The sequence below is a fragment of the Bombyx mori genome, chromosome 8 (genome assembly GCF_030269925.1).
Source record: "Bombyx mori chromosome 8, ASM3026992v2".
Taxonomy (NCBI): domain Eukaryota; kingdom Metazoa; phylum Arthropoda; class Insecta; order Lepidoptera; family Bombycidae; genus Bombyx; species Bombyx mori.
In genome coordinates, this window is record NC_085114.1 from 10,287,558 (window position 1) to 10,775,450 (window position 487,893).

The following is a 487,893-nucleotide window of genomic DNA, read 5'->3' on the forward strand; positions in this document are numbered from 1 at the left end:
CAAAAGTATTTTAATATAGTTTCCATCTTATAATATCGAAATCGGATACTTATCCAAAACTAATGAACACTTTGCGTTTTATTTGGTAGTTAAAAATTTCAAGAGAAACATAAGTTATAATACAGGGTGGGCCATAAAGTTGAGCGGATTATAAAAAATCATATAAAAAAACTACAAAGCTCAGGAAAGAAAAAATATAATTATAATAAAGATTACAAATGGGATTTGTTTTTTTTAAATAACCTCGCTGAGATGTGTGCCATCTACACGTACACACTCTTCCAATCTAGCCCTCAAATTCGTGAAAACTCGCTGGCACATCGCTCGTGGGATATCAGACATTTCCTTGCGAATATTATCTTTGAGCTGGGCAATTGTCGTCAGTTTATTGGCGTAAACGCGACTCTTGAGGTACCCCCACAGAAAAAAATCCAGTGGCGGGAGATCTGGGCTCCGGGGAGGCCATGGAATGTCCCCTCGACGCTATATCAGTTTTCCATTAAAAATTTCGTTAACAACTGCCAAAGACTCATTGGATGTATGGGATGTCGCGCCATCTTGTTGAAACCAGGTCCTGCTGTTATAGGCTACAAAATTATGCAGTTGTGGAAAGAAAAAGTTACATAACATTGCTGTGTAGCGATCAGAATTTACTGTTATTGCCTGGCCTCGCTCATTTTCGAAGAAATGGGGTCCGATGATTCCATGAGCCGACATGGCCGCCCAAACCGTAACTTTAAGCGAATGCAAAGGTCTTTGATGTTTCAATTGGGAATTTTCTTCGGCCCAATACCGACAATTTTGCTTATTGACAAATCCACTTAAATGAAAATGAGCTTCATCCGAGAAGAGGATATTGTTCAAACTTTGAAAACGCTCTAACATTGTTTCGGCAAATGCACGACGTAAATGGTGGTCATTTGGTTTCAATTCCTGTACTAATTGGAGTTTGTATGGGTGTAATTTAAGATCTTTGGTCAAAATACGCCTTAATGGTGATCTTGATATGGCGAGCTCAGCTGATCTCTTTCGGGACGACTGCTGGGGATCGCGCCGTACAGACACCGCGACTTCGCTTACATTCTCCTCCGTTCTTATAGACCTTGGACGCCCCGCAGGGTTTAATGTCGAACCCGAAGACTCAAACTTTCTGACCCACGATCTGATCACACTTTCACTCGCACATTGGTTTAAATCATGTAAATTAAACTTAGAACGAAATAAACACCGCGCAATAGTGCCTGAATCGCCATTTTTGTAATACGCTTTCACACAAAAAGCACGCTGCTCACCGGTAAAACGCTCCATGGCAACTGAATTTCCGAGAACCAAGGAACCTATCCCCACTACCCGCACCCCGCTCCCGCTTTCCTGTCGCGAGTAATGTGATTTTGAAATTCGAACGCCTTTCTGGCCCACCCTGTATTATTGAAATATTTTTATACGTGCGAAGTATTTCTGAAATTTTAGAAAGGTTTGGAAAATTTTAATTCGGAGAACTTATTGAAAAACAGTTGCGATATTTTGTTATAAAAATAATATTTTTGCACAATATGATAAATACTTGGGACTTTTGTATACATGTTTGACAGTTCGTCCTTCTATGATACAGCAACAGATGGACATGTTTTTTTTTTTAGAATTAGTTCATGAATTAGATAAACAATATAACGTGCAACAGACCATGGAATACACCAAATTGCTTCTTTCACAGCATAATTTATAAAACCAAGTTGTGATGTACTACTTATTAATAGGTATTTTTTACCTATGAAGTTACCGTTTGACAGTGCCTATGTATGGCTCGTAATAAATTCTAAATTCAAATAAATTTTATTTAAAAAATATTAAATTCTATTTTTAATTTCATTCATTTGTTTATTGATTAGTGTTTTGTTTTCACTACAAAGTTATTTCTTTATCCACATTATGGATATTGTCTATATTAGTAGTAGGTAATTATGAAATGCGAGCTCGAGAGAAAAATTGTTTATTTTTGATAATCGTAATCGGTCATTATTTATTGGTTAAGTTCTGGTTCAGCACCTGGGCAATGCCCAAACCAAAACTTACCTCTAAAACGGAAATTAGCGTACGTCTCATCTGATGGTGTTTGGTTACTGTCGACCATAGAATTCAGCAATGCCAGGAGCAGAGCCAAGCTACTGCCTACTGTAACATATAATCCATAATATAAGGTAATAAAAAATTATGTAATATGCTAAATTTCACGACGATTTTTTCAGGGCTGATCACAGCTTGGTTCCAGACTAAAGTATTTTTTCCATTTATTTGAACCTTAGATTTAAATATAGTAGTTCTTCTTCGAACTTTTCCAGTGGTAGACATAATTAGTTATTTATCAGTAGTAGTTAGTTCCAACGTTCCGAATAATTCACCGTTTTCGTGTTCACGGACGACTTATTTAGATGCTTTATTTCTGTCTGGGTACATATTTATGTAAACACACACTGATAAACTAGGTAGCATCATGCAAGCGTCAAATCGATACATATTTCCTCATTACGGGCTAGTAGCAATGGGGAAGTATAAATGAATAGTTCCGTAAAACTGTCATTATTTAGTCGAAGTTCGATGACTTGTAAATTACATGTATTTTTTTTTATTAACCAAAGCTGTGATAGTACATAGTTACAAAACTTTTTTGGAATTGAATAATCCTATTGGTAACCATAATTGAGCTGTAAAATAGGTATTATTGATCAATAACAACATATTTTATATTATATATACATAGATATTTTCTCATTCGTCTCTATATATTATATTTATATAAATTAGGTAGAGATTTTTTCACTTTGCCTGGAAATCGTATGTCTTAGTGCAATTTAATTTAATAACCCTTTATTTAGAATCGAATTGATCCAGTAAAGCATAATCATTGGATCGTCGTTGATTTACAGTAATGAAAATTGATTTGTGTTTGTGATTGAATATCTTGACTCATAGCTTCACTGATCAACTCTAAAGAATGTCTATGAATAGTTTGCAAGCTGTTTTGAGGGGTCACGGGTCAAGACTGGTCTTCGAGAATACCTTTGAAGAAACACACGGGTCGCGATATTCACACTGGTCTTTGAAAATACTAAGTATAACCAGAATATTTTTGAAATAGTGAATAGTTAAAATATACTTAGGTATATGTACATAGAAACTGTACTGTATTACTGTATCAACCATTCTACCTTTTCTCATAATGACTTCTTTCCGCTGCTATAGTAATCGGCAAACTTCTTGAGCAAATGACCTTGACTGCGCAGAACCGAATTTTAGATCACTTTGGTGGTGAGGGTGAGGCGCGACGGCAGGGGAAATCATATCGAGCGCGTTATTGGTAGATCAGTCGAACCTTGCGTCCCGCACCGCGCCCTCATTCCGCTTGCTCCCAAAAGTACGCTTGCGTACAGTGGAAAGTCTATCGTTATTAATCGTTAAGTTATTTGTTATAATTGCTTGTGGACTTTATTGCCATTGCTATTTGTTGAGTGTTTGTTGATTTTTTATAAAACATACACTATGCCGTGACAAACTGGTGTAGTACTTAAAAGAAAGGGTAGAAAATTTGTGTACGATGTATATTGCTTCATTATAAAACTAATGGGGGAAGAATGATATGGAAAAATTAAAACAGACTTCGGAAGCAACAAAAACATCAGTGAGTACTGTTAGGTGCATTATTAACGAAGCTAAAGGCTCTGGCTTGCTCGCCGTGTTTCGGACTCCGGGTAAGAAAAGATCAGGGAAGAAGAAAGTTACCGGAATGGATAGTTTCGTTCAATCTGTAATAAAAAGATGTAATCATAATAACTACATAACAAGCAGCGAAACTCCGTACCGTAGAAAGGCTTCGAAAAATTTAAAGAAGATATAAATTTTAATGGCTCGGAATGAAGCTTACGACGAATTATGAAAGAGCTAGGCTTCAGATGGAAGAAAAGAACAGAAAATAATCGGAAGCTGGTAAATGAAAAAAGTAACATTCGATTACTACGAATCGAATATCTTCAAAAAATAATTAATTATAGACAAAAAAGAAGACCGAATCGACCGAGTTGTAAACTACGCCGATGAGCCCTATGTCGACTCATCACGATGATAGCGACTCGGGTGATGAAAACAGTGATGATGATGATGGTCAAGATTATGATAACGAAAAAAAAATTACAAATACCAGCTTCGCTTCAACTGAACCAAGACCTGGCAACAGCTCTAGTTTTGACTTAATAGAAGGAATATCTATTTTACCCCAAGATTAAATTATTACAATTATTAACCTATATGTTTTGTTGACGTTCTAATAAATATATAAATAAATACATATGTTGATTTTAATAATTTAATAGCATTATGACGCAGAGTAAGTAATGTTTTTGCACGTGAGTGTACCATGCGCAAACTTACCCCCACTACGTCAACAAATGCTCAAGAAGTTTGCCGGTTATTATAACAGCGCAGCGCGGAGGCAAAGTTTTGAAGAGACGATCATAGTGAAATCGTGAAGCTATTTAGTATGGGATAAAATAAGGAGACAGTGTCGATACTGTCGTATTGCAACCCGACTCGTGCCGTTCGTGCATATAGAGTCAAAATTGAAGCGCTTTACAAACAATCGTTATATAACGGAATACTGATTTAACGTTTAGACTGTCAATATGAAAGCTATTTGTGTGTTTTCATATTGTGAACAAAAGAAAGATATGACTAGTCGTCCTTTTCTAACGCACTTTCGTTCTACGGAGTTGCAGGAGCGGCGCGGCGTGTCGCAGTGCACAGAGTGAGCGCGGGCTTAGTTTTAAGCGATCGCGCGGCGAAGGCGCTCTCTGCCGGCGACCTCCGTAATTTTACAACACGACATTTCCCGGTGCTAGTGTAGTGCTAAGCTAAACTCGTTTTCATCCGCTGGATATCCGTATGCGTGCATTACGTACGGCAACAGGACAGTCGCGGCCGCCGGTCCACTGTGCAGGTGTGTGAGATATTACAGTCGGCGAAGCGGGATATCGGATAATTATTATTATAATCGGATGCGGCTGCACTCAGCCCGGCCGCGCACTGCCCAAGCCGAAATCCTTGTCCTCAATTGAAATTTAAAGCGTATCGTATTCTGATCTAATGTTGCCATTAGATACGAAATATTTTTTTATTAACTTTATTTTAAAGCTCAACTAAGACATGCCTTTGCCTTATAAAATAAATAAATGAAAATGTCGTTTTTTAATTCGTTTTAAACAACATTATTACGATTTAAAAACGTTTCGTCCGCGTCTCATTACTAGTTTGATGCAATGACCGCTCTAAATAAACATTTATTAGTTTAAAATCAATAATCTTTATTAATAGCCGTAACCCGCAAACCAGTCGTGCTGCAAGTTTCAACCTCTGTTGAGATTGGCCATGTAAACCAATATTTCAGGTTTCTAAATCACAGCCTTCGTTTTGTGAATTATTATTAACTTGACACCTCGGTACAGTCATTACACCACTCGTCTCGGTGGCTACTGTGAAATTTACAAACTTAAATATTTGCTTAAATAGTGAGCTTCGAATTTTGAAATGATAAGTCAACTTGTCACTGAGACATTTAAAAAAAAAAAAAAACAAGACTAAGTTATCTGCACTGAAATTCCTATCAGCGAGACGTTGATAGGCAAAAGGTGAACAATATTGCCTAAACGAACGTCGCAAGAATCAAGAAAGCAACGCCTTATTATTGACGAAGAATTTTGTAAGACCGTAAATTTTTGACACTATTGCAAATTGTTTCAAACAAAATAGGCAATACAACTAGTGTTGCTGTCAGCTGTAATTAACACCGAATTCAAAATAATTCTAACACAAAAAAAAACATAAGCCAGTCTATTTTCAGATTTGTCCGAGAAAAATCTTTTTTTATTTTTATTTTTTATTGCCCTTGTAGGCAGACGAGCATACGGCCCACCTGATGGTGAGGACCGTCGCCCATGGACTTCAGCAATGACAGGGGCAGGCCCAAGCCACTGGCTACCGTTGAGTACTTAATAAAAAATTAAACGCATATTTAACATACCATGGGTGGGCAGTTGATTTCATAACCCACCTAGCTTTAAGCGATCACTGGAGCTCATAGGCACCACACAAATAATGATCTGAATGGCGCCCGTTACCTACCGTCAGACACGTGCTCAAAACCTCAATTCTAATGGTTCAATGATTGTCTTACCTTTTAAACTCAAAGACAGATTAATTGTTCTACTACGTTCAATGAAAATTTACATTAGGGGTAAGATACCGTATTGTATGTTGCTGATGACGTATTATAATCTCGCACGGGTATGTACCATCATTCTGCCTATTTGTGCCACGAAGCAATCATATGTTCCGGTTTGAAGGGTGGGTCAGCCGTTAAACAATAAAAATGCGATTTTGATCTCTTGAAAAACTTCATATGCACACATTACATAATTATCGCCTTTGACTATTCAGTTGAATTATAAAGATTGTCACTCACTGATCTTAATCGATAAAGATTAGAAGACTAGTCTTATAAGTGATGAAATTTCACTACGATAAATCTGCGCGTGTTCTAAATAATAATAAAATCGAACCGAATATTTGCTATACAGTAATTGCTCTTATCTGTGTGCTTAGTGCGAGTTTTTTAACGTTCTCGATAGCGTAAAAGTTAGCTCATATTTGTATGGAATGAAATCGTTTGCCTACGTATGCCGCTAGGGGTGCTGTTCCAACTGCGTACAAACTTGGATTAACTTTTACGCTATCGAGAACGTTAAAAAACTCGCACTAAGCACACTGACCGCGACGGGTCAACGTAAAGCCGCCGTCGCTCGAAATATGTCTTGTCGAATTCCTCGGGTTCACTCTCGGTGCCTTTAGGCCTCACAAGCACCGGTCACCGTCCTCGTCGAACTCGTCGACTACGACGAAGAGTTCGACGAGCGAACTAACCTATAGACACAGCCCCCTGAGTTTTCCGCCGGATCTTCTTAGTGAGTCGCGTTTCCGATCCGGTGGTAGATTCTACGAAGCGCTGCTCTTGCTAGGGCTAGTGTTAGCAAATTATGTAATGTTGAGCCCGTGAGCTCATCTACCCGTCCGGATGTAACTGGAATAGCCTATTAGGCTACCAGCAAAAAAGTAGAGGAAAAAAAAGTAATTGCTTGTTTTTTTTTTATTTATTGCTTAGATGTGTGGACGAGCTCACCTGGTGTTAAGTGGTTACTGGAGCCTACAGACATCTACAACGCAAATGCGCCACCCACCTCGAGATATAAGTTCTAAGGTCTCAGTATAGTTACAACGGCTACCCCACCCTTGTTCAGTGACAGCGGCAGTTGTAATGAATCTGTCATAATGACAACGGTATTTTATTAGTCTGCCAATGTAATAAAATACTAATCTTTGAGGTGTAGATCAAAAATTGTTAATAAAAAAAAAATCAAATTATTTCGTTCATACGTCACAGATACTTTAAGTTTTACAGTTAGCTTAATATACCAATCCGATTATATATCAGATAAAGGTTATTTACTAATCGTTTTGTAAATCTCATTCTTACGATTCAAGTATATCATGTGTTTTTTTTACATCTGATAGCATGTAAAGGCATCGTATAAAAATAACAAAAAAGAATGACCTAGAAAAGTTTACAATACAACTTTAATTTTAGATCTCGTCCGGGCGCAGCTGTAATATCCCCTTAGACTATGAGCAAATCGGTAGGGAAAATAATAATAATAATAAAAAAGAAAAACAAGAGAAAAGTCTTGCAGTAGAAGTACTCTGTCAATTTTAAAGAGCTTTTTTTCATAATAAATTAAAACTGACAATTATTCTAGCTTGTTTATTTTGAGGGCACTCTTATTTTTCCACAAAGCACTTATTAAAGTAACAGATAACAAGCAAGCATGAACTGCTCAATGTAACTTTTAAGGGAGCAACTAATTAAATCCATTTAAATAAGCACCAACCGTGCCTCGCACGTACAATGACCTCTTTATGAAGAAACATTCGGAGGTTTAACAATTACAAACGGTTGATATTTCGTGTATGCATCTACTTAACAAGGTATCATTAACTGTAACAATTTTTATGCAATAGTTTTTAATACGTAATAGGTGTCCATTTGGTTATGTCAAATTACGCGAAAAAAATAATATCGGGGAATGTTTATAATTGATTGAAATAAAGATTATTTTAGAATAGGATTAAATGAAGAGAGATAGTGAAAATTTCTAAATGTTAAATTGAGTAAACGCACATTTTGTTGCAGTAATTATTGAAAATTACACTTACACGTTGCACTCTTTAAGAATTTAGAGAAAAAAAATTGTACTCAGTAATGGTATGTATATTTAAGATATTTCATATCAAAAACTTCGATTCCTTGAAATTTTATGGTACTCACCACAATAACTGAATAATCAAAGACAACAAATTAGACGATAGATAATTTAATTAACCATGTATTGAAAATGCCGGGGGATCTTATGGGCTATAGGTCTTTTTTTTTGTTCCCTCTCTACTGAGGATCGCGACCACATGTGACTTTCTTCCTCTGTGTTCGATCATGGGTGGCATGGACCGCATGGTACAGACTATCACCAAGTGCTTCTCTTACTAGAGCTGACCATCTGGCTGGTGTTCTGCCCACGGTGCGCTTCCCCTCTATGCGACCCGCAATTATGAGCTTCTGTAATTGATGTCTGGGAGACTGCATGATGTGTCCGAAGAAGCTCATAACACGTCACTATCTATCTATCTATTCTATCCTACCTATGCTGATAGCCTTGAGAGGCTATTTCAGCTTCGCTCTAACGTGTATGTGAGCTCACGGGGCTCAAACCGGAGTGTTGCTAACACTGGTCATGCCAAGAGCAGTGCTTCACAGATGGGCTGTGGAGGCTGTAGTAAAATAGTTTTAATTATTATATTACGACACGTAAAATCCGAAGCGAAATTCTAGAACATATTTATCCAAAGTTTTACTACCGATATTATGACTCTACTAATACAAACGATCTGAATTTTATGATGTTTTGGGAAATAAACAACCTTGTTGTGATATACATATATGTAGGTAATTGATCTTCCATATTTTATAACCATAAAAAACCACAGCGTCAATGACACAAAAATCTTAATCTATTAAAGTTTAATAGTTAAACTAGTTGAATCAGTTTTCATCTAATATATAAAATTCTCGTGTCACAATGTTCGTTCCCATACTCCTCCGAAACCGCTTGACCGATTCTCGTGAAATTTTTTATGCATATTCAGTAAGCCTGAGAATCGGCTACTATCAATTTTTCATACCCCTAAGTGATTAGGGTTGTCCACTAACATATTTTTTTTTATTTGGACTTTTTTTTTTGTTATAATGAAGTATTATGTGGTTGAATGAAATTTTGTTATTTTTAAACAACATTCCCTCATCGTTCACAGCGCTCCAGGCCTTTTTCACTCATATTCCACATCCTTATACACTTCCAATAAGTTAGTAAATTTTTTTTCTACACTAGAAATTCTCTAGAAATCTCATATATGGCAATACAAGGTTTGCCGGGTCAGCTAGTATTATTATAAAATTTCAAATAGTATGATGACCTCGATATTTAGAGCATCTTCAAACAACACATTATAATTTTTTGGTTGATGAAACTTATACACATAAATCAACAAAGACAATCAAAAATCTATACAATTTGAACGCTGCTTTAATCGTTATATTCGTTTGGATTTTACATTAATTAAATATATTTATTGGTTTTATGTATAACATCTATAGACAATCAATTTAAGTAACCAACTCGAGATCATTGGGGTTTTGACTTCGACGATATCTAGCTTTATATACCGCGACTCCCTTTTCAAATGGGAATGAATACGCAATTGATCCACACATATCTGTACAAATACGAATATTTCCATGAAAAACAAAACCAGACTGTTAAAACCGCTGATATTCTCGATTTATTTTTTTACGATTGAAAAATTTGAACTCATAGGTTGGGTGACCGCTCACAAATGTTAATCCTGTTGAAATGTTGTGTTAGAGAAGACGCTTACATATGCTCTGGGCAGCGGGTTCGATGAATCAACAACCATTCATTCTTCTTCTTCTCAGTCGTACACTCCTGGCGGAATGGTCGTGGTTACGTATATCTTAATGCTTGGTTGCGGCTTTTGAGAGACTTCTCCACTTCTCAAAAGCCGCAAACCATTCATTACCAAAGCTAAAAAATCAACTACCAGATCCTCAATTATGTGCCTTCGATGAAAACCTCGTAAATTGTCATCAACAGAATATACCAAGGCCGTCAATATTGAGGAAAGGATTTTATTTATTTATAGGTCCAGTATAATGTAATAACGTTCCCTTTATCATAATTATTATATTAGAATATTATAGGTGTTTCTTTTCTTCACGGTAGCTTAATCATTTTAGCTTCTAATTCAATAAAATATTGAGAAACTTAATTTATGTACATATTTATGTATGTGTATGTATAATGTATACATTGAATTTGGCTGAAAAGTAATAAAAAAAATTAGCAGCGCATTATGCAATGCGCGTTTAACTTGATCTCCCAATACATACAAAATACTTGATTTTGCCAGAATGGGTAAGTAGTATTGATTATTATATTACACCGATGTCCTCAGTATAATCAATTCATCATGTTCAAAAATTACATTCAAGTGCTGGGGATAACCTTCTCTCGCGCGATTGTCGATTGTTTCAAACATTAATTATTATTGTGATCGGTCGTTTAAACAATCACGAGGCTTAGGCCCACGGACCTGCTAACCATTGTCAGTACAGTGTCGTTCTCACAGGTGCAGGCATGCTTTGAGATTTTAATAGTGATAAGGTACTCGCGTGTTTTCATCCGCCTTTAATGCACTTAAGTTTGGCTGTGTCCCTGACATTGTCAATATGCATGGGCAACGCTTCCCATTTACTATCCGGTCGGAGTTTAATACTCTTTATGTCTGGATAATCACGGCTGTTACCTAATATCTGGCCTGGTCTAATAACATAAATAATTTCAAATAATTACTACAAAGCGGCAAAACATAAATTCTCTTACAAGTTTGTCGATCTCATAAAATTAAAAAATATGGGGTGCGCAAGGCTATTTAGACACCTATTCCACAGACACGATTAGTTACGATATTATTATTTTTACTAATCTCGTAATCAAATATTGCTCTGGGAGTCCAGCATACAATGAGTTCGAACTGTACTATAATGCGATCTATATCTGAAGCACCAGTTTATCCAAAGGTAATAAATAATAATAACTACGTTGTTAATAACTTAAAGTTCTGTGAGCAACTTCTCTATGATTTTCTGTGCGAACTAATAAGTCTCTAGTCCTTAGTTACGCTGTCAAGGTAAGATGTTAATTTAAAATTATAAAATATATAGATTTTACGGGCTAAGCTGTTTCTAATTATGCACGTCCTAACCGATTTTGGGCCCAGTATAACAAAAGTCCTTATAAAAATACAATTGAAACTTGTACCCCATTTTCCAAGAAGAATCGTAGCATTCCCTTTATAATCGAGAGAGATAGAGAGTTGAGAAATTATCCTCACATCTTATGCACTAAAAAGGTTTTTCATTGACTTTGAAACGGTGATTATCATATACAGGACAACGGCAAATAAACTTTGAATACTATGATTACAAACGAGAGGGTGACGTTGTAGTCAAAGAAGAATTTCGGGCAAGGACGCCCGTGATGAATGTTTGTGCGACCACCGTTGCGCAAATCTCACGCGCACGCTAAAGACTCTTATTACTGCCTCATCGACATAAATCGATTAAATCAATAGAATTTTTTTAAAAAAACGTGTGGCACTCTGGAACTGCCGCGGTAAAGCTATTGCATAGCATTTTTTATCAACTTAAGCAATTATAATTTAATATTAAAACAATAATAAAACGAGACCACGCTATATCAAACATTAATAAAAGCAAAACCTTAACTGTCCCCTTCGTCATCACGTCATCACAGGGCGTTACTGTTTCCCCTAACATAGGTCAGAGTCTTTTTACATCCAATTCGTATTTAGATTTTAACTTACACCCTATCCATTCATAACTGTCCCCTTCACAATCATAAGCTAGACCGCGCGAGTGAGAGATGGGCAGACTTTTCATGATGCGCATGCAGTGTGACGTCACGCTACGCGCTTATTCACAAACACTACACAAGCGCAACTTGTGAATGTGTTGAACGCGAGCTACATGGTAGGCGGAGTGAGGGGTGTTAGGTTTCTTTCGTTACGGAATTTCATGATTCGGTCGCCGCGTCCGTGATAAAAGCTATGCAATCGCTTAAAAATATATAGACAATCCTTTCTCAAGATATTGCGTGGGATTGCTTACATAATTGAGAGATAGCACATAAATAATGATACAATTTTGCAATAGACAAAATTATTATTAAAAACTTTCCGGCCAACTCTGTTAAAGAGAGATATAAGGTAATTCATATTCAAAGTACAACAAATAAAAACAAAAAGGAAATTCCAATTTTAAATATTTCATGTTCAACAGCCTGAAACTAAGGGTGGCGAAATCATACTAGACATTACCAAAATATCCAGACCCTAACTACTAAAATATAACATAATATTTATTTTCAAAAAAAGTATTCGTTCAGGAATCGAACTAATATACCATGATCATTAGTCATTAGGATCGTAGAGCACTTTACCACCGAGGCGCTTGAACTATCATGTCCCATAATTAAAACGAAAATATATCAAAATTGTTTGAATACTAATCTTGGTTCATTCAACTCTTAAATGAAAGTTACCAAAGCACTAGCTAGTATTATAGAAGATATCGATCAACTAGTCACTCCAGTAATCACATTCATACGTTTAAAAAAATGACAAATTTTATCAGAAAATGTTTATATTGAAATCCTGATCACGAATACATTTGCATTATTTATGATAGAAGAAAATTAAATATTAAAATTAATTAGTAGAAATTTGGCATTTACGTGACGGATAAAAAATTAAAAGAATAAACAGAGCGACGCAAAAACTGTTCTATTAAGTTAATTAGTATAAGTTAATTAGTACTAAGTTAACTGTTCTATTATTATTATTATTTTTTATTGCTTAGAGGGGTGGACGAGCTCACAGCCCACCTGGTGTTAAGTGGTTACTGGAGCCCATAGACATCTACAATGTAAATGCGCCACCCATCTTGAGATATAAGTTCTAAGGTGTCAGTATAGTTACAACGGCTGCCCCGTCCTTCAAACCGAAACGCATTACTGCTTCACGGCAGAAATAGGCGGGGTGGTGGTGCCTACCCGTGCGGACACACAAGAGGTCCTAAAATTAATTAGTATAAGTTAATTAGTATTAAGTTAACTGTTCTATAAGTCTGTTAAGTTCTAAAAGAGTTATCGACATTAAAAAAATTAGACTTACATTATCCTTTTTGGTTTTAGTTATTTTAGTTATTTTGATAGTGCGGGGAAAGCTAACTACAAAAATAATGTACTAAATTAAATTAAAGTTGAAATAAAACATAACACAAAAATACACGTAGGTACTATGCATATGTAGCAATAAATACTTATGCAAAATTATGCAAACAGAAAGTGTCGCTTGATTTACAGCACAGACTTACAAATGAAACTATTTACACCGTCTACCATAATCATCATAACACATGACATTTTGCGCACTTTCATTATGTGATTTCAGATGTGTTGCAATGCGTTAGACAAATGTCGGAGACACCAGAATCAGCGTCACGCAGCTAGTGTCAGAAAAGATCTTAATCGTCATGTTCGAGATTGCGTTTTCCTCTTGTTTACTTAAATTACTTAAGATCATGTACTTGTCGCTCGGTGGATATTTTTAGATATGAGTTTTAAATAAGAAAATAGTAAGTTTCGTATGAAACAATGGTTGGTATGACGCTAAAGAAATAAAGACATACAAACATACGTTGTATTTATTGTATTATACGTAATGTAAAAGAAAGGTAACTTTTTTAATTTTTTTTTATTTCTTAGATGTGTGGACGAGCTTACAGCCCACCTGGTGTTAAGCGGTTACTGGAGCCCATAGACATTTACAACGTAAATGCGCCACGCACCTTGAGATACAAGTTCTAAGGTCTCAGTACAGTTACAACGGCTGCCCCACCCTTCAAACCGAAACGCATTACTGCTTCACGGCAGAAATAGGCAGGGAGGTGGTACCTACCCGTGCGGACTCACAAGAGGTCCTACCACCAGTAAATGCACAAAAATGTGTTTAGAATATATATAAACACATTTAGAAGCACATTTAGAGAATTAAAATTTTTAAACGATAGCTTCCAATATCCAACGGACACATATACTGGTAGTAATAAATAAACTCACGTTATCAAGTCGTGACAAAGGCCGAAATACATTCGGCCGCGATCTAAGATCCATTAGCGTAATGAATAATTATATAGCGGCTTCGGATTCGGCCGCGCAAATGCCGTACTCAGCCGCCGGCTCCTGGCGAGGTCGACTTTTGCAATCTACATTAAAGTGCTCGTTAAATACAAATTTAAAGCAGGATAAAGCATCCTGATTTATGTTAAAATAAGCGAGCCTGGTCGACAATGTCACGCACTGAAAACCATCTTAAAAATAGGAAAAAAGATCCAGAGCTTTATTACAAAGCAACCTATTGGGTCTAATAGAAAATATAAACGATTCAGGGACTCAAACGCACAGAAAAAACATCAAAATTGATCCACCCTTTATAATAGAACTTAGAGCTCAAATATCTCTGGTGTTTGATACATTAAATATCTCTGGTGTTTACTGATGGTAGGACCTCTTGTGAGTCCGTACGGGTAGGTACCACCATCCTGCCTATTTCTGCCGTTAAGCAGTAATGCACTTCAGTTTAAAGGGTGGGGCAGCCGTTATAACCATATTGAGATCTTATTAGACCTTATATCTCAAGTTTGGTGGCGCATTTGCGTCGCAGATGTTTATGGGCTCCAGTAACCACTTAACACCAGGTGGGCTGTGAGCTCGTCCACCCATCTAAGCAATAAAAAAAAACAAAAACAAAAACCTAAATCCAAATTCACAGTTATTATTGTAAAGTGTACAATTGACTTACACATAAACAAGTGATACAACAACAAACAAATCTTTTAACCGAACTCTGCATACCTTTCTCTATTCTCACAAACTCCCCAAAGTTTTTGACAACTAAAACTGATATTGTTTCATTTCGTTTTCCAGAATTGTCAAATCTCAAAATTGCTCTACATGTTTCCTCGCATTTAATATATATTTCCATAACTTATTCTATTAAAAGAGATAAGCTGGCGATTAAAATCAATTGAAAGTTTTACCATTCTAAGGCTGTAACTTAATTTGCTTGTATTTCGACACAGTGAGACTTATTTGAATCCACGACTCGTTTATAAATATTTGTATTGTAATCAACTATGTTACAGAACGAGCGAGTGACGCGACATAGCTTCTCACGATCTACTCTCGGGACGCTAACGATGTTTTGCTCTCGACGTGATCTAGAATAATTGATAAATTGTATTCACAGAGTCATGCTCTGAAGTTACGTTAGAAACGACACTTGTTAAATATTTCTGAATTTGGCTTTAATCACAATTTTGACTTTAAAATTTTCTTTTGCTTCGGAGAAATGAGTAGCCCAATATGTTGAAGTGATACTTGAAGTGTCCCCAGGCAACCCCGGGCGGCTTGGTAGTAGTAGTGCCGTACCGTGGAGACCGGCGTCGTCGATTATCGCCTCGACGACCCGTCGGTCGGGCGTTCTCTAGGTGGCGCCGCGAGTCTGGTTGTAGTGTTGACTGCCGGAACCCCCCTATTCGGATCGGATTTCTGACCCCAGACGGAGATCGGACGTCGGGTGTAAGAGTGCATGGGAGTCGTTTAGTGCGGTAGGGCCCTAAAACTCCCGCGGTCTGCTCCCAACATCAGCAGATTGTCAAATCTTCAATTTTTTTCGATTTCAAGGAGGGTGGCGCATTTACGTCGTAGATGTCTATGGGCTCCAGTAACCACTTAACACCAGGTGGGCTGTGAGCTCGTCCACACATCTAAGCTATAAAAAAAAAACCACATACCCCGCGCGCTCACTTAGGCGCGGAGACCTCGTAGGAGGTTCGACCCCCGTACCCGAAAAAAAAGTCCCCAGGCAGCGCGAAAGATTACCACAGTGACTATTACTGCACCTTGTTTCTCAAGAAAGTGTGATACGTCAGTTAACTCACCGCGAAACGTAGATATAGCATATAGAAACGCACTTTGTTGATTGAAATCTGAAAGCTAATGACACAATTTATTAACAGCTACTCACATGAACATTAACAGTATACTTTAAAATCTATTGAACACATTAACCCTTAACCCATAACTTCAATTTCAACAATTACATAATGTTTCTTTCACGTAGTAATCGTTATGTCTTTTCATCAGAAACATATTATACCATTATGTAAAATATATCTGTAATTAACGTTACTAGAGGTCCCGCAGTAGTCGAAATTCGACTATAATTAATTGGAATTGTAAGTTTGTACACTATTATGATTGTATTTTTATACTTCTATAATCAGAAATTTCGCCAAGACTACACTATAAAAAATATTAACAAAGACAAACAATATTTAATCTATTCTCAATTTGACAACAGACGTGAAGAACAAAAGTTTATTGTTATTAAATAGTATGCATGCATGTGTGCGTCAAATACATGGCATGTAGTGTTTGTAATGTTTTCTTTATTGATTTAATGTATCTTTTATGCATTATTTAAAAAAAATATTAGCATTGTGCACTTCTTCTCTATATTCTCTATAAGTGTAGAAAATTTCATACTCCTCGCGCAATTTTCGTAAAAAGGGATACAAACTTTTTGCTTCACGTATTAATATATAGATATTTAACTCAAAATATTATTCCGGCTGAATCAGGCTCTATGTACTAACAATACAAAGTTCTTGCAAATTCTTAAATTGCAATATTTACATGCGTAACTAATTTCAATATTATTTTTGTTACAGGGTCGTGTTAAGGTGTAGTCATGAGACATTCTGTGAATTATTCTAAATGGTAATAAGTGTTTATGTAATAATGTCATATGTGCGTCGAATGTGATGTGCGCGTGTTGTGTAATGAACAGTGAAACGCGCCTAAACTGAGTAACCACGTGGCAATGAAAAGAGAAAAGTACAAGACCTTCATTGAAAACAGGTGAGGCCTGTCATATAACTTACATGAGATAAATACTCCGATGTCTTTGTAAGCATATATGTAATAAGCTTATAAAGTATTATATGTCTACATTTTTGTTTTTATTGGCGACATTACGAATGCTTATTAGGTGCTATTTTAATTTAATATACATAAATCAATCTTAGTTCACATAGTCTATGCGCCCGCCTAAACTTACTACAAACCTATCTAGTTTTAAAATACGTCTAATATTTACGTATTTTATGTAGATTTATTCATCAATACTAATTACAATTAAATATGATTCTTATACTGATTATATAAGACAGATTATTCGAATACCGAAATGTTCCACCTGCTCGAAATTGTCAATCTTCTTTGGCCGTCAACTGGAAAAATATTATAAAATTATTTTTGTTTCATCAGACACGGATAATATAGGCCTACAGACAGGCCTATGCACTTTTATAAGCACCTATTTATTCTAATATATGTATTATCTCCCGAATGCCTATTCGTCATTTGATATCGAGATCATAATCTTGTTCGCTTACACTGGCGAATCTATAATTCGTGGATAAACATAACAATAATAAACACGAATATAGGCCATTGCAGTGAAGCCGAAAAGAATATCATACACTACCAATCGTATTAAATATTATCCATTTCACACTTATTACGAAACAACATATTGTTTGTTTTGAAGAATGCACTACAAAGTTTAATTTATGCCATGAGCCGCCCAAGCGGATGGAAAGGAACCACAATTGTTGTGTTACTGCAAATAACACAGGCTTAGCGTATGTAATTTATATGCGATTTTTCGGCATGAAATTACAGAAGCGATAAAACGAAACATATTTGATCAACAACAATCTTAAAGGCCGTAGCTTTTTTACAAAATACATGAAAAATATCGCAATCCGAGGTGTTTTGCGATTATCAACGGAAACCATCTAAATATTAAGTGTTATTATGTACGTAAACCGTTTTTCACGCACATGATTTATGAAATCTCAAATTAGTGCCAAAATAATGACAACAGTGATAGGTTGAAGTTCGCAAATACAAATTAATGTAAACAGACTGAAAAAAAATGGAAAACAAAATAACGCGAAAGTAAAAAAAACTTTTTTTTTAATTGCCCTATTTCATAAATTTATGATTTTCAACTTTAAAACCTGATAAATATTTTTTAATCAGCACGTTTTCATAGTTTTCAGCAATCACCTAGTTTATATTAATAATGTTTTTATTGATTGACATAGGTGGGCTGCTAGCCGTAATGGCCTAAAGGATAAGACGTCCGTTGCATTCGTATCTAGCGATGCACCGGTTTTAGAATCTTGTTGAGAAGTACCAATTTGTCTAATGAAATACATACTTAACAAATATTCATGATTGACTTCCACGGTGACGGTATAACATCGTGTAGTAAAAATCAAACCCACAAAATTATAGTTTAAGTAATTACTGGTGGTAGAACGTCTTGTGAGTCCGCACGGGTAGGTATCACCGTATTTCGGCCGTGAAGCAGTAACGCGTTTCGGTTTGAAGGGCGGGGCAGCCGTTGTAACTATTCTGAGACCTTAGATCTCATATCTCAAGGTGGGTGGCGGCATTTACGTTGTAGATGTCTATGAACTCCGGTAACCACTTAACACCAGGTGGGCCGTGAGCTCCTCTACCCATCTAAGCAATAAATAAATAAAAGATCCATCTGGTTAGAGCGGTCACCGGAGCCCAAGGATACTATACTTTGAGTGCCATCGTTTACATTAAGACATTAGACAATAAGAGAGTGATATTTGAAGAAGTTGATCAAAAACTAAGGCCTTGAAACATTGACCCGCCCGGTTTCTTGAAAGCGAGACTGCATTGTGCTTAGTGCGAATTTGTATGCAGTTTGAACTACGTTTGCGTGTAGAGGCGCCCTTAGGGATAAACGTAGGCATACGTTCCAACTCCATACAAATCTGAGTTAACTTTTACGCTATCGAGAACCTTAAAAAATTCGCACTAAGCACACAGATACAAAGATGTGTAAGAAGAATATTAGAAAAGCTAACGGAGGTCGTATTTTCTAATTAACAGTCGGTCAGAATTCGAAGATCCTCTCGATCTTTAAGAGCCCCGTCCCTGCATACATAACTTCTTATAAAGTACCTTAACTCTATAAAGTAACACATCATACACATTTATGAAGATGCACAATTTTAAATGTCGTAATTTAACGACCGATGCCGTCGAACACAATGTAGACTGTACAAAACGGCCGATTCACAGCAGTGTGCCAGTGGGCCACTTATCCAGCAGCTGATTTCGTGATGATATAATTGCCGGCGTGCCGGTGACGTAAATTCTGGTAAGACTCCGTCCGAGTGAGGTGAAAGTTTTAAGATCGACTGCACAAAACACAAAAAACCCTGACACAGAGAAACGACCTGATATGTCACAAGTAGCGCGCGAACACACGTGTGTACTCACGCCCCTGCCTCACCATAATTTGTATCCAAATAATACAAGCGGAAGCATAATATCAGAGAAACTCATTGACATTTTAAAAAAAAAAACGAAGTTGTTCAGTTTTAAATTTCTTACGCAATTATTGCACCTCGTGTTTGCGGTTTCTCAAAGAAAGTTTTACTTTCCGTCGAAACATAGATACGTCATACGCACGCACTCAGACATATTTATATTCCTAATATGGATTCCGGAGTTTCGTTGTCAGTAACGCAAAATAAACAGAGTAAGACATTTATAAATGCTTAAAGTAAGCTTTTATAGTTTCGCCGGCGATAAGTTTATAAATCCAAAACAAAAACTTACACGTTACTAACGGTATCATTCTACATGTAATACGGTATAATTTCATTACTGTTTCGCTATTATATAAACCAAAAATAAAACATATTATATTCGCACCTATAAATTAAAAAATCAATTAGTAATATGAAATTCATTAATTCAATTCAAAATAAAACCGGTTCACCTCATTGTAACCTATGACCGCACAAGAAGTCTTCTAACCAATAAAGAATGATTTGAAAGTAACAAAGAAGATTACGTGTGCGCGCAGAATCGCCATTAACAGTGGAATCGCTCGAATCATGACCGTTTTGACCGCGTACCGGAACGAACTCTGGCCCCACCAATGCAGAGGCAAATTAAAATATCTGTTTAGCTATCAAAACATATTTCTGGTATCTTACAAATTAATAAAAACGGTTACGTTTTTTATTGCACTAACTTGACAGCTCACGGTTCCGGGGTTCAGTAAACATCGGAACCCAATCACATTTTTTACTGGTGGCAGGACCTCTTTTGAATCCGCGCGGGTAGGTACCACCACCCTGCCTATTTCTGCCGTGAAGCAGTAATGCGTTTCGGTTTGAAGGGTGGGGCAGCCGTTGTAACTAAACTTGAGACCTTAGAACTTATATCTCAAGGTGGGTGGCGCATTTACGTTGTAGATGTCTATTGGCTCCAGTAACCACTTAACACCAGGTGGGCTGTGAGCTCGTCCACCCATCTAAGCAATAAAAAAAATAAAACATAATAATGTAAATAACGCCATACACCTTGAGATATAAAGTCTTCTCTTATTGCCATAATTTTAATATTGTCACTAGGCGACAGCAATTCCAGAGGTATAACTAGTAAGCCGCTGGTCTTATCGATAAAGACGCAGTTATCGAATTATATGTTGTTTTACAACATTATGGTATATCTATTGTCTCACTCGTCAAACCAAAAACGCAACAGCTTCGCGGAAGATATAGACAAAATTGCGGTACCTACCCGTGTAAAGAAGCCATGAAATACGAAAATAACACTAATTTACTAATTTTAAAAGATGAATAATATAATGAATGATATTTAAATAATGAAAGATGATACTCGCAAGCACTTATGTTCTGCCTTAGAAATATTGATACCTACGAGATTTCCAAAGTCGCATCGCTCATTACCTGTACACCTGGCGTCTAACGCCGCGACGACTTTAAAGTTGTTGCAAATTATTATTTTATCGTAACATTCAAAATATCATTGTCCAGAGTCAGAGGGATTAGAAGTATAATCCGAACAAAGGAATTAATTTACTAAACTTCAAAAAGTTAGGAAATGTACACATGTACAAATCGTTGCAAAGCAAAGCAACCTAACATAAGGTGCGATTATATCAATTATAGATTTTACAACCTCAATCGACATCGAGTGCACGACAAAATAATTTCTGCTGTCCTTTGAAACGACATTGATGAACTCTAATGATAATACAGACATAATCTTGAAGAATGATCCGGCTTACAAATCAAACCTTCAATGAGTTTCACTACTCAAAAAAGAAGTCACCATTTGTGATTCAATTATATAAAAATATATAATTTGCCAAAAACCACGACGTAATTCTTCTCAGATCCGGAAGCAAGTGTATTTGTGTTATTACAGGTAATGATGGATCCGTCACGCATGCTCTGCGCCCGCACTCTGTGCGTGCCATGGTCACAAGTTCACCTCACCTCGATGAGCATCCAACATGACTCTATCGTTAGAATGAACCCCTCGCTAAGATTAAATCTACACCATTATAAAATTGTACAAGTGTACAGTCGGTATATTGAAAATAATAAAAAGTTACGAAATCTCTGACAAAAAAGCACGAATTTTTTGTTTGTCTGTTCGTTCGTGTGTAACGCAAAACGACTTGTGTCAACAGTTGCTTTTTTTTTTTTAGATTAGATTAGATGGTTGGACGAGCTCACCGCCCACCTGGTGTTAAGTGGTTACTGGAGCCCATAGACACCCACAACGTAAATGCGCCACCCACCTTGAGATATAAGTTCTAAGGGTCTCAGTATAGTTACAACGGCTGCCCCACCCTTCAAACCGAAACGCATTACTGCTTCACGGCAGAAATAGGCAGGGCGGTGGTACCTACCCGCGCGGACTCACAAGAGGTCCTACCACCAGTAATTACGCAAATTATAATTTTGCGGGTTTGATTTTTATTACACGATGTTATTCCTTCACCGTGGAAGTCAATCGTGAACATTTGTTAAGTACGTATTTCATTTGAAAAATTGGTACCCGCCCGCAGGATTCGAACACCGTTGCATCGCTATATACGAATGCACCGGACGTCTTATCCTTTAGGCCACGACGACTTCAGTTGTTAAGTTTTTAGTCGCTACTAAAAACTTAACATTTTATTTCAAAGCTCAATCAATTACTCCCAAAGATCATATTAATTTACCCACCGTGTCCAGGGTAGATTATAAATCTATAATAATCAATCTATAACATATGATTACTAAATCAACTTACCATTTTGATAGTTTGCATGTTCGAATGTTTGTTACTCAATCTGATCGGATATGGATGAATTTTCACACAAATATAATTTATTTATATATTATCACATCTAGCTTATGTACTAAAATAAATACGACAATATGTTCACTATTTCGTGGTTTTACGTACTAAAGGACATACAAATCGTCTTGTAGTTTTGAGGTAGGGTGGGAAAGAATCAAGTCGATATCCCGGGAAATTTAACGTGTGTCATTCTATCTGAATTACAATGCAGCTGAAACCGCGGGGCACATCTAATCTTATTAACTAGGAACTCGCATTCGTAATTTTATTCTAACTCCATTCCTCTGGCACAGGAAACAATCACAGATAATCATCGAGCTCTTTACTGACATTAACGTTCATCAAAATGCACGCTCACGCAAATGAAACAACGTCCGTATGCCTCAGAGATTATCTGTGATTTTATTAAAATAAAATCATGTTTTTATACACGAATATTCATGATCTCTTATTTTACCCAAACAAGAGTAAGATTTATAATTTCGTTTAATGCTTAACGTACCAAAAACTACAGTCTAGAAAATTTATTCTATAACGATAATTTTTAATAAGTCATTATTAAAAACACTTTTACAGATTAATCTCCGGTTTATATAATCTGCATTAATTAATAATAAATTCAGGAAATACAGCAGTATTTATTATAATCTGTTATTTGACTACGCACAAAGTGACATTGGAGTAAATGTGGATAATCTTTTAATTTAAAGTCAATGAAAACAACTTATTATATTATTATGCAACAACACAATATAGTAATAACTTAGCCAGTTTCCAAATATAGATTTTGTTTCCATAAATGTTCCTTCATATGAGTCGACTATTATCAAAGCCGGCAATGTGACTTTTGGACAATTATTGGTAAATCAGAAAAACGAATTATTGACTTTGTCTTCCATTGGCAGTCACAAAACTCTTCTGAACGACATTTTAGATAAATAACAGGTTAAGTATTAACCTTTCTTTAATGCAGGTTTTGAACCGTATTCTTTGAAGGAGACGATTATATTCAAATCAATCTGTATTGACATATCAATAACATTTTTTTGTCCAAATGCACAGATTGCCACCTTTGATAATAGACGACTCATATGTGTTGTCACTCTTCGAAATGCAATGTACCATTGATCATTGTCGTTTTAATAATAAAGCCAAGAAGGCGAGGACCACATCCGTTTGTCCATCACGTTTTTTAGTATTTTAAGTAGGTAGTAAATAAAGTTATTGTACACAAACACTTTTGTGATCAACAAAAAACTTTAAGCTGATTATTATGTGTCTATAGTATTTTATTCGGCGTCTTCGAGTCGTTGATATTAATAAAACAATTATTAGAGTTTAATCTTGTGTTTATAACTGTCATTGTACGACGTCCGTGACCACGAAAACTGTAAGGTAGCCGAAACGTCGGAGTTACTACACACATGGCAATAATAAACACAAGAGAGATTTAACGCTAAAAGTTTTTTTCTATCTAGGCTATCCTCCACTTCTGTTTTTTTTTCTTTGTGGAGAGCACTACTGTATGTATTTATCTTGAGATTGTTAATAAGACCCAGCAATTTACAAGTAGGTTAAGAAGTGACTTTATTCTAAGCTGTTCCGCATGTCATGTCCTCCAAGTAAAATCTAAGGCCTCGGTTAGATAGATTAGAAATTTTTAAAAGACAAGTGCAAGATATGGCCTGATGTCTCCAAGTGCGTGACGATATTTAGAATAAGAATATTATTTACTTATGTGCACGAATTCCGGCAACCATGGTAACACGGATAGCAAATTCACACACAATTGTCTATAAAAAAAAATGAAATAGTATGAGATTTTAATATATTCTAGTATGAACGCTAATCCGGATGTAACTAAGAAACGAAAATGGGTATTTGAAGTACGGTCGTGTTGTATTTCCCAATGTGATTACGTAAGGCCGAGAGTAGGTATACAAGTTACAATGTCGCCAAGAAGCATACCAAAGGCTGTTGTTATCTGTTGGTTTACAACGACGCTGTAATGTATCTCAGTTGTACATTACACAGACAATAACATGATAAATAATAACACATTAGCTATTAAACAACCCATACAATTAAATTTAATAAAATGTAATTTTATTATATTACAATAAGATAGGTATAATAAGAAGAATTATATGTTTTATGATTGATCGTTTCGTCATTTAAAGAAACATTTAATCACAAAAATAGTAATATTAGCAACTCGGTTTCAAGGTATTGAAAGTTTACGATGAGACCGAAATCAATAGTTAACACGTTTAACGCCATGACAGACACCATGTGTCCACGGCCCACTTTCCCCTTGGGCTGCAGCAATTCATCAAGAATCGTCCAAAAACCGTTGAAGTATTTTTAGCAAATATTGTCAAGAAATAACTTTAAAATAATAAGCAACTTACGGAAGCAGTGACCTCATTATTTTCCGAGATATGTCAAAAGACAGACACTCGATGTCCGTCGCGGCTCCCTGGACTCGGCTTATTGGCGGTCACCGGACTAAGCACCATTTCTAGTCTCGCATTCAATATGTTAAGTTATTAAAGAAATTTAAACAATGTCAAATGCAGCATTTTACGTCAAGGATCCACATTTAACTACAATACGATACAGAACGTTCAATAACATCTGCATCCTCGAAATGGCTGCAGTCCCCAATGCTATTGAGTACCCACTCTTTGCTTTGAAAAGTACAAAATTTCCACAAAACGTTTGAAAAATGGCGACAGCTTAAAGAAGTTCCATTGTGCTGTCACGAATTATTGGCTCATAAATTACATAAAGCGTGACATTCAGTTTCACACTATATTTGAAGATATCAATTACAGTGTTGGAAAATCTAAAACATTGGAACAATGATTATTATGATAAATGATGTTATAAGAGCTTAGGCGCTTCGTGTTTCAAACAGCTATAAAAGTTTTTATAATTCATCATTTTTCTTATTTGAAGTGGCCAATGTAACACATGCTTAATACCATAGGTACCAATACTTAACATACGGTTTGCGATAAAAAAAATATTGCCTTTTTTGATGGGTGGACGAGCTCACAGCCCAACTGGTGTTAAGTGGTTACTGGAGCCCGTACACCTTGAGGTGTAAGTTCTAAGGTCTCAGTATAGTTACAACGGCTGCCCTACCCTTCAAACCGAAACGCATTACTGCTTCACGGCAGAAATATGCAGGGCGATGGTACCTACCAGTGCGGACTCACAAGAGGTCCTACCACCAGTAATTACGCAAATTATAATTTTGCGGGTTTGATTTTTATTACACGATGTTAGTCTTTCACCGTGGAAGTCAATCGTGAACATTTGTTAAGTATGTATTTCATTAGAAAAATTGGTACCCGCCTGCGGGTTTCGAACACCGTTGCATCGCTAGATACGAATGCAACGGACGCCTTCTCCTTTGGGCCACGACGACTTCAAAACGACATGACCTTATAATTTTTTCTTTTACCTTCATAATTGTAATTTGGCAGTAGAATAATCAACTTGCACTTTGCAATCGCTTTCGAATACATACGGTTCCTTATTGGCTTTAACGAAAAGGTCGGTAAAAAATATTTATCGTTTTAATATCAAATTACAATGAGAACCGACAAAGATCGGAATTCTCGAAGTAAATGCTACGATACGATACCAGTTCGGTAAAGGTCAGCGGCGGAAGCGATGATCGCGGCTTCTCACATACACAACTTATCGAATGTCCTTCTATTTACAATTTATGGACAGTGTACATAAATTATAATTTTCCTTATCAATCGAAACATGCGATTTGATATTTATCTGCGTGAACGTTTTAGTGTACACGTAATATTATTGTTCGGTTTCTTCGACTTACCCTTGGTTCGATTTAGCTTACAGTTACACGACTAATTAAATTAATCTTCATAAAAATATTTAAAGAAAATTTTGGGTTAAAAAATAAGATGAAGGTTGTTTTTTTTTTTTCGAATGAAGTTGACGTGAAAGAAAGGACGTAGACGGAAGATAAAGATAGATATAATCGATAAATAAGGTCGGGTTCGCATATCAGTGTATCTTGATTAATATCTGCTCTATTCATCGATGCTAAAATCTCCCTTATTTCATCTTTGAACTCTCAATAAGTATTAAGTAACATTATGAAAATGCGCAAATAGAATCACCACTAAACCTGAATTTTGTGTTAGTTCTAAAACATACATTTTTGTTGTGTAACGACCCGTATGGAGATAATATGATGAATGGAAATCCGCTTTTGTGTGGAGTTGTCATAATAACGTAGGCCGCATAGTTGCGAAGGCCGCCACTAATGCGTTTTATTATCTATTTGAAAATCGATGGTTTTAATCGAATTTTGCTTTTTTTTTCGCTTTTATTATTATTATTATTATTAATACTTTATTTCAGTTTTTTTTAAAAACCATAACATTTTGTTAGTAGTAATTACTTATACTTTTGCATTACTGTAAAAATTCCCAACGCAACGTTCAATGACTTGACAAATTACTAATTCACGCTAAAAAGCACGTCGTAGAGCAACTTTATATTTTAGTTACGACATAATCATATTAAAAGCGTTATTCAAAATGAAATAAAAAATCATCCTGCACAGACTAACCGCAAGAAAACTAAATATGAAGCTTAGTCATTTTTTACTTATACCTACTTAAAATCGTTGAGGTTTTTTTTTAAACAAAATTACAGATTACGATTACACAATATTCGTTCTAGCGGTATTAAAAATTTAGCAAAGCACTTTAACTTGTAACTATACTCGAGACCTTAGAACTGATATATCAAGGTGGTTGGCGTATTTACGTCGTAAATGTCTATGGACTCCAGTAACCACTTAACACCAGGTGGGCTGTAGCTCGTCCACCCAATTAAGCAACAAAAAAAAAGATGGCCACGAAAACTGTAAAGTGTATTCGAAATGTCAGAAATTATAAAAAATCAATTTAGTAAGGGTGCGTAATCCATGGATTACTTTTATTAAGAAAAATCGCTTAGATAATTCTCATTATTTTAATACACCTATAACTAAAGTGTAATCCAATTTATTCACACGATATAGGAAAATATGTAGACTGCGTTATGCAAAGTTGTGGTATATGCTTCCGTGTTTAACGCTTAACGCATTCTATTGTTCGCTAATTCCTTATTGAGACATTGTCAACATCAATAAAGCTTAAACGCAGCTTTCAAAAGACGCTTTACTTCATCACATAGAACAGACTGGTGGTAGGACGTCTTATGAGTCCGCACGGGTAGGTACCACCAAGCAGTACCTAATGCGTTTCAGCTTGGAGGGTAGGCAGCCGTTGTACTGTAAAAACTGAGGCTGATATCCACCTAAACAAATAAATAAAAAAAAAACCCTGCATATGTATGTATGCGCAATTATGATTTTGATGAAAAGTAAATTATATTTATTTTTCTGATTATTCTATCTACAACAGATAATCACTGTGTTAAAATGAATAGCGGAACCCTTGAATTTTTTTTTATCTTAATTTTTTTAACCGACACCGCTTACGCACGTAAACGTCTACTACATCGTCCTTAAAGTGTCAATAAAAACAATTTCAACTCAAATTGATTATAATCGATGCACAAACGTATAAAACAAGACTAAAAATTAACATACTAAATTTAAAAGATATACAATAATAAATTAACCTAAAACACACACATAACCACAATTTATGCAACCAATCTTCTCTGCCAATAAAATACATAATAACGTATGCATGTTGCAATAAATCTTCTCTTCTAAAAAAATGTACAGTACATTTTGTTAGAAAAACCAACAAGCGAAATAATAATAAATTATAAGTATTGTTTTTTTTAATTAAAATGTACAAAATGTCAGTCACATTAGAAAAAGGTAATAAAGGCTTAAACTGTTTTATATCTAGTTTGAATGCGTGGATAAACACAAGTGTAATTAATGAACGGTGCGGAAGTTATGCGAATACTCAGGGCGTCCACGTAACTCAATTCGTATGATATTCGAAAACATAATTATCATAAATGAAACTTAATTATGAGCGTATTAAAATAATGCTAGTATTTAAATTGTCCTAATTTCACTATTATCTATCAAATGCAATAATTTTAACTTCTAGTCCGTAGAGAGAGAAAGGCTGTCTTCCTGTAAGTTCGTAGGTGAAAGTGTGAAGACAACGTTCTTGTAGATAGCGATACAATCTTGTTAAATGTCTGCAAATTCGATTGACATAACTTGTATACTTGTATTTGCTGATCATATATTCTTAATACAATTTTTAATTTTTCTGAATTAATAATGTTCTATTTGAAATCTGGTCCCTCAATGAACAAATTCAGAGAAAATTTTCAATCCTTTTCAATATGAAACTACAAAAAAAAACGTAAGTCGCTACAAGTGAGCCAAAAGGACGTAGGTACATTTGTTTTTTTGAAAAAATCACATGAATTTGAGACTGATTCTTTCTTCTATTCTTTTTTATTTTATCTAAGCTAGTTTAATGTGTAATTAGTTTACAAAATACCAAAAAATTTTAAAGCTTATAAGTCTAACGAATATATCTTTCGAGTCGAGTCTATCGAGAAACTTGTTGTTCAGGTTAGGATCAATGATAAAAAATCTCGTGGATGAAACCCCATCCGCTGGACTTCTCAAATGAAAATCCTTACCAAAACTCCACTTAACGAGTGCGTTCGCCAAGCCTCAATTCGCGAACTATAGAGAACAGCTGTCGAAAGCTTTTGATAAACAAGGATTCCACATGACCACGACTGCTCTGCTAAGATTAGCCGATGATGATGATGATTATGATGATGATATATATTATTACAGCCGATGAGTAATACCTTATACTATTTGTTTAAAAGGCATTGCAAAAAGCAATATTTAACCGCATGGAAAAAATAGACCTGACCAAATTATTTATCTTGCCTAATTTTTTTTTTGTTTCTGAGAAATCGCTAATTAGCTTTAACAAAAACGAACCGGTACCGGTGGCTGAATATTGTTGATTTAAATATTGGTCATTCTGTCCTGTCCTCAGTATAACCACTCCATGTTATTTGATCACTCTGATCCTTCTTCCAGTATTCCGTTACCTACATCTGTTTCTGTTTTGCTTTCATCTTTAAATCATAATTTATATAAAAAGTTATGTTTATTTCTTACTGTAAATAATATACAATTATAAGTACATACGTATATAATTAAAATTCTATTTGATTTAATTTATTAATTACTGTTCTATTCCTTAGCGTAGTATTTCGTATTAGAGATAGTTTTTTATCCTGCTGATCCTATCCTTTATCCGATGTAAAATTATTTTCTTTTACTACTCCGTTTTCTTACCTTTGTCTGTGGCAATACGCACAACGTGATGCCATAAAAAAAAATGCTAGTTTCTAAATTAAAACGTATATACTATTACATTGTTCATGTTAGCGCCGTTTAGTGTTTTTGCAAGTTCAACATACATTTGTTTTTGTTTCTTTATTTTTCAGTGTAACTCTTATTTTTTATATCATTCAATCACGTATAAATCAAACGTTTAGTACATAGTCGTCAGTCACGTCTTATGACATCATTAGCGGTCGGTTTGTGTTTCCAGTCAGATTTCCCCGGCAGTTATTATAATTTCCTGACTGATGTTGTACACCACGCAAAACATGTCGAAACAATTAACTCTCATTTCAGGGATTTAGTACGTAAAGTTGTACCATAAGTCACGCAGTGATATTTAAATTGAAATAATGATACGAATCTACTAACAATAGCAGCCATTAGTTATTACATTAGTCACACTAGCTTATTGAAAATTTAATACAACTATCGTAAACCAATACTATCATAATGAAATGAACAAAAAGTAAAAGGAGTCGCCATGATATTTTGTCGATGTCAATCTATTAATGCAAACCTTTTCAATGTACCTATCGGCGTTATTTTGTGGTTGTTGTAATTACAGATATTTTTCTTCTCCTAGATAAAAAATAGTTCTAATACAATGCATTCATCTGCTCGATAAAGACTAAAATGACTTCGAATGAGGCATAAATAGATTTCACATAACTCTTGTAAAAAAATGAAAGTCAAGAAGATAAATCAAAACGAGATATATGAGAACAATTATGATTCTCGAGATAAAGAGAAAATTCCGAAAGTGGCAACGTGTGAAGCATCGCAAAGAAGTAGGTATGTGGAATTCGTAGGAATTCAACCTTTGTTGGAATTACGACAAACCGATCTTTGAAATGATGTATTTAATGAATTATAAAGGATTTACGTGGAAATAATGTTAAATTTTTTAAATGTAAGGCTGATTTCCATGAACCTATAAATTTAAAGAAATATTACTCACTATGTTCTTAAGCTAATTTGTTGTTTATAGTATTAGCAGTAAAATATATTGTTAGTTTTCAACATTGGCTTCATATTAATTGTCATTAGTGTGATGTTATTTATTGTGAATAGTATCTAAGTAAATTTCTGAATATGTATTAAAATTTAGATTAACTTGAAAGAAAGATCTTTCGGTGGGTAATTCTTATATAATTACCTTAAGCACGCACGCGATAGTAGATTTACGCTAGGGGCAGTCGGGGCAAGTGTTCAGAGCGGCAAATTTTTAGGGCGGCAAAATTTTGAAAGTACGATTTTTTTTTGTCTTATCAAGATTGCTCAATATAATTAATTAATTCTATTAATTAATAATTTTCTGTTTAATTGATAATTCAAGAAATTCAATTCAATCATAATTTTATGAATTATGATTTTGGCACTTTTGATAAAAATTAATAATCAAAATGATTTAATCAATTTATTTCCTGGAATATAATTAGTTTTTTTTTAGAAGTATAACAATTATGAGTCACCCTTAGTGCCAAATTTATAAATTTTAGAAAAAAACAAATATTTATTTATGTTTTTGGAATAGATAACGTATAAAAAAGTTTCTGCAATAAATTAGTTATTTTAATTTTGAAAAATAAACTATATAAACTATAAGTTTAAGTAAAATTCCAGTATTGGGTGCGGATTTTTTTCCGGTGCCCAGGAGCGGCATTAAGCTTAAATATGGCTCTGCACGCACGAGTCGGTATCGCCTGGCTATTTCTGAAGCAAGGTACAACTAGTACCCATCCGCTTCGCTGGAAATTTAAAATTAACATTATCATTTCTCACCCCCACAAAGGTTCTCATCATTAACACCCCCGCAACTGGTATAGGGAATCGTGTGAGAATGCTATTTATCATAATAAAATACAGATTCCTAAAAATGTTTCTAGGAAATCTCATCCAAGTCGGTTCAATCATTTTTGCGTGACTTCGTAACAAAGATACATTTATTTTTTATTTATTGCTTAGATGGGTGGACAAGCTCACAGCCTACCTGGTGTTAAGTGGTTACTGGAGCCCATAGACATCTACAACGTAAAAGGCGCCACCCACCTTGAGATATAACTTCTAAGTTCTCAGTATAGTTACAACTGCTGCCCTACTCTTCAAACCAAAACGCATTACTGCTTCACGGCAGAAATAGATAGATAGAGTGGTGGTACCTACCCGTGCGGACTCACAAGGCACCACCAGTAATGGATCCATATAATAGTTGAGTCCGTTAAATGCTTATTTAATTTAATTCACGATTTGATGTCTGTGGTCTCCATAGACGACGAATAATTGCAATAACACTACCTATTCTCTGGAACATTGACAAAATTTATTATATCTACCGAACCTGAATGCTTTGAGAAATTAGTAAATATTTTATGCTCAAACATATCAACAGAATTTATCACATCTATCGAATCGAGAAATTACTAAATATCTAACCGTACCTGCCAAAACATATTTCTGGTTAGCAAGTACGTACACTAAGCTCTGAAGTAATATGCAAGGTAAGCAATTAATCTTAAACAATATGACATTTATAAATAACATTGTATAAAAATCGCCTTGAACACACGCCAGCGAGCTCGACTGACCTCCGGACGAAACACATAGACTGACCTCTTAATGAGCGCTCAGGAAAACGCCACGGAAGTACTTCTCCGGAAATTATCTAAGACTCTGATTTTATCAGTTGTAGTCTATCTCGTTTATTACTAGTCATCGGAATGTGGATATGAAGTTTTTTTTATTTCTTTGAATGGTAATCACGTATTTAATTGTTCAAATAAATTCAGTGGTCATAAGTTGTTCAAATAAAATTTCTCTTTTACAACAGGGCTGTGACCGTCCAGTGTCAAGTAATTTTCTGAGAACATAACGTGACGGACTTACCTTTAGACTATTAAATTTGAAAAGGGAACGCAAATCTTATATAATCGTTATCAGGTCTATAATAGGTTCCAGCAAATAGTAAAAGAACTAATTCGAAATAATGACAATTATTTAACTGTCAAAAATGGAACTTACTGCCTCATGATATATTTTTTTCAATAATCATCGTACCGGAGAATTTGGTTAAATTTGATATAACTACCTAGGTATTTATTATAAATGAAACCACGGCAAGGTAAGCTGGGCCATCAAAATTGTATTACATGTACTTGCAAAGCGAACGTTGTAGGTAAATAATGTACTCGTATTACATTATTTTATTACATACAAGAGGATATTTCACAAGAGCAACCTCGTAAAGTGAACGAGCATGATTCAGCGAGCGAATCTTATGACAAGGCGATTAACGCTTTTAGATTACTAACGTCGGTAACTAAGCAATCCTTCCGTGCGTCCTTCGATTTTGTTGTTTCGTATACAGTGGAGCTAATTAATTATAAATTTTATGGTAAAAATTAACAAAAGTTTCGCTTGACAAACTCGAAACTGAGCTCTCGATTGTAGGTAGATTCAAACAACAATACATCAAACAAATCTCTGTATCTATATATTAATACGTGAAGCAAAAACTTTGTATCCCTTTTTACGAAAATTGCGCGGACGGAGGAGTATGAAATTTTCCACTTATAGAGAATTTTGAGAAGAAGTGGACAATGCTAATATTTTTTTTTAAATAATGCATAAAAGATACAGTAAATCAATAAAGAAAACATTACACACACTACATACCATGTATTTGACGCACACACGCATGCATACCTACTATTTATTGTCAAACTTTTGTTCTTGACGTCTGTTGTCAAATTGAGAATAGATTAAATATTGTTTGTCTTTGTTAATATTTTTTATAGTGTAGCCTTGGCGAAATTTGTGATTATAGAAGTATAAAATTCAATCATAATAGTGTACAAACTTACAATTCCAATTAATTATAGTCGAATTTCGACTACTGCGGGACCTCTAGTATTAACTAAATATCTCTATGAATCTCTGTATATGAACTAGATGTATTTGAGTCTAGTTTCAACGAAATACAAAATTATCATTTTAGATGCTATCATGCTATCATGTAGATACTTAGATGGATGAAAGAGCTCATGGCCTATCTCATGATAAGCGGTTACCGGAGCTCATATATATAAATCAACATACGTACAGCAACCCACCTTGAGACATGAGTAAGTACTAAGTCTCAGTTTTATAGTACAATGGCTGCTCTATCATTCAAACCAAAACGCATTACCGCTTCACAGCAGAAACAGTCAGGGTAGTGGTTGGTACCTACGTGCCTATCACGCGGGCTCACAAAACACTCTACCACCAGTAAGTATTATTTAAATTTCACAACAATATAAGAACCTAAGCCAAAACATTTATAAAACTTAACATTTACACCAATACCGACCGGTTACAGTATTACTACAAACTAGACAGTACCGTAATTCGTATCTAAAAGACAAATCTAAGTTGTTCTTACAAAATACAGCTCTGTCATTGACCACGAATAGCTAAATGGATCGATTGTTCAATTATAATACATTGTGCGGACGAGCTTAGTATACTAACAGATCATTCTTTGGTACATTGAATTCAAGATGATACAGAGGTTCGAAAGGTTTTTTTTAAACTGAATAATAACTAATTGCTCGCTTCGAATGTATGCATAATGTGTTTGTTACCTTAATGTTTCGAGGCTAAATTAAATTATGGATTTGATACTCGCGTAGAACTGTCAAAACAAACAACAATTAAAACAATATCATAAAGCTTTTTTTTATTGCTTAGGGTGCTGCTTTATGGATGAACGAGCTCACAGCCCATCTGGTGTTAAGTGGTTTCTGGAGCCCATAGACATCTACAACGTAAATGCCGCTACCCATCTTGAGATATGAGTTCTAAGGTCTCGACGGCTGCCCCACCCTTCAAACCGAAACGCATTAGTGCTTCACGGCAGAAATAGCCGAGGTTATATTGTGGTATCTACCCGCGCGGACTCACAAGAGAGGTCCTACCACCACTAAGCTTGATAAGTAAGTCTTTAATTAATATTTGAAATTGTAACGATCACCTCGTTGGTCTTTTCATTTGTTTATTTATCGCATAAACCTGATGTCAAATGGCTGCGGCAGTCCATGGACATATGAATGTGAAAATCGGCACCCAACTTCAATTATGGTATGTAAGTCTTCAAACCTGAACGCGTGAGTGTTTCATGGGGGAAAGAGGCAGAGTGGTGACGTTTTCTTGCAAGTTTGATTTTTCTAATGAAATACGTACTCAACAAATATTCACGATTGACTTCCACGGTGAAGGAATAACATGGTGTAATAAAAATCAAACCCGCAAAATTATAATTTGCATAATTACTGATGGTAGGACCACTTGTGAGTCCGCGCGGGTAGGTACCACCGCCCTACCTATTTCTGCCGTGAAGCAGTAATGCGTTTCGGTTGCGGTGAGTGGCACATTTACGTTGTGGATGTCTATGGGCTCCAGTAACCACTTAACACCAGGTGGACTGTGAGCTCGTCCACCCATCCAAGCAATAAAAAAAGAAAAAATAATAATACCCCATATTATTTCTTCATTGAGGTATCTCCAAATATTGTTTCAAGGGATACGTGTTCGATTCACGATCGGAGTCAGTATCTGTCTGTAAGTTTTGTTTTTGCCTTGGTGTGCAGTCGGCATACTTTTTAACTGGTGACGAGCCGTCATTACTTCTCTCCATAAATGTCTTGTTTTCGGGGACCGAATCTTCTCTAGTACGTACCTAACTGTATGTTTTCTCGTAAAATACTCCTGTAAATCCATGGCCTATCCTGAAGTTTGTGAACATAGACATATTGTGAACGTTTTGTAATTATAAACATTTTCATAATTGAAACCAAATCCTGTAAACACTGGTGAACACCGGTTTAGGGTTCAAAGCGTATACACCAAATCAATTGAATATCATTCAATTGAGTGGTGGTACCTACCCGTGCGGACTCACAAGGCACCACCAGTAATGGATCCATATAATAGTTGAGTCCGTTAAATGCTTATTTCATTTAATTCACGATTTGATGTGTGTGATCTCCATAGACGTATTGCACTACCTATTCTTTGGCACATCTACAAAATTTATTATATTTACCGACCCAGAGTGCTTTGAGAAATTAGTAAATATCTTATGCTCAGAAATTATTATTATCAGAAATTATAAATTATAACAGAATTTATCATATCTATCGAATCGAGAAATTACTAAATATCAACCGGTTCGTACCTGCCAAAACATATTTTTGGTTGAATATTGAATTGAATTCAATTGAACGTAACTATAATGTGCATTTAGGTATCTTCTTCAAGACCGTTGGGCACATTCATTAGATTTTTAAATGGAATTTAATTACGTTTACGAAATAATTTCGAATATAAGTTGTGTTTGAATGCCGTTCATTAAAAATATATCGATAATCGATAATTTATCTCATTAATGTTTCTATTGGCCTCAACGTGTCTTTGTACTTGAGCTAAGTAGTTTAACTAGAACTTAAATTCTTGATTGAATTTATATGAGCCACGTGAATGCTTTACATTTTTATATTTGATTAAAAATGTTTTCGAAATTGTCTATTGGCTTATTTGTGTGTTGGTTGTGTGTGTTTGCGTGTGTATAATTTGTCTTAGGCTCCACCTACGTGACCCGGGTATTTGTTGTAAAAGAAATCTTCCTAACAGCATTATATGAAATCGAAACTATTACAAAGCTGATTCTAATGGAAAAATTCATTATTAACTTTAACTATAAAATATTTTTCACCCCCCATCTGATATTAAATAGCACCGCATACGTTACCGCAATTCTTAGACTTCAAAGCGTAAATGCCATACGTAATCTAAGTCCATATATAGCATTATCTAAATCCATCAATGCCCTTACTAAGATCTCCCCTCACAAACGCACATCCCATTAGACTAACAGTCAGATAATTAGATGCAATTATGTATATTTCTATATTAATATTTACGGACAGTGAATCAGTTCACTGCACATGCTTCAAGAACTGGTTCCGTAAAAATGCTGTCTTAGATCGAGTTCAAAATTATGATTTGAAAAGCTCCTCTACAATATTGTATGCAGCATATTAAAATCATATCCGAATAGTTTTGTAATCGATTTCTTCTTGTAGTTTTGTAAACTTATCGTAAATACCAATACCAAACTTACAATTTGTAAACCTATCGAATTGGAACTTAAAGAAGGAAAATTTTCCGGCTTGGAAGAACGTCTATTTTCCTTTCTGTTTATTTCTGCAAATATTATTATTAAGTTACTATCAGGTGCCGTTGTCTCGTCCTATGAACATAATATGTGTGAGTAATAATATGTGTGCTGCTATTTTAGGCTTGACCCGAGCATAATATTTTTATCGGTAAAAGTGATTTTATCGAACATTTTCGATTATTGAATTTACAGGCTTAACATTACATCTTACAGAAGATGTGTTTCTCAATTTAAAATTTTATAAAAGTAATATTTGTAATCAAAGCCTAAGGTTCGTATTTATGTGCTTAACAATAAAATTTGCATAAAAAACCGTTTTAAAGTTTTGCTGAAATTCACGCTCTGTTGTTTTTAGTTACTAAATACCATTTCAGATCGTTGTTCAATAATGAGAGAGGCGTGCATGTTGTAAAGAAGCGTAACAGATAGCTGAGATTTTGTAAATTATTATACTTTTGTAACTTCAAAATGTACATTTTATGAGGGTTATTTAATAATTTTTTTTTAATTTGAAGTTAAATTGAAATCTGCCACAGTAAGACCTTCAATCAAATTAAATTCAATACGGTTTTTATGTGAACTGCCGTAATGACAGATGTGGAATCCCGGATTACGCATCATGAACGCTATTAATTTTTAGATTGATGAAATATATATATTTTTTGCCAAAGGCGGTAATCTGACTGATTGATGCTTTACTAAACAACAGACAGATTATTGTATAGGACGCCACATGAAAATCACTGCGCTTCGCCGACACGAATTCGTCATATTTCGGGCTTAAAGGATGGAACAACTCTTATACAATACAATGAGGCTTGAGGTATCAAGGTATCAACACCAGATAGGCTGTGAGGTCATTTACTCAACCACACAAAAAATCTCAACAAACTTCTTATTAAATGACCTATGGAATTTGGTTGGATTATAGTTCTAGAAGATGACTAAGATATTATCGAAACCGTAGTACAGCAGACAGTCACCACGAGAAGGCTATATCGATGCATACTAATAAATTCAAACTAATTCGATGAGGAAACATCTATACGGCCTTGCTTATCAGGAAATGAATATTGATTGTTATTTACTCCTTCAGTTACCTACATAGTATTGTACTCGTGTACGCCAAATAGAAAGGTCAACTTCTTAATTAGATTCTTAATACGACTTTGATATTATTTATTCACTACGTGGCACAGTAGTTTATCGGCTTTGACTGCTGAGCCGTGAGCCGTGGTTTCGATCTGGCGAAAGTCTATCTGACGGACGGGCTTATGTGTTTTTTGCTATGGGTGTTTACTTTTACAAGTTTGTACACTATTATGATTCTATTGTCAAACAGTCAAACACTATTATACTTCTATAATCACAGATTTCGCAAGGAATACACTTTAGACAAATATTAATAAAGACAAACAATATTTAATCTATTCTCAATTTGACCACAGACTATAAGCAATAAGAAAAGTTTGACAATAAACAAATGTGTAGTATGCATGCGTGTGTGTGTCAAATACATGGTTAGTGTGTGTAATGTTTTTATTACTGATTTAATGTATTTTTTATGAATAATTAAAAAAAATATTTACATTCTTCACTCCTTCTCTATATTCTTTATAAGTGTGGGAAATTTCATACTCCTCCGTCCGCGCAATTTTCGTAAAAAAGGGTACAAAGTTTTTGCTTTACATATTAATATACAGATTTTATGTTACGTATTTAAACGTACATAAGATGAATATCAGTCTTTTTTTTCCCATTGTAGTTTGGAGCCAAGTGACTAACGATATTTTGTCCCCGATTATGTATTTATGTATTCATTTTGATTTCTTAATTGAACAATAAGGTTGAATGAAAACAGTATCTTTGGTTTAGTTTTTTTTTTCTTGCTTCGTCTATATATCTCAACTTTAAACGAGACTCGAGTAATTATAATTACAGGCTCGTTTCCCAGATTACACACACTTTTATTAAACGGGTACTTGAGAGAGCTGCTGCCTGCATCTGTCCTTAATCATGGCGATATCAGAATCGTTTTAGGAACCCTTTAAATAATAGTTTGGCTCACTCGAAAGCTTAAAACAGTTTGTTTCCCGCTGACAAAACGTTTTGATTGTTTTTAATACGCTTTTAATAGCTTCAGACGTATGTATGTATGTTTGTAACGGAATCTTAGAACATGATTTTGACCCCCTTCAAAACGTCGGATTAACTCGAAATTTGGTATACTTATTAAGTACCGATGACATTACAATATTTAAATAAAAAATTGAAAAAAAGAAACTGAAATCATTTAAATTCAAATAAAAAATAGAAAATCAATTTTAATAAATTCGAATTGAAAATAGTGTAAGAAAAAATGATTTTATTGTAAAGAAAGCGTGGGGTGCTTTTCAGGATATTATCAGAATAACCCTTCTACTCGTATCTGTTCATAAAATATTTATAACTACTTATACCATGCACCCCACGCTTGTTTACAATAAAATCATTTTTTCTTACACTATTATTAATTCAAATTTATTTTTTAGTTAGATTTTCTATAAAAGCGTATTTTGTTAGTTTTTTTAAACTATTTTTATATATATATATATATGGGTGGACGAGCTCACAGCCCACCCGGTGCCGAGCGGTTACTGGAGCCCATAGACATCTACAACGTAAATGCGCCACCCATCTTGAGATATAAGTTCTAAGGTCTCAAGTATAGTAAGTATATTGAAAATGCTACAATCGCTCTGCGACTCGAAATCAACGGAAACGCCATTTCGTCTTCACTCAAACATGGTGCCGTAAAACAGCTACAAGATCCGTTTTTTTTTTTAAGATAATCTTAAGCACGCGTGTTAACAAGCGCTAGGAACATAAGACAAACTGTCACAGCTATAAACGTTTTTTTTATTATAAAAATACAGTTTATAGTTATAAACCGTTGTCACATTTACAAGCGCGGCTTTTTTTAATGTGCCCCCGTTTTATCTCTTCGCAAGCGGCTATTGGGGGCTAAGATACATGATAACATGAACGCCGTAACCGATTTTGATAAGTATTAAGTCATTCATAGAAGTAAAGTAAAAAGTAATTCACGAAAGAATGTCGTGAATTTCGGCAGAACATTAAATATTTTTTGAATAAATATTTTGATCTAAACTTTTTGAGAATACCCTCAATGGTGAAACAGCTTTTCATCCACCAGCAATAACAATCGTGCCGATTTAAAAATACCTTCAAAAACTTACTTGAGAAAAATAGATTTTGTTTTGATTTACTATATAACTTTAAAAGTAAAAATTACAAATAATTTTACTACTTAGTTAGTTAATGATTTAATTGCCTACGAATATACAAACATTATGTTGTATATTCCAATTGTTTTATTATAAGCATCCTTTACCTGTATAATATTTACAGGTATTTAACGTAGAACATACCCGTGAATAATAATAGGTTACTAGTATTAAAATGTCAAGGAGAATACAAAATAAATATTTTTAGTAAATTCGGAAACAGAAGACAGCACCAAGCACCTCCAAACCACGAATGCCAAATATCTTTAACAAAGATATAGGCTCCGACTGGGAGTCAGTGTACTAAATTACGGACCACTGAAGGCTAGACTAACCAGCTAATCAAATTACAGCTGTTTAAAAAGATATAAAAAAACCGGAACCATTTTTACCCGCGTGCGATTTTAATTAGCCGTGCAGAAAACATACTGTAGGATCGAGCGTATATAATCAAATATTTATAATCCATAAAAAAAAAACACGTAAAAATGAACTTTAATCAATTTAATAGCTTCAAATCGTTCTACAAAGCTATATAGATTATTATTATTTAATTTAAAACGTCGATGAGAACAAATCGAGAACGACAAAGGAGCAGCCAGATAAGTCTCGGTACGCGGTCGACCGCGACCACCGAAACCTTGACAACAGCAGCGCGCGCCTTCCCGCGATACAATAATAAAACTCTCAGTGCCGCCCGAGCCTTTACCGATACAACACGAACGATATTATAAGCAACTCGATATAGATACGTGACGACTCGCGAACCAAAACACTCGATACGGGCACAATATCCCGCGTTCGCCCACTTCAACTGGACCAGTGGCAAAATGAAGTGATTCGATTTTGCATACTCAGTGTACACTGTGTGATGTTTTGTGCCAATACTCCTTGTGCCATATTAGGAGATAATAAGTCCAAAATTATAATAAAAAAAAGGTGAGTTACATTAAATCATAATTTTTATTCACGCTTAATTTAAAACGAACCTGACAATGTTTTTTGATTCGACAATTGATTTCTAAATAATTTAGCAAACTTACGAAATTAACAAAACGTTAACAGATTACCTTCGTTCGCACGTATTTAAATGAACAAAACCCAACGAGATAAGCAAGTTAATCAGTGTTTCAAAATAAGCCCTTGAAATTTAAACAACTCGGGCTGTTAGCACGATCATAATGTTATCTTACTGGTGATACTCCAAGCATTCTAATTAACATTCCCCTCACTTATTTATAGATTAACATTCGTATAAAATCAGCCAATAAAATGACATCAAGTTTGATATATATTATATTGGTGAAGCTTAATACGGATTCCGTGAGTAAACAAAATGTACAGTTGGGAAAACACGATCGGTCCAATGATCATACAATCAATCAACATTGCCTAGAATGGTAACAGGATGTATTATAGTCTCAATGCGACCTTTGAAGACAATTACTTTGGGTTAAACACATTCACGAATACAATCGTCGTTGGAACACAATTAACTTTCATGCGAATGAATCACACCAATAACTTGGACAATACGTTTGAATGATGCCAATACAAGTGAATATTTATTCAAATCATAAACTTAGTGTGTTAAGTTAACTTTAAGTTTATGAATATACATATACATATATGTAATACAAATATGGGATATTTAAATATCACTTACCTCCACATAGAAATCGTTATGATTAACACAACATTGTTTCAAATCACAGACCCATTTCAGATTTCTCGCAATAAATTTGCGAATGCACTTTATTTCGACTTATATATTAAATTGAGCTTTGTGGCTTTAACAAATTGCTGACATTCTAGATAATTACTTAATTGTGGAGAGATATTTGATATTTTTCTAATGTTCTCGATTATGCTCATAGCGTCTAATATACAGAATGTCTTTAGTTAGATAACAACAGTCAAACTACTAAAATTATTATTGATGGTTTTAGAAAGGCAAAGTAAATAATAATTAACGTTTATCGTAATTCGTGAAATTTAACGGCACGTATTTATTTAAATATAAACGCCCAAAAAAAAACCCGCGTAATATGAGCAAAATCGAACCTCACGTTTTCGTTTTCAAAGTAATAACTTTATGCAACATGATATACCAAAAATAAATCTTTAAAACCTCAGTTATTGGTAGTAAAAAACGCCCTTAGTATGCAAATAGATTGGCAAGCTAAATTACGCCTTACAATAGACCGCTCATTTTCTAAAATGACGAAGCACCGACCACAATGATTAAACCTTCCTACTAATCTGTCACTCCAGTATCCGCTTGTCAAGACCGTTCTCTGGTTCAATGACTTTCAGGTGATCATCCGGTTGACTTTTTAACTTCACAATCAAAGTCGATGTCTTCCTGTTCTAGCAAGACGTGAAAATCAACGTTAATTTTTGTATTAATGTAAGTGCTGTTGTAAGTATAGAGTAATTTAAAAGAGGTTAAAAGTGTTCCACTGCGAAAATAGTTCGTATAAAATGGAAACAATAGGAAATTAGAATGTAGAATCTTAGTTCTACAATAAAATTGAAGCTTCGTCATCATATGACATTCAAGTTATGGTAAAAACTTATCACTATGTGAGCAGTGAATCATATAGGCAATAAAAAAAGTTCATTGTAGTACATTTGTTCACATTTTTTCTTATTTTCATTTTCCTAAAAGTCAAAAGACTTTAGCAACTTTTTTTCTGCTATTTGTCAGCTGACGTTTTTTTGCTGAATACCTTTTGACGAACTTTAGTATTGTCAATAAAAAATATACAAAATTCTCTTCCTACCTTTACGGAAAAAAGTCAAAATCAAAACAAAAGAAATAAAATGTATTAAAAATAATCTTAAACATTTAAAATTGAGTCAAGCTTATTAACATACCAATAAAACTCATTAAACAGTTCGGAATAACACTATTAAGCTTGTGGTAGAAGTATATAGAATGTTATTCCGGTTAAACCGATTTAAAAACCTACTCCTGAAGTCGGTTAAAAATGAACCTAATTCTTGTGATGCTAGTGGTTATTATTGCATTCCAACCATTGTGCAAAACTTGGTGGTCGTTAATATTCAAAACGAAATGTTATTAGGTACGGTAAGGTATTATAAAGATTTCTTAATATCAAAAATAAGATAAGATAAGAAGTATATAAAATAATATAATAACCTAATCTACCCTTGAACATGGACTACCATATTTAGAATGTTTACCTTTTATTATTTTGTACATGATAAAGGGTAGCTATCAGACAAGATATTTGACGAACGAATCTCGCTAACGTCATTTTGAAGAGAGGTTTGCATATATAATATAAGCTCTAAGCAATAATATTTATGCCGTCAGTATGCCGAGAAATTTCACCCTCATGGTGGAAGATCTTCTCTTTTTCGCTTAACCCCAAAACGTTACTTAGAGAAATAATATATTAACCTAAACTACCACGTAATCGTTTCCAATATAAAGTTCATGAATATTTTTAAAGGTGTTCCTCGGTAACTACTTATTTTAGGAGATTTATAATACCATCGGATCTGAATCGCAACCCTTTGAGAAGTTTTGGCAAGAAACTCAGGGGACTAATGTCAACCACCATTCGGCTTTGCTTGGGTGCTTTTTCAGGGCTATGACTTCCGCCAAATGAGGTTTGAAAAGGGTTGTCTTTGTAGCCAGCAGCTAGGATATGTCCATGTTATTATTATTGTTGTCTATGAGTCACAGTAACGACGTGTCATGCTCATGTTTGCCTGCTTAGAAAAAGTGACTACTGTGATCCAAGATGTGACAACTCCAATGGACTGCTTCGGCGTTGTCACATCACGCAACACACACAATAGGTTAAAACCCAATTTAATTGTGTAATTGTTGTTCCATCCTTTGATCCGGAGGTATCAGTATTTTATAGCAGATATTTGACGGTACCTGCCATTTATTATGAAGTATTTGGTTCTTTTATACAGTGGCCATCATGGAAGTTGTCCGTGAACACGTGCTAGGTTCAATCAAGAATTTGATCTTATTGTCACATTTTTGATACCAAAATACCGAGAGTTATACTAAGCCACAAACGCTTCGGATTGAATTAGAAACATTAACCTATACAATGGTTGTCTTTATTTATATCCTGCCTGAGACTATACTGTATGAGTATATACAAGAGTACCATTAAAATGAAAAATTAACGATGTAATATCAATATTTGACAGAGAATTGAAGTGTCGAAATATAAACATTTAGATAGTGTAACACTAAAACTCGACTAGGAATAGATGAATAAAATATAATTACAATAAATACAGCACAGGTCCCTTCTAATGTTGAAATGAATGATCTCATAAACATACCGAACGCTTGTTAAATTGAATTATCTGATTGTAGCTATAAATTAGTTCGTGATTGAGATGATCATATAAATTGCGACACGCATTGGACATAAAGCTGCCTTTGATTGCATATACTGTAGTAAACGGTAACTATATATATTTTTATTGTCAGATGACTGACGGCTTAAACTTAATGTCATGATGGAAATTATGAACATTTTTTATCAAAATATTTGGTGTAGAACACATGGCCTTAGCAACTTCATATATACGTCATACTGGCTCTTGTAATTACAGGTAAGCTACGTAAGAAGATTAAGGAAAAAATAAAACAGCACAAAAAAGCATTACTTAAAACTATTACATTAACAACGCCGCTTCAAACAAAGCTGCTACATCAAAACGATAGACTTGCAAAGTAATCAACATTAACATAATTTCGACCAAAATGAAAAATAACAAAAGAATACATGCGATACGACCACTCATCGAGATCGTTGCACAGATAAATATTTATTTCCCACATTAATTGGGTGCGATGAAGTTGAATCTTAGAGTGTCGCAACGTTATTGTTTTACCACGTAAGCCGTCTAACACATCCGCAACTCGAAATAACCTCGAAAACATCGGAAGAATTTAAGCTATTGCAAATAATCTGACATAACATTTAAATTCGGTTTTTAAGGTCAAGCTAAATTCAATTAATTTGACACAAAAACAATATGTTAAGCTGCATTGCTCTGATAAAACTCAAGTACGATGCAATAAAAATCATATTGAGCTCCTTTCATAAGCCCGATTTGTGTTAATGTCTCATAGCTGCGATAATGTACGATGAGAGTTATTCTTAACAAAGCGAATGTTTGACGCTAGGAACTAGTTCCTCGGACGCTAAAACAGAGTTAAACAATAATTCTTAACCCTGTCGAGATTTATCTTTCGAAGCAAATGATTGTCTTAATTCTCTTAAGACAGCTAACTATCAACCAACATATCTCATTACAGGACCTTGGCTCGAATACCAACCGTCCGTAGTTTTTATGCAGTGCTGTCATTTGAGAAGGCTACACACCAGAGCATATTCAATGCAAACTTGTTACGTCGAAACTACGACTACAAGTAATAAACTGGAAATAGTTTTTCAAGTATTCAAAATGAAGCCAGTTTTAGTAAGAATCCGATGAATTGGAAAAGCAAAATATTGTACGTAGCTGCATAATATATATCTACTATTAATTTAAATATGTATTTTCAGACACTTTTTCTTGTTTAATACATGCCACAACTAATACTGATTTAGTTTAAGGTACCTAATTTAAAATAATTCAAATCACGGCATTCATTACACTGTTTATATGCATATACCTACATATTATACACGACAACTATCTAATATACTGTTGATTTAATAACGGACATTGTTGTGAGTTGTGCAATTGAGTATTATATTTATATGAACTTTTATATTTTTCGAGATCATTGAAGACAATGAAGACATTGGTGACAAAAATAATTTTCAATGTTTCAAATCAATGGATTTAACTGGTTTTAATTGATACGGAACTTTTTCTTGATGGAATTATTTCGAGTACTGGTTATTTATATAATAATAAAATTAATACATTGAAAGAGGAAATGTCAACTGACATTTTCTCAGCCTGTTCATACAGCTCTTACATTACCTACAGAGGAGCAATAATTCTTAGGGAGAAATTTATTCAAAAGCGGAACTAGAATACGAAAAACAAAATTCAGTCATTCTTAATGATCAATAATATTCCTTACCTAATTTAAATAATACTATTTTTCAACTTGTTGTCTTGATGTTATTTAAGCGCAACTTTGTCATAATTTAATAAACAAATGCCAACAATTCGGCCATTTGCTGTCCGCCAGTTTAAACTAGCATGTAAAAATTAGCAAATAGTTGCAAAAATTGTGTGATTTATTGTTACCATTTTTTACCACGGTGACATGTGAATTCAACAGACAGTGAAGTTGTTACGTCACCGAAAAACTTCGTCATGTCATATTGAAAGTTTGAATTTTTTCGCTTATCTTCATATTTCGTTCATATTTCATTAAATATATTATGTGTTTTTCAACCCAGGACCATCAGCTGCTGATGATGAATCTATATAAGAGGTACCTTATTTTGTTGATAATCGTGTACGAGGGATAAAGATTGAACAGTCATCCACTATAAAAAGATTGAGTTAAAACAAAACTAAAACCCATTACTCAGGTATCAGATGTTGCGAGGGTCGGACGTTGGTTGTAGAGCGACAGGAGGTTTTAGTCGGTTCGACTCCGACATGCCCCACCCTCCATCCCCAGTGGAGGGTGGGAGTCCGGCGATTTACTCCTGACAAAAAAAAAAAAAAAAAGGTATCAGATGTCGGTTGGGAAAAAACAGGTTAAGGAAAAAATATATATAAGATGGTACAGTATCGTTCAAGAACGATGTAGCATAAAGATGTGCTTGCTCCATTATAATCTGAAATCAGCTTTGCCAACCAAACTAGTTCAATAGATAATAATGTGGATATTGCAGATTTATTAGACTTAATTCAACTCTTCAACGTTACTCAAGTGCTAAATAATGATCTTTTGCAATTCCATCTCATGGCATTTTAAAATCTAGAACACATCATACAGACGCAGCCACTTCTTCTCAACAGCACTGATTAAATTATCTCTCTATCTCAACTGTTGCTTACCTACGTTTCTATATTCAATTAATTTATGGAAACCACAAAAAATAGCGGTTCATCGCCAAATGGATTGCTTAAAACAAGCTCGAAAATGATATTGAAATAATTGAAACTTAAATTATCGACGTTTTGAGTTTTGACAATTTCCATTTCTGGATTTTTCCTATCCATCTAATGCAATATTAGTGTTTTTTTCCTCCTCACACTTGCAAGTTATATTTGTATTCAATAACCATATTGGCGATATTCTCAAATGTATTTTCATGTGATTGTATCGGCATTTCTTAGTTGTTTTATATGTTACACATTCTAAGAATATTAAAGATAGTCACTGCTTCTATATTTCATTTTTCTTGTTCATTGCATGGTTATGTTGTTTGGATGTGCATAATTGATATATTCACAAATAAACTAAATTAATATATTTTGATCCACATGAGTGAAGTAAGAAAAATAAAAACAGGTAGGGTAAATCTGACAATTTGTTTTACGTTTTAATTTAAAAGATCAAATCAGGGACTAACTTCAATAGTCATCATTATCATCATCTTAGGCCTTACAGCCCAGGGTGGGCCTTAGCCTGGTCCAGTATATCTCTCCAGACTGCTCTGTTCAGAACTTTCTCCTTCCAGTTCCTGACACCAATAACTTTGAGGTCGTACTCTACGCCATCTAGCCATCGGAGTTTGGGTCTGCCGCGACTTTTACTAACTGAAATGAAAGACAACCTTCCATTCTAACTTTCGTAAAGGCTATAATACAAATCAGCGCAGATTCAATTAAAATCTAATCAAACCACCATTGTTTGCAAAGCCCGATATTTCGGTGTAAGCAAGTGGCAAGGTCAAGTGCCGAATGATTGGACCGGATCGGAACACACGACAGGTTATGTAACCACCTTCGTCGGCATGCCCACACTCACGTAGAGACGCAAGCGGTTTGTTTTATTTGATCTATTTCGAACATCTTTTTAGAAGTAGGTACAGTAAGTAATTTCGATTAGTTAAGAAACCTACTCGAGCTTACGATATTAGGGCTTGCTAATTGCGCTCTTTTCGTAAATTAATAACTGTGTGTGTACTTACGTATGCTATTTTCGTGTCTAATTAAGAAGAAAGATCAAGTGAGGTGTATTTTTAAATCTTTACTCGTCTCATACTGCCCACAAATTTGAAAGAAATGACTATTTTTAAATAGAATAACTCAAATTTGCATAGGAAGTATATTGTTTGAAGCAAATTTGGTATCGTAAAGCTTTACTGCAAATATATTGGTAATAAGCCACGTAACAGAAAATCAAAAACTCTCCAACATCTCCGTTATATGAAAACATCAAATTATTTTCAAACACTTGAGCATCCAATAGTAGAATGGTAACGTAACCAAAAAATTTGACCTTACAAGATTATGGTAACAAATGTATCTTTTTTTTCTCTTCTTTTTTAATATTGCATTCTTTTGGGTTTTTTATTATTCGTTGCAGATCAAGAATAAATTTGTCTTTGATAATTCTATCGCGGATATACAATGCAACAATGCTGGATCGGTTTTTTAATCACTGTTAACATTTTTCTAAAATGTGGAATATATCGAGATAGTACTGCGCTTAACTCTGTTATCCCTGTTAGCCACTAATTTCTACTGTTAGCTGCTGTTAGCAAATTCTCTCAGGTTGAGTCCGTGAGCTCACCTGTTCGACCGCGCGTAGCTGGAATAGCCCCATAGACTACCAGCCAATAGGAAGGGAAAAAACTGTTAACAAAATAATAAATACAAATCCCAATACATTAACTAATTTCTTCGTTTATATATTACATATCCAATAACGTATGCCATAAATATTATGCAAGTTTGATTATGTATTATATAAAATTACAAAATAAACAGTTAATGAGTCACCACGCTGACCTGACGTCATTGGGTATTTCACATCGTCAAGTTCGATTGCTTATATATTTTGGAAGTTCAATCAGTCATATTTTCTCCTTCCACATAAAATTTAAGCTGATTTTTTCAAAACAGTCTTCAAGCGTCAGGCCTATTGCAAATATCTTATCTTATTACTAGATCGGCGGTGTGTGGTCTACCGCAAGAGGGCCAGGATGATGGGAGTAACCATCCCCCCTCCTGTTCCACCGGTGCCACGGCCCAGGAATGTCCCAGCTCCAGCACCTGCTCCTGTCGTCTCTGCACCCATCCCCAAGGGGAAGGGGAAGGGGAAAGGGAAATCCTCCCAAACCCCAGCCCCTCCCCCCCCTAGTACCTATCCGTCTGTCTCGGTGGTGGAGGCTGGGCCGTCAGCGGCCACGTTGATGGCGCAGGCCAACCCACCGAGGCGGCCAAATAAACCTACCCCTACTCCTCGTGGCCGAGCTAACATCGCTCGAACAACCGCGATCATGCCCCCACCTCAGACTCAGAGCATCGGCAACAAGAAAAAGGAGAAGAATAGGAAAAAGAAACTAAAAAGGAAATTGAGGAAAAAGAAAGAAAGAGAAGAAGTTAACAGGGGTACTGCCGAGCCCATCGTGCCGGATTCCCCACCCGCCCATGCTGAGGCGATGATCATCAATGATCAGCCACCTCCAAGCGTCAGCCCAACACCTGAGGCTCCCTCAACCGAGCCTAATTTAAACACACAGCCCCCTCTCCCCCCCCGCCCTCAGCGCGAGCAGCGCAGCGGTCGGCAGGCCTCACAACCTGCCGGCTTTGCTGCATGGCTTCTCGCGCTTTGGGAGAAATTGTCCGAGGTGGTCTCCGGAGTGATCCGTGAGATCGCCTCGGGAGCCAGCCCTTTCGGGGCTCTCTTGTCGGGGTTCTACCGAATGATTGCGCAGTTCAATGGCTAGCCAGGAACTGCGCATCATTTATTGGAACCCCGGCGGGGTAAAACCCCGCAAGAACGAGCTCTTGGTTCTCGCCCGGGAATACAACCCTGAGGTTGTGCTCCTGGGCGAGACCAAGCTACGTCCTCGGGATGTGTTCAGGATTCCAAACTACTTCATGTACCGACGTGACGAGGTGAGTCCTGCCGGGACGCCGTTCAGGGGCACTGCGGCGCTCGTCAGGCGAGACGTGGTGCATGATCAGTTGGATTTGCTGGCCTTCACATCGACAAGGTCGATCGGTGTGAGGATCCACACCTCGGGGGGAGATATGCGGGTTTATGCCGCGTATAGACCCCCGGGGCCTGATTTCCACCCCGGGGACATAAGACGGGTCCTGAATTGCGACAGCCGCCCAGCTCTGCTGGTCGGGGACCTCAACGCGAAGCACGTCGCGTGGGGCTCCCGACTGAACTCAGCAGTGGGCAGGCGGCTGTTAGAAGATGCCGATAGGGGCGACTACTCTGTGGTCGGCCCTGACGAACCCACACACATTCCGACCGCCGCGCAACTCCAGCCCGACGTGTTGGATGTGTGCGTTCATAAGGGGCTACGGTGCCCCTTAACTATTGAGGCACTGTACGACCTGGGTACCCCCCATCTCCCTATCCTGGTCACACTGGGAATGGGGCTTACCCGGGTTGCGACCTCGCCCCTACGACCGAAGGTCGACTGGGAGCTCTTTAAGAGACTCCTAGTCGACCTTCCCGTAATTCAGGACCCCAACACCCCTGAGGGGGTCGACGACGCGGCAGTCCGCCTTGTCGACTCCATCAGGGGAGCGATCGACCAGGCGACGACTCTTGTGCCCAGCGGCGGGCCCAGAGGTATACTCCCGGCCCATCTGAAAGCGATTATTCGCCGGAAGAGGGGCCTGAGGAGGCTCTGGGCGACAACTCGTTGTCCCAGGATCAAGCGCGAGCTCAATGAGCTGGAAGCGGAGTTGGCGGCGAAGATTAGCTCCTATCGGGGCTATGCGTGGGAGGAACGGATCGAGGAGGCCCGTGAGGACCCCTCGTCCGTGTCCCTCCACCGACTTTGCCGCCAGCTCTCAAATCGGCCTGCCCCGACTTGTCCACTCGTGGACGAGAGGGGCAACCGATGCTTCTCGGCTCAGGCCCGCGCCGATGTCCTGGCCGTAATGCTGGAGCGGCAGTTCGCTCCAAATAACTCTGCACCCTCAGAGGCCGCATTCCACCAATCGGTGGAAGAGAGCGTAGCAAGCCTACTCTCCTCCCCGGTGCCACCGTTGGAAGATGGTGATTTCATCACTCCCAGTGAATTGCGCCTCTCCATCAAGCGGATGAAGATCCTTCCTTGTCGCGGTCGAGGGCGCAAAGTCGTCGGTGCGCCCAGTCACGGCCGGAGTTCCCCAGGGAAGCGTCCTGGCACCAGTCCTCTACGCTCTCTACACCAACGACATTCCCACGCTTGAGGGCAACCTCCAAGCGTGGGAAGCCGACGTGAAGTTGGCGCTGTTTGCCGACGACAGCGCCTACTTCTCGTCCTCTAATCTCCCCTCTGCGGCCATTTCGAGGATGCAGAGGCTGTTGGACCTACTGCCCCAGTGGCTGGACCGATGGAGGGTCGCGGTCAACGTGGGGAAGACCGCGGCTATCCTCTTCGGTCCGGTCCGCACAAGAGCCGTCCCAGGACAGCTCAGTCTCCGTGGAGTCAATGTCGAGTTTAGGCCCAGTGTCCGATACCTGGGAGTCAGTATCGACCGGAGTTTGAGGATGACCGCCCACGCCAAGTCGGCGTTGGCGGCCGCCCGCTATGCGAGGTTTCTCCTCCGGCCGGTGTTGGCCTCCAGGTTGCCGACCAGGACTAGACTCGGCATTTACAAGACGTATGTTCGTTCCCGTATCACGTACGCAGCTGCGGCCTGGTATCACCTCATCCCGCAGATCATGCGGGTGAAGTTACAGGCCCAGCAGAATCTGGCTCTTCGCACGATAGTCGGAGCAGGGCGTTACGTCAGAAATGACGTAATCGCCCGGGATCTAGATGTGGAGTCGCTCGAGGAGTTCATTCGGAGGCTAGCTCGTAATATGTACGAGCGGGCTGACGGTGGACCCCACGAGCATCTCCACAATATAGCTCCCTTGCACGCCAGACCACCTGATGGTCAGGCGCTACCAAGGGAGCTACTGGAACCCCCGGCTATGGTAAGATAGTCGGCTTAACCGGAGTGATATGGGAGTGCTCATAATGAGTGCCCCCATGGGACTGAGCTGTCCACACTCTTCATCTCCCCCCACACTTTTGGGGTGCCCCCCTATGGGGACCCATTTCTACCGCCCGTTTGGGTGGACCACTCCCCCTTAAGGGGAGTGATTTACGTCGGTCCCTCCCCGCGACGGTCTTCCCCTTCTGGGGAGCCCTTAGCGGGTGAGCGCTAAACTAGTGCCGCGGCTCCCCCTCTGACTTGTAGAGGTGGGGCCGCGGCATGGGGCCGGTGGCGGGCCCCACGGTGCTGACTGTTGTCCCGCTTTGTATATATTGTAAATAGTAGTAGTTAATAGTTAGTATCGTAGTTTAGTTTTAGTTAGTTATAGTTAGTAGTTAGGAAAAAAATAATAAAAAAAAATAATAAAAAAAAAAAAAAATAAATAAATAAAAAAAAAGAAAATAAAGAAAATAAAAAAAAAATTCAAGCAGAGGACAGCAGCCGGCGCCGGGGTGACTCCTCCGCGGGCATCACTCCGCCCAACAGAACCAAGCCCATCGTATTATATATAAGTATTTATTATTTTGTCGATGTAGTGCAGCCGTGCGCGCTGCGAACAGCGTACCTCTCCCTACTTCTTCCCGCATCTATACCACCCCTGCCCTATGTGGCAGGGAGCTTCGTCCCGGGCAGTGGGGTTTGCCCCGAGGCCCGTTCCATGCCCCCGTGAGGGGGTATGACGACCCTTCTTCTTCTTCTTATTACTAGAATAGAGTTTACTTGTAGCTTTTAGATAGAGCTTTACTTAAAACTACACTTATGCATTTCGTTTGAAATAGGAATCAACTGAAGTATTTTAGGAGTATTATTTAATTTCTATAAGTATTTCACATCTAGGCAAAAGAATGTCATTTCCATAAAAAATCAATAAAAAATGAAGCATAAATTGGTGGATATAAAAAATAGCTAACAGCTTTTATTTAATCACTAAATTGTATCGTTTTTACATAGTCTCTCAAGAATTGCAGTTTAAACTTAAATTCCAATTATACAATTTTGTTATGTAAAATGATTAGGATATTTTATGTTAATTACTTTTAGAAGGCCAAATGAGATGTCAAGTTCACAATAATTATGGTAAAGCGGCGCCCTTTGATTTACGATCTTAACTAGAAGCGTTATAACATATTTCGAAACATTCCATACTTTTCGTGTATTAAAACTTAAAAGAACAGTTCATAAACAAAATCGTAGATTATTTATGTATTTTTAAAACTATTCTATTCATTAACCAACCTCATTCAGAGGTCAACCTTCACAGAAGCTCAAAGAACATCTAAATAGATTCAAATCTGAACAACATAAAGAGAACTATATTGTATGGACGTGACCGGAATATGTAACAAATTCATAAACACAAGGCTGACTCACTAGTTCTTTCAGGTCTAAAGAGCCTCGACTTCGAACGACCGTGACTTGTCCCTGGTCTCACACTCGAGAACTGATCGAATATGGGCAACACGACATTTTCCTGGAGGCGATCCGAAAATAACGACCCAAACTCGAGACCAGCATAACTTTATGTACCTACCGGGTTCATTAGTACTTTAGTTCGTTTTGAGTTTACTAACAAGTTAGGTTAGATTAGGTATTAATTTTGCGTATTACGTTTTTCTATATTGTTTTGTTATGAACATTTTCAAAAATTATTAGGTATATTCAAAAAATATTATAGGCACTAAAACTCATTAACGGCTATTATTAACAAAGAAAGAAAATCGCTTGGCTTATTTATTTATAGATTTATAACTTAGCATATTATTTGGTGTCAAACAATCAGCGGAGTTCTTTAAACACAACATTGGGAATACACTCACCATGAGACATGAGGTATTCTTAATTGCGTTGGAAAAATGGCTACCCTAAACCTTCAAACCGCAACATCAGAACAGTCACACCAATGTAAGTGTTCACAGCTCCGCTCTGCCAAGCTATAATGTTGCTTGCAATAACGGCCGTCTGGTGTAGTGGTGACATGGTCACTACACAAGGGGGTCGCGGGTTCGAATCCCGCCAAGGGAAGATATTTGTATGATAAATATAAATGTCTTTTCCAGGGTTATGGATGTATATTGAATATTAAATATATGTACGTGTATAATAAACATCTTACATTCATTTCCGTTATCTGGTACCTGTAACACAAGTTCTTTACAAACTTAGCACGGGACCAGTTAACGTGGCGTGATTGTTATTAAATATTTATTATTATTATGTTAAATAGAATCATTAGGTTAGCAGATTAATGATGTTTTTCTTTCACGATGTTATTTTAATTGTAAACGTGCTGGCTTCGAGATAAGTTCCCTTATACTTTGTCACTCTTCTACTATGAGTATTTATAGTTTTACTAATTGCCTACCTACCATCGATGACCCTTAGTAGTTAATAATGTAGACGTGAAATTCGCAAGTCCGGATGTGAATCAATGGGAGGCACGGAAATCTAAATAAAAATACAGCATTATTGCAGACGCTAATGAAAGAGAATAGAGATAAGACAATTTATTATCTTGAATAGTTAGAAAGTGACGATACTACCACTACCATATTAAATAGGGAATATGGTTTTATGGGGAAGCAGTGTTAAAATTAATGACAGTTTTTGTTGACGGATTTATGATATACCGTACGTCATGAGGGCAATAACCCAATTTGACGTTTTAACTTTGTGACGCTCTTGATGTTGAGCGTTCGTTGACCACCGTTCATTCATAGCTTTTTTTGTCAGATTAATCTAAGTGCTTGCGGTTACCCTTGATGAATACCACATTTTTCATTGCCATCACATAAATGAGAATACAGGTCAAAATTCTAATCAACTTAATCTTGTACAAAGATGATCTTGCACAAAATACGTTTTGTTTTTTTTGCTTTTGGCGGCTTGTAATTACCTACGTATAAAATACTCGTTAAATACTTTGTTGAGGTGATCTCCATTTTAATACGCAAATTCTTAATTAACATTAAACAGGAATAACAATGAAATTCTGCTCACGCAACGAAGCCATACGAAATAGATTTCACAACTGGTGCCCTCTTATTAATATGTAGTTCTATAGCAGAAACTACCATGCAAAAGCTAGCGATAATGCTAACTATGCATACATTTAAATGCTTTGATCATTAATTTCTACGCACTCCTATTAAACGTCACTAATGCCCCGCTACGATAATTATTAAATTCTGATATAATACTTATTAATAAAAAATACTCATTAGTTGGAACAACTCACTCATCATCTTTCTCACATGATGGTACTACAACAAAATATCTCGTACGGTAGCGCAGCTTTGCATAATTTGAGTGTTTGAAGCGCAACTCTTTAGAACACAAAGTTAGTCACAAATATTCAAACTAGTCGACTTTTAAAAAAGGGGCCACGCTCTGCAAACTTAGTTTTATATACTCGTAAACACTTTAATAACAACATCAAGTATGTTAAAATAATAAACATTGTTCAATACATTCATAACTTTATTTATTATATTGTAAATTTGAAGTTTATTGTATTATATTCAAACCTATTGATATGTTAAAAATAGCGTGATATTTTCTGCTTATATCAAATTGAATAGATAATAATGTTAAACAGAACTCGCCATCCGTTACATAAGTGATTTATAAATTAAAATTTCAAGTTCATTCCTCTCACTCAACACATTAACATCACAAAATCTGAGCTACATACGTACCAAAGAAATCCTTGCATCAGAAAATAGCCGTATATAATTTTTGTAGTAGTATACTTACCATTACTACAGAAAATTTAGCAGGGCTGTCACGAGAAAGCATTTATAAATTGAGCCTTAACTAAAGTAATATTTATGACGCACGAGGAAGATAAGCTTGTGAACAATTTTTCAATTCAGAGATTTATCAAATTGACATGAAATTGTTAATGAAATCGTATTTTTCACAGCCCTACCTACTGCCGTCTGTACCGTTTCCGCGACAACTATGCTAATAACTGCCTAATAAACTATACTTAGCGGCTGACATAACAATGCTACTTTGCCAGACTGTATATTTATTATGTACGTGAATTCGTTACACGTATACGCGACAAATACATTTTCACGCTAAATTAAAAACGTTTTTTTTTTTAGTTTAGGAGTTGTACAACGGATTTAACAGAGACTTCTTAGTATAAAAACAATACTTTTGTTCTGAAACTTCTCCTCGTCGTCTTCGTTAAAAATCTTATATTACTTTAAATTTACCTATAAGTTTTATTATCAAGACAAACTCGCAATTATTCTTCTAACAGCGAGTTTTGAAACTGTTCTATTTTTTACATAGTACATTCATACATGTTCAATTCGAATACATAGTATTTAGATCACATGAAAAAAATATTTTTATAATCAAGATACGTTATTCATATAAACTTTATCACGTGAATAGAGGATTCATAATGAATACACTAATCACTATCAAAGTATTTGCAGAATAAAATATACAGATTGAAACGTTCTTATTGTGATCATGTCCTCGACTAATATAAACTAAAGACATACTGTAAAAGGGAACGTATCTAACCTCAATAGTATGAGAACTATTTGTTTCCTGTTAACCCTTTAAGCACGTATGAGATATTCACTTCCGACACGCCTACAGAGCCTTCAAATTGATGTCAAGAACTACTTCTAATAGTAATATGAACTGTATTACAATTCATATCAACCGGTGTTCTGATTATTATGTATGTTTCTTTCCTTTTTTCTGATTATTATGTATGTTTTTTTTTTATTGCGTTTATTATATATAGATAAAAATAACAAATGGAAGTGCGACTTTTAATCGACATTAAAAAAAGAAGGAGGTCATCAATTTAGCTTTGTTTTATGTGTGTGTGCTATTATTACCTCAGAACTTTTTTCTAGGCGAACCGATCTTGATGATTCTTTTTATATGAAACCTGTGAGATTGTTTCTTTTGTGGTCAATTTATTAAGATCTGACTAATCGTTTTTTTTAGTTATCCTTAGAAAAGCATGTTTAATTGACTTTAACTACATTGATGATGTTCTCATTATTATTTTTTGCTGAAGTATTTCTTTTTTGTTATATTTTTTTATCATTATATTAACTATATAAAGGCCAAAAAAAACTAACAAATAACAACAAAAGCTAGTAGCAACTAATGTTTGAAATTGAAATGCTAGCAAATGTACTTATCAATATGTTTTAGTTACATAAACTTCATTAAATACCTTTCAGCTATCCGCCTCCATATTCTGAAAACTTAGATTTTATAGTGTCAACTTATTACATATAATATGCTTGGTCCTCTACAGTTTAAGCTTAATGTAACACGGGTACTTGTTTTCTTTTATTTCGCAATACTTCGTTTACTTTACAAGCTGCGGGTCTATGAATACTAATGCATACGGTAGAAAATAATGGTTAAAGATATTATAGCATGTAAAGTTCATACAGAGATTAAGAAAGAAACTTCCTTGAAAATTATACCCCTAGCCTCATCTAAGTAGGTCGATGGTAGATTCAGCGAAGCACTACTCTTGCTAGGGCAGATTTTAGCATTTGATGATAGCATTTGACGCAGCATGATGAAGATGAGGCCAAAATAGCCCGCTGAGATCACTCTCAGATAGATGAAAAAAAAATATCGTAAAAAATACATCATACTCTTTCAACAATTAGAACTTAGGACAATACCGAATCGATAATTGGACATCGCTCGAAATGTCGACCCCACGTATCACAATATTCGTGGAACGTAGCAGAGATACTCCTTGGAATTAGACAAAGGGGTCCTTCTTCGCAGGGAACGCGCAAACTTGTGTCTTCAACGGGTTGAATTGAATCAATTTCATGTTTAAAGTTATAATGTTTGTATCAGCGTATAAAATTATTAGTTCAATTTTACAAGATGCGATACATAGGTTGTATTAAATACATTCAAATTAACATCTTGCAGGAAGTTTTGAAAATTATAAAAAGATGTTAATGAGTTAAGGCATTTAATGTACCTAAACATCAGATTTCGCCGAATCACGAACTGCACCAATCTTTATGGTTAGACTTTAAAATAGTTCAAGTTCTTAGCAATAATTAGAAAAGGCGTGACTGGGTAATGGTCCTTGTAGATTTAGAACAAACGGATACGTTTTCAACTTCACACTCAATGCATTTTGTTACGCAAAATGTACAATCTCTTAACATTTATAAATTAATTACCAGCTGAGCGTGTAATAATATAATAAACAACACTTAATTCATTTCCGTCCTTTTGTTGAAAAAACCTTTAAGTTAAATGGAAATCAGTGTAACTTATTAGGATGAGCTCTCGGCCCATTTGCGGATAGCAGAAACCATTGACGTCAAAATGCAAACACTTCTACTCGCTTCGACCCAGAAGGCTTAACTCCTTCGTACTGGCTGACTGCGCGGTGCAGTAGTTAGCGGCCCTGACTGTTATGCCCAGGCGTCCAGAGTCGCGGGTTCGATTCCCACACGGGGCAAACATTCGTGTAATGAACAGGTTTATTCGTTCTTTATCTGGGTGTTTATTATCCATATATTTATATATTTAAACATATGTATATCAATATAAGTGTTTATGTCAGTCTCTGGTATCCATAACAAAAGAAATCCTATTTTGGGGCTGAGTGATCGTGCTTGATTTGTTCTCAATTATTTATTTATTTGTTATTCGAATGGCTATCGCACCATCAAAGCGGATACCACAAAAACGAGCAAAATGACAGTACTTGCCCGTGGCTACTCATAACACTCGCTACCGATCGACGATTACTCGATTTCATTAATTTTTGGAACGAAGTTCCTTACGACAGGCTTGGAAGAGATAGGGATTTTGCTGCGCGACCGAACTGAATAAAATGTGATAGTAAAAACCGTAAGAAAAAGTCCGTGGAATAAGGCCTTGTTGTCCGCACAGCGATATTTCACCGCGCGATTTTTTTCTCGTAATTCTTTTTTATTTTTATTTTTTTATGTGGAACTTCGTTCCTATCCGGTGTCCCACGACACTACACCTCTTTTTAACAATGAATGTAAATACGTGTACGTAGCTCATTTCGATTCGTAAAAACGAAAATAAACAGACGGAGGCCAGTGCAGCTGCGTATTTCACAACACGTTTGCGCATTCCGATCGAGATACGAAGCAACGTTGCAATACCCTACACCATTTCAGGATCATAAATACTACTTGAACTTTGCCAACAAAGCACTGACTATATTCATAAATCCAATGCGTTCTGTTAGTAGTGAGAAGGGCGAACTCTTTTTAAAAAAAAAGGATTTATTCGACACTACACAATATTTATAATGAACTAGCTGACCCAGCAGACTTCGTAGTACCTCAATCGATAAATAAGAGACTTTTGTATAAAAGAAACTTAAAACAAAAGGAATCCGTCCGACGGGGTACTTATCAAAGAAAAAACAAAATTGGTATATTTATTTAATTCCGAGCATTTTCATATTTATCTTTTAAAACTTCTCTGGACTTCCAAAAATAATTCAAGACCGAAATTAACCAAATCGGTCCAGCCGTTCTCGAGTTTTAGCGAGACTAACGAACAGCAATTCATTTTTATATATATAGATAGATAGATAACTAATTATAATAAAAAAATTTGGAGATAGTGAGGAAAATTGGTAAACGTCTCACTTCAATGAATATTTGACCCGAACTGAGCCTGGTATGCTCTCATGAAATCACTGTGAGAGGGCTTATGATGAGTAAGGTGTTTAGTAAGCATTAGTTTATACAGGCTAGGGATATAACAGTTCGAATGGTTTTTTCGTTCGCAAAATTTTTACGCTCAATTATGATTCTAAAGATTAATATATTTAGTTTAGAAACTGAAGAAAATACGCTGAAATAACACGACGAGTCAAAGATTTTTTTTAATCCTGATCATCCTAGTCAGAATCTTAGGGCAAAGCCAAATAAAATTATTGTTTAGTCGTCGTACCTTGATACGTATGTAAATGTTTTAAATCTAAATCAGACTGCTACTAATTAATCAAACGGCTTTAGGTTGGTGAAAATTACGCTAAAAGATACCATACAAACATACACAGGTCGAGTTAATAAAAGCGTGCTAAAAATATATGTTTATCATCGTTAGGTAATTCAACAGTTTGAAAATTAACTTAAGGTCAACATTGAGCCAATTCAAAATTGTAAAAACATCATCAGTTTTGAGTCATCAGTTTTAGTAGATGTTTCCGTGCATTATGAGCATTAAATTTAGGTATATGTCTTATTTTGTTTGCAGCTCCATGCTAAAATTTATGGATTCTGAAGAATATTTTATATTTACAAACATGTTCTGTCTCCGCCAGGCAAGTCGGAAAACTTGCGATATAATCAAAAAAATTACAATTCATAGTAAGTAATTTAAAAAAACTTCTTTTTATCATACCAATAATCTCAGAAATGAATCAGGTTAAATGGAAAATATACATGATAGTAATCATTTGATAGTAATCTTCAGTACTGCTGGTGTGTAATTGGGAATCAGGAAAAAATAGTTTAAAAAAAAAAGAAAAAAAATATACTAAGACTAAGACTATTGGTGAAATTAACACCTAAGACATTCTCCACCAGGCAGCAAAGTGTAGGGAAGTGAGTATTATATTTGATTAGTTATTGAGAGTACTATTCTGCAATGTCATTCGTCGTTACAATGAAACTAACATTTCTGTCTAATTATATCAGATAGACTTCGCATTCTACTAGCATTCACGATGTGATGCCTATGGCTTCCAAAGTACGCTTAAAATCAAACTTGAATGAAACTAGTAAATCTCTAAATTAATACGTAAGGCTTAAATAAATGCAAAGCGATTGAAACATTTGATGTCATCAAATACAAAATGATAATAAAAGGAATAGTGTACATACACATCTTTATTCGCGTCACAAACGACCAAAGACGTACATATAATAATATAATGATAATTGCAATATAAATAAATACTCGTAATACATGAGAACGAAGAGATCGTAAAAAATATTATTGCAATGAATATTTGTGTCAAGTACACAACTTGACATATTTGTAATTTAATATAATTTGAATATCAAAAGTTTATACCTATGTATATAAATACGTTATATCCCGATTATTTATAGATTTTATTCGTCAATTGCCCTAAGTTTGTGAGCGACGGCAACACTTCCGATCAAAGATTGACGCGTATCAATCCCACGAAAAGAAAGCTCATTCCAAAAAGACACCAAAAGCACCTGCTACAGAGGAATGCTTCCTTGGTTCTATAACATGTCAAATGAGATTCCAGCTGATGCTTAGCTGTTCCTCTGGCATTGCTGACGTACGCTTGCATTGCTGACGTATGAAGAACAAAGATTCTTAAGTCTCACACCGTAATAATTAATACCTTTTTCATAACTGAGGAATCCGTTTACGGATACCCAGTCAAGGGGGGTAACAGAGCAAGTTAAGTCGGACTCCGGCGCCTCCAGAGAAGAAAAGGGAGAAGAAAAGGAAGACTGATGTCCTCCTCTTCATCCACAGACAATGTATTAAAAGTTGTATGTCCGCTAATTCGTAAGAATCAATAATATTTTGCCAGCGTTCCGCCTACATATACATATACTTAATAAGCAAGTCATAATGATAAGTTTGAGTTTAATAAGTACAAATGAGACTGCTGTCGGTTATTCACGTCATCATCAAACGAACGATATTCTCGTTCGTTCATCTAAATTGAAATAAAGTCATCTAATTATAACGAAAGTAATAATATTTAGGCCTGTAACCAGCCAATCCTATATCATACTAATTAAAAAAACAATTATCATCCGTAAATTCTTGGAATTCAATAGAAACACATACATTTTCAAATTATAACCGAACCGTATGGTCTATTCATATTAATGAAAACGAATTACGGAATTAAACTATTCATCCCATTAAGATTCCAACGAGCCAAGTCTCGTTATGATAATCGCAGTCGGCGCCATCTAAACGTTTTACTTATATAGAAACACAAAAGTAATTATTATAATTACTAGTACATATTCTGCTCATCGATATCGACGTACTGAATACACAGGTATTCTAATGTGCTAAATTTTTTTCAGAAACGATATGTATTTTCGTCTATCAGATAACAGAAATGATATTTATTGAAGAGTCGATACAAGCCGATAGATAGAGAAAGAGAGAGTATGCTTAAGCGATAGGCAGCGGCTTGGCTCTGCCTCTGGCATTGCTGAAGTCCATGGGCGACGGTAACCACTCACCATCAGGTGGGCCGTATGCTCGTCTGCCTACAAGGGCAATAAAAAAAAGTACACAAAAGAAATAAAAATGCAAAACATCAAATACAAAAAAAATAGTACAGAGGGGCGGTCTCGTTGCTAAGAGTGATCTCTTCCAGACAACCAAATTACTTACACGCGATTTACCTATAGATTGAAATATACAGACATACATACACATACAACACATATATTTATAAATATATAAATATGAGCAATGTAATAATAATTATGCTTCTTTACACATAAAAAAGAATAATCAATTTACATAAATACCTAAGAAATATAAATCCATTTTTTTTTGTGACAGCTAATTATATAAATAACACTCCTGATATGTGTTTGTTTGCATAAATATTTAGTAACTATGTATCTGTAAATTTGAATAACTGCTTCACTTCATTAAAGACGGCATTCAAAATTCACTCGATAATGTTACAAAGTTAAGCTAAAATAATATATCTGAGAGCTACATATAATAAAGAGCAATTAAATTTGTAAGGATTTCTGAAAATAATGAAACTCTATTGACCAACAAACAATAAAACCTGCATTTTTTGTGAAGTCAGCTAAGATCGTTTTTTGATTATCCATCAAAATCGCAGAAGCTAATTTAGGAAGGTAAATGAATCAAACGACGTAATAAAGCTTTTGTTCTTTTAGCTTTAACTTTCAAGCTTTATATATTTTACCTTCAGAGACTTAAGATTAACATCAATCAATCAGTAAAATAATATATTATATATTTTGCAATTACCATAGATGAGCAAACGAGCGAATGACCCATTGTGCTCATAGATACAATGAAACGAGTATCCATAAAAAAAAATTATGTCTCATGTGTATATGAATATTTAGTTAAATTTTATTTAACTTATTGATTACATTAATGTTTTGATAAATTGTCTAAATTATAAATACCGTTTCGTCACTAGCAAAGGAAGATAGAGTTGAACAAACTAATAATCAAGGTAAAATATCCGAAAAAACACTTAAAAAAACTGTATTTAACTGTTTAAAATCAAATTATTATTATTTTGATAAATTGTCTAAATTATAAATACTGTTTCGTCACTAGCAAAGGAAGATAGAGTTGAAAAAACTAATGAAGATAAAAAAAACCGTATTTGTCTGTTTAAAATAAAATTGCAAATTTTGTTTTGTTCCAGGCTGGGGGAGCGATGAAGGGGTGGTTTGACGCGTTCCGCGAGGAAGGCGGCCCTACCTTATACGCCTATCACAACAGGACGGCGGTGGCAGCAGACGTGCCTGCACTAGCACTGCTGCTCGCCGCCCTGACTCTCTACCTCGCCTTCCTTGTCGTGTTCCCTGGAATCAGAAAAGAGGTAACAAACCGCAAAGTACCGACACGCACATTTTCTTTTTGATCACCGTTGGATATTAAGCACCTTTTTTTTAACGCTCAGATGGGTGGACGAGCTCACAGCCCACCTGGTGTTAAGTGGTTACTGGAGCCCATAGACATCTACAACGTAAATGCACCACCCACCTTGAGATATAAGTTCTAAGGTCTCAGTATAGTTAAAACGGCTGTCCCGCCCTTCAAACCAAAACGCATTACTGCTTCACGGCAGAAATAGGCGGGGTGGTGGTACCTACCCGTGCAGACTCACAAGACGTCCTATCATCTGTAATTACACAAATTATAATTTATGCGGGTTTAATTTTTATTACACGATGTTACTCCTTCACCGTCGAAGTCAATCGTGAACATTTGTTAAGTACGTATTTCATTGGAAAAATTGGTACCCGCCGGCGGGATTCGAACACCGATGCATCGCTACAAACGAATGCAACGGACGTCTTATCCCTTAGGCCACGACGATTAATGTACAAATGTATCTAGTGCTTAAAGCACAGGTTATTGGCAGTGCGCAAGCTTTGTTGTTTTTATTCCATTTAACGGCGCGATGATCTCAGTTACAATGTATAACGGCTGTCCCACCATTCAAACTGGAAATCATGACGCCTTTGCGCCCGAAATAGACAGGATAGCGGTACCTACCTGTGTGGGCTTAAAATACACTATACAATCAGTAAATGCCAGACCAAATGACCAGACCAAATGGTATCAAACTCAGAGTACACAGCTGCTTTTCTTTTTGCAATTTTTCGGTAAATCTCTTTGTTGCGTTTGCCGACACCCAAAAGAAGAGTTGGGTGGTGTTATTCTAAGCCGATAGCACATGGTCGCAATGTATACATTTACTAGCTAACCCTAGAAACGCTGTGAGTTTTTCTAAAATCTTAAAATAAAAGCTACCTAGGTTACTTCATATATAAAACTGGCCATTTCCAAAAAAAATTGTGCAGCGGCTTCAGAGATGAGAGACCGGAACAAAAAAATAATCGAAAATTGATTTATTGTTTATGTAGCTGTATTGTATATGTATTTATATTTAAAAATTCATTTAATAAAAAGCTGTTATTTTTACTGAATGTCCGATTTTTTTTTATTGTTTAGATGGGTGAATGAGCTCACAGCCCACCTGATGTTAAGTGGTTACTGGAGTCCATAGACATCTACAACGTAAATGCGTCACCCACCTTAAGATATAAGTTCTAAGGTCTCAAGTATAGTTACAACGGCTGCCCCGCCCTTCAAACCGGAACGCATTGTGCTTCACGGCAGAAATAGGCAGGGTGGTGGTACCTACCCGTGCGGGCTCACAAGAGGTGAGAACCTACCACCAGTGAGAACTAGATTATAAACAGACATTTATTAGACACAGTTTTATTTATTTGGACGTGAAGCAAAATGTTCATCAATTTTTGGCTGAAGTCGATATCGAATCGCCGACTACGATAAAAGTATGATTTCTAAACAATGGCACATTTGTTACAGAGATTTTCCACGTTCACGGTAGTCACGCTCAGCTTATTTGTCGGGACAGTTATCTTAGGTAAGTTTAAGTGTTATAAGACGTTTTATGTAATTAAACATCAAGTTAATTTAATTTAAAGTATGGTAATTTCGGTTTTTGATGAGGGTCATCCGATTATCACGTCGCATTGTATCCATTTTTCGTTCACATCAAACATTTAGAAATTTTATAACAACTTCCGAGTGGCTGGCTGTCTTTTCTCGATTGTCGGTATCAATTCTTAAATAACTATTATTATTTAGAATTGCATATACACACTGTCTTTGTGCATTAAAGATTCAACCGTTTTAAAATTTGAATCAATAATTTTAAAGCACGTGTAAGCTTATATAATATGGATTAGAATAAATGAGCCATTCATTATATAAACATTAAGACATAAGGTCGTAGTCTCAAACATAACAGCTTAATAGCATAACGGCGTTAGCTTGCTCATTGCTTGGATAACATGCATTAGTACGAAGTTGTAACTTTCTCGTTCGCATCTACCGATTCATCTAAATCTTTTGTCCTACGTCCTCGTTTACAACAATCAAGACATTGTCAATCATTATGTAATATTCTAATACAAATCGAGCCTCAATTAGCTTGATAGATGTAGCTGGCAAAGATATTTTGTAAGTTTTTTTTTTTCGTAATGAATCTGCTATTGTCTTCGGGTGACCGCTCAAGTGGAGAAATCAACAGTTCGTATTCTGCCATTGACCGCAATATTTCGTGTGTCAAGCGCAAATCACGTTCCTTCTGTTATTAAAACACGTCGTTCACACAGCAACGCACAGACAGCTTCGCTTCATAAATTCTTGCAAAACATTAAACATAATCATGAATAGGCTTATGCGAAATCACAAATAATCGGATAGTAATTCTATGGCATATCTTTATTCTGAAATTTTATTTCAAATCAATGCATTTTTCAAGTTTCTGTTATACCGTCACAGGCATAGATGATACACATAAATCAGTTATAGATAAGCAGCTTAAGCACTCAACAAAAATGTTTACGGGCGTCGGCCACGAGATGGCTTCGCTTCGATTAGTTTCTCATTGCTTTTGTTGATGACAGAAACAAATTACCTATTCTATATTTTATTTTTAATGAAGAATTTTGTAAATTTTCAGAAACCACTAATTGATAAAATTTAATGAATTTTTCTAAACAAATAAAGACTTTTATGTCTTTTAATATTTTTTTTATTTTGTGTGTTCAGTTACACAGTAATTAAATGCCTTAATTTTAACAACATATAAGTTTAGGGGCATCCGCTACAAGACGTCGATAGTTTTCATACAAAAAAATATATTTGTCTTAAAGTATCATAATTTTAGGTCCCTGGTCACAGGGTGACGTGACAGATTTATCCATTATGAAATGGAGTAACCAAATTATTATTACGAACGAATTAAATTATAAACAATATACAAACAATGTTAACACAACAGCTAAAGAAATTTTGATCTTTTTATTATATAATTCTTTCAGTATGTAAGCACGGATCGTCATGGCACATAGCAGGGGCGCGCGTGGCGAGAGCTGCATACCGCGCCTTCTCCTCTGAGCGGCTTGATTGCTGGTTAGCAATACACGTGGGGCTGGGACATGTTAACGTCACGCTCACAGGTTGGCTTCTTTATCACTTTAATTGGGCAGACGAGCCCCGTGGTCCGTTTGATGTCAATTGGCAATTGTGACCCATGTGTTTCACGAGGTACCACCACGGCGCTTCGTAAGCTTTGTCCTTTGTCTTTGTTCAATGGTTTCTTAATAATTTGTAGTGTTTTTAGAAAAATACCTAGCATATTTTCCTTTTTGTCACCATCGATGGTAAAAGATTCAATGATCATGTTGTTTTGATCTTAATTGGCAGCTCCCGGTCTACCGATATTAAATGGTAAGGTCGTAAATGCCCTCTTCATACGACTGGTAAAAACGTTTGGATTTTCACTGTTTATACCGCTTATGTTTCCATTCATTTTGTTTTCACATTCGCATTGATTTGAATACGGAAAGAAAACATAGTTGTATGAAATAATGAAATGAAATTATAGAAGTTATTTTTGGTGAAATTCTCCATTTACAGCGCTGTCTTGGGGAAACACAACTATAGGTGACCCTGGTGTCGACTACAATGAGCAGTTCCGATGGGAAGAAGCCGGTGCAATACAGGAGTGGTATCGCGCTGGGCTTACCCGTGGCCTTCCATACCCAGTGCTATCGGTAGCAGAGCACTTTGCTGTTCAGCATGAAGGCTTCGAGTGGGGAGCTAAGTACCGCGCAGCCGGATACACTACGTCAACATTGCTCTGGTATGTAGGTGTAAGTTGACTCGCGACATTTTCTGGAAAATAGAAAAGATAGTTATTTGTAGATTAACGTAGAAATGTCGAAGATAAGATACAATTTAATTTTTCAGATCACGAAACCTGTGTTTTTTTTTAATTGCATAGATGGGTGGACTATCTCACAGTCCACCTGGTGTTAAGTGGTTACTGGAGCCCATAGACATCTACGACGTAAATGCGCCACCCACCTTGAGATGTAAGTTCTAAGGTCTCAAGTATAGTTACAAAGTGTTTCCGTATTAAATCCTTAAAATCTCTATAATATTTTATTATTTCAGGACAGCATTAGCACTATGGCTTCTAATGAATCTGCTCCTAGTGGTTGTCCCTCGCTATGGTGCATACGCAATGGCGATCCTCGGTGTGACATTGTGCGCTGCTGCGGGCGGCTACTGGGCCTCTCTGCCAAACGCTCCCTTAGTAGTCAGATTAGACGGAGCGATGCTGTTCTTCTCGCTCGGCTGGTGCTTCTGGCTAGTCCTAATAGCAGGTATACATACATCTCCTATGCTTAAAAAGGAGTTATAAGCCAATTAAAACTAGCTGACATTAATTTCACGTGACACAGTGAACTTGCCACTTGAAGTCGTCGTGGCCTAAAGGCTAAGACGTCCGGTGCATTCGCGTTGAGCGATGCACCGGTGTTCGAATCCCAGGCGGGTATCAATTTTTCTAATGAAATATAATACGTACTTAACAAATGTTCACGACTGACTTCCACGGTCAAGGAATAACTTCGTGTAATAAAAATCAAACCCGCAAAATTATAATTTGCGTAATTACTGGTAATAGGACTTCTTGTGAGTCCGCGCGGGTAGGTACCATCGCCCTGCTTATTTCTGCCGTGAAGCAGTAATGCGTTTCGGATTGAACTTGACTTAAAAATACAAAACATTTTGTCTCTAGAAACCGAAGTCTTCAAGTTTGATTTTTTATCATGGAATGCGTGCATGAAAGCGCCATTATTATTATTATTACACAATCTCTCGCATTAAACTTCAAAAATCCGGTAAATGAAGTTTAATCATTCTATTATTTTAGGTAGCGCTTGTGTACTAGTTGGGATGGTGATAGCGATGCTGGATCTAATATGGCCGCATCGTTTCTCGACTGTTCTGGAGGTGGACTATGACACTCCTTACGACAGGCACGTGCTGATTGTCGACAGCCGACAACGAGCGAGACCTCAAACTCAAGCTTCGTTGCCTACTAGAATTTTAAGGTACGTTGTTTTTTTTACTGTTAAGGCGTGTTGTGAACTCCGTGCTTTTTATTTCTGAATGCAATGAATGTAATGAAGTTCCGATCTGTAAGGTGCAACCGTTAGACAGTATAATTTCAACTTAGACCTCTTATCTCAGTGTTTGGCCGGATTCAGATTTTCATGTCTGCTTAACAACAGATGAGCCGTAAGTTGATCTGTAAATTTAGAATGATAAAATAAATAATTAAAGATTTAGAGTTTACAGTGTAATAATGTAATTAGAACACGATATAATTTTCCATTAATTGCTAATTAAATTACTTTACAGTTTTCGTAACTAGTTACGGATGCTTCAAACGATATTATTTTAAATCATATTTACGACTCATGAAATGTATAAAATAATTATTGAATTTATGTATAAAGGTTCTTCTAGATGTTGGTTGTCTTCTGTTATTGGAGATGAATAGTAATTTTAGTATCATAGATTAACATTTTTAATTAACTTTTATAATACGAATAGTAACTTAATCTCTATTGAAGATCGTAAACAAATAAATAACCAAAGTTGATTAACACAATAAATCTGATATGATAGGATCTTTTTATTTTATTTTATTTAGAAGATTGTCGTCAAAAACCCGTGAAAACGAAGCACAAGCCAGTTTGTCGGTTGTAAATGAACGGGGTCGGGACAACCCAGCCTTTAGACATGAACAGCGGAAACCTAACTCTCCGTGGAGGTATCCGCTCTTTAGGCGACAGATAGACAGGTAAGTCTTTTCAAAATAAAATTACCGTCTTCAAATAATAAAATAATAGTTTAAAATAACTAACAAAATACGCTTTAATAAAAAATCCAACCAAAAATAGAAAATAAATTTTAATAAATTTGAATTAAATATAGTGTAAGAAAAAAATATTTTGTTGTAAAAAAAGCGTGGGGAGCTTTTTAGGATATTATCAAAATAACTCTTCTACTCATGATACCATGCACCCCACGCTTTTTTTTACAATAAAATCATTTTTCTTACACTATTTTTAATTCAAATTTATTTTCTATTTGTTAGTTGGATTTTCTATAAAAGCGTATTTTGTTATTTTTTTAAACTATTATTTATTTTTCATTTTTTAGTTGAATTTCAATTTCGGTCGTTCGGTCGTTAATAATCGGTCGTTAATAAGTATACCAAATTTCGAGTTAATCCGACGTTTTGAAGAGGGTCAAAATCATGTTCAAAGATTCCGTTACAAACATACATACGTCTGAAGCTAATAAAAGCGTATTTAAAAGAGGAAATCCTCAATTCGGAGCCTGTGTTTTTTATTTAATAACACGGGAAAACGAACTCACCATCCATCTAGAGTTTAGCATATAAAGGAGTCGATCATAGTATTAGAGTTGCCGTCTACCAAAAATGAAATGATATTTTAAAAGATCCATATTATTATGTCTGCGGTGCATGCTTACATTTCGATCATTAATTTTCACTGTAAGTGCGTCTTTGTCATAATGTGGCTTATGATATCTGGGCGATTATAGCGACATGCATGTATCAGGTTACATATATCTTTGAGTCCTTTGCCCATAAAAAAATACCAAAACGTACTGGTAGGTGAAGACATTAAACTATTTGCCGCGACTGCTCTCATAAAGTAAAAAATATTTTCGCTGAGTCTCTCGCCGGATCTCGCTGAGTTTCTCGCCGGATCTTCCCAGTGGGTCGCGATTCCGATCCGGTAGTAGATTCTTTCGGGAAGCAATTGCTCTTGAGTTGTTAGGTCTCCTTCGGAGGCACTCGGACAGTTCTTAGCAAATCCCACCCCTCCTGGCTGAGCCGTTGCTCGCTCACCTGTCCTGGTGAAACTGGAAAGGCCTCCATGACACCAGTAATCTTTCTCTTTTCTAAAAAAAAAATTTCTTATCTTTATTTCAGAGCGGACTCAGCATCGAGTCTCGGTTCTAGTGTAAACGGGAACAGTTCCGGAATAAAAATGTCACCGCTCGCGGGCGATCATCCCGCGCCATCAGCCGCCATCCCTCCACATAGGTAATGAATAAATTTCTCGATTAAAACATTATAATAATATAGAATATAATAAATAAATAAATTAATTAATTAATTAATTATAATAAATCGTATAGATGTAAGGATCATTGTGTACAAACTCAGCACTTTGTCTTGCTTAGTCGTGCACACATGGCTTATGTTGCAAGCCAGATTTTGTTTCTTTTTACTTGTGTTTTTTATGTATATTTTTAGCTTGTGATGTGTACTGTGTACCTAATAAATAAAATAAAATAAAAATTAAATATCAATATTAGGGTTATCGGGTAGGTTAGCAATCTAGCTTCACCGAATGTATTTTGAGGTCACGGGGATCAGCCTGAGAAACTTTTTCAATATCTGCAATTTCTGGAAACACATTAGACATAGTTAAAAATAAACCCGGATGATTCTAATTATCCGTTCGGGGTTACTGTAAGGCACATATATCTATGAACTCAACCACAGAATAAGGCCTAGTAAGCAGTCGTCATTATGTAATTTTATTAATATCTTTGGTTTTATTCGACTAAATCATTATTTTATTATAAAAATATAATTTGTAAACAAATGCCAAATGCGTATTTTTATATTAAAAATTAGTACTAAACCATGTTGGCATAGAGAATATTTGCTTTTTTCCCTCTGAAATCTTATATAACACATATCTAAATGAGTCCTCACAATTAGCAGCCTTTTAACAGCATATTTTATGTCGTCGTGGCCTAAGGGATAAGACGTCCAGTGCATTCGTGTTGAGCGATGCAACGGTGTTCGAATCCCTGGCGGGTATCAATTTTTCTAATGAATTATGTACTCAACAAAATATGTTCACGATTGTCTTCCACGATGAAGGAATAACATCGTGTAATAAAATTGAAACCCGCAAAATTATAATTTGCGTAATTACTGGTGGTAGGACCTCTTGTGAGAACAAAAATATTAACTATGTTAAGGACATGGACTATTACTTTGGCGATTGATAACCGGAACTGATTAAAGAACAATCTTACTTGGACCACTGTTTCCATTTACAGGTTCCGCCCGCAAATTCCAGCGGCGGAGCGAGTGAAAGACATGTGGTGACTAACAATCGGCACTAGGATGTAATTAACACATTTAACTCTCTGATAATCGTGTAAAAATATTTTTTTGATGTTTTAGTAAGCACGTGAATAACACGGACTAGAGGATTTACCAAAATACTAAAAAAGCTTTGATATCGGTCGAAGCAATGGCTTTCCAATCAAAGCTATTGTAATATTAAGCTCTTGCTTCGCAACATCGTTCCTTTAGTTTGGTGAACACTCATCGTCTGCAAATTTGTATTGATTCGAATATTTTCAAAATAATAATACCGTTTTGCGTGACTCTGATAGCTCCTACACTTTATTTAAATGTAACTGCTGTCAATCAAATTCTGTCGTATAATAATTTTTTAAGTGTGCTCCTTCTAAATATAAAGGAAAGAAAATAAATTTTACAAATGTTTTAGTTACTGATCTCTATGGCAGAATGTAAGTAGATAGTTATTAAAAATTAAAAATTCACATCGTGTACACGTTTGTAAGTATATATAATGTGTGTAAATATGTAAATTTTAATATAAACTATGTAACTAAACATTCAGTGTCATAAACTTTATAATAAACATAAGAATATTGTTATGTGTGCGTTAATTCGAATTTAGTCTCAATTTTACACCGAAATAAATGAGAATTGTTAAAACAAAAGCTAAATTATGAACGTAATCAAAGACGATTCTCGATTCTGGCATAACCGTTATTTTTTCTTCAAAATTAAATAGCCGAGTACTATTTTCTCATTTGATGTTTTCTATCTTAACTCTTATAAACAAATTCACTTAAACATTAACTGAATATTAAAGAATCACACTAGTTTATGTAATTGTAACTCACTTATATATATATCTGTTAAGTAAACCATGAAAATCATCATGTAAGTCTTGAAATTGACGGAAATATACATATATATTTCTGTACAATGTTTATACCGTAAACTGAAACAAAATTATATTTGTGTTTTCAGCAGACTATAGTTTCAACATTAATAAATAATATTGCATAATCTTATGAAATAAAACACATGATATCTGCATATAATTAAAATACATTGACACAAATGAATGCTTTGTGCCATTATAACCTTAATTATGATGTGATCAAAATCTTAGATTAAGACAACTGCACACTTCATTGTTATAAAAAAAAAACAATTAATAATGTACAGATTAACGTTTTTGAACCAGTTATTTTTAACAAGTGACATGAGTATTAACGAAATGTTTCTGTGTTATTTAATAACCTAAGATTATTTTATGGATTAACCTTTAAAGGTCACAGAGAAAGGCAATGGTAAATCACAGAATTAAAAAAAAATCAGCGCAGTCAAGTAACTGTAAATTTAGATATAAGTTATTTATTTTGTAAAGTTGAAATTGAACAAGAACGAATGGATGAAATATGATATTTATGTATGAAAATGTTGTTTAGTATCAATCAATCAAAAAAATTGTGTAGTAAGTAGGTATCAAGTATTAAAATCTAAAATGTTCAATGAAATATATTCAATGTTGCGAAAATGTGTTTGCAACAGTGAATATGTTGTGATTCTAATTTAATTAGTCAAAGGACTCTTACTCGATATACTGTTTATTGTACGTACATCACCCGATCGAGGGTGATTACAAAAACGGATCATTCACATACACACCATAAAATATAATAGGTACATCAATTGTAAAATTAGTTATGAAAAGGCGGCAAAAAAGGTTCTAGTAAAAAATTTATGCGTGTGCAATAAATTTAGCGCCCGTTTTCAAAAACGTGTATCTCTAATTAAATCTATAATTGACCTAGAATGAGAATTATTTGAGAGTGCCTGATAATGAAACTATTTATTGTGATAAAAAAAATAAACAAATTCCAAATGAAAATCTTTTTATTTTCGTTAAAAATTAAATACGATTCCAATCCAAATTATCAAAAATATAAATGTAAATCTAAGATTGTTCTTTCACAAGATGTTCCAAGTTGAGTTGGCACAGGAATGCATTCCAGTTGACGTAGCCTTCCTGGATGAGATTCTCGTTTTCGGCCCACAATTTGCACTAAAAGATTTTAAAAATGCGAATTGCTTATTATTTAATAGAATATCTAAAGGAAACAGAAGAAAGAATTTTAATAGGTATCTTAGAAGTGGTCTGTTCGGCGAATATGTTATTTAAGGATATTTGTATGCGATATTACCAAATTACTTTCCCTTCAATGTCTACCGTTTTAATAGTCTACAATAGGCTCATTTGTAATAATCCTAGTAAAAGAGCCTTATTATTCCCAACAAATTTAATTGAATATTAATATACTAATTCATCCTATACACACTGTGAAGAACTTGTGCACGTAACAAAATTATTTGAAATATATTTCATTATCGAAACACTTAATATCCTTACACCTATATTCGCAAACTACGAATATGTATAATTAAATAGTAAATTATGTAATCACTGCAACAAAAAAAAAACACGTGTGGCACTCGGGGACTGCCGCGGTAAAGCTATTCCGTTTTTATCAACTTATGCAATTATATTATAATTAGACCATAATAATTTAATATTAAAACAATAATAAAATAAGACCTATACTCTACGTTATACTCTAATACGCTATATTTATAAACAATGACGAAAGAAAAAAACATTAACTGTCCTCTTGACACTCATAAGCTAGACCGCGCGAGAGAAAGACGGGCATACTTTTCGTGATGCGCATGCAGTGCGACGTCACAACCCGCGCTTATTCACAAACACTACACAAGCGCAACGTGTGAATATGTTGAGCGCGAGCTACATGGTAGGCGGAGGGGGGGTATTAGGTTTTATTTTCGTTACGGAATTTATTAATTCGGTCGCCGCGCTCAAATCCCGCGATAAAAGCTATGCAATAGCTTAAAAAAACTTTAGAAGACAATGTATTTAAATATAATTAGAGTGTAAATACGTAATAATGATTAATATTAACTTTCAACTACCTCAGTATCTTTCAGCGGTGGCGCGTGCCTGACGACCTTCTGATAATCATCCTCCGTCAGATTGAACACTGGTCGAGTTTGGAAATCCAAAAACTTCAACAAATCTTCATAGTAAATGTTACAGTTTTCGTCCTTTTCCAATCTGAAATTGTCTTTCATTATTTAGTTTAGACGAATTGTAAAGGCCTTTTCGTGATTCCGTAGACTAGTGACATTTCATTTGCAATAGATGAATCGTGACGTCTTATCCTTTAGGCCACAACGACTACGAATTATCTAAATAAATATACTATTATCATCTATATATTAATAAGTGAAGCAAAAACTTTGTATCCCTTTTTACGAAAATTGCGCGGACGGAGGTGTATGAAATTTTCTACACTTATAGAGAATAAGAGAAGAAGTGCACATTGCTAATATTTTTTTAAATTATGCACACACACACACGCATGCATACTATTTCCTTATTGTCAAACTTATCTTATTGCTTATAGTATGTGGTCAAATTGAGAATAGATTAAATATTGTTGTCTTTATTAATATTTGACTAAGAAGTTTAGTAGTCTTTGACAATATAATCATAATAGTGTACAAACATAAAATTTCAATTAATTATAGTCGAATTTCGACTACCGGGGGACTACTAGTTATTATTATTAAAATAGCAAAGGAACCCACACTTGCAGCATGCAGTCCATGAGGTCGGTGTTGATAGTGAGTCGGTGGGCGCGGAGCAGCTGTCGCAGGCGCTCCGGCGCCACCGCCCCGGTGCCGAGCTCGTCGGCGTGCACGAGCCCCTCCCGCAGCCGGGCGCGGTCGTCCCACAGGCCACGGGTCAACTCCGTAAACACTAACGACCTGTTTCGTGATATTCTAGAATCTAGATATTCATTGTTACTGTAGTGTCCAGCTCGCTTTTTTTTCCTACCTAAGTTGATAGCCTTGAGAGGCTATATCAGCGTAACCTTAACTAGTAGATGAGCTCACGGGACTCAAACCTGACGACGTTGCTAGCACGAACCCTAGCAAGAGCCGTGCTTCGCAGAATGTACCACCGGATCGGAAACGCGACCCACTCAGAAGATCCGGCGAGAAACTCAGTGGGCTGTGTCTGAGGGTTAATTTACTCGTCGAGCCCTTCGTCGCAAGCGACGGGTTCGACGAGAACGATGATCGGGCAGCTCGCATTTGTGTTTGCACAAGTGAAATTAGTTTGAGAACAAAAAAAAAGATTTATGTAATAATATCATATTTTTTTTAAAAAGGGGGGAGGTGTAGTGTGCAGCTCACCTAACCTTATATTTGTAACTGCACACACTGAATTATAACAGTATTACACGAATTGTCGACTTGAACAGTTCTCTTTTATTTTGCCTCATTGACATCGCTCCAATACATTACACCTAGAAAACTTTTTACTGAGACGAATGACTTGTACTTCATAAACTGATGAAAATTAATCTCACAAATAAACTTTAGTATTTAATATTACCTAATCATTTCACGTCGCGGGCTTTTCTCTTTCCCTGGATCACCTCGAAAATGTCTAACCAAAGTCAAAAACTCGTGTTGTGTCATTTTTTCGCACATTATTTCCTTCAGAGCTTGCCTGAAACCGAAACATTAAATTAAAACCTCAAAAATTTATAATTAATTCAAAAAAGCAACAACGTAGCTTATTAGTTTCGAATCCTATGAAGTTTCTAGAAAATTTATCGAAGGTAGACGTGGTAATCTCCTCTAATTTCACGAGATCAATTGAAACACATTTTCCTAGAGTCCCTTGAGTTATCAATGTAACATACCGTTTTAAAGTAAGCAATGAACAGTGCTCCTATTTGGATATATTTTTTTCAAATTCATCAAAGATAAACGAACTAACGGCCATGTTATCATTAGTCTACACTGTCGGTCTTGAGCATAGATATAGACAAGTCACTGCACACAGCTATGTATACTTAAAATATACTAAAACACGATATCTATGCAACAACTCCGAATCAAGTTAATTCAAATGAAAAAATATTCTAATACATATACTTAAGCATAAGTAATATTCTAATTTATTTATTTTAGGAAGTACGAGACGGAAGGTAACAGCTCCCGAAGCTGACTAGTAGTTAATGTGCCATGTTAAATAAATAAATAATTAATGAATCATTTCTTAAGCTAACAATATTTAGTTTAACAACAAGCATTGTAGCGCGAAGGTAGCCAGAGATGTTTTGCTGCGTCACGCAACACCATTGACGCCTACAAAGGCGTCAATACAAGGGGCCCGCTCTGGCTCCGCTCGGGTCTTTAACAAAAATTTCAACGATATTTGACGTTGTTTTTTTTTAAATAAAAGAACATCTATTGCGGCATAAGTACAATAGTTAGACATATGCTGTCGCGACACTTTTTGTAAATAATAATGTGTTCTACAAAGTCGTACTACATTATTTTATTCTATTATCACAGGGCACGCGATGTAAAGAATATTTTAGGTATTTTTTTTACACCTTGGGTTACATTATTGGAGTTTTAATAAGGATCCCTAATTTTTTTCAAAAAAGTTTATAACCTATGTCACTCGGGAATAGTGTAGCTTCAAATCGGTTCAGTAGTTTCGGAGCCTATTCAATACAAACAAACAAATCTTTCCTCTTTATAATATTAGTATAGATTGCAGTACATTGCGTGTACGTGTTAGATAGATATGTGGAAGCGAAAATCTGCGGCACTACCGCTAATCTTCAGCTTCGAGAGCGTTTCTTTTATACATATTATATTTAATTTTAATAAAATCGTACTTGAAACATCGGACGCTCATAAGTTCCTTATTATTTGGTAAAACAGCTTCCATGTATTTAGCCACAAAGTTTTTATAACCATTTTCTTGAGACGCCAAAAACCTTCGAATCTTGTCCATAATCAAAGCTATGTTCGCCATAGGATACTATAAACCCACATTTTCGTATTAATATAGAACAATACGATTAAAGATATTTTTTCAATTGCGTAATTAGTCAGTTTAGCTCACCACCCGATGTTAAACGACACACTGAGCAAAGTTAAGAGTTAAGCCAGTCTACTATTTTCATTGCTTAGATTGTTGTACGAGCTCAAGGTCTATGTGCTGTTAAGTGAGTACTGGAGCCTATAGAAATCAACACCTTGAGGGTCTCCGATCTACCTTGAGACATGAGTTCTGAGTCTCAGTTTTATAGTACAATGTCCGCGCAACAAACTAGAACGCATTACTGCTTCACGGCAGAAATAGGCATCCCTTCCCGTGTGCGCTCTCAAGACACTTATCAAGACAAGACCTTTCTTTAAAAATACTATTAAACGCAACTATTAGACCACCCTTCAAAATTAAAAATTATAGCGGCTCCTTAACAGACTCACAATGCTCCTAATGATTATGATTTCTCAGAAAGCTCAGCCTTAAACTTAAGATTTCTTCAGCAAGATATTTCGGTACCGTCCACAGAAACAACAATTACCTCGTCCGAATGCAATTCTAAATATCGCAAAGCGTATTCGTCAGCGGAAATGAGACGAAAACGATGCTTGTTGATGACCAGCTCGTTTCCGACCCACATGTCTTTGTCTGTGTACGCGGGCGGTTCGTTCGGAACGAAAAATTCAACGTCTGGCAGATACATCTTGTCGCGTCGAAAGAATTTACCACCCTAAAAAGTGATACATGAAAAAGTTACTCATTAGTTAGTCTCATTGTAAAAAATTCATATTTAAAAAAATAATAATCTAATATTAAAAAATAAATAAATAATAATTTCAAATAAAAAAAATAAAAAAAAGACATGCCCGCTGAGTTTCTTGCCAATTCTTCTCAGGACGGAGGCTAGTTCTTGTGAATTGGCGGTAGTTCTTTTGACGTTCAACAAGTATGTACTTTCATTTATGTTGAATAAATTTTTTTTGATTTGATTTGATTTGATTTGATTTGATTTGATTTACGACTTTTAGGCGGGAACGAGAGGGGTGAAGTTGTGTGATTTGTTATATTTTGTCTAATTAGTGCTTCTTCAGGTTTCAGGTTCTTCAGGTTTTCATTTCATTTCATGCCATGTTTCATAATAATCAACTTCATTTCATTTCACAATATTATATTTCATATAAAAAAGTTAACATTAAAATTAAAATAATACCTGACCTAAAGCCTTAGACCAAGACCAAAACCTTAGATCATAAAATCCCTTAAAAAAAAATAATGAAAAGTGACCACGCAACCATGCGACTTTCGAATCACCAGCGAATGCAATGGAAGCTCGTAGATTTAATGCATCATAGTAAAGTAATAATTCTATGACATAATTTAATATAAGCAAACATGATAAACAATAATAATAAAAACATGACTGCCACAAAAAATAACACAACTGCAGTTGAAAATAAGGAATAAATAAATAAGAAAAGAAAACACATTCAAAACTATTATTCCAGGTTAATCTCGCGTTTATTCTTTCCGACGCTTCGGATACTTCAGTTTTATTGGCCACGAAAAAATAGGAGCATATTATATTCATCAAAATTTAAATACTGTACTAACTACCCTCAGAAGTTTAAAAGAAAATATTAAAATTTACGATTAATAGAAAAATTTTACAAACAGAATGAATTAGCAATATCTTTATCTTGAAGTGGGGCAGTTTATTTATTTAATTAAAAGAAGTTGATTTAGTATTAAAACTTGTAGAGCTCACGAAACCGAAAAGAAAGTAGGTACTTAAAATATACATAATTTTTTCCCAATAAAATTCCAATACCTTGAAACCGGAGTTCCTTTCGCCCAACTCAAAGATACCAATTGTATCATCACACAAAAAGTATTTAACAATAAAATAGCGGCGTTCATCTTCAGGGTTGTCGGTTATGAGTCGAGCAGCAAATCGAAGAATATGAGAATCAAAGCCGACCCTAGAAATAAAATAGTACATTGTGCACCAAGGGAGAAAAGTAGGACATTTCGTCCCGCGTGTAAAATTACCGGTGGCAAACACGCGGGATGAGATGTCCTACTTTTTTCCCGCAGTGCACATACTATTTGTTCTCCTACCAGGCCGAAAGTTCGTGGAGTACCGAGCCGGGGCCCAGGGCGGGCTCCCCCCCCCCCTACTCCTAAGAAAACAATTTAACTGTTTTTTAATTTTTAAGTAAACTAAGACTAATTGAATAAGAACTGTCTGATGAACTCATCTTTTTTTAATACTTCATTATTAAATTTTATTGCCTTTTGTTTATTTCACTTTTACACTAAACACTATATTGCAAATTACTCGAGCACAACAATGGCGGAGAATTTTAGGTGCGTGAGAGCAGACGTAGACACTACCCAGTTGTCAGTACCCAGGGAGGAATAGTTACACTTTCATCCCTGTACAGCGGGAGGAAAACAGAACTTTCGGCGTAGGTAGGAGAAAAAAAAATCTTCAACAAATTCTTGCTGTTGATGGTGCTGTTTGAAGATTGAGATAGATAGACGTAACTTCAACCTCATGTTTCAAAGCGAACTGAAGCCTAAGAGCGATGCTAAAATTCGAGGCACTATATACCTGTCTTTATGAATAAATTTCATAAAGTCCCTATGAGGTGCCTTCGGTTCCACAGTACGACAGTTCTCAGCTGAATCGTCGTAGGATCCGTAGCCGTTCCATGGAGGCAACTTCCGTTCTGATACATTAGTGCTCACACATTCTGAACTATCCTTGTTTGGTATTGTCAACGGTGTGAAAGTGTCTGAAGGAATAGAACGTAATCATCTATTTATTGAAAAGGTTTCGTAAATATCAGAAATTTATAATAATTAAAAAGAACTAAATTCTTAGATACCTACCAAATCCGTATGTAACTCTGTAATATTCTTTAGTGAATGGATCACAGTCGGTCAAAACTACATTACGACCAAAAACGTTTAAAATAGCACCGATGCTTAGATCCGCCGGACCATAAGAGGCCTGCTTCGGACCACCCGTCATTTCGACATGCGAAGGTATTTTCTAAAAGCAAACACGTCAGTAATACTTAATTCAATTCCTTTGAATAGCGGCTCGTTACATATTGCTAGGTAAACCGTACTCGTGGTAACCGCATTCTCTTCAAGAACATAGGGCCGGCTTCCATTCCAGAATTGGCTGGCATGACTTCCTTTATTTCGATGGTATCATCCGCCAGAAAGTAATGAATTTCCATGTTGTGTAATATACCAAATTCTGAATCCCGATCATCCCAGTATCCGTAAAACCTAAAATTTATTGACAAATCGAGTGGATACTGTATACTCTAGCTAATGCACTATGAGATCTGAGACTTTGTAAATATTAATTTTTTTTTTTTGTTATTGCTTAGATGGGTGGACGAGCTCACAGCCCACCTGATGTTAAGTGGTTACTGGAGCCCATAGACATCTACAACGTAAATGCGCCACCCACCTTGAGATATAAGTTGTAAGGTCTCAGTATAGTTACAACGGCTGCCCCACCCTTCAAACCGAAACGCATTACTGCTTCACGGCAGAAATAGGCAGGGCGGTGGTACCTACCCGCGCGGACTCACAACAGGTCCTACCACCAACATACATACATATTTTTTTACATATTTATTTTTTATATAAATCGAGATATATTTTATAAAGGTGTAATCCTTCCATTGTACTGTCGGTAATAACGTTGTGAAACTGATCGGCCTAATCATTCTTAAGCTATCGGTGTAGAAAGCCTTAAATTCCAAGATACTGAATTTTTATTTCAACTATCTCTGTTATGTCACCCTAAAACTTCACCTTATACCCTATGCTCACCTTAAAACTTGTCTGTCATAATCCAGGAATTGCTTAAAAGGTCGCTGTTTCGGAGGTTTTCCACCGGCAGGTGATCTCTGAAAAGACGGGCACGTTGAAAATTCAATATTCGTAATTTCAATAGTTAAATTACAAACAAGAACATGACTACAAAATGTATTACCTCAATTGCATCGGGCCACGGAATAGGATCAGGTACGTTTATACCAAGACGATTCAAAAATACTCTTGTAAAATTATCACAGTTTACAATCTGCAAAATTAGTTTTGTTCTTAAATCAAAAGTTTATGAGAAATTAAGCTCCCGCCATTTAAGTAAGAAAATTATGATATTTATCATTACCACCAACAGGCTACCAGCGAATAGGTAGAGGGAAAAAAATCATATGCTTAAAAAGCGTTTAAAAATTACTAAATCTGAATAATTTCGCAATTTGTTTTTAACGTTAAACAAAAATACTGTAGACATCCACGTATTAAATATCATTTTGGAATTTATTCAAATGTCAAAACTATTTTTATTAATAAAAATAATTTTTCATGAGAAATATATACATTTATTTCTTTTACACTCAATTTTTTTTTTCCTCAAATTAATAGAAAAAAAGAAAAAATATGTATGTATTATATTATAAGGAAATAAAGGTAACGACTCTCTGCCGTAAAGCAGTAATGCGTTTCGGTTTGAAGGGTGGGGCAGCCGTTGTAACTATACTGAGACCTTAGAACTTATATCTCAAGGTGGGTAGCGCATTTACGTTGTAAATGTCTATGGGCTCCAGTAACCACTTAACATCAGGTGGGCTGTGAGCTCGTCCACCAATCTAAGCAATAAAAAAAAATATAAAACGCGGCGCGATAAAAAAAAAAAACAGACCTGGACACTTTTATTGAGGCCCAAGCTAACCACCCGTCCACGTATGTAGAAGTAATATAAAATTGAAGTCCTTTCACTGATAGGATTACCTTAAAAGTTTTTCCATAAAATGTAACTTCACGGCCAATGTTTAAATCAAGCACATCATAGTACATGTCGTAACTGAAAGGCAAACGTATTCTTTGGCGACTTATCAAAGTACCTGAAAAACAATTGTTTTAAATTGTAATTAATACTAATAATCTCTATTGTAAATTTAGAATTTTAAATTATTCACCTTGCGACAATCCGCTATTCTCAGTCTTCGGCTCTATAACCTTTATAGTACCATCTTCGAGAAAAAAGAAAATATCAACTTTACGTAAAATATGAGATGCTGACCGCATTTCATGCAGTGATTGTTGAAAGAACCCTTGAAACCGTAAAATCTGTAAAAGAGTTCGCATTGAAAACAGAAACAAAAACAGAATGGAAAATATTCTTTACAATTAATAAGAATATGAAACAGCCGTGTTACCTTTACATACAATAATATTATTTTATTTGCAAAACAAGCAAACTTTACAAATCTAGCTTAACGTAAATCTAAATGTTACTCATGACGTCATTTGGGGCCAATATAAAAAACGAGCTATTCATAGATTATTACAAAGTATAAATAACAGTTACCATTAGTAAGTAATAATTACCCAAGAACAAATAAAAGAAGTTACAAGATTTGTTAATATTTTAAATTGATTTAAACTATAAATCATGATCACAAATACATAATATCGAATTATCGTTTTTATTTCATTAACATCCTCTTTTTGGGTTCATTTTATTGATTTCCTATTGCATAATGGGCACAGACATTTTGCGAAGGGGTGGGATTTGCTAACGGCTGCCTGAGCGCCTCCGAAGGAGACCTAACAACTCAAGATCAGCTGCTTCGCGAATGGATCGGAATCGCTGCTCGCTGAGAAGATCCGGCGAGAAACTCATCGGGCTGATGCATGGGTTTTGTTAAACATCGACCTCTTTGTCGAGTTCGACGAATAGGTTACCGGAGTCCATAAGAGCTAAAAACGTCTAATGCAAAGGTCATTGGATCCGTAAGCACGAGCCTAGGGCGTCGACGGTGACTGGCTCCTGCGTGATCAGGATTCGGGGAGTAGTCAGCAGCGGCAACGATAAGGCGATTATCATGACGCATAGCCTTATCGAAGTACCGTTCCGACGCTGGCTTCATGTATTTCCGGATTGATTCGATGCCCAGGTCGTCGTGTAGGTCAACGTTCCTCACGAACCACGGAGCACCGACGGCTAGCCTGTAAAAGCGGGATTGTGGGGATTGGAAGGTGTCTATATGTGTGCGGGCCGCGTGAGCGAACACCACACTCGCGGAAGTCAGTGACGGGACTTATGCAAGTTTTGTAAAGTATCACCTTGTTCCGAAGGGACATTTTACTCCGCTTACCGATCATGAGATAGGGTCTACCGAGAATAAACGCGGCACGGTCGCGGACTGATTTTATATGCGGGCGGAATGTCATAGATGCATCCAGGGTAACTCCCTGACCTTCCTGCCCCAGGGTACGGGTTGGCTAAAGAGGGTAATCGGGAGGTGTAAGATTCCTCCTCCTAATCCGGGAGAAAATCCGTGTGGAGTTTCCCCTTTGAAATAGCACCGCCTGTGCTTTTTGCTGGGTTGATGTCTATGCACCATTTTCGGAACCACTGTCCTAAGGTTACGGCTGCGCTCTGGAGTTTCCTCACTATTAGGGACTTGTTTCTACTCCAGTAGTAAACGGTCGTGTCGTCAGCGAATAAGGCTAACTGGATCAGCGGCGACCGGGGAATGTCGTTTGCAAATAAACAAAACAGGAGCGGCGAGAGGACGTTGTCTTACGAGACTCCAGCTATGGGCGGTCGTTCTGAGGAGCAAGTTCCCTCAACTCGATATCGAAAAGAGCGGTTCGATAAGAACTCTCGTATGATGAGCACGAGACGTCTGTATAGTAAATAGTCCAGCAGTTAGTAATTTCAAGTGGCTACAAAAGAGCAAAATTTCGATTCAAAATGGTATTTTGAAGCCATTTTTACAGATTTCCATCAAAGTATCAAGAAGTTTCAAGAACAAATTCAATTTTTTTTATACTTACGTTCTTATCATACATGATCCAAGTTGGAAGATCAGGTGCCTGTTTCCGACTGTACATCGACGGAACTTTATTCACGCCTTCAGCTTTGTCAACTAGCATATTGACTTTGTCAATAGATGCAAATACTGGACGTACTCCGAAATTCTTTTTTCCTAGCTATAAAAATAAAGTACACATATGGAACTTGTTACATATTCGTTAATCTGATGAAGGTATTATTTTTGTTTTTATTTCGGTCAAAATATTGCTTTCCCTTTATTTTACAGATTAGCGCTTTGCATCTAACTTCCAAAAAGTTAAGTTCGACGTTGAAAAATAATTATGGATGTACATGAAATGATAGCCCAAATTAATATTAACCATTATTAAATTGGTGGAAAGAAGATACTTTCGGAAGTCACCCCTGCTCGAAATATTTAAATGATTTAAGAATAAAGCAAGTATATATTTTATAAAAAAAAAACATCGGAATAGCAGTTAAAAAGTCTGCATGGGTCAGTGAATGTTCAACAATATCTGTCCCGCAGTTCATCTTAGGTTGACACATTACGTACACCTAATTTATAAAAAATTGCAAAGCTAAAATACTGTATGATAAGGGTCGATTATAAAATGAATTAAAAATTAACGATTCTTGTTATTCTTAGACTAAATCGAAATTAATACGATTTACAAGTAAATTTTTACCTACCAGCGGGTTAGTGCCATAGCCAGGTAACAGCGGAAGGCGGGGATTTCTAATAGCCATTTTAACTATAACTGAACTTTAAATAATTTAAAAAAGTAGACAATTAAAGGCCTATTTTAAAGCAAAATTATTAATGTATCAAAATCTTGGGAATAAGTAAAATGTCTGAATTCAAAATGTTAAACGTCAATAGATGTATGTGAAGCTTAATAACTGTATTATCTATGAACATAAAATTTGAATCAATATTATCTTTGCTAAGCAACTGAGAAATATTAAATCCATATATTATGTAATAGGTAATCTTTTAGCTACGTATTGCAATGAACCAGTGCATAGCATACCCGATCCGGTGGACCGAATGGTAAACAGTTGACGTCGCCCTAAACGTCATTACCGATCCTCCCGATCCATTAACGGTGCTTTTAGATACCTCAAGCACTGGTCACTGTCCTCCCCGAACTCGTCGCTTGCGACGAAGAGCTCGACAAGTAAATTAAACATTTTTTTCCTACCTATGCTAATAATAATATAATAATAAATGCGCAGCGGAAGACGTAACGTGGGACGCCCCTTGGCTAGGTGGTGCGATGACTTCCGCACGGTGGCCGGCAAGAAGTGGATGAGGAGAGCCGCAGACCGGGCTCAGTGGTGTGGATTGGGAGAGGCCTATGTCCAGCAGTGGACGACTGTGGGCTGTTGATGATGATGATGATGATGATGATGCTAATAGCCTTGAGAAGCTATATCAGCTTCTCCTTGACGTGTAGGTGAGCTCACGGGGCTCAACCGGGTGTGTTGCTAACACTGGCCCTAGCAAGAGCAGTGCTTCACAGAATCTACCACCGAATCGGAAACGCGACCCACTGAGAAGATGCGGCGAACTCAGTGGGCTGTCTATGCTATTTTTGAATTTGCTATTTTCCGATATGAAGTACAAGTAAATATTGAATATAATTCCTTGGACTGCATTTTTTAACCGTTTTCGAGGTTCCGACATGGCTATATAACCTTTTTATAAGTAATCTGAAAATATTATGATCAAAACTATAGCGAATATTTGAATTACATATTATCCACTCTATATATATATTGGTCTGCTGATGCGACTTACGCCTACGGCTCTAAGATGGGTACCTACTGAAGCTATTCGAGAGAGCACGATAAATACGAACTTTTCCGAAAAATTACGAAGGACAATCTTTTCTCACTATATCAGTAGCATTAGATTACCCACACTGAAGTACTTAAGATAAAGAAAGGGCTACATATCAACTAAATATTTCTTTATTATTTATAACTGTGGATTTCAGATCAATATCAGCGACTTGGACTTTTTGGCGGAAACGCGAGGAGTGAAGTTGTGTGATTTGTTTTATTTTATCTATTTAGTGTTTTTGAAGATTTAATTGTGTAATAACGGTGGTTTACTAACTGTTTAGTATTTGAAAAAGTGCAAAATGTGAAAAAATGTAACAAAGCCACTGGACGTAACTTCTCGGGATCCTCCAAAAAGTCTAGTGAAAAAATCTCAGTAAATGACCACCATTTTACTGAGATTATATTATTTCATCCCATATCATCTCATTTTATTTTATTTCATCCCAGTTGATTAATGTCTCAAATAAATTATCTTCATTTCATTTCATTTCACTCCATATCATCATTCTTCATAAAAATAAGAATATGAATTAAAATAAGACATGACTTAGAGTCTTAGCTACCAGGTCATAAAATCTCTTAAAAAATAAATGTCATAGCCTTCAATCAGTCAATGTCAATTTCATTAATGTAAATTGTCAAAATTCAATAAATAAACAACAAGTTTTGCATTGCAACATTATCTTTTTATGACGGCTGTGTTAAACTAAATGATATTATTTTTTTAAATATGATAGACTTAAGATCTAAAATCAACTTTTTCTTCGTTTTTAACCCTACCTTTGGACCTAAGGAGGGCGATGTAAGTTGTAATGATTTCATGTAATTATACCGTTCAAATTTCAAGTAATTTTAAAATCTCTCTTTCAATTTAGGAATTAAAGAGAATACTATACTTTTATCCAAATGAAGTCAGTCCAGATGCCCGGAAAATGCAAGTTGGGCTGTGTGAAGCCGTTGTCAAATTTATGTCGTAAGTGACCACATTTTTATTGGTATAATCATATACATATCACCTACTTTAATAACCATTGACGATACAGTTGCAGTGTTCATGATCCTCAGAATTAAGAGAAAAACTGATTGCACTAGATGATATCAAACTGACGAAAATGTAGATATTATTTTAATTACATTTTCAGGACGTTTTCATCTGAACCATGTGAAGCTTTGCAAACACAATCTAAGAGATACATATTTTTTCAACCAGAAAAAAACTTTTGGATGGTTTTAGTATGTAGATACACATTTTTCTAATAATACATAAAACACAAATTTACAGATGTGAGATTCTTATAGAAATTTTAATTTATAGGTAGTCCGAATACCGTATACAACCAAAGCATTGTCAGCAGTTGGTGAAAGTCAGGGAGATATAGTAAGTGAACGAAACAATAAAAAATATATATTTTAACACTATAGATAGGCAATCAGTAAATGTAACAATTAAATGTTAGCTATGAAGTTACTAAAGTATTTCAATTTACCAATAGGCATTGAGTTATGTGCCCTTGGCATTACTGCCTTTGACATAAATATAGCTTAGTACTTACCATTACATTTCTACTTTACTGTTTTTCACAGAGATAAAGATAAAACCTTTATAATAAAATTCTTACCTTAACATACAGCAAAAAGATTTTTTTTAAATAAATTTGTCACATCTTCATTCACATTCATAATTTTGGGAATTACTAATTAAGTTAATTATCTAACTATTCATCAATTTAAATAACTGAAATAAATGATGAAATTCCTTGATTTTTTTTAGGTCAATCCTACTGTAATGCAAAATCTCCTAACATCTGCATATAAGATGTTTAAAATGTTCAGGGGCCCATTCAAAAATATTCCAGCTGATGATTTATATGGTATAAGTGAGCAGTTCTTTACGCCTGTAAGTAGTACCCGTCCGAGCGTAGCTGGAATAGCTTCTTAGGCTACCAGCCAGGTAGGCAGAATAAGTAATAAAAATAATAAAACTAATTAATTATATTTCAATTTTGTTATTGACAGTAACAATAATTCCTTCAGTTCTTAAAACTCTAATTATTATTCTATTACAAAAAAAAAAGTTCAAATAAAATTAATTATAAGTATAAATGGCACTCAGATTAAGTCATTCTTATTCGAGTTGACTTTTTTCATTTCCAAATTTTTATTTTCAGTATATATCATCCAGACATCTAACAAATGACATATCAGATGTTATTCCTGGCATAAATTATTTACCTCTAGATAAAAACTCTTTTTTTAAAGTGGTATGCTTCGTAGATCACCTGGAAGTTACTTATCCTGATTTTAAATGTATATTGTTTCTTTACAATGATCAGCTTCTATGGTAAGAAAATAAAATATTTTTGTAAACTTCATCTTTAGGAACTTTCATTTGAAAACCTATTCCTGCCGAGTACTGAGACTTAGGTCTCAAGTCTCATGGACGTATATGGACTCCGGTAACTACTAAACACTAAGTGAGTCCTAAGCTAGGTCACGCATCACGTAACAAACCAAGTATAACTTAGAATCACTGATCATCTTCAGATTTTTTTTTACTTAATACCATTTGGCTTTAGTTTGAACTTTCCTCCATTTTTTTCCTATGCATTATAACAAGATATGGATATTTTTTACCCCTGATTACCATGGGGATAAAGTGTGGATAGATAATATTTACTTTTTCTTTTCCTAATTTGAAAACTATCAAGGTGTTAATTTAAGTAACCTGTATCCTTCCACAGGAACGGTCTGTGTACAGAAGACATGCTAACATTATACCAATATCTAGTACAGACATTGCTCCCTAAACAAGTTGAAATAGAAATCCAAGGTGGTGTAGTGACAGCAGCGCAGAGACTTGGCCGATTCATAAGTCCGCCAGATGGAATACATGTTAAAGAAGACTTAGATAAATTGATAAAGATACACGTAACACTCGAAGATGATACAGAATTTAAGGAATACTACCTCCTCATATACAGAACATTGAGTGCGACTGTCTGTTTCACTATTGATGGTATGTTAATATTACATAATAGATGAAATAGTATTGTAAATCATTTGGAAATAACGTTATTTTTAAGGAAGCGCGTAACGAACGGGATCAAAAGACTACAAGATACAAGCTTGTAGGGTAATGATATGTGTCAACTCGTATTTTTTCAACGAAAATGCCCAAGGGCTCTGACATAAATAGGAACATTGAATATTTTCAGTAAACACTCGGCTGGAACTTGATACGGTCAAGTCAGTGGACGCATTTATTGGGCCGCAGCTATCAGCAATAGCTTCGGCCATCAGCGAACAATGTTCATTGCACGCATTACAAGCAGCGCAACTGGCTAGCGAACACAAGTTCGTGTACTTCAACAGATTAAATTTAATTTTGAAATCATCTGTAAGTAATACTTATTTTAACGCTAAAAGTTCGACTGGCGGGGCTTTTGTGAGTTTTTTATGGGCTTCGGTGTTCCGGGCTGTTTGCGAAGAGGATATGGAAATTATGTTAACACTGATTTGGATAAGATTTTAATAGAAAGCGACACAATTAACTAAAATAAAATAAAAAAGTTGAGAAAAGTACAGACAAACTAAGATTGAAAATATTTTGCCGGTCGTATTTGCGCGCGCCGCGGGCGCGTGTTTTTTTGGCTCAGAGTTCTGTCTCAGCGGTGGGTAAGGCGGCGGCGGGGCCGGTATCGCAAGTTCAGATACATATTTGGTTACGCTATATTATTTATTTATTTATAATATTGGTGAAGGAATGAGTTTACGCTCTATCAGGTTTAAGGTGGTTACCGGAGCCGATAGACATTACAATCTTGAGGTCGTTTTCTCAAATTCTCAACTATACTGTGTAGTAGTTAACCACCTCTTTAAAAATGAAACGCATGAGTACCTACTCAGACAGACTTTACAGACAGACCGACAGATATAGGCAGGATTGTCAAATCAAGCTAGGACAACTTAAACTATGCACTTAACTTAGCAGTTAAATTTATTGGTTTATAAGTTTTATGCTAACAAAACTTATAAACCAATAAATTTTAGCAGTACCTGCTTGCTGCTGATAGTTAAGAATAAACAAAGTGATGGTAAACCATAACACAGATTTAATGTTATTTGAATTTTACGATTTCTAGTAAAACATTTCATAAATTTCAGCCACCAGTAAATAAATTGCAAATATCCGCTGCGATAAAACCTGAAGTTCTTAGTATCATGTCTGGAATTCATGCTGACCGACAAAGGTTAGTCAGTAATTAGTAAAAATAATTTTTAGTTATTGTTCTGGTCGTTCCCTCAATGCTGAGGATCGTGACTGTATGTCAATCTTCTCCACTCGGTCCGGTTCTGCGCCATATGTACCGCTCCCCATATCTGGCCTCCAGTCACCTCCTTGAGTTGGTCAACCCATCTAGCTGGCGTCCTCTAGCGCGCTTCCCCTCCATCTGTCCGAGAATTGTGAGTTTCTCCAGGCTGTGCAATGAGGATCGCATTATGTGCCCAAAGAAACTCCGGATCCTTTCCTGATGAGTTCTAATGATTTGGATGGATTCGTCGGACAACATAAGACGACAAATTTTCATTACCTACCTATTAATAACATGTCTTCTTAATAAAATAGGAAGGGGGCACCTAATTAAACATCTGAGGGTACAGAACAGCCGCTCAATGAATGGCTAAAATTACTAGTCTACCAATACTCCATTATTCTTTGGTATGAATAAAGCAGTTGTAGAAAAATTCAAATATGCACCGGTCATCGTTCTCGTCGAACTCGTCGCTTGCGACGAAGGGCTCGGCGGGTAAATTAACCCACAGACACAGCCCACTGAGTTTCTCGCCGGATCTTCTCAGTGGGTCGCGTTTCCGATCCGGTGGTAGATTCCGCGAAACATGGCTCTTGCTAGAGTTCGTGTTAGCAACAACGTCAGGTTTGAGACCCGTGAGCTCACCTACTCGCCCGGTTACGTTACGCTGAAATGGTCTCTCAAGACCTAGTCCATAAGCTTGGATAGGCCAAGAAAAAAAAACAAATATGCATGCTGAGTGAACATAATACTATTAATAAGTTGAACAAATGTGGGAAGTTCAAGAATTAAATAATAATTGTAACATATCGTTATTTAATAAACGTAAACAAAACATGCTTGCGCTCGTAAGGAACGCTTTGATGAAATTAAAACACAAAACAATAGTCAAAATTAAATATTAATATACTTGTTTTTTTTTCCTAGCCTTGGAAATTATGGAGAAATAATAATTAAAACTCCAGACGAATACTGGATAACAGGAAAATGTTCCAATGACAGAGAATTCTATGTGATAATACAAGAGAAAAATGCCAACCTTAAAGAAATAGCGGGTGCGTACTCAGTTTTACTTGGTTCAATGGAAACTTTCAAATTAAATATATTTATTTGCTACATTAACACATAATATAAACAGTGTAATATAAAATAAAATATCATGGGCATTTTTTTTATTGCATAGATGGGTGGACGAGCTCACAGCCCACCTGATGTTAAGTGGTTACAGGAGCCCATAGACATCTACAACGTAAATGCGCCACCCACCTTGAGATATAAGTTCTAGTCTCAAGTATAGTTACAACGGCTGCCCCACCCTTCAAACCGAAACGCATTACTGCTTCACGGCAGAAATAGGCAGGGTGGTGGTACCTACCCGCGTGAACTCACAAGAAGTTCTACCACCAGTAATTACGCAAATTATAATTTTGCGGGTTTGATTTTTATTCCACGATGTTATTCCTTCACCGTGGAACTCAATCGTGAACATTCGTTGAGTACGTATTTCATTAGAAAGTATTTCATTGGTACCCGCCTGAGATTCGAACACCGGTGCATCCCTCAACACGTATGCACCGGACGTCTTATCCATTAGGCCACGACGACTTTAAGTTTGTTAATTTTAATATACGTTCATTGAAATTAAATACAGTTCTCATAACTACATTCCCTTTAGTTCGCACTTCCAATATAAAATTTTCATTATTAACTAGATAACCAATAAAATATTTTATTGTATTTCTTTCTATTACAGATGAAGTGAAGCGTGTCTGTGAAGCACAAATGAAAGGGATATTCTTTTACCCTATGTAAAAAATTATTAACAGATGTACATACAAAATTTTGCTAAAAATAAAACAACACAATATTCCATGGATACTTTTTATTACTCTCGGTAGGGGTACTCATAAATATAAATATATATATTAAATTTTTGTCTGTTCACCCTTAAATATATTTTAGAAAAAGTTAACAAATAGGTAACTATTAATCAACTGACAGCTTTTCTTCCTTATTCATAATTTTTCTGTGCATCTTAACAACCAGTTCTCTGTTTTCATAGCCCCAAGCTATCAATACACATAGCAGCATAATTCCGCCCACTAATATGTGGAGTAATATAAAAGAAGGGAATAAGCGAATTTCAGATATTTTACATACAAAACCAGCAATGAACAATGTTGATAAAAATATTTTGCCAACAAGCAAGCCATTCAAAGGCTTATATTCCGTATCTTTATATTTGTTCCTTATAAAATGAATACTGTGCATTATCCTAGCAAACATATTTATACAGTTTGAAATGATGAATCCTATAGGACCAAAAATATATGTCAAACAATATGACAAAACTAAGAAACTTACAGAGAAAATTACCATTAAATAGTTATAGCTATTTAACTGGCTACTAGTCATTGTGGCAAATGAATAGCATTCAGTAACTCCATTAATAGCTAACAAAACAATTGCCAAACAATGACTTCTCAGCAATTGTACAGGCAATCCACCTGCAACGAACGCCTCTCCTCCATACAAAAGCAATAATGTATGTGAATAACTTTGTCCAAATACTAGTACTATCAAACCGATGGAACTCACTGTTTTACATACATTTGATAAAACTGCACAAGATTCCTGAATCTTGTTTTGGTCTTGTTTATGAAGAGGCAAGTCTCTACTTACCATTTGTGTGAAGTAAAAATAGCTACTATCTTCAATTGGCCTAAACACAAATCTAGCCGCTAAACTACCTAAATTATTGACAACATCATAAGTTGCTTGTTCTGAAAAGGTCATAACTGGACTCATAGACATAACATATTTTTCACCTTCTGTTAACAACTGTTTAACAAATCCTTGCTTTGCAAAACTGAAAGTGAGGGTACTTAATTTTTTATTAAATGTGGTACTGATTGAACCTAAATATTTAGGTAGAAACTCCTGAATAGATGTAAATTGAAAATCATCCATATTCTCATACAATTTATGCAAGACTGCATCAGGAATTAACTGACTTTTAAGTGCACCCTTTGCATACAAAGGCTTATTTTTAACATACCAGTAAAAGAAAATGTAATATGACAGAACAACAACAAATATACTTCCTACTTGAGCTATTGAAAAGGCAATAAGTGCCAATGATCTATCATAAATTATGATTGATAAAAACAAAAGTGTTCTCACAAAAATATGTAATGTATCCAAAACAATTTTCAATTTAATAAAACAAAAATGTTGAGCTACAAGAGCTAAGTTTGCAGAGCAAAGTTCCAGAACACATGAAAAGGCAACACTCCAGCAACCAAAGGTATACTGATATGCATGTTCCGGATTACCTAAAGGCAACCAATTTAACCAAATATATACAAATACAATGGACAATAGTGAACTAATGGGGACTGATAGCCAAATTTGATTGATAAGATGACTCCATCCAAAACCATCAGTCCTTCCTAAACAAGCTCTGTTAAATGGTTCCCGACTAAGGAATAATATAGTACTCTCTAAAAGGAGTAGCCTAACATTCATTATGCCCAATATTTCATGACCAACATTTCTGATCACCCATGCGTTAATAATAAATGTAATACACCTGAATAATATTTGTATTAAAATATTGAAAGACGCGTTTTCAAGGCTACTCATCAAAATATTTCGTGCCATTCTTACTTTTTTTAATACTACACATTAATTTCATTACTTTCTCTGAGTGGAGTATGTATATTGCGTTTTACAACATAAATCTTTTTATTAGATAGACAGATAATATACCAATGATCATCAAACGTTATCGAAATCTTCTTAAAATTCTCACTTGGTCCAAATGCAACTGAATCAACCCTAAAACAACAAAAATCATTTAAATTCAGATACCATCAAACCCCGTCTCTTTGATTTTGCCTTAAATAAAAGTATAAGCTCACTCATTAGATAGGGTGATGAGATCAGTTATTATAGTTGCGATACGTTCGTCGTTCTCAAGTTCTCCACCAGATTCAAGGACAGCACCGTCCTCTGTCAACACCAGGTAGCCGATTTGGTCTGGAATTTTATCCATTATAGCTGCAACGATTTTTACAATTCAGTAACTTGGAGTTGGAGGAAACAGCAAAAACAAGAACTATGAGCCTGTTAATCTTTTATAAAAAAAAAACCTACCCACCACCCACTTCAATTTCCTGGATTTCTTTGTTTGTTTTGTACAATTGGATTGGCAAAGAAAAGATAGCCAATACAGCCATGTCTGTTTGATGACAAATATTGACAAGCGAATAAAAGGAATGAAATTCATAAGTTGGATGTAAAGATATAATCTCTCATTAACATTATGGAAAATTTCTGAGATGTCAATGAATTTTTTGAAAGAACCCAGTTGATACGTCCACTGAAGTCAGTTAACAACCATCATTTTACTAAGCCTTTATTGCATCTCATCTCATCTCGTTTTAATTAAACCTATTGAATAAAATCTCAAATATATCAACTTCACCTCATTTCATGCGTATAATTTTTCAGTTCAAACTATTTTTCAATAAAAACTAATCGGCTGTATGGTGTGATACGTTGGCTTTTTCCGTTAGATAATGGAAGCACTAATAATAATACTACAATTAGAAATTGTATGTCATTGGTGACATTGATTTCTAAAATTCAGCGGCGTACGACCTATGTAGGTACCTACGTTGTAAATTCGATGAACTGAAATTTTACTGTCAATTTTTTTAGAAAATTCGACTCATAATAGTTTTGAATTTCACTGGAAATATAGTCGGTGCATATTCTGGAACTAACTCTTGAGCATTTTACAACCAAGGTAAATATGATTCAAAATTTCGCACACAAGACAAATATTGTTTGTTGTTTTGGACACTTCTAAACATATTGCAGTAAAATGCACTTACACATTACTTTTACTAGGTACCCAGAAATTAATGAAAGACGAAAATAGCTGCTATAAATAAAACACTAAGAGACTTGTTTCAAATACAAATGGTTGATGTGTATGTATCTTAAAAGGCAGTGAAAATTAAATGGAGATTTTGATGTATCGATCTCATCTCATAATAAAATAATAAAAGTAAAATCGATCCGGTGTGTACGAAGTTATTAAACAATTGATAAATTCAATTATAGAGTAAAATATGTCAGTTTCCAAAAAGAAAATAGATGAATTACAGTTATTTCTTAAATATATAAATAAGTATTCATATCAGCACACTAAAGGATAGTGAAAATTCTTGCATGTGATGCAATTAACAAATTAGGCTTTCAAATGAATTGGACAGTATAAAAATGTAACATTATGCAACCAATAATGTAGAGTTTTAACACAAGGAAAATGTAGGGATAGGTACACAGCTCATAAAATGTAATGTATTATCTATTAATTGAGTTTAAATTAAATTAAAGCTTCTTTATACTCTACACAATTTCTGTTGACAATAATTGCTGAACTTAGCCTTGCAACCCAGGTTTAGTTTGATACAGAAACTATAGAATAGTACCTTTTTTATTTATTTATTGCATTTTAAGATATTAGTACTAGTATAGTTACAACAGCTGCCCCACTGATCAAACCGAAATGCATTACTGCTTCACAGCAGAAAAAGGCAACATGATCTTATTCATTCATGGTGGAAATCAATCAAGGACATTTGTTAAGTATGATTGAATAAGATTCATAAGAATGATTAAGATTTCTTTAGAAAGATTGGTACCCGCCTGCGGGATTTGAAAACTAGTGCATCGCTTGACACGAATGCACTAGACGTCTTATCCTTTAAGCCACAACAATACTTTTACTTATACTGGAACTCATCCAAGGACATATAAATCAGATGGCAATATGGTAACAATAAGCTTAACTGATGGACTAGACAACTGATCTTCACATAACTATTAAATTTTTTTATTGAAATGAGGTTGGACACATTAGATTTGCCCTTTTTAGTATTGTTAAAAGCGAAAAAATGTTAAAAAAGATATTACATTTTATATTATCCAGGCAATGTTAAGATTCCATCCCAAGTTGGGAAGTGAACGTGGCAGTGAGTGGCTATGCTGCTTCTGCCTACATGTTCGGACTGGCACAATTATCCTGGGATCATGGCACCTGGTAAGTTTTTTTTTGTATTTTCATTCATGAAGTTGACATATGATCAATATAGAGGTATTTTAGCCCAACATTATGCAACAATAGCTAGTAATTACATCATTTTAGAAAACTTTTTTTCAAACTGTTTAAAAATTGAAATCTATTATAGAAAAAGGAAGTTGTTAGTAGTTTTTTTATGTCTTTATAATCTTATTTGGTTATGGCAATCTAACTAGTAAAACAAAATATTCTTAATGAAATAAAATAGTGAAAAATCAGTGAAGGCATTTATTTCATAAATGAGAAATTTCATAATGATAATTTTCTTTTAGTTCCTGCACCTAGTGGCACTAGGAGTTTTAGCAGCGATTGTGCGTGATCCTCGATTGCTGGATGAACTGGACCGTGAGTCATCCCCAGTGAGTTCATGGAGCAATGTGGGGCGCACTGGAGATGTACTGCCCACACCACTGTCAAATGTGGAAACTCGTCCCAGCCCATACTCTCAACATGCTTCACATCCTAGTGACCACAGCCTAATATACCGTAAATATTTTGAATTTTTTTCTTTACCAATTAATTACTTGTATTATTAATATGTATGCTTCTTTTCATTTTTTTTTTCTATAATTATTTTATATTTTTTGAGCTGGACAAAGAATTTCCTGACACGTCGAGCTTTGGATGTTTTGTCATTCCCATGCTCTCTTCATACAGGCGATTTTTGAGATTTCCCATCGATTCTACTATAGCGATTGGAGTGTCCATAGACATCTTAAAAGTTCAGTTTCGTCCTTGTTCCACTGTCACATTCAGGGTGATGTATAGTTTCAATCTACTCTGTTCAGAATCAACAGATTACGTTATTAGCCAACTTTATCTCTGTCAGTCAGAGTGCTCAAAATATCAGACACTGTCTTATACAATGCCAGAAAGAATATTTATAATATTTATTGTTTTGTTATATTGTTTACATTAGTTTTCACTTAAAAACTCTTCAGCATGTGTTGACTCTGTGGCATTTTTCCAATCCATGGTGAATTTAAATTTAAGTAGTCTTTCAATTATCCTCACTGGAATTCTGATCCTATTATTGCTTCTTTAGAGCGCATTGTTGCTAATAAATTCATCTTACTCGTTTCCTTCGACACCAATATACCCAGACTAAATTGACACTGTTGTGTCGACCCAGTTTATTAAGGGTCCGTATACACTTCACCGCTATCGCTGGGAGCGTAGATTGTTTTATACATTATCATTATCTACAATCTCAGCCGTGCTAGTATTAATAGCGAACGTCTCCGCTTGTAAAACCGATGCACATTGCACAAGACTGTTGTTTTTCACAGTTGCTAAATCCAAGCGAATTTCGAAATTAAAATTAAAATATAGAAAGCATAGTACTGTAAATTTTATTCCCCGACACAGTATTTACTACGTCCTCCTTTTTGTCTTAATGATTTTTTATTTGTAAATGACGCGCACATTCTTACATTAAGTAAGCTTTCAATAAATTTTAAAAAGAGTCAAATAATTTAAAACAATTTTAAATCATTACTGATCTCGACGATGTAAAACACAGCATTACTGTAATTAAACCAACGGCTTGTTCGTTTTATGAATCAGTTCTACTACCAATGGAATTCATTTTACAATCCCGAGCCTTTAGTGCATTTTGTAAATACTGTTATTTGATTAGTTCGCAAGTTGTTTGCATGCAATTTGTTATTAATAAAATTTAGAGAGATCAATTACGTGCATAGTCTTAAGATGTTACGTGCGGGCTAGATGATGCGGATGTGGGTGCGATGGTTACAGTGGGTACCATGGCTCTCACACTGATTATGATCTACGGCGCCGCTCGTGGGAAACCGGCTTATCTGCTGCCCTTCTTCTGTCTTCAGATCTTCGACTTTGCCATCACCATGTGAGTATTAATAGAATTTGTAACGAAATTTACAGAGAGAATACATCGAGGGGTGAAAGGTCATTTGTTTAATTTAATACGCGAAATTTATCTTGTATTAGTATCAACAGTTTCGTGTTTTTAATTGGAACATCAATTTAGCTTTTCTCCAGTTAAATAACTGAAGAAGTTTTTTTTAATGATATTTCTTCCAAATTTCAAACGATAAATGGCTCTCCTGTTAAGTTGCAAAAATGTCGCTTAAACCAAATAGCCTTTTACCCTTCGCCACAATAATGACAAATTACCAAAGAACAGACTGATTTTTATTACAAAAACATAAAAAGCGTGATCTGGTGTTTTTTTTAAAATAATGATTTTTTATATTTTTTTTATTGCTGAAAAATGAAAAAACTGCTCTTTTTTTTATTGCCTTTGTAGGCAGACGAGCATACAGCACATCTGATGGTAAGTGGTCACCGTCGCCCATGGACGTCAGTCATGCCAGGGCCAGTACCAAGCCGCTGCCTACCATTAAGTGCTCAAACGAATTTAAAAAAAATTATTGATGTGGGTCGTCGGCCTATGTATTTCTACAAAAATTCTAGAATAATTGCACTTGAAATGTCTAGTTTTATCAAGAAGAACATATGTTTTAATGCTAATAATATTCCCATGAACAGTTTGACGGCAACTGGCTATCTGTGTTACTTGCGTCAAATCCATGCCTTGATTGCGGAGACCCGTCGCGTTCCCTTCCGCGAGGAGTTGCTGCGGCTGCCGGCGCCAGCTCTTGCCTTCGTCGTCATCTCTGCTTTGATCGTGGCCGTGATAATTAAAGTACCTAAACTTCCATATATTTATTTATTTACTAGCTTACCCGGCAGACTTCGTTGTGCCTCAATCGATAAATAAAATACCTAAACTTTTGTATAAAATAAACTTAAAAACAAACAAAAGAATCCGTCCGACGGGGGATACATCAAAGGAGAAACAAATCTTTCCTTTTTATAATATTAGTATAGATGTTATTGCTTCACCATGGAAGTCAATCGTGAACATTTGTTAAATACGTATTTCATTAGAAAATTGGTATCCGCCTGCGGGATTCTAACACCGTTGCATCGCTAAATACGAATGCACCGGACGTCTTATCCTTTAGGCCACGACGACTTCAAAATGGATTCAAAATTCACCGGAATGTTTTCACTTCAACAACATTTTGAACTTTCAGGGCTACTGCATTAGCGTTGTGTGGCGTTGCTACAAGTACCTGACGATGAGGACGGCGGCCCTGCAAAGCCTCACCCCGTTCGTAATCTCGAGCGACGGCATCGTGACCTCCGCCCCCGCGCCCCCCTACCCGCAGCCCGCGACGCCGGACTACTCGAGCCTGCTGCCGGACTACGAGGAGGCCGTGAAGCAAACCCCGCCGCCCTCGTACCGGGCCGCCACGCTGATGGCCGTAGCCGACCCGGAAGCTGCTGCTGTCGTGAGTAACACGCACTCCAATACCCTTCCTAGTGTATACAGAAATAATTTTAAATTTTTAAATAAGTCTTAGTCGGTGACCAGCTACATCCACAAGGTTTTTCTGTGCCGCCGTCAGATCTTTTATAATATTTTTTTATTTATTGCTTGGTATTTATTGCCTGGATAGGTGGACGAGCTCACAGCCCACTTAATGCTAAGTGGTTACTCGAGCCCATAGACATCTACAACGTCAATGTGCCACCCACCTTGAGATATAAGTTCTAAGGTCTCAGTATAGTTACAACGACTGCTCTACACTTCAAGCCGAAACGCATTACTGCTTCACAACAGAAATAGTCAGGGTGGTGGTACCTACCCGCGCGGACTTACAAGAGGACTTACCACCAGTAAGATATAAGATTTTACTTATAAGTCGGTAGTTAATTTTAAAAGTTAATGAAATTTAAATTTATAAAAGTAATTTATAATAAATCATTCCAGTCCGAATCTCGTCCAATAGAGCAACAGACGGGCCGTCCCGTGGCCAGCGCCACCATCGTGGTGCTACCACAGGAGGGAGCACACGCTCGCGTCTGATTCTCTCACAACAAACATATGTCGTCACCGCTTAGTTATAAAAATCGTTCGTTTAAAATAAATCCAGCTATGCTGTAATCTATCTATCGTAAACTAAAATTCTATAACAATTTTGAATGAGACTGCACCTTTATTGTAAACTGACGGTATTTGTAATTAACTGATGACACACGCTGATGGCGACCTAGCGCTCTGCACTCCGAATGGTGACCATAATTTTAATGTTCAATTTCGTTCATTTAAATTTGTACTAATTAGAGATGACATTGGACGGAGTGAACAATAGAGGGCACTGTTGTAGTGTAGTATAAAATCTAATCAACTTCAATTGTACGCGGAGTATTAAAAACAACGCTTTAGTCTCTAGTTTGATACTTTAGAATAAAATTAATTGAAAAATCTTTAATAAAAATATCTATTAGTTAGTTGATCGCATGGTCGCTATCGGTTTATTCCTATTTCTTATGATGTTTCCATTTAAAGGGTATAATACAATTTATTTTGTTAGTGTTTCATATAAATTGTAACTATGTGTGTGTAATTCTTAGAACGGTTTCTAATTGGAAACCAAAAACAATTTCGGGAATGAACTAAGAATAACTTAATAAAAATCTAGTGCATGCTTTACTATTCCAAAAAAGACACTCTTGAATTTGTCCGTAATTGAAATGTACTTAAAAAGCTTCGATAGGAAAAAGCGTTACCCGAAAATTTTTAATCCGAATGTAAATTGGTTAATAAATAATACGCTGTGACCGTAGGTAGTGCCATGTCGTTATATTTTCTAAATTATATTTTTGTACTAGATAATGTACTGTTTGCAAATTATTACTAGTGTATGCAAATTTAATAATCGCAAGATATCCTTAAAAATGCTTAAGCTTTTGGAAGTGGCATTTGAAACATTCCGTCTCAAGTAAAAAAAAAAAACATTAAATAGTTAACGCTTTGTAATTTGAACATATGGCAAGATTGCCCTATATTTTACATATAATGTTTGTATGTTTTCATATCATTAAATTAGTCAAAGGCAAATACTAGAGAAATCCCGATTAAAGATTTTACCTTTAGAAAAAAAAAATACATTACCAGGGTCAGCGACCAGAATATTGATTTGCGAAAGTTCAATGATATTATAATTAATTATATCGTATAATTTATAACACAGATACACGCTTATAAGCAGCGGCTTTTTTATTAACAAGAAGAACACTAGTATCGAGGTATAATATAGGCCTAAACACATAAAAAGGTTTCTTGTACTTAATATCTACTTGACTATTTGAATTCACCAATATGAATCTATGTATGGAATCAAAAGATTTATACTATATCCAGATATTATTATTTGTTTCCAGCACTATTCGTTTGTTTGGGATTATTTCGGCAAAGTTATTTGAAATGCACTATAAATTAATTTACATGTGTTTGAAGTATGTGTAGTGTTATAACTTATTATCCAAATAAATCATTCATAAAACAAATGTTTTGTTTCTTCTAGTATTTATAATGTTCGTTGTTTATGTGGTCATGTCGTTGGTCAAGTGTACCATGACTAGCGAGAACTGGGTTCCATTTTTTCGAGCAGGTCTTTATTAAAGATAATTAACTTTGCCCACGATTTCGCCAGCGCTATGGTGCATTTTCCCGGGTAGCTTTTTTCGCACAAGTTCAAAAGCTAAAAGGAACCAACAAAACACTCGTATTTACCGCCAAAACGGCCGTCTGGTGTAGTGGTAAGTGACATGTTCACTACACAAGGGGGTCGCGGGTTCGTATCCCGCCAAGCGAAGATATTTGTATGATAAATATAAAATGTCTTTTCCAGGGTTATGGATGTATATTAAATATGTGTATGTGTATAATAAAAATCTTATATTTATTTCCGTTATCTGGTACCTGTAACACAAGTTCTTTACGAACTTATCACGAGACCAGTTAATGTGGCGTGACTGTTAGTAAATATTTATTTATTTATTTATTATAGTTGATATACACGGCATTACTACGTTGTTACTATGTTAAAGTTGTAGCAGTAACGACATCAAGAAAAGCTTACAAACATACAAATTGCGAACAACATTCGGGTCGTCGATCTACCGCGCCATTTCACCCGCTCGGAAGAACATTTTCCCTTCGTCATTTACCCCAAAAACCAATAGGTGTATCAATCCAGGCTTTAAATTATTTCATTCGAATCTCTTCAGTTATTTTACGTAATTAAGTAATAAACTCACGATTATAACATTGAAGAACATCTGTCTATTTATGTTGCTAAACAATCATATACAGCGACTGTTGACAATATTCGTAAATTTACTTTGCTTGCCGGCTATCGAAGCAACTAGACACTCCGTCTCAAAGATAAATCTATCATACCAAGACTAAAATCTACGGCTGGCTCTACTGCGTACTGGTAACAGTACTGGGGACTGACAGCAAGAGACCTTGCTCGTGGGAAGCGGATAATAGCAGAACACAGTACAGCTGGGCACTGCTGCCAGAATTACCACGCAATAGTGTCTGATACCATGAATACCTATTTAACCTTGACTATCCAACCACGAGCGTGGAAATATATGCTCACGGCCACAGGAAAGACCAAAGACGCTCCACATGTATTTACTTGTGGTAGGACCTGTTGTGAGTCCGCGCGGGTAGGTACCACCACCCTGCCTATTTCTGCCGTGAAGCAGTAATGCGTTTCCGTTTGAAGGGCGGGGCAGTCGTTGTAACTATACTGAGACCTTAGAACTGATATCTCAAGGTGGGTGGCGCATTTACGTCGTTGATGTCTATGGGCTCCAGTAACCACTTAACACCAGGTGGGCTGTGAGCTCGTCCACACATCTAAGCAATAAAAAATATATATTATATTATCTTTTACTTATAGAGAAACTGTTTAGCGGTATCTTCGACTATTATGGTTTTACGACTTCTCAGGTTTACTAAGTAAGACCCTTTGCCACAAGATCAACGCAATCTCTAACTATTACATGAATTTATACTAATTAATAACCCCAAAAATACTTATTATTTTTAATAATAATAAACAAACGTTTTGCATTGAATGCATTGTAATGACAAAAATATCCAAAAATTCACGCATTAACATTCATCTGTGTACATCAGACTATGGTAGAGGACGCCCTTACCCAGTGGCGCTTTGAACTCACGGGTCCCATGTTATCCATTTTTTATAATAATATGCATTGCTGCTTAAACGTGGTGACGCGGGGATGGCGTGATATGACAGCCAGCAAAGTATCTCTAGTATTAATGGAATACCAGCGTGGAGCAAAAGGGGTGCGCTAAACTTGTGTCTGAAATACAAAGAAAATGTTCATTAACAAAATCAATAGCCAATTCCCAAAACTTTAGAAGAACCCAATACCTAGAGCGAAATGGTGTGATCATCAAAACCATATAGATTATAGATAGTCGTGCTTTAGATAGCATAGTTTGAAGAATAGTATAGACAAGCACATCGCACCTATTTGTTGAATCCTATACGGTCTTACTTTTTATAGAATTTATGCTACGAACCATATGATATCCTTCCAAAGTTTTATAAGTCCATAGTAATAAGTGGAACTACTGTACTGTGTTTCCGCTTTTGAGTTATGGTTACTAATATACATTCAAACGAATTGGCCATAGGCTCTTCTGCATGATATGAATACAAAAAGATACTTTAGATGTAGTCATTTTATTTTTATCCTGTTACATCTATTTGCATTATTTTCATAACTTCCTTCAATATAAGAACATCAATTCGTTGTCATTAAGCACTACTAAGTTATTTTATTAATAAAATTCCCGATACTAAGTTATTGTTAATTTCTCAAAATATACTAAATACTGTTCTAATTGAAAATTGATATGAGTGTGTGTCTTTATTTAAAAACGGTATGATTATATTTATTGAAATGTTTAGCATAGAGTTTTAATGGAAGTTGTCCCTAGTGCGAGTAGGACATTACGACACGTTATTATATCGGAAAGCCAGTCGCCGCATGGCTTGCCTTCTATATTTATATCGACGATTCGCCCCGCCTGGCTTCGCGCATGCGCGAAGTTCTTTATGTCCTACTTCAAAACTACCGAAAGTGAAATTTGCACATCATGGTGTCGCTCGGTGCACCGCGCGTCGCGTCAATATGACTTAATGATTGCAACGAACTGCTTATTTGCGTCAAAAGGACACAGGGTGTTCAAAGACGTGTAGTGTGCCTCGAGGATGGCCAATGTCGGCACGGCGTCGACCCTCTCAGGCACTGCGGTAGTCCTGCGTCATAAATCAGCTGAGCTACCGGCAAAGGGCTCGCGCTTGTGACGTCTCTTACGGATCGCGTGCCGCTTGTCGGCGGCGCGATGGCGTCCACTATGCAACTTGAATTTACTCAGGCGATGAACGACTTCAAAACGATGTTTCCTGATATGGACGATGATGTCATCGAGGCTGTTCTTCGGGCAAACCAAGGCGCCGTAGACGCCACCATTGACCAGCTTTTAGCAATGAGCACCGATAACCAAAACGAACTGCTAAGACTAGAAATGGAACGCGTCGAAAGCAATACACCGTCTAAACGCAAAGATCGACGGAACACTCGCCCGGCTGATGAGTGCGACGACGACGATACTGCGGCATTAGTGTGAGTATACCTGTAAAGTTTGACGGAAATGAACAAAACTCTTAAGTAAATAATAAAATTAAAAAATCTATTTACTACGCTATGACTGAGCATTGCCTTCGTAATTAATATCTAGATTATTTATTACATAAATTTAACAAAAATAATTTCATTATCAAAACATTTAACCGATGTTTTTTACAGAAACGTTGAGGACGAGTCAGTCCCTCTTGCAGTTCGCAAAAGATGGATTCCCCGAATGTTGGGTCCACTACCACCTATGTTTCTACGAATTCCACCAGCCACAGATGCTCGGATTGATCTTAGTTTGGAGATGGATGACGATCGAATCGCCACCTTCTTACAAAATGAAGAGTTTATGGCCGAATTGCGTTGGAACCAGGAATTCATGGCAGCTCTAGACAGCGAACAAGGACATAAAACTAAAAGTCATGACGATGAAGCCGCTTTCAAAGAAAGACTCAAGAATATGGGTAAATGTAAGTTTTTGTACATTTGTATGCTGCAATCTTAAGTTTAAAATTATTGATAATTAGTTCATCACCTCAGTACAGCCAAATTTTAATTTTAATTTCATTTTCATCCAATGTAACGAGTGTATCTCGACTCTGTTCTCAATTTGCGACTATTTTCTTAAAGTGGAACTGTCGTTCAACTGGGACGGATTGACAAACTCGATAGCTCATCCGGAAAGGGGGAGCTTGGTAACCGCCCGAGCACCTCCGGAGGAGACCTATCGGCTCGAGTACAGCTGCTTCGCGAGTTCGCCTAGTACCAGATCAAAATCGTGACCCGCTGAGTAGATCCATCAGCGTTTCAGCTCTCATTGGATCTCACTTTCGGAATAATTCCCATCGGAAAGTAAATTGCTACGCCCTATTATAGTCTGCTCAAGTTTATTGCGGAATCCCGTTGATAACCTGTAGTTTTTTCTGCAGTCGGTTTGAAGGGTAGGGCAGCTGTTGTACTTTACAAACTTGAGACCTTGACTGACTCATATCTCAAGGTAGGTGACGGCATTTACGTTGTAAATGTCTATGGACTCCAGTAACCACTTAACATTAGATGGGCCGTGAGTTCGTCCAACAATCTAAGCAATAAAAAAAAGTTGCCATGGTCAGTGTCTAACACCGGCGATAAATTTGAAAAATAACAGTATATTTTACTCATGTTATTTACATATTTTCATTGGTATAATTAATTCGATATATCAAGTAGGTAGCTAATTTAATTGGTTGATTTCTTCAATAGGATTTCGTTAAAAACAATCACAGTTATGAACCCTTATGAGGTTTATAACACTTATGAGATTCTATTTTCGTTTTTCAAATGCAAAAACTATTATTATTCGATTTCAGTATCTAGAAAAAAATTCGCACAGTTATCACGAATGTTCACACGCGGTGGTTCACGCCGGGCAGGTGGCGCTAAAGCACCATCACGTGGGCCACCTGACAGCTTGCTTCTACAAGAGGAACACAGCGACGACGAGGACCGCCTACAACACAACAAAAACAAATAGATGACGTCTCTAACAACCCCTGAAGAATGTTGTTGTGAAACCTTACGACGCGGATCCCGGAAAGTTACGGATAAGACTGGAATGCATTGACCTGTTTGTAAATAATAAAATTTGGGATAAGATTGTTCTTGTTTGATGGAATTTTGTAAGGAAGGAGTAAATATAGATTTATGATGAAGGGACACGTTTCAAAAAAATGTTGACACTTGATTGTACATTGCAAAGCAGCTCTAAGTTCCCTAGATAATGATAATTTCTTAGACATATAATAGAGACCATAATCTACATATATAGATAGATAGACTGCTAAACTATTGACAATTTGATATCTGAATAGGTAAATTTAGATTAATATCACAATTTCCACAATAGTAGAAAGAAATGGCGTTAACAGTTTTAAGCCGTTTCACACAACTATTACTTGTTTTTATATCAATGTTTACAAAAAAAAACGTGTGCTTTGGTGCTTGCAAAATTATTGAATCTGATAAGCAAAAGATTGTGGTGTAACTATTGAACTATTATCTCGTTGTGTTCTGTTAAATTTTATTCCTTCAATTTTCTTACATCATTCCTGTGTTGACCGAACGGTTGTCCATAAGCGACATCTCGTAACGAGGTGTGCGCCCATTTTAAATTTTATTTTAAGTTTAAAATGTTTTTTTTTTAAAAGCAATAAAATGTAATCAACTGGATCTTAAAACAAATAAACGAAATTGTCTTTTTTTAATAGTCTATATGCGTTTTTGCCTATTCCCTATAGTTCAAGACCTTTAAATGAAAAATGATAGGTGAAAATGAAAATTAAAAATACTAGATGAAATTGTTATTATATGTATTGTAACTAATTGAAGTCTTCGTGGCCTAAAGAATAAGACGTTCGATGCATTCGTATCTTGCGATGCATCGGTGTTCGAATCTCGCAGGCGGGTACCAATTTTTCTAATGAAATACGTACTTGACCAATGTTCACGATTGACTTCCACGGTGAATAGCATCGTATAATAAAAATCAAACCCGCAAAATTATAATTTGCGTAATTACTGGTAGTAAAACCGCACAGGTACCTACCTGTACTACCGGTACCACCACCCTGCCTATTTCTGCCGTAAACAGGTAATGCGATTCGGTTTGAATGGTGGGGCAGCCGTTGTAATTATACTGAGACCTTAGAACTCATATCTCAAGGTGGGTGGCGACATTAGGCTCCGGTAACCACTTAACACCAGGTGGGCCGTGAGTTCGTCCTCCCATCTAAGCAATAAAATAACGAGAATGATATTATATTAGTATGTTCTTAACCAATCGAAACGTAAGTAAGAAAACACCTGCCGATAGACAACAGTTAGGTTAGGTACTTTTTCTTGGCACCGCTAATTTTCTTAAGTGAGAGTGGCAACTTCCGATTAGGGAATCTCGTTTGCATTCGACGACAGTAAAACTATGTCTATTAATGATGATGCCTATTAACCGCTGGCGTTCCAAGAGCTTTGATGCTCTTCCTTAAACGCTTCGTCTTGTCTATACTAATATTATAAAGCTGACGAGTTTGTGTGTTTGAACGCGCTAATCTCAGGAACTACTGGTCCTATTTGAAAAATTATTTCGTCTTAGATAGCCCATTTATCGAGGAAGATTATAGGCTATATAACATCACGCTAAGACCAATGCAAGCGGAGCACCAATAAAGTATGTTTCAAAATCGGGGCTTTAATGCCTTTTGAGAGCTTCCACTGCGTGCGCTGCGGAAGAGGTTAAAGTTTCGCTAAAGTAATGTATGAGAGAATTGTTCCCCTTTAGAAGATCTAACATTCTATTATTCAAAAATATTTTCACTTTCTACATAAATGAAAAGGCGGGTAAAATTTAGCGTTATACCACGCGGACGAAGTCGCGGGCTAAGGCTAGTACTTAAATATGTACCCCTTTCATAAATTTTTGTAGTTCTTAAAAGAACGATGAAAGATTCTACTTATGCAGAACTCATCATCGACTCAATTATATCTCAACTCAATGATATCTCGGGATGACCCTGTTAGTAAGGATCTATTAACGAAAGTAGGCATTACTATAAATGAATCTGGAAGTAACATATGTTTTTGTTTTTTTTTTAACCCAAGCTGATAGCCTTAAGAGGCTATTTCAGCGTCACCTTAACTAGTCGGTGAGCTCACGGGACTCAAACCTGACGACGTTGCTAACACGAACCCTAGCAAGAGCCGTGCTTCGCAGAATCTATCACCGGATATCACTATTGCTAAGTGTCTTTATAAAAAAAATAGTAACTGCCTACGTAATTTGAATACCGGCTTGATCTTATTTCCCTAACTGGTAAAATAATAATTAATATAACCTAATGGGCACATTCATCTTAGCCTTGACTTCAAGATAAAAAATTAATAGGTCGCGTTTCATCTAATTTGTTAAGCTTGACTAGCTTGGTAACCTGCCTTTTCCAAGTGCATTCAATTATAGTGGAAAAACTTAATAGAGCATGCCTCGGTTGCAACTTGCTACGTGCGGCTTATGATTATTAATTTTCTAGACAGTCAGGGTGTCACATTCATCACATACAGGATGTCCAGCAAGCATCATGTTATTATAACTAGTCAGGTCATAAGTATTGTCACACAGTAAAAACTTTTCTTTTAGAATGCTGGCCGCAAAAAAGTTTATTGAATTCGAATTTCGAATTGTTCATGAAAATGTATACTTTTAGAATTTTACTCATTTTTAAATATGGAGTGGACGCTTAAAGAAGACCGTGTTGCAGTTATTGCGTTGCATCGTTGCGGTTACGCGCCAATTCAAATTTTTAACATACTGAAACATTTGAATATAACCAAAAGATTCGTTTATCGTACCATCAAACGATACAATGAAGACTCTAGTGTAGATGACAGGTCAAGAAGTGGTCGCCCTCGGTCTGTTAGGACTCCAGCAGTGATAAAAGCTGTGAAGGCGCGAATTCAAAGAAATCCCAAACGTAAGCAGAAACTGTTGGCCCTTCAGATGGGGTTAAGCAGAACCACGGTGAAAAGGGTGTTAAATGAAGACTTAGGGCTTCGGGCATATCGGAGAAAAACAGGACATCGTTTGAATGCTCGTCTAATGGACCTGAGACTGAAGAGATGCCGCGCTTTGTTGAAGCGGTACGCGGGAAAAAATATCGGGAAATTCTTTTTTCGGATGAAATAATTTTTACCGTAGAAGAGAGCTACAACAAACAAAATGATAAGGTGTACGCACACAGTAGTGAAGAAGCGAGCAACCGTATTCCGCGTGTCCAACGAGGTCATTTTCCATCCTCGCTCATGGTATGGTTGGGAGTTTTTTATTGGGGCTTAACAGAGGTACATTTTTGTGAGAAGGGTGTAAAAACGAATGCAGTTGTGTATCAAAATACAGTCCTGACGAACCTTGTGGAACCTGTTTCTCATACCATGTTCAATAACAGGCACTGGGTATTCCAACAAGATTCGGCGCCAGCTCATAGAGCGAAGAGCACACAAGACTGGCTGGCGGCGCGTGAAATCGACTTCATCCGGCACGAAGACTGGCCCTCCTCCAGTCCAGATTTGAATCCGTTAGATTACAAGATATGGACACTTGGAGGAAAAGGCGTGCTCAAAGCCTCATCCCAATTTGGAGCCACTCAAGACATCCTTGATTAAAGCAGCCGCCGATATTGACATGAACCTCGTTCGTGCTGCGATAGACGACTGGCCGCGCAGGTTGAAGGCCTGTTTTCAAAATCACGGAGGTCATTTTGAATAAACTTTAGTGTCATAAGAATCTATGTTTTGTTAAGTTCATTTTGGTATATGAACGGTTACATAATGAATGAACTTGTTTCAATTATTTTACATTAAACATGTGACAGAATTTATGACCTGACTAGGTATTTTCCAGAATTAACAGAGGAATAATTTTACTACAATATTTTTTTTACATTTTCAATGCTTTAAGCTTAAAACAATCCCGCCTTCGTCGTCCCGCCCCGGTTCAGCTGCAGCTTCAGCAGAAATTACAAAAAAGCGGAAGTATTCGGGTTTGGGGTCTTCTTATTCTTTTTTGCCTTTCGCGGTTGAGACGATGGGCCCTTGGGGCCCTGAAGCAAAAATTTTTTTAACAGAAATCTCCAAACGCTTGAAGGAGGTTACACATGATGCTAAGGCTGGCTGGTACTTTGCACAGAGAGTGAGTCTGGCTGTCCAACGAGGCAACGTAGCCAGTATCTTGGGGACTGTGCCTCCTTCAAGCGCGTTGGAAGATCTGTTCTACTGTGTGGGTTGAGTTATGTTAAATTGTTTTGATTTGACTTTTTGTTAATAATAGTTTAATTATGAAATTGAAAATAAAGATACCTACTAAACAATAATGAAGGAACATGACTTATCTTCTTAGTTTTTATTTATTGCATTGATGGGTGGACGAGCTCACAGCCCACCTGGTATTAAGTAGTTACCGGAACCCATAGACATCTACGACGTAAATGCGCCACCCACCTTGAGATATCAGTTCAAAGGTCTCAGTATAGTTACAACGGCTACCCCAATCTTCAAACCGTAACGCATTACTGCTTCACGGTAGAAATAGGCAGGGTGTTGGCACCTACCCATACAAGAGGTCCTACCACCAAATTTTTTTCTTCTTCTTATTCGTACACTCTTGACAGAGTGGTCGTGGTCATGCATCAGTCGGATACGACCTGCTCATGACTCTCGTGGGAAATTAGTGCAGTGGTTTCCCGTTGCCTTCTGCACCAGCATTTTAGGGGGTATTTGATCCCCAAGGTTTCTGACGCCTCTTCCGTACAGGTTGTCCTGACGGGTGTGTATGATTATACCGCCATTGCTCGGTCGCCATTGCCCCGTTCGTTCTCTAGCAGGGAGCACCACGGCAACCTGTTGGTCGCCGCCGCCATCCGGCGCGTGCAGGTGGGGTTGACAATAGGGCCGGTGAAGGTAGCATTCCGATCTCCCCTTACTCCCCAAAATAAACAGACCATTTCGCTAAATTCTTTTGGATAAACAAATTAGGCAATAGTCAATATTTACCTAACATTAACTTTATTTTTATTGGTATATTATATTGGTATTGTGTGTTGTATTTTAATTAATTTATATTTTTTAATTTTACATCTAATCATTTATTTAGGAAGGCTATAGGCTACATAACATCACGCTATGAACAATACAAGCGTAGCACTAATAAAGAATGTTTCAAAATTGAGGTTTTTTTACCTTTTGTTATATCTGCTGCGTGCGCTACGGAAACGGTTAAAGTTATGCTAAAATAATGTATGACAAAATTGTTCCCCTTTAAAAGTTCTAAAAAAGTCCGCGACAACGTATGTCTATATTTTAAGGTTGGCTCACTATAACGTTTTTTATGCTAACCAAATGTGTTCTAAAATAAAGCATTATTTGTCAAGGTGTTTTTATGAAGACTAGAGGTCCCGCAGTAGTCGAAATTCGACTATAATTAATTGTAATTGTATAATAAGTTTGTACACTATTGTGATTGTATTTTATACTTCCATGGCTACACTACACCCATGGCTCATGCTACAGACGGGGTAGACGTGTTCTGGAGTGAAGACCGTGAACCGGAAAACGTAGTACGCCCTCCTGCTAGATGGAGCGACGACCTGCGCAGGGCAGTTGGCAGTGACTGGATGCGTAGAACCGAAGATCGGGTTCAGTGGCGAGCTATGGGGGAGGCCTATGTTCAGCAGTGGACTGCCGCAGGCTGATGATGATGATGATGATAATTTATTAATCCACTATAAAATTATGAAAACAATTACGAAACTTGAAAAAAAATTTCAACGTTAATAGTTTGGAACCAGATACATATAGTTATTGATATAATTTATCTATACCTACTATAGATATTATAAAAGGTGAATGTTTGTATGTCTGGATGTGTGTTACTCAATCATGCAAAAATGGCTGAACGGATTTGGATGAAATTCCGCACAAAGATAGCTTATAATTTGGATTGATACATGAGATATTTTTGCCACGATAAACTTTATCTTGGACAACGCCTGATCAATGTGCCATAATAAGTTCGACGTATGTTCACTTATCTTGATTTAAAAAATCAACCCGGTCAATAAAGTCAAGACAAGTGACACAAGCAACTCATTACTGGTTGTAAGGTGTATTATAAGCCCGCACGGGCAGTTAGTGCTTTTTGGTTTGAAGGGTGGAATAACCATATTATTATACTATACAATACTCGCTTGTGAGAGATTTGATCAAATTTTGAGACAAGAGTCTCTGGTCCTCATTTAACTTGAAAGAAAAAAAAAAGAAAAAAATCCGTAGTCAATATTACTTAGTTAGACTTTCAGAAAATAATATCCAACAAAGTACCTATCCACAAAGTTGAAAAACCTATGGATATAACAAATAAATTTAATTGTTCATGAAACTGAAATGTTGATTATTTTTTTTATGAAATCGTTGATATATAATCTAATTAACTTAATTTGTAATTATTATGAGGTTGTGTAACTAATAGTAATTGCTTAATTGCACAGACAAACCACGGAATGGGATCAATGACCACTCGGAACGGAATATACATACCTGGTTATAGTCTAAACGAAGAACGTTTCATGTTGAATATTATAGTAATGAATCGATGCATGCTTCAAAGAAATCGCTCGTCAGTTGGACCGACGAAGCAGAACGGGAAAGTATTGGCAATGGCAGTATAAAAATGACGTATTCGATTTTCGCATTTCTCACAATTATCTATTATTTAAATAAGTATATAATATATAAATGAATTGCCGTTCGTTAGTCTCGCTAAAACTCGAGAACGGCTCGACCGATTTGGCTAATTTTGGTCTTGAATTATTTGTGGAAGTCCAGAGAAGGTTTAAAAGGTAGATAAATATGAAAATGCTCGGAATTAAATAAAAATAGCAATTTTGTTTTTCCTTTAATGTACCCCCTGTCGAATGGATTCCGCGGGATGACGAAGTCTGCCGGGTCAGCTAGCTTAGAATAGATAAATGGAAACCTATTAGTAGATGGGGGAACGAGCTCGTGGCTCAATTGGTGTGAAGTGGTCACTGGAGCGCATAAGCATCACAACAACTGTGCTGCTAATCACCTCGAAATCGTCATCTCGATAATTGTGATGTTTAACAACTGTCCCACTTTTCAAATAGGAAAGCCTGCATCGCGGCAATAAAAGAAAATATGGTGTTTCCTACCCACACAGCTTTAAAAGGCTCGCTAATACCAATCAATGCCGGTTGGCGGTCGAAGTACACTGATAATACTCAGAGAGAGAGAGCTGCCCATTCTTCGATTTATCCCTAAGTCACCTTTTATGACACTCAAGGGATCGGATGCTGATATTCTAGGCCACTACACACCGAATTAATACTTTTAAATACATACTTATTAATACTTACAGAGAGCATGCGTTTTATTGATACCCATTTGAACAAACAAGCCTTCAATCTACCTAATTGATATTACCTAACGTGTTTCATGAGCCTCGTCATCACCAGAAGCAAAACCAAGCCACTGTTTGTCGCTCAGTACTAGCTTTAAACCGCCAGTCAATACTTTGCTATAGTATTTGCTTTCTAATTCTACATACCCAGTTACAATCTTCATTTTAATATAAGTACGAAAATCTTGCACATACGTATCTACACTAGATATTCAAATGTGCAATTAAATAGCATTACAGCAGTTTCTCAACCAGCAAAGACCGCGAGCTATTCTTGTAACGCTGCCTAAAACTTTCATTCATATAACACGATTATGAATTAAACATGTTCGCTTTTATTATTATAATCAGACGTACCGACACCCACATTCGTAACGCATTGTGTAAAGGTAAATGAATCAAATGAAATCAAATCGCACTTAGTGAGATAATTATTACGCTCGTCCATCGGTCTACGTTCCATGACGCGACTAAGTAGGTAGCTTATCACCTAAACAAGCTTATACAGTAGTAAAGCGTGAACAACGCTTCCACGTCGAAAATGCTGGTCTCATGCTGAGATTATACCTACATTTTACGGGGCGTAAAGGAACTGCTTCTAAATAAGAAAATAAATACCAATGCTGGCGATTACCCACTTATTTATAAATACATAATAACCTTGGCTTCATAATTTTTTATTTCCTACCTAAGCTGATAGCCTTGAGAGGCTATTTCATAGTAAACTTAGCTAGTAGGTGTGCTCATGGGGCTCAAACCGGAGTGATGCTAACACTGACCTTAGCAAGAGCAGTGCTTCGCAGAATCTACCACCGGATCGGAACGCGACCCACTGAGAAGATCCGGCGAGAAATTCAGTGGGCTGTCTATAGGTTAATTCGCTCGTCGAACCCTTCGTCGCAAGCGAGGGGTTCGACGAGGACGGTGACCAGGGCTTCATAATAATAATTTTAATTAGTACGTACTTAATAGTTTTTCGTCCGGACTATTATTCTATCACATTTCAAACTTCAAGAACGGTCCCCCTATATTAATATGTAAGAGGAGATCTCAAAGGCGCGACTGCGACGCCAACTACCCATGCAGTTATTTCATGGACAGTACACAATATAACGACGTGTAGCGGTACCTATCATATAACGTAAAAAATCCGGCAAAAATTTAAATCGCGTTAACGACATTTTCAAGATAAGGTTGCATTTATAAAAGTTCTGCACAAAAAATCAGAATCGCCTGCCTATAGAATCAGCCTTGCTGAGTTTTTCTACTAACCTTCGCAACAGGTCGCGATTCTAATTCAGTGGTAGATGCATTCGCGAAGCCGCTGCCCTTGAGTTGTTGGAGCTTCTTCGAGGGCGCCCGGGTAATTTATCGCATACCTTCCCGTCCTGGTCGTGTCCTCGAGTTCGGTGGAAGATCTGCCCTATATCGTTCTTCACAGACGATTAAGAAAACCGTTAAATGAAGATATTTCGAAACAGTAAACATAATGTTATTATCCTTCAAATAGAAAATGAAAAGAATTTTTACATAAAAACCTTGGAATGATAATTATAAAATAAATCACGCCTTGTAAAATTTATTCTGCGAGAACGAAAATGTACAATATATGTATGTATATACAATCACATTCATCATCATCAATATTCCGCGTGAGGAGCTTATTGTATATTGCTCAGTATTGTATATGAATTATGCACACACACGAGAGTGTGATATGCACGGCTGAAAGACGTCCGTAAGTTGAGCACGTGCATGCACTCCTCAACCGTCACGCATCATGGATACTCAGATATTCGCTTAGTTTGTCTTCAGACTCCGTGCCATACGCACGCATGGAGATCCGGTGACGCCCGTGCAAGTGACTATGAAAATTAATTGGAATTAATGGCAACAGTCCAGCAGTGTTAACAAAAGCAGTCTTACAACAAGGTGGCAGCTCTGAAGAAATAATTTCGTGAGTAACATTTGATTCTCTTAGGCCGGTTTTAGGGCTTTGACCGTCGCTAGAGCTCCAGGCTTCAGAGCAAAGACAATCCATACCGAACCTGTTGTTCACCTTGCACTCTAAGATCGACGAACCCATTCCAGTAGTATTCGCTACATGCTTTAGTAATAAACTGTTTTTTTCGACATGATCTGTTTCCAAGGAATAAGTTTGATTTTTTGGAAAATGCTTTGTAAAATGCAATGCGACATGAAATTTTTCGTTGGCTTAATCTAAAAAAATACTTGGAAAAACGTGCTAATATTTTTTTTTAATACACATTTTACAACGCTAAATGTTATGATTGTGTTTCAGTTCGTAGAAATAAATAATGTAATATAATTTGTTGAATGTTGAGTTAGTGGCAGTAATGAAAGATCAGTCGTTACTGGTTTTAAATTATGGATGTAACCGATTTATATAGAACTGGTAGCCGGCGTCCAGTACATAGGTCGATAAGCAGTTAGACCACTTTTTAATTAACATATGTTGAAAAAACTTAGCCATCTATAACCCATACCAAAGCTCGCCATCATTCAGGAATTCTTACTGAACAAAAACGAGCTTTAGTGTGAATAACTAAAGTAGGTATTCGAATACTGGCTAGTCTCGATTATTTCAAAATATCAATAACAAAAGAGAAAATGAAATTCATAAAATGAATTGGGATCGCAAAGTGCCAGTGATTATAATCGAATTTAATTCGTTGGGCGAACTGTAGTAATTTATTTGTCTTTGCCCTGATCTGTGATCAGTTCTAAGACCATGAGCGGGAACCAAATAATACGATCTTGATGTAAATGAGTTACCTATTGAAATCGTTATTCATATCTAATTTATTTATATTTGTAGATGAAGATAATATTATGTGCATGTTCATCTACGATTTTGTAATATTACCTATTTTAGTTTTTTTTTTTTAAATATATTTAAGTGTTTGTATGTAATAAAATAATAGTAGCATTTCATAGCTGTAAGTAGTACCTATTATTATCAGTTTCTATTATTATATCCACTACTGGTAGTGTTAATTGGTGGATAATGTTCTATAGCATTGATATCGCCCTTGTACTTGTTTTTTTCCGCCCATTAAATAGTTTTCTATTTTTCAGACTATGTCTGCCTAACACTAATTTAAATGTGCAATGAAAATGCAAATATTTTTGTCGAATTTATAGTTATATTATATTTATAGAATAACGTTTAATTGTGATAAAATAATGGAAATTTTTGTTAGAAGATCGCCTCGATGTTTTGACGGCAGCATCAAACCCCAGGTTAATTTTCTGATTACAGGCAGTATATTTACTAAGACAGGAGTACGTACATACTTCAAGCTTAAACTTGTTGCCGTTGTAATGTTCCTCGTGGGAACATTGCATAAATATACATATATTATGTCAATTTTCCGTATTCAGAGCCATTTTATACTACCATTTTTTGTTTTATTTTAACATTTCGATTTCGGAAACGAATTCTTACATCCCGTCTTCACAAATATAACTAATTTAATAATTTCTACATATGACCAATAACATAAAGCTTTTTATCGCTTCGAGGTAGTAATTATTCCACTATTGTAAAACATAGTATATATAATTTGTACATATCTATGAAAAGTTTTTTTTTCTTTATTGCTTAGATGGGTGGACGAGCTCACAGCCCACCTGGTGTTAAGTGGTTACTGGAGCCCATAGACATCTACGACGTAAATGCGCTACCCACCTTGAGATATAAGTTCTAAGGTCTCAAGTATGGTTACAGCGGCTGCCACACCCTTCAAACCGAAACGCATTACTACTTCACGGCAGAAATAGGCAGGGCGGTGGTACCTACCCGTGCGGACTCACAAGAGGTCCTACCACCAGTAATTACGCAAATTAGAATTTTGCAGGTTTGATTTTTATTACACGATGTTATTATTCCTTCACCGTGGAAGTCAATCGTGAACATTTGTTGAGTACGTATTTCATTAGAAAAATTGGTACCCGCCTGCGGGATTCGAACACCGGTGCATCGCTTCACCACGAATGCACCGGACGTCTTATCCTTTAGGCCACGACGACTTCATCAAGCATCCAGATCGGTAAAAACGTGTAAGTTAAGTACTTGGATTAACAAAACGATACCAAAATGAACGGCAGAAATATTAGTTACACTTTAATCAAATTTGGAAATGAAATAATTCGTATTTAACGTATTTTAATTCACTTTTTTGTGCCTGTATCGTATCCTATATCGAAACAGAAATAATTACGATATGAATGTTAGTTAATTATCTTTCTATGTACATATTACGCCAGTATCTAATTCAGTTTTAGGTATTATGTATGACCGAATACTCTCTTTCATCGACAACAAAGTAACGCCTTTAAAGTTGGTATACAAAAAAATAATCAAAGTAACTCTGTTTTGTTCTATACATTTTTTTTCAATTCCATTTATCGCATCACGATGGGCAGTAATCAAAATCACGCACCGGTTTTACTGGATTCGTTTCATTACACAACATGCGAGCGAGCATGTGAAAAAGATACTCTGGTCATTGATACCAATATCAGCGACGATTTATGTGTAGTTTAAAAAAAAAAGAATATGTAAATGTCAAATGAGCCATCAATATGATTCCGTGAACAAGAGATTAGGCGTAGGACGTTTGAAACATATATTTAATTTCATTGTAGAACGATAGGAGTCCACGACCTATCTGGTGCTAAGTGGATACTGCAGCCTTTCGACATCACACCGTGAAAGCCGCCACCCATCCTGAAACAGGAAGTCGGATACTCAAACAAACTGTATAACGTTTATACCACACTTCAAATAAAAAAGTACGGCACAAATAGATGATATCTACCAGAAGTGCCTATGGCTTCATAAAATCCCCTACCGCCGATGCGGGGACAATGCGGGTTCGACACAAGACGTTCCGACGTGGTTCTAAATTTATTTCGCTTTTACGAGCGCTTGGTTGATGTCATGCACTTAATTTTACCATTACCTCCTAAGCAATAGGAAAACTGGAATTGGTGATATCGTAATTTTATGTCGCTGTTATTACCAACAAAGCTAATTTAGGAAGCTAATTTACCAACAAAGCTTAGCAAGGCTTTAACCTTAAAATAAAATTAATAATACTAACATTACACCTAGAGACAGGTAGATTATTGTGATTTTAAAAGCCACTTATACCAAAAATAGTCTAAATGAATATAAAATAAATCTTTATATTCATAAATAGCTGTGATCATTATAAAATAATATATTATCTGATTATTTTTTTCGGTAAGTAAGTACATATTACAAATGGTAACTGCAGTTCATAGATCCTAAAATATAATATCACTGTTCTTTAATATGTAATGTCAAGCAATAGCAAGTCAGGAACCTCTTCACCATTACGAGTTTGATATAACGTACCATGCAGTGGTACAACTTCGCTAATCGTGAATTAAGTGCTACCTGTATGTAAGTATATATTTATCGTTAAATTTTATTAGATAAAACTCTCATCGTGTAGAAAACCGTGAAACCTCGACCATGATCTAGAAACATTTTATTAATCGAGCTAATTTGTGTAAAATTGAATTTTATGGACTTTCTCCTTTTGTATCTACTCGAAGTAACTAACATATTTGTTAAAGTCGTATTCCGAAACATAAAAGTATTCAGATAAATTTAAACTTACTTTGTTAAATTTCATCGGTCGATGAACTATAATTTGGCTTTCACTGCAGTTGTTTGCGCTAACTAGTTGATTATTAGTGGGTTTATGAAAAACATCAGCCGATAGGTAGGATTTAGATGAATGTGAAATATGTATGTACTTATCATAACGCAGGAATGTGACGTGGAATCAGTAGAGTACGTGCAAAACAATCAGTTCAGTCGAGTTTCACTTAGAATATTCGTGTTGTTACTTTTACAACGCGCGGCCGCACACGAACAACGCTCTGTTTCCCTGAGCCTTATTGTCTCATACACCATGCTCTTTATGAAAAACTTTGACTTTCGCCAAGCCCTGATGGCATGTAACGAAAATTTTAACAAAAAGTGAAGCGATAATCGTTTCGTATTATACCAAAAATAGCTCCAGATTCTAACCTGTTTCCACACACCGCTCACTCTCTCACGATCTTTTAATGCCTAGCCATCGCGGTCTGGCACGATCTTATCTTGAGCCTTTGACCTTATGCCATAATTCGGGGCAAGTAAGGACAACGTTTTACTTTAAAGAAAGAAAGATTCTAGAAAATCGTAATTAAAAACTTAACATTCCCTAATGCTAAACAAAAAGGATTATTTGGAAGAAACAATTTAAGACACTCCACAGAAAAAGCAGCGTTTTTTTTTCTATCTTATTGAATATATGTATATCAATATTTCAGTCCAATATGACTTGCTCACTGGTCACTGATTTCATTTAAAAATAATATTATACAATATTGAGTAAGAAGATTCGAGGGCTATTTATAAGATTTAAGATAACACGGTACCGTTTTGGAGAGCCAGAGATCGTTTACTTGTGCGATTGTCGAAGTCCACACACCGTTACTTTCGCACCAAATCTGCCTACGATACACTCGGCTCTGTGTGCTTTGATTTGGACAAAGTCACGATTCAGACCATAACGCGTTTATTCTCGTGAATTGCCTTATATAGGCAAAGGTTTATAAGTATCTATTTTATTATCAAAATAAATTCTAGCTGCAGCAGAATAGCTGTTTGATGATAGTAATAGTAGCGGCATTTACATTGTAGATTCTATGGGCTCCGGTAACCATTTAAACCCAGGTGGGCCTTAAAATCGTTCACCCATCTAAGCAATAAAAAATCGCATTTGGGCTGGTAAACACGAAACTTGGAAAGTCGACGGCAATTGAAGAAAGAGTATTGTTACTATAGATGAGCTACAGAAATACAACACCAAATAGACAACACAAACCCGCATGATCGATGCCCGGAATCAGTGTATAATCATTTGACCTAAAGATATAAGAAATTTAAAACTCCAAGATACCGTTTGGTCCACAGTTTCAAGTAATTAAATTTTCTTATAATCGTATAACGCATCTAAGTTATGAGCAACTTTATTTTGCTCTGAAAGGTCATTACCATGTTCATGTTTTGTCATAAAATTAAGTATGATTCGTTGAGTTGACACAGAAATAAGTAGATTGTATTGCTGACATTTTTCTAAAATATATAAAGTATTGTGGGTGGCGTTTCCGATCCGATGATAAATTCTGCGAAACACTGCTCTTGCCAGGGTTAGTGTTAGCAACGTCCTCAGGTTAGAATCCCGTGAGCTCACCTACTCATTCGGTTAAGCTTTCATAGCCCGCTAGGTTACCAGCTTAGGTAGGAAAAAAAAGTCATTTAATGCATAATAAATAACAATTATTATGCATTGTTTTTTCTATGAATAAACCGGTACCTACTTGTGTAAGCTCTAGAACGGCGAAGCTCACTCCGAGCATAAATGTAATTATAGAAGTATTTATAGAATACGTTACATACGTACCACTGCATAAAAACTTGTAAAGTGCAAGTGGCAGGTGGTAAGTTCTTGTGAGTTTTTATCCGATTACCCTAGAAGGACGGCAACGCTTTTGAGTGTAGGTACGTTTTTATGTCCATATGTTTGGCATACCTACTTTGTTGACTGATCTACCTAATGAAATTTAAAGAAGTACACGACACTACCTCTCCCTAGGGCTGCTATAAAAGGCGACTAGCAGATTTACTGTGGAAAAGGCAACGGTGTTCTCTTAGTATTATACCAAAGTATTGTGTAAATTGTAATCGCTAACTAGCACATATTGAAGGGCGTATTTTAAATCCGCACGAATGAATCCAATCACTCCGCTTTTTTATGCCGTGAAGCAATAATACATTCCGGTTTAAAGAGTGTGAAAACCGTTATTTTATAACAGAATTGAGACCTCATGTCTCAAGGTGGGTCATTCATGTTGTGATGTCTATAGACTACAGTAACCACAAAACTCTAGAAACACCGCGAGGTTAAATTGTTTAAGAAAAAAAGTTTTCCTAAAAATTAGCTATAGGGGTAACACTTAAATGGGCGTTCGTGAATCTAATTTCACGTTGTGTCAAAATTTTGCACAGTTTCAAGGCTATTCTTGTGTACTTGGAATGTATCCTAAAATATAAACCTTTCGTTAGTGTTCCTAGAAGGTGACGACTGCATTTAAAACCGGTTGGACAGGGTGATTCTTTGTTAGTAATCGGCTGGCAAGTTTGTATCGTAGTGCGTAAGACCCTTGCGATAAAATACTTATAGGGTATTTGTATTTTATCTATGAAATTGCCCTTTAGTATATACACAGAAAGCTAGTATTGTTTTTTTTTTATTTGTCTACCAAAATATGCAACCATAGCATCGATGCATCTCTACCAGTGCAGTGGTAATTTTCCAATCCCCCTTCTTGTAGAAGTCAGGTGTACGTGAGCCAATAAACTGTTCAAAGCTATTTTGTACCTACTACCTCTCGGGTATTGATTTTTTTCTTGCCAAGAAGTTGTTCGAACTTTGGAAAAGTACAAGTCTGTCGGTACAACGTCTAGTGAATACGGTGGATGACGCAAAACCTCCAACCTCTTGTAGCTTAAGAAGCGTCTGTTATGCTGTATGATGTCGAGTGATGTCATGGAGAAGGAGCGGGGACGAGCGATTAACCAAGGCTGGCCGGAGATTCACGAGCTTCTCCATCATTGTGTCCAGTTCCTCACAATAAACATCTGCAGTAATGCTAGTATTAATTAGTAAGAAGCTGTCATGAATTACAGCGGCACTAAACCACCAAGCGGTGACCATGTCTTTTTAGGGGTAAGGTGTCGTTTGGAGCATTGCCTAGGAGCTGAACCGGGGTCTAATCAACATGATGACAAGTAAGATTATAAAAAAGAATCTATATTTCATCGCAAGTGACGGTCGCATGCGGTTCGCGAATCCCTTCGTTTCTGTGTCCGTTAAGCAACGCAAGACATGCCATAAGGTGTTTGTCGCGCTGGCAATCGTTCAATTCGTGCGGCACCCACTTATCAAATTTTTTTACCCTGCCAAATCTGACGTAAATTGACTAATATTGTTTTGATGCTAACGTTGAAAGCTTGCTATTACCGCTCAGCGGTAGATTGGATATCTTTAATTTTCACTATCGCCTTTCATTCGTTGTTGTTGTTGACTTCAGTTTTCGTGCGACCAAGGGGTTAATTTTTTAGATCAAAACATCCATGTCGGAAGCGTTCAAACATTCGTGTGTTTGTTTGTAGTGTTCACTCCGTAATTAACGTTGTGAGCCGTTTGTGTGACATTACTACGACGGAAGTCGTATTCCATAATTGATCGTATTTTTGTCGTATACATATTGATGAAAAAATACAAATGTAGTGAAAACAAAACACTAATCAATATTAGTAATCAACAAAACACTAACCCCAGTATATCTATTCCGTCATTATTATATTGAAACTAATTTGAAAATTTAATATATTTAAAATAAGTTTCATTTGAATTTAGAATTTATTGCCAGCAATTAAAAAATTGTTCCAAATGGCCAGCGTTTAAAAACGGCAACTTGTATTTTAAACTTGAAAGACCAAATAAATGTATTGCATAATTGAATAGAGTTGAACGAGTCTATCCTAAAATAACAAACACAAGCATTCAGATTTACTAAATATCATTTTTAATTTTCAGAGCTTTTGCAAGTACCACGGATGTGTCTACACGGAGATTCTGGCAGCTGAGGGCCCAGGTGGCCTGATGGCGACAGCAGCGGGGCGAACACTACTGAGTAACGCGGTGCTACTAGTTATGCTGGCTAGTGCACTTGCAGCACGCTTTGGCGACCGCCTCGAGCCGCGGATGCCTGCCGCATACGCACCGCGGAATGTACAAACCGAACACAACGTAGCAGAGACTGACTACGAAAATGCGTCATATCACGAATATGACGAAGAAAATGCCTCAATCGAAGAAAACAATACAAAACCAGAAACAGAACCATCACCCCGTCGACCCACCCGCACAGAAGCTCATCGGCTTGAAATGAGTACAGAATATTTCGTAATCCCGAAACGCACAACTACGACATCGACGATTTCCACTTCGACGTCATCGACTGAGCCGTCGCCATCTCAGTCACCAAACAACAATACTAACACTCCTGCAACTATTGCAAAAACAGCGGGAGTGCTAAGAACGGAACCATGGGCTGTCCCAATTTTAGCATTAGCTAGTGTGATTATGGTGATTCTTGGTGCTTTCGAGGCATTTGTAATTTGGGGGGCCAGCCGGAAAGCTCCGAGTCAACGTCATTTACTTCTAGGACAGACATTGCTTTTTGGGCTATTCTTATGTGCCGCCACGGCAGCACTATTTGCCACAACACCAACTGCATTTACCTGTGGCGCAGTTCGATTCGGAACCGGCGTAGCCTATGTAATAGTGTTTGCATCCCTTCTAGTGAAGTGCGTTTTCCTACTGAGTTTGAATGGTGGAATTTATCTGCCGGCAGCGTATCAAGGACTGCTTTTATTTTTTGCTGTAATGATACAAGTAGCAATTGGTGCTCAGTGGCTCGGTGGTTCTCCTCCGAGAGTCATTAACGGAGGAGGTCGGTGTGATTGTCAACTATCAGATCTTCTTATGTCACTGTGTTACGCAGCTTTTTTAATAGCTGTGGTGTGTGGTGTAGCATTACGATCTCGAGGAATTCGTAATAACTATCGAGAAGCAACGCATATAACTGCTGCAGGGGGCGCTACCGCTGCAGTATGGGTGTGTTGGATAGGAGCCTCGCTAGGTGCTCCTGAGCGCCATCGCGATGCAAGCGTGGCAGCTGGTTTACTTGCAACATGCGCAGTAGTCTTTGCCCTTATGTTCGGACCAAAAGGTCGACGTTTAGCGGCCCTGGGACGAGAAGGTCGATGGGACGCAGATCGTGAGGAAGGGCTAAGTTCCCTTGGAGCCGGTGGATCTGGGTACTCTCCTTCATTCTTTCATTTCAAACCAGTCAAGTATGGAATGGTATCAGCGACAGCTGCAACTTCCGTTCCTCCACCAGCACTCGATCGCAAGGAACAGCCTGCTCAGCCAGCCGGTTAGTTAAGTATCTCAAATGCGCTAACAGTGAGAAACTAGCGCTTTCGCACATCGATTTGACTGCAGTTTGATACGTTCTGTTCACAGATCCGTATGGGGCCATGTTCTCAAATTCGCAGCACCCGCACTCACGCGTTTTGTATTCTCCGCCGCACTATTCTTTGCACCACCTAATGCACTATAACTACAACTATCCACCTTTTCCTTATATGCTGCCACCAGGTAATTATAATGCTTCAAGCATCTTCGTCTTCGAAACTGTATTCCATTTGATCTTAATTTCACTTTATTTTAATGTGCAATGTCTTAATGACCTACTCATATGATAAAAACTTTTTTGCCTCTAAACTACACAATTGATAATTATACAATAAATTAATTGTTCTAGTGTTTTCTGTGATATGATACGATGATTCTGAAATATTTTTAAGAGGTACATGCATAAGTCGTTTACATGAATATGATTTAAAGATACATAGATGTGTATTAGCTAAGTGATTCTACCCGGTCATTGTTCTCGTCGAACTCGCGACGAAGGGTTCGACGAGTAAATTAACCCTCAGACACAGCCCGCTGAGTTTCTCGCCGGATCTTCTCAGTAGGTCGCGTTTCCGATCCGGTGGTAGACTGCGAAGCACGGCTCTTGCTAGGGTTCGTGTTAGCAACGTCGTCAGGTTTGAGTCCCGTGAGCTCACCCACTACCTAGTTACGCTGAAGTAGCCTCTCAAGGCTCTCAACTAGGTAGAAAAAAAAAGTGATTCTATGAAAAGTTTCTTATTAATAATGATTCTACAGGCGTGATGGTGCGTCCGGAGGAGGGCAACGTGTACACGAGCGTAGAACCCACCTTCAGCAGCAACCCCAACGTATACTTCCAACGCACCGAGCCGTTGCACGTCGGCATGATGTACTGAGCGCTGACAAACCAAAGTTCTATATTGAACAATGGAATTTGGCAGTATTCTCTGTAATATACTTTTTCTCTCCATAACGAAGCGTCAGTTTGTAAAACATGCTTTTTACTGCAGTCAAAGAAACGAAAAGTTGTGTTGTGTTGAATATAACTATTGTTAGTAGGTAACCTACCAGTCAACTACTAGGAAAGTACAGGAAAAAATATTCTTGAGTAAAACTTAAGTATGAATTTTTCGTCAATTGTGAGAATTACTTATATAACCATCAGTCTCTTAAACTACCAATATTCTGAACATCTCCGGTCTAAATTGGCTAAAACTATCAACTTAATGATAGTTAAGTAGGTACACCTAGTATTAGTGCGCTGGCCGCTAACAAAACTAGAACGATACGTTTATATGTTTATTAGTATCTATCTAAAGGGTTGTGTAATATCAATACATGAACAGATGAAATTAACATTGAACATTACTGATTGTACTGTTGCGAAATTTAGTAATTTGGGCGCTTAAAAATGAGAAATGACATGACGAACAAGGATGGTGATAATAATGAAGTCGGTGTGGTTTATCAGTTTCTTCATAAATATTAGATTCGATTATGTCTTAATGTCAATAATGTACAAAGTTATTAGACTTATTTCGTCCTTTGACTTTTAAAAACGAAATTAAATATAGTCTTCAATTGGTATCATAAATATGATGAATAAATACTCTCACTTTCTAGTCAGTTTCCTTAAATGAAAACAACTATGGCATATCAGCATACGAATGAAAAATTATGTATTTCATTTTTCATATATTTTATCAAATAAATACAGTTTGTGATTTTAATGATGTTTAAGCCCACCCAGACAAAAAAGAAGCTCAACTATGCTCCTAATGATGTTATAAATGTAACCATAACTTAAAAGGTTGTAAATAAATGCAAGTATTGTTCAAATATGTTTTATTATTAAAATCTGTTTACTTATTTAAAACTCTCATAAACTGACATATTTCCTATGTAAAGTAAAAACTTTTTAACTAACAAATATAATTTACTGTAACACATACACTCACAACTCATTCATATTTTTAATTGCCACAGTATGTCTAAAATGTTTAATATTAAAACTGTTTGTATCACGTGGCGCATTAAACTTCCATCTTCACTTGGTTCCTGTGGAGAGTAGAGCAAGAAGTCCAGATGCAGCCGTGAGAGACACAATGTAATTACTGAATATACTATAAGGAACTGTATTATTTCAAATATAACACTGAAAGAGATAATAAAAACATGCAAAAGCAACTGGCCTTCATTTTAGAGAAAACTGCACATTTACTGTATAGTTACTATTAAAGAGAAATTCCAATTTTTATAGATAAAGTCCATTTTTTATTAATTATCATCTTCTCACTACCATGGCCAATAATAAGATACCCGGTACATCCATATCAATCGAACTGACTGTGCCAGTATTCAAATTCTAAGGTTCCAGTAACCACTTAACACTAGATGGCCCGTGAGCTTGTCCACACATTTAAGCAATAAAAAAACCTAAAAATTTAAATCAGTACTTTTTAAATAAAACTGTTTCTGAATCACTTACAATTTGAATAAATCTTCATTATAATTGCTTTTCAATACAAGATTGTCTTCTGCACATTTCAATGACTGTTCTAACTCAATAGTTTTTAGCATCCCCTTTAAGAATTTTAATTAGCCCAATTAAATAAGCAACTAGAAGTATTTTGTTGTTCTTAGCTTTTACATTTTATAAAAGGATACACTGTAGGTGTGAATGTACGCAGAATGTAGAAACTGCTCAAGATGACAATAGTCAGGAAAAGTGCGTTATTGTAGAAAATTGAGTATGTGGTAGCTTCATAATCTGCCACCTCATTCTTTTTCCACAAGATTCTGAAATAGATGAATCAGACAATGATTAAAACTTCCAATCCCACAACAAAACATACAACTAATCTCTCTAAACCTACAAATCTATTATTACTTTTATAGTTTTTTTTTGTTTGTTTTAATAAAGCAGCCCTCAACTGCTGGACATAGGCCTCTAGCAATATAAGCCACTAACGTCAGCCTTGTGTTTCATGGATTATTTATTTAATCACTTGTTTATCATTTAAAACTTGTAGTCTATCCTAGTTTTCCTAATCTCTTTGAAATAAATTTATAGAAAAGCAAACTATAATCACCTTTCGTCCTTTTCTTTTCTGCTCATTTTTTTATCATCAGCAAGCTTCCTGGACATTTCACGGGCAACAGCATCCTCCCTGCGCACAGCAACACGGTGCTTCAACTGGAACTTAGTGTTACGGTAGGCAAGAGCCAGCAACCAGGTGCTAGCTGCCGTTACTAGGATAAACCAAATAATTGCGGTGCTTATTTCCAATGAATGTACCCTCCAGAACAACCCTGTAAATACAAAGTAGGTTATTAAACTTAACATACTGAACGGCTCTTATCAACTTTTACGTACGACCTTTATAATTTAATAACTGAAAGTCTACAATATTATAATTTTAAAAGCTTCAGTTAATACTTAAATACCACTTACAAATTGGAATTGCTGAAACAATAAAAGCGTTCCCGTAAAAGAGAGCAGACGATTTTGTGGACACATTCCGGCTAAAATCTTGCAACAATAACTCTTCTTCTTTTGTAAAAGCTTTGTTGTTCTTTCCAGACATTTTTACTAAATAGGTTACTTTAACTTTTACAAACACAAATAAAAGCTGCGTACTGTTCAGTGGCAAGACAACTCTTAGAATTCTATACGTCAGCTTCCTTGCCTTCTTTGCTGGCGAACGAAAGTTAAACGTCAAGTGACATGTAGGCAACGTGTCAAAAAGTAATACCAGCATAAAAAACTCATAAACTCATAACACAAGTACAAAATAACATTTTTACTGAGTCAGAGTTATGTGCTATAATTTACCGAATTTGAATGGCGTAGAATGATTGTATAAAATAAGGTCTGATGCACCAAATTTGTACAACCATGGATATATTATCTTATAACAATTAGGAGAACCAAGATAACCGATATAGCTTGAAGGAGCCAAAAAGTTATTTAATGTCCACCAATAGGTAGGCCTCTGACAAATTAGACCAACGCCATCTTAAAGGTAATGGAAATCCGTAGTATGCGTGCTGCGCAGATCCGATTATTACTGTGAGGGAGTCCATATAGAGTCCCTTCTTTATTTCACCGTAAAATCATGTTTTACGTAATTAACACCACAGTTGAAACAATAGGAGTTTTATACTTGAAGCGGCATAAACAATTCTAGGTTATTATATTATATTAGTTATTATACACATTATATCTTATTTTTTCGGTTTCAAATTTTTTGGCGGTAAAAAGGTCTTATGTCACAGACTATCTTCTTTTTCCCACGTCTCGTGCGTTCCGGCTTACGCATCATAAAAAGTGCGTTCTTAAACACCAGATATGCTATCGTTCGTGAAGGCCTATCTCCAGCAGTAGACATTTGTGGACTAATTATGATGATCTCGAATAATCTGATATCAGCATTCTTTCAATTTTCAATCAATCAGTCGTGTTTGCTTTTATCTGCGTAATCTTCGAGATGACGTCGGTCGTCTAGTTAGAGTAGTATTGATCACGGTCGTACCTGCTCCCATGTTCTGTCTCTGGCCGGGCTTGGACGCTCAGGTGAATATTGCCAAGGAGCCATCGGGAGCTATAAAAGGGAATTAACTGATAGAAAGCCTCACATTAGGAAAAAACCTACTTTGCCTTTCATTGCCGTCCATGCAACTATTGTGACTATGCATACAAATATTATGTATTGTAAAATTCGAATGTTTTACACGAAAATTTTCAATTGGTTCCAAATTTTTTGTAAACGAATGTTTTCCAAACTTATTAACTGTTTAACAATATTTGCTATGTGTATGTGCATTACTATAATTCTCATGTTGTATTTGTTATTTGAGCTGCTCTACACACACATCACTTTTAATTATTATTCTCATAATCCTCTCGCAAGTCTGCTGGAAGAGATTTCTTAATGAAATAAGCAGTGCCTTTGTATATAATTTTCCTATTACTCTGTACTATGTCTTCTTTTTGTGTGTACATAAATAAATAAATAACTGAAGTGTTCTATTTTTAAAAGTAAGGAACTTTGATCCTGTTCAAATACCTACTTAAATAAAAATTCCAGATGGTCTGTGAAAAAGTTGACATATATGTCATGCACGTCAACTTCACTTTAAATTTGAATTTTGAAAACAAACTGATTTTGTAGGTGCGGTGTTTGAGTTTAGTTTGTAATATAAATAAACCTTTAAACAGCTTACCTTAATAAATGTGATAACATATTTACTAAAATCCTTGCGATAGCAAAACATGAGTCATTTTGAATTTGCTATTCCCTTACAAAAGGACGAGTTATTAGAATCCCATGCAGGACAATATCACGTCGAGGATGTAGTACAACCGCGACTCATGTTGTCGAAATTACAAGGTATTCACTCAAAAATTTGTTATGTTTAAAGATATTAAGTTCATATAATTGCCGAAGCTTTATACGATCCTAATTTTTTCTAAAGTCCTTTAAAATTGGGGCATTGGTGATTTTTACATAAAACATTGTAGTTGTCCAGTTTCATTATTTTACTTATAACCAAATTGATATTTACTACAAATGAAAACAAATTTACAGATGGAGCCCGTGCTTATAATTCTGTAGGAGTTGATTATATACTTGAACATTTTGATACATATTTTTCAATAATTGTACATGGAGTGAAACTGGAGTGGAATGTCATCAACAAAGGTAATTTATGCTTATAGCAAACAAATTATAAATATAACAAGGAACTGAATATTAAATAGTCTTACAGTTTTTTATGGACAATTTGTGTAATAAGATTTTTATTATTTCCATCAATGGCAGTTGAGTATAAAGTGTATATTATGGTACACATAATGGTTAAGAGATACTGCTACTCATGAACCTCATTAATGGGACATAGCAAAAAACGCATATGATCTTATCTAATTTTCATTGATTGGGTCAATATATTATATAGTAAGACATTTTATTTATTTTTTATTTATTGATCTGATCACAGCCCACCTCGTGTTAAGGGGTCTCAGGAGCCCATAGACATCAACCACATTAATGCTGCCACCCACTTTCAGACATGAGTTGAAAGTCTCTGTCGTTACAGTACAATTGCTGTCCCACCCTTTTAGTACCGAAACACATTACTGTTTCACAGCAGAAATGAGCAAGGTGGTGGTACCTGCCCATGCAAGCTCATAAGATACCCTACCACCAGTTAATATATCATAAGATAGGTATGAAATATGATATGAATTACCTATTCCAAGATTAGATTGGGTTTTCAGGCTTTGACCACATAATAAGGGCTGCTAAGAATTTATGCAGTCATTTAGAATTAATACTCCAGGAACAAGAATTGGATGTTGATGTGAGGGTTAAAAATCTAAATATTACTAAAATGATAATGTACCTCTTCACCCAAATAATGAAAACAAAAGACACCAAATTGGCTGCTGATGTGAGTATAATTCCCGCATCATCATTTTTTATTTGTAAAAATAAAGTTTTTTTACTTTTGTCTTTGTTTTATCACAATGTTTGGCCAGACTGAAGAAAGTTATATTTTCGATAAAAAACATTATGAGTTCATCTTCGTGTGTTAAAGTGAGTAAAAGCATTCATGTGGTTTGTTTTTGGCTCTGGTATCCTAGACATCAAGAGGCCGAGGTCACCAAGACCCAGATTAATGTAGTATTTTCTATTTTCATATAAGCTAGATCTATAGGATTTTGATTGCTTTGAGAGATTTTTACAAGTAACAAACAGAAGTGTGGTTTGGTTTAAATCTCAAATGTATACATATAATATTTTTTCATGTCACAGAATTCCACTAAGCTAACATTGGGCAAGAAAGGTAAGAAGGCAACAGAAGAAGAAGAATTATGTGGTTGGACAGAATCTGACAAGCAAGCGGCAATGCTCACTCTGTACTTGGTTACACAACAACCATTATCAAGATTGTGGGACCCTCCATTGGCTGAAGATAATTTTGTTTCGTTAGTATCACCCAAATCTATAGAATAAAATTGTAAATACAAGTTTATGCATTTATCCCTATAATCACATTAACCAATCACAATATGCTCATATTAATCTATTATTTATGTAGACATACATATACTAACACTTGGTGATTGCTTTATTCCAATTGGTTCTGAAAATTAATAATTTAATCTTTTGTTTATGCTAACTGTCAAAGTGAAAAAATTTAAGATTAATAAATGCTATTTCAATAAAAGAGCTTTTGTAGAAAAAATACAATGAAAATATGAAATTAAATACTTTTAGAATGATAGCAGATCCTTGCTACAAAGCACTAGAAGAACAAATGATCAAAAACAAAGCTATAAGAGACACTGTGTTCCAAGTTCTAGGAGTCCTTATAAAGAAATATAACCATGGGACATCATGTCTCATTAAACTCGTCCAGGTATGTATATGGTTTTAAACCTTTTATTCTTACAAAACAATAAGATGCCACTTGGCTATTTCGGTCGCAAAGCAATCACACGGACTTGATTGGAATTGATTTTTTTACTCAGTCATGAACTTGACTACATATTCTAAGTAATAAACAAAAAAAATGTTTTTTAAAAGAACAGTAAAAAGATAAATAAAATTTTATTTCAGATACTTCAAATGGTTGAGCATGCTGTGTCACCAATATGTGCTGGAGTAGTACAGTTGACAAAAGAATTTGGACTTGGTACTTTTGGGCCACAAATGGTAATAGAAAATATATTATTTCAGAATAAATCTTCTCATCTTTTAAAATATGTTGCTGTAACTTTTGTATCTTTTGACTAGAATTCTTTTTTACATAAGGTAACTTAGTAAAAATTATTCTAAGACTTGTAAACTGATATAATCTGAATAATAATAAAAACAAGCAATAAATACGGCTGATCAACTAAAATGAGAAGCAAGGAACAGCAAAAAGGAACAACCATTTTTATGTTATCAATTTCTGCTAGACAAACACAATATGTTTAAGAATATGATCATCAATGTTTAACTGTGTTACAAAAATTTCATACAAACGATCGGGTGGTAATCTCAGTCACCACTAATAACTTTAAAAACGTTAATGACTGTGTATTAGGATCATTATTTTGGATCCTTCTGATCAATTCTTGATGTTTTTAGGCATTTTAAGCACCGTCCTCAGCGAACCCGTTGAATGCGACGAAGGCTTCGGCGTTTAGTTTAACCCACAGACAGACAACTCACTTAATATCTTGCTGTATAAAGTGGTAAAATAAAGTAATAATAGTAAATAACTAAACTAAACACGAATAGACTTAGTAAATTAATATTTTGTGGAGCTGCAACAGAACTCTATACCAATCACAAACCTACGCTATCCTTAAGAAACAACACGATACAGACAATTACTGAGGTAAAAGTTACACCGACTTGGTGCTACTTAACTGCTCCCAGGAATTTAATGACATTGCTTTTTCAACTATACTACAATAGGTTCGTGAAATAGCAGAAGCTCTGGCGTCAACTGAGGAAGAAACAACAGGCACAGAGCAGAGTGCAGCTAGGAACTGTGGGGCTTTCTTATTGGAACTCACCAAAGAACTACCTAAAGAAATGGCCAATGCAATTGCGACATTACAACCATATTTGGAGAGCGATGAGGTAAGATATTAGTCAGTACTTAAACAGCTTACAGATCTGACAAGGTTATTTTAAGATATCAACTATTCCTAACGTTTCTAGGGCGTTTGATGAGGCCTTAGTATAGTTCGGTAGGCAGCGGCTTGGCTCTGCCCCTGGCATTGCAGAAGTCCATGGGCGACGGTAACCACTCACCATCAGGTGGGCCGTATGCTCGTCTGCCTACAAGGGCAAAAGTTATGTCCTGTATTGTTGTTGTATTGTATAACTGATGTTTTTGCGTGATAGAAATTATGCAAACAAGTGGAGCTGCTGGCTCTTCTGCTTTGGACGCTAATAATTAAATATTACATTACTACATCTTAACTTACCCATGTACATACATTTATATCAGCACAGTATTACTGAGGTCGGCCAATTGAAATATCTCTTCATGAAACTAACTTATCATGAAAATTGTGAATTAAAATTAAATTAAATTAAGTTAATCACTAATAGACAATCGTAACAGGATAGCAGTAACAAAATTAAAAAAAAATACATCGGGATGTACAAACGCGGTACAAAAAGAGGGTCGCGTTTCCGATCAGGTGGTAGATTCTTTGGAGCACGGCTCTTGCTAGGGTTCGTGTTAGCAACAACATCGTCAGGTTTGAGCCCCGCGAGCTCACCTACTAGTTCGGTGAATCTAGAATAACCCCTCGAAGTTACTAGAATAGATAAAAAAAAATGCAATCTCATCATCATCATCATCATCTCAGCCTCTCCACTGTCCAATGCTGAACATAGACTTCTCCAAGTGATCCCCAGTGCGGCCGGTCCAATGCTATCTATTGTCCATCAAAGCCAAGGATGTGTAAAAAGAAACTATTAATTTTGGTTGACAGTCATACACGCTCCGTATCAGCGTGCTCGGGATGATGTGCGAGGTGCTGAGCGTGGAGTTGCGCGGCGAGGGCTTGTCGGACGCGCAGCGCATACAGCGCGACGACTTCCTCGACGATTTGTATGAGCACATACACGATCTATCCGCTTATGTACGCCATAAGGTTAGTTTTTTTTTTTTTTACACGCCACGTTAACTCGTCCCTTGCTAAGTTCGTAAAGAACTTGTGTTACAGGTACCAGATAACGGAAATAAATGTAAGATTTTTATTATACACGTACATATATTTAATATACATCCATAACCCTGGAAAAGACATTTTATATTTATCATACAAATATCTTCCCTTGGCGGGATTCGAAGCCGCGACTCCCTTGTGTAGTGACCATATCACTTACCACTACACCAGACGGCCGTCAAGTTAGAACCAAACTAAGCTTTTTGGAAACGTCCTTCAAAGAAGTCATGGCTGTGTCTTTGCTATTACTAAAAAAATCACATCCACATCTTATTTGTAGCCTATAGTTACAGGCATTTGCATTTTTATTTTTATTTTTTTTTATTGCCTTTGCAGCCAGACGGGCATACGGCCCACCTGATGGTGAGTGGTTACCGTCGCCCATGGACTTCAGCAATGCAAGGGGCAGAGCCAAGTCGCTGCCTACCGCTTAATACTCTCCACAAGCCTCGTTTGAAGAAGGACATGTCATAGCGCTCGGGAAACACCGTGGAGGGGAGCTCATTCCATAGCCGGATGGTACGTGGCAAAAAAGATCTCTGGAAACGCACTGTGGATGACCGCAGCGGCTCCAGGTAGTATGGATGAACTCTACTCCGGTGGCGGGCGGTGCGATGGTAAAAACGAGATGCTGTTATCATCTCGAACAATTCCTCAGAGCACTCCCCATGGAACATACGGTACAAAACACAGAGGGAACCGAAGTCCCTCCGCAGACCCAGAGGCTCCAAACGATCCGAGAGAATGGGATTATCGACAATCCGAACGGCCCTCCTCTGTATGGAGTCAAATGGAAGAAGCTAGTATTTGGGAGCCCCGGCCCAGAGATGGGAGCAGTACTCCATGCGAGGCCGGACTTGTGCTTTATAAAGCAAAAGTCTTTGTCCAGGCGTGAAGTACCGCTTCGCTCTGTTGAGGACTCCCAGCATTTTGGACGCCAACTTGGCTTTGCCTTCCAAATGACTCCGAAACTGGACATCGCTCGAAATGTCGACCCCAAGTATCCCAATACTCTCGGAAGGTTGCAGGGATACTCCTTGGAATTGCGGCGCCTTGACAAAGGGGTCCTTCTTCGCAGTGAACGCGCAAACTTGTGTCTTTATCGGGTTGAATTGAACCAAGTTCAATTCACCCCATTTGGAGACTCGCCCCAGAGAGTTCTCCACTTCAGACACAAGTTTTGATCGTCTCTCTTGCACCGCGCTCCGAGAAAGACTCTGATGGCCGATATATCGCGCATCCCCCGTGCTGTCATCCGCATAGCAATGCATGCCATCAATAGACAGCATGTCATTGATATACAGGATGAAAAGCGTGGGGGAGAGCACCGAACCTTGTGGAACGCCAGCGCTAATGGTCATGGTATCAGAACAGTCACCGTCTACAACGACCGTGATGCTCCGCCCATCCAAAAAGCTAGCGATCCACTTGCAGAGACCCTCAGGGATTCCGTAAGATGGTAGCTTCTATAGAAGTGCCCTATGCCAGACCCTGTCGAAGGCCTTCGCGATATCAAGGCTCACAGCAAGAGCCTCGCCCTTGCTCTCATTTCTAATAAAATACTTGCATTTCTAATAAAATCAATCAAACAACCTCTGTACGTATATAATACACGAAGAACAAGAAGTCAGTTTATTGTTAAAAGGAGAACAAAAGAAAAAAAAACCCTATAATTATAGTTTAGTTTTAGTTTACTATAAGTATAGTTTCCCGAGCGCTATGACATGTCCTTCTTCAAACGAGGTCTCGTGGAGAGTATTAAGCGGTATACAGCGGCTTGGCTCTGCCCCTGGCATTGCTGAAGTCCATGGGCGCCGGTAACCACTCACCATCAGGTGGGCCTCGTCTCGTCTGCCTACAAGGGCAATAAAAAAAAGTCATACCGAGTAAAAGTATAAATGACAATATATAAGCATTTGGTAATAAATAATCTTCATAAGGTGCTCCAATTCTGGTGTCGTTTGCAACGGGAGAACTGTGTCCCGGTAAACCGACAACGTACCGTACTCGAACGCGCCATTGGACGACTCAAGGACAAGGCGGCCTTAGTGCGTAAAGCTGCCATACAATTATTGAAGGTGAGTTAAACACATTGTTCAAAATACATTGACTGGTGTTAGGGCAAAAAAGGGCTGTTTTTTTTTTTATTGCTTTGACCAGGGTGGACGAGGTCACAGCCCACCTGGTGTTAAGTGGTTACTGGAGCCCATAGACATCTACAACGTAAATGCGCCACCCACCTTGAGATAAATTCTAAAGTCTCAAGTATAGTTACAACGGCTGCTCCACCCTTCAAACCGAAACGCATTACTGCTTCACGGCAGAACTAGGCGGGGCGGTGGTACCTACCTGCGCGGACTCACAAGAGGTCCTACCACCAGTAAGTATTTGAGTCTACAGAGGTGAGTGCCAACACCCTGCCTCGTTCTGCCGCGAACCCGTAATTTGTTTCGGTTTTAAGGTTGAAACAGTTGTTGCACTATAGAACTGAGACTTGGAACTCATGTCTCTAGGTGGGTGATGGAAATTACATTGTTGATGTCTATGGGCTCCAGTAACCGTTTAACACCAGGTAGGCCGTGAGTTTGCGTTAACGTCTAATAATAAAAAACAAGTTACACATTTAAAACAATCTTACCACATAATATGTAGTAAAAAATTCAATCAAAAGGTGATTATTATTATTATATGAGGTGATAATTGTATTCACAGATATTCTTGGAATGCAACCCGTTTTCTGCACAGTTAAAATTGGATATTTTGGAAGAGCAACTTCAAACAGAACAGAAAATCCTCGGCGATCTCCAAAAGAAGCTGAATCCGGGCCCCGACCCTGAACTTGTCAAGAAATGGACGGAAATCGAAGACGACGTGACGAAGGCTATCAAAAAAAACATAGACGTACTAACACAAGACGAACCGGACCTCTCACAAGCGTCCTTAGATAATTTATATGAAGCAATTCGTAAACACTTGCGCGAGAAGAATTATTTTAAAGCGTATCTTATTGTAAAGCATACGGAGAGACAATACCCGGACGCGAAACTGCTTAGGTGCGATATGGAGAAAAGCGATCAGGTGAGTCATTGTAACAGACGAAGAGGTTAGGTCACAGAGTATGGAAAAAATATTGGATGATAAAGGAAGGAAAGTATCTTCTATCTTCTTCTTCTATATCTATAAAAATGAATTGCTGTTCGTTAGTCTCGCTAAAACTCGAGAACGGCTGGACTGATTTGGCTAATTTTGGTCTTGAATTACTTGTGGAGTTCCAGGGAAGGTTTAAAAGGTACACAAATTAATGAAAATTCTCGGAATTAAATAAAAATAACAATTTTGTCTTTCCTTTGATGTGTCCCCCGTCGGACGGATTCCTTTTTTTTTGTTTGAAGTTTATTTTATACAAAAATTAAGGTATTTTATTTATCGATTAAGGCACTACGAAGTCTGCCGGGTCAGCTAGTTAGGAATAAATTTAATTTTTTAAAATAAAAAAGTGGGTAGTTAATAATGTTCCGACTTCGATCGCTTGGGTCATGATGAGTGGAGCGCGTTGTGGTGCCTAGGGACTTTAATCACAACTTGACGACTAGTAGAACAGCGAGTGTCTATACATCTAAATTAATATTAAAAAATATATTATTAGTAATGATGGCAGTTATACTAGTTACTAGACAGATATAGTACATACTAGTGCTCATAAAAAGCTGCTACACATTTCCCGATGTATCTCCAGTCTTCTACGTCCTACATCTACGGACTCGTGTGCTGACCGACACACAAAATTTTATTTAGTTACCAAAATTCTTTAGTTACTTAAAATATAAACCTTTAATATCTAACAGAAATTGTGAAGGTTTGACAGTGACGGTTGCATATTAGTTATCATAAAAAAAAATGCAATTTCATTTTAATACATCGAAGACGTCCCATCAAACGAAATTTAGATACAAATAATTCAGAAAAACATTATGTAATTGTTACTTAAATTTTACAGATTAATTACTTCGTAGCTCTGCTCGGCAACATATTCGTTATACCCGATGTAAGAACGTCCGCCACGCTTACACAACAATGTGACAACGAATTAGCGTTACACAAACGATTAGAAGAGAAAGAGAGTATAGTCGCGTTTCTACAAGAGTCCGTACACTTCAGTCGGATGGTTTCAGAAGCTGTGCCCATGATAAACTCTTTGTTGATGTCAAAACAAGCGGGTGATGTGAATGAAGCGATCGACTTCTTCACTACAGCTCATCATTTCAATATAGAATCGGCCAAAATGGGCGTGGCCAACATGCTGATGCTTGTGTGGTCACCCGATCAGGTACGTTCGGGAACTATGCAAATTTATACAAAACATATCGCCTTTTCGCATTAAAAGTGTACAATTTCCAAAAGTATTCGAAATTGAATTAATATGCGTAAACATTTGGTATCATCAGAATTTTTCTCATAAATAATGTCAAAAGAGCGATTTTTTGTTTTTTTGTTAGTTTACCTATGTTTTGACTACTATTAACAAAATTAATACATAATTTTATCTTACTTTAAAAGACAGATAATGTAACTGGTAAAAAATAAAAATATTATTAATATTAAAAATATTACATGTTACTTAAACCTTTAAAACACTCCTGTAAATTAGTAAGTTTTGAGATTATACAGTCTTAATGCGAGAAAACGATACATGGAGAGCATGTTTCAGCCAAGAAAATTTAAATACTAAAGTAATTCCAATTTCCAGGACAAACGTGAAGCCGTCGAACGAGCTTATAGAGAAATGTATTTAGAATGTGATAATAAAGCAGAACGCGCCCGGGCGTTCATCATAGCTAAGAATTTGACATCTCTGATGCTGCACATCGACTGCGGGAGTGCACTGGCCCTGGAACACCTCGTCGATAAGTGGGTTGAGAAGGGGGACATCAATCCGGCGGTCATACAGGTGCCAAACTAAGCTTAAGTCATAATTGGAGATATGTAAAAAAGAATTCAATTAAAATGAAATATATTTTTTACTGGTGGTAGGAGCTCTTGTGAGTCTGTGCCACTGGGGTAGGTGCCACCACCCTGCCTATTTCTGTCGTGAAGCAGTAATGCGTTTCGGTTTGAAGGGCAGGACAGCCGTTGTAACTGTACTAGGACCTTAGAAATTATGTGTCAAGGTGGGTGGCGCATTTACGTTGTAGATGTATATGGGCTCCAGTAACCACTTAACACCAGGTGGGCTGTGAGCTCGTCCACCCATCTAAACAATAAAAAAAAAATGGTTTTATTTTAACGTCACCATAACATTTATTGAGTTTTAAATTATGTTTTTATGTTATGTGTTAAACACACTAAGGGGGCTTATCATTTCAGTTTTTTTTTTACATTGATTGTGTTCTAACACAATGATTTAAAATACACATTAGAATCGCTCCTGAAAAGGACGTCAAACGTCTTGTTATGGTCCCCAAAGGTGCAAATAATCTAAATCAAAATTGCATCTCTTATAAAAAGCAATGTAAAGAGGAAAAAAACTATTAACATCGTCAACAGCCTCTTAATTCAATACCGCTATAAGTGTATGTTTAGTTTTTTGTTATAATATATATTTCACAGTGGTGAAATATATATTATAACAAAAAACTAAACCAAAAAGTACCAGACATGGTTTTTTGTTCAATACATATAAATACTGAGGCACGTAAGATTCGAAATCAAAATCATTTATTTCAACATGGATGTTATATAACAACATACTCTCTAGTAATTAATCTCTACTAAATATTATGGTTGTCTTCACTATACAACATAACTACTAATATATTTATTGTTGCTGTACGCACAGGTACTGTGGGAGATGTTCCTAAAAAAAATTGACGGAACAACCGACACGGACAGCTACGCCGCAATATCTCTACTCGTAATGATCGCCAAAGCAAAACCCTCCGTGACTTTAGCCAACTTAGAAGTCATACAAGCTCACGGACTGACCGGCGATTATAACACAAGGAAACTGAGCGCCCAATTACTTCTGCCGTTGGTCAAGAAAAGTCAAAGATACCCCGCAGACCATTCAATATTCACAAGCTTATTCGACAGTTTGATGGAAGCTTTCAGCAAATTAAATGACTTCGCATCGTTCGCTTCAAACGTCATAGATGCTGTATACGCTATATGTGACACGCCCGAAATTATTTGTTCTAAGATATTAGCAGAAATGTACAGGCGCATTGAAGAAATGATGGTTAAGAATTGCGACAATGAGGAGGAGGCAGCGTACCCCACGGAGTTGTTGACGCGTTTCGTGTTTACATTAGGCCATGTAGCACTCCAGCAACTCATTTACTTGGACATCAGTGTATACAGTGAACTCAGGAGAAGAAACCAGGTGAGTCATTGAAATAATCTTTTTTATTCCGTATTTTGGGACTAAATGATCATAGAAGATCGCCTTAATACTTATTTGCTTGTTGACTGACTATTACATTTAAAAAAAACTTGTGTGCGTTTCGGCTGTAATAAAATAGAAAACTTCAGATATTCTATCTCGTTTTCTCGCAGGCTAAATCCCATGGCTGTATATGTTTGACTCCTTAGTGTCGCTATTCGATTATCATTACCGTTTCATTGAGTTTCAAATCACAACATTACTAAAGAAATTTTCAATTCAAAAACAATATTGTTTTGATGAATTTACGTTTTGTCAAAATTTGTATCTATACTAATATATAAATCTACAGTGGTTTTTACGGATGTTCTGTTATAACTACTGAACCATGTATCCGATTGACTTGAAACTTGGTATCCATGTAGAAAATATATGTACTTAATGGATAGGCTAATATTTACATGAGTGTTGGACTCTTTAATAATAATGACAATAAATAATAATATTAATTTGCCCATTTAAAATGCCCGGCTAGTATGAGTACGGCTAGTAGTAGATAAATCTAAAAATATATTTGTCTGAACATTTAGGTTCGAGAAGAACGCAAAGCTGAAGAGAAACGAAAGAAAAAAGCGGGAACGTTCGCGACACCGGCTCGACGCGGCCGGGTCGATGACCTCCGACGACAAACACTCATGAACGTCAGTAACGCCTCGGCCTCCTCGCGGGCGCAGCGGTCCGCCAGCGTCGCATCCAACAAGGGAGCCTCGGTAAGCTTCCGTCGCTGTCACCAAGACACATCTGCAGTGATACCTATATTAATCTTAACACCACAAACATTGGCCAAATTGTTCACTTAACATTTTAAACTCTGAACGCTAAACAGAAATCGAAAAAATACATCTGAAATTCACACGCGGCAGAAATGATAAATTCCGAAGTATTCATTCTCATTCAAGTGAATTAGGCTAATTCACTTATATGTATATCTTATTTTGCGATATCGAGGGGTAAAAGGATATTAGGTTTAAGCAACCTTTTGCAACTTTGTAGGAACGTCATTTAAAATTTAAAATTTGGAAAAAATATCATAAAAAAAAACTTCTTCAACTATTTGAATGGAGTAAACTTAATTGAAGTTTAATTAAAAACATCAAATTGTTGATACTGATACCAAATAAAACGGACCTTTAATTACAGAGGTAAATATCGCTTAAACCAAATCGCCTCCTCGATATGTTTATATCGATCGAATTTCATCGAATTTTAGATCACAATGTCGCTAAAGAATTTTTACATTGACATTTATTAAAATAAAATAAAACCTTAAAGTGGTCGCAAAGTTATCTGTGTCATGTGGGTGTACAATAGTTTACAGCAGCATAATACAAGTGCAGCGTATCTGTCTGCGCAGACGAACACGACCATGACGGAGGAGGAGGCGGGGCTGGAAGGCGCGGCGGCGGACGATGCGGACGCGGAGTACGTGCGCGGCGTGTGCGAGCGTGACGTCACGGCGGGCGACGCGGCGCTGGCGCGGTACCGGCCGCTGCTGGCCGCGCTGCTCGGGGCCGCCGCTCCGCCCGCGCTGCACGCCGCCGCCGCGCTCGCACTCACTAGGTCCTACAGCGTGTCTACTCCTAGTTCCCGATAATAGTCTCAGTAGATTAATATTTTGTGAATTGGCCTCCATTGTTGATATATATAAAAACTAGCGACCCGCCCTCGCTTCGCTTCGGAAACTGTAATTTATTATTGATTTCTCCACTATTTAATGGATGTTATTACACATATAAACCTTCCTCTTCAATCACTATCTATTAAAAAAAACGCATCAAAATTCGTTGCGTAGTTTTAAAGATTAAAGCATACATAGGGACAAAGAAAGCGACTTTGTTTTATACTATGTAGTGATGAATTGCTGTTCATTAGTTTCGCTAAAACTCGAGAACAGCTGGACCGATTTGGCTAATTTTGGTCTTGAATTATTTGTGGAAGTCCAGAGAGAAGGTTTAAAAGGTGGATAAATATGAAAATGCTCGGAATGAAATAAAAATAACAAATTTGTCTTTCCTTTGATGTGTCCCCCGTCGGACGGATTCCTTTTGTTTGTTTTAAGTTTATTTTATACAAAAGATTAGGTCAGCTAGTTATTGATGTATATTTTCTTAAATTATTTTAAACTGACATATTTTTTAATATTTCTAATTCTCTCGTGTGGGGCTTACTACTTGTCACTACATACTTGTCACTGTCCATATGGCTAATGGCAACGTCAAGTACATATGAATATAATTTACAGATTCATGTTAGTCTCGAGTTCAGTGTGCGAAGATGGACTGCAACTAATGATTACGTTACTCAAAAGATCGAAAAACGTATCTTTGAGAACCAATTTGACAATTGCCTTCGCCGACCTCACTTTGAGATTCCCGAATCTTACGCAGCCGTGGACGCATCACATTTATCACATGTAAGTAAGAAACGATTTTATGACTGTGGCGGGTAGCCATCATACAACGCAAGATAATTGACAGATGCCTGAAAGTCGCTCGGTGGAAGATCTTCCCTTTGTCGTTAAGCCTCCCCACATGACGATCACATTTCGATAATAATTTATGTTTTTAAATATTACGTATGAAACTTTCTGACTCGAGGGCGCAATAGTTAAGGGCTCTAACTATTGCGCCTTTGAGTCAGAAAGTTGTTGCTTGGCCGAAGATTCGCCCGCCACGTCGGGCAAATATTCGTGTGACGAACAGATTTGTTTGCTCGTAGTCTGAATTTTTTATATATATCTATACATGTATATATTTAAACACACAACAACATGGGAAACCTATGTGTGATTGTAATGACTGTTTTTTTTTATCGCTTAGATGGGTTGACGAGCTCTCAGTCCACCTGGTGTTAGGTGGTTACTGGAGCCCATAGACATATACGACGCAAATGCGCCACCCACCTTGAGATATAAGTTCTAAGGTCTCAAGTATAGTTACAACAGCTGCCCCACCCTTCAAACCGAAACATTACAGCTTCACGGCAGGAATAAGCAGGGCGGTGGTACCTACCCGTGCGGACTCACAAGAGGTCCTCCCACCAGTTAAAACCAGCTTATATTTACGACACACGAAAACCGAAGAAAATACGAGTGTAAATGAGGCCATCAGCGTAAAAGTGGCCTAGTTACCATAGTTAGTATGGAGGCATTTAGGTTTGAATTTTCATGAATTTTAATTTCAGTAGGCAAAAAACAATACGCGCAAAAATAATGTTTACATAGCTATGTTATCTTTGGTACCACCAGTTTTCTCGCTGATTGCTTATTTATTATGTTCAGTCTAAGCGACGAGGAGCTAGAAGTCCGTCAGTGTGCAGTGAAGATGCTGTCGTTTCTGGTCCTGCACGAGATGGTCCGCGTGAAGGGACAGATAGCAGACATGGCGCTGTGCTGCGCGGACGCGGACGCTAAAGTGGCGAGTATGACGCGCCTCTTCTTCAAACAGCTTTCACAAAAGGGAAACGCCCTATACAACGTCATGCCCGATATTATATCAAGACTGAGCGATCCGGATTTGAATGTACCTGAAGAGCAATACAGAATTATTATGAAGTTAGTATTTTAGCTTTTCGAAAATAATTAATACGGTTTTTTTTTAGAATAATGTGAAAAAATGCCGAAAAAACAATAAAATGTGTTTTTTGTTTGTTTATAATATGAAAATGCAAAACATAGCCCTATAAACGGATAAAGGGAATTAAAAACCAAAAGAAGAACAGAAAATTCCCTCCTTGTGACATATTGTAATGGAAATTTAACTCTAAGAAGGGTAGGCGTCAAATAAGTGGCCAGTCGTAAAACTAATGCTAAACCCCTATTCACAATATAATTATAAGCGACTAGGCGTACTCGCCCGCTTCGCTGTGCATTTAAAATTAACATTATTATTTATTGTCATTATTATTAGGTAGTCCAACACTCATATAAATATTAGCCTATCCACTAAGTACATCTATTTTTTACATGGATACCAAGTTTCAAGTCAATCGGATGCACAGTTCAGTAGTTATAACGGAACATCCGTAAAAACCACTATAGATTTATATATTAGTATAGATAAGGGCAAGATGAAGAAGAATAATTAACACGCTTTTATTACCTTGACGGAGCGCATAGACATCATAACAGGAATGCCCTGACGCACCTTGAGACATGAGGTCTAAGTCCCAATTGAATATTATAACGGCGAGTTAACTGTCTGGGTTTGCGGATACTATGTAATTAATTAACCAAATTAATCGAGAAGCACATATTGTGTTGCCATTGTTGTTGTCATCGTGAGTTTGGTCTTTATAACGTGGTGCGTACACATTACGAAAAATTCCATTTCGTCTAGGCTGTGTTCTCATTACATTTATGTTTGCAGATATATAACTTCACTAATCCAAAAAGACAGACAAATGGAGGCACTAGTAGAGAAATTATGCCAAAGATTCAAATTATCAACAGAAGAAAGACAGTGGCGAGACTTAGCTTATTGTCTCTCTCTGTTTACATACAACGAAAGGTCACTAAGGAAACTCATTGAAAATCTCGACTGTTACAAAGATAAATTATATTGTCAAGGAGTGATGGAGTCTTTCAACACAATTATGAATAACGCTTCCAAAATGGCCAAGAACGACATTAAGGTGATTAATGAAAAACAACCGATACTTCCTATATTTCGAATCTATACTTAATATTATAAAGAGGAAAGATTTGTTTGTTTGTTTGTATTGAATAGGTTCCGAAACTACTGAACCGATTTGAAAAATTCTTTCACTACTTTTAAGCTACACTATTCCCGAGTGCCATAGGCTATAATAATCTTTTTTGAAAAAAATTAGGGATCCTTACTAAAACTTCAATAATGTAACCCAAGGTGTAAAAAAATTACCTAAAATTTTCTTTACATCGCGTGCCCTGCGAAAACCATTGATGATAGAATAAAATAATGTACTACGACTTTGTAGAATACATGATTACTTACAAAAAGTGTCGCGACAGCATATGTCTAACTATTATAGTTATGCCGCAATAAGTGTTCTTTTATTTAAAAAAATAAAACAACGTCAAATATCATTTAAATTTTTGTTAAAGATCCGAGTGGAGCCGGAGCGGGCCGCTAGTAGTAAATAAATAAATAAATAATTTTGTTTCAATATACCGCTTAGGCTTTGGTAACCGAACTGGGAGATAAAATAGAAGAAGGCTTTGCGGTTCGCGCTGAGGAAGGTAATTGTGAAGGAACCACTGAAGGCAGTGGCGACACTGACAAGAAGGCGACGGGTCCGCGCGCCACTCCCAGACGGCGGGCTGCGCCCCGAAGGAACCGCAGGAGATCTTCATCCAGTGCAGATGAGGTACTTTTATATTCATTGTTTTTTTTTCTTCCTACCTGTGCTGATAGCCTTGAGAGGCTATTTCAGCTTCGCCTTGACGTGTAAGTAAGCTCACGGGGCTCAAACCGGGAGTGTTGCTAACACTGGCCCTAGCAAGAGCAGTGCTTCGCAGAATCTACCACCGAGAAGATCCGGCGAGAAACTCAGTGGGCTGTGTCTATGGATTTATTTACTCGTCGAGCCCTTCGTCGCAAGTGATGGGTTCGGCGAAGACGGTGACTGTTGCTTGAGGTACCTAAAAGCAACATTAATGGATCGGGAAGATCCGTAATGTCGTGTTTAGGGCGACGTCGACTGTTTACCATTCGGTCCACAGGATCGGGTATTTATTCATTGTGTTATTGCAATATCTGACCATTTCTTTCGAAATTTTGATATAACCAAAAATTGTTGCCTCATTGTTTGAATCATAGCGCCCTTGGGAAATTCATTAAATTCTCATGTACGTTTTCTGTTTTCGTATTATCAGAACTAATTTAACGCTATGAATCACTTAATTTTAAAGAAATAATTAAATTTCAATGGCACTTCTTAACGCAATTTCACATTGCAGTACTGATTCAGGCTTCCTTATAAAAAAAATTACAATTATTGCCGCGTCATTATTAAACTATTTCATTAGGTATCATTTATTGAATTAGGTTGTAATCGGGACTACATAATTTTTTTTACGTGATTTGTTGAAAACATTCAAAGGCTCGTGTTTTTATTTTGTAGAATGAACCTCCCAGCAACGTCGAAACCCCAGTGTCGACTAGAAAATCTAATCGGAAAGCAGCAAATAAACAAAAGATTGTAAATGATTCAGAAGATTCAGGTTAGTCATTAATTATTTATGCTTATTTACTATCGTTCTAATTTTTTATGAACAATAAAACAAACAATAACTAGAAAACTAAGGCTCGTAATATCAATAGTATTTTAAACTAAAATCGAAGGCTTAAACAGTTACTGAAGATCAACTCGTAATTTCAATCATAGTTAAACTCTCACCTTAGGAGTTTAAATAATCTCAAAGTTTACACGGTAATTTTTTTCCTACCTGAGCTGATAGCCTTAGAAGGCTATGCCAGCGTCGCCGAATGAGTAGCTGAGCTCACAGGGCTCTAACCTAACACTAGCCCTAGCAAGAGCAGTGTTTCGTAGAATTTACCACCGGATCGGAAACGCGACCCACTGAGAAGACCCGGCGAGAAACTCAGTGGGCTGTGTCTGTGGGTTAATTTACTCGTCGAAGGGTTCAAAGGGAACGATTACCGGTGCTTGAGGTACCTACCTAAAAGCTCCGATACTAGATCGCGAAGATCCGCAATGACGTGCTTAGTGCGACGTCGACTGCTTAATATTCGGTCCGCAGGATCGGGTATGTAGTTACCGGCGGCCACGACCAGAAGGATTGCGTGTCGTGCCGCTTTCTCGAAATGGCGCACTGATGCCGACTAAAGATGAAGTCCAGCTACATATCATCATGGAGATCCACGTTTCTCACGAACCACGGTGCTCCGACAGCTATCCTGCAAAAACGGGATTGAACGATTTGAAGGGGTGTTAAGTTAGAAACGGTCATAAGAGAGCGATTAAACCATGAGATAGGGCTTAAAGTGTTCTTTTCAAAATGGCCGATCGAAATCAACAGCTGTTATATTGTGTCCAAATCAGTAAATAGAGAGATTATTAAACTTATGTCCATAATTACATTTTGCAAGACTGAGTAAATAAAACAAACAAAAACTGTTGAATTCTTTCACTAGTTTGGACTAAGTTTGCTCATCTGATCAAGTTTTTTTGTATTTCCCAATATATTGCCATATTGCCTCACTAAAATTACTAACACTTCGGTTTCTGATTTAGAAAAAATTAGAGCGAGAAGTTTCCCTTCAACATGCAATGATCTTTTTTCTTTCAAAAAACAATTCTGGCAAATACAGTAAAGTACTTTCAGTGTGCGACTTAATAAAACGTTAAAGAAAAGGAAAAAAGGCTTAATGTTGCCACACGTCAAAACATCGTCACAGTTTTTGACTGTGTTTATTTTCTTGAAAATCAATGTTATGAAAGGAGTTTAATCTGAATTTGTACTAAATTTAGATAAATCTTTGGTTTAAACCATGATTGGGACTATTAAACCATGATGAACCATCACGGGCTTAAGACTACAAACACCCAGACAGAGTGTTCTAAGACACTGCCTTTTAAAAATTCAATTTATTATTAAAAGTCCGTCACAAGTGAGTCGTCTATTATCAAAGGTGGCAATCTGTGCATTTGGACAAAAAAAATTTATTGATATGTCAATACAGATTTATTTGAATATAATTGTCTCCTTTAAAGAATACGGTTCAAAACCTGCATTAAATAAAGGTTAATACTTAACCTGTTATTTATCTAAGATGTCGTTCAGAAGAGTATTGTGACTGCCAATGGAATACAAAGTCAATAATTCGTTTTTCTGATTTACCAATAATTGTCCAAAAGTCACATTGCCGGCTTTGATAATAGTCGACTCAAGTGTCCTTTTTTCAATATTTTTTTTGAAATGTCCAACACAACAATGTTTTCTTTTAAATTGCAGATGACGATGACTTTCAGGATAAAGAGGAAGTGTTTAAAAAACCAGTGAGAAAAGCAACGCGACGAAGAAAGTTATAAGTTAATTTTTTATTACTTTATTTTGTGTTGTATAATTTTCATTAAAATTAATAATAAGAAATAAGAGAATTGTTTTTTTTTAAATGAAGTTAATAATAAGTTTTCGTTAACATTGGCGATATAATTATCTATGTATTAATACGTGAAGCAAAAACTTTGTATCCCTTCTGACTGAATCTGACAATTTGAGAGTGACGTAAAGAAAGAGAAGGGCGGAAAAGTGGTAAAAAAAACGTCATCTCGACATTCTCGAGCGTGGCTGAATTTTTTTTTATTTTGTAGGAAATATTTCAATGATAACGAAAAATACATAATCTGACCATTTCCACAAGCCGAAAGTAACAAAAATTCGTCGATAAAGCTGAATGCGTGCAGCTGCGTAATGCCTATATTCCCCTCTCCGCGTTTTATTGGGCATGTTTTTTAAATTATTTTCTTCCAAATACAAGGATTTTACTTAAAAAACACAAAAAAAATTATTTGCTTGTTATTTCCTGAGCTTTTCAATAAATTAAGTTCAATGATTTAAATTTTTTTTTTTTTTCAGATTAAGCGAATCCCTCTAGATTAGTCTAGATAATCGTCAGATTATGAGACAGCACGTCTAGGACATAACGATAAACCATATATATCTTAATCTGACGCGCTCGAGTATTTCAAAATGGCGAATTTTTTTTGCACATTATAATAATGGCCACGAGTTTGCGTCACATCGAAATCGTCAGATTATTGAATACAACCCCTTAGAAAATCTGACGCGCTCGATAAAAATTTTTTTTTTCATTTTCAAACCTTACGTACGACCACCCCCACCATGCAAACTATCAGATTAACATACATACATTATTAAAAATACGTAGGACATTGATGCTATCAATATCTGACGCTCGATTATGTCTATGCAACAGTTTTTTTTTATATTTTTGAAAATCTATAGCCGCTCCCCCCACCCATGAAAACGTATATTTTTTTTATTTATTTTTTTTATTGCTTAGATGGGTGGACGAGCTCACAGCCCACCTGGTGTTAAGTGGTTACTGGAGCCCATAGACATCCACAACGTAAATGCGCCACCCACCTTGAGATACAAGTTCTAAGGTCTCAAGTATAGTTACAACGGCTGCCCCACCCTTCAAACCGAAACGCAATACTGCTTCACGGCAGAAATAGGCTGGGTGGTGGTACCCACCCGCGCGGACTCACAAGAGGTCCTACCACCAGTAATTACGCAAATTATAATTTTACGGGTTTCATTTTTATTACACGATGTTATTCCTTCACCGTGGAAGTCAATCGTGAACATTTGTTGAGTACGTATTTCATTAGAAAAATTGGTACCCGCCTGCGGGATTCGAACACCGGTGCACATCGCTTCAACACGAATGCACCGGACGTCTTATATCTATCCGTTAGGCCACGACGACGACAAAATCTTCTTATCATCTAAGCTTTGCATCCCAATAGGTCTCTATGACGCTCGAGTAAATCCCCATTTAGCATCGTGGGCTCCCCTACTATAAAGGATCGCTCTACTGTACAGGTCGTGCATGGTAAAGCGATCACAATGTTCAACGCTTTTTCCGTTTTAGGGAAAGAAGGAATTTGGAATCTGTCATTTTTATATGATTGCTCATTGAGTTTTATCATTTACAATATTTTGCGATATTAAAATGGAGTGGGGTGTTATAGAGAACCGAATCGCTGTGATTGCATTACACAAAGTAGGTATGGAGCCAAATGAAATTTTTTAAACTCTCCATACGCTTGGTATTAGTAAAATGTTTGTGTACCGGGCTATTAATAGATGCAATGAGACCTCCTCTGCTTGTGACAGAAAAAGATCTGGCCGTCCACGTAGTGTTCGTACGAAAAAGGTGGTCAAAGCAGACGTACTGGTCATTTCTTAACTGATAATTTAAAAGAGAATATGGTGGTAAAATCGAAACAACTACTGAAGCGGTACGCAAAGGGAGGTCATAGAAAATTTTTGTTTACGGATGAGAAATTTTTTACAATTAAGCAACTTTTTAACAAACAAAATGACCGTATTTATGCTCAAAGCTCTAAGGAAGCTTCCCAATTAGTCGACAGAGTGCAACGGGCATTATCCGACTTCAGTGATGGTTTGGTGGGGTATTAGCTATGAAGGAGTGACTGATCCATACTTTTGTAAAAAGGTATCAAAACATCGGCACAAGTGTATCAAGATACCATTCTTGAGAAGGTAGTGAAGCCCCTTAACAACACCATGTTCAATAATCAAGAATGGTCATAAAGCTCGGTCTACGCAGTCTTGGTTGGAAACGAACGTTTCGGACTTCATCAGAGCTGAAGACTGACCGTCGTCTAATCCCGATCTTAATCCGCTGTATTATAATTTATGGTCAGTTTTAGAGAGTACGGCTTGCTCTAAACGCCATGATAATTTAGAGTCCCTAAAACAAACCGTACGATTGGCAGTGAAAAATTTTCCTATGGAAAGAGTGCGTGCTTCTGTGGCGGGTAGCCTACAACTGGTGACCTGCGACGTGATCTGAACACGCAACCTTCTGATTCATCATCAGCGCATCAAGAATTTCGGCTACCACAATCCCCGCATTCTCGCAAATAAAACGTCATTGACAGTCGTCCCACAGCAAGCCAGCACTGCAGCCTCAACAGGACCATCGCAGCCGACTCACCGCGCTTCCTGGTCCTGCGGCACGCAACTTCACTGCCTCATCACGCCGCTACAGTTCATCGCAGCCCACGACCGGATCATCAACGCTTGGGGTAACACATCTCCGGCGTGGCAGCTCTGCATCACATGGACTACGCATGACACGCACGCAACATGCAAGCTCAGTCTCGACTCACCGCAGACTTCGAGCAGCACTGGCGACAATCACGCAGCATTCAGCTCAGTTTCGACTCACTGCAAACTTCGAGCAGCACTGGTGACACGCACGCAGCATTCAAGCTCAGCCTCGACTCACCGCAGGCTTCGAGCAGCACTGGCCCTTGCAAGCTAATCTCAGCACGGACAACGCTAACTAAAAAATGACACGACCTCCGGTCTCGGAAGGGAGTGATGTGGCGGGTAGCCATCATACAACGCAAGATAATTGACAGATGCCTGAATCTCGCTTACGACATTTTCAAGATAAAGCGCATATATACAAGTTCCGAACAACAACATTCGGACCGTCGGTCTACCGAGCAATATCACCCGCTCGGTGGAAGATCTTCTCTTTGTCGTATATTCCTACACTTCTATTGATAACTGGCCTCAACGTTTAAATGACTGTATTGCAGCCAATGGAGACCACTTCGAATAAGCTTTTTATACTTTAAATTGTTTTATATTTATGTATTAAACTAACACACTGTAAAAGTAATAAATGTTATTTGCTAGATTTTTTTGTTTTCCTTTGTCTCAGTATTTATGGCAAGACTAGGTATATACAGTCGGCATCGATGCGCCACTTCGACAAAGCGGCACAACACGAGAACCCTCTAACGAACATCATACTAAAGGGTGTTTCAGAATGTTTTTCGTTTTTGAATTGACTACTCGATGCCATATGATCCCGACTTTTTTGGCTACAGAAATGCACCAGTATGGCTACAACCGCAACACCTTTTTCCAGCAAGATGGAGCCATTTCTCATGTTACAAATGACTCATTAGCTGCTCTCCAAGATTTACTCTCTGGAAGAGTGATAAGTCGCCGAGGAGACATCAGGTGGCCACCGAGGAACCCTGATTTAACACCTGCTGATTTTTTCCTATGGGGCTACCTAAAAAGTAAAGCTTACAATCCATTGCCACCTAACCTGAATGTTTTGAAGCAAAGAACCACGGAAGAAATCAACTCTTATTCCAAGAGCGATGCTCCAGCGAGTGACTGAAAATTTTAGCTCCAGATGAAATGAGTGTGAACAAGTGAATGGTGCGCAAACGGTTGTTTTTCATAAATAAACTTCAAGAACTGCTCTTTAATTTAACAACAAATAAAACGAGTTTTAATAAATATTTTTGTTTTTTATTTAAAATCTAAAAACGGAAAACATTCTGAGACATCCGTTACACCCGTACGGTAACATTCAATTAAGTGTATAATCTATGGTAACATTCTATAATAAGCGGCACGTAAGTTGGCAAGGTTTTGGTGTAGTGGGGGTAATGTCGCGCATAGTGCACATTGCAACAAAAAAATTGTCACTTTTATTGCCCGTATATAATTTAATTTTATTTTATTAAATTTTTTATTTGCCATAATTTATTTTTAAGCCTCTGTGTTTAGAAGAAAACTAAAGAAAAGAGAGGAATTCGTGAAGTGTATTAGGTGTTATAAATAAAATACAATTAAAAGTTAAGAAGTTTACTTAAATAAATATACTTAATATTAAAAATTATGTGTCGCCGTCATCACTATCATTTTCTAATAGTGCTACCCCTTGGATTAATTTTATGGTAGAACCTGAGCTGGTGGAAGGAGGTGGCTCCTCATCGTCGACATAACGAAGAGTCGTCGTCGTCACCGGCGTAAATAATAAAACGCTCAGTGACTGAATCGACTATTTGGTCCTGGCATTGCAAACAAATTTAAAACAATAACACTCGTAACAAAAACTAAATTTAAAACAATAATAACAACTCGTAACAAAAACTCAATATAAACAAAGGGTTCCTACAACTTTAGTAGGCGCATGTGTAACCGGGAGCGAACGGCACGTGGACACGGTGCGGGAGGGGAGGGTCGACTGACTCACCAATTGCGCGCTCGGAATGGTGCTACGTCTTTCCCCGCGTCCCGCTTGACAACCAAAGAGACCTAAAAAACGACTTCTGCGCATCTAGCGACTCTTGCCAAGTTACGTGCCGGAGACTATACCTGGTCTAGACACACACCATACCTACCTCCTACCTACATATTTTTACACTGTTTGCGTTTGGCCTTGCGTTTTGGCAAAGCTGATATTATTATAGTCGTGATGAAAATGGCGGCGATTTTAAAAACTGATGTCCAAATCATAATGTTATTCTGAATACTTTCTACAATATACATTAAACCTTGTGAATTTATTTACGTTTTGTCATGCGATGCGGAATTTATTAATAGGTAAGGAAGTCAATTGCTCGCACTCTGGTCGCTTTGCGGCTAGCTACTATTGATCTCTATGGGGCGGACAACCGCCCCCGCCTGCTACAACGCGGGACCTCATACTACGCGGGACCTCGTACAACGCGGGACCTCGTACAACGTAAAAAATAAAGCCAAAGTCAAAGTTTACATTTGTAAAGTAAAATAGTCATATGCTTATGACTACATTGCTATTTTGGAGTATGCACCATTGCGCATAACGTGTCAGGTTGGCCGTGTCGTGGATAACATATTTTATTACAAAATAACCGCTTTTTACTACATGCATATATATATTCATATGCATGTAGTAAAAAGCGGTTATTTCAAAATATTGAATTGGAATTGGAATTGTTTGTAATAACAAATAGACACTCCAATTTTATTTATATGTTTAAGACGGCGCGCCATGGTGATGGCTGTGCGGCAGTTTCTGTCATTACTCGTTTTCGGTTGAACTCAGTTTATTGCAATAATAGTCAATAACACCTTTTGAATAATTATTATTGAAACTCTCAACACATAATTTTCATAATGACAGGGTAAACCGACAGTTTCGTTTCAACTGACCGATTGACAGACAGACTGATACTGACTGACTGTCTTACACGGACTGACTGTCTTACACGGACTGACTGTCTTACACGGACTGACTGTCTTACACGGACTAACTGTCTTACACGGACTGACTGTCTGACACGGACTGACTGTCTGACACGGACTGACTGTCTGACACTGTCCACGTACCGCCATTTCATACTCAGGCGTTACGGCGTCTATCCTACATGACCTAATATTAAACCTTATGACACCGTTTATTCAAAAGCAGGATACTATCCTACGATAGTATAAGTCCAAAAGAAAGATTGGTTGTAACATTAAGATCTCTTGCAACAGGAAATTCGTATCAAGATTTAAAATTTAGTTCTTCAATATTCCAACCCCTGATGACAAAAACTATGCCTGAAACATGTCGGGCTATTTATAAATGTCTAGCACATTAAATAAAGGCGACCGAAATTAATACTTTTTATTCGGAAGCAAAAAACAAACTAAGACATCCTTACGCACGGAGAGCTATGTGACTAAATGCGACTACACGTTCCCAAATGCGTTTCTAATTAGGCTTCTAAATGATTTAGTCAGTCAGAAACCACCCTTGCTACTGAATTCAGTAGATTAACTTACCTAATGCTATTACACTTCACTGAATTCAATCGACTAAATTCAGCCAAGTGTAACAAGCCTTTAAATTATACTACGTACCTACCTCCCATAAATCGTAATATATTAAGTGTATAATCTATGCTACTCACATCTTACCAGATTTCATGATAATGAAATGTGTGAGTGTGGCCTGAATATTGGTGATTTAAATCATATCATTCTGTCCTGTCCTCAGTATAACCACTCCGTGTTATTTGATCTGATCCACTCTGATCCTTCTTCCGTATTCCGTTACCTACATCTGTTCCTGTTTTGCTTTCATCATTAAATCATAATGTATATAAAAAGTTATGTTTATTTTTTATTGTAAATAATACCTATACAGTTACAAGTACATATGTATATAATTAATATTCTATTTGTTTTAATTTATTAATTACTGTTCTTTTCCTTAGCGTAGTATTCTGTATTAGAGACAGTTTTTTTTTATCCTGCTGATCCTATCCTTTATCCGATGTAAACGTCCGATGTAAAATTCTTTTCCTTTACTATTCCGTGTCCTTACATATTAAGTGTATAATCTATGGTCCTTACCTTTGTCTGTGGTAATACGCACTGCGAGAGTCTGCGTGACGCCATAAAAAAAGAATTGCTACTGTTATTTTATTTTTATTTACATGTATACGTTAAATAGAAACGCATTAATAAACTTGTTAATTATTAAGTCTAACTTTATGTCGTGGTCTATTTTAATGAATTCAATATTAACTGTGCATTCCAAATGTCGTGTAGGATTTTATCCTAGGAGTAATTTAAAAAGATTTCCTGTTCCAGATGACAAAGTCGACTGGTCTACCGAGTATAAACAATATAATCCTCCTAATTACACATTTCCAGGCTTACATGGAAAACCATATGCAGATCCAGAAATCGGTTTGTTGTAAAGAAGCACTTTACTGATGTATCTCCAGTTTTAATGCTTTGTGTTAGTAAACAATGCTATAATAACTCAAAAAGATTTATTGTGTTTTAGGTGATCCTAACTTTGAACCTTTATGGAATAGCATTGATGGCAATATAAGTAGAGTGAGTTACAATGGACCATATCAAATTGTCAATGGTTTCCCTTTAAACCCTCTGGGACGTACTGGTATCTGTGGTCGAGGTGTTTTAGGACGATGGGGTCCTAATCATGCTGCAGACCCAATTATAAGTCGTTGGAAAAGACTTGACAATGGAAATATGGCTGTGGGTGTAAATAATAAGTAAATTATTGTTTCTGTAATATCAAAATGGCCAAATAATGTAACTAAAAAGATGAAGATCCCTAACATATATATTCATTTACATTTTCAGACCTATATTACAATTTATAGCTATAAAACGGGGTGACACTGGAGAGTGGGCTATACCAGGTGGTATGGTGGATCCTGGTGAAAAAGTTAGTGAGACTGCTATAAGAGAATTTAAAGAAGAAGCTCTTAATTCATTAAGCCTGGCAGGTTTGTCTTATTTACATTACCTTCAAGAACCAATTAGTATATAGGCCACCTGATAAGGGTTCACCATTGCTCTTGGACATTAGCATGCCATAGCCTGCTTTTCAAACCCCATTTGAAGGGTATGTTACGAATAATGTTAACAAAAATCCCAAAGCGCATACATAGCTCCGATCGCGATGTGAAATACTGCTCTCTGTAATGCATTTGGGTTTGAAGGATAGGGCAGTCGTTGTAACTACACTGAGACCTTAGAACTTCTATGTGAAGGTGGGTGGCGCATTTACGTTGTAGATGTCTATGGGCTCCAGTAACCACTTACCAGGTGGGCTGTGAGTTTGTCCACACATCTAAGCAATAAAAAAATAAAAAACTAATACCTGGAAAGGCAATGAACTTTTTTTTTCCACCTATGCTGATGATCTTGAGAGGCTATTTCAGCTTCACCCTAACATGTAGGTGAGCTCACGGGGCTCAAACCCGAAGTGCTGCTAACAGTGACCCTAGCAACAGCAGTGCTTCGCAGAATCTACCACCGGATCGGAAACGCGACCCACAGAACATCCGGCGAGAAACTCAGTGGGCTGTGTCTATGGGTCAATTCGCTCGTCGAGCCCATCGTCGCAAGCGACGGATTCGACGAGGACGGTGACTGGTAATGTAGATGAAGTTGATGGTTCCTGGAAATAATGATGGGCACTACTCTGGTGGTAGATGATAACATGAAAATGATGGGATCTCAAATTAATGTTCACAATTCAATAAACCTACTTTTATTAGAAAAACACTTTTCAAACTTTTGTTTCAGATAAGATACAATGGGAGAAAGAAATAGATGAATTCTTTAGTGAAGGTGAAGTAATATATCAAGGTTATGTGGATGACTGTAGGAATACTGACAATTCTTGGATTGAGACCATAGCATACAACTTCCATGATGAGAGTGGTTTAACTGTTGGTTTATTAAAACTTCATGCGGGAGATGATGCTGTAGGGGTACGTTGGGTTGACATTACTCCTGACTTAAAACTGTATGCAAGTCACACAGAAATTGTTAGTTCAGTTTTAAAATTAAGAATAAAAAATTGAAACAAAAAATATTTTATAATTTTATTTTCTACAATTATAAAAACTAATGATATATAGAAGTAATGGTTGCTGTGTTTAGGATTATTACCAGACATAAATTATGTTGTCATATACACAATCTGTATAAATGCAAGTAAATGTTTTTCAGACAAAGATATAGATTTGCATGGAGTGTATAGTTCATTTATTAACCCTTCCGCTCCGATCGTCTGCTCTAGACGGCATCCGCGTGTTACCGCTGGATCATCAACCCCACGATATTCTTGTTTGTAGATTCCTGCACATCGATGGCACTTGTCTCGATCTCTTAACCATGTATATTTATTTTTAATTGTTGAGAATTTTAATTTGACATATTAAATATGCTACATTATCTTTGTATTGTTTATGTAAAACAAAGAAGAGTACGGAGAATGACAAGGATGCACCGAAGGACGAGTGCCCAATTTATTTATGCGCAAGATGCACACTATGGCACTGCCGTAGAGAAAGGGTTAAATGAAATTTAGTCAAAGTACCTACATGACTTTAACTAATTCGTCATCATTCATTTCATTTAACCCTCACTTTTATCGAATTAAATTAAAAAAATATTACAAGAACTTTTATGCACTTTTTAAGACGTGGTAAGAGGCGTAAAATTATTTATGATAACATTGTATGATAATTGATGTATATTCAACGGATACAGAGTATTTGTAAAAACAATAATTCGTTATGAATTATGAATGTGTTGTTGTGTTTTGTTTGTCTTAAGTACTTATTACAATATCTATATTATACTTTACCTAATATTATTACATACAATTCGCACCGCAAATTATTCCGACATAACTCGAGGTATTCATTTTGTAATTTAGGCACTTACTTGCGAAAATACGTTTAAATACCACCAAAATATAATTATATTTGTTATGCTGCGCCCATAAAATGACTAGTTCTAAATGATTGAACTACAAACTCGGAAAGCGGATAATTTTTACTTTTAATGAAGAAAAAAAAGATAAAATAAATGCAAACACAGTGGTGTGATCTCGCATCTCAATGTGAAAAACGCCAATTGGTAACTAATCTAAGAACAAAAAAATCGTACATTTATTGTATTATTAGTAGGTACATTTGATCAATTTATCATTCTGTTTCTGTGTAATTTTTTCAATTTTCTTTATCACCTCCTAAGAAATGCTTTATTTTGAACGATTTTTAAGTTAGGTTAGGTTAAGTGACCCCAACAAACCGCACCACGGGCATCTTCAACAATCGGTCAAGGCAATTTAGTAGATAACCGGCACGTAACTTGGCAAGAGTCGCTAGATGCGCAGAAGTCGTTTTTTAGGTCTCTGTGGTTGTCAAGCGGGACGCGGGGAAAGACGTAGCACCATTCCGAGCGCGCGATTGGTGAGTCAGTCGACCCTCCCCTCCCGCACCGCGTCCGCCATCCGTTCGCTCCCGATTATACATGCGCCTACTAAAGTTGTAGGAACCCTTTGTTTATATTGAGTTTTTGTTAAGGGTTGTTATTATTGTTTTAAATTTAGTTTTTGTTACGAGTGTTATTGTTTTAAGTTTGTTTGCAATGCCAGGACCAAATACCAATGCCATATAGTCGATTCAGTCACTGAGCGTTTTATTATTTACGCCGGTGACGACGGCGACTCTTCGTTATGTCGACGATGAGGAGCCAACTCCTTCCACCAGCTCAGGCGCTACCATAAATTTAATCCAAGAGGTAGCACTATTAAAAAATGATAGACGACGGCGACACATAATTTTTAATATTAAGTATATTTATTTAAATAAACTTCTTAACTTTTAATTGTATTTTATTTTTATAACACCTAATACACTTCACGAATTTCTTTCTTTTCTTTAATTTTCTTCTAAACACAGAGGCTTAAAAATAAATTATGGCAAATAAATAATTTAATAAAAATAAATTAAATTCTATACGGGCAATAAAAGTGACCATTTTTTTGTTGCAATGCGTGACATTACCCCCACTACACCAAAACCTTGCCAACTTACGTGCCGCTTACTATACAGGCTACCACGATAAAATATACACACCTATTTTGTGTTAACCCTATGAACGGTGAAAAGTTTCATCAAGTTCTATGAAATGTATCTTCTCTAGCTAAGTGTGGTGGTGGAAAAAATAATAATAAAAAAAATGTGAGCCGTCACGGGACGCCTAGTAGATGTGAAACATCGACATTATTTTGTAAAAGTAATATGCAGAAAAGAACAGATCGTGATAGGAACTAAATATGTCATAATGATAAAATAAAATATTACGAAAAAATAATTTGTTTTCAAGTAAAACACAGGTTATATGTACTGTAGTAAGCAACACTGTATACACTACGGAGTATACACTATAGATATCCGAGATCAGTGTAGCGAGAGAGATGGCTTAACGCCGGATCGAGTGGGAGAGAATCGTACAGTCGATTACGCATCGCGACGCGTCGCCACTCCATACACACTACTGCGTATAGACCGTATATATATAGCGTGGCGACGCGTCGCCACGCCAGAAATCGGTTTTATGTTTCACATCAAAAGTCTAGTTTGGTGGTTGAGGTTCCTGACTACTTTCCTACGGGATATAAATGAGATTCTCGGACTGAGTACCTTTGTAATGGGTATTTGGTAGTCAAACAGCAATACAACTGGTCTAGCCCAGAGATGTACAATGTTTGTACAATGTGACAATATTTTAGAAGCGAATTTAGTTTTACTTTCCACGTGACATTCCTCATTTCCTCCTGTTTGTTTTTTTTTGAAAAAAAAGAGGTTATTCAAATGTTTTCATGAAAATGTACATGTATGAAAATACATATAGTAAATTGTTAATCCTAAGTTGAATTGTAGATCATAAGTTGTCAGTGGTTATGCTCAAATTTCCACAACTGCTGGAACACTAGTATGTATAAATTAAGAACTGTCTGAGAGACTTTTTCAACACAAACGTCCTCATATCGTAAAAATCATAGGGAAAAATATATTTTACTAAGAACATTGCCTACTTTTTTTAGGACATGTACATTTTATTGATGGAAAACCAACATATATATTATTTATTATAATTAATAGATATTAATGCAGCAAATTGATAAATAATTCTAGTGATTTCAATTCCAACATCAATAAATACAGAGCCTAAAATGAAGATTCTCTAAAGAAGGTGACGTTATTGGAGAAGACATTTCTCAAGTTGTTATTTTCAATACATTTTTTTTTTACAAAAATACTATATTAATCTGAAATAAAGCGAATTTTATAAATTCATAGCATATTGAACAATTCCCGAGTTTACTACACGAGTAGTGTAGAATGGACTGACAGTGATATCACACTTCCTTACGTACATTGGCTGGAGACATCAGGTGGCCATGTCGACCGGGGCGGCCGCGTTGTAGGCGCGGTAACAGTTCACGTCGTTGATTAGCCGATGTATATTCTGTGTAAACGTAGGGAGATCCTAAAACAAGAATTTTAATGTTAAGTTTTTTCATACTACCGCCATTACTCGACAAAATAATTTGTTTAGCAAAACGTTAAATTTTATGAATTATTACTTAAAATTAACGGCAAAATTAAAAATATTATTTTAATAGTATATGTTGTTAAGGTAATGTTGTAAATTACTATTGATATATCCAAAAATATACACAACGTTACCTATGTAAAATGTTTAAGTGATGAATGTTTAAATGAAATATTTTCTGCTTTTTCCTTACATTTCATTATTATGCAACGAAAACAATATTGGCTTTTCGTAGTTCTAGTGTATTTATACAGATCAGGTGGTTTGCGGTATATGCTAGTAAGTATCATTTGTATAATTCATTAATAATGTGTAGGTATGTGCATTACTATAATTCTCATGTTGTGTTTGTTATTTTAGTTATGTGTTATCTGTTCTACACACACTCATCACTTTTTATTATTATTCTCATTATCCTCTCGCAGGTCTGCTGGAAGAGATTTCTTAAAGAAATAAGCAGTGCCTTTGTACATAATTTTTCTATTACTCTGTATCATGTCCTCTTTTCTGTGTGTACATAAATAAATAAATAAAAAATAAATAAATAAATAAATAATATTCTTATTAACTACACAACGGTAAATCTACAGGGCGATGTAATAAGGCGTGACGTACAGTATCTGGTGGGAAGTTCTCGAGGTACTGCAGGTGGTGCGGCGCGAGGCCGGGCAGCGAGCGCAGGAAGCGCGGCAGGAAGGCGAGGCGGAACGCGGAGAAGTCGACCGCCGCCATCGCGTGCACCGCCGCCGTCAGCTCGTCGCGCGCCAGCCCGCGCCAGCCGCCCTCCGCCAGCCCGCCCAGCGCCACCGACAGGAACTCGCACAGGAACTCCGAACGGAATATAGCCTGACACCAAGTACAGGGTGTGTTTTTATGTAATAAATACCTCAACATAAATAAATCACAATATTCATTTAACAGTTTGAAATTTAGTGTAACTGTAACTTAATTGAAACAAATTGAGGAGACGGCCTTCGTATTAATTGACTAATATTGTCTTTATTCGTTAATCGTGTGATTCAAGATATAAATAAAATCAACTCAAAATTCTGAGAGAACTTTCGTGACTTCAAATCAGATATTCATTGTGTTCCTTACTTAAAATTCAATTAAAACGATAACAACATATTTCTTCTAAATATAAACCTATATTAACGTTTAAAACACCAGAACTGCTGCACGTTCATTTTCTACGTACGTACATTCTACGTATATTACTGGTGGTAGGACCTCTTGTGAGTCCGCGCGGGTAGGTACCACCACCCTGCCCATTTCTGCCGTGAAGCAGTAATGCGTTTCGGTTTGAAGGGTGGGGCAGCCGTTGTAACTATACTGGGACCTTACAACTTATATCTCAAGATGGGTGGCGCATTTACGTTGTAAATGTCTATGGGTTCCAGTAACCACTTAACACTAGGTGGGCTGTAAGCTCGTCCACCCATCTAAGCAATAAAAAAAAACACGAATGCATATCGTCGTTGTCAAACCAAAATCGGCTATGTGCACTTTTTGAGATTTTTACTTTTTGACCCTTTTCGTATAGTTCACAGCCCTACCTACCGTATAAAAAAAACTTATGTGTCTATAGCTTTAATATTTTTCTATAGCTTTCATTTAATGTAGTTCTTAAAAATTCACCTTCACATAAAATTTAATACGAAAATGTTTTACTCGTTAATTTAAAATAGAGTTTTTGCACATAGCAGATTTTGGTTTGACAACGACGACTTATAAGCTGTAGATCGTGTAGACTGAATATATTGACAAGCATTACCTTTATAATGCAAATAAAGTTTGATAGGTGACCAAAAATTTAAACCAAGGATCTGAATGCGATAACTTAGCCCACACTGGCTTATAACACTCGTGTCACAGTCACTATACACCAACACAATCTAGCCGTCGACCTCATGTCTAACGTGACCATACGTCCTGCTTTGGGAGGGATTGTCCCGCTTTCAGGCTATCCGTCCCGCTGTCCCCAACGAGAACAAAAATGTCCCGCTTTCATTTATCTGTTATGCATGTATTTATTAGAAACTTACCGAATACTTATTTATCCCAAATCCTTATGGTATTACAAAATACATAGTAAAGTAACTCTAACTTTGCGGTAGAAATAAATATTATTTTAAGGGCAAGTCGGTGTAAGAATGATATTTTTTTTTTTTTATTACCTTTGTAGGCAGACGGGCATACGGGCCACCTGATGGTGAGTGATTACCGTCGCCCATGGACTTCAGCAATGCCAGGGGCAGAGCCAAGCCGCTGCCTACCGCTTAATACTCTCCACAAGCCTCGTTTGAAGAAGGACATGTCATAGCGCTCGGGAAATACCGTGGAGGGGAGCTCATTCCATAGCCGGATGGTACGTGGCAAAAAAGATCTCTGGAAACGCACTGTGGATGACCGCAGCGGCTCCAGGTGGTATGGATGAACTCTACTGTGATGGCGGGCGGTGCGATGGTAAAAACGAGATGCTGGTATCATCTCGAACAATTCCTCAGAGCACTCCCCATGGAACATACGGTATAAAATACAGAGGGAACTGAAGTCCCTCCGCAGACCCAGAGGCTCCAAACGATCCGAGAGAATGGGATTAATCCGAGAGAATGGGATTAAGATGCCAGTGCGGATAAGATACCATAATGAATTATTTCAAGTCATTTAAAAAAAATTTTTTTTTGCACTTACATATTACATCTTACCCCGACGTATCCTATATATGTATTTATTTATATACGAAATTCGGTAGGCGTCCCGCTTTGACACGAAAAAAAAAAAAGGTCACGTTACTCATGTCTCAAGGCGAACACATGAGCCGGTCCATCCATTGCGGTAGGCAGGCTTGGCTCTGCCCCTGGCATTGCTGATGAATTCCATGGGCGACGGTAACCACTCACCATCAGGTGTGCCGTATGCTCGTCTGCCTACAAGGGCAATAAAAAAAATATCTATGTAGTACAATACGTAAACTCACTTTATGATAGAGTTTCCACTTGCTGTTGAGCGTCTCGAGCGTCGCAATGTTGAGCTTGAGCAGCTCTATGTCGGGCAGCAGCAGGGCGCGCCCGAGCGCAGACAGCGCGCCGCGGAACTCGTCCGCGCGCCGCCCCCCCTCCGCCGTGTCGCACTTGTGCGGGAAGAAGTATCGCCACCGATGAATTAATACGCTACAACAAAACCTATCCATCACTACATAGTACAAAAGAAAGTCGCTTTCTCTGTCCCTATAAAAAAAATACATTTTTAAAAATACATTTATACCGCATTTACGAGATCGTGAAAGTTTCAATTAAAATTAACGTTTTTTTTTATTTATTTTTTAATTTTAAACGTTCACGCATCTATATATATGTATATTTTTTATTGCTTAGATGAGTAGACGAGCTCACAGCCCACCTAGTTTTAAGTGGTTACTGGCGCCCATAGACATCTACAACGTAAATGCGCCACCCATCTTGAGATATAAGTTCTAAGGTTTCAAGTATATGTAGTTACAACGGCTGCCCTACCCTTCAAACCGAAACGCATTACTGCTTCACGGCAGAAATAGGCAAGGTGGTGGTACCTACCCGCGCGGACTCACAAGAGGCCCTACCAGCAGTGTGTTGTTGCCCCCACCTGGCTAGCAGCGCGTGCGCGGCCCGCGCGAGGTCCGGCGCCAGGTGCGAGGCGCGCGGCAGCACGTGGCGGTGCAGCAGCTCGAGCACCACGTCCACGCGCACGCCGCCGCCGCCCGCCTCCACGCCCAGCCGCACGCACTGCACCAGCCGCTCCAGGCTGCCCTCCGTGCCGCCCCTGCAAGCGCACAACCACAACAACCTTACTACTACCGACCGAACCAACCTAATATCACAAAGCTGAGCCGCGGCCTTTTTATCTCCACTGTGTTAGTATAATATATTGTAATAGTGTTATGTAGTGGGATAGTCAGTATATCTATATCTTATTTATAAGTTTCACTTCTACCGTGTGTGACTTGCACACACACACACTTTTTTTCATACGAAGTATTATTGTAAAGGTAAATGCGAAACCTCATTATTTCCATACTAACTATGGTAAGCTTAGGCCCCTTTTGCGTTGACGTCCTCATATATCATTGTAGGAATAACGACGAAAGGGAAGATCTTCAACCGAGCAGGTAATTGTTCGGTGGACCGACGGTCCGAATATTGTTGTTCGGAACTTGTATACAGGGGGGTGCAACTCCCATACAAAGGAAAATAACATACAACTAGCGTCATCTTACTCCTGTGGCGACGTCATTTTTGTAACTTTTAGGCATTAATGATCTAATAAACTCACTAGATGGCAGATATGAGTTCTGACTCAATAAAAAATGTAGCGTACTTTGAAGCAGTGCTTCCACTTTTAGGGAATTCTCCCTTTTTTAGGGAAAAATAGCTGATATTTTGGATGATAAAGACAATTTAAAAAATACCAGGATTTAGGATATTTCGGGGTAAAAAGCAAAGCCTATACTAGTAACTGTTGTGAATTTTAAAATAAACGATAATTAAAGTAAAACAATGAACATTTTATTTTATGGAGAGAGAATGACATTAAGTCGAGTTGACAAGTAAAAGAATAAAACAGAGTTGTGTATAAAAACTATAAAGGTTTGATTCAACAGTAACCCTCTAGTAAAGTAAATCATAGATTAAGCCACTGCTTTTTCTTAGGGATTCCCCAGAATCCCAATAAGTATAATCCGCCAAATTTTTATTTACCTATTTTCGTTGATGTCACCAGAACTTACTTGTATTGTAATATACAGGTACTTCATGTACCATGAAAGATTATCATGGTAATTTCATTTACGAAAACCTTGTAATTGTCATTTCACTTTTGCTAGCAGTTCCTTCTTCAAAGACTGAGGTGGAAAGATTATTCAGTGTTCTCAAATTTAAAAACTGACAAAAGAAACAGGCTTTCTAATGAAACCCTGAACGGCTTGCTTCATAGAAAGTTCCCAACTTTGCCAGCAAACAATTGCTCAATTTTAGAACCGAACAGTGTTAGGTTGTGCAGCAAAAGAATATAAAAGCAATGCGTCGACTTCCTTGAAAATTCTAATCCTATAGATCTATGTTCTTCTGGGGGCGTTTATATTATATATACCTACATTAAATAATATGCTGTGGTTTATTTTCTGTATTTTATTTACGCTTTCTATATAAAGGATTTATGAAAGTTGTCTAGGAAATTTTAGGGTAAATTCAAAAGAAACTAGGGTAAAATGTGTTAAAAAAAACGTAAGTGGAAACACTGCTTTGAAGTTTTCAAAATTCCAGGGCCGTAAAACAATCTCAAAAAAAAAAAAAGTTTTCAAAATGTCGTAACGATTTAATTTTTTAAATCGTTTTTTTTTGGTCTTGGTGTGAGTTATTTTACGTTGTAGTATTAATTTAGAGCAACTTTTAGCTTTATGAGAATATTAGACGATTAGACATTGAGAAACTCTGTTTTGAATTCTCTTTAGACATAACTTGGCTCCAATACTTTTTTCTTCGTTAGCGTTTCGTAAGCCTGTGTAACTATTTTCATTTCTTACAGAATGTTTATTATTAAAAATCAGCATGCCTCGAAGATCGAAAATGAAATGCTATTTCGGATGCCTTGATAACGGTGAGTTTACACTATTTTCCCGGTATATTATTTGCTAACAGAATTATTATTCATAATATAATTAAATGAATTAGCACCAACTAATGGTCCTTCCTATTTCTGCTGCCTAGCTATCATATATGTTAAGTTTTGATCAAAACAGTCGGTATTAAGTCTCGTACTATCACACACACACCTCAGATAATAAAATTGTCTCGAGTGGGTGGAAGTATTTATGTTTTGCAACTCAGCGTATTATATGCTTATTGTCAAGTGGGCCCGAACTAGTTTTTTGGAATGATCAATCAGTCATGCTTTCCTGTTTAAATAAAATACAGCACAATTGATCTCACATCCAAAGTTAGATGATGGCATTCACGTTTTGTTTCCTGGTGTTTGATAACTAAGTTACACCAAGTGGCCTGTGACCACGTTCATCCTTCTACCCAATATAAAATAATGTTTTTATTTTTGTAGACAAAGGTTTGATAATGACAAAATTTTATGGAAAAATTATAAGGAGCACTAAAATGTCTGAAACATGAAAAGATTGATGCACTATATTTGAACCAGAACGTGTTATGTAATATATTAATTTGTAAGTAAGATTACATTAACACTAAATTTTTCATGGTCGTATTTTTTCAATATTTGTTACATACTTAAGATACTTTGTTTCTCCGTTTCAGAAGAGAAACTGATTCAGCAAGGAATGTGAACTCTCAAGGGATCTTAATTTTTTTTAAATATGTTTATAATTGATAAATTAATAATTGAAATAGTTCATAAGAACTAAATTGATGCCAATTTTGTTTTAAAATAGGTTGTTTAGTTCTTATAGTTATAGTATTACGTTTGAATAGTTGTAATTAGTAAGTTAGTAATATATGAAAATACTGATATAAATTTTTGTAAATAACCTTTTGTAAATTCTACGAGAAGATGATTTTAATTAATGATCAAAAGTCAACGGTCTTTAAAAGCATTATTTGCAATTATTTAGATTAACTGTGGAATATATTTGCTAAGTTGTGTTTTCTGTATGAGCAGATATAAATGAAAATGCCCAAACATGATTATGTTTCTTACATTTTCATTATGTGAAATCAATATGCTTGTGACTGAGTATATTAATAATTTATTAAAACTTAAGTGATAGACAGCAACCCCTATGGCACTGCTGAAGTTTATAAGCACTGGTGACCACTTATCATGGGCCGGGTTGCGTGCTCGTCTGCTGTTGAGTGCAATAAAAATTTTCGAAACCCTTTCTATTATTTAGATGTAATATTAGTGTACATTTAATTTGGATTAAAAGATAAATTTACATTTTATGTTTGCATGTGTATGTTTATAATTCATTTGCATGTAACGAACACCAGTTTCTTTTGTAACAAAATTCAAACTAATGGTTTGCAATGAATGTAATTAACTTTAATTATGATGATTTTCTTTCAATCTGCTGTTTGTTTTATCTAGTATTACCAAAGCTAAAGCGTCACAAACGTCAGAATAGAAATAAATTAGAAGGGAAATAAAACTATAACTATTGTAATCATGTCTAAGATTTCTATAAGCGTCATTAAGTACAAACTATCAATATTTAAGAGTACTTTAAATCATCATTACAATTTTTCCACATTTTTATTTTTTCAAATTACGTAAAAAACGTTTTGTGCAGAACAAAATGTCACATATTATGAACCATTCTGGGTTAATTGTTTCTTAAATGTGTAAATATTTATAAGAGTGCTAAGAATAATTTAGTATTCACTTTAGTGTGTGTATTATCTCTACAATGCTAGTTTAAATGACAATTATTGTATGACGAAGCATAGATAGTGTTTATAGATGTAAGATTTTCGTACAAGGTCATGATCTGTCATGATCAACTTTAAGCAAGAACTGCTATCATTGTGAAACAAATTTATTAAATTTAATTCAAATTGTCTACTATGTTTGTAATGGAAAGCTGACATGTTTATATTTCGCACGAATGACTTGATTGAGATGGAATGATTTGATTATCTAGACTTATTTAACTTTTAGATAACTTTCGATTTAATGTTATTAAGTACTCTAGTAGGATTAATCTAGAGGAGTTATTGTTATTCGAAATTTTATACAATTGTACGTTCATACTATCTTTTAACAGTAAATTGTTTGTAATATAGGGAAATTAAATAGCTTACAGAGAATTACAGCTTTTTATTTTAAAAAACTGTTTTCTCTCTGTATGAAAAGGTCTTATCAATTAGAATGCTGAACACAATCAAACGTTCTTTAATATTTCATAAGTACTACCGGGAATTTCAGCGATTCTAAACGATAAGATTTTTTCATAAAGAGAGTTAATTATAAAAAATATTAAAATTACTAAAAAAGCCACCTGGTGGGGGGTAGGGAGACTAATAATCGACAGCAGTGACGCCTGCTGTCCTGGGCTCTAACTAAAGCAAAAATAAAAATGAGAGTTGCGCATCTATCTCAAATATATTAAGTGTTTGTTTTTCCTACCTAAGCTGAGCCTTGAGCCTTGAGAGGCTATGTCAGCGTAACCCTAACTTTTGTAGGTGAGCTCACGGGGCTCAAACCTGACGTCGTTGCTAACACGAACCCTAGCAAGAGTCGTGCTTCGCAGAATCTACCACCGGATCGGAAACGCGACCCACTGAGAAGATCCGGCGAGAAACTCAGTGGGCTGTGTCTGAGAGTTAATTTACTCGTCGAGCCCTTCGTCGCAAGCGACGGGTTCGACGAGAACGGTGACCGGTGCTTGAAGTACCTAAAAGCACCGTTAGTGGATCAGGAGGATCCGAGATGACGTGTTTAGGGCGACGTCGACTGCTTTCCATTCTGTCCGCAGGATCGGGAATGTAGTTACCGGCGGCCACGATGAGAGGGTTCTCGTGTCGTGCCGCTTTATCGAAGTGGCGCATGGACGCCGACTGAAGATACTTACTGATGGACTCTAAGTCCAGGTCGTCATGGAGGTCGACGTTCCTGACGAACCACGGGGCTCCGACGGCTATCCTGCAAAAACGGGATTGAATAATTTGAAAGGATTTTAAGTGTATGCGGGCCGCGTGAGCGAACACTACACTTGCATAGGTCATGACGGGGCGTATGCAAGTTTTGTAGAGTGTCACCTTATTTCTAAGGGACATTTTACTTCGCCTACATATCATCGGGTAGAGACGTCCTAGAATGAAGGCGGCACGGTCGCGTACCGTCTTGATGTGGGGGCGGAATGTCATCCTACTGTCGAGGGTGACGCCTAAATATTTGACCTTCGGGGCCCACGGTATGGGCTGGTCGAACATCGTGATTGGGCGAACGGCGGGGGCGGGGTTATTGACGCGCCTAGTCGGGAGGGGGATGCTCAGCGTGGTGGCTAAGTGTATAATCTATGCTTGTATATATGCACGCTTATATTGAAAATGTCGTAAGCGAGATTCAGGCATCTGTCAAATATCATGCATTGTATGATGGCTACCCGCCACATCATCTTTGCAATTTGACTCTCTCTTTACTAGTGGTAGGACATCTTATGAGTAGATACCACTGCCTATTTCTGCTGTGAAACAGTAATGCGTTTCGGTTTGAGGGGCGGGCAGTCGCTGTTAAAAGTGAGACTTTACAACACCGTGACTCAAAGGTAAGTGGCGGCATTTACGTAGTAGATGTCTATTAGCTCCGGTAACCACTTAACACCAGGTGGGCTGTGAGCTCGTCCACCCATCTAAGTAAAAACAAACATTAAAAAAAACAAAAATACCTCTGAGCTACATCAAGGAACACGTCGATGGCGGCGTAAGTAAAGTTCCCGAGCTGCGGCAGTAACGCGGTGAAAAGTGCTAGAAAGAAATCCGTTATCTCGGTCTCTGCGGCTGCATACATTCCGCTGGGCTCGCACAGCATCCGAAGCGCCGTTTCCGCTGCGTTTTGTATGCCTTCCGCTATTATCTGTGGTCGTTATAATAAAGCAGTATTAGCAGAGACTTTTTGGCGGGAGCGTGAGGAGTGAAGTTGTGTGATTTGTTTTATTTTGTCTATTTAGTGTTTCTTCGGGTTTAAATGTGTATTAATGGTGGTTTATTAACTGTTTAATATCTGTGAAAGTGCACAAATGTGGGAAAATGAAACAAAGCCGCTGCACGTAATTTCTTAGGATCCTCCAAAAAGTCCACTGAAAAAATCTCAGTAAATGACCACCATTTTCTCGTTGTCGACGTCTCGTTACAGCAAGGATAAAACCGAATCTACGGGCAAGTTAACAAACTCGTTTGATCTTTGATTTGATCGTTTAAGCTATTGTTTGAAATGAAAACCTAAAATTTGGCAAACAAATTTGATCGTTTACAGAGCGGTTTAATGTTTAATTTATGATGCAATTTATTTATTTCTTAAAATAAAGATCAAAATTTATAATCTATGTATTCTTCTACCGTAGTCTTCGGCGCACCAGGAAAGGTTCCTATCATAGTATCGTCAACGTACAATAGAGGGCGCTTGAATAGCTTCAAGAAATCCACCAATAGCCGTTCTCACACGAAGGGTGACTGGGATTGAAAAATACTTTAACGATCCAATTTCGCAGTTTTTACTGTCGTTATATTGTTACGGTACCACGAAAACTAAAGTTATTGAAACATTGGAAATAATTTAATACCAATAAAAAAAACACGAGGGTTAATCGTAAAAATAGTTTTTTTTTTAAAGCACTGCCACTTTTTATAGGGTGATTTCTGGATGACCATTTTATAAGTTTGTTCATGGTTGGGTGCTGTACCTTTTTGGAGTGCGTGGATGCGTCCGCGAAGGCGTGCAGCAGCGCAGTGAGCGGCGGCAGTGCGGCGCGCGGCGCGGCCCCCGCCCCCGCCCCCCACGCCGCCACCAGCGCGCGCGCCCGCTCGCCCGTCCCGCGCACGAACAGCGACACCAGCGCCTCGCGGACCGCGCCCGCCGTCTGACAGACACATAGTTTTTTTGTATTTATTGCCCTTGTAGGCAGACGAGCATACGGCCCATCTGATGGTGAGTGGTTACCGTCCATGGTCTTCAGCAATGCCAGGGGGGCAGAGCCAAACCGCTGCCTACCGCTATGATGTGATATAATGCGCCATGTGCACTATTAGCCTATCCTACCCTATCCGGGGGCAGGACTATCATAATCATATTGTTCGCATACATTAATCAAAAAAAAAAAAAGTGTTTGTAATAAGAAAAGTTTGAAAACAAAAACAAAAACACTCGTTAGCCGCAAACCGAACTAAAAATTTAAATAACAGTTTTTATTATAATCAGGATGCAAAGTATTGAATAAAAAAAACAATGTTATCGGTACTAAGGGTAGTGAGTACGAGGCGTTAGATAATAGATCACAACATTTTATTTGAAATCAAACTAAAGTCCGCCACGTGTTAAGATTATACGACGTCGTCCTTAGAAAACGTTTGTCAAAAATTTACACAAAGGAAAAAATCTTTAAAACTGGAAGATTTTAGCATGCTCAATAAAATCGAATAACTATATGATTATCTATTTTAATATATAAATCTACAGTGGTTTTTACGGATGTTCCGTTATAACTACTGAACCATGCATCCGATTGACTTGAAACTTGGTATCCATGTAGAAAATACATGTACTTGATGGATAGGCTAATATTTTTATGAGTGTTGTACTCCCAGTTGCGGGGGCATTAATGATGAGAATGTTGGTGGGGGTGAGAAATAATAATGTTAATTCTAATTGCCCAGCGAAGCAGGCGGGTACAGCTAGTTGAATTATAAATGTGTTTTAATTCGATTACATACAAGCTTGACATATTATAAACGATATCTCACTTTCGGTTCCAGGTAGTGCAGGGAGCGTTGCGCGTGATTGTACAGTTCGCCGACGAGCGACATGGGATCACTTGTCAACTTAACGTTTTTCGATAAACTCAATAGCAGCTGCGCAGCCGCTTGGCACAGTAACGGAGGTTCCTGTAACAGAAGCCACGAGTTCGATATATTTATTTATTATTTTATTTTAATACTAACAATCACGCCACGTTATCTGGTCCCGTAATAAGTTCGTAAAGAACTTGTATTACAGGTACCAGATAACGGAAATAAATGCAAGATTTTTATTATACACATACATATATTTAATATACATTCATAACCCTGGAAAAGACATTTTATATTTCTCAGACAAATATCTTCCCTTGGCGGGATTCTAACACGCGACCCCCTTGTGCAGTGACCATGCCACTTACCACTACACCAAACGGCCGTTAAGTAATCATCATTTGAGTAAAATTGCCAGTTCACATTTTAGACACTGTTCTATTAGGAAACTGTCTTTTTTATTGTTCAAATAGACGGATGAACTCACGGTCCATATGCTTTTAAGTAGTTATCACAGCTAATATCAAATCGTCATAAACGACGTAAATTGCGCCACCCACTTTGAGACATGAGTTCTAAGTCTCAGTTATTACAGTACAACGGCTACCCCAACCCTTCAAACCGAAACGCATTACTGCGTCACGGTAGAACTAGGCAGGGCGGTGTATCTACCCATACGGGCTCACAAGGTGCCCTAATACCAGTAAGAAAGAAGAGGGTCTTAGATGAGTAAATTTAAAAAGTTTAATGTTAGCTGAACCTTGAGAGCATTATCATTTAGACTATAATTCTGTTACGTCTTACAGGGATATCACGAGGTAGCAGAAAAGGCACCGTAGACGAGAACAGGCCTTCCATAGTTTGTACGGGCACGCCGCAGTCGGTCGCGTAACAGCACCAAGCGCCCATGCACGCGAACATCTCGGCGTGACTGGAATATGTTCAGTGCGCTTAGTGAGAGTTTTTTAACGTTCTCGATAGCGTAAAAGTTAACTCAAATTTGTATGGAACAGCTTCCCTAGCGGTAAGCGTAGGCAAATGTTCCAACTCCTTATACACATATGACTGTCGGTACTTGAACCATTGTACAATGGTTCACTTGCCGACTAAATAATAATAATAATAATGGTTGGTTCGAAGTAAGCATCAGTTCAATGGAATATTTGAAATGTATTAAAATCAAATAAAAATGTATCTTTTTTATTTGATTGGTGTTGCTAATTTTAAATACTATGTACACATATGGACTTATTGTTGCCTGAAAAAAAAAAACGATTGCGCAAAGTCATATAGACCTACATTATTTCTTAACTAAAGAATGGGCATCTGTTTCAAATAGTTACATAGAATTTCCTTCACAATTAATTTTGTTGAATCTGGAAGTCACGACTAGTATATAAAAGTATAGTATAATTATTTATATGATGACATCTAGATTTAGGGATTATATACAAAAATGTTTACATATGCAGTAGAGCACGTGCGTAGTGCGGAGGGTGGCCGCGGGCGAGGGGCGGCGCGGCGAGGGCGGCGCCCGCGCGCTCCAGCAGCACGCCGCCGAGCTGCACCGCCGACACGCGCCGTCCGCTCTCAGACTCTAACAACAAACAACAACAAACATCTGTGAAGTGTCTATGGTTAAAATTATTTTTTCATAATTATAAAATATCAACCTCAGTGTGCTTAGTGCGAGTTTTTTAACGTTCTCGATAGGGTAAAAGTCAGCCCAATTTTGTATGGAGTTGGAACAGCGCCCCTAGCAGCAAACGTAGGCAAACGATCCCTGAACCGATGTGTTTTCAGTAAAAAAAAATATTACGTGACTCTTAAAGCCTCGATATATTTATAATGAGGTTTAAATATATATTTATATAAACACTGTAAATTTTAACTTTCTGATGTTATGTATGGCATATGGAAAAAAAGCACTTCAATTTATTTTCCCTATAAGCCTTATTTGTAGCAATACGAATGTTTAACGAAAATGACAGTGTTATAGCTGTTTCCAAGTGAGATGCTTACCACCAACGAATAGCATTTCCGTTTTATCTGTATAGATTGTTACCCGATTAATGGATAAACAGTTGAAGTCGATTGTACAGAGTAGTCACATACGATATGTTTACATACGATATTCTCTGCTACTTGAGGAAAACTCTTCTATCACCCAACCTTATCATATCTCAAAAGTCATAGTAAAAAAATTACTGTAGAATGAGCACCCCACTCTCGTAAAACACTAGCGTACTACAATCGTAAACCGATATTACTGGTTGTAGAACGTATTGTAAGCCCACAATAGTAAGTACCACCATCCCGCCTATTCCTGTCAGAGATGCCTTCCGGTTTAAAGGATGGGAAAGCTCCGGTCACCGTCGTCATACCCGCCGCTTGCGACGAAGGGCTCGACGAGCGAATTAACCCATAGACACAGCCCACTGAGTTTCTCGCCGGATCTTCTCAGTGGGTCGCGTCTCCGATCCGGTGGTAGATTCTGCGAAGCACTGCTCTTGTTAGGGTCAGTGTTAGCATCACTCCGGTTTGAGCCCCGTGAGCTCACCTACTAGTTGAGGTTACGCTGAAATAGTCTCTCAAGACTATCAGCTTAGGTAGGAAAAAAAAACAATGGGAAAGCCATAATATAATACAATACGATTGAGACTTAGAGCCCATGTCTCAAGTGTTTGGTTAAACTATCATTAGTAGTGAACGCGTAACGATATAACATACCGGAAAGCAGCGCAGGAGCGAGTCGTCCGAGCACGCGGGTGAGCACGGCGAGGTCGAGCAGCGCCACGAGCAGGCGCTCCCCCTCCGCGCCCGCCGCCGCGCCCGCCCGCCACGCCGCGCGCCCGTGCACGCCCACCAGGCACTGCCACCGCTCCAACTGACACACAGACAGTTTAATATTACGAAAGAGCTAAATTTTTGTCTTCGTAATAGGTCTCTTTATTTTTTTTATTGCTTAGTTAAGTGGACGAGCTCACAGCCCACGTGGTGTTAAGTGGTTACTGGAGCCCTTAGACATCTACGACGTAAATACGCCACCCGCCTTGAGATATAAGTTCTAAGGTCTCAAGTATAGTTACAACGGCTGCCCCACCCTTCAAACCGAAACGCATTAGTGCTTCACGGCAGAAATAGGCAGAGTGATGGTACTTACCCGTGCGGACTCACAAGAGGTCCTAGCACCAGTAATTACGCAAATTATAATTTTGCGTGTTTGATTTTTATAACACGATGTTATTCCTTCACCGTGGAAATCAATCGTGAACATTTGTTGAGTACGTATTGCATTAGAAAAATTGTAACCGCCTGAGATTCAAACACCGGTGTATCGCTCAACACGAATGCACCGTACGTCTTATCCTTTAGGCCACGACGACTTCACAGAATAATTGATAGTATACCAAGACGATAATCAAGAAACTAGCACTGATTTATAATACACCTACATTTTATTATGTCACCACTGTCATTAAAATTTATTTTAATATTTAAAACTAAAATCATTGTAAATAAAGAATATAAAAATAAATTGAAATATTCCACAATATGCACTTAGGATACTAACGACACAAGTGAATACGTCCAAGGGCGCCAAATCAGCCACTCTCGCCACACATTCAATGCAATGTTTCAGGAATGTCTGATATTCTGTTTCACCCTAAAACATAAAGACAAATTTAAGAAGAAGAAAAAAACTTATTTGCATTGAGGCATTAGGATTAACCTAATCGTGAAATAGACATCTTTTTTATTTATTTCAACTTAGTCAAAGAAGTCATGACATTTCATGACTTCTTTCGAACCATTATTCGAAACGTCCCTGGGAACTAAGACTAGATTTACTATAAGTATTACGGTTTCAACTGAGGAGAAAACCCATCTGAATCTTCGAAGCATTATGATTGGGTATGGGTTCCAGAGCGATTATCGACTAATTAAATAAAAACTAGACTTTGACTAATGTTTTAATGTTACAAAATTGATATATTCTACATAATTGCATTTTTTTCTTCATTCTTTGTGTAAGACTTTCAAGAGAATTTTTACAGACTAGAATTTCAAAATAATCTCCTTTTTCTTTCTAAAGTCAAATACCCAGAATACAAAAAGTGCTATGTGAGTAATATAACATTATAACGTGAATGAGAATGCCAGAAGCTGATAAAATAATTAGTACTGATAGTAGCTCAAGAACACCGTAGGGTTAACAACCAAATTAACCATAATTATTAACCACTCTGTGGGGTTCATCCTCACGGTATACTCACATCATCATCACACAGATCATTATCCAAATGTTGTAGTTGTGCTTTATTATGCTGGAATTGTATTTTATTCAACACACCATTAACTAAGGCTTGTAATGCTTCCCAATATCTAGAATTAAAAATAACATTTTTTTATATTTTAGTGACTATTTATTTGAATTTGTTATTAATTGCGTCCGGTAACTATCACTTAATGTATATACTACAGAAATTATTTAAAACCACATAAGAAGGCAGAATCAATACAGACAAGCAAATTTACATTAATATATTATTTTGTCCATATTAATTAATACATTTAGATGTTTTAATTACTTACTTAGGTATATCCTCTGGTTTCAATATGTCAATGAACTGTATCCAAATGTCTAAACAATTTACAAATATAGCACATGTAGGCACCTGAAATATTTTCATATGTATTGACTTAAAATGTTGATATAAAATGTTGATTAAAATAAAAATTGGTGTAAGAGCGTACCTGGAATGTGTATTGGAATAAATAGGAAAGGAATTCTAGGGCATCGAATTCAGGTTCTGCCTCCAATCTCTTGAAATGTAATGACACAAATAGTTTTAGGAACTCCGCTAGTTTATTCAAATAACTGTAATTAAAAATAAATATAAAATTTTACATTAGTTTGAAAATAGCTTTTAACATTTATTAGACTAGCGATATATAGTCGTAATGATTATTATATATTTTTTTTATTGACTTAGATGGGTGGACGAGCCCACAGCACTCCTGGTGTTAAGTGGTTACTGGAGCCCATAGAAATCCACAACGTAAATGCGCCACCCACCTTAAGATATAAGTTCTAAGGTCCCAGGTATAGTTACAGTTACAACGGCTACACCACCCTTCAAACCGAAACGCATTACTGCTTCACGGTAGAAATAGGCAGGGAAATTTATTTATACTAATCGCTTACTCGTGATGTAGGTGTGGTAGTTGATGAGGTGCGTGCGTGAGGTGCCGAAGCAAACGCAACGCGGCGTGATGCAGCCGCAGCGCCGTGGCAGCCGACGAGGGCGGCGCGTAACGTCGGTACAACAACTCGCACACACCCCCCAACCCCGCCAGCGCTGCCTCCCCGCTCTGGAACACAAACACAGTAACAAAAAATTACATAGACTTTTCAACGAGAACGCGAGGAGCTAAGTTTTTTATGTTTGATGAATTACTGGTCGAGGCCTTTCCAGTTTCACAAGGACACGTGGGCGAGCAATGGCTTAGACAGGAGGGGCGGGATTTGCTAACAGCTACCCGAGTGCCTCCAAGGCAGACCTAACAACTCAACAGTAGCTGCTTCGCAAATGAATCTACTAAGGGATCGGAATCGCGACCCGCTGAGAAGATCCGGCGAGAAACTCAACGGCTGATGTTTAGGTTAGGTTGCACGTCGAACTCTTTGCCGAACTCTTTGGTGGTAGGACCACTTGTGAGTCTGGTGGTAGGACCACTTGTGAGTCTGGTGGTAGGACCACTTGTGAGTCTGGTGGTAGGACCACTTGTGAGTCTGGTGGTAGGACCACTTGTGAGTCCGCGCGGATAGGTACCACCGCCCTGCTTATTTCTGCCGTGAAGCAGTAATGCGTTTCGGTTTGAAGGGTGGGGTAGCCGTTGTAACTATACTGAGACTTTAGAACTTGTATCTCAAGGTGGGTGGCGCGTCTACGTTGTAGATGTCTATGGGCTCCAGTAACCACTTAACATCAGGTGGGCTGTGAGCTCGTCCACCCATCAAAGCAATAAAAAAAAAAAAAAAAAAAAAAAAAGACGAAATACGGTTACGGAGCTAAGTTGTATTTTGCTATTTTAGCATTTCTCCAAGTTTGAACTTGTACTAACGGGGTTTATTAACCGTTTAGCCTCTGTGAAAGTGCACAAATGTGATAAATGAAACGAATTCGCTGAACTGGCTATTTGAATTTTTCCAAAAAGTCCACTGAGGTCTCAGTAAAGAACCATCGTTTTATTAAAATTTTATTTCATCCCAATTGATTATAATTTTAAATAAAACAACTTAATCTAATTTAGGCCTATAACATTTTTTATATACATTTTTTCCGATTGCCATACTTAAAAGCAGTAGAAAACTACACATGAATTGTAAGCTTTTTTGCAAATATGTAGTAAAATCGACCTTATTCTGTGCTCTTAAGATGTATGCAGCCGAAAAATTGCATGTATTGTAATATTTCAAATACATATCTCAAAAACAACTGATAGCTTGTTTGAAACAAATTTTTGGCTAAGTTTATTTGAGCTCTTTAATGACTTCTAACCTAATGCGATTATTTGCACTGGTTATTTACTATCGCTAATAAAATATTTTTCTTTATTCTTTGTTGTACACACAGTTAATACAATATAATAATTGCGAAAAGTTATAAAACGGCGAGCTTAACTCAACAATTGAGTTATTCTACCAGCTAGCCGTTCTTAAAGAGGGTGAGCTTTACATAGGTGGATGGTAGAAGTATTTTTTATTATACTGGTTCTGATACACAATTATGAAAAGGATTATACAATATTACCTTCAAATTCCAGACATTCATTTTGCCACATAGCTAAAAGACTCAAAAATTATGTTCTAATTGGTTTTTTTTCTCAACCAAGAAAACATTTAACTATAATAAATATTTATGGTCTGAAAATTTAGTTACTGTTTTATAACGACAAGTAATGTATCACTATATATTGGATTAGTAAGTGTGGTCATTTTTTCTTAAATATTGATGTTAGGAACCGAAATAACCCACTCCATTGGTTTATTAAATTTTTATGATTTTTACGGTGAACATACCATTGACTGTGTGGCTATACTCCCCCAATAGAATACTGTGGTAACAAGAGAAGGCGGCACATGGGAAGATAGTGGTAACCATGAAAATAAATGCTGTAATGTAGTCAAACACTTCACTACATTTTCCATATTCAGACACCTAAAAAGAAAAAGTTAATTATTTTATTTTGTAAAATGTCCTTGGTGTTTATATATTTATACTTACTTATCTACAGCTTGTATTTCGTGAGCATTTGCTAATAGGTCTGGGAGAGCTGAAGTCTGTGGAGCACCATTTGTGGGTGATGGTGGAGGATTGGATTGACCTTCTTTCTGAGCGTTTTTCTCTAAAATTGCTAAAACAATATGATTTTTTAAGCATGACATTACAGCTTCGATCACAACTGCTGGAATATCATATCATTTCTCTACGACGGAATAAAACGGCAATAAAAGTAAATTTTGTAACAGAACCAAAAATATGAGGGAACTGCCATCAGTGAGTAATCATTAAGTAAATGCATTCACATTATTGATCCAACACAGATGCAACTGCTAGATTTACCTAGTAGATCACAACTATTATTAATATATTTTATTAAGCTATCTACAACACCCCCTTAAAAATAGTATGCTTGTTTATTTTGTATATATATATATATATATATATATATATATATGTAATTTAACAATTTTGTAAGGCCACCAAAACTTTTCTCCCAGAAATGTTATTTATATAAATTTAATTACCACTAAGGGCTGCCAGCATCTGTGGCATTCCTTTCAGCATTAGTCGCTCTAATTGATTCCTCCTAGCAGAAGGCAACAGTACACCAGTATCACGTGCAACTCCTAATTCTTCGCTTGCAGCCTGTGCTAGTATGAGACCTAGTAAGCACTCTCGGCCTTCACGTTTTATTAACTGTAATGAAAATTAAAAGGAAGTCACCAAGAAACAATCATGCATTTTTCATTTTACTAACTTTAATATTAAATAAAATAACACATAATTGATGATGTTGGTATCATGATAATATCCAAGTGCCAATATTCTGCAATTGAATACTGGTATGAAAGTACAAACAGATTAATTTTTGTATGCAACATTTTCAGATTTTGTGAACTATTTCAGATAAGTTGGAAAAGAGAAGCATAGACTTGTCCATTACTCTTTGGGCAATTTTAAGCCTTTTGAAGAGCTTCGATTGTAAGCGATTAAGCAAGAAAAAAAAACATACCCCTAAGTGACAAGGGTTGTCCAATCCCAAACATTTATTTTTGGATATTTTTTTTTGTTATAGTGAGGCATTATGTGGTTGAATGAGGTTTTGTTATTTTTATATTCCCTCATCGTTCACAGCCCTACATGCCTCTTTCACTCATTTACCACATCCTTACACACTTACAAGTCCGTTTTTTTTTCTACACTAGAAATTCCCTAGACATCTTATATATGGCAAAACAACATTTTCCAAGTCAGCTAGTTATATATATTTTTTTTCTCCTACCTATTCTAGTGACCTCGAGGGTTCATGCTAGATTTAGAGAACGAGTAGGTGAGCTCACGGGGCTCTAACCTGGTGACGTTGCTAACACTAGCCCTAACAGGGGCAGTACTTTGCAGAATTTACCACCAGATCAGAAACGCGACCCACTGAGAAGATCCGGCAAGAAACGGCGTGTCCATGGGTTAATTTACTCGCCGAACCCTTCGTCGCACGTGATGGGTTCGACGAGAACGATAACCGGTACTTGAGATACCTAAAAGCACCGATAGTGGATCGGGAGCACCGGAAACGACGCGTCCCTTGTATACATACTCATCAATAACTTCAAGAGTTATCTACAATCATTTCAGATCTTTGAAAATTACATGACTTTCATATTTTTATTCATACCTCGACAATATTACTAAAGAAATCCTCATATAAATGTGGCCAATCATATTTGGCTATTGAAACCATAAGGTGGGCCATTTTGTTTCTTATGAAGTATAACATAATTTCATGTTTTGCCATTAATTCATTCCATAGTGTTAACCTGATCTCTGTCTTGTTTTCATCTGATATACCAATCCATTGTCTGTTGATAGTGTTCTGGAAGGAAATTTAAATATTATTTATTTTTGCATGGACTAGTGGTTGAAGAAATTCTCGGTCCGCTGGTGTTAAGCAGTTACCGGAGGCCATAGACATGAACAACTTAACCCACCTTGAGAAATGAGTCTCATTTCAAACATTTCAATGTATTTTGCTGACTTAAATTTTACTACCTGTATCTTTCAAGCTATTAAAGGGCTGAGATAAAAAAAAATTATAATATCATGGCTCATTAATTTAGTAAAGACGAAATTAAGTAATAAGGCTGTTCCTTGTTTTATTTCACACCACTTTTGTACTTAAAACTGTGTTTCAAGTATAATGAGAGGTTGATAATTAAGTTAAGCACTAGATAGCAAGGAGTACTAAAGTGTCAAATGCAGAAAATAATTTCAAGTTCAAAATAAAGTAGTATCTTTTTAGAGCAGAGCTTTGTTTCTGTAATTAAAAGGAAGGTTTACAAAGAAGAGTGATAATTTACGATTTGTTAATAAAACGAGTTATTTAAATTTATCATTTATACATTTTATATTTATCATTTATACAGCGGTAGGCAGCGGCTTGGCTAGCGGTAGGCAGCGGCTTGGCTAGCGGTAGGCAGCAGCTTGGCTAGCGGTAGGCAGCGGCTTGGCTAGCGGTAGGCAGCGGCTTGGCTAGCGGTAGGCAGCGGCTTGGCTCTGCCCCTGGCATTGCTGAAGTCCGTGGGCAACGGTAACCACTCACCATCAGGTGGGCCGTATGCTCGTCTGCCTACAAGGCCAATAAGAAAAAAAAAAAATTTTAGAAAATTACATAATAGCTTAATATAAGCACATTATATTTGACAGGGTCTTTACTACACACCATAGCAAAGGTGACATGGTTATATTCTATGCGATTTGAAATTTTGTGATGTGATGTCCTTTCTACCTTCTTTTGTGGATAATCTAATCTTAAGCACTTAATTAATTAAATAAGTTAGTCTGGTTCTGTGGTTGGGAAAAATAAAAGTCTGGACATGATATGGAACCTGTTAAGCTAATAGAAGGAAACATAGATCACTTCAAAGACAAAAACATATTGAAAGAAACAATGTAACCTTACAACGAAAATGTGCTTCTGGTTATTTATTGTATGTACCATAAAGGAATTTCTCACATTGCCATTAGTTTCTGTCTTAAGAGTGTCCAGCTAACAGCCCAGATCTAAGCCCATTACAGCATCTTAGGTGCGAAGTCAAGATATATGTTTGATTTGAAACATAATATTTCTCAGTGTGGTGATTTAAGAAAGCTTTATGAAGTCTAATAGAAGAATAGAACTTTATCTGCCAAGTTGATATTAAAAGCTATGGACTTGGTACTAACTATTAATTTTAGTTTCAAAAGTATTAAATACCTTTTTTTCTTTATACATTCACTTTCATATGATTTATATGATCTTAATTTCATAAAAAAAAACTAACTCTAAAGCAGTTTAATAAATCAATTAATTATTTGTAGTTTTGTTTGTTACCATGGGGGGGAATAAGTAAATTTTTTAAATAAAATTATTAATAGTTTTATTCTATGTATTATTTATGTGTTAAATAGATTTATGTGATTATTTCATAAAATAATTAGATACTTCTAAGAATGCATAATACACAAAACATGATTTGGGTTAAAAAAACCTGGAACTTCAAATTGTTCTTAATTATATGACCTCTGTTGGATGTGTCCAATACAGAGAAAATCAAAATGTGTCTGAAAGATTTGTACACTCATACACATTATCTTGCATGAACTTGTTTATACTCATTGACTTGCTAAGTTTGCATCTTGTATGAACTTGTGCACGCTTATGGACTAGTTGAGTTTTTAGAGGTACAACAACAATCCTACTCAAATATTAGTCAATCTTAGAAAAAGTGCACATGACGAAAAAAAATTTCCTCTTCGTTTCGTTTCAACCCGTAAGAAACCGATTTCTACTACTTTGGAAATTCCTGGTCATTTAGACCATAATAGAGCAATAAAATAAAATAAACCTTTACCTCTAACGTCGTTAGAGAGAACATCAAAACATACTGATTCTGTGACTTTTGAAGAAATAGGAGACAATGTTTCCACGAGTCTCTGCGATTTGAAAAGTCTTCCAGCATGCTTTCAATTTCACGTTTTCTTATATTAGTTGTCGTCGGAGCAAAAAACTCCGACATGAGAATATCCAAAGAGGCTAAAGCCTCGTCGATATGTTGTTCGGTCTGAAAATTTGTTTTAAGATACAATCAATGTGCTTTTAAACTTCCAACATTTTCTACTATTATTTCTTACCATGATTTTTTAAATAACATCTAAGAAATAATTTCACATTATTTTTATTATTATTATGAAATGAATAAGGCTTTATTCAAAACATTTAAATGATTTTTTTTGTAACGTTTTCTGTACAATTACTATTTATTAATTGAACAGTGTTTTCATCAACTTAAATAAAGTTTTTTTTTTATGTTTTTCCATCTTGACTATTTTTGACATTTGACGTATATTCAACTTCTATAATTTTTTTAAAGGGATTTTATTACCTGGTTACTAAGACTTTTAAGTCACGTCTTATTTTAATTTATATTATTTTTTTTATGAAAAATGATAAAATGGAGTGAAATAAAATGAAATGAAATGAAGATGATTAATTTGAGACATTAATCAACTGGGATGAAATTAAATGAAATGAGATGATATGGGATGAAATATAATCTCAGTAAAATGGTGATCATTTACTGAGATTTTTTCAGTGGACTTTTTGGAGGATCCCGAGAAGTTACGTCCAGCGGCTTTATTTCATTTCCCATATTTGTGCACTTTCACAGATATTAAACAGTTAATAAACCACCGTTATTACACGGTAACAAGCCGGCTGGTCACCGTGGAAGAGATTGACCACAGCCTTCAAAGAAACAATTAGAAATTGCCCAAAATCCGGAAATCTATCAACAAACAAGTTATACATAGCAACATATAACGCAAAAACCCTCTCTTCATTTGAAAGACTATTAGAGCTCGAAGAAGCCCTGAAAGAAATAAAGTATGATGTCATCACCCAGCGGAGTACACAAGAATGAAATCGACTATATACTGTCAAGTGTAAGCTATTCCTATATATAGAAAAGCTGAACCCTAACTTCTCTACAGACCATAGAATGGTAAGAGCTACAATAACTTTAAAAGTATCAAAGAAAAGTCGAATAAAATTTACTAACAACCGCAATAGTACTTTAAAAACGAGAGAAGCAATTGAAGCATACAAGCAAAATCTGAGGCATCAGATATCATCAAACTTCGTCGACTATCAATTGGAGACGACAGTGCAGGATTTTTATAACAAATTATTATATATTATCAAAGTCAGTCAGTCAAAAACACGACAGGTTAAGAATACCTTTACTAGACACAAAATTCTCTCAGAGAGGACAATTACATTATTAAATAAGAGACAAATGTTACAAAAAAACGCCAAGGAAGTCACGATTAGAAAAAAACGAACATATGAGCACTTTATAAACTGACGAGTAAATACATAAAATATGACTATATAAACTACCGGAATCAAAAAATACAAACTTACCTTACACGGGGAAAAAATTAAAAAAAAAGTAATAAAATAATTTCGAACAAATAAAACTTGGATTGAGAAATTAAACCAATCAGGACAAACAACCCACAGCCGTAGAGATATAATTAATATTGCTACAGAATTTTATAAAAACCTGTACGGTGCGAATATACAACAAATAAACAACAACAAACAGGAACATACAACAACCCCGAAAATAATAATATAAACTAAATAACTAAACTAAATAAGTTAAAATTGGAGAAGAGCCCAGGCCCAGATTTCATTACTGATGAAGCAATTAAACATGGATGTGATATACTTGCATCACAGTGGTCAGAATCCATTATAATCTTGCTGTATAAAAAAGGTAACCCTAATGACATCAGCAATTACAGGCCAATAAACCTTTTGGCAACAGTTTGCAAGCTTTTCTCTTCCATAATTAATCGAAGAATATCTGAAACTTAAGAAAAGAGATAGCCCATAGAGCAAGCTGGCTTTCGTAAGGGATATTCAACCGTAGATCACATACACACGCTGGAACTTATTAAAGAAAAATACCAAGAGAAGCAAAGACCGCTCTATATAGCTTTTATAGATTACCAGAAGGCTTTCGACAGCATTTCACACACAAGCATATGGGAGGCATTAATTCAACAAGGAGTGGAAAGTGATATACAAGTTATAAAAAAATAATATAACAATAGTGTCAGTAAAGTCAAACTGGAAACAATTGGCTCTGATTTCAAAATTAATAGAGGAGTGAGACAAGGGGATCTATTGTCTCCAAAACTATTTATTGCAGTATTGGAATCAATTATAAATCAATTAGACTGGAAAAAGTATGGCTTGTATATCAAAGGTGAATGCCTAAGTCATCTAAGGTTCGCAGATGACTTGGTACTGCTATCTGAAACTGGTGGTAACTTAGAGCGCATGATACAGTCATTACATGAAGCTAGCAGACAAGTTGGATTAGAAATTAACCTGAAAAAAACAAACATCATGACAAACAGTTGTAGAAGAACCATCTCACTAGAACACAAACCAATACAGTACGTGGAACAATAATCTACTCAGGAAAGCAGATAGCGCTTCACAACAATAGCAATGAACTAGAGGTGGAGCGCAGATTAAGAATTACGTGGAATAAGTTCTGGAGTTACAAAGAAGTAATGAAAAGTAACATGCCAACAGAAGTGAAAAAGAAAATGATGGACACTTGTATATTGCCGTGTCTTACATACGGTTGCCAGACGTGGACATTTACGTGTAACATAAAAAATAAATTAATAACGTGCCAGAGGGGAATTGAACGCAACATGCTCAACATAAGAAAGACACACAGAATCCGTCATAGAAAGATAAGAAGCATAACCAAAACAGTGGACACTCTCGAATATGCTCAAAGATTGAAATTTAAGTGGGCTGGCCACGTAGCACGACTCGGGGATGGGAGATGGACATCTAAAGTAACTGCATGGGACGGTCCACAGGGCAAGCGGCGCGTCGGTAGACAGTACACGCGCTGGGAGGACGACATGGCGACATTAGAAAAGTTGCTGGACTACACTGGACATATGTCGCCAGAGACAAAACAAAATGGAAATCTTTGGAGGAGGCCTTTACCTGAGAGGGTCCATGCATTTACTAAATACACTAAAAATAAAATAAAATGTAATGGTATGGAATAAAGGGCTTTTCTATTCTATTACACATTTAAACCTGAAGAAACACGAAATAGACAAAATAAAACAAATCACAGAACTTCACTCCTCGCGCTCCCACCAAAAAGTCCAACGTCTATAATAATATTTTAATTCCAACCAAATAATGTGTTTAAATTTATGATTCCAACTGTGACATTAGCTGTATGTAGGTGTAGAGCATAGACCTTTAAACTTCATTGGTGTAGAGTTACACCGGTCACTCACATGCGCACGAATACGCAAACCTGAACGCAAGTTGAAAATTTTAAATTATCTGATGATTTTGAAATATCTACAATATTTAACACCTTTATCACCTGTTGACTTCTGGAATTTTTTCCTCCAAAAAGTCAATGGATCTCGATTCTGAGCTCTCATTAAAATCAAATTTTCAATAATTTTCTGAGTTGTTGTTTCATATCATTTCATCTAGCACCAACAGTTATATTGTTTTATCTAACCTCATATTATAATTGTATTTCATTTCATTTTTCACACAGCAGGTATGATTTCGACCTCACTTACAAAGTGAATAAGTGTATGGGCCATGTTTCCTTTGCTTTAAAAATATCATATCAATTAAAAAATTTGTTGCCTCGTTTAATTTTTCGTTGACTGTTTATTTTAGAAGTTTTCTTGAAATATTTAAGAATTTAAGAATGAACATAGCAGTATAGTGTTCTGTGATGAGCTTTCGATCAATGATTTTAGAATAGATAAGAACCAAAGAATTCAATACCTAATTTAAGCGAAATAAAAATTTATTGCACAAACACAACAAATACATGGGTAAACTTAAATTTCGCCCTGTGCATTGTCTACCAACGAACCCTGATAAAATAAGTAAATACTAAAACACTATGTGTCGTTATAATAATTCCGTAGTTTAATAATTTTACATTACTATTCTTCGTCAATCAATTTCACAACAAAACTATTTCGAATTAGTTTTAGTGAAGTCTGACACTTAAATGAAATGATAAATATAGCCCTGTGAAACTATGGCAAGCTGTTATAAAAAAAGGAGACTTGAACATGAAGAATCTGAGGACAAGATTACAGGTAAAAAGTTCAACCACCACACAGTTATATGATCATATAACCCTAAAATATTTAGTTAGACCTAACTTTAAATAGTTAGACGCATTGTTATATTTATTTTAATTCTGGTGCTCTGTGGAGGAATATCGTAAGTTTTAGAAAAAGCATTATAATTTTTTTCATACTTTCAGTTACAGATAAATCCATGAACTCTATAACTCACACTGGAGAAGACTCAAAAAACAGAAAGAAGCTCAAATCAGATGTTGAAAATGAAGGGTAATTATTTTGGAGTGTATTAGGGGAACTATAAGAGGAAATATTCAATAGGTATACAGGGCTTAAAGTGAGCACCTGAGAGCAAAATTTAATTAAGAAACTTCTCTGATTTTGTAATTTTTTTTGTTGTCCTTGTAGGCAGATGTGCATACGGTCCACCTGATGGTTTTCTTTTTTTTATGATTGAAAGATTCTGGTGGCCCAGAGGCCTTTCCACTTTCACTAGGACAGGTGGGCAAACAAAGGCTCAGCCAGGAGGGCTGGGATTTTCTAACAACTGCCAGAGTGCCTCCAAAGGAGACCTAACAACTCAAGAGCAATTGCTTCGCGAATGAATCTACTACCGGATCGGAATCATCGGACCGAAAATTCATTCGGGTGTTTGTTTGTGCCTGTACAATAAAATCCCACAAGATGTTCAGAACCTACATATACATAGGTTTAAGAAAACTATTAAAGAACATCTGTGCAATAAAGCTTACTATTAAGTCAATGATTATCTAGAAGATTGCACAAAGTGGGAATGAGTTGCTCGCTCCGGGCATTTCAATATTGCAATAATTGTTACATTATAATACATCTTGTAAAAAAGAATATTTAAAAAAGCCAGATGTTCTCAGGACGAAGGCTAGTTTTTGTAAATTGGAGGTAGTTCTTTTTGATGTTGAAAATTTTTTGATTTGATTTGGAATCGCGACTTGCTGAGTTTCTTGGGTTCTCTGAGGTTGCAGGTTGACCTCTTTGTCGAATTCGGTACGGTTACCGAGGCCTTTTTTTTTTCGGGCCGGAAGCCGAACCTCCTACGAGGTCCCCGCGCCTAGGGGGCGCGCGGGGTATGTGGGACTCAACGGTCTGCAAGGTGTTGGAAGCAGATCTCGGGCCCAAGGAATTTTAGGGTCCCTAAGCCTGCTCCTAGTGTTAGAGCTGAAGACGTCTAATGCAAAGGTTATTGGATCGAATGGATCCATAAGTACGTGTCCACCTGATGGTGAGTGGTTACAGCTGCCCATGGATTTTAGCAATACCAGGGGCAGAGCCAAGCCACTGCCTAAGAAGAATTAAATTTTTTATTGAAATCCAGTGAAATCTAGGTCAGATTTTAGTTTTACTTTGGCTATGTTCAATCAAAGATGCTATCTCATAGTTCAATGAAATAATGCATTACAATTTTCTTTATAAAGAAATGTAACAAGTTATTGAGTAACATGTCAGGTACAATCAAACTTAATTATCTTTAAAACTAGTTGTCTTAAATTGATTTTGATCCATTTTGTATCATTTAATGTTGTGGGTTTGAATAAACATAATGTAGTTGTTAACTGGTAACTTTTCATCATTCACAAACTCAATTTTGTATAAATTGTTTAATTTATTTACAAGAGAAATGAGACACTTGTTATGAAATGTGTTTCAAAAGCGGACACAAAAACCCTCTTATTGTGACTACCGCTAGTTACATATCTGAGCCAGGTGGCAGGGCAACACAAAGCTGCAATCACCTGAAGCATGTCTTGTCAGATCCCGGATTCACTCTGTGCTTTTAGGCTTTACAAACACCAGCTTCAAACTCTATTCGTTGATAATCTAAGAAGCTATACCAGCTACGCCTGAAAGGGTAGATGAGCTCATGGGCTCTACTTGAGAGAATTTCCTAACACTAGCCCTAGCAAGAGCAGTGCTTCACAGAAGCTATCACTGAATCTGTTCCACTGAGAAGTTACGAAGTGAAACTCAGTGGGCTGTGTTTAAGGATTGGTGATGAGCAAACTAACCCATGGACCCACTGACCTTCTCAGTGGATTGAATCTGGTTCTCTTTCTGCGAGGCACTGCTCTTCCTAGGGCCAATGATGGCCGTGGCAATGAGCCCGTTAGACTAGCAGTGAGTAGAAAGGAAAAAAGTACTCCTGGCACTACTGGTGTTTGTCCATAATAGAATACTATCATGAAGCTCATTAAAAAGTAATCATATTGATGAAAATACGCGTTGTGAAAAAATACAAAAATAGAGTAGATATAGATCATCTAATTTCTAAAATAAATAGGAATAGGTATAAGGAGATGATATCTATTAGCCTGTTTTTTTTATTGCTTAGATGGGTGGACGAGCTCACAGCCCACCTGGTGTTAAGTGGTTACTGGAGCTCATAGACATCTACAACGTAAATGCCGCCAACCCACCTTGAGATACGAGTTCCAAGGTCTCAGTATAGTTAAAACGACTGCCCCACCCGTCAAACCGAAAAACGCATTACTGCTTCGCAGCAGAAACAGGCAGGGTGGTGGTACCCACCCGTGCAGACTCGCAAGAGGTCCTACCACCAGTAAAGAGGACCTACCAACAGTGAGATAGTATGTACTATATGCTATTATATTATAGCGTAGTCTGAAAGTAAACCCATTAAGACCCATTTAAGAACCATATAATAAATTCAAGACCCTTTACAGATTTCACATTTTTTATATTTGATACGGGTAAGTCTAACAGGTGCATGATTAATGTTGCGCCTTTAAGATACAGTAGTAGCGAATCCACAAAAACTCCAAGAAAAATATATTATTACTGATGATTTCAGAAATCTTGTAGTTAAATTGGTCGAATACGAGACTGATCCTGAAGTACTACAGAGGCGCCAAAAGCAAATTGATTATGGAAAAAACACAGTTGGGTATCAAAATTATGTTCAACAAATTCCACTGTAAGTAATCAAAAATAATATAATAAAAAAACAAATGAATTTATCATGTCATAAGGTGAAAAAGTCGCATAACAATTACTTACAATTATTTCAGAAACAAAAGGACTAAAGAACTACCAAAGACTCCAGATAAATACTTGAAATATAGTAGGCGGTCATGGGATATGTTAATAAAGCTTTGGAGAAAAAATCTACATGAATTCGATCCCAACTTTGGAGAAGTAAAGAAAGAATGCAATGATGCTAATAAGAAAGTTAATGATGATGACTCTTCCGATTAGGAATAATAAATAAATTTATATTCTTGATAGATATTTAAGCCCACAATATACATATATGTGTTGTATAAATATATTACACATGTATAAATGATATCACAGACCACACCACAACTAGCCAGCTAGTTAGATATTGGTAAAATAAGACATTTTGTCATCATAGTGTTTTAATACAAAATAAAATAAAATTTGTTATATATCTGTAACATTTTTTTATTTTTCTAAAATACAACTGTCTAGGTATTTGGCAGTTCTATTTTATTTAAAATCTCTCGAGCCTGTTTAATTATTGCTGTATTTTTATTATCTATTATGTTAGTGAGATTCTGTAATTTTTCCATGTATTCATCAATATTATCTTCAGTAGCCCCAGTTGGTCCACCTGAAAACAAACAAACTGTCTATATTGCTCATTATGCATATTATGTAAAAACTGAAATATCACAACATTCTAATTGCAATGAAATTAATTTTTTCTAATGAAATACATACTCAACAAATGTTCACGATTGACTTCCACGGTGAAGGAATAATATATAATTATAATTTGCGTAAATACTGGTGGTAGGACCTCTTGTGAGTCCGCACAGGTAGGCACCACCGCCCTGCCTATTTCCGCCGTGAAGCAGTAATGCGTTTCGGTTTGAAGGGTGGAGCAGCCGTTGTAATTATACTGAGACCTTAGAACTTATATCTCAAGATGGGTGGCGCATTTACGTTATAGATGTCTATGGGCTCCAGTAACCACTTAATACCAGGTGGGCTGTGAGCTCGTCCACCCATCTAAGCAATTAAAAAATAATAATTTAACCTTAAGGGAATGATAAATATGCATAGCAGTATTAGTGAATAGCGAATTCTTGATTTTGTTACTAAACTTCTATACTTTATGTAGTAGACCATCTAACCCCTGGTGTGTTTAGAGGTTATGGAACCCTTATACACTGCTTAAAGCTAGTGTTTCAGTCAAAGCATTAGTTTCAATGACAATACATGGTCACAATGTCAATTTGAAACTCATGGTTTTGATAAATAAAACATAAAATGACAATTTACTCAATAAAATTAGTGTTGAATAATTACACATTGACTACCTGGTAAAGCTAATGTCTGAAGACCTTGCACTAAGGCTGCGACCAGACTACGTTTATGAGCAAGCAAAGCAGCAGTCCTTTCAGCTGCTGCAGCTGTTTCAGCTCTGAGTTTCGATGTAGCGCCGCTTACCTCTTCTGCGTGACGATGTAAGATTGCATTCTGATGTAAGTACAAAATATGTATAAAATTTTTAATCATTATCTATATAAGCACCATTTTAGTGCTTGGTAAGATTGAAGTATAAATAACAATAAATATTGTGGTGTACATATTTTTTGGTAGGACAGGCCATCTGTCAACAAATAGGAAGCCGAGAGACATAGAAGTGAATAACAACACCCATCTTGAAAATTGTAAATATGGCTGAAGTTCTATCTTTCAAACAAGAGTCCATGACCACTAGCTCCTACCAAATAGGTAAGATGGTGGTACCAGTGAGTGCCAGTCAGTCATCATAATATGCTATTAAATACTCATAGAAAGCTGCTGGACCATTCATGCTCCATTTACCTGCTGTTCGTAATCTGAATTTGCCTTTCTTAATTGTCTTAACTCAGATTCTCTCAGTTTGTTATGTTGCAGAAATTGATCTGTGAAGATTGGTATTTCCATTTCACCCTGTAACAATAAATTTACTACTTTACAAAACTTTGTTTACCTTCCAATTTGAATTTAAGTAGGTATTCAACAATTCTTTATGCTTTTTATGCTGACAATATAAACTGCAGAACTTACAGATGTAGGATTAATACATGGTCTTGGTCTTGGTGGGGTAGTCTGACGTGAAGACATGTTTGTTGTAGAAGCACTATACACTGTACTTTCTCCTGGTTGGGTACCCCCTATAAGAGTAAGTGTAAGTATTGTTAGTTTTTTGTCAAAGCACTTTTTTCATCAAATAAGTTGCTGGATTAATTTTATATATATATTACGTAATAGTGAAATTTTAGTGTACTTCAATATTCAACATTTTTTAACATTGTATTACAACATCTAGTTTTGCAAGCATGTAATGCCTATCTGTATGAATGCTTAAAGAGCTCCCCTTAAACTGAATTTAATATTAATGTTACTATGAATTAATCTCATGTAAGGTACAAATGGCACTATTTTCTTTATAAAAAGAGCAAATGAGCTCACGGCTCATGTAGGTTTATATGGCTAGAGACGTAAACATGGATGTCTAAATGCTACTACAATTGTATTGTATAACAGCTGTCCTAACCATCAAACTAATGTGCTAGATTCTTCATGCAAGATCGTAATACCAGACGTATGCTTGGTCTTGTTTTTGAGAAATTGTTGCGCCTAATATTTTTTATGGATTATATGGTTCTCTATTGATTTTTTTTTTTATTGCTTATATATGTGGACGAGCTCACAGCCCACCTGGTGTTAAGTGGTTACTGGAGCCCATAAACATCTACAACGCACATGCGCCACACACCTTGAGATATAGTTTTAAGGTCTCAGTATAGTCACAACGGCTGCCCCACCCTTCAAACCGAAACGTATTACTGCTTCACGGCAGATATCGGCAGGGCGGTGGTACCTACCCGTGCGGACTCACAAGAGGTTCTACCACCAGTAATTACGCAAATTATAATTTTGCGGGTTTGATTTTTATTGCACGATGTTATTCCTTCACCGTGGAAGTCGATCGTGAACATTTGTTAAGTACGTATTTCATTAGAAAAATTGGTACCCGCCTGCGGGATTCGAACACCGGTGCATCACTCGATACAAATGCACCATTCGTCTTAACCTTTAGGCCACGACGACTTCGTAAAAAGAAAAGAAAAAAGAAAATTTTAAAAGAATATTGGATTTACCAGAAACTGAAGCGTCTACTTGAGGAACCTGCCGTAACTTCTTTGATAAGCTACCATCTTGCAGATCAGATTGTTGTTTTGTGAACTCTTTATAAGCATTTGTTCTTTTGTATTCCGCACATTCTTTAACATATCTGTTAATTTAAAATACACTATTCGTATTTAAAATAATTTCAAATATATATTATTTACATCTCATGAAATTTAAATTAGGTACTTGATTAATGATTAACCTTTCTTTATCCTGATCTGCAGCATCTAAGTATTGTTGTTTTTCTTCAGCTGGAAGTCTACTCCACTCGCTAGCTAACTGTCTGGTCAATTCTGCAAAACCCAAATCTGGCTGTTGTGCTCGCAACTGATCTCTTCTCTCATTTAAAAATCTTACATAACCTTAAATATGAATATTCGTTTGTCTTAAAATTGTAAATAAAAGATTTTAATAAGGAATTAAGTAAAAATAAGACATCTAAAATAAGAGCTAAACCTGTGAGAGGTTGACGGGGTGCAGTTGTATCGCGAGCTGCTTTGGGTTTTCTTTTTTTGGGCTTTTTAGGTGATGTTTTTGGAACTTCTTTTAAAGCACCCGCCGTGTCAATCGCAACGGGCGTTTCAGCAAGCACATGAACATTAGATACTATAGGCACTTGAGTCAAGCTTGAGTCAGTGGTCACAGGTTTCGGGTCTTTTTCAATATTAATAGGCTGCACTTCTGAATTCACTGTATTTACAACGTCCGATTTTAAAGAATCGCTTTCCATTGTTGTTTTACTTCAATACATCCAACACAATACAATAACTATACTTAAACACTTTAATATCGGATTTTGGTTTAAACTAAGTAGAAAATAGGTATAGATAGGTAAACAAAGCAAAACCCTCAGCACCATAGATTAAACACTTAACTTTTTTAAGGGATTTTACGATCTGGTAACTAAGACCTTTAGGTCAAGTCTTATTTGAATTTATCCCCTGTTTTCCAATCACAGCACAAGAGCGCATTATGCGGCATAATGCCCAACTAAGCTTCAGCATAGGTAATTTCCATATATAATTTGATTAATATTTTACCTGATTTTTTTATTTTTAACTGATTTTCTTTTAATATTAATAATTAATTGATATGAGTCAAATGTAAGAGAGAGATAGAGAGACAGAGAAGTGAATATATCCCATAGACCTATATAGTAGGGACACGACATATTGTTCTATACGTACAATTGCTTATATAAATAGCACCCATTTTGAAGGCACATACATAAACATATATCTATCTCGTTCTTACTCAGCACTTTAACTCGCAGGAAAACAATATAACAGTATTTCAGTGCGTACATAAAATGAAACATGAATATACGTAAATATCTCCGTCTCCGTCTAATGAGGCCGAAAATCCGCCATGTTTAGCGCGCCAAATGTCATTGTCACGTCAGTTCGGCCGTCTGTTTTGGGTTGTACATTATTTATTGACTTTGATATCGATTTAATATGATTGATTATATAAAATTTCATAATTTATCATGCTTAAAACATACAAAAATAATAATTAAAACGTATTTTATAGGATCTCAAGAAAGTCGATGCCCTAAAACTATTATCTATATGTATTTAAATTCATTATGGAGCCCTCATCCGAAAAATCCATTTTTCGGTCGGAATCTATTGATCATGACACCATAGATTATACACTTAATAATCTATTCATCATGACACTAATCATAAATACCACTTTAAAATATGTCATCAAAACATATTTAGACATTCTGTTTAGATATTTCGGGAAAAAGGTTACCGACAAAATCTCTTCGGAACTATTTAACTAAAATAGTTTTATTCCGCAGTGAGTAAAACACTATTGTAAATTTGTTAAATATTTAATAATTAAGTGATTTTAGAGAGGAAGTCACAAGGAATGACGTTTGTAATTAATGAATAAATGTTCTGTAGGTGTTTTTTTTTTCACGCGGTCCCTTGATAAGTTTAAAATTTGAATCACTCTCAAGCGAAAGTGATTCAAATGGTGCGGCGCACCTTCCTTGGGGTGCATTGCGGTAGTATGTTACGGACTTTAGAGTCAGCAAAACAATTAAAATAGATTGTTATAGTCTAAGAAAAACACATACTCAAAATACGATAACATTTAGCATGCTAGAAATGGGCTGATGGCTTGAACTACGCCATATCTTTATGTTTTGCGACAAACGACAACTTTATAAAATCAGTGTAGCAACTTTTAAAAATCATCATATCGTTTACTTGGCAAATTCGAAGGACGAACTTGTCTTAGATTTCACCCATCTAAATCATATCATATTTGCACATAACAATATACCTACTTACTTCCCATTAAAGTATAAATTCTACAAATAAATAATACTCAACAATATTTAAAATAAAATGAGCCAAGAACGTTTATCGATAAAACCTGATAACATTGTAATCTTTTGTACAGCACTAAAGACGCCATGTTTTGTGGCCAGATGACGTCACAGTGGCACGAAATTTTGGTTGACGTTTCATTTCCATAGGTTTCCTACTTCATTGATATATCCTAATACATGTCTCACTCTGTCTCATGCGCGAGCCCACCGAGTTTCTCGCCGGATCTTCTCAGTGGGTCACGTTTCCGATCCAGTGGTAGATTCTGCGAAGCACTGCTCTTGCTAGGGGTAGTGTTAGCAACTCTCCGGTTTGAGCCCCGTGAGCTCATCTACAAACGTTACGGTGAAGCTGAAATAGCCTCTCAAGGCTATCAGCATAGGTAGGAATAAAAATAAAAAAACTCATGCGCGTGGATAATGCCCTCGCCACAGAGGTATTAAATTTAATTTAGGGGATGATTGGCCCCTTGGATCGGTCTGTCTTTTTGTAAGAGGTTTTAAAATAGTTGTCTGGTGGACATATATAAAAATCAGCTTTCAGAATTTACGTGAAGTTAGGTTACTATTTTGGGAGATTTAAAGCGTCTGCAAAGCAATTCGGCCGACGGAAAGTGTCTGGGAGTATTGGCAACTTATTTTTAAGGATGTTGACTAAAATATACGTAAAAATCAGCTTTCAGAATTTACGTGAAGTAGGTAATGATTTTATGTACCTTGAGTACCTAATTCCTGAAAAATGGCCGTCTAAGCAAGGTAGCAGGTAGGCATGCGTTCTTAGTACATACTAACACAACGACGCAATCGGCCACATTTTGTTCGCCGGAAAATACGTGACGTCTAGGGGCCCTGGGATCTCACTCTACTAGTAGTGGTATGAACTTGGGGGAAAATAATTAATTTAAGGACTTTTTGGCGGGAACGCGAGGAGTGAAGTTGTGTGATTTGTTTTATTTTGTCTATTTAGTGTTTCTTCGAGCTTAAATATGTAATAACGGTGGTTTATTAACTGTTTAATATCTGTGAAAGTGCACAAATGTGGGAAAATGAAACAAAGCCGCTGGACGTAACTTCTCGGGATCCTCCAAAAAGTCCACTGAAAAAATCTCAGTAAATGACCACCACCACCACAAAAGATCCTGGAGTGGCGACCACGTACTGGCAAGCGCAGTGTGGGACGGCCACCTACTAGATGGACCGACGACCTAGTAAAAAGCGCTGGGTCTCGTTGGATGCAGGTGGCAATGGACCGGTCGCACTGGAAATCTATTGGAGAGGCCTATGTTCAGCAGTGGACGGCGATAGGCTGAAATGATGATGATGATGATGATGACCACCATTTTACTGAGATTATATTTCATTCCATATCATCTCCTCTCATTTCATTCAATTTCATCCTAGTTGATTAACGTCTCAAATTAATCATCTTCATTTCATTTCACTCCATAGTATCATTTTTCATAAAAATATGAATAAAAATTAAAATAAGACATGACTTAAAGGTCACAGTTACCAGATCATAGAATCCCTTAAAAAAAATACTTTAACTTTTGGCGGGAACGCGAGGAGTGAAGTTGTGTGATTTGTTTTATTTTGTCTATTTAGTGTTTCTTCGTGTAATAACGGTGGTTTATTAACTGTTTAATATCTGTGAAAGTGCACAAATGTGGGAAAATGAAACAAAGCCGCTGGACGTCACTTCTCGGGATCCTCCAAAAAGTCCACTGAAAAAATCTTAGTAAATGACCACCATTGTCCTGAGATTATATTTCATCACATGTCATCTCATTTCATTTCATCCCAGTTGATTAATGTCTCAAATTAATCATCTTCATTTCATTTCACTTCATAATATCATTTTTCTTAAAATATGAATATAAATTAAAATAAGATTTGACTTAAAGGTGTCAGTCACTAGGTCATAAAATCCCTTAAAAAAATAATAATTTAAAAAAATTAATTCAGCGTATTTCAAGTACCTAGATCATTAAATTGTTTCAATTATTTTTAAAACATTTCGTATCAGACAATTCTCTAAAATCCAGTACCCTCTAATAAAAAAATAATAATACAGGGTTTTTTTTAAAAACGTTTGTGCTAAGGTACCTTACCATCGGAGTGATACAATTCCGAATTTAAATTTACAATGGCAATGAATAGATTTATGCACCCTCGAAATATATATAAAACTCCACCGGACTTCATTCAATTGGCCAAAGATTTCTCAGAATTTTCAAAGATTACAAAAACTGTAAGTATATGTTTTCCGTTACTTTAACTACTACTCAGAGTCAATTACTAATCAGAGTCAAAAATAAATTATTTTTGACTCTGATTAAAACGAGGTATACTTTGTTTTCTTTTAAACATTAATAATGAACTTATGATTTGATAAAGTAGTCAATAATTGACATGTTTTTATTTTGGAATAATATGTTCCATGAAATAAAACGATCATCTTGTTTCAGGATGTTACGGGGAAGGTTACTATTGACTTCAAAGACCCTCAATCACTGCGCGTATTAACTAAATGTTTGTTGAAAAAAGATTTTAACCTAGATGTGGAAATCCCATCAGATAGACTTGTACCCACACTTCCTTTAAGACTTAATTATATTTTGTGGATAGAAGATATATTGGCTGCTGTTGAAATATTCACAGATGTAAAGGGTTTAGATATAGGTATATAAGTAAATTTAAGTCTATTCTGGCAATTTATTTTTAAACATCATAATTTCATTAGATTCGTCTTCAATAGTACTGAAAAATTTAAACAAATTTATTAGGTGAAACTCGTGATTTTTTATTATTTTAACACTATGTTTTTAATATTGCATGATGAGTTTTATATGTCACGCTTAGTCAAAATCTCATTCTGAGGTCTCTGAAAGTTCACTAGTAAGAACTAAAAAGAAGTTATTAATAAATTTACTATTAAAACCCACTGTATCCGATTTTCAGGTACAGGAGCTTGTGCCATTTATCCACTGCTGGCAGCTGTAAAAAACCAATGGCTTATGTATGGTACAGAAACTGATGCAAACAGTTTGAAAGTAGCACAAGAAAATATACAAAAAAATAATCTCCAGGACTTAATAAAATGTAAATAAGCTCTTTGGAATATGTTTAAAGCATACAATTAATTAACAAACACAACAGTATAACGACTTAAATAATGAGTAAGATTTTTTCATCATCAGGTCATTATAGAGCATGCAATACACTTGATGGTTATTGGTTATGCTGACCCTAGTTGATTTTGTTAACTTATTTCTGATGTGAATTTGTCAATTACCATGAACAATTTGAAGAACAACATCTTCTAATATACAAAATGTTTTTTTTTTTTTTTCAGTAAAAATAAACACCACAAGTTCTATAATTGATTATTTATTCACTGAAAATGAAACTGTATACTATGATTTTTGTATGTGCAACCCACCATTTTATAGTACAATGATGGAATTATGGGAGTCTAGGAGCCCAGCAAGGTATGAGTTTAGAAATTACCATTATATTACATAATAATATGTAGCTTATCAACGATGGGAAATTTATGTAAATTAAACATGAAGTTAATGAGAATTGCTAGCTAGAGAAACATGCTAGTTAGAATTTATACTTATCATTATTAAAAAATAATAGGGGTTAAAGTATGAAATTGTTGTTTTATTGTAATAGGTACTTCGAATTAACATAGAACCTTTGTGATTTGATGATGAGATTTTTGAGTGAATGTTTTTTCAAATGGTAACTATGAGGTTCTACTTTTAAAAAATTTGCAACATTCCATTATCGACTTTCAGTTGTTTTTTTTATTCAGCTTAGACAAGACAGAAGGATACTTCGAAAATCCGAGTGATTTTTTAATATGAGCTCCGGCGTGGAAGTAACGCTGCAGAAACAGCTCGCAATCTCAATGTTGGGACTGGAAAGGGCACTGCTAATGAACGCACCATGAGATTTTGGTTTAAACGCTTTCGTGATGGAAATTTAAATTTGAAGAACGAACCATGTGGAAGACTGCACCCACACATTCACATGTGTTTCATTCACATAACAATGAATTGAAAAAGATGGTGGAAGCCGATCCGAGCCAAACTACCTAGGAATTAGCGGCAGAGTTTAACATTACCTTACCAACAATATTGACTCATTTATGTCAAATCAATAAAATAAAAAAAGATGAAAAATGGGTGCCTCGTGATTTGACTGATCCGCAGAAAGAAATGTGTGTGGAAACTTATGTTGCCTTGTTGAATCAATACAGGAATGAAGGAATATTAGATCGAATTGTGACATGTGATGAAAAGGGGATTCTTTAGGATAACCTTTAGCAAAAAATTCAATAGCTGACTTCAGGTCAAATGTCACAACAGTGTACTAAATCAAAGCTTACCAATAAAAAGATAATGGTAACTATTTGGTTTTCTCAGCATGTTGTTATTCACTATAGCTTTCTCTGATCTGGTCGAGCAATAATGGCAGATGTCTACTGTGCCAAACTCTGAACAATTATAGTAAAACAGCCCCGAATCATGAATCGATCTTCACCATTATTGCTCCATGACAACACGAGACCTCATACAGCACGAAAAATCGTTTTAACACTACAGGAACTGCAATTGGAAAGCATTCGTCACCCTCCGTATTCGCCAGACCTTGCTCCAACGGACTACCATTTTTTTCGTGACTTGGACAATGTTCTATGTGATAAAAGTTTTCCAGGAGGCAGTACAAAATGCTTTCACAGTTTGTAGAATCTAGATCACCAGAGTTCTATCGCAAAGGCATAAATGTCCTTCCTACTAGATGGCAGCAATGTATAGATAATAATGGTAGATATTATGATTAAATAAATATGTTAAATGAAAATTTTTTTAATTAAAAATGAAAGAATTTCAAATTTTCAGTGAAAATCGACAATTTCATACTTTAAACTTTAATATGTATACACCTTTTGAGCATTAACAGTACATGATTAACAGTTAGCTAAAAAATAAAAATGATGCAGTATATATTATTCTTGCTGTATTTAGAAAATAATTTTACTTATATTACTTGTAGACCTCCTCCTAAAAATGGTTTCACTGGATCACCTCAAGAATTAATAACTGAAGGTGGTGAATTAGAATTTTGTAGGAAACTTATTGCTGAGAGCAAAAAATATTGCTATAACATTTTGTAAGTATGTTTTTTTTTTGTAATCCGCATTTCAAATTTTTGATTCTAGTGATTCTGGCACAGCATGTAAAAAAACTATAATTAATGCAGGTAGCATTTGTGAACTATCAAAACCTTCTGTTTTAATGCAATTACTTTCTATGATAACATAGAATCTATGATACTTTGCTTACTAATTTTGTGTGTGTAAATTAACATTTTAACTGTCTCTATAGTTCTGATAAGGAAGTGTCAATATATTTTTACTGTAGCTGTTCCGAAATAATAAGAATTCACCATTCATTAGGATTTTTTTAATAAGTAGGTATGTACTGGTTTTCATGTAGGAACTTTTTTGACAGAATCTTCACATCAATGATTGGTCACAAGTTTAATTTGGCTCAACTTATCGATGATTTGAAGTCAGATAATATTAATTATACACATACGGAGTTTTGTCAAGGACGAGTAACCAGATGGGGATTAGCTTGGACATTTCACGATTATGATCTACTGCAACTACGTACGTATTGTTTCGTGTTTGGTTTGACACCCCCACCGGTTTCTTTTCTTTGAAATTATAAAAGGAATAATCCATTTATACAAAAACAAACCTACAAATATAGGTAGCGGCTTGGCTGTGCCTTTGGCATTTTTGATGTTCATGAATTACGGTGATCACTTGCCATCAGGCCGATTGTATGCTCGTCTACCCACAAGAACAATCCAAATTTTTTCAAAAAATCCATACAATGCTATTATTTATATATGGAAACGTTTTTTTCAGTTCCCCCAAGAGATAAACCAAGAAAAAAGATTCAACCACTAGTTTTTCTTTTACCGGAACTTCCGAATTGTACATATGACTTAGCATCCGCTTCAAACAAAGTCAAAACCATTTTAGATAGATTAGGAATCGCTTATGAAGTTGTTGAAAAAAGAGGGAACACTATAAAAATAGATATGGTAGCAAAAGTAAATACGTGGTCTAACCAACGAAGAAAAAGACGTCAAGAAAAAAGGATGCAAGAAGAAACGGACGTAAAGAAGATGAAAAGTAATAATTTAGAATTAAATGATATGAAAAATGGTAGTTTTGAGATAACTGAAAATACTAGTTCACATGTACAAAGTAATGCAGAATTAGTTGTAAATAAGGTAATTGAAAAAAACAATGAAGACTCTAATGCAGTTAGAAGCACAGAATCAGAGCAAGAAGGATTATTAGGAATACAAGTACGTGCAGTTTTAAAAATATTCAAAAAAGATAATGAAATTCTGCTTGAAACAGAGTTCATCAATGGTACTTTAGGTAAAGAAGGATTGCATCAGATTGTACAGTTTATTAAAAATAATTGGAAATAAATTGGAATATTTCTTCTTAAACCTTAAACAATCAGTTGCTGTATGTAGTTCTCTAGCATGCATTACCGCCTTTTCTGGAAGTATTTATAACCATTTTATTTATTCACCTTATAATGTAAATGTAATTTGTAATATCACTGAAACCATATTAAATATCATATCATAAAATAAAGAAAAATAATATATATATATATATATAACTACGGATATTATTTATTTATTTGTATGAAAGGGTCTGACTTTACTAAATAGTAGATTATTTAAAAAGAAACAAGATCAGAAAATGTGCTATGATTTACCTGATAAATGTGTTTAATGCGAGTTTTTAGTTCTCGATGGCGTAAAAGTTAACTGAAATGTGTATGCAGTTAAAACAGCGCTCCTAGCGACAAACGTAGGCAACTGACAAGAAATGAGAACCTATACTTACTATAGGGAGTTTTTTTTATAGTGTCACTTTATTTTTGAATTTACTTTTCGTTGACAGTGCGGTTGCGTATTTTAAGAGGCAATGAAAAATTAAAAATTTTTCAATTTCATGAAAAGCCAGAAAAGTATATAAAGAAGGTTTTTATTTTAAAACGGCCATGTACATTATCTATCGATATTATGACCAATGTACTCTTCCAGTTGGGCTCTCGTGAGGCCGGAATGTTGTTGAGCATCGAGTATCGCACTAGCGGCTCCGTCCCAGGACCACATGAGGCGACTGCTGAATGTCTCTATCATGTCTAATCGTGCTTCTTCCAGAATGTAATATTCACTACGAGGTTTCCTATCTTTACCTATACTAAAATAGTATTTTAGACCACTTTTTTTCGATAGCTGCGATGACCAGGGCTCTGAAAGAGTAAACAAAAATTATACATAAAACCGACGATAAAAATTTTTTATTAAGTTATCATTCAAGAAATTATTAGCATCATGACTAAGGTATGTATGTCGATGTCTGCCATAGGCTATATACATTTTGAACAATCACCTTTTATCTCTTTCAAGAAAAGCACAGATCCAACCACGTAAAACATTTCGTTTCTGCGCAATGGATCCGGCGCATCAATTGTAACGGCTCTCTTCACTCGCTTCATAGCTCTGTATTCGAGATTGTTGACTACCGAAGCAAAGTGTTCCATCCCGAACATCTTCTTACATCTGACTTGAAGTACGTGAGCATCAAAGGGCTTACTTAGGGCAGTGCAAAATATGTTGCATTGGTTTATCCTGAAAAATCATATCATTAGGTGTGTACCTGTTCAAATATTATAAGAAACTTCTAAAACCCTTGTGTTCCTGGAACACGCCTATTGGAAGTCTAAAGAAAGTAGAAAAATAAATAAACTAGGTATAAAATAGTAATAATGACTTATCGTTTTTGTAAATTAATATTTCGTGAATAGTATTTACTCCGGTTTGCAGTTCACGTGCAACATTTTAATAGTTGTTGTAAAAAATGAAATGTTTGTAAAAATCCAAAATTGGGTGTTTGGTTACCTCGGAAACGAACAATTATTACAATTACAAGAAAATTGTGCTAAAATAAATATACTACATGAATCAACTATAGAATTATTTTGTCCGTGCAGTTTGGGTCATAAAACATAGCTCGGCTAGGGCGGTGAGCATGTTGCGCGGGCGCAACGCCATTATCGATAAAAAAAATGAGTATCGAAGGCAGGTACACGGCGGCGGGGTGGTACACGAAGGGTGATGAGACATTGTTAAGTTATGAGTCATTTGTTGTACCTACCTGCAAATTATAGTACGTCGAAGAGAAATGTGATTTTGTGCATTCGCTCTCTGAATCTCTGAATCTGCTTGCACAAGCAAGTGTTATTATCAATAATGTGTTAAAAATTTTCACTGAAATGAGAATGGATCTCGAAAAGTTACAAAGTGTTAATTTCTGCCGTTCTCGTTAACTTGCTGCGACGATATGTGGTGTAACGGTTCGATTAGTGATTTTTTCTTTCATTTTTATCACTAACCCACAAAATGACAAAACTAAATACACTATCGATAGCGTTTATCGACAACAATAATGCGCATTACTATGCCCGTCCATAAGACTCGTGAGTGAAAGAGAGCGAAATACTCGCTTCACCGCTCCGATTTTTTATGACCCAAACTGCACGGACAAAATAATTCTACTATAGATATTTGCTTAATTATTGTGCATATATTTATATATATAAGAACGCGATTAAATTCGCATGAATGTGCATGTGTGTGTATAATCAAATACTAACCTTTCATTCAAGGGGTATCCAGAGATATCAACTCCTCCCAACATAAGTGCGTCCACAATATGTAAAGATTTGCTGTACATCTGATTGTTGCCTTGGCCACGATATTCTTTAACAATCTATAACAGCGAAAGTTAGCATTTTTATGGCTGTAATAATAATAAACCCCCAGGTTAGTGATAGTAAGAAAAGACGATATTACTATTTTCTCCAACATGGAATTTGATGTGAAGGCAACGATTGTGAGTGAGGCAGACCTTTTAAGATAAGGAGGCATATCGAACTTCATGAAATACTTTTGCAAAATTGTTGAAAACAAAATAAAACAGAATAGGGTTTATTTCTTCTTTTATATAAAAAAAAACTGTTTAAAAAAAATAGTTAACATAATTAAATATTTACTGATTGATTACGGTATTCTTAAATGTATTTTTTATATAATTAGTCTTCGCTCAGTGATCAAATTTCCACCTTAGAATCGAAGATATTAAAGATTCAGATTAGTTATATGTATTAAAATATCGCTTTTAATTTGTTATTGACATTTCATAAAAAAAACAATGGTTTGTTAATATGTTACATAATCGTGATGCAGACAAATACAAAACCAAACTAATAAAAAATCGTGGTAAACATCAAAAATTAATGAATTGGAGTCCGATGTACCTGAGTACAAAGATTTCTTTTAGAATTTAGTATAGATAGATGAATAGGTAATGGCAACTCATTTAAAACATACTTCTCCGTAAACCAATGTTTTAGCTGGTAGTGTTATTTGCAAATCTAAAACGCTTCTCCATCCGCTTGATTCTAGTTGAAAAACTTGTTTTCCACCGCAACCTGTACATGAAATACAATCTAATAAGTTCGGAACACTACTTTAAATTGGTAAAGAAATTGTACAAAATTAATTTACCTATGAATATTTTTAAATCGGGACTATTTTTACCGCCGCTCAGGAACATGAAGTGCCAGTCGTATACATTCTTGAAATTTGTCAAATCACCTTCCACCTCTATGTATTCAGGTTTCTTGTTTAATATATTCGTTTTGAAATTGAACAGACTGTGAGGATTGGGTGTTTTTAATGTGGACAAAATGTTTTTTAATGTTTCATCGGGATTGAGGCGTTTTGGTTGAGTTCTGACTTGATCTGGCAACTGTAACCGAAACGGATTCTTTATATTTATCCTCGCTCGTTAAAACCCAAATAACTTAGGGAAACTGTAAACTCATCATTTGTACGGTCGAGAATTTGAAGCACTTACATTCCAGAGTTGCAAGCACTGTTCTTTCATTTCAGCTTGATAAATTTCTTTCAAAATTTTGTGTTTGCTAAATGCAGCTATCTTAAGTAAATTTTGTATTTGCCTTTCGCCGAGACTAAAAATAAGTTGGATCGGGTTAATTGAACAAAGTTCAGACAAATAAATTCAATATTGGAATATTACGACATCTAATTATTATACTAACATGCAGTTACTCTTGTAAACGTATTCGAAAAATTCAGTATCTTCCTGTATGATGTCAATAGGAACTAGTTCTAAAATATCAATATCACTGTTAGTACTGTTCCATAGGATCGAGTTCACAGTGTAAAGGTGATGTTCTGCTGACTCGGTCCATGACCTCTTCCACAGACAAATCAGGTACCTCTCAGAATTTGCAGGTCTGGAAGTCACTGGTTTATGAATACAAACTAAAACATAAACATATTCATTTATTAATGTACGCCAACATAGACAACGGAAACCGCCAATAACATCAGAGAATTCATATTTAATTTATCTATCACACATGCTTTAAGTATATTACTAGTAAACTTTTTGTTTTCTTTAATTCAATAAATTCATAATTTCTTTAACTTAAAAAAAAATCATGCATACACGCAATATAATAAGATACTCGCTTGAGTGACACGGTTCCCGAGGGGTTGTGCGATGTGGTTTTGGTACGATGGTTAAAATGTAGCTACATGACATCACTTGTTAAATTATTTCTATTTAATTCTTTTCAAAACCCGTTCATCACACTAAAATTTAATGATCTATTGTGGCCGATCAGCTGACTGCCCTCTCCAAGAAAAATAGCTATCTACGTTAATAGTTAATATCGTGCGATTCTCTCGTACCCGCATATGTACCTACATGTGCGGTTACACACATGTGACGTCACCAAATTCCCGACCCAAAGCTCAGGGACCGTCTCATTGAAGTGGCAATACAACGTTATTTTTAGTAAATACGAAACCCGAGCCCGGTTTTCTTTAACTTGGTACTTTTCAATAAAGTAGCAACGGCTACTGCTATAAATGGGTTGCACAAGTTACTAAAAATGTCGTAGGTTAGATTTTAATCTCTTAGCATCTATGTAGATGTTATTTATTTGGTCTCTAGCCCAAAAACAACATGGTTCAGTATTTTGTGGAGTCATAAACTCGTGAAGCAACCAACATTAATTATTGTTTCGTATTGGCGTAGAATGTTGCGGCGGAATATTTCGTTAGGTGACGTCAAGAACGTGTTTTGGAGGTCTTTTCGTTGGATTGAATTAGAATTAATAACTGATTATATACTGGTATTTCGTTGAGTAGTAATGAAATTTTTAAGCTGTCATAATAAGGGAACAATACGTGAATCATTTCAACCTTAGTGACACTCTATGAGTTTTCTTTATATTGAATTATTTTCGTATCGATTTTTCTTCTAAATACGTTGAGCTGTTCCGGTGTGAGCGGGGATGCACATTAAAAATCATCTACTTTTGGGTATTCATGTAAAAATAACGTTGCACACAAAAATATATTGCAGTCATGTTTGTTAATTTGCTAGATATTATAATTTGTATACTTCCAGCAACATAAATTTAAAAGCATAATTTGCAATCCTAGGGCGCCAATGACGCCTGTTATGTAGCCATTTTTTTTTGGTCAAATAAAGGTTACCTTTATCAAAACATCTGTACATAATGTAGATCAAGCCAATGCTAAACCGTGTGAAGACATCAAATAGTTTCACCACAAAATGGCCGCCGGTTCTCACGAGCATCAGTGCCGCGAGGCATTGACACAAATACAACTGCTTCGAAAGTATTTCTTGAATGTTTTCCTGTCCCTCTACTGAAAATCCCTAAAAACAATGTGTAAAAGAAATTAATTTTTTTTTTTATCTAAAACCCATTAAAATTTGTAGTCTCATTTAATGTTTGTTTTATATCCATACAGACTAACTTCATAATACGAAGTTAATTCGAAAATAAGTGTCAATTCGATATTTAAACACGTCACACGCTACAGACATAACATTTAAAGGCGTCTTATGTTACAGGGTTTTCTGCGGTTTTCGAGTGGGGTTAAGTCCTCGATGTTATTTTTGCCGTGATTATTGGTGGCAATACAGGCAAATTTCTTCCATCTCACAATGTTAGTTAATTGACGTCAAGAAAATTGAAATGTCGTTCTCTTATCCCAAGAAATCGATCATTGTGATAATTCACTTACCCCATCGGCCATTAAAAAATGTACGCCTTTGTCTTCAGTTTGTTGCAAAACGTGCTCCTTTAGTGACATTAGATTTGATGGATCGAATATGTTACCGTCGTTTTTCGTACCATAATAGGGGTGGAATGTTTCTGGTGGTCCAGCGTAAAAGTCAGATAGCTTAAAATCGTTGGGTCCTTTTAGAGTAAAACCAAATCCTGCAAAAAAAAAAGGTTGAGTATCATTTGAATCGTATCAGTGTTGTGTAAGTTTTTAATTCAATCAATTTAAGTTATGATCTGTCCTAAAAATATCGAAGTGCAAATCTGCGTTTAGGTATACATATGTCTTCCTTAAGCACCAATATATATATTTATGGAATACAATTCAATTTCAATTCAATAAAATATAATTTTCTGTTCGATAATATCACAAAAGCTAGACCCTATTTAAACAAAACTTTTTGTGATTTTTATAGGTCCTAATAACCATTTAACACCGGTGACAATCAACAACTTGAACACAGATGACCAAGAAGCTCTTCCACATAGAATAATAACAAAATGTTAGACATGCCACCTAACTGAACTTTAATTGATAACATTATTCCTCAGACTTTGACTTGATGTCAGGAAGTAGGCAGCAACATACACATTGTTATTGTCTGTGAGCTTTGGCAATAGTTATGTGCTTAACGCATTACATGGGACATCTATCCACTTGTATTAATCCAAAAATGCACCTAATATTTCAGTTCTCAATTAATGCTGGAATAAGCTATGATAAAAAAAACTTAACATTAGATAATACTATTATTAATACTATTTCATGTTTCACAATGTTTCGTTGTTTAAGCAAATATTTATTAATGATTTAGGATTCTTATTTTGACGTTAATATGGTCATTATTGGTACATACTTTCGGATATAAATGCACAAAACTATTAGTGTTGATTGAAGTTTAGACCTGACAAGTAGTGAAATTTGGTATACCTTTTGCTCTCCACCCTCTACGATATAGAATGTATTCTGAAAAGCCACCAGGACCAGCACATACATCAGCAAAATACAAGATCTCTTTTTTGTCTATGACTTCTTCTCCATTTTGTTTTTTTGGATTAGTGAAGACAAAATCACAAACTGCATCTATGTTCGCCATTTTAACGGCAGCCCGGTTCAAAAATATCACTGAACCAATAGTTTCATATGGATTGCTTCTAAAACGAGCATGCCTCAGGTCTTCGTCATCTAAATCATCAAAGATTGTCTGAAAACACAAGGAAACAATTTTTCAACATTTTATTTAAGATATTTTTAAGAATATCATTTTGATGCCTGCTAATAAGTCGTAATAAAATAATACAAATGATAAAAAACGGAACCTTTGCTTTCAAAACTCCTTTTAGAATATGGGGTTCTACAAAGTCTGTTTCGTCATCTATAGTCAACTTTTTTGATCCCTTCTTCAACCATTCCTCCAACTGGTCACCAGAAAGCGGTTCATCTGGGGCGGGACTCATCCAGATCTGTAAACAGTATTAACATTTATCCCCTTAGTAGATAATACCAGAAGAGTGTAATATTTAGAAAGCCCACAGTATTATACCATAAATCATGGAAAACCCACAGAGCCAACAAAAGTAGAATTTAAAATTTAAATTAAAAGAACAAAACAGAATAATAGAGAGCAAGAAGAATGAAGAAAATGCGTTGATTTCGTAAAGCATTGCGACAAGCTGAGCCGGTGGTTGATGGCCAATATAGTTTGAGTTATCACGTGCCAATAATTACCATGTATATGATGCAGTGAAAAGCACTGAACTATAACACCAGCATCAATGAACTTGATATTGAACAAGCCATCAACAATAACTAATGCTTCCTCAATTAAAACAGTTGGATAAACCCTTGTGGAGACATCTAGGTATTTCTGCAACATCATAGATTTCTCAAGTGTCCAACGTCAGACCATATAATACCCAGACTCAACGCACATTCTTACTCTTTAAGACTTCATCTAATTAATAGAGATATACTGTGAACTTGTAAGTTGACATAAATAATACTTACAACTTTTTCTTTTGCCTCTGGTTTGGATTCATCTGGAGTCCATTTAAAGTCCTCAGGTACACTACCAACAATAGAAGGTTTTAAGCCCAATCCTCTTCGGCCTTTTTGTGCAGAAGCTTCAACGGGCTCTGTTCGTCCATGTTCAAATTTACCAAGACCTTTACCCGGCTTGTAACCCATATTACTCATCATTCGCTTTGACTTTTCTGAATATTCTCCAGTATAAGCATATTCGGGATCATTCATGTCATTCACAGATTTGTTAAATTTTGTATCAGAATTTTGAAAGCTTGGTCGTAATGCGTTCTCCTCTTGGTCTTCATCGTTGTCATTAAATACAGGACGGTAATCTTCAAAGTGTTCGCCGGGCGACGAGCAGTTTTCACTTATACTGCTTCTACTGCTTAATCTCACATTTCGATCTGTGCTATTTTCTATTTCGGTTTTTCTTCGTTTTGTACTGAGGTTTGAATGATATTCATTTGCTGTATCAGGTTCATCTTCTGATTGTATTGCTGAAAGTAGATTTTTTTTATTACTTTATTCACTTTATTGCGTTGATTAGACGAACTCACGACCCATCTGGTATTGAGTGACCACCGGAACCCATAGACATCAACTACATTAATGCCGCCGTACATAATGAGAAATCAGTTCTAAGTCTTTTTTTTACGGTATAACTGCTGTTCCACTTCTCAAACCGAAACGTATTGCTGCTTTACGGCAGAAATAGACAGGGTGGTAGTACCCGTCTGTGCGGGCTCACAAGGCGCCTAACCACCATTTTGCTATATCAAGAGCTATTGATAGTTTTAAGTAAATTTATGATTTTTGGAATAATTCTATTCATCTTCTTTTTTATTCGTGACTACTTCGATTTCGTTTTCGTGGACGTAATAAGTACATGCGAATCTGTTTTTATTATACTAATTATAAAATAATATATTAAATACAATATTAATAAAATACCTACATATAATAACTGGCTGAATGAATAATAATACTGAAAAATACTACAATAACCTAGTTTTTACCCTTAACCATTGTCTTATTAACACATTTAGGCCTTTATTTTATAATCACAATTTCTACAAATAATATTTTAATACAACGTAACAACTTATATAGTACTATATTTTATAGAAAGCAGAAAGTGCTACCAAAGGCATGCTGGCCTAACCTTATTAATACTTCGGTTTAGTTTCACCATGTTTAGTTTCAAAACTCCACTTCGTCTACTTCTTGCTTGTTACTTTGGAACAAATTTTTTACTGGTGGTAGGACCTCTTGTGAGTCCGCACGGGTAGGTACCACTACCCCGCCTATTTCTGCCGTGAAGCAGTAATGCGTTTCGGCTTAAAGGGTGGAGCAGCCGTTGTAACTATGCTTGAGCCTGTAGTTTGTTATTTGTACTCTCGGGAATATTATGCTCCGAACACATAAAAGTCAAACACACCAATTCAACAATCATATAATAATATAATATTATGTGTACAATGTTCTAATAAAAAGTATAAAGAGTAAACAAGTCACTAGGCACTACATGACACCAATTCAAACTAAAATTATAATACGTTTTTACAAATCACTTAAATCGACGCGCGCGAATCTCGCCGTGTGACGTCACGGGACACCTGCGCGTTCGGGAACTCCGATCGCGACCGATGACGCCCGAGTACAACCGAATGTTGCACGCTACATCAGCCCCCCCGGAGACCGTTACGGTCGATAAAAATCGGGAAAGCGTACTTGACGTCCAGATTTCGTTCTTTGCACTGAACGTGAAATGCTTGGAGATGAATCAGCAAAGTGAGATTCCGAGTCGCTTAAGATGTACGCCGGCTTCAATCTGTCTAATGACACCGTGGCAGGCTTTCCTTTGATATCTATTTTGTAATATTTATCTCGACGTTCTAGTACCGTATAGGGTCCTGTGTATGGCGGCTGCAGAGGTTTTCTAATAGCGTCTTGGCGGAGAAAAACTTGATTTGAAGATGATAGCTGTTTACTTATGAAAACTGGAGAAGTACCATGATGTATCACAGGCGTTGGTTTGATCTTTCGGATGTAGGCTCTTAGACGGGAAAGAAAATCATTATGGTCTACGACTTCTGTTGTCGAGGTTTTGAAAAATGTACCCGGTAATCGTAGGGGCTCTCCATACACCAACTCTGCAGATGACGAACCAACATCTTCCTTCCATGCCGAACGTATTCCGAGAAGTACCCAAGGTAGAACCTCATACCATTCATCGTTCTCGTGGCACATAATTGCCGATTTGAGCTGGCGGTGGAATCTTTCGACCATACCATTTGCGGCTGGATGGTACGCTGTTGTTTGAATATGATGGGTTCCTGTTAATCTAGAAAGTTCTTTAAACAAATGTGCATCGAACTGTTTACCTCTGTCCGTCGTAATTTTCTCTGGGCAGCCAAAACGTGATATCCAGCCCGTAACGAAAGCTCTTGCCACTGTCTCAGCTTTGATATCATAGAGCGGCATAACCTCTGGCCAACGTGTAAATCTGTCCACTACTGTAAGACAGTATTTAAAATCGTGTGAAGCTGGCAGAGGTCCAATGAGGTCTATATGTACGTGACTAAATCTATTAGATGGAGGAATAAACGCATGTACCGGAGACTGTATATGCCGTGTGATTTTCGCGCGCTGGCATGGGAGACATGTGCGTACCCAGTTGCTGCAGTCCTTCTTAATGCTAGGCCAGACATATTTCTGTGTCATCAATCTTACAGTAGCTTTTACTCCTGGATGACTCAACCCGTGAATATTATCGAACGCTTGTTTACGAAACTGTGACGTCAGATAAAGTCGAGGAGAAGGGCTACGAGTATCACAATATAAGCTCTCACCCGAACCAGAAATGTTGATTTTCTGTAGGTCAAGTGAAGAGCCGCATTCTAGCAGTTTTTGAAGTTCTTGGTCGTCTTTTTGCGAAGATGCTAAAGCATGCATATCAAGCTCACTCGTAATTGCTTCTGTGCGGGAAAGAGCGTCTGCCACTACGTTATCGTCTCCTGAAATATGTCGTACATCGGTTGTAAATTGTGACACAAGATCAAAATAGCGAAATTGCCGCGGAGAACAGTTTTCTGATGCTTTTTTGAATGCTGAGACTATTGGTTTGTGATCTGTAAGCACAGTGAAAACTCTGCCTTCCACCATATGTCTAAAGTGCTTTACTGCTTCATAGATAGCTAACAACTCTCTATCGAATGGGCTATACTTTCTTTGAGCTTTATTCAATTTTTTTGAAAAGAATCCGAGTGGTTGCTGTCCTTCATCTGTCTTTTGCTGTAGTACGGCACCGATTGCATTATCAGAAGCATCCGTACAGAGTATCAAAGCTGCCGATGGGTTAGGATGAGCTAGCAATGTCGCTTCAGCTAAACTTTTCTTACAAGCGATAAAGGCTTCCAGCAGTTCAGCTGACCAGGTAATAGGCGTACGGGGTTTTAAAGCTGGGCCGGATAAAACATTATGGAGCGGAGCTTGGATATTTGCAGCTTTAGGCATGAAACGTCTATAGAAATTAACCATACCCAGAAATCTTCGTAATTCTTTAATAGTTTTCGGCTGCGGGAAGTTCTGGATCGCCTCCACTTTCTGAAGAAGCGGTCTGGTGCCCGAAGATGATACGGCGTAGCCTAAAAAATCTACCTGGGGCTCACCAAACACGCATTTCGAAACATTAATAACAACGCCGTGGTCCTGGAGACGTTGAAATACTTTCTTCAGATGTTCCAGGTGCAATGTCTCGTTCTGGCTCCCTATTAAAATATCATCGATATAAGGATAACAAAAGTCAAGGTCTCTCAAGATTTCATCCATGAAGCGTTGAAATGTTTGAGCTGCGTTGCAAAGACCGAAGCTCATAAACGGAAATTCAAATAATCCAAAAGGAGTCGTAACAACTGTTTTCGCTATATCTGCTGGGTTTACTGGTAATTGATTATAAGCTCGGATCAAATCGATTTTGCTGTAGACGGTACACCCAAAAAGGTTATGTGAAAAGTCGCCTATATGGCGAACCGGGTATCGGTCAGGTATTGTACGCGCATTTAATGCCCGATAGTCGCCACACACGCGCCACTCATTATTTTTCTTCGGAACTAAGTGTAATGGCGATGACCATGGACTGTCTGATCTTACTGCAATACCTGCTCTTACCATATCCTCGAACTCACGGGTGGCTATTCGGAGTCGATCCGGTGCTAGACGACGAGGACGACTGAATACTGGTGGCCCTGGAGTGGTACGGATGTGGTGAAACGTATTATGTTTAATTTTACGCTTAGACAGGTCCCCAGCCGGACGAGTGATGTCCGGAAACTGAGAAAGCAAATCATGATAGCGTGAAGTACCTGTAACAGACTTAATTTGATATAAATCGGTTGACGCAGGTTGAGCGTGAGCACTGAGCGACGTTATATTGTCTATCAAACGGTGATGTCTAGCATCCACTAATAAGTTATAATGCGACAAAAAATCTATGCCTATAATAGGCTTGCCGACGTCGGCTATAACGAAACGCCAAAAGAATGCACGTCTAAGTCCAAAATCTAAAGAAATGTTTATCCAACCGAACGTGTTTATGGTTGAACCGTTTGCTGCATACAGTTTATAGTCTGTTTTCACACATTGTCGATTTTGTACGCACTTATACGGGTAAACACATAAGTCTGAACCGGTGTCAACTAAATATTGCACTTTTGTCTTACGATCGGTTACAAAAACACGGCCAGCTGTCACACTACCGCAGTCAGGAGTCGCCGTCTTCACTGACTGCTTGTTTCGTTTCCCTCTCTGAAGGAACACGGCTCCCGGCACTTCGTAGATTTGTTACCAAAACGTCGATGGTACCAGCAGAGCCTTGTATCTACGCTGGAGCGGCTTCGGGATCGTTGACGCCAGCGCGGGGACTGTGCTCGAGTTCTCGAGTGCGAATGGGAAATAGCCGACAGCTCATCCATCTTCTTTGCGAGATCATCAATGCGGCGTGTCAGTTGTTCCATAGTAAACGCAGAAGAAGAAACTTCGGTTGTGGGAACTGCCGTAGACATTGCAGCCACTTGATTCTGAGGTTGGAGCGTAATCTCATGAATTTTATCAACAATTTGAGCGACTGAGTCTAGAGGGAGATCGACTTGCGCTGCTATAATCGCTTGTACGTGACTAGGTAAACGACTCGTCCACAATGACCGAATGAACTCGTCAGGTACATCTGATCCAGCTAGATTTCGTAAGTGTCGCAAAAATTGTGACGGTTTTCTGTCGCCCAGTTCTTCATGTGTAAGAAGCTGTCTCACTCGTTGTTCTTGGGACGCAGATAACCGCGAAATCAACTCCGTTTTTATCTTCTCGTATTTGTTTTCCGTTGGCGGATTAGTTATAATGTCTTTAACTTCACACACGTATTTATAATCTAGATTTGCCAAGACGTGGTAAAATTTTGTCGCATCAACCGTGATATTTGAAAGCGCGAACTGTCCTTCCAATTGTACGAACCACAACGCGGGCTCATTAGGCCAAAATGGCGGGACTTTAACGCCAACACGACAAACCTCGCTCGCATTTTCCATCTTGTCACTATTTGAAGTCATCACTAAGTCTTTCTTGTTAATACAACGATTTATTATATTTAATTTTATAACTTGTACACTGAATCACGTCGGGGTCACCACTGTAGTTTGTTATTTGTACTCTCGGGAATATTATGCTCCGAACACATAAAAGTCAAACACACCAATTCAACAATCATATAATAATATAATATTATGTGTACAATGTTCTAATAAAAAGTATAAAGAGTAAACAAGTCACTAGGCACTACATGACACCAATTCAAACTAAAATTATAATACGTTTTTACAAATCACTTAAATCGACGCGCGCGAATCTCGCCGTGTGACGTCACGGGACACCTGCGCGTTCGGGAACTCCGATCGCGACCGATGACGCCCGAGTACAACCGAATGTTGCACGCTACAAGCCTTACAACTTATATCTTAAGGTGGGTGGTGCATTTACGTTGTAGATGTCTATGGGCTCCAGTGACCACTTAACACCAGGTGGGCTGTGAGCTCGTCCAACCATCTAAGCAATAAAAAAATTCACTATTTAATAATTATAATTTTAAACGTATTAGACCGAACGTAAACTTTTTTAATATAGGAAGAGAAAGGCTTTTACATCACGGCTATTTATTAGTTTATAGTCGCCGCACACAGGCCACCAGCCACAACCACAAAACGTAGCCACCGACCTATTTCCTGTTGTTTTCATACATTTTATATGGACTCGGCGCACACGGTTGACGCCGGTGTCCGCCACACGCTACATATAAAATGTATGAAAATTACAGGAAATATTTCGGTGGCGGCGTTTTGTGGTTGTCGCCGGTGGCCCGTGTGCGGCGACCCTTAGAAGCATCCAGGCTTCTAAAATATTCTTAACTGTAAAATATTATAGATGCTTCAAAAAAGTGTTTTCAGCAATACAATTTTCAACAATTAAAATATTTTCTTAATCCGGATAGATATTTTAATCCATCTCAGTGCAAAACATTGATTACTATTCATTTCATTTATGTAGGTTTTGTTGATATTTGCAATGAATACCGTTTTCATTATTTTTTTTCGGTTATGTAATTTCCTCTGTTTTCTCTGTTGTAGAACTATGTAATTAAAATTACTTTGACGTTAATTTGTCCAGCTAACAACGCCCCTAGCGGCAAACGTATGCAAACGTTCCAACTTCATACAAATTTTAGTTAACTTTTACGCTATCGAGAACTCGCACTAAGCACACTGTTCAATGTCGTTAATGTTATTTTTATTTATACTTGCATTGTTCATTACTGAACACGTGATTGTCTACACGTGAGTAATACAGTCGATGATAGCTATCAGTGTGCTTAGTGCGAGTTTTTTAACGTTCTCGATAGCGTAAAAGTTAGCTCATATTTGTATGGAATGGGATCGTTTGCGTACGTTTGCCGCTAGGGGCGTTGTTCCAACTGCATAAAAAATTGGCTTAACTTTTACGCTATCGAGAACGTTAAGAAACTCGCACTAAGCACACAGACCTTAAATAACATAAATGTTTAGCATGTTTACTATGTTATATCAAAATGCTAAAAGCAAGTCTTTTTATGTAACAAAACTACAAACCAGATCCATGTGATGTAGTTGAAGATGCACCATATGTATTGCTTCTCGAGCACTTCGCTGGTTTTCTGCTTTCTTCACTGCTGGAACCTTCATCTGATGTATCTGATAAGTATTTAATAACAATAAGTATTAGACGAGAATCTTGTTAACTTTGATTGAACGAAAATAATGAACGTATTTCATTGTTATACAAATTTCAATATTTATAACAGCTTGAAATGCGTGCGAAGCATCCCTTCCGGTTCTAAGGATAGCCGTTATTCCCACAAAATCGAGGCTTTGATCTTAGTTGTAGTGGGATAGCTGGTTCGACACGTGTATGTATATGAGCACGATATGCATCAGCGTCAACTCCTCCTCGGTCACAAACGAAACAGCATCAAAACATTTTATTTATAGCAGTTGGGTGAAAGAGCTCACAACCCTGAGTTCACAATGTGAATGCCGCCATCTGTTTTGGGACATGAGATTGAAATCTCATTTGTATTATTTAAGGGCAATCCCACTCTTAAAGCCGAAATCAACTGTTTCGCGGCAGAAATAGCTGATGTACCACACCCGAGCGCGGGCGTACAGTATCACATATTTGGTAAATATATTAGAAGTAAACACAATGGAGTTTTTTATTGCCTTTGATGGGAGAAAAGTATAATGGTTGAATTGATGGTGAGTGTGAGATTTAACAAATGATAAGATGTAGGGTTATTTCAAAACTCGAACAGGGAATACTTTTTTTTAATCCACAGGTGATTGTCTGCTAATACCTTATTTCTCTATCATTAAAGAATAATTTGCCATTTGTGATGATTAGCCATGATTAGTAAGCAAGCCATGATTAGTGAGGCTAAAATTTGTTGTATTGGTTGAATTGTTCAGCTATTATGTGTCTTGTTTTGGTAGTAATAATATAATAAAAAGTGAATATTAAAAATATGTACATTAGCCACATTATTATTATAGAAAAAAACTTGTCTTGCTTATTTAGGTAGGATAGTTAATACTTAAGTACTGCATTGAATTCAAGTTCAATAGAGTAAAAAATTAAAAAAGCAAAATAATTTTCTCAATACTGATCAACCAGTAATTTATTGATGAAAAATATGAGTTTTCTATGTTGGGTTAAAGAATGCAATTGCCATTTTAATTTTGTGTTTGCATTTTAATATAATAATTCAACTTGAAAAATGAGCCACGAGGAAGTTCAAACACTGAGTTAAATAATGACAATACTAATAAAATAAATGGTCTCATTGATCTTCATTATTACATTTTTTTTAATGATTACAGTAGATTGCTTGACAGGCTATTTTGAATAACACAAAAATGCACAATAAAATACAAATACTGCACATGCTGTTATAAACTCTATATCGAGGGGTGAAAGCCTATTTGGTTTAAGTGACATTTCTGCAATTTCACAGGAGTCATTTAAAGTTAAAAATTTGGAAAAAAAAATCTTTACCAAATTTTTTCTTGAGCTATTTGAATGCTTACTGTTTAATTCAAGTTCAATGAAAAACATCGAACTGTTGATGCTAAGCCTAAATAAAATGCATCTTTAATTACAAACATAAATGAAACCAAATGATCTTTCACCCCTTGATGTAATCTGCCATACTTGCTAAACCTGACCCTGATCCTGAGTATTGTTGCTTTTGCATTTCAGACAATTTTGTAGAAAGAATGGCGATAATTTCAAGTAGCAGTAAAATTGCTTTTATATGCATTGTAATGTAGATCCTCAAGAGTTTTATCACAACACCATTATGACACTTCTTCAACATAACATTAATGTATAAAATACTTAATTAAATTTATTTCTGCTTATTTGGAGTTATTGTTGAATTTTTCAATGTGAATGGAAATTATATACTTTAACTAATATATTGAACAAGGGTATGGTCTTATTATATAACTGGTGTTAAGGTGTCAGGTGTAAGCCCGCAGAATTATATACCACCAATGTACACAGTTCTACCACAAAGGCTTAATGTGTTTCAGTTAGAAGGATGGGATAGTCATTATATTATAAAATTGAGGCTTAGACCACATGTTGCATGGTGGGAGGGGGCATTCACAATATCATGTTGATGGGTCTGGTAACCCCTTAGCACCAGGATCCGTGAGCTTGTTTGGCAGACTATATAATGAGAAAATAATTAGTAAAGATGAAATTTGGAAGCTCTATAAATTGTAATGCATATGAGGATATGAGAAATTAAAATATTTATTAAAATGATAAGAAGTTGAGCGTATGAAAGTGGTGTCGATTTTACTAGGTTTCCCAAGGCTCCACACCCTCTATCAAGTTCAATAAGGTCACCAAGACTTCAGCAACATTGTTCCCAGCTATATTACTAATTCTCATCTCACATTGACACTCACAATGAGAGAGAAAGTATTAAAGAGACTTTCTTATCATTCAAACAAAAATATAAATAAAAGCTCTTTTCATTACTAAAATGATATTTAGATCTTATGATTGATCTACTTCATGACTTTCACAAGCTCCATGTTAAATTCCCAGTGGTTCACTATATTTATTGAAGATACTTGGTATTAGTTATGATGTCCTTCGAGGCTTTTTGTATGAAACATTTGTTCACTTATAGCCTGACCTTTCACACCTGATGCAATTCAGTATTATTTGGTATGACAATAATTTCAAATGTTTTAGATTTAAAATTCTTAGTACTCCAAAAATTGGTACGTAGCGACTTCGCTCTGCCCCTGACATTGCTGACGTCCATGGACGACAGTTACCAGTTACCATCAGGTGGCCGTATGCTCGTCTCCCTAGGTCAATAAAAAAAATAGATTTTGCCAGTATTCATAGGCCTTTAGAACATATGAGTGTACTTATTATGTTTATTTAATAATAGCTACAGTGAAACGTGACCGCGTTTAATTTAATTAAACTAGATTTTACATTATTATTAACTGTTACGGTTTAAATGTGGAAATTTTAATAGAATCTTATAAAACATACATAGTAATTATGATAGTAAAGTGTACCTGAGAGGTTCATTATGACGCCGCAGGTATGTGGTTTATGCTGCAGTAGTACGAATAATAAGTTATGGTAAAGAGTATTTTGAAAGAGTTGGGTAGTTTGTATTTAAACTTTATGTCGTTTACGACATATCATAAACACCGGTCAGTAAAATCAAAAGTTATATTTCAGATCACAACGCAAATTCTAACCCTATGCTATTTAAATTTTATCGGTCAATCCTCCTTGCATTTCTTGAATAGTTATTTCCACATTTCTTGCTTATAAGCATAAAAGGGTACATAGCCATAACATTTTTAACTTGTGCATGTTAGTTTTATTATTTTGGTTTGCAGTACTTTGCAGATTGTAGACTTTACAATGAAATTTTATATGCTAACAAAGATTTTTTAAGTTGTATTGGCGACGCAAAAGAAATAGAGTATATACAGCCAAATTTCAGTAATTAAATTACCAAATATTCCTCATAAATGAACTTGCGGTCAACGTGGTGAAGACCACGGCAATCCTCTTCGGTCCGGTCCGTACAAGTGTCGTCCCGGGACAGCTCAGTCACCGCGGCGTCAATGTCGAGCTTGGATCCAGCGTCCGGTACCTGGGGGTTAATATCGACCGGGGTTTGAGAATGACCGCCCACGCCATGTCGGCGTTGGCGGCCGTCCGCTATGCGAGGTTTTTCCTCTGGCCGGTGTTGGCCTCCAGGTTACCAGTCAGGACTAAGTTCGGCATTTACAAGACATATGTCCGTTCCAGTATCACGTATGCAGCTGCGACCTGGTATCACCTCATACCGCAGCGTATGCGGGTGAGGCTGCAGGCCCAGCAAAATCTGGCTCTTCGCGCGATAGTAGGAGCAGAGCGTTACGTCAGAAATGACGTAATAGCCCGGGATCTAAATGTGGAGTCGCTCGAGGAGTTCCGGATAGATCGTAATCCTTACAAGCGGGCTGACGATGGATCCCACGAGCATCTTCACAAAATAGCTCCCTTGCACGCCAGACCACCTGATGGTCGGGCGCTGTCAAGGGAGCTACTAGAACCCCCTGCTATGGCAAGATAGTCGGCTTAACCGGAGTGATATGGGAGTGCTCATAATGAGTGCCCCCCCGGGACTGAGCTGTCCACACTCATCGTCCCCCCCCTGCCCTCCTATGGGGACCCATTTCACCAGCCCCGTGGGTGGACCGCTCCCCCCCTTATGGGGAGCCTGGAACGGGTTAGCGCCTTAAATTGGGCCGGTGGCGGGCCCCTCGTTCTACTGACTGTTGTCCCTGTAGTTAGTTTGCAAGGAAAAAAAAGGCAGAGGACAATACGACGCCGGAGGGACCCTGGCGCCGGGCGTCCTCCTTCAACCGGCGCAAGCCCATCGTATTATGTATATATGTCGATGTCATTTGTAGCCGAGCACGTTGCGAACAGCTCTCTCCCCTATAAAGCTCACCCTGCACCCACATCACCCCCGACCTGTGTGGCAGGGAGCTTCTGTCCAAGCAGTGGGGTTTGCCCGAGGCCCGTTCCGTGCCCCTGTAAGGGGGTACGACAACTCCTTTTATAAATGAACTTTGATGTTGCCGTAGCTTTAAATATGACTGTTGATGTGCTGAAATTGAGTGTAATGACCATGAAAATTTTTTGAAAAAGTATTTCTCATTGTTTTTGACAGACTTCCACATTGAACGAATAACATCACCAGTAGCTACGTATAATTTTTAACCTACACAGGTAGTGATGTTTGGAGGTGGAGCAGTGATACGCTTAAGATCTAGGCAGTTTCCAAATCGGCAGATGCCGAATGCAGATGCATTCACTGTAATACAGTTGAATTACGATAACCTCCTTAAAAATGTTTACACTTGTGTACACAACTACAGACTAAAAAGAAATCTATACAAGAAAATTTCAAATCTGGGTTTATTTATCCAATTTAATACATGTACTAGAATTATAATTTCTTTATAATTCGTAGTCTTTTATTAGTATAACCTATACTTTTACAATTAATCTAGAACATTGAGAACACAAAGCTTATTCATTCATATTTTAAGATAAAACTGAGTGTCTATGCACATTCTCATTAGTTATTCACTTGATTTCTTTCACATATGCATCAAGCTCTGCATCTAATTGTTCTGCAGTAGGTACTGGTCGTTTGCCTCTGCCTGCACCACCACGTCCTCTTCTGTTTCCCCCACGTGCTCCACTATTGCTTTGATTTCTAATTCCTCCACCTCCTTCAAAAATAAAATAATTAATGGATTTCTAGTAATTTGTAACTTGCAAACAGTAAAGTGAAAATGTACAACAAGAACTAGTGGGAAAATATCAGTTTTAAAAAAAGTAATTAATTTTAATAATGTTTTTTTAAATGAAGGATTTAGGGCCGGAGGCCTTTCCAGTTACACCACGAATGCTTAGCCAGAAGAGAAGGGTTTGCTAACAGTTGAACACCTCCGAAAGAGGTCTAACACAATTCATGGGCAGCTGCTTTGCAAATGAATCTACTACCAGATCAGTAGTCTGTCTATGGATTAGGTTGCACATCAAACTCTTTAGAGTTCAATGAGTATGGTTAGTGTTAAAGCAGGTGTCTAATGCAAGAGTTATTGGATCTGATGGATCCGTAATTATGTGTCTAGGACATCAACAGTTAGTCTCTGCTGTGGGTAGAAATAGTCAGCGGCAGCAACAATATGGCGATTATCATGACCAATGGCCTTATTGAAGTATCTTTCCGACAATAACTAGGTGTTTCCAGATTGATTCGACTAAGAGGCCATCTTGTATATGGTGATTTGTCACAAATCACAATGATGTAATTTGTTATCACTCCTCCCATACAAACAAATCCTGGAAAATATCTTACCTCTTTTAGGATTGTTTCGTATAGTACCTCCCACACTCGCACCACCAATTCGATTTCTAGCCTCGGGCCTTAAAGTATTGATTTCAGATGTTGCCAATTGTATATTCATTGCCCGTCCATCAAGTGGCACTCCGTTATACTGTTTCATAGCCTTCACAGCATCTGCTTTTCTTTCAAACACAACATCTGCAGTACCTAAAAAAATTTAAAAATATCTTGTATGATGAAATACTTAATGGAACAAACTAAGTTTTTATGCTTTGTGATACATACCTAAAGATCTACCTGACCGATCATAATGTACAGATGCACTTTTGAGGATGCCAAATTCCGAAAATAGTTCCTTTATATCTGAATCTGATACTCCAAAGTCCAAATTGGATACAAGCAGCTTGGTAGGACCAGTTGTTATGGTCCCACTGTTTCTTTGAAGTTTCCTCTCACCAAAATCATTGAACATATCATGTTTCCAAGTGCTGTTCACATCACCCTGAAAAGGTCATCCTTCATAGAGCTAGCCATGTGGCTACTCTCTATGCCTCCTTTGAATATAATAAAAACTCAAAGCTTAGGCACTAAAATTAATACATTGACATCTGAACCACTTGATAAAATAACATTTGATGTAGTTTACATGTTTTTTTTCGAAAATTAAAATATAGAACTGTTTTATCACTTTCATCACACAGACACAAGACTAATAAGTTATGAAGCACAACCAGTCTCAGCCGTCCATGGAGTCCATTTATTTACTTTTCAACTCCTGAAGTCAATTCTATAAATTGGTCAAAACTGCACTGTAGACATCTCCACAAAAGTAACGTTTTGCTCGAATTCATTACACTTTTATATCAGCATCCATCATAGAATTTTCCGGCAGATGTAGGTAAACAATGCAAAACAAAAACGTTGATGGAGATAACAATATGGTTGCTGGGATTATGGTTTCAAGTTGAAAATAGGTCGGATACGAATAAAATAAGGGTCTTGATTTGAATCAAAGTGTCAAATTTCGTCTAAAACTATTTCAACAAGATGGTCCATATGGTTGCTTGACTTTTTGAGAACAAATTAGATACATTGATGCGTCACATTTGCCCGCCATTTGTAATTTTAGAATCATCTAATTATTGGAATTACCCTCGAATAGTTGGTAGATTTCGTTATGCCTCCACGATTTCTACCTCGTTGTACACCACCAGAGCGGTTGCTACGAAATCCAGCACCGCCTCCACGTCCTGTTCTTTTGTTTGCATCAAATTTTCTTCCAGCACCACCTCCAATCCTTGTCTTTTTGTTGGCTTTTATAATATCATCCAGTGCCATTTCAATTTGATCAACCATGGTGATTATTTGAAATTCTAAATATTTTTTCTATGAAAATTAAGTCAAAAACAAAAACAATCCTTTTAGAACTCTTCCTTCCCAAGTAGACGGTGACAAAATGGCCGAAGAAAAGATTCGTTATTGCCAGATTGCTAATATTAGTTCAACAGTAGATTGAAAAAAATTGTTGAGCTTTAAATTTGGTAGAAATTATAGTCAATAAAGACTATCTTACACATCTGTCTTAGTTTATTTTATTTTACATTTACCAGTTGATTTGGTCAAATCTTTCTGTTTAAAAAATTAAGCGCTTAGTTTTAATCTTTAACTAGGTAATCAAATCACGTAATGCTAATGCACTCAAAATTCAAATATTAAGAAGTGTATTATTTATGGTTCGAGATTTTTGGCGCGAGGAGTGAAGTTGTGTGTTTTGTTTTATTTTGTCTATTTAGTGTTTCTCCAAGTTTAAATGTGTAATAACGGTGGTTTATAACCTGTTTAATATCTGTGAAAGTGCACAAATGTGGGAAAATTGAAACAAAGCCGCTGAGCATAACTTTTTGGGATCCTCTAAAAAGTCCACTGAAAAAGTCTCAGTAAATGACTACCATTTTACTGAGATTATATTTCATCCCATATCATCTCATCTCATTTCATTTCATTCCATTTCATTTTCATTTCATTTCATTTCATGTTATGTTTCATATTAATCAACTTCATTTCATTTCATAAATCATTTTACATATAAAAAATATATAAAAGATTACGCTTTATGGTATGATACCTTTGCCTTTCCAATAATATATTAAGTGTATAATCTATGAATAAAACTGCTACTACTATCTATGGTTCGAATTTTGAATTTTATAGTTTCCTCAAGCTTGTAAACCAATCCACAATTTAAATAAATCGTTTTTATTAAAGTATCTGTACTTACATACTAGAAGCGATTTAAAAATACTGTTATAAAAACAATATGACTGTTGGGGAAACAGGCCAAAATTTGCCATGGTATGAACTATCATTAACAATGATTTAAACAAAAAAATCATAACTCAATATATTTTACTACGACGATTAACACTTTGTTTTTACGCAGGGTTGAAAAATATCGCCCAAAAAGATTGGATGATTTAGTATCTCATGATGATATAATAAAAACAAGTAAGTATAAATTTCTGAAACTAATGATCACATTATTTTAAAGAGACTATCAAATTTAAGGCTATAAAAATTGGACTTGAATCAGGTTGATATTAAGTTGCTAACCGTAATACGAATACCTTATAACAGTTAATGCATAAACCCCCTCTTCGTACCAGTATGTTTTGTACATTGTAACATAAAGTAAAGGATTTTTCTTTTTGTTCTTCTAGAGTACTTTGTTTACATCTTAATTGAGGCAGCAGCCTTCCAACCACTACATCCCTATTTTTGTGAGATTAGGTACTAGCCCTAGTACAGTAATATATGTATTTACTGAGATTAGAATATTGTCATTACAGTAAATCAATTTATGAAAGAGAATCAGCTCCCACATCTACTATTCTACGGTCCTCCTGGAACCGGGAAGACATCTACCATTCTAGCCTGTGCCAAACAAATGTACACTCCACAGCAATTTAGTTCGATGGTATGTAAATTTTTAGACCAGTTAATTAACAGCAAAATTAAGAATCTGATTAGCATTTTTAAATAGTTGGTCATAAATATCGTAATTAAGTTACTTAGATTGCATCTAAGTAGCAATATAATTCAATAAGCAATATAATTCCTTATAAAATATAATTCCTATCTGAAAAAATCTGTATTAAAGAACCTAAAATGATAGTTGCTTTAATGAAAATTTACTGATTGCACAATACAAGGTGTACTAAAACCATTCCTGGAAATGAAGACAGGTTGCTGACTCTTAAATTAAAGCATCATACCAACAAAATATTTTATTTATTTATTCAATGACAATAAAAAACTAATATGTGGTATTGGAGGTTTTTTTAAAATACAGAGGATGGCTATAAGCTTCTTTTACATTGATTTTTTTGTTTACTGAAACAACAAGCATAGTTATAATATAGAATAGTTTATAGCATAGAATAGTTTGGTCCTAGTTTTGCTTTGGGTAAAGTTTTTACATCCTATATATTTATACACTAAAAATCAACTGGGTTTCTTGTTTGCAATTATTGCATTGCTCTGGGATTTAGGAAAAATAAACTATTTAATGTAGTTTACATTCAGAGATAGGAATGGGAGATGTTTATCTGCTATTTTCTTACTTACTGCTAGTAACCTCTAGGGGCTATACCAGCTACAGCAAAAGTGTAGGTGAGTTCACAGAGCTTCATTTCAGAGACCTTGTTAACATCTACTCTAGCAAGAGCAGGGCTTAGCTGAGTTACCTAATAGAGCAAGAATAATAAGAGGAAATTAATAATGTTAGTGGCCATTCGAGAGGTAGCTAGGAGGAAGCAACATTATAATAAATGTTTAAAACTGCTAAGTTGCATGTCTTATAAACAAAAGTAGGCTGATCGTGAAATTTCATTAACAGGTGTTGGAACTTAATGCTTCTGACGATAGAGGCATTGGCATTGTTAGAGGTCAGATACTCAGTTTTGCCTCAACAAGGACTATATTTAAAGCAGGACCTAAATTAATTATACTTGATGAAGCTGATGCTATGACAAATGACGCTCAGAATGCACTAAGGAGAAGTGAGTAAAAACAGCTAACAACTATGTGCTGTTGTAAATCTTTTTTTTGTTCATTTTGGCATCAGGATTTTTTTAGAACAAATTTCGTGCAAAATATTGCAAACAAAATTACTTTGAATCATGTGAAAGCGATGTGCATTCATAAAACCGGAGGCGCTTGTACCTAAAAGTGTCAGAAATTAGATATTTCATACGTGACTTCCAAAAATGCCTTTATATATGCATTACTTCAATCTAAATCAATACGATTGAGAATAAAGAGGCGAATTAGATTCCAAGAGGATCAAGATTTGCAACCTCGTTTTTGGGAATTTTTAGTTTCAGATGGTTTCATTCCGACGAAAAAATAAGTTAACTCCATATTTACTATTATAATTTGCGTAATTACTGGTGGTAGGACCTCTTGTGAGTCCGCACGGGTAAGTACCACCGCCCCGCCTATTTCTGCCGTGAAGCAGTAATGCGTTTCGGTTCGAAGGATGGGGTAGCCGTTGTAACTATACTGAGATCTTAGAACTTATATCTCGAGGTGGGTGGCGCATTTACGTTGTAGATGTCTATGGGCTCCAGTAACCACTTAACACCAGGTGGGCTGTGAGCTCGTCCACCCATATAAGCAATAAAAAAAAAAAACTTATTGCCTTCTCAATATAGTGTTCGGCGTCGAACTTTTTTTTAGCATTGTTGGTAAACGTGTTCAAGGCTCACTTGCTGTAAAGTGGTTACCGGAGCCCAAAGACATTGCAAGGTCAACGCCGCTACCTAGTATAGTATAACGAGGCGCCAGTCGAAGACTCAGTTGAGGAGAATAATAGTTTCATTTAGCTATTAATACTACTTCCTTAAATAGCCTTTAAATGTATTAAGTTTTTTAAATAAATAAAGCTAAATGTCCAAAAAAATTAATGTATAATATATAGCTGATAACTAATATAGAAATTTTCGAGTGATTAGTTACCATAGAAACCAAATTACACACAAATAAAACAGAAGAATTTTCAAATATTTCTTTACTTAATTGCTCTATTAAAAAATGTCACGAAAATTATTGAGTGATATATAAAAGTGTTTTCATAAAGTACTTTTAAAGTTGAGACAAATTGGAGTTATGTCAGATAGCGATGATAATGAAGTTCAGGGTCAAACAATCAAGATCACTGTTGTCGGTGAACCCGCGACTGGAAAGGTAAGTGTAAGTTATTCCTTAATGAATAAATAAATAAATAAATAAATTCACAATTGAATAAACCGCTGTACTAAATTTTAGATTACTACCTATGAGATTGTTTACAGACTAGTTTATGTACACGCTATCTGGGGAGCAATGCGAGTTATACAGGTGGAACTCAAGGAGCTGAAGTGATGGCCGGCCAGTGTCTGGGGCTCCGCCCCCCTGTGCCTCTGCAGTTGTGCGATGTGGCCGGTAACGCAATTCATACAAAAATGCTGGCTAATTACTTGTATGCCTCTGATGTAAGATTTATTAAATATTTAATTTTATTCTTGAATACGACGCACACGTATTTCTAGTATTAATATTTACTATCAAGCTATAAAGATCTTGAAAACACTTGTTTAATGTTTGTATTGTTGAACTGTTTACTTATATTTAAAGATTTATTATAATAATTTTAGGCATTTATTCTACTATGATAAATACAGAACTTCTGTAGTAAAGGAATGTTGAGGGGTTTTATTGCGAGGGATATAGTATCAAATTATGCTGACTTTATCGCAAATTCTATAAGTTTATCAAAATATTTTGTTACGAAAACACAGTTATAGAACATACTTCATGGTTATAATAATAATTATATATGGTTATGATATAGAAAAATTAAAACATAAAATTAAAACCGTGTACGATCATACCTTTGTATTATTAAAAGTTCAATTATTGATGAATAATTCTTATGATATGAATTGTGTACCTTCGTAAGAGTTCGAAGTTTATAGTCCGAACGTGGTTGAGTATAGTATACCTTTGAATTCTTCGGTATTGATTTTGATATCTGATTGAATTTTTAAGGGTAATGTTTATACCGTTCAACTTTACTCGATCTATTTCAATATTTCGTATCAATTCAATATACTGCATCACTGAATCATCAAATTTCAGATTATACTCTTCGTGTACGACTTGACAAATTTGCAAAGTTTTGAGAAACTGAAATTGTGGGTTTCAACTATTAAGAACATTATTGAATCAGAAACAAAGAAACCTCTGTTGGCATTGTTTGGTAACAAATCTGATTTGGAACACCAGAGGGCCGTCAGAATATCGTGCGTGCAAAAGTTTGCATCCGAACATTTGTTGGAAAATTTCAAAGGTTCAGCGAGAACCGGAGATATGGTAGGTAATGATAAATACTTTCAACTATATTTTGATTGTCTTTGATGAGACAAAAAATATCATTTCATTACATAAAAGTTGAACAATATGGTATGTTTTTATTTCGAGGTGGACTGACTAGGCATTCTAACTGAATGTGGCTAGTGCCGAATATAATATTATTGGCCATGTTGCTGAAATGTTGCCCGGTAAAATAGTACCGGTTTAATCGGAGTCTTTGAAAATACTAAAGTCACCTTAACAAAAGTAATGAAACAATGAAAAAACACATGACATGCTTTAAGGAGCGCTATTGTGTTTGGAAATTCGCGTAAAATATGACTTTATAATTTCCAGGTTAATACTCTCTTCACGACTTTAGTAAGTAGAGTAATGGGAGTGAAAGTGAGTCGACTGCCGCATTCGTCGGTCAACACAAAGTCGCCTGTGCTCAAGGAGAACGAAATAAATTGTCATTCACCGCTGCCCCTGCAAGCCGAGCCCACTCATACTCTCATCATGAATAGAAAAGCGTTGAGGAAAATCCAATGGAAAGCCTCTTCGACAGTTTGTTCTGTACAATAAAATAAGTTGTTTAAATGTTGTATTTTATTTAAAAAAAAAAAAAAAAAGTTTCTTAACACGTTGACTGCCATGTAGGTTACTGGTGCCACACGCGGCGCTCTAAAGTAATCAGGTTGATTTTTGTTATTAAAATTTGGCCTTTTATTTGTTAATGTATGTTTCAGTCTTTTAGATCTCTTAGAAATAGATTCATCCTCAGTATCTTCGGATTCGTTTAGCTCAGAGTCTACTAGATATTCCTTTGTAAGAAGAAATAGACATAATTACTTGAGTGCGCCGCGTAAGACATCGGTGACCTTCATGGCAGTCAACGTGTTAATAAATTAATCACGGATTATTTTGTTGGCTCATTGTTTCGAGTGTTTTGAACAAATTAAAAGTTACTAGGTACTTCTATAATCACAGATTTCGCCAAGACTACGCTTTCGACAAATAATAAACAATATATTTTAACCTATTTTAAATTTGACCACGGACTACCAGCAATAAGAAAAGTTTGACAATAAACAAATAGTATGCATACGTGTGTGTGTCAAATACATGGTAGTTGATGGTAGTGTGTGTGTGGTGGTCGTGGCACCGACGACCGCCAGTCCGGCATCCCGAGGGGGAGGGTGATGGGAGAGATGTGCTCCGCACTAAACGCTTCACTTTCCCCCCTTTGCCTCTTCATGAGTTCTGTCTCATGCGAGGTTTGGACGTTGGTTGTTGAGCGACAGGAGGTTTAGTCAGTTCGACTCTGACATACCCCACCCTCCATCCCCATCCCCAGTGGAGGACGGAAGTCCGGCGATTTCCTCCTGACCAAAAAAAAAAAAAAAGTTGATGGTAGTGTGTGTAATGATTTTTTTATCGATTTAATGTATTTTTAATGCATAATTAAAAAAAAATATTAACATTCTGCACTCCTTCTCTATATTCCCTATAAGTGTGGAAAATTTCATACTCCTCTGTCCGCGCAATTTTCGTAAAAAGGTACCTATACAAAGTTTTTGCTTCACGTATTAATATATAGATTCTCGTACGTTTCAGTTATAGAGAAGTACACCGAGAATGTAAGGTTTTGCATAATATGCAACTACCTGGGTAAAATTATTCCAGCATTACAGTCGCGGTGTACGCGATTTCGTTTTGCCCCTCTCAAGCAAGATCAAATTGTGCCGAGATTACAAGAAATTGTCACAACGGAAGGGTACGTGTTTCAAATTCATTGATTATATCAGTCTCGCATTTTATTTGTCGTCTCTGCAGTTTTGCACACTATTGCAACGAAAACACGTTATTTTTATTGCATTGACTTTTCTTTGAAGTGCATGAATAATCTTACCAAAACGTCACACGTAAAAATTAAAATCTTTGATGCTTCTTAATTAACTTCGCGCCAATTAATTTTTAGAATTATTAATTATTTTAATATTACATCAACTATTCTTATACAAATATGTACACAAGCGAATTGCGCGATTTTAGCATTTGCAGATAGTATTAACATCTTTACGTAATCGTTTTCAAAGCATTGTTAATTTGTATTACTACCGACTCAGAAAATCAGTAGTTGGTATTAACTTGAATATCCAATGATTTCAGTGTAAAAATGTCAGAGGGCGGAATGAAGGCGCTTCTCACCTTGTCCGGGGGTGATATGAGAAAGGTTTTGAATACGCTTCAAAGCACGTGGCTGGCGTATCGTGACGTCACCGAAGATAATGTTTACACTTGCGTCGGCCACCCCCTCCGCGCCGATATCGACAGCATACTCAATTGGTTGCTAAACGAAAATGATTTTTCCGCCTGCTTTAAATGTATCCTTTATACGTACCTACAGTAGATTGGGGGGAATAGAGACTAGAGTTAGAATAGGGACAAATCGGGGATGTCACAATACTTTTGTTGAGTTGTTAGATTTAACTTTGTTGAACTGAAAATGACTTTTATTTAGTGTTTAAGAATATGAAATAGTTTCATTTAGTCATCAAAGTTTTGTAACACGTTAAAGATATTAAAAAGTTAATTATCTAAAGTTAGGTACCTACCTACCTAACAACCAAATAGTGCCAGCCCTATCGAAAATCTATTGACCCCATAGATAACCTGATTCACCCCAAAGCCAAGGTGAATCGGGTCAAGCTAGCTTTTTCAGTTTCTGTGTATATTTTGTAATGAACTACATATGTATAATAACATTAATAATCATTGATAATTTGTTTTGGATTTGGAAAGGATCCCGATTCCCCCAATCAGCGATAAAACGTTTATTCAATTAATTTATTAAATAATCAGGACTCAAATAATTTCCTTAGATTGTTAAATAGCCATACAAGACTTGAAGATTGCAAAAGGATTAGCACTGAGCGATATATTGGCTGAAGTCCATACTATCATACAGAGAGGTAAGTAAGAAGTTGTTATTAAATTATCAATAATAATAATAATTATAATAGGTAAAATTTAATCTCTGTGTAATCAATAAATCAGTAAATTTGCTTTTGTTGAAGTGATGTTCAAAATAACAAAACGATATAGTCAGTAATGCTTATTTATTCGTATTCTGTAATCGCAGTCACTTAGATTCGGATAAATATTTGTGCAGTTGTTGTTTTTAATTTGAATGATATTTCAAGCGCGTTGCTATCAACTTGTTGTCATAAACCCATTATTGTATAATATCCACATGTGGTATTGGAAGACGTAGCGTGGGTAGGCCTCCCACAAGATGAGCCGACGATCTATTGAGGTTTGCGGGGATCCGCTCTATGCCGGCAGCGCACGACCGGTCTTTGTGGCGAGGCTTGGGGGAGGCCTATGTCCAGCAGTGGACCAGTCCATGGGCTCATAAGAAGAAGAAGAAGTGGTAAATATCCACATTTCAGTGATCCCAGTAATGTTCAGCGTCAACCCTCTGTCCTCACGCCAATAAAACGTGATGTTCACAGTGAAACTGCCTCCAGAAGTATTAGTGTCATTGCTCATAAAGATGTCAGACGCTGAAGCGAGGTTGGCGAGCGGAAGCAGCGAGCGGGTTGAACTTGCCGCGCTCATCGCGAGCTTCCAGATCGCTAGGGATCAAGTCAAACTAGACACAGAAGTTTCGTAGAAAAAACGTTAGTTTTAAAATCAAACTAAAAATGTAAGATATCTGCGACATACCTTTTATTGTGATGATAATAATATTATGTTAATTAAATTTAAGTAACTTTCAAATAAATGTGTTTTATTTCGTTCAGAAACCCCACTGAATTAAAGATTATCTTTTATGTATGTATGTCGGCGCTGCACTGCTATTTACCTAACTAAGATGTGTTAAAATTAACTGTTTAACTCCAAGGCTTGTAACTATTCAGGGGAATTCATGAACGAACTACCCCCACTGCTCTACATAAATATGTAGGTTCACGACGAAGGGAAAGATCTTCCACCGAGCGGGCGATATTTGACGGCCCGAATGTTGTTGTTCGGAACTTGTATATATGCAAGCTTATGTTGAAAATGTAAGCGAGATTCAGGCATATGTCAAATATCTTGCGTTCTGTGATGGCTACCGCCACAAATACCAGTGACTGTTGCCGCACAATTCGCTCCGTCTTCATACGTATAAATATGTATATGAACATACGTGATGTACATATTATAGATACATAATGATAATATGTACCTAGTCTATAATGGAATTATTCAACGAAGCTTTCACCGACAAACACGACAAGCCCGTAGGACTTAACGGGCTAAAACCGTTCTACACGGGAGCCCTCTTGGACGTCACAAAAGCGTTCGACAAAGTCTGGCACAGCGGTTTGATTTTCAAACTGTTCAACATGGGCGTGCCGGACAGTCTCGTACTCATCATACGGGACTTCTAGTCGAACCGCTCTTTTCGATATCGAGTCGAGGATACCCGCTCCTCACCGCAACCGCCCACGGCTGGAGTCCCACAAGGCACCACAAGGTCCCACAAGTCCTACAAGGCAAGAGGACGAATCCTCTCTCCGCTCCTATTTAGTTTATTTATTAACGACATTCCCCGGTAGCCGCCCACCCAGTTAACCTTATTCGCCGATGACAAGACTACTACTCGAGTAGAAACAAGTCCCAGACCCAATCTGCAGAGCACAGCCGTTAGCTGTTCGGGCAGCTGTTAGATAATTCCACGCTTCTGGCTGAGCCTTTGCTCGCCACCTGTCCTGGTGAAACTGGAAAGGCATCTGGGCGCCGGGCGGGAAATAATCCTTCAATTATAAAAAAAACGAGCAGGATAAAAAAAAATATGTTAATAGATTGTATATATTCAATAAATCACAATATTATAATCTATTTACTATTTAGAATTTGGGCATTCTTTATCTTATTCTTGTCCGGTGTAGAAATTTTCAGCACAAATGTAGGTAATAGGAGAAAATCCCGCATTGGGAGCGTTGAAATTTGATTAAAAAAAAGAAGACTTCAGTAAAACACAACCGTTTTACCATTACTATCGAGTTTTCACTTAATCAAATTATTCACTTATCGCAATTTATAAATCGTATCGCAGTAAAAATTTGTAATCTCAAAAGATTTCTGAGTTAACACCGCGGTTGAGTTAAGTGAAAATATATTTGGAATAACTCTTTAAAACGCGAATTAATAGTAACTGTAATGGTAATTAGTATATATAAGTATAATATAATTTAGTTTAGTCCGTTTAATTTGCTTACATGCTGTAACAATGGGCGAACTAATTAATATGCCAACACCAAATAACATCCATAATTATATAACTTTGACCTATGTTACTTTGTGGATATAAAAAAATTTTAAAATACATTAAAAAAAAATTGTTACCTAAGTATTCTTCTAACACGTGCTATCGCTGAATTCTAAGCTAGAATTTTTGTGAGTTTACCACCGTCCCTAACGTATTTGTAAAATTGTTTATAAACTTCGCTCCAAAACGTGAATCTCTCTGGGTACGGTGAGTTGTTTTTCAATACAGGAATTTCCTTCAACACGATATGATTTCTAGAGCAGTTGCTTTCTGTCCAGCATATACCCATGTCACAGGACGGGGTTGGATTTCTGAAAAATCATAAATTCACTACTTCAAAAACGTTCAAACTATTCAAGTTTTGTAAAATTCTTAATTGAAAATAGGTATATAAAATGTAAAAAACAGGAAGAACGCGGCTTTAAAAAATATAAAAGTTTCATAAATATTGCGGAATTATGTAGGGAAAAAAAATATTTACAATTATTTCAGATATAAATACTTTTGTTTGAGAGCTTACCCGAATTTTATAAAATTGGACATAACTGATACCATAATATTCAATACGTGTCTACTTTTGTTATCCAAAGTTTTTAGGTTTTCTTTAGTTGCATTAGTGACAAATAAATATCCTAATTCATCGCTGTGGCAAGTTCCAGGGTACTGAATATCGTGATATAGTTTACCCCAGTTCAAATCACCGTCGAAATCAAATTCGTAGTAAAAAACTTTGTTGCTTTGTGGGTTTCTTTTGTGTAAATAAATGAAATAGTCGACTTTATGCGTGAATGCTATGTCCGAAAATATTCGAAAGTATTTGTTTAAAGCACTCGTGTCTGTAGAATTAAAATACAATTCTTTGATGGATTGCACTAAGTTTCGAAATTCTGTAGAGTTCCGTGGATATTCAATATCGTTTGGAACTGTTAAATGAATGTTATTCTCCAAATCGTTTAACAGTGTTTTGTTATTTACTATTTTATGGTAAAATGTAATCCCTTCTAAAGAATTAATTCCCGCTAATACGGGTACATTTTGAATTAATCCCTTTTTTACCATAGAGGTTGGATCTTCAGTTAAGAATGCATCAGCAGAATCTGGTTCAATAGTAGGCACGAATGGTGCAAAAGTAATGATGGGATTTCTGCTTTTTTTGTACATATTTTCTTGAGCATCAACTATATCAAAGGGGTTAACCGTTTTTAAGTTTTGCAACAAAACATCGCTATCATTGATTGATAACCCTAAACCACTAGCTAATTCTCTAGCGTTCTCTATTGGATATCGTTGCAGAAACCTGAAATTCAGTGCACTCCCACTGAACATTATTACACGATGAATTAATCCTGTGGTTTTTCTGGACAACATTAAATAATTCGCCATTGAACTCCCAGAGCTGTTTCCGCCAACAGTTATTTTTGTTGAATCTCCTCCAAACTTGCATATATTCTCCTTTACCCACTGAAGGGCTAGTACAAGATCTTTTAGTCCATTATTTCCAGATGCTCCAGGTGTTTTGAGCGATAAAAATCCTAAAGCTCCCAATCTGTTGTAATGGTTTTATGTAATATGTTAATCATTTTATTCATCGAATAATAACCAAAACTAAAATTAAAAATTTATCCGTTACTTGCTCACCTGTAGTTCATTGTAACTACTATTATTCCCTTTTTCATAAAGAAATACGGGTCGTAAATAACATCAGAATCTTTAGATAAAATTCTATATGCTCCCCCATGTATAAAAGCAAATACAGGTAAGTGGGATGTGTTTGTTTTTTTTACGGGAACGTAGACATTGATTCTTAAACAATCTTCTCCCATTTGATGTTTCTTGTAGGCACCCTCTGGTTGAATACAAACTGGACCGTTTGAAGAAGCATTTAAAACGTGAGTCCATTTTTTTTTGGTAACTGGAGGCTAAAAGTTGGAAATGCAATCGACTTGTTAATAAAATTATGAGTAGGTATTTAAGTACGTTCAGTTAAATTCAAAACTGTATGCACTCATTGAAAAACGGGGAAATTCTAAAATAATGACGCTATTTAAGCAAGAATAAATATTTGGGATAAAGAGTAGGTCAAATCCTTTAAATAAAATCGTTTAAACCATACCAATATAAAGTATGTTCAGATAGTATTATGAGTAACTCGAAAGGCTCGTAGAAGGCGTGAGAATTAACTAAAGTGATTAATGAGTTCGAAAAAGAAAGTATAATCTTCGGACTATGGTGAACAAAGAATGTAATTCTAGCGTGTAGTTAAAGATCCGATTTAGTTTACTTGAACGTCTTTCATGAACACGAAACGAGTACTGTTGGTTACGCGCGGATTAGTAATAGGATGCTAATGAATTATTGGGATGGCGCCACCTTTGGAGTTTGTTAGTTACTATTTTTTTTTTTTTTTTTTTTTTTTTTTTTATTGCCCTTGTAGGCAGACGAGCATACGGCCCACCTGATGGTGAGTGGTTACCGTCGCCCATGGACTTCAGCAATGCCAGGGGCAGAGCCAAGCCGCTGCCTACCGTTTAATACTCTCCACAAGCCTCGTTTGAAGAAGGACATGTCATAGCGCTCGGGAAACACCGTGGAGGGGAGCTCATTCCATAGCCGGATGGTACGTGGCAAAAAAGACCTCTGGAAACGCACTGTGGATGACCGCAGTGGCTCCAGGTAGTATGGATGAACTCTACTCCGGTGGCGGGCGGTGCGATGGTAAAAACGAGATGCCGGTATCATCTCGAACAATTCCTCAGAGCACTCCCCATGGAACATACGGTACAAAATGCAGAGGGAACCGAAGTCCCTCCGCAGACCCAGAGGCTCCAAACGATCCGTGAGAATGGGATTATCGACAATCCGAACGGCCCTCCTCTGTATGGAGTCAAATGGAAGAAGCTGGTATTTGGGAGCCCCGGCCCAGAGATGGGAGCAGTACTCCACGCGAGGCCGGACTTGTGCTTTATAAAGCAAAAGCCTTTGTCCAGGCGTGAAGTACCGCTTCGCTCTGTTGAGGACTCCCAGCATTTTGGACGCCAACTTGGCTTTGCCTTCCAGATGACTCCGAAACTGGACATCGCTCGAAATCTCGACCCCAAGTATCCCAATACTCTGGGAAGGTTGCAGGGATACTCCTTGGAATTGCGGCGCCATGACAAAGGGGTCCTTCTTCGCAGTGAACGCGCAAACTTGTGTCTTTATCGGGTTGAATTGAACCAAGTTCAATTCACCCCATTCGGAGACTCGCCTCAGAGAGTTCTCCACTTCAGACACAAGTTTAGATCGTCTCTCTTGCACCGCGCTCCGAGAGAGACTCTGATGGCCGATATATCGCGCATCCCCCGTGCTGTCATCCGCATAGCAATGCATGCCATCAATAGACAGCATGTCATTGATATACAGGATGAAAAGCGTGGGGGAGAGCACCGAACCTTGTGGAACGCCAGCGTTAATGGTCATGGTATCAGAGCAGTCACCGTCTACAACGACCATGATGCTCCGCCCATCCAAAAAGCTAGCGATCCACTTGCAGAGACCCTCGGGGATTCCGTAAGATGGTAGCTTCGACAGAAGTGCCCTATGCCAGACCCTGTCGAAGGCCTTCGCGATATCAAGGCTCACAGCAAGAGCCTCGCCCTTGCTCTCCAAGGCTTCAGCCCACCTGTGAGTAAGGTATACGAGAAGATCGCCAGCTGAGCGACCGTGACGGAAACCGTACTGTCGGTCACTGATCAGCTGGCGATCTTCAAGATACTTCAGGAGTTGTATATTTATTATTCGCTCCATCACCTTGGAAAGCAAGGAAGTTATCGCGATAGGCCTATAGCTCGATGGGTCCGACCGGTCACCCTTCTTGGGGATAGGGTGGACGTGGGCGGTCTTCCATGAAGACGGAACCCTGTTAGCGCAATAAGAGAGGCGATACAGACGCGTTAGCGCAGGCGTCAGCTCAGGGGCGCACGTTTTCAGAACCACTGCGGGGATGCCGTCTGGCCCACTCGACTTATGGACGTCCAGGAGTCGGAGTTCCCGCCTGACTGCACACTGTGTAAAGCAGATCTCCGGCAGGGAACTATCACACCGGGGGATGTTCGGTGGTGTGGCACCCCCGTCGTCCACGGTCGAGTTCGAGGCGAAGAGTTTGACCAGAAGGTCAGCCTTCTCTTTCGCACTATGGGCCAGACTGTCATCGGACTTTCGCAGTGGTGGGAGACTAGACCTGCAAAAGTTTCCTTCTGCGGCTTTGGCGAGCGACCAAAAAGCACGGCTCCCAGAGGGATAGCTCTTTAGTCGCTCGCCAACTCTAGCAACGTGCTCCGACTTCGCCTTGGCAATAGCCTTCTTGTAGGACCTGGAAGCGGCGTTATATTTCCGCCTTTCCTCTGAGATGTTAGGGTCCTGACGTCTCCTGGCATTATCCCATGCCACGTATGCGGACCGCTTGAGGTGTGCAGCATCCCTGCTGGCATTGTTATACCAGGGTCTGCTGCGACCCCCAACGGGCACTTCAGAGGAGGGAATAAACAATTCCATCCCCTGGAGCACCACGTCTTTAAGACGGTCCGCACAGACGTCAGGATCAGCAGAGGAAAAGCAGAACCGCCCCCATGGGTAGGATGCGTAAAATTCACGCAATCCATCCCAATCTGCTGACAAATACTGCCAAACTCTTCGATACCTGGTCGTCGTTCGACGACTAGGACGAGAGAGTGGTGTGGCAGCACGGATAAGGCAGTGATCAGACGATCCAAGCGGAGCGTCGACCACTACACTGTATCCGGCTGGATCGGTGGTCAGCAGAAGGTCCAACAGAGAAGGCTCGTGCCCCTCAATATCTGGGACACGGGTGGGCTGTGTCACCAGCTGGGAGAGGCCGTAGGCCAGGGCGAAATCGTAAGCAGCCCGACCCGGTAGGTCAGTGGTTCTGGACCCCAACCACTCTTGGTGGTGAGCGTTAAAATCTCCAAGAACCACCACCTCCGCAGATGGGTACTGCTCAAGCACGCGGCTAGTCCCCTCTTGCACATGCTCTATCAGAGCTGAACCTGCATCACTGCTCTGGGACCTGTACAGGCACGCGTAGACTCGGGTACAACCCCCATGGTCTACGCGCAGCCACAAGAGGGACAGGTCCCGTTGTTCGAGGCCTCGTAGACGGCGACAACAGACATCAGCCCGGACGAATACACACACCCCGGCTTTACGCAGGAAGTTGTGCTCCAATACGTAGCCGGGGTATTCAAGGTACGAAGTATCATCCGGAGCAGATATCTGCGTCTCCGTCAGAAAAAGGAGGGCAGGCTGCGCCGTCTCAAGATGGTGGTGTACGGCGTCGAGGTTGCTGTGTAGGCCCCTTACATTGCTGAAATCCACATTAAATGTGGAATGGGGCATCGCCGACAAAACCCTTTTCCTTTTTTGTACTGTCATGTTTGATTTTTTTTTGTTTGGAGAGTGGGAATGGGTGGGGTAGGAAGTTCGAAGCGAAATCATGACGATACCTGAATAAAGCGCGGAACACAGTACGTGCTCGACCACGGGTTGCGTGAGAGACTGACGCAGGGCATGGAAGGGCCCCCAGTCCACCCTGCGTGCGATCGCCGGGATCCACTCCGGTCTCCGACTCCGGCACGACGACCGCACGGCAGGATTTTACACCGGTTGGCGGGACAGCTTCCCGGGGCGGAGTTTAGTAGAGACACCCGGGTTCAGGTCCCCAACTGACCGGCGGGCGGCGGCGAACACCGTTTCACTGGGTCTCCCTATACCCCCGTCAAACAATCACGTCCCGCGAGCTCGCACGCACGTCTGCTCCGCATGTTCCAGGCATCATCAAGATTCACCCCGAACAAGGAAGAGGAAAGGGAAGGAATAAAACTGGCTCTCCAACCCACACGCCGGAACACAGCTAGGCTATTTGGCGGCGGACTCTAGTTGGAGGGTGGTCGCCAGCCAGTCGGACAAGTCCTACCACCGATTATGTGTTCGGCTCCCGTTTTGCACCACCCAGGGGTCACTTGTAGGGAATCGCGGGTTAAACCTACGGAAGCGTCACGTACTAATTACCGCGACTATCCAAAGCGTGGTTCTACCCGATCGATCACGCTTTACCGCTAGCTGCCTAGATGGCGGCACTTGTATTATGTGGTGCTTGTGCTTACGAAAAGCTACGTGAGCTTCGTCACCCCCTCCCGCCGCCCGCGTGCATCCATCGCCGACGCCCGCACAACAGTCACTGGCAAGGTCTACAGGTGAGTGCAAGTTCTTTTAATTTATTGCCATTTTATTGCTGCTTCCGTGTAATCATTCGCCCGCCCGCTCGCTTATGTGTATTTAATTTATATCTTTAGTTTGATTACTAGCATTTTGTTTACCGCTATATAGTTTTACCGCTCCGCTAATTATAAGTGACAAACATTTGTCACATACCGCTTAGGACGGCTATTTACACGCCTTTCTACAACCCCGCTTTATATGCTCCCGCCGCAGGAGGGCTATTTACACGCCCCCTTGCTACCCCATAGTTTGGTCCTGCGAGCCTGGATTAGATCCAGCTTAAATTTTAATTAAAATTAGAATTAATTTATGATTACCCCCATTCGCCATTTTGTTACTGTATTGTATTGTATGTAAAAGTTAATTACATTCATCGCTATTAGTAGTAATAACTCGTAACCGCATATTGAATTATATTTATTAACTTAGTTCATTTAGTGTTATTTTTTAGTCAGTTATTTCATAACTTCATTATGGAAAATAGACAACTAAAGAAACTTATCGCGAAGAATAATTTAGTATTTGCACAAATCAATGATTTATATAATAAATCAAAAAATATTTCGGAGTTTGATTCGGAATTAATTGAAACTTTTCTTGCCGAATCAGAATCGATTGATGACATGCGTGTTAGATTTGAAAGCAATTTGGATGATATCAATGATTTAAATTTAAAGCAAAACCCCGAAGTTGAGCCTGAATACGCAGCTTTATCGTCTTTTGACACGTTATATAATTACGTAAGACGCGCTCGTAACAAAATTACAATTGGTAATTCGTCAAATGTAATGAGAACTACCGCCGCCATAAATGTAACATTGCCAACAATTTCACTTCCTTCCTTTGACGGACGCTCTCTTGAAGGATGGGAAACATTTTACCAGGCTTTTAAAGCTAACATTCACGATAACCCGCAACTGTCTGATGCGCAACGTGTGCAGTATTTAATGGGCAAATTAACACATAGTGCATTAAAGTTAACCGCTGGTATAATACCCACAGGTGAAACTTATAATATTATTTGGTCGAATCTAATTAGTAAATATCAGGATAAACGAGCTTTAGGATGTCATTATCTGAATAATATATTAGATTTAAAAAATTGTTCACCTACCGCAAATAGTTTAAATATGTATATCGACGCTTGAAAGGCAAACATGACTAAGCGACAATAACTGCTTTGTACAGAAACGATAGACAATAACCATATTCGATGCGCAAAAAATATATATTTCTAGGTATATTAAAATCATTTCAATCCTACAGCTACTAGCTAGATTCTACTGCAGCTAGATTCGTTAAAATAAATTTTGTTTTCAGGTATTTCAACTTTAAATTAGTCTACTGTAAAGTTCACGCATTGTCGCTTAGTCGTGTTTGCCTTTCAAGCGTCGATATTGAAAAAATTTCATCTTCGATTGCCGCTTTAAAACAATTAAATTTACTTGATTTGACTGATTTTATTTTATTACAATGCTCACTGAGAAGGTTGGATCCTCAAACTTTACATTCGTTTGAAGCATCGGTTCGTGGTATTGAAATACCCACAACTGAAATGTTTATTAAATTCATACAGGATCAAATAAAAATATTAGAACGCTCTGCACCCAAATGTAACATAGAGAAATCTAAAAATCACAAATCGTTTATTTCTAGTAGTTATAATGACCCAGTCCGCACTGAAAGGGTTAACAAACCGGTTTCGTTATCTACGTGCGATCTTTGCTCGAGCTCGCACCACACGCAGTTATATCGTTGTAATGAGTTTAAAAATATGATTTCACCGCAAGCACGTTATGATTTTATTAAATCGCACAAGGGTTGCATCAATTGTTTGAGCTTATCGCATACATTAAAAGCATGTCAATCAAAGTTAACATGCAATAATTGTAAGAAATATCATCATACTTTGTTGTGTTTTGGTAATAAACGGGCGAATCGAAAAAGTAAAAGCGTACCCAGTCCATCGAATGACTACGCTGATATGGACAGGCAGGTCAGTCGGTCGCAGGTACATGGAATTCCGAGTGATGCCGCGCGGCCCGATTACGGTCGGTCCCAGGTTCAATCTCAACCTGTTGTTCAGAGTTACGATCATCATGATGCCGCTTCGAATACTTGTTTACACTCTAACAGAACGATACAACAACAAAATAATACGACCGCTACCACGTTGACTCACAGTTCGGAAATAAAATCGAATAGTAATATTTTATTATCAACCGCTCAAATATACGCTCACTCGAATAAAGGGGAACGTAAAATAGTTAGATGTTTAATAGATAATGGTTCCCAAAATAATTTAATAACTGTCAATTGTTGTAAATTACTTAAATTACCGATTATACCTTTAAATAATTCTTATATTAGAGGTATTGGATTAACCGCTCGCCCGATTCACGGATATGTTTATTTAAATATTGAATCTAGATTTTCTCCTAATAAATATTATATTCACGCTTTAGTAGTAGACTGTATTACAGATAAATTACCCGCTTATTTTATAAATTCCTCAAATATGAATCATATACGTAATTTACCGCTTGCCGATTCAAACTGGAACGTTCCAGGTGTGATTGATATGGTGTTAGGTGCTCAGTTATTTCCATATATATACTTAGGTAATCGTATAGATACTGGCTCACTAGCGCCACCTGCCGTAGAAACAACCTTCGGTTATGTTCTTATGGGTGACGTACCTGAAGTGAGTTACACCGGCATTATGAAACCGCAGCATGATAATTTTTCTGTTATAAATGATAATAATACCTCTTTGTGACTATCTAGTACAGTTTATATTGATAATCCACCCGCTTTCGAAAATACTAAAATTCATTCTGCATTCACTTTAAATAAAACTTTCTCATCTATAACGCATAAAGACCTTGAGTCATTTTTACATAAATTTTGGGAATTAGAGGAGATTCCTCAGGAGCGTCATCTTAGCCCTGAGGAAGCCGAGTGTGAAAACAAATATATTTCTACAATTACCCGCGATAATGATGGCCGATATACGGTTGAGTTACCATTTAGTAGAAATCCCGCTGACCTTGGCAAGTCTTATACTGTTGCTCACCGCCGTTTTCTTTCGCTCGAACGTAAGTTTGTTCAATTACCCTCACTCCGCGATGATTACGATATCGTTATACAGGATTACATTAGTAAAGGTTATTTAACTGAAATTAACGACACCGCTAAGGAAACCGATAACGGTTATTATATACCGCACCATGCAGTTATCCGCCCAAGCAAGACTACCACTAAACTACGTGTAGTTCTTGATGCTAGTGCTAAAACATCTAGTGGACTGTCACTTAATGACGTCTTGCATACTGGTCCAAATTTACAGGCAGACTTATTTTTGCTTTTACTCCGCTTTCGTTTGTTCCCTGTGGCATTGTGCGCTGATGTGGAACAAATGTACTTACGCATTAGGGTGACCACAGACCACCATAAATATTTAAAAATATTGTACCGCTTTAAAAATGATAAACTTCGCATTTTCGCTTTTAACTGTCTGCCCTTTGGTTTAAAGTCATCACCTTATTTAGCAATGCGTACTATACGTCAATTAGCATCAGAAGAATGTTATCGTTATCCGGAAGCCGCTAGTGTAGCTGAGTCTCAATTATATATGGATGATCTCGTCACATCCCTACACGAAGATATTTCAGCTATCAAACTATCGAAACAACTAATTTCACTCTTTAAATCAGGAGGTTTTAATTTAACAAAATGGGCAAGTAACTCCACTGCCTTTCTTAATAGCCTTCCGGAAACGCACCGCTCTTCTGTAAGCTTCTCTGATGATGCTAATAATACCATGAAAGTTTTAGGCCTTGCATGGCTTCCCGCTAATGACTCATTTTTTATGACGAGCTCAAACACTAACGAAAAGTGCACTAAAAGAACAATATTATCTTTAGTCGCACGCTTGTTCGACGTGCTTGGTTTAGTTGCTCCAGTTATACTGTTCGCTAAATTGCTTATTAAGGAACTCTGGAATTCTAAAATAGACTGGGATGATACACCTCCAGATACAATTATTTACCGCTACTCTTCACTTGTGAAAGAGCTTCCATTGCTTTCAACTATAGCAATACCGCGCCATATTGGAGTTTTTAAAGACTGTGAAGTAAATATTGTTGCATTTTGTGATGCAAGCTTGAACGCTTACGGTTGCGTTGTTTATTTACACATTACAGATCCCACAGGAGATATTACTTTAAGATTGTTGTGCTCAAAATCAAAGGTTTCTCCGGTTAAAATAACTACATTAGCTCGCCTTGAGCTTTGTGCCGCTCTTCTTTTGTCAAAATTAGTTAAACTTATTTATAACGCTTATAATTCTTTACATCCTATCACCGCTATATACGCTTTCTCAGATTCTACAATTGCTCTTTCTTGGATTAAATCTTCCCCGCATAGATGGTCAATATTTGTAGGAAACCGCATCGCTCAAATTCAGGAGAATTTATCACCTGACCGCTTTTTTCATATTAATGGTAAGGAAAATCCTAGCGATTGTGTGTCACGAGGTCTTTTACCGTCACAAATTATTAATAACTCGCTTTGGTGGCAGGGTCCTTCTTGGGCCTGCTATCCTATTTCACAATGGCCTATTGAACCTTTTGTACCTTGTAAATCTGGAAGTGACATACCTGAAATGAAAAAATCTGTAACACTTACCGCTTTAACAGCCTGGCCACGGGACATTCGCCGATGCGAATATTCGCGCGGTGCGAACGGCGAAGCGTCTAGCGACTAAAACAAGCGCATAGAAATGTACCTAACAAGCCACGCGCACCGGCGACCGGCGAAGCGACCGGCGAAATGTACCGAGCGAATCGCGCGATGCGGCGGGCGAGCAAAACAAATGCATGAATACGGACGGCGCGAGCCACGGAGTCGAGCGGTAGTCGCGGCGAATAGTGCAGTGATTAAATGAGTTTAGTTGTTTTCGCCGCGAAAAATTAACGCCGAAATTTTTATATTTTTTATTTATTTTTTATTTTATATTTTTAAAGTCGTCGTGGCCTAACGGACGTCCGGTGCAATCGTGTTGAGCGATGCACCGGTGTTCGAATATCAGGCGGGTACCAATTTTTGTAATGAAATACGTACTCAACAACACTCAACGTTCACGATTGATTTCCACGGTGAAGGAATAACATCGTGTGATAAAAATTAAATCTTCAAAATAATAATTTGCGTAATTACTGGTGGTAGGACCTCTTGTGAGTCTACACGGGTGGGTACTACCACCCTGCCTATTTCTGCCGTGAAGTAGTAATGCGTTTCGGTTTGAAGGGTGAGGCAGCCATTATAACTATACTTGAGACCTTAGAACTTATATCTCAAGGTGGGTGGCGCATTTACGTTGTGGATGTCTATGGGCTCCAGTAACCACTTAACACAAGGTGGGCTGTGAGCTCGTCCACCCATCTAAGCAATAAAAAAATAAAATAGCTGAAATACTAGCTAGACCAGCTATTTGGAAGTCTAGCCACCCAAAGTATTTCTCGTACTTCTTGTGGAATTCTCCATCTATAGGTATACTCCGATTCTTATTCAAATCATGTACTTCACAATCTTTTCCAAATAATAGGTCCTGAACCAAAAAACTATTAATTTGTAAGCAATATCGAGATAATTTCGATATAGACATTTCGCTGTCGGACTTCCTTACTAGTCGCGGCGGCGAACGTGAGTACCCGTGGCCTGCAAACGGTGCTGCGCGAATGGTCGCCTCGCCCACCGCTTCGCTGTTCGCACCGCCGATCCCCGTGGCCAGGCCGTAACTGTTGTCGAAGATTCCCCAATATATCAACTTGGGTTGAGAATTTCGTCATGGTCAAAACTTCTTCGCTGTGTTGTTTATGTACTTCGATTTATAAGAAAATTACCGCGAAACAAGTTTGTAACCGCATTCGATTTAAATACTGCTGAGAAAGCTATTATTCGAGCTCTTCAAGCTAAATATTTTGGTCATGATATTGCCAGCATTAGAAAATTAGATTTACCTTCGAAAAATATTCGTAAACTTAGTCCATTTATTGACGAAGATGGAATTTTACGTATTCAGGGTAGACTTTCGGGCTCTGATTTACCGTTTGAAACGCAACACCCCGCTTTATTGCCAAAACACGATCACATAATAAATATTATTGTTGATTATTTTCATAATACAAACTTGCACACTGGTCCGGACCTTTTGATGTCCATTATTCGTCAACGCTTTTGGATATTGTCCGCTAGAAACGTTATAAGAAAAAGAGTGCATATGTGTAAATCATGTTTTCGTGTATCACCTTCACACCCAACTCCCATGATGGCTGACCTTCCGTCAAGCCGTGTAATGGAGGCCAAAGCTTTCTGTCACACGGGAGTAGATTACGCGGGCCCATTTAAGATAACGCTTGTACGCAAACGTGGTCATCATTCACAAAAGGCTTACATTTGCCTGTTCGTATGCTTAACGACAAAGGCTATACATATTGAGTTAGCCTCGGATTTGTCAACGGACTCATTTCTTGCCGCTTTCAAACGTTTTATATCTCGTCGAGGTCCAGTTTCTTTCATGTATTCAGATAATGGCACTAATTTTGTTGGCGCAAAGGCTCAGTTAGATGAAATGTATAAACTTCTAGTTTCAAATAATTTTATATCCGCATGGAATGATGAATTAACTAAATACCGAATCATTTGGAAGATGATCCCGCCTCGGGCTCCACATTTTGGAGGTTTATGGGAATCAAACATTAAATCCGTTAAAACTCATTTAAATAGAGTAATAGGCGCACAAATTCTCACTTACGAAGAGATGTTAACTGTGTTGAATCAAATAGAATGTCTTATGAATTCCAGACCTTTATGTCTTTTATCCGCAGATCCCAACCCCGAAATTCTCACACCCGCACATTTTTTGATGTCCACTCCTTTGCAGTATTTACCCGCGTCTGAATTGTCCGCAAATCAGATGAGTCTAACTAATCGCAAAGCGTTGTTAGATAGTTTGGTTAATTCCTATTGGAGGAAATGGAGATTAGAGTACCTGCATACGTTGCAAGTCAGACAGAAGTGGTGTACATCAGATAACCCCGTGAAGGTTGGGACAGTAGTTCTTATTCATCAAGATGACATTCCACCGCTCCGCTGGCCACTTGGCGTTATACAAGAGGTGTATCCAGGTGCCGATAACATTATACGCGTTGCTTTGGTAAAAACGAAATCTGGATTTCTTAAACGTCCAGTTGTAAAATTATATCCGCTACCGCTAGAATAAATTAGAGTACCGCATGTCATCAACCGCTTCAACTCTACTCGTAAACATCATGATGGCTTATTATTAATTAAAATTTGTTTCTTTTCAAATAACTTCCCGCTATTTAAGCTTTATGCTTCCTATCTTAGTATCTTTATATATTTGTTGAAAGTCCTGCGAACTTTCAAGGCGGGCAGGATGGTTACGCGCGGATTAGTAATAGGATGCTAATGAATTATTGGGATGGCGCCACCTTTGGAGTTTGTTAGTTACTAATTACCGCGACTATCCAAAGCGTGGTTCTACCCGATCGATCACGCTTTACCGCTAGCTGCCTAGATGGCGGCACTTGTATTATGTGGTGCTTGTGCTTACGAAAAGCTACGTGAGCTTCGTCACCCCCTCCCGCCGCCCGCGTGCATCCATCGCCGACGCCCGCACAACAGTCACTGGCAAGGTCTACACTGGCAAGAAGATTCAATCCGCGATGTTGATCGCGGATTGAATCTTCTTGAAGACTCTATTCTTACTCAGAGCCTTAGAGCGTTCACTCATGAATATGACAATGACATTTGCCACAACATTGGCAGTGACATCTCAGGTGATGTTCGATTGTCATTTCTTAACAATGCTAAATGCTTATGTAACAGCTTTCATTCTTCATGGTCCTATATTTTATGACAGCGACCTATGGACAGTATGTACCATTAAAGTAGAGTGAAGATGGCGTCTTTGAACGTTGAAGATAAGTGGCTACCGGTACCTGCTTCATTTCAGCTAGACGCAGACAATCATGGGAGGATTTGCTTCAGCAAGAAATGTCGTTAGCGTACATAGATCAAAAGCGAAAAGACGGATATCTCTAGCGCGTATCTTTAGCACAATTGGCATAAAATGTTTCAAGTGATAATTGTGGACAAGGTTTTAAGTGAAAAAAAAGCATCTGAGGATGCCAAAAGTCGTAAATAAATATCAGAGAGTAGACAGGAACTACCAGCGTAAAGCAGTTCTTTCACTCAGTCACAATTTTATTACTTAAATTATCAGTCATCAGTAGTGGAGCAGAAATGTCTGCTTGTCAGTTGCGGAAATAAAAACTGACAGAAAACTACAGTTTATCAATCAGTTTTATTTCAATTAAATAAAACATTTAATATTCCGAACAACATAGCTTCGAAAATTCAATTACAACTTAAAAAGAAAACGTGTTTCCACTTCTGTGACATACTTTTTTTATTAGCACAAAATATACGTAAAGTTTCTATTTACCTGAAATCGTAATGCACCTGTAGGATTTTCCGCATAAGGAATGCCACGATAAGCAATATATGACACGTTCTCGTGAGTAACGAGACTTCCTCTAACAGGCCCATTAGATGTTATGATAACTTTTGCATTTATTGTATTTAATACAAGAATTAAAACTGTAATTAAATAAAATGTATTCGACATTTTAACGTCCGACAAAACAGCTGTATAAGAATCAACAACAGTAAATAAAAAAATGTAAATGTATAGGACTGTATAACTGCTATTAAAAGTATTTGCATTTAGAGTTCCGTAAGTCAATAAGAATATTAATTTCCAACAAACTTGAGAAATAAATACAATTTCGCTGTAGCCTATGCACTGAAGTATTTTTATTATTGTACAATAATGCAATTTAATATTATATTTTTTTACATTCTAGTCATTATTAATTCGTTAATCTTATTGGAGAATGGACTTCTTATACGCTTTCACTCTGCTTGTTAGCTATTTATTTTGAATGGAAACGTAATAGTTCCTATTGCAATTTTTTTAAATGGCGTACACGGGTGATCAAGCTCCGACCCACCTGATTTAAATCGGTTACCGGAACCCATACATCATAATATGAATACCGCTATCCACCTTGAGGCACGAAGACTCAATTGTATAGTATAACGGCGGTCTCAACTCTTCAAGCCAGAACGCATAACTGTTTCGCAGAAATAGGCGGGATGGTGGTTTTGGCTAACGTTAGCTATTCGTTTGGGCTAACGATAGACGTAACTTTGAATATATTATTTGCGCGTTTGATTAGTATTACGCGATTTTAGTATTTCCTGCCCTTGTAATTTGGCCTTTTTTGGCATTCTTCATATTATAGTACTGAGACATAACTAGTCTCAAGGTCGGTGGCGGCATGTAGTTTATCAAAGGGCTTCGGTAACAGCTTAACACCTGGTGGGCCGAGAGATCGTCGATCGATCGAGATAAGCATTAAATAAAAAATAGATATTGAAAATAGACATCATTTAGTGAGATACGGAATACGGCCCCTGAAGTAGGCAATAACTACTATGTAAAATAGCAGTTATATATGATGTAGGTAGATAAAACGCTCGGTCGTAAAAACCAGATCACGTTTAATCTTATTATTATGTACTAGCGACCCGCCCTCGCTTCGCTTCGGAAACATTAAAACACACATGAAACAAAAAAAATAAAAAATAAAAAAATAAATAAAAAAAGTAGCCTATGTTCATCAGGGACAATGTCGGCTTCTAATGGAAAAAGAATTTTTCAAATCGGTCCAGTAGTTTCGGAGCTTATTCGAAACAAACAAACAAACAAACAAATCTTTCCTCTTTATAATATTAGTATAGATATAGATATGATATACAAATTATAAAAATAATATTTTTCAAACCTTATTTCACCATGAATCTCAGAAAGTTCGACTAGACCATGATTAGATTAAATTATGTTGTTAGTACACACGTCAATAGAAACATTAAATAGAAGTAACTTTTAGTTTGAATAAATACTTTACCATCTACTATATACTCAGCCCTTGTCGTCACTACGATCTCGCACAAAAGACAAAAAATGTTAAAGTTCCTGATATGAGATAATAAAACACTAAAATAAGGCATTTGCCGGAAAGATATTTAAGTGTAGGTTTTATAAATATCACGCAGGAGCCAGTCACCGTCGACGCCCTAGACACGTCCTTACGGATCCATCAGATCCAATAACCTTTGCATTAGACGCCTTCAGCTCTAACACTAGGAGCAGGCTTAGGGACCCCGGTAACCGTACTCGTCGAACTCGACAAAGAGTTCGCCGTGCAACCTAACCCATGAATCAGCTCGCTGAGTTTCTCGCCGGATCTTCTCAGCGGGTCGCGATTCCGATCCGGTAGTAGATTCATTCGCGAAGCAGCTGCTCTTGAGCTGTTAGGTCTCCTTCGGAGGCGCTCGGGTAGCTGTTAGCAAATACCACCCCTCCTGGCTGAGCCTTTGCTCGCCCACCTGTCCTGGTGAAACTGGAAAGGCCTCCGAGCCACCAGTAATCCTTCAACCATAAAAAGAAAAAAGTTTGGACTGAACGTTAGCGAATTAATCAGTGAAACGCTTTTAAAATACAAAACACACAAAATATTCTGCTTATTCTTGTCGCACGTGTCATACGGTAAGTAAATATACGACGATCAATAACCGAATTAACGTGGAAAATTTACATTCTGTTTTTGTAGTTAAGGTCTTTGATCTTGCCAGGTTAACTTCAGAATTAGAAATTCGAAATATTAGTAGGTAACATCGATTTTTTTTGTATTAAATATAAAACGTACACAATGTTGTTTTGCAAGAACAAAGATATTGTTGAAAAAGCATGTTGCATGTATTTTTCTTGGCTCTGCTGATGCGACTTACGTATAATAGTTTAATTTACTGTAATGGAACGAGGTATGAGGAAAGTTGTCAACAGTAGACCAGCGACTTGGCTGTGCCTCTAGTATTTGATAAGGTCTTTAAATGACGGTAACTACCTATCATCAAGTGGGCCGTATGCTTCTCTGCCAACAAAAGCAATAAAAAACCCATTGACTGTCGTTGTTTGTATATAGAACATTTTTTTTCCTACCTATGCTGATAGCTTTGAGAGGCTATTTCAGCTTCTCCTTTACGTGTAGGTGAGCTTACGGGGCTCTAACCGGGAGTGTTGCTAACACTGGCCCTAGCAAGAGCAGTGCTTCTCAGAATCTACCACCGGATTGGAAACGCGACCCACTGAGAAGATTCGGCGAGAAACTCAGTGGGTTGTGTCTATGGGTTAATTCGCTCGTCGAGCCCTTCGTCGCAAGCGACGGGTTCGACGAGGACGGGACCGGGGAGAACATCAATAACTTAACATTACCCGCTCACCACCTATTGTACGTTGATCGTACTATTAAATAACATATTTAATATTCTGATGCGCTATTTCATGTTAAGTTATTTCGTTTCACCAAAATCCGCCTAGTAGTATTTGCGTGAAAAAGTAACAAAAATCCATTGATCTTCAATTTACAATTCACATGGTCATGGGACATTGGTGAGAGAGTGAACAAAAATGACTGGAAAAATAAATTTGCAACAAATTTAATTAAATAGGTACACAATTATAAAATAAATAGTTCTAGAAACATTGCTACTACTACTATTTACAACTTAATTTCGAACTAAAGACATTTATCGATCTAAAGGAGATCTTAGAGTTGAGACAACAATTTCAACAAAGTATTTGACTATTTTGGAACAAGATATAAGTTTTCCTGTCAGAAATGTACGAGCATGTACATAATAATATGTATCTAAGTAGATTTATTGTGTAATAAATTTTACATTTTTCCTATTAAACAAACTATGTAGAGGCTATTTATTTTAACATTTTGATACTATTAAATTCTTTGGATGTTTAACATAATAAAAGATCTTTTAAATTGCTTTTAACCAAAGAAATTCGACACCATGTTATTGAAAGAGTTGGTAAGAGATGCGAAGATCCCGGTAGAAGGTGTGGGCACTGGAGGAGCACGCGGCGGTGGTGGCAGGGGTCTGTAGTATGGACCTCCATCTATGCGCTGGCAACATATACATCTCTATATAAATTTTACTGCTATTTATTCTATTAGAACATCACTACTTGCAGTCGTGTCATACTTTAAATCCCGTATTAGGCACACCTGCAGCTTATTTGAATCGTCTTTGGAAGCAATGTGCTAGGGGAGAGGTGTGGTGACACAATTTTCATGATACCACCTTGGCAGCACAAGATGAGCCCAGTGATCATGGTCACATAGTATTTTATGTGTTACAAGTAATTTCAAATTAAAAAAACATCTAATTCTTCAGTTTAGAAACTGCCAAAATGCGACCGCCACGTGTAAAGTAAAAAAAAGAGTAAATTTGATCGGACTATGACCGTGACCACTGCGTCGTTTCCTTCCACTAATTCATTAAATTATGCTTCTAATTTTGATTTGCTGTTGCCAATAACAGAGAAAAACTAATTTAATGGAAGACCTGCTTTTAATATTATATTATATTATAGTATGTATTATATAATATTCTTATAGTATGTAGAATAATCTTCCGTTAGATCGTGCCAAATTTACAATCACCAATCCCTCTAAGTTAGAATTATCTAACTTATTAACGTTCCTTTTTTAACTACCCATATAGTTTAATATTATTAATTTTTTTTAACTTATCTAATCTATAGACGTATTTTCTTCGCAAGAATTATTATGTGTCTAAAGGCTTATTAATGGAAATTATATTTTTGTATTCACTTACTTGTTTGTCCTTAGGAGAAACTAAAAGGAACATATTATTAGGTTCATTAAACATGCGTGTTTAGTTAACTTCAATCTACATATTTAAGATAAGTGGTTATAGAAAAGATTTAATTGAAAATATTAGAGTATGTATTTTAATTCACAAATGAATATGATTACACCATTGTTACAAATACAACATTCCACATAATTATAATAGATAAAAAATACAATAGTTAGTTAAGCATGACGAATTTGTTAGATTATTTTAGATTAAGTAACGCATATGTAGATTTTCGAACAAGTTGTATGAAGTAGATTAAATTAAATTAAATTTGATGCCTATTTATGTATCGGATGGAAAAAGCAGTTTCATTCGAATGTTAGATGTCACCTATGCCATCCCTATCCACGAATATATGACTGTTAAAATTATACTGAACGAAATGAACCCACAGCGATGTTTCGATCCTTAATTAAAGTATTTTTTGAACTGACTCGTAACTAGTCTTCAGGAAAAACAATAGTTTCTTCAGGGTCCATTGTGGTTGTAATGATTGAGGTGGTCATCGCTTCTTCAGATTCGCTTGTTGTTGGACGGGTTGTAACATCCTAAATACCCACAATAAAAACTACAGTGTAAGAAACTACCTGTACTAATAACACGAATATTCGAGTTAAATTCGATAAGTCAGTGTAATAATCTAAAATGGTTCTTCTTTTTTGTTGCCGCCCTTGTTCTAACTATTTCTACTATAGTAATAATTCAATTAAGTATCTTATTAAATTTGAACCTAAACTTATTGCTTAGTACAAATTTAAATCGGTTTTACGTGCGGCTATAGATGTTTCACATCAATAAATATTTACAAGACACCGATTTTCACGTGAAAACATGACAGAATTAGTGGTTAAATTGGCAAACTAGGCCTAACCACTTTGGTACCCTTCTAATATTTACAAATATTACAAACTTGCACGAATTTTTCACATATTATTTACATATCGTAATATTATCGTTTCACGTACCTTCGCGGAACGCAAAGTAACATTTAATAGCGTTGGATGGCTATCAATAACAATAAATTCTACTTCTTGTGGTAAATATCCCTCCGCCGAAATCTGCAAAGCATTTATCGAATATGATGAAATCAGATATAATTAAAGAATCAGTTAATCACAATCAAAGTCAATACCAAGCGCAGATATGAAGTAACAAAATATGTCAATACCGTTCGAAAATATAGTGAGATAAATTTAGGATTTCTTTCAAATTAGAGCGTATTGATATTGACCTTTGATTTTTAAGTTATAATTTCAAATATAAATCACAAATCTTACGTCCATGCGGTACGTTCCGGGTAAAAGAATGCGCCAAAATTCTCCGAAGTTAGTAGTATGATAATTGACATCTCGTCCTTTGATTTTGATAGCTGCACGCTCTACTGGATTATTATTTTCATCCATGACAAAGCCGTGGGCACCTCGGTGTACTTCCGCTAAGTATTTTATAAGAGACTGAAAAAAAACATAGGTATTGATATAATATGTGTTGTGCTTCTAATCTCGAGGCCTAATGACTTTTGCTTTAATTTTTTGTGTAGGTACCTATTACTACTATCTTGTAAATGTTTTCCAGCGTAAAGGAAAAACTAGCTCGAAGCTGTTATGGAACAAAAATTATATTTCGACATTATGTTATGATGACATTATTAAGCTGAGCGACGGTATGTACGATGTTAAATCTATGAACTCTGATAACCACATAATGGTACCACAGATGGTACTTAGGCTCATTCATTTGTGGCTACTGGTACCTGCTACCAAGTACTGTGAGCATGTATGTGTAGGTACCACGTTCCTGTCCATTTCTGCAGCAAGGAGTCATACATTCCGAGTAGAAGGCATGGGTCAGACATTAAATGCACATTACAATTGAGATTTTAACCTTATGTGTTAAGATTTGCAATGACATTCACGCATGCGATAGCTCTTATTACAACTTAAAAGCAGGTGGACCGTTAGGCTATTTACATAATTACTTATAAAAGGTTTCAACAAGAACACCCGAACCACGGAGCACGATTTTTAAGTAAAGACGTCGGTCAGTGGCATCTTTTGTAATAAGAAATATTTCATAGATGAATCATTATTATTTTAGGTATAAGTACATATATACCTTTCTGAACCAACACAGCTTTTACAGATAAATGAATAAAGTTAAATAATACAGGAAAACGATGATCTTCCAATAAAATCAATATCTATTACCATCATTTACAAGTACAAGTACAAGTAGGACAAAGGATTTTTGACTAAATTTGTCTTGTTTAATCAAAGTCTTATGACCATAATTTTTTATTGTAGCTAGTAAAATATTTTTATCATAATAATGCGATTTGTTTTTATCTTGTTCATAGTTTTTAATCCTTATCTCGTAAAGCAACATTTTTGAAGTTGTCGTTTTAATGATTAATTATTTTGCGGACTCACGCAATCTTTGACGCCATCTTTGTTTAAATTTCATTAGAAGTCAAATTATTTCGCGATGGCTATTACCAACAACCATGGAATTATACATACATATATACGTAAATATAATTTTGAAAGAATGACCCCATAAATGTCGTTACCCTATTTCAGACGTTATATTGAAATTTCAATTGTATCAGAACTCGATTTCTCGTAACTTTTACAGTGATAATTGAAAAGCGAAAAAAGAAACTACGAGTCCAATAATTAAATTTTTAGATCGAGTATATTTTTTTACTTGCTGTTGAATTAATAATATTGTGTATGATGGCATGAGGCTAGTTCCATGATGTTTAAAATTTTAACGTCATCATTGCACTTTAAAGTGATAGTAGTTAAGACTCACTACGCCAATTAATTCCATTTATTACATTTCAAGCGTACAATGTTATCAAAAGAGAGCTACGCTACGTTCGACTGCTCGAGCCGGAATATTTTGTGCGACAATAGTTCGTTTTTTTTAATTATGATTGAAGGATAACTTGTGGCCCGGAGACCTTTCCAGTTTCACCAGGACAGATAGGCGAGCAAAGTCTCAGCCACAAGAGGTGGGATTTGCTAACAGCTGCCCGAGTGCCTCCAAAGGAGTCCTAACAACTTCAGAATAGCTGCTTCGCGAATGAATCTACTACCGGATCGGAATCGCGACCCGCTGAGAAGATCCGGCGAGAAACTTAGCGGGCTGATGCATGGGTTAGGTTGCACGTCGAACTCTTTGCCGATATCGACGAGTACGGCTACCGGGGTCCATTCTCCTAGTGTTAGAGCTAAAGGCGTCTAATGCAAGGGCTATTGGACCTGATGGATCCGTAAGGACATGAGGCACTCGTGTTTATAGTAGAAAGTGGGGGTAGCTTAGTCATGAATTCTTAGTATAAAAGTTGTTGACATGGGTAACATTAAGGAAACAGTTAACTTTAACTATTTTTAGTTAACTAAATAATGACGTTGCGCCGAGATGTATGTATTAAATTATTTATTCACATACGATCAGACGAAATAGAGAATAGAAATAGTATTAGTTAAATAAGAATACGTGTGTAAATAAATACCAATATGCTTTCAACAACAAAATTATCAGCATGATAAATGAGAGATAAGACGAACTACGCTGTGTAATTCACGTGAGATACCTGGCTCAAGAAAGTCGTCTGTTGATTTATTAAAAATGGCGATAGTGACTATTATTGTTTTTGTTTTCCTATGCGTATTTACAAGCGGAACCAACGGTGAGAACAGAGTTGCTGTAGCCCATTTAGTATCGGGAAAAATTACGGGTACTATTGTTTTTACTGAAACTTCGGAAGGTCTCCATATAACGGGTACTATAACCGGATTACCGGCCGGGAGATACGGGTTCCATGTTCATGCTCTCGGAGACACGAGCACTTGTGACGCCGCCGGGCCACACTTCGACCCTGAAGGCAACAATCATGGAGGCCCAGATCACAATGTACGTCACGTTGGTGATCTTGGAAATGTTGTTTTTGTTGGAAACCAAGAGCCTGTAGCTACAGTGAACTTTGTGGATAGATTGATAACTCTACGTGGAAAAAACAACATTATTGGTCGTACGCTTGTGCTGCATGAACAAGAAGACGATCTCGGACTGGGAGGACACGAGCTATCCCTGACGACTGGTAATGCTGGACCACGTGTAGCTTGCGGAGTCATCGGTATTAGATCACCAGTTGTGTGGAATTCAGCCGTGACATCGTTTCCATTGATCGTACTTTATGTATTGGCTGCAGTATTTTTACTGTTCTTAAATTAAGTTTATTTGATAAATAAATATTTTTAACAGATACGTTATGTGTTTACTGTTACCTGTTTATTGTCTTGCCAGTATTTGGGTAATTCGTGGGCTGGGGGATATTTACAGCAAGATATTTCTAAAGTGACTTCCATACATCCGTGCCACAGGTAGTTGTAGTCTTGCATGCCACCTGTAAAGATAACAATAAATCCAGAGTACAGCCCTACACGGTAATACAAAGCTTACACATACTCTGCTTACAAAAATCAAGCTATTATTATAATTCTGTAATTATGTTTGTACGACCGTATAGGCTGGTCGAAGATCATTTGGTAATGCTTTCTATTTTCTAAAGGGAATTATTTTAGTTGAATGTGTTTATTTACCTGTCAGTGGATACCAGGCCGCTCCATTTGTAATGCCATTTTCGAATCTTGGTGATCCCGATTTGCAAGAGACACCTCGAGACATTTTGGCATGGTTTTTAGAGTATACCAAGGACAAATGTTTGAAGACATCATCATCGGGAGATATTGACGGCGTGTGTTCATAGTTTTGAAACACTGCTTGCAGGGGACATGTTGGGAGAAAATAAAAACTTATTAGCATATTAATTTAATCTACTAAATTACTGAAACATATGTATTTAATTATACGTCACCAGAACACAGAACTGATGATCTGCATATTCCTTTAGAAGCGTGTAAATCAAATATATGTGTATTAACCACTACCTATATGTCTGTTTGTCATTTTTCTTTGAAAAGTAATTCTATCAAGCTATAATCGTAGAGTGATCGTAGTCTAAAAGATAAGACATTCGATGTATTCGTATCAAACGATATGACTATACCTTCAAATCCAGGTAGGTAATATTTAAAAAAATGGTACGCGTTCCCGGAATCGCACTTTTGGCCACAAGGCTGTTATGTTGAGCTAGGATAAAATCGCAGTTCACGGCCATTATTTAATCACATTCCTCCAACGCTTATTTATATGCTTTATTTTATATTAAATACTTATTTTTCTTGTAACATAATCTTTGATCAGCTGTTGCTGTAGGTGCTGTAGGTGCGGTTGCTGTAGGTGGTTGATAGAAAGTTTCTGGCATCATGGACACCGCTGTATAGCATAGGTGTTGTGCAAATCACGTGAACACATTTTTGTATTTCAAAACGATTTTTTTTATTGATTATATGGGTTGACGTGCTCACGGCCCACCTGGTGTTAAGTGGTTACTAGACATCTACAACGTAAATGCCGCCACCCGTCTTGAGATTTGAGTTGTAAGGTCTCACTTTTAACAGTACAATGGCTGCCCCGCCCTTCAAACCGAAACGCATTACTGCTTCACTTCAAATAGAGCTCGATGGGATTTAAATTGATTCCCCAGCGTTAAAAAAAGGGTAGTGGTACCTACATGTGCGGCCTCACAAGACGTCCTACCACCAGTAATTACGCAAACTATAATTTTGCGGGTTTGATTTTTATTAGATTGTGTTATTCATTCATCATGGAAGACATTCGTGAAAATTTTGTTAAGATGTATTTCATTGGAAAAATTGGTACCTGGATTTGAATACCGATGCAACGCTACATACGAATTATCCTTACTACGTCTTATCCTTAAGGCCACGACGACTTAAACGGCAAAGGACAGTATGCATTCACGACGCGGGAAGTTTTTTTTTTATTGCTTAGATGGGTGGACTTGCTCACAGCCCACCTGGTGGTTACTGGAGCCCATAGACATCTACAACGTAAATATGCCACCCACCTTGAGATATAAGTTCTAAGGTCTCAAGTATAGTTACAACAGCTGCCCGACCCTTCAAACCGAAACGCATTACTGATTCACGGCAGAAACAGGCAGGGTGGTGGTACCTACTCGCGCGGACTCACAAGAGGTCCTACCACCAGCATCGTGGAAGTCAATCGTGAAAATTTTATTAAGTACGTATTTCATTGGAAAAATTTGGTGCCTGGATTCGAACACCGATGCATCGCTACATACGAATGCACCGGACGTCTTATCCTTTAGGCCACGACGACTTAAACGACAAAGGACAGTATGCATTCACGGCGCGGTAGGTAATTGTTTGGAAAGTCAATATTTTTTTACGTATATATAACTAGCTAAGCATTAAGTTTCCGAAATACTTACTAGAACTGGGAGTGTTGTCGAAAGGATAAGACGCGACCAGAGCACCGCCATGCAGCGACCCAGAGAGAACGAACTGTATTTTGCTGATCCATTGTTTCACTGCTTCCGTTTCTGGCTGAGGCTGTTTTGTATTCGCTTTGAAAAAATCGGGAAAATTCCTGTTCAAATCATGACGACGTGCATTGTGCCTGTAATGCGAGAAATGCAATGCTTACAAGAAGGGAACAGAAATAGAAGAATAATGACTATTTTACTACACACCATCCACAATTACAATTTTACAAATTTTGCGCAATAGTTATGTGTAACTACAATATAAAAATTCAAACTAACTATAACAAAAGTACGGTATTTTGTAATTTTAAAATTATGAATTGAACGACATCAATTCAGTTTATAATAATGCATTGTATTCATCTCTTCGGTACATTACCTGCCATGTATGGTGTCGCATTGTCCTTCCCTCGATATTGCGAAACCATCAGGATTCATTGAGGGCATTAAGTGAATACGTGTGTTGTCCAACAGCCATTTCACGTACGGATCAGTTGCATACGACGTCACTAAATACTGAAATAATTTAAAAAAAATGTATCTTTATTATTTTTTTTCGTCTTATTTAGGCAGATGATATCGTGAGCCTGTTGATGTGTAAATTATCTATTACTGGAATTGAAATACGCCACAAAATGAATGCAGTTAATATATATTTGGAAATGAATTCTCAATGTCAACAAACATAGCATTCTAATCTATCCAACCAGAGCGCACGATGACTATAATGCAGAATACATGCAATATGAAATGCTATAGTACATTGGTACACGGGATGAGATGTCCTACTATTTTCCCACGGTGCACATACTATTTTTTCTCCTACCAGGCCGAAAGTTCGTGGAGTACCGAGTCGGGGTCCAGGGGCCAAGCCCCTTTGGGGTCTAGGGGCGAAGCCCTGGCAGACGGAGCCCCCCGTACTCATAAAAATATAATTTAACTGTTTTTTTATTTTTAAATAAATTACTACTATTTGAATAAGAATTATCTGATGAACTCATCTTTGTTTAATACTTCACTATTGAATATTATTGCCTTTTGTTTATTTCACTTTTACACTAAACACAATATTGCAAATTACCCGACCACAACAATGGTGGAGAATTTTAGGTGCGTGAGAGCAGACGTAGACACTAACGCGCATGCGCACTTGTCAGTACCCAGGGAGGAAAAGTTACACTTTCTTCCCTGTACAGCGGGAGGAAAAGTTAGACTTTCTTACCTGTACAGCGGGAGGAAAACCGAACTTTCGGCGTAGGTAGGAGAAAAAAAATTAAAACACGCTCCGTCGTAACTCAGCTTAGATGAAGGGTAGAGTGGAAAAAAGCTAAGCTTACTTACTACTTATTAATAGCAGTAGTAGTAGGTCAAGAAAGTCGTGGACATGACGTCGACATATATAAACTATATCGTATAAAATCTCATGAGAAGTGTGAAATTGAACATTTATTTACTACCGTTTGATTTGAAACTCGGTGAAATGATAATTAAACACTAAAAAGAGACTAACAGGGTTTAGCCTGCCAGAAAATGTAATAGAAAAGTTCGGTTTCATTATAGCAGTCTGCAAAATACATATTATGTTTTTAAGTGCTTTCTAACGCATAGAAACATACTGCTTAATGGAAAAAAAAATTTAAGTTATCCTCCTTGGAAAACCCACCATTAAGTGGGTAATTTGTTTATCTAACATCTCACTGTTATTTTCCTTATTTATACACCAAGGTTTTACCCATTAGACGAATCAAAAAACGATCAACATAATATGATAATAATATACATGATTTTTTTCACGTCCATAACTTATCATTACCGCTAACCTATCAAGTTTTATGAATATGCAACTATTTTATATATTTTTAGCAAATAAAATAGTGTTTTTCACTCATATTCCAGAAGCTTTTCTCCAATACCGACATCATTCACGTTTTATAATTAGTTTATTTTATACTGACTATTTTTTTTTATTAATAGGAACACAAAAAAGATATAGCAAAAGCAACTCCGTTCCAACCGGGTGTTCGAGAGACACATCTCTTTTTATATTTTAATAAGAACAATTATTTGATTGTCGGTATACCGATCAAAGGATTCGTTGGAATATCTTCCTTTTGCGTCATGAAATGTGTTGTTTCATCTTAAAACAGAATTATTTATTCAATGTTGATTTTTAAACAAAGAAATTAATGTTTTGTTTTTAGTTTATTAACATAGTATAATAACTACCTGTATAAGATGTAGAAGTAGCTCCCGTCCTACTGCTTCGTTACCGTGTATGTTAGCCACATATTTAACATCAGGCTTCCCAATCATGTGCTCGTATGGAGACACAGAGACGACCATCACCCATAGATCTCGACCTGTAACATTTTTAAAATACATGCGTACACAATTTTCTTAGGTAATTTGTTTTTGTGTTAAAATTGGCAGACTCCGCGGCTCGCCTTAATGGGTGGGCCAAGTAGGCGCTGCCAACGTCCAAACACTACATGAATGACCTCGCCCACATACAGTCGTGAACAATTGAGTTATGAATAATTGGAATACTGAAATGAAGACAAGGACTGGAGCTCCTTAGTATTCAGTTAGGTTGTTTTGGGACCAGACAACGAACGGCTTTGCTGTCAGCCAAAAATCGTTTGGGGGTATATTGGAAAATAGGTCTTCAAGTTCTAAGCTTTCCTATGATCCGGCCATTGTAATAGTAACCTCACAGATTTTCCTTCAATAATCCCTTACTGTAAACTGTTACTTCCTTTAATGAGTACACTGACAAGGTTTATTACGAGTTTGTATGGATGAGCACTACAGTGCAATCTTACCGATTCTAGTAAGAAGCAATCCTGTATTTTGGTGTGAAGGTTAGGACAACTGCTATACGAACTTCGATCAATAATAGTGATCGAAGTATACGAATGTATGCGGTTTTCATATCGCGGACTCTCTGATTTCAGGTATCGCTAAACATCAGGTTGCTTGTGAGCTTGTCTATCTATCCTAACTAATAAATATATATATATAAAATCAAAAGAATCGAAATCGCTAGAAGGCTACCAAATGGTCAAATATACAAAGCGACCTTAAGGAAGCCCAGGTCGAACCGGCACACCACAAATTTACAGTCAAAGACAAGTTTTAAGGAAACCTAAGCTAAACCCAAATACAGAAACATACATAAAATACAGAACGATGGAGAAGATAATCCTGAAAGAAGTAATTTAATAACTTATTAAAGTTATATGAGTACTAGAGTACGGCATATAGTGAGCTTAAGTATTCAAGAAGAACACTGAAACAGGTTTATATCAACTAACATTTCCTCAAGTGATGAGGAAGATTTTACGAGTTTTTACCCTGATTTCTGACATACTTAAATAATTTAATAACTTTAGGACTTTATTATACCCGAGTAAAAAATAATAAGTTAATGATACGGAAATTTTGATGAGTCAATAAAGCCGCATAGAGCTATGGTAATAGTTAAGAATAACCAACTAAAGATATATTGCGTGACTCATCATTAAATAAGTACACGCTTAATGCTATTGAAACCGGTTGACTAACCTTGTACCGACTTCCCAATGGAATATAAAGCTGTGAGTTCAGGATATTTGGCAGAAACTGCACGTAGATACCGCGTCATCTGATCATGATCGTGATATTGAAACTCCAAGTCTGGAGCATTTTCACGTGATTCCACTTCACCTAGATTGGTTGACGTTTCTTCTGCTTTAAAAATATATATAATTAAATTAATAAACTCAATTTCGAAAATAAACTCTCCAAAAACTTTGGATCAAAGATAAAATTATTTGATCTTGATTTCCACGGAAACGTGACGTTGCCTTTTTATTTGTAACTAGCGGCCCGCTCCGGCTCCACTCGGGTCTTCATTCGACGTTGTGTTATTTTTTAAAACAAAATGATACTGTGCGGAATAACTATAATAGTTAGACATATGCTATCGCGATACTTTTTGTAAATAATAATGTGTACAAATGTAATGTACAAAGTCGTAGTACATTATTTTATTCTATCATCAATAGTTTTCGCAGGGCACGCGATGTAAAGAATATTTTAGGTATTTTTTTTACACCTTATTGGAGTTTTAGTATTTAGGATCCCAAATTTTTTTCAAAAAAGATTATAGCCTATGTCACTCAGGAATAGTGTAGTTTCCAAACAGTGAAAGAATTTATCAAATCCGTTCAGTAGTTTCGGAGCCTATTCAATACAAACAAACAAACAAATCTTCATCTTTATAATATTAAGTATAGATTTAGAATGTTTGATACTTTATTTATGGCCAATATAAATCTTATAATAATATGATAGTAAAAATAGGAATTTTCATTATTAATTATTTAAAATAGTTTACGAATGAACTTGTTACTTGACGGTTATATTTTATCTAATGATTGAAAAATTAGCGTTTACTAGAACTTATTTTGGTCATAGTGAGCTTATGCAGCTTACGCAGTGAAGACACCAGTCAGTTCGAAGTTATATTATATAAGTTAGGTATCCAATACATATCGACTTCACTAGGATTATCCCGTAGTTCCATCAGTGTTCAAATAGAAACAAATAATTTGAAAGTAAAATACGGACTTACTACCGGTTTCATTTAAATTGTGCAATTATACGATTCAAACTAACATATCTAAAACAAACTAAAAACACGTTGATAATTTTACTACCACGGCCCACCTGATGGTGAGTGGTTATCGTCGCCCATGGACTACAGCAATGCCAGGGGCAGAGCCAAGCCGCTGCCTACCGCTTAATACTCTCCACAAGCCTCGTTTGAAGAAGGACATGTCATAGCGCTCGGGAAACACCGTAGAGGGGAGCTCATTCCATAGCCGGATGGTACGTGGCAAAAAAGACCTCTGGAAACGCACTATGGATGACCGCAGTGGTTCCAGGTAGTATGGATGAACTCTATTCCGGTGGCGGACGGTGCGATAGTAAAAACGAGATGCCGGTATCATTCCGAACAATTCCTCAGAGCAATAATAGGAAAACAATATGTTTATGTTATTCAATAAACTTATTGTTTTAGTAAATACATATTTCATGTACTTTGAGCGTACAGCGAAGGCTGTTGGCGTAAAGCGTTGTAAGACTCCCTACATCTCATCTGTTAGCTGATTCTTAAACATGTTTCATGCACGCAAACAGCAAATAAACAATAATTATTAATCGCGATTTTTCTGTTTATTTTTTGCTTGAATTGAACCCCGTATCGTGGAATTACCAGCCATACGCCGTGTCTTCGTTTTAAGGTGACGCAATTGCATATCTGTGCTACGAATCACTACTGGGTTCCAGTTTAAAGAGTGGGAAACCCGATATACAATACAGTTGAGACTTTTAACTTATTTTTTTTTTTACATTATCGATCACGACCCAGTTTAGAGTTTCCAACCTTCCAACAAAGCCTTTAAGGCTTGTGTGAAGTACCTATAGAATTTACGTACTTATTTATTTGCTGAAGTTTCTAGTTGCCTAATGTTGTAAATATTAGAAAATATTTTATTTAATTTTATTTAATGATATTGTGCACAAATACCTCCATTTAAGCTTGGATTATGAAAAGATTGCGCAAATGTCGAACCAGCCAGCATAAAGTATATTAAAAATAATTTTTTTCTCGCCTCCATGCTGTAGTAAGTCTGAAAAATATAAGAGCCTTTAGAAGATTTTTCATAATTATATATTGTATAAAATAGTTGATAATTGGTTCATAAATAAGCTATAAATATCATTGTGAATTAGATAGGATTATATCAAACAAATAATCACGACGAATAAAATACATATCTGGTAAGCGCTACACGAAGTAGTGGCTCCGAAAACAATGAGGTATGGGTCTGCTGATGTCTCTGAGCAATCACGACCACTTAAAATCGGGTGGCTCGTAATCCTGTCTGCATAGGGTCAAATAAAAAAATAGATAGTAAGCACAGGGACTACGTAATAAGATGGTTTGACAACAGTTTAGACTTTCTTTCGACATAAAGTTCACGAAATAAGTTTAGTCATAATAATAAAACAAAATCAGATTCATGACTAAATATCAATTAAATGTAATAATGGAAAAAACAATTTTCATCCCTAATACGATAAGTTATTAATATATAATTTAGAACAAAAACACTAGCACTGCACTAATTGCTTGCAAGTGAGTTTGAGTTAGTTAGATGAGAGAATTAAACAATATCATATGAAAGCAATCGTTTCAAAAAGCAGATTAGCCCTACATTTTTGATTTAGGAATACAGTAATTATAAAAGTGGATTTAAAAAAAAACAGTTTTGTACATTTCACGGCAGCGGTGGGCGTTTGAAAGAACTACATACAGTACCTGAAAAATGATCTTGCTTCTCGATTCAAGAATCTATGAGAAGAATAAATACATTTTACGATAGTACTAAGACCGACTGTTTGAAATCCTGTAGGTACTCGCAACTATCGATCCTTCGACTAGCAATTCATGTTCGCGATGTGGCTATCGTGATTTGTGATTGACTCATGCTTGATCCGAATCGATTTCTAGACAAAATCATTGAGGAACACCGTGATATTTTACAAATATAATATAACGAAATAATTCACGATTCTTGTTGTAATTGTTGTAATTCAGCAGTGTGAACTACTGTTTTACGGTAGGTTGATTAGTATGCGGCTTTCTTTTTAATGTTATGATGAGTTTTTGGAAGCAAGCGAGCCTTCGTCGTCGCTCTAGTTTGGTACAACCGGTCGACACAGAAGGTCACTGGGTTAGTAGAGACCTTACTAATTCACAATAAAATAGAACTACAAAAAATTTTGTACGTTTAACGTTAATATATAATTTAAATTGTGACAATATTGGATAAAATACGGCAGACAGATTCCCTGTTACATTTCATAAGCGAAACTCCTCGTGAATTACGTAGAATAATAATTAAAACGGATATTAAAGAATATCTATGACATAATTAAAATTATGTTTGTTTTTTTTCTCCTATGTACATTAATTATTATTATTATTCATTATTGTACTTGGTGATCACAGAAAATACCAAGTTATAAAATTTAATGTTGGAAAAACAATGGATCGAAGTGACGCTATTAGTAATTTTTTTAAGTAATAATAGGTAGATAAGATGATTAAACAAATTCGGTCAAATACACTTTTTAACATTTAATAATCACACAATTAAGAACATTTGTAATATCTTTATTATATTACGCAAAAGTGGAACACCAAGGCCAGTGAATTGCTTCAAGCTATTTTATATTTAAATTGAGTTATAATCAAATTGTCCTGTTCATTACTTCGATGAATGCAAAAAATAAGAATGCCTTTTGTACTGTAAACATAATACCTATAGCTTTATTTGTACAAGGTGTATACTCGTCTGAGAGTGATGGTAACGGTGAGCTTTCCTTCCGCTCTTGGCATTGGCACATTGACCCTATTCTTTACACTCTTACATACTAACTTTCGTTTTTAAAGTAAACAAAATATTCATTCAGCTTAGTACTCCAAGCTGCTTGCGAACGACTACAAAAAAAGGAAAATTGAAGACTATAAGTGTAACAAAAATACCTAATTGGGATTGTTTATATACGTATGATATACATATGTGCATGTGTAGTAAATTCACACGTTCTTATTATACGTGAAACTATGATGCTTGTTTTAAACAATGCAGTTTTTATTCTGTGAAAGTTTTCAAATGTGATTCGAATACAGATACACACCTACATTTGAAAATCTGTTCATTAAATTTATTGTTATAATATTTGTTAAATGAAAAAAATTACATTCCGTAATAGTAATTTATATAGATGAGTTGAGTTTTCATTTTGCGTTAATAGACAACATTTATAAAAAAGCAGTTGTATTTAAGGCTTTTTTTTTAAATAAGACATAAAACATAGTATGGCAGATAGTACGTAACTTTTGTATTATAAATACATTGTACAATAGTTTGATATTTACTCAAGATGCAAAGCATTTTAATCAGAAAATGTAAAAGGCAAAAATAATAAAATCTTACCTTAAGCAAAATGGAGATCTGCTATATTAAAAATTTAATCAGTACACCAGTTTTAAGTATCATTTAAAAAGTTCGAAAATCACAAACATAAAATAAGTTAAAAGCGAATTTTATCGAGCTTATAACCCAAATAACTGTATCTAGTGTTAGCAGACGAGCCAACTGCGCTCGACTGGCATGACATCGGCAACTGATGGTACTTGGTAAGCTAAGGCTGGTGCTCGACGTGACACAACGTCATCTGCGTCATCCAACACACCACACAACCGGAAAGTGCTTTCTCTCAAAACAACTTCACTAAACCAGTTCTTATTACCCGGGAACAAGACTCATTTTACCTAAAAGTAAAATTACGCTTTTAAAACTTTCCAGGCATTGTATTTCCTGCTTTATAGGTCTTGAAATAGGACAGAGTTTTTAGCATTTTTATAAATGTTTCTGTGACCGTGACGTAAGTTTTGTATAACTTTCTTTGGACGTAGTTCTCATCACTTTACCCGCTATTCGAGTTTTTGTCAGGAGAGTGGATAATTAATTTCAGGAATTTCATTACTGCTTTACTACAAATAAAAAACAATGTAAATTTAGTTTCGTAGAGCGAAGAATTAATAACGGCCTGATTTCATATGAAACAATTACTTTCAATATTTACCAAGTCCTGATAGCCTAGCTTTTTTCGTATGGCATACTTTTTTCGTATGGCGCTGAGATCTGGTTACTGAAATCTGCAGACCGCAGACGCATTGACGCCTTTGAGACGTGGTGTTGGAGAAAGATGCTGCGTATTCCGAAGACAGCATTTCGGACCAACGTATCAATTTTGCAAGAACTCAAAATCTCCTCGCGGCTGTCATCCCAGTGTCTTCGCAGAGTCCTTGAATACTTCGGTCACATTGCACGAAAGGATGGTAGAAATCTCGAGAGGCTCATCGTGACTGGTAAGGTAGATGGGAAAAGACCTCGGGGGCGCAGCCTAATACGTTGGTCCGACCAGATCCGCACCGCTCTTGATTCCACGTTTCACAACGCCCACCACACCGCCAGAGACAAGAATGGATGGAGAAAGATCGTGCGTGCGAAGGTGATACAAAAGGGTGGTCACGAACCTCAGCAATGAGGAATACAACGCAAGGAGGGAGGAGGAGGAAAGCCTAGCGAGTAAGGAGTAATCGTATCGAGTGGTTTTACGCCGGGATTGGATTGCTGTGGTGGAGGTGTCTATGCCAAAAGTGCTTTTTATATAAGTACGTACCTACCTAATATTTTCACGAACGATTTTTACTATGAAGATTTTTTTAATGTTTCTCGTCCCATTGAACGATTTCAAAATAGGATAATCTCTGTAAAATTATAAGTTGCAATTACTAATAGCATGACGTATATTGTCAAACAGCATGGGCAGGTTTTCTTTTCTTCAATACAAGCCGCAAAATTTACAAAGCGTATAAGCGTGACGGCGCTTTGAGAGTAGAGCCATGAGAGCCAGAGAACAGCGCCCCTAGTGGTAATCGTTCCAACTCTAGTATAAATTTGAGCTAATCTCTTATAGTCTTATTTGTATATCAATGATATACCCCGGTCTCCGGAGACCCATCTGGCGCTCTTCGCCGATGACACCGCCATCTACTACTCGTGTAGGAAGAAGGCGTTGCTTCATCGACGACTTCAGACCGCGGCTACCACCATGGGACAGTGGTTCCGGAAGTGGCGCATCGACATCAACCCCACGAAAAGCACAGCGGTGCTCTTCAAAAGGGGTCGCCCTCCGAACACCACGCTGAGCATCCCCCTCCCGACTAGGCGCGTCAATAACCCCGCCCCCGCCGTTCGCCCAATCATGATGTTCGACCAGCCCATACCGTGGGCCCCGAAGGTCAAATATTTAGGCGTCACCCTCGACAGTAGGATGACATTCCGCCCCCACATCAAGACGGTACGCGACCGTGCCGCCTTCATTCTAGGACGTCTCTACCCGATGATATGTAGGCGAAGTAAAATGTCCCTTAGAAATAAGGTGACACTCTACAAAACTTGCATACGCCCCGTCATGACCTATGCAAGTGTAGTGTTCGCTCACGCGGCCCGCATACACTTAAAATCCTTTCAAATTATTCAATCCCGTTTTTGCAGGATAGCCGTCGGAGCCCCGTGGTTCGTCAGGAACGTCGACCTCCATGACGACCTGGACTTAGAGTCCATCAGTAAGTATCTTCAGTCGGCGTCCATGCGCCACTTCGATAAAGCGGCACGACACGAGAACCCTCTCATCGTGGCCGCCGGTAACTACATTCCCGATCCTGCGGACAGAATGGAAAGCAGTCGACGTCGCCCTAAACACGTCATCTCGGATCCTCCTGATCCACTAACGGTGCTTTTAGGTACTTCAAGCACCGGTCACCGTTCTCGTCGAACCCGTCGCTTGCGACGAAGGGCTCGACGAGTAAATTAACTCTCAGACACAGCCCACTGAGTTTCTCGCCGGATCTTCTCAGTGGGTCGCGTTTCCGATCCGGTGGTAGATTCTGCGAAGCACGACTCTTGCTAGGGTTCGTGTTAGCAACGACGTCAGGTTTGAGCCCCGTGAGCTCACCTACAAAAGTTAGGGTTACGCTGACATAGCCTCTCAAGGCTCTCAGCTTAAGTAGGAAAAAAAAAAAAAAAAAAAAAAAAAAAAAAAAAAGTCTTATTATAGTCTTATTATTATATAACTTGTAATACTGACTTCTTAAGTATGTAAGATAAGTCGTCGTGCCCTAAAGGATAAGATGTCCGGTGCATTCGCATCTAGCGATGCACCGGTGTTCGAATCCCGTAGGCGGTTACCAATTTTTCTGATGAAATACGTATTTAACTAATGTTCACGATTGACTTCCGCGGTGAAGGAATAACATCGTGTAATAAAAATCAAGCCCGCAAAATTATAATTTGCGTAATTACTGGTGGTAGGACCTCTTGTGAGTCCGTACGGGTAAGTACCACCACCCTGCCTATTTCTGTCGTGATTCGTGAAGCAGTAATGCGTTTCGGTTTGATGGGTGGGGCAACCGTTGGAACTATACTGAGATCTTAGAACTTATATCTCAAGGCGGGTGGCGCATTTACGTTGTGGATGTCTATGGGCTCCGGTAACCACTTAACACCAGGTGGGCTGTGAGCTTGTCCACCCATTAAACAATAAAAAAAAACTTCCTGTAATACTTGTTGCCAATACAATCCTCCTTCATGCGTTGTGTTCCTCAGTGCCGAGGGTCGTGACCTTTACGGAACACTTTTATTAGAACTTTGTTCCTCCACTCCTGCTGAAAATTTGAATTTCTTTTTATGCAAAAGAAAAAACATAGTTTCAAATTTTTTTGGTAATTAGTTAACTTTTTTCTCATTTTAAAAATGGTGTAATAATGTAAAGATACATAATTGTTTTTAAAAAAATTAACAAAATACGCTTTTATAGAAAATCCAACAATGCTTTTCATACCCAACCTTCATATCCAACCATGCTTTTCAGTTCATAATCATATCTGTTTATAAAAAAATTATAGCTGCACCCCACGCTTTTTTTTAAATAAAAACATTTTTTCTTATACTAGTATTAATTCAAATTTATTAAAATTTATTTACTATTTTTTAGTTGGATTTTCTATAAAAGCGTATTTTGTTAGTTTTTTTGAAGTGTTATTTATTTTTCATTTTTTTAGTTGAATTTCAATTTTTTCAATTTTTTTTTCTTTTTTTAAATCTTGTATTGTCTTGTCATTGGTCCTCAATAAGTATACCAAATTTCGAGTTAATCCGGCGTTTTCAAGGGGGTCAAAATCATGTCCAAAGATTCCGTTACAAACATTACGTATTAAAATAGAAAGTATTTGTAAAGTCTTGAATAGTTTTCAAGTGGTGTTTTTTTTTTTATTGTTGTGATGGGTGGACTAGCTCACAGCCCACCTGGTGTTAAGTGGTTACTGGAGCCCATAGACAGATACAACGTAAATGCGCCACACACCTTGAGATATAAGTTCTAAGATCTCAGTATAGTTTATAACGGCTGCCCCACCCTTCAAACCGAAATGCATTACTGCTTCACGGCAGAAATAGGCAGGGTGGACTAAAGAGGTCCTACCACCAGTAATTACGCATATTATAATTTTGTGGGTTTGATTTTTATTATACGATGTTATTCCTTCACCGTGGAAATCAATCGTGAACAATTGTTAAGTACGTATTTCATTAGAAAAATTGGTACTTGCCTGCGGGATTCGAACACCAGTGCATCGCTAGGATACGAATGCACCAGACGTCTTATCCTTTAGGCCACGACGACTTTAAGCTGGCCTCACCCAGGCCCACCTGGTGTTAAGTCATGGTGGTGTTAATTGCTTAACGGCTTTCTGGGCGAAATTGTTGTACTTCACAAAAAAAATACATATATTATATTTTAAACTAGCTGATCCGGCAGACTTCGTAGTGCCTCAATCGATAAATAAAAGACCGACGGGGGACACATCAAAGGAAAAACAAAATTGTTATTTTTATTTAATTCCAAGCATTTTCAAATTTATCTACATTTTAACTTCTCTGGACTTCCACAAATAATTCAAGACCAAAATTAGCCAAATCGGTTCAGCCGTTCTCGAGTTTTAGCGAGATGAACGAGCAGCAATTCATTTTTATATAATATAGAGATAAACATATAGTTAGTAAAAAATGTAACTTATAAGTTTTATTACCTTCCTCGGAGATTGCAATGGGTAAGTATCTACACATAATATAGTTAACTATTACCGCCTGTAGCGGTGAACCTATTATCTGTTCACTGCTACAGATGAACAGATCCCTGTCTTTCGACCTTATTATTCATTACTTATCGGAGTCCAGGGACATTACAACATGTGCTCACCACCCACAATGTGACATTAGGCTTGAAAACTGTTTTCTATAGTATTTTCTTCGGCTTACATGCATCCTAGGCATAATTAAAACTAGTTTTACTGTTTTAATATCGCCTTTTCATTGTCATTATATTATTTATGACGAGTTTAATAGTTTCCAGTATTCACGGTCGTCGACGTCAAAACGTTGGAAAGACGCTTAACGACACCAAAAAACGCGAGACTAAATCGTACAAATAGCTTTAATGACTGTTTGGTACGTTTGTTATTCCAGACTAAAGCGGAAAACATGAATGATTCGTGGAAGAAATAGACAGGATGTTGGTACATACAGATGTGGGTTCACAATACGCCAAAAATTGCGAAGATGTACATTATACATATATTAATTACATTTTGCGGTTCTATTTTATTTCTATTCTTTCTAATTAATTCTATTTAATTTTTCTAATGAAATACGTACTCAACAAATGTTAACGATTGACTTCCACGGTGAAGGAATAACATCGTGTAATAACAATGAAACCCGCAAAATTATAATTTGCGTAATTACTGGTGGTAGGACCTCTTGGGAGTCCACACGGGTAGGTACCACCACCCCGCCTATTTCCGCCGTGAAGCAGTAATGTGTTTCGGTTCGAAGGGTGGGGTAGCCGTTGTAACTATACTGAGACCTTAGAACTTATATCTTGAGGTGGGTGGCCCATTTACGTTGTAGATGTCTATGGGTTCCAGTAACCACTTAACGTCAGGTGGGCTGTGTGCTCGTCCATCCAGCTAAGCAATAAAAAAAAAGCACTGGAAGTCGTTCGTGAACACATGCAGTAGAGCAATAGGGCACTTGCCTACAGGATTTAAACCCTGGTATAGTCGTTTGATTCGAGCAGGCGTCTTATGTTGCCATTGTTCTGTTTCTGGTGTGTGTGTGTGTGTGTAATAGTGTGTGCGTGTGCGTGCGTGTGTGTGCGTGGGCGTGCGGGTGTGTGCGTGCGTGGGTGTGTGCGTGCGTGTGTGTGTGTGCGCGCGTGTGTGTGTGCGTGTGTGTGTGTGTGTGCGTGTGTTTGCGGGTGTGTGCGTGTGTGTGTTTTCCCCCACCTATTCGCTGGTAGCCTAAGAGGCAATTCCAGCTACGCCCGGACTGGTAGGTGAGCTCACGGGCTCAACCTGAGAGAATTTGCTAACACTAACTTTAGAAAAAGCAGTGCTTCGCAGAATCTACCACCGGATCGGAATCGCGACTCACTGAGTCGATCCGACGAGAAACTCAGTAGGTATTATACAAATTTACTCAATTTCTTACAGTGAATCATTATTCACTACAGTTTATAGAATATAATGAGATAACCTTTTGACTCAGAAAGCCGATATCCAAATTAGGGGGCCCTCAAGGTTCAAATTAGAAATCGAGTAGGGACACTCGTTATCGGATACGCTCTTGGGAATTATAAGCTAACGATGTATTTTGGGGTTCTGTTTTATCATTGGAAAGGTCAATCGGAATTAACTATTATTGAAACGTCAGGTATGCAATTTTATGTAATACACATGAGGCCAAAGATTTACAAGACAAACAAGATTCGGTTTCGATTGGAGTGTTGCTGCCATCGCTAAGTCAAGGTTTCCTCAATTATTATGCTCATCGAAAATATAAAAAAAATGGGCAAAATAGGAATACCTAAGACATTCCTTCTACAACTTGATTCATTTAATATAAAAGCGTTCATGTTAATACCAAATAGATAAAGCTCGGTTGAAACCAGATTTGCACTAGCGAAAATTTCAAGAAATCCTGCATACCAAACTTTCCGTTAAACAGGCATTGTCACTAGCTCTATAGATGATATCTCTTTGCCTCAGAAAGCACGAAAAATAACATCGCCCACGTACTGATGACCTACGAACAACTACGGCCTTCGCTGTAATCAGCGCGTCATCAACGTCGTCTACAGCATCTCCTGCAGATTAACGCGAGCCATTAACAGTCAGTCAGCAGTCGTGAGGCAGCAAGTCAGTGTGAAAATCGTACTCGACTCACTGTACTTTCTATTCTTGCAGTACATGCATCGTACCATCGTCGCACAACGATAAATCATAGCACTGACTCATCTTTCAAGTTCAGTATCAATCCATCGCAAACCTCGAGTGTTTGTTACATGCTAATCTCAACACGGATTCCGCTAATTTACCAGTAAAACGATTTCAGAGGGGAGCGGTGATTTTTTTCCCTACCTAATCACTGGTGGTACCCTAAGGGGTTATCCCAGTTACTCTCGCACTGACTGTGACATAGCCACATCTGTTATTTGATAACATTAATTCGACCAAAACCTAAATCGCTTTATGTTATAACCTTGTTTTATTTTATACAAATTCAAAACAATAAAATACGGAATGTCTACCGAAGTTTGGTGTGATATTTTCAGAAAAATGAAAACCAATTTTGCCCATAAAATCTCATGGATTAATTTTTGATATAAAATTTCTTGTTCAAAATTGGCATATTATGTGAAACTACCACGCCCACGATACTGTCTCTTGTTATCAAATCTACGACCTTGGATAGTATTACTAGGGCGCTGCAGCATCTAGGTCACCGTGTAAAGTAAAATGTTTTGTGTGATGTACATACTATTGGCAATGAGGGTTACAACGCTATTGCACAAGCGCGTCTACCGGCGCGATAGCAAGTATCGATCGCAGTAGAGACCCCGCTGCTTGCGTGCACTAAAGCTGTTTCGGCTTGGTGGAACTCTGTTGCGCGAACCTAAGATTTTTCTTGCCGAAAGCAAAAGCGCGCACCCCACGCGCATGCCTAAAATCAGGGGTGCAGGGAGGGTAGTCGACCAGGGGCGAGAGCTCGACCCGGGGCCCTCACATTACGTAACACAATACGCACAGGACGGCGCACAAACAATGTGATTTTATTTTTTCCTAAATTTTTCTACTGTTTTTTAATTAATTATACATTTTTAGAATTAGCATCGTAGTTTACGTTAGATGTCGCGCGACTTTTTCTTTGCGGTTTTAATTGTATGTATGTTAAAGACAAAAGAGGTTGAAGAAACGTTGAAAATTTAAAATTCCACATTGCAAGATAAGATCAAGATTGGATCATTGAATATTCAAAAGGCCTGATATTAAAATAAATGAAAAAAAATCTAAAGCCAAATTAATCGATCGATAAAAGCGTATTCTTACGAGAAATTATAAATGTATGAAGCGACGCCCGGACGAGACGAAGGAACGGAATAAAAATTACATTGAAATTTTCAATTCCCTTTCACCTAAAATATATCAATATGAAATAATTTAATTGAGATTATAACTGAAAGAATCCGGCAAGATGACTATGGGTAAGTTTATTTTTCACATTGATGTTTCTAAAGTAGTTTTAATTGCGAAGGCTATTCATGTTTATTTTATCATATTTAAAATTTCAACGTGCCTAATTCAAAGGTAAGATTTATCCTAAATGATTATCTAAATATACCATATACCTATATGCTATACCTGCTTAAAAATTACGAAGGTGATCATATACCTCATAAATGATCATGGCCGTACCCTGTGACCTCTAGCACAGCGTACAACCATGTCTCTGGTTAATCGCAAGTATATTATAAATAAATACCAGTATAATAATAGTAATAATAGTAAACATTCGGATAATAGTTCAAAAAGTAGTCCGAGAAAACTCATTAAAAATAAATTGTGCAGCCTATAAAGAAAATATGAAATATGTAAACTTTTTCAAAGGGCCATTTAACACAGTACTTACTTACTAATTAACTATCAGGTCAACTAGCCCGACAATTGCATTTCGTCTCGTCCTATTTAAATTTTCCAATTTAACTACTCATATGCTTAAATTAGTGACGTAATTTAACGCCTCTATCAGGGCTCAGTGTCAGTATGTGGCGACACAAGCACGCTGCACTAACGTACGCACAGCCAGTAAATAAATTGCGCCCACAAACGCGAAAAATCATACTTATCGGGAAACAAAATTATAATGGTTTCTAAAATCAGTTATATGTATCATTAAAATTTTTTGACACCAAAAACTAAAACGCAAAATAGTTAATCAGTACCGAACTTTACAATGGAAAACAGTGATTCTTTCGCTATATTAGACATTAATCTCAGTGATAAGGATAAGGACGAACTGAAAAAAAATGATGGAAATAAAAAATCGCCAATCACAACTGTCATAAAAATTCGTAAGTTTCTACTTAATGTTTTAGGTTCGCTTATATAACATAATAATTATGATATGTAATAGCTTAGTTTTAGCAAATATATTATAAGATTGTCTTGTCATTTTTAAATAGTAGTAAAATGGCGAATCTTCTTGTAATTTATTATAAGGTTAAGTTATGAAATACGAATAATAAAATCGGAACTTGTAAGGTACAATAACATAGCTTAGAAGTATTAACATCTATTTATATATAATAAAGTAAATAGTAAGTATTTCGTATCACATACCGTTCAGAGTAATCACAAATCCAGCAAAGAAAATATTTTTCACACAGACATTAAAATATCTACAAGGTCTAATTATCCTCATTGTCTTCAGCGTGGGAAATGTTCACTTGCACTCGATTGAAACTTCGCTTCTTTTCTCATACCAACATACAAAACAATATGACATACATTACGAGCGAGTCACTCACGTATTGCTCAACTTTATCGATTGTTTATTTAAATGTTTTTATTATATATAAATTATTTTTAACAAAGACATCAAACGCTCTAGAATAAGTTTTGAAGTCAGCCTGGTCTACTCTTATTGAGCAATGCGACCGTGACGGTATTCAAATCCCGAATGCAGATTTATGACGTATTTAAGTTGTTCACGAATGACTTTAATATTCAAGAAATAACGTGGCTTAATAAAAATTACAATAAAATTTATAAATTCGCCCAGTTATTGAACGATAGGGTATTCTAAGCCAGCACGTGTAGGTTATTTATGCCTAGTTATGCCGCCAAGCAGTAATGTGTTCCGGTTTGAAGGGTGTGATAGCCGTTATACAACATAGTGGACCTGAAATCTTGAAGTATTTGAAGAAATTCACGTTGTGATATTTATGGGCGCCAGTAACTGCTTAATAGCAAGTGGTCTATTAGTTCGTTCCACCACTGCTGTAGAAAAATACTATACTTAAAATATCTTGTGATAAAAATTTGAAGAAGAAGTAATAATGAATAAAGGAACTAAAAAAATTTCGAATTAAAGTATGTGTTTATTTATAATATAAAGCTTGCTTGACTATATCCAGGCATGGTGCTCAAGTCGAGCTCACGCGGACTTGCCGTAAACCACTTTAAGACATGGAGATCGCCCGCTCATTTGCATTGGACGAACACCTATACTCAACTGAGATGCATAGTGTTTTGCGTCATAGAATGACAGAAAATCTGTCCCAGCTGAATATATAATTGCATGTATTTACTGTAGAGCAGTGATGAGCACGTTCATAGCTTTCGCTATATTATGTCCTCATTAGAAGAATCACGCGCTGACAATGTCCCTGAGCACGGAGCGTCAAGGGAACCTGTCGCGTTCCACTCCGCCGCTTCCGTTGCAATGCCCTGCTTCCTTTGTCTCGTCTATAATACACATGATGTCCTCAATGAAATTGAACCAAAACATTATGATTTCGTCATTACTGTTATAACTCTTTTAATTTTATTCCGAACTAAGATACCGTAGTTATTGTACGCTCGGAGCGCTATTTCGTAAACGGTATCTAGTGTTGCTAATAGTTAGTTCACATACAGGAAATGCTTACGTTTTAGTCAAGATATGTAGTTTCGCTTGTATCCGTTGTTGTTACTATTACGGTAACTATCGTAAATAACAGTATGTTTTACGAATACGGCATCACACCACAAACGGGACTTACTTCTTCGTGCCTACCCGTTGATAAGGTACATAGTGTAAAACTAATTAAGTATTAATACATTTCAAAGATTAAATTTATTTTCAAACATCCATTTTGAGTACCATATTCTTTTTTGTCTACTGTTTTTTAATTATTAATAACCATTGACAAGTTTGTTTAGTATTAATAACAGAAAAATATAAAAAAAAATTTTTTTTGGTTCAAAAAAAAGAATAAAGAAATTGTAATACATAAAACTAAATCTGAGTTATCAGTGACTAAGGTCGCTTTTCTATCATCGAGCAAGAAATAGTTTAATTAATTACAAAATCAATGTACTCAGAACCAGATGGGCAGAATTAAATAACGAGAAAGGTATTTATTAAGTATTTAGGTTAGTTAGTTTTACATAAGTACTAATTCTTCAATGTACGTCTTTATGAAAACTCAAGCTAATTCATTTATGTTGTATTGGATATATCATATACAGTTATAAAATTTTAATCTCAGCTTTGGTTGTTTCACTAGAACGTGATCGCGGTGAACGCGACTACATTGGATTTGCTACATTGCCTGAACAGGTGCACCGCAAATCAGTGAAGAGAGGTTTCGACTTCACTCTCATGGTTGTCGGAGAATCAGGCCTCGGAAAATCAACATTGATAAACAGTTTATTTTTAGGAGATCTTTACAAAAATCGAAAAATTCCAGATGTTCAAGGTATACAACAAATTACTAATTATTTTAACAAGCAGCTCTTTCATATTATGAAGACTTTTATAATGTTTTTGTTCTGTAGATAGAATAGAAAAAACGACGACAATCGAAAAGAAAACTATGGAAATAGAAGAACGAGGCGTCAAATTACGTCTGACGATTGTTGACACGCCTGGCTTTGGAGACGCGATTAACTGTGAAGACTCGTGGCGCGTTTGTTCAGCATACATTGACGAACAATTCAGGCAGTATTTTACTGATGAAAGTGGTCTGAACAGGCGACATATGCAGGACAACCGAGTTCATTGCTGTCTTTACTTCGTTCCGCCTTGGGCGCATAGGTACGCATCGCTACGTAAACTAATTCTATTCATAGTTTTCTTTGTTGGGAAAGTATCTCATTTGAGACACTGCTAGCGGAACTGCACTCATCAACATGTTCCGCTATCTGGTTGCTTAATTTACATAATTTGACAAACTCATTTAAACATCACGTTTTCTTTTCGAACCTAGCTACGATACGCGGTTGTGTGGTTACTGTAGACCGTGGACAACAGGCATGCCGTTGTCCGTCTTGAAGCATTAAATTAAAATCTCAAATTCATTGATCAAATTCATTGATTCAGTGTCTACCTTATCCATAGAGTAAAGTAGAGTAAGTAATGTAATAGTCGTCGTGGCCTAAAGTATAAGACGTTCGTTGTACTCGTATCAAGCGATGCGATTATACCGGTGTTCCAATCCAACAGACGGGTATATAATTATTTAATGAAATACGTACTTAATTCATGTCGACAATCAAATAAGTCAACACATAATTTACCTAATACTCCGGTATTCTAAGTCCGCACCTGTAAATACCACTGTTCAGCTTATTTTTTGCCAGTAATGCGTTTTGGTTTGAAAAAGGGAAGCAGTTATACAAGATAATTGTGACTTCACCCATAAGTATTTTACTATGCGGGTGCGACATTTCCTTTGCGATGTCTAGAGCTCCGATAACAAATTAGCTCCGATGGCAAATTGGCCTCCGGGCCACCAGTAATCCTTCAATCAAAAAAAAAAAGGTCTATGACTTATTCACTTGTCTACGCGAAATAAAAATATTGAAAGATACAACTACAAGATATATAAGATATACGATCGAACTACAATCGTATTGTAAAACGGATGTCTCATCATTCAAAGCGGAATGCATCTGGGCAGAAATGTGTAGGACCATGGTACCTTTCCATAAAGGTTTATAATACATCCCTCTAGTAAATACCAGCTGGCGTACTCAGTACGCATGTAGGTATAAGAGAATGCTGTTGTCCGGTGAACCCCTTAATTGCCCTTTTACGATATCCACAAGAAGAGATGGCGTGGTACGGCTCTAGGCCAACACCACTCGTTATCGCTGAGTTTCTCGCCGGATCTTCTCAGCGGTCCGGTACCGATCCGGTAGTAGATTCATTCGCGAAGCAGCTGGTCTTGAGTTGTTAGGTCTCCTTCGGAGGCGCTTGGGCAGCTGTTAACAAATCCCACCCCTCCTGGCTGAGCCTTTGCTCGCCCACCTATCCTGGTGAAACTGGAAAGGCCTCCGGGCCACCAGTAATCCTTCAATACTAAAAAAAAAACCACTCGTTCAAAATGAACATCCGGATAGACTATTTCCATTAAAGTCATTTGACCTCGATTGTTTTATTAAGTGTTTATTTTCGTCTACGGGTACTACACACAATTGGTCGCTTAAAAACAGTTTTTGGGTCAACGATGGTTAGTCACGAGTGTAGTTTGATAAAATAAAAAACGTCAAGATCTAATTTTCATTGCAGTTTCAACATGAGAACTATAAAATGGATCAATTTTTCTACTCATATTTTGACCCGACAACCTTTTTGTACTAGTTTGTACCATTGTGCCAGGGCCGCGGCCAATTTAAAAATATAATGAAATTGTAAATTTTAGATTATTGCGTATAAATTTTAAAAATTGTGTTTTGTGTTAATTGTCTAAACCTGTTAGATGTGTTTTTCCTGTCAAAATATATTATAATATATTACATATTAATCAGCTTTGCTATTCATGTTGAGTTTTATCTACTAGTAGTATAATTTGCTTATATATACATATTACCAATTTAGAATTGTACAAAGGCCTAGTAAAAAAGTAAACCAATCACTCTTAATTTACCTATTTATTCTATTTACATTAGAAATAAATTGGAAAAAATACATTACTGTTTACTATAGAAAAAGCTAACTAAAAGAAGCGACATTAACATTTTGAGAGTTATTAATTTAGTATCTCGATGTTTAGTAAAAGAGCATTTAATGTCAAATATGAATGCCATGTAATAAAGTGATCAATGATAGCTGGATGAAACAATTTTATTGAAATGTTGTTTATTTCTTAACACTGAGACGCTGCAATTGTTATTGATTTAATGTTGTAACAATGCACTTGTTGGTATTATTGTCTCTTACGATCAACGAGGTTTACAAACAATGTCTTTGAGATGAAACTAAAACAAATTTAGACATTTGGCCCGAAGTATACAATACATACTCGAGAAGAGTATTATTTTTTGTATTTCAAAAAACGGTCAAACGGCGAAGGCACTGGCAATAAGACTATTAGTTTCTCAATAACAGACAATAAGTTTAATTAATAATAGCAGTATTGGATCCAATTGTATATATTTTTTTATTCTTGTTAATCTAATCGTCGTCCATCGTTGTCGTTGCTTAAAATATTGCTTATTGTCTTTCTCCATTTAGGAGATTTTCTTGCAATTTGTGGTGTACAAGTAACTTGAAGTGAAAATTTGAGACTTATCCATTCCTGCTGTTGTTGCGACCTCTCTTGCCAGTTGTTTACGTACCAGTGATACCTAGAACGACAAACCGGCCGGCAATACACTTTTCACTGTCCTAATTAAAATATCTATCCCGTGATGTCTTCAAGGATTATTATTGTGATATGGCTTGGGATGAATAGAATCAGGTAGACAAGTAGAATCCGTTGTTTGTATGGGCATAGGAATTTATGACTAAACTGGTCAATTTATGACTAATCTGGTCGCAGAGATACCATAAGGTGAATGTCGTCACCCATCTCCAGACGTTGATATTAGTTTGAATTAGATTGTAATAAATGGATGCATAAAGACCGATATAATAACACTCTAAATATTCGTATTCTGCAGCCTACGACAAGTGGATCTCGAAATGATGAAGCGTCTGCATCGCAAAGTGAACATCGTGGTGGTAATCGCAAAAGCGGACTCTCTTACGGCGATCGAAATAAAACGACTCAAGGCACGAATACTTAACGATCTTGAAGAACACCAGATACAAGTTAGTTTTATGACAATTGACATTTGTTAATGTTTATCCAGTTATAAAATTTCTAGGTTGTATAATATGTATTTCATATATTAGACGATATCAATGAACAGAATTTTCCTTTTGTGTTTCCGTAAAAGTGTTTAAAAATGTCAAAGTACGGAGAATCATGGTTTAAATTATATTATACCCTAAAAAAGTGTTATGGCTTGTTACAATTTCAAGCTAGCTATGAGCAGTGGGTATTTTAAATGTAATAGTTATCGGCGACTAGTTGTTATCCCACAATTATTGCAGCTGTTTTATAGCTAAAATATCTTTTTGATCTCAATCTCAAATGCAAACGAATTTGTAAAATTGAACAGCGCGTTAGAAATTTTTCTGCTTTCACCTTCACGTGTGGCTTGCAAGTTGCATATTTCTTCGATTTTATGTACGGATACCAAAAATAGTCCAAAGCTATAGAGCTCTTATTAAATCCGAGTGTGCTAGCCTTTACGGACACACCGAAGTGTGACTCCCTCACTCCCTTATATCGTTTGATCGTTTTCACACAATACAACTATAGAGATTTATATAATCTTAAATAAATACGTTGTATTCCATATTTCTCTAATTTCTAACAGGTATACCAATTCCCGGAATGTGACAGCGACGAAGATGAAGACTTCAAACAACAAGACCGCGAGTTAAAGGAAGCGGCCCCATTTGCTGTGGTCGCTTCTGATATAGTCCTCGAGATGGGAGGCAAAAGAGTGCGGGGTAGACAGTATCCGTGGGGGATTGTTGATGGTATTTATATATTATTATATTTTTTGTAAACAATGTATTATAAAACTAAAATTATGAAAACTGGTCGGTTTTTCCGCCCTTATATACCTATGTACACATCCAGCACATACACACTATCAGTCAAGCAAAATAAAAGCGAAAATATTCAGACAAGCTTAACCACAGTCTTGCTTAAAATAGTTTTATTAAGAATATAGGGAAATGACAATTTGAACAAATACATACCTACGTGTTACTATTTATTTTCAGTGCGGCTATCACTATCATCCGCGTTTCTTTTTAATTGTTTACAAGGGCCTAAAAACGAATATTTTGCCAGAGAGCTGATTGAAGCCTCAATTGCATTGCTAAAATGACTGTACTACCCTTAAAATCGAAATTAATAATTGCTTTGCAGCAAACACCGAACCAGCAGCAGCTCGAACCGAATCGACTGAATCGGTCAACACTTCTGCTCTTAAGGACCTTTTGTGTTATGCCTTTGGTCTTAAATACACCTAGCCAAATGAGTCGTCTATTATCAAAGGTGGCAATCTGTGCATTTGGACAAAAAAATGTTATTGATATGTCAATACAGATTTATTTGAATATAATCGTCTCCTTCAAAGAATTCGGTTCAAAACCTGCATTAAATAAAGGTTAATACTTAACCTGTTATTTATCTAAGATGTCGTTCAGAAGAGTTTTGTGATTGCCAATGGAATACAAAGTCAATAATTCGTTTTTCTGATTTACCAATAATTGTCCAAAAGTGTGTGTCACATTGCCGGCTTTGATAATAGTCGACTCAAATACCGTTTGTGTGAATTTTACTTGAAGTCGTCGTTGCCTAAAGGATAAGACGTCCGGAGCATTCGTGCTGAGCGATGCACCAGTGTTCGAATATCCAGGCAGGTACCAATTTTTCTAATGCAATATGTACTTAACAAATGTTCACAATTGACTTCCACGGTGAAGTTTCCTTCATCGTGTAGTAAAAATCAAACCCGCAAAATTATAATTTGCGTAATTACTGGTGGTAGGACCTCTTCTGAGTCTGCACGGGTAGGTACCACCACCCTGCCTATTTCTGCCGTGAAGCAGTAATGCGTTTCGGTTTAAAGGGTGGGGCAGCCGTACTGAGACTTTAGAACTCTTAACTCACAATGGGTGGCGGCATTTACGTTGTGGATGTCTATGGGCTCCGGTAACCGCTTAACACCAGGTGGGCTGTGAGCTCGTCCACCCATCTATGTAATAAATAAAAAAGAACAACAGTTACACAACAAGTGATCAGTTGAAAATAGCTAAAACATTACCTACCACAAGCGTTGTTTGCGTATTTCTACACATAGAAGATTGATGCATGGCATCGAAGACTATATTAATAATAAAATTAATAACAGCTCTAGCGCTGGGAGTATATGAATTATACGTGCTAATGGCCCTATTTACTATTTAAAATTGTTTGTTTAACAGTTGAAAATCCACGGCATTCAGACTTCACCAAACTTAGAACAATGTTAATTTCTACACACATGCAGGATCTGAAGGACGTGACTCAAGATGTGCACTACGAAAATTTCCGTGCTCAGTGCATTTCTCAAATTTCACAACATGCCATGCGTGAACGGGGGTACGTAATATGCAATAAAAATTCATTGTCATTCAATTTTGACATTGATCAAATTAGATAGTATACCGTGATTCAGATTAAAATCGCACTACCTTGCACAATAATATGGCTCCCACGATATAACTGTATAAGTTGCTACTTATTTTGTATTTACTTGCATATTTTTAGTATTTATTTATATTTAATCGTATATAAGGCTATCTTATATTTTATTTATTTTTTACATGTGTATATACCTAAGTATATATTTTTATGTAAGTTTATTAAGATATAGCACCGTCCATGCTAGCTTGTTTATTCCTCTTCCTGCAAGGTTGCCTGGAAGAGATCGCTTTCAGCGATAAGGCCGCCAATTTATGTCACCGTCTATTATTTGTTTTATATGCTTACATGTGGTGTTAAATAAAGAGTTATATTATTATTATTTAGTAATACTAGCAACTATGGCAGAAATTGCCCCGTTCTTGAAAAAGAAATGCATAAAAGTCGACAATATGATATAGTATCAACAAAATGCTATTATGTTGTCAGGAAACTGAAGAGAGACTCTATGGGTAACAACAACGACGTGGTCATCACCGACACTGATCGACTCTTGCTCCAAAAAGACGAAGAGGTACCTATATCAATTGATATTTTCTACGCCATTAGTTCATGCCATATTTTTTTTTTATATTTTCTATTCATCCTTATAATATAAATTCAATCATTAACTAAGCGCTCATCATGTGAAATGATAGAGGGCAGAAATAAGGAGCACGACCTATGTTTGAAGAAGTGTCCGTCAAAAACGATTAATTGGGTGGCGCCACTGTGCAAGTGATGCCATTTCAAAGACATCAAAATTCGTATAGCATCACTTGCTACGCTTGGGCTATTTTTGTAGGTTTTTAAATTTTAATTTGCTGCTTACAGCTGTGTGCTTAGTGCGAGTTTTTTAACGTTCTCGATAGCGTAAAAGTTGCTTATATTTGTATGGAATGGAATCGTTTGCCTACGTTTGCCGCTAGGGGCGCTGTTCCAACTGCATACAAAATTGGGCTAACTTTTACGCTATCGAGAACGTTAGAAAACTCGCAGTAAGCACACTGGACACTTTTTCAACTTATCTCACATATAAGACAGTCTTTACCTCTACCTTTATAGTATGGAAGTTAGAAGTAAGGAGCACCCTTTCAGAGTATTAAAAAGTGTCCGCTGAAAAGGAGCCAATTAAGGTGGCGCCATAGAAGCAAGTGGAAGGATTTGAAGAACAGCGCTGTATACTATTATAACACTTTTTTTTTTATTTTTTTTTATTGCTTAGATGGGTGGACGAGCTCACAGCCCACCTGGTGTTAAGTGGTTACTGGAGCCCATAGACATCTACAACGTAAATGCGCCACCCACCTTGAGATATAAGTTCTAAGGTCTCAGTATAGTTACAACGGCTACCCCACCCTTCAAACCGAAACGCATTACTGCTTCACGGCAGAAATAGGCAGGGCGGTGGTACCTACCCGTGCGGACTCACAATAGGTCCTACCACCAGTGATTACGCAAATTAAAATTTTGCGGGTTTGATTTTTATTACACGATGTTATTCCTTCACCGTGGAAGTCAATCGTGAACATTTGTTAAGTACGTATTTCATTCGAAAAATTGGTACCCGCCTGCGGGATTCGAACACCGGTGCATCGCAACAACGAATGCACCGGACGTCTTATCCTTTAGGCCACGACGACTTGACCTAAATTTCAATCCAGCACACTTCAGTCTGTTTAAAACTGTTCAATTCATATCATTTCCACTTCCTACACTAGCACTATTTTGGTGAGTCTTGGTCAACACTAACTTGGTGTTTACAGGTGAATACTTTGTCAACTTGTCCTTTATACAAGATGGTGCTCCTTACATTTAACCTTCATACCTTATTTGAAATACATTTTGATTGAAATTGATGATATTGATTTATAACACGATTGCAAATAGTTTGTTTTCAAAAATTCTACTTTATTTTTACAGATACGAAGAATGCAAGATATGTTAACTCAAATGCAACAAAAACTAAAAGCTTCCGATAAAAAACACGACAGTATAATAGATGTATAGCGTTCCAGAGATATTGTGTTATATCTACGACTTTTTAGTAAATTGTAGGTTTTAGTAGTAAATTTATCGTAAAGTTTTAACAATAATTACTAATGAACGAAAAAGAAACCTCTTTAGAAAAAAAATAATGAATTTAGACTTTTGATACAATAGTTTGTTTTTCACTGATGTTGTGTACCTAACCAATAAACTCTATTGTTAAACATATGAATGAAGTTTTATTTCTACCCGTTTGCTTTCTTAAAATAAATAAACAGCTCAGATTGGAGGAAACGAAAGACCAAGTGGGCCATCAGGTTTAGTAGTTATCAGGTACTTACCCTGCAATTTGTCTATACTAATATTATAAAGAGGAATAATTTGTTTGTTTGTTTGTATTGAATACGCTCCGAAACTACTGAACCGATTTAAAAATATCTTTCACTGTTGGAAAGCTACGCTATCCCCGGGTGACATAGGCTATATTTATTATATTTTCAAACAAATTAGGGAGCCTTATTGAAACTCCAATAATGTAACCCAATGTGTAAAAAAATTACCTAAAATTCTTTACATTGCGTGCGCTACTTCCCAAGCGAAGCCGGGGCGGGCCGCTAGTATTTAATAAACATAGAATACAAATTCGGCGTTTAAAATGTAATAGAGCAAGAGCCCGCGACAGCCAGACCTTCGTTATTTTATAAAAGCTGAAAGTTTCTCTGTGTATGTCTCCAACACAGGTAAGAACGACCCGCGATTATAGAGTTTCGATTGTGGTTACTTGGGCAGGTAACAGGCAGTAAAGGTATATAAAATAGTACCTTAAATTCGTTAAAGTATAAAGGTTTTTTTTTTTAATATTTACTCCAGAATATCTTTAGAAATCACGATATCCGTTGCCGGACACTTTTTCCAGTTGTTACCCCCTGCCAGACACCCCTAAACTTTAATAAATTTTAATTATACTTTTGTTATACTATAAAAGCTACATTTTATATATGTTACTTAGGGACTTATAAAAATATGTTACCCCAATAGCCGGACAGTTTTAATGGTTCTTACATCTTGCCAGACACATTGAGAGCCCGCTGTAGGTGCGAGCGCGAGGTAGCGACTGTTCAAGCGGGTGTGAGCGAGATAGAGTGCTTAGTCTATTGTGATCTTTTACTGCACATCAGCTGTCGTTTATAGGATTTATCCGTTCTAAGCAGTGATATCGAGGCGCTACTCGGCATGGGAAGCTCTGTCATTCTGGCGGGCGACCTAAATTGTAAACACATCAGGTGGAACTCACACACCACAACCCCTAATGGCAGGCGGCTCGACGCGTTAGTCGATGATCTCGCCTTCGATATCATCGCTCCGCTAACCCCGACTCACTACCCACTAAATATCGCGCATCGCCCGGATATACTCGACATAGCGTTATTAAAAAACGTAACTCTGCGCTTACACTCGATTGAAGTAGTTTTAGAGTTAGATTCAGACCACCGCCCCGTCATTATGAAGCTCGGTCGCGCTCCCGATTCCGTTCCCGTCACGAGGACTGTGGTGGATTGGCACACGCTGGGCATTAGCCTGGCTGAATCTGATCCACCATCGCTCCCGTTTAGCCCGGACTCTACCCCGTCTCCTCAGAATACCGCTGAAGCCATAGACATCGTAACGTCACACATCACCTCGACATTAGATAGGTCATCGAAGCAAGTTGTGGCGGAGGACTTCCTTCACCGCTTCAAATTGCCCGACGATATTAGGGAACTCCTTAGAGCTAAGAACGCTTCGATCCGCGCCTACGATAGGTATCCTACAGTGGAAAATCGTACTCGAATGCGTGCCCTACAACGCGACGTAAAGTCTCGCATCGCCGAAGTCCGAGATGCCAGATGGTCTGATTTCTTAGAAGGACTCGCGCCCTCTCAAAGGTCTTACTACCGCTTAGCTCCTACTCTCAAATCGGATACGGTAGTAGCTATGCCCCCCCTCGTAGGCCCCTCAGGCCGACTCGACTGAATAAGGCGATATTGATATCGATATAATTTGCAATATCGACGACAATGAGGAAAATTATAAGAACGATTAAATATTTTTCTTTGACATGTAATATTTTGTTTGTACTGCTGAGCTGGCGCTATGACCCCGAAGTGGGTCTTGGCCTCCGACAATAAACTTTGCCATTCATCCCGGCGCTGCGCAACACCTTGCCAGTCCGACACTTGGAGCTCCCGTAAATTTCCTTCCACAGCGTCACACCAGCGGTACTTGGGCCTCCCTACGGGGCGGCGTCCCTCCGGTACACCCGTGTACACCCGTTTCACAGCCCGATCTTGCTCCATACGTACTACATGTCCGAGCCATCCGAGCCTCCGTGCCTTCATCTCCCCCAGAATATTTGGCTCACCAAAAAGCCTCTCCACATCCTTATTTTTCCGGACGTGCCAAGAACCGTCTTCTTTCCGAACTGGTCCTAGTATTTTTCTCAATACCTTTCGCTCCGTCACGAGAAGTTTTGCCTCTTCTTTCTGTGTGAGCGTCCATGCTTCGCATCCATACAATAGGATCGGTCTGACTAGAGTCTTGTATATCCGAATCTTGGTGCGCCTGCTTAGTAGCTTCGAAGAGGGAACCGGGTGTAGGGCTGCACTGCATCGTAGGGTATTTTGTATACGAATTTCGATTTCATCTTCCCTGTCATTGGTGTCTGTTACAGTGCAGCCAAGGTACCGGAATTTAGCGAATATTTTGTTTGTACTTTATAATATTAAAATAACATTTTTTATTTTCTATAATATTGCTATGAACGTAATAAAATAATTTTTTTATTGGATATCTTAAAAGATCACAATAGACTAAGCACTCTATCTCGCTCACACCCGCTTGAACAGTTGCTACCTCGCGCTCGCACCTACAGCGGGCTCTCAATGTGTCTGGCAAGATGTAAGAACCATTAAAACTGTCCGGCTATTGGGGTAACATATTTTTATAAGTCCCTAAGTAACATATATAAAATTTAGCTTTTATAGTATAACGAAAGTATAATTAAAATTTATTAAAGTTTAGGGGTGTCTGGCAGGGGGTAACAACTGGAAAAAGTGTCCGGCAACGGATATCATGATTTCTAAAGATATTCTGGAGTAAATATTAAAAAAAAAACCTTTATACTTTAACGAATTTAAGGTACTATTTTATATACCTTTACTGCCTGTTACCTGCCCAAGTAACCACAATCGAAACTCTATAATCGCGGGTCGTTCTTACCTGTGTTGGAGACATACACAGAGAAACTTTCAGCTTTTATAAAATAACGAAGGTCTGGCTGTCGCGGGCTCTTGGGCTATAAAGTTTATATCGCATAGGTACTATGCTAATACCAGGATGTACAGCAGATTATTTGCTTACGTAAATGACCAGACTACCGGAGTCCATATACCCAGCACCGACGACTAATTTGCGTGTATGCATGAGCATTGCCTGACAAAACAATAGGTTAAGGGATGTAATTACAGGTAGTCCTTTTATAACACGGTAGATATGTTCCTACAAAGTCCCGCGTTACGTCGTCTGTAAACGCTCGTCGAGACACCACGAGACAGGCCGTGGTCGAATGTGTAAATGGCACCCTCATCTCGTCTCATGGCTCTCGTTCGCTCTCGCAAGCGTGTCGGTTTTTTGCGCCCGAGTCTCAGAGTTTCGCGATAACAAAGAAAGCGCGCATGTACACACGTTAGTTTAGTTGTCTGCCAACTGCGTCAGTTTCTTTTAGGTCCATCGCAACAAGCATCCGAAGTTTATTTGATACAACGAGTGTTTACATGGTGTGGTCTCGTGTCGAGCCTCTACGCGACGAGAGCGGACGAGAGGCACACGAGAAAACGAGACGAGCGTGTACAGCCGGCATTATTGAACCGTGATAAATGAAAAAAGCCAGTACAAAAAGCAGAGTAATTTTTTGAATGAAACATCTCAACTATTTTATCACTGGTGGTAGGACCTCTTGGGAGTCCGCACGGGTAGGTACTACCACCCCGCCTATTTCCGCCGTGAAGCAGTAATGCGTTTCGGTTCGAAGGGTGGGGTAGCCGTTGTAACTATACTGAGACCTTAGAACTTATATCTCGAGGTGGGTGGCGCATTTACGCTGTAGATGTCTATGGGCTCCAGTAACCACTTAACACCAGGTGGGCTGAGAGCGCGTACATCCATCTAAGCAACAAAAAAAAAAAAAATGCCATTATATATGTATATATATTTATTAACTATACATAAGAAATAAGCTGTAAATTTTCGGTTATCCCCTTATACTGTGTGTTCATAGTGCATAGATTTCTTTAAGATTTTAAACAAAAATCTCGTTATCGCGTTGTACATTTGTACCGTGTTATAAGAGGATTTTGAGGAATTTCTCTTTTTGTGTTACAGTGAAATAGTGTTGTAAAACACCGTGTTACAATAGGGTTACCTGTATTAGATTAGATACAAAAACTCACTTCACTTCAATGTGGATTAATGACAAAATGTGTTTTTGAACTTGAACTTCTGCTTGGAAGAAGTAGAAATGAAGCATTATGTTCAGAAATAGAGATAACACAGCACACGCAAGCCAGCGATGATGGTCGATGTGACGGAAAACTATGTTTTTTTTTTATTGCTATTTGGGTGGACGAGCTCACGGCCCACCTGGTGTTTAGCGGTTATCGGAGCCCATAGACATCTACAAGGTAAATGCCGCCACCTACCTTGCGATATAAGTTTTAAGGTCTCAGTATAGTTACAATGTCTGCCCCACCCTTCAAACCGAAACGCATTAATGCTTCACGGCAGAAATAGGCAGGGCGGTTGTACCTATCCATGCAGACTCACAAGAGGTCATACCATCAGTAAGAACTTTACTAGACTTTACTACACTTTTTGATTTCTCTATGGTCTATGTTGACACCCTCAGTAATCAGTAGTAATGTAAAGTTATAAGCGTTAAGAGAAGCAAGTTTGTTTTAATTCGTTTTCATTCAATAACCTCAATTTTAGTAACTACATGAATTTAAAATAAAACAGGAGTTTAAGGTATTCGGACACTTTATCAGTACAAATGCTTAATAAAATAAGTTTATGATGACAATTCTTGTTTTATTGTAAAATTGTGTGCAAAAGACATGGCTTGATTAGGTAAACTGTTGTAACAAACATGAAAGGAGTAAGTGGTTTGCTTTAACAATTTTTTTTGTTGGCCGTAGATACAGTAATAAATTAAAATTCTTTACAGATATTCAATATCTGCAAAAAACTCATCGACATTAGAAATTAAAGACTCTTTTTGTTTTCTAGAAAAATAACAATATACTTGCCAAAAATGAGGTAGATCAAAAATAAATTGTAGTACTATTATTTTGAAATGACAATTTTTAACATTATAAAGAGAAATAATGTATTATCCTGGTGTAATCTTCTTTTAGTGTAGGGGACACTACCTTTTTTGATCACCAAGATCTTCAATACTGTCTTCATCAATCTGTAAAATAGATGTTTTATTTTTTTAAAGCGAATTATTTATTTAGGCTACAAAATGTCTATGAAACCAGTTTCATAGACATTTTGTAAAGTTACTAAAGATTATCTTAATTATATTATCAATAATGATGGTGTAGAAGATGTTAAAAAAGCAGTTCACATTGTTACATAAAACAGCTTGATTGGGTAACTAGCAGTCAAAAATTATTACAGGCCATAATTGAAATAGTTTTCCCTTTCAATCTTTGACAACATTATACAATTACAAAGCTTGCATTCTAGACTATTGGAACCCAGAGCAAGTCAAATGAATAATGTAAAAACTGTACAAAAAGAATTTTTCACTCACTTCTGGCCACTTTTCAGGTATGATATCAAAAAGATCATCTTTAACATCACCCTGAATTACTATCTCATCATCTCCTGTGACTGAAGATCCACAAGCAAATTTTGTGCCAAAAAATTTTGCTGCTACTTTTAGATCAATATCTGAAAAATAAATATAGCAATGGTTTACTCATCTGCATGTTTAAAAGTATTGTATTGTAAATGGCTTTTAATAAATGATATTTTATTAGTAGAACATAATGCAAGACAGCCATTGATACAATTAGTAATTTCCTGTCTACAAAACTAAGACACTTCAAATTACAATTAGAATTTAAACCATATATAACATTTGCTGTGTGATGCTAGTTGAAGAGTCACTTCTAGGGAGCATTGACATAAAGTCTATACTTAGGGACATCACAATAAGAGCAATGATAATGTTCGTACTAAGATAATGAAAACAGGTCTAATTAAGCTTTTTGCACTTCTCTGTGGTTAAGCTTGAATAATATCTTGAGACAAAGATACTAACCAAAAGTGCTCAATCCAGACACGACTGTGACTGATTTCTTCTTGCCCCGAGGAGCACGAGATACCTGCACTAACTTGGGAACATCTTCTTTCTTCTTGGATTTTAACATACCCTTGCCACCACGCTTCTGGCGTTTTTTTTCTTCTTCACCCCCGGTATTTTCTTTTTCGTCTGAAAATAATATTTACACCAAATTATAATTTCCTACTAACACGATAGCAGAGATAACCTCTGAAACCTCTGTTACCGTAGTTACCTAATTTTACTTTCTCGAATTCTGTCGGAAGATTCTTCTCCAGCCATTGTTTACATTTATCGTATTCTGGATAATATTCACAATATTCTATGGGCATGGAACAGTTTCCACAGTATTGAACCTTTATTGGGTATGTAACCCCTTCTCGAGGACCCATTGATAGATCTCTATCAGCCATTACAATTGATTAGAATGACGTTTACGATTTCATTACTTTACTCTAATTATTCAAAATATAGTAATGAACAATGAAATCAAAAACTTCTATTTCTTTTATTGCTATTCGCTAGGCAGAATTTCATTTGACTTTTTTCTTTTCATCTATTTTAAGCTTTCAAAATTTATACTATTTTCAAAGTCACATTGACGTTCCGAAGCATAGATTATATAATATTTCCGAAGTTTGGCATTTTTACAGGGACAGGCAACCTCCGTAGGTACATATTTCCTACCTAGTACGTTATTGATAATTAAACATATTTTCAAAAGCTGTAGATAATTTTGTTTCCAATGAACACAGCATTGAGGTCTGGCGAATCTTTCTATGAATGAGTAAATATATATATCTTTTAAATATAATAACTTTAAATTAATTAATGTTCTTTACTTAATAAAACTTACATTACAAATAAAACTCCACCATTGGCAGTCCTAAGCCCGGATATATAAAAGCAAGCGTAGTCAGAAAAAAGCATACCTACAGTAAAATGTCAACGACGAATATCAGACGGTGGTGACATTACCTAGCGACTTAGCGTCCATGAAGTGGTAACCAGCGACTGAGAGGTCTTATTCACCTTTAAAAGGCTGATCTCAAAAGACATGGCAACCAACCAAGACTAAATTCACAAAACAATACCCACATCCATGAATACAGTAGATAAAGAGAGCGACCCTTAAAACGATCCGACTAACATTCGGCGCCTTCCGGGACCCAAGCCGGATGGTGTGAAATATACTACCGAAGTTTCAGATGGAGGAATAAAAGGCTGCGTGGGCATTGAATAATTTGTGCCTTTTTCAAAGTTTTTTCCTGCTTCAATTTTTTGTTTTAGGTAAATCAACAGAGATCCTGTCATCAAACATTCTTAGCTACTCACTTAATTCCTAGTGAATATCTGTGACCTTGCTCGTTCACGAAGCCCGCTATAGAAAGCAGAGTATTGATGTGCCTTTGGAAAACATACAGCATTGTATTATAAAACATACAGCATTGTATTATGAAGAAGCAGTGTGTACTTAGCTTAGATTCCTTGTCTATGTCCAACCATAGACAGTCAATTTAGTTCCATCTTTAGCCGCTAGGTGCTGCCAGCAAGTATAAAGGGAGCGCAGCCATCTTTGATCTTCATAGCGTTGTGTACTTTCGTACTGTGAAGTCGCAAGTCCACAAATATTTATTCGACTTCTTATTAATTGCAAAAAATATTTATTTTGTGTTTCTATGAGTGTTATTTTGCAATCATTACGAGTATTATTTACCAATCCTATCATCGGACGCCATGAATCACGCGTCATCTGTTGGAGGTGATGTTGAGTCAAGCTCCATAATTTCCGAGAGGGAAGATGTCCAGGCGAGACGCGATGGAGACGCCTCGCGTTCGAACAGCTCGTCAAGCGAAAAAGAACAAAAGGAGTCTCTGCGTAAGAAACGACGGGATTCAAAGGTAACGGTCGATCTTCGAATCGGCTCGTTATCCCACCAGGTCAGTGACGTTGTAAATCTAATAATGCATCAACTGTGTGTAACAATTGAACGTAACGAAAATTGTTGTAAACAAATTGATCTCGTCAATACGGAAATTTTGACAAAAACACAACAGATTTAAACTAATAATCTTTGTAACATAATTACTGAAAACTTTGACAAATCGTCTCCGTCGTACAAGCTACCCGTAAAAAGCGTTTTAAATTGTATACGGAAAAAAGGGCCGTATGTATAGAAATAAGACGTCAAAGTTTAATTTCCGTGGTCTCTAACAAAGTATCCTGTTGCCAACGCACCACTCATTGAGGAATTTTTGTTTGATAATAGTAAATTGAAATCTATTCAGTCCCTCGGAGGGCTACAACCCTATTTGTCACGATCTCGTACAAAAGGTAAGCCAAACATTATAAACAATCATAGTCCGTAACATCTGGCACAATCCAGAGGGGGGCAATTGAAGACACCGACGGGAGGCACTGAGTGCCACCAAAATTGTAATAATTTGTAAACCATGTATGGTTACCAAATACCGTAAAAAAAAAAAAAAAAAAAAAAAAATTTTCTGCGGAAGAAAAGCGACGGATCAATGCGTCCAATTTTCGATCTTCGAGAGTTGAACAAGGTCGTAAAGATAAAACACCTTTTTCGGACACCTAGGTACCAAACTTTCTCCACCCAGGGGACTGGATGATAGAATTGAACATTTCTCAGGAATATTTTTCTAGTATCAGTCGCAAAATTTCGTCGATACTTCTTGAGGATCAGTACCAAGGTACCAGTATCAGTACCTCCAGGAAGGAATCGGTACCTTCTTATGAGTTAGTATGAAATGACATGCCTACCCTTCGATCTGGCTTCAGAGCCACACCTTTTTGCTTCTATAACATGCGGGTCGCAGAGACCTTGCGTGCAAAGGGAACTCGAGTGCTAGTGTCTACTAGACGACTTCCTTTTTGGTCGACCAAGACAAATCCAAGTTGAAACTTCAGGCTGCAGAAGCTGTGAAGCTTTTGGATTAACCTTTTTTGCTTCCATAACATGCTGGGTCGCAGAGACCTTGCGTGCAAAAGGAACTAGAGTGCTAGTCTACCTAGACGACTTCCTTTTGGTCGACCAAAACAAATCCAAGTTGAAACTTCAGGCTGCAGAAGCTGTGAAGGTTTTGGATTATCTGGGCTGGCATGTCAATTTCCATTATATAGGGTGCTCGGTCGCTCGGTCGCGGAGATATTGCGTGCAAAGTCGAGTGCTAGCTTACCTACACGACTTAATCTTGTTTCACCAAGACAAATAAACGTTTTTGTTCCCATAGCATGCTCGGTCGCGGAGACCTTGCGTACATAGGGAAGTCAAATGTTAACGTACCTACGCGACTTTCTCTTGGTCCTTGAAGACAAATACACCTTTTTGCTTCCACAGCATGCTCGGTCGCGGAGGCATTGCGTGCAAAATCGAAGTGCTAGCTTACTTACACGACATGATCTTGTTTCACCAAGACAAATAAACGTTTTTGCTCCCATAGCATGCTCGGTCGCGAAGACCTTACGTACATAGGGAAGTCAAATGTTAACCTACCTACGCGATTTTTTCTTGGTCCATGAAGACAAATACACCTTTTTTGCTTGCATAGCATGCTCGGTCGCGGAAACATTGCGTGCAAAGGGATGTTGAGTGTTATCCCACCTACGCAAATCCCACCAGGTCCATCAAAAGAAGTCCAAGTTGAGTCTTCAGGCCACATAAGCTGTAAAGCTCTTGGATTATTTGGGCTGCCAAGTCAGCCTTACAAAAAATCAATTAGTACACTGGTTCAAGAGATGACATGTCTAGGGATTCGATGGAAAATTGCGAGAAATGAAGTGGCCACTCAACAACATCCTAGCTCAAACTCTGACGGAATTACATCAATCTATGCTGACTTGCAAATTTTCTTGCGAAGTTTCAAGAAAAGGGGTAAAAAACAGGGCATCCTGCATGTGTTAACAATTAAATGCAGTGCTGACGCGGAGCCACATGTTAGACATTGCCGATACACAAAACCAACCATTTCCTGGCAACGGAAGCTTCGGACATGTGTAGGGGTTACAAATGCAGTGCTGACGCGGAGCCACATGTCAAACATTGCCGAGACCCAAAACCAACCATTTCCTGGTAACGGAAGCTTCGGACATGGGTAGGGGTTACAATTAGACAAAATATTAACGTCCTGTCTATGGTCAGCTCAACGACAGAAACGGCTCACCCACAAAAGAGCTATTTGCAATGGTAGTAACAATCAAAATGAATCTTGAAGTATTTCACTAACGTTGACCTTTCGATTTTTAAACCTAAGCGATAAGTTCAAGATAACTGTCAGCTTATCTCTCGGGGAGATACAACATCATAGCCGACAGGCTATCACGAGGAAATCAACCTGCGAAATGGCACTTTTTACCACAAGTGACCACAAAAGTTTTTCGAAAGTGGGGTCATCCGGATATAAACACATTCGCCGACCAAGATTGGATACCTTCAGCAGACCGTAGAGGATGCAACTAGCATGGAGAATTCCTCCTCTCAACCTTCTCCCCAAAGTACGGACTCACTTCAACAGTGTCTAGGGAACCTACCTGGTAGTGTTCCCAGACTGAGCGAAAGCATTTGGGTTTCCAAGCCCTCAGATCCCGAACGCTAGATAACTCGCACGAAATCCAAAACCTGCCTCCTCCACAGGTTAAACATTAACCCTGAAAGCTTAGAAAGGGGGGGGGGGAGGTTGTACAAATAATAGACTGGTCTAAAAAGGAGAAGATTTATTGAAAATTAGCTGGTGTCAATCCACTTTGTCAGCATACTTACCAGCAACTAGAAGATGGTGCATATGGTGCTACAGTTTTAAAATTGATCCTAAGTCTGCAGATGTTGCCAAATTCTTTCTTCTTTTCCAAAAAGAAAATTTTGCCTATAAAACAATCCTTCTGCATCATAAAGCAACGCTGTCGACTTTCTGTGGGCGAAATACATGTAGGACAGCAAACATTCTCAAGCTCTCTAATAAAAATTGCTATTTTAAAAAAGCCATCGGAATAGCTAAACAAAATTCAACTACTTATTACAATTTTACTAAGTGTAGTCCCATTCACATGAGATCCGAGAATAGTTCTAAACTGGTTTTCTTCAAACCCAGCCACCACATCACGCCTCAATGTAGCTTGAAGGACACCAACAACCATGTTGCTGGCTACGGGACGCAGAGTTAATGACCTTACTTTGCTCAACATTTCTAAAGACAGTTTCTTTGATAACAGAGAAAAACATCTTTCTGATACCAGTCTTTGGGTCTAAAATTGAAATCCATTTTCGTCAATAATCTGCATAAGTGCTTTCTAAACATGAAACTAAAGACATGCCCGGTAAGATTCGTAAGGACTTTTTTCTAACTATGTGTGTTGTCACAAAAGCGGCATCCCGTACTGTAATTGGAAACTGGTCTTCGTTCAACCTTACGATTTAATGGCATCAACGCATCTCTAAGAAGTTGTAGATCAGCAGTAGCCTCTGAGATGGATTGATAATGAACCAATGGACGAAATACTTTCTAGAGGCAATTGCAAATCATCCAAACGTTTACAATAATTATTGCCGAATAATAGAGCTTCGTAAAGATCCTCACGATTCTTTTTTTCAACACATTTACTTCTACATGATGTATATACATCATTTATACAATTTATACATTTTCTTGTATATACAAGATAAAATGTTTATTACAAACTTATAAATATTTTTTAATTATTGAATTAACATGGAAGTTAACAACTGTTTTTTCGATTTAATAATTATATAAATTATGAACATTATCATTGCGCTTCATAATTTTATTATGGCTTTACCTATTTCATCATAGCGTTGTGCTTAATAATTTCACCAGCAGATAACAAACACGTCTTCATAATACAATGCTGTATGTTTTCCAAAGGCACATCAATATTACGGTTTTACATAACAATAAAACCGATATTATGTGCCGAGAAGGAAAACATACAGCATTGCAGGAAGTTCTTCCTGGTGAAGACTATGAAGATCAAAGATGGCTGCGCTCCCTTTATACTTGCTGGCAGCACCTAGCGGCTAAAGATGGAACTAAATTGACTGTCTATGGTTGGACATAGACAAGGAATCTAAGCTAAGTACACACTGCTTCTTCATAATACAATGCTGTATGTTTTATAATACAATGCTGTATGTTTTCCTTCTCGGCACATAATATCGGTTTTATTGTTATGTAAAACCGTAATATTAAATACACTTGACATTGGCGAAATCTAAAAGGAAACGCCATAAACCTAAGAGATAGATAGCTAGATGGTAGCTGTCACTATTCACTTTATTAGTCAACAAATTTTTCAGCCAACCATACAAACATTCAATGTTACATTTTTTAATTTTTTTAATGATAACTATTACATTTTATGCTCGGTCAACAATTTCAATATTTAAAAAATGTAAATGGTTGTTGAGAAATATTTTTAAGAACTGCATACTTAAACAGCTTTAAAATTTCCTTTTGGTAGCATTTCATTTTGTAACTTTTCAATCTGACATCTGGCAGCACTGAAATCTGTCTAACTAAAATGATTTACTATTGAAATTTGAAGGGATATAGACTTTTTGGCGGGAAGTCAAACAAGGCGCGCTTTTTTAATTTCGTAATTGAATTTAAATTATTTTCATCTGATATCTAAGTTAATAACTTTAAGTTTTGACGCTCTGCGTCCCATTTAGTAAAATGGGACAGCATAGTGACGGGGAAGAGCATTCAGACAAAAAGAAAAGAAAATACGCTAACACCAAAGATGTAAGTAATAGTTTTGAAGAAGATAAATATAAAATATATTTTAAAACGAACTACACTAGATTGTTCTTGGAAAACGACTCTGCAAACTATACCGTTTATGTGGAGTCAAAGGAAAAAGAAAAACTCGGAAATAAAAATCCAATAAAATTAACAAGTTTATTAAATGAAAATGTCAAAGGCATTACATGTGTTTCACGAATTAATGCATATAAAATCGGTGTGAATTTCCAAAAAGCTGCAGATGCTAATAGCTTTATCAAACTTGACAACTTTCTCAGCAAGCACAAATTCCGCGCCTTTATACCTGCGCACTTAGTAGAGAAGGTGGGTGTGATTAAATTTGTGCCTACAGACTTATCCAACGAAGACATCTATAAAAATATTAGTAGCGATGCTGAAATCATATCTATTAAGAGGTTTATGAAAAGAAATGCAGACAAGAAGTTAATGCCTATGAGCTCTGTGGCTATAACTTTTTCAACAACTACATTACCCCGTTATGTGTATCTCAACTTGTTTCGCTGCGAAGTACAGACATATATTTCACCTCTAATACAGTGCTTCAAATGTTTCAAATTTAATCATTCCGCCAAAGTATGTCGCAGTAAGCAAATGTGTTCATATTGTGCAGGAGATCACCATTACAAAGAGTGTGTATCTGACATTTTAGTATGTATTAACTGTGGTGGGGGACATCTAGCTGTATCCCGGGACTGCCCTATAAAAAAGAAAAAAATTGAATTAAAACGGTCAGAAATTCCCAAAAACAGTACATTTGCATCAATAACAAGTAACGATAAAAACTTCCCACCTTTAAAAACTAAAGAAAAACCTATTGTAAATAACAATAGCAATTCATTTAACAAGAAAGATAATATTATAATGAACAAAGAACAAATTGCCAACAACGACATTATATTAAACGCTATTGTAAGATCACTAGTTACTTTAGCGAACTCATCTAATGATGATAACATAACAATTAATAAAATAAAGGAAATATTTTTAAAAAACCTAGTCTAGACAATGGCAAATTTTAGTTTTAACAATTTACAGAGTAACTTAAAATCTTTTCTAACAATTGCTCAATTTAACATTCAAAGTGTGCGTAACAAAAAACCTTTATTGATTAACTTTCTTTCTGAGTATGATATTGATATCTGTATGTTAAACGAAACATGGCTGAGAGAAAACAGTCCCTTCAATATACCTGAATACAATATTGTTCTTCAAAATGGACCCAATGGTCATGGCGGTGTAGCAATTTTATTAAAAGACACATTTAAATATCAGGTGATTTGTACACCTTACCATGAATATTTACAAACAGCTGCAGTTGTTCTAAAAACCAAGAATGCAAATTTATCCTTGTTGTGTGCATATAGTCCTCCTAGAGGTGGACGGTTTCAATACAAAACTTTAAAAACTATTATCAATAAACTGCCAAAACCAGTATTCCTGGCTGGCGACTTGAATGCACATCATGTTGCATTTGGTTGTGCTTCATCAAATTCCAGAGGTAACGATGTATTCAATCTGTTAGATGAATGTAGTCTTTGCATTCTAAATTCCGGATCTCCAACCACCGTAGGTACAGTTCATCACAACCCATCTGCAATTGACATAATGTGTGTTAGTCCAAATGTTGCACCTTTATGTGAATGGACAGTGCATAGCGATCCTATGGGGAGTTATCATTTCCCTACAATCACACATATCCAAACATCCATAGAAAAGTATGTAATAGGTGAGCCATCAGAGCGCTTCATATATAGAAAGACCAACTGGTCAACATACCATTCTGCAAGTGAAAAGTCATTTCTTAATTTAAAATTTCAATCAGACAATCCCCTAGAAACTTATAATGAATTTTGTAACATATTGAATAGAATAAAATCAGAAAATATACCTAAAATTATAAACAAGGTTCCTTATAAACTAAAAAGTCCAGCTCCCTGGTGGGACAATGACTGTCTCACAGCTGTTAACAATTCCAGATTAGCTCTAAAAAACTACAGAGTCCACCCCTCAATAGACAATTACATCCAATACAAAAGAGTTGATGCAATTAAAAAAAAGCTACTAAATGAAAAAAAGAAGAGTGGTTGGAAATTATTATGTGAGAATTTTAATAGATACACTCCTGTTACTATTATTTGGAACTACATGCGGAAATTTAAAAGGATAGGATTAAAAAATAGACCTAAAAATGATGAATGGATCACCTCGTATTTAGATAAACTAGCTCCAATATCTCCACCGGAGAAGTATATAGACATGACTAAGTTAAATGTAGTTTTTAATTCACCTGGAAATATTGAAGGCTGTTTTTTGTCAAACCCTTTTAGTATTAATGAGTTTAAAATAGCTTTAAAATCTAGAAAAGATAGTACTCCTGGTCTCGATGACATCCCTTATAAATTAATTAGTAACTTACACCCTAATGCCCAAATGACTCTATTAAAGATATATAATTTATTATGGTCCTCTCAAATGATTCCAGATTCATGGAAAACACAGTGTGTTATTCCAGTACTAAAACCTGATAAACCTGAAAATGATTATAATTCTTATAGACCAATATCACTATCATCCTGTGTAGGTAAACTATTTGAATGCATGCTCAAATTGAGATTAGAATTTTATAGTGAAAAATTTAAAATTTTACCTGAACAGCAATTTGGTTTCCGTAGAGGTAAAAGTGCAGCAGAAAACTATATGTCTCTGGTTACAGATATTAAAAATTCTTTTCACAGCCATTCATACACAGCTTGCGCTTTCCTTGATATAAGTGGTGCATTTGATAATGTCAATCCCTCTTTACTTATACAGATTCTTAGTGATATTGGTGTCCCTGGCAAAGTCTGTAAATGGATATTTAATTTTTTATATGAACGGTTAATGTATGTCAAATATAACAATATCCTACATGGACCTAGATATGTTTATAAAGGCACAATGCAAGGTGCTATAATCTCTCCTTTATTATATGGCATTTACACTTCACAGATAAACAGATATTTAGTAGACCCCTCTGTCAAATGCCTGTTGTTTGCTGATGATATTGTTGTATATAGTGTAAATAAAGAAGTTAACAATGCCATTAGAAATTTGAATAATGGATTGTCTCAAATTCAATGTTTTTACAATAGCTTAAATTTAGATATAAGTGTAAATAAAAGTGGGGCAATGTTATTCAGTAAAAAGGTTGTCAACCTAAATGAGATATCACCTATATTATACAACAATAGTCCATTGTCTTGGTTGTTACATAAAAAATTCTTGGGTGTTTGGTTAGATACAAAACTGACATTTGAAACACACATTAATAACATAATTGGAAATGCCTGCAAAGGACTAAACATTCTGCGATCTCTGGCTGGAGTTCATTGGGGTTCTGACCCTAAGGTTTTGTCTCTGTTATATAAAAGCATTGTCAGGAGTCATTTTGATTATAGTTCATTAGCTTACATGAATGCAAATCTTAGATATCTACGAAAACTTGATGTAATTCAAAACAAGGCACTAAGAATTATTACAGGAGCAATGTGCTCAACTCCAATTAATGCCATGGAATCTGAAGCATGCATTATGCCGTTAAAATTTAGGCGTCTTCAGATCGCACAGAGATTTTGTCTGAAGCTATTGGCCACTGACAATGTTTTTGTTATTGACAGGATAATACCTAAGGATCTGCCTATTGATTTTATGGGCAGTTCTAATATCAATATGAGCAGTTTTGTGTCTGATCATTTACCAGAGATGCTTCAAATTTCTCTTAGCATCAAAAATACATTCAAAAATATATACTCATCTAACCTTTTGCCTATATATGAAATCAACAATTATACCACTATAAATATGACTGTAGAAACAGATTCTCAAAAAATTGGGTCTAAAGTTGAATTTTATGAATATATTAACAATTTACCTAACATAAATATTTATAAATTATATACAGATGGATCAAAATGTTCAGGTAGAGTAGCTTCAGCATATTATGATCCACAACTGAAGAAATCTAGATGCTTCAAGCTAGACAGTCACTGCAGTATTTTTACTGCTGAATGCTACGCTATCTATACAGCACTTTTGTATATTAATAATGTAAATAGTTCTGACTTTTTAATTTTAACTGATAGCAAAAGTTCATTGTTAGCACTAGAAAGTGATCCTTTTAGATTTAATATGAACTATATTATTTATAGAATAAAAGAAATATTGGCAAATTTAAACGAAAGAGGAAAGAATGTCCAATTTAAATGGGTACCTGCTCATTGTGGTATTTTTGGCAATGAAGCTGTAGACTGTGCAGTGCGAGGTGCATGTGACGAAGACCACACTAATGTAACAAAAGTACCGTTTACTGACTTCCAGCAGAAAATATCGGAAAATGTTAAAACGCTGTGGTATGAACACTGGAGGTCTATAAGTCAAGAAAAAGGGAAATGGTATACAAAGATACAGAATACCCCGCCACATGTACCTTGGTATAACAAATTTAAAGAAGCTAATTCCAGACAATTCATTACCACCATTAATAGATTGAGATTCGGTCATTGTAGAATTCCTGCTCATTTGTTTAAACTACGTTTAGCAACGGACAAAAACTGTCAATTTTGTGTCAATGAGGTCGCTGATCTGAAACATATTGTAATGAAATGTCATAAATTTAATATAAATAGATTAATTTTAGTGTCTGAGCTGGATGATGCTTGTAAGGGTGACTCGCCTTTACAAACAGGCGTAAGGATGGACTTAGAAGAAATTTTATCAAACCCGTTGTATTTTAAACCAATTTATAGATATATTGTTAACACAATAGGAAATGTTTAATAACTACTTGTAAATTTTTACGTATTCCATGCGTGAAAATTAATTTAAGATAGGCTATAAGGTCTTGTAACCATTGGCCGTAAATAAATTAAAAAAAAAAAAAAAATCTAACTAAAATCAACACTCAGCATTCATTCAATCAACACAAAATAAAATCACTAGGTATCGTTTTGGACTTCTCGGGTGTTGTTTAATTTTTTAATTACTTACAATGGTAGTTTAGTGTTTTTGTTTTGTGAATTGAATTCATTAGCGCCTTACAGACCGGGAAGTGATTTAAAAGCTATCTATAATCAGAATGTAGCACATAGTCAAGTTCCTCAATCCGTAACATACAAATAATTATTGATCTTAAAATTTGAAAGACTGTAAATAAAATCTGAATCATGTCCGTGGTTAAGGGAAAATTAGTGAAAATGGAAGTTATCCAAGTCGGTGATTACGAGTTCACTAAACAAGATATAATTGGACATGGTGCTTTTGCGATGGTCTACAAAGGAAGGAAGAGAAAGGTTAGTGTCAACATTTAAGACGTATCTCTCTACATCTCGTAAATATGTTAAAGTTATACATTGCATAGCCTGAAAACTGATTCAGTTTTGATCTTATTATGTTTTATAATCCTTATGTATTCTAACAGGCGGGCTAGCAATATCGTAACAAAGACATCTAAGACTTGTAGTGATTGCGCCTATATGACTACATTTGAATTTAATGCTTGACAAACAATCAGCTGATTGTAATGAATAATAAATTTCAAGAAATATTTATAAACAACTTTGTTTACTTAGAAGGCTCAATGTCTAGAGTAGCGTCATTTTTGTTTTTTTCTTATCGCCAAAAATAAACAAAAGAGAAAGCTATTTGAATCTACATTTTAAAATGTGAAGATCTATAATTACGTACAATAGTGAGAAAAAATCATTAATGAAGATGATAAAGTTTTAATGTGAGACATGTATTCTCTTAATACCTATATAAATTCTTCTTCATCATTCCCTCACTGCTGAGTATCGTGACCACATTTGATTTTCCACCACAGTGTTTGATCATGGGCAGCATGGACCACTATATAAATATTGATCTCATATTATATGTATGTATACCAATTTTTTACTTACTTTACTCATTATTAGAGTACAGGTAATCATCATCAATGTAATCATCTATAGAAATAATGAGCAGTCATCAAAGAAACAGTCAATGAACAACTTACTTTACATTTAAGGAAATGGTGGTGGCACTTGAATAAAGCATTAATCATAAAACATTTAACTAAAATTATATTTTTTGCAGCACATTTACACTAGAAAGCATTGCTTAATCTTGCATAATATTTCAATGTTGTATTTTTGTGAGACATGCAATGCTACAAGATGTTGATCTGTTCTGATTTTGATGTATTACCTTGTAAAGCAAATTTTCATTTAAATAAACCAAGCCTAAGTGGTTCCCAGTCCCTAAACAACAATAAAAATACAACTGATTACATTGAGATATGTAGTTGAAATCTGAGTAGTATTAAATGAATCATAATAATTGAATTATCTTGTCTATTTCTGCTGCAAAGTAATCAATTAAATTCAAAGTAATTCAAATAAAGTAATTATTCTACAGGTGTTATATAATATAATCTAGACACTTTTTTGTTGAGGTGGATGGTCCCATCCAACTGATAAATATTAAGCACCAAATTGTTCATTTCATGTTCATGTTCATGACATTGGAGTTGTTTCCACAAACTAAAACTCAACACTACTCAATTAATTACTTATAAACCCTAAGAATCACAAGGCCACTGAAATGATGTAACATTTACCATTGGTTGCCTATTATTTTGCATATGGTGTTTCATTATCAACTCACAGATGTCCACTGGTGGACATAGGTATTTATGTTGTCATGCAAATATTATTATAATCATTTCCAAATGACATATATTTTCATTAGGAGCTGGACATATATTAAATATTTTTCGATACTTGACTCTTGAGGTTTTTGTGTCATTCCTCTGTCCCTTACTCTTTATCTCTAAACATTGTACCCATCAGTTTCAGAGCATTGTTTGGAGATAGATGCAATAAACATACATTTCCAGATAAACAATGCCAAAAAGCCCATTCTTGTCCTTGTTAAGACTCACACACAAGGTATGAGGTATATAGTTTCTACATCTTCCATGTAGAAGCTGCTGGTCGCTTCATCAGTCAAGTTACTTTATGCAGTTGCACTGCAATGCTGAAATTCTCTGTGGCAGATTTCAATAAGTGTCCTGTAGTATCGTCCCTCAGACACAGCCCACTGAGTTTCTCGCTGGATCTTCTCAGCGGGCCGCCTTTCCGATCCGGTGGTAGATTCTGCGAAGCACGGCTTTTGCTAGGGTTCGTGTTAGCAACGTCGTCAGGTTTGAGCCCCGTGAGCTCACCTGCTAGTTAAGGTTCCGCTGAAATGGCCTCTCAAGGCTATCAGATTAGGTAGGAAAAAAAAAAGTAGCATCTTGCCCGATACCCTATATTAGCTCTATATTCACCAAGAGAAGATATTGTACTGAGTTGATGACATTACTTGCTAGATCGATATTCCGATTGTTATTATTCCAAGCTTCTAAATATATGTGCAAGGTATTCTTGAAATTATTGTTGATAACGTCATTCAGGTTTTTGTCCAATTTCTATTATTTAGTGATAGATACTGCTGTACTACATGAAATTTTTAGCTTTGTATATACTAGTTGTGCTTAAAATCAGGATAAATTTGGGTTAACGTATAGGAGTTCTATTAAGGATGATCCATAATGCATAGAACTCCACCAAATCCAAATATATAAAAATAGCACCCTGCATGCTCCTATAAACAAAATAATTAGCGGACTCTATTATAATTATGTTAGATGAATATTTATAAAGCTAAATTTATCAAAGAAAAAAAAGGTCATTGTTTAACAAATTAAACAAAACTCAAGTCATCATTATAAGATTTGAAGTAAAATAGTTCGTGCGAAATAAATCTCGAATAAAATATTAATCATATACTTAATATATAGAAAATACAGAAATAATAATAAAAGATATGAATGGTCAGTTGAGATCACTTTGTTGATAACCTGTGTGTTCGGGATGTGGTTTATGAGCGGCCGGATTCTAGTTATATTCCAGTCCCGGGACAAACAATAGTACCACACAATGCGTTACGCATTGCGCACACTGGTCTTCAAGGGCGTTCAGCACGTGAGCTCAACTAAATACAATATCCTTCAACCTCACATCACAAAACACCGAATTCTATGTTATATGTTATGAGAAGCATAAAATTTTCGTAACGAAACGGTTCTTATCGAAATATAATTTGTAGAATATGATGAACTAGTAACAAAGAAATTCATTTCCATTTCCTTTTTCGTATAACACAAATATGTACTTGTGAAAATCTTACAAAGTTACAAAAACAATCTGATGGAAAGAAAATTATTAAAACCACCTAGAAGTTTTTCATTTGTTTATTTAGTTCATCAAAATATATAAAATTATTGGTATCCTATATATATTTCGGCGGAATGATTCAATAACCGCACGAGAGAGCATAAAATAATAGGGGTTAAAGTACATATTATTATGAAATTGCCGTTTTATTATAATAGGTACTTCGAATTGACAGAACCTTCGTGGTTTGAGATTTTTGAGTGAAACTTTTTTAATGGTAAGAATGAAGTTCTTCTTTTAAAAAATGTGCAACATTCGATTATCGACTTTCAGTTGTTTTTTTATTGAGCTTAGACAAGAAAGATGGATACTTCGAAAATTCGAGTGATTTTTGAATACGAGTTCCGACGCGGAACTAACTAACGCTGCAGAAGCAGCTCGCAATATCAATGTTGCGTTTGGAGAGGGGACTGCTAATGAACGCACCGTGCGATTTTGGTTTAAACGCTTTTGTGATGGAAATTTTGATTTGAAGAACAAACCACGTGGAAAACCGCCCACACATGTTAATAACAATGAATTGAAAGAGATGGTAAAAGTCGATCCGAGTCAAACTATCCAGGAATTAGTAGCATGGTTTAACGTTACCTTACTAACAATATTTAGAAACCATTCGTCACCCTCCGTATTCCGCAGACCTTGCTTTAACGAACTACAATTTTTTCGTGACTTGGACAATTATCTACGCCTTAAAAAGTTTTCTTACCAGAAGGCAGTACTATAAAATAATTTTACACAGTTTGTAGAATCTAGATCACCAGAGTTCTATCGCAAAGGCATAAATTACTTTCCTATTAGATGGCAGTAATGTGTAGATAATAATGCTAGATATTTTGATTAAATAAATATGTCAAATGAAAAAAAAAACGAATTTCAACTTTTCAGTACAAATCTGCAGTTTCATACTTTAACCCCTAACAATATATTAATAGGATACTACCACATTTATTATATGTGCTCTAAGTACATAACTAAAGTCGCTACTGATTTTTGTCTGTTATTATAATTGATAATTTATAAAACGTGGTTTACGAAGTGTAGGTATCAATCGACGAAAGGCAGAAATCTGACGACGAAAATAGATTCAAGAAATTTTCCATATTCAACATACAAGTTGTTCCGAAGATTCCAGTAGGAATACTGGAAATGTATGCGGTGGTAAACGTTAAATATAGCATATTAAATATAATATTGCTGTTGAGATGATTAAAAAAAAATGTCTCAAACTAATATAAATTATTTAACAACCAGGTTAGAGGCATAATATTAACGAATGAGTAGAAATTTATTGATAATACCTACCTATGATACATAACAGAGCTCCAATCGTCAAACCTTGACCGCGTCTTCATGGCAACTGCATCATTTAATAAAACTTTGTATGAAGAAGCGTTTTTTAAGTGAATTTATATAAAGAATTTTATGTTATTTCATATGAAATCACAAGTATGTGTGTTTGTATATTTATGTACATACTATGCCCTGAGGATTCATCCTAATTTAATTTGAAGTTCAGAAATAATGAAAAAACATGCATTTTCTCAGATAAAAAAATCTTTGGTTTATGGGATCGAACATACTATAAACCACCATCGATTTGTAGATCCGTTAGTAGGAAAAATTATGAAACAGCTAATTCCCTGTCGAATTTATTATGGGACATCTTTCTTTTATTTATTTTTTGCCAATATGGGTGGACATGCTCACGACCCTCCCGGTGTTCAGTGATCAGCGGAGCCAATAGAAATCAAACACGTAAATGTCGCCAATCACCTTAAGGCACGAGTTCTAAGTCTCAGCTTTCACAGTAAAATGGCTGCTCCACCCTTCGAACCGAAAGGCATTATCTACTGCTTCACGACAGAAATAGGCACTGTGTAGGTACTTATCTGTGCGGGCTCACGAGACGCCCTATCACCAGTTATATGTGTATTTACTATGGTAAAAATAATTAAGTATACCTTGTGTAAATACAGTCAGTTTTTATGGACAAACAAACTTTCACATTTATAAAATTAGTCTATTCAGGATAAAATAGTACTTAGTATTTATGAAATTATCAATCTGTTCTTAGTATATTCACCTCCCTTTAGTTTATATGCCTGTCATTAATAACTACCAGCTTACACCGTACTTTGCAATCGTGTTTGTCACAGACTTTCAATTCAAAATACACGCGGTGCAATTGTTTGTAGCTTACACTTTGTTTATTATAAAGTCTATTGCTATGTGTACCTAAGACGCTCGAATTAATTCGATTACGCAGCTTCGCAGCGATTCAAGCTTTCGAACCGATTTTTCCAACGAAGCTGTGTGGCGTGTTATCCCTTCACGCAGAAGGGATAACATCATTTTATAAAATTAAAAGCTCAAAATTAAACACGCAATTACATTGAGTCCACTTTTTTCTATTGAAAACCTATCATGTATCCCTGTTTGACAGGTAAGATAATTATTATACATTACAATCTTGAATTAAGACTACGAGACTAAAATATCAACCTCTCATTTCTGACTAACTATCAACTCTATTGGAAAACAGTAGTCACAACGAATTCTCAGTAATACCATCAACAAAATATGTACTAGATACCTAATCTTGTTGTAAAGTTAAATAACAATTACTCTAGTAAAGACCTTCTGACTGCGTTGATCCCGCTGGGCTTATGTTGAAATCAGGTCACACGCAATGTAAGCGCTACACGAACCCACGGAATTTAGGGCGGGCTAATGTTAGAACAGCATTATGGTAAAATAGCTCTTTCTGAATAAGGAGAAATCAACTTTAACTTCAATATCATATTAGGCGGATCAACTTATAACAACTTACGTGCCTACACAAATAGCTAGTACATTAGTACATAGAATACAATAGAACACAATAGGATAACTGCCAATTTTTTATTACTATTGGGCAGCTGACATATACATAGACCTTGAGGTACAAGTACGGAATTTGGCCTGCTTAAACTGGCATATTTACATGCACGACGAATATATTTCATTTACTAAAAAAAATGTCAAATTAAATCTCACAGTATGTGTATAAAAATATGTGATAAGTACGTACTACATGAAATACTAATTTTAAGAAACAAAAAATTGGCAAATTTTTTTGAAAATGCGATATTGCGCAGGCGGTGATATAGTTCAGTATATATTTTTACCACGCAACTACAATAAAATTAATGTAACCTAATGATTTTATGATAAACTTTTAACTCCAAAATGTCTCATCAAATTAGCAAATTTACTAAATATTTGGTAAAATAAGCTAATAATAATACTATAAGAAAGAGATAAATGTTTTATACAACATGAAAAAACGTATCGAAACCTGGGTTTATTGACCTCTTTGTTAAAAAGAGCTCTCTGAATTTATTAATAATCAGTATTTCTTTTTGTATACATTTTTTAGAACCTACGAGACATCTTGATTAAAAAAATTATATGATTTTGTGACTATGAACTATATATTTTTAACATCACTGTTAATTTTGACAGAATCCGTCCCAGTCTGTTGCGGTGAAGGTGGTCACAAAGAAAGGCATCCAGAAAGCGTCAGAGATACTCGTGAAAGAGATTAAGATACTACGTGAATTGACAGCTCTGCAACACAAAAACCTGGTCGCGATGCACGACTGCATGGACAGCCCCGCCTATGTCTATGTTGTCATGGAGGTAAGTCATCCAATTATATTGCATTGTTCTCTACAATTTTTGCTACCCACATTGATATCCACAATTTGTGTTTTATGTAATTGGACTGCGATGTAAATATTCTGTAAAAACGTATAGAAATAGTTATAAAATTATGTTGTTAAATGATATTTTATTTGGGATACTGATCAAGGCCGGTATGTTTCCGTTTTTTTTTATCTAAATTAATTACTACTCTATTTTAAATCGACCATTATTCCTTTGAAAGATGCGCTACCAGAGTAATTCCTTTTTTAATTGTACGAAAATTAAGTAAGTGAGCAGGAACTTTAATATTTTATACAAGTTTTCAACTGAAGAATTACATGTCGTCGTTGTTAGACCAATTGAATAAAAAATAAATTTGGTTAGTAAACCAATCGTATTTGACAAAATGTCAAAACCTGGAATAAGTGCACATAGCAGATATTTATTTGTCAACCATGATGCACAAACCACACAGTGGAGTTGACGGGTATTTATTGTAAAGTAATCGAGATAACAGTAGTGAACAGAAGTACAAAGGTAGTGGCGTAGAATTAAACAACAACAACAACAACAACAAAAGATACGGCACAATATTTTTTTAGTGATATGAACAACTGAACAACTTTACGTCAAAGATATTTGCTTTTTTTTTTGCCAAAACCTAATAACCCTGTTACATTAAGGCACAATGACCCTTTCTGAATGTTGCCGTTATTGGATGTTGCCTTATTTCCCCGTTTTTCTTGCTTTCTTCGTTTTTTTATCCAGCTTTCTTCAAATACAGCAAGATAGTCAGCATGTTATCTTGATTGGTATAAGTAAGTTTACTCCATTTTATGTTTACTCCATCTGGGTCGAATCAATATTTTGTCTTCTAGGACAGTCCAGATCAACTTGCAGTGGCAGTCCGTGCCAACTGTTTGTCCAATCATTTGCTAATGTTTTTAAATTGAGAATCAAATTTAAAATGCGAAAATGTGTAAATGTGTGTTATAGGAGTAGATGGTATTTTATGATTTTGATGTAGGGTGCTAGAATAAATATATTTCATCTAAGAAATAATAAAAATTTATAATAAATGCTGACAATTAATGATTTATTCCTGATATACAGTTTATAATATTCTAAACGAGATTTTTCCTATTTAAAACATTAAAACTAGATACACCAAAAATTACAATTTAGATTATGATCAAAACTAAGTATGGATGTAAAATCCTATAATCTGAAAATTACGCGTGACTTGTCTAATTAGGAGTAGGTATAAAAATAGTTACCTAATATAATTAGAATTACTTGGCCGCTTTAAAAATACTACATATTATATAAAAATCACAAAACTGGTTTTTCTTGTAGTCGTTCTTTTCGACTTTTAAAACGTGCGACATAATTTAACGCGTGGTAGGATTTAGAGCAAGAGCATTAGGTTATGGTCAACAGTAAATGCTAAACTAGAACTTTTGTATTCATCATCGCATTGTGTGTTAATTAACCGGTATTTCCGCGCTCTGTTAGACACTTATTATTCATTCAAATCTTTATTTATTTTTATTTGAATTGGAATACATCTAATATATTAAAGGAGTTTAATTAATCGACGCAGTTGAGTTTACCTTCCGCATGTCCATTGTGAGCGTCTGGATTAATAACAAGGTCAGAAGCGCGCGTTAGATAAAATGGCGAACTATAAAGTGTGACATGCAAACCTAGTCGTGTGCCATCGTTCGAATTTCGTCCTCATAATTTTGTCGCATATTAACAAAATTCTTTCGAGTTTGCGTTGTAAAAAGACAACGTCCATTGACACGTTTCTCAGACGGATGATATTGCGCAGTTAATGAATAGGTCAAGGGAACATTGATACTCAGATTATATTATTCATGAAGATAAAAACCAGACTTTTTACGAGTCTTTATCGCATTCGTTGAATAGACTATTGAAAAGTTTATTGACTTATTTCGCATAGGATTAGAGTAGCACCGAGTACCATACTAACCTCTTTATCGTTTCATTAAAATTTCGTCTGTTATCAGTTTATTAATTAAAATTATATATTGCAAATGAGGCACAATAATTATTATACCTGTACATTTGTTCTTGTACAACTGCAAACTCCGTTTATGAGAATAGATATCGGGTTTTTTTTTTATAAAAAATACATATTTTTTTGCTAATGGTACTGCCCCTCCGTATCACTCACTGCCTATTTTTATTGCAAATGCATTCCGGTTGGGAGCATAGCATATGCATAGCATAGGGAGCAACAGCCGTTGTATTGATGCAAAAGATGAGGAGTGAGCGGTCTTTGTCCATAAGCCATGAGCTCTTCAAATAAATAAAACAAGACATGCCTGGGTGATGCCTACAGCTATTTTAGTAAAATACTCAAGTTGAAAACCTATACCGTGGGATACGGGTTCGATTCTCGGTTGAATTATTAAATGGTGGGTTATAATTGTCAAATGGTACTTAGGTACAATAATGGCGTTTTGTGCTCGTCAACAATGATTCATTAGCAGCAGCTCTATGCAGAAATTCTACCCTGGTAACGGGTGGCAACGGTGGCAAAAGGACTGGTCATTATCATCTATCAGAACTGAGAGCACCCCGTCATGGAACTTTTTAGGTTTATATAATAGAAAATCTTCTATGGCAATTGAATTACTTATAATTATAATACAATACGTACAATAGGAAGTATATAATAATACCTAGTAATGAAGTATAGAAATGTGGCGACACAAAGTCTATCGAATTTTTCCACGTGTTACCATTGTATAATGTATAATATCAGTACGTTCACTTCACTGCCTCGTGGTACGTCATACATTACGTATGCGGGTGGACTGTATGTACACACATTTGCTGCGCAAAACTACCGGCAAGCCAACTCCGTCGAATGCTTTTACCTACGCAAAACGTTATATGAGTCGACTATTATCAAAGCCGGCAATCTGACTTTTGGACAATGATTGGTAAATCAGAAAAACGAATTATTGACTTTGTATTCCATTGGCAGTCACAAAACTCTTCGGAACGACATCTTAGATAAATAACAGGTTAACTATTAACCTTTATTTAATGCAGGTTTTGAACGGTATTCTTTGAAGGAGACGATTATATTCAAATCAATCTGTATTGACATATCAATAAAAAACTTTTGTCCAAATGCACAGATTGCCACCTTTGATAATAGACGACTCATATACGAGTATAATAGAGATTAGTATTTAGTTCTAATGGAGAGATATTATAATTGACAACACATTACGCAAGAACCAGATGTACATGTGAAATATAGTTATATATATCAACAGTTGTTAACAAAGTAATGGAATTAATAGTGTTTACATATATTATATGTATAACATATTGTTATGCTGTAGTGTTTGTCTTTTGCATTTGCTACGATAAAAGTACTTAAAAAAACAAAATGAAACCATGTAATATTAGCATTTTTACATTGTAAATAATAGCAATTTATTCAGTCGGAATGAAATTAAAAACAATATTATTTTACTATTCAACTTCAAAGACTTTGGGAACGTTCTAAAGTCACAAAAGAGTTTCAATAAGAAAATAAACATTTAAAATTTCCAAAGTTTGGCTACTTTGAATATTTACGATTGAAGACTCAAAACTAAAAAACAACACTATTTAATAGTAAAGTGAATTTAAAATGAAAATGAAAAATATTTTCATTTTGGTTATTCCGGTCAAAGTAATTATTGTTTCATATCGTAGGTCCTTGAACATTTGCAAATTTTCAATATAAACGAACGACTTGTTCTGATAAAAAAATCGTTATACATATCGTTATACAGAGAGATATAGGGTTAGCATTTAAAATTTTACTAAAAAAATATCGAAGACAGGCATCGGTTTTCCTAAGAAGATCCGTTTTTGATTGTATTCACGAATAGCTTCACGTTGAAGAAACATAATATAAGTAATAAGATCAAATACATATATAAATTTCTATACTAAATTACTTCACAATCACTACATTGTATAAAACAAAGTCGCTTTCTCTGTTCCTATATCCCTATGTATGCTTAAATCTTTAAAACTACGCAACGGATTTTTATTTTTTTAACAGATAGAGTGATTGAAGAGAAAGGTTTATAAATGTATAATAACATCCATTACATAGTGGAGAAATCAATAATAAATTACTATTTCCGAAGCGAAGCGAGGGCGGGTCGCTAGTCTATAATAAATTACTTCTGGTAGGCTTATTTTAAGTACGAACGGGTGTATCGTAGACTTCGACCTCATGTGTCAATGTGGCCGGAGGAAATCACGTTGTGATGTTCATGGGCTCCTTAAACACAATTAACACGCGATGGGACGTAAGTGCGTCGATCCATTAATTCAATTATGTCGTATCAATAAATTTTCATTGTTTAAAGAACTCTGTATATAATGTAATTATGTTACAGAAGGAGAACATAAATAAAATCAAGAGCGATAGGTACATGTGAACGTTGCGATAAAGGTCAAAAGTACAAGCACGTTAACATTTATAATGTGTAAAATTAAAAGGTGCCCTCGGCAACGTTACGAAACGGTATCCCAAGTTCATTGGCACGAAGAGGCATCGTGTTGAAGTAACGTTCGTCGCCATGGCTACCCAAAGAACATATCTGGCAACAATTACAATTGGCAACGTTATTTTTACTTCGTATTATAGATATAATAACCGGCAAACTTCTTGAGCATTTGTTGACGTAGTGGGGGTAAGTTTGCGCATGGTACACTCACGTGCAAAAACATTACTTACTCTGCGTCATAATGCTATTAAATTATTAAAATCAACATATGTATTTATTTATATATTTATTAGAACATCAACAAAACATATAGGTTAATAATTGTAATAATTTAATCTTGGGGTAAAATAGATATTCCTTCTATTAAGTCAAAACTAGAGCTGTTGCCAGGTCTTGGTTCAGTTGAAGCGAAGCTGGTATTTGTAATTTTTTTTTCGTTATCATAATCTTGACCATCATCATCATCACTGTTTTCATCACCCGAGTCGCTATCATCGTGATGAGTCGACATAGGGCTCATCGGCGTAGTTTACAACTCGGTCGATTTGGTCTTGTTTTTTGTCTATAATTAATTATTTTTTGAAGATATTCGATTCGTAGTAATCGAATCTTACTTTTTTCATTTACCAGCTTCCAATTATTTTCTGTTCTTTTTTTCCATCTGAAGCCTAGCTCTTTCATAATTCGTCGTAAGCTTCATTCCGAGCCATTAAAATTTATATCTTCTTTATATATTTATATTTTTCGAAGCCTTTCTACGGTACGGAGTTTCGTTGCTTGTTATGTAGTTATTATGATTACATATTTTTATTACAGATTTATTACTCACTGATGTTTTTGTTGCTTCCGAAGTCTGTTTTAATTTTTCAATATCTCCCCTGTTTTATAATGAAGCAATATACGTCGTACACAAATTTTCTACCCTTTCTTTTAAGTACTACACCAGTTTGTCACGGCATAGTGTATGTTTTATAAAAAATCAACAAACACTCAACAAATAGCAATGGCAACAAAGTCCACAAGCAATTATAACAAATAACTTAACGATTAATAACGATAGACTTTCCACTGTACGCAAGCGTACTTTTGGGAGCAAGCGGAATGAGGGCGCGGTGCGGGACGCAAGGTTCGACTGATCTACCAATAACGCGCTCGATACGATTTCCCCTGCCGTCGCGCCTCGCCCTCACCACCAAAGTGATCTAAAATTCGGTTCTGCGCAGTCAAGGTCATTTGCTCAAGAAGTTTGCCGATTACTATAATTACGTGTATAGATAGTTTCGTGAATCATATAATTTTGTGCAGTTGCTCTCGAGTTGTTAGGTCTCCTTCGGAGGCGCTCGGGCAGCTGTTAGCAAATCCCACCTCTTCTGGCTGAGCCTTTGCTCGCCCACCTGTCCTGGTGAAACTGGAAAGGCCTCCGGGCCACCAGTAAACATTCAATCACAAAAAATTTAAATAAATTGTGGTAACAGACTGCCAAACCAACACAAGACTAACTCAATACATTAGACAAATGGAAAAAAATGCGAAAGGCATTTCATTTAAATTGAAGACAAACAAGTTTATCGGTAGATGTTTGAACAGTGAGTCCGTTTACCCACATAGAACAATAAAAAAATACTTTAAAATAAAGTAGGAAACTTTTTGTAAGTTGGTCGTACACAAAAACCCCGGAAGAGCTATCATCAACCGCTTTTGCGTCGTTCGATTCTCGTTTTGTGCTTGCATAACTGTATCAAATTGATTATATTATGTTCAAACTAAATATAATATAGAAATACTTACTGTATAGAAAAACGATTGTAAGTCTAACCAATCAAGTCAATAAAGTCATAAAGTACTTGAAAAGAGAAGGATGATGTTTTAGTGTTAAATTAAACCCTAACTGGACCTTCATACTCCTTATTACTATTACTACGAATATACCTAAATACAATGTTCCATTAGTACCACAAACTGTAATTTTATATAAAAAATATTGTAACATAATACTATAATTATGCTGAATCATTTACAATGTTCAGTGGCTTTGTTTTTTCCTATACAATTTATTCAATAAAGATACAACTTACACTAAGAAATTAAAATAATGGCAAGTCTGTGTATTCATTTTAAAACTCTTCACTAGCTGCTATATTATCGAAATTTCTAGCAACTCTTAATTGGCAGCTGAATTAACAGTCTCTTTGGCACCGCTCTTCTTATATTAGTGTACTGAATAAACGTCATTAACTAATTATAATTTGATTGTTCCCTTATCAACACGTAGGTATAGTTTTGCGATTAAATACACTGTAAATTATTTATGTAATCAAGTTGCCATGTTATAGTCTTGCAAAATGTGGTACGTTTAATTCTTGATTAGCCCGTCTTTCTATATCTGAGCAATATTATCGCATATTATCTAATAAAATGATAAAAATAATTTTAATATATTATGTATCTTTAAATAAGTGATGAATTGAATATCCTAAGGGCCTGTTAAGTTAAAATGAAGTGTAAGCCAATTACTACATGTCGTGTTGTTTAGCTAGTAATTTTATATATATTTTTAGTAAAAATTTATAGTAACTATAAAATATTCTTTCTGTTTTTGATCGAGCGGCGATGACGATCTCGCTTGCGTTCCCGTCATAAGCATTCAAACTACGTTATCTCGAACCTACGCATTGCTTTAGAATACTGAATAATAATCCTAAAACATAATATTACGTAGTATTTCGTATAAAAAATCAAATATCACGTTTTATTTATTTATTTAGTCTACCGATCTTCAATAAAAATGGTAACTGTGCTATGGGACAATAATGTTTATAAATAGTTCATCGTGGGAATCGAGAGTATTTATTATTATTGCGATTATATAATATAAATATAATAGAAATACGCAGAAATAAGAGTAACACTAGTAACGGCAATATACTTAAATAACAGCAGTTTTTTGTTAAACTTTATTTATTTCAGAATATTGTAAAGTATACAATGTAAGATTAAACAACATGTATTTTATTATGCACATGTGTTTGTTATCTGGATACTCAAATTATACACGCACTGAAATGTTTCATTTTAGAGAATATTTAAAACATAAGATTTAACAAAATGGTTATATATATTATGTAATGGATATAAACTGCTTGATCGCGTGACTCGGTTTAAATCACTGATCTCATTTCATCTAAGCTCTTCGGAGTTCTTGCTTCAACAACTACTATTTTGAGTCTGAACGGATAGGTACCATCACCCTGTCTATTTCTGGTGGGGCAGCCGTTGTAGTGTAAAAAATGAGACCTTAGAACTCATGTCTCAATCATGGTATTTGCGTTGTTCGTCTATGAGCTCCGGGAACCACTTAACTACAGGTGGGCCGCGAGCTCGTCCAGCCATCTAAGTAATAAAAAAAATGCTGACCGTATAATTTCTATTCGTGTAATACTTCAAATATTAAATAGAAAACAAAATACACAATTTTGTTTACAAACTAAAAAAACACGACTTAATCATCAGTCCTTTTAGACGAGTGCAAAAACTTAACAGTACGTCTTGTAGTGTTTGAAAATTACGTTGAAATGTTCTGTTAGATAGATAGATCCATCCAGGTCAAGCTAATAAAAGCGTGTTAATAACATTAAGTTTAGTCAACTTTGAATTATGATAATATTCTTTTTAAAACAGCAAGCAACAGTTTCTTTCGCACAGCAGTATGTAAACAATATTACCATAATATACGAACACAAACAATACAACACAACACAAATTAAATCCTGTTGAGTTTAAAATCATTCTTTTTATTTCATTCACATGACTCATGCTTTTCTTCTTGGTATTGAGGTTTCTTGCTAGTTTCATAAATTGGCAAAATAAAAAATATAGATTAAAAAAATGTACAAGCTTTTCAAATCTTTCGGTTATTGTTGTTTGACTTTTTTTTTCCTGGTTTTGTTTTTCGTAAATTTATTTATTTCAAACCAATCTCTCTCCCAATGACTCTCCCAATCCGGCCAGTCACCGTGGGAGCAGTAGACTGCAACCCTCCAGCTAACTTAAAAGAAAAAAATACATCTCTCAACATTGGCACATTCAACGTTAGATCATTAAGATCAGAACATAGATATGTAGAATTGATATACTCGCTACAGAAAATAAAAATAGACGTATTAGGCTTGGCAGAAGTCAGGAGAATGGGATGCAATATTGAAGAACATGAAGATTATATCTTCTGCTACAAAGGAGAAACGCCAGGCTTGTATGGTGTGGGCTTCTTAGTTAAGAAAGAGCATAAAAACAAGATACTAAGCTTCTCAGGCCTATCCGAACGCGTGGCTATGCTGCAGATTAAATGTAACAATACGACACTGTCAATAATACAAGCCTACGCCCCTACAGAGAGAGCACCAGAGGAGGATATCAACCTATTCTACGAAACTCTAGAAACAGCGCTAAGCCAGGCAGGCAGACATGTTCTTCTTATCGGCGACTTTAACGCTCAGGTAGGTCAGACAAGCACGAACGATAGTATAGTCATGGGAAAATTCGGATACGGAAAACGAAGCGAGAGAGGGGAAAGGCTTGTGCAATATGCCTTGGAAAACAAACTATCGATCATGAATACATTTTTTAAAGCCAGGAAAAATCGTAAATGGACATGGCTGTCTCCCGATGAAAATACTAAAAATCAAGTAGATTTTATTCTATCGAACGAACCAAAAAAGATAAGGAAGTTAGATGTTCTCAACGCCTTAGGATTTAGATCAGACCATCGCCTAGTCAGAGTTACATACATGCTAAAAAAAGAAAAGGAAAGCAGAACAACATTTAAATCACAACCTAAGCCCCTCAAAACAGAAGAAGATATTAGCTGCTATTTGCAGAACTTAAAACAAAACATACAAGAATTGAACACACAAAACGACGAACACGACGTACAAACATACTACAATACATTAGAAAATGTTATTAATAAGAGCATGCCATCAAAAAAGAAGGAGCCAAAAGTAGATACTGTTGGAAAAATTCTCAGTAAACATACACTGGATATGCTCAGAAAACGAACAGAACTAGTACAAAAAAAACCAAAAACTGAGGAAATGAAAAAGGAATTAAGTACTTTGTATAAATCAACAAGCAAGGCCATAAAAAAAGATTACCAAAATCATAGAAATAGAATAATAGAGGAGAACCTACATAAATTTAGAAGTTCCAAAAGAGCATACAAACAGCTAACAACACACAAAAACTGGATCCAAACCCTAAAAACAAGCACCAAAGAGACCAAAACTAGAGACAGTGTAATAAATTGTGCTACAGAATTTTTTAAAGTACTATATGGCATGAAAGCTGACATCTCTTCGAGTTCAATTGCTTATTATTCTAGTAAGGATTGCAAGTATTGTAAAATCGCTTCGGAGAAGGTTGATATAGCACCAATAAGCGGTGAGGAAATTATCAAACACATTAAAAAGATGAAGCAAGACAAAAGCCCAGGACCCGATGGTTTACAAAATGAGGCTATAAAGACTGGTTCTACTTTGTTAGTTCACCCTCTTACTTACTTGTTTAACAAAGTACTCGATACTGGGGAAGTGCCAGAACAGTGGAAAAGATCCGATATAATCTTACTGCTCAAAAAGGGAGATCCAAATGACATAGGCAACTACAGGCCTATTAGCCTCCTTTCGAGTATGTACAAGCTATTCACATCAATTTTACAAAGCAGAATGACTCCAAAAATTGATGAACACCAGCCGATCGAACAAGCAGGTTTCCGTTCGGGTTTTTCCACAATAGATCATATACATGTTATACAACAAGTTATAGAGAAATATAAAGAGTTCAATAGACCACTGTACATAGCTTTCATCGACTATGCTAAAGCCTTCGATACAATCATACATAATTTCATATGGAAAGCCCTAGATAAATGTCACGTTCATGATAAATACATAAAAATATTAAAAAACATCTATGATGGAAGTATCAGCAGAGTCAAACTGGAAAAACGGGGAGAGGACATAAAAATCTGCCGAGGAGTAAGACAAGGTGATCCTTTGTCGCCTAAGCTGTTTATAGCAGTACTGCAGCTTATCTTTGAAAATGTACACTGGCCATCGAACGGAATCAAAGTAAATGGGAAGCGACTTACACATTTGAGATTTGCTGATGATATCGTTCTCTTCGCTGAAACAAACGAAAAACTCGAAAAAATGATAAATATTTTAAGCGAGGAAAGCGAAAAAGTCGGTCTCAAAATGAACCAAGACAAAACCAAAGTAATGACAAACAGTAGTACTGATAAAATCAGCTTGTATGGCAAACCGTTAGAGTACGTAAACAGCTATATATATCTCGGAAAATTAATTTCATTTAAAGACAACAACGATGAAGAAGAAGTCGAACGCCGAATCAATATAACTTGGAGAAAATTCTGGAGCTTAAAGGAAATTCTAAAAGGGTCCTTCCCTCTTCATCTGAAAAAGACTGTGATGGATACCTGTATTCTTCCGACTCTCTTATATGGGTGCCAAACATGGACTTACAACACAAAAATAAAAACAAAATTAGCGACCTGTCAGAAAGCGATGGAAAGAAGTATATTGAATATAAGAAAAATACAAAGGATAAGAAGCGAATACATTAGAGAAAAAACAAAGCTGATAGATGCTCTCAGGTACGCTCTGACACAAAAGTGGCGCTGGGCAGGACATCTTGCGAGATATACGGATAAAAGATGGACATTAGAAATTACAACATGGGAAGGACCAGCGGGCAAAAGAAGAAGAGGACGACCAAGAAGCAGATGGATCGACGAAATAACAGCAGCAACTGGAAAAGAATGGAGAAACAAAGCCAAGGATAGGGAAGAGTGGAGCAAGCTGGAGGAGGCCTATACCCGAATGGGGTTTCAAGCACAAGTTTATATTTAAATTTGTAATTTTTATTTGATGTGTTTTTTCTTTTTTTTCTTTATTCTATTTGTGTTTTGGAAATAAAATGGGCTTATTATTATTATTATTATTTATTTCAAATATGTATTTTTTCAAGCACACGATTCGTTCTATAATAGTTTCCACGATTGTTACAGTTTAATTCAAAAGTTATTGTAGTTTAAATAAATAAATGTGTTTAAACCTACAACGATGACTCACGTTCCGATTGTTCGATCGTTTTTGTAGACATTGTATAGGTATTTTGTGACTGAAGTTCGGTTCGTAGATAGTTTCCTAATACATTATTAATACTCCACCTTACTTTGTATATTTGTTATTTACTTAATTTCCTAATTAGGATTTCGCAATTCATATTAAAGGTATTCTTGAGATTGTTTCTGAAGTGAAAGCATTTTTAGCAGCGTTCTGATTTGAAATTCGGAGAAACGAAAATATCACTCAAAAAACGTAATTAAAAAAAGACTAACTATAGAATTTAGCCTGTGCGTGAATGAGACAGAATACTTTTGAGTTTTGATGAATTAAATTCTACCGCGTGTGAACTGTAATTTATTTTCAACTGTCGCACCTTTGCGCTAAGTTCTTTGTTTCCGTAAGAAATTAATGATTATTTATTTAATTTAGTTTTGCCGAAGCCTGTACACAAAACAAAGAGAATACGGCGCTTACTTGAGACATGAATTCGAAGTCTGAATTGTGTTGTGTAACAGCTGTCCAACAAACTGGAACGTATGACGTCATATATATCAACCCATAAATGGGAATAGGAGAAGGTTAGTGTGTAGGTAAACAAGATAAAGTAAATACTAATGTACTGCTACTGCTAAATTTTTGTGGAAGTAGTAGCAGCATCTCGAACATGCCGTTTTACCATCGGGCAGATTATTATTAACATCTGGGCTTTAATCCTGAGCCACTCACTTATTCTTTCAAAAACAGTTAGGGTGAAAAGTAATCTATATATTAATACGTGAAGCAAAAACTTTGTACCCCTTTTTACGAAAATTGCGCGAACAGAGGAGTGTGAAATTTCCCACACTTATAGATAATATAGAGAAGGGGTGCAGGATGCTAATATTTTTTTAAATTATGGCTAAAAATACATTAAATTAATAAAAAAAATTACACACACTACCATGTATTTGACACACACACGCATGCATAATATTTATTTATTGTCAAACTTTCGTTCTTGAAGCTGTTGTCAAATTGACAATAGATTAATATTGTTTGTCTTTATTAATATTTGTCTAAAGTGTAGTCTTGGTGAAATCTGTGATTATAGAAGTAAAATAGTCATTGACAATAGAATCACAATACAAACTTATAATTTCAATTAATTATAGTCGAATTTCGACTACCAGGGGACCACTAGCTTATGTTAAATTTACAATAAACATCTAAGTGCATCAAGAAATTTACTTACAGGTTAACGGTTTATCGTTATTGAAAGGATTCTACCCCAATTAACTTATCTTATCGGTTTTAGTCAAAATACAAGGTCTTGTATCAATCAGAGTAGCTTCAAGCACTATCTAACTCGTAACTATTTCCAACGGTTTTTTGTTTACTATTTACATTCAACTCTTTGTTCGTTTCATATATGGATTAAAACACTTAATTAACTAATAAGTATTATTTAATATAGGAGCGCACACTTAACCGAACACTGTTAGGAAAAGACAAGACGGAAGTTGAGTTAAGAGCGAGATAGCTACATTTTAGAATTACAGGTATCGAATGCGTTTATGAATTGGTTTGATATCTCACACTCTCCCCAACTTATAATAAACATAAATGCCGTCAGCCATAGATTACAATACCTCTTAACTACACAAATGCATATTGCTTTTAATCATCACACTGTGAACATGAAACTATTTGGTCGACGTGCCGTTTCCATGTTTGACCTTCCACATCTATCATATATGTAAGACCTGGCACTGACTCAGCTAGTACTACACCTTGGACCCATGGCTTAGCTTCCTTCCTATAGTCTCTAACCATAACCTTTTCCCCCACTACCAAATTAGTTTTTCTATTTCCTATCTTCCTTTTGCTGACTACATTCTTCATGTTTTCCTCTATAGGTGGTGGACGTAACAAACTAAATCTATTCCTTATTTCCCTCCCCAACATAAGTTTTGATGGTGCTACCCCTGTACTTTTCTGTGGTGTACTTCTATAGTCATTTAAAAATATATTAATTGCTGTTGATAAGGTGTGACCGTTTTCTTTAATTTTTGTAACAGCTGTTTTGAAAGTTCCTACAAACCTCTCAGCTGCCCCATTTGTGGCTGGGTGGTAAGGAGCTGAGAATGTGTGTTTTATTTGATTGCATTTACAAAAATCCCTAAATTCAGAGCTAGTGAAACTTCTACCATTGTCTGTTACTAAGTGGTTTGGTAACCCAAATCTTGAGAATATATTCTTAAAAGCTTCTATTGTTTTGTTTGAAGTGATATTACTCATTTCAAATACTTCCGGCCATTTAGAATAACTGTCTACTACTACTAAATACATTTTATTGTAAAACGGTCCTAAGAAATCTGCATGAAGTCTATGCCATGGACCAGGCGGTATTGGCCATGGTTTTTGAGTTTTTGGTGGGGTCTTACTATTTTGTAAGCAAATCATACAAGTCTGTGTTACTAATTCTATGTCCCTATCTAATTTAGGCCACCAGAAGTATGACCTAGCAATTTCTTTCATACGCACAATACCAAAATGACTTTTGTGTATTTCAGATAGTATCTGATCTTTACAAGATACTGGTACAATAATACGAAACCCCCAAAACAAACATTCTCTGTCAATACTTAGTTCATTTTTTCTAATATAAAATGGCCTCATTTCTTTAGTTATTTGTTTTTTATGCGGCCAACCATCCATCATACAGCGAACTACTTTAGTCAATATTACATCTTTTTTTGTTTCACTTTGAATTTTCTTCCAATCTAATGTATCTATTTCAGCATTGTTTACATGATAAATACTACTTAAATTAGCACTTACAATTAACGAATGGTCATTTATACAATTATTTTCAAATTTTGTTACAGTTCTTGATAAATAATCTGCCGGATTCATACATGTTTTAATATGACGCACCCTGTAATTAAAAGCGGACAAAAAGATAGCATAATGTTGTAACCTTTTTGCTGCCATTTTAGGTATACTTTTTGTTGGGCCAAATATTCGTACTAATGCAGCATTGTCTGTTTCCAACTCAAAGTGTCTGCCATATATATAGTTATAGAATTTAGTTATACCAAATATTATAGCCATTGCTTCCTTATCTATAGTAGCATATTTTTTTTCTGTATCATTTAATTTTTTACTGGCAAAAGCTATAGGCTGAACTATACCTTGTTCATTCCTATTTGATAGGACTGCCCCCAATCCTGTTTCTGAGGCATCACAAGTTAATATCAAAGGCCAATTAATATTATAATGCTGAAGGCTAGAAACATTCGCTAATTTCTGCTTGACTATTAGGAATGCTTTTTCACACTTATCAGTCCAAAGGAATTTATTTTTCTTAGTACATTCATACAATGGTGTTATCAAAGTTGCTAGATTTTTGAGAAATTTTGAATAATAATTAACTTTTCCTAGAAAAGATTTTAATAATGATAGGTTAGTAGGCCTTGGTGTATTTAGAATAGGTTCTATATTAGTTTTAATAATACTAATTTTATTTTTGTCTACTCTAAAACCAAATACTTCTAAACATTTTGTAAATAATTTACATTTTTCTTTTTTTAACTTAAATTCACTTTCTTGTAGTCTGCCCAAAACTTTACATAATGTTTCATAAGTATCTTGCAAACTATCTCCCTTTATATAGATATTATCGATGAAAACAATTATGTTTGGTATACCTTCCAACTTTTTAGTCATTAGACGCTGAAATGCACCAGGTCCTGAACTGACCCCATATGGTAAATAATTATATTTGTATGTTCCTATCTCGGTTACAATGGTTGTGCAATCCTGGCTTTCTAAACTTAAAGGCGCTTGCAAATATGCTTCTTTTAAGTCTAATTCGCAGTAATATTCGCCCCCTTGTAGGGTGTTTATAATGTCTTCAACATGCGGTAAAGGGAAATGATCTACTTCCAAACACTTATTTACTGTTAACTTGTAATCACCGCACAATCTTACTGAACCATCCGATTTTAAAATTGGTACTACAGGGGTGCCCCATTTACTGTGTTTTACTACTGTGATCCTACCATTGTCCAATAATCTTTTTATTTCATTATTTACTTTGTCCTTAAGAGCATATGGTACGCGTCTCACTGGTAAACACTTGGGTTCTACCTCCTTTTTCAAAACTAAATTTATGACATCGCCTTTGAAATTTCCCCAGCCTGGGCTGAATACTGCTGCGAATTTTTTTTCTATACTATTTTGTGCATCTGAAACATTTAAAATATTATTATTATAAATTTCAAATTCTTTTCCTATTTTCGGTGGCCACAAACCTAAGGCGTTTAGCCAATCTCTGCCTATTATGCGGGGTGACTTATTTTTTACTACAAAAGCTTTTAAGTAAACACTTCTGTTACCATATTCTACAGATATATTATGAACTATGCCTAGTGGCCTTGTTGTGGATTGATCGAAATTTTTAAATATTATGTCACAATCTTGCAGTACGTGGTTTATTAAAATGTCATTTTTGTCATTTTCCGTGATTACTGTCACTTCTGAGCCTGTGTCTAGTTGAAATGGTAGCTTACACTCCTCCATTTTTATGGTTATGTATTAAGGTGGTATTTTACTCACAGTGTTACATGCATATGTTTCATAATATTTTGGTTCAAACTCAGTGGGTTCATTATCTGTATTTTTATCCTTTTGTTGGTTATCTTCCTGCAGAACATTTACTTTTCTTTGCTTCTTGGGACACATTCTGAAGATATGTCCTTGAATTCCACATTCAGAGCAATATTTTCTGTTGAGTCTGCAGTCCCGCTTTAGGTGGTTCCATTTTCCGCAGCAGTAACATTGATTTTTTTGTTGGTAGGTATTTCTTTGCTGTTGTGGTGTTTTATTGGTTGATTTGTAGACAAATATTTCCGAAACTTCATTTGTGGCCCCGTTTGCTTGTAATATTGCTGCTTCAACAGTGCGGGCTAATTCAATACACCTTTCTAGTGTTGCATCACTAGCACTCTTCATCAATTCAAACTTTATCATTTTTGAGAACACTCCGTCCATTAGTTTCTCTTTGACTTGGTCCTCCATATCTTTGAAGTTACATTTTGCAGCAAGTTTCCTCAGTTCCAAGACGTAATCTTCTACTTTTTCATTCGGTGCCTGGTTCCGCTGTCTGAAATTTGCTCTTTCAATGGCTGATGGTAGTTTTTGATCATATTTTGCTGCTAACTTGAAACAAAGTTGGTCAAATTTTAGTTCCTGTGGTTTTTTTGGTTTGCATAAATAAGAGAGGACTTCATAAACTTTGGGTGCTAATTTAGTGATTAATAGTGGTACTTTTTTTTCATCGGACACTTCATTAACGATAAAGAAACAGTCTAACTGTTCCTGGAACACTGACCACTTTTCTCCATCAAAGGATTTCAAATTTGATATAAGTGACATGTTGGCTGATAACTGAGCACTATTTTTGTTAGTTTCTTTTAATTTATAGTAATCACTCGTTAATTTACGTAGTTGATCAAGTGTTGCTTCCGATTTATAAGTTACGTTTTCACTCTCAAGAATATTTTGTAGTTGTTGTTTGTTACACTTGTATATAAATGTGCGTTTGCCTTGTTTAACTAGCGTCACTATATCAGGTTGTTCAAGATCCGAGTTTTCTATGTCGTAATAGTCTAGATCGTCGTTTTTTTCTTCTATTTTCGACATGAATTAATAATGTAATTTGATTATTGCTTATCGAAGGTAGATATCCTTGAAGTTAATCACGCGTTAGTTTAACACATTGTATTTGAAATTTGAGGGTACATAGATATTAGGACTGCCTTTAGATCATGGCGGCTCAATATCGTTCACAACTAAGTTCACACTGAAGCCTTGTTGAAATTTTTATTTATTAAAATGCTATAATGATTTAGTGTATGACCTTGATTTATTAATTTGTACTTGCTTTTCTCGGTTAGAATCCTCGTCGCCACTTTTATATATGGATTAAAACACTTAATTAACTAATAAGTATTATTTAATATAGTATTATTTAGTATAATTTAATAACACTTAACCGAACACTGTTAGGAAAAGACAAGACGGAAGTTGAGTTAAGAGCGAGATAGCTACATTTTAGAATTACAGGTATCGAATGCGTTTATGAATTGGTTTGATATCTCACAGTTCGTACTAATCATGTTTGGACATGACATAGGTATAATGTGTTATGACGAAATCGCACTATTTAAAGTTGCATTTAAAACATTTGATATCATTTATCACGACACAGTAAACGTAAACATAATGCAAAATATTTTCACTAACCAAACTAACATAACATTTTTTTTATTGCGTAGATGGGTGGACGAGCTCACAGCCCGCCTGATATTAAGTGGTTACTGGAGTCCATAGACATCTACAATGTAAACGCCGCCACCCACCTCGAGATATCAGTTCTAAAGTCTCATAATAGTTACAACGGCTGTCCCACCCTTCAAAACCGAAACGCATTGCTGCTTCACGGCAGAAATAGCAGGGTGGTGATACCGTACCCGTGCGGACTCACAAGAGGTCCTCCCACCAGTAGTATAAACATAAGTCTAAAGTAAATGAGAAATAAACCAAAAAAAAAAGTCAATAACTATGTTAATATTTAATTTTCTTCGCCATCTGCCGATCCGTTTCGGTGTCCTATAAACGATTCATTTCAATTCATTTCTGCTAATTCGGTTGCAAAATAAACGCGGGGCCATTTCAGAAGTCTAAATGCAAAACGAGGGCAGTGCACTTAATTTACGCACACACTTGTACGTATCGCACGTACCGTTAATCAGAAGGCGGTCGTTGGTTGACACTATGTACTCGCGTGACAAACACAAACAAAATGTACCCGGTAAAGTTTGTTTGTTTTAATAATTATTATAAAGCGAACGAAAATAAATCATAACATTTGAAGCGGAGTGTCGAAATTACCTTGATTTACGAATCTTGATTTGGACTTTCTCCCCTTTTCTCATTTTTTTCTATAAAATTCTGCTCACTGGGGGCTTAAACAATATATTTTTAAAACTCATCAATATCGTCGTGCACCTCAATAGAATTGCCTCCAATTGCTTTAAAAGATCATCGTATCATATTTTGCTTAACAGTTTTAGTGCCATTGATTTTTTCTCATATCTACTTAGAAATGCCAAATAAATCCTTTGTTTTTGAAGTCATATGTATTATAGAATAAAATAAAACAAGCTTAACAATAGCAAAACGAACTAAAATTAATTTCATTATTTTTTAAATCGTTGATACTGGTTATGTCATAGCATAGTTATCAGTTCTTGATGCGTGTGCAAATTTTCAAGTTAATAGGACATCTTGAAGTTGTTGAAAATGACATTCAAAAATTCCTTTTCGGTTTGAAGGGTGGGGCAGCCGTTGTATCTATACTTGAGACCTTAAAACTTATATCTCAAGGTGGGTGGCGCATTTACGTTGTAGATGTCTATGGGCTTCAGTAACCACTTAACACCAGGTGGGCTGTGAGCTCGTCCACCCATCTAAGCAATAAATAAATAAATAAAACGTACATAAATACACGCTTACCTATCAAACTAATAACAGCGTATTCAAAACTCAGCAAGTCCGTGGTAATTGTGACGAACATGTTATAATGTAAAAATGAATACATATTGATTGGTAATGACTGTTTAAACCTGTACCAATCAGTACTAGCATTCTACTTATATCTGCCGCAAAGCAGTTATGTGTTCCCGTATGAAGAATTGAGAGAGCCTTTATACAATTACAATTTACCTCTGAGACTTCGGTTTCATGTCACAAGGTACGTGCCGGTATTCGCGTTTTGATGTCTAAGAGTGAAAACATCAGGTGAGCCATCAGCTCGTCGTTTTAACCGTATTCAGCGACCTGGCTCTGCCCCTTGGCATTGCTGAAGTCCATGAGCCGCATGCTCGTCTGCCTATAAGGGCAATAAAAAGAAAAACACATTTCTGCGGACTAGAAAACGTATGTATCTAAATAATAGAATAAATAAAAGTACATCTATACAAAATAAATCTTTATTACGGGATAGCACCTTATTAATGTCAAAATAAAAAAGATTACAATCTAAAGTATCTACTAAAGATTACAATATAGAAAATAATATATCTATATACATTATAGCTTGATAAATATTGAATTTAAACTGTAAATTCAAAACCTTAAACTAAAGCGTCTTAACTTATATTTTCGATTATAATTATCTTTCTGTTTACCTGACACGCGTGTTTTTTGTATTTTTTATTATAGAATAAAGTATATTGTATCTGTTCATACATACTTTAAATGGAAAGTATTCACAAATAAATAAACTGAAAACACTCAGATCGAAATTACACACTACAAATTGACTTTAACCACATTAACGGCACCTGGAACCAATTCATTAAGAGCAAGTTGTCCGCTTAAGTTTCTATTTTATGAAATTAAATACCTTTACTGCGGTACAAATACCTACACGGAACATTCTTAAAAGCAATGTTTAAACAGGTGACTTTTCTTGCAGAGGCACTTCTTCTGGAGTGGTCCCATTAGCAGTTGTAGCTGAACGTTCATTTGCTGCTCTTGGTGATGAACTGAATCTGTTTCTGATGGAACTCCAATTCTTTTTGATTGTAATGCCTGCTACTATTACCACCATACCGGCTATCATCATCCCAATGATTGATTTATCTACTCCTCCAGACTTAGTTTCCGCAGTAGTTGCTCCTACGGCTACCTTAACATCCGTATCCTTCTCTTTATTAGACTCTACAGTCGAAGTTGTTTGACCTGTTGCAATAGGTGCACTGTTAATAGCCGTTCTCAATGACACCTGACTATTTTGTAAAGGCTCTGTGTTCTTTTGTGTTTCTGTTTGCTTAGTGTCTGCTTGTGCAGTTTTAGCTACCTCAGGCTTGATTGCAGAATGAGATTCGTCTGCATATATTGATGTAAGAGCAATAGTGCCAGGTGAAATAGCGTCTAGCCAACCTTCGCCTTCCAATGGTCGTCGTGCATCTGGGCATTCAAATAAATGTTCTTTGCATGATTCTGTGCAGACGCTTTCTAAGGTGCCTTTAAAAGAGTTACATAATTCTTCATTTAAAGATGACGCAGCAGAGGGTAAAGTCAACTTACGAAGGCCTTTAAAATTCGAGAACAAATCTGTAGTGAGAGCCTGAAACGCAAAACAATTTATTTAAATCATTTTGTTTGATCGTCTTGTGGTTATTGATGGTTAGTTTTGTTTACGGTACGAAGGTGAATCGTTTCGATTCCCTGACGGAATCAGCTTATTTGTTATGGGTGTGGTGAAAAAGTACACCCAGACTCCAAAAGTCCGGCTGTACTCGTCCTATTTTTCTGCAACCCATAACACAGAATTTTCTATTGCAATAGATGGGTAAACGACGCTTAGTAGTTTGAGACATTAGCATAACATATGTTATTTTTAATTAAATGCAATGTAATTTATATTTTATTTGCTAATTATTTTTAACCACTGAAACATTTAGCTATTATCGCAAAAAGGAAGATGACAATTTAGAAAAAGTTGTAGAATTACAATGTTTAAATGAAATTTGTTCATTATGATATATTCTACTTAGAATTTCCATTTGTCATGCAAAGAAAAAAACAAATACTCACTGTCCTGATATCATTGCCGCCTAAATCCAGCTCTTCCAATTTTGTTAGTGAAAATCCGTTTTTCAAATCTTGTGGGTATTCAATTAATCTGTTATTTCCTAGTTTTAAGACCGTTAAACCAGGCAGCTCGCTGACTGACTGAAACGTGTTATAAATGATCTGTTTAAACAGCCTTCAAAACAAGTTCGAGTATATTTTAAAATTTCGATATATTATAACAACGGATGTTTTCGGAGAATTATTAACATTTTCAACATTTTACCTTTTTACCAACTTCGTAATTCCTAACTTAGTTTGATGTTAGGGCGCATTGCAAGCTCGCAATGCTGGCTTAATAAGTAATATTATTATGTTTTAAAGCCAAGAAGAAAGTTCTAAAATATACCTATGAAACGAAGTAAAAATAAATAAACACTTACGCCTAAATCCAAGCCCATGATAGAGTTTTTATTAGCATTTAAAACTTTCAAATTTTTGAGGGAAGCTACATCCTTCGGTATCCCAGTCAGTTTGTTGTTTTGTAAGTTTAGTATTGTAGTTCGTACATCTAAAGGAGTTGGGAATTCAGTGAGCCCATATCCTGAACAGTCTACTACGAAATTGCTCGAATCACCCTCAGTGTGGCACACGCACGGTTTTGGGCATGTTGAATCACCGGACTGTGTCGCAGTTCCTTCGGCATTAGCTGTCAACTGAACATCTTCGAGTAATGGAGCAGAAGATAGGGTAGTAACTTCTATTGGTTCTTCGATAGGACCTCCACCGCTGCCATCTAGAATACTTCCGTCTAATTCGGAATTAGTTTCAGGTGGAAATTGATTATCTGTTTCAACTGGAATAGGCGTTTCGTCGGATTTTATCCCAGCTTCACAACTGAAAAAAAAAAAAAGAAATTACTTACAAATATGTAGTAGCATGTGACTTATCGAACATATCTGTAGGTTTATCATGACGTGACGCAAAATTGCTACAAATAAGTAACAGATAATATTCATGATAAGTACTAGAAGGGCGCGACGGAGACGAACATATTAAAAATTTTAAATAAGTGAAATCAGCTATTTGAATGATCATTTCCGAAAATAAATAATTTTAGCACATATCAATACAAATACTCAGAACAACAAAGAACGTTTAATATTCTATGCACAATTTAAATGTAACAATGTTTTCACTAATTATATAACTCCAGACACTTATTGTGCTTGAGAGAAGCCTTGACACATAAAGATTCAAATGTACCAAAATGATACGAAGGTTCAGATAAACCAAAGTACAATACAATTTTACGAAAATTATTCACGATATGTAAACCGGAACGTGCATGAAATCAAATCACGAAATGAATTAAAAAATACTTACGTGACTAGTGTGATCAGCAACAACAGGCAGAGGTGTTTGAGCGTCATGGTCACTCACTAACGCGATCACTGATGCGACCTGCCGATTGAGTTCAGGAGTTGTTGTGTTACCTGTTCCCGCGCGAGTACCAACGTAGCGTACAGCGCATAACTCACTGACACTTATAACTATTATCACTCAATGATAAGATTACCTACGGCATGGTAAGCTTATCGCGAATCAAACCCGATAACTACATTCTGCAGAAATGGGAAAATGTTGGGCAGTTGATTTTCAGTGGCGCTCACTACTAAAATCGATTAAACTAACATACACGTGTCTTTGAACTTGTTACACGGTTGCAAAAGTCTTTAACTACAAAATAGAGAAACACATTATGTCTTTCTGATACTACCGAATCGTATCAAACGTCCGTGATCAAACAAAGTAACGGTGTTTTATTTGACACGATATTATGCTTAGTAATATTTTACGCTTGAAGTTTGACACAACAGATGTAAATACAATAAAAGAACTTAATCATCAAAGTGACGTCGATAACTTAGAATTTATTGTATCAAATTAAAATTTCTTAGAGTCCTAACTAAGCTCTATTTGATATCATTACTTATCACAGACGTCACTGAAACGCGATTAATTTTATACTGTAACTAGCTTTTGCCTGCGAGTCCATCCCCGTGTAATAGTTACTTTGGCATAGCGCTAAATTTTACCCCCACTTCATTTACGTAGAAAGTGAAAATATTTTTGAATTATAGAATGTTAAGGAGCTATTTAAAACCCTATTTTGAAACATTATTTATTGGTGCTCCACTTGTATTGGCCTTACCGTGATGTTATATGGCCTATAGCCTAAAAAAATGAGCTATCTAACACTGAAAGAATTTTTCAAATCGGATCAGTAGTTCCTGAGATTAGTGCGTTCAAACAAACAAACTCTTCAGCTTTATAATATTAGTATTAGTACATCTATACTAATATAATATTAGTATTAGTATATCTATACTAATATTATAAAAATCTTCAGCTTTATAATATTAGTAAAGATATACTCAGTAGAACGTATGACGTAGGAGGAGGTAGAACGGACTGCTCAAGATCGATGCAAATGGATGAATTTGATTCAAGCCCTTTTTTTTTACCTAAGCTGGTAGCCTAGAGAGGCTATTCCAGCGGAACCTTAACTAGTAGGTGAGCTCATGGGGCTCAAACCTGACGACGTTGCTAACACGAACCCTAGCAAGAGCCGTGCTTCGCAGAATCTCCCGCCGGATCGGAAACGCGACCCACTGAGAAGATCCGGCGAGAAACTCAGTGGGCTGTGTCTGAGAGTTAATTTACTCGTCGAGCCCTTCGTCGCAAGCGACGGGTTCGACGAGAACGGTGACTGGTGCTTGAAGTACCTAGAAGCACCGTTAGTAGATCGGGAGGATCCGAGATGACGTGTTTTGGGCGACGTCGACTGCTTTCTGCTTCTGCATTCTTTCTGCAGGATCGGAAATGACTACAACACAATGTTCAGCAACGAATACGATCGTTGTCACACATTAAATTAAATTTCTACAGAAATACGAATTCGGGAAGACGATGTTATCTACAACAAATGTCTAGTTTTATCTATTCACCAAACAATTAATGACAAAATAATGATTTTACACAACAAGTTTACGTAATCAACACTGTGTGTAATTATCTAATTCACATTATCGTTAACAGTTGTAAGTTCCGTCCTGCGACAGATTATTAAATCTAGATGATAATTTTGTTTTAGTACTGCAATGGAGGCGACCTAGCGGATTATCTTCAAACGAACCGGCTGCTCAGCGAGACCACGATCCAGTTGTTCTTAGCGCAGCTTGCAGAAGCGATGAGCGCCATCCACGCGAAGGGCATCGTCCACCGTGACTTGAAGCCGCAAAACATACTCCTCACTCATTCTATCCTACCGCCTCGTACTCCACACCCATCAGATATAACACTCAAAATTGGTAAGCAAATCACACTTTCTACTGCTCAAACAACCGTCCAATTTTGGCGTCGTTGGAAGCGTAAAAGACCGAATTCGACTAATGCATACTTTAAACTAACATCTCGTTGATGCTTTTAAAATGTAAATGTTCCTCAATTTATGGGTACATGGCAACAATCAAAATTAGGATCTAGAATATCTTATAAGTAAAAATTAACATACAAATTATACTAATAAACAATAACATATCTACATACAGCTCACTAAAAAAAAGTATTTTTCTTTTGAAGAGCTCACGGAATCGGGCGGCGGTATTCTGTCCAAAAAAAAAGGATAAAATATATATTTGATATAAATCGAAACCACCCAGGGACATACAATATTGATAAATAAACATACAGAAAAATATTTATATAAAAATATTAATTTGCATAGTAATATTTATATAGTTCTGCATTATTTTATCGACAGATAGTAAAGGTTTTCCATATTATTTGTTAAATTTATTCTTATAAAACACAAATAAATTTTAAAACTTAGTAATTTTATGATGAAGTTTGTTGACTGTAAGGGAGTTCGGTGTTATCATATCCGGTAAAACATTCGAAAATATCGGTGTTATCTTCGCAAATCTGACTCATTTCAGTTACGACATTATTTATGACCTAGACTAGATCTCGCGCTATCAACATTATCAGAATTAAGATACTGGTAATACTTGAAATTTGTGCAGATAAAGGAAAATGAATACCTCGTTTTCTTTGAATATTAAATACAAACATAAACAAAAAATAATATATGCAAGTTGATTTGTTCGCGCTCAATGAGGATATTTTTTATTGGCGTCGATGGGCAGACTAGTTCTCGGCCTACTTAGAATTAAAAGGTGAAATTAATTTGTAACCTACATACAGCTTATACTTATGTCTTGATTCTGACTCTAATATTCTGCTGATTCATATAACGTGATAAAAAAAAATCATCATAATAGTATTCACTATTATATCCACATTTAACTTAATAATAGAATAATTTATTTACTTTTATACAATACGTAACATTGATTGTGATTTGTTTGTAAATCAATACAGCTGACTTCGGATTCGCAAGGTTCCTGGAAGAAGGAAATATGGCCGTTACGCTCTGCGGCTCCCCAATGTACATGGTAAATAACTCGTTCAGCTTAATACGATAGTTAATAGTCGTACCGTAACATTTTATCTTCAAGTAAATGCTAGTTACGTTTGAACAAGGTTACGACGTGCCTCGATTCAATATCGGTTTTGTGCTGTAAAATTATTTAAAGAAATCTACATTTTAATTTTCAGGCTCCAGAAGTCATAATGTCCCTGAAATACGACGCCAAAGCAGACCTGTGGAGCCTCGGCACAATAGTCTACCAGTGCCTTACCGGGAAGGCTCCCTTCCAAGCCACCACGCCACACGAACTGAAAGCTTTCTATGAAAATAGCGTCGATCTTCAGCCCAAGTAAATGTTTCTAAGTATAATTAAAAAAACTCACTACGTAACGTTTCCGTTATCTATTTGTGGTATACTAAAATTATTTCGGCCAATGATTTATTTTAATTAAGCTTCCCTAATAAATCTTTTAAAATCTTAAATTTAAGAAAACTAGTTCGTTATTAGGTTTTACATAAATTTTAGTAAACAAAAGATTTTCATCAAACTATGTTTTATGATTAGGAAAAATTTCCGTTAAAATCGAAAGATCAGCCCTTTTTAAAACATACACACCAAACAAGCGACTGATGGGTTTAAAAAGAAATGTAAATAATAATACTCCCCTATAAGGGAATCGTTTTCTAAAATGAAACTGATGGTAGAACTTTTGACTTAAATTCTTACAAATAAACACCGTAATTCCTGTTTCAACATTGCTAAAGTTGCACCGCTTCCATCGCATTATTTTACTTAAATTGCATTCCGTCTATCTTATTGACCCAGTAATGAACACAATATATTTTGCGTCAAAATTATAAACACTTTAAAAAGTTTTAAGATAAGTTTCATTTAAACTTTGTTGCTACATTTTTTGTGAGGTCATTCATTTTTTCTCAGTTGAAAGAATAGTTTCAAGGTTTAAATTTTAATCTATTAGCGTTGTAATATAAGTTACTGTCCTAAATATTGTATAGTTATTATTTAGGAAACTAAATGCCCTTGGAACTTAGATATTATTTTGGAAAATCATTTCACTTTTTTTTGAGAATATATATAATTTATAAGTACTCTGTATAATGAATCGCATCATGATGATGTGGAGTGAAGAATAAAAAGTAATTAGTAACTTTATATTTCATGTATTAGACCTGCAATGTAAAAGTACGTGCTACACGTAGAGATGCTCCCGGAATCCACTGAGTTTCTCGCCGGATCTTCTCAGTGGATCGGGATTCCGATCTGGTACTGTACTGCTCTTGCTAGGGATAGTGTTAGCAAATTCTCTCAGGTTGAGCCTGTGAGCTCACCTACCCGTCGGCGCGTAGCTGGTATAGTGCCTTAGGCTACCAGCAAATTGGTAGGGGAAAAAACGCTTCCGGGTCATCAGGTCATTGACCCCATATGTCAATGCATCTTACATTGCGTGCAGTGCAAAAAACGAATTCATTACAATTTACCCGCTAAGGTTCTTATGATTGCTTTGCTAAATTTAAGCATAAGTATTAACATATGTACACTACATTAGCATTAGATATAATTGCATAAATAAATAAAAACGCAACTAAACCACTAGTTTTAATGTTTAAGACATAACTAATAAATACTTAAATGTTGATCTTTTCTTTAAGAATCCCACCAGGAACGAGTCCAGAACTGTGCAGCTTATTGATTGGCCTACTTCGACGAAACCCTCGAGAACGCATGTCATTCGAAATGTTCTTCAATCATCCCTTTCTTCAACGATCGCGCAACACAAACGTCCCCAGTAAGTACAATTGTTTCAGACACCTCCATTCTACAAGCAATACTACTTACTGTTAGGTATGAATTCTGTTTGATATTCTTCACAATCTACTTACATTACGTAAACTTATTTTTCATTTCAATTCTCACAATATCATTGGTGGATTGCGATAGGTAGTTAAATATAATGTGATTTTTTTGTTTTTTTTTTGTTTTAAGTAAACGTTAGTTGGAAATATTTGATACTAGGTATAGCATATTATATTTTAATAAATTATTTTATATATTAGTAGTAAACATGTATTTTAGTATTTTCTTTAAACAATGCTACTCTAAAATGTTGATGAAATTTTCCAAAACCTTAATTACTTATTCATTATATTCCTCATTTTAAAAAACTTCACCTTCTCCACCACACGTACTTCTCACAATGTTTTTTTTTTGTTTTACTTAGAAAAATAACCAGTAATCAAACTCATACATAGTAGGACCCGATTTGTTAATAATATTCACACTATTCACACGCTTTTCATGTTTCTGTACAAAACCACTCTTTTTAGTCACTATGATGGTTAATTTCATCCGCACTTTCAAAACGCTCTTAACACGCAAAAATTCATACATACACTATAAAATAATTTCATAACCTAATTAAATTTATATTAATATCAAGAATAACTCTCCATATAAATCAGAGGTCCATGAGTTTTTGAACTACGTTTCTTTGTAACACGTAATTTTTTTAACAATAATACTGCGTAACACAGCTGTTATGTGTTGTTCAGGTTTAGATTCGGATCTTCCCGTTATATTGGAGAGCAATCTCGAGAGTCGACCCGATACTAACTGTTGTTACCTACAGGAGTCGTGGGAGAGCCAGGGTACTGATTTTAACTCCGCTTATTTTTTTTCATGTTGCATGGGATTGGGGTGTTTGGTTTTTCTCCCTGCGTAATGACTGAATATAAGCATGTATCAATAACGGTGTATTATATACACGCTGCAAACTGATTAATAGTTAGTTATCTTTAATTTCCGAACGTATAAATAACTCGTGTAGTTCAAAAATTTTTAGGACTGCATCCATATTGTTTTTTTGGGTAACGTTTTATTCGTTCATTCTTTCGCGGCTTATTGTTTAGACTGTAGTGCTGTGCACTTTTCGTTTGAGATCGCTATAAAACCCATTGGATACTCAGAAGCTGCATGTCAAAAGTTACTCTTTGAAAAGAAATTGTGCTAATTTGATATGCAATATATGTTGTATTTTATCCAAACTAAGCAGGCTGGGCTTCTTTAGACGTCAACGACTACTGATCTTTCTGACCTAAATGTTTTAAGTTCTTTTTTACTATTCATGCTCTATTGTGTTGTGAGTTTTGTAAAACTGAATAAGTAGGTACGCAAATGTGCTAAGAAAAAACGCCAATACGTGTACATAACACCAAATATGATTGAATATACGTCACTTGTAATATAACATAGATTGTAATATTTTAATAAGATGTAGGACATGTAAGTGCACAATAAGTCCACCTCGGTATCTCGCTCACACGCCGACGCCATGATAGGAGTGATACTGTTACATCCCTTTTTATTATTTGACAATTAGATCTTGAAATCAAAAAGGATTTTATTATGTCTCTTGTGTCATTTCATGTTCATGTCTGTTTGGCTGTATGGACTAAAGTTCTTTGCCTTTCCCATTAGGGATAAATTAATAATATCATCATCATGTCTGTTTGGTAAAATATGTAAATAAAAAAGAAAATTAAGACACCCCATCACAAAATTGAAATTTAGAAATTTGAATTGTGGTTATCGTACAGGTACGCCCAAGTTTGAGTGAATCTAGTTAAGAGTAAAAGTACAATTGCGTATTATTATGTGTAGAGATGGGATCGTGTGCGGGTCCGTCCGTGGTGGCGAACCGAGCGCCCCCCTCCCGCGCCACCCCGCCCGCGCCCCTGCCCCTAGCCTTACCCACTGCCAAGAAAACACAGCCAACATCCTCCGGTGAGCTTTTATTTATTATATTAGAAGAGACTTTTTGGCGGGAACGCTAAGAACTGATTAGTGTGAATCGCTTCATTTTAGTAATAAAGTTTTTCTACAGGTTTAAATGTACATTAACGGTGGTTTGTTAATTGTTTAGCGTCTGTGAAAGTGCGCAAATGTTGGAAAATCAAATAAAAGTTCTTCTCAAAGTCTCAGTAAATAACCACAATTTTACTGAGAATTTGTTTCATGTCATCTCATTTCCAAATGATTAAAGTCTCAAATTAATCAACTTTACCTCAATTAACTTCGTATCGTTTTTCACGTAAGATAATTTGAGAAGAAATAAGATATGGCTTAAAGGTCTCACTATCAGGCCATAAAATCTTATATTATAATCACGTACTTAAGGATCTATCAGATCCAATAACTTTTACACTAAACGCTCTAACGCTAGGAGCAGGCTAAGGGACCCCGGTAACCGTGCCTGTCGAACTCGACAGAGTTCGACGTGCAACTTAACCCATGCATCATCCCGCTGAGTTTCTCGCCGGTTCTTCTCAGTGGGTTGCGATTCCGGTAGTAGATTCATTCGTCAAGCAGCTGCTCTTGAGTTGTTAGGTCTCCTTTGGAGGCGCTCGGGCAGCTGTTAGCAAATCCCACCCCTCCTGTCCTGGTGAAACTGGAAAGGACTCTGGGCTACCAGTAATCCCTCATTCATAAATATTAACTTTTAATATAACTTTAATTTATTTCGATTGTAGACTAGCAAACGGACTGCCTGTTATTAATTTTGTTATCGTGCTTACAGAAAAATCTAAATATTAAAAAAAAAGTCAGAATTACCCTTATTCTTTGTTAATATATATTATACATATATGTAAATATATTCATACAAAATACACGTGAACAATAAAATAACGAAACAAACTAACTTCTTAACCTCATTAGCATAAGTATTGCTAACACCATATTCTATTGTTTGATTTGAAATAAACAATAACTTTTTTACGCCTATTGCGGTAATTATCTAGTTAATAATAGTTAAGGTCTAAGCTAGTGACCATTGATAATTTCAAAAACAAATCTAAACTGATTGTTATGTTTTTCACTACATTAAAAAATAATCTATATACTTAAATAGACAAAGAGAAAACTACTATAATAGCTACGTTCCGTTTTCAACTCTGTTTGTCAACTTTTTTGTTATTATAATAGTATGTATACACAATCTTTTAGTGTCATCAAAATATTTGTTTGGAAACAACTAGTATATTTAGATCTCAATAACGAAACTGGCGAAATATAATGTAATACACAAAATTTATCCAAGTCTTCAAGTGTCTGTGAATTTGGATGATTGGGCGAACACTAGTTTATAGAGTAACAAACCAACACGAGAATAATATGAGCATGAATGAATTTTACTATTCCGCATAATAAAGTGTTTTTATCACAAAACCTAGTGTAATAGAGGCTACGAATGCGTTAGCTTCGGTCGTAATAATCAACTGTTGATACGGTACGAGTATACCTTGATAAGATATTCGTATATTTGGAATCAAATGAATGGATCATTTTCATGAGTAATGGTTTTTTGAAACAAACACTTAGTTTCATAGAAAAATACAATATTAATAATGTTTGCGGTAATCAAACACAATATGTTTGATACAATAAACATTTTAATACGATAAGAAATTTTAATACATTTTTTTCCTACATTTAATGCTTACAAAAAATTAATGAAAGTTAAATTAAGGTCTGAGACAAAAGATAAATATTTTTTATTCTTCTACATCAACTAACACATTTAATAATAATTCCAAAGAAAACAGATATTGAACCCAAGTTACACTGCTTGGGTTCAATGTCTCAAATATAGCAGTTAAGTTGGAATATTCTTTTCTTTTTAGCAAAACAATGGACATAATGTACATAAAATAAATCTATGAATTGTCAATGATTATAATTGTAGAAAGGAACACTAGTAAAAGTAAATTGTTTTCCGTAATTCTGTAATTATTATGAGCTAGGCTAGCTTTTGTGCTGTACAAAGAAAATTGGAATATTCAATGCGTTTTGTAAGTGTACTAGTAATCGTAAGATAAATCGTAGTTGTTTTCGGTTTTCGAAGTAGAATCTTAAAATGTAGGTGAGGGGCGATGCAGTATTCTAAACTAGGACAGTTTATTATAATATTATAGCTGATTGTCAAGGGAATTTTAGAATATTTTCTTTGATACAGGTTCACGTTGGAAAGTTTTTTTTTCTGTAATTTTTGTATGCGCATATTTTAATTAAAATAATATATTTCTGATTGAAAAAGTTACTGATGTTTGATTCTTTTCGTCTTGATTCTAAATACGAATATTCGGTCCTAGTTTTTAATTAATTTTCATGTTCCATGTATAATAACTATTGACGGGTTTGTCAATAATGAAACGTGATATGTACATAAACTGATTCTTGAATGAACGAAATCTGGAGGTGTCAGTGAATACTATCGAATTTCGATCATCGGTCGAACACTAGTTTGAAAAAAGTACACAAGTCGATTGAGTTATTGGTTATTATTGCAGATTCGTCGGAGGTTGGTTGGGCGGGTGAAGAGGACTTTGTGTTGGTGGAGGCGACGGAGAGCGGGTCCGCAGAGTGCTCGGCCGCCTCCTCCGGCTCGGAGGCAGCGTCCAGACCCCGCTCCCTGGCGCTCCCCGCGCCCCCCGCACCCGCCTCCCCTTGCACACCTACCGCGGTACGTCACACCCCACGACTCCGTTTCACTCACACATCCGCTATCATCTGCTTGTTGAGTACACCTCTACAACACGTAAATATATCGCAACGAGATAACATAAACAATTGCTGAACTATACACATGCGTCATCATCACTGCTTGAGTTACACGTATCGTTCACGTTCGGTGGAGACAAATGAGTAGCGTGTCGGTGTACATTGCAGAGCCCACTGACCGCGGCCACTAACACTACTGTACCGCGATCTCAGCCCATCGACGTGCGCCGAACGACCTACAGCCGCAACGCCACGAACATCGGCTCGCTCTCGCCGCCCACTGTGAGTGCGCTCGCGGTCCCACCTCGGGCTATCCAGCCGTGGCTATATCGTGACATCGAGTCCGGGCCACAGACCGATGAGTTTTATATCATTTCTAGAAACGTTGATAGCGATATGTGTGCGCTATAAATAAATATACTAAATACAAATCTGAGAAACGAGCAAGCAGTGTATAGCGGTTTGATGGTGACGAATGTTCTCAACGAATGACACCTACGGACTCAAAGCGAAATCTACATTCACTCCGATTTTTATTGTTTATCGTTTCGCTCAATCGTCAGGTCTCTCGTCGATCCATACGCCGCGCCGTCCTATTGCACCAACAATGTAAGATAGTTGGCGGCGCGATTGTAAACCGTATTTCATTTATACATATACACATAATAAAACAGTTATATATTTATGTGAAACAAAGCAGAGGGTGGCCGGATTTTATTACTCTGAATAATAAAATCGTATTTACGTGTATTGAATTTTAAATAAATTATACATAATATGTGCATAATATCTAGGTCAAGGACCTTATTTCTTGGTTGATTGAACTATATCTCAAGTGTGGCGCATTTACGTTGTATATGTCTATGGGCTCCAGTAACCAATGAACACCAGGTGGGCTGTGAGCTCGTCCACCCATCTAAGCAATAACAAAAATCTATATATATAAAAATTAATTGCTGTTCGTTAGTCTCGCTAAAACTCGAGAACGGCTGGACCGATTTGGCTAATTTTGGTTTTGAACTATTTGTGGTAGTCCAGAGAAGGTTTAAAAGGTTAGATAAATATGAAAACGCCCGGAAATAAATAAAAATAACAATTTTGTTTTCCCTTTGATGTGTCCCCCGTCGAACGGATTCCTTTTGTTTGTTTTAAGTTTATTTTATACAAAAGTTTAGGGTCTTTTATTTATCGATTGAGGCACTATGAAGTCTGCCGGGTCAGCTAGTATATATATATAAATTGTAATGGTAATAGAACGAGTACGAGTTCAAGTTAGTTGTATTTGCATACAATAATGAGGTTTGTCAACGCAGATGCCGTTCGCGATGGGCACGCCGCCGTCGACGCGGCGTCGCAGCAGCAACAGCGGCAGCTCCCCGCCGCCGCAGCTGTGGCAGGTGTCGCCCACCAACGCGAGCCCGCTGCGCAGGTCCGGCTGGCCGGCCGCAGGTTCGAACAACCTCAATAATAACTCGTCAATCAATATATTCTAAGCACGGAAACTCTTTACATTCACGGATCGCTTGGGACCCTCTGGGTCTACGGAAGGACTTCGGTTCTCTCTGTGTTTTACACCGTATGGTCTATGGGGAATGCTCTGAGGAATTATTCGAGATGATCCCCTCATCTTCTTTTTATCATCACACCTCCCGCCATCGGAGCAGAGTTCATCCATATTATCTGGAACCGCTGCGTTCCTCGACAGAGCGTTCTCCAAAGATCTTTTTTACCACGTACCATCCGGGTTTGGAATGAACTTCCCTCCACGGTGTTTTCCGAGCGCTATGACATGTCCTTCTTCAAACGAGGCTTGCGGAGAGTACTTAATGGTAGGCAGCGGCTTGGCTCTGCCCCTGGAATTGCTGACGTCCATGAGCGACGGTGACCATTTACCATCAGGTGGGCCGTATGCTCGTCTGCCTGCAAAGGCAATAATAAAAAAAAACCCTTCGAAATCTATATGTAACCTAGATTACTCAGTTTTAATACCGTAAAATGGGGGGAATCAGGACGCATCGGTGGTAGGACCTCTTGTGAGCCTGCAATGATAGGTACCACCACCTCGCCTATTTCTGCCGTGAAGCAGTAATGCGTTTCGGTTTGAAGGGTGGGGCAGCCGTTGTAACTATACTTGAGATCCTAGAACTCATATCTCAAAGTGGGTGGCGGCATTTACATTGTAGATGTCTATGGGCTCCAGTAACCACTTAACACCAGCTGGGCTGTGCGCTCGTCCACCCGTTTAAGCAATAAAAAAAAAGAATATTTCAGTCAGTAATTTATGAAGTACGATATGGTGTTGTTGTCCAGGCTCGTCCCCGCCCAGTGCGCTGGCGCTGCGTGCGAGCGGGGAGTGCGGGGGCGGCGCGGGGGGCGCGCTCGGCGACGTGCTGCGCGGCATGAAGCCCGACCCGCCCGTCTACATACCCAACCTGCAGGAGGAGACCATACTCGCGGTAACCGACACCACACCACGTTGTACTGTGTTACATCATACCAATGTGAGGTTTTAAGGAGAGGAGGTGGCGTGTGCGTTGTGTTGTGTGTCCCTTCGGCGCTCTCCTCCGGAAACCTCATCGGAGCGGTCAATAAAACATTACGTATGATTGACATGTTTATTTGCGTCAGCGACCGCGGTGGATCGCTGCATGTTAACCACTGACTGACTAACGTATGTTGCTCATTACTATAACTGCATAGTAAACAGCTAAGCGTGGCGGGGTGTCATTCCCCTACACCAATATAGCCAATGCACCGTGCGTTTGAAACGATAATACACTGTTCCATTGGCATTAATAATTTTCTTTGACGCAGCCTTCATACTCGCTAAACTATTGCTGAAATAAAGTAAAGCTCAATAAAAAACACATAAAGTTATTTAATAAAGTTTCGAATGACCGAACGAACGAAGAAGAAAGAGAAAGAACATACATGTTAAGAAACTCTCCTAATCGAAATTTTAAATAAGAAAATATCTGTTGCTATTGAGAAACGAACAATGCACTTGCATATATGAAACACATACACGTGTTCAAATGACTTATTGAACAATATCGATCGTACCACATAAAATATTTTTACTTAATAAACAAATGATAATACAAGACAATATCACATGATTTCACATGTCATTGTATCAGTAATGTACTCCTCGTAGGTAAATCAGTGTACTGTTTATTGGAAAAACAAACAATAATTTTAGAACAAAGGCAAAGAGAGGTGACTCGGCTAATGCTCTCCAATACAAAACTAGTTACAATTCGGTCGAATGTTGAGCAAACACAAACAAAACAACGCACAAAAAAACATGATTTTATTCCGTGATAAATGAGTGTGACGGTTCTAGTAATATTATTACGCCGGTAAGAGTAACGGCATCTGTCGTCGAATAGCAGAAACGAATATCAAAAGAACTAGTAAAATCGAGAACGCCCGAGAAGTGCTACGCCATCTATTATCAAATAACGGAAACACATATCGAAATTACTCGCCCTATCGGGAATGTTCTCGATAATTATCGAGTTGTCGTATCGACTATAAAAGCGTTGCAGAGATGACACGAAAGCAAACACGTCATCTCCGATCCTCCCGATCCACTAACGGTGCTTTTAGGTACTTCAAGCACCGGTCACCGTTCTCGTCGAACCCGTCGCTTGCGATGAAGGTCTCGACGAGTAAATTAACTCTCAGACACAGCCCACTGAGTTTCTCGCCGGATCTTCTCAGTGGGTCGCGTTTCCGATCCGGTGGTAGATTCTGCGAAGCACAAAGGTTCGTGTTAGCATCGTAGTCAGGTTTGAGCCCCGTGAGCTCACCTACAAACGTTAGGGCGAAGCTGAAATAGCCCCTCAAGGCTATCAGCATAGGTAGGAAAAAAAAAAAAACACGAAAGCAGTTAATATAGGATCACAAAAGTGGAACAACGAACGGATCACGAAGTAAAGTGGAAGACGTGAATTGAGAATTTTAAAGCGTTCTTTAACCCCAGCGCGTGACAATATTAACAACGATGTTTTTTTTTAGGAGGAACACAGCAAAGTGTCATCACAACTTAACTTCGTTCTGATGTTGGCCGAACTGCTGTCGGACTTGGCCGTTTCTTGCGGAGCTCCCATCGCAGCCCTGATGGATACGTCCGATGGTAAATAAGATTACTTTTTTGTAGATTTTGTAAATGACACCCTAAGACTACTTAGTGTAATGATTAAAAATATATATCTATGTACGTCTTAGAAATTTAAGAACGAACAATGTAACAGTTTTTAAAGAAATATAATTAAAAAATTGTAATAATAAATATACATATATTCGAAACGTAAAGCGTTAAAAATTTATGATCGGACCGTAAGCCCCAATTATCTTTACAATTGTACCTGATAAACGCATATATTGTTAGTCAGATAGATGATTTTCCTTTTTTTTTTTTGTTAAACAGTTGTTGATGAGGTTTATTTTTATCAATAACTAAATTTTGAAAATTGTAAGTAAATTGAGGTGATATTAAATTACATAAAGTGACTCTTGGGGTGTCAGTGGCCATAGTTTAAATTGGGTCATTGAGCGAATATCTATCTATATCTCTATATATAAAAATGAATTGCTGTTCGTTAGTCTCGCTAAAACTCGATAACGGCTGGACCGAAATGGCTAATTTTGGTCTTGAATTATTTGCGGAAGTCCAGAGAAGGTTTAAAAGGTAGATAAATATGAAAATGCTCGGAATTAAATAAAAATAACAATTTTGTATTTCCTTTTTTTTTGTTTTAAGTTTATTTTATACAAAATTTTAGGTCTTTTATTTATTAATTGAGGCACTTCGAAGTCTGCCGGGTCAACTAGTTGATAATAAAAATGTTTGTTCCAGAGCGTTGCAACGAGAGCGTCCGGCTGGGGCTGTTGGTGCAGGCCATGCAGGCGCTCGCAGCGGGCCTGCGCCTGGCCGCCACGCACTACCGCGCGCGCACGCTGCAGCCCACGCCGCAAGTGCGCAGCGGTTAGTGTACACGCAGCGCCATCTAGTTAATTTTTTGTTATTGCTTAGGCGCGAGCACACAAACGGCACACAACATCTAAGCTATAAAAACAAAGGCACAGCGCGGCTTAGGCACGATTTCAAAATGTACTCAGGGGATGTATTGTGAATTACACTCAAGCGCGCCGCACAGGCATTGTGGATTTACACTAGAGGCAGTCGGGGCAAGTGCCCAGGGCGGCAAATTTTAGAAGGCGGGAAAATTAAAAAAATTTTTTTTTTACTCTTGTCAATATTGCTCAATAAAATTAATAAATTCTAAAAATGAATAATTTTTTTTAATTGATAATTCAAGAAATTCAATTCATCCATTATTTGTGAATTATAATTTTGGCACTTTTGGTAAAAAATTAATAATCAAAATGATTTAATCTATTTATTTCCTTGGAGATTTAAAATAATAATCGATATTTCTATTTTCTGGAATTAAAGTTTTTTTTTATGTAATATAATTATGAGTCATCCTTACTTACCCAAAATTTTTAATTTTTAGAAAAAAAACAAATACATATTTATTTAATTTTTTGGGATATATGACATATGATAAAGTTTCCACAATAAATTAGTTATTTTATTTTGAAAAATAAAATATATAAACTATAAGTTTAGGTAAAATGCCAATATTGGGGCGGATTTATTTCCGGTACCCAGGAGCGGCATTAAGTTTTAATCTGTGTATCCTTTCCACGTTTGCGCCGCGCTTTAAGCCTTACGCCGCTTGTGTGTTTTTCGCGCCTTAGACGACGACGTGTGAACGACCTCAGAGCTCATCTGCTGTAAAGAGGTTGCCGAAACTTATAGACTTCAACACCGTAAATGCCGCCACCGACCTTAAAACAAGAGCTCTCTCAGTTCTATAGTACAAAGTCTGGCCCACCCTTCAAACCGGCATATTGCTTTCTGGGCCTATGAGAGCTCAAGAAGTCCTACCGGCCCGTGCAGCGTTATTACGATTCAGGATGCGTTTTCGTACTGCTCTTGAGCTAAAGGGCACGAAACATCTCATATATACAATTTAACACGTTGACTGCCATGTAGGTCACCGATGCCCTACGTGGCGCACTGAAGTAATTATGTTGATTTCTTTCTTCGATCTTCTTACTAAGGTGCCAGAATTTCTAGTAGATTCTGGGAAAGATGAATCTGAAGATACTGAGAATGAATCTATTTCTAAGTTACCTAAAAGACTATAACACACATTAAAACACAAAAGGCGAAGTTAGGTAATCCAGGCGCTTAGAAACAGAAATCGAAATATTTCAGTGCGCCGCGTAGGGCACCGGTGACCTACGTGGCAGTCAATGTGTTAAGCCGCCGTCATATTTATTATATATACAAGTAGGCGACATCTCAATTGTCTAGTGTAACGAATGTCCTATTCTTCAAACTTTGAAGTCGTCGTGGCCTAACGGATAAGACATCCGGTGCATTCGTGTTGAGCGATGCACCGGTGTTCGAATCTCAGGCGGATACCAATTTTTCTAATGAAATACGTACTCAACAAATGTTCACGATTGATTTCCACGGTGTAATAAAAATGAAATGGATGTCTATGGGCTCTAGTAACCACTTAACACCAGGTGGGCTGTGAGCTCGTGCACCCATCTAAGCAATAAAAAAAAAAACTAACGTATGTTTGATTCGCGATAGAAAAAATCAATGAGAAGGTGTAATTAATCCACGCGGACGAGACTGAACAGAAAGCTAGCAGTAAATAATTGTGATTAATAATTTTGTCGCAACAGTTGTATCCCTGATGAACGGTAAATACAAATGGATCGTCAACGAGTCGAAGCGACTGCACGAAGCGGGAGTGACGCCAGCCGTCTGCGATAAAATACTATACGAGCACGCTATTGAACTGGTGAGTCATTCTATAATATGTCTGTTTATTTTATTTTATTTTATTTTTTCTACCTATTCTAGTGACCTCGCGGGGTCATACTAGATTCACCGGGCGAGTGTTCGCTTTCGTAGGCTAGAGTGTGCTCAGTGCGAGTTTTTTAACGTTCTCGATAGCGTAAAAGTTAACTCAAATTTGTATGCAGCAGGAACAGCGCCCCTAGCGGCAAACGTTCGAACCCCATACAAATTCGAGTTAACTTTTACGCTATCGAGAACGTTAAAAAACTCGCACTAATCGCACACTGGTGTCGATAACCACCGCGCCGTGTGCGTCTTGCAGTGTCAGATGGCGGCCATCGAGGAACTGTTCGGCGACACGAAGGAGTGCGAGCGCCGCTACATATCGGCCCAGGTGCTGCTGCACTCGCTCGTGCAGAGACACCCGCTGCATCCACACCACCGGACCACGCTCTCCAAATGTAATTATCCGCACTATATACATTAAACCCATCCTACTGCTTAAGAACTTTTTTTTTAGTGCTTAAATGGGTGGACGAGCTCACAGCCCACCTCATGTTAAGTGGTTACTGGAGCCCATAAACATTTACAACGTAAATGCGTCACCCACCTTGAGATATAAGTTCTAAAGTCTCAAGTAAAGTTACAACGGCCGCCCCACCCTTCAAACCGAAACGTATTACTGCTTCACTGCAGAAATGGGCGGGGCAGCGGTACCTATCTGCGCTGACTCACAAGAGGTCATACCACCAGTAACAAACGCAAATTATAATTTTGCGGGTTTGATTTTTATTACACGATGTTATTCCTTTACTGTGGCAGTCAATCGTGAACATTTGTTAAGTACGTATTTCATTAGAAAAATTGGTACCCACCTGCGGGATTCGAACGCCGGTGCATCGCTCAACACCGGAATGCACCGGACGTCTTATCCCTTAGGCCACGACGATTTCACAGAATTAGAATTCTGACTTCAGAAATCAGAAAACGATTGTTTCAAGTAATTTTTATTATTGGGTAGAATTTCTTAACAGCCTAGCTGCAATAGTTTTTGCGAGCACACAATTTCAGATTCAAATTTGAGTTTAAGGATTTCTGTATATAAAGAACGTGAAATATCTCACTTGTATATTCAGTTTTTATCGATTTGTTCTAACCTTACAGAATAAATATATATTTTTTTGCATAACAATTACATATTTTTTTTACTAGAGGAATAGACGATTTCACGGCCCATGTGATGTTAAGTGGTTATAGGGTCAATAGAAATCACAGACAAAACCGATACCTGCCCTGAAACGCATCGTCTCAATCTTTATATATATATATATATTTCTTCTGTGCGTGTGTTTGTCACTGAACTCCTCCTAAACGGCTGGACCGATTTGAATCATTTTTTTTGTATGCGTTTGGGTGGCACTCTGGATGTTTTAGATTCACAAATCAGCCCGGCAGATGGCGCTGCAGTCGGTATCTAGGTTATTTATCTAAACTACAACTAAACGGCTGGATCGACTTGAATGAATTTTTGCAGGACAACATCTGTCGGGTCCGCTATTAATATTATATAACAGCTCCAAACCGCATAATTGGCTCGCTGCAGTATGGTGGTAACTATACACTTCAAATATATAATTATTATAAATTATTTTATTTGGTAGATCGAGACGCAGTACAACGTAGACTAAACTGTCTCAAAGGTGTTCGCAAAATAATGGATGTCAAAATTGAAGCCGGGATCTCATAATGCAAATACGGCTTCACATATTATTGTGGACACATAAGGAGCAACACGAGAAGTGATTTTATTTTGTACTCGCGAAATGACTATGTGAAGAAAAACAAAAAAAAGTAAAAGTGAAAAAAAATAAACATTTTTATCAATGAACGAAACGTGACACGGTACAGAAAATAATACAATAGAGAATTATTTTATTAAGTTCCGTAGAATTAGTGAGACAATCCTTATTTACGTCGTAAGACTTGATTTTAGTAAACGCTTTACGATTGATTGTGGCTTTTAGATGTGTGTTTTTTAAAACCATCTGTACTGACATGGTTGTAACATTTTTAATTACATTTAAAATTTAATTGTAGACACAGCATTACTACACTGCACATGATTGTATTGCCAATATTGAAAGGCGTCTACTGGACTTGAAAAAAAAGTAAAAAATAAAAAAAATTCAATCTAAATAGGATTGAAAGTTGATCAGTGTGTCTCGCATTAACATTATACGGTTATTGACCTGTAGTAAATTTACATTCTAAGAATCTGATGATTAATCTCAACGCGAATCGTGGAAAAAACAGTCGAGCAATATCAAAATGGCATTTTTATGTTTAAGCTCTATTGAATTAAAGTATTGCCTGAGACATGTTAAGCATCGTGATCACGATTTTCCAAAACGTTGAATTAGATTTAGTTTGCCAAAATTATCATTTTATTTTATGTGTACGATCCATAAAACTTATTGCTTTACTGAAATAAGAATAAAGACTGTTGTATTATAAAAAATAATTTGTTTTAATAAATACTTATTTTACACCACCATTTTTGCATATTATTTATTGTATAATTCTTGTGTAATATCTAGGAAGTTAATAGTCTGGGAATTGATTACCTACCATAACGCGGTTACCATGACAAGTCTAACGTGGATTGCCATAATTAACTCACGTACACTGACGAGTACATATCGTCGCTGTCAAACAAAAATCTGCTATGTGCAAAAACTCTATTTTGAATTAACGCCTAAAAACATTTTCGTATAAAATTTTATATGAAGGTGAATTTTTAAAAACTATATCAAATGAAAGCTGCAGATAAATATTAAAGCTATAGACACAACAGTTTTTTCTATACGGTAGATAGGGTTGTGAACTATACGAAAAGGTCAAAAGTAAAAATCTCAAAAAGTGCACATATAGCAGATTTTGGTTTGACAACGACGATATATATTATGAAGTTGCCGTTTAGTATACAGAAAGTTACAAGTCATAACGAAGTCCGGCGTACGGGAGCCAACAAACTCTTTTATGGCATTTTCTTTCTGCCGCTCGGGTATTTAATTTTATCCCGACCAAGAAGCTGGGCCGACTTTGAAAAAACTAGAAATCTGTCTGCGCAAGATCTAGTGAGTACGGGGGATAACGCAATACTGTCAACCCTAGGTCTTGTAGCATAAACTGCCAGTTGTGCTGTGTGAGGTTGAACGTTGTCATGTTGAAGCAGCAGGGATGAACGCCATTGTGACTTAAGGGTAAGTTTTCGTTTGAGGCATTACCTAGGTGTAGAACCTAACTTAGCCCTAACCAGCAAGATGACGCAAGTTACAAGTATGGTTCAAAATTCCAACGTTCCTCTGTCTGTGCAACGCGAGGCATACGTTAACGCATTCGTCCAACTGGCGATCGTTCAATTCGTGCTGCTTCCACTTATCAAGTTTTCTTACCTTGCCAATCTTACGCAATTTTTTTTTATGCTAATATTGATAGGTGCTAACTTAGCGGTAGATTATCGTCAGGTTCCACTATCGCCTTTGCCGTTGTTGCTGAATTTAGTTTTCGGGCGACTAATTTTATAGATCAAAATTTTCATGTCGGAAACTTTCAAACCAATAAACAGTTGTGCATTCGTTTGTAATGTTCACTCCGTACGCGTAGTTATGTGCTGAGTCGTTTGTGCGACATTTCTACCGCGACTGAACTCGTTTTTTATAGTGCGTTAAATTGATTAAAAAGACACAAATGTAGTGAAAGCAAAACACTAATCAATAAACATATGCCTGAATTTGAAAATAGAATTTCATATTGAAGTGAAAACTTCTTTAGAATCGTTGTGATTTCAAACCGGATGCAACGGAAAAAACGACAGGTAAGAGACACAAATACAAAAATGTGTAGGATGAAGCCAGCAAAGAATGAGACAGAAATATACATACTATTTAATACAGCGCCATCTGTGAGATTTTTTAATACTAACGTGTGTATGAAAGCTCTTGTAGTGAATTTTAATTTAGGATTATACGTCAAATTAAAATATCAATTCACAGAGGGCGCTACCTTACAATTATTTACTAATGACAAAATTTTACATATACTTAAGACGTTTAGGATAATTGTATTTTAATTTTGGAAGGTTTCACTTCTACCACGTGTGAATTGCACACTTGTATTTTTGTTTTTTTTTTAAACTACATTATTTTTATTTAGAATTGATTGACTAGTGTACTTAGCAGCGAAATCATAGTGTCCGATTTTCCTACTAATTAATATCTGTATTTACCTTAACTTAAATAAATCAAATTAATATACATATATTTTTCTTTAAATAAAGACTAAAATTAACTACCTACACAATTTCTTTCTATTGAAATGAAAAACAAGGTTGATGAGTTGTAAAATTTATTCAATTCAGTGATGTACAAAGACACCAACACCTTGGTTTACAAATTTATATGGCTTGCTCCTGTTACGTCCTCTAACTGGATGAAGTATAACTTTGTCTGGTGGAAATTCTGGGGAATCGCTTGTTTCCAATAGAATATCAAGACAGGCTAATAATTTTGTTATTTGAGTAGAAAGGGTGCAGTGCTTGCGTTCCTCTAAACCTATCTCAGTATTTACGACTCTTTCAATATCCCGGATATCATCATTAATACCTGCGTGATGAGTGCCATTCCAGTGTAAAGTTAGAGAAAATATTGGCACGCTCTTAGGATAATCGCTTCTGAGGGCAACTAAAGCCACCAACTTAGCTGATTGTCTGGTAATTATCGCTCTATAAAGTAAATCATTTGCAGATACTAAACCTTCAGTTACAAGAAAAGCTGTTGATGGAGCCTGACTGTATTCAGGCCAACCAACAGACTGCCACTGAGTCAAAGAACCTGCTAGACGCATAGAAGGAGGCAAGCTTCCTTTTGGTGGTGAAATCTTTCCTGATTCTAGATCTTGTAGCTCATGCATAAGTTTTACTCTACATTTTAGTCTCTTTTTCAATGTCATGATAAAATTTTCAACAGTGGCGACACTGAGATTAGGACACGGTTCAACAGCTCTTCTAACAGATTGCTCATTCAATTCTGAAGTCATAAAATCAATTCCACACATTCTTTGTGCCCAAACGTATGGGCGTCCAATTTCTGGTATGAAATAAGAAAAGCTTTCCGATATACCTGCATTTTTTAGTAAATAAGAAGTTGCAGGGTGGGGTGAATCATCTCCCGTATCCCCTGGGTACAGTTCATTTAAAATAGAATGTCCATTTAGAACATCAGCAGCAGATACACCAGTGACAGGTTTGGGTAGCGATACAGTAAACTTCACAACTATAATTTTCAAGTTTATGAGGTATGATAATATGAGATTCAATGCAGTACCATCTTCTGCTTTAACTGAAACTTGTACATTTAAAGGATGTTTCTTGAATACTCGTTTTATTTTAGCTTCTGCTTTGTCTTCTTTAGATACGTTTTTAGTTCTGTGATGTCGTTTCTTTTTGGTTTGTTGATCTTCATCATTATTTTCTTGATCTGAATCTGACTCATTTGATGAAATAATATCATTTTCAACATTGTTTTGATCATGCCGGCGAGCTTCATCTTCATCACCGCAAACACCTACAATATGAAATACATGTACATATATTTTTTTCTAAATAAAAAAATACGTTTGAGTGGGTATTATATTATAAGCAAAAACTTTAATTCTATTAAGATTTTTTTCTTCATATGCTGGTAGCCTCGCGGTGGTATGCCAGCTTCGCCGGGCGACTAAGTGAGCTCATGGGACGGCGACCCTTCGGCGCGCACTGAGCGGTACCGTGGGTTTCGTGGAGTCGGAGTGGTGGGGCTCGATGGGGTTTAGTCGGTAGTCGGTTTTGCGGGGTAGCTCTTGCGTGGCTGACGCCGTGCAGTGCCTCGCGCGCCTTTCCCAAGGCGTAATCTCCCGGCAGGAATTGGGAGAAGAGGAGGACCCCTGTCTTCTTCTTCTTCCTGTTCTTCTCTGGAGGCGCCGGAGTCCGACATAACCCGGTCTCTTACCCCCATCGACCGGGTATCCGTAAATGGATTCCCCAGCGTTAAAAAAAAAAAAGGTGAGCTCATGGGACTTTATCCTAAGGAGTTTTCCAACACTAGCCCTAGCAGGCCTGCTTCGCTGTCTACCACCGGATCGGAAACGCGACCTATTGAAAAGATCCGGCGAGAAACTCAGTGGGCTGTGTCTTAGGGTTAATTTGCTCCGTAAGCTCTTTGTCGCAAGCGACGGGTTTGACGAGAACGATGACCGATGCATGGGGTACCTAACTGCACCGATAGTGGATCGGGGGATCCGAAATGGCGTGTTTAGGACGACTGTTTACCCTTTGCTCTGCTGAATTGGGTATGTAAATCTATGAACTTTAAGATGCAATGAATATTTTGAGCTTTGAAATTGCTTACCAACACTAATAACTTTGCTTCCTAAAATATCAGAATATGCGTTTGCATTTTTAAATAGTAGGAATAGTGATGCTGGAAGCAAGCTTGCGGCCCTGGCTTCATCACGTTTTTCATCCAAGCGTAGAGCAAGACATTCTTGCAAAGGTTTAGTGGATTTCAAGACATCTTTCAGATGTGGAGCCAATGCATCAAGTCTAGAACGTGCAGCAGCAATGGCAGCTGCTACTCGTTCCTTGGAAGATATGAGTTCATTACAGGCTTCAGATAATTCACGACGTTGACGTAACTCCCACTCCAGTCGGGCTAATTGTAATTGATGTTCATCAGCCTTTGTGACCTCCTAAAATTTTACACATTGTCATATTGTTGAATTTGTCAGTACCATTACTGCAACAACTCATCTGATCAGTATCAAAGTTACAAGTACTCAGTATCAAGTGTCTGAGATATGTGTGGAATATGTCATATGTATATTTGTAAGGGGAAACAATGTGAATCATATGACTGGCACCCTCACCAGGACAGATTAAAAGCAGTCATACTTCTGTCATGCCTAACTTTCTACTAACCGTTATGATGCTACTCAGCACGATAGCGCTTTAATGTATAAAATGACAATTGGGATGCAATGCTATCGCCCAAAAACTTAGGTAAGCTCTTGGTCCTGAGTGCATGTATATGTTTTGAACTGTTTATATTATTGCAATTCAAGTTTGGCTTCAATATTTAAAAGAAATTCAGGATTTTAGCTACCTACAGCATTTTAGGGACAAAACTAAAAAAATATTCAGAGCTGAAACGGTTAAAATATGTACATTCAGATATCAGTTACACACTGTGAAAACATACTTACTGATCTAATAATATCAGGAGGTGCATTTTTATAGAATTCTTCAAGAGGCACAAGATCTATTTCTTCATCTTTAGATTTGAATTGTAAACATTTAGTTACTTCTTTGTTTAAGTGATCTGCTTCGTAAAGTAAATTTTGTAACAGTAAATGTGTGGAATCAACTCTCTGTTTCTCTTTATGGAGCGCATCACGACCAGCTCTAGTTCGTACTTTCTCCAGGCGATTTAATTTCTTTAACGCAACCAGCAGTAATGAAGCTTCCACTCTTTTTGCATTTATCTTTTCTTTAGCCTGTAATTATAACTTTTGCCTTAATTGCATTGTTCCATATTTTATATTATTTAACATTAATTACAATTCATAATATAATCTAATCATGTCCATTTTTTTTTTTTATTTGTCGAGCCGGGTGCCGAACCTCCTACGAGGTCCCCGCGTCTAGGGGGGTGTGGGACTTTACGATCTGGTAGTCAACACTACAACCAGACACGCGACGCCACCCTGAAGACGCCGGATCGACGAGTCCTCAATGCGACAGTCGACGACAACGAAGCCGGTCTCCGCGGTACGACAGCCCTGCCAGGCCGCCCGGGCGATGCCGCTGGTGTTCCGGGATACCCAGCTGGACCAGAACCAGCCTGCCGGGTCAGAACGCGATACTCCTGCAGACGACGAAGGCCACCCATACACAGGAAAGATGTCCCTCCCCCGGGTAACGACCAAAGTGTCGTCCGTGTAACAAGCTACGCTCAGACCCGGGAGAGGAGTGCTAAGGGCACCCCGCAGGACCCAGTTCGTAGCCGACATTCCACAAGAGAGGGCCAAGGACCGACCCCTGTGGGACACCACGCTCGACGGGAAAATGGAGCACCGCCCCACAGTGCCCGGTGCACACGGCCATCCTGTTCTCGAGGTAGGACCCGACTCTTATTATGTCCTGCATTAACTATTAATTGAAAAGTGGCATACCTCCAATGTTTCTTTAGTTTTTAACTCTGCAATCTCTTTAAAAAGTTGCCTTATGTCTTGGCATGTTTTATTGAAAAAGGCAGCATCCTTATCAGCTGGACGCAGATGAGCTTCAGCTTCTTCAAATTCAACAACACGCTGGAACAATCCATTTAAAACACATTTTGTAATGAATGAAGAATCTTGAAAAATAAAGACAATTTTTTTGGTGTACTGGGATCTTGTTCAGTTTACAACTTCTCTAAGTGTTAATATTAAACTTGTTTTGAAGATCACAAGATATTTCACGAACAGGATTCACTTAATTTTTATTTTTGTTAATAATAAGTTAAAACTGAAACAAAAACTTCAACAGAAAATATAAAAGCAACAGCTTGCTAAACCAGGAGCCACAAATATAAATTCTCATTTATTAGTAGAACTATGTACTTAAATTTACATTATTATACATATTTATGGTACAGAATAATGAGTCTTGAGGTTATGTTACATCTTATATATTTTGGTCAATACCTTGTATACATCAACGGGAACTGGCTTTGTTCCGTCATTTGATGTACTTGTATTTAATTTGCGCCGTTTCTTAACAGCCGTTACTTCTTCTTTTCCCATGTTTAGTTTTATTCAAGTTTATCAGATTTCATCCAAGTCTGGAACTTTAAAAAAATCACTAATTTAAACAGACAATTACAACCTTACTGCCTATTCACTCTATTCACTGGATTTGTTTTTATATATTAAAGCTTTTACTAGCATCGTTCACGGTAATGTTTGAATTATTTTTCTTTTAATGTTAGCCTTTAATTTGAAAGGTAGTCTTTAACTATGATTTTTTTTAAATTATACTTCATTATTGTACCTACTCAGCAATAGACATGCGTAGTTCCGGACCTAAATAGTTCCTGGAACTATGTCCTCATATGGAACTATATCATTCAATCCGAGTTGTCAAAATTAACATGTTCAGACAGTTCCATTTCCATTCCAAGTGTACTGTTATGCAGGAACTACGAACGCGTTGAACATGACGGACATGCGGACATGATTAGAGCATAGGTACCGCGCGGCGCGGAGGCGTGGCGCGGCGAGTCCACCCGAACGAGTCTCGAACCGACACGAGTCCACGTAAAGAGATAAGGCGACATATGGCACGAATACGAGAGAGTGAGATGGAGCGAGTGCATGAAACTGCGTGTGGAGCTCTTTCATATTACATTTTTATTAATATTGAAGTTATGCTCTACGACCTACGTGTTACAGTCGATAGTTGAATAAATTAAAATGTTTTGCTATGGATTTTGACCTTGACCATGCATCATTCCTACGAGCACTTAACCTTAAGTGTTTGTAGACCATTTCTTAGAAAATCATAATTCAAAATTCGAGAATTTTAAAACATTCACCACTTTCGCTATTCGGTATCTCGGTTATGGGAAAAAGGTTGTAAGGCTACAACGAGCTCAATTTACGTTGTATATCAGAATAACGTGGTATTTTAATTAACAACTGATAGGTTATAGTTTTCGGTGCATCGTACAATACCTACATTGAAAAATAATGAAAGTAGTAGAGTAGTTGAAATTATGACAAAGTAATTACAGTACATTAATAAATTATGCAACCAGCTGTAACAATGAACCTAAAACTAAAAACCTTACAAAATAATATTACAATAATAATTGCCATAAGCGGCAATCTATTTTTATATAGTGCTTTTAAAAAATTGTATTTTTAATACCTTTTTTGAAAAATATTGTGTAATTAATAATAACTTAATACGTGATTCGCTACACTACAAACAGTTACTAGACTTAACATGTCCGCGGAACTAAACAGCTTCAAACAGCTACTAGACTTAATATGTCCGCGGAACTAAACAGCTACAAACTACAAACAGCTACTAGACTTAACATGTTCGTGAAACTAAACAGTTCCGCGAACATGTTTACTGGAACTAGTTCCGACACTCAAAAGAACGATGTCATGTTCAATCCAGTTCCGAACATGATTAGCGCACGTCTACTCAGCAATAGCAACTCTCCATAAATGTCAGTAAATGTCAGTTAAGCATCCTCAAATATTACCTATGTGATAATCTATGTGTGCATCTCTCAGCTCATAGATTTCGACTTTTTGGCGGGAATGCGAGGAGTGAAGCTGTGTGATATGTTTTATTTTGTCTATTTGGTATTTCTTCAGGTTTGAATGTATGATAATGGTGGTTTATTACCTGTTTAGTATTTGCGAAAGGGCACAAATGTGGGAAAATGAAACAAAGTCGCTAGACGTAACTCCTCGGGATCCTCCAAAAAGTCCACTGAAAGAATCTCAGTAAATGACCACCATTTTACTGAGATCATAAATATTTCATCCCATATCATCTCATTTCATTTAATTTCATCCCAGTTGATTAGTTATCTAGTTTATTTTATATAAAATGACTATGATCCCTTTGCCTCTTTAAGTACACAAAACAAAGGACATTTGTTTTTGCTTTCCACCTTGAGAAGGTCAAAAATATCACTGCTGTAATCGCGCCAGCAACCAAATCCTTATATTTTGCCAAACCCGGCTTGTAAGGTGCAATTTTGTTAAATAAGGATATCGCTTAATTTAAGGTTTGTAATTTATTATTATTATGATGTGTATGGATTACAAAAAAGTGGAGTAGTGCAAAAATTTTCAATACAAAAAAATTAGATGCCGATCATTAGCCATCCAATTTTACGTAAATTTCATTGTATCCGTTGAAAATGACTAATTCTTAAACCCCGTGAGCGCAATGAATTTGTAATAAACATTTTAAATCAAAAAATATTTTAAAGTAGGAATTATGATTGTACAACCTATGTTTGACCTTGCCGGCGCATCTCATTCGATTAGCGTTAGCAATAGAAGTAAAAGTAATAGAATTAATCCTTTAATACCCTCAATCGATACAATAAATCTTTTTGCAGTATTCAAGGTAAGTCTCGTGACTAGGCTGTGTGCTTTGGAAATCAGAAGTAGTAATAAGTTGAAATAATGGGGTGTTTTATTAAGCAAATAAGAGTGTCAAGATCCTAAATGGGAAATTGGTGGTTGTATTTTAGGTCTCGGTGGTTCTATGTCTAAGATTTTAAAGGTTGCGTAAATTGCTGGATGTGGGCTATGTAAGACCAGTCATTGTGGTAAACCTTGCTTATATACAGCAGTAAATTTCTGTGGGCTGATGATCCTGAGGTCACTGGGTTTAAATCATACTTTCAATTTAATGACTTGTCCCATACATTTCTATCAACAGATGAACAAAAAAGATATCTGAAAAAATTGAAACTAAATTGCCAAATCTAAAATTCACATATACTAAGCATTATATAGAAATACAATAAAATAGTAATTTTGTATTGATTTAACCTTTAGGATCTATTAAAAATTAGTTTTTTGAGATTGAGATTGCAAGTTTTTTTCTGAACTAAATGAAAATTCAAAATTTCCATCAATTTTACACATCTTTTATTTTTGTAAATTGGACAAAGTCATTTGTCCTTTTATCAAGATAGATATACCGGTATACTTTAAGTGTCTTAACCATGTTGATGGGGCATGATGACTTCTAAACTACTGCCAGTGCTCTCCAAATAAAATGAAAAATTTTTTTTTTTCTAGAAAGTCTAGTTCAGTATTAAAAATGGTAATAAAATCAATCAAGGCTCGTCAAATCTTTGACTCTCGTGGCAACCCTACTGTGGAAGTTGATCTGGTAAGTTTTTTGTTACAAATTATCAACAACTAAATTACTGAAATTCTTTGAAAAATGTAAAGTACCTTTTAATTCTGTGAACAGGTAACAGAGCTTGGCTTGTTCCGGGCAGCTGTACCCTCTGGTGCATCCACTGGTGTTCATGAAGCTCTTGAACTAAGAGATAACATCAAGAGTGAATATCATGGCAAGGGAGTTTTGACCGCAATCAAAAATATCAATGAACTCATTGCTCCTGAACTTACAAAAGCCAACCTCGAAGTAACCCAACAGAGAGAGGTAATTATTTTTAAATCTCAAACAAGAGTAGATATTTCGAAAGGACTCAAAAAAAACTTGAGTGTGGTATTAACATTCAATTGAAGTGGAATTAATATTGATAGGATTTTCATATTAACAAGAAATGTATTTAATAGTTTAAAAATAATATTAAATATATTTAAAAAAGTATATGTCAGCTATGTAAACCTTTTAAATTAACAGATTGATGAACTCATGCTTAAGTTGGATGGCACTGAGAACAAATCCAAACTGGGTGCTAATGCTATCCTTGGAGTTTCCCTAGCTGTTGCTAAGGCTGGTGCTGCCAAGAAGAATGTTCCGCTGTACAAGCACTTGGCTGATTTGGCTGGAAATAATGACATTGTTCTACCTGTACCAGCATTCAATGTGATCAATGGAGGATCACATGCTGGAAATAAACTTGCCATGCAGGAATTCATGATTTTCCCTACAGGTAATTTAATTTTTTAAATTATTAGTGGTAGGACTTCTTGTAAGTCAGAATGGATAGGTACCACCAGTCTTCCTGCTATATATGCCGTGAAGGCGTAAAGCATTTCTATTCGTAAGGTGGGGCAGCCATTATACTATAAATTGAGACTTAGAACTAATGCCTCAAGGTTGTTATTTTACCACTTAAAACCAGCTGGGCTGTGAGCTAGTTCACCCATCTACGCAATAAAAAAATCATTGGTTCCAAAATAACATGTCAAGATATGAAGAAAGCCAAAGATCAGTCTCAGTAATAAAACTGGGGAGAGGCCAATATACAGCTATTGAAAACTGTGGGCTGATCATAATGCAGTTCCAAATTAAGTAAATAAATTGACTTCAAAATGAAAATATCATTTTAACAGGGGCATCCACCTTCAGTGAAGCCATGAGGATGGGTTCAGAAGTGTACCACCATTTGAAAAAGATCATTAAGGAGAAGTTTGGATTGGACTCTACGGCTGTTGGTGATGAAGGTGGTTTCGCTCCAAACATACAAAACAACAAGGATGCTCTTTATCTGATTCAGGATGCTATCCAGAAAGCTGGCTATGCTGGCAAGGTATGAGAACACATCTAATAGTATAATAGAAATAATCAAATTGATGGTAGAATTTACGTCTGTTTACCTGCAATTGTTCATATCAATTGACACAAAATGGCTGACTGAACTATTTTAATGAGATTTCAAGTGATATGTTGGAAGTAAAAAAGGCTAACAAATTATGTTTAAATTGGTTGCATAAAAGGATATTATTGTGCATCATATACTCAGTTATTGATAAAAACTTGCAAATAATACCATAAGACTGAAGATATTTATTTATTTGTCACTAAACATAAAATAAAATTATCAAATAATCAATCAATGATAAAGGGTTTTATGAAATAATTGTCACTGATTAAAAGATTACTAGTGGTCGCCCTGTAATCGAAATTCAACTTTAATTAACTTAATTAAAAATTTTGAAGATTATTATGGTTCTATTATCAAAGTCTATACTTCTATAATTACATATTTCGCCAAAGCTATACTATAGACAAATAATATTAAAGACAAACAATATTAATCTATTCTCAATTTGTCCACAGACTTTAACAATAAAAAAAGAGTATATGTGTGTTTGTGTGTCAAATACATGGTATTGTGTGCAAAGCTTTTTTTATTGATTTTATGTATTTTTTATGCTTAATAATAAAAACAACTATTAGCATTCTGCACTCCTTCTCTATATTCTCTGTAAGTGTGGGTTAAAAGGGGTACAAAGTTTTTGCTTCACATATTAATATATATGTAGATACAAACTAGTTGTATGTAACTCAGTAGTCGAAAAAGGGCTGTAATAGAATAAAAATTTTAAGGTTGTTTCCATCTTTCATGCAAATGAACTTTTCATTAAGTGGACACCTATACAGACACACGTGCAGATACATGTACCACACCTCTTTAAAGATGTGAAACTTGACACTATTTTGTGTGCATAATGTGTTGAAAAAGATACAAAATTTTACCTTCACACACATAATAACCAGATTAGTGAGTTTGATGACTCATCACTCAAGGGTTTTATTCCATGATGAGTAACACTTGTAAAAAGTCACTAGTCCTGGTCACTACCATCAGCTATTTAAATTCTTATTTACATGTAAAACGAAATACATTCTAGTATTAAAAGAATATTAGAATATTTTGAGGCTAGGCTGGAATAAAATATGAAAAATTTGAGATGCATTCCTGCATACACCGACTGAAACCGCTTTTCGTAACCTGCAGAGGTGCGCACTTTTCAAATGGTGCGATATTATTAATTGGTTAATGTTTAATAGCCCAAGAGCCCGCGACAGCCAGACCTTCGTTATTTTATAAAAGCTGAAAGTTTCTCTGTGTATGTCTCCAACACAGGTAAGAACGACTCGCGATTATAGAGTTTCGATTGTGGTTACTTGGGCAGGTAACAGGCAGTAAAGGTATATAAAATAGTACCTTAAATTCGTTAAAGTATAAAGGTTTTTTTTTTAATATTTACTCCAGAATATCTTTAGAAATCATGATATCCGTTGCCGGACACTTTTTCCAGTTGTTACCCCCTGCCAGACACCCCTAAACTTTAATAAATTTTAATTATACTTTCGTTATACTATAAAAGCTAAATTTTATATATGAGTCGTCTATTATCAAAGGCGGCAATCTGTGCATTTGGACAACAAAATTTTATTGATATGTCAATACAGATTTATTTGAATATAATCGTCTCCTTCAAAGAATACGGTTCAAAACCTGCATTAAATAAAGGTTAATAGTTAACCTGTTATTTATCTAAGATGTCGTTCCGAAGAGTTTTGTGACTGCCGATGGAATACAAAGTCAATAATTCGTTTTTCTGATTTACCAATCATTGTCCAAAAGTCAGATTGCCGCCTTTGATAATAGTCGACTCATATGTTATAATAACCGGCAAACTTCTTGAGCATTTGTTGACGTAGTGGGGGTAAGTTTGCGCATGGTACACTCACGTGCAAAAACATTACTTACTCTGCGTCATAATGCTATTAAATTATTAAAATCAACATATGTATTTATTTATATATTTATTAGAACATCAACAAAACATATAGGTTAATAATTGTAATAATTTAATCTTGGGGTAAAATAGATATTCCTTCTATTAAGTCAAAACTAGAGCTGTTGCCAGGTCTTGGTTCAGTTGAATCGAAGCTGGTATTTGTAATTTTTTTTCGTTATCATAATCTTGACCATCATCATCATCACTGTTTTCATCACCCGAGTCGCTATCATCGTGATGAGTCGATATAGGGCTCATCGGCGTAGTTTACAACTCGGTCGATTCGGTCTTCTTTTTTGTCTATACTTAATTAATTATTTTTTGAAGATATTCGTTTCGTAGTAATCGAATGTTACTTTTTTCATTTACCAGCTTCCGATTATTTTCTGTTCTTTTTTTCCATCTGAAGCCTAGCTCTTTCATAATTCGTCGTAAGCTTCATTCCGAGCCATTAAAATTTATATCTTCTTTAAATTTTTCGAAGCCTTTCTACGGTACGGGGTTTCGCTGCTTGTTATGTAGTTATTATGATTACAACTTTTTATTACAGATTGAACGAAACTATCCATTCCGGTAACTTTCTTCTTCCCTGATCTTTTCTTACCCGGATTCCGAAACACGGCGAGCAAGCCAGAGCCTTTAGCTTCGTTAATAATGCACCTAACAGTACTCACTGATGTTTTTGTTGCTTCCGAAGTCTGTTTTAATTTTTCCATATCATTCTTCCCCTGTTTTATAATGAAGCAATATACGTCGTACACAAATTTTCTACCCTTTCTTTTAAGTACTACACCAGTTTGTCACGGCATAGTGTATGTTTTATAAAAAATCAACAAACACTCAACAAATAGCAATGGCAACAAAGTCCACAAGCAATTATAACAAATAACTTAACGATTAATAACGATAGACTTTCCACTGTACGCAAGCGTACTTTTGGGAGCAAGCGGAATGAGGGCGCGGTGCGGGACGCAAGGTTCGACTGATCTACCAATAACGCGCTCGATACGATTTCCCCTGCCGTCGCGCCTCACCCTCACCACCAAAGTGATCTAAAATTCGGTTCTGCGCAGTCAAGGTCATTTGCTCAAGAAGTTTGCCGATTACTATACTTACGGACTTATAAAAATATGTTACCCCAATAGCCGGACAGTTTTAATGGTTCTTACATCTTGCCAGACACATTGAGAGCCCGCTGTAGGTGCGAGCGCGAGGTAGCAACTGTTCAAGCGGGTGTGAGCGAGATAGAGTGCTTAGTCTATTGTGATCTTTTAAGATATCCAATAAAAAAATTATTTTATTACGTTCATAGCAATATTATAGAAAATAAAAAATGTTATTTTAATATTATAAAGTACAAACAAAATATTACATGTCAAAGAAAAATATTTAATCGTTCTTATAATTTTCCTCATTGTCGTCGATATTGAACTGATGAATAAGGCGATATCAATATCGCCTTATTCATCAGTTTCTGTAAAAAATTAAGAAAAATTATACAATTTGAATAATAAAAAAAATATGTACAATAATTTGTCATAATAATTACATACCTGATTGAGTTTTGAGCGAATCTCTAACATAACTCGGTAGTAGATCTTGGTGTTTGTCATCTTTCAATACCCTGCCATCATTATCCGGTTCCATATGAGGTTGGATTTTTTAGATGAGCATTATTCCAAATGGTATATACAGAATTTGATCGCAAAAATTGCTGCAATAGCTCGCTTTTACAAGGTGGTAGATTGCTAACGTCAAAAATTCGCAATTTCTTTCGGTCAAAAGCTTCGTTTACATTAGAGACTGTATAGGAGTCGATGAATAATTGAAGTCGAGCAGCATCAATATCAATTACATTACGGACATTGTAAGCATTGCATATAGACCTCTATTATAGATGTTTTGTTGTTGATCTAAATTTTCAAATGATTCGCTGTTACGGAAATTTTTGAAAGCTTCCTGGTACTCTGGATATTTTTTAAATGTTTTGTATGGTTTTAATTTTCCTTTCCTGAAGAACGCAGGATAAATCCTTTTTTTTTTATGATTGAAAGATTACTGGTGGCCCGGAGGCCTTTCCAGCTTCACTAGGACAGTTGTTGAGTGAGTTCCACCTGATGTGTTTACAATTTAGGTCGCCCGCCAGAATGACAGAGCTTCCCATGCCGAGTAGCGCCTCGATATCACTGCTTAGAACGGATAAATCCTATAAACGACAGCTGATGTGCAGTAAAAGATCACAATAGACTAAGCACTCTATCTCGCTCACACCCGCTTGAACAGTCGCTACCTCGCGCTCGCACCTACAGCGGGCTCTCAATGTGTCTGGCAAGATGTAAGAACCATTAAAACTGTCCGGCTATTGGGGTAACATATTTTTATAAGTCCCTAAGTAACATATGAGTCGACTATTATCAAAGCCGGCAATCTGACTTTTGGACAATGATTGGTAAATCAGAAAAACGAATTATTGACTTTGTATTCCATTGGCAGTCACAAAACTCTTCGGAACGAAATCTTAGATAAATAACAGGTTAACTATTAACCTTTATTTAGTGAAGGTTTTGAACCGTATTCTTTGAAGGAGACGATTATATTCAAATCAATCTGTATTGACATATCAATAAAAATATTTTATCCAAATGCACAGATTGCCACCTTTGATAATAGACGACTCATATATAAAATTTAGCTTTTATAGTATAACGAAAGTATAATTAAAATTTATTAAAGTTTAGGGGTGTCTGGCAGGGGGTAACAACTGGAAAAAGTGTCCGGCAACGGATATCATGATTTCTAAAGATATTCTGGAGTAAATATTAAAAAAAAAACCTTTATACTTTAACGAATTTAAGGTACTTTTTATATACCTTTACTGCCTGTTACCTGCCCAAGTAACCACAATCGAAACTCTATAATCGCGGGTCGTTCTTACCTGTGTTGGAGACATACAAGAGAAACTTTCAGCTTTTATAAAATAACGAAGGTCTGGCTGTCGCGGGCTCTTGCTCTATATATAATGCACATTAATGGGAAATTTAAAAAAAACTTGTTATTTAAACTATAGTTTTGGTATTCTTTTTAAGATCGACATTGGCATGGATGTAGCCGCCTCTGAGTTCTTCAAGGATGGAAAATACGACCTTGACTTTAAGAATCCCGATTCCAATCCAGGCGACTACCTGTCATCAGATAAATTAGCTGATGTCTATTTGGACTTCATCAAAGATTTTCCCATGGTGTCCATTGAGGATCCTTTTGACCAGGATGATTGGTCTGCATGGGCTAACCTCACTGGTCGCACGCCTATTCAGATTGTTGGTGATGATCTAACGGTATGTTTGAAATTTTATAGTTAAATTACTCTTTGTTATTTAGAACTTAACCATGGGGCCATTTAACATAACAATAAAATTTTGCTGGTAGCCTAAGAGGCAATTCCAACTTCGCGCGGATTGGTAGATGAGCTCACTGGCTCGACCTCAGAAAATTTACTAACGCCAGCCCTAGCAAGAGCAATGTTTTGGGGAATCTACCACCGGATCCGAACCACGACCCTCCAGAAGAAGAAGGTTAGGTCGCTCCTTGAACTCTTCGTTGCCGACGAGTTCGACCGAGGACAGTGCCTGATGCTTGATGAGCCTTAAAGCATCGAGAGTGAATTCGGATATCCGACAAGACTGGATTCGAGCGACGGTAGCTTTGCGTTACCTCGTCGCCTATGTCGAATATTTAATTAGGCGGCCATGATAAAAGGATTATCATGTCGGGTCGCTTTGTCGAACGAAATATTACAATAATAAGTAATGCAATAAGAATGTTTTCGTTTAAAGCTATTATGAAAACTTTAATTACAATAAACAATCCAATGAGATAACCTTTTGATCAATAGGTGACAAACCCTAAGCGTATCGCTACTGCAGTTGAGAAGAAGGCATGCAACTGTCTGCTATTGAAGGTCAATCAGATCGGCAGCGTAACAGAGTCAATTGATGCTCACTTGCTGGCCAAGAAGAACGGATGGGGCACAATGGTCTCTCACAGGTAAATTACTGACTTATTAGCATGTGAAAATTTTCCAGAATGCTCATTGATCCTCATAAAATAACTACAAAATCCAGGTAGACATCTAAAAGATGTGAATGTTATGTTAAATAGTAGTACATACTAAGAAATGTTTATTTAGTTACTATCATATTCAATAAATCGAACAAAAGAACTATTTTAAACTGTATGATTGGGTTAAACTCTTCTTATAAATATGCCATGCTGTTATATAAATTATGAATATAATTTTAATTTGTAGATCTGGTGAGACCGAAGATACCTTTATTGCCGACCTGGTAGTTGGTTTGTCCACGGGTCAGATCAAGACCGGCGCCCCGTGTCGCTCGGAGCGTCTCGCCAAGTACAACCAAATTCTGCGCATTGAAGAGGAACTTGGCGTCAACGCCAAATACGCCGGGAAGAACTTCCGTAGACCGGTCTAAAAATTCCCTTAAAAAAACGTAAAATTCTGTGTTTTTAAGTTATCCGCATTTTGATTCCAACAAAAAAAGTAGTATTGACTATGTTTGTACTAAATAAGCAATTTAATGCCTATCATGTTCTTCAAGACTGTAGTGAATGTGCGTGTTGAATGTATTAAATTATTTATTTTCACTGTGATATTAATGTACTAATCACAGTGCAAAAATTTTGAAATAAAAAATTTACCACATTTTACTTCTTTCTTTTAAATAATATTGTTTAACCTACTTCAAAAAACGGAAGAGGTTCTCAATGCGACTGTATATTTTTTCTGTTTAGTTCCCTTAGAACTTTTTTCTAGTGAACTGAATTTAATGCCTTTTTTAGATTTCAAAGCTGTTGCTCATGTGGTCCCATGAAAATTTGTTCAAGGACTGTCCAGCAGTATTTGAGTATTAGTAATGCATATTAATTGCCTTCGACAATTTAGATGATATTCTCATTTTATTCTGTTGAAGTCGGTTTTCTTTTTTGTTATTTTTTTTAGAAAAGATCCATTGTGTTGAACAATTAATATAAGGTAGTTGAGGATCGGGTAGACACCATCCCGCCTATTTTTGCCACGAAGCCCTCATGCATTTTTGTTTAAAGGGTTATCGTTATAAAATAGATACCCCAAGCACTGTGCTTAGTGCGAGTTTTTTAAAGTTCTCGATAGCGTAAAAGTTAACTCATATTTGTATGAAATGGGATCGTTTGCATACGTTTGCCGCTAGGGGCGCTGTTTCAACTGCGTACAAAATTGGCTTAACTTTTACGCTATCGAGAACGTTAAGAAACACGCACTAAGCACACTGGTCACCATTCTCGCCGAACCAGTCACTAGTGACGAAAGGCTCGGCAAGTAAATTAACCCATAGGCAAAGCCCACTGAGTTTCTCGCCGATCTTCTGAGTGGGTCGCGTTTCGGATCCGGTGGCAGATTCTGCGAAACACTGCTCTTGCTAGGGCTAGTGTTAGCAACTTCGTCAGGTTAGAGCCCCGTGAGCTGACCTACTTGTTAGGGTTACGCTGAAATGGCCTCCCAAAGCCAGCTTAGGTAGGAAAGAAAAGTGGGATTTCGACCTCATGTCTCAAGACAAGGTGCATTCAATTTGTGTATTCTATGAGCTCCGGGACCACGTAACATCAGGTAGGACGTGAACATGTTGGCCCATATAATCAATAAAAAATTAAAGCTTAGTAACCGATGAATATACCTAGGTAACGTGCGATGGTAGGTAACTAATTTGTTAGTTACGTCAGAGATTTTTTACCATAGGTAGATATATCAGCTAATTTAGAAATTCATAACAAGATAGATCAATATTATCTTTTAGGTGAACTTTCAAAATTAAAATAGTATCGACTTGACTATATAAAATTTATTTTTACTGAATTTGTCCGATTTGATCCACCGTAAACCCCGGACATACCGTTACGAAATACCATTCAGGTCGAAGTACTCATTGCATTGTAATAACTTATACTCTCATTGCACTGTGATACTTATATAACTGTAGTAATTTTATATTTTTAACGAGTTATGTCGCCGGAAAAATTGTTTGCGCCGCAGATATACGCGGCACATTACTTTCAAGTACACCCTATTTATGATTATGCCTTTACAAATGTTGTCTCATTTTTTTTACACGTTATTAGTGTTGAAGTCGTTCGTAACTTAATTTATCACGTGCTTTATGCATGTTCTCTAGACGTCATAAGACAGACGCGAAAACCGTACAGTTCATGACCGCAACGAATGCGAATACACATTATCGCAGACAGGTACCTACCCACGGCTCTGAGCTACCGCACGTTATTATAATACCTACAACTTATCATCAAGAAGCTTATTCATTTGTAAACGTACACTCAATGCACTAGTGGTTATTTCGGTATACTTATTTAAGTAATAATTTTATTGTAATGGCACACACGAAACCAGAAATCCGACTTGCTACATATATGTGTCCGTCCCATCCGGTACAATTGTACGAATTGATTCAGGACCTGCTAGAGGAAACATTGGACTGCTATACGAGTTTAATTTATGAGAGCCGAAATCCTGGCCCCTTTCCAGACAGACCAGACCCTTTCGGCACTGACAAGGTGGATATAGGTAGGTGTAATACCTAGATATGTTCTAACATCAAATACATGGTAAATCACAACTCACTATTAATGAGCAGTGACTTGATCAAATATACAACATAGCATGCTACCGAGCGTCTTTAGATATGAGGTTGAAGGTCCAATTGTATTGAATACCCCAACATTTCAAATCTGAATGCACGTTTAATTCGCAGCAGAAACTACTGGCCCTGGTTTCTGTCACTAATATAAATGATAAATGTAGTTATTAAATGTATTGTCTATACTTTTACTTATAATATGTATACAGTAAAGTTTTTTGGTTTTGACCTAGCGGTATCATGTGTGTTTCCCTATATGGAGTCTCGGGTTCGTGAATCCGCAAATGTGATTGTTTTTGATTCTGAAAATTATCGTATGCACGTAAGGTGAAGTGTTCACGAGTAGGGGCCGAGATTAAATTGGGTGTTTCCGGTTGCGTTCAAACTGCTTGCGAGTTCTAAGCGGCTACGTAAACGAATTAAAATGTAATTACTGTAAAATTGTCTGCTTAAGGATATTTTAATGGTTTACAAATTTTTCAAAATATCAAAACGTGGGTTGGTTTACATTAACAATGGATAAATCGGTTTAAATCAACAAATCTTTGAACCAGGAAATTATTGATATTAATGATTTAAGACGTATAAACACATATAGTTTGGCTGATAACTTGAGCCAATGACCGCAGTCAAATTAAGCCACGATAACATTGTAAATTACGCCTTTGTCGTGTTTACACTCACCGATTTGGTCCAGTAAGACTGAGTAGCTAAGTACCTATTTAAGTTTTGTTGTTATTCGCTTTCAGCATTCATGACTGTTGCTGCTTATATGAAGCTTCGAAATGATAACAATGCTTTCATCGACCTACTGCCGGTGACACCAGTTTTTGCCCATCAAATGAACGTTGAAAACAAACCAGGATATTTCTCAGACATAATCATTCACCGTGATAAGAAGTAAGACATTGTGTCGTGCTAAGAATTCATTACCAACTACGATAGCTATAAAATAAAAATTATTGTGATTTTGTAACGGCCACTGCCAATCTTTTCTATATTACTTACACATTGATAAAAATGAGTTTTATCAGTAATGTCATTGACTTCTGATAAGGTTGTACCTACTTCTATTATTCTACAATTAGCTTCAAGACCACTAATACCGTTTCATTATGTAGGTGTTTTGTTGTAACTTAATTTTGTCGTCTTCACTTCAGGGCACACAACGTCAATACACTTTTGGATTTACGTGGGTGTACGTTCGCCTACAGCGATGATGAATCTCTTAGCGGAAGCAAAATTATTCTTAAAACATTAAAAGAAAAAGGTGAAAATGCGTCTTTCTTCGGGTCATTATTGAGTAAGTTAAATACTTTTAAATTCAATTAGCTTTACCGAAGTCCGTGGAGCTTTTATCATACCTATAGGTTTTTTTCATAAGCAATAAGACGCCGCCTATTTCGTAAATGTCATTTAACCATGTGGCTAGTCTAAGTGGACGTCCCGACGACGCCCTCTATGCGAGAGGTTGCAGGTTCGAGACACGTATTACCTGTACTGTTTTAGTTTCATAAAACTGTTTTATGAAAACAGTAGCGATTAACAGCTCAAGGGTTGCTTCGCCATAGCATCTACCGCCAGATCGAAATCACAACCCTGATGATCTAGCGATAAACTCAATAGGCTAATGCAATAAGTTGTAACAAGTACGATGACCTGTACTTTGCTTGCTGCCAGATTTAGAACTAGTAGTGCGCTAAAGCATTGAGTGTGGATTCATCTGGACGTGTCTAGGGCATTGACAGTGGTCGGCTGCACGCAGCAGCGTGAGCTAGGTCAGGGATATAGTTAGCGGCAGCTACGAGAAAGTGCTTATTGTGTCGCGTCGTTGTTCTCAAGTAACATGGTGATCCGATTGCTAACCAGGGTTAGGTTTAAAGAAGCGAGATTTTCATGGGGTTTGGATGGAGTCTACGTAGATTCGGCCACAACAGCGAAAACTGGCATAAGTCGTGACTATACGAATGCAAGTTTTGTAAAATGTTACCGTAATGCAGAAGGTCAGTTTACATCGCTGGCAGATTATGAGGTAGAAAATGGCAAGCATGAACCTGGCGCAATAGCGAACGAACTTAATGTGGGGTTGACTTTCATGGCCCAGGGACTTGACTAGTCTAATAAGATGATGTTCCTCTGTCAGCAATTGCCTTCAACAACGACGCGGGTATACCGCGATATGTGATATTTTTTTGTTATACGCAACTAGAATTAAGCACCAAAAGACCCTTTTGATTTGTTTAGTTGAAGTTCTTTTCCTTTGCACCCTTCAACCTTCACTGGGTGTAGTTTGAAGTACACACAGTGAAAGGTTCCGAAGTGCATTTGCTTGGTTTTTATAATTTTTAGTTTATTTTATAGGATCTGGATCGCATTTGGCATCAGCTCAAATGGTATTATCAAAACAAGCAGAATGGGCTGCAGTAGATTCAACAACACTACTTTACACAAAAAAGTACATGTTTGAAGGTGGTAAAGATATAATTACCCTGGAGACGTTGGGTCGACTTCCGCCTTATCCTATTGTTGCGAAAGCAGATCTTAGAGGTTGCCTATTTATAATTACTATTTAATTCAAAATCTCACTAATCTATATACCTATGTAAAAATGAATTGCTGTTCGTTCGTAAAACTCGAGAACGTCTGGACCGATTTGGCTAATTTTGATCTTGAATTATTTGTGGAAGTCCAGAGAAGGTTTAAAAGGTAGATAAATATGAAAAGGCTCGGAATTAAATAAAAATAACTATTTTGTTTTTCCTTTGATGTGTCCCCCGTCGGACGGATTCCTTTTGTTTGTTTTAAGTTTATTTTATAGATAAGTTTAGGTATTTTATTTATCGATTGTGGCACTACGAAGTCTGCCGGGTCAGCTAGTCTTGCATAATATTTTACAATACGCTATTCAACTATGCTTTTTCATTATTATTGCATTGTGGTAATCAGCGACATTTCTTTTACTAATAATAAATGATCCAAACGATTTCTACTAGTTTAATAGGTTTCTTTCCCTGGTGCTATTGTGTTTCTTCAAACGTTCTGATGATAAATTACCGTTATTTTAAGCATTGGCTTGACCTTGGAAGTCCTTAGTATTGGCGATGTTCACGACTAACTGTGATCGCCTAATATTAAGTGGGCCGTAAACTCGACAATAGTGCAAGGAAAAATAATTTTAACCTGTCGTTCAGAAAATTCATCGATTAATTGTACACTGTTGTAATTACATCGTAAAATGTAGTTATTAAACTAACCCTCAGTGAATAAGTGTTTAATGCGAGAATAATTACATACATTACATATTCACCTTAATTTAATGTTTTTTTTTTCAGCGGAGGTGAAGCAAGCTATAGTCAAAGCTTTTCTGAATTTACCTCATACTAGTGAATGGAAAAATAAATTTGCAAAATTTGGTATACTCAAATTTGTTCATAATAGTGATGTCGCTTACGATGGGCAGGTTGCACAGATGTGGGCCTGCCAGAGCGAAAAACTCAACGTTAGGTATTATTAGGATTTTGTTATTCATTTCATTACTGTACATTCTCTATATCTTGTATGTTGATTATACTCCTAAGTAATGTTATGTTTGCCTAATTTAAGTTTATTTTTGAGGATGTTTATAATGCAAATACAATACTTTTTTGGAAGAATGCCTTATTTATTTTTTCTGTGGCTTCCGAATTATAAATTTCATAGTTATAACATTTTTATTTGTATGACTGGTTCCTTTGATTATTCCTTGAGATATTTGAATAACTCCAAGATCTTTTGGATCTTTTTGAGATTTACTTTGACTCAAATTTTCCTGTAATTTAAAATTATTTTTCTTTACTACATGATTTAAAATGAACTTACATGCTAATGCACAACATGACCAGTTTCAATGATGTTCTTTTTAATTTAAACTAGGTAATATTAATAAAACATATCATATATTATGATATGATGTCAATATATTGAGATATTATATTCGTGATTTAATACTAAAAATAAATAAAATATTAACTTCTATACAGTTTTAGCTAAAAAACATTAAAAAACTAGGTGACGACTAAAAATTGGTTTAAATTTCATCAATTTCAACTTTCACAGCTTCAATTCACAATATTATTGATGATTGATAGTGTGAATCTTGAATGCAAGTTGTAATATTTTTAATCATTTAACTCTATATAACAAAAAATATCAACACTATCTATTTCTACATTTAAATTATTTTAATATGTAACTACAATAATAGTAGCTGAATAAGATGGGCACTAAACAATTCCTCCTCCATTGATATAAGCAATCTCTTCTTCTGAGAGTGGTTGTCTCTTGTAACGTGCTGGTAGGTCTATGTCTGGTATAGCACCAGTACTCATTGCTGCAGCAGGCTGGCTTTGCACCTGAATAGAGTATAAAGACCCATAAATAAAAGTACAGGAAGTTTGACAATTTTCTTTTGACTATAGCATATGAAAATAGTAGAAAAAGTTTATATTTTAATTATTATTTATTTATCATCAATATTTTAAATCTAATTTTAAATCATTTCTATGGCTACATTTACTGCATTAAATTATAGTTTTGCTATTTGCAAGATGGCTTCAAATAAAAACTATTTTGATATTATAATCAAATATTGATATTAAGATACATTTTACAGAGAAATGTGTCATTACAAAAACATTTGCAAACGAATACTAAGTTTACATTACAAAATTTCGCAAATCTGGAATTTTTTTTTAGGTAATGAATTTTTATCGATTATGTCATCAATTTCAACTGAGACATGTAGTAAGTAAGCTGCAGTAAGATATTCTAACTAAACGGGTGGATTCGAATATGTTATTGTTATTCAGTTTTGGACTTTTAACGTACAGGGGTTCCAGCAGTAGCAGCAGCAGTGGGTCCTGAAGCTCCGGGAGAGCTTGTACCGACATGACTAGCCCCACCTTTACGAAATTTTATAACAGGAATTCTATTTAGAATTATTGACAATCGAACCATTTTGATTAACTTTAAATATTTTTATTGCCTCAAATTTTTTTTATTTTTTTTTGTAGATCAGAAAACACATGACATCTCCTGTTAAATTCTTGTTTTGTTTAATTAGTTCTTTGGATAGGCAAAGGAAATATAGACCAAAATGTGTAATCTTTTGAATTATGCAGATAAATCCATGTGATATACAAAATAGGTTCCGTTTGACTTTCAGAAATGTGAAGTTCCAGGGTGAATGAAGTTAGCCCCTCAAAAAAAATTTTTTTTCCTGTTTTCTACTTATTTTCTATTAATTCGTTTGTTCATCATTTGTTCTTGATTGTTCACTGTTAATAATTGTTTGTTCCCCATTTATTTATTTTAAAAAAAATATTAAAAATATATCTAAAAGTTAGCCCCTCGATTGCAATTTTTAATATTTTTTCGTCCTTAATTACTCGTAAATATTCATTTTCGATTGTTCTTATATAAAATACGTTTGTTCTCTTTCGAAATTACTCATTTTTTGTTTAATTAATTGTATTAGTTGAATAAATGTATACAAAATATGTGTACTGCGCATGCCATAAGTGTATAATCTATGGCGCATGCGTCAACTATAATGCCTAAACTTTCTACGCGGTTTTAATCGTGAAAAAAAAACAATTATAAATCCTGAAGGATCAATTAATTGGTATACAGTTTAATTAAAAAAATTAAAAAATAAATAAATAAAATAATGTGCATTCGCGTAAAGTTAGCCCAAATACATTTTTTCCATCCTCCTATATACCTATCGCTATGAAGGTATAAAAAAGATAGGTTAAGAGTTCACATAGGTAATATAAACAAATAAGTAAATATGTTCATTATTTATCTTTCAAGAGATAATGTAGGTATACATTATAATAACATTTTGACACAGTCGAAATTATATTCCTAACATTAGTAAAATAACATTTTAATTTTTTTTTTATAGGTTATGTATTGAAATTGTTGGAAAATTATTTCATGTTTTAGCTGGAAAACTACATGGAGAATTATATGCAATACAAGATAATGAGCTCCATCAAATGAATTCGAATGAAACCAAACTGTTTACCATCCAAATTCGATTGTCGGGCAGATAGAAAACGAAAATTCACTCATAGTGAACCTCGGCCTGCATTTGTGAAACGGCAAAGACTCACTATTATCAAGGAAATTGAAGAGACGACTAAAAACGAGATGTGTCGTATTATTATACCTTTGCCATCTTGTAGTCAAGGTAGGTGTAACTGTCAATAATTAGTTACACTCACAGATCTCCTAATCAAATAACAATATCAGAAAAAATGAGAATAGTTAGTTAGTGGAAGTAGCCAAAATGGGCAAGTGGATCTCAGTTCCTATTACATAAGGTACTAAGAAGTTTGTGAAAATGAAAATTTATCACAGTGTAATATCACTTACTTACTTTAACAGTGAAGGAAAACATTGTGATGAAACCTGCACACCTAAATGTTCTTAGGATTTTCTTAGGTGTGTAATCCACCAACCAGCACTAGGCCAGCGTGGTGGACTAAGGTCTAAAAACCCTCTCAATGGTAGTGAAGGCCAGTGTCCAGCAAGGGGATATATTATATGGGCTGATGATGATGACTAGGAAGTTAAATACTACTACTACTACTACGACAGTACACATATAATCCTATATATTTACAAACTATACGTTTGTTGGAAATTGCTAACATTATTTCATATTTCCAGATGTCCAGCCACTTGAAAATAGGTGTAGTAATGACAAAGCTATCCAAGTAGCTCCAGCACAGGAACACAAAGGCAAGGCAAGTGTGTATTGCCACATCACCCCTTAATATATCTGAAGCAAGTATAAGTAAACAATCAGAACCAGCAAAAAAAAAACTGTTGTTCCTGAGGACAAATTTGACAGTGATGAGTCAAATGCACCAGCAACAGAAGGATCAACTGTTGACTATGAGTTATCTCTCTATATCTCCACTCCATCAAAGACTTGTGCACTTCAGACTATAGCTCTCAAGAAGACTAAAAAGTTGAAAAAATGAATGTGTTAACAACTTTATCTAAAGTGAAAAATAAACAACGTTTATATATTGGTCTTCCACAAGAATTATGTTTCATAATAGGCTTGATTGAGAAACATACAAATGTTTCTGAACAAAATATTATATTATGTCTGATGAGAATAACATTAAATAGAACATTCTCTCAATTGGCTGATGATTTCGATTTATCTGTAAGTCAAGCAAGCAATATATTTTTCAACAAACTCCCAGAAATTGCAAATGTAATATCACCCCTTGTTAGACTATAAAAAAAACAATACAATAAATATATATGCAGGAAGGATAATTGATGTCAACTTGGTGGAAAATAGAAAGTTTTTAGATAGTTTGCCACCTACAAAACTCTTTTTAAATAAGTAATCCTTACTTATAAATAGGAAGTTTTGTAAGTATTTTCACTCTTCATTCAAAAACTACTGAACAGATTTTAATAAGACTTTTATGCTGGTCTTCTATGGCTAGCAACTCATTATTATTTTGATTCTGTTTTCCACAAATGTGCTAAATATGGGCTTATATATATGAAAAGGAATAAATATTAATGTTATGTAACCTTTGTACCTGTATGTTAAGAAGAATTTTTAATAAAACATAATTTAAATTGAAATATTATTTTTATTAAATCACATTCACTTTGTACACATCAATATTTTGTACTCCCTAAAAGGAAAATAGGTATAAAGTTTTTTTTAAATATTTAACATTACATTTTTGTGTAAGATTAGAAAATGGTTATTCTTCCAAAAAGAAACTACATTATCTAACAACTGTGCAACTTACTCGGAATCAAAATCAATACCTACTAATTATAGTGACCTGATTAGTTTTTTCAAAGTTGCTGGATGCTACACAAAAGTAGCAAGTTTTACTTTTAGCACAATACATATGCATTTGAACTTGTGCATAATATCTTTCTTTAATTTTTTTTTGCCTTTTTATTTATGGAAACATAGCATTACTCACTTGCTTGTTTGTAGATCTATCAAAAAAACATAATTTATGTTTTTTTTAGCACAGTGGGCAATACCCTATTATTCATATTAATTATATACGGCGCGGCGATGCGAAAATTCATTACTTAATTATTTAAGAATGATAGGCATAATATAATATTTTAATTCGCGATCTGTTTATAATTTTTAATATATGATTTAAAAATAAGTTATCTTTAATATTTTTAATTTTGTGATTTATGGGGTGGTCACAGTCATTATTATAAAAATAGAAATTTTGAGGAAATATAAATGTTTAATACAAATTATTTTGATAATCGAAATAAATTCATATCAATCCAAATTCATATTTGAACTATGAAAATTGTATGGTATGTAAACAGAAATATATTTTATAATTATAATGACTATTTATTCCATGCAGTATCTGTGCAAGCTTCTCTAACCGACACTGCAACTAGAATAAAGTCTAATAAAGAATAAGAATAAACTTTTCTTCGAAGCTCAATTCTACAAGGGTATTCAATCAGATAGCTATCTATCTGTCGTTCCTGTATGAAATTTTGGTATGTCGAAATCTTGGATAAATCCAGCAAAGCTAAATAAAGTATTTACCTAAAAAATATGTTTATGCTTAAAGTCACGTGTTTATGTTATTCGAAAGTATTAAGCTCCAAGCAGCATTTAGCTCCAACTAAATTCATTAAGAACCAATTTTTCAATCGATGATTAAAACAACATTAATACTGAGAATGAATATTTATTTATAAAATACACATATGTTTTGACCACGAATTTTGCACGATAATTTAAATTAATATTCATTAATATTAATTTAAATAAATATGAATTAATCTTCTTCTTCTATAACCCATAGTCAACAGTTGATCCTTCTGTTGCTGGTGCATTTGACTCATCACTGTCAAATTTGTCCTCAGGAACAACAGTTTTTTTTTTTGCTGGTTCTGATTGTTTACTTATACTTGCTTCAGATATATTAAGGGGTGATGTGGCAATACACACTTGCCTTGCCTTTGTGTTCCTGTGCTGGAGCTACTTGGATAGCTTTGTCATTACTACACCTATTTTCAAGTGGCTGGACATCTGGAAATATGAAATAATGTTAGCAATTTCCAACAAACGTATAGTTTGTAAATATATAGGATTATATGTGTACTGTCGTAGTAGTAGTAGTAGTATTTAACTTCCTAGTCATCATCATCAGCCCATATAATATATCCCCTTGCTGGACACTGGCCTTCACTACCATTGAGAGGGTTTTTAGGCCTTAGTCCACCACGCTGGCCTAGTGCTGGTTGGTGGATTACACACCTAAGAAAATCCTAAGAACATTTAGGTGTGCAGGTTTCATCACAATGTTTTCCTTCACTGTTAAAGTAAGTAAGTGATATTACACTGTGATAAATTTTCATTTTCACAAACTTCCTAGTACCTTATGTAATAGGAACTGAGATCCACTTGCCCATTTTGGCTACTTCCACTAACTAACTAACTATTCTCATTTTTTCTGATATTGTTATTTGATTAGGAGATCTGTGAGTGTAACTAATTATTGACAGTTACACCTACCTTGACTACAAGATGGCAAAGGTATAATAATACGACACATCTCATTTTTAGTCGTCTCTTCAATTTCCTTGATAATAGTGAGTCTTTGCCGTTTCACAAATGCAGGCCGAGGTTCACTATGAGTGAATTTTCGTTTTCTATCTGCCCGACAATCGAATTTGGATGGTAAACAGTTTGGTTTCATTCGAATTCATTTGATGGAGCTCATTATCTTGTATTGCATATAATTCTCCATGTAGTTTTCCAGCTAAAACATGAAATAATTTTCCAACAATTTCAATACATAACCTATAAAAAAATTATTAAAATGTTATTTTACTAATGTTAGGAATATAATTTCGACTGTGTCAAAATGTTATTATAATGTATACCTACATTATCTCTTGAAAGATAAATAATGAACATATTTACTTATTTGTTTATATTACCTATGTGAACTCTTAACCTATCTTTTTTATACCTTCATAGCGATAGGTATATAGGAGGATGGAAAAAATGTATTTGGGCTAACTTTACGCGAATGCACATTATTTTATTTATTTATTTTTTAATTTTTTTAATTAAACTGTATACCAATTAATTGATCCTTCAGGATTTATAATTGTTTTTTTTCCACGATTAAAACCGCGTAGAAAGTTTAGGCATTATAGTTGACGCTGACGCATGCGCCATAGATTATACACTTATGGCATGCGCAGTACACATATTTTGTATACATTTATTCAACTAATACAATTAATTAAACAAAAAATGAGTAATTTCGAAAGAGAACAAACGTATTTTATATAAGAACAATCGAAAATGAATATTTACGAGTAATTAAGGACGAAAAAATATTAAAAATTGCAATCGAGGGGCTAACTTTTAGATATATTTTTAATATTTTTTTTAAAATAAATAAATGGGGAACAAACAATTATTAACAGTAAACAATCAAGAACAAATGATGAACAAACGAATTAATAGAAAATAAGTAGAAAAAAGGAAAAAAAAATTTTTTTGAGGGGCTAACTTCATTCACCTGAAGTTCCAAGTAATGTGAATTATTTTGTAAATATAATGCTTGTACACCTGTGAGTTTCGAGTGTTTCTTAATCGTTTAGAGTCTGTTAAAATGCATAATTATTATAGATACTCATCTGTTTTTTTTGGCGGGAACGTGAGGAGTGAAGTTCATTTCATTCCAATTGGTTTTCATTTCATTTCATGCCATGTTTCATATTAATCAACTTCATTTCATTCAAGTATTCATATACTATTTCATATATAAAAAATATATAAAAGATTAGGCTGTATGGTATGATACCTTTGCCTTTCCAGTTAGAAAATTAAAACTACTACTGAATTTGCTTGTTTTGTTTGAAACTTGTAAAACATAACCTACTGCTCCTACTAGTTACGGTATTAAATTTAAGACCCCACCTGTATTTTTTTATAAAATGAGTAACAAGATTACTAGCGATTCAGATGAAGAGAAGAAACCAGTTTTAATAAAGAACGCTACAGACTTACAACGGCTTAAGCTTGAAAAATTGATGAAAAACCCTGTAAGTAAAATAATAAACAAAAACCACAGCTTCAGTAAAATTGACAACGTACCGATATAAATTGTAAAAATTCTAAAAGCTATTTGTTTTTCCAATTGATAGGATAAACCAGTTGTTATACCAGATCCTCCTAAATCGAAGAATTTACCACCGCCTCCCGACTTCGTACGAAATGTAATGGGTTCGAGTGCTGGTGCTGGTTCTGGAGAGTTCCATGTTTACAGACATTTAAGGCGAAAAGAATATGCTAGACAGAGATTCATTCAAGAAAAGAGCGAAAAGGTAGAACTTAAAAAAAATAGTTATTACTTTATGTTAATGTATATAGTCATCTAAACATTCAATAGATTTGACGACCGTCCCTTGTGAAGGAATTAAGTGGCGGTTTTGGTTGCAGAAGACTTGGGCAACTTCTGGATTTTGCTTATTGCAAGGCGGCCAGCAGATTTCTTGAAAGACCTAGAGTGATGCTTGTAACATCACACACCTCTCACCTCACCTCACCCCACATCTGTTTATCCATTGTGTTTTATAGGTGTTTTTGAATATTTTTTTGTAACCAAGTGTGATCAATGTTATTGCCAAACTATTGTCAAGAGGCTACCGCAACCATAACCATTACAGTGTGAATGCCGCCACTGACCCCTACAATTAAAGTTGACACCTCAATTGTATTGTAATACTTCAAACACATAAAACGTATATGTACGGCAGAAATATGAAGGTTGGTGGTACCTATCTGTGCAACTTTATAATACACCACCACTGCTTTTACTAAGTTTTTAATTTATTTTTGATATTTAGTAATACACATTCAATAAGCTTAGGCTTATTTTGTAGTATTGTAATGATAAATATTTATGTTTTTTTTTGTTTCATATCTTTTTCCTATAATTAGTCAGTCTGTAAACTTTGTTATATTTATTCAAATTATTTTATTGTAATTGCCTACTTGTTAGTGGTGGTAGTTGTTATTAATTAATATCAGCAATGCTAGGGGCACAGCTAACCCTCCGCCTACCATTGAGCTCATTGAGAAAACATCATTTGAAAAGCAACATGTTATAGTATCAGGGAACATTATGGAGGGAAGTTCATACTTCAGTACTTAATCAAGTTAAAATTGTTCAAGGAAAAACTGGACGAGGAGTATCACAAAAAAATAGAAGATAACAGAAGAGCAGCAGAAGAACGCACTGCTAAGAAACGGGCAAAGAGATTGAAGAAAAAGCGAAATGCAAAAATTAAAGAGAAAAGAAACAAAACAGAAAACAAGGAAGCTGCTTCATCACAATCTGATGTAAGCAGTGACAATGACAATGAAAGTAATGGAAACATCCAGGATTGTGATGGAACTGATAAGCAGAAGAATGAGGATATAGGTTCATCAAAATTTGAACATAATAGTAGAAATAAGTCTGAGAACATTGAACAAAAAAGCAGTGAGGATATTTAACTTTTACTTTGGAATAGACAAAATATCAAGATTAATCTAGGTGATGTAAATAGTTATGCAAGATGAAATTATAAATAAATACAAAATTCCTTTAGACATGTTTTATTAAAGACTGATATGGAATAATTCATACAAATAATATATGCAATAAAAAATAAAAAGTGAACTGACACATCTAAGAATTATTTTAGGAATTTCATTTTTTATCTGAGTAATATAAAAATAACATTTAGATTCCATCAGATAACCATTTCATGAAATAAAATTTATTTTTATATATGAAATAAAACAAAATACAGTTATATTTTTTAAGATAGTTCGTTATGCACTATACTTAAAATATTTAAAATGGTGCAATATAACCATCATAACTAAGTTCGTTTACAAAAAAGTATGGAGGCATTACTGGGGATGCAATTGTATAGGTATCATGATTATAAGCCATTCGGCCCCAAGTAGATTCTCTGTCTTCACGGATCTTTCTTTGTTTACACCAAGGTATAATTGTGAACCTGAATGTAGTAATTTGAAATTAATATCGAAAATAAAATTCATACTAAATTGTTGGAAACAACACTGAGCTCAATAGTTTTTCATTTCCATGGCAATAAAACAATGTTCCAATCCTTATTTCCTTTTGATGTAGAATGTAAGATCACCTTGACTAAATTGGGCAAGTTGTCTATTTTCTTCATTAAGGTAATTTAATAAGACATCACGTGTTAAAATTCACTTTAGTATTTATGGGCTACTTGCAACCGCTTAAAAAAGGTAGGTGGTAAGTTCATTTGCCTATCTACTGCAAACAATGCTTTGGGTATATGCGTCATAAAACTGGCCCGACATTATATACAGAAATATATTATCTAAATATATGCTTACCCAATTAAGATTATTGTTAATGCAACAAAAACTGCAGTTAAAATGAGTGTTTGCCAAAATTCAAGCATATTAAATTATTTAGGAATATCTTCAGTTGCAATTAAGAATAGCTATTTAACAAAAATGATAACTACCCTCCAATTAGAAACTATCGTTTATTACCATTTTGAAAATGTAGTCTGGAAAGCGCAATATACCTAATTTAACGTTTAGAAATTAGATTTCCTTAACATCAAACTCAATTAATATTTGCAATGTGGAAATAATCATTTTGCAATTAATTATTATTTTGTACTGTAGTAGTCTACGTCATTACGGATTCTCCCGATCCATTAACGGTGCTTTTAGGTACCTCAAGCACCGGTCACCGTCCTCACCGAACCCGTCGCGTCGCTGGCGACGACGGGCTCGATGAGTAAACTAACCCATAGACACAGCCCAATGAGTTTCTCGCCGGATCTTCTCAGTGGGTCGCGTTTCCGATCCGGTGGTAGATACTGCGAAGCACTGCCCTTGCTAGGGCCAGTGCTAGCAACACTCCCGGTTTGAGCCCCGTGAGCTCACCTAAACTTTAAGGAGAAGCTGAATAGCCCCTCAGGGCTATCAGCATAGGTAGGAATAAAAAAACTAGTCACAGGCAGCAGACGGGTACTTTATTTAAAAAAAAAGTGAACTTATTTGTGATAACGAAAGATAATGTAATCCTATCAATTTCTGATAGTATTTGTATTTGGTTCGATATTTCGATCCCATACAAGAGAGGGCCGTTCAGATTTAAAAAAAACGTCTGGTTATTTTTGTGTTGTCATTGTAGGCAAACAAGTTCGGCCCGCCTGTGTAAGGCCATCGTCACTGATGGACAGTCGTCCACGGCGATTCTGATAGAATAAAATACACTACGCTCCAGAGTCGAGCATTATTTTGTACAGCATGCTTACTAGGAATGTTCCGAAGAATTAAGATGAATCCGTTAACGTTTTGCATTGCATCCAATTGCACCACGCCACTAGCTGTGCTCATCCAAACCATCTGAATAACAGCATTAACCGACAGTTTGTTTTGAGCGCATTCAACTCTTTAATTAATCTGTAAGCGAACGCAGTGACATGTTCTTCAAATGGAGATTCCTCTGTGGTAAGTAGGGGCTTGGCTATGCCGCTGGCATTGTTAAAGATCAGGAGTGATGGTAGTAGCCACACACCATCGAGTGGGCCGTAGGACTGTATTAAAAAAAAACGACACTTAAAATCAGTTTTTTTATTTATTGCGTAATACAGAGAAATAAGTAAATTACAACTAAGGTACATTTTTATTGAACAGAGGCCATGACGCTATCCTCGTTTTTCTTGAGAATCACGAATCCCTCCATTATCGGCGAGAGTGGTATGTACTCGTCAGTCGCCAGTTCTGCTCGCTCGCCGAAGGACAGCAGCACCGGCGTCGTGTGAGTGTGGGAACCGGCTATTGTCTTCGGTGTACCGGCTTTTCCGATAACATCCACAGCCTAAGGAATATATTTATTTATATATTTTTTAATACGCTTTTATTAGCTTCAAACGTATGTATGTTTGTAACGGAATCTTTGAACATGATTTTAACCACCTTCAAAACGCCGGATTAACTCGAAATTTGGTATACTTATTAAGGACCGATGACAATTTAATATTTAAAAATAAAGAAAAATAAAAAAAAATATTGAATTTCAACTAAAAAATGAAAAAAAAAAAGTTTAAAAAACTAAAAAATACGCTTTTATAGAAAATCCAACTAAAAAGTGAAAATAAATTTTAATAATAATTTATTTATTTATTAAATTAATTTTATTAAATTAATAATTTATTAAATTTTAATTTTAATTAATTGGGATGGTTTTCAGGATATTATCAAAATAACCCTTCTACTCATATCTGTTCATCAAATATTTATAACTATGCACCATGCAAATGCCATGCACCGCACGCTTTTTTTACAATAAAATATTTTTTTCTTACACTATTTTTAATTCAAATGTATTAAAATTTATTATAAATTTTTTAGTTGGATTTTTAGTTGGAAACTATTATTTATTTATAATATGTAAGTATATATATAGCAGACGGGCAGGTAAGTCTTAAACGTAACCGTCGCCCATGCCGTCGAGAATGCATTTTTTTTTTTTGTAGCACATGGCTCACCTTATGGTAAGTAGTTACCGTTGTCCATGGACTTCAGTAATGACAGGAGCAGAGCCAAGCTGCTGCTTACCGTTAATCATTTAATCGGATTTAATCCTATAAATCGGGTGTTTTCAATAAACAGGTAAAATGAAAATAATCTCGACATTACCTGTCCCACACGCACGCTGACGTTCAAGGGCTGAAGATTTTCGTCGAGGGTGACCAGCCAGCGGGGTTGCATCGCAGTCGCCAATACGTACAGCAAGTAGTGGGATTTGCCGAGGATTACTGAAAATAAAACGCGTAAGCACACATAGTACTATATAGTGCATTATGTCATCATTATTATTATTTTGATATGTTTTGAACGGTATGTAATTAAATTTGACTATTGGGACAGATATGTAATTGAAACATGAACAGCTGCACGATCAGTGAGCGTATTTGATGTATGACGCGCGGTACTTGTGGTAGGACCTCTTGTGAGTCCGCACGGGTAGGTACCACCACTCCACCTATTTCGGCCGTGAAGCAGTAATGCGTTTCGGTTTAAAGGGTGGGGCAGCCGTTATAACTATACAGAGACCTTAGAATTTATATCTCAAGGTGGGTAGCGCATGTACGTTGTAGATGTCTATGGGCTCCAGTAACTTAACACTTACTAACTTAACGGCTCCAGTAACCTGTGCGCGATTGAAGGACACGTGCCTGCAATCTAATACTAGTTTGGAAAGGGAATTAGCGCAACAAACCCGTGCGTGTTTCAAGGGAGCACTGTCTCCTATTGTACACGGGAAAGGAAATACGCCACCAGGTGGGCTGTGAGCTCGTTTATTCACCGAAGCAATAAAAAATAATGTGTTCTATCTCATTCTCTCGCCGGCTGGATCCTATACATTTATGTCTTTGTGTCTCTATGGACTTATTTTTTCGTTTCGTTTCATTTCGTTTCATCAAGTTTGAAATCATAACTATTCTAAAGAAGTTTCACTTCAAATATAACTAACTGGTCTTGCAGTCGAGGAAGGCGGTGAGCACGACGAGCAGGCCGGCGAGCGCGGGCTGGTTGAGCAGGCGCCGGTCCGCGTGCGCGGGACACAGGGTCACCGTGCCCTTGCCGGCGTGACACAGCCCCTGCGCCAGCCGCACCATGAACAGGTGCACCGGAGACTTGCCGTGGTACAGCGCCAGCGCACGCAGCATCGTCGCCAGTCTGCGATCACACAATGCACATATAAACAAACGCATGACCATTACGTGGCTGAAATGGTTGGGATAGGAAGCTGCACACGAGATGGTACGGACATGTGATGAGACGAAATGGAAATGATGATGATCTAATGAAATACGTACTCAACAAATTTCACGATTTACTTCCACGGTGAAGGAATAACATCGTGTAATAAAAATCAAACCCGCAAAATTACAATTTGCATAATTACTGGTGGCAGGACCTCTTGTGAGTCCGCGCGGGTAGGTACCACCACCCTGCCTATTTCTACGGTGAAGCACTAATGCGTTTCGGTTTGAAGGGTGGGGCAGCCATTGTAACTATACTTGAGACCTTAGAACTTATATCTCAAGGTGGGTGGAGCATTTATGTTGTGGATGTCTATACCTACCCGTGCGGACTCACAAGAGGTCCTACCACCAGTGACGATGAGTAAACTGCACATACTAAAACAATGCGTATACTATGCATAGAAATGGTATAGGTTACCTTGCGTTGTTAGTGCCGGCGCCCACGAGTCCCATGGCGAATATGGCGTTGTAAGCGACGTCGTTATCAGAATCGTGGGAGTATTTATTGAGCACGTCGATGACGGAGAGCTGCGGGTTGGACACGGAGCACAGGGCGATGGCGAGCGGCACGGCGCGCCGCACTGCCGGCTCCCCGTACCTACCCTGCGTTACGATACTTTTGTTTAATGTCTGTTTGGGGAGGCTTAACGACGGAAGGGAAGATCTTTCCCCGAGCTGGTGATATTGGCTCGGTAGACCGAAGGTCCAAATGTTGTTGTTCGGAACTTGTATATATGCAAGGTTATATTGAAAATGTCGTAAGCGAGATTCAGGCATCTGTCAAATAAGTTGCGTTGTAATGATGGCTACTCGCCATATCTGCCGTCTAACCGCACGCAATGAATAGAGTGGATGAGTATTATCGTTATGAATAAACACGTAAATTAACCCACAAACACAACCCACTGAGTTTCTCGCCGGATCTTCTCAGTGGGTCGCGTTTCCGATCCGGTGGTAGATTCTGTGAAGCACTGCTCTTGCTAGGGTCAGTGTTAGCAACAACGTCAGGTTTGAGCCCAGTGAGCTCAATTACTCGCCCGGTGACGCTGATATGGTTTCTCAAGACAATCATCAGCTTAGGTAGGAAAAATAAAAGTTATGAATCAGGCACTCTCAAACAACAGCGTAATTAAACACAACATATTTCCATGAGGGCGACAAAAAATCGTAGTAGTGACCACATAAAACTTTGAAGGGATTATTTAGGCGTTTATCACAGTCGAATGTATCCAGGTTTCATTGTATTAATACAAATCTTTAAGAGTCTTCTTATACGTTAGTTCTTTTTGAAGGTGGCGGTAGTTCTTTTTAACGTTCAACAAGTATGTATAAGCCGCGCCAACAAAGGAACGAATCTAAAATGGCGGCAGCGATCATGCGCTCTCACTCTAAGCTATTGCTGTCTTTAGTCGCACACGGCGCGTACTGCATGCAAAAAAATATCACTTCTGACTGGTAAATAATATGGCCTCTCACAAACGAGGAAAAGTTCTTCACAGTGACGCACGCGTGCATAACGTTATTAAATACTTTGAAGAGGAAAAGAATCTCGAGAAATTAAAGAAAAGAAATTCTCATTAGTTTTCTCATGTTTGTTTACAATAAACAACTTTTTCTTTCTATCTCTCTTTTTATTTGTTGACCCTACCATCTGTCAGTGCAGGTACATAGACGCCATTTTCGATGCGTTTCTTTATTGGCGCGGCTTATACTTTCATTTATGTTGAATAAAAAAAAAAAAAATTGATTTGATTTGATTTGAGCTTCGTACCAGTTGTCCGAAGATGCGGGTGCACATTTCGGCGCCCGTTTCCTCGGCCAATGCGATGACCGCGACGCCAAGGGTCGCCACGGCTTGCACCGAGGACAGCTCCTTGTTGGCTTCCTTTTCCTTATCCTTTTCCTTGTTTTTGCTGTCTTTTGATGATTTACCTGCGTATAGGTAACATAATATAGGTGCCTGTCAGCGACGCACTCCACCAAGCTACGAAACGGGATCGACGGAGACAGCTGGTTGACGGAATCGGACTGAGTCACGATCCTCAGCAGTGAGGGACCGATCGAAGAGAGAGAGAGGTAACATAAAATTTAAACAATCAATTCAACTGCATTGGATTGATCACTATCTTAAGTTTTTTTTTTATTGCTTATATGGGTGGACAAGCTCACAACCCACCTGGTGTTAAGTGGTTACTGGAGCCCATAGACATCTACGACGTAAATGCGCCACCCACCTTGACGTTTAAGTATTCCTAACGTATGATAACTTTACAGTATAAGTATATCTGTTCTAGAATCACATCGAAACGTTAATGATGATTTATTTACCTTTGGATTTGTCGTCCTTTGAACTGCTCGGAGTTGCTGTAGTTTCTTTTGCGTCCTTCTTGTCTTGTTTCTTAAAAGCTGTGTCTTCAGTTGACGATTGTTCATTCTGAAACAAATTTTCATATACTAATTCTAATAAACTTGATCTGGGTATTATAGTCGTATAAATCTATCGCATGCCTACTTTTATACATGATACCCTGTTTAGAAGTGATAAATGTTCCAAGATAGTTCTGCAGCCTCGCGTGTTAAAATGGTACAATCTTACGTAAAAGCTGCATTTTTTACGGCTTCGATTTGAATAGTCAATAGTAAGCTCGCTTCATTCTTACAAAAAATAAAATAATTAGATATAATCGGAGTAATTGAATAAAGAACAGAAATACAATGATTAATGATATAATTATACAAATAAATTGGTAGACAAGTCTGCAGCGAAGTTCCAAACGCCAGTTAAATTTGCAATGCAATAATCGAATTGCATCAAAGATTTTAACTGTAAATTGATGTAAAAACTTGCATTGCATCTGCTTGTAGCCTATAGAATCAATTGCAGTTCATTATTGAGAAAATAAGAATAATTTTAACTGACTCTGTGGTATAGTAGTAATCCTGATTATTATGGTGGGTGGGTTCTATTCCCACATTTGTGAGATGAACAAGTTTGTTTGCTGTTTGTATAGTTTTTTTCTTCTTTATTGCCCTTCTATGCATACGGCCCAACTGATGGTTAGTGGTTACCGTCGCCCATAGACTTCAGAAATGCCAGCGGCAGAAGCAAGCCACTGTCTACCGTTATTATGTACCTATACATATATGTATATATCAGTCTCTGGTTCTCATATTACTGTGACCGTGTGTAGCATGTCCTCGGTTATTATTACTGTTACGCCGCTAAGAGTAACGCCATCTATCGCCGAATAGCCGAACGAATATAGAAGGATCAGTAACACCTAGAACGCTCGAGAAGTACAACGCCATCTATTGTCAGATAACGGAAACACACATCGAAGGTACTCGGCTTGTGAGGAATGTTCTCGACGTTTCTAGGGATGTCCTATCGACTATAAAAGCGTTGCAGAAATGATACGCAGTCAATGAGTAAAGAAGTGAATTGAGAATTTTAAAGTGTTAGTGAAGTGCTTAGCGAATAAATGATTTCTATCTTTCTCTTTCATTCTTTCAGTGTTTTAAGTGTTCTAAGTGCTACACAGTTTTTTTTAATTGCCGTATAGGCAGACGGGCGTACGGCCCACCTGATGGTGAGTGGTTACCGTCGCTCATAGACGTCAGCAATGCCACGGGCAGAGCCAAGCCGCTGCCTACCGTTCAAGTTGTACTTTGGTGGAGCATTTATTTATCCCGAACCCCAGCGCGTGTAACATTACTAACATCGGTTTCGTAGTGCTTGGAGCAGATGTGCAGCATCTGTTGCACCACGAGCACGTCCCCGGTGCCGGCGTACGCGCACATGGACAGCGTGGTCTGGCAGAGCGACTGCTGCGGCTCCGGAAGTACTTCCAACGCGGCCATCGTCGCCTCCGTGCGCTCCTTGCAGCCTGCGAACAAACATCACTGTTGAGTTCGTGCTCGCACTGAGGCCGAACCAAAGGCTAACTTCATAGTAAGTGAAGTAGTATTCCTTACTTTCGGACCGAATGGTAAACAGTCGACGTCGCCCAAAACACGTCATTTCGGATTTTAGGTACCTCAAGCACCGGTCGTCGTTCCCGTCGAACCCGTCACTAGCGGCGAAGGGCTCGGCGAGTAAACTAACCCATAGACACAGCCCACTGAGTTTCTCGTCGAATCTTCTCAGTGAGTCGCGTTTCCGATCCGGTGGTAGATTCTACGAAGCACGACTCTTGCTAGGGCCAGTGTTAGCAGCTTCGACAGGTTTGGGCCCCGTGAGCTCACCTACTACGCTGATATAGCCTCTCAAGCTTAAGTAGGAAAAAAAACCTCACTCTCAGCTCACCCGGTGAGTAAGTTATATTATAGTTGTATTTTTTATTTAGTTTGTTACTTTACAACATTTATATGTTCACTTTGGATAACACTACTTTGGGTGAATTTTAGTAATTCTATTTAATATAACATCTACAATTATACTATGAATAATTGTTTTTAAAACTTTTTGGGCTTTGCATATACATGCTGCTATTCTGAAGTCGATACAATTCTCTGATGTCATAAATGTATAGCATGTTACGATTTTGAAAGCAGTAACGCAACTCACCTAAGAAACACAGCCCGAGTCCCAAATGCAGGAACCTGGCGTAAGTAGACGAGTGCAAATCCTTGTTATCGTCAATCAATCGCTGAATGATTGCACAAGACACCTGTCAACAACACAGAATATTATATTTTTGTCTTTTCCACTTTTGAAAGATTATTAAAATTTATATTATAAGACTTCCAGTCCAGACTTTCATTATTTTTGTAATAAACTAGGTTTATTTATTTATTATATTAATAGCTATATTTTAGCGTATTTAAATAAAGATTTTATATTTTTTTTGCCTAGATGGGTGGACGAAGTCACAGCCGACCTGGTGTTAAGTGGTTACTGAAGCCCATAGACATCTACAACGTAAACGCACCATCCATCTTGAGATATAAGTTCTAAGGTCTCAGTATAGTTACAACGACTGCCGCACCCTTCAAACCGAAACGCATTACTGCTTCACGGTAGAAATAGGCGGGGTGGTGGTACCTACCCGTGCGGACTCACAAGAGGTTCTACCACCAGTAATCATGTTTTAATTTAGATTAGCAACATTGTTATTTATGTAATACGTCCATGATACATACATCGCCATTGCACGATCCAACGGCGATGAGCCCGCAGGAGATGGCGGCGAGTGCGCAGATCTCGGCCGGGGCGGTCGTGTCGTTGAGCACGGGAAGCAAGTGGGACAGCACATCTTCTCGTTGTGTTCCCGCATATGCAATACCTAGACCTGTTTACAATATTACGGTAATAAATATAAACAATTTAATAGACAGTTTGCATTACTTTGACTCTTAGGCATACAAGTTGTCCAAATTCTTAAGTTCATAAATGAATATATATGCGAACCAAAGTAAGAATTGTAATGTAATACGCAAGCTTATCTTGAAAATGTCGCAAGCGAGATTGAGGCATCTGTCAAATATCTTGTGTTCTCTGATGGTTATCGCCACAGTAAATATTGGATATGCATTGACAGAATTTATTTTACTTAAATTATACAAATGTAATATCCTACAAAAAAATAATCGTCAGCATACCCAAAACACTTCCGATCCTGAGATTGGAACTGGAATGCAGAACATAATCGGAGAGCAGAGCTAAGGCTGGATCACACTCGTTCCTGACACCGCAGTTCACGAGACCTAAAGCCAGTAGGGCACCAGCCTTGATGTGCTCGTCGGCGGTATACAGGTATTTGTCGATAGGCGTTAGACCACCGTCTACATCCCACAAGTGAATCATACCAAGGGACGCGGCCGCTGAGAGCATACCTATAAAATAGAATTAAATATAAAACGAATATAACATTTTTATCCTGATGTAATTAATATACAGTAGAAAGGTTCAGTACTTCTTATAGTTCTTTAATTCTTGAAAATCATAGAGTAATAGTCATGATACCGGTAATAATACCGGTAACTTATTTTCTATATATGCCCAAACATTACCTCTTATGCTTCTTTTTTTTATTTTATTTTTATTGCTTAGATGTGTGGACGAGCTCACAGCCCACCTGGTGTTAGGTGGTTACTGGAGCCCATAGACATCTACAACGTAAATGCGCCACCCACCTTGAGATACAAGTTCTAAGGTCTCAGTATAGTTACAACGCCTGCCCCACTCTTCAAACCGAAACGCATTACTGCTTCACGACAGAAATAGACAGGGCGGTGGTGCCCACCCGCGCGGACTCACAAGAGGTCCTACCACCAGTAATTACGCAAATTATAATTTTGCGGGTTTCACTTTTATTACACGATGTTATTCCTTCACCGTGGAAGTCAATCGTGAACATTTGTTGAGTACGTATTTCATTAGAAAAATTGGTACCCGCCTGCGGGATTCGAACACTGGTGCATCGCGCTCAACGCGAATGCACCGGACGTCTTATCCGTTAGACCACGACGACTTCAACATACAACAACTTCTTATACATATATTTAGCTATAATAAACCAACGATTTTTCCATCAACCAGTCTGGTTATTAAACTGTAAATTTAGGACTATTCAATACTTTCCTGCTCATTTTTGTAATTATACATCTTTATGCCTTCAATCAAGAATTCATTGGACATACATTATATTTTTTATAGTTATTATACCGTATTGAAACAAAGTGGCTTAGTAATAATTATGAGCAATTGTTGGCTATAAAAATCTATTAACATACAGCAGACACCCACGGCGGGAGTTAAAGAACTATCCTACCTTCTTTGTCTGAGCCCCTCCCAGAACCGACCCAGAAAGTTAGGAAGTGCGACCAGATACAGACCCACCCAGGTCACTGATATGACATAATGTTATGAGGTGAACAAAATCTAAATTCATAGTGCTAGCATATTAATTACAATATGAATGCAAGAAAAACAAACCATGATCCTTATTTTTGTACATCCATTTGTTCCCATCATCGGTTGTGACAAGTTTGTCTCGGCCAAACCCGGCATTCACAAAGGCGTTCACAAATGTAGCTGACAGGTTCTGTCTAGCAGAGTCTACAGGATGTTCAGTCAGTAAAGATGGACGAAGAGCTGATCCGGCCGACTCTAACCATGTTTTATAAACTTCTTCTGGAGTTTTCGGTTCCATAATATCAAGCTAAATAAAATGACATTTAATTACAAACTTATAGAATACACTGAAAGCAATGTTCATAATTTTCAAAAAATTACAGTACCAAAAAAATTATGTGGAAATCAGAACTAGAATTACCTCTCTTGCCAGACTTAGAAAATGATCATTGATATGAGCGTTCAGTAGAATTGTGCGCAGATCTTCGTCATCCACTTCTAATGGTATGTATTGACGTGCAAGTAAGTAGCACAGTTGCTTTTTTATTAAACTGAAAAAAAAATCATACATTAGAAAATATACCTTTATAATAATTGTTAATACTAATTTTTTATCACACGTTCTAATAAATTTTTGGTGACACAATTGAAATAAGACACTTACTAAAGCTGTGTGTGTATTTTGTATAAAGTTAAATATCATTATCATCATACCTAAATTAATATGTAAATTATTATTCCTCTAAGCATTTCTAAGTAACTTACGGATCATTACAGGCATTGAACACTTCTTCACATTTAGCTTTCTCATGAAGTTGCATAGCTACAAGCATTGCTCTTGGGTACTCTCCAAAACGAAGGTATGTATCTAAGACACCTTGTAGTATTTGTGTTGACTCAGGCTCAACAACATAACTTGCACATCTGAGAATTATTAATCAAAGGATAGTAATAATATCTATAATTAAAAAAATATATATTTGCAATTGTAAAACTCAATCCAATTAATTTAATTTAACTCATTTAGTTGTTATTAAGAAAATTATAAAAAAAATTAGCAAATTGTTAATTTCTTGTAATTTTAAAGGTAAAGAAAGAAAAAACAATCTTTCCTCCAAATAAAATAAAACATTTACCCAATAAGATAAAGACAGACTCTTGGGTAGTTGCTCTGGTCCATATGTTGGGTCAGCAGATCAAGTCTATCAATTTCCATTAACAGATCACAAGCCTGGATCTCAGCTGAGTGTTTCATGTCAAATGTGATAACATCACGTACTAGTGGCAAAAGTGAATCCATGTTTTCTATATTCCATTCTTCAGCAATTTCACCTTCCAATTGCCTATGTAATAATTTTTTTTTATTACATTTCAAGTCAAGTCAAGTGTAAACACAATAATTTGTTCATTTATTTTATTCAAATTTTATACTTGCCTAACATATTCATGTCCCCAATCACCTACATTTGACAATGTTCCCAGAAGACAATACTTCAAACACTCTCTCTTTTCTGCAACTTCCTAAATAAGTGTAAATCATTTTGTTGTAGTTTAGTGTGTTTTACAATTTGATTGTCATTATACTAATGAAATACATAAAAAATTGAGCTATATTTCATTTAAATTTGTATCAATATAAGCAGAAAGTAATGACATGCAACCAGTTGATATAATTTTTTTGGATTCCTTACCAGAGTACCGCTTACGCCCATCGCTAAGACAGAGATAACATCAGCACAGAATTTTTTTGTTTTTTCATCTGTAATTTTTTCATATACTTGTTTCAATGCTGGATAATGTTCCCTTAGGAATTTTAGAGGTTTAGGTACAGAAGTCATAGATGTTGTTGACGTCCGAATGAGATTACTTAGCATTTGTAATGCTGGAAAATATAAATCGACTTCATTGCCCTGGAAAAAAAATATTGAGATGTGATTTGTTATAGTAAAGGTTATGATGACTTGATGAATAAAAAAAAGCTAGTTTCAATACACACCAAAAGCTTATCGACTAGCATATTCAATTCCTCCTGTAGGCGTTTGTCTTCCTCGGACTAAAAATATAATTCAAATTAGAAGAAAGCACTATTAACATTTCATTTTATTGATTTCAATTTTTATCGGAAGAACTCACAAGATCATCATTTGGAGCCACTGCGGGCTCAGCTTTTTCCTTCTTTGGCTCTTCAGTTTTATTTTTCACAGTCATTTTATTAACTTATCGTTTCCTTTTTATCGAATAGAATAAATCACTTTACCGACTGTATGTATTAGTAATAATAAAACAGAAGTGCAAATTTGACAAGTCACTATTACAAAGGGTTATCGTATTTAAAAGAGCATTTTCTACCATACGGAACTTTTAATTTTGTAAAACCTACTATAACTCTACCATCTCCGACAAAGGAACTGAATAACATTGAAGGTATTATAATGATTTTATTCCAATAGATCATATAAAAATATTCGAATTTGTTAGTAAGTGAAATAAATCTTTCTGCACTTACTGTATGACTGCTGCGCAGTTGGAACAAAAGATACAATCTTCGAGGACAATATTTTTTTCTCCCGAGGAAGTGAAAACAATGTATTCAAGGAAAGTAATCCGACTTATAGTGGATTTTGGTCTGCACAAAAATGTCTAACACAATGGGGTAATCATTATAGATCTATGAGGGTCGCATTAGACTGTATGTTTATAGTCTTGAAGTTGTCGTGGCCTAAAGGATAAGACGTCCGGTGCATTCGTGTTGAGCGATGCCCCAGTGTTCGAATTCCAGGCGGAACCAATTTTTCAAATGAAATACGTACTTAACAAATGTTCACGATTGACTTCCACGGTGAAGGAATAACATCATGAGAAATTGATGTAAAAACAGTCCTGTCAAAACTTGTAAACACGCTGACGTGTACCAAGCCCTATAAATACGGCCGTGCTGTCTAGCGCTGATTCTACCCGATGATATGTAGGCGAAGTAAAATGTCCCTTAGAAATAAGGTGACACTCTACAAAACTTGCATACGCCCCGTCATGACCTATGCAAGTGTAGTGTTCGCTCACGCGGCCCGCACTCACTTAAAGTCATTCAAAATTATTCAATCCCGTTTTTGCAGGATAGCCGTCGGAGCCCCGTGGTTCGTCAGGAACATCGACCTCCACGACGACCTGGACCTGGAGTCCATCAGTAAGTATCTACAGTCGGCATCAATGCGCCATTTTGATAAAGCGGCACGACACGAGAACCTATCATCGCGTCCGCCGGTAATTACATAGCCGATCCTTCGGACCAAATGGTAAACAATCGACGGCGCCCAAAACACGTCATCTCGGATTCTGCCGATCCACTACCGGTGCTTTTCGGTACCCCAAGCACCGGTCATCGTTCTCATCGAATCCGTCGCTTGCGACGAAGGGCTCGGCGAGTAAATTAACTCACCCAATCTTCTCAGTGGGTCGCGTTTCCGATCCGGTGGTAGATTCTGCGAAGCACGACTTTTGCTAGGGTTCTTGCTAGGACTCTTGTTAGCAACATCGTCAGGCTTGAGCCCCGTGAGCTCACCTACTAGTCCGGCGACGCTGACATGGTATCTATAGAAGTATAGACCATCAGCTTAGATAGGAAAAAAAAAGTAAGCGGTGGGAACTTATGATACTCGAATATCCAATATTAGTGATTTTGTACGTTTTTCTACACGCACAAGCACTATCATAAAAAAATATATGCTTACATCTGAAAGAGAGGAGGCAGGTAAAATGATACATCACCTTTAACGTTCCTGACAAAACCAAATAAAAATACCTATTCTATAATTACATGTTGGAGCTATTCTTTTTGATAAGTTTTGTGTAGGTATTCATATCAGTTTTCTGGAGGGAACGCGGTGCTTGAAATCGTGTGAATTATTTAATATTTTTAATTTAGTGTTTCTTCTGGCTTAATCGTGTAATGATGCCAACTTTTACCCTTTAGACACAATATTTTGTTTTACTTCATCTTATTTCGCTTAATTCCATTTTAGGTACTTATTTTTTATTTTTTTATTTATTGCTTAGATGGGTGGACGAGCTCACAGCCCACCTGGTGTTAAGTGGTTACTGAAGCCCATAGACATCCACAACGTAAATGCGCCACCCACCTTGAGATACAAGTTCTAAGGTCTCAAGTATAGTTACAACGGCTGCCCCACCCTTCAAACCGAAACGCAATACTGCTTCACGGCAGAAATAGGCAGGGTGATTGTACCCACCCGCGCGGACTCACAAGAGGTCCTACCACCAGTAATTACGCAAATTATAATTTTGCGGGTTTTATTTTTATTACACGATGTTATTCCTTCACCGTGGATGTCAATCGTGAACATTTGTTGAGTACGTATTTCATTAGAAAAATTGGTACCCGCCTGCGGGATTCGAACACCGGTGCATCGCTTCAACACGAATGCACCGGACGTCTTATCCGTTAGGCCACGGCGACTACTATTTCATTCAAATTCATTCCAATTCTTTACTTTTTCAGATAAATTGAGAAAAAAACTGCATTTCATTTTATATACATAATAACAATAATACTATTGAGAAGAATAATTAATAAAGTCAACGCTTAAACAATGGTATTAGAAAAAGACAATTGTTATGTTACGGTGGTAGGGTATATTAGGTATATGTATAATTTTTAAGGAACATTGTGAGCAACGCACGATTTATTTAATAATACAATATACATTGTAAAAGAAATATCGGTTTCAAATTCCGAGGCTGGTTTTGAGATCCATGAAGTCCTAGTGATGACAATGGCCTTTAATACCGAGTGGGCTGCGAGATAGTCTACCGATCTACGAATACAATAATTATGTGTACATGGTCATCTAGTGATGAATAGAAAAGGGTTTTACACTCGCTCTATATAAAATAGAATACAATGGGATATATAATATAGAAGAAATAAGGCAAAAACCTGGATCAGTATACCCTATTTGGTTTAATATCAGCGCCTCCGAAGACTTTGTCTTTTATTTCTAAACTGGTGGCGTTCGATGGACCAACTGCGGCTTTCACCTTTATACAATTATCGAGTCATCAACGTTAATTGGAGTAGTTATCTTACTCCCGCAACTCAACGTAAATCATCAATAACGACTGTGCCACCGTAAGCCCGTATCATAGCCCCAACAGGTCTATTACAGCCGACTCACTCTGCATCTTAGTCCTACGGCACGTACCCTTGGTGCCTCCTGACGGCGATTGGAAATTATGATCGGATTATTAACGTGGGTTACCCAAATTCGGCCGGCACTATAATAAACCGGTTCTACATGTGGATTGGTCCTGGCACTGATATTCAAGCATATAGCATCACAATATTCAGGCTCAGTCTCAACTCAATGATGATTTCGAGCAGCGCTGGCACTTGCAAGTTAATTTAGGCATGGACACCGCTAATTAGGAGGAATATTAAGATTGTACCAAATTTACGGCCACTAGGACGACCTACGGTCTCGGAGAGGGTAATATAGCGGTAGATTTCATAGAATAGAAGCACAGAAAAGTCAAGATAGCTGGCGGATGTAGAAATTACGAATAACAACATTCGGTCCCAGAGATAGTGGGCCGGAGATGTGCAAAATCGCCTTCCAAAATTATCTGCCCAGCGTCGAAGTCATGACGCTCGACAGTAGTAAGTCTGGTTCTATATGAGCAAAAACAACGTAAAACTGCCCCTCCCAGATGCTACAGTTTATGTACATTGATGAGATTATTATTTTTCGGGCTGGGTACGGAAGCGCATACAAGTGGTTTCTGGGCGTAGGGGCCGCGCGGGGTTTGTGGGTCTTGACTTGTAGATATTCGGGGCGAACAGTTTTTAGGGCCCTACTTAAAAACGACTCTCTTTGTACTCTCTCACCAGACATCCGATCTCCGTGGGTGGGTTCCCGCGGTCAACACTGCAACCAAACTCGCGACGCCATCCCGAGAACATCCAACCGACGATCGTCGAGGTGATCGAATCGTCTCATTCTCCTGACGCTAGCGCGCTAGAATGACAGTAGCGTGCGGCGAAGCCTTGACCCTCTCAAGTCGCCCAGTGAATGTTCACTGACGTTGACTCAACTCATAATAAGTTGTGATCGCAGCAAATTTACAAAAATTCCCAACAAATCTATGATCATTTTATAACATACTAAACAACGACCACAAACATTTTCTTGACGTTTCTTATAAAACTACCGTCTTGTATAGTAGGCGCTAATTAGATACTGCTGGAAGATCATAAAAATGTTGGAGAAGTTTTTCTATGAAACATTTATGTGAATAGAGTTACCTACTCTAATCCAAACAAGTCAAATGTAGTAATATATTCGTCCCCTGTTTCCACATTTAAACTGCAGACAGAAATATACATTATTCACTGAATTATTTCCATTTTAAAAAGAGGTCTTCAAATGGCTTAGCAGAATAAAATAAAATCTCGTTTAGTTTTCCAGGAACCGTTGCCGCATTGTGTTCTCGGTTTATTAAAGTGGTTACTTATATCAGGATCCTCTTTAGTAAGTTATAGTATGTTTCATAGAATCATATTGCATTTTGGCGTTGGTAAATTGCACCATCTGGTGATTTATAATGGGTTCGCAGCCTGTAAAGAAAGGAGAAGGAATCATTAAACTTAAATAGCTCTATACTTCGCGGCAACATTATCGTCAAATAATGAAAGTGGCGTATTGCTTATTATATCATTGAATCTAAACTTAGTACATAAAATTCTTATCTACCAAATAAAAGCTTTAACCAGAATAATCCTTTAAAATGATAAGTAGCCTATAGTGAATTTGTAAATTTTAACTTGTAGGGTATTTTGACATATTATAAATTTACACATTAAAACACACCACTAGTTCGTCACTTGATTTCACTTTAGCGACATTTACTAAGAGCTTAATGAAATTTGTATTTGAAAATAATCTCCTTTGTTTTGCATGAGATTGGTTTAAAATTAATATGTTTTCATGTTAAATTTATAAAATGTATAATGTATGTATCTCGATGGCATAGGAGTAATAATATACAGGTATGGTGTTGTAAAATAAAAAAAATCATTTTATTTTTAAAGCTCACAAAGCTACAGGATTTGCTCATTAATATGAGTTCCAATAATTTTTTTCTTTCAGATTTAAAAATGCATCGTTTCCCGTCGATGTCTTCCATTAGATCCGCTGTTAGGAGTCGTAACAGTAATCGATGTTCAATGTCAACTAAGCCTCATAAATCTCTACGTACCATAGATGAGATGCCACATAAGAAATCATTACCAATCATAGGAACAAAATTTGACTTATTTTCTGCAGGTGGAGGAAAAAAGTGAGTTTTTTAATATTGTTTTTTTTTTTCTTTTTCGGATCGACGTACCTAACCGTAACAATGGACCATTAAGAGCCTCGTTAATCTAATACTTGGGTACTGGTTCGATTCTAGGCCGGTATCAGTTTCTTTGTTGAAGATATTTCGTATTCGCATTTGTACTAGTTCTTTTTTCGTATGTGTTTCTGTTTTTTTTATTGCCAAAGGTGAGTGAATGAGCTCACTGTCCACCTAGTGTTAAGTGGTTACCGGCGCCCATAGTCATTACTGTGTGAATGTCGCCACTGACCTTCAGATATGAGGTCTAAATCTCTACTGTATGTCTGTTCCATACTTTGCATCGGAAAGCATGGCTTCTGGACGGAAATAGGGAGAGTGGTAGTACCTACGCGTACGGGGTTACATGATGACCAACCACCAGTAAATCAGTACTTACCATAACACAAAATCGAAACCTAATCTAGTTAACGCTTTGTACGCCGACCACTTAATTTTTTTAATAGTTGATGGTTCACAAAATGCGGAAATCCTAATGGGAAATCATGATTTTTAAATATTCATAATTTATGGTTAGCTTAGCAACTGTTTCGGCTTCTATTCATCTACCACGAGGCTTGTGGAGAATATTAAATGGTAAGCAGCAGCTTGGCTCTGCTCTCGGCATTGCTGACGTCCATGAGCGACGGTAACCACTTACCATCAGGTGGGCCGTATGCTCATCTGCCTACAAAGGTAATAAAAAAACCTAGTATCGATCACAACCTCAGCTTTCTTTTGACAAAATTTTGATATTGAATTGTTTTTATCTTTACCCAAAAGCTTTTTACTAAGTTTTTGTCGAATATCAGTGACGGACTTAGACTTGATTCCGCCCTATGCCATGTTTATCGCACCGCCCTTAATGTTAATAAATTTTATTAATTTGAATCAAATATATTTATTTATAATTTAAAATAACTTACTTACTAACTAAATACGCCTAGGCGTAAATCCATCCCTGTTGCATACTAAAAAACCCCAAATTTTTAGCTTACACAAATATATCGACATGCGTCACAAGCAATTAGGACCTATATTCTACGAGAGATTAACAGGAAAGACAAAACTTGTCTTTATCAGCGACCCAACTCACATGAAAAGTTTATTCTTAAATTTAGAAGGAAAATATCCGGCACATATTTTACCAGAACCGTGGGTACTATATGAAAAATTATACGGATCAAAAAGAGGACTTTTCTTTATGGACGGAGAGGATTGGTTGATTAATCGACGAATTATGAACAAACATCTACTCAGAGAAGATTCAGATGTATGGTTACGAGCTCCTATAAGAACAGCTGTGTTTCACTTTATATGTAACTGGAAACTTAGAGCTCAAAGTGGCAACTTCTCTCCTAACTTGGAATCTGAGTTTTATAGATTTTCCACTGACGGTATTTAATTTTAATTTAACTATCCGCCTGTAAATAATCTACGGTCGTTTAAATTTTAAATATGTTTTGCTTAAAAATTGAGTCTACGATTGTTATTTCAGTTATTTTAGCAGTTCTTCAGGGGAATAGTGCACTATTAAAGCCCACGCCAGAATACGAGATGTTATTGTTACTGTTTTCTGAGGCTGTCAAGAAAATATTCTCAACAACTACAAAATTATATGCTTTACCCGTAGAATTCTGCCAACGATGGAATTTAAAAGTGTGGAGAAATTTCAAACAATCCGTTGATGATTCCATCTCTATCGGTAACTCAATTATTGTTTATGTTGAATGTTTTTCACTGAAGGACACAATAGCGAAAGACGACATCATTATTGACATATAAGGCTTAGATAGAATAACAAACTGTCTCGGAGCATACCAATACTATTGCAATAGTTTGTGCATACGTGAGCCAAGATCACGCATTTTTTTTACTATAGATCTTACACTACGAATATTTTTTGTTCGTCCTACGCAATATTGGAGATTTTGAATTTTAAACCTATAATAAGGTGACGTACATTTTATGTCGCAATGATGACCTGGAGTTAGGTATAACAATAAAACTACCGTTTTTATATTATGGCCAATTCCGATTTATTATGTCATCTAATACTATAATTTAGTAAAAAATATAATGCGAGTAGAACCGCACACAAAAAGTTAAAAAGAAGACGATGCTCAGAAGACTGTATTTAATAATAAAAAGTAACGCACACATTTTTGCTGCTCGCTATCTTTCGAATACAGTTATTTTGCAACAATTACTCCCAACTTTTAAGCAGGTAACTTGATTTTACGGACACTGTAGAAAGAATCCACCTTCTGCGGTGCCTTCCATACATTAAAAAGGTATTTGGGTCCCCGTATAATTTATTACACTGAAATTTATCTTAGATTTTATCGGGACGATTCGAAATACGTAGGGAATACAGACGCTGTGCCCCTATGTGAAATTATGATAATTTATTATGTATCGTTGTCGTGTCTGTCATTAATAAATCGGCATATTACGTTCCGCTATTGTATTTAAACGATACATTTTCATCATCTTATGTTCTAATAGCTCAGAAAATTGTATACGAAATGTTGCACACAAAAGACGCTGGTGACGGTTTGGTAAAAAGACTAAAGGATGAAAATATGTCTGATGAATTAATAACAAGAATTGTTGCTGACTTTGTCATCGCCGCTGGAGATACGGTATGTTAAACATATTTTTTAGTTAACTATGATGGTGTTGATTATATTTTTTTATGCACACATAGCTTTTTAATTGCAGACAGCTTATACATCACTTTGGATATTATTTTTACTTTCAAATAATACTGAAATCTTAACTGAAATGAACGACAACGACCAATACGTGAAAAATGTTGTTAAAGAGGCAATGAGATTATATCCTGTAGCACCATTTCTTACAAGAATTTTACCCAAACAATGTGTTTTGGGACCTTATTTGCTCGAGGAAGGGGTAAGTTTTTGGTTAACTATTTGTTGTGATATTTGCTGAAAACAAATACGAACCTGTACGCGGAATGGTAATCGGATTACCATCGCGCCAGGTCTTTTCGGTCTCGGTTCCAATCCGATTGTAGATTCACGAAAGCAGCACGAGTAAAAGGCTTCAACATATGCAACGCGAATCGTGCAAATTAACTACATCTCGCCACTTATGATACGACACCCCACTCGTTTTCTTTATTGCCACACCTTGGCCTTTTTGACTGACGGGCGGCCCTGAGGTGGTCTGGGCGCAAGGGCGGATCCAGGGGGGGGGGTCATGGGGGTCATGACCCCCCCCCCCCCCCTGAGCTGGTTCCAGGACCTAGGTAGACCACATATTGAACATAATGATTTTAGGACCACGGTTATGGAATATAAAGAAGCTGCCTCATTCCGGGCGTGATAGTGCTTCTCTGGATGTCTTCAAGAGAAGATGACAATATGTACGTGTATATGTACAAGTTATTATGTGTTAAGTTTTTCAAGTGTACAATAAAGAATAAATATTTTTAAGTACAGTACTTACGTACATTAATAAAATACCTACTTTTTACTTGTATCTATTGTTATCAAAATTAAATTATAAGTACTTGACTTGACCATGACTATGTGACCCCCTCCTGGCACTAAAGCTGGATCCGCCCTTGTCTGGGCGGTGCCACACGAAAGCCCGCTAATTCATAGGTAATCAGTGTGGGTCGTGAACCACGTTACCACATTACTAGTTTGTAGTTTTTTGTAATGACAACATCGATTTTTTATAGGCCTATTCGCCTGTCCTCAAACCGACATTAAGGTATTGCGAAAATTTTATGGGCAATAGATTTTTTTTATTGCTTAGATGGGTGGACGAGCTCACACCCCACCTGGTGTTAAATGGTTACTGGAGCCCATGGACATCTACAACGTAAATGCGCCACCCACCTTGAAATATAAGTTCTAAATCTAAGGTCTCAGTATAGTTATAACGGCTGCCCCACCCTTCAAACCGAAACGCATCACTGCTTCACGACAGAAATAGGCATTATAGTGGTACCTACCCGTGCGGACCATAGACCTATATAGGAGGGACACGACATATTGTTCTATACGTACAATTGCTTATATAAATAGCACCCATTTTGAAGGCACATACATAAACATATATCTATCTCGTTCTTACTCAGCACTTTAACTCGCAGGAAAACAATATAACAGTATTTCAGTGCGTACATAAAATGAAACATGAATATACGTAAATATCTCCGTCTCCGTCTAATGAGGCCGAAAATCCGCCATGTTTAGCGCGCCAAATGTCATTGTCACGTCAGTTCGGCCGTCTGTTTTGGGTTGTACATTATTTATTGACTTTGATATCGATTTAATATGATTGATTATATAAAATTTCATAATTTATCATGCTTAAAACATACAAAAATAATAATTAAAACGTATTTTATAGGATCTCAAGAAAGTCGATGCCCTAAAACTATTATCTATATGTATTTAAATTCATTATGGAGCCCTCATCCGAAAAATCCATTTTTCGGTCGGAATCTATTGATCATGACACTAATCATAAATACCACTTTAAAATATGTCATCAAAACATATTTAGACATTCTGTTTAGATATTTCGGGAAAAAGGCTACCGACAAAATCTCTTCGGAACTATTTAAATAAAATAGTTTTATTCCGCAGTGAGTAAAACACTATTGTAAATTTGTTAAATATTTAATAATTAAGTGATTTTAGAGCGGAAGTCACAAGGAATGACGTTTGTAATTAATGAATAAATGTTCTGTAGGTGTTTTTTTTTTCACGCGGTCCCTTGATAAGTTTAAAATTTGAATCACTCTCAAGCGAAAGTGATTCAAATGGTGCGGCGCACCTTCTTTGGGGTGCGCTGCGGTAGTATGTTACGGACTTTAGAGTCAGCAAAACAATTAAAATAGATTGTTATAGTCTAAGAAAAACACGTACTCAAAATACGATAACATTTAGCATACTAGAAATGGGCTGATGGCTTTGAACTACGCCATATCTTTATGTTTTGCGACAAACGACAACTTTATAAAATCAGTGTAGCAACTTTTAAAAATCATCATATCGTTTACTTGGCAAATTCGAAGGACGAACTTGTCTTAGATTTCACCCATCTAAATCATATCATATTTGCACATAACAATATACCTACTTACTTCCCATTAAAGTATAAATTCTACAAATCAATAATACTCAACAATATTTAAAATAAAATGAGCCAAGAACGTTTATCGATAAAACCTGATAACATTGAAATCTTTTGTACAGCACTAAAGCCGCCATGTTTTGTGGCCAGATGACGTCACAGTGGCACGAAATTTTGGTTGACGTTTCATTTCCATAGGTTTCCTACTTCATTGGTGCGGACTCACAAGAGGTCCTACCACCAGTAATAAAATGTGGTTATAATAATAAAAGGTGGTGGTTGAAATATAAATTATTGGCGGTAGTTCTTTTGACGTTCAATAAGTATGTACTTTCATTTATGTTGAATAATTTTTTTTTATTTGATTTGATAAACACTAAATGGACATATGGACGCAAACTAATATATTTCATAATTTTTTCGGCATATTAACCGATAAAATAATAATTTATGTAGGTCTAGGTACTCTCTTTTTTCTTCCAATCAGATTTCTTTTACTACAAGAATAGGTATGAAATATATGGACGATTGTAGTAAGTAGTTCTCCTCAAATGTAAATTATTTAATCAATCGTCACTACCTTTTTTCACTTGCGTATTGTCTTAAGCTTTCGTGGTTCTATATATTGTAATTGGTTTTTACCACGATTTTGCTCGATATTTCGGCCCTGTTGCAAACGCCGTGATCACGCGTAATCGATAATACATTGTACTCATAAAGAACTTCATAATAATATGTTCCGATTTACTTTCACCCTAGAACTTTAAAAAAAATAACCTATTTTTGGCATAATATGTCAGATTAATATGTCAAACAGAATTGTGAACAGAATTTCCTGCTTCAGTCGAACTGGAACAGAATTAATAAAGTTATGTACATACATACCTTGTAAAATAAATTAAAATGTTAAATTTATGTACGCTAAGGCAGTCAAATATAATTACTAATACGATATTTAAAAGATTATTTATTGTACATTCATCTGCATATTTATGTAGAAGAAATTTTAGTGTTATTTGTGATATAGGTTTAAAAAAAAGTGTACAAATAAATAAATCAAGAATAAAATACGAGGTTGTATCCTCTGTTCGGCAACAGAGAAATCTATCAATTGCTGCAATCGTGAAATGGCAAGAGCAAATATACAGCAGTATATCAAATAGCTACCCAGTTTCGTCAATTCAAGATGCATTATTATATTATCATGAAGTAACAGGTCTTCCTTGGTGGGCGGCTATTGTTACATCAACTATTTTAGTGCGTACTCTGATGACATTTCCATTCAGTATTTATCAGAATTACATTTTAGCTAAAGTAGAGAACATCAGCTTAGAATTAAAAGATTTGGTAAACGATTTAAAAAAAGAAACTGCAATAGCTAAAAAATCTTTGAATTTAACTGACAAACAATGTGCAATTTTGTACAAAAGATCTTTGAAGAAACAATGGGTGAATTTAATAGAAAGGGATAATTGTCATCCCTTCAAAGCAAGCTTAGTAATATTGATCCAAATCCCTATATGGGTCTGCATGTCTTTTGCATTGAGAAACTTGGTGTACCTGCAAAGTGGAGATCCATCTCTGTTGATCACATTTATGGAGTTGTCAGCTGGTGGACTTGGTTGGATACCAAACTTAACAGAACCAGATCATTCTTTAATATTACCAGTAGCTTTTGGTTTTATTAACTTAACTATAATTGAAATACAAAGGTTATCTAAGCTTAGGCAACCTTCTAAAATGCACAATGTATTCACAAATGTTTTCCGAGTGTTTTCTATAATAATGATACCTGTAGCAGCCAGTGTTCCATCTTGTATGTGTTTATATTGGACTACATCAAGTAGTATAGGATTGATGCATAATTTAATCCTTCTTTCACCAACACTGAGGAGAAAGTTAAAAATACCAGAAGCACCAAGTGAAATAGACAGACCTTATCAACATATAAAAGAAGAACTTCAACAAACAATAAAAAAAATCTTGCCGACAAGTTTCAAATAAATTATTATGTAGTATATACTTATGTATTTTGATTTTATTCTTTTTATAATATAAATAAAATATTTCTCACACCATAAAATATTTTCCATTAATATGGATTGGATACATACTTTCACACAATCCAATAATAAAAATCTTGACAGAATATTATAAATGGTCAGTGAAGCCTGAAGCGGCTATTCCAGGGTAACCGTAACCAGTAGGTGAGCTCATGGGACTCAAACCTGACGACGATGCTAACACGAACCCTAGCAAGTCGTGCTTCGCAGAATCTACCACTGGATCGGAATCGCGACCCACTGAGAAGATCCGGCGAGAAACTCAGTGGGCTGTGTCTGAGAGTTAATTTACTCGTCGAGCCCTTCGTCGCAAGCGACGGGTTCCGCAGGATCGGGAATGTAGTTATCGGCGGCCACGATGAGGGTTCTCATGTCGTGCCGCTTTATCGAAGTGGGAAATCCAGCCTATCTCATAGGAACTTCTGACATCATCAGGAAATAGTTTAATTTGATGATTTTAAAACCATTCCAAGAAGGAGAACTGGCATACTTATATATTGGAAACTTCTACAATTAAAATAGTACCTACCCTACAAAAAAATTATATAGCATACTTATTGTTCTACAAGTATTTTGTGAGTCCATATGAGTATGTACTTTGCTTATTGTTACCATTAAGTTGCAATGCATTCCAGTTTGAGAGATATGACAAACCTTGTACTATACAACAATATATTTTAAGGTGGGTGATGATATTCCTTAAGTGATATCTGTAGGCTCTGGTAACCATTTAAAACCGGGTACGCCGTGCGCTCGTTCTTATTTCTATGCAATAAAATAAAACTGATATTATGAATCTCCCAAAAGCATACCGATAGCTTTTCCAAGTAACCTATTAATGCTTACACAGTTGAGTTAGTAAGGAAATTTAAAATCAATCTACGTTTTCGGCCTATAGCAAGTCTATCCGCAAGCACCTGATAACCTGCAAGAACTTCCACATTGAAGCAGAACTGCTTATGGACCCTTAATGAAATGGGTTGGCATAACAGTGTATCTAGTCTGGATGGTTGGACAATCTGATATTAACCGAAACTAGAACGCTGATAAGTCCGCGAAGATAGATTAGAATAAGACAATAGAATTTCAACTAACAATTCTAATGAAGATAGTATATATTACATTGACTATTATAGAGGGACTATTACAAAATCAAATTCACCATGTGGTTGCGCTGGTTTAAAACTTAGTTAGTTTTAGGTTTCGAAAAATAGCAACATTTTAATTTGGTTTTGCAAATCCTGTCCCATCCCTCTCCGGCACTTTACCTACGGACGCGTGCGAGCGAGATCGTGTGGTGACATCGAGACGAAAAAATATGGCTGAACAACCGCGCGCGCGCTTCGTGTCTTTGTTATGTTAAATACGTAAATAAGTGAAATCGTTGGTGTTTCTCATCGCGAAGTGGTACGAGTCTGCAGCAAGGACTACATAAAGGTATTGTGCATCCTTCCTTTAACGCAGAACTGCCGCTTCTTATCGTTTCTTCCCGCAGTCTGTGTCCTTCACTTGCAACGACCAAATTTTAAATATTTTCATAGTTTGCTTATCTCGCGTCTACATTTTTTGGTCCAAACGAGCCGGATTCGTATTGAATCAGCGCCAACCATTGCCTAGGTTTACCTAATTTACCTAATATAATTAGAACCGCGTACCAAGTAGGTACTTCGAAAAAATATCGCTTTTCCTGATTTCGTCTTTAATATCGTTTTCGTTCACATTATTTCTTACAATTCACTTATTTACTATATCAAATTAGGTAGATAGAAAACCCGCGTTCTGGTTTCTTATATTATATCGATTATTGCAAACAATAGTTTCTTTGTTTAGATCACCGGTCGAGCGTACGCCTCGAGCCGGCCGCATACATTAGTTTAGGTATTCAGTGTAGGTTCCCCGTGTGGTGTCGGGTACCTTATGGTAGCCATACACGTAACGATATACTTGTGCAAGTTTACACTTGTACAAGTATGCAGTAACGTGTGTTGGAAAAATATTGCGCAAATTTCTAGACTTGTACAAGTTTAAAAAAGTTTCAATTTTCGATTTCGAACTTGTGCAAATTTCCGTTTGCGCAAGTTTACTTGAACGTGTGTGGCATGCCGGCGTTCGAAGTCACAGTAGTATGGTAACCGCCTGATGGTTCGCACGTCCTGCGGTCGGTTTAAACCAATGTTTAAACGCGCTAAAATGACAAGTGAGAGACATGGAGTTCGAGACAATTTGGAGGAATTTATTAATATTTACAGAAATGAAGTCTGATTTTGCAAATTTTAATTCATTTAATAAATTGATGTGCGAATAATGCTCTCTTTGTTTTAACCAGTCTTTACACCATATATTTCGGTTTCTTTTAAGTCTTTTCAGTTTTTTGCTAGGAAATATTAAACCAACTATTGCCTAAGTTTCGTCCATCGACACACCCGGATGCTTTGCTCACTTTCATAAAAATGATATCGTTCAATCATACTTGAGCCGTCTGTGGTCACTCAGGAGTGACCATATACTTGTGCAAGTCTAAGCTTGCACAAGTATATCGTTACGTGTATGGCTACCATTACGTAGAATAGCACCACTCCCGCCTCTTCCTGGGATATCGTAAAAGGCGATAGATAGGAAACGCCAGGCGACGGGTAGTAGCGTATTCCTGTGTGCTAATAACACCCGCCGCTTCGAATATGATCTTTAGTTTTTTACTATAAAATATTTATTAACATTTGTACTATTCGCATAAATTTGTACTCGTAGGTAGGTGTTTACCTTTCCCGCCGCTTCGAATATCGTTAGTTTGTTAATTTGAAATATTTATTTTACGTTTATCTTAAAATGGCACCTTCAGATACTAATTTAAAGATGTTATATGCCAAAAGAGATAGGATATTCTCCCGCATGCAAAGCATTTCTAGCCAAGTTAGAGATATGGATTCAAAGTCATTCAACGCTGACGCTTTTTTGTGCGACTTTGAAACAGTAGATTCATTGCGTGAAGATTTTGAAGGTGTGCTCGATAAAATAATCTTGTTGGAGTTAAAGGCTAATCCCGATTATTTAGTTAATTATCAACCTCTTACGGCGTTTGAAGATCTCTTAGGCTGCGTGAAACGAGCTGCCAAAAGGTTACAATCGCAATCGCAAACGGGGGATCACGTTACGCTGGCTGGTCAACATAGGATTCCGAAACTACCCCCAATAGAAATTCCCGAATTCAATGGCGATATAAAAAACTGGCCTTTGTTTATCTCTAGCTTTCGAAATGTCGTACATAATAATACATCGTTAACGGACTCTGAGAAACTTTATTATTTGATAGGCAAATTAACCGGCAGGGCTCGTTCCATATGCGCGGGAATTACTCCAAGCGCCGAAAACTATTCGTTAATTTTTGATTTATTAAATAGCAAATACGAAGATAAACGTCTATCTGCTACTGCGTATTTAGATCAATTATTTGAATTTAAACCTATCTCTTCTGCAAAGCCTAGTAATTTAGAATTATTTTTGGACAAGTTCGCATCGTCGGTAGCCGCTTTAAAAAACTTGAAGGTCAATGACCTATCGGATTTTACATTTTTGCATGTTGCGCTTAAAAAATTAGACACAGACACTGCCCGTGCGTTTGAATCCTATCAGCGCTTAAATAATAAGGGATGCGAAATACCATTGTTTGTAGATCTAGTGTCTTTTGTTCGTGATCACATAAAAGTATTAGAACGCACGTCATCGGTTCCCAAGGCTGCCAACAAAAGGCAGTTTGACTCTAAGTTGTCATCTACACAGGCTTATACATCTAGTTCTGAGTCAACGGTATGTAGTATGTGTCGTGACAAACATGATCACATTTATAAATGTAGGGTTTTTAATAGTTATAAACCGAACGAGCGGTTTCAATTCGTCAAATCGAACAATTTATGTATAAATTGTTTAAGTAGCGGTCATCGTGTTTCCGCGTGTAGGTCGGCCTCTTTATGTAAAAAATGTAATTCTAAGCATCACACTTTATTATGTTTCGGAAATGAACCCGTCGCGAGTAAAGCGCATTCGAATGCTAGACGCACGCAGTCACCAGGTACACGAGCATCGGCTGTCGCACGGCCCTCCATGCCTTCTTCGGTAGGCTTAAATGATATGGGCATTGCTCCAGCTCGCGTCAGCACGGATGACGTAACGTTGTGCACTTTATCAAAAGGTTATAACCGCATCTTACGCAGTCCTACTACGGTACTAATTGCGACCGCACGTGTAGTTATTATTGATTCACGTGGTAGGGAGCATTGTGTACGCGCGTTGTTGGATGGCGCGTCTCAAAGCAATTTTGTCACTCGTGATTGTTGTCGACGATTGGGTTTGAACATAAATAATAGACCTGCTTGTTCCGTAGTAAAGGGAATAGGAGGTTCTAGCAAAACAATTCAAGGTTCTGTAGAAATAAAATTTTATTCTCGTTTCGATCGTAACGTAAATTTTACTATGGAGTCGTTAGTAGTAGATAAAATTACTGAACGTTTACCGACTACCACAGTTGATGCCTCTCTTTTATCGAATTTCGAAGACATAGCATTGGCAGACGATACTTACTTTAACCCAGGCCCGATCCAACTGTTGATTGGAGCTTCGATTTTCCCGCATCTGCTCTTATCGAACAAGGTTCAAGGACGGCCTTCGCATGCCTCGCCGATCGCGTTAGAGACTATCCTCGGTTATGTTATTGTTGGTGACGCTCCCGTTCGTGTAGCTAGCAACGAGAGCCTTTCATATTGCTGTACCGGAGACCCGTTAGACTCCACAATTCGGAAGTTTTGGGAATTAGAGGAGGTAGACGTGCCGTCTGTAATCAGCCCCGAGGACAAAATGTCTGAGGAGTTTTATACCCGTACTACCACACGAGATAGTGACGGACGATACGTGGTGGCTTTGCCCTTTAAAGGTGATGTTAACACTCTCGGTAATTCGCGTCAAGCAAGTGAAAGTGGATTTTACTGCTTAGAAAGAAAGATGCAAGCTTCTCCGCAGCTAAAATTAGCGTACGACAACATCATTCTCGAATATTTAGAGAAGAACTATCTCTCAGCTGTAGATTGTGACAGTTCAGATATTTCTTATTTTATTCCGCATCATGGTGTAATCAAACAAGATAAGGTCACAACCAAATTAAGAGTCGTACTCGATGGTAGTTGTAAGACTACTACTAATGTTCCGCTCAATGATCTGTTATATCGTGAACAAAATTTCCAAGGAAATTTATTTAATATTATTATTAATTTTCGTTTGTTTCCGGTTGCTCTTTCCGCTGACATTCGTCAGATGTTTCTGAGTATTGGAGTCAGAGAATCTGACAGGCGTTTTCAACGCATTCTATATCGTTTTTCTCCTCAACAACCATTACAAGTTTATAGTGGCCCCCCTTGGGCACATTTGGATGTCGCGCAGTGGCCTGCTGTTCCTTTTCATCCTTCCGTAGAGCCTGAGGCGCCGGAAGAAAAGAAACAGACTTTTCTCGCCGCTACTTTAAATGAAAAATCTCCTATATTATCACTAGGAGATCGTATCTCATCTTGGTCTAAACTATTGCGCAGTGTAGTTTTCGTTTGTCGATTTGTCCTTACGTAGAATAGCACCACTCCCGCCTCTTCCTGGGATATCGTAAAAGGCGATAGATAGGAAACGCCAGGCGACGGGTATAAATAAAAAAATAAAAAAATATTAAAAATAAAATAAATTAGTATCTGAAGGTGCCATTTTAAGATAAACGTAAAATAAATATTTCAAATTAACAAACTAACGATATTCGAAGCGGCGGGAAAGGTAAACACCTACCTACGAGTACAAATTTATGCGAATAGTACAAATGTTAATAAATATTTTATAGTAAAAAACTAAAGATCATATTCGAAGCGGCGGGTGTTATTAGCACACAGGAATACGCTACTACCCGTCGCCTGGCGTTTCCTATCTATCGCCTTTTACGATATCCCAGGAAGAGGCGGGAGTGGTGCTATTCTACGTAAGGCTTCGAGCCGGCTTCCGTAGAGCCTGAGGCGCCGGAAGAAAAGAAACAGACTTTTCTCGCCGCTACTTTAAATGAAAAATCTCCTATATTATCACTAGGAGATCGTATCTCATCTTGGTCTAAACTATTGCGCAGTGTAGTTTTCGTTTGTCGATTTGTAAAATTGTTACCTCACAGATATCGCATGTCAGCATCGGATTATGAGTTCGCTGAGTTATTAATTCTTCGTGAACTTCAACGGTTTTATTTTCGCGCTGAGATCGCGAAGCTCAAGGAAGGTCAAGTTTGTAGCCCTGCATTTCGACACTTAAAACCATTTTTTAAAGATGGAGTAATTAGAGTAGGGGGACGTTTAAGAAACTCTGACTTGAGCTACGACGAGAAATATCCCGTTTTGCTTCCGAGAAAAGATCCGATCTTGAATTTACTTGTCGAATATCATCATAAATTAAATTGTCACGCCGGTCCTGACCTGCTGATGGCGCTCTTACGTCAGAAGTATTGGATACTTTCTGCTCGTAATTTAATTAGGAATAGGATACACAAATGCATGCCTTGCTTTCGACTTCGTCCTAAGCCAACATTCCCTGAAATGGCGGATCATCGTTCTTGTCGTGTCGTTCAATCCGCTAAACCCTTCATTCACACGGGTACAGATTATGCTGGCCCTTTCAAGGTTACCATAACACGTGGGCGAGGTATTCGTTCTACCAAAGCTTACGTGTGTTTGTTTGTTTGCATGACTACGCGCGCAGTACATATAGAACTGGCTGGTGATTTAAGCACAGCTAGTTTCATGGGAGCCTTCAAGCGGTTCCTATCCTAGACGAGGCCCGGTGGGTAGAATTTATTCGGACAATGGGACGAATTATATAGGTGCTAAACGCAAGCTTTCAGAACTTCATGAATTTCTTAGTTCAAAGTATCATAATACAGAGTTTGGTAACGTCTTGGCTGAAAATCGCATTGATTGGTCCCTAAATGTACCGACAGCTAGCCATTTTGGCGGGAATTGGGAGGCTAATATCAAAAGCTTAAAGTCTCATCTATATCGCGTTATAGGTGATACAATTCTTTCATTTGAAGAGCTATGTACTGTTCTCACTCAGATCGAATCGGTAATGAATACACGACCTTTATGTAGAACACTCTCTAGTGATCCTTCAGAACCGCTTGCCTTAACTCCTGCGCATTTTTTGAATCTCACGCCTTTGAAATGCTTGCCTGCGGAAGAAATCGATGAAAATTTAACTACTCTTGCTAGACACGATTTGCTAGACAAATTAGTTCAATCGTTTTGGAAGCGCTGGAGACGGGAATACCTTCATACGTTGCAATCACGCCGCAAATGGAACACGCCGGTCGATCCAGTCGTCGTCGGCTCGGTGGTGATTCTGATTAACGATAATTCGCCTCCTCTACACTGGCCTTTGGGTGTCGTGGAAGAAGTGTTTCCGGACTCTACGGGAGTTACACGCATTGCACGGGTTAAGACAGCGATCGGATCGTATTTGCGTCCCGTGGTGCGACTCTGCCCACTACCCAACCAGTAGCTCATTTAGATTTTCATATTATTTAGGTTAGTTGTATATAGATATAGTATAAATTCTTAATTCTTGTAGGAACATAGCGTAATAGTAGATAAACGTAGCGTACTTATTTGAATTTATTGTTATTCGTTTGTTAGATAATACACTTTTTAGTTTTAGTTAGATAATACACGTTTTAGTTAGATAATACTTTGAAGGCGTCCCTTCAAGCCCGGGGGAATGGTTGCGCTGGTTTAAAACTTAGTTAGTTTTAGGTTTCGAAAAATAGCAACATTTTAATTTGGTTTTGCAAATCCTGTCCCATCCCTCTCCGGCACTTTACCTACGGACGCGTGCGAGCGAGATCGTGTGGTGACATCGAGACGAAAAAATATGGCTGAACAACCGCGCGCGCGCTTCGTGTCTTTGTTATGTTAAATACGTAAATAAGTGAAATCGTTGGTGTTTCTCATCGCGAAGTGGTACGAGTCTGCAGCAAGGACTACATAAAGGTATTGTGCATCCTTCCTTTAACGCAGAACTGCCGCTTCTTATCGTTTCTTCCCGCAGTCTGTGTCCTTCACTTGCAACGACCAAATTTTAAATATTTTCATAGTTTGCTTATCTCGCGTCTACACCATGGAATGATGTAATTTCCCAGGATTGCACAAAGAAATGACTCTCGAAGTGAAACTAATACAGACGAAGCCAAGGCTTTATAGAAGTCAGTAAAGTCAGTCGTTTGGGCTCTCAGGAAAGTCGGAATTGGCGAGCACATACCAAAAAAAAATTTGGCTGACGATGCAACCCGCTGAACCTGCCAATTCTGCATGAAGGTGGAAACTATAAATACAAATAGGTAGTTTGTGTGTACGATAGCATAGTAAGAACAAGAATCAATGGTTATGCATTTTCCAAGGGTTCAAGCGTAGGGCCGTTGTTTGCCCAGCACTAAGTATTAAGGATAAGATACATAATTACAAGTTGACGCTAGGGATTTGGTGTACCAGTGTTGAAATTTTTTGATGAAAAAATGTATGTCAGTATTATTCGATAGGTGGCAGCAATAACGAGTTTTTCACTCGCAGCCGTATTTGGTAATTTTTTTCATTCCCTTAAGTCACTGGACAACTGGCAACAGTTAGTTGGAAAATATGTGAAATATAAGACCGTAACATCCTCTAGCTACAGATACTACTTTTTTTATGATTGAATCATTACTGGTGGCCCTTAGGCCTATGCAGTTTTACCAGGACAGATGGGCGAGTAAAGGCTCAGCCAGGCGGGGAAGGATTTGCTAACAGATGCCCGAGCGCCTCTGAAGGAACCCTAACAACTAAAGAGCAGTGAGATACTACTTTCTCATCACCCGTTCTTACTAAATTTTTCTTACCTAACTTAATCATTAACTTGAGTACTGGATGTGACATGTTGTAAGCCCGCACGTATATCCCCCTTTTTTTTTCTACCCAAGCTGATGGTCATATGAGACTATTTCAGCGTAGCCTCAACTAGTAGGTGAGTTCACGAGGTTCAAATCTGAACCCTAGCAAGAGCAGTGCTTCGCGGCATCTACCATCCACTGAGAAGGTCCAGCGAGAAACTCAGTGGGCTGTGTCTGTGGGTATCACCATTATGCTATATTTTCGTCGCGAAGCATTCGTCCATGCGGCACAAATTTTTTGTTACCTACTGTAGTGTACTCCACTAACGGCTTAACTGTGGATTGTGAGCTCGTTTGTCCTATGGGTAGCATGTTTTGGTTTTCTTTTTTAGAACATTATTAATTAATTCCGCTACCACTCTACATTCGATCTAAGTCTCTTAACGTAACGTGTGTAAGTTGAATTCGACAATGTCGACCATTCGGCAGGTTCACAATTCCGTCCACCGGAGAATGGTTCTTTTATTTTATTTTGAAAAAAAGTTTGAGTTTTTCTGATATAATAAGACGTGTATAGGATGTCCGACGTGCTCGCTAATAAAATGTAAATAATTTGTTAGTACATTTCCAGACTCCAGTAATAGCTTCAATCTATACATCGGGTCGAGACGAACAAAATTTTAGCAAAGCAGACCAATTTTTGCCTTATCGATGGGACAGGAACGATCAACGAAAGAAGGATTTAGTAAATCATGTACCATCTGCCACACTGCCATTTGCCTTCGGCGCCAGATCATGTATCGGTAAAAAGATGGCTATGCTACAAATGACAGAATTAATCAGTCAGGTAACAATAAAATATTTAACTTCTTGAAATATTCAATCATTTGTAGTCAACGTGGCCTAACGGATAAGACGTCCGGTGCATTCGTGTTGAAGCGATGCACCGGTGTTCCAATCCCGCAGGCGGGTACCAATTTTTCTAATGAAATACGTACTCAACAAATGTTCACGATTGACTTCCACGGTGAAGGAATAACATCGTGTAATAAAAATGAAACCCGCAAAATTATAATTTGCGTAATTACTGGTGGTAGGACCTCTTGTGAGTCCGCGCGGGTGGGTACCACCACCCCGCCTATTTCTGCCGTGAAGCAGTAATGTGTTTCGGTTTGAAGGGTGGGGCAGCCGTCGTAACTATACTTGAGACCTTAGAACTTGTATCTCAAGGTGGGTGGCTATTTACGTTGTGGATGTCTATGGGCTCCAGTAACCACTTAACACCAGGTGGGCTGTGAGCTCGTCCACCCACCTAAGCAATAAAAAAAAAAAAAAATTCAGTAATAATCGCTCGTACCTACTACTTAATGAATAGGTACGTAATATTGTAGATGCGTTTCAGGACGTCGGTTGTGGGATTTACAATAATTGAAATTGTATGATTTTTTTAGATAAAAGTTATTCCTTTATAAAAAACTTTAAATTTTTGCAGATTGTGAAAAATTTTGACCTGAAATCTATGAACAATTCTGATGTGGATGCTGTAACTTCACAGGTGTTAGTGCCGAACAAAGACATCAAAGTTTTAATACTACCGCGTTCAATTTCTAAGTAATATATTAGTGCGTAAAGGGTGTCATATTTTCACCTATTTTATCTATTTGATTAGAAATAATGAATCTAATAATTTTAATAAATTTGGACATGCTAGGATAATATTTAATGTTGAAATTAAATTTATATAATGAATAATTCATTGGATTTGAATACGACATAAATTTATTTCTAATTGTATTATTTTATTTTATTTTATGGACCGACATTTAGTGAAATTGTTATCAGGCAACTTTCAAATTTAAAGGTTTAGCAAATAAATAAATATTTTGTATTAATAATAATTATTATTATATTTGTTTTATTTACTAACACTAATCTTAATGGCAGTATAAATCACAGGCATATTACAATATACATACAAAAACCCTAACATAATAAAATAGCGTGACAGATATACACAGACAAAAGGTCGAGATAAGTACTGGGTTTGAGTGACACAATCAAGCCTTTAAATAACTACTTTTTTCTTTCTATATACAATCATATACAATGCCGTCCAAAAGATTGGAAATACAGCTGTTTTTATACAAAAAAGAACGTTGCGATACTATGACGTAAAATGTTTTTTTAGATTGTTTACACAAATAGTATTATTACATGTTCAACAAAAAGATTTCCTTGATTTTGACGAAACACCTATTTTATCCTCACCTCTGCCGGGCCCTGCCTCGTTAGGCAGGGAGCCTATACCCGGGGCTCGATCCGCGACCCCGAAAGAAGACGCGTGGACCCGACAGCAACTTAATTAATGACTTTCGTAGACTGTTTTTTTATAAAAAATATAATATAATTTTATAATTATTGTTGCTAGTTCAAACTTCATGAACCCTATTTGGTCGCACTTGCGAAGGTTGTGATATTAACATTGTCTGTATTCAGAAGATTTTAACTAGGTACTGCTTTTACCGTACTTTTTTTTCTAAAAATGACAAAACATAAGCTATTTACACTAGAACAGCGAAGGACTATTTGTTCACGAAAGTCAAATTGCACATTCGGCATTTCTTGTAAAGGTACAAAGCTCTATTAGAAACTACGCTTGCTAGAAAACAAGAAACTGGGAAAATAAAGATAATTTTATTCGATTTCTCTAAACGGAATCAACACTTAACTGCATCTCTATTAACCGCAGCTGTGAATGATCGGGAACAACAGACATTTCAAGAACAACGGTTAAAATACATCTACTATTTGCGGGATTAAGAGGATTTGTTGCTGCTAAAAAAAGTTTACTATTAGAAAGCCAAAAATAGACCAGAATTGGCAAAGGCACATACAAGCTGAAAAGTAAAACAATGGGAAAATATATATAAGCGACAAATAAAAATTTCAAATTATCAGGTGCACAGTTACTGTTGTGTATCTTCGTTTACACTACACACCTGTGTGCTTAGTGCGAGTTTTTTAACGCTTTCGATAGCGTAAAAGTTAACTCAACTTTTTATGCAGTTGGAACAGTGGGGCACTGTAGCGGCAAACGTAGGCAAACGTTCCAACTCAATACAAATTTGATATGGTAGCTTACGGGCTTACCCTGACAGAATTTCTTAGTACTGGCCCTAGTAAGTGTAGTGGTTCACTGAATCGGAATCTCGACCCATAAGAAATCCGGCGAAAAACTTAGTGGGTTGTGTTTATGGGTACATTGTCTTTATACAATCACCTTGCAAGAGGTGCATCTGAGCATCTCATAGATTCTCTTATATCTCTCGTTATTTTTATATTTTTCTCTCCCCCTCTCTCTCATATTTTAAGACAAATACAAGGTTTAACTTAATATTTATACCTTTCCCTGATTACTCATTTCTTTTTATTTATGTATTTTTTTGTTTAAGGTGTACATATGAACTCGCGGTCAACGTGTTACGTGAATTACCGGAAACCATTGACATCATAACGCAGATGGCGCCCTTTAGTTTAAGACATGAGGGCAAACTCTTAATTCAACAGTATAATGATTCTATCTTTGTTTCTTTTTGTTATTACTTAGATGAGTGGTCGAGCTGACAGGTCCACCTGGTTTTAAAATGGTTTAAGGGTTTGGTTTGATACTAATGGGTTACCGGAACCCACTTTTAGGAAGGTGAGTAGCGCCGCTCCCTTTTTTTTATTTTTTTTATTGCTTAGATTGGTGGACGAGCTCACAGCCCACCTGTTGTTAAGTGGTTACTGGAGCCCATAGACATCTACAACGTAAATGCGCCACCCACCTTGAGATATAAGTTGTAAGGTCTCAGTATAGTTACCCTTGGGGATATGAGACCACATAATGGCTGCCCCACCCTTCAAAATAGAAAGCGCAACTTTTTTTGAAGCGGCTGCTAAACGGACTTACACAATAGCATTACACCAGCCAATATTAGATGGCTACAATTTTTATTAGATTGTTCATATACCAAAATTGTGAAAATATAATATCATTTGAGTAGCTGCCTTTGAATCATTGACTTGATGTCTTCCAACCACTGTTCTCTATATTTTAGACCTAAAATAGTTTCAAATGAACGAGCTCGATCTATTTCGTCCATTTTCCCTGTTAATATGTAAGCAACAGATTCCACACACAAGAAACCCATTCCTTCGCTGAGAGACCACACATAAATCTTATCGGCAGTTTCTGGAGTCATTTGAAACTGAAGAATAGCACTGCTCAGTGAAACCTTTAAATTTTCAAACAAAAATCTGTCAGCGAGTAACAAAACTTCTAAATTTGTTGCCAATTCATCTGCCAAAGGAAAAATTTGAACATCACTTTTGGGATTATTCAATCCGCATTGTAACAAAGTAAAAAGATATTTAAGAGCTGGTTTCGTTACGTTTTTAAGTTTGACACATTTTTCAAACGATTCCCTGAAACACCCCATTAGCATGGCACTGAACACTTCTGAGTTTTGACACAAAAACACTTTGTTGGCTTGAACTGTCGACAAATCGTCCAACTCAAAGGTTACTATATCATCATTGGACAAATTATCGAGTATAGGATCGTAGCTAACGCAAACTTGGTCTTTAAATTTGTTCTCGAGTATTTTAGGGTCCTTGATATGTAGATTCGTGGCTAATTTAGATAATGCTGTCACGCACGATTGTAGGTCTTCTTTGGATTCGGAAATTATTGAAAATAGCATATTAAGAGCGCTACAGTCGATGAAATATTTTTTCAGCGGTTTTTCAGTCCTGCAAAAAATGAAGTGGTACAGTTTTTGTTAATGGTGAAAGCTGATTTCGACCTACGTAATTGAAAGTAATTAAATAAAGGTAAACGAAACGTTTTTTTTTATTGCTTAGATGTGTGGACGAGCTCACAGCCCACCTTTTTGACAATTTTGACATTTATTCGGATGGATAGTGCTTACACTCGAGTATTAGAGGAGATACCGATACTCATAAACATCGCGGCGTTATTATTTTTTTATTGCATAGGTGGGTGGATGAGCTCCCAGCCCACCTGGTGTTAAGTGGTTACTGGAGCCCATAGACATCTACAACGTAAATGCGCCACACACCTTGAGATATAGTTCTAAGGTCTCAGTATAGTCACAACGTCAAACAAAACTTGCAATACGAATTGAATTCGTGAATTAGAAACACGGCATACAGTTCACTGAAAAGCAAACGACAGAGCCGTACTCTCATGCAAACACAAACAATAATATTAATGAGCTTTAAATAGTCTCAAACCATATTTGAAGAGACTCATACGGGGAACGTTAAAGAAGTAAATTCAACGGACAGACGGCAACAGACGACCACATAAACTAGTAGAATTAAGCTTTTGCCAGACATTACGACCACAACGTGAACGGCGCCAACGACCATAGGACGTGTCGCCCATTTAGTACTACTAGTTATCTTGACCATTCAAACGGGCATGCATGACTACTTTATAGCAGAAGTTGGCAGTGTTACCAACCCGTGTGTGCTTCTTCCCTATTTTCCCTATCAGTCCCTTAAAAGTTTAGAAAGTATTCTTTTAGCACATGAATCTATACTTAGTCCAGAATGGAATGCGTTACTCACCTTACGATATACGGTAATGTCAAAGACAGTGTTTGTTTCATAGCACAACTACCTTTTAATAGCTGGTAACTGATTTCACCAATACCATAACTTGATTCAGCTAAAATTGTTAACTGTTTCAATAATTTAGTACTGAGCCGTATAATCTGAAAAAAATATATGAGAGAAATTATAATACAAACATTAAAAATATGCAAATTCAAATTTGGATCCACAATAAATGTTATAACCTACTTGTTTACATTGTTGGCATTTGGCAGACGGATGTTTAGAGCTAACCGACATACTGTGCAGTCTTAGCGCTAATCTATGCCTTAATATACTTTTCAAACACAGGGCGTTGCTGTAAAATATTTTATTATTATAAATTATTTTGAACCATTGTAAATCGATATCTTCTATCTATTACTTAATTTATTAAATTTACAGAGATATCTTGTTTAATTTAAATTGCTTAATATTTTTTTTATCTGGAAACCCATCTTGTGACAGTGTATAACTGTTATGTGCTTATCAAACAAATTCGGTTGTAGTGACTCTAGTAATACTGGTATTGTACCAGTAATACAGAACATTCGAATACTGTTATTTATAATAATAATTCACCAACCTCAACACTCGAGCTAGAATACGAGCGGCGCGACCCAAAGGCCTCTTACATCTTTCCACATAATCTAATAACGCGTTAAGGCAACCCTGTCCGGTAACCAGTTCTAATGTATGACTAGAAGTAGGTTCGTCTCGCAGTGTTCCAATTGAACTGCACTCTCCATGGGACACTCGAAATAATAAGACTAGTACACAGGCTATGCGCGAGGAAGTTGTGTTTGTCTCTTCTGAAAACAAATAAGCGTATGGATTTAGAAGCGTCTGTAGTCTAATCGGTGAAGGGAATGGTGTGATTATGTGGGGTTCAAATCTTGAGACATGGTGTCAAATGGTTACTGGGGCCCATAGACAAAACCTCGAGAAATGAGGTTGAAGTCTACGTTGTGTGTTCCACGCAGTACGGCATAATACTCAGAGAGCGCTGTTGCCCATTCTCCAGTGAATCTCTTAGTTGCCTTTTACGACATCCGCGGGAAGATACGGTGTTATTATTCTCGGTTGACAACAAAAAAACCATTGTTTACAAATGATTTTTATGTATAAAACTTCCACTGAGCGATTATGTCACTAAAACAGAGACATTTCAGTGGGAATGAATATTTTTATTTTTTATTTTATTTTATTTATTGGGTACCAACATGTTATACATCAGCACAGAATATTACAGGTTACTTAAACATTGTTCTCACACTAAATGCTAAAACAATTACAGGTACCGACTGCATGCATTGGTAAAAAAACCGGTTCATACCATAAAAGAAAAAAAAAACTATATTCAACATTATATGTACATGTATCATTTTAATATCTGAAGTACCAACCTTCATTCGCAGCTACTTCTTCTACGCTATCGTCGTCATCCATGATAAGCTCGTCTAAGTCCTGAGCAACTTGCGCTGCGTTTAGTTCTGACACCGAGTTATGTGTAGTCGCCAAGTCGATAGCCTCACCATCTGGTTCACTGCAGACCGGCGAATAACGACCGGATACCTCTGAGTCCGAACTGTCTGTAAAAATAAAAGTCATATCCATTACATACTTCTCTGAATAAAGTTATTTTCGTACAATTTAATGAAAAAGTGCAACATTTAATTAATCCGTTACATTATTTATATTATCATGTTATTATTTCGTTGATCAGATTAAGACGACTTTGGGATCCAGCATCAAAGTCGCTATCCACTGTGCGGAGGACAGGAGTGAATGGAGGAACATAGTCCTATAATAAAAGTACTCCGTAAAGGTCACGACCCTCAGCACTGAAAAATACGACGTGCGGAGAAGGAGGATGTCCTTGATAAGGTGATAGGGTATGCCGATGTCCATGTTCTAGGAGAAAGAAAGCGTCACGTAATAGACGCATTCAACTGCCTCCAACAAGAAGAGTTTGGGATTGGCCTTCGTGTGAGCCACGAGAAGATACAGTATCTTCACATGCGTCGATACAAAAACATAAGACGGAAGCGAGAAGACCTAGTTGAACACGAGGAAAGAAATAAGAGGTACAAAAGAGTGGCCAAATTCCGGTACATTGGCTGCAGTGTAACAGACACCAATGACAGGAAAAACGAGATTTAAATACGTGTACGAAATAGACTACGATTCAATGTAGCCCTACATTCGGTTCTCTCTTCGACGTTACTAAGCAGGCGCACCAAGATTTGGATATACAAGACTATAGTCAGACCCATCTTATTGTATGGATACGAAGTATGGACGCTCACACAGTAAGAAGAGACGAAACTTCTCGTGACTTAGCAAAACGTACTGAGAAATATATTAGGACCAGTTCAGAGAGATGACGTTTCTTGGCGGGTCCAGAAAACAAAGAGGTAAAGAGGCTTTTCGGTGAGCCAATATTCCGGTGGAGTTGAAGGTGCAGAGGCTCGGATGGCTCGGGCATGTAGTGCGGATGGAGCATGATCGGGCAGTGAAACGGGGGTTATCGGAGGGCCACCGTCCCGTAGAGGCCCAAGTACCACTGATCGGACGCTGTGGAAAAAAATATACGTGAGCTCCAAGTGCCGGACTGGCAAGGTGTTGCGCAGTACCGCGATAAATGGCGGTGTTTATTGTCGGAGGCTAAGACCCACTTTTGGGTCATCACAGTAGTAGTATTATGCCCTTGCTCACATCATGAAACTAAATATTACATGATGGACTTTAGCTTGTCCATTCATGTATATACATCAAGATTGTTAAGTAAATGCTTTTTTTTATAACGACCTAGTATTTTCAGTAATATTGGCTTACCTTCTTGCAAACTGAGTGGTGAGACAGGACTTCCAACACTACTTGGACTCCACTGATAATCCGTCCAATATGATGGTGACATAGAACTTCCTTCCCCTGTGCTAATTCCAGATTCAGGGCTCCAGTCCCATCGAGCCCTCTTACTAGAATAGCTTTTATTTTCTGGACTAAATCCAGATTGATTCCCATCTGAATATGGAGAAAGTGGACCATAATCTGAACGATCTGGACTTCTTGTAGAATGGGAACTATAGTTTTGAGAAATAGATGGCCATTCAGGACTTTTTGGCTCCCAATAAACACCAGCTGACCAATCTTTACTTGCCATTCTTATTAATTGAGTTTTCTGCAAAAAAAAAAAACCTCATATTTTGCATTTTAATACATAAACAAATTTTTGACAAATACTCACATTTTTTATTTTGGGACTACTGGACTTAGCCCTTTTAAGGCATTTGCGGCGTGGTGCAGATGATTCATCTTCACTTTGACTATCTGTAGCATCACTTTCAACAGCATCAACAAATCCTACTATCATATTATCTCTTTCGATGACTACTTTTAATTCATCTTCACTTTTATCTGGTATTGCTTTTCGTCGAGCAAATAAGGTACTTTTTCCTTCAGTAGAATTGAACGTTTCAGCACTAGTATCTTCAACTCTTTTAGTTTTGTTTGGATTTTTTTTTTCACTTGTTTCATTTAAGATTTCACTGTGCTGTTCATAAGTATGTTCATATTTCATTGTACTTAAATAATTAGTTAGTTCATCAGTTAAAACGTTAATAAGGCCTTCATTTAATAATATTTGGAATGCTAGAAAATGATAATTCATGAGATTACTTAATTTAAAAAGATTAAATAAAATTTACTTCACACTTACACATATCATCAAAAACGTATTGGACCAGTGCATGCATGCAACTGGGATCAACTCTAGCTGCTGTCAACAGCAGTGGAAGTCCACCACAACGCCTCAAACGAGATCTATTCACTGACTCTCCACTTAAATGAGCAAGAGCACGTGACGCACCTTTAGGCCACTGTGACACATCTAAAATAGGGTTGAAAAATGTACATGTAATGAATTAAATATGGAAAAAGCAGTGAATCATTAAGTAACAGTTATTTGCGGAACAATTAAATGATATTTAATTTAATTGAATGTTAGAATAGTTCCATGTTATTGTAAATTTATATTTACCAGAGCTCTTCTGCAAAATTCCCACAAGGCATTCTACTAATCCTGCCGTGCCCAGTAAAGGCCTGCATGAGGACAAGTAACACAAGTTTATGAGGCTTTTTAAAGCTAACGACTCATATGAGTTTGTTAAAGCAGTAAGGCATTGATACCCTCTTCCGTCCCCTTGTATCTGTAAGTAATAAATAGGTCATGAGTACACACAGAAAAGAATTCAGAATCTTTTTAACATGATCTACATGGTGATATTATAACCACAATTCAGCTTGACATAATATCCTTTGTGGGGCACACTGTATAAAGATCACACAACAAATGTCTGGATAATGAATGTAGTATTTTTTTTCTTTTTACCTGTTCTGCACATTGCAGTGTAGGATGAGTTGTGAAAAAGCCAATACACTTTAAAATTCCAATCACTAATTCTTCTTGGCTCTTTCTCAATCCATCTGTTTCCTTAGAAGAACTAGATGATTTGATAATACCAGCTGATTCACATTCCACTGTCAATAATATGGCTATACAGCGCACAGCATTCAAACTAAGCATTTCATCTCTCTTATCAGTTACCATCCACAAATGTCTGAAATCATTTGTTTTTAATAATAATAATGACTTAAGGAAGAGTTTAGCTTTTATTTCATATTGCTATTTTGCCTTTTCACATTAAAAGTGTACAATTTCCAAAAATATTCAAAATTGAGTTAATATGCGTAAACATTTGGTATCACCAGTATTTGTCTCATAAATACTGTCAAAAGAGCATAAGTTTAGTTTTTTTTTGTTTACCTATGTTTTGTCTACTACTAACAAAATTAATACATAATTTTATCTTACTTTACAAGACAGATAATTTAACTGATAAAAAATAAATGTTGCAAATATGATTAATATTAAAAATATTACATGTTGAACCTTTAAAATACTCTCCTGTAAATTTAGTAAGTTTTGAGATTATAAAGTTTTAATGCGAGAAGATGATTTGTACTTAAGAGAAATTCTCTGGTATGGTTAAAATAGTCTACTCTCAAATATATTCTGTACTAAATATTCATAGACGATAACTGAATTAAATGAAGAGAGATAATTTTGTACCTCATTGCACGAACAGCCATCGTTTTAGTAGCACAAGATGTACTTTTATCTCCATTTTCAATTAATGTGACCAATGCCGAGACAACACCATGGTTATGGAAGCCTTCAGCATTACTACTTCTCTGTGCTAAGTTACCTATTGTACGACAGGCTCTACCTACAATACTGTCCTTACATACAGTTTTTAAAATTAATGTTAACGGTCCAAAGATGTTGAGTTTCCCAACCTGTAAAAATTTAAGAAAATAACTTAAAAATTGATCATGAAATATATCAATAATTTTCATACTAATATTATAACTTACGGCCAAGCTACTTTCTTCTTCTAGACAACAATTACCAAGTATGCTGAGCGTTATGTCAAGAAACCTTTCATTGGGTTTCCGTAAATAGGGCAATATTAATTCTAAGCCTCGACACTCCCTAAAAAGCTTCACTCCAGCCTCAGTTACGATTATTTTGCTTCTAATTTTTAAAAGTGACTCCTGAACACGCTTAGATGTTGAGGATTTTAATCCTTCCAAGACAGTTTTAACATATTTTTTATCCATTCTTGAGGCGTTACCAAGTAGTCAGCTGTAAACCTACTTGGGTAAACTGATTTAGATAAATGTGAGATTTAAATTAATTTAGATTTCATTATTAAATTGCTTTTTTGTAAATACGCTTAAACACATTATTTACAATTTTGAAAAATAAAAATAATTTATTAAAATAAAGTACTTTTTTCTCTTTAGCAGCCATGAGACAGGCAAAGGGAATATACTTTTTTTAGATATCACATTAAAATGTTTAATGATACGTGAAATGAAAGCGTTGTTGTATTTATAGAATGAAATTAAATTTTAAAAAAATTGAATCAGAACAACTGTTAACTTAAGTTAGCTCCCAAATTAAGTGTATGACGAAATGAGTAAACTTATCAGTCTAAAACGGGTGGGTCACAACATTTCTCTTGTTTCTGCCTAAAAACGTAACGGCTTAATTGTATTTTTTTGTAAACTGCCAATAATGAACATCTAATAAATAAATTAAGGCTTAGTTAAGGCCAATGGTCTTCGAAGAAAATCTAACAGATAAGGGGAAGCTGCTCGTTAGCACACTCACGAAAGCTTTTGAGACTAGATCAAAATATCTATAAGATTGATTAATTAATCAGTTAAATGTATTTATCTGATCTCCATTAAATAAAAACAGTTTACGGTGTCAATGTCTCTGTCACCTATTATGTTTAATCTATGGTGTCTGAAAGTAGTGTTGCGATTACGAAGTTTTGTAGATATTTTTATACTGAAAATAAGATTATTAAAGTTATATTTTTTTCATAATGCTATGTTGTCATGAAAACGTTTTGTGAGAGATGAGTGTATACGGGGATTTTCAACGTGTTTGGGTCCAACGTTTTCCAGAAAGCGCTTTGCCAGCGGCCTGGGAGGAAGATGTCAGGGCTAATCTAGCTAAACACAAACAGAAAGTTGCTATTTTAAGGGAGGAATTAGAAAAAGAAGAATTTTACGTTGAATACTTAGAGACACTTTTATCAGATGTCGAGAAACATAAGGCTGCATCACAGGATAACAAAACGACTCCGCCCTCGGGGTCTGACGTGAACGAACTCGATGATAAGGTTTCCGAAATAAAGCAGGTAATTATTAGGTGATATTTTAAGCATCATCAAAGCAGACTTTTTAAAAAAAATGTTTTTGTTTAGTAATTCGTAATGCTTTCTTTATTGCATTGAATTAAGTACTCAATTAATCACTATTGTATCAACACCACAAAATTTTCCTAAATTATTTACCAAAATTTATACAAGAACATGAAATAAATAGTGAATCGTTAAATCATAAATGTAAGATGCCTTCTTATGTAATAATAAAATAGAGAATTGCTTGGGTCAAGCTCAGTAAATAACACTGCTTGTTTTATTCAAATTTTGACCTCAATTATCACAGCTAGCATGACTACTCTGATTTTTATTTTCATTTTAATATATTGCATAAGATTTATTATAAATTAAACAATAAAAGTTGTTTGATTTTTTTTTAAAAAGTGGTCAAATATTCAATTTAAAGAACAAACACTACCAATAGTTACTTTTTTGAAGTATAATTAAGGATTTAATGTACGGGATTTTATTGACCAAGTCAAAATATGTACAAAAGAACTAAAATATACAGAATAATTGAAAATACTTGACAACTTAACTATGTCATACTTAAAGTATAACAACACACATGAATCATTTCAATTAATACTAATTTCACATAATAATTATAGTTTTGTTTACTCCCAAATAGTCAATAATAATTAGGAAGTGTTGATTAACCCACTTTTGTCATAGGTAGGTATTATATTTTTAATGAAACTCACCACTTTGAATGTTCAAGAGGTTGTTTTTACCTGATTAGTAATGATTTTTAGAATATTTATGTACACAGAGTCCTAGTTTGGGGGCAGATCACTGCAGTTAATTTGTTTGTGATTATTTATTATTTATATTCATGTCTTTATGTGGTATCTCTTACTCTTTGGCATTGTGAAGCCTTCTAATGGATTTCAATACATGTTAGTATCTTCAGGTTTATCTCTGTTGTGGTAGTAACATTGAGTATATTATTTTATCCTAATATCTTAAAAAAATTAAAAAAGTCACAATACTATAATGTAGTAAATTCTATTATGTAATTCTATATAGTATGTATAATACTATTGGTTCTATTAATATATAGTATTTAAAATCAAATAAATTATGAAATTGAACAAAAAATCAGACTGCGTTAAAATTGCATACTACTAAACAAAAACAATGTGTCTTTGCAAAGGTTCAGCAAAGAAATAAACCATATTTGTGTAAAGGCACTTGTTTTTTGTTACATAAAATAAATCATTCTTAATATTAACATTCATTGAAAATTTGCAATATCATACAGTATAGTTTTGCCTTTCTCATTGGCGATTTTCATGAGGGATGACGAACACATATCATCAAGTGGGCCACTGTCTACAATGTCAATAAAAAATAACATTTTGAAACCCAATACTAAAGTATAATATATTTAAAAAAAAATCTATTCCCAAATTAATAGACATGTTATAAAACCTACATTGTGTCATGCATTAATTCATGAATGATTTATCAATATTTAAATTATGATAATGTAAGCAGCACCTTACTGTTAATCAATTAATATGTATTGTTGACCAAGCTGCTTGCTTTGTGAAGCGTGTGAAAACAACTGTTGTGCTCAGCCATTCTAATTGCTTTGAGTAATTGTAGTAACTGTTATTTTATACCTAGCTCAGTGACTAACAAAGTGTAATTTTTAAAGAAGCGCATGCACTGAGACGGGCTTCTTGAGACAAAAAATTCAAATTAGAGAAATCGTTGGACAAATACAGTGGTGTAAGGTAGCAAGGATATCTGAACCTTGTGTAAAATGATTAATATAAAGTCATCGCAGCCTAAGGGATAAGATGTTCAGTGTACTCATATCACACGATGCGATTATGCTGATGTTCAAACTCCATAGACGGGTACCAACACTTCTAATGTAATACATACTTAACTCATGTTCACGAGTGACTTGAACGATAAAGAAATAATAACACCATGCAATTAAAATCAAACCCGCAGAAATTCAATAATAATTATACTACTTAATTAACTCATACAACTCAAATCTTAGGCGGGCGACATTCACGTTTTGATGTCTGTATCTCCTGGTAGTCACCTACGACCAAGTCGTCCGTGAGCTCGTTCACCTGTTTAAGAAACAAATAAAAAAGATAATATCATACAAACTTCAGAGCACTTTTCAAGGGACACATATTCATAAACACGACACTAATCAAATTTTCTATATATCCGAGGTTCCAAATTATTATTATGCTGTAGTGTACTTAGTTTCATTTGATAGAGTGCATATTGTATGTTATTATCAAAATTAAACTCTCCTGATTTCAATAACGTTAAAAAAAATCGACTGATGATATTCCAACTCCCTTCACTTATAGCTTATCTACGCAATAAGTAAAATTTCATGACACGCACACGTTATAAATCTCGTAACGAAAAAGTTTGAATCACAACTTGCGTCTGTGAAACAGAGTAGGCGTGAGTAATTATTAAGTCATGGTTTCATACATCTAATCAAAGTTAAATTGATAGCGTTTTGTCTTATTAATGTTAAGTTGACGCTATCAAGCGCAACGCTTCGAATCGTTACGGCGCAAGCGACTCATTGAAACACGTTAATTTGTCTTCAGGTTTCAAAAACTGATTCGTTATCGAAAAAAAGCGATTTGAGCTTAAATAGTAATAATGACAATTCTATTGAGGAAGTCATTTGTGAGGAGGTGCAGCTTAGAAATAAACAAATGCACATCGCTGAGAGAAGTTCAGTCAATCAGTGCATTAATGAATTATCGTCAAACCTCGTAGCAACCGAAGCGGCTCGTCGACGATGTAATAGTGAGATTGTACACAGAACTGAAAATAATCAAGACAAAGGTAAGATTTTTTAGATTAGAAATAATAATCAAAGTTTAGCAGAAAGGTATCCACGTTAAATTACATTTCACTATATACTTTATAAGTTCAGAGTAGCGATGGGTGATTGTTACATAAAATAATTGTGTTTATTGATTAAATGATAACAGTCTATCGTTTATACTGTCTTGTTAATTGTCGATATCCAGTTGCTGTATTAGCGATTCAACCACTATAATCTATTGTTTATCGACAGTGAACAAAAAATGGATGCTCGGTCACGCAACGGTCAGTATCACTGTCGATTCACGCAGTTATTTTCTGTAACAGTCACTCATTTCTCATTTCATAAGTGTTAGTGTTTTTAAGTAATTAATTACATTCAAATACGTCTCAATATCGATTTGTATATTGATCTTGTATTTGTATAAACGTTATTTTTGGTATTATTGTGGATTGAAGCCTTACTGCTAAACTACATACGTCCATTTGTTGACTGTTGGACAGTATCTATTGGTGAAATATTAACAAAGATAGTTAAACTTAAACAATTAATAGATAAATTTAAATTGCAAAGTACCGGTTAACAAACCTATTATAATACATTACAGTAGCTGTAGATCAAACAAGTCATAGTCAAAGTAAAAACCGTCCAACGTCACAAACTGGTGATTTCGTAACCGTCATCGAAGTAAATGGTCTGAAATTAGCAGAAAATGCATCTAAGAAATCGGAAGAATCGCCCCAGTCTTCAGAGAGTAGTCCCGTAGATCCTGTTTCTGTCGCCAAGAAAAAAGTACCACCTAAGTAAGTGTTTTGTCGATATAGTAAAAACAAGGAAAGCAGTATTGAAATCAGTACTACGTACATAGTTTTTTATTTATAGCTATTGTAAATAGACGTCCATACAGCCTCCCTAATGGTACGCAGTCACAGTTGCTCATTTACACCAGCTATACCAGTGCCGGTTAGCCGCTGTCTACTACTAAAAGTAGTGAGTGATAACAATGACGACAATGAAATGTATACCGGTGGGATACACCCTATAGGTACGCAGAAAAACGTCTTGAATGATAAATAATAGTATGTTCAATTATCGAACGATCCGAAATGTAATATGCATATTCCAACTAGTATTGAGAGTGAGAGAGAGCGAGAGTTTGCTTTATTGTACACAAAACATATATGCAAAACTTCAAATACAAAAAAGTACAAAGACGGTTATCGCTAAAAGCGATCTCTTCCAGGCCATCAAGTGGACAAAAATCACTTTAGGAAACAAATAACAGGCGGTGTACCTAAAGATTGAAATATATATATACACAAATACATATACATACATATATATATAATCTAGTAAGTCGAATTTTAAGCTCAAATTACTGTGCCTATTTCTGCCGCGAAGCATTAACGCATTCTGGTTTAAAAAGTATACGCTGTTCCAACGTGAAGCTTACTGCGTGATGCGTCATACAAGTATGCGATTAACTTTTAGGTTGGGCAAACTACAAAATTGACCACATCTATTTACTTTTATGTTTTGTATGGTTCCGAATGCAGTTTATGATGAGGCAATGCCACAGACTTTTAATTTTTTTATAGTATTGTGAATTTATGTATTTTCAGTGATAAAATTATCACTTTTGTTTTCTTAAAACCTTACCCGGATTATTACAAAAATAATTAAATTTTCTAACTGATCTGAAGTACATTTATTTTCTATTAGCATTCAAATTTTATTTATATCAATTATTCATAATAGTATATTTGTATTTTGGAAAATTTTCATGTATTTACGGCGTCGGCGTTCATCATCGGCGTTTATTCATTAACTGATAAATATTATCTTTAGATAATAGATAGTAATCCAATTTATAGTTTTATGATTAAAAAATTGCCAATTCAATATAAACTATGTCGTGTTTTAATGTATTCTTTGTACCTGGGTACATAAGGAAACCAGGCTTGAAACATCCAAGTGTGCCTTTAGTGAGAAACGTCAATTGCGTTATCTATGAATAAAAATATATCCTGACTCACTTGCTGACTCACCACGAGAAACCCAAACCACAATGGCAGTTTTATTTCCTATTAATAAAGCATACTAATTCTTTTTTTTGCGTAAAAATATTCCTGAATTCAAGAGATTTTTGTAGCTTTTCTGTAATTTAGAAATTACGGCTTTGCGACATGCAACATCATCGATTGATTAATATAATAAGATTAAAACGAAAGTCATAATTTTTTGAGATAGATACCAGAGTGAATTTGATCAACGATATCATCCACGCTTCGTAAGCCGTATTAATTATCAATGAAATGCACAAGTTTATACAAACAATTGCGTAGCTGACTAAATCTTCTATGATAATAGACTAGTCTAATAGTCTGTCCAACTATGAATCAAATCATTATTGTATGTGACCTTGGCGCTCTCGATTAACCAATATTTTCTTCATTTCCAACAATCGTGATCTTTTATTATTTGAACCTAATCCTCCCGCTAACTCCTTTTCTTGATTTGCCCCGATTTTCTATCCCATGAAGGGTTGACGTCAGGCAATCCGTGACTCGTAAAACTGTTACAACGTTGTTTGCTGGCACGTGTGCTAGATAAAGAACAAAATTAAGATCATCAATATGAAATGGTTCCACATTAATTTAATTTATTTTACTCATACTTTTATTTGTAAATTTAATCCTATTCTACATATACCAATAAGGAAACGGTAAAGGAAACTAATAAATTTTATTTAATAGACCTCCACCGAAAGTGTTCAGCAAACGCGGAGTTTCACTGCCAGAGTCTGCTGGGGTTGACGACAGTCCGCCCTCATCACTCGGCCGGAAGATACGCAACGCGGAATCCCGAGAGTCTATTGCAAGTCGAGCATCGACACCATCAATTAGCGAAAGGGTAAAATTGTTTTTTCTCCTACAACTTTCAACATCCAATACGTCAATGTCGTATAACTATATTTTTTTTGTTCCACAGAACTTTAGGTGTTTTCATTTCTCATTTCACTATGATGAGAAAAGTATTCTCAATATACTAGATACTCTGTAAAAGAACTAAATGCCCGTGAATAATCGATACATTCGGCTTGTTCACGGTCGATTTATGACACTTTCGCGATATTTTAACATTTACCTTCAAGCTAAAACTAGTTGAGGTGACATAATATGGAATATTATACAACTGTAACGATAACTAGTAGGGTATAATTTGGAATGTAAATTTATATCCCATATGTACTTTTAAATTTATTCCTGTTTTTTATTTATTGTCCATGTAAGCAGACCAGCATACGACCCACGTGTTGGTGGTATCCGTCACTCATGGACGTCAGCAATGTCATGGGCACAGGAAAACCGCTGGCTAACACTAACTGCCTAAATCGTGCTCGATTATAATATGATTATATACTTAATTACATTCCGAGGCCATTTTCGAGAAGAAATAATGTATGCACATTTACTTAAATATGTAACCATGTTTTTCGATTAATGTAAATTATAAATTAATTAGTGTATTGCAAAATATTCTGACTCATTTTTATTTTTATTTTAAGGTAAAAAGTTATGAATCAATCAATTCATTATCATCGGAACGTAAACGTTCTGGTGGCGCCGCAACCCCGAGGTCTATCGACGAAGAGGTGACATCGACGACTCCTGATTTGCCCGAAGGAACGGATGCGGACAAATCCGCCCCGCTGTCCTTGGAAAGTATACCCGCATCCGTACCCATTGCTGAAGATGAACCATATTACGACCAAGTGCCCACCGACGCCAACGATGGAGAATACGTGTACATACAAGCAGGTCAATTAAATTAATTTTATTCACTCTGGTAAACGAACTAAAAACATTTATCGATTGATATGATTTTTAAAACACTTCCATACACGTAATACTTTTGTATATAAAGCTGATCCCACCACCATGGGGGTGAATAGCTAGGAAGTGAGAGAAAGAGAATACCTGTATGTTAAATAACCCTTGCACTTCCGGAATATATTGTTATATATATATTTTATTAATACATTTTGTCTAATTTCACTTTTGAAGTAACGGTTCCATGGCATGGCTCCACTCACATTAAATTTCAAAGTAAATACATAATATACCAATAATATACATACCATAATCACATCAAATAGGAGCTCACCGTGTATTACTTTAAACAGCGGTTTTAAGACCACAAGATTTTATCCCGAGGAAACATCCAGTAGTTTTTGGGCGCTGTTCTAGAACAAAAACAGTAATTTGTTACTGCCGTACATAGTTTATTACTGCATAGTTTATTACTTAGCAAATGCAATGTAAGTTCTTCAAATGTCAACAAGTAACAATAAATAAATAGCATAAATGAAACCACAAAACTGTACCGTTGGACCCGCCTCACGCATAAACTACTGGATAGAAATCGATCTTTTTGTTTTACCTGTTAGTCTCTTGGTATATGTTAAAAAAATCGATAGATGGCGTTATTACTGTTCTGAATCGCGTTGTAATTATCTTAGATGGTGTAATATAGAAATGCATTTTCAACCGCCAACGTCCATACCACGTTGAAAACACCGGTTCTCGTCCGATCACCGAAGTCAAGCAAAGTCAGGCGTAGTCAGTATTTCCGGTCATCGTTTTCGTCGAACCCGTCGCTTGCGATGAAGGGCTCGGCGAGTAAATTAACCCACAGACACAACCCACTGAGTTTCTCGCCGGATCTTCTCAGTGGGTCGCGTTTCCGATCCGGTGGTAAATTCTGCGAAGCACGGTTCTGGTTAGGGCTCTTGTTAGCAAAAAACGTCAGGTTTGAGCCCTTCGAGCTAGAATAACCCCTCGAGCTTACTAGAATAGGTAGGAGAAAAAGAAAAAAAGCTAAGTCCTAAATACTACGACAGTTTTATAATAGTTATAGTATTTTTGTCGGACAGGCGGCACCGGGTCGAGTGCGGAGGAAGGACCGAGCTCGCAGCCGACGCCGTCCGCGCCGCCCGCGCCGCGCCTCGACTCACCGACCTGCACCATCGCACCGAACTACGTTAACATACATTATTTTATACAGTAAGTGTCCTATTCTTTGAACTGACTTTTTTATTGCTTACATGGGTGGACGAGCTCACAGCCCACCTGGCGTTTAAATGCGAAGTACCCAGAAGGCGACTATGAGGTAGTTATATTGGCTACATATGTTCTAGATTCTAGAACACGGGTTTCCCTGTATCCGTAATGTCCGCGACCGCGACTGTTCGAGTCTAACGCTTTGGTCTGCGACGGCGGCTCGTTGCTCTAAGCTATGAATATTTAGGGCGGCCACTACAGTAAGTGGTTACTGGAGCCCATAGACATCTACAGTTGTAAGGTCTCAGTATAGTTACAACGGCTTCCCCACCCGTCAAACCGAAATGCATTACATACTGCTTCACGGCAGAAATAGGCGGTGGTGGTACCTACCCGTGCTGACTCACAAGAGTACCACCAGTAATTAGGCTTATAATTTTGCGGGTTTAATTTTTATTACACGATGTTATTCCTTATATTAAGTAAATTGTGAACATGTTGAAAAAAATCGGTACCCGCCTGTGGGATTCGAACACCGATGCATCACTAAATATGAATGCACCGAACGTCTTCTCCTTTAGGCCACGACGACTTACTCTCCTGTGACTTTCTTGCAACGACACTTTTACCAGAAATATACCCTGATATATTTTACTTTGATCGTAGTAATAAAAGTTAATTTGCTATATAATAATAAGTAAAAGAAATAGACATAATTACTTCGGTGCACCACGTAGGGCACCGGTGACCTACATGACGGACAAAGGAATAAGGAACATACGATCGTAGTATAAAAATCCATTTATGTTGGAATTATGAGACGGCATATTTCGATTCATTTCAATTAGAAAACAGGATGAATTCGTGTTTTACTAATTTAAATCATTTGGTCCTAAAGGCAAGCAGCTGATGCTGCAGAAATGTCTGAGGGAGTCACGGATATGGCTGATTCGAGTGATACTCCTCTTCTACTCAGAACGATATCATCTGATAATGAAACCAATGCAACACCTCCATCGTTAAGGAAATTACAAACCCAGGTAAGTTTTGTTGCGTTTGACAATATTTATTATCTATGGTTAAGCGGTGATACCTTATTTAAATTATATTTATGCCTTATTCGTATCTCATAGACGCTAATTTGTTTTACGAAATATTCGTCTTGAAATGTGACCCTGACCACTTTAATTATAATGAACTGGATCAAAATACACATAGACGCTGATTCTTTTCTTTCAATATTACATTGTTTGTTTGTGACAAGGATTTATTTTCTTGAAATAAAGCAAAATACGCGGTGTTTCAGTTAATTCATTTATTGTTTTAGTAAATTACATAATAATGATTAAATATCTGATTTTAAGCTATACGATAAAATTAAAATTAGTTTAATGATAAACGCGAAAACATTATATTAATCGTAAACATTCATTATTTATTCCGAATTTTATTGAAAAGTTCTATTTCATTATTTTCGGTATTTATATCATTATTAATATGAAATATGTTATTTGTAATTAGCTCCAATTTGAAGAGGTCTGACTTATTCGAATAACATTCATGGTCGTTTGTCAGCAATTTGTACTTGCAGTACTGAATTTTGCAATCTCTTCCATCGCAGTTTCTGTAGTAACATTCTCCAGATATACATGTTGCTTCTAATTTCAAATTATCAATCAGTCTGTTCATAAGTTCTGTTGCGTAGTCTTCCAGTAGTCCGTTGAGATAGTTATAAATCATTGTATCCATTCGATTGAAAAATAAAGATCTCGATAAAGAAATTTTGGAATCTAAAAAAATTATAATATAAGATTCAATTATTCACATCCATAGATAGTCCCTTTTTTGTTAGCTCCGTTAGCTCGCCTACACGGTCTGTGAAGCTACCTTAACTAGGTTCCAAACAGTAAGTAATAAAAAAAAGCCATAAATACAATAGTTCATGTTATGATATTTTACTAATAAACAAATCAAATTTTATGACTATGAGGATAGTGTTAGTTTTTGTTAAATTGGCCTGACATTAAAGCCCCAAGCAAGAAAAAATATGTTTACTTACTTGATCAGTTGCAGCGCTGTTAATCTTTACTGCCCAAATTATCGGTTCCCATAACTGTAGACGATAAAACAGCTTCCAATTCTAAGGGTCGTTCTTCGACCGTGGAATTAACTTCTTCAAGTCCACTAGCAATTGGCACAGACGAGGGTTGTAGGGTCGATATTATTATTGTTGTTGTAGGCTTCAACGTTGACAGATCGTTTTCTGGCTTAGTGTTAACCTCTGTAGGTCTCGACGTATCTGCGGGCGTTATTGTATTGTATTCTCTACACTCTCCGGTAATGTCGGTGTCATAAATATTACAGGTAACGTTTCTGCAACTGATTCTGTCGCATTTCATAGTTGTGCAAGTTTGATCATTGCACCATATTGTAACGTTATGTTTACCGATTTCTATAATGTTGTCTGGTCCTATAGCGAGTAATTGATCGCTACCCGGAGCTAATTCCGGTTCACCTGAACTCCACCATGTGAACGGGTAAGTTATCCATCCCCATATAGTCGACCCGATCCCACGACCCCGAAACGGGTCATCTGCAAGCGATGTTAGATGGATTAGTGATAAATTTTGTGCAAAATGCTATAGAAAGGTTTAAAGAATGTAACTTACGTTCAGTCGTCGGTTTGCTTAGACAATCGTGCACTAAGCACAACAAGAGAACTCCCAAGAGTTTATTACAGATCATGTTGCGGTGCAGGTGTGAATGCTACGAGAACTTAACGGGAATAAATGTTTGCAGAGTTCCAACTCACCTTTTATATGAGCGTCTCCGCCTTGTGTCCTATCTGTCTGGAGATAAGCTTTTCTCGGGAATGTTTACCTAACGAGCTTTCGGTGCAAACCGCTTATGGATATTTTATATTTGTGATGTAGTTAACTTTATTAATGGGGAACTGAATGTCGAAATAACAGTAGTGAAGAAATGTGATGAGGATTTTTTTTTTAAAACAATTAAGTAGTAATTATATTTAATAAAATTTATTTCGTTTAAAGTATACGAGATTCAAGCGCACCATTACTCAATGCTTCAACTTTTTGAGTTATTAGAAAACCGGTAAAATATTTTATACATACAGTAGAATTAGAGTCTGAACCGCTATTAACGTTAACTTCACACACAATACAAGACTTTTTAACATTTGGACACACTAAAAATCTACACGTTTGCATTGATTCATCACAATAAGTCAAAATTTTTTGTGCAGCAGGTTTTAGTTCAGTGTATGTAGATTTCATAAAATCACGAACTTTGTGTATTATTCTGGTAGCGTTCCATTTACTTGTATCATTTTCTTTTATAACATCACGGAATGGAGTAATCACTTTATTTCTTAGATTTACAACATGGTCCTTTCTTAGGTGTCTTTCGGTCAGTTCTCCATTATTTTTGAAGTTCAAAATTTTCGTATTGTCATTGATTTTACTCCAAGGGTTGTAGAAATATTCTTGAACATTCTTGGGAAAAAAATAACAATTATTCGAAATAATTGATCACTAGTTAGATAAAATAAAACTTACTGTATGTTTTAGTTTCGTACTTGAAATTTGAAGTAATAAATAAAGGGAAAAGAAAAAAAATTTAACAATCATCATTTTTAAAGGGAATTTGGAAATATTCAAGTTGCGATGAAGAACATTACAAACACATTCCTTATCAGAGCTTAGTAAAGGCATTTAGAATTTTAAACAAAGCTGTTTCCAATGTTTATGCTTGTCGATTTATTTTGTAAACCCGCACCTTATCACATATCGTTCAGTTGCTTTGTTTTTTACAATGGCTCGCGGAATCAAGTTCTTTATTTAAACATTTAAATTTTATGAATATTTTTTTAGCAGTCCAGAATGTTATGCATTTTTTCGCTATGCATAATGTTGCTTTTCCAAATAGTTTTCCTAACATTCTATCTTGCAAAATGTCCACTATTTCAAAACCAATATTTGAAGGTAAATCCATAATCGATTCCAGTGACGTGATGCTATCTGTGAAAATAAATATGCATTATCATTCATTGCTGATCGTTTATTATATAATTGATACTTAAAAATAGCACATACTCGTACCTGTACTATTCGATCCTACACAATGACCTTTGTTATTTAATCTTTCTTCTGGTTTGCAAATCCTATGAAAACAAATTTTATTTCCACATTTCATTGAATGACATATTTTTGTAGAACAGAATGTTAATGCACCGCTTAAATATTTTCCTACGAACGATAGAAATGCTGGAGCTACAATATCGATATCGTTCCAGTCGACTTCGCCAAATATAGCTTGTTCTAATGCTTTTGTGTGATTACGTCTTATAGTGTCTTTGCTTATACTAATTCTTGTTTTATTTTTCTCCCTTTCTAAAATTATAGCCGTTAGATCTCTAGTATTATTTTCTGTCGATTTCTTTTGGTTGTCGGGCCAATGTAACAGTTCCTCATCGACAAATGCCCATTTATCGGCTTTTTTATGTTTAAAAATCTTTTTATCAAGTTTTATTGAAGTCGCGTTATTATTTTCCTTCACTGCTTTCATTTCATTTATTGTTTGATTATTTGATAATATTAAATCTGCTGTTGTTGAGTTGCTTAACAGTAAACTTCGTTTTAGACGCGTGGTCGAAGGTTTTGGTGTACTGTTGTTTATGTTGGTAATCTTAACGGTATTTTCAGTCTCGATGCTGTTTGGAATTGCATGTGTCACTTCTGTTGCATTCTCATCTTCGTTGTTAGTTATATTTATCAGCAAAGAAATACTTTCATCCGTATGCATTTTTGTATTATTGGACATTTTGTCTGCTATGAAATAATTTTTTTCAGTAATGTTTTGTGTACTTTCAATTTTCCTCTCAGTTACATTTTCATTTTCTATTTTATGATCGTCAAATAATTGATGTGGTTGTATTAAAATTTTGTGTACCGTTATCATTTTCTTCTTGTGCTTTTTATTATTATTAAATCGGGATTTTTTCTTTTTGTGAACTGTGATTTTATGCGATGCACCGGAATCCATATTTTTCTGATTAGCAAACATATTCAAAGGCATTGGAAAATCTAAATAAGTTAATGGAATGCTTATCTTGCCGCTTTCCGAAGATTCGTCCTGTAACTGTTTAGTACTATTTCTATTATATAAAATTTGTGACAAGTTCTGTAACGACAAGGTGACTTTTATTTTGAGATTAATAGCATCTTTGAATACATTTGCAGTTTCGTCTTTATTACTCTTTCCATACAATTTACTGGAAATAACTGTATTAGTTTTTTCGTTACTAAGGCCCATTCCAGGAACATATTGTATAGGATTTAGACATTGTTTGCAATCACACTCGCATGGAACTTTATTCATTTTGCAGTAACATTGAGATTGTATCCAGTCATAAATCGGTTTGAACTCGTTTGACGGTGACTTTTTGTTTTGCATTCCGTAATCGTGGTATGCAGATACATCTGATTTTGGTATGCGTTGAAGATTCGGTACGTAATTACCATTTTGGTTGGACGGCCAAAATAAACTGAAAGACCCGTGCTGTGAATAAGGGTATCTGTAGTACTTCGGGTGGTCATAATTAGAACTGTAAGCGCCAGATTTAACTGAAGCTTTTGCTTTTACTTGTCTTTGTTGAGGAACAAATGCTATTTCATTTTTAGATTTGTAATTTTCGTATGCCCTTTGTTGTTTATGAGCTCTTTCTAAGTATTTGTAATATTCGGAGAGTAAGTTCTCAATGTTATCGTCTCCTTCACTCTCATTATCTCTGCTAACATCCGCTGGTACATTCTGAAAGATAGAATGTATTTTTATCTTAATACTTTACAGATACCACAGACGTTTATAAATGTAAGGCCGTAGAAGGTACTTACCACGTTATTTTCTAATTCATTCATTATGTCTGCTATGTCACTAAAAATTATGGTATCGTAAAATGGACTTGTTTCGATGTCATTCACTTCTAAACCTAAAATTCAAAATGATCATTCAGAACATTCAATGATGACTATAAGAAATTTTACGATACTAGTTTTTATTACTTACTATCTGATTCACATTTACATATTCCCGCAAGCACAGCGCTAACAAAAAATATCAGGAGCCTCATGACTCTTGCGTGGCCGATAAATGAAATAGGTTCGTAAAGTCACGCTGGTTTTATCGTTTACAAAATGATTTTGGATCCGAATTGTGTTTCAAAACAAACCCTTTATGTGCCTTTTGTTTAACAACGTTTGTTTAAATCCTTTTTAAAATGTTACGTGGTTTTGTATTTTCACGTTATGTAATGTATGATTGTGTGTGTGTGTGCGCGCGCACGATGCTACTAAATACTATTACTATTTTATTTCTATCAGGAATCCAATATCAGTAACAATGCTGAAGCGGAACGTCTTACGATGCACCGTTGTATTATCACAAGTATTATTGAAAGCGAAACTGTTTATGTGGAATGTCTCTACGTCATGGAAAAGGTAGTTCGTTTATAATTTTTATGTCTGCCACTTTACTGTGTAACACTGTCCAAAAAAAAATACATCTAAATTGTATGTTTGATTACAGTACATGAACGCTATAAAAGCGACATTGTCTACGTCACAACCAGTTATAACGGAAGAGGAATTTAATACGATATTTTACAAAATATCAGAGCTTCATGAGTTACATAAAAGTTTTCTTGAAGGCTTAAAAGCGGCTGTGGCCAGTTGGGAAGAGCCTCTATCAGTAGGGACCCATTTTAAGAAGATGGTGAGTTTCATATTATTTTACATAAGCTTTTGGAGCTAATATTTTAACAAAAACTGTATACAGACTAATTTTATTTTATTACGACTACAAATCTAAGCTGTACAAGCTTCTGCAGTCTTTGTAGTTAAATATAGTGGAAACTCCATGGAAATACAAAAACATGATAGCTTTGCGGCTTCTAAAACGCAGGACGATAGTGCTAACTACTACCGAGCTGTGTACATAACATAATAATTGTAAAGGGCATAGTAAACATATTAAATGGCTTTTGTTCTTTTTAAAAACGAAGCGTGCTGAGAGTACTTAGCGGCAGGCAGACTGGGCTATGCCTCTGGCATTGCTGATATTCATAAGCGACGGTAAACACATACCATCAGGCGGACTGTACACTCGTCTGCCTACAGAGACTATAAAAAAAGACGCAAAAATTATCATCATTGATAAAGATTTTGGATTCGCGGTTAACTTGTTCTCGTCTACTATAATTATGTTTTTGGCCACTATTACAAAGTAGAAAAAATCACAGGTCGTGTTTTATAATCGACTCAGGACCAAGACCTCCGACCTTCCGATCGGCGCCAAGATCAGGGTTATAGCGCCAGCGCAGTAGTAGTAGTAGTAGTTCTATCGTATTTTACTAGTTCAAATTTTTTATTGTTTAAATAAATACAGGCGGAAAACATAAACGTGTACGGTGCATTTCTGCACAACTACGGTCGAGCGACGGACGCGGTGCGGCGACGCTGCGCCACGTCACAGAACTTCGCGCACCTCACGAAGCAGATCTCGTGTCACGGGCAGCCGATGTCGCTCGACGACCTGCTGCACAAGCCCGTTGCTAGGGTGCAAAAAAACGCGCTAGTTCTACACGTACGTATTACATACTATATTTGTGAGCACTACACGAACCTCAGGACGCATCACTGCTTCCGAAATATGTAGAATGGTCCTTCGAACTTGTTTCACCAGTAAATAATATTTCTAAAATTCTAAAGATATTTGTATTTGTATAATGTTCAGTTTCTGAACATCAAAATGTCAACAAGCGACCTCCGTCATGACACTAATTCTCTTTAAAATGCAGCCGCGAAAAACAACGCAACAATTTTATATTTCTCTTATATAAAGTCTATAATTTTTCATATAAAAGTACATTAAATATCTCAAAACAATAAATGCAGTCCGCGTTTAATTACCACGACGCAACATATTTTGGTCCTTCGAGCCAGATTTGAACCAGCGACCTATAGATTTACAGTCCACTGTAAATGTAAATTACAACGTATAGTGACATTCCGATATGGTCTAGTAACAGGATACCTGGCTTTCATCCAGGAGGCTCTGGTTCGCTTCCCGATATCGGAACCACAAATGCTGTGTTAATTGAGTGTGGACTGTATTTATTGGTCTGACATATTTATTGTACTTATAACTGGGTTGCCAGTCGCAACCGCCATTCGAGCAGCTGAGGACCGGACGAGATGGAAACAGCTCACGAGACAGGCAACGGTCAAGTTTCAGGGACACGACCTTCAGCAATGAAGAAAGCGACGAAGAAGAAAAGAATATATAAAAAAATAAAGACTTAATATAAGAGAAATATAAAATTGATGCGTTCTTGGCGGCTGGATCTGAAAGAGAATTGGTGTCATGGCGGACGTCGCTCGATGACATTTTGACGTTCAGAAGCTGAACAATAATGTTACAGACAAATAGATGTACAGCAAAATAAAATCTTATCGAATAAAAAAAGCGAATGTTATTTTAAGTTAATATATTAACATAAGTATTTACCCATTTGAAAAAAAATATTGTTTTAGGATCTTATAAAATACACGCCAGCAAGTCACCCTGATCATGCCATGTTGACGGATGCTCTGAACATGACACAGCATTTCTTAGACGAATTCAATATCATACAGACTAAATCCATGTTCCCTGTAAGTAACTAGAAAGCCATTGATTTATGAAGCACTCACAAAAACAGTTTATCGTTTTAACTATACCCTTTACTTTTACAGAATGCAGATAGAGCGCAGAGAAGACTGGTCAAGAATTCATTTATTGTCGAACTGTCAGATGGTCACAGAAAATTAAGACATTTGTTTCTGTTCAACGATGTCATAGCATGTGCCAAATACAAGGTTAGTTTTAAATATTAATTGGATTTAAAAAAGCTGATTAAGTGCTAGTGAAATTAGCACCCTGATCAGCAACAGAATATGTACTTACTGCGTGTTGGACAACGACTTCCACAACGAAGGACTGGCAAAGATCAAACTCGCAAAACTTATAAATTAGCCTAAATACTGTTGGTAGGGGGTATTGTAAGCACAGACTGCACAGATGACGTAGATGTATCAAGTCTTATTTCTGTCGCGATCCATACATCATACAATTAAGTGAGACATCAAGCAATAGGTGGATGGCGAAATACCCGCTATGATCTCCATGAGCTTCAGTAACTTCTTAGCATCAGGTGGGCTGTGAGCTCGTTTCCCGTCATCATAAAACATATTATATTCCTGTCCTTTTTTTTCAAATGGATGTGGCAGGAAAATCTGAATACAAGAACTTTTTGGCGGGACCATATTTTTGGTAGGACCTATTGTGAGTCCGCACGGGTAGGTACCACCGCCCTGCCTATTTCTGCCGTGAAGCAGTAATGCGTTTCGGTTTGAAGGGTGGGGTAGCCGTTGTAACTATACTGAGACCTTAGAACTTATATTTCAAGGTGGGTGGCGCATTTACGTTGTAGATGTCTATGGGCTCCAGTAACCACTTAACACCAGGTGGGCTGTGAGCTCGTCCACCCATCTAAGCAATAAAAAAAAAAAAAAAAAAGGACGCGAGTCGCGAAGTTCTGTGAATTATTTTATTTGGTTAATTTAAAGTTTTGTTTCTTGAGGTTTAAATGCGTCCCCTCTCGACCGGGTATCCGTAAATGGATACCCCAGCGTTAAAAAAAAAAAAAAAGGTTTAAATGCGTAATTAAATAACCTTTCTTAATCTTCTCTGCTCCATGCTCCCTGTCCTGTGCTGTCAGGAACCTTTATTTTACCGTTATTTATTTTTGTCATACATGTACTTTTTTTGGATTAGTTTGTTTTGGTAAGTTGTCACTAAGAGACATGATGTGTGCCAAACGTACAGACAGACAACACGACTCATTCGGTAAAATTTTAAATGTAGAATTTCGTTTTACGTGGCTGTCGTTTTTGTTTCGCAGGCGTCCGGCCGCGATAAGTTCACATTCGAGTTGAAATGGTTCATCCCGCTCCCCGACATCGTGGTCGTAGACGAGGACAGCGCGGGAGCCGGCGCGGTGGAGGCCCGCGAGACCTCGCCCGCTAACATAGTGGCGCTCAAGTCGCAAGCCTCCACTGTACGGGACCAAATACTCGCGGAAGAGCGGGCTGCCACCGATGACAAGGTAATTTAATTTAAAAAAAAACACTTAATTTTTTTTTGTTTATTGAAGTGCAACTTCTAATGCGACTCCCAATAAGGTTGCGTTAAACGTTTAACGCTACCATGGAATAGAAAAAGATGCTTGGCACTCGAACCCATGCGCGTAGTATACCTGTTACAGGCGTTAGGAACGAGTAACGTCCTATATTTTAGTATTTAAAATATATACAGTCGTGGTCAACTAATTAGGGACAGTCTCTAGTTAAGCCAAATTGTGAATTTTTATTTTATTTTCCAACGAGTCTTAGCAATATTCCATATCTTTTACATGTAAGTGTAATTAGTCATTTATGTGCGCGATTATACAAACAATAACAACTTCTTAAACATTAAACCTCTTTACAGTATAGCTGATACAATATCATAGTGCTATTGGTTCAAAGAATGCTGGCTGGCCATTTAATTAGGGACACTGAGGTATTGCGTTCTAATTTCAAAATTGGAATTTTAATAGTTTTTTGTTTCTTTTCTTATTGTTTAGTGGTCGTTTTGGCGACAATCCAGAGTTTTTATTTTAAGTTTTGAGAATTATTTTGAAGAAAAATGGGCAAAAATAAAAAGTTGCGATCCAATACTACGAAAAATTATCATGAAGTTTGTCGAGCGTGGTTGGTCATACCGAAGGATAGCACAACATTTAAATTGTTCAAAAACTATGGTATGCAATGCAGTGCAACATAACAAGCGCTATAACACAGCTTTAAATGTGTCCAGAACAAAAAGATCGAGAAAAACGACTCCGCAAGAAGATAGAATGATAACCAGGTTAGCTAAGAAAGATCCGTTTCTAGGCTCTATTTTAATTAAACACGAAGTGTTTGGGGCAAACGAAAGAGCCGGTGTATCTGCGAGGACCGTTCGACGACGTTTGGTAGAAGCAGGGTTGTTCGGAAGAGTGGCTCGCAAAGTACCATTGTTGAAGAAAGAACATAGAAATGCTCGTTTGGCATTTGCACGTAAATATGGACATTGGACCTACGCCCAATGGCAACATGTACTATTCTCTGACGAGACCAAGGTTATTTTGATTTCTTCAAATGGAAGGCAATATGAACGGCGTCCTGTAAAAGCGGAAATGAATCCAAGATTCACAAAAAAACAGGTGAAACATGGCGGTGGAAACATTAAAATATGGGGTTCATTTTCTGGACGTGGAGTGGGACCTGTGGGGAAAGTTCAGGGTAACTAAGACCAACATCAATACAAGGCAATATTGGAAGAAACTATGCTTCCCTATGCTGAGGAGCATCTCCCTATTATATGGACGTTTCAGCAGGATAACGACCCGAAACATACCGCCCATTCAGTCAAGTCGTTTCTTACCAGTCAGTTTGTATCGGTGCTAGATTGGCCAGCAAATAGCCCGGACCTCAACCCAATTGAGCTCCTTTGGCACGAAATCAAGAAAAAAGTTGCCACTTATCGTAATACAAATTTGGATGAACTTCATGAAGCTTTTTGTGGGGCATGGGCAAACATTCCTGTCGAAACATGTCAGAAACTGATAATGTCTATGCCACATCGGTGTCAAGCGGTAATTACTAACAAAGGTTTTGCTACTGGGTACTGATTTTACATGTAATAAAATGGAGCTGTTAAAGATATTATAACACTGAAGATTAAAAGTTTTGTGTAACTGTATTTTTCATTATACTTTACTGTCCTTAATTAAATGTCCAACTACAGAATTGTACCTTAATATTTAATACATGTTTAATCTTTGATATTAAATACTTTTTCTATTTATTAAATCTTTTATTTACAGCCATTTATAGCATAATAATCGGACCACATTATGCAAATAATAGGTGCTGAGAAATCAATAGGGTTTTATATTTAAATGTACATAACCAGTTATAGCCCTTCACTATCTTGAATGTCCCTAATTAGTTGACCACGACTGTATATAATATAAATGTTGAAGATGTCGCATCACTTATACACAGCATTCCCTATTACAAGAGTAATCTGATTTAAGGATGAAAAATGAAGAAAATCACAATACTACACATCGAAAAAGAAGTTTAACTTCATTCACGTGCACCAAGATGCACGCGCACCTTTTTTTTTGTTTCGTATTACTTACAGTTACACTAATACTTTAAAAAAAATACACACTTAAGATATGAGTTTTGTTAGAAATAAACTAATAGGCAGGTAGCCACTTATAAAACTGTGTAACAAATAAACCTCAAACGTCCCTAATATATTATAATATCATTTTCATTACTACTTTGATATGTTCATAGTGTTTTTTTTATAATAATAAAAATATAATGGAAGATAGCCATAATTGTTTATTGTGCTCAAAATTATAAAAACATTTAAATTTCATAACCATTTATCAATCTTATATATTTATAAGATTAATAAGCTTCTTATATAGTTATATTATTTAGTTAGTTATATATGTTGTATTGTTAAAATAAAAACTTCAATGTGTTGCTCTGAAAGAACAAAGATTTATTTTATTAGTTTTAATCAAGTTATCTTACGTACCATAGTACACTATCACACTATAACACTAACACTAACCTGAAAGAACAAAGAAACGAAATTTAAAGCTTATTTTATAATCTTGTAGTTATCTAAATATAAATTAATTTTATTAAAATTTTACGAAATGTCATATTGTTTCTCTGTCAAGGTTGCCGTTTAGATTTTACAACACATGCGCGGACGTTCCAGCACGTTCCATGTCGTCAGCGCATGCGTGACATAATTCAAATTAAAGAAAGGAACAAGACTTTCTTTACATATTAATTGTTAATTTTTTTTAATTAGAAAATAAGACTGGGAAGTAGAGGCGCGGCGGAGAAACAACGCAAGAAACTAGCAGAACTGGAGGGGCAGTTGGTGCTAGCGTCACCCAACCTGGTGTTCAGGGTAGGGGCCCGCGCTCCCGGGGCCGCCACCCTACAAAGACAACACATATTCTTCCTCAGCTCTGAATATGAGCGCACGCAGTGGATAGACTCTATACATGCCCTACAGGTTCGTGTATGTTTATATTATTATTACAAAAAAAAAATTGTTGCCTTCATTAAAACTCCTTAATGCTCTAAATATATATGTGGGATTTTAAATTCGGGGTGGGCCAGTGAAACGCTCGATCACTTCACAGAAACTCGATGCTTTATTTCGTCTTATTATAACTAACTCCAATACAACGTCTTTTGTCTTCCGGCTTACACTGCGTCTGAGCGTCGTCGCGTCCGGAAACTATTCTCCTGTCGCTTATCAAATAAAACTCGGTGTCTCGCATTCATTCGCCACCTTTCTTACTTCCTAACACGACATCTCCTATCTGTCTCACTCAGTCATGCTCCATATCTGTCATTCATCCATATCGCTCCATTCCGTTCCTACATATATATGTATATATGTTTTGTTCATTAACTAATCAACAGTGACTAGTTAAAAAGTGATTATTGTACGAGTATAACGCACTTGCATAAAATCCTCTCGTTTTTTTCCTACCTAAGCTGATGGTCTTGAGAGGCTACGTCAGCGTAACCGGGCGAGTAGGTGAGCTCGCAGGGCTCAAACCTGACGTTGATGCTAACACGAACCCTAGCAAGAGTCGTGCTTCGCAGAATCTACCACCGGATCGAAAACGCGAGCCACTGAGATCCGACGAGAAACTCAGTGGGCTGTGGCAGCGGGAGTTAATTTACTCGCCGAGCCCTTCGTCTCAAGCGACGGGCTCAACGAGAACGATGACCGGATGTCCTCCTGTTTACTTTAGTTATAAGGGTTTAATTTGTGACAAATAAAAAATATTTTTTTAATTATTTTAGGCTTCTTCAGCCCCACCAGCGGGTTCTAACAGTATATCCATGCTCGAGTTGCAAGCCTGGGTGACGGCGTGCCGCAGCTACCTACAGACGGACATGGGCTCATATTTACTGCGCAGCGGCCGTGACGACTCCTTGCTGCTCGGCGATTTGCAGTTACACATAGGGGGCATGACGTCACCGCTGGACACCGCGGCAGGTGCGTTGGGATTACGTTCTGTAAAGTAATATAGATAACGCAGGTTAATAAAATAGTAAGCGAAAATAAGGGTATGGTAAGAATGAACATAAATTAATAATCAAATATATAAGACAGGTGGGGTTTATTAGAACAAGACGAAATATTGTTAGTAGATAATAAAATATCAATAATTTAATTATAATAAATATTAGGTAATAAAATATTAATAAAGATATAATAAACAAGAGTAGGCCATAATTAGGGTCTTCCAAAGAAGGAGTAGAGTGGAGCGGATAGGATACAAGTTAAAAACTAAATACGAACCACATGTAAAAAGACTGACCTATGTTAGGGGAAACAGAAACGCCCTGTGATGACGGGTGTCTTAATATAAAAAAAAGATGCGTGGTGTCGTGGGACACCGGATAGGAACGAAGTTCCTTATTATAAAAATATTAATTTTAAGTTCTATTCGAGGTATAAATAAAATAAAACTGGAGGCTTCGCATAAGAGTTAGTGTATTGCGCAAACGAACACTGAGATCGTGGTCAATGAATGATAAAAAAATATGTTATTTTTTGTACGTTATTACAAAGTTAAGTCGTACACTGTGTGTGTTGGCGAGGAAGAGGAGGCAAGCAGTGGTGTACAAACGAAATGAATATTTTATTTTTCCTTCCAAATTATATTTGAAATAACGGCCGTGACAATATACAGGTACATAGGTGTTGTGCTTAAGGTTGCTGCGAAAGAAGTGACGGTGCGGTCGCAGTAGTGCTCGTTGACCGATTTCTTTTGTTTGGTAGTTTTTGTGCGCATAGACAGTGTGCATTACTAATAAAAATCTTACGTTACGGACGTTTTTTCCCGGTTAAGGTACCCCTCCGCATCGACCCATAAGGAACTTCGTTCCAAAAAAAAAGTAATACAGATCGAGCTTTCGTTACTCCCTACATGCTAATAAATTTTCTAAAACTATATATTTTATTATATATACAGGTGATCGAGGTCACGGGTGATCTGGTGCTAAGTGATGACCGGAGCCCATAGATATGAACCCCCCCCCCCCCCCATTTTGAGATTTAGTTGTATGTCTCAATTGTTTAGTAATTACAATATGCAAGTTTGATTTTTATCACAATTTTTATTATTCAACGTGGAAGTCATTCTTGAACATGTTGTTACGTACGCGTTTCATGACAAAAAGTTGTCGCTCGTTTATAGTCGCATTGCTCGGTGGCAAAGTCGATACGAGCATTTTAGGCGTTTTATCAATTTACGCAATAGTTTTTTCTTTTAGGAAAAAAAAAGGATATTGTTTTTTTGGTACGCTTGTTTGTTGTCTTATATTGAATTGATCTAAATAATGGAACAATACATCTTCGCACCTGTCGCATTCATGCAATAAGCATACAGAATAATAAGTTTATTTTTTATCTTACAGACTATTACATAGTTGTGGAGGTCGATTCATACGGACACTACTTCCGCAAGGCAAAATCGAAGTTAGTATGCAGAAGCTCTCAGCCGAGATGGAACGAGAGCTTCACTTTAGACCTAGAAGGGTCACAGAACTTACGGCTGTTGTTATATGAAGATGCGGTGCGACCAGTCCTTCGAGGAAAATGCACTATCAAGGTTAGCTCGTGTCATCAGTGTTACGATAGTATTATACACATACACACCCTACAAACACCCACACACACACACACACACACACACACACACACACACACACACACACACACACACACACACACACACACACACGCACACACACACACACACACACAAACACACACACACGCACGGACACACGCGCGCACGCGCGCACACACACACACACACACACACACACACACACACACACACGGTCGTCGTGGCCTAAAGGATAAGACGTCCGGTGCATTCGTAGGTAGCGATACACCGGTGTTCGAATCTCGCAGCCGGGTACCCATTTTTCTAATGAAATATGTACTTAACACGATTCACGTTGTTCACGATTGACTTCCACGGTGAAGGAATAACATCGTGTAATAAAAATTCAACCCGCAAAATTATAATTTGCATAATTACTGGTGGTAGAACCTCTTGTGAGTCCGCGCGGGTAGGTACCACCGCTTTGCTTATTTCTGCCGTGAAGCAGTAATGCGTTTCGATTTGAAGGGTGGAGCAGCCGTTGTAACTATACTTGAGACCTTAAAACTTATATCTCAAGGTGGATTGCGCATTTGCGTTGTAGATGTCTATGGGCTCCAGTAACCACTTAACACCAGGTGGGCTGTGAGCTCGTCCACCAAACTAAGCAAAAAAAAAAAAAAGGAATAGCAATGTTAGCCTATATTTTAACAGAACTGTTCTTTATACAGTATGTACAGCAGAAATATATTTATCTAGTGTATTATTATAAAACTAGCAAAAGTATAACTGAAAACTCGCAGATTGTGCAACGGACCTTTCCAAATGAAATGAAAAAAAACAAATACAGATGGACATGTTAGACCCAATAAAGGCACGTTAAATGATTATATTTAAAATAAATATAAAATCATATCGAGGGGTCAAAGGCTATTTGGTTTAAGTACGTTTTTTGCAACTTTACAGGAGAGCCATTATAAGTTTAAAATTTGGAATAAATATCATAACAAAAAAAATCTGGTAAACGTAAAAGATCTGAAAGCGGGTTGCGTTATCCGCGCAGGTGTCGCGCGAGTGGGTCACAGAAGGCGGCGTGTGTCGCACAGTGTCGCTGGGCGGCGGGAACCTGCCGCTGCGGGTGCGCCTGCTGCCTCCCGAGCGGTCCGCGCGCCGCGTGCCCAACGCCAAGCCGGGAGCACTCTTCGGAGCTAAGATCGCGCATGTTGCCAGGTATGTAAAATATATTTTACTAGCGACCCGCCCTCGCTTCGCGTCAGAAACTGTAATTTATTATTGATTTCTCCACTATTTAATGGATGTTATTATACATATAAACCTTCCTCTTCAATCACTTCAATCTTTTATCACTGGTGTTAGGACCTCTTGGGAGTCCGCACGGGTAGGTACCACCACCCCGCCTATTTCCGCCGTGAAGCAGTAATGCGTTTCGATTCGAAGGGTGGGGTAGCCGTTGTAACTATACTGAGATCTTAGAACTTATATCTCGAGGTGGGTGGCGCATTTACGTTGTAGATGTCTATGGGCTCCAGTAACCACTTAACACCAGGTGGGCTGTGAGCTCGTCCATCCACCTAAAGCAATAAAAAAAAAAAGCTCTATCTATTAAAAAAAACTGCATCAAAATCCGTTGCGTAGTTTTAAAGATTTAAGCATACATAGGGATATAGGGACAGAGAAAGCGACTTTCTGTGTGCTGTGAACTGGACGACCCTTGTGGTATAAAAAAAAGGTCCACTGATCATGATTATAAGTTGAAACGAACAATTAGAAAATAACAATAACAAAATGATATTATTTAACAGACGTGAAAAGCGCAACATTCCTTTCATAATAAGCGCGTGCGTGCGGGAAGTTGAAAGACGTGGCCTGCACGAAGTGGGAGTTTATCGCGTCTCCGGGAGCGCATCGGATCTCAACCGACTGAAGAAGAGCTTCGAGACTAGTTAGTATTCGTTAATGTGAATGTATCCTTCCGTTTATGGAATGCACTACCCTTAAGCATCAAACAATCGTCCTCGCCGGAAATTTTCAAGCTCAGATTAAAATCGCCCTACCTTGCACAATAATATGGTTCCAACGATATAACTGTACAAGTTGCTACTTCTTTTGTATTTACTTGCATATTTTTTTGTATTTATTTGTATTTAATCATATGTAAGTTTATCTTATACCTATTGTATTTATTTTTCACATGTTGTACAGTAAGGAACGAAATAAGTCTGAAGACTTACCGGTTCACCTTCCTTCCACTGCCTCGCGCTCCCTGGGCTCAGCGTCGTTTCCGGAGGTGGGACCGTCTGTCCCTTGACTGGTACACGATGAACAATTGTCGCTGGTTCTAATGGTTACGCGTGACTTGCGTTGGATAATTTTTGTTGTTTGTAATAAAGAATGTCTGCCGCGGAACGCGTGTGCTAAGTTACTAAACGACGGCGATCTCTGCCCGTAGGCTTGGAGGGGTTGCTCAGCAAGCTTCTGGTTGGCTAGCCGGCCGTCTACAGGCGAGATCGAACCTTACTGTACCTAGGTTAGGATTTGTGTTGTCTTGAAGATGTATTGCCTAATACTCGATATTAATAAAAATACAGAAACACGAAAAATCTGTTTCAGTACGAAACACATGTGTATATAAGTATATATTTTTATGTAAGTTTATTAAGATATAGCACCGTCCAGTTTGCTTATTCCTCTCCCTGCAAGGTTGCCTGGAAGAGATCGCTTTTAGCGATAAGGCCGCCCCAATTTATGTCACCATCTATTATTTGTTTTTTAAGCTTACTCTGTACATGTGATGTTAAATAAAGAGTTATATTATTATTATCCTTATTACCAAAAATTTACCATCAAAAAAACATTTATCACCTTACCTACAAACATATTAATAGTGAGCAACAATCATTCGGCATCACGAAAGAAAGAAAAAGAAATCTATTCCATTTTACTTATAATACAACAAAAAAAGTTACCAGTCTGACTGATTTTTTATCAAATCTATTTAACACATAATTTCATATGAAATAAATTGATTTTATCCATATTACACGAACAAGTTTCACTGTCTACAGATCCCTACGAAGCAGAGCAGCTATTAAAAGAAGTAGACATACACTCCGTGACGGGAGTTTTAAAGTTGTATCTAAGAGAACTGCCCGAGGCCCTGTTCACGGATGCACTTTACCCTGAACTTTTGAAAGCTTGGGGATCCGTACAGGTAAACGTTCAAGTAAATTATTTATCATGTTAATTTTATTATTATTAGTTAGTTTATTTATTTCATTATTATTTGTGGTCATAGGTTAACAAAGATTAATAGGTTAATATTAATAAATATATCACCATGTCCTGCTAGTAAAGCGTACAAATATTAGGTGTAAGTATAATCTACATAAAAATATTAAACTTAAATTATAATTAATTCACTCTATTCTACTTTATCATCTCAATTATCTAATGTTATCGTCTAAATATTCTGACATAGTATAGTAAGCCTTATCTAATAAAAATACTTGCAATTTTCGCTTAAAATCTTGTAAATCTACTGTCTTCAAAAATTTTATAGGTACAGTCAAACCTGGATAAGCGAGAATTCAAGGGAGCACAATCTCATTCTCGCTTATAGAGGTTTCTCACTAACTCGAGTTTCTCGCTAATGCACCCTCTGAATTCCAACGCTTTCATTATTTTAAGTTTATCACTTAATGACAGCACTTTAATTTTCCGTTTATACATGATGCAGAACAGAACTTTCTTTCGCAATTGATTAACGATAAACTGAGTAAGTCCGACAAACAGGACGGTACACAGGCATACGTGTCCATTCGAAAAGAATGCGATAAATTATTAACGTTATTTAGTTCCACGAAATAGAATAGGTTCAATATTGACGAGAAAACAATACAAAAACAATGGAAGGAAGTTCCACAAAAGTTAAGAATGAGTCCTAAAATAGCAGATGTTAAATTTGTAATTTGTTTTGTCATTTGTTCCTCCTAAATAATATAAATAAAAAAACCTCGACTGTCGCTTATAGAGGTATAGATAAGTAGCAGTCTCACTTACGGATGTCCATGAGGGAAAAACGACTCTCTCTTACAGAGGTTTCTTTTTCTCGCTAATAGAGGTTTTGGGACCTTAAAATGACGGGTCCTGGCTATTACTCTTACTTAACTCACTTATAGAGTTTTCTCACTTATCCAGTTCTCACTTACCCAGGTTTGACTGTAGTTAGTTTAATAAATATTTTTGTTGACATACTAAAAAAAACTCTTGTCATAAAGGGCAGTTCTATGAGGTAGCGAAGAAATCTTTAAAGCATTCCTAGTATAGCCAAAGAGATTTTATTACAAGCTCATACATACTATAATGCGAAAAGACTTTTTCCCCTACCTTTTATGTAAAATGATTTCACCGGTCCGGTGTCAGCATAAAGTATACCTACTGCGCTCACCAATAAGCCGTAAAATGTGTTGTGAGCAGGCACGTTTTAGTACCACTATCATCCTGCGTGTTTATGCCGCAAAGCAATGCAACTGAGACTTTAATCTCATGCCTCAAGTTGGTTGGCGGCGTTCACTTTGTGATGTGCATGGGCTCCGGTTAGCGACACAATATTAGGTGATTTGAGAGCAAATGTGATCCGCTACAACGACGACATTTGTAATCAAATTTGAATATCTGCCTGTAGGTATCAAGTTTTGTAACATCACTTCATAATATTTCAATGTACATATTAACAATTAAAAACGGTTCGAGTGATACGCTGTTTACTAATAAACAAAATTCACATTATTAATATTGATTCATTAAATTATTATGTGTTTTTTTAAAAGGGTGTCGGAATTTCCGTTGATTCTGGACCGGCACACACCAGACGTCACGCCCTGTTGAAATGCTATGCTCAGTTACCGGATCTGAACAAAAACTGCATCGACTTCCTTCTGAACCACTTCGTCAAGTAAGTACTCTGATGACACTATAACTGTAAGGATAAACCATAGAGGAACGTAAATATGTCGCACTTCTCATTTATCCTAGAATATAAATTGATAAAGCTTTATAAAAAATTACAAGTTTTAAAAACGGTTTTAAGTATTCTTATTAAATTGTTTGAATCTGTTATATGAATATTATATTGAATATGTCATTATTCGGTAGTATTGTTATTGGGGGAATCGGGACCCTTTTCAAATCCAACACAAATTTTCAATGGTTTTTCTTAGGGGTGGCTTAAATTTTTATATACGATGCGATACGATGCATAGCTCATTACAAAATATACACAAAAACTGAAAAAACTGGCTTGACCCGATTCAACTTGGCTTTGGGGCGAATCAGGTTACGTATGGGGACAATAGAGTTTTTCAATAGGGCTGGCACTATTTAGTTGTTAGGCCTATTAAGTTTTTAATTGTATTTAATTTTAATTGGTGTAATTAACTTTTTAATATCTTAATGAGTTTCAAAACTTTGACGATTAAATTAAACTATTTAATATTCTTAAATCTATATCTATCTATACTAATATTATAAAGAGGAAAGATTTGTTTGTTTGTTTGTTTCGAATAGGCTCCGAAACTACTGGACCGATTTGAAAAATTCTTTTTCCATTAGAAGCCGACATTGTCCCTGATGAACATAGGCTACTTTTTTTTATTTTATTTTATTTTTTTGGTTTCATGTGTTTTAATGTTTCCGAAGCGAAGCGAGGGCGGGTCGCTATATATTATATAAAAATGAATTGCGGTTTGTTAGTCTCGCTAAAGCTCGAGAATGGCTGGACCGATTTGGCTAATTTTGGTCTTGAATTATTTGTGGAAGTCTAGAGAAGGTTTAAAAGGTAGATAAATATGAAAATGCTCGGAATTAAATAAAAATAACAATTTTGTTTTCCCTTTGAAGTGTCCTACGTCGGACGGATTCCTTTTGTTTATTTTAAGTTTATTTTATACAAAAGTTTAGGTGTTTTATTTATCGATTGGGGCACTACGAAGTCTGCCGGGTCAGCTAGTGCTAAATAAAAGTCATTTTCAGTTCAACAAAGTTAAATCTAACAACTCAACAAAAGTATTGTGACCTCCCAGATTCGTCCCTATTCTAACTCTAGTCTCTGTTCCCCCCAACCTACTGTACTATCATATTAATTTTCGTATTAAACGTGTATAAATAATTGAAGAATTCGTAACGCGCACAGAGTGAATCAGCACGAAGGCGAGAACAAGATGTCGCTGCACAACCTGGCGACGGTGTTCGGGCCCACGCTGCTCCGGCCGGCGAGCGGCGGCGGCGGCGCGGGCGGCAAGCAGCGCAGCGACCCGCTGGCGGCCGGCACCGTGGACGCCATGGCGCAGGCCGGCATCCTCTATTGTCTGCTGCAGCACCGCCAGCTCGCCGCGCAGCTCTCCTCGCACCACCGCGCGCCGCACCACGTGCTCGACTGAACGCCCGCTCACCACGCAATCTATCACGCGACTCTATTACTTGTTTTTTTTTCTTTCTACCAAGTTGATAGCCTTGACAGGCTATATCAGCGTCGCCTTAACTAGTAGGTGAGCTCACGGGGCTCAAACCGGAGTGTTGCTAACACTGACCCTAGCAAGAGCAGTGCTTCGCAGTATCTACCACCGGATCGGAAACGCGACCCACTGAGAAGATCCGGCGAGAAACTCAGTGGGCTGATTAGTTGTATAAGCCGCGTCAATAAAGAAACGAATCGAAAATGGCGTCTTATGTACCTGCACTGACAGATGGTAGGGTCAACAAAATAAAAAGAAAGATAGAAAGAAAAGGTCTTTATTGTAAAAAAAAAGAGAATATACTTTATGCCCTGGCAGGGGGAGAGGTGTCTCATCTGGGATGCAACTTGCGTAGATACTTTTGCTGCCAGTCATCCAAGTCGCACAAGTGGAAAGTGAAAAAACTCGAACTCAACAACAAAGTCAGAACTGATATTTTTTTGCAAGCAGTACGCGCCGTGTGCGACTAAAGACAGCAATAGTTTAGAATGAGAGCGCATGATCGCCGCCGCCATTTTAGATTCGTTCCTTTATTGGCGCGGCTTATAGCATCGAATATTCACAACTGCTTCACAACTGCACCTTACTTACATTCTGAACGCGGCTGTCAATAATTTCAACGAAGCGTCTCTACAAAACATACTCGTTAACATTTTTAAAATGAAGACAATGAGTCAGTTGCAGCAAAAGTAATAATTAACGCTTATTCAATTATGCTTAAGAATTTTTCATAAAGGTTATGAAATTTGTCGATCAAAAAGTAACTGAAGTAATAAGTACATATAATTCTGTATTAATCCGAATTCGTGACGCATTGAGATCCCTTAATGAACTCAAACGGTATTTACATTCCATTATCAATTACAAAACCGACTGATTTCTGATATGAATTAAAAATATTTATAGAATGAATGTGTCGCAAAATACGGGTTGAGAAAATGATTTTCAACTATTGATAATAGAAGCTCCACGAAACAATATCATATGACTTGAGGAAGTTTTCAATTAAATCTTGACATAGGTACTTCTACTTGACAACCTTAGATACTTATTAACAGTTGAATTGACACACTGAATTACGATTTATGGAAAATGGTTTCGGAATGTCCCCATGATGTATGTGTAGACAGGGCGTCTCGCATTTGAAACAACATTGAAATCAGAAATGGATGCTATGTCTCAGTATAAACATGTTACAGTAAAAACCAGATGTATTAATCAGATGTCTTACCTTTAGATTGCATTAACCTTTGGTATGCGGGAGAGGTCGCATATCTCCACCGACTCTGCTACGACACAACCCGAAAATTTAATATTTTCGAAAAGATTTTTGCACATTACATTATTATTTGATGTTACAATAACAAATGCACCTTGTTAAGTGAAATTTTATTGCTAAAACATTTGTTAACTTATGATTCGCAATGGAATAAAATTGCAACACAATCGTGCCATTATGAATATTCCGTTATTTGCAGTATTATTTATTTTATTTATTATTTATGATGGCAAAATGTCTATGGAAGTTGACAGTTTTAAATCACCCTAAATTCAATTGTATATCTAAGGTCGAACATGTCATTGTGTCGGAAGGAAACTGAGCAACGATCCGTACTTACACAAAATACGGCCAGAGCACTGAATATATTATTGATGCGCATATCAAAGGTTAAAAAAGGATGTTTTCATGTTTACTCATTATTTGAATGTTTGTCATGATTTGACTACTACGAGAAATCATAAGCACGGCGAAATAATTTCAGTTAAGTAATTTTTATCTACCATTTAAATCAGATTCTAGTTTGAAACTACTTTTCTAGAAAAATTTAGTGCTAATAAAAGTATTTATTCAAATAATAAAGCTACTTTAGTAGTCAGAATGAGATGTAGTCTAAAACTGGTCTTTACTGTAACTAATTAAATGTATTATGAACCTTTTTAAACGCTCGTTAAAATTAATAGAATATACAGAATTTTATATGTATTTTTCGACCGATTTAAATGAAACTATGGCCTATCGCTCAATATAGAAATAAACACAAAATTTAAGTCCAAGTTTATCGCTAATCCTCACAAGAAAAAACGTCCAAATTGGTGTAGCCACCTGGTGGACATTACGTTTTCAAGCACATTCTTTAATATGCGGATTCGACCTTACGCTGTGATTAAATAAACAAAAATATGTATCATTTGCGGAAACAGCTCTCGTGCCATCTACCGTACGCGGTAAAACTATAGCCAACGCTTTCATTGAAACGTTAAAAAACGTTCTGTAAAGTTCCAAATCTGATGGATAAATGACGCGTGAATATAACATACAACAATAGATAGAACACGAAGCAACAAATCTTATTTTATATTAGACCTAAATCATCAATGTTAACAATGCAATGAAGTACAGGGTCCACAATTCCATTTTGACTTCCTAATATTTTGCATCAATTTAACAAGTGAACATGGTTTCATGTACCAAAAAAAAATATCGATTAAAAATATAAATAATATGGCAATACTTGTGGTTTGATTAAGCGCATATTCGCTTGCAAGCCGGTTCTAGTAAGGCCAACATATTGACAGATCCTGTCACATAACAGAATAGAATTTTTTGAATTTTCAATGTTAGTGATCTCGATTGCAGACTGTTCGAAATTATGAAAATTACGTATTATTATGACTTGGGACCGATGTATAATGAATTGATGGTATTAGCGTTATTCGGAGCAGACTGATATTATAAATGTTCATTGTTGGTTTGCTTTCATCAACTGAAACATTTCTAGACAGTTCGTTTTTAGACAGTAGTCGGTTTTTAGCAGCTGTTTGGCAAAGCTTTTGTACTTTATATTTCAATTGTTCAGTTGTATAGACCTTTAAGAGAAATTTAGTCACTTAGTTCAGTTCAGTTAATTCTTTGTACATTTTATTATGTTCAAAACTTTTGTCAAGCAAATTTAATTATTTATGAGTTTAGTGCATATTTTTACGCTGTAGAATACTGTAGATGATAGTACGTGTGTGCTAGAGTTCGATCGTTTTTTAGCATTTTTTATGCTAGTCGTGTGATTTCTTTTGTAGTTTTTATCTTATTAATACTACATACAGAGTACATATCTAATACATTATAATGAATTAAACGCTTTTAAATTCTGTTTTTCATGACTTTTGATGGGTTTTTTTTTTACCTATTAGATATGTTCTCGGTGGAACTGCAGCAGCGCATAGCAATCTAAGTTATATATTAAATCATTGTCGTGCATTGATTTTCTTTACAATTAATATTTTTCACAAATAGGCTTAGGCGTAAAAGGTTTATGTTAGTACTTAAAAACAAAATATTACCAAAAAAAAAAAATTCTTAGAACAAAGCTAATTTCGTATTATAATTGTGTTACTTAGTTGAAAGACATTAACTTTTTTACAATCTTTTATTTTGTTGATTAATATTATGATCAGAACTAAGTTAAGAAAAAATACATGTAATTATTATGGTAGAGTTTTTATTAAAAATTATTTATTTTTCACCAAAGATCAGTCACGGACTACGGATACAGTTAAAGTATTCTCAAATAATATTCGGTTTACACGCTTTGTCTCGCCTGCTCCATTTTGTCTTTGGTGTTTCACGCAAGCCATAACACGCTTAATTAAGACTTGGTAAAGATATACCACACAATTCTTACTATAATTTTTATTTGGGCGCATAGGCTAGTCATGTGCGACACTTATAATAACAAATAAAGGGAGTAACTATTATATAAGATCTAGTTGTAATAAGCACGATGACTTCAACAGGGCGTCTGGTATATTAAATGCATAAATTAATCAAAAAATTGAAATCTTTATCGACTGCATACACATAAAGTGCGGTCTAATTTCTTTCAGGATCACAATAAATTCCAAAATATTGAGGGAAACTGATCCATATTACATGCACTTCACAGTATCGAGTATCACTACTACGAACGAAAATGAGGGAACACGTTCTAGGTGATAGGAGTCGCGTTGATTAAGAACTAGACATATAATATTGCTCAAGCAATTTGTTTTATTTATGTGGTCAACTTGCCGTGTTCAGAGCGTGTAACCGGACGGAAGAATTGATAGAGGCTAGAGTATCAAATTTCACTTTAATAGATTAAAAGACAAAAATAACAGTTGTTGGACACACTTCATAGGTATGATAGAAAATAGGTCAATAAAATCAGCTGTGCATAAAATATATGCATGAAACATTTTAGTGTTATAAAAAGCCATTTTAGTGGAGTTTGATACTATACCCCTTTGATAACTATTTGCATTTGATTCATGACATTATCACGCGTTTTGCGTTGCATAAAAGTGTTCTAAAACACTAATGTAATTATTCATGAAAAATATCTGTGTTCTTTTGGTATACCAATTAATTATATTATTTTGATGAAAAATACATAAACAAACAATATCCTACATAGTTAAATTTGTCCTTTTATACACATTGTTGTTCTGATTATATTATTTCCGTATGTGTATTGCAAACTTATTTTATGCAATTAGGCTTCTGAGACTGTTCTCATGAAATAATAGCATCACAATAGCTTTATTTGTAATAATGATTTTATCTTTTAAGAATTAGTGGGCATTTTCATAACAAACTAGGTAATCCAAAATTACTTTTTAAAATGGTATTTTTTACTGTAGGTACCACGACTGGCATCTGGTGTGAACTTATTATGTCTTTAAAAATTTAAATCAGAATAGCAAACTTGAATCAAAAAGTTATATTAAACAAACTTACATTATATAAAGCCACCTCAATCTTCCACAACCACAAAATCAATTGAACCCGTTTATTTCACTAAATTATGCATTATACGAAAATTAAAAAGTACCTTCCAAAAATCCAACAGCTTAAATTAGGAATTTGGCAACTGAACCTAAATAAGTTTTAAATGAAATCATCTAAAGAATGTTTAAATGAGAACTACAAGTATTTGTGATCCACATTATTTAAAATAACTTTGTTATATTTATATTGTCTAACACTATGCTTGTTCAGCAGCTCCAGTTGTGTTCGCCCCATCTCAGTTCCTGTTTGGTCACAAATTTAACACTGGAATCGGTGTTATTTAAATATTTGTTTGTCATTCCAAAATATTAGAAGGTACATAAGTATTAAAATAAGTAAACATATTAACCTAAAAAGTATTGGAAATAAGCATTTGTTTAGAATTAAGATAAAATACATTCTTTCTGGATACTTATGCTTTTTTCATTTGTTCAGCATAGAGCTTTGAAATAAAAACAATAATTTTATCTTCATATTCCTTTATTAAATTGAATAAATATTATAAAGAGAAAGATTACATGATAATTGGTAACTAATGCCTAAAACTACTCTACATACTGAAAATGTATTTGATTATTCACTTGTACTACATATTATATTGTTCTTGTAGCTTATAACTTTTCACAACTATAGTAAAGGTGTACCTGTTACTGCTTAAACAACATTTATTTCCTATATTCAAGTATTACATGCATTATAAGATCCATTACCATAAATTACACTTATTACATGGATTATTTTTGCAACCAATTTTTTTAACATTTTTTTGTTGTGACAATTTTTTTAAAATTGGAATTGGCAATTATCAATTATACTTATTATGTATTACATACTCATTTATCAAATATGTTAGTGTACGAATGCTGTATTATAAAGTAGCTATTTATACAATTAGTTTCATTATTAAAGTTTGTATTACATTTTTGTATATAAATGACACTGTAGTTATGTACTTTTGCAATAAATGGTATTTTAATACATATACATAGTTTACTCATTCTTCACCTGTATATCAATGATAACCTAAAAAACTTAAAGTTCCATAAATAGGATTTGTTTATTCTAGACTTATATAGCTTAAATAAAAAATATACTTGCAACTTTCATCTACTACATGTAAGGTGTTTGGAAAAACAATTATTGAAGCCAGTTATTAGCGCTGGTTTAGAGCAGGAGTATTATGGGCTTAGACATCCATAACCACATAGACTTAAAAAAATAACTACAACTCTACACATACAACTGACTATAAAGTTGGGAATCCCTTTCTCAGCATTTTCATCTCAATCTGTGATTATGTTGGTAGATGCGGGCCTATAGACATGTCAGTCCAGGTGGCCAACATTTCTAAATATTCATTTGATTCCTTGTTAGACAATTCATAGCTTTTGCTTATTCCTTATAGAATCTGCAAGTTTCATCAGGCAAGTACCTTTTTTGGAGGTTTTTTATCGCATTTGATCAATAAATCAGCTTCACAAAAAAAAAAACCGCTAGTACCCTATGATGTCCCAAGACTTATTAGCTTTGCCTGTATTATCTTCACTTAGGTCCTTATTTTATGTCACTCAATGAATGGTATATTTATCGTGTTGTTATTTATTTTAGGCAATACTTAATAGACAACAGGTCTTCCTTACAAAAATATTCTTCCATTGCCTCTCTGGATAATAACTAACATTTTTATAACTAATATTTTTCAGCTGTGGTTTTGTATAATGTTTATCTTGATTAAAATAGGTATATCTAAAAGTGCAACCTTTTACAGGTATTTTTCGAGCTTATATTGTACCTTTCATGCCATATTCAGGAGATTTGAAAGGTGCCAATAAAATGGTTAAAACCTATTCTTCCAGTTTTTTTCACTCCTGTTTTGTTCCAGATATTTTTTCAAGTGCTTAGAGATGTGTGTTACTCTCTCATCCATTTGTTCAGCTTTTTCCTCTAACATATTTGCTGATACAAAAAAAAGGTAATCATAATAGTCAGTATAAAAATTTAAGTCTCCTATTCTCTATTCCTTGAATCATCCGCCCTTGTTAACAAATTAAGTAGTGTGAGCATTTAACGGCTATCTTATTTTTGTTTTTTCTTTATTCGAAGTCCATATAGTTTGGCCACTTGGAAGGCATGAACCAGAATGTTGCAAATATAATGCAACTACTCTCCCAATGTCATGCACCCCTTTTAGGAGCAACACAATGTGATCATCTATTTCACAATGTGTTCAATTATTTGGTACATCCAAGGTTTAACAAAAAGTCATATTGAAATAAAAAAATATTTTAAATCCATTTCTTATAGTTATATGACTCATGGTAACTCTGAACTTTGCATGTAAAGATCTATTGAAGGTACTTCAGCTGTATCCTCAGTGTGATATATATAAAATGAAGAAAACAAGACAACCACAGCTGCTAAAATTTTAGATGATCGGAAAGTAACTTTTGTCAGTAATAACAATCCAAAATATGTTAAAACTCTTTTCTTGGCATCATTTACAATTTTATTTTTTTGAGATTCATTCAAACACATCCCTGATATTAATATGTCACTTTCTCTGCATGTTGAACAATTTTTTCTTCCTGGTCCTGTACATGTTTTGCAGGAATCATCACATTTTTCACATAAAAAGGTGCCTTCTTGATTTATACAATAATCATCATTCTCACATACCTGTGGCAATGCACACTCATTAATATCCACACAAGTATTTTCTTGCATTTCCCAACCATTACTGCATGTAATACAGTCATCTAAACTCTCTCCTGTACAAGCGGCACATGCTGCATGACAAGGTCTACAACTGGCATTTTCAGAAAAGAATTTTTCAGCACATTCTTCACATAAATTGCCAGAATATCCACTTTTACAAATGCAAGTTCCGTTGCCCTCCCTTGTACCATCTCCGTGACATTTACCATTTCCACTACAAATTTCATTGTTTAAATTATGTGGGCAAGGAGAACAGGATTCTCCATAATGGGACAGAGGACAGCAGTTTTGTAATTTCTGAATACACAGCCATGTATACAAATTAACAGTATCATGATCTTCACTGTAATACCAGTTTTCTAATACATTTTCAGCTACATCTGCTAAAGAGTAGCATTGATCTTTATTAGCCTTTAGTTCAGAACATAAACCTTCTTGAATTTCTACCAAACGAACCTCACTTCGTGCATAGGTTTTTAGTTTAGCTTCTTCCCAAGCAACATCGCCCCCTTCGTATTTTCCTCGTGATGTTTTTTTAAACCAGTAATTGAAGGAGTCTGTCAGAACTTTACATTGCTGACACTCATTCAATACATTAATATTTTTATCGGTTGATGGTGTACTAATTTCCTTACACAGTATTACTTGACAACTAAATAATAAGCACAACCAAAGATATTTGTAAGAGTTGGGGTCCATTAAATATTGAAAATTATTAAGCATCTTGAGATTCGTAGAAACTAGGTGTTTGTATTGTATTCAAGTTAATATTGTAGTCTTCACTCGCAAGTTGCAATTTAACAAACACCATTAAATTTAAAAATTGATTCAAATTTAAGTAGGTAAGCCAGCGTCACAAAGTACCTAAATCGAGTTAAGACTTCTCTTCTCTGTGTAACACAATATTGATTTTCTAGATTTACTTACTCTGCGCGTACCAGGGGGAGACACGAGACACCTTACTTAGTGACATTTTAAAAACCTGTGGAATGCCCCGGCGCGGCGCTTACATATTTGGGTTTTAAAGTGAGGGAATCCATACAGAGTCCCTTCTTTATTTCGCCGTAAAATCATGTTTTATGTAATTAACATCACAGTTGAAACAATCGGAGTTTTATATTAAATTAATATACATTATATTTCATTTTTCGTTTTTAAATTTTCGGCGGTAAAAAGGTCCCGTGTCACAGACTATCTTCTTTTTTCCACCTCTCGTACGCTCTGGCTTACGCATCACAAAAAAGTGCGTTCTTAAACGCCAGAAAAGTATGACCCACTTCTATTACTCTAACTTATAATAATTGTTTTAACAGAAATTGTTTTATTTATAGTGCGCGCGGAAGCGCTAGTCACCTCCTGAGGTATGTAATGTTGTTGTGTGATAAGGCCTTTCATTTTGGGAAATGAATTCTACTGTCAGTTTATGGAGGGTAGAGGTAAGGAGAACCGTCTCTGTGTGTAAAAAGTGTCCGTTAAAATCTGCTAAGTAAGGTTAGTGCTACAGTAACAACCGGGTAAATTTTAAAAAAGGCGCTGAAAGTTATTAGAATATGATAGAGGAAACTGCTCAATTCATATTATACCTCTGCCTATATGCTAGCGCCATTCTGGAGGATTTTTGAACTATTATTTAGTGCTGAAAGTGGGACGCTTTTTCAAGCTTCCTCCCATATGAGACGGTTCTCCTTACCTCTACCCTCCATAGTACAAAGTATAAAGTGTATTATCTATGGTATAGATTAGGCCAACATTGGAGACTTTTTGGCGGGAACGCGAGGAGTGAAGTTGTGTGATTTGTTTTATTTTGTCTATTTAGTGTTTCTTCGGGTTTAAATGTGTAATAATGGTGGTTTATTAACTTTTTAATATCTGTGAAAGTGCACAAATGTGGGAAAATGACACAAAGCCGCTGGACGTAACTTCTCGGGATCCGTCAAAAAGTCCACTGAAAAAATCTTAGTAAATGACCACCATTTTACTTTGATTATATTTCATCCCATTTCATTTCATTTAATTTCATCCCAGTTGATTAATGTCTCAAATTAATAATTTCATTTAATTTCACTCCTTAATATCATTTTTCATAAAAATATGAATATAAATTAAAATAAGACATGACTTAAAGGTCTCAGTTACCAGGTCATAAAATCCCATAAAAAAAGAAAAGCCTACATACATTGGCTATCGCTAATTTCTAGACATTGTAAAAGAAAAAATACTTTTTGTTAAAGTTTTGGTTGTCATGCTGTTGAGTACCAAGATTCAAACCTTTCCTCATTTCTTGTCCCGTATGTACATTAATTACGGTAATAATATGCGTAATATGTAATATTCACGAATGATTCAATTTGCTACAAAAATAACCTTAGCCTTGCGGAGTGTCGTGTTAGTTTCAATTTAAAATATTTTAAAACTTTATGATATCGACGTGATGGCTGATAAAATAAGGTAAATATGACTGTCTTATAAAAATAAATAACGTTTAACCATTTGGAATAAAATGCTATAAAACGAATAACACTTTTACATAAGCAAATAACACTATGCAGATAAGTTTTCTAAAGCACATTTCTCACCATCAGTTTAAATGTAGAGAATCACAAAATCAATTTTCTTATAAAAACTGTTCCCTTAAGGTTAATTTCTATTTTATGTTCATAACTTAAAATTTATTAGTGCCATACACTACTAGCACGTGAGATACTCTATGAATAATTATACTATCTAATTAAGAACTACCTTATAACCAGAAAACGATGTTTTTTTTCTTTCTAAAATAAACACTGCGATCTGATTGTATACATTACTGAATCTAGTGTTACCTCCCATTATTTCTTTAAATGTAAAATAATGTCTGCTTTAAGTAACAAGCTTTATTTATTTCAGAGATTATCTTTTTATCAATATAATTACGAATTTAAGGTGTAAACAAACAACCTAAAGTCTAAAAGCAACGGGTTACCTTTAAGTAACCAGGCATTCCATTATAATAAGAATATTAGTTTGTGCAATTGCTAGTCAGGGAACATGTAAAGATTTATTTACAACAGGTATCCTATTGTAAATAGGATTTATTTACAATAGGACCGTCTTCTGCTAGGAACCTAAACTGAACTTCTGCTAGGAGCCTAAACTGAAGGTTTTTATCCAAGCAGAGCTCCTTGTTGAATTTTCAGGAGTGTAAGGATGGTGTTTGTAAAATCCACCCCACTAAGTATACAAAATAGATGCAAAATGCAGATGTTGCATTTCCCATCACTTATTCACATAAGCCTTATTAGAAGTTTTCCTTACACTATTATGTGTGTTATAACAAACTCATCTTGTAATCATAGTTATTTCTGTATGCTTTATTCTGCACATGTAGCTTAATGACAACAAATCTATTAACGTCAAACGATGTGACTATGCAAAAAATGAATTTGCCAGTGTACCAATTTTCCTAAGTATATATGTAACTGTTGGTTGAATACACTCTGTATTGTAAGTCTACCTATCTTGACCATTTCTGGTGCAAACTAATCCCCTGTTTTATTAATGGGGAAGACAGGCCTCATATTATAGAATTTAACTTTTAATGTTATGTCCTATGGTGGGTGTGTGAATTCATGTTTTGTGTGGGCTAGGAGTACATCTGCTCACTTATAAAAATTTTAATATCTAAAAAGAGAAGCCTTTCAGTTGTTGTTTCAATATAATTTAGCCTGGCAAAAGATTTGATCTTACGACCCTAAAGTTGAGTAAATTCTGAAAGGCAGGCTGTATACTTTACACTGCATAAAGGCAATAGTTGATTCTTATTCCTTATTAGTTGTCACAACCAAACCACACATAATTATTATTTTTTATCATGAAATTTATCTACTTTTCAGAATAAATTCAAGATTTGACCAAAAAGAGAATTATGCCCCTTCAGATTCAGAAGATGGTTATTCTGAAAATGAAAAGCGATTATTGGATAAAGTACGTAAGAGAAAACATGAGTCTGATAGTGAAGAGGAAATGTATGCTTTCTCTGATTCTGACGAGGAATCAGATCAAAAGGATGATTTGGGAATAGCAGACAGTGATGTTGAAGGACAGGAAAAATCAGACGATGACTTACCTGATTCAAAAGCTTGGGGCAAAAATAAACAATCATACTATGCCACTGATTATGTTGACAAAGATTATGGAGGCTTCGGTGATGATGAAGAAGCTGCTCTTATGGAAGAAGAGGAGGCTAAGAATATTCAGAAGAGATTGCTAGAACAACTTGGAGATGAAGATTTTACCTTGGATTTCTTTACTAAACATGTACAAGACGCTGAAGAAAGAGAAACAGTAATAAAAAGTGATTTGAGCCAGTTGTCAAAAAGACAAAAGCTACAATTGTTTGAAAAGGAAAGTCCTGAGTTTTCAGGTCTTGTTGATGACTTCCAAACAAAACTTACTGTAGCTAAAGATAACCTACATCCAGTCTTGGAATTAGTAAAAGATGGCAAATTACCAAAATGTGCAGCATCAAAGTTTGTAAAAACAAACTATGATCTAATTCTAAATTATTGTACAAATATTAGTTTTTATTTGCTTCTAAAGAGTCAGCGAGTAAACATTCAAAATCATCCAGTTATAAAAAGGTTGTATCAGTACAGACAAATGTTGAATAAAATGGAACCGATATATTTGGAAGTAATTAAACCGCAAATAGATAAAATTCTTCTGGCTGTGAAGAACAACCTTGTTTTGGAAGTAAATGAACAAAAAGAAGCTAAGAAACGCAAGTTAGAAAAACTTATTTCAGAATCAACTCCCAAGAAATTGAAACTTATCAGTGCAATAGAAAAAGATGAAGGAGAAGACACTGGAGTATCTGATGATGAAGAATATGAAGGGAATGATTACTTTAAAGATAACGATAAAGTTGAAAATGTGCCAAGAAGTAATGAATCTGAAGAAAGTGGTTTTTCAGATAATGAAGATACTGTACTTGGTGAAACAGAAGTTGACCATAATAAACCATCAACATCATCTCAACAAATTGTTACAGAAGATCTTGGAATGAAAAGAGAAATAACATATCAAATTGCAAAGAATAAAGGGTTGACACCCCATCGAAAGAAAGATCAAAGAAACCCAAGAGTCAAACATAAACTTAAATACAGAAAGGCTAAAATCAGAAGGAAGGGTGCAGTGAGGGAACCTAAGACAGAAGTGTCCAGATATGGTGGTGAATCATCAGGCATAAAAGCAAATTTGAAAAAGAGCATAACAATCAAGTAAAGAAATGTATTTATTGAAACAGTACATCTCATATTCATTTCATAATAAAATAATACTTTATGCAAATGTGTATTCAATGCTGCCACCTAGAACAAAAAAAACATAGTAAAATATTAAAAAATAATTTATATTTGTATGATAAACAATATAAATATGACAACTTACAACTTCAACACTTTATCTTTTCCTCCTGATGCCACATAAGCTCCATCTGGGGACCAATCGACAGCATACACTTCATCTGCATGACCTGGAAGATCCAACTCTAACTTCTTTGTTTTCATACTCCAAACTGAAAAGGAAGTTATTGAATGCTGCTGTTACATTAGAATAAAGTACTACAACATTTTGAGTATTTTATTTTAGAAATTATATACGTTTAAACTATAAATGGCTGATTAAATCATACTGTTGAGGCTTTGAACTTACATTACTATTTCTTTAAGGTTCGGTAAGTATGTCCAGTGCATTAAAAATGGTAGTAATTTCACTTCCATATATTATGAATTCAGTACTTGATTCTGAAGGTAATTAAAGGCTTTGGATAACATGTTGACTGAGGTGGAGACTGACCGGCGGTTGGGCTCCCAGATGGGTAGGGTGGGGGAAGATGTGTGTATCGCAGACCACGTCACCTCTATGTCAGATGCAGGTTATTGGGTGACAGGGACTTTTAGTTGGTTCAATTTTGACATGCTCCGCTATCAACACATAATCCTAAGTCAGGCAACTTCAACCTGGCTTAGATAATAACAACAAAATTCATACTATAACCATACTTCAAAGGTTGTCAGAAGCATTAATTGTTGTTTATTATGTTCTTAATTACAATATAGTTTACTTTTTTTTTCTTTTTTTTTTTTTAACTTTTTAACATATATATTTATTGTATTATATTATTATACATCTTTTTTATATTATATATTTTTACAATCATATATTAATCTACTATCCATAACACAATGAATCCTAATTTGGGGCCGCATTACCGTGCGTGATTTATTTTTATTCCTCTTCACTGTGAAAGTCAATCGTGAACATTTGATAAGTACAACTCGACCAAGCTAAGTTTGCACCTCGCTGGTATGCGGCGCTCCGCCCGCTTCCCCGCTCACCTTCCCGCGATCGCCCTGTCGCGTCAGTACGGTTAGCATCTTTGTCGCCGACACGCGTCATACGAGTTTTCGTCTACCTATCCGTTGAGTTTTAACTTTTTTTATTGTTCTTGTTAGGTTTTATGTTGAAGTTTAGTAATATTAATGGACTATTTTTGTTGAACTGTTGTTACTGAACGCTTAACGTTAATTTTTTTTTACTTCGAGATAATTGTTGTGGGCAACAAAAATGAAAGGAAAGGTCATAGACAGTGAAGGGACAAACATAATCCTGAAAAGGAAACATAAAGGAAAATTATTACTGAGCAATTGGGATACAAATTTAAAAAGTGCAAGAATGTCCGGGTGGTTTTAATACAAAAACCCGATATCGTTATATTCTAATGTACCTGTGTATAATATATTGTTAAAAACAATAAATGCAAAGTAAAATATAACAAACATTTGTTAACATTTTTAAAGTCATAGCGAATCCTTTTTTCAGACCATACCTAAGCGGCAGTGTGACGTAATCGATGCGAGGTGCAAACTTAGCTTGGTCGAGCTGTACGTATTTCATCCGTAATATTGGTACCTGCCTGCAGGATTCAAACACCGGTATAGTCGCTTGTCGCATCGCTTGATACGAACACACCGGCCGTCTTATGCCACAAGCCACGACGACTGGGGACATTGGATGTATTGGCAACTATCAATCAATAAATTTGTAGATGTATGATTACCTTTCAGTGTAGAATCAGCACTAGAACTTAATAGTAGTCTAGAATCTGCAGACCATGCAACCATGTATACAGCTTGAACATGTCCCCTTAATGTTGTTATAAACTTCCCACTTGCTGCTTCCCATAATTTCACAGATTTGTCAAATGAAGCAGACGCTATAATCCTTAGAATAAAAAATATTTCTAAATTAATTACTTAATTAATTAATTAGTTAAAAGTTAATTATACTAAATCTTATCTTATACCTTTAAACGAGCAATTCTTGTGTATATATATAATCTGAATCTCAGAAACGGCTCCAACGATTTTTATAAAATTTAGTATATAGAGGATTTCGGGAGCGATAAAACGATCTAGCAATTTTCAGAAAACGTTGTTTTATTCGTGTTTTCAATAATCAACTTTATGACTCTTCCCGAAATCTATTGGCGAATAATAATACTATTTTTCATAATTGAGAGCAACTAACTGCTTTAAAGACACAATAACACTAAAGCTATTTCAGCAGATGGCATTGTTAAGCCACCCGAAGCCAATGAGTGTTTCGTTTAAGGTTAGACCAAGAAAATGAATTGTTTATTTATATTATTTGTCTTTTTAACTCACGTGTTCATTTAAAAATGTCTAAACGATCTTGGAATATTTCATCATTTTGTCAATGTGTAATTCGTATTTAAATATAATTTCTAAAAAACAATTTATCAAAAACAAACAAATACCGAGCAACGGTCATCGTCTAGTGGCTAAATTAATATTTGTCAATAAAAAATTGTGGGCCCACACAAGTTCACTTCATAGCATGTATAATAACGTCAGATTATGGGTTTGAAGTAAATGGCGAAGGTGTAAACAAACCAGTGAAGAACACGACCTCAGATTTTTTTTGGATTTCAACAAGACGACAACAATGATTATACTAAAAACGGCAATATTTTTCACAAATATGTTAGTTGTGACTGAAAATTAAATTTGGACAGATTCATCAGTCAGGATCGTTAGCTATTGGGCTGGGTGGAGCTTAGATCATTAGCAGCTTTAAAAGGAAGGCAGTTGCTATTAAAAATATTTTCTATTGAGAACCGAGCACCATGTATACCTTGTATCTGGTGAAAATTTCACATCATTTATAAGTTGTTGATGTCCAGTCATTCTAGCCAGAGGCTTCTTTTCTTTTTCTGGTAGCCAGAGAAATAATGTAAAATCATCTGAACCAGAAACTAAACGTTCAGCTCCTTGTTGGCACACTGCATTATACCTGTCCAATGCTCTTTGCTGGAGAACATTCTCTGAAATAGCAAATTTGTATAGAGTTGGAACAGCTTTCCTTCGTTTGCCGCTAGGGGCGCTGTTTCAACTCCATACTTTTTACGCGATTGAGAAGTTAAAAAACTCGCACTAAGAACACAGATAGTTTAACAAAGTTACAACGTTCTGGTTGTTTCTCTACATTAAAAAAAGTTTTACTATAATTATTTTAAGGTATTATATGAATAATATTTAAATTAAACTTACTATCATCACTATATGCGTTATTGTCCATGACAGGATGAAAAGGTCCAGTACGTAACACATAATCCGTGTTTAGTGCTAAAGTGTTAACCCAATGAGCATGACCTTCTAATGTCCTGCATAACACCCCATCATCTGCCCTCCACACCTTTAGTAGAAGAAATTAAATTACTAAATACAGTCATACATACATACATGTTGTTATAATAAACTTAATGTAAATTGAGAAGATACACAATATCCCTTGTTGATATGTGTAATCTTATGAAATGCATAGTGCATGCCTAACTTGGTCATATTGAACATAGGCACTGAGAGCTGCTGCATACAGTCAAAAGTAGTAATTAGGTAATTATTTGTTGTTATTTTTATTAATACTTTAGTTCTTGAAGTTACTTGATTATTTATTAAAACATTGGTTGATTGTTAATATTGATTAAATTATTTATATGCACCCTTCTTCATTTATAAATAACACACTCATTTGTTACTTTCACACAAAATATCTAATGACCCATATAAATATTTATAACTGTATAAGATGGTTTAAATTTTGATTTATATGATTTACATACTGTTGTTTCTTGTTACTGTTTGTTTCCCAAATAAATAAATAAAAATACCTTGATTGTCCTGTCCTGAGAAGATGTGTAGATTAAACCATTACCACCCCATTTCACCGAAGTTACAGCTTTGGAATGTCCAGTCAAGCTCAACAATGTTAGACATGTTACCGTGTCCCATATCCTAACATCACCATCTTTGGATGAACTGGCAAGTTTTCTACATTCTGGGTTTCTGAAGAAAAGTAATATTTTTCAATCAAATAAGTATAGATAAGACCAACAGAACATGATGTACAGTAATGCAACATTTATAACATAAGCATGCCTATCACATCAATTGATACCATGTTCATAATAAGAAGAGGTAAAGTGACTAAAGAATTTTTATGATATGTTATGATCTCTGATTATATCTCACTTTTATTAAAAACAGTAAAGATCTATAGTCTTTTCAGAAACAGTACAATATACACCAATCTATATTTTATTTCATCATCATTTTTCATTTATTTCATTTATTAAGTCTTCATTTCCACATTGATTTCAAATAGAGCACAGTAGCAGGAGATGGATGATATTAAAACAACAACAACAGTACCTGTGGTAAGGTTCCCAGGCCAGAGCTGTTACCCACTGTTTGTGTCCAAGCATAGGTTTACCAATTTGATTACCAGTTGATGGATCCCATAAAATAATTCTTCCTTGTTTGCATGCTGATGCCAGTTTTTTTCCATCTGGCGACCAACTTATACAGAGTACCCAATTACTATGTCCTAAAACACTATAGTATCTTAAGTTACTTAGTTAAAAAAACAAGCAAAATTTTTACAAAATTTATATTAACACATTTTTTCTGGCAGTGTTTACTTTATGTAATCAACATGTGTTATATTTTTATTTTATTTACAATACTATTTACTTGTATAAGACATATCGACGCTTGAAAGGCAAACTTGACTAAGCAACAACAACTGCTTTGTACATAAATGATAGGCAATAACCATATTCGATGCGCAAAAAAAATATATTTCTAGGTCTATTAAAATCATTTCAATCCTACAGCTACTAGCTAGTCATGTTTGCCTTTCAAGGGTCGATATGTAGTGGGGTGGCACATCCGTGACAATTAATCCTAGTTTGCATTTAAAAAAAATTAAGCTATATTCGCTCATTCATCACATTGTGGCCATATTGTTGAAACCAGGCATTATGATGCTATTATTTAAAAATTACACAATACACAAATTATTCTAACTAGTTATGATTACTGTGTGATTGGTTGCAGTTAGGTGCGCTCATGGGCCCATTTGTAACTTTTAAAAATTTGTTATTATTGCTAATAGAATAGTAAATACCTTTACATACATGTAGAGGTGTCTGTGTGTTCAGATCCCAAAATCTGACAGTAGTGTCACCTGAGCCACTAGCCAGTTTCTTCCCGGAAGGGCTAAAGCACGTAGATATCACTGCTTCCGCATGACCTGGTATTGAACTGGAAATTGTTGACAAGTGTATACATATTTTTATTGGTTCTATATTGAATGACAGAGCAGTAAATTTTATATAATCGGATATGAACCTTTTTAGGTTGATATTATCATCTTGCATCAAGAATCATATCTTTAAGGACAATGGTGGCATTTATTTATTGTGTCTATAGACTCCAGCTAATGCCTTAATGCCTAGTGGGTTATGAGCTTATTTGCCCTCTGAAAAAAAAAACTTTGTACTGTTAGACAAAAGAAACAGATGTCTTAAGAAATCTTAGATAAATGAAGTAACATTTTGAATTGCAGACTTAAAAAATATATTTAGCTAGTACCATGTGTACCATGTAAGCTCATATGAGATACTTTACTTGCACAACTTTTTTCCAAACACTACATTTTTATAATAAAAGTATGTGCAGTAGTTTAAATTGAATGAACCCCTTTATTATTGTAGGCCTTGCTGTAAAGTATTTTGCAGGAAACCGAGCTCCATGCTAAAAGTGTGCACATCACCCATCATGTATAGGTAGTGTTTTTCAGCCAGTGACTATAATCACTCATCATGTACAGGTTGCCTTTGGTGACAGGTAACTATAATTACCATTCGTAGCTAAAGAGTTGGAAAAATTGCATGACTGACATGGCAGCTTTTGATGATTCCTATTTGAAATTTAAAAAATCCTGTAGAAGGCAGTTGTGCCAGTACCATGGCACTGTGTGGAACCTAGATAGGACTTTTGTAAAAGGATATAAAGATGAGGTAACAACCTGATTTGATGTAAATGCACTCAGAGTATAATACATAATTAAAATAATAGTTGGCAGTGAAGTACAGAAGAACAAGATTATTTATAGAAATCAAGCCTCATTGTAAATTCATATTTTGAAGTGTTAAGATTTACATTTTTATCACTCTTACTTACTTTAAAACGTTATATTATTTATGTATATGGTAAAAAAAGCAAATCATACCTAGTACACCTTGTGACTGGTCTAACTCTAAATACAGCCTGTTGTTGATATATTATCTCTACAACCTCTTCACTATTCAAGGTCTTTAGGTCCAATGCATCCTTTATTGTGGTTGTTATTTCAACATCTTTCACAAAAAAGAGGAATGGTTTATCTTCCTGTAATGTGTACACAATTCAAATTTTTTGTTTTAAACAGAATCTGTAATCGTTATTGTTAATTTTTTAATTAAAATTAATATTAAATATGTGCATAAATTTAAAGCCTATCTAGATTATTAGTAAGCATTAAATTATTAATGAAGGATATTTTTATTGAATATTTTTACCTCTTGTAAAAGTGCATTACATATCAGTTGAAGTTGATCTTTGGTTATATTTAGGGGCAAATCCAATGGACTTCCCGTTTCTTCTCCAGTGTCAGATTTAAATTTAGCTTGAATACAGCTCGGTGAATCTACCTCCATTATAGCACCACAAAACTATATCGTGTTAATTTTTTTTAAATAATTTGAATTAAGTTCAAGCTACTTCAATTCAATTCAAGAAGCAAACTTATGAGCTTATAGGCAGTTCATAACCTCAATTGGCAACCTTCTTTTTTGCATTGTATGGGCAGGCAGGAGGGCAGGCATTGGTTTGGTTGGTTGACATTTTTTTTTTTATTTGCATTAATGGACAGTCAAAGGGAAGCTAGCCCAAACTTTGTCTACTTAGAGAAAAGTAAAAGTGAGAGGAGTTGAACAATATGAAATTGATTTTTCCATATATACATCTACCTGAAGATCTTACTTAAAGGCTCCTACTAATTTTATTCATCATCATAAAAAGATATATTTTGACAATTTCAAAACTATATTTAAAGTATCAGCATGTCCTTATTGTGATGTTATAGTATCCACTGTAAATATAAGAATGTAAGGTCTTAATTTTTACGAATTGTCTTATTTTGTTAAAGTTAGTAGTGTTTCTTCTGTTTTATGTGTAGGACGGTTAAATTTGACCCCCGATCCACTAACGGTGCTTTTAGGTACCTCAAGCACCGGTCACCGTTCTCGTCGAATCCGGCGCTTGCGACGCCGCGACGAAGGGCTCGACGAGTAAATTAACCCTCAGATACAGCCCACTGAGTTTCTCGCCGGATCTTCTCAGTGGATCGCGTTTCCGATCCGGCGGTAGATTCTGCGAAGCACGGCTCTTGCTAGGGTTCGTGTTAGCATCATCGTCAGGTTTGAGCCCCGTGAGCTCACCTACTAGTTAAGGTTACGCTGGAATAGCCTCTCAAGGCTACCAGCTTAGGGAGGAAAAAAAAATTGAGTGGATTGGGTTCTGTAGGTTGATGAGGGGCTATTTAAAAAACACACTGCTTCATTATTATTATATTGCAAATACTTTGAACACTGTTACACCATTGTAATATTTTATTTTTATAAAACTCTTAGATGTTGCTGTGTCCGTGTCTAGATGAGAAGTC

General features: G+C 36.3%; 41 protein-coding genes and 5 long non-coding RNA genes across 99 annotated transcripts; 24 read left to right on the forward strand and 22 right to left on the reverse strand.

Moving 5' to 3' along the window:
* The first annotated feature begins 4,772 nt into the window (after window positions 1-4,772).
* On the forward strand, window positions 4,773-74,462 carry LOC101742519 (dual oxidase maturation factor 1). 3 transcript variants are annotated; one of them, XM_012695542.3, is made up of 11 exons: window positions 4,773-4,987; window positions 17,105-17,294; window positions 64,175-64,351; window positions 65,872-65,929; window positions 67,395-67,532; window positions 67,993-68,218; window positions 68,533-68,744; window positions 69,296-69,476; window positions 70,082-70,231; window positions 71,396-71,509; window positions 72,544-74,462. In XM_012695542.3, the coding sequence occupies exons 3-11, from the start codon at window positions 64,187-64,189 to the stop codon at window positions 72,590-72,592; spliced, it is 1,293 nt and encodes a 430-aa protein (XP_012550996.1). In that variant the 5' UTR covers window positions 4,773-4,987; window positions 17,105-17,294; window positions 64,175-64,186; the 3' UTR covers window positions 72,593-74,462. The 3 variants fall into 3 exon arrangements, with proteins under 3 accessions (XP_012550996.1, XP_004932172.1, XP_062525750.1); XM_004932115.4 differs by lacking the exons at window positions 4,773-4,987; window positions 17,105-17,294 and adding an exon at window positions 40,988-41,508; XM_062669766.1 differs by lacking the exons at window positions 4,773-4,987; window positions 17,105-17,294 and adding an exon at window positions 60,999-61,106.
* LOC119628830 (uncharacterized) lies at window positions 25,225-53,772 on the forward strand. Its single transcript, XM_038012583.1, has 3 exons — window positions 25,225-25,357; window positions 49,627-50,195; window positions 53,761-53,772. Exons 1-3 carry the CDS (start codon window positions 25,225-25,227, stop codon window positions 53,770-53,772), a joined length of 714 nt encoding a protein of 237 aa, XP_037868511.1.
* On the reverse strand, window positions 74,450-86,297 carry LOC101742369 (EF-hand domain-containing family member C2). The gene is made up of 16 exons (XM_004932114.3): window positions 86,080-86,297; window positions 85,389-85,544; window positions 83,522-83,672; window positions 83,334-83,446; window positions 82,531-82,620; window positions 82,368-82,444; window positions 81,647-81,812; window positions 81,405-81,567; window positions 81,124-81,307; window positions 80,338-80,488; window positions 79,051-79,239; window positions 78,355-78,500; window positions 77,052-77,168; window positions 76,238-76,417; window positions 75,560-75,701; window positions 74,450-74,636 (listed from the first exon to the last, which is right to left on the reverse strand). The coding sequence occupies exons 1-16, from the start codon at window positions 86,134-86,136 to the stop codon at window positions 74,529-74,531; spliced, it is 2,190 nt and encodes a 729-aa protein (XP_004932171.1). The 5' UTR covers window positions 86,137-86,297; the 3' UTR covers window positions 74,450-74,528.
* Window positions 86,298-87,406: 1,109 nt separating this feature from the next.
* On the forward strand, window positions 87,407-93,422 carry LOC101742995 (vacuolar fusion protein CCZ1 homolog). Its single transcript, XM_004932119.5, has 11 exons — window positions 87,407-88,039; window positions 88,113-88,210; window positions 88,380-88,470; window positions 88,553-88,615; window positions 89,009-89,134; window positions 89,406-89,578; window positions 89,979-90,253; window positions 90,453-90,634; window positions 91,402-91,487; window positions 92,478-92,605; window positions 93,304-93,422. The coding sequence occupies exons 1-11, from the start codon at window positions 87,968-87,970 to the stop codon at window positions 93,360-93,362; spliced, it is 1,353 nt and encodes a 450-aa protein (XP_004932176.1). The 5' UTR covers window positions 87,407-87,967; the 3' UTR covers window positions 93,363-93,422.
* Window positions 93,418-95,213, reverse strand: LOC105841241 (protein RFT1 homolog). Its single transcript, XM_012695530.4, has one exon. It carries the CDS (start codon window positions 95,211-95,213, stop codon window positions 93,537-93,539), a length of 1,677 nt encoding a protein of 558 aa, XP_012550984.1. The 3' UTR covers window positions 93,418-93,536.
* Window positions 93,418-95,855, reverse strand: LOC101742661 (ragulator complex protein LAMTOR4 homolog). Of its 2 annotated transcripts, none has more exons than XM_062669929.1 (3): window positions 95,709-95,855; window positions 95,474-95,612; window positions 93,418-95,390 (listed from the first exon to the last, which is right to left on the reverse strand). In XM_062669929.1, the coding sequence occupies exons 1-3, from the start codon at window positions 95,839-95,841 to the stop codon at window positions 95,231-95,233; spliced, it is 432 nt and encodes a 143-aa protein (XP_062525913.1). In that variant the 5' UTR covers window positions 95,842-95,855; the 3' UTR covers window positions 93,418-95,230. The 2 variants fall into 2 exon arrangements, with proteins under 2 accessions (XP_062525913.1, XP_004932175.2); XM_004932118.5 differs by having other exon boundaries at window positions 95,713-95,830.
* A 275-nt stretch (window positions 95,856-96,130) lies between these two features.
* Window positions 96,131-103,104, forward strand: LOC692592 (lysosomal-associated transmembrane protein). Of its 4 annotated transcripts, none has more exons than XM_062669547.1 (8): window positions 96,131-96,219; window positions 96,308-96,363; window positions 97,555-97,665; window positions 97,977-98,190; window positions 99,433-99,571; window positions 100,234-100,390; window positions 100,785-101,042; window positions 101,525-103,104. In XM_062669547.1, exons 3-8 carry the CDS (start codon window positions 97,558-97,560, stop codon window positions 101,618-101,620), a joined length of 972 nt encoding a protein of 323 aa, XP_062525531.1. In that variant the 5' UTR covers window positions 96,131-96,219; window positions 96,308-96,363; window positions 97,555-97,557; the 3' UTR covers window positions 101,621-103,104. The 4 variants fall into 4 exon arrangements, with proteins under 4 accessions (XP_062525531.1, XP_012550861.1, XP_062525532.1 ...); XM_062669548.1 differs by having other exon boundaries at window positions 96,205-96,223; XM_012695407.4 differs by having other exon boundaries at window positions 96,172-96,363.
* A 523-nt stretch (window positions 103,105-103,627) lies between these two features.
* LOC101747189 (CUE domain-containing protein 1) lies at window positions 103,628-108,534 on the forward strand. Of its 2 annotated transcripts, none has more exons than XM_004932233.5 (3): window positions 103,628-106,275; window positions 106,459-106,754; window positions 107,634-108,534. In XM_004932233.5, the coding sequence occupies exons 1-3, from the start codon at window positions 105,995-105,997 to the stop codon at window positions 107,795-107,797; spliced, it is 741 nt and encodes a 246-aa protein (XP_004932290.1). In that variant the 5' UTR covers window positions 103,628-105,994; the 3' UTR covers window positions 107,798-108,534. The 2 variants fall into 2 exon arrangements, with proteins under 2 accessions (XP_004932290.1, XP_021207658.1); XM_021351983.3 differs by having other exon boundaries at window positions 105,383-106,275; window positions 106,459-106,748.
* Window positions 108,535-116,950: 8,416 nt separating this feature from the next.
* On the forward strand, window positions 116,951-128,256 carry LOC101743138 (uncharacterized). 2 transcript variants are annotated; one of them, XM_004932120.5, is made up of 4 exons: window positions 116,951-117,239; window positions 124,993-126,397; window positions 126,487-126,621; window positions 127,195-128,256. In XM_004932120.5, the coding sequence occupies exons 2-4, from the start codon at window positions 125,059-125,061 to the stop codon at window positions 127,311-127,313; spliced, it is 1,593 nt and encodes a 530-aa protein (XP_004932177.2). In that variant the 5' UTR covers window positions 116,951-117,239; window positions 124,993-125,058; the 3' UTR covers window positions 127,314-128,256. The 2 variants fall into 2 exon arrangements, with proteins under 2 accessions (XP_004932177.2, XP_021207580.2); XM_021351905.3 differs by lacking the exon at window positions 126,487-126,621 and having other exon boundaries at window positions 116,994-117,239.
* Window positions 127,904-130,114, reverse strand: LOC100101160 (translocon-associated protein gamma; the record flags this gene model as incomplete). 2 transcript variants are annotated; one of them, NM_001046865.1, is given in 4 exon segments in its annotated part: window positions 127,904-128,531; window positions 129,085-129,216; window positions 129,510-129,729; window positions 129,872-130,114. In NM_001046865.1, coding segments are annotated over 4 exon segments (552 nt in total). In that variant the 3' UTR covers window positions 127,904-128,464.
* Window positions 130,115-131,528: 1,414 nt separating this feature from the next.
* LOC101735397 (condensin complex subunit 1) lies at window positions 131,529-150,707 on the forward strand. Its single transcript, XM_012695540.4, has 21 exons — window positions 131,529-131,810; window positions 132,009-132,122; window positions 132,701-132,873; window positions 133,239-133,411; window positions 133,704-133,845; window positions 134,046-134,141; window positions 134,895-135,062; window positions 135,929-136,090; window positions 138,106-138,243; window positions 138,878-139,243; window positions 140,163-140,492; window positions 140,913-141,113; window positions 142,002-142,544; window positions 143,135-143,314; window positions 143,959-144,164; window positions 144,847-145,017; window positions 145,885-146,157; window positions 146,972-147,236; window positions 147,762-147,950; window positions 148,707-148,806; window positions 150,562-150,707. The coding sequence occupies exons 1-21, from the start codon at window positions 131,693-131,695 to the stop codon at window positions 150,636-150,638; spliced, it is 4,185 nt and encodes a 1,394-aa protein (XP_012550994.3). The 5' UTR covers window positions 131,529-131,692; the 3' UTR covers window positions 150,639-150,707.
* On the reverse strand, window positions 148,606-186,241 carry LOC101735669 (exportin-6). 4 transcript variants are annotated; one of them, XM_062669758.1, is made up of 22 exons: window positions 186,038-186,241; window positions 185,758-185,967; window positions 183,543-183,740; window positions 182,395-182,566; window positions 181,871-182,000; window positions 181,666-181,804; window positions 179,788-179,954; window positions 179,337-179,460; window positions 179,175-179,257; window positions 178,856-178,964; window positions 178,153-178,245; window positions 177,309-177,465; window positions 176,043-176,175; window positions 175,383-175,509; window positions 174,531-174,671; window positions 173,474-173,650; window positions 172,460-172,647; window positions 166,693-166,869; window positions 166,049-166,241; window positions 163,684-163,914; window positions 162,890-163,002; window positions 148,606-149,503 (listed from the first exon to the last, which is right to left on the reverse strand). In XM_062669758.1, the coding sequence occupies exons 1-21, from the start codon at window positions 186,038-186,040 to the stop codon at window positions 162,904-162,906; spliced, it is 3,051 nt and encodes a 1,016-aa protein (XP_062525742.1). In that variant the 5' UTR covers window positions 186,041-186,241; the 3' UTR covers window positions 148,606-149,503; window positions 162,890-162,903. The 4 variants fall into 4 exon arrangements, with proteins under 4 accessions (XP_062525742.1, XP_062525741.1, XP_037868292.1 ...); XM_062669757.1 differs by lacking the exon at window positions 148,606-149,503 and adding an exon at window positions 159,526-159,795; XM_038012364.2 differs by lacking the exon at window positions 148,606-149,503 and having other exon boundaries at window positions 159,526-163,002.
* On the forward strand, window positions 157,515-161,334 carry LOC101743377 (ADP-ribose pyrophosphatase, mitochondrial). The gene is made up of 4 exons (XM_004932122.4): window positions 157,515-157,863; window positions 157,964-158,195; window positions 158,287-158,432; window positions 159,238-161,334. Exons 1-4 carry the CDS (start codon window positions 157,608-157,610, stop codon window positions 159,516-159,518), a joined length of 915 nt encoding a protein of 304 aa, XP_004932179.1. The 5' UTR covers window positions 157,515-157,607; the 3' UTR covers window positions 159,519-161,334.
* Window positions 167,051-170,879, forward strand: LOC119628787 (uncharacterized). 2 transcript variants are annotated; one of them, XR_009973701.1, is made up of 4 exons: window positions 167,051-168,454; window positions 168,631-168,702; window positions 169,159-169,279; window positions 169,371-170,879. It is a non-coding gene; the product is annotated as an uncharacterized LOC119628787 (long non-coding RNA). The 2 variants fall into 2 exon arrangements; XR_009973700.1 differs by having other exon boundaries at window positions 167,055-168,702.
* A 3,367-nt stretch (window positions 186,242-189,608) lies between the features above and the next one.
* On the forward strand, window positions 189,609-193,530 carry LOC101743855 (histone RNA hairpin-binding protein). The gene is made up of 5 exons (XM_004932127.4): window positions 189,609-189,871; window positions 189,977-190,090; window positions 190,261-190,348; window positions 192,924-193,046; window positions 193,141-193,530. Exons 2-5 carry the CDS (start codon window positions 190,030-190,032, stop codon window positions 193,325-193,327), a joined length of 459 nt encoding a protein of 152 aa, XP_004932184.1. The 5' UTR covers window positions 189,609-189,871; window positions 189,977-190,029; the 3' UTR covers window positions 193,328-193,530.
* On the reverse strand, window positions 193,513-197,161 carry LOC101743611 (high mobility group protein 20A). The gene is made up of 7 exons (XM_004932124.5): window positions 196,739-197,161; window positions 196,485-196,644; window positions 196,252-196,385; window positions 195,155-195,261; window positions 194,930-195,037; window positions 194,419-194,578; window positions 193,513-193,706 (listed from the first exon to the last, which is right to left on the reverse strand). The coding sequence occupies exons 1-7, from the start codon at window positions 197,010-197,012 to the stop codon at window positions 193,561-193,563; spliced, it is 1,089 nt and encodes a 362-aa protein (XP_004932181.2). The 5' UTR covers window positions 197,013-197,161; the 3' UTR covers window positions 193,513-193,560.
* A 3,032-nt stretch (window positions 197,162-200,193) lies between these two features.
* Window positions 200,194-205,158, forward strand: LOC101744195 (U6 small nuclear RNA (adenine-(43)-N(6))-methyltransferase). Of its 2 annotated transcripts, XM_004932129.5 has the most exons (8): window positions 200,194-200,367; window positions 200,732-200,880; window positions 201,098-201,311; window positions 201,591-201,731; window positions 201,985-202,120; window positions 203,697-203,813; window positions 204,155-204,315; window positions 204,580-205,158. In XM_004932129.5, the coding sequence occupies exons 2-8, from the start codon at window positions 200,776-200,778 to the stop codon at window positions 205,155-205,157; spliced, it is 1,452 nt and encodes a 483-aa protein (XP_004932186.1). In that variant the 5' UTR covers window positions 200,194-200,367; window positions 200,732-200,775; the 3' UTR covers window position 205,158. The 2 variants fall into 2 exon arrangements, with proteins under 2 accessions (XP_004932186.1, XP_062525744.1); XM_062669760.1 differs by lacking the exon at window positions 200,194-200,367 and having other exon boundaries at window positions 200,564-200,880.
* Window positions 205,159-205,714: 556 nt separating this feature from the next.
* On the reverse strand, window positions 205,715-223,532 carry LOC101744431 (cap-specific mRNA (nucleoside-2'-O-)-methyltransferase 1). The gene is made up of 14 exons (XM_004932131.5): window positions 223,154-223,532; window positions 220,139-220,240; window positions 212,949-213,463; window positions 212,261-212,404; window positions 211,872-212,145; window positions 210,900-211,096; window positions 210,345-210,528; window positions 208,874-209,099; window positions 208,669-208,783; window positions 208,317-208,560; window positions 208,140-208,240; window positions 207,404-207,519; window positions 206,140-206,378; window positions 205,715-205,999 (listed from the first exon to the last, which is right to left on the reverse strand). The coding sequence occupies exons 1-14, from the start codon at window positions 223,164-223,166 to the stop codon at window positions 205,752-205,754; spliced, it is 2,718 nt and encodes a 905-aa protein (XP_004932188.1). The 5' UTR covers window positions 223,167-223,532; the 3' UTR covers window positions 205,715-205,751.
* On the forward strand, window positions 223,168-224,211 carry LOC105842439 (uncharacterized). Its single transcript, XM_038012584.1, has 2 exons — window positions 223,168-223,179; window positions 223,699-224,211. Exons 1-2 carry the CDS (start codon window positions 223,168-223,170, stop codon window positions 224,209-224,211), a joined length of 525 nt encoding a protein of 174 aa, XP_037868512.1.
* A 918-nt stretch (window positions 224,212-225,129) lies between these two features.
* LOC733049 (ALY) lies at window positions 225,130-227,415 on the reverse strand. Its single transcript, NM_001044131.1, is given in 4 exon segments — window positions 225,130-225,382; window positions 226,015-226,209; window positions 226,288-226,504; window positions 227,155-227,415. Coding segments are annotated over 4 exon segments (765 nt in total). The 5' UTR covers window positions 227,359-227,415; the 3' UTR covers window positions 225,130-225,233.
* A 755-nt stretch (window positions 227,416-228,170) lies between these two features.
* Window positions 228,171-236,178, forward strand: LOC692838 (replication factor C (activator 1) 5). Of its 2 annotated transcripts, none has more exons than XM_062669552.1 (8): window positions 228,171-228,354; window positions 228,443-228,507; window positions 228,849-228,976; window positions 229,898-230,060; window positions 231,140-231,246; window positions 231,354-231,533; window positions 232,180-232,413; window positions 232,750-232,992. In XM_062669552.1, exons 1-8 carry the CDS (start codon window positions 228,320-228,322, stop codon window positions 232,975-232,977), a joined length of 1,140 nt encoding a protein of 379 aa, XP_062525536.1. In that variant the 5' UTR covers window positions 228,171-228,319; the 3' UTR covers window positions 232,978-232,992. The 2 variants fall into 2 exon arrangements, with proteins under 2 accessions (XP_062525536.1, NP_001040148.1); NM_001046683.2 differs by lacking the exons at window positions 231,140-231,246; window positions 231,354-231,533; window positions 232,180-232,413; window positions 232,750-232,992 and adding exons at window positions 234,010-234,169; window positions 234,565-234,779; window positions 235,290-235,367; window positions 235,911-236,178 and having other exon boundaries at window positions 228,200-228,354.
* LOC101736068 (juvenile hormone esterase) lies at window positions 229,274-252,763 on the reverse strand. 4 transcript variants are annotated; one of them, XM_062669759.1, is made up of 5 exons: window positions 252,525-252,763; window positions 239,354-239,634; window positions 238,236-239,261; window positions 237,793-238,026; window positions 229,274-229,745 (listed from the first exon to the last, which is right to left on the reverse strand). In XM_062669759.1, exons 1-4 carry the CDS (start codon window positions 252,705-252,707, stop codon window positions 237,828-237,830), a joined length of 1,689 nt encoding a protein of 562 aa, XP_062525743.1. In that variant the 5' UTR covers window positions 252,708-252,763; the 3' UTR covers window positions 229,274-229,745; window positions 237,793-237,827. The 4 variants fall into 4 exon arrangements, with proteins under 4 accessions (XP_062525743.1, XP_037868238.1, XP_037868237.1 ...); XM_038012310.2 differs by lacking the exon at window positions 229,274-229,745 and adding an exon at window positions 231,056-231,238; XM_038012309.2 differs by lacking the exon at window positions 229,274-229,745 and adding an exon at window positions 235,498-237,200.
* Window positions 252,764-255,627: 2,864 nt separating this feature from the next.
* Window positions 255,628-280,881, reverse strand: LOC101744869 (carboxypeptidase D). Of its 9 annotated transcripts, none has more exons than XM_062669763.1 (13): window positions 271,382-271,586; window positions 268,903-269,005; window positions 266,892-267,053; window positions 265,554-265,687; window positions 263,707-263,843; window positions 263,274-263,461; window positions 261,771-261,800; window positions 261,496-261,672; window positions 261,181-261,299; window positions 258,163-258,339; window positions 257,851-257,943; window positions 256,841-256,860; window positions 255,628-256,125 (listed from the first exon to the last, which is right to left on the reverse strand). In XM_062669763.1, the coding sequence occupies exons 2-13, from the start codon at window positions 268,991-268,993 to the stop codon at window positions 256,119-256,121; spliced, it is 1,335 nt and encodes a 444-aa protein (XP_062525747.1). In that variant the 5' UTR covers window positions 268,994-269,005; window positions 271,382-271,586; the 3' UTR covers window positions 255,628-256,118. The 9 variants fall into 9 exon arrangements, 8 of the variants coding, with proteins under 8 accessions (XP_062525747.1, XP_037868248.1, XP_062525749.1 ...); XM_038012320.2 differs by having other exon boundaries at window positions 266,892-267,056; window positions 271,382-271,579; XR_009973693.1 differs by lacking the exon at window positions 256,841-256,860 and adding an exon at window positions 257,274-257,433 and having other exon boundaries at window positions 256,028-256,125; window positions 266,892-267,056; window positions 271,382-271,579.
* On the forward strand, window positions 260,162-261,160 carry LOC101744723 (superoxide dismutase [Cu-Zn]). The gene has a single exon (XM_004932133.5). The coding sequence runs from the start codon at window positions 260,522-260,524 to the stop codon at window positions 261,125-261,127; it is 606 nt and encodes a 201-aa protein (XP_004932190.1). The 5' UTR covers window positions 260,162-260,521; the 3' UTR covers window positions 261,128-261,160.
* On the forward strand, window positions 278,933-290,906 carry LOC101745007 (septin-2). Of its 2 annotated transcripts, none has more exons than XM_012695584.4 (8): window positions 278,933-279,617; window positions 282,684-282,875; window positions 282,955-283,213; window positions 286,063-286,213; window positions 286,828-286,993; window positions 288,452-288,608; window positions 289,140-289,224; window positions 290,613-290,906. In XM_012695584.4, exons 1-8 carry the CDS (start codon window positions 279,608-279,610, stop codon window positions 290,697-290,699), a joined length of 1,107 nt encoding a protein of 368 aa, XP_012551038.2. In that variant the 5' UTR covers window positions 278,933-279,607; the 3' UTR covers window positions 290,700-290,906. The 2 variants fall into 2 exon arrangements, with proteins under 2 accessions (XP_012551038.2, XP_004932192.2); XM_004932135.5 differs by lacking the exon at window positions 278,933-279,617 and adding an exon at window positions 280,149-280,484.
* A 4,827-nt stretch (window positions 290,907-295,733) lies between these two features.
* On the reverse strand, window positions 295,734-302,782 carry LOC101745156 (density-regulated protein homolog). 2 transcript variants are annotated; one of them, XM_004932136.3, is made up of 4 exons: window positions 297,302-302,782; window positions 297,046-297,216; window positions 296,533-296,672; window positions 295,734-296,184 (listed from the first exon to the last, which is right to left on the reverse strand). In XM_004932136.3, the coding sequence occupies exons 1-4, from the start codon at window positions 297,477-297,479 to the stop codon at window positions 296,140-296,142; spliced, it is 534 nt and encodes a 177-aa protein (XP_004932193.1). In that variant the 5' UTR covers window positions 297,480-302,782; the 3' UTR covers window positions 295,734-296,139. The 2 variants fall into 2 exon arrangements, with proteins under 2 accessions (XP_004932193.1, XP_062525751.1); XM_062669767.1 differs by having other exon boundaries at window positions 295,734-296,672.
* Window positions 302,783-308,153: 5,371 nt separating this feature from the next.
* Window positions 308,154-357,691, forward strand: LOC101745443 (serine/threonine-protein kinase ULK1). Of its 6 annotated transcripts, NM_001309546.1 has the most exon segments (17): window positions 309,064-309,194; window positions 315,666-315,842; window positions 340,328-340,544; window positions 341,617-341,690; window positions 341,854-342,014; window positions 343,337-343,473; window positions 344,237-344,332; window positions 345,345-345,467; window positions 348,032-348,204; window positions 348,411-348,524; window positions 349,556-349,691; window positions 350,553-350,698; window positions 352,266-352,383; window positions 353,107-353,235; window positions 355,020-355,138; window positions 355,460-355,598; window positions 356,799-356,887. In NM_001309546.1, coding segments are annotated over 17 exon segments (2,271 nt in total). In that variant the 5' UTR covers window positions 309,064-309,068; the 3' UTR covers window positions 356,885-356,887.
* Window positions 335,569-339,520, reverse strand: LOC101745303 (leucine-rich repeat-containing protein 40). Its single transcript, XM_004932137.4, has 4 exons — window positions 338,557-339,520; window positions 337,614-338,067; window positions 337,195-337,332; window positions 335,569-336,724 (listed from the first exon to the last, which is right to left on the reverse strand). Exons 1-4 carry the CDS (start codon window positions 338,601-338,603, stop codon window positions 336,047-336,049), a joined length of 1,317 nt encoding a protein of 438 aa, XP_004932194.1. The 5' UTR covers window positions 338,604-339,520; the 3' UTR covers window positions 335,569-336,046.
* A 1,836-nt stretch (window positions 357,692-359,527) lies between the features above and the next one.
* Window positions 359,528-365,496, reverse strand: LOC101745691 (THO complex subunit 5 homolog). Of its 5 annotated transcripts, none has more exons than XM_004932143.5 (6): window positions 365,429-365,496; window positions 363,919-364,061; window positions 363,406-363,543; window positions 362,437-362,727; window positions 361,584-361,923; window positions 359,528-360,761 (listed from the first exon to the last, which is right to left on the reverse strand). In XM_004932143.5, exons 2-6 carry the CDS (start codon window positions 364,015-364,017, stop codon window positions 359,554-359,556), a joined length of 2,076 nt encoding a protein of 691 aa, XP_004932200.1. In that variant the 5' UTR covers window positions 364,018-364,061; window positions 365,429-365,496; the 3' UTR covers window positions 359,528-359,553. The 5 variants fall into 5 exon arrangements, with proteins under 5 accessions (XP_004932200.1, XP_021207663.1, XP_004932201.1 ...); XM_021351988.3 differs by lacking the exon at window positions 365,429-365,496 and adding an exon at window positions 365,144-365,409; XM_004932144.5 differs by lacking the exon at window positions 365,429-365,496 and adding an exon at window positions 364,269-364,766.
* Window positions 365,497-365,955: 459 nt separating this feature from the next.
* Window positions 365,956-375,121, forward strand: LOC100037426 (enolase). The gene is given in 8 exon segments (NM_001098361.1): window positions 365,956-366,023; window positions 367,054-367,147; window positions 367,232-367,426; window positions 367,631-367,883; window positions 368,287-368,483; window positions 373,572-373,820; window positions 374,378-374,529; window positions 374,792-375,121. Coding segments are annotated over 7 exon segments (1,302 nt in total). The 5' UTR covers window positions 365,956-366,023; window positions 367,054-367,075; the 3' UTR covers window positions 374,976-375,121.
* A 363-nt stretch (window positions 375,122-375,484) lies between these two features.
* Window positions 375,485-381,580, forward strand: LOC101746353 (uncharacterized). 2 transcript variants are annotated; one of them, XM_004932147.5, is made up of 5 exons: window positions 375,485-377,116; window positions 377,939-378,089; window positions 378,350-378,492; window positions 379,551-379,736; window positions 380,522-381,580. In XM_004932147.5, the coding sequence occupies exons 1-5, from the start codon at window positions 376,924-376,926 to the stop codon at window positions 380,701-380,703; spliced, it is 855 nt and encodes a 284-aa protein (XP_004932204.2). In that variant the 5' UTR covers window positions 375,485-376,923; the 3' UTR covers window positions 380,704-381,580. The 2 variants fall into 2 exon arrangements, with proteins under 2 accessions (XP_004932204.2, XP_021207618.1); XM_021351943.3 differs by lacking the exon at window positions 379,551-379,736.
* Window positions 380,830-382,367, reverse strand: LOC101746213 (uncharacterized). The gene is made up of 3 exons (XM_021351944.3): window positions 382,056-382,367; window positions 381,458-381,580; window positions 380,830-380,997 (listed from the first exon to the last, which is right to left on the reverse strand). Exons 1-3 carry the CDS (start codon window positions 382,182-382,184, stop codon window positions 380,851-380,853), a joined length of 399 nt encoding a protein of 132 aa, XP_021207619.1. The 5' UTR covers window positions 382,185-382,367; the 3' UTR covers window positions 380,830-380,850.
* A 135-nt stretch (window positions 382,368-382,502) lies between these two features.
* Window positions 382,503-385,601, forward strand: LOC134199272 (uncharacterized). Of its 2 annotated transcripts, none has more exons than XR_009973699.1 (3): window positions 382,503-382,996; window positions 383,137-383,424; window positions 383,907-385,601. It is a non-coding gene; the product is annotated as an uncharacterized LOC134199272 (long non-coding RNA). The 2 variants fall into 2 exon arrangements; XR_009973698.1 differs by having other exon boundaries at window positions 383,178-383,424.
* A 340-nt stretch (window positions 385,602-385,941) lies between these two features.
* On the reverse strand, window positions 385,942-387,986 carry LOC134199271 (uncharacterized). 4 transcript variants are annotated; one of them, XR_009973696.1, is made up of 3 exons: window positions 387,216-387,461; window positions 386,788-387,034; window positions 385,942-386,301 (listed from the first exon to the last, which is right to left on the reverse strand). It is a non-coding gene; the product is annotated as an uncharacterized LOC134199271 (long non-coding RNA). The 4 variants fall into 4 exon arrangements; XR_009973697.1 differs by having other exon boundaries at window positions 387,361-387,434; XR_009973695.1 differs by having other exon boundaries at window positions 386,788-387,075; window positions 387,216-387,401.
* Window positions 387,987-388,110: 124 nt separating this feature from the next.
* On the forward strand, window positions 388,111-390,376 carry LOC101746733 (PRKR-interacting protein 1 homolog). Its single transcript, XM_004932148.4, has 3 exons — window positions 388,111-388,334; window positions 388,437-388,616; window positions 389,467-390,376. The coding sequence occupies exons 1-3, from the start codon at window positions 388,227-388,229 to the stop codon at window positions 389,788-389,790; spliced, it is 612 nt and encodes a 203-aa protein (XP_004932205.1). The 5' UTR covers window positions 388,111-388,226; the 3' UTR covers window positions 389,791-390,376.
* On the reverse strand, window positions 389,877-391,173 carry LOC105842448 (uncharacterized). The gene is made up of 2 exons (XR_001140082.3): window positions 390,673-391,173; window positions 389,877-390,302 (listed from the first exon to the last, which is right to left on the reverse strand). It is a non-coding gene; the product is annotated as an uncharacterized LOC105842448 (long non-coding RNA).
* Window positions 391,174-391,914: 741 nt separating this feature from the next.
* LOC101736337 (26S proteasome non-ATPase regulatory subunit 2) lies at window positions 391,915-403,324 on the reverse strand. The gene is made up of 18 exons (XM_004932160.5): window positions 403,120-403,324; window positions 402,983-403,039; window positions 402,678-402,896; window positions 402,422-402,507; window positions 402,123-402,329; window positions 401,752-401,910; window positions 401,408-401,537; window positions 401,068-401,293; window positions 399,732-399,965; window positions 399,273-399,421; window positions 398,698-398,800; window positions 397,851-398,017; window positions 396,459-396,564; window positions 395,902-396,062; window positions 394,549-394,733; window positions 393,836-394,041; window positions 392,998-393,116; window positions 391,915-392,176 (listed from the first exon to the last, which is right to left on the reverse strand). Exons 1-18 carry the CDS (start codon window positions 403,192-403,194, stop codon window positions 391,982-391,984), a joined length of 2,784 nt encoding a protein of 927 aa, XP_004932217.1. The 5' UTR covers window positions 403,195-403,324; the 3' UTR covers window positions 391,915-391,981.
* A 4,135-nt stretch (window positions 403,325-407,459) lies between these two features.
* Cyp315a1 (cytochrome P450) lies at window positions 407,460-426,380 on the forward strand. 5 transcript variants are annotated; one of them, NM_001112753.1, is given in 8 exon segments: window positions 407,460-407,531; window positions 408,150-408,339; window positions 409,369-409,772; window positions 409,874-410,080; window positions 410,884-411,020; window positions 411,100-411,291; window positions 425,108-425,323; window positions 425,969-426,156. In NM_001112753.1, coding segments are annotated over 7 exon segments (1,461 nt in total). In that variant the 5' UTR covers window positions 407,460-407,531; window positions 408,150-408,157; the 3' UTR covers window positions 426,092-426,156.
* LOC101736205 (cytochrome c oxidase assembly protein COX18, mitochondrial) lies at window positions 414,186-415,515 on the forward strand. Its single transcript, XM_004932159.5, has one exon. It carries the CDS (start codon window positions 414,397-414,399, stop codon window positions 415,495-415,497), a length of 1,101 nt encoding a protein of 366 aa, XP_004932216.1. The 5' UTR covers window positions 414,186-414,396; the 3' UTR covers window positions 415,498-415,515.
* Window positions 426,238-436,471, reverse strand: LOC101736338 (armadillo repeat-containing protein 5). 2 transcript variants are annotated; one of them, XR_009973692.1, is made up of 13 exons: window positions 435,577-436,471; window positions 435,272-435,498; window positions 434,531-434,759; window positions 434,180-434,348; window positions 433,859-434,029; window positions 433,388-433,791; window positions 432,976-433,321; window positions 431,544-431,729; window positions 430,724-430,949; window positions 430,348-430,456; window positions 430,114-430,259; window positions 428,340-429,270; window positions 426,238-428,193 (listed from the first exon to the last, which is right to left on the reverse strand). XR_009973692.1 is itself a non-coding variant. In XM_012695451.4 (12 exons), exons 1-12 carry the CDS (start codon window positions 435,820-435,822, stop codon window positions 428,511-428,513), a joined length of 3,219 nt encoding a protein of 1,072 aa, XP_012550905.1. In that variant the 5' UTR covers window positions 435,823-436,471; the 3' UTR covers window positions 426,238-428,510. The 2 variants fall into 2 exon arrangements, 1 of the variants encoding a protein (XP_012550905.1); XM_012695451.4 differs by having other exon boundaries at window positions 426,238-429,270.
* A 25-nt stretch (window positions 436,472-436,496) lies between these two features.
* On the forward strand, window positions 436,497-477,231 carry LOC101736460 (active breakpoint cluster region-related protein). 6 transcript variants are annotated; one of them, XR_009973690.1, is made up of 22 exons: window positions 436,497-436,916; window positions 439,541-439,784; window positions 440,375-440,570; window positions 442,524-442,680; window positions 443,336-443,588; window positions 444,704-444,833; window positions 445,729-445,870; window positions 451,232-451,348; window positions 451,437-451,622; window positions 452,295-452,492; window positions 453,443-453,562; window positions 453,644-453,766; window positions 454,852-455,055; window positions 457,878-458,087; window positions 458,894-459,089; window positions 460,517-460,710; window positions 461,774-461,940; window positions 462,534-462,673; window positions 463,797-463,942; window positions 465,561-465,685; window positions 466,922-469,989; window positions 475,701-477,231. XR_009973690.1 is itself a non-coding variant. In XM_012695447.4 (21 exons), exons 1-21 carry the CDS (start codon window positions 436,632-436,634, stop codon window positions 467,166-467,168), a joined length of 3,780 nt encoding a protein of 1,259 aa, XP_012550901.1. In that variant the 5' UTR covers window positions 436,497-436,631; the 3' UTR covers window positions 467,169-473,050. The 6 variants fall into 6 exon arrangements, 4 of the variants coding, with proteins under 4 accessions (XP_012550901.1, XP_021207640.1, XP_012550902.1 ...); XR_009973691.1 differs by having other exon boundaries at window positions 466,922-469,945; XM_012695447.4 differs by lacking the exon at window positions 475,701-477,231 and having other exon boundaries at window positions 466,922-473,050.
* LOC101735845 (uncharacterized) lies at window positions 446,131-447,647 on the reverse strand. Of its 2 annotated transcripts, XM_004932157.5 has the most exons (4): window positions 447,500-447,640; window positions 447,277-447,423; window positions 446,890-447,129; window positions 446,131-446,620 (listed from the first exon to the last, which is right to left on the reverse strand). In XM_004932157.5, the coding sequence occupies exons 1-3, from the start codon at window positions 447,573-447,575 to the stop codon at window positions 446,909-446,911; spliced, it is 444 nt and encodes a 147-aa protein (XP_004932214.3). In that variant the 5' UTR covers window positions 447,576-447,640; the 3' UTR covers window positions 446,131-446,620; window positions 446,890-446,908. The 2 variants fall into 2 exon arrangements, with proteins under 2 accessions (XP_004932214.3, XP_037868413.1); XM_038012485.2 differs by having other exon boundaries at window positions 446,890-447,423; window positions 447,500-447,647.
* On the reverse strand, window positions 457,373-457,751 carry LOC134199273 (uncharacterized). The gene is made up of 2 exons (XR_009973702.1): window positions 457,629-457,751; window positions 457,373-457,540 (listed from the first exon to the last, which is right to left on the reverse strand). It is a non-coding gene; the product is annotated as an uncharacterized LOC134199273 (long non-coding RNA).
* Window positions 472,531-475,506, reverse strand: LOC119628796 (protein disulfide isomerase Creld2). The gene has a single exon (XM_038012486.2). It carries the CDS (start codon window positions 475,504-475,506, stop codon window positions 474,382-474,384), a length of 1,125 nt encoding a protein of 374 aa, XP_037868414.1. The 3' UTR covers window positions 472,531-474,381.
* Window positions 476,238-480,111, forward strand: LOC101735572 (something about silencing protein 10). Its single transcript, XM_038012487.2, has 3 exons — window positions 476,238-476,274; window positions 476,600-477,231; window positions 478,656-480,111. The coding sequence occupies exons 2-3, from the start codon at window positions 477,215-477,217 to the stop codon at window positions 480,043-480,045; spliced, it is 1,407 nt and encodes a 468-aa protein (XP_037868415.1). The 5' UTR covers window positions 476,238-476,274; window positions 476,600-477,214; the 3' UTR covers window positions 480,046-480,111.
* Window positions 480,038-487,076, reverse strand: LOC101735350 (notchless protein homolog 1). The gene is made up of 10 exons (XM_004932153.4): window positions 486,749-487,076; window positions 486,421-486,578; window positions 485,314-485,450; window positions 484,557-484,731; window positions 484,016-484,190; window positions 483,396-483,540; window positions 482,980-483,169; window positions 481,883-482,046; window positions 480,211-480,337; window positions 480,038-480,131 (listed from the first exon to the last, which is right to left on the reverse strand). Exons 1-10 carry the CDS (start codon window positions 486,884-486,886, stop codon window positions 480,119-480,121), a joined length of 1,422 nt encoding a protein of 473 aa, XP_004932210.1. The 5' UTR covers window positions 486,887-487,076; the 3' UTR covers window positions 480,038-480,118.
* Window positions 487,077-487,893: the final 817 nt, after the last annotated feature.

What these genes read in the sequence shown, in the direction of transcription:
- Cyp315a1 (XM_021351855.2), top strand. Translation starts at nt 408,158, where the DNA reads ATGCATCGTTTCCCGTCGATGTCTTCCATTAGATCCGCTGTTAGGAGT. An exon ending in TTATAGATTTTCCACTGACG is followed by an intron (nt 409,773 to 409,873) that starts GTATTTAATTTT and finishes TTGTTATTTCAG; the next exon opens with TTATTTTAGCAGTTCTTCAG. An exon ending in CTTATTTGCTCGAGGAAGGG is followed by an intron (nt 411,292 to 425,107) that starts GTAAGTTTTTGG and finishes GTACATTTCCAG; the next exon opens with ACTCCAGTAATAGCTTCAAT.
- LOC101745691 (XM_004932143.5), bottom strand. Translation starts at nt 364,017, where the DNA reads ATGGGAAAAGAAGAAGTAACGGCTGTTAAGAAACGGCGCAAATTAAAT. An exon ending in TTCCCGTTGATGTATACAAG is followed by an intron (nt 363,544 to 363,918) that starts GTATTGACCAAA and finishes GGATTGTTCCAG; the next exon opens with CGTGTTGTTGAATTTGAAGA. An exon ending in CTCCTGATATTATTAGATCA is followed by an intron (nt 361,924 to 362,436) that starts GTAAGTATGTTT and finishes GTAAAATTTTAG; the next exon opens with GAGGTCACAAAGGCTGATGA.
- LOC101743377 (XM_004932122.4), top strand. Translation starts at nt 157,608, where the DNA reads ATGTATACGTTAAATAGAAACGCATTAATAAACTTGTTAATTATTAAG. An exon ending in ATATGCAGATCCAGAAATCG is followed by an intron (nt 157,864 to 157,963) that starts GTTTGTTGTAAA and finishes ATTGTGTTTTAG; the next exon opens with GTGATCCTAACTTTGAACCT. An exon ending in TAATTCATTAAGCCTGGCAG is followed by an intron (nt 158,433 to 159,237) that starts GTTTGTCTTATT and finishes CTTTTGTTTCAG; the next exon opens with ATAAGATACAATGGGAGAAA.
- LOC101742519 (XM_012695542.3), top strand. Translation starts at nt 64,187, where the DNA reads ATGAAGGGGTGGTTTGACGCGTTCCGCGAGGAAGGCGGCCCTACCTTA. An exon ending in TCCCTGGAATCAGAAAAGAG is followed by an intron (nt 64,352 to 65,871) that starts GTAACAAACCGC and finishes CATTTGTTACAG; the next exon opens with AGATTTTCCACGTTCACGGT. An exon ending in TGTCGGGACAGTTATCTTAG is followed by an intron (nt 65,930 to 67,394) that starts GTAAGTTTAAGT and finishes TAATTCTTTCAG; the next exon opens with TATGTAAGCACGGATCGTCA.
- LOC101744723 (XM_004932133.5), top strand. Translation starts at nt 260,522, where the DNA reads ATGGCGATAGTGACTATTATTGTTTTTGTTTTCCTATGCGTATTTACA.
- LOC101744195 (XM_004932129.5), top strand. Translation starts at nt 200,776, where the DNA reads ATGGCAATGAATAGATTTATGCACCCTCGAAATATATATAAAACTCCA. An exon ending in TGTAAAGGGTTTAGATATAG is followed by an intron (nt 201,312 to 201,590) that starts GTATATAAGTAA and finishes TCCGATTTTCAG; the next exon opens with GTACAGGAGCTTGTGCCATT. An exon ending in AAATATTGCTATAACATTTT is followed by an intron (nt 203,814 to 204,154) that starts GTAAGTATGTTT and finishes CTTTTTTGACAG; the next exon opens with AATCTTCACATCAATGATTG.
- LOC692592 (XM_062669547.1), top strand. Translation starts at nt 97,558, where the DNA reads ATGTTAAGATTCCATCCCAAGTTGGGAAGTGAACGTGGCAGTGAGTGG. An exon ending in TGACCACAGCCTAATATACC is followed by an intron (nt 98,191 to 99,432) that starts GTAAATATTTTG and finishes CGTGCGGGCTAG; the next exon opens with ATGATGCGGATGTGGGTGCG. An exon ending in TTCGACTTTGCCATCACCAT is followed by an intron (nt 99,572 to 100,233) that starts GTGAGTATTAAT and finishes TCCCATGAACAG; the next exon opens with TTTGACGGCAACTGGCTATC.
- LOC101736068 (XM_062669759.1), bottom strand. Translation starts at nt 252,707, where the DNA reads ATGTCGAATACATTTTATTTAATTACAGTTTTAATTCTTGTATTAAAT. An exon ending in GTAGTTACAATGAACTACAG is followed by an intron (nt 239,262 to 239,353) that starts GTGAGCAAGTAA and finishes CCATTACAACAG; the next exon opens with ATTGGGAGCTTTAGGATTTT. An exon ending in TCCAATTTTATAAAATTCGG is followed by an intron (nt 238,027 to 238,235) that starts GTAAGCTCTCAA and finishes ATGATTTTTCAG; the next exon opens with AAATCCAACCCCGTCCTGTG.
- LOC101745443 (XM_004932139.5), top strand. Translation starts at nt 309,069, where the DNA reads ATGTCCGTGGTTAAGGGAAAATTAGTGAAAATGGAAGTTATCCAAGTC. An exon ending in AACACAGCCAACATCCTCCG is followed by an intron (nt 345,468 to 348,031) that starts GTGAGCTTTTAT and finishes TTATTATTGCAG; the next exon opens with ATTCGTCGGAGGTTGGTTGG. An exon ending in AGGAGGAGACCATACTCGCG is followed by an intron (nt 350,699 to 352,265) that starts GTAACCGACACC and finishes GTTTTTTTTTAG; the next exon opens with GAGGAACACAGCAAAGTGTC.
- LOC101743855 (XM_004932127.4), top strand. Translation starts at nt 190,030, where the DNA reads ATGGCAAGCTGTTATAAAAAAAGGAGACTTGAACATGAAGAATCTGAG. An exon ending in TCAGATGTTGAAAATGAAGG is followed by an intron (nt 190,349 to 192,923) that starts GTAATTATTTTG and finishes TGATGATTTCAG; the next exon opens with AAATCTTGTAGTTAAATTGG. An exon ending in TATGTTCAACAAATTCCACT is followed by an intron (nt 193,047 to 193,140) that starts GTAAGTAATCAA and finishes CAATTATTTCAG; the next exon opens with AAACAAAAGGACTAAAGAAC.
- LOC101736460 (XM_012695447.4), top strand. Translation starts at nt 436,632, where the DNA reads ATGAGTGTATACGGGGATTTTCAACGTGTTTGGGTCCAACGTTTTCCA. An exon ending in GTCTCTACGTCATGGAAAAG is followed by an intron (nt 451,349 to 451,436) that starts GTAGTTCGTTTA and finishes GTTTGATTACAG; the next exon opens with TACATGAACGCTATAAAAGC. An exon ending in AAAACGCGCTAGTTCTACAC is followed by an intron (nt 452,493 to 453,442) that starts GTACGTATTACA and finishes ATATTGTTTTAG; the next exon opens with GATCTTATAAAATACACGCC.
- LOC101735397 (XM_012695540.4), top strand. Translation starts at nt 131,693, where the DNA reads ATGAGTCATTTTGAATTTGCTATTCCCTTACAAAAGGACGAGTTATTA. An exon ending in CATCCAACAAGGGAGCCTCG is followed by an intron (nt 143,315 to 143,958) that starts GTAAGCTTCCGT and finishes CTGTCTGCGCAG; the next exon opens with ACGAACACGACCATGACGGA. An exon ending in AAATGATTCAGAAGATTCAG is followed by an intron (nt 148,807 to 150,561) that starts GTTAGTCATTAA and finishes TTTAAATTGCAG; the next exon opens with ATGACGATGACTTTCAGGAT.
- LOC119628796 (XM_038012486.2), bottom strand. Translation starts at nt 475,506, where the DNA reads ATGCTTAATAATTTTCAATATTTAATGGACCCCAACTCTTACAAATAT.
- LOC101746213 (XM_021351944.3), bottom strand. Translation starts at nt 382,184, where the DNA reads ATGGTTCGATTGTCAATAATTCTAAATAGAATTCCTGTTATAAAATTT. An exon ending in CTGCTACTGCTGGAACCCCT is followed by an intron (nt 381,581 to 382,055) that starts GTACGTTAAAAG and finishes TACTCTATTCAG; the next exon opens with GTGCAAAGCCAGCCTGCTGC. An exon ending in ATATCAATGGAGGAGGAATT is followed by an intron (nt 380,998 to 381,457) that starts GTTTAGTGCCCA and finishes TTTAAATTACAG; the next exon opens with GAAAATTTGAGTCAAAGTAA.
- LOC101735350 (XM_004932153.4), bottom strand. Translation starts at nt 486,886, where the DNA reads ATGGAGGTAGATTCACCGAGCTGTATTCAAGCTAAATTTAAATCTGAC. An exon ending in GTAATGCACTTTTACAAGAG is followed by an intron (nt 486,579 to 486,748) that starts GTAAAAATATTC and finishes TACACATTACAG; the next exon opens with GAAGATAAACCATTCCTCTT. An exon ending in GCCTGGGAACCTTACCACAG is followed by an intron (nt 484,191 to 484,556) that starts GTACTGTTGTTG and finishes ACTTTTCTTCAG; the next exon opens with AAACCCAGAATGTAGAAAAC.
- LOC101746733 (XM_004932148.4), top strand. Translation starts at nt 388,227, where the DNA reads ATGAGTAACAAGATTACTAGCGATTCAGATGAAGAGAAGAAACCAGTT. An exon ending in AAAAATTGATGAAAAACCCT is followed by an intron (nt 388,335 to 388,436) that starts GTAAGTAAAATA and finishes TCCAATTGATAG; the next exon opens with GATAAACCAGTTGTTATACC. An exon ending in TTCAAGAAAAGAGCGAAAAG is followed by an intron (nt 388,617 to 389,466) that starts GTAGAACTTAAA and finishes AAATTGTTCAAG; the next exon opens with GAAAAACTGGACGAGGAGTA.
- LOC101742661 (XM_062669929.1), bottom strand. Translation starts at nt 95,841, where the DNA reads ATGAATTTCATTCCTTTTATTCGCTTGTCAATATTTGTCATCAAACAG. An exon ending in GAAATTGAAGTGGGTGGTGG is followed by an intron (nt 95,613 to 95,708) that starts GTAGGTTTTTTT and finishes AAATCGTTGCAG; the next exon opens with CTATAATGGATAAAATTCCA. An exon ending in CTCATCACCCTATCTAATGA is followed by an intron (nt 95,391 to 95,473) that starts GTGAGCTTATAC and finishes TTGTTGTTTTAG; the next exon opens with GGTTGATTCAGTTGCATTTG.
- LOC101735669 (XM_062669758.1), bottom strand. An exon ending in GATGCTGGCAGCCCTTAGTG is followed by an intron (nt 182,001 to 182,394) that starts GTAATTAAATTT and finishes ATATTGTTTTAG; the next exon opens with CAATTTTAGAGAAAAACGCT. An exon ending in GAAATACAAGCTGTAGATAA is followed by an intron (nt 181,805 to 181,870) that starts GTAAGTATAAAT and finishes TTTTCTTTTTAG; the next exon opens with GTGTCTGAATATGGAAAATG.
- LOC101744431 (XM_004932131.5), bottom strand. An exon ending in AAGGAGTTTTGAAAGCAAAG is followed by an intron (nt 212,146 to 212,260) that starts GTTCCGTTTTTT and finishes TTGTGTTTTCAG; the next exon opens with ACAATCTTTGATGATTTAGA. An exon ending in TTTCTTGAAAGAGATAAAAG is followed by an intron (nt 206,000 to 206,139) that starts GTGATTGTTCAA and finishes TTACTCTTTCAG; the next exon opens with AGCCCTGGTCATCGCAGCTA.
- LOC101743138 (XM_004932120.5), top strand. Translation starts at nt 125,059, where the DNA reads ATGGCGACAGCAGCGGGGCGAACACTACTGAGTAACGCGGTGCTACTA. An exon ending in ACAGCCTGCTCAGCCAGCCG is followed by an intron (nt 126,398 to 126,486) that starts GTTAGTTAAGTA and finishes TTCTGTTCACAG; the next exon opens with ATCCGTATGGGGCCATGTTC. An exon ending in TCCTTATATGCTGCCACCAG is followed by an intron (nt 126,622 to 127,194) that starts GTAATTATAATG and finishes ATGATTCTACAG; the next exon opens with GCGTGATGGTGCGTCCGGAG.
- LOC101745007 (XM_004932135.5), top strand. Translation starts at nt 280,367, where the DNA reads ATGGAAAACAGTGATTCTTTCGCTATATTAGACATTAATCTCAGTGAT. An exon ending in AAAAATTCCAGATGTTCAAG is followed by an intron (nt 282,876 to 282,954) that starts GTATACAACAAA and finishes TTTGTTCTGTAG; the next exon opens with ATAGAATAGAAAAAACGACG. An exon ending in TTGAAGAACACCAGATACAA is followed by an intron (nt 286,214 to 286,827) that starts GTTAGTTTTATG and finishes AATTTCTAACAG; the next exon opens with GTATACCAATTCCCGGAATG.
- LOC101736338 (XM_012695451.4), bottom strand. Translation starts at nt 435,822, where the DNA reads ATGGATAAAAAATATGTTAAAACTGTCTTGGAAGGATTAAAATCCTCA. An exon ending in CACTGCAATGTGCAGAACAG is followed by an intron (nt 434,349 to 434,530) that starts GTAAAAAGAAAA and finishes TATTACTTACAG; the next exon opens with ATACAAGGGGACGGAAGAGG. An exon ending in ACCACTCAGTTTGCAAGAAG is followed by an intron (nt 431,730 to 432,975) that starts GTAAGCCAATAT and finishes TTATTTTTACAG; the next exon opens with ACAGTTCGGACTCAGAGGTA.
- LOC101736337 (XM_004932160.5), bottom strand. Translation starts at nt 403,194, where the DNA reads ATGACTGTGAAAAATAAAACTGAAGAGCCAAAGAAGGAAAAAGCTGAG. An exon ending in TGCTAGTCGATAAGCTTTTG is followed by an intron (nt 402,897 to 402,982) that starts GTGTGTATTGAA and finishes TTTTTTTTCCAG; the next exon opens with GGCAATGAAGTCGATTTATA. An exon ending in AAAGGACGACAAATCCAAAG is followed by an intron (nt 396,063 to 396,458) that starts GTAAATAAATCA and finishes ACCTATACGCAG; the next exon opens with GTAAATCATCAAAAGACAGC.
- LOC692838 (XM_062669552.1), top strand. Translation starts at nt 228,320, where the DNA reads ATGACTGTTGGGGAAACAGGCCAAAATTTGCCATG. An exon ending in TGATGATATAATAAAAACAA is followed by an intron (nt 228,508 to 228,848) that starts GTAAGTATAAAT and finishes TTGTCATTACAG; the next exon opens with TAAATCAATTTATGAAAGAG. An exon ending in TCAGAATGCACTAAGGAGAA is followed by an intron (nt 230,061 to 231,139) that starts GTGAGTAAAAAC and finishes GTTTTCATAAAG; the next exon opens with TACTTTTAAAGTTGAGACAA.
- LOC101735845 (XM_038012485.2), bottom strand. Translation starts at nt 447,575, where the DNA reads ATGATCTGTAATAAACTCTTGGGAGTTCTCTTGTTGTGCTTAGTGCAC. An exon ending in AAGCAAACCGACGACTGAAC is followed by an intron (nt 447,424 to 447,499) that starts GTAAGTTACATT and finishes CATCGCTTGCAG; the next exon opens with ATGACCCGTTTCGGGGTCGT.
- LOC101744869 (XM_062669761.1), bottom strand. Translation starts at nt 268,993, where the DNA reads ATGGAGGCGAGAAAAAAATTATTTTTAATATACTTTATGCTGGCTGGT. An exon ending in TAATCCAAGCTTAAATGGAG is followed by an intron (nt 267,057 to 268,902) that starts GTATTTGTGCAC and finishes ATATTTTTAAAG; the next exon opens with CAGAAGAAACGTCAACCAAT. An exon ending in GGCCTGGTATCCACTGACAG is followed by an intron (nt 261,300 to 261,495) that starts GTAAATAAACAC and finishes TTATCTTTACAG; the next exon opens with GTGGCATGCAAGACTACAAC.
- LOC101742995 (XM_004932119.5), top strand. Translation starts at nt 87,968, where the DNA reads ATGATAGACTTAAGATCTAAAATCAACTTTTTCTTCGTTTTTAACCCT. An exon ending in TACAATGATCAGCTTCTATG is followed by an intron (nt 89,579 to 89,978) that starts GTAAGAAAATAA and finishes ATCCTTCCACAG; the next exon opens with GAACGGTCTGTGTACAGAAG. An exon ending in TGTCTGTTTCACTATTGATG is followed by an intron (nt 90,254 to 90,452) that starts GTATGTTAATAT and finishes GAATATTTTCAG; the next exon opens with TAAACACTCGGCTGGAACTT.
- LOC101746353 (XM_004932147.5), top strand. Translation starts at nt 376,924, where the DNA reads ATGGCACACACGAAACCAGAAATCCGACTTGCTACATATATGTGTCCG. An exon ending in ATCATTCACCGTGATAAGAA is followed by an intron (nt 378,090 to 378,349) that starts GTAAGACATTGT and finishes TCTTCACTTCAG; the next exon opens with GGCACACAACGTCAATACAC. An exon ending in TTTCTTCGGGTCATTATTGA is followed by an intron (nt 378,493 to 379,550) that starts GTAAGTTAAATA and finishes TTTATTTTATAG; the next exon opens with GATCTGGATCGCATTTGGCA.
- LOC119628830 (XM_038012583.1), top strand. Translation starts at nt 25,225, where the DNA reads ATGTCAAATGCAGCATTTTACGTCAAGGATCCACATTTAACTACAATA. An exon ending in CCCACTCTTTGCTTTGAAAA is followed by an intron (nt 25,358 to 49,626) that starts GTACAAAATTTC and finishes TTTTCAAAACAG; the next exon opens with TCTTCAAGCGTCAGGCCTAT.
- LOC105841241 (XM_012695530.4), bottom strand. Translation starts at nt 95,213, where the DNA reads ATGGCACGAAATATTTTGATGAGTAGCCTTGAAAACGCGTCTTTCAAT.
- LOC101745303 (XM_004932137.4), bottom strand. Translation starts at nt 338,603, where the DNA reads ATGACGCTCAAACACCTCTGCCTGTTGTTGCTGATCACACTAGTCAC. An exon ending in TTGCTGATCACACTAGTCAC is followed by an intron (nt 338,068 to 338,556) that starts GTAAGTATTTTT and finishes TTTTTTTTTCAG; the next exon opens with TTGTGAAGCTGGGATAAAAT. An exon ending in GCGGCAATGATATCAGGACA is followed by an intron (nt 336,725 to 337,194) that starts GTGAGTATTTGT and finishes TTTGCGTTTCAG; the next exon opens with GCTCTCACTACAGATTTGTT.
- LOC101747189 (XM_004932233.5), top strand. Translation starts at nt 105,995, where the DNA reads ATGGCGTCCACTATGCAACTTGAATTTACTCAGGCGATGAACGACTTC. An exon ending in GACGATACTGCGGCATTAGT is followed by an intron (nt 106,276 to 106,458) that starts GTGAGTATACCT and finishes TGTTTTTTACAG; the next exon opens with AAACGTTGAGGACGAGTCAG. An exon ending in ACTCAAGAATATGGGTAAAT is followed by an intron (nt 106,755 to 107,633) that starts GTAAGTTTTTGT and finishes ATTCGATTTCAG; the next exon opens with TATCTAGAAAAAAATTCGCA.
- LOC101743611 (XM_004932124.5), bottom strand. Translation starts at nt 197,012, where the DNA reads ATGGAAAGCGATTCTTTAAAATCGGACGTTGTAAATACAGTGAATTCA. An exon ending in ACCCCGTCAACCTCTCACAG is followed by an intron (nt 196,645 to 196,738) that starts GTTTAGCTCTTA and finishes TTCATATTTAAG; the next exon opens with GTTATGTAAGATTTTTAAAT. An exon ending in TCAGACATTAGCTTTACCAG is followed by an intron (nt 193,707 to 194,418) that starts GTAGTCAATGTG and finishes GTTTGTTTTCAG; the next exon opens with GTGGACCAACTGGGGCTACT.
- LOC101742369 (XM_004932114.3), bottom strand. Translation starts at nt 86,136, where the DNA reads ATGGCTATTAGAAATCCCCGCCTTCCGCTGTTACCTGGCTATGGCACT. An exon ending in AGAGAATGCGGTTACCACGA is followed by an intron (nt 81,568 to 81,646) that starts GTACGGTTTACC and finishes GTTTGCTTTTAG; the next exon opens with AAAATACCTTCGCATGTCGA. An exon ending in TAGAATTGCATTCGGACGAG is followed by an intron (nt 78,501 to 79,050) that starts GTAATTGTTGTT and finishes GTGGGTTTATAG; the next exon opens with TATCCTATGGCGAACATAGC.
- LOC101736205 (XM_004932159.5), top strand. Translation starts at nt 414,397, where the DNA reads ATGTTAAATTTATGTACGCTAAGGCAGTCAAATATAATTACTAATACG.
- LOC101745156 (XM_062669767.1), bottom strand. Translation starts at nt 297,479, where the DNA reads ATGGCTGATAGAGATCTATCAATGGGTCCTCGAGAAGGGGTTACATAC. An exon ending in ATTCGAGAAAGTAAAATTAG is followed by an intron (nt 297,217 to 297,301) that starts GTAACTACGGTA and finishes TATTATTTTCAG; the next exon opens with ACGAAAAAGAAAATACCGGG. An exon ending in GTCTGGATTGAGCACTTTTG is followed by an intron (nt 296,673 to 297,045) that starts GTTAGTATCTTT and finishes TTTATTTTTCAG; the next exon opens with ATATTGATCTAAAAGTAGCA.